The sequence below is a fragment of the Carcharodon carcharias genome, chromosome 9 (genome assembly GCF_017639515.1).
Source record: "Carcharodon carcharias isolate sCarCar2 chromosome 9, sCarCar2.pri, whole genome shotgun sequence".
NCBI classification, from domain to species: Eukaryota; Metazoa; Chordata; class Chondrichthyes; order Lamniformes; family Lamnidae; genus Carcharodon; species Carcharodon carcharias.
In genome coordinates this window covers 156165274-156641751 of record NC_054475.1, presented here as the reverse complement: position 1 = coordinate 156641751, position 476478 = coordinate 156165274, and the positions used below count along the sequence as shown (strand labels likewise).

The following is a 476478-nucleotide window of genomic DNA, read 5'->3' as shown; positions in this document are numbered from 1 at the left end:
TCCCTTTACCCTCAGGATAGAGTGAGAGTGAGAGAGAGAGAGAGCTATAAAGAAATAGCGCCATCCAGTGAGATCAAGAAACTCAAAAGACCACCAAAACTAAAACTCCACGCTCAATATTTTCTCAATCTTCCTCCGGCTTTTTTTTCAAACCCAGTTCACCCCGCCTTTCCCCAGTGGAGTCTTATCTTCGCCTTGTCCGTCCGTGCGATTACATTATGCTTGGCGGATTCTACCAATGGGGAGATGCAGTGTGCCTTAACTAAAGAAAACCATTGTCCAACTCTCAAAACAAAAACAATCGATCACAGCATAGCTCATTTTTTTATTTCTAAACCATTCGTTATGAAACGTGCTGTAAATTCTAACCGTATAATTTAGAATCTCATTTAGAGGATGATGAAGAGACTGGATTTTGTTTGTGTAAAGATGAAGACTTGCATTTATATAGCACCGTATACCACCACCAGACATCTCGAAGCCTTTCCCCGTCAATTATACAGGTTTTTTTTTAAGTGTAGCTATGTAGGAAATGCAGCAGGCAGTTTGGACACAGCAAGCTCCCACAAACAGCAAAGTGATAATGAGCAAATAATCTGCATTTTTCTTTTTGCAATGTTGGTTGAGGACTAAATATCGGCCAGGACGCCCAGGGATGTCTCCTCTGCTCTCTTTTGAAATAGTGCCATAAGCGATCTTTAACATCCAGCCGAGCAGGCAGATGGTGCCTGGGATTAACATCTCATCCAAAAGACGTCACCTTCAACAGTGCAGTGCTCCCTCGGTACTGCATAGGAGCGACAGCCTTGATTGCTGTGCTCAAGCCCTGGAGTGGGACTTGAACCCTTGCCTTGGTTAGGAAATGCGTTTCGACTAAATAGGCAAGGCAGGATCAGGGACAATCACAATCTGAATTTACATAAAGGCAGGTCTAAGTTAGGTGTCAGGCGGTGTTCCTATTTCCAGGGAATAGTGAACCTCAGGGATAGATGACTGGCTCATATGGTCGATGGGGATTCATTGAATCCCTTCAAGTGAGATCTGGAGTTGTTTCTGGCTGGATTAGCTCATAGAAGAGGCATTATGACAGAAACAGAGTGGTCTCCTGCATTCGTTTTCATCTAAAGGGGAGGGGCAGCATGAAACTTCCTAGGTTTCTTTTCCCTAAATATTGTGAGATTTTATCTATTTTATGTTAGAATGAGTGCACACACTGCACCTGTTTCAACTAAACAAAATAAATGACAGCCATTCACTGATTCATTCCTCCGGGCAATGCCTTGACCATTCAGAGTCAAGCTGCCTGGTTTAAAATGTCAAACAATGCTTGGCAGTTAACTATCAGTCACAATTAACTGGTGCATTCTCCATGGCAACACCTCTACCAATCAGAGTCTACTTACCAACCAATCAGCGCTCTGTTCTCATACAGTATAAAGTTGTTGCTTCCCCTGACATGGGTATTCTTGTGATTGTCCTGATGAGTGCAAGATGAAAAGCTTCGACAATGTGTCTTTTTTCAGCAATACTCAAGTTCTGTAACACCAACCTTGTATGCGTAAAAAAGATCAAACTTAGGTGAGTTAAGTGCAGAAGAGAAATCTATTGCCCAAGATAAATGCAAAAGAGACAAACTCTGGAAGAAGGGTCCTGGGGGTCCCAAAGCTCTGAAGAAGTCATACGGACTCAAAACGTTAACTCTGTTTTTCTCTCCACAGATGCTGTCAGACCTGCTGAGATTTTCCAGCATTTTCTGTTTTTGAATCTATTGCCCAAGTTGCTGTCACCATATGGTGATAATTACAATTGATTGCATTTGTTCATTTTGCCATATTGGGACAATATGCTTACATATTGAGACACAAAATAATATTCAGGCAAATGTTTAATAAGTCTACTCTATCAAAACCATTGACAATCTAAAACATATCTACCAAATGTTCTATTAACTTTCTCTGCCCTCAGTTGAACAACTTGAGCTTCTCTAGTCTTTCCACATAATTGAAGGTCCTCGCCCCCTGAGCCATTCCAGTAATTCTTTTGTGTGCCCTCCCTCCAAGGACTTGACATTCTTCCTAAAGTGCAGTGTGTAGATTTGGGCCCAATGCTCCAGGCTGAGACTTAACCTGTGTTTTGCTCTGGCAGTCTTCCATCTGATAAGACAATGGTTTGCCCCGTTTCGGTCAAACCTGTGTTAAGCGTTGCCTGGTGTGGCTCAGGAGCTCCACTCTGACATGACAGCCTCTGCCGCACTTGCTGCAGAGGAAGACAATGAGCTGAGAAAGTGCAGGGTTGGCAGGCCCCTCTTCTCGGCCGCTGAGCTTTCCGTTTCGGCTCGCCTCTTGCAATGCCCTTCCAAACAGTCAGCCTCCAGAGGCCACAGCCGTCAGTGACTGTCTCCCAGTTGTCACTGTCAACATCCGCCATCTTCATATCTCACTTGTAGGCGTCCTTGTAACAGAGGTATAACCACCCGGGAGGTTGTGACCCAGTGGCCAGTTCACCATACAGAAGGTCTTTGGGCATACAGCTGTCATCCGTCCAGTGAACATGGCTGAGCCAGTGCAGATGTCATTGGCTTAGCAATGAGTATATGCTGATGGATTAGCACACTCCAGCACCCTGATGTTGGTAACCTTGTCCGGTGATGAGATGCAGAGGATATGTCTGAGAGACAGCAAAGGTAGAAACTGTTCAGCCTTTTCTCCTGCTTAATGTATGTTGTCCAGTTCTCAGTGCTGTAGAGGAGTGCACTGAGGATGTGAGTTTGGTAGACTCGCAGTTTGGTGTTCTCAGTCAGGTTGCTGTTGTTCCACATTCTCTTACTCAGCTTGGACACAACAGCTGTAGATTTTGTGAATCGTGCGTTGATTTCAGCATCAAGTGACAGATTGCTGGTGATTGTGGAGCCGAGATATGTGAAGCTATCAACGACCTCCAGCATCACATTGTCAATGCTGATAGATGATGTTATGGCAACATCCTGGACCATGACCTTTATCTTCCTGATGCTGAAGGTCAAACCAAACTCTTTTGAGGTGTGAGGAAGTCTGTCCGTTTGCTGCTGAAGGAGTTCCTTGCTATGAAAGCCAGTGCGACATCGTCAGGTAGAACAGCTCTCTGATGAGGATTTGCTGCAGCTTTGTCTTGGATCTCAGGTGAACAAGGCTGAACAGCTTTTCGTCAGTTCTGGTAGTAAGTAGACACCCTCTTTAGATGACCTGAAGGCACATGGCAGCAGCAAAGAGAAGGACATGCCAGAGGGCGTCAGTGCCAGAACACAACCTCACTGCACACCTCATAGGTTCTGATGTTGCCCCATCAATGCTGACCTTATCCATCATGTAGTCAGGGAAAGAGGAGATCACATTGAGCAGCTTTGGTAGGCAGCCAATTTTCCCCAGCAGCTTAAATATGGTCGAATGCCTTGGTGAGATCGACGAAGGGAATATACACTGGTCTCCTTTACTCACGGCATTTCTCCTGCAGCTGCTGGACTGAGGAGATCATGTCAATTACAGATCTTCCGGTTCTGAATCCACACTGGGATTCGGGATAGATGCGTTCAGCCAGGATCTGCAGCCTATGAGGGCAACACAGGAAAATGCCTTTACCACAACACTCAGCAGGGAGATGCCTCGACTGGTGTTGTAATTACTGCGGTCGCCCTCGATCTTGTACTGGGTCACAATCTTTGCATCACCCATATCCCTGGGGCACTCCCTCCTCCCTCCAGGAGAGACAGAGATATTCATGTAGATGCTGCAGGAGTTTTATAAATAAGTCATCATAACTTCCTTTATTTTGTACTCTACACCTCTATTAGTAAACTCAAGGATTCCATGCCTTCTCAAGTTGCTGTGCCACCTTCAGCGACTTCCCTACATACGCCCCAGGACTCTCTGCCCCTTTAAAATTGCACCATTTAGTTTATATTGCCTCTCCTCATTCTTCCTATAAAATGTATCATTTCACACTTCACCCGTCTGTCCATTTCACCAAACTGTCTAATTCCTCCTGAAGTCCGTAACTATCCTCCTCATTGCTTAGTACATTTCCAAGTTATTGTCATTTGCAAGTTTTGAACTGGTGCCATATATACCTGAATCCAGGTCTTTAATATATATCAAATATATATGTTTTGGGGTTGCTGTGTAGTTAATATTTCGGCTTATTAGCACAGCAGTTAAAGCATCGGAAGACAATTTGTTGAAAATAATAATTCTCAAGTCCAATTAGGCAATAAATGCTGGCTTAGCCAACAACACCCATACCTCATGAAAAGAATTTAAACGATAATAGTTGTTTCCTCAGAGGTGAAGCAACCTCTTTTGAATTGTAGTCACTGTCGTAATATCAGAAATGTGAGAGCCAACATAAGCACAGCAGGATCCCATAATCACCAATGAGATAAGTGCCTCTTTATCCATTTTTTGTGAATCAGAGATTAATATCGGCCAGGGCCCCAGGAATAACTCCCCAACCCTTCTTCGAAATAGTGCCAATGGATCTTTTACATCAACCCGAGCAGGCAGATGGGGCCTCGGTTTAATGTCACACCAGAAAGATGGAACATCTGGCAATGTAGCACTCCCTCAGTGCAGCAATGAAATGTCAACCTGGATCAATTCTCACGTCTCTGAAATGGGACTTGAACATTTTAACCCAGAGGCCAGAGTGCTAGCTACTGAGCCAAGGTGTTAAAATACCTTGACATGCTTCACAGGAGTGGAAACTGGTCAGAGACAAGAAATGGAAGATGAAAGATTAGGGGAGGTTTCTTAAAGCAGTATCAAGGAGGAACAGACCTTGGTGCACAATGTATAATAAAATGACAATTGATCTGAATTTCCTCAGGGCTTAGGAACAAGAGTGCACTATTCTGTCCCTCAAATCTGTTCCATTCAATTAGATCATGGCTGATCTGTTCCTCAAGTTGATTTTCCCACCTTACCTAGGAATGAACTATCAGTCCAAACCCTGATGAAGAGTCTGGTGAAGTCATACAGACTCGAAAGGTTAACTGTGTCAGATGCTGTCAGACCTGCTGAGTTTTTCCAGGTATTTTCATTTTTGTTTTGGATTTCCAGCATCCGCAGTTTTTTGCTTTTACCTGAAAACTCCAACAGCCCCCTATCCTCCACAGCCTTTTGGGGGAACAAGTTCCAGATTCCTGGTCCCCTTTGTGTGGAAAAAGTGCTTCCTGATTTTTATCGTGAGTGCCCTTGACTCTAATTCGAAGATTAGACTTCCTCATCTGTATCTCCCTGTTGAATCCTTTTAATGTTTTAAACACCTTCTTAAATCACCCCTCATTCTCTATTGTACAAGGAAATGCAAGCCAAGTTTATGCAACCTGGCCATATAATTTAACCCTTTAAGCCCCAGTACAATTCTGATGAATCTTCACCGCACCTCCTTCAATAGATCAACAGATCCTTCCTGAAGTGCAGTGCTCAAACTGCATGGGGTGCTCCAGATAATGTCTGACCAAGGCTCGTTATCAAGGTTCCCCAATCTCCTGTTATAACCTTGGCAGAAATCCCTAGGGAAAGGTGCAAATGGTCACTTCCGACGTTTGTATGGTGGTCTGCAAAAATCTGAGCAGTAAATTGAGGGAAAGCCCGGTGGAAATTTCAGCTGCGTTTCTTTCAAAATCTTTCACTAAAAGAGTTATCATGGGAATACAGGATTTTGCAAGAAAAAGTATGATTGGGCCAGTGTTATTGAAATCAGAACATGTTAGAAAAAATGCAAGCAAGGAGTGACAATAAAAATAATAATGAAGGCTATTGTTTTCATTTAGCAAACTGAAGCAATTTGTTTTGTTGCAGTACTGCAATCTAACAGCAGATGGCAATGCAGTTTCACCTTTCAATAGCTTTTTTCGAAACATGCAAGCAAGGTTCATTTTTAAAAAAAAATAGTCCAATTGGCTGGGTTAATTCTGATAGGCAATCTGTGCATTTACTGCATTTGAACAAGACACAATACGTGAAACAGACGTCTGAAAATTGGGCCCCCTTTAGGTATCAGGAATGGAATCTCTTGAATTAAGTTGCAATAAATAGTGAAAACCTGTAAGTGGCAGTATTATACAGCATTTGAAGACTTAAGAGGCATCTGATAAAAGTTAAGCTATTCAATGTTAGTTTTTCAAGTGGATGTTAAATTTACGTGTTAGTTTCAGTAAATCCAATATCTAATAGAAGCTACTAAATTTCCATGTTTCTAAGAGGAATAGTTTGATAGAGTAAGGAAAAAAGATTTGCATTTATGTCATGACTTTCACAAGCTCAGAACGTCTCAAAGTGCTTTAACTGGCAGTGAAGTATTTTTGGAGAGTAGTCACTGTTATAATGTAGGCAACGCACCCAACCAGTCTGCATACAGCAAGCTCCCATAAACGTCAATACGGTAATGAACCAGATAATCTGTTTTATAGATGTTTGTTGAGGGATACATATTGACCCGGACTCTGCAGAGAACTCCCCTGCTCTTCATCGAAATAGTGGCTGCGGGATCTTTTATATCCAGCCTGAGTTCAACACTTCAACCAAAAACACACCTCCAACAATGCAGCACCCCCTCAGGACTGCACTGGAGTGACCCAGAGGTGAGAGTGCTACTGATTAAGCCATAAATGACGCAATGGATAATAGAGAAAAAAAAGACTTGCATTTACATAGTGACTTACATGATCATCAGATATCTTAAAGTGCTTTACAGGAAATGAAGTACTTATAAAGAGTAGGGAGGAAGGTGACAGCATGGTGGTATTGTCTCTAGCCCAGAAATGCAGAGTACTCTGGGGTCATGAGTTCAATCCCCATGAGAAGTAGGAATTTGAGTTCAATGTCTGATTGTAACTATGAAATCATTGTCCATTTTTGTAAAAACCCAACTGGTTCGCCGATGTCCTTTAGGAAAGGAAAGCTGCCATCCTTGACTCCAGACCCCGCATTACTGTGGTTGGCACTGAAATGGCCTAGCAAGACACTCAGTTGTGCCAAAACTCAAAAAAGGAATGGGACCAGACAGGACAACCCAGCATTGACCTAGGCACTAGAAACGACAAAGGCAAACTCAGACCCCCTTGCTAACAGCTGGGGGCTAGCGCCAAAATTGGGAGAGCTGTCTCACAGACTAGTCTGACATAGTCATCCACACGGAATCACACCTACAGCTAATGTCCCAGACACCACCATCACCGTCTGTGGGTATGTCCTGTCCCACCGGCAGGACAGGCCCAGCAAAGATGGCGGCACAGCGGTATACGGTCAGGAGGGAGTCTCCCTGCGAGTCCTCAACATCAACTCCAGACCCTATGAAATCTCATAGCATCAGGTCAAACATGGGCAAGGAAACCTCCTGCTGATTACCATATACTGCATCCTCTCAGCCAATGAATCAGTGCTCCTCTATGTTGTACACCACTTGGAGGAAGTACTGAGGGTGCAGAATGTACTGAGTGGGTGACTTCAATGTCCATCACCAAGAGTGGCTTGGTAGCACCACTACAGACTGAGCTGGCCGAGTCCTAAAGGACATAGCTGCTAGACCGGGTCTGCGGCAGGTGGTGAGGGAACCAACAAGAGGGAAAAACACACTTGACCTCATCTTCAGCAACCTGCCTGCCGCAGATGCATCTGTCCATGACAGTATCGGTAGGAGCGACCACCGCACACTCATTGTGGAGACAAAGTCACATTGAGGATATCCTCCATGGTGTTGTGTGGCACTACCACCATGCTAAATGGGATAGATTTTGAACAGATCTAGCAACTGAAAACTGGGAACCATAAGAAGCTGTGGGCCATCAGCAGCAGCAGAATTGTACTCGAACACAGTCTGTAACCTCATGGCCCTGCATATCCCCCACTCTACCATTACCATCAAGCCAGGGGATCAACCCTGGTTCAATGAAGAGTGCAGGAGGGAATGGCAGCCAACACTTCAGCTTCAACTCAACAGAGAAAGCGAGTTCTAGTTGATTTTAAAAAGTGTATTTTGAGTCTCTATTCTAATTTGCTTTCTGATGAAAGGTAAATAGGAGAAATATTTTACAGATTGATAAAATAAGGACCAGTAGGAAATTTACAAACAAATTGAAAAAAAAATTAAATAAAATAGAGATGCAGGGCCAGGCGATGTGTTGTAGCTGCATGATGTGGGAGCTGGTGGACCCCATTGTGGTTCCTAGTGACCACATCTGTAGCAAATGTTGGTCGCTCGAGGAACTCCGGCTCAGAGTTGATGAGCTGGAGTCTGAGCTTCGGACACTGTGACACATCAGGGAGAGGGAGAGTTACCTGGACGCTGTCACACCCCTTAGATTAACCACCTTAAATTCGGCCAGTGGTCAGGGACAAGAGGGTGTGACTATGAGTGAGGCGGGTAGAGGAATCCAGGAAGTAGCACAGCAGGAGCCTCAGCCCTTGCCCTTATCCAACCGGTTTGAGATTCCCTGTGTGGACGAGAGCGAGGACTGTAGGGGGGATGAGCAAACTGACCATAGCACCGTGGTACAGGGAGCCATTCAAGTGGGGGGAGAAAAGAGAAAAGTAGTTGTAATTGGGGATAGTATAGTTAGGGGAATAGAAACTGTTCTCTGTAGTCAGGATCAAGACTCCCAAAGGCTGTGTTGCCTACCTGGTGACAGGGTTAAGGATATCTCACCTGGGCTGAAGAGGAACTTGGAGTGGGAGGGGAAAGATCCAGTTGGCCTGGTCCATGTAGGGACCAACAATATAGGAAATATGAGGAAAAAGTTTCTGCTGAGGGAATACGAGCAGCTAGGGGCTAAATTAAAAAGCAGAACCAAAAAGGTAATAATCTCCAAATTACTACCTGAGTCACAAGCTAATTGGCACAGAGTCAATAAGATTAAAGAGGTAAATGCGTGGCTCAAAGATTAGTGTGGGAGAAATGTATTCGAATTCATGGGACATTGGCACCAGTATTGGGGAAAGAGGGAGCTATTCCATTCAGACTGGCTCCACTTGAATCATGCTGGGACCAGTGTCCTAGCGAATCACATAACTAGCTTTGTAGATAGGGCTTTAAACTAAATAGTGGGGGTTCAGTTGCATGGAAATATAAAAAATCAAAGTTTAAGGAGAGGGTAAGAATGCAGGTTAGTGATGAGGCTGATTGTTACCAAAAAGTGAAAGGAAGGGACAGAGTGTGTGAACGCCATATTGCACCAAAGAATCATATAAGAATAGGGAAAATTGACAATAGGGCAAACTTAAAGGCTTTGTATTTGAATGCATGTAGCATTCCGAATAAAACTAATGAGCTAACAGCACAAATAGAGATAAATAGGTATGATTTGGTGGTGATTACTGAGATTTGGTTACAGAGAGAACAGGTTTGGGAGTTGAATATCCAAGGGTACTCAGTGTTTCAGAAGGATAGGCAGGAAGGAAAAAGAGGTGGTCAGGCTTTGTTAGTAAAGGAAGAGATCAGTGCTATAGTGAGGAATAGTATAGACACGGAGAGCAAGACGTAGAGTCAGTCTGGGTAGAAATAAGAAATAGCAGGGGAAAGAAGTCCCTGGTGGGATTAACCTATAGGTGCCCAAACAGTAGTTCAGCAGTAGGGCACAATATAAACCAGGAAATACTGGGAGCATGTAAGAAAAGCACGGCAATAATCATGGGTGATTTTAATATGCATATAGACTGGACTAATCAAATTGGCAAGTGTAGCCTCAAGGGAGACCATAGAGTGCATAAGAAATTGTTTCTGGGAGCAATTTGTTGTGGAATCAACGAGGGAGCAGGCTATTCTGGATTTGGTTTTGTGTAATGAGATGGGATTAATTAATTATCTCGTAGCAAAGGACTCTCTAGGGAAGAGTGATCATAGCATGCTAGAATTTCAAGTTCAGTTTGAGAGTGAGAAACTTGAGTCCCACACTAGTGTTCTGGAGTTAAACAAAGGTAACTACATAGGCATGAGGGCAGATTTGGCCCTAGTGGACTGGGCAGGAAGACTACAAGGTAGGATAGTTGATGAACAGCGGCAGATATTTAAGGAGATATTCAATTCCTCCCAAGTAAAATATATTCCGAAGAGGAAGAAAGATGGTAAGAGGGGGAAAAGCATCCATGGCTAAGCAAGGAAGTTAAAGGTAACATAAAGGCAAAAACTTAGGCATACCAAATTGCAAAGGTCATTAGCAGGCTGGGAGATTGGGAACTTTTGAAAATCAACAAAGGGTTACTAAAAAAAAATAAAAAGAGCAAAGGTAAATTATGAAAGAAAACTAGCGCAAAATATAAAAACTGATAGCAAAAGCTTCTACAAGTATATAAAAGGAAAGAGAGTAGCTAAAGTGAATGTTGGCTCCTTGAAGGATGAGACTGGGGAGTTAATAGTGGTGAACGCAGAAATGGCAGAGACACGTAATCAATATTTTGCCTCAGTTTTCATGGTGGACGACACTAGTATCACCCCAATAGTAATGGGTAATGCAGAGGATATAGAGAAGGAGGAACTCAGAATAATCACCATCACCAGAGAAAAAGTACTGAACAAACTGTTGGGATTAAAGGGTGACAAGTCCCCAGGACCTGATGTCCTACATCCCAGGGTCTTAAAGGAAGTGGCAGCGGTGATAGTGGATGCATTGGCTATAATATTCCAAAATTCCCTGGATTCTGGGAAGGTTCCAGTGGATTGGAAAAATGCTAATATAATGCCCTTATTCAAAAAGGGGGGAGGCAGGAATTAGGAAACTATAGACCAGTTAGTTTAACGTCTGTCGTTGGGAAATCGTTGGAATCCATTTTTAACGAAGTAGTAATGGTGCATTTGGAAAGTCAAAATACAATCCATCAGAGTCAGCATGGTTTTATGAAGAATAAATCGAGTTTGACTAGTTTGCTAGAGTTCTTCGAAGATGTGACAAGCAAAGTGGATAATGGGGATCCTGTAGATCTAGTATATCTGGACTTCCAGAAGGCCTTTGATAAGGTGCCACACATAAGATTAATACACAAGATAAGATCACACGGAGCTAGGGGTAATATATTAGCCTGGATAGAGGATTGGCTAACCAACAGAAAGCAGAGAGTCAGGATAAATGGGTCTTTTTCTGGATGGCAATCTGTAACCAGTGGGGTGCCACAGGGTTCGGTCCTTGGGCCCCAACTATTTACAATCTATATTAATGACTTGGATTCAGGGATAGAAGGTACTATAGCTAAATTTGCAGATGACACCAAAATAGGTGGGAAGGTAAGTTGCAATGAAGATTTAAGAAATTTACAAATGGATATGGACAGGTTAGGTGAATGGGCCAAAATTTGGCAGATGAAGTTTAACATGGATAAGTGTGAGGTTATCCATTTTGGTTCGAAAAATAAAAAGACGACTTATTATTTAAATGGAGAGAAATTTCAGAATGCTTCAGTGCAGAGGGATCTGGGTGTCCTCGTGCATGAATCGCTGAAAGCTAGTATGCAGGTACAGCAGGTAACAAGGAAGGCAAATGGAATGTTTGTATTTATTGCTAAAGGAATAGAGTATAAAATAGGGAAGTGTTGTTGCAACTGTACAAGGCATTGGAGAGAGCGCACTTGGACTACTGTGCACAGTGTTGGTCTCTTTACTTGAGGAAGGATGCAGTTGCATTGGAGGTGGTTCAGAGGAGGTTCACTAGATTGATTCCAGAGATGCGGGGCTTGTCTTATGAGGAGAGATTGAGCAGTTTAGGCCTATACTCGCTAGAGTTTAGAAGGATGAGAGGAAATCTAATTGAGATATATAAGATGCTAAAGGGGATAGACAAAGTAGACATGGAGCAGATGTCTCCCCTTGTGGGGCATTCTAGAATGAGAGGCCATAGTTTTATGCTATAGGGTGGTAGACTTAAATCAGAGATCAGGAGGAATTATTTTTCTCAGAGGGTCGTGAATCTGTGGAACTCACTACATCAGACTGCAGTGGATGCCGGGACGCTGAATAAATTCAAGGAGGAGATAGACAGATTTTTAATTAGTAATGGGTTGAAAGGTTATGGGGAGAACGCGGGAAATTGGAGTTGAGGTCAGAATGAGATCAGCCATGATCGTACTGAATGGTGGGGCAGGCTCGAGGGGCTGAATTGCCTACTCCTGCTCCTTGTTCTTATGTTCTTATATGCGGAGCAGCACCAGACATACCTACAAATGAAGTGTCAACCTGATGAAGCTACAACACAAGACTACTTGTGTGCCAAACAGCATAAGCAGCGAGTGATAGACAGAGCTAAGCGATCCCACAGCCAATGGATCAGATCTAAGCTCTGCAGTCCTGCCATATCCAGTTGTGAATGGTGGTGGACAATTAAACAACTCACTGGAGGAGGAGGCTCCACAAATATTCCCATCCTCAATGATGGGGAGCCCAGCACATCAATGCAAAATATAAGGCTGAAGCATTTGCTGATACCCTCAGCCAGAAGTGCCGAGTGGATGATCCATCTTGGCCTCCTCCGGAGGGCCCCAGCATCACAGATGCCAGTCTTCAGCCAATTCAATTCACTCCACATGATAGCAAGAAATGGCTGAAGGCACTGGATATTACAAAGACCATGGGCCCTGACAATATTCTGGCAATAGTACTTAAGACTTGTGCTCCAGAACATGCCGCACTCCTAGCCAAGCTGTTCCAGTACAGCTATTACACTGGCATCTACCCTGTAATGTGAAAAATTGCCCAGGTATATCCTGTACACAAAAAGCAGGGAAAACCCAACCCAGCCAATTACCGTCCCATCAGTGTACTCTCCATCATCAGTAAGGTAATGGAAGGGGTCATTAACCATGCCATCAAGTGGCACTTGCTTAGCAATAACCTGCTCACTGACACTCAGTTTGGGTTCCGCCAGGGCCACTCAGCTCCTGACCTCATTACAGCCTTGGTTCAAACATGCACAAAAGAGCTGAACTCTTGAGGTGAGCTGAGAGTGACTGCCCTTGACATCAAGGCAGCATTTGACCAAGTGTGGCATCAAGGAGCCCTAGCAAAACTGGAGTCAATGGGAATCAGGGGGAAATCCCTCCACTGGTTGGAGTCATATCTAGCACAAAGGAATATGGTTGTGGTTGTTGGAGGTCAGTCATCTCAGCTCCAGGACATCACTGCAGGAGTTCCTCAGGGTAGAGTCCTAGGCTCAACCATCTTCAGCTGCTTCATCAATGACCTTCCCTCCATCATAAGGTCAGAAGTGAGGATATTCACTGATGATTGCAGCATGATCAGCACCATTCACAACTCCTCAGATACTGAAGCAGTCCATGTGCAAACACAGCAAGACCTGAACAATATCCAGGCTTGGGCTGACAAGTGGCAAGTAACATTCGCAGCACACAAATGTCAGGCAATGACCATCTCCAACAAGAGAGAATCCAACCATCGCCCCTTGATGTTCAATGGCATCACCATCACTGAATCCCCCACTATCAACATTCTGGGGGTTATTATAGATCAGAAACTGAACTGAATGAGCCATATAAATACTGTGGCTACAAGGGCAGGTCAGAGGCTGGGAATCCTGCGACGAGTAACTCACCTCCTGACTCCCCAAAGCCTGCCCACCATCTACAAGGCAAAAGTCAGGAGTGTGATGGAATACACCCTACTTGCCTGGATGAGTGCAGCTCCCTCAACACTCAAGAAGCTCAACACCATCCAGGATAAAGCAGCCCGCTTGATTGGCACCACATCCACAAACATGCACTCCGTTCACAGTAGCAGCAGTGCGTACCATCTACAAGATGCACTGCAGGAACTCACCAAGGCTCTTTCGACAGCACCTTCCAAACCCTTGACCACTACCATCTAGGAGGACAAGGGCAGCAGGTAGATGGGAACACCGCCACGTGCAAGTTCTCCTCTCAACCACACACTATACTGATTGGGAAATATGTTGCCGTTCATTCACTGTCAAAATCCTGGAACTCCCTCCCTAACAGCACTGTGGGTGTACCTACACCACATGGACTCCAGCAGTTTAAGAAGAGGGCTCACCACCAGCATCACAAGGGTAATTAGGGATAGGCAACGAATGCTAGCCCAGCCAGTGAAGCCCACATCCCAGGAAATAATAAAAAAAATTTTTGCTCAACAAAATGCAAAACTGATATTTGTCCCAAAGGGTCCCAACTTCTCCGGAAGCTGTCCAAGGATTCTGAATGTTGGTGAGTACTGATCCTCAAAGACCACAATCATCTGTGATCCCTGAAAAAATCTACCTCTGGGATGAGCGAGCCCATTTCATTACAACTGTGCATGGTGGTCATTCTTGACTTAGTGTTGAATATCATAGCCTGTTTCATTATTATTCTTGGCCATGTTCCTCTGATATTTGTACATAGTTTATAGATCAAACAATAAAAATGCTTCAAACTCCCTTCGGCTTCTGTAAGACTAGGCAAACTCAACAGTCCAGAGAAAACGCAGAGAAGGATGGAACCTCATCAAGGTGGATAAAATATTATTGGTTTAGCATGAATCTATTTCAGTGAGAGCTAGACTGTTAGGACATTAATATCCGCACCAAGTAAATTCAAAATAAATATTTGGAATAGCTTCTTTCGTCAAAACGCCTGCCAAGTTGCTGTAATAGAAAAATAAACATTAGAGATTTTTTGAAGTGCAGATGGATGCTAAATTGGGAAAGTTAGTGTACTACTGGGAATCAGCATTGCAGGGTCAAATGGTCTATTATACTGAACTTTGTAGAGAAGAAGATTCAGTTTTTAATTATCTCTCAGGAGAACCCAGGTTAACGTCTCCTGCACATTCTAGATTTTTTGGTAGAAGCTCTGAGGTAATAACAGAAGCAATGTTCTTCATAAGATTGTTTACTGTAGTAATCTGATATGTAATATACCTTTAAAACAAGTATTATAGGGTAAGTTCCCATGATCTTAATACGCAATAGCAGAGTAGTGTGGACTACCTCTGAGGGTTTTGAGTTAGTCACTGATGAGTAAAGACAGGGTTTTAAGCTGTGAGCACACAACTCATAGAGGCCTACAGCACAGAAAAAGGCCCCTTGGCCCATCGAGTCTACACCAGTCAAACAAGTACCTAACTATTCTAATCCCATTTTCCAGCACTAGGCCCATAGCCTTGTATGCCATTGCATCACAAGTGCACATCCGAATACTTCTTAAATGTTATGAGGATTTTTGCCTCCACCACCCTTTCAGGCAGTGAGTTCCAGATTCCCACCAACCTCTGGGTGAAAAAATTCTTCCTCACATCCCCTCTAAACCTCCTGCCCCTTACCTTAAATCTATGCCCCCTGGTTATTGATCCCTCCATCAAGGGGAAAAGTTCCTTCCTGTCTACAAGTGTAGCTGCTGAGTTTAGTTTGTAAATTAATAGCATGTGTTTATTCTAGCAACAATCTCCGGGCAATGCCTGCCTCTGTACCAAATCGGTCACCCCAAAACAGGCTTGTTACCCAGGTCCTTTAGCCCCAACAAACCAAAGGCAGTGGACCCAACAAACTAGCGATGAGAGTAATAGCACAAAAAATCACGGGAAAAAAAACAAGGTAGGAAGCGAGGAAGAACAAAGGAAACCGGAAGAACCGAAATTGGGCCACACCTTGCAAGGTAGTTGTAAGTAAAAGAAAATTTCCTTCTGAGCATCCAAGTAATTCCCTAAGAGCATGCCACAATTTGGAAGAGTGGAGCCTTTCGATTTAACCCCGGACATCTGCTCTCACTATGTTAAACACCTCGCGTTCTTCTTCCAGGCGAACAACATTGTGGGGGGAGGAGAAGAGGTGAGCAATCTTTCTGTACTTGGCGCCCACTGCCCCAGATTTGAAAAGTTTGATGATTTAGTGAACCTTGTAAAGAATCATTATCAACCCAAGCCGTCAGTGACGATGCAATGGTTTAAATTTAACTCAAGAAATAGAGCTGTATATTATGTTGCAAGTCTGAAACAATTAACTAAATATTGTGAGTTTGGTACATCAATCAATGATATGCTTAGAGATCGTTTGGTGTGCGGTATAAATGAAAATGCGATTCAGAAGAGATTGCTTGCTGAAACAAATCTAGATTTTTCAGAAAGCGTTGGAAATCGCTCTGGCAATGGTAGGTGCAGCATGAGACTCAGAAGCCATCCAAGGAGTGCAAAATCACACCATCCTCCATGTTGGGTGTGGAGCCTCAACCAAAAAGAGTGTGAAAGGACTGAGTTTTGTTCCAAAGTGGGAAGCAGCCACCACTAGCAGACAAATTAAAAGGAATAACCTAGCAGCAAAAACATGGCATGAGGGTGACAGAGGTGGAAGCAGACAACCCTGGAATGAATTCCAGTTTAAGAAGATCCAGGGCAGAATCTTGCCCTTGGATGGTGGGTGGGCCCCACTGGCTTGGCGGCTGGCGGGCAGCCAACCCCCGCTATTGAAACGGGGCCCGCCGCCACTTTAAGTGGGCAGGCCAATTAAGGCCTACCCAGCGGCATCCCCGACGGGAAGCGCTATGCACTTCCTGTTCCGGGGGTGGGGGGGGAGAGGGAGGGAATCCCCAGCTGTCAAAGTGCGCTCTTTTGCGCATGCGTGTGAAAGGGCGCACTTCTCCCTGAGGCATAGACCTGTCTCAGGGAGAATACTGATAGTGTCAAAAACATTAAAAATAGAAACATTAAAAAATTATTAACATGTCCCCCTCATGTGACAATGTCATACGAGATGGGACGTGTTAATACAGACACATACACTTTATAAATTTTTTACAATACAGACATGAAAATTCATCCCGCCAGAGGATGAAGTTTCATCAATAATCTGGAGCCCGCTGGGGCTCCTGGCCTGCCCGCCAGCCTTAAGGTTGGACGGGCAGGTCTTTAATTACTTTAATTAGCCTGTCAATGGCCTCAATTGGCCATTGATAGTTTGGCGGGCAGACAGCTGATTTCGCTGTCCACCCGCCTTCCTAAAAATTTAAATGGACCGGGATGATGTCAGGGATTTCTCCCAATGTCATCCCATATCATTTTCCCCTCGGTGAGCGGACCCCGCCCCCAAATCGCCAAGGGGAAAATCCTGGCCCAAATGTTACTTCTGCCATCGTAATGGACACCTCATGAGACATTTTAAAGACAGAATTAGGCAAACTTCCAGACAAAAGCAAAAACTCAATGAGATAAACATTGAAAAACGTTGAAAAGCCTGAAGTAATAGATGCTGATATCCATTTGTTATATAATTTAAAGGTAGGAAGAATGAAGCCTATCTATGTAACCATGAGTGTGAATGAAAAGCCTATCAGAATGGAGGTGGATACTGGTGCAGCCCCTACGGTGATCGTTGAACAGACTTTCAAATACCTGAATCATGGAGAACATAAGCTGAATTTAGAAGAAACTGATGAAAAATTAAAAACCTACACAGGAGAAGACATACAAGTCAAGGGTGTATGTGAAGTCACAGTACATTATGGAGGTCAAACAGAGAGATTACCCTTGATGGTGGTAGCAGGTGAGGGACCTAGTCTCCTCAGATGAAACTGGCTGAAAGAAATTAAAATGGGATGGAATACCATCTTCCAAATAAGGACTAATGGGTTATCACAGCTATTACAAAAATATGTCTCAGTTTTCAAGGAAGAACTTAGAAAGATTGAGGGGCAAAAATTCATATAGATCCAGAGGCAACACCAAGATTCATGAAGGCAAGACCAGTACCTTATGCAATGCGGGAAAAGGTAAACGCAGAACTGGACAGATTAGAAAAACTGGGAGTGATACAACCAGTACAATCGGGTAGCTCCAATTGTACCTGTTCTCAAATCTGACCGAAGCATTAGAATATGTGGGGACTATAAATTAACAAAGTGGCAAAATTGGATAGACAACCCATACCTAAAATAGATTTATACACTGTAAACTCTGCTTCCCCCCTCTCCATCTTGTTTTTCCCGTTGTTGCTTTCGGACAGAACTGTTCATTATTCTGCCATTGACATGCACTCTGGGCAAATCTCTTGTTTCTTTAGTAAAACCATTATCACTCCCTTTGCCTATTGTACCATGAAAGCTTTTTCTCATTTAACCTTTCCTGCCCTCCACCATCTCACAGGCTGTCCCCTTTTTGTTTCTCCTCCCCCTCCCCCACCTTTCACTGACATAAAAACAATTATATCTCTATTTCCCTCCAGCTCCGAAGAAAGGTCATCGACTCGAAATGTTAGTTCAGTTTCTTTCTCCACAGATGCTGCCAGACCCACTGAGTATTTCCAGCATTTTCTGTTTTTGTTTTAGAATTAAGAGTTGCTCTTCCAGCAGAGACGTCAGAGGCTGAGATACATGGTGCATCAAGTGTAAGCTTGTCCCAACAAGTAAAGGAAAGCTTGCATTTATATAGCGCCTTCATGAACTCAGGATGTCCTAAAGTGCTTCACAGCCGAGGAAGTACTTCTAAGCCCGAGTAGCTGTCATTATGTCGGCAAGCCTGAGAACTAATTTGTGTGCTGTGTGTTCAGGTAAACAGCAACCTGACATGCAGCGGTTCAAGAGGGCAGCTGACCACCATCTTCTCAAGGGCAACCAGGGATGGGCAATAAATGCTGGCCCAGCCAGCAAAGCCCACATCCCATGAATGAATTTTTAAAAAGTGATCAGTTTATTTGCTTCAGTGGAGTTGGTTGATGGATAATTATTGGCCAGGACAGTGGGATAAACCAATTGCTCTCCTTCATAAGATGTGCCAAAGGATCTTTTACAGGCAGATAATAGCTCATTGGAAAGACAGCACCCCAACAACGCACACTCTCTCATTATCATAATGGAGTGCCAGCCCAGATTAGATGCTCAGATCCTCGAGTGAATCTTGAACTCACACCCTTAAAATTCAAAGGGAAGAGTGCCACCACTTGAACCAAGTGACCCTTAAATGGAGTCCTTCCAGATCTAATATCAGAATCACCTTTAGTACAGCATATGGCAATGGGATTGCAGGGTCTCTAAACTAAATGCTTGTACATCCTTGAAAATGAACATGCTAGCTGGAATATACAGATTTTTCACGCTGGTATTCAATAAGACCATAATATTCAATGCCTCCACTTTCTCAACCTATCCACATATCCCTGTGTTCCCTTAGTCTCCCACCCTCAGTCTTCCAAAATTTATCAATCATTGACTGAGCATCCTCAGCTCTCTGGGGTGGACAATTCCAATGATTCACAATCTCCTGAGTGAAGGAATGTCTCCTCACCTCAGTCCTAAATGGTCAATCCCTTATCCTGAGGCTATGACCCCTGGTTCTGACCTTCCCACCAGGAGAAACAGTGTCCTAGAGTCTACCCTGTGAAGCTGTTGAATAATTTTATGCATTTCAATGAAATTATTTATCATTCATCCAACTCCAGAGAAGATTGGCCCAATCTCTCCTTATAAGACAACCTCTTAGCCCAGGAATCAGTTTAGTGAAACCCCAATGCACTCTCCCTAAGTCAAGCTACCCTGCCTTAAGTATAGGGACCAAACTCTATATGGTACTCTAGCATGCTCTGACCAAAGCCAATATAATTGCAACAAAACTTCCTTGCTCTTGTACTCCAATCCTGTTGCAATAAAAACAAACATACCATTTGCTTTCCTTATTGCTTGCTGTACCGTCATATTAACCACCTGTGATTCGTGGAGGAAGACACCCAAATCCTTCTAAATACCAACATTTTCTGCTATCTCACCATTTAAAAAATATTCCGCTTTTCTCTCCTTCCTAACAAAGCGGATAATCTTATATTTCACCACATTGCACTCCATCTGCCACCTTTTTGCCTAATCACTTAACAATTCCATATTAATTTCAGCCTCTTTGCTCCCTCCTTAATGCTCACTTTATGGGCTGATAATGATGTTGTGATAATGTTACTGAGCTAGTAATCGCCAGGCCCAGGCCAATGTCCTGGGGACAGGGGTTCAAATCCCACCACGGCGGCTGGTGGAATTTAAGATTAATTAGTAAAAAAGCTGGAATTGAAAGCTAGGCCAGAATTTTTCATTCCCATTGGCATTGGGCGTGAATGGACAATATTGCGGGAAGGCCAAAAATCGGTTTCACGAGGTCGTGGAACCAGTTTGCGACTGTGTGCTCCACCTGTCAATGGTGGGCTGCATTTACTGCTGTCAGATGTCAGGAACGTCATTTTAATACATCTGCATATTATTAGAAGCCCAGCTCACGAATATCATCCCCCTCACACTGGATCATCTGAGCACATCAGAGTGTTTCACAACTGAACGTAAGCGACATGCACTTGGCGAGCTGCACTTCGTTCGGGACTTTAAGGCTGGTTTGCTACCTTGCTTCGGCCATCAGTGCCAGGCTTCACAGGCAGCACCACATCTCTTTTAGGGAGGCTCACGGGCAGGTCTCTACCTACCAGACCAGCCGTAAGGCTTTTCAACAGTTGCAGGGCTACTGCTTGTTTGGGGAGGGGGCAGAAGTGGCCTCAGATGAGGGAAGAGGCTGCAGGGCAAGAGCTGCACTGGGGAAGGGGAGTATCCCAGGGTGTATGTGTGGGGATATATGTTGACCTATGCAAGTGACCTCAAGATGATGAGGGCTGAGGAGGCAGTCTGCAGAGGAGGTGAAGCCAGATGGAGATATGAGGTTGTGTGAGAGAGAGTGAGTGGTGATGTCCCTTGAGCTCACAGTGAGTGAGATGCCAGTGAATGTGTGATGGGCTTGTGAGTGTGGGAGTTTAGAGTGATGAGATGGTGGCTTTACCCTGATGACACAGATGTGATCATTCATCCTCTTTCTGTACTGGGTGGGCAATCTCTTCTGTGGAGCATTGGCACTGACCACCACTGCCTCCACCTCGCAAGCCGGAGTGGTGAGATTGCTGGGCTTCCTGTGGCCAGAATGGAGGATGTCTTGGCGGGCCTCCAAAAGGCATTCCTGTAACAGGTCAGTGAACTCTCCCTGGCTCTCAGGGCCATATCTATACTGGAGCAGTCCTGGGCTGCAAGCATTAAGAACTGTGTATGCAGCTGCAGTTTAAACATGGCACTGGAGTGAGGATATGATGTGGTAATGGCGTGGTGAGCGATTCGGAGGCCTCCAGCCAGCGAGATGGTGTGTTTCCTGTGGCTGCATAATTAACAAGGCAGGAAGCAGACGATACAGTGTGAATTGCGGCCAGCGGGTAAAACAACCTTTTTCCTGCCCGTTACCACATTTAGTGCAAATCTGGGATGATTCCGCCTCTAGTTTCAGTAATGGTAACCAGGAAGCTATCATCAATTGGTATAAATAGCCATCCGGTTCACTAATGTCCTTTAGGGAAGGAAATCTGTCGTCCTTACCTGGTCTGGTCTACATGTGACTCCACAGAATCACAGAATCACAGAAATACAGTGCAGAAGAGGCCCGTCGGCCCATCGAGTCTGCACTGACTTGTGAGAAACACCTGACCTACATACCTAATCCCATTTACCAGCACTTGGCCCATAGCCTTGAATGTTATGACGTGCCAAGTGCTCATCCAGGTACTTTTTAAAGGGTGTGAGACAACCCGCCTCCACCACCCTCCCAGGCAGCTCATTCCAGACTGTCACCACCCTCTGGGTAAAAATGTTTTTCCTCACATCCCCCCTAAACCTCCTGCCCCTCACCTTGAACTTATATTCCCTCGTGACTGACACTTCAACTAAGGGGAACAGCTGCTCCTTATCCATCCTGTCCATGCCCCTCATAATCTTGTACATCTCGATCAGGTCGCCCCTCAGTTTTCTCTGCTCCAACAAAAACAACCCAAGTCTATCCAACCTCTCTTCATAACTTAAATGTTTCATCCCAGGCAACATCCTGGTGAATCTCCTCTGCACCCCCTCCAGTGCAATCACTCCCTTCCTATAATGTGGCAACCAGAACTGCACACAGTACTCCAGCTGTGGCCTCACTAAGGTTCTATACAATTCCAACGTGACCTCCCTACTTTTGTAATCAATGCCTCGGCTGATAAAGGCAGGTGTCTCATATGCCTTTTTCACCACCCAACTAACGTGCCCCTCTGCCTTCAGAGATCTATGGACACACACACCAATGTCCCTTTGTTCCTCAGAACTTCCTAGTGCCATGCCATTCATTGAATACTTCCTTGTCAAATTACTCCTTCCAAAGTGTATCACCTCACACTTTTCAGGGTTAAATTCCATCTGCCACTTATCTGCCCACTTGATCATCCAGTCTCTATCTTCCTGGAGCCCAAGACAACAACCTCACTGTTAACCACCCGGCCAATCTTTGTGTCATCCATAAACTTACTAATCCTACCCCCCACATAGTCATCTATGTCATTTATATAAATGACGAATAATAGGGGACCCAGCACAGATCCCTGTGGTATTCCACTGGACACTGGCTTCCAGACACTAAAGCATCCTTCTGTCATCACCCTCTGCCTCCTACAACTAAGCCAATTTTGAATCCACCTTATCAAATTACCCATGTGCATTTGCCTTCTTTATGAGGGACCTTGTCAAAGGCTTTGCTGAAATCCATATAAACTACATCAACTGCACTACCCTCATCTACACATCTGGTCACCCCATCACCCCATCAAAAAATTCAATTAAGTTTGTTAGGCATGACCTCCCTCTGACAAAGCCATGCTGATCATCCCTGATCAAACCTTGCCTTTCCAAGTGGAGATAGATACTCTGCTTCAGAACCTTCTCCAATAGTTTCCCTACCACTGACGTGAGACTCACTGGCCTGTAGTTGTCTGGCTTATCTCTACAACCCTTCTGAAATAGCGGTACCACATTAGCTGTTCTCCAGTCCTCTGGCACCTCCCCCGTGGCCAGAGAGGGATTAAAAATTCGGGTCAGAGCCCCTGCAATCTCTTCCCTTGCCTCCCTCAGCAGTCTGGGACACAAATCATCCATACCTGGAGATTTGTCCACTTTTAAGCCTGCCAACACCTCCAATATCTTGTCACTCCCTATATCAATTTGCTTAAGAACCTCGCAGTCTGTCTCCTTGAGTTCGATACCTTCATCCTCATTCTTTTGGGTGAAGGCCAGGCCCACAGCCATGTGGTTGATACTTAACTACCCTCTGAAATGGCCTACCAAGCCACTCAATGCAAGGGTAATTAGGGGTGGGCAGCAAATGCTGGCCTTGCCTGCAGCACCCACATCTCATGAAAGAATTAAAAACATTTTTGCACAATCCCACGCAAGTTATGAATTGAGGAATCACAAATGGCTTCCATAACTTTCTTTACATTACTATAGTAACTACACTCGTAAAGGAAAGGAGAGCTGGGCGAATGGGATTTAATGTGGGACAGAAAACAAGTGACAGAATTTTGGACAATTTGGAATTTGTGTGGGGTGGAGCTGGGGGAAGCTATTGAAGGTTGCACTGAGGATATACAAAGGTAAGAAGTAGATGTGTCAGGTTTCTGGGAGGGTGGGATTGAGGTAAACTCAAAGACAGGGAATACTGCAGAAATTAAGTAAGTTGTCATGGCGTTGGTTAGGATTTAAGAATTGAAGCTCAGCTCAGGGTCAAGCAGAACACTAACACTTTCAACGCAATCAGTGTGAGCAGCAGAGGAGAGAGTTTGAATTAGGTGATATGGCTGGGTTTTTGACAGGAGCTGCATGAGCTGGGATGGTGTTCCCAAATGTTCAAATGGAGGATGTTCTGGCTCCTCCACAACTTGACATGATGTTGGCAGTCCGACAGTTCTGAGGTGTTTGTGGCCAGCATAGACACGATGGGCTGAACAGCCTCTAACAGTCGTGGAAAGGTATAAGCTGAGTTGTCCACAAACATAGAGGATATCAGGAAATGAAGATGTTAGGGGTGAAGGGAATGGAATGGCGGTTGAAGGCTGAAGATTGGTTGGCTGGAGGATGAGAGAGATGGACAATATAAATGACGGAAGGCCTGAGGGACTTAAGGCATGATTCAGAAATCATAAAGGATTGAAGGTGTGAGGGCATCAGTGGGAGTTAGAGGGCGTGAGGAGGTTAATGAGAGTTAAAGGGTGTGAGGGGGATAGTGAGAGTTAGATGGCGTGAGGGGGGTGGTGAGAGTTAAAAGGCATGAGGAGCAGAGGGAGTGAGGAAGGTGGGTGGGAGGGATGGATGCTAGAGATAGATAAAACTCTATTAAATTGAAAGTACTTCGTGCAATATTAACAAATAAAGTATGTTTGAAACTCCACTGTCCATTATTTTGACTAAGGCAGTAGCTCATTTAAAATAAACACTTGTCACAAACATGTCCTTAAAATCTGTAATATTATTATTACAACTGTTTTAAAAGTACATTTTTGTTTTCAAACTTTTATATTGCATTTAAAAGTATTTTTCAAAACGGAAGCATGGACTGACAATAGGACACCTATGTTTGTTCAAGCCTTGTCAGACTCTTATCTCTAGAGCTGGTTACAAAGTATCATTAAAATACAAAGATTCCTCCAAGGATGCCCATTAGGAGCAATGGATGTAGTAGTACATCGGAGAGTCCAAACTCAGACTGGGTGACCGCTTTGCAAGCACCTTCGGTCTGTCTGCAAGCATGACCCAGACCTCCCTGTCGCTTGCCATTTCACCACACCACCCTGCTCTCATGTCCCTCATGCCCACATGTCCGTCCTTGGCCTGCTGCAATGCTCCAGTGAAGCTCAACGCAAACTGGAGGAACAGCACCTCATCTTCCGATTAGGCACTTTACAGCCTTCCGGGCTTAACATTGAGTTCAACAACTTCAGACCACAAACTCTCTCCTCCATCCTCACCCCTTTATAATTCCTTTCTTTAAATTTATATTTATTTATTTCCATTATTTATTTATTTTTATTTGCATTCATTTATTCATTGTCTTATCCCATTTTTATCCCCATACCCCTTTTTCTCTCCTTTTTCCCCAATCACTGCCCCCTCCTCCCATCCAACCCTATCCCCAAAAGGGCCATCCATTACTTATTCCATGTTGCTCTTTCACAGAGTGCTAACCCTTGTTCTGCTATTAACAGATTCTACTTTCTTACATTTATGCCACTATCAGCAACTTATTTAGCCCTTATCACTACCATTAACACTCCATTTGTCTTTCTGTCCATGACATCTTTGTCAATCTCTCCTTAGCCCCCACCTAGCGCTGACCTTCTATCCAGATTCACTGCTCCACCCCCCTTAAACAGTATAAACTTCATCACATTTTTACTTAATTTTAGCTCTGAAGCAGAGTCATTCAGGCTTGAAATGTTAACTCTGTTTCTCTCTCCAGAGGTGCTGTCAGACCACCTGAGTCTTTCCAGCATTTTCTGTAATTAACTTTTTTGCCTGGTGAAACAATTGAATCCTTGAAAATTAACAACACAGCCATTTTTAAGTTTTGGAACGATATAAAGTCTGGTTGAGATCAGCCATTTTGGTGCAGAACCTCCCAGGAAGAACTCTGAGAAACAACATTAGAGAGGGTCCTTAGCCAAGGGAGGACAAAGCGGAAGGTATTTAGAAATCAACTGCTATTCTGCCAAAAGAGTCCAGGCAATCTGCAAGTGCCGTAACCACAGAATTAGCGAGGGATAGGAAACCTTTCTTCTCTCTCAAAAACCTGCTGACCTGCTAAGTCTACCTGAAAAGACAAATCTCCATATATTCAGCTACAGAAGCCATTGCAGCTGATGCAGCTTCAACCTTTCATTCCCAACAACCAACAATTCACATGCAAGCTATGGGCCCGCATAGGTATCTTAAAGAACTGAACATAAGTATCTTTTATTCTTATCTGCATTCAATCTTTATATGTATTTAGTTAGTAACCTTATTACTTTTACTTAGGTAACTTACAGCAATGTTTTGTATTATACTAACCTTTATCCTGTTTAGGACTAAAGCTTTGCTGCTGGTTATTTTTAAGTTGAATAATTTGCAAATTAAAAGGGGCCTACTCCTACACACACACACACACACATTCTTAATTTCAGGCCCACTTGGAGGAAACACCAATTTGTGACCAATTGGGGCCTCAAATCGTGAATCCTAACCATTGCAAAATGAGCCAAAGCCAAATGTGCACTAAGAGTTGGGATTTAATCCCTTGTGAAAAGAATCAAATTTTGAACTGCAAAGAAATTGGAAATATAAGGGAAATAGCAGAGCCCAAATTGCTTGAAACCAAATCAGAAGCTACAGCAGCAAACTTTGTTTTTATAAAAAGTACAAACAATATATTAAAATGGCAACTTTTGATGCACAAGAGTTTATCAATCAGTAGGGTTTAAATTGGCAGAAGTTAACGTCCTTAGACAGGGAGCAATTAAAAGCCATTGCTAAGCAGGTAGGACTTAAGATCCCCAGTAAGACAAAAAGAGAGGAATTCCTGAAAATGGTGGCTGAGCGTTTTGCATTCAGTGCACGTTCAGAACAGGCAGCAGAAGCTGATTCAGAACCTATCCAAAATAGAGTTGGGAAAAGCTGAAAACTTGTCTGGAGTTTAAAGCCCAGAAAGAAAGAGAGGAGCAACAAACTCACAAAGAAAGGGAAGAATAGAATTTCCAGCTGCGGAAGTTGGAATTGGAGCTGCGAGCGCAGAGAGATAGAGACCAAAGGCAGTTTGAAGATGCTAGGGGAAATCTCACATTGCCTAATAACAGCCAAAATCCTCGTAACCCCAAAAGAGGCCTTGAACCCCTGAAATTCTCCAAATTTGTTCCCAAATTCAAAGAGAGAGGTGTAGAATCCTTCTTTACCAGTATAAAAAAAAGGTAGATCAGCTACATTTATCCCAGGAACTGTGGACCCTGATGATCCAGGGTCAATTAACAGGAAAAGCCCAAGAGACCTTCTCCACCCTGTCCCCTGAAGTGACTCTGATTACAAACAGGCAAAGGTCGTAATCCAGAGCGCCTATGAACTTGTGCCAGAGACGTATCATCAGCAATTCCAAAATTCCCATAAAAAGCCCATGGTTATGAACTTGATTTTCTAGACAGATTTCTCATTAGAAACATCACACTTTATTTACAGGCTGCAGTAGCAGTTACATGCTTCCCTCAAGCTCCACAACTAGAACACCCACTCTAAGGTTCCCCGTGCTTAGAGCTGATTCGTTCACACTGTCACGTGATACTATACAACACCATAGGTTCATATGTATACTGCTTCACCAACAGCAAATTCTCGCTCGACTATGCAAATCATGAGTCGCTTTTTGATTCCCTTGACTTTTCTCCACCTTCCCCTCCAAAATGGCAATTATCAGGCTTAATCTTGTTCGAAGAGCGTCGTTTCATAAATAACTGAAGGTGTTGAACCTGTAGTAGCATGGGGTGGGTTATTCTATAGTGAAACAGGAAATGTGAAAGTTTAGTCTCCAATCATCCTGACAATTTTCTCATCTCAGCTTTAAAAGTCTGTACTGCTCTCTCAGCTAATCCGTTAGACAACGGATGATATGGTGCCGTCTTTATGTGTTTGATACCATTTGGGCTCACAAATCTTTGAAATTCAGCACCAATAAACACAGTGCCATTGTCTAAGACAATTACTAATGGCAATCCATGTATAGACAAGCTTTGGCGTAACTTTTCTACAGTCGCACCTGATGTTGGCAGCATAATCTCGTAAACGTCTAGCCATTTGGAATGTGTGTCAATTACTAGTAGGAACATGGTGCCTAGAAAAGGACCAACGTTATCTCTGTGTAGTCTCACCCAGGGCATACAAGGCCATTCCTATAGGTGTAGTGAGGTCGCAACAGGTAACTTCTGTAATTGTTGGCATTGTATACACCTTCATGATATCACTGTCAATGCCCAGCCACCAAATGTAACTTTGCGCAATCATCTTCATTCCTGAGGTTCCCAGATGTGCACTGTGCAATTCTGCTAAGAGTGGTACACTTCCTTATGAAGGAACAACTACTCACGCATTCCATAACAGGATACCATCTTGACTGCTCAATTCATTCCTTCGAGTGAAGAATGGCTGCAACTCGTCAGGGACTGGTTCCTGGGACCACCTTTTCAACATTTGGTCTGTCAGTCTAGACAGGACTGGATCACGACTCGTTCAGTTTCTTATCCGCCTTGCGCAGACTGGCGAGGAATCCAGGAAATTCATCGCTGATACGATCTCTTGGAGAATTGGGGCATGTTCATTGCTCTCCTACAAAGGAAGGTGACATAAGAGCATCAGCATTGGTTATATGCATCTCTGGTCTGTGCACAAAAGTGCATTCATATGCGGTAAAATTAAAGCCCATCTCTGAATCAGTGCAGAAGCTATGGAAGGGATTGCTTTTTTTTCACTGAACAGACCCAAGAGCAGTTTGTGGTCAGAAACCACCATAAAGTGTCAGCCATGTAAGTATTGATGGAATTTTTTACCCTGAAAATAATTGATAATCCTTCTTTCTCGATTTGCGAATACCCTTTCTCGGCTGTGGAAAGGGTTCTGGACACATAGCCTATTGGACTTTCTGAACCGTCGTGCATCTTGTGCGATAATACCGCTCCCAGACTATAGGGGGACACGTCGCAGATTAGTACCAGTTCCTTTGTCAGGTCATAGTGTACTGACAAGTTTGGAGAGTGCATGAGTTGTTTAACTTTCATGAAGGCTTCATCAAGGGGTGACTTCCAAACCCAACACTGGTTTTCCTTTAATAATGTGTAGGGGGCAAAGACCATTGATAAGTCGGGTAGGAATAGACCATAATAATTAACCATATCTAAGAATGACTCGAGTTCAGGGACATTTTTAGGCGAAGGTGCCATTTAATAACTTTAACTCTTTCTTCTACCAGGTGACCCAAATAAATTACTTTGCTTGCCTGAAAGGTACACTTTTTTTTAAGTGCGCCCCTGCTTCCAAATACTGTTTTAAGACTTCCTCCAAATTAGCTTCTGTGTTCAGCTTCTGTGAACCCTGTTATTAGGATGTCATCCTTGTAGACCACGAGTTGAGGTAGTCCTTGTAGCAAATTCCCCATCCTCCTCTGGAAAATTGCATTGGCGGAAAAAACACCGAAGGGTAGATGCGTGTATTGATATAACCCTTTGTGGGTCTTTATGGTCATAAACTCTATGGGGATATCAACCAGTTCCAGCTGCTGGTACGCGTGACTCATATCTAGTTCAGTATAAGTTGTTCCTCCTGCTAAATTTAGCACAGAGATCCTCAATCTTGAGGATAGGATACCTGTCCAACTTGGCAGTTTTGTTTACTGTTAGCTTATAGTCCCCACATATCCAGGTGGTCTGATCCAGGTTTAAGACAGGGACTATAGATGCTGCCCCACCGTGAGAATTGAACTGGCCGTATGACCCGTACCCTCTCTAAATGGTTCAATTCAGTGTCAATATTCACCCTCAGAGCATGTGGCACTGACCTTGCTTTAAAAAAATGAAGAGTAGCTTCCAAGTCAACATAGATCTTAGCCTGTAGGCCTTTGATTCTCCCCAGTTGATCTCAAAAACCCTTGTCATATTTCTTTAGATGCTCTGGCAGTCCTACATGTAGCTGGAAAATTGGACAAATTTAGTTTAATTTCTTTCAACCAAACACGACCTAGAAAGCTTAGTCCTTCGCCTTCTACTACCATCACTGGGTGTTGTGCTGTTTGGTGCATATAATAAACAGGTACAGTGGTAATACCCTTCACTTGGATAGCTCCGCCAGTATAAGTTTTCAATTTGGCTGAAGTCTGCTCCAAATTCAATTTTGAGTACGCTTGTTTAAATATTTGAAGGTGTACTCTCCCACTACAGTGGATGAAGCACCAATATCCACAACCAGCATTAAAGGTTTTCCATTTACCTGCAGAGTAACAGTGATTGGCTCTGTCCTCCCTACTTTTTGCATCAAATACGGAGTAAATATCAAAATTGATGGGTTTCTTGTTCTTCTACACTATGAACTTTGATTAACTTAGTTTGCTGCCTGGGAGCCTGTCTCAATCTTGCTTTACAATGTTTTAGTATGTGCCCTCTTTTATGCCAAAAATAGCATTCCACCTCTTTAAAACGGTAGGTTTCAGGAGTATGATTGCTTCCACATCGGTAACAATTTGTTTTCAGATTTCCTGTTGAGCATTTTCCTGTATTACCGTCTTTATCTGTAGTACTGTATTTACTGTCTCCCTCTTCACAGCGGAGTCCCGACTTTTCATGCTAAACCCGCTGTCCGCTCCCATCCCAACCAGTAAACGGTGCCGTTTTGCACACCTAGTATAGCCTCGCGCGTCCCGTTTGGCGCTTTCCATCAGAAGCGTCATTTCCAATGCATTTTTTAAATCGAGGTTTACTTCAGCTAACAATCATCGTTGAATGGCATCATCTTGCACACGGCAGACCAAACGATCCCTGAGCTTAGGCTCTCCCCAAAATCACAGTGTTCAGTCAGTTGTTTCAATTTCGCCACGTATGTAGCATTGGGCTCCCCCAGGGTTCTAACCCTTGAATTAAACCTGAACCTTTGCATGGTGACTGAGGGTTTGGGTTGGAAGTGTCCCTTAATGAGGCCTACCAATTCACTGAAGGTCTTCGAATCGGGGGCGTTCAGGCCAGTCAAACTTTGGATTAATTTATAGGTTTTACTCCCACAAACACTTAGCAGAATCGCTCTCCTCTTTTTCTCCTCCGTTATTTTGTTTGCCTGGAAATAGAATCCGAGGTGTTCTACATATTAATACTAATCCTCTGTGGATGGTTCAAAGGGATCAATCCTTTCTAAATTTGGCATATCTGGTGAGTATATCTTCCTTTTCTTCTATTTAAGCAAGATACTCATAGTCACTGGGCAAAGGACAAAGCCAGACCTGATTTATCCTCGTCACCAGTTTGTTTTGGACTTGATTTTCCAGACAGGTTTCCCATTAGAAACATCGAACTTTCTTTACAGGCTACATGCTTCCATCAAGCTCCGCAACTAGAAGAAGAGCTCCCACTCTAAGGTTAGAGCTGATTTGTTCACACTGTCACATGATACTATACAACACAATAACTCTTAAGGCTACATTTACTACATTCCTTAAAGCTACAATTAATACACCCATGCAAATGCAACGAATTTGAAAGAATCAAACTGATTGCATTCGATCGATGACTGCACTCTTTAAAGACACTGCATACTTATGATATAATAAGAAATTGGTGTTGTTAAAGGAGTCTCTCTTACAATATTAAAATGTATCTTGAGGAACAAAAGGTGACCTCAGCAAGGGCAGCTGCTGTGAAAGCCAAGGATTACGAATAGACTCACAGACTTCTGAATCACAGCAGGCCTGGGTCAAATAGTTTGTACCAGCAGGGAAAAGGTAAAAGGGAGACAAGGAAAGGAAATAGATCCAATGGGGAAAAAGAATGGGTCAAAATGGGAAAACCAAATGGGAAAAGAAGGAATGTAGAAGGCAGAGCTGCAGGAACGTGTCCTGTCTGTTTTCATTGTGGCAATCTGGGCCACATTAAAAAAAACTATGGCATGTGAAGAAAGCCACAAGCAGTAGTCCAATGCAGCCCATATCTGTAGTCACTAAAATCATAGCACTTTATGAAAATGCAAAGGCAAACACAGAAACCTATCAGGATTTTGCATGTAAAGAAGAAATGGCCTCCAGTAGATCCAAAAGGACAGGAAAGGAAATTAACATACCCCGGGACACTGGGTGTCTGCAGAAATTGCTGACGGGGTGAATTGAGGATTCCCTATGCAAAGGTAGGACAAATTCCAAAGTGATTGTCAAAGGACTCACTGGAGAAGGTATTAAGGTACCATTAGTGAGAACTCACTTAAAGAATGAGTTTGTCACTGGGTCACTGATGGTGGATGTGATCTCAAGCTTGCCCATGCCAGGGGTCGACATTCTGCAGAAAATGACCTTGCAGGCTGGAAGGTGTTACCCCAGGAAACTCAAAAGCTGTCCAGAGAGGCTGAGCAAGCTGATCAATTTCAGCAGCAGGAATCTGTGAAGTTGCAGACTACTGAACAGGTTTCAGAAGCCCTACAGGAGGCAATACAACTCATGGAGGTTGAAATGACTAAGCCAGAGCCCGTAGGATTAAACAGAGATCTAGGAAATCCACAAACAAGTCAAGAGACGATGAGGGAGATGCCCTGCTTAGTTGAAAAGTTTGTGGAAAGTCACTTAGGAATTAAAAGAGGTGAAGCCAAGCCAAATAAGTTAAAGGAGACAGAAAAAGAATCTGCCGAAAAGGCAAACCACCAAATATTCAACTACAGAAGCCATTGCAGCTGAAGAATGCAAATCTTCAACTTCAACCCTTCATTCCAGAAAACCAATAATTCACCTGCAAGCTATGAGCCCACAACAACATCTTAAAGGACTAAACTGAATTTCATCTTTATAAGTGTCTTTTATTCTTATTTGCATTTAATCTTTGTACATATTTAGTTAGTAACTTTATTACTTGTACTTAAGTAACTTTCAGCAGTAGTGTTTCAATAAATTAACCTGTATCCTTTTTAAAACTAGAGTTTTGTTGCTGGTTATTTTTAAATTGAATCATTTGCAAATTAAGAGGGAGCTACGCAAATTCTTAGTTTGAATTCTTGGTAGAGGAAATGCCTTTTACATGGTTGTGACAACACCTTTTCTAAAATAACAGATGGAGAAATTTCTTATTAACTTTTCTTGTGAATATAACCCTGTGTAAGTTAAACCTATATTGTCTAACTGCACGTTTACAGTGCAACACAAGGATTTGCATTGCAACCACAGTCGTTAAGAGATTAAAAAACAGATAGGACAGAGATATATTGAGCAAAAGGAACAGAAAAGAACATGATGTTCACAGCAGGCATGAGGAAAGAATCCAATAAAAACAGAAGGGGTCATTAAGGGCCTAATTGCTCAGGCAAATTAACTACACAAGGCAGCCTCTTGACCCTTGGCCAAAGTAATCCTGACCTTAGGACAGGGAGTGAGAAGAGAATGTTGTAGCTCTGTAATATCTTTGAACTCAGGTCTGGAGGAACACAGGAGGGCGAGACATGAGATGAGGAAGATGCAGCCAGGAACAACAGCTTGAATTTGTATATCACTTTTAGCACCATAACATGTCCCAAGGCACTTTCCAAAAGTGCTTTCAAACAAAATTTGACACTGAACCACATAAGGAGATATTAGGACAAGTGACCAAAAGTTTGGTCAGAGGTAGGTTTATAGGTGGGTCCTAAAGTAGGAAAACAAGGTAGAGAAGCAGAGGGGTATAGGAATTGTATTCCAGAGCTTAGGGACTAGGCAACTGAAGGCACAGCCACCAATGGTGGAGCAATTAAAATCAGGGAATCTCAAGAGACCAGAATTAGAGGAGTGCAGATACCTCAAAGAGTTGTAGGGTCGAGGGCAGTTACAGAGATAAGGAGGGTTGAGCCATAGAGGGATTTGAAAACAAAGATGAGAATTTTACAATTGAAGTGCTGCTGGGACTGGGGGCGAGAGAGTAAAAGCAAGTGTTCGATAGGTAAGATAATGGAAAATGAAGAATATCTCATCAAAATTATGACAAGGTAAACCTCTGTAAAACACTGGGATTGTTCTGCCTAGAACAGCAAAGGTTACAGGTAGAGGTCATCAAGGTGTTCGAAATCATAAAGTCTTTTGATAGAGTAAATAAGGGGAAACTGTTTCCCAGGTTCAATGACCAGATTTAAGGTAACTGGCAAAATAACTAATTGAATAGCACTTTCCAGGTTCAGTGGACTGAATAGCCTCCTTCTATGCTGTATCACTCTACGGGTGGCATCATCCATGCCCACTGGCATTGGACATGTTCTGTGGCGTGAGCAGACAACAATATGGCGAGAAGGCCAAAAATCAGTTTCACAATGTCGTGAAATCAGTTTGCGATCATCCACTCAGCCCATCGATGGTGGGTCATGTTCCCTGCCATTGGACATCAGGAAACTCATTGTAATACATTATTAGGCCAGCCCGCCAGACTCATCCCTTCACATTGGATCGTCCACCCATGTCGGTGGGAAAACACGCCAGTGTAGAACATGTCTTGACAACTGTGACGTGCAGAAGTCAGGACTTACCGTCAGGGCCTTGCTCACATTGTGAATATCCAAGGACCAGAAGATGCTGGAGCCCGACAGCAACAGGGCCCAGGAGGAACGTCCATGGCACGCTGGGTGGGTTCTCATGGACATGGCTCTGCTGCGAAGCAGCTCACGGAAATTGGAAAGTCACCATCGATGCTCACAACGCATTATGGTCAAGGGAGTGGGAGAGGAAGGTCTAGGATCAACTGGGAGAGGAAGAGGTGTCGGGGCAGGGTGAGGTTGGAAGGGGGAAACAAAGGTGTCTAGGGAATGAGGTTGGGGGGAATGAAGGTGTCGGGTGTGAGGTTGGGAGGGGGGGAAGGGGTACTGGGAGGAGGGGGTAATCGGGAGCAGATGGCAACTGGAGAGGTAGGTATAAGGGGGGTGGAAGGTGTAGGGAAGGAGTTCAGAGGGGGAAAGGAGTGCAGAGGGGAGAGAGGCTTGGGGGAGGAAGGCATGCAGAGAGGGGAGAGAATAAAGGTGAAGGAAGAAGTAAGGGTGAAGAAAGGAGTCAGGAAGTGGGAAGGGGTAAAGCTGGAAGAAGAAATGAGGGTATCTGAGGGAGCCAGGAAGGGGGAAGGAGTAAGGCTGGAGGAAGAAGTAAGGGTGTTTGAAGGAGTCAGGAAGGGGGACGGACTAAGAAGTTGAGGGAAGTCCAGGGTGGTGGGAGGACTAAGTGGGGGGAAGGGGTTCTGAGGGGGAAGGGGGTCCAGGGGGGAAGGGGTCGGGAGGGGTGATGTCGAGGTGAACGTGCAAAGAGAGGGGTCTGATGGGTCCATGACTGCCTCCTGGGGAGCAAACTGAGGGTGGGCATGGAATGAGGAAATGGTATGACCGGGGGCAAAGTGAGGCAGTGGGGGGGGGAGTTGGTGGTGGTGGTTGCGGTGTGAGGGTTCGACGGTAGCAGTATAAGGAATGGTGAGGGTGATTGGTGTGACTTGGAGGCAGGCACAGAACCAGGGAATGGGAAGGAGGAGGTCGGGGAGGTGAGTGTGGAATGGGGGTGGGATTTTCTGGACGGAAGGGAACGTGCACGTTCAACTGGACATCCCCAGAGGAAAAGGGTTGTGGCTGGTAGGTTACGGAGGGGAATGGAAGGTGATGCCAGGAGGGTCAATTGGGTGATTGGGGGAGGGGAAAAGACAGGGTAGCTGATGAAAATGTGAATCTAGACCATGCTGTTCAAATCAAAAGGGAAACGACAGTAGTGGTGGGCGAGATCAGGTGCTGCATGGGAGCGTGATCATTGGTTGGGTGGAGATGCAGGTCAGCTCAAACGGACAACTGAAAGCGAACCCTAGCAGCCAGCATTCAGATCATTGAGGTGAGTATCATACATGAAGGATCCTTGTGCATGGGAGAGTGCTTACACAATGCTCCGAAAGGCCCTGCCACACATACACTTCTCTCTCCAGAATCATTCGGTGACCAGCTTCACCCTCTGTGGTGACAGAGGACGAGGTTGAGGGGCTTACAGGCAAAGGGGACTCAGAGGGAGAGGACAGCCTCTGAGATTCCTGAGTGGATGACCCAGGGGTGTCCAGCTGCCGCCCCTCCTCCCTTCGGGTGCCCGAGGGTCCCGGCCTGACTCCTTGAGGGGAAGGAGCACCTGGTGGGACATCAAGATGCCCTGTTTCGCCATCGTGTTGCCACTGCAGGAACTCACCCATGGCTCCCATGATGGAGTGCAGTTCTGCACACATTTCCGTTTCTGCTGGACCAAGGTCTCCATGGCATCCGCAATCCTCCCCATGGATCCCTCCATACACATACATGTGGGCACCACTTCATCAGAGAGCAGACAGACACACTTGTCTGACTCACCTGCCACTCTGCCAAGGGCTTTCAACAGCCCTGCATGATGTTCCCGTGCCTTCTGCTGACTCTCCGGGATGAGTTGGAAGGCCAAACTAGAGGCTCGTCATCTGACTCCGACCTCACAGATGCCTGATTCCCAGCAGTCCTCCGAGTGCCAGGGAGCTCGCACAAACCTGCCCCCTCCTGCTGCTGCGGACATGTGTCCATGCGGTGACCACCAGATTGTGAACCTGATCCTGCTCTAGATCTATGTCCCACCGAGGTGTGTGTCTCTGCGCTGGTGCTGTGATGGGTCTTCCAGGCTGCTTATTTCCAGCCCTTCAATGGAGGAGGTGTCCTCTTGGCTGGAGGTGAGGACCTGGACAGAGCTGAGGGACTGGCTGGCTGAGGGTGTAGGTTGCTTGGCAGAGCTCCCTGTGAACGAAAGTAGAGATAAGTAGTGCATGGCAGCAGAGTCAAAAGCAGGAGAAAGAGCACTCAGTTGCATTGAGAGGGATGATGTGGTGCAGGGTCCTCATGAGAGTTTTCACCGCCGACCTCACCAACACCGCAGGCATGGTCCATATCCTCACCAGTCAGTGTGATGGCACACGCCGCAAAGTGAGTGAGGGACCTAATGTGAGCCACTCCACCCCCTGGTCTGGGATCTCTCCCTGCTGATGTGAGCAGGCTTCTCCTGCATGGAAACAGATGGAGAGAGTTTGAGCAGGAGACGTGTCACTAAGTGGAAGGTTTGAGTGATGAGTGGAGCCAGGTACAGGAAAAGGACGTGAGCTCGAGATGATATGAATCTGATGGAGATTTGAGGGTGTGTGTGAGAGTTAGTGGTGTTGCCCCTTGAGATGTTAGATCCCTGTGGATGTGTGTTGGGTGTGTGAGCGTGTGAGTTGAGAGTGAAGAAGATTTGAATTACCTTGGCAGAATGGGTGAGAGCATTCATCCTGCCGTGGCACTGGGTGGCTGTCCTCTTTTGCAGGGCACCAGCGCTGATCACCTCTGACCACTGGCTCCCATGCCGGGTTAGTTATGCCGCTGCCCATCCTGTGACCAGATTGGGGGTAGAGGATATCACACTGAGCCTCCACAGCGTCCAAAAGGTGCTGGAGGGACAAGCCACTAAACCTGGGGGCTGCAACCTATTTGCCTTTCGGGGCCATCCTGTTTCTCATGCTGCAGTCCTGGGCTGAGAGGTGTGTGCGAGCGGCTGCACTTTAAATATGGCCCTCGGCGTGATGAAGCGGCGAGGTGATGGCGTGGCAAGCGAATGAGAGCCTGCCCACTTGGAAATAGAGTATTTCCCGGGAATGCGTAATTAATGCGGCAGGTTTGGGACAATACGGCGTGAAAAGCCACCATTGCAGCTGACGGGTAAAACGTCATTTTACCCGCCCGCTCCTGCACTTAGTGCAAATCTGGAACGATTCCGCCCTTTCTCAGTTGAAGATGAAAGCTGCCTTGCAAAAACAAATGAAAACTAAGATTAAACTAACAGCTTGACAATAACTATTTCAATTTTCATTTAACAACTTGAGTTGTGGGTATCACTGGCAAGGAAAGCACTTATTGGCAACCCTATTTGCCCTGAGAAGGTGGTGATACAACTAAGTAGCTCGTTCGTCCGCAGTGGTGTGGGACTGAAGTCACATATAGCTAGGCCAAGCGGGGTGAGAACAGCGGGTTCCCCTCCCTAAAGAACATTAATGAATCAGTGGGGATTATATGGCAATCTATCAACTTGATAGTCACCTTCCCTTCTTGCATTTACCTTAGTAGCATTTCCTTTTTAAAGCTGAATTCAAATTCTCAAACTGAGAATTTTCCCTGGAGTGGGATGGTCCTAGCCTCTGGGTTACTAATCCAGGTAACAGAACAACTAAGCCACCATGTCCTTAAATCCCTTGATGTGTTTTCATTGTAAATAAATGGCTTATATTGTAAAGTTGTATCATGAAGAGGTCTAGAGGCTTGTATGGTTGAACAGTAACTGTTTATTAATAACACAGCTATATACATACATACAGGGGACAGTCCTGACTAGGTTCTATCTTCTTGCCGACTTCTACCAGACGCACTGCTATGCACTACCACTCCCATGCGACTCTCTACATCGTAACGTGAGCGATACTGTTTCCCCAGTCCCACATTAACCTTTACAATTCCAAGCACCCTAATGCTACAATTTATTATTACTAAAGCCTACATGGCAGAGGGAGGCAATTTTAACTTCACTGGAAAGATTTTATATTGAAATCAAGAAATTTGCCATTCTCAGAATTTACTGGCCATGTGGTATTGACAAATAGGGTCCTCTAAGGTATTCCTTTTTTTAAATCACCTCCTTATGCATTGAAAAATCTGTTCCCATTGCACCCTCTGATATAGTCTGACCCTGGCAAATATAGACCAGTCTCCAAGATTCACAGTTGATGTTTGAGCATGAAAAATCCTACCAGATAAATATTTAATAAATTACATTGACTTTGCCGTCTGATCAATTCAGGTACTGGTGCGCCTCATCGGGAGGTGATCTGCTGTTCACAGCTTTCATCAGTAGGAAGGCTCATTAAGCAAGGAAAGAAGTGAATAACATTGGCCTGAGCATATGCTGTGCGCTTTTAAACAAACGCCTCACACAGCAAAGCCGAGAATGTGAAGGATTCATGGTTGACTTGCTTGGCTGAAGAGCTTCCTCACTACAATACACCAAGGAACAATTTGTGGGCAAATGTGGTCAATTGGCACTCGTCCACAATGAAATGCTTTTTTGACTAACCTCTTTACAGTCTTTAGTTACTCGACCATGAAGTATAGCTGCAACTGACATGCTTGCACATTTCGTTCCAGTTCATCGAATCATTCTGAGTGAAACTGACTAACCTAATGTAACACGGATCAATCATGGGGTGCGGGTTATTGACCAATCAGGTGCTACCAAAGTTTACTAAATGCTACCCCACCCCTCGCCTGATGAGCTGCTGAGAGCCTGTTGGTCATTTCTTCACCATCTTTGCTCAAGACTAAAATCAAACTCTACCAGACCATTGTCCTTACCCCGCTGCTGAATAACGCAAAATCCCGAGTCTGCTACAGGCACCACACCAAATCTTAGAACTTTTCACCAAGGTTACCTGAAGTCCATTGTGAGAACTTGATGGCAGCAATGAGGTCCTTCATCGTGCTGGGGTCAACAGCATGGAGATCACCCTCCAGAAAATTCAACTTCAGCAAGCAGGCCATGTCTCCCACATAGATGATTACAGAATCCCCAAGGAGATCTTCTATGTGGGACTGTCTCAGGACAAATGACATCAAGGTGATTACCCTTACTTGCTCTTCAATAGTTGCTTTTGTGCTCTTGCCTACATTTGTGTTTCTACGAAGTGCAACTCCTGTGGCAGCGACATGCGAGGCCAATAGCTACTGAGATTCTGAAGGAGGTGGTTATCCTGCAGCGAGGCTATCAGGGGGCAGTGAGCTGTGCTGGTGCTGCCTCCGGCTGCATCATCTCAGGGTGTGTTTCAGTAGCCTGGGCCCCTTGGCTGACAGGCAAGTGCAAGGGCAATGTTGGAGTGGTGGAGTGCTGGACTGGTGGGGGAGGGGGGGTGCAGGAATACTGTCATCCAGAGGGAAGCCAGTGAGTTCCTGCTCCATGATTCCCACACCGTGACCTCAGGGCCTCTGTGGAGCCAGCCCAGTGATCTGGTGAGGGACAGATCACCTTGCACCAGAGACACTACGAACACACAATATATGAAATAGGAGCAGAAGTGGGCCATTCAGCCCCTCGAGCCTGTTCCGCCATTCAGTAAGATCATGGCTGATCTGTTTGTGTTTCAAATTCTACATTCCCATCTACCCCCGATAACCCTTGATTCCCTTGCCTAACAAGAATCCGTTTACTCCTACCTTAAAAATATTCAGTCACCCCACTTCCACCACCTTCTGAAGCAGAGTTCCAAAGTTGCAAAACCCTCTGAGAGAAAAAAAGTTCTCCTCATTTCTGTCCTATAAGGGCAACACCAGATTTTAAAACAGCTCCCCCACCTAGTTCTGAACTCACCCACAATAGAAAACATCCTTTCCAAGCCCACCTTGTCAATACCATTCAGGATCTTATATACTTCAATCGAGTCACCCTCACTCTTCTAAACTCCAGTGGAAACAAGCCCAGTCTGTCCACCCTATCCTCATAAGGCAACCCACTCATTCCAGGTATCAGTCTGGTAAACCCGCTCTGAACCACCTCCAATGCATTTACATCCTTCTTTAAATATGAAGACCAGAACTGGCACACAGTATTTGGGATGTGGTCTCGCCAATGCCCTGTATAACTGAAGCATAGCATCCTTACTTTTATGTTCAATTCCTCTCATGATAAAGGATAGCAGTCTGCAAACCCCTTCCAACTGAGGAGCATAAAGCCACCAGGGCAGCTATTGAGTTTCCATTGTCGCTCCATAGAAGCCGCAATGACTGCGACCTCAGCCATCAGACTGCAGCACGATGTTAGGTTCCAGAGGTCACTGGCTGGAACTGGCCAGCCTTTCCACATTGAAGGTGATGGATTCCAGGCTCTGCATCAAGCCACAGGTCAAGGTACAAGTGGATTCTTCCATCCGTCTACCCATGAACCGTGATCTTTCACAAAATCTATCCATTCCACCAAATATTTAGTTTTGGCACTACCGGCAATCCTTTTCTGAAGCTTAACTCAGCAAAGCCCTCTTCTGGCTCCATTACAGCTGAACTAGTATGTGAGCTCCTGCTCCAGCAAGGTGGCACGTATGTTGACCCTACCATCCGGCATGGCTACTGCCCACTAGTGCCTGGTGCCTCCCAGAGTGAGGCTCACTTTTTTATTTTCGCCTCTAAGTTACACATGAGGCTGGTCTTTGAGCGGCTGCCTGCATAGTGGTAGTGATTGACTTAGTGTCACCTTCCTCACTCTCCTCTTCCCTTTTATGGTTCAGAGGAGGTGTGCAGAGTTTGAGGTAGCTCTTCCTCCTCTTCCACTTCCTCCAGAGTTCGAGCTGATATTGACAACGCTAGAAAGGTTAGAATGCAATGCATTTGGCCACTATAGGATAGAGTTGTGATATGGCCATATGGGCACTATAGGCTAGAGGTGTGATGAAGCCATATGGTCACTATAGGATAGAGGTGCGAGCAGCAGGGGAGAGAGCTTGAATTAGGTGAAATGGCTGGGGTTTTAACTGGAGCAGCATAAGTTGGGGTTCCCAAAAGTTCAAATGGAGGCAATTCTGAATCCTCCACAACTTGAAATGATGTGACATTGGCAGTCTGGCAAATCTGAGGTGTTTGCAGAGCTGAGAACAGTCATGGAAAAGTATAAGTTGAGCTGTCAGCAAACATGGGGGAAATGAGGATGCTGGGGCAGAGAGCGAGACAGAGAAGGGGGCATATTGCCCAGAGGTGTATGCCCACTCCAGCTCCCTCACAGATCAGCAACCATTCTGGTCCCTAATCCTCCAAATCTATCCTCTCTCCAAAGCTCCATATTTTTTTTTGAAAAATGTACTTTATTCATAAAATATCTGGAAGAACGTTCCAAAACATTTCAAAATCACCATCACCAAAGTACAATCAGATTCAACTTTTACACATGGATCACGAGATGCATCAATACAATCAATGAATATTACAATCATTTCAATATGGTCAATGCAGACAATCAGACAATGGAATTGGAGTTATCAACATACATCATGTTGCACTCTGAGGTGCTTCAATACAATTATAATACAATTAGTGTTCAATGCAGACATTCATTTTGAGCTGTACAGCACAAGGGGCTCTCAACAGTTCCCAGCCTCTCAGTGCACTGTGGCAGAAAGGTCTTAGACAGCGACCTTTCCCCATTGCACCATTGCGGTGGCTGCCCCAAGCTTTAGTGCGTCCCTCAGCACATAGTCCTGGACCTTGGAATGTGCCAGTCTGCAACACACGGTCGGGGACAACTCTGTGCTGGAAGACCAACAAGTTTCGGGCAGACCAAAGAGCGTCTTTCACTGAGTTAATGATCCTCCAGCTGCAGTTGATGTTTGTCTCGGTGTGTTTCCCTGGGAACAGCCCATAGAGCACAGAGTCCTCTGTCACAGAACTGCTCGGGATGAACCTCGACAGAAACCACTGCATCTCTCTCCAGAACATCTTTGCAAAGGCACAATCCACAAGGAGGTGAACAACAGTCTCGTCCCCATCACAGCCACCTCAAAGGCAACGTGCAGAGGGGGTGAGATTCCTGGCGTGTAGGAAGGATCTGACGGGGAGGGCCTTTCTCACCACCAGCCAAGCTACGTCTCGGTGCTTGTTGGAAAGTTCTGGCGATGAGGCATTCTGCCAAATGACTTTGACAATCTGTTCGGGGAACCATCCCACAGGATCCACCCTCTCCTTTTTCCACAGGGCCTCTAAGACGTTACGTGCCGACCATTGCCTGATGGACTTGTGGTCAAAGGTGTTTCTCTGCATAAATTTTTGCATGAGGGACAGGTGGTACGGCACGGTCCAACTACTTGGAGTGTTCCGCGGCAGCGTGGCCAGACCCATCCTTCGTAACACTGGGCACAGGTAGAAACTCAGCATGTAGTGACACTTAGTGTTTGCGTACCGAGGGTCTACGCACAGCTTGATGCAGCCGCACACATCAGTATGAGGACAATGTTGGGCACGTTTTTTCCCCCCTTATCTAGAGGCTTGTACATCGTGTCCCTGTGAACACGATCCATTTTCGACCTCCAGATAAAGTGAAAGGTGGCTCAGGTGATCGCCATCATGCAGGAGTGAGGAATGGGCCAGACCTGCGCCACGTACAGCAACAGCAAGAGTGCCTCATACCTGATGACCAGGTTCTCACCTGCAATGGAGAGAGAGCGTCGCTCCCACATGCCCAGTTTTCTTTCCACCATAGCCACTCACTCCTTCCAGTTTCTAACACATGCCCCGGTCCCTCCGAACCACATCCCCAGCACCTTCAGGCCGTCAACCCTGTCAGTGAAGGGGACAAAGGATCGGTCAGCCCAGTTCCCAAAGAACATGGCCTCACTCTTCCCACGATTTACCTTGGCACCCGAGGCCAGTTCGAACTGGTTGCAAATGTGGATCAGTCTGTGCACCGACAGCGGATCCAAGCAGAAGACGGTGACATCGTCCATGTACAGGGAGGCTTTGACCTGAGTGCCTCCACTGCCTGGGATCGTCACTCCTCTTAAGCCCGGATCCTTCCTGATGGACTCAGCAAAGGGTTCTATGCAACACACAAACAGGACAGGAAAGAAAGGACAGCCCTGCCTGACTCCAGATTTAATAGGAAAGCTTTCTGATTCCCACCCATTGACTGAGACTGCGCTACTGAGGTTAGTGTAGAGCAGTTGGATCCAATTGCGAATTCCCTCCCCAAACCCCATTTTGTAGAGTACATCCATCATGTAGGTGTGCGATATTCTGTCAAAGGCCTTCTCTTGATCAGGCTGATGAGGCAGTTGTCCACACCCCTGTCCTGCACACGGACAATCATATCCCTGAGCAGCACAAGGCTGCCAGAGATCTTCCTGCCCGGCACAGTGCAGGTCTGGTCAGGGTGGATCACCAATTCCAGAGCGGACATGACCCGATTGGCGATGACCTTGGACAGAATCTTATAGTCCACGTTCAACAGTGAAATGTGTCACCAATTTCTAATTTCCTCCCTTTCCCCCTTGTGCTTGTAGATGAGGGTGATGATGCCTTTCCTCATGGATTCTGACATACTGCCGGCCAGAAGCATACTCTCGTACACTTCCAGCAGGTCTGGGCTGATCCAGTCCCACAGAGCCAAATAGAACTCCGCCGGCAAGCTGTCGCTTCCGGGAGTTTTACTCTTCTCGAAGGACTCAAGGGCCTTAGTCAGTTCGTCAGGAGTTAGCGGTTTGTCCAGGCTCTCCCATGTACTGTTGTCTAAGACCTCCGTGATAGTGAACAGGAAGGACTGGGAGGCCGTGCAGTCTGTGGGCTTCACGTCATACAATCCGGCATAAAAGGATTTGCTGATCCTCAAAATGTCGGACTGTGAAGACTTTACTGAGCTTTCTTCTTCCTTCAGGCTGCTGATCACAGAGCTCTCTCTGTGTACCTTTTGGAAAAAGAAACGTGAGCACATCTCATCCTGCTCCACGGAGCAGACTCTGGAATGGAAGATGATCTTGGAGGCCTCCGAGGCAAAGAGCGAGGCTTGCTGGCTCTTCACCTCTTGGAGTTCCTCCTTGACATCGATACCCATCGACTGCAGCCAGAGCAGGTTCTGCATGTTTTTCTGGAGTCGGGACATTTCCCTCTGTTCCTTTCTAGCTTTCTGGGTGCCCTTGAGGATGAAAAACCTCTTGATGTTTCCCTTGATCACTTCCCACCAGTGTGTCAGGGACTCAAAGAGGGGTTTCACGGTTCTCCAACATTTGTAATCCCTCTTGAGCTCCTCAATGTTCTCTAGGGTCAGCAGTTGCACATTTAGCTTCCATGCCCCCCTGCCAACCCTCTGGTCCTTCTTTAAGTGACAGTCAGCCAGTAGGAGGCAGTGGTCAGAGAAGAACACCGGCTTGACGTTGGTGGATCTGACTGTGAACTCACGGGACACAAACAGGAAGTCTATCCTGGAATGCATGGACCCGTCTGGCCACGACCAGGTGTATCTACACTGCGCTCAGTCTGCAGGGTTGCTGAAGACATTGTGCAGCTTGGCATCCTTAACAGTTTCCATCAGGGATCTGGACATAGCTTCCAATCTGCTGTTGGCCCTGCCGGGTCATCCAGCCGCATCGATGATGCAGTTGAAGTCACCGCCCAGGATGACCAGCCTGGAGGTCGCCAGCAGCAGTGGAGCTGCTGAAAAACCACCAGCCACTTGCCCTTTTGAGCTGGGGCATACACATTAATTAACCGGAGTGAGTGGAGCATTCTTGTACATTACGTCTGCTACGAGGAGGCGCCTGCCCACCACCTCCTTAACCTCGGAGACGGTGAAGTTGGCTCCCTGCAGCAGAATACCCAGGCCGGAGGAACGAGAGTCGTTTCCTCCCGACCAGATCGATTGCCCATGGGACCCACCATCGTGACCGTTGCCTGTAGGAGCTGAGGTGCGGAATTGCACACTCCTGCAGAAACAACAGGTCAGCTTTGGCCTTGGCAAGGTAGTCCAAGGTCACAACACATCACGTAGTAGATTTAATGCTACGCACATTTATGGATACAATCTTTACACCCATTTTAAAGCATTTAGTCTCTTACCAAACCTGTTCTTTGAGAGTTCCAGACCTTTGGTATGCTCCTGCATACCCATAGTGTTCACAAATTGCCTCGCTTTGGATGGGCTGAGGAAACTGTCCTGAACCTCCCCATTGGAAATGTTCCGCTCAGGTGGCATCGGGGGGTTCGTGCAAGGAACGAGATTTGAATTGTTCTCTGTTGGAGAAGTCTTTCCGATCCTCTCCCGCTCTGGGGCGTTGCTGCTCCCGGCTTCCCGGAGCTGGGGTGCGCTGAGCACATCCCTGCTGCCAGATTCCTGGGGCTGGGGTGCACTGGCCTCTTCGGGTTGTGGGCAAAGTTGGGGAGCGCTGGTCTCCTCATTGTCTCCAATGTTCTGGAGCTCAGGTGTCTCATCATCCAACTCCCTAGAGCTTTGCTGCTTCTTCCAAAGAGCAGCTGCCCTTGTCATCTGTGTCGGATGGGAGACACCTCTGCCACTTGTCTGGGAAGTGGCTTGGTCCCTTCTTAGCCCGTTCTTCCTTTTGGCTCTCTTCACCAGCTGCCACTCCCCCTGCTGATTTTCCGCTGCTTCCTCCTCCTCTATTGATTCGCTCTCCTGAGGAGTGGGAGGTTCTCTAAAACTCCATATAGCCACATCACACCTCTATCCTATAGTGACCATATGGCCACATCATACTTCTATCTTATAGTGAACATATGCATTATATTCTAACTTTGCCAATGTCACCATTACTGAGACTAGTTTTATCTACCAGATTTTATTAATTGAATTTAAATTCCACCAGCTGCCATCGTGGGATTTGAACCTCTGTCCTTGGGTCCCGGGGTAACTAATCCAGTGACATTATCACTACACCATCATCTGCCCATTGTGTGAATTGTTAGTGTTGGATGATGGGTGAAATTTGTTGAGGTTGTGATGCCTGTGGTGCTGCAGTTATTCAACAGTGTGTTTGTGACAATCCCAGGCAATCTCTATCTACACCTGCCGTGTTAAACTCCCTCTGTGGCCCTCCATGGGTAGCTGACATCCCTCCCCCTCTGGACCCCCTCCGCTAGGATCTCCAGTGCTGTGTCTGAGCACCTGGAGGCTGCCTTCTTGCTCGGTCTAAGCCATGCTGAAACGTTCACTAGTCTACCAATCCATAGTGCACTCTACACATTCAATGGAAGTGGGTGAGTGGAAGCTACATATACAGCTCCAGGAAAATGTTTGAGTGTTAAACCCGCAAGCCTCCTTTTTGATCTTTAATCAATGTGATCATTCGTTAGCCTCAAAACTGTGTGTTAAATCCATATTTTCAAACAGGTGATTTTAGCAACACAACACCCATTTAGCACCTATTTTCACAATTTCATCAAAGTAACTCCCAGGGTTTTAAGCTGCAACATTGGTTTAGCACACATTCTGCCCAGGACAGCATGCTGGTAAGGGGTTGATGCACACTCTAGAAGCAGCCACCTGGAGGATCAATAAAGGGATTATTCCCACTTAAATTGCCTACAAGTGCTCATTAAGGAGCTTGCACAGCACTTGATAGCACTTGAACCAACTCCCTCTTGTCGCAGTGCAGCCAACTGATTGAGGGTCTTGTAGAGGATTTCAAGCATTACTTAAAACTTATATCGACTTTTACTGTTCACTTAATGCTGGAGGTTTGAAGAGGACTTTTCAAAACACATGAGGGGACTTTCTGCTCCAGTTTGTCAAGACTTCACCAACATGTATCAACATTTATTCTGGAAATTCTCTAAGGACGACATGACAAATACTGAGTGCTGCATTACTCTACCTCATTGGACACCTTATAGGGGTCACCATGAGAAAGGGAGTGCCAGAATCTTGCACGGTGTCCTGCTTATCTGCAGAAGGGATGGGAGGAGGACATGAGGTAGCCCCAGCTGGAGAGAGGGACAGGGGAGTGAGATGGATTCCTTCCCTCCTGTGGTTACAGGGCATCCCCCCTCCTCTGGACCTCCTCCATCAGGGCCTCCAGTGCTTCATTCAGGAACCTGTGCGCCCTCTCACCTGGTCCCCGAGCCATCCTCAAACATACTGCTGAGTGTCAGCCCTACAGTGGATGTGGGTGCAAGGAGTGCATATACACTGCTCCATAAAACTTACCTCCAAACAGAACTTGAGTACCAAACCTGTAGATGTCCGTTTAACACCACCAGGGTGTTAAATTATGATAATCAGGGGGAGGCAATGGTGTAGTGATATTGTTGCTGGACTAGTAATCCAGAGACTCAGGTAATTCTCTGGAGACCTGGGTTCAAATCCTGCCATGGCAGATGGTGGAATTTGAATTCAATAAAAATCTTGAATGAAAAGTTTAATGATAACCATAAAACCATTGTTGATTGTTGTAAAAACCCATCTGGTTGATTAATATCCTTTAGGGAAGGAAATTTGATGTCCTTACATGTCCTGGCTGACATGTGACTCCAATGTGGTTGACTCTTAAACACCGTCTGAACAAGGGCAATTAGGGATGGGTAATAAATGCTGGCCGAGCCAGCGATACCCACATCCAATGAGTGTTAAAAAAAAAGACCTGAAATCACATGCTAAAACCAGGTGCTGAGCATCTATTTAGAGCTTGCTTTCATCCTTCCACCAAAATAACCCCTACATTTTTAATCTTTTCTGCCCTTTTCATTGTTCTCCCTTAATCCAATCTTCCTTTCCTTCTCTTTGTGTCACTTTCTGTAGATTTGAATCTCCGTCACCCTCCTTCTCTTTCATTCATCTGTTTCTCAGTCCATAAATCCCTTTGATTGAGGGGATGGATTTTAGTGATGCCATTCACTGAGCCCAGATGCCGCATTGCTCCTGCTGCCCCATTATCAGCTCGCATTTCAAGCAAGTGACAGCACCAAAGAAAACCTCTTGAACTGAAAGGTGCAGGAAAATGCCTAACTTACGGTGTACACCGCTAACTGTCCCACACCAGTAAGATTTATTCCGATGGGCAATTGACAGTTGGTGACGGATGGGGAATGCAGCAGTATATCCTGGGAACCTTGCATTATGGGACAAGGATGGAGGTGCATGTTAAACAGAATAACATTTAAACAATAACTACAAATTAAGGTTAATCTAACCAACCAAAATCTCACAGCAAAGAGTACAGTGCACAGGAATCATTGACCCTGTCCTCTGTGCTTCTAAAGATAAAGGGACTAGGCAACTGTTACTTCACATTAGTTCTGCCTGCTGCTGCTCTGGTTGTTCCTTAGTCTGCCGTCTGTACAAGTTAATATTACACAGTTTGTTCTGATCTCAGCATGTGACACAGGTCCTGGCACTGATACGATGGGCCGAATGGCCTCCTTCTGTGCTGTAAATCTTCCTACACCTTTCCAGGTTCATGCCTCCACATGCAGTATTTGTCAGTCACATGGCGAAGGGAGGAGAGAGGTTAGGAGACAAATACAGCTGCTGACTCAGTCCCACGTTCATCCTTTGGGGGGTATTGGAGTGTAGAAAACTAAAAAGAACAAAGTGGTTCAGCAAAGCTTCATCCCAATACAGCAGGGATGTGATGTGGCATTTTTCAACATGCCCTACAAGATGAGAAGGAGAGCAAGCTCGTGCTTCTGGATAAATTTATGCCGGCATCAAAAACATTTGGAGAATCAACACAGCAGGAAGCAAGAGATGTAGAGATTTTTATCTTCAAGAAGCCACACTGACAAGCTGTCCATCAGGCAAACTCCTTCATAATAAGAATGATGCCCCTGCGGAATGGTTCGCTGCCTGAATTCTTTATGATGAATGATCATCTCAAAGAACAACATATAATCGAAGCAGCAGTATATCGACTTGGTGTGAATGGAATAGCTGCCTCATATTTTTCCTTCACAGTCACAGTGATTTTTATTCTTTTTGCTCTGAGTTTTTGGTCATCCCTGTTTACAGTAACATTTTCTTAAGTAGTAATCCAATTTCACCCTCGCCAACATTAGCTCCGGGACTAGTGCCACGGGTTCCAAACCTTCCATTGCTATGAGCGTATGAGGATATCGCCGTGCTCACAAAGTCGGTCTCTATCTTCAACCCTTGAAGTTCTTCTGGTACATCTTCCACCTATGAATACTAGATTCTCAGAGTTGTAGTATTGAGCACATCTGACATATGACTGATCTTATCATATATGTCTAGAACTAGCCCAAGCTGCCAGGTCTGGACAAAGTGGTCTCTCGTCTCCTTCTCCATCACCAATTCCTCCAAAAGCTTCAGGATTGTCCTGGATGGCAGCAGAACCCAGGATCCTTTCCTCCTTGACTAACTGCATCTTCTAAATCCCTGCTTCCCCAACCTTACTTCCAATACCAAATGCGACAGGATCATTAATTTCTTGGTCAAAAGTTGGGTGGTTTGTACAGCTGCCTCAGCTACTACGGGCGGAATTTTACAGCAGCAGGATTTTATGTTCCCATTGAAGTCACTAGCGTTTAGAATGGCTCATATTTTACAGCCACATCCACGCCGTGATGGGGCCATAAAATTCCAATTTATATTGCCCTTCTCTCTGCACCAGCCTTTGTGACCCCATGTCCACCCCCCTGCACCAAAAGAACTATTGTATAACGCAATAGTTTAACAACTTGATATCAGTATAGGCCATGACGCAGCAAAACGTTTAGAACATCTGGTGCGAAAAGAGGGAAAGTAGCTAACAATACAGAAGTCAGTGTCACTTATCTCACTGGGGCTTCACTGCAGGTTGCTTTGGAATTGTCATGCACTCATTGCTGGAGCTTTGTTAAACAGTCATGCACAATTCCACAGTCACCATCAGACCTTACCAGCACTTAGCACAACCTCTGTGCGTAAAAACATGTCTCTGCTCATATATCCTTTAAATGCTGGCTCCATGAAGTCCAAATCCTAGTGAACTTCAATTTTGTTGTACCAGCATCACACACTGGCATCCGTTGTTCTGTCAATGTTTATGAATGTGGTTAACACCACATGATAATGACGGATAATTGATTTTTTGTGATGTTAATTGAGAGACGGATAACTGCCCAGCTCTTCTTCGAAATAATGCCACGGGATTTTTTTACACACACTTCAGCAGGCAGATGGGACCTCGGTTTAAAAAGATGGTTCATCTGACAGTACAGTATCCCCTCAGCATTCCACTGCAGTGTCAGCCTGGATTTTATGTGCTGAAGCCCAGTAGTGGGACTTGAACCTGGGACCTTGTGATTCGGATGCAAAAGTGCCACCAACTGAACCACAGCTGACATTCTTGGCAAAGTAGCGAGCTAGTCCTCCACTCAGCAGGTTCCAGCTTCTCCATTGCCTCGTACACGTCATCATGTTTGCTCATGTGCTCTATTTACCTCAGGAGAAATGTGTTCCTGTGGAATGACTGGTACAATAACATTGGCTTTAGGGTAACTAATCTCATTGTCAGTAGTGTAATAGATACTTCAATGGAAACCACACAAAAAATTGAATGCAATGCACTGCATTGCTACTCTGCATTCAATTGGCATGATCAGTCTATTCACATGAGTCTGAAAAGGTTTAAAATGTCAAACAATTTGCAATAAACAGCATAATTAACACTGTAAGTTAGGAGGAGCAGAATGCAGTTCAACCTTATCATTATAAAGTGTGTGACAAGTGAGGTAAAATACAGCTGGATAGTTTGAATCAGCTCATTCTCCATCTTGTGCCTTTGGAAATACAACTGAAGTAAGTATGACTGTAACACTCTCATGGACTTAGAGGATACATATACTGCTCCAGGGCTCCTTCATGCTTTCAGTAACACCCACCAGAAGGTCCCAGCTTCAATTCCCTCTTTGCCCTAATTCCTGGTGGGATGTGGTGGCAGCACCAGCACCCTGAGAATCCTGTGCCAAGGATTTTTTTTTTGTTTATTCTTTACCAGGATGTGGGCATTGCTGCCATCCTTAACTGCCCCTGAGCTAAGTGGCTTGCTAGGCCATTTCAAAGGGTAGTTAAGAGTCAACATGTAGGCCAAACCAGGTTAAGGATGGCAAATTTCCTTCCCTAAAGTGCATTAGTGAAGCAGATTGGTTTTTACAACAATCAATGGGATCACCACTACTGGGGCTAGCATTCAATTCCAGGTTTTGTTAATTAAATTTAAATTCCACCAGCTGCCATGTTGGGATTTAAACCCAGATCCACAGAGCATGGGCCTCTAGATTACTAATTTGGGGACACTAGCACGACACTACTATCTTCCCCTGGTATTCACCAGGCTCTGATTGCTACACACAACTCCTGAAGAAAGGTAAAAGCAAAAAACTGCAGATGCTGGAAATCCAATACAAAAACAAAAATAAAGATACCTGGAAAAACTCAGCAGGTCTGACAGCATCTGCGGAGAGGAACACAGTTAACGTTTCGAGTCCATATGGCTCTTCAACAGAACTAAGGAAAAATAGAAGAGAGGTAAAATATAAGCTGGTTGAGGAGGGTGGGACAGGTAGAGCTGGATAGAAGGCCAGTGATAGGTGGAGATTGCCAAAAGATGTTTAGTCTACTGCATTCGCTGCTCCCAATGTGGTTTCCTATACATTGGAGACCAAACGCAAACTAGGTGACCGCTTTGCGGAACACCTTCAGTCTGTTCGCAAGCATGACCCAGACCTCCCTGTCGCTTGCCATTTCAACACTCCACCCTGCTCTCATGCCCACATGTCCGTCTTTGGCCTGCTGCATTGTTCCAGTGAAGCTCAACGCAAACTGGAGGAACAGCACTTCATCTTCCAACTAGGTACTTTACAGCCTTCCGGACTGAATATTGAGTTCAACAACTTTAGATCATGAACTCTCTCCTCCGTCCCCACCCCCTTTCCGATCCCCCTTTTTTCCAATAATTTATATTTATTTTTCTTTTCCTGCTTATTTCCATTACTTTTAAATGTATTTCCATCCATTGTTTTATCTCTACCTTTTAACCTATTTTGATCCCTTCCCCCCCACTTCACCCGCACTAGGGCTATCTGTGCCTTGCTTGTCCTGCTTTCTACCCTTAATGTCACCTATTAGCGTATTTCTTAGCTAATATCACCACCATCAACACCTCTTTGTCCTTTTGTCTATGACATCTTTTGGCAATCTTCACCTATCAATGGTCCTCTATCCAGCTCCACCTGTCCCATTCTCCTCAACCAGTTTATATTTCACCTCTCTTCTATTTTCCCTTAGTTCTGTTGAAGAGTCATACGGACTCAAAACGTTAACTGTGTTCCTCTCCGCAGATGCTGTCAGACCTGCTGAGTTTTTCCAGGTATTTTTATTTTTATTTTTGTCCTGAAGAAAAGTGCTGGTTTTCAGTTGTGGGCAGATTGGGCTCAGTCACGATACTGTCTATTGATTAACAATTCGTTCCTTCAGTGTACTTGGGTCAAAATCCTGGAACTTCCCTATTTAATGGCACAGTGGGAGCACCTTCATCACATGGACTGCAACAGTTCAAGAAGACAGCCCACCACCACCTTCTTAAGGGCAACTAGGGATGGGCAATAAATGCTGGCCCAGCCAATGATGCTCACATCCCGAGAATGAATATGAAAAAAAATTCTATTGGCTAGACTCAGGGATAGCTACTTGCCTCTTAGGCAAGGCACCAATGAGCAATAGTTAACTCTGGAGCTATATCAATGCAGTAGTCAGCACCTTCAGGGAAGGAAATTAGAGAGGTTTTTTAAAAATGTATTACCCACTACTGAGCTATACAGGTTGTGGTGAAGTGTTAGCTGATATTAGCTGGGGGTACTGCAACCGGCTCCTGCATCTCTGACCTTCACCATTACCCTGTAACCCAGCTAGAAACTAGATATGTATTAGCATCAGGCGACAGCAGAATCACACCCTCACAGTTGGACAGAGTCCAGGCCTCCCAGGTTTATACCTGAAATGCAGCCAGCTGAGCAAGTTAACGGAAGGCCACTAGAACCCACTGAGCTGAGCAAGTTAATGGAAGGCCACTAGAACCCACTGAGCTGAGCAAGTTAATGGAAGGCCACTAGAACCCACTGAGCTGAGCAAGTTAACGGAAGGCCACTAGACCCCACTGAGCTGGACCCAGAAGAATCAAAATCTTCAAGGCGGCAACAGGAAAATTAAGTGGAAGAAAGGTAAAGTGACTAGAAAAATTGTAACAAAACAACAGCTTAGAACATCCCAACGCCCTTCAGCAAGAGGGATAAAACATGGAAAATATGCCAAATCAGGGAGGAAACAGTTAGACAGAGAAAAATAAAAAGAATATGCATTCATTTAGCACCTGTCTTGACACAAAGGATTTTACATTCAACTAAGTATTTTTGACACATAGTCATTGTTGCCATGTAGGAAATGCAGCAGTCAATTTGCACACAACAAGCTCCCACAAACATCAATGAGTCAATGACCAGATAATCTGTTTTTTTATTGATGTTAGTTAAGGGAAAAGCATTGGCCAGGCCACCAGACTCCCTAGATCTTATTTACAATAACACATCCATCAAAGAGCACAGACATGGTCCCAGTTTAATGTTTCATCTGAAAGGCTTAATCTCTGACAGTGCGGCACTCCCTCCCAGTACTCACTGTCATAGGACCATGGTGCCACTTACAGCCCAGAAGGAGGCCTTAGGCCTATCAAGTCCATGCCAGTTCTCCAGGGAGCAACCCAGTCAATCTCATTCTCCCACATAAAAAAGTTTGTCCTCACATTCCTGGCATATCTCTTATCCAAAGCTTCAAATCTGTGTCTCCTAGTCCTGGTACCATCAGCTAATGGGAACAATTTTTCCTTATCCAAATTATCCAAACCTGTCATAATCTTATACACCTCTATCAAACCTCCCATCAATCTCCTTTTGCTCCAAGGAGAACACCAGATTCTCCAAACTAACCTTGTAGTTAAAATCCTTCACGCCTGGAACCAGTCTGGTAAATCTCCTCTGCAGCCTCTGAAGGATGTTCACACTCTTCCTAAAGTGTATCAGCCTGGACTTCCTACTCAAGCCTCTGGAGGGAGACTTGAACCCACAACCATCTGACACAAAGGCAAGAGTGTTGCCATTGAGCCATAGTTGAGGGAAGGTTTGGAGAAACTTTTAAAAGAAGCAAAGGAGGTGGAGAGCTTAAGTCCCAGAGTTTTATTTTCATGAGACATGGGTATCACTGGTGAGGTCAGCATTTGATGCCTACCCATTATTGCCCTTGAACTGAGTGGCTTGCAAGGCCATTTAAGAGTCAACCACATTGCTGTGAATCTGGAGTTATATGTAGGCCAGACAACTTCTTTCCCCTAAAGATTTTACAACAATTGTCATGGCCACCATTACTGAGACGTGCTTTACATTCCAGAGTTATTAGCTGAATTTAAACTACTATAGCAAGATTTGAACACACATCCCCAGCACATTAGCCAAAACTTCTGGTTTATGAGTCCAGTGACATTACCATTACACCACCATCAGATTCATACAGCACTGACATTAATGGAGGGATGAAATGAAGGAGGTGCTCAAAAGTCCAGAGACAGCAGAATGGGATGCTCAGGAGGGAAAGGGAATTTAGTTTAGAAGGATTTACCAGTCTGAGACTATGGAGGGACTTAAGGACAATGTGGGAGAAACATGTTTGCATTGCACTGCTTCTCGTAACGCTATCAGATATGCTGATTTTCCGAGGGCAGGAAGTGATGTGGACCACATAGGACACAGCGCTACGCAAATAGGTTTCTCCCCCGAGGATTTGAAATTTAACACCGCGGGAGATAGGACAGGGGCAGGCAATTGGGACTTGTGGGATAAGGAGTGTACCTAAGTTGGAGTCTATAGATGGTGTATGAAAGAAGCTGACAATGACTGTAGGCAGAATCATTCCAGAATTGCACTAAGTGAGGTAGTGGGGGTCAAAAAGGACATTTTATCCGCTGGCTGCAATGGCAGTTTTTCACACCCTATCGTATGCTTCCCGCCTCATTAGTTATGCAGCAACAGGAAACACAGCGTCACGCTGGCAATGGCCTCTGAATCACCCACTACACAGTTACCACACCATTTCCACACCGTTCCCTCACTCCGGGTGCCATATCTAAACTGTAGCTGCACACACAGTCCTCATTGTTTGCAGCCCAAGACCGCTCCAGTGAAGACATGGCCCTGAATGCCAGGAAGAGTTCAGTGAACTGTCACTGGAATGCTTTTTGGAGATCCACCTGAGATTGCAGTGGGTCCAGCAATCCCACCACTCCGGCTTGGTAGGCGATGGCAGTGGTGGTCAGTGCCAATGCTGCACAGAAGAGGTTGGCCATCCAGTGCAGAAAGAGAATGAATGATCTCATCCATGCTGCAAGGATAAGGCAACCATCCCATCACTCTAAACTCCCACAAACACAAGGCCATCACACGTTCACTGACATCTCACTCACTGCCAGCTCAAGGGACGTCACCACTCACTCTCTCGAATACCCTCACATCTTCATCTGGCCTCAGCTCCTCTGGAGAATGCCTCCTCAGTGTTCACCATCTTGGAGCCACTTGCACAGATCAACATGTGTCCCCACAAACACCCTGGGATAACCCGCTCCCCCAATGCAGCCCTCACCCTGCAGCCTCTTCCCTTGCCTGAGGCCACATCCCCCCATTCCACAAGCAGCCCCAGCCCTGCAGATGTTGAAAAGCCAACCCTGCCTTACGGCTGGTCTGGTAGGTAGAGACCTGCCCATGACCCTCCCTAAAAGTGATGAGGTGCTGCCTGCGAAGCTGGGAGCTGATAACCGTGAGTACTGACCGAAGCAAGGTAGGCAAACAAATCTCCAAAGTCCCGAGCGAAGTGCAGCTCGCCAAGTGCACGTCGCTTATGTACAATTGTGAAACATATCGGCCTGCAATCAGCCGATATACTCGGATGATCCAGTATGAGGGGATGATTCCAGTGAGCAGGGCTAATAGTAAGATGCTAAAGTATTGAACTTAGGTTACCAAGGTGCAGCCTGCCGTTAACGGTTGGAGTGGAGGATCGCAAACTGCTTTCACAACGGTGTAAAACCGATTTCTGGCCTTCTTGCCATATTGTCCGTTCACTCCGCCAAATATAGTCGCCACCAATGGGAGCAGAAAAATCCAGCCTGTGTTAGAGTAGCCTAGTCTGGAGGAAATAATGGTGTATAGGATGGTAAAAGTAAAATACTGCTGATGCTGGAAATATGAAATAAAAACAGAAAACGCTGAAAAAATTCAGCAGGTCTGACAGCATCTGTGGAGAGAGAAATGGAGTTAACGTTTCGAGTCTGCACAAGATGGCATGAGATGGTTTCAGTGGTAGCTGAGGGTCAATGCAATAGTTGTAGGGGTAGAGGTGGGCAATATTACAGAGGTGAAATAAACCATCTTTGTGCTGGAGAGGGTATAAATGCAGGGTTAATCAAGATGTTGAGTTGAGCCTGAGATAGTTCCAGCGATTGGGGTGGTGAGGTGGCAGGGGGTATCAGTGGCAGGAATTGCACAAACCTGGATGCTCTTCCCTTGGATTTCAAAGGTTAATGTTGATCTAAGGTTGTAATGGGATTTAATGGGGTAGATGGCGTTTCAGGGGAGGTGGTGGGAAGATGAGGTGAAGATTGAATTTACTGAGGATGAGATATCTCTCAGGACAAAGGGAAGAGGGAAAATCAAATGAAAGACTTGCATTCTATATCATGTTGCACAACCTCAGGACATTCCAAAGCATTTTACAGCCAATGAAGCATGTTTGAAGTATAGTTAGTGTTACAGCTAGGATGGGAGGAGTGCACAAATTATCAAGCCCCACTATTCCGCAGGCTGTACCATTAATTTAAACATTGAATTTTCTCATGAAAACAGCATATTGTTTACTTATACCTCTGGTACACAGGAGTAAAGAGACTCTGACCAGGCTTTTTTCAAAAGACTCAGTATGATTAATTTATTTAAAACAAAACTCCTTTTAAACAAATTTCAAGAACTGGTTGACACACGATTGTAATCTGGAAGTGTAAATAATTAACCCTTTTAAACTTACCCAGCACACACACAGACACAGACACACAAACACACCCAGACACACCCAGACACACAGACACACACAGACATGCACACACACACACACACACACACACACACACACAGACATACACACACACACACATTCAGACACATAGACACAGACAGACGTACACACGCAGACAAACAAAAGACACACAGATAGTCTCTGCAGAGTTGGGTGGATGGAAAAAAACTTTCTTCGAAAGAAAAGAAAAATTAAAGTTCACGGAGGTCGGTCTGAAATTGCCTTGGGTGAAGGCTGAGCTGGGCCATGTAGATATCGGGAAGTTCACCAACGATGCTTCAGCATGGAGAAGAGTATAGCTGATCCAATTCTTCTTGTCTCAGCTAACAGGTCCAAAATTATGCAGACAAATTACACAAAGATGAGGATTATCTGGTTACAGGCCGAGAACCACACATGGTTTCACAAAGCGGAGAGGAAGAGAGAGCGAGCTAGTCAGGGTAACCTTCTGATCTCAGCCTTTTCCCAACAAGACTGAAATCAAAAACCACAGGTTCAAACTAAACGGTTTTTCCCTCTGCCATGTAATTGTCTTTTTGTCTTCCAGCTTTTAATTAATTAAAGTGCTTTGCAGTTCAAAACAAACAACAACTCCTTCTCAAGTACCATATAGCTCTGGTGATTGCTTGGAAGAGGCCTGCTTGTTGACAGTTCCAAGGGGAATTTACGACCCTTTTTTAAAAAAAAACTCTCAGACAGATTCCAAACGTCCAAATACTGCAATGTCCTTCCTTATTTTTTAAAAAGAAATATCCAGATTAAAGAGATATGATTCTAACATTAGTGTTGTAATGTGTGGAGTACATACATCTCAGTGAGCAAGTTAGTCGGGATCCTGGAAGCACAGTAAGTGGCTGGGATTTGAAGTGAAAGATATGAGGGCCTGAAAGAGGTTGAGGTATTTGAAGGAGAAGGCACCAGAGGAGCAGGGTAAGAGGCCAAGGCATGATGTGGAGATGAGTGCTACTCTGCTGCCACAACAATTTGGACAGGGCCATTAGTGGAATGTGTATTCTCGCAAGGAGGTTTCTGCTGCCTACAAGCCATGTTGCTAGGGCCTTGTGGATGCTAAATCCTTGTCTGTGCATGTATTTTTTTGTTATTCATTCTTGGAACGTTAGCATCGCTGGAAGGCTGGCGTTTATTATACAATTCTAAAAGTCTTTGAAGCAGGTGGGCATGGTAGCTTGCTAGGCCATTTGAGAGGATAGTTAGGAGACAACCACATTGCTGTGGGTCTGGAGTCAGGTGTAGGCCAGACTAGGTAAGGAAGGCAAATTTTCTTCTCTAGATGGAGTTCATGACCAAATGGCTGAGAATGGCTTTGATTTATTAATTATTTGAATTTTCAAATTCCTCCAGCTGCCTTGGTGGGATTCAAACTCATGTCCCCAGAGTATTAGCCCCCATTATCTTCTCTTTACTCTAGAGCCCAACAGAGGCGGAACGTGACCGCAGGCAGCAACTGGTTAACTACTCTTCAGTTATAGTACATGTTATTTTCCACACTGTCACATCTATTTGGGAGGAAGAAATAATTCCCAAAGTGTTACCATCAATTTTAAATGATGGAACTATCCTTATTGAGAAAAACTTGGATCCTTTGAAGAAACTGATAGGATAGTCAGCATTATTCATCTTTTAATTGACAAAAGGAGGTGCCTTCGTAAAGTCTCTTCACTCGGATACGAGTCAGGCTGCAACACGGGTTTGAAATTAATGACCAAGTAGTAGGCGTGGCACTCAGCCAATCAGGTTGTAGCCTGCATTCTGGTGCTTATGAAACCACTAGTCGACGAGGAAAGAGCAGCAGTTCAGACAGTTCCAGCTCCAGGTGCAGGCGCAGGAGACGAAATTGTGCGCTATGGGGGAACATGACTTAGAGGCAGAATTGGCAACCTGATTCTCCACGCTGCTCTGTCAAGGCTGGCACAGCCGGTAATAATGGTTCAGGTCAGAAGGGCTGTGGAACCAAACACCTGCGGTCCCTTGGCAAGTTGTCACTGGTCGATATTGCCACAGGAGGGTTTAGAAGCTTGATCCTCAGCTTAGCCACTCCTGGAATAAGTACTGGGTCAGAGAGTAATGCATCAACAACAGTCTCTGGGTCACTTGGTTAAGAGCAGGTATATGATTTGTGCAGAGGTCTAGTCAGAAGGTGACTTATAACACAGCAAGGTAGCCAGGTTAATCTTTTGCAGAGCCTGGATCAATGAAACAAGCTGTCAAACTGCAGTTGGGAGATGACCTTCTTAGGATCGCTGAATGGAAGAACAGTCTCACTCACTTAGTGAAAACATAAGAGTCTGGCTTTGCTTATACATTGATCTTTTGTGATCCTTAGGCATACTTAGCTGTTTGTAAGCTTCCTTTTAATTTATCATTTTCCAGTGTGCAGACAGTTAAGTGTGAAGTCTTCGAACAGCTAGACATGATAGCCCTCAATGAATCAGCCCTCTACTAGGGTGACAGAGACAACATTAAGGTAAAAAAAGAAAGTCAGCTCTGTTAACTTAGTTATGTTTTTCTTTCAGTTAATAAAACAACAGGCGTGAACGCTGCCACAAATAAGGTGTCCACTGTTGGTATCACAATGTTGTGAAAGGCAGAGGGCAGAGCACATTCTGAAAATGTAAAATAATTTAAAATGGAGTGTCTATGACACATTTAGAAACTGGTTTAGGCCTGTTTTCATACCTGAACACGGTGAAGTATGCAGAGCACTCGTCAGAAGCCAGGGTGGCCAGGAACATCTGAAATTAGGCCTCAGATCCCATAAGCGCAAGCTGCAGTCACACATCGGACATCAATTAAGACAGCTCACCAGTTCAGAGAGGACCTAATATGGGCCAGAAATGGCAGCAGTGGCCCATGGGGTGGTCTGGGAGGTACCAGGTTGGGGAGAGGGAGGTGAACGGGGCCTGAGGCAATCGCAGCCCACCTGAGGCCTAGGACTATGGAACTGGGAAAAGCACTCCTGCTCCTCTTGTCTCCACATCAAAGGGAAGTTCATTGACCAGTTCTAGCAGTCCCTTTAAGGAGTACCGGTTGTACCTCTTAGTATGTTGTTACATTATTCGTAAAGAGCTAGGAGCTAATTGTTAAGTGAATATATATCCTGGGGTGCCACATTCATTGTCACACCGCAGACATGTGCTGAGTAACAATGTATTAGTTTATCAGCTGTATGGAGAGCAGCAAGAAATACACTTGGGTCTAAGGTATAAGTACTTCAAATTTTGGGAACCAGTAGATAATTCTGAAGGACCCAGAAATCGAAGCGTATTATGTCTGACTGGCCTCAATGCAGAAAAAGTTCTAGAAATTGTCCAACAGGCAGTGGGCCCTTCACTTAGCAGATGCAACCGACCTGCTGCCTGTTTAAGGCAGCTGTAGAGGATGCCTGAACATTGGCCAAGCCGAATTGATATTCGACATTTTTCAGGTGATTTGAGATAATGGACACAAGCAAAATTGGACATTTTTGACTCCATTTCATGACTACAGAGTGGGCACAATGAGGCCCAATTTCTCTAGCTTTGAGCAACATTTTGTTGATCAGTTCATTCAGTGCAGTTCTCCTGGAGCCGTTGTTACATCCTATGGGGCAGTTGTGTGCACCACTCTCAAGAGCAGATGTCTCAACCTCCTATCTGTGCTTGATTGTCTTGAGTGGGTTTTATCTCTTCCTGTAGCTTCTTCCTGGGATGAGTATCCATGGAGACAGAATGGCAGCGTGGGAGCCCTCATCACTGCTTAGCTATTCCAAGCGATTCTTAACCTTAGCTTTGAGATTCCCTGGGGCAGATGTATTTCCATCTCACCGTCCTCTGTCAACAGTGAACGAGAGTGGAGTATGCGTTTGGTGACAGCTGGCACCATTTAAATGAGGCCCAGAGCCAAATTTGGTTCTAACTTCAATCTGTCACTGACCAGTGGGCCCTTCAATTTAGTGCCCAATTTCTCCCTTATTGTTCATTACTGGAAATACTTATGGCTGACCTTGTTTTGAGTTATTGCCTCTAAAGTCATGGATCTCCATCTCGGAACATTGCTTCCTCAATATCCTCTTCTGGTGACTTCCCTGCCCTAATGGCTTCCTCATCCTTCAACTGCAAGGTAATTCCCCTCAATAGGACAATAATGAACTTTTTTTTTAACATGACGATACAAAAGGGCCTGTTTTACTGATACCAGCATTTCAATCAAATTTTCCAAGTACCCTGGTAGGATTTGAACTCACAATTCTTTAGGATTATTAGTTGAGGCACCTAGAATTGCTAGTCCATAGCAGACCTACTACGCTATCGCATCCAGGGGTAGGATACTAAAATAAGACTCAGGCACCCCTTGGGCTAGGGAGGAGCAAAATCAGCTGGTTCACACTGCTGGTTACTGCCTGTGGACATGATTGGACTTGATTATGAGGCACCCTGTGGTTGAAAACCCCTCTTGGGAATGACAATGGAGGCTAGCATTCAAAGAATGGTGACTTTGGCAAGATTTCAGGAGGCTGCCAGTGCCCGAGCATTAGCGATTGACAACAGGGCTCAGTGGAAAAATTCTTTTTTGGTTTTGCTTCAACAACTTTATAGTCTCTGTGAATTTTTCTCTTTTTGAATAATGATCTCATTGCTTTCAATGATGTGACAAAGGTAATGGTGGGGTAAAAGGAAAGAATTTTACTGGAACATGCCCCACTCTAATGAGGCTACAGTACTCTTGTCTACATCTTTTTGGATTCACCCCAACTTGGAGCATTATAGACAGTACAGATTGACACAGAATTGAAATCTATCACATTAAACGTGATTGCACTATATCAACACAAGATATTCTGGATTGTTAATCAGTAAAGCTGTTAGGCTCACTGCAGGCTAAGTGGGTTAATCAACTGCGCTTTGTAGATGGGACCAAAGAGATCAGATATCATACTCAGAAATGCTGTTTACCTGTGTCCTACTGAATACTTAGAAATTCAATATTGTCAAACTTCAATAGAGAGAATAGAAAAATAAATGCAAGAACTAATCCTTTAAGGCACCTTTCAACAGATTAATGTCTTATAGACTCGATGCCCAAATTTGCCACCGAGTTTTAAGTTTAAAGATAAGTTGATGTTAGCTAATAAGATCATACCCTGCTACACAATGATTTCCTTCCAGTTTGCTCTTCTGAGTCTTGCTCCCAGGCTAGACTATTACAAAAAAAGTCCATAAGTTAATAAGTTAAAAGGGTCTGCTTGCTGAGAACTGTTAAGGTGTTGGGCCTTGTATAGTCAAATCAGTGCCAACCATGCCCTACTGGTAGTGCTCTTGCCTCTTGAAGGTTTAAGCCCTACTCCAGAGACCTGAGTAGATCATTGGCTGATCTGTACCTCAACTCCATTTTCTCACCTTAGCTCAGTATCCTTTAACACCTTCGCTGAACAATCGGCCTCAGTTTTGAAAGCTCCAACCACCAGTGAGTTTTGGATTTCTCCACCCTTTGTGTGAAGAAGTATTTCCTGATTTCCAGCTAGCTGGACATCACAGAAGAGCAGGCATGGTCCATCTTGGTGTAAAGGTTTGTTTAATAACACTCCTGTGAAATGCTTTAGGGTCTTTTGCTATGTTAAAGGTGCTACGTAAATGCAAGTTGTTGTTGTTGATAAGACTCAGACCAACAGGAGAGTCAGTGGCTGAGAGGTACCAGATAATGAATGACCTGTGTGGCCAACCGAACTACACTTTGGCGCCAGACATCACCTGAGCCCATTAAGGTCTTCTGATGCCCATTAAACCACCACTAAGGAACTATGATGAGCTGGGGCTGGGCAGATCAACCAGATTGGAGTATTCAGTGAGAAGCAAGACAGAGATTTTCAACTTACAGATGAGATTCTCTAGTCATGGGAAAATTCAGGAGTAACTGTCAAGGAGAATCCTTCATCCTCAGTGTGCTAAGAATTACACTGACAACCAATTTACGATGGTCAGTCGGACTCACTGTGTGGCACATTTGCTACATATATTAATCGACAGGGCCCTGTTCTTTGCAGACAGAAAGAGCATCCACACACATTGCACCTGTTTCAGCTAAACTAAATAAGTGATAGCCAATCGCTGGTTCATTCTCCAGGGTGATGTATTGACCAATTAGAGCCAAGCTACATGGTTTGATTTTCAAACAATACTTGGCAGTTAACTGTTGGTCACCATCAACTGGTGCATTCACCATAGCAACGCCCCTACCAATCAGAGCCCACTTGCCAACCAATCAGCACTCTCTTCCCACATGGTAGAAATATGTTGTGTCTCTTGTGAATTGTCCTGATGAGTATAAGACAAAAGGTTTTGACATAAGATATCTCTTTGTTCAGCAGGACTCATGTTCTGTATTACCAAATGAATATTAGAACACAACTTTCTTAGAAAAGGTGCCTTCATTTGTCCCAGTTATAACATTAAGGTCTGGTAAATCCTTTGTTATTATGCAAAAATCTACTGCTCTTTTCGTTCCTCATTTGAAAGATTGATAGCAGTTACAGCAGAAAGATGTGACTACCTTGCTATGATGTTTGGTGTGGGGCTTATTTTGTTAGCTCAGCTAGCCTTGGGATGTGGGCAATGCTGGTTAAGCAGTATTTATTACCTATCCTTAATTGCCCTTGAGAAGGTGGTGGTGAGCTGCCTTCTTGACTTCTTGAGGGAGTTCCAGGATTTTGACCCAGCAAACAGTGAAGGAACAGCGATATATTTCCAAGTTAGAATGGTGAGTAACATGGAGGGGAACTTCCAGGTGGTGGTGTCTCAAGTCTCTGCTGCTTTTGCCCTGCTAGATGGTAGCTGTCGTGTGTTTGAAAGGTGCTGTCTAAGGAGCCTTGGTGAGTCCCTGCACTGCATCTTGTAGATGGTACACACTGCTGCCACTGCACATCGGTGGTGGAGGGAATGAATGTTTGTGGATGGGGTGCCAATCAAGCAGGCTGCTTTGTCCTGAATGGTGTAAAGCTTTTCCTTAGTTCTGTTGAAGAGTCATACGGACTGGAAACGTTAACTGTCTTCCTTTCCGCAGATGCTGTCAGACCTGCTGAGTTTTTCCAGGTATTTTTGTTTTTGTTTTTGCTAAGTGAAAGGTAGCCTATTATAAATGCCCTTTTCCCCTGCACAGTTATGACATTATAATGTTTTATAGAAAAACTGTCCTGAAGGTTGCATGTTAATAAAACCTTGGATTGAGTTTAAGGCCTATTCTCAAAATGGCTCCAGGCTATCAGACAGGAGGGTGGATTTCAAACATCTTTCTTTTATCTCTTGAGGAGACCAGGATGCATTCCTCAGACATCTACATTTAAAATTCAATGAGTGTTCCAAAAGAGTAAACAGAAACTCATTGACTTGATGGCCTTCCCTCTAAACACAAAGACATTGATAATCCATGGTAAGGTGTGAACAACTTTAAGCCTTTTGATCACTAAAGGGGGTAACAAGACTTCGGATAACTGTAATGGAACTATCAGTGTGCTTATATGGAAAGTGACTCGGCATTATTGTAGAGGTCACATGATAACAGTGGTCATCTTGCCTTACCTGCGAAAAGCTTTGGAAAGGGCAGGAAAAAGGCAGATCCACCAAGAAAGCATGTTCAGAAAAGCAGAAAAAGCTTCAACCCAGGGAGAGACAGAGAAAGATATCTGAAAACAGTTGCTGATCTGCTATAAAGTAACCAGGCATCTAAAAATGCCATACCTGCAGAAAAGAAGTAAAGAACCTTCTCTCCTTCCTGTAAACCCTGATACCACCTACCAAGCTCACCTGTTAAAACAACCTCTGGCAATTTGCCTGTGGAAGCCATCGCAGCTGAAGAGGCAACTCTACAACCTCAGGATCTTCACTTCAGACAATGCAACACCTTGACTTGAAAACATTGTAGGCCTGCATTGAATCTGATTTACATTTATAAGTATCATCTTGTCTTCATTCGTAACTAATCTTTGTGTGTGTATGTGTCAGTAACTTAATCTTTTCTAAGGTAACTTCCAGAGTAATAGAGTGAAATAAATACCTTTTCTTTTTGAAGTAAAAAGGCTTTGCTGCTGGGTTATTTTTAAATTGAATTACTCACTCCAAGGGTAATATATGCATTCACGCGTACAAATACATCATTCATGGGCGGCTTTGGGGGGGAAACCTTTTCGAGCACCCGTGACAGTGCCCTAGACCATGGGCTGAATTTTGCCGTCAGCGAGCAGGGGGCGGGGCCCGCTCGCCGACGTGTAAAATGACAGATGATGTTGGGCAGAACCCCCAACGTCACCCCACCCCATTTAAGTTTTCAGGAAGGCGGGGGCGCAGCAAAATCAGCTGTGCGCCCGCCGACCTGTCAATGGCCAATTGAGGCCATTGACAGGATCATTGACACAATTAAAGGACCTGCCCATCAAACCTTAAGGCTGGTGGGCAGACCAGGAGACCCAGCGGCAACTAGAAAAAAAATGGAACCTCGTCCACCGGCGGGATGAGGTTTCATGTAAGGATTTAAAAAGTTTAATAAAGTTTTAGTGTAATTTATGAACATGTCACATGAGAGGGATATGTTACGGTTTTTTTCTTATTTTTAACGTTTTCAAAAGTGTCAGCGATCTCCCTGAGTCTGCACTTAGCCTCAGGGAGATGTGCGCATTATCATGCACATGCGCGAAAGAGTGCTCTCTCACTTTTGGGGAACCCCCCCCCCCCCCCACCCCCGCTCGCACAGGAAGCACAGTAAAATGGCGGCGGGGCCCACTTCTCCAGAGGGGATCAGCTCCCTGTCTGCTGGAGATTGGATCGGGCCCACCCGTCCGACAGGCATAAAATTCTGCCCCATGTATTCCCTAGGGGAGTGTTGGAACAACTTTGTCCTCACCCCATATTGCTAAGAAGAATGGGGAGCCCCAAATCCTGTGTGGTACACTTCCCATAGAGAATAAGGACAGAATTTTATCTGTGTCGCACCATTCCCAACAGCAGAACAGGAAGTGGGCACCACTTCCACTCTCCTGCTTTTTGCTCATTCCCACTCACACAATTAAAAGGTAAAATGCCAGTGACGTGCATGGGAGACAGGTGCACACATGCAGCAGGGGAATCTTTTCAGTGGTGAGACCCGCCATCAGCTGACAATGCAGTGGGTACGGGCGGGCTATAAAAGAGCCTCTTGGACAAACAGTAAGGCTCTTCATCACAGCTACAACTTTCCTGCCCAACTCCATCACTGTTAACAAAAGACTTACTGAGAGCAGAAAGGTGGCACGGGTGTTTTTCAAATTTAAATTTCACTTGTAAATATTTCACATTACATTGGTTTTGCTTTATGCGTCATCATTATTTGCTGAGATTAGCTTAGTCAGAGAGATAAATGTACTGGTACACCTCATGGTTGGCACACATTGATGGTTACAGGGAACTTGGGACATTTCTTTATTGTGTAAGAAACAATGTTGTGTTTTTGCGTTCATTCCTTATTGACTAGTAACCCAAAGACCGAGGGTAATGCTCTGGGGACCTGGGTTAGAATCCTGCCATGGCAGATAGTGGAATTTAAATTCAATAAAAATCTGAATTAAAAGTCTAATGATGACCATCAAACCATTGGCAATTGTTGTAAAAACCCATCTGGTTCACTAATGTCCTTTAGGCAAGGAAACCTGCCCTCCTTAGCTGGTCTGGCCTACACATGTCTCCAGACCCACAGCAAAGTGGTTGACTCTTATATGCCCTCTGAAATGGCCTAGCAAGCCACTCAGTTGTAACAAACTGTGACAAGGTTTAAAAAAAGGAATGAAACCAGATGGACCACCCGGCATTGACCTAGGCACCGGAAACAACAACGGCAATTGCAGCCCTGTTGACCCTGCAGAATCCTTCTACTACATCTGGGGGTGAGTGCCAAAATTGGGAGAACTGTCCCACAGACTAGTCATGCAATAGCCTGACATAGTCATCCTCACGGAATCATATCTTACAGATAATGTCCCAGACACCATCATCACCGTCCCTGGGTATGTCCTGTCCCACCAGCAGGACAGACCCAGCAGAGGTGGCAGCACAGTTGTATACAGCCAGTAGGGGGTTGCCCTAGGAGTCCTCAACATTGACTCCGGGCCCCATAAAGTCTCATGCCATCAGGTCAAACATGGGCAAGGAAACCTCCTGATGATTACCATGTACCGCCCTCCCTCAGCTGATGAATCAGTGCTCCTTCATGTTGAACACCACTTGGAGGAAGCACTGAGGGTGGCAAGGGCGCAGAACGTACTCTGGGTGGGGGACTTCAATGTCCATCACCAAGAGTAGCTCAGTAACACCACTACTGACCAAGCTGGCTGAGTCCTAAATGACATAGCTGTTAGACTAGGTCTGCAGCAGGTGGTGAGGGAACCAACAAGAGGGAAAAACATACTTGACTTCATCCTCTCCAACCTGCCTTCCATGCATTAGCCCATGACATTATCGGTAGGAGTGATGACCGCACAGTCAGTGTGGAGACAAAGGCCTGCCTTTACATTGAAGATATGCTCCATCATATTGTGTGGCACTACCCCCATGCTAAATGGGATAGATTTCGAACAGATCTAGCAACTCAAGACTGGGCATCCATGAGACGCTGTGGGCCATCAGCAGCAGCAGAATTGTGCTCGAACATAATCTGTAACCTCATGACCCAGCATATCCCCCACTCTACCATTACCATCAAGGCCAGGGGGTCAACCCTGGTTCAATGAAGAGTGCAGGAGTGCATGCCAGGAGCAGCACCAGGCATACCCAAAAATGAAGTCTCAACCTGGTGAAGCTATAAGAGAAGACTACTTGCATGCTAATAGTAATAGTAAACACTAGTAAACAATAGTAAACAGCACAGGCAGCCAATAATAGACAGAACTAAGTGATCCCACAACCAACGGGTCACATCTAAGATCTGCAGTCCTGCCACATCCATACATGAATGGTAGTGGACAATTAAACAACTCAATGGAGGAGGAGGCTCCACAAATTTCTCCATCCACAATGATGGGGGAGCCCAGCACATCAGTGCAAAAGATTAGGCTGAAGCATTTGCTACAATCTTCAGCCAGAAGTGCTGAGTGGATGATCCATCTCAGCCTCCTCTGGAGGGGCCCACCATCACAGATGCCAGTCTTCAGCCAATTCAGTTCACTCCACGTGCTATCAAGAAATGGCTGAAGGCTATGGACCTGACAATATTCTGGCAATAATACTGAAGACTTTTGCTCCAGAACTTGCCGTGCCCCTAGCCAAGCTGTTCCAGTACAGCTACAACACTGGCATCTCCCCGGCTATGTGGAAAATTGCCCAGGTATGTCCTGTACACAATAAGCAGGACAAATCCAACCTAGCCAATTACTGTCCCATCAGTCTTCTTTCGATCATCAGTAAAGTAATGGAAGGGGTCATCACCACTGCTATCAAGTGGCACTTGCTTAGCAATAACCTGCTCACTGATGCCCAGTTTGGGTTCCACCAGGGCCACTCAACTCCTGACCTCTTTACAGCCTTGATTCAAACATAGACAAAAGAGTTGAACACTCAAGGTGAGGTGAGAGTGACTGCCCTTGACATCAAGGTTGCAATTGACCGAGTGTGGCATCAAGGAGCTCTAGCAAAACTGGAGTCAATGGGAATCAGGGGGAAAACTCTCCGCTGGTTGGAGTCATATCTAGCACAAAGGAAGATGGATGTGTTTGTTGGAGGTCAGTCATCTCAACTCCAGGACATCACTGCAGGAGTTCCTCAGGGTAGTGTCATCGGCCCAACCATCTTCAGCTGCTTCATCAATGACCTTCCTTCCTTCATAAGGTCAGAAGTGGGGATGTTTACTGATAATTGCACAATGTTCAGCACCATTCATGATTCCTCAGATACTGAAGCAGTCCGTGTCCAAATGTAGCAAGTCCTGGACAATATCCAGGCTTTGGCTGACAAGTGGCAAGTAACATTCGTGCCATACAAGTGCCAGGTAATGACCATCTCCAACAAGAGAGAATCTAACCTTCACCCCTTGATGTTCAACCATCACTGAATTCCCCACTATCAGCATCCTGGGGTTACCATTGACCAGAAACTGAACTGGACAAGCCACAAGAGCAGGTCAGAGGCTAGGAAGCTAGGAATCCTGCGGTGAGTAACTCACCTCCTGACTCCCCAAAGCCTATCCACCATCTACAAGGCACAAGTCAGGAGTGTGATGGAATACTCCCCACTTGCCTGGATGAGTGCAGCTCCTACAACACTCAAGAAGCTTGATACCAGCCAGGACAAAGCAGCCCACTTGATTGGCACCACACCCACAAAGATTCACTCCCTCCACCACCAACGCACAGTAGCAGCAGTGTATACCATCTACAAGATGCACTGCAGGAATTCACCAAGGCTCCTTCGGCAGCACCTTCCAAACCCACAACCACTAACATCTAGAAGGATAAGGGCAGCAGATAGATGGGAATACCACCACCTGGAAGTTCCCCTCCAAGTCACTGACTATCTGACTTGGAAATATATCGCCATTTCTTCACTGTTGCTGGGTCAAAATCCAGGAACTCCCTTCCTAACAGCGCTGTGGGTATACCTACACCACATGGACTGTGGTGGTTCAAGAAGGCAGCTCACCACCGCCTTCTCAAGGGCAGCTAGGGATGAACAATAAATGCTGGCCCAGCCAAGTGAAGTCCACATCCCGTAGATGAATAAAAAAAGGAATGTTCACGTTAGTGTTCAGTGTTGTACTCACCACTCTGTGGGACATGGCTGAACTTACAGTCTCATCTGGTCTTCCCTTCCATGCATTGTAAAGGACGTTGTCTGAGATCTCAGTAGGGATATTTGAAATGTTGTTGGTGAACTCAAAGCCCTCTAAGGACTCTGCCAGCTAACACAGTGAGATGGGGCCCACATGTGGATACTATTGATCTTACACCCACTACATATTACTCACCACTAAAGCCAGTGGAGGGTAATATTGGACAGGATATAAAACTGGCATTCCATGTAATCCTGGTAACGTCCCCAGAGAATTAGGTTAAAATGACTTCTGCAGATCGAGGTTGATTAATTTAATTTCCATTTCCCTTCCTTGGAGAAGGAAATCCTCTCTTGCTGAGTGAGAAGCCTATGTGTAGTTTAGCATGAATTTTTGTAATACCCAATTTGTGCTGTGCTACATCAAGGGAAAGAGTTTGCAAACAGGCTTCCAAGACATAACCGAAATATTCTATTTCCCCCGTCTGCTGGCTGTCACTCCATCTAGCGGATGAACTTCTATTGGTGTAGTTTCATTAAACAGACATAACCTCAGCAGCAGAGATAGTTAGAAGCCAAGAGGACATGAAGATGTGAATTTATTTATGAAGCTGTAAGAAAGTTTGTGATCGAATGTATGTTTATCTTTCTGTTGCCGGGGTAGCAGCCAGTGGATGTGATCCGTGTGTCATGCCAAGTTTGAATGCATCACGGGAACAGTTTACGTGTCTAAGATGGGTTTTGCAAGTGTCACTGTGGCAACTTCACTTTTGGTGTTAAACTGGTGCTGTGAATATTCACATAAAACATTTACACGTACAAGTTATCCAACATGCCCAGGCTCTGGCATTATTGCAGCTTGTTGTCTCTTTCTAGGATTTTCTGAAGAATGCTTTCAAATTCTTGAAGTAAACAATGCAGGAATCTATGGCCTGATAATACATGCAGAGCACTGCTTCTTGGCATTGGATATAGAGATATGATATCCCCAGGATCCCTGCCATTGAACTACCAGAGATTTGACTTCAGTTAAATGGGACTGGTCAGTGCCCACACCAGTAAGAATGCCTTCAAATGAGCAAGCAATAACTCATAGGCAACCGGGGTCAGGAGCATACAACTTCCACGATGACCACATTGTGCAGCTTCATTTCAGGCATCAGGCGGTTCCCAAGGGTGGTTACTACTCTGATGTAGCCAGGTTACCGAGGACTGAATTGTGAGACACTGTGCAAACGGCTGATGTATTTACCCACATAATATCAGTAATTGTACTTCGTAAGTAATTTGTTATTAGGAAGTGCTTCAGGAAGCCCTGACACACATGATAAGGTTCTACATAAATAGAAGTCCACTGTCTTTTCTTAAATAATGTTGCATACTTCACAGAGGATGGTGAAAATATTGGAACTCTCTCTCCCAAGAAAAACTGTTGAGGCTTTAAGTCAATTGAAAGTTTCAAAACTCTGATTGACGTTTTTTTTGTCAGACCAGCGTATTAAAGGGATACAGAACCAAGATAGGCAGATGGAGTTAACATATCGTACAGCCTTGATCTAGTTGAATGAAAGAACAGGCTCAAAGAGCTGCTTGGCCTCCTCCTGGGAGAAAGATTTCTTAATGATTCAAAAAGTCAGATAGTTTTCTCTTACATTTGCATATCTGGAGAAACACACTCTACACTCTGCCCCTGTGATGCAAGATAAAGGTGAAGTGCTCTTTGTATTCTCAGTGCGACCTTGTATCTTAACCACTGTAAATGCTCTCAATAAGTCACTAATTGCAGACACTTCTTCCATGTATTTTGAAATAACCTAAAACCCATAATTGTATTCCACAGTCTTATGTGCAGTGCCATGGTCCATTATTTGACTATAAACCTTTCTGATACTGTTCGGTATTGCTGCCTCCTATATGTTGCAATGTTCATTTTGCACCACATTGCTAGTTCATAGATGAGCAATTAACAACATTTCACAATGTCTTCTGACTTTGGAACAAATCCATTCTCACCTTTGTGTTCAAATCCCTCCATGGCCTCGCCACTCCCTATCTCTGTAACCTCCCTCCAGTTCTACAAGCTTCTCCAATTCTAGCCTCTTGACCATCCCCGATTTTAATCGCTCCACCATAGGTGGCTATGCCTTCAGCTGCCTGGGTCCTAAACTCTTGAATGTCTTCCGTAGACCTCTCCTCGTCTCTTCCTCTCTTTCCTCCTTTAAGATATTCATTGAAACCTACTCCTTTGAACAAATGTTCGGCTACCTGTCCTAATACTGTTTGTATAGCTAGTTTCAGTTTGTTTTGTCTTGTGATGCTCTTGTGAAGCATACTGGGACATACTGCTACATTAAAGATGCTATATAATTGCAAGTTGTTGTTATTGTGCAGATGTATAAGCTATAAAGCTGCGGGAATACAGATGTCCACTTGGATCAACGCTACAGATCCTTTATATGAGGAATGAGTCATTTCCTTGTGCTTAAATCTTGTAAACAGACTGCTAGCCCGAACATCTGAGCATTTACAACCTCACATCTCACATTTCACCTTGCCAGAAAGAAAGCTTAACAGGGCTGCAGTGTCTGCTTCCTCGAGCTAATTGGCCTGATACAAAGGCAAGGAAACAAAAGCTATATGAAGCTCGGCTGCCATGAAATAATAAACAGCTCAAAAAAGTCCATTGCCAAATTTGCATACCCAGCTAAATGATGAGTTTCAAAAGGCAGAATCGCCCTTTCAGTGTATGACTGATTGGATTTACTGGTGCCTTACAAGGACATTGTCAGGGCGAACATGGATGAGAAACATGTCCCCAGATCACTGGTCTCCCTCCCCCAAAGAAGACAGCTGTTTTTAATTTTCCATAAGAGCTGCTTCACTGCCCATGTTCATTAGATTGAGTGGGCTAAATGAGCATGGAGGCACCTGCTTTCGGTTTTTATCAAATCATCAACTAATCCTGATTCCAAGTGTGCTTTGAAATTTAGAACTGTGTGAAACTTCTTTTCAACATGTCTTCATTTATATAGCAGACGTCCCAGTCAATGGGACATTCTTATACACCGAGCGCAGGGTCAGTGTGTGAGGACGTGCAAACCAATCAAAGCAAGGGACAAAAACAGCAACACTGACACTTGAATGGCACAAGTCGGTCAGGCTTCAGTTTGCAATCTCTGTGACATACTCAGACCGAGTTAAATAGTATTGTTGTTAGAATGCACTCGGTTTTACCTCAATTCATATTACATGTTAGACCTGAACAACATGGTGGAATGTATGGGGAAAAGATTTGGGTAAAATTAAAATTTTCAAAATATAAATGATAAAAATATGGGATTAGAGACATATAGAAGTACTTAGCATATAGTGCACTGTTCTGGTCTCCATTTACAAAAAAGGACACAGAGGTACTGGGGAAAATGCAAATAAGATTTACAAGGACGATACCAGGGCTGAGTAGTTATAACAATCAAAAAAGGCTAAATTGGTTAGGGCATTTTCCTCTACAAAAAGAGAATATTGAGGAAGAGACCTAACAGACACCTTTAAAATTGCGAAGAATTCAAATTAATAATTACATTAAAATTATAAAATCTAAAAAGTTAAAATTTTTAAAAATCTATAAGTAGTTGTTATCTACTGATTTGATAGGGTAGACAGGGGGACATATTGATGGCATCTTCACTTAAAACTAGGGAACATACATATGAAATAATTACTAATAAATCCAGTGAGGAATTCAGGAGAAACTTCTTTACCTGGAGAATGTTTAGGATGTGGAACACATTATTTTAAGGGCGAGCTGAGAAGAATAGTATGGATGCATTTCAGGGGAAGCTGAATAAATACATAAGGGAGAAGCAAAAAGTAGGATATATAATTGGGATGAGATGAATTAAGGTGGTAGGAGGTTTATATGGAGCATAAACACTCGCATAGACCAGTGCGTCTGAATGGCCTCTCACTGGAACGTAATTCCATGTAAAGGTTAAATGATGTTCCATGTAAAGCTTGGTAGTTTGACCAGTAAATAGTTAAGCTGAATACACCAAGACGGTCTAAGGTTCAAGCCCTAGACCATCCTGAATCAAGCAATGACAGTTGGAGTGACAGTAGGAACAATTGGCCTCAACAGCTCTTGCTTAGGGAAGCAACAGCGGCATTAGGACTATACAAACCAGGGAATGGCTCAAGCCAGCCGAGAGCTTCCAGTACTAAAACAAAAATACCTGGAAAAACTCAGCAGGTCTGACAGCATCGGTGGAAAGGAATACAGTTAACGTTTCAGATTCCCAGCATCCGCAGTATTTTGCTTTTATAAAAGCTTCCAGTAAATGGACAACCAGACAATGTTAATCGCTGATCCCTGGTTATTCGATCAACTATTTTTCGTATTGCTGATTGAAGACCTTTTCATGATTGTGTGTGAGTGTGTATGTGTGTGTGAATTGGGCACTTGGTTAAGTCAGCAATATTTATTATATGAAGGGAGACTCAAAGCCAAGTGGCACTCTGTAGGGTAGAGAAAATTAATCAGGGTTCGTAGTCCTGGGGGTGGGAGGGGGGATTTTACATACCTACTGGGAGGTGGGTACTGAGGGAGATGGGCACAAAATCCATGTCACGAGCTGGCATGCTGGATTCATGGCACCATCCCGCCTCCAAGGAGTGGGATTGGGGGTGGAAGCAGGGCTACCCACCTGCAAGTGGCGGGTAGCCAAATGAGCTTGTTGAAGGCCTTTTAAGGCCAATAGGTTGGCTCCATTGTCCCTGGAGATATCAGTGGACTGTGTAGTTTTCAGGAGACCAGATCCAGTGCTCCAGGCAGGCACTAGGGCCCTCTTCACCTGCACAGCCGCAGGTCACCTTGTTGAAAGGGGTTCATCTTCTACAGTGGTCGGCCAGCTGCTAAAGGCATTTTTTTTATTTTGAAGTTACAAAACGTTGGAGAGAAGGCGCCTCCACCTTCAGGCACCCACTAACTCACTTACCCGAAAAGGTAGCCTGCTGCTTCTTCAGTGCTGGCCTTAATAGAATCATAGTCAAGCAAGTATTCAACCCCTTTCAGGAAAGGAAATGAGAGAAAAGACAAGCTTAAAATTAGCAAGGGGAAAAGGGTATGTGGGTCTCAGGTTCGACCCAAAGCCTGTGAGTTAAATGATTTTACCCAGAGTGGGACTAAGGACAAACAATCGGCCTCAGCACCCTTGTACTGTTGAAGAGAATGAATCAGCTGGTGTTTCCCACGCTTAATGTGCCGGAAAGTATACCAGTGTGGTTGTGATTGGGCACTGCTGTGGTGCCCCAAGTTCAAGTAACCAGCCGAAACTCTCCGTCATGCCTGGCACACATAAAATGACCATAGGGGTGAGAGTGTTGTAAGGGTTGCTTGGAGAGGTCTGGAGACACGTATTGTTGAACATTAAGTGTTTATTAACAACACATAATTGTATACATCTCCAAGGTATAGCCCTGCATGGGTGCTGTCTCCATGCTGGCTTCTTCCAGACTCTTCTACACACAGTCGACCCACATGTGACTCTTCACATCATTGTGTAGACAGTGCTGTTTCCCCGGTCCCACATTGATCCTCGCTCTGCCAAACACCCTTATACTACACTCGCACCCCCCCCCCACCAAAGTCTTTACCCAACATATTAACAATGCAATCCTCTTTACATACTACCCCTTCTCCCCCACCTCAAGTCATTTATAAATTCAGAGTCAGCCATGTCATTCTTCAACAACTCAGTTTGAGGCATCTAGTACTTTTCCTTCCAGTTCCTAGTTCTGTCTTTTCCTTCTGCATCTTCAGCAGAGCTTGTCCTTCATCTGGATTCTTCAAGCTCTCATTCTTTTCACATTCCGAGGAGTGGTAGTCTCAGTTGTTTCAAGTTGACTTTGTTGGTTCAGAATTGAAATCATAGTATTCTGTGTTTCCGGTGCTTGGGTGTCACCATTTGATTCGCTTTTTGCACCTCTTCAAGTTGTGTTTCTCTTTATCGGCAATCCGTCTTCTTTGACCAGACACAATGGGCTTATGCCATTCCTCCTGAAGGGAATGATTGCTCCGTTCATTTATAGAATGGCCTCGCATTTTCTTTTTCCATGGGATCCGCCATGTTCTTCCTGGAAGTTGATTTTTCAAAACTGAGATCATCATTGCCACTTGTTTCACAATTTCAGACAAATATTTCTTTACTCTCTAATTTTCCAATTCATTTGCAAGCTTATTAATCTTTTCATCCAGCTCAGCAACCACTCTCCGTCAGCTGAGTTGTCTTTGTTTCAGATTTATATGTGGATTGCTTATGTAAGTTTAACAACTTCACTTGGGCATTCAATTCCTTTTGTAATGTTTCTTCCATGGTCACTGACTGCTCCTTAGACTCTTTTCATTCACTCGTTAGATCTTCAAACTGTTTCCTAGAATTTTCCTTTTCTGCTTTTAAAGTCTGAATTTGCTCTTCCATGCTGCGCATCTCATCTTCCATGTTCTTCAGATTAGATCTAAGTTCAAGAATTTCATTGACCTTTTCACAATGAAGCTCCAATATGTCATCACTTTTGATTGTTAATTTTGCATTCGATCAACTGTTCAGAGTCACTAGTAACTCTTTTTCCTGTTCCAGCATCAGCTTCATGCTGTTTGTGTTAGCTTGAAGCTCATCATTTCTGAGTTTTCCTTTTGCTATTTCCTCTGTACTATCATTCAAGCTCACATCCTGTAATTTTACTTTTGCTAGTTGTTTCCATGACTCTTCAGGTTCTCCTGTGAGAATTTCTACTTTCCCTTGCAACTATTCAACTTTTCCTTGACATTCTAGGTTCTTGATTTTCACTTCAGCCAAGTCATTCTTCAACAATTCAATGGTTCTCAGTAAATTTGAGGCATCCAGTGCATTTCCTTCTAGTTCCTTGAGCTTCTGATTTTCTGATTTTATTTCTGTCTTTTCTTCCTCCACCTGCAGTCTAGTTTTGTCCTTGTCTTTCATTTTGGTTTCATGTTGGCCAGGTCTGTCTTTGGTAAAATCTTAACTTGCTTCAATTCGGTAACTGTGTTACTCATGGATTCAGTATCTGCTCATAGCATGGAAATCTCTACGACTTTTCTTTTCAATGCCTCTTCTTTTCCATTCAGCTGGTTCTTCAGCTCTTCAGTCCCTTTCTTGTATCTGTTCGCTCCCTCCTGGAACATTGAACATTGCTGAGTCTTCTCTTTCAACCGGTTCTTCAGTTCGTTCAGAGTGACAGTTAATTCATTTTGCTTCACTTTGTGATTTCCTATAGGAACAAACTTTGACCTGAGAGATCTTTGTAACATGTAAAGGTCTTTCACAGGCTTCCCTTTACTTTGTGAAGCACAATTGCTTCATCTAGAGGTTTTCTTGTAATTGAACAGAGTCTCCTCAACTTTGTTGTGCTGTTCTTCCATTCTGCTGGTCAAAACAGTTTTCATGTCTTCATGCTGCTGAAGGGTTATGTACCCCCTTGCATTTGTTTTTGAAGGATGATCAGCAGTTCTTTCAACTGTTTATTTTCTTGTTGACATTTTGGCTACTCACACTGTGCTTCAATGCATTGATTTGTCACTAGTGATAGTTCAAATGCACCTTTCTCTGAATTAGTATTCAATGGGCAAAATTTTCTGCCTGTCGGGTGGGCGGGCCCAGCCCAATCTCCGGTCAGGGAGCTGATCCCCATCAGAGAAAAAGGCCCCACCGCCATTTTACGTGGACAGGCCAATTAAGGCCCAGCCAGCGTGATGTCCAGTGGGAAGTGCTATGCGCTTCCTGTGCGGGTGGGGGGAGGATTCCCCAAAAGCGAGAGTGCGCATGCGCACGAAAGAGCGCCCATCTCCCTGAGGTGAAGTGTTCCCTCAGGGAGATCGCTTACACTTTTAATAATATTAAAAATAGAAAAAAAATTCCTTAACATGTCTCCCTCATGTGACAATGTCACATGAGATGGGACATGTTCATAATTAACATAATAACTTTATTAAAAATTTTAAAACCCTGTATGAAACTTCATCCCGCCAGTAGATTGTCTTTTCTATTGCCGGCCGGGGCTCCTGGCCTGCCCGCCAACCTTAAGGTTAGATGGGCAGGCTCTTTAATTGTTTAAATGGTCCTATCAATGGCCTCAATTGGCCATTGACAGGTCAGCAGGCACACAGCTGATTTTGGTGTGCCCCCACCTTCCTGAAAATTTAAATGGGGCGGGATGATGTCGGGGGTTCCGCCGACTCAATCCCGCGTCATTTTACACATCGGTGAGCAGGCCACGCCCCCTGCTCACCGACAGCAAAATTCTGCCCAACATTTTTTTTTTACAACATGATTTTCCAGGGGCACATGTTGATTCTTCAAAGAGTCTTTCAGGGCAGCAATTTCTTTCAGTATTGTTTCTGCCTGCTGTTGCGCCTAACTATACTTCTCATTGAGTTCTTCCAACTCAGCTTTGATATAAACATTTTCCTGTGGAATAGCTTCATTTGTTTTTTGAAGATTTTTTTCCTTTAGGTTACATCAGATAGCTTTCCTTCATTCAAAGCCATCTGCTTGCTCCACACTGCCACCTGCTGTTGCAGTCAGCATTTTCAAGAAGGCCTATTTTTAAGCCTTTCGACTGCATCTCAATCTCTTCTTTCCTCTGCACTAACCTCTTTGGCTCATGCACTTCATTGCACTGACATGGTCTGCGACCACCTTGTGGTTTGCTTAGGTATTATCTCCCATGACTGTGGTCTCCTGTTGCCCTTTCCCTGAGGTCTCCTTACCTCTTCAGGGTTTCATTGGGGGTGTTCTAGATCTTTCTTTAAGGTCTGCACTCTCCGCAGCTTGGAGTTAAGATATTTGTCAAAGGCTTGAAATATCATATCAAAGCTGTAATCAAATTATTTTCTTCTCCATGACACCCAATTTTGGGTCTGGTTTGGTACTTGCCTTAAACTAAGTACAGCTTTAATTTTTATTTTTTTCAATATGGCTCCACGGTAACCGTTTCTTTTCTCCTTCTCTTTGTTCTTCCTGTGCTTGTCGGGTTTCGGCGGGCTCCCACTGTGCTGACAGGGCTGGGGTTTTTTTTAACTTTTTAAACTCTGCGGAAAATTGTCAAAGCAAGATGCTTTGGCCATCTAGTGAGTTTTTTTAAATCAGAGAAAATGTACTGGAAGGCGATTTTTCAACCCTGCATTCAGTTTGAAAACTTTTTTTTTCATTCAGTTGAGCTTGGCCGCCACGTGTCATGGTGCCAGTTGTGGACCCATGCTGAGGATTTCCTCCAGCTGTGCCCTGGTACCCTCATGCTGATCCTGGTGGCTGCCAATTTTAAAAGGTAGTTTCTGCCTTTTTATTGTATTTTGCTCACCTGTGTTGTGATCTGGCTAGGTCCTATGACCCTGCGTTCACTCTGTTTCTTCCTTTCATCTGCACTTTCTTCTTCTGCCTTTCAGCCTTTTGTTTTTCTTATTCCTTTATGAATTTTGCTCAGCCCTTTGGTGATCTGGTTAGTTTCCCTTGACTCTGCGTTCCATCAGGTCCGGCAATGGAAATTTTTTTGGGCGATCTCCAGCTGTGTCTTCAATTCAGGCACACCTCTCACGGGTTGGACCGCAGTTTCTTTACTTCTTCATGCTTTCGGGGTTTCAGGGTCCATCCTTCACTGCCAACCTGTTGTAAGGGTTGCCCTTGGTGTCTCACTGAGCAATCTGGATGGTTGAACATTAAGTTTTTTATTATCAATTCATAACTATATATCTCCAAGATATAGCCCTGCATGGGTACTGTCTCCATGCTTGCTTCTTCTAGATTCTTCTTTTTTTATTCATTTAGGTATGTGAGCGTCGTTGGCTGGGCCAGCATTTATTGTCCATCCCTAATTGCCCTTGAGAAGATGTTGGGGAGCTGCCTTCTTGAATGCACAGTCTACCATCATGTGACTCTCTACATCATATTGTGAGCAGTACGGTTTCCCCATTTCAACATAGAATCACAGAATCTTTACAGTGCAGAAGGAGGCCATTCAGCCCATCAAGTCTGTACTGGTTAATTGAACAAGCATTCTACTTAATCCCACTCCCCGGCCTTATCACCGTAGCCTTCCATATTCTTTCTTTTCAGAAAGCAATCCAATTCCCTTTTGCATACCTCGATCGAAACTGCGTCCACCACCTTTTCAGGAAGTTTGTTCCAGACTCCAACCACCCTCTGAGAAAAAATTTTTTCCTCGCATCACTTCTGCTCCTTTCGCCCATTATTTTGAATATGTGCCCTTTGGTTCTTGATGTACCCTTGAGTGGGAACGGTTTCTCACTACTTACCCTGTCCATACCACTCAGGATCTTGAATACCTCTATCAAGTCTCCTCTCAGCCTTCTTTTCTCCAAGGAAAACAGACCCAACCTCTCCAATCTATCCTCATAGCTACAGTTGTTTATCCCTGGAATCATTCTTGTGACTCTCCTCTGTACTCTCTCCAATGCCTTCACATCCTTCCTCAAGAATTTGTTTTTAAGTTGTGATGCAATTTTATTTACTTTTTTCATCAGTTTTACAGTAAAGCCAGTATTCAATCCACTAATATGGTTAAACATCAAGTAATATGAACTACCATGTGTTAGTATAAAATTAATCACAAATATAGCTACCGTTAAGGCAGTTGGTTTCATTCAGATATCATCTCCCTTGTACATTATCAAGAGGAAACAAATTAGCTCAATGAGTCAGTGCTTTTTTCTACAATTGTAGACTAAAAATCAGGCCTTCTTCAAAAGGTCAAATTTTAATTCATGCCATATTTATCTTTCAGTTCTTGAAATTTTGAGATGTACACCTTCACAGCCTGGTCTTTACTTGTTCTTTTACATTCGTTCCACGCGTCCCACTGGGCCTTTCCTTTCAAATCAAACATGCCAGGACAATCCGATCTGTATTCACACCTCCGATGGTTGCCTGTTTGTACTGACTGTAGATAGTCAACATTTCATCATCAGATGGTTTCGATTTGAGCTGTTAAACCTCTTCTGCTGCCTTTTCAAAATCACCTTGTGCCTTTGCTGCTGTTGTCACCTCACTTCACCCGCATGGTCCCGATATGGCGCCCAGAACTGGACACAGTTCTCCAGATGAGGCCTAACTAGTGTCTTATACAAGTATAACATGAACTCCTTACTCTTATACTCAATGTTCCTATTAGTAAAACCTAGGATACCATATGCTTTACTATCTGCTCTCTCAACATGCCCTGCCATCTTCAATGGCTAATGTACAAATACACCGGGTCCCCTTGTTCCTGCACCTCATTTAGAGTTTTTACCTATATTTTATACTGTCTCTCCATATTCTTCCTGCCAAAATGAATCGCCTCACATTTCTCTGCATTGAACTTCATCTGCCATTTGTCTGCCCAATCCACCAATATGTCTATGTTCTTTTGAAGTTCAAGACTATCCTCATCACAGTTGACAATGCTTCCAATCTTTGTATCATCAGCAAATTTGAAATCATGCCCTGCACACTACAGTCTAGGTCATTAATATATATCAAGAAGAACAAGGGTCACTATTCTCTTTTTCCTGTCACTCAGCCAATTTCTTAACCAAGTGGCTACTTTCCCTTTTGTTCCATGATTTAGAATTTTGCTCACAAGTCAAGTATGTGGCACTGTATCAAATGCCTTTTGAAAATCCATATACACTACATCAACAGTATTGCCCTTTTCAACATTCTCTGTTACATCATTTCCATTCTCACCTCCCTCAGTATCCTTGCATGCATCTCAGCTGGTCCTGGTATCTTGTCAATTTTAAGCAAAGATAGCCTTTCTAATACCTCCTTCTTCTCAATTGTAAATTCCTCAAGTGTACCAGTTATCTCCCTGAAAAAGGGTCATACAGACTTGAACCGTTAACTCTTTTCTTTCTCCACAAATGCTGTCAAACTTGCAGAGTTTTTCCAGCATTTTCTGTTTTTATTTCAGATTTCCAGCATCAGGAGTATTTTGCTTTTATCTTCTCTCTCATCTCGGCTGGGGTAGCATTCTTTTGCTTCGTAAAGACAGATGCAAAGTGCTAGATTAATACCTCCACTACTTCTCCTGCCTCCACATGCAAATCTCTTTTTTTATCCCTAATTGGTCCTACCATTTCTTTTATCACCCTTTTATTATTTACATGCGTATAGAAGATCTTGGGATTCCCTTTTATGTTCGCTACTAGTCTCTTTTCATGCTCCCTCCTTGCTTTCCTGATTAGCTTTGTTCACTCCCCCTCTGGTCCCTCTATATTCAGCCTGATTCTCCATTGTATTTTCTACCTGGCATCCGTCACACGCATATTTCTTCCTTTTCATCTTAACCTCTATTTCTCTCGTCATCCAGGGCGTTTGTCCTACTTTTCCCCTTCAAGGGAATATACCTTGACATTGCTTGCAAGACTATCTCTTTGAAGGTAGCCCATTGTTCAGCCACTATCTTTTCCGCCAACATTTGATTCCGACTCATTTGACTCAGATGCATTCCCATCCCATCGAAGTTGGCTTTCCCTCAATTAATTATCCCTGCTCTGGATTTCTCCTTGTCCTTCCCCATGGCCAACCTAAACCTTATGATACAATGATCACAGTCCCCTAAATGCTCTCCCACTGATATTTGATCCACTTGGGCCAACTCATTCCCCAGAACCAGATCCAACGGTGCCTGCCCTTTCATTGGACTGGAAACATACTGCTGAAGAAAATTACCTTGAACGCATTCTCACCCTTCATGTCCCTTTGCACTATTCCTGTCCAGTCTATATTTGGATAATTGAAGACCCCCATTATAATTGTTCTATAATTCTTGTACCTCTCTGTAACTTCTTAATAAATTTGTTTTTCCACACCCCTTCCACTAGCTGATGGTCTATATATTACATCAATCAATGTTATTGCATCTTTTCATTCCTTAACTTGAGCCAGAGAGATTCCATCCTTGGCCCCTCTGGAACATCCTCTCTCCCCAGAGCTGTAATGCCAACTTTAATCAATATTGCCACTCCAGCCTCTTTTCTTCCTTTCCCGCCTCTCCTAAATACCTCGTACCCAGGAACGTTTAACACCCAGTCCTGCACTTCTTTGAGCCAGATCTCAGTTATAGCAATAATATCATAGTTCCATTTGTCAACCTGTGCCTGTAGTTCACAATCTTATTAACCACACTCCGTGCATTCACATACATGCATATTAATCTCAATTTAGGCTTTTTAACTTTTCCCCTTGCTCTGACTCCATCTAATGACGTACTAATTCTATCAAACTCTCCAAGTATTCTATCTAGCTTGATACTACTCTCTGATATATCCTCCTTATTAGCTATTACTTCTTTACTTCCCACTGCCAGTTTTCCTCCTCTCCACCCTGAATTTTCCCTCAGGTTCCCATTCCCCTGCCATTCTAGTTTAAACCCTCCCCTACAGCACAAGCAAACCTCCCACAAGGACATTAGTTCCAGTCCTGTTAAGGTGTAACCCATCCTTCTTGTACAGGTCTCACCTGCCCTAGAACCAGTCTCAATGCCTCAGAAACCTAAAGCCCTCCCTCTTACTCCATTTCTCCAGCAAGATATTGATATACCCTATGGATATCTTAGTGCTAGGGGTTTGGATGGTGCAGAATTTGTATGGTGCATCCAGGAGGGCTTCCTGAGACAATATGTAGATAGTCCAACTAGGGAAGGAGCAATACTGGACCTGGTATTAGGGAATGAACCCAGCCAGGTGGTTGAAGTTTCAGTAGGGGAGCATTTCAGGAAAACTCATAAGTCCATAATTCAGTAAGTTTGAAGGTACGCCCTCACCTCAATGAATTTTGGGCTCGGCATGATGCTGAACTCTTCTTCCGCCGTCTTCGTCTCCGGGCTCACTTCTTTGGGCAGGAGTCCTCTCCCCGTTCAACGGATCCTTTCACCCACCTCCAATATTCTCCCTCCACCTGGACCCCTCCGTCTGGATTCTTACCTTCTCTTGATCTTTTCATTGAGAACTGTCGGCGCGATATTGGTCGTTTCAATTTCTCTGCTCCTCTCACCCATTCTAATCTCTCTCTCTCTGAACTTACTGCACTCCATTCTCTCAGGTCCAACCCTGACATTGTCATCAAACCCGCTGACAAGGATGGTGCTGATGTTGTCTGGCGCACTGACCTCTACCTCGCGGAGGCTGAGCGTCAACTCGCAGACACTTCCTCCTAACTCTCCCTGGACCATGACCCCACCACTGAACATCAAGCCATTGTTTCCAGGACTGTCACTGACCTCATCTCCTCTGGGGATCTTCCTCCCACAGCTTCCAACCTGATAGTCGCCCAACCTCGGACGGCCCGCTTCTATCTCCTACCCAAAATCCACAAACAGAACTGTCCCGGTAGACCGATCGTCTCAGCTTGCTCCTGCCCCACAGAACTCATTTCTCATTATCTTGACTCCCTTCTCTCTCCCCTTGTCCAGTCCCTTCCCACCTACATCCGTGATTCCTCTGACACCTTACGTCACATCAACAACTTCCAGTTCCCTAGCCCCAACCACTTCCTCTTCACCATGGACGTCCAATCCCTCTACACCTCCATCCCCCACCAGGATGGTCTGAGGGCCCTTAGCTTCTTCCTCGAACAGAGGCCCGAACAATCCCCATCCACCACTACTCTCCTCCGTCTGGCTGAACTTGTTCTCACACTGAACAATTTCTCCTTCAACTCCTCTCACTTCCTCCAAATAAAAGGTGTGGCTATGGGTACCCGCATGGGCCCCAGCTATGCCTGTCTCTTTATGGGGTATGTGGAAATTCCTTGTTCCAGTCCTACTCCAGCCCCCTTCCACAACTCTTTCTCCGGTACATCGATGATTACTTCGGTGCTGCTTCATGTTCTCGTCGGGACTTGGAAAAATTTATTAATTTTGCTTCCAATATCCACCCCTCCATCATTTTCATGTGGTCCATCTCTGACACTTCCCTTCCCTTCCTTGACCTCTCTGTCTCAATCTCTGGTGAAAGGCTGTCCACCAATATCCATTACAAACCTACCGACTCCCACAGCTACCTCGACTACAGCTCCTCACACCCCGCTTCTTGTAAGGACTCCATCCCATTCTCTCAGTTCCTTCACCTCCGTCGCATCTGCTCCGATGATGCTACCTTCAAAGGCAGTTCCTCTGACATGTCCTCCTTCTTCCTTAACCAAGGTTTTCCACCCACGGTCGTTGACAGGGCCCATCTCCCACGCATCCACCCTCACGCCTTCTCCTCCCTCCCAGAAACATGATAGGGTCCCCCTTGTCCTCACTTATCACCCCACCAGCCTCCGCATTCAAAGGATCATCCTCCGCCATTTCCGCCAACTCCAGCATGATGCCACCACCAAACACATCTTCCCTTCACCCCCCCTATTGGCATTCCGTAGGGATCGTTCCCTCCGGGACACCCTGGTCCACTCCTCCATCACCCCCTACTCCTCAACCCCCTCCTATGGCACCACTCCATGCCCACGTAAAAGATGTAACACCTGCCCCTTCACTTCCTCTCTCCTCACCGTCCAAGGACCCAAACATTCCTTTCAAGTGAAGCAGCATTTCCCCCAACTTAGACTACTGTATTCGTTGCTCCCAATGTGGTCTCCTCTACATTGGAGAGACCAAACTTAAACTGGGCGACCGCTTTGCAGAACACCTGCGGTCTGTCCGCAAGAATGATCCAAACCTCCCTGTCGCTTGCCATTTTAACACTCCACCCTGCTCTCTTGCCCACATGTCTGTCCTTGGCTTGCTGCATTGTTCCAGTGAAGCCCAACGCAAACTGGAGGAACAACACCTCATCTTCCGACTAGGCACTTTACAGCCTTCCGGAATGAATATTGAATTCAACAACTTTAGGTCTTGAGCTCCCTCCTCCATCCCCACCCCCTTTCTGTTTCCCCCTTCCTTTTGTTTTTTCCAATAAATTATATAGATTTTTCTTTACCCACCTATTTCCATTATTTTTAAATATTTTTAAATCTTTTATGCTCTCCCCACCCCCACTAGAGCTATACCTTGAGTGCCCTACCATCCATTCTTAATTAGCACATTTGTTTAGATAATATCACCAACTTTAACACCTATGTGTTCTTTTGTTCTGTTGTTTGTGACATCTTTTGATGATTTGCTTCTATTACTGCTTGTTTGTCCCTACAACCCCACCAACCCCCTCCACTTCTCTCTCTTTCCCCCCACCCAACCCCCCCCCCCCACCCCCCCCCCCCCCCACCACCACCACCACCACCACACACCTTAAACCAGCTTATATTTCACCCCTTTCTTGGACTCATTCAAATTCTGTCGAAGGGTCATGAGGACTCGAAACGTCAACTCTTTTCTTCTCCACCGATGCTGCCAGACCTGCTGAGTTTTTCCAGGTAATTCTGTTTTTGTTTTGGATTTCCAGCATCCGCAGTTTTTTTGTTTTTAAGTTTGAAGGTACAGGTGGATAAGGATAACAGGAGTCCTCGGGTTGAGGTGCTTAATTGGGGGAAGGCTAATTATAACAATATTAGGCAGGAACTGAGGAATCTAGACTGGAGGCAGATGTTTGAGGGCAAATCAACAACTGACATGTTGGGGGCTTTCAAACGTCAGTTGATAAGAATTCAGTACCGGCATGTTCCTGCTAGGATGAAGGATAAGCATGGCAAGTTTCAGGAACCTTGGATAATGAAGGATATTGCGAGATTAATCAAAGAGAAAAGGGAAGCATTCGTAAGGGCTAGAAGGCTGGGAACAGATGAAGCCCCCAGTGGAGAATATAAAGTAGGAAGAAACTTAAGCAAGGAGTCAGGAGGGCTAAAAGAGGTAATGAAAAGTCACTGGCAACCAGGATTAAGGAAAATCTCAAGGCCTTTTATACATATGTAAAAAGCAAGAGGGTAGCCAGGCAAAGGATAGGCCCACTCAGGGACAGAGGTGGGAATCTGTTTGTGGAGCCAGAAGAAATGGGAGAGATACTAAATGAATATTTCTCATCAGTATTCACCAAAGAGAAGGACTTAGCGGTCGATTTGTCTAGGGAAGAGTGTGTAGATAGCCTGGATCATGTTGAGATCAAAAAAGAGGAGGTGCTAGGCGTCTTGAAGAATATTAAGATGGATAAGTCCCCAGGGCCAGATGGGACTACCCCGGAGTACTGAGGGAGGCAAGGGAGGAGATTGCTGGGGCCTTGACAGAAATCTTTAAATCTTTGCATCCTCACTGGCTTTGGGTGAGGTCCCAGAGGACTGGAGAATGGCCAGTGTTGTTCCATTGTTTAAGAAGGGTAGCAGGGATAATCCAGGAAATTACAGGCCGGTGAGCCTTACGTCAGTGATAGGGAAATTATTGGAGAAGATTCTTCGTGACAGGATTTACTCCCATTTGGAAGCAAATGGGCGTATTAGTGAGAGGCAGCATGGTTTTGTGAAGGGGAGGTCGTGTCTCACTAACTTGATCAAGTTTTTCGAGGAAGTGACAAAGATGATCAACGATGGAAGGGCAGTGGATGTTATATACATGGATTTCAGTAAGGCCTTTGACAAGGTCCCTCATGGCAGACTGGTAAAGTCGCACGGAATCAGAGGTAAGCTGGCAAGATGGATACAGAATTAGCTTAGTCATAGAAGACAGAGGGTAGCAGTAGAAGGGTGCTTTTCTGAATGGAGAGCTGTGACTAGTGGAGTTCCGCAGGGATCAGTGCTGGGACCTTTGCTGTTTGTAGTATACATAAAATGATTTGGAGGAAAATGTAACTGGGCTAATTAGTAAGTTTGCAGACGACACTAAGGTTGGAGGAGTTGCAGATAGTGAAGAGGATTGTCAAAGGATACAACAGGATATAGATAAGTTGGAGACTTGGGCAGAGAAATGGCAGATGGAGTTTAATCCAGATAAATGCGAGGTAATGCATTTTGGAAGGTAGGAATTATACAGTAAATGGCAGAACCCTTAAGTGCATCGACGGGCAGAGGGATCTGGGTGTACAGGTCCACAGGTCACTGAAAATGGCAACGCAGGTGGATAAGGTAGTCAGGAAGGCACATGGCATGCTTGCCTTCATTGGCAGGGGTATTGAGTATAAAAGCTGGGAAGTCATGCTGCAGCTGTATAGAACCTTGGTTAGGCCACACTTGGAATATTGTGTGCAATTCTGGTCGCCACATTACCAGAAGGATATGGAGGCATTGGAGAGGGTGCAGAGGAGGTTTACCAGGATGCTGCCTAGTCTGGAGGTTATTAACTATGAGGAGAAGTTAGAGAAACTCGGATTGTTCTCATTAGAGCGACGGAGATTGAGGACCGACTTGATAGAAGTTTACAAAATTATGAGTGGCATGGACAGAGTAGATAGTCAGAAGCTTTTCCCAGTGTGGAAGAGTCAATTACTAGGGGACATAGATTTAAGGTGAGAGGAGAAAACTTTAGAGGAGATGTGCGGGGCAAGTTTTTTACGCAGAGGGTAGTGAGTGTCTGGAATTCGCTGCCAGAGGAGGTGATGGAAGCAGGTACAATAGTGGTGTTTAAGAGGCAGCTTGATAAATACATGAATAGGTTGGGAATAGAGGGATACGGACCCCAGAAGTACAAAATGTTTTTTAGTTTGACAGGCAATATGATCAGCGCAGGCTTGGAGGGCCGAAGGGCCTGTTCCTGTGCTGTACTTTTCTTTGTTCTTTGTTCTTTGAACTGTTTAATATTCCTGTTCTTATGCTCACTAGCACATGACATTAGGAGTAATCCTGAGATTACTGCTCTTGAGGTCCTGCTTTTCGATTTCCTTCGCAACTCCCTAAAATCTGCTTTCAGGATCTCATACCTTTTCCTGCCTATGTCATTGGTCCCAATTTGGACCAGGACCTCTGGCTTCTTGCCCTCCCCCAAAAGAAGACATTCCCAAAATCATGTCCCGCAGCCGCTCTGTGACATCCTTCACCCTAGCACCAGGGAGGCAAGTAGGCATCCTGGAAACACGTCCATGGCCACAGAAACACCTGTCTGCTCCCCTAACTATGGAACCTGCTACTACAGTAGCACTTCCACTCTTCTTCCTCCCCTCCTGTGCAACTGAGCCACCCTTGGTGCCACGAACTTGGATCTTGCTACAGTCCTCTGAGGAATCATCTCGTTCCAAAATGGAAAAGCAGTTAGAGACAGAGAGATAGCCTCGGGGGATTCCTGCAATACCTGCCTGTTTCTCTTAGATACTCTGGCAGTCACCTGTTCCCTCTCTGCCTGTGTACTTAATAGCTGGGATGTGACCACCTCTCTAAATGTGCTATCCATGTAATCTTCAGCCTACCGCAGAACTTTAACCTTTGTTCTGCCGAATACCACAAGGAGGAGTTATCCCTAGCGACCTGACCAATATTTATCCCTCAACCAACTGATCTGATTATCACATTGCCTGTTTGTGGGAGCTTGCTGTGTGCAGAAATTGGTTGCTATGTTACCGACATTATAACAGTGGCTGCTCTTCTCATTGGCTGTGAAGCACTTTGGGACAACCTGAGATTGAGTGTATTTAAGACCGAGATAGATAGGTTCTTGATTGGTAAGGGGATCAGAGGTTACAGGGAGAAGGCAGGAGACTGGGGTTGAGAAACTTACCAGCCATGATTGAATGGCAGAGCAGACTCGATGGGCCGAATAGCCTTATTTCTGCTCCTACGTCTTATGGTCTTATGGTCTAGTGTGACATGCTTTCTTTCTTTTAAAGATGAAACTTTTGTTTGGTGCAGATATGTATACGAAAAATTGGAATGCATGCCCAAAGTCCTGATACACACTTCTGATACACAATGCTACGAGATGAACATGCTGAAAATATTTTTTAAAATTCCAATGAGAAACCATGGCTAAAGTAAGGACTTTTTTTTGAATAATGAGGCACACAAGAAGAGATTATGTGATGGTCCTGGGCACTGCAGTGGATCAGCACACAGCTCTATCACACGAGCTGTGGGATCTGATGTCAAATGAAGTCTAGATAGGTGAAATTGACGCCTCCATCTTCACTGTATGTAATAACTCCTGCATGAAATAAGCTTGAACAGTTTTAACCCAGATCCCAATGGGTAGAGGCTCCCAGCATGCAACTGCCTATAATTGAGCGCAAAAGTGGCACAAAATTGCAAATCTTCCTGAGACCAGGCACAAGAGCAGTGTAGAAATAATAAAAATCACACCATTGCAGAGGGAGTAATCTTCTATTTTCAAACTTAAGATACATTATTGGGGTAAGCTAGAGGAAGTTTTATTCTGTATCTGACCGTTCCATTTCTTACAATAGGATCCCCGACAAAAATAAGGCTCTGCTTCGAACTCCCAGCACTGGCATGTCCTCATTTTGATAAACATAACATGCCATCAACAAAAGTTCTGTTTATGTCCCCCCAAAATCACTGGTCAAGAGTGACATATAACAGGCATGAAGGTATAAAAACCTGCCAAAAAAACTTGTTTTGTATGATTGAGTTATGATAAATGAAGACTGCACGATTCTTGCTTATTCACAACAGAAACTCCATTCCTTTTCGAAAGGAAGTTAAATACATCTAGTAGCATGGTCCGTGGGGCTAAAAGAATGTTATTAGGGTGACAGTAAAAGGCCAATTTTGTCATCCCTTTTAACAGCAATGCCGGATTTTAATGTCTGCCATTGTGATGGGAAGGTGGCAATTTACCCTTGCTAAGGTCCCTTTGATGATTGCACAAAGCCGGCACTACATCACGATACCTGCTGTGTCAAAGAAAATTCCCTGTAAAGAGGAAAGAGAGTCTGAGGGGAAAAAGCACCTCAGCCAATTCGGTTTAATCTCATTAAGCTTTAACACTGACCCAAGTCAAAGTGAACGATCCTAGATTTTTCAGCAGCTCATTTTTGACACTTAACAAGAGATAACACTGCAGATGCTGTCGGACCTGCTGAGTTTTTCCAGGTATTTTTGTTTTTGTTTTGGATTTCCAGCATCCGCAGTTTTTTACACTCAGGCGACATTTTTCCATCATGTTGCCATTCCTGATACAATTTTCTTTTTGTGTCACTAAACAATTAACGCCCGCGTTAACTCTGCTGATAATTAAAGAAAATAAAACTCCCTGGTTTCACATTTTATCCTTGAACATACATTTTTAATTGTGGCAAATGCAGTGCCAAAAGATTTCTCCAGGGGGTGCCTATCCACCGTTGTATCAGTGTCTGCAATCATGAAGTACAAACACTACACAATTTGAGGTTTCTATTTTTAATTATTCTTTTTACACAAATGTGCTCAGCAAAAATCTTCCACATTATTTTAGTTGATGTTTCCTGTGTCCTGCGGGGTGCTGCAGGAGAGGTTCAATTCTGTAAACCTTCCAAGCACAGTTTCCAGTGGCAGGAGGATAGGTAATCAGCCACACCAGATTTAACTTAATTTGCAAAAGAGCCAGAGGGGTAGATGAGGAGAGGGTTTTTTTTTCCCTGCCAGAGAGTTGTTGTGATTTGGAATGCACTGCCTGAGAGGGTGGCAGAAGCAGATTCACTAGCAACTTTCAAAAGAGAATTGAATAAATACAGGTCGAATATCCTTTATCCATAAATCCGAAAACCAAAAACATCCAAAAGCCGCACTTTTTTTGAACCTCATTGACCTTTAGCATGGGAAGTCTAGTTGTTTGTCTGCACTGTTTACCTTGCCATTTTTGTGGTGATCATGTCAAAAAGAAACTTTTTTTCAGGTACGCTGTATTTGTTTTTCAGTGATACATCTTACCTTTCTAGCCATTTTATTTACTTTAGACTGTAGTTAGCCTAGACTTCGGCCATTATTATATAAGTTTATGTGCGGTATCCGAAGGCCAAAATTATCCGAAATCCAAAATCTAATTGGCCCCGAGGGTTTCGGATAAAGGACACTCGGGCTGTATTTAGATAAAAAGGAAGAAAAATTGCAGGATGGTGGGGGCAGACTAAAGAAGTGAGACTAATTGGATAGGTCTCCCAGAGATCTTATTTTGTAAGTAAAAATTGGGTATATTTTCTGAAATCAACATTAACTATCCTAGCTGGAGATAGCCCATCTATAAACTGCATTATTCCAATGGCTCAGTTGGAAGGTGAAAATGGAAAAAAGTACTATGTGTCCAAACATGTATTTAACATGTCAGCGTCATTTCTTATAAAACCCCATCTGAAATTCAGCACTGGCATGATGGGCTGGGGCTTTTATAAATTAATTATGGCAAACATTGAAATAAAGGAAAGAACTGTCAACAGTAACTTGCATTTATAAAATACCTCTAACAAAATAAAAATTCCCAAGACACTTCCCAGGAGCACAAAAGAAAATTGGCACCAAGCCAAAGAAGACAACATTAGTGCAGGTGACCAACAGCTTGGCCAAAGAGATAGGTTTTAAGGTGCATCTTAAAGAAGGTGGAGAGGCAGAGAGGTTTGGGGAGAGAGTGCAAGGACATAGGGACTGGCTGGCTGAAGGCACGGCCAACAATGGTAGGATGAAGGAAGTGGGGGATGCACAAGAGGCCAGATTTGGAGGAAAGTAAAGTTCTCGGAGGACTATCAAGCTGAGAGCCATAAATACTGCACTGCAATAAAAATGTCTTTCAGTGGGGAGGTGGTGGTATAGTGGTATTGTCAAGTAATGCTCTGGTGACCTGGGTTCAAATCCCACCATGGCAGATGGTGAAATTTGAATTCAATTAAAAAAATCTGGAATTAAGGGCAGAATTTTGCCCTTGATGGGCGGGCGGGCAGCTGATCACCGCAACAGGCCCCGCCGCCATTTTAAGTGGGCGGGCCTTAACAGGCTGCCCAACAGGAAGTGCTATGTGCTTCCTGTGCAGGGGGTGGAGGGATTCCCCAACTGTCAAAGTGCATGTGTGAAAGGGCGCACAGCTCCCTGAGACTAAGTGCTGTCTCAGGGAGATCGGTGAAAGTTTCATAAAGCTCAAAAATAGAATAATAAAAAAATTATTAACATGTCCCCCTCATGTGGCAACGTCATACGAGATGGGACATGTTAATAAATATGGCAAAGACTTAATTAAAGATTTTTTAAACAGACATGAAACCTCATCCCGCCAGTGAATGAGGTTTCATGTTTTTTTCAGAAGCCCAATGGGGCTCCTGGCCTGCCCGCCAACCTTAAGGTTGGACTGGCAGGGCCTTTAATTGGGTTAAATGATCCTGTCAACGGCCTCAGTTGGACATTGACAGGTTGGCGGGCCCGCAGCTGATTTCGCTGTCTGCCCGCCTTCCTGAATATTTAAGTGGGGCGGGGTGACGTCGGGGGTTCCTCCCGACATCATCCCGCTTCATTTTTGCGTCAGCGAGCGGGTCCCACCCCCTGCTCGGCAACGGAAATATTCTGGCCTAAAAGTCTGATGATGACCATGAAACCATTACCGCTTGTTGTAAAAACCCATCTGGCTCGCTAACATGCTTTCAGGAAGGAAATCTGCTGTCCTTATCTGGTCTGGCCTACATGTGGCTCCAGATCCACAGCAATGTGGGGTTGACTCTTAAATGGGCAACAAATGCTGGCCTAGCCAGCGATGCCCACATCCCATGAACGAATAAAAAAAAATAAATTTACCTTTCCTAGAAAAATACAATAAAATTTACTGTTTCAATGGTCCTACAGGAATATATCCAAGTATTTTCTGAAATATTCATGTTCTGGGATTGTGAAAGACCTTTGTAGCAAATTTAATTTTTACCATATAAACAGAGAAACAGAGGGTGAAGACAATCAATTAAAAGAAAGAAATGCCGAGTAAGAGGCTGTTTTCCTTGGAGAAGAGAAGGGTGAGAGGAGATTTGGTAGAGGTATTCAAGATCATGAGGGGTTTGTACAGAGTATACAGGGAGAAACTGTTCCCACTCATGAAAGGATCAGGAACAAGAGGGCACAGATTTGAAGTAATTGACAAAAGAAGCAAATTCGACATGAGGAAAAACTTTTTCACTCAGCGAGAGTTTAAGGTCTGGAATACAATCCCTGAGTGTGGTGGAGGCAAGTTCAATCAAAGCATTCAAAAGGGAATTATACTGTTATCTGACAAGGAAAAACATGCAGGTTTACGGGGAGAAGGCAAGGGAATGGCATTAGGTAAATTGCTCGTTCGGAGAGATGGTGCAGACACGATGGGCCGAATGGCTGATTCTTGGACTCTCAGCAATTCTGTGCTTCTTTGATAAGGAGAAAAGCAAAAGAAAGAAATAAACCAGGAGAGAGTGACAGAGGGAAAGCAACACAGACGCAGTGGGAGTAACAAAGAGATATACTTCCGCTAACCTCGTAGGAACCAGGAATGAGGTAGTGTTTCATATACGATTGCCAACTCTGTTTGGATGAATTCCTGGAGGTTTTACCACATGACCTATTGCTTCCACACTCCTGTCATTGATCATCTGACATGTCCATCCTTGTGCCACATTGGCCTTCCCCCCTAGCAGACTCTTCATTATTTGGTTGGATGATTCTTGGACTCTCAGTCAAAGCCTTTTTCCATCTCCAGTATTGTTAAAACCAATCAAAGAAAATGAAAAAGAACGCTTTTATTTCAATGCCTCCATAATTATTGTCTCCTGTTGCCCTGGAGATCAATCTTTAATTCCTGGAGGCTCCAGGACAGTCTGGGGGTGGACAGTTGGAACCGTAGTTTCATAAGAAACACAATAACACTGATGAATGAGGTAGGCTGAGCTTGCCTGAATATAATTTTGAATGGTTTCTGGTATTATTTTGTGCCCAAAACAAAATTAATAGATTTCAATAACTAGAACAGGGAAGTGCACTAGGCAAATTGTAGCATTCTGCATGTAATTTTCTGAACTTTCTAAAAGTATAAATGCCCAACACCCTGGACTAACGGTTAATTCCTTCAAGGCTTAATCCCCACAGTTTCGGATGACAGACAATAGACAAGGGGGTAGCGTGCAAACAAAGCAGCTATTCCAAGGCCCCCGCAAAATCATTCAGTTGGGCCTGAACAGTCCAGAGCTGGTCTAAAGTTCGGAACATTTATAATCAGATCAGATGCACGTGAGAAGTGAGCCTCACTTCCACACTACTCTAGCAAATGAAGGACTGACAAAACTCAACCTTGATCATCACATTAAAACCTGAAAACTTTTACACTGCAGATTGTCCCCACCCCATGTGACAGCTTCGATCTTGGACCCAAATTCAGAGGCTGAAGAGTGAAAGTATCAGACACATTCACTTCCTGTCTGCTTGAGGGAACTTTGTCCAAACCTCCCAGCTCAGTGCTTGTTACTAAACTGACAAATACAATTATGTATACTCTGACCCATGTTCTTTTCACCAACAAGGAGTTTCTCACTGAGCCTGTATTAAGGCTCCAAGCTCAGGAGAAACAAGACATTACTTTTAGTGAGAGACACTGACTGTCACAAAGTGATCAAATCTGTGGGCCTCACTGTAGAAAATTAACCCATTACAAGTCACTTCAATGGTATTTGTAAACTGTTGCAAAAACAGAATTACCTGGAAAAACTCAGCAGGTCTGGCAGCATCGGCGGAGAAGAAAAGAGTTGACGTTTCGAGTCCTCATGACCCTTCGACAGAACTTTCAAAGTTCTGTCGAAGGGTCATGAGGACTCGAAACGTCAACTCTTTTCTTCTCCGCCGATGCTGCCAGACCTGCTGAGTTTTTCCAGGTAATTCTGTTTTTGTTTTGGATTTCCAGCATCCGCAGTTTTTTTGTTTTTATATTTGTAAACTGTTGGTTGGATTCTCTTTGGTTGACACTGAGAGAAAGGAGTATCATAGGAATATTTGAATAGCACCAATCAACAAAAGGTGCCACGTGGGTACCCATGGCAACGCCTTTTACTTGGAGGAAGTGAGTGGAGTCGAAGGAGTTGCTCAGGGTGAGAACAAGCTCAGTCAGGCAGAGGAGGGTAGTGGTGAATGGTGGCTGGTTGGGCTTCCATTCATGGAAGAAGCAGAGACCGTCTTGGTGGGGAATGGAGGTGTAAAAGGATTGGACATCCATCGTGAAGAGAAGGTGTTTAGGGCTAGGAAACTGGAAATTGTTGAAGTGACAGAGAGCATCAGAAGAGTCATGGATGGAGATAGGAAGAGGTTGTATAAGGGGAGAAAAATGGAATTGAGATAGGAAGAGATAAGTTCAGTGGGGTAGGAGCAGGCTGAAACAATGGGTTGGTTGGCGCAGACTTGTTTATGGATTTTGGGAAGGAAATAGAAGTGGGCTGTATAGTGCTGGGAGGTTGGAGGTGTGAGGTTGGAGGCAGCGGAAGGAAGATCCCCAGAGGAGATGAGATCAATGACAGTCCTGGAAACAATGGCTTAATATTTTACAATGGAGAATAGGGAAATGGCGGAGAAACTAAACAAAGACTTTGTGCCTGTCTTCACAGAAGAAGATACAGAAAATCTCCCAGAAATACCAGGGAATCAAGGGGCTTGTGAAAATGAGGAACTGAAAGAAATTGGTATTAATAAAGAGGTACTCAAAAATTAATTGGATTGAAGTTTGATGAATTCCCTGGACCTGTTGAGCTGCATACCAGGAGGTGGCTATAGGGATGGTGGATGCATTGGTGATTATCTTTCAAAATTCTGGAAAGGTCCCTGCAGACTCGAAAGTAGCAAATGTCATCCCACTTTTTAAGAAGGGAGGGTGAGAGAAAGCAGAACTACAGACCTGTTTGTTTGACATCAGTAGTAGGGAAAGTATTAGAATCTATTATAAAGGATGTGATAACTGGACACTTGGAAAATAATGATATGATTGGGCAAAGTCAAAATGGGTTTATGAAAGGGAAAACATGTTTGCCAAACATGTTGAAATTTTTGAGGATGTTACTTGTAACATAGATAAAGGAGAACCAATAATGTGGTGTATTTCAAATTCAGAAGGCTTTTGATAAGGCCCCACAATGAAGGTTTGTAAACAAAATTAAAGCACATGGGATTGGGGGTAATACATTGGTATGGATTAATTGGTTAACAGACAGAAAACAGAGAATAGGAATAAATGGGTCATTCTCAGGATGGCAGGCTGTGACTGGTGGGGTATCACAAGGGTCTATGCTGGGGCCACAGCTGTTCACAATCCATATAAATGATTTGGATGTGGGGACCAAATGTAATATTTCCAAATTTGCTGATGATTCAAAACCGATTTGGAATGTAAGTTGTGCAGAGGATGCAAGGAGGCTTTAATGGGACTTGGATAGGCAAAGTAAATGGTCAAGAAAATGGCAGATAGAATATAACGTGAATAAGTTTGAAGTTATCCACTTTGGTAGAAAAAGCAGTATTTCTTAAATGGTTGGGAAGTGTGATGTCCAAAGGGGCCTGGGTGTCCTTGTTCATGAGTCACCAAAAGTAAATTAGAAATTGTTTCTTCATTTGCAGCAAGCAATTAGGAAGGCAAATGGTATGTTAGCCTTCATCACAAGGGGATTTGAGTACAGGAATAAAGATATCTTCCTGCAATTCTTTAGAACCTTGTTAAGACCACACCTGGAGTATTGTGTACTGTTTTGGTCTCCTTATCGAAGGAAGGATATACTTGCCATACACGGAGTGCATTGGAGGTTCACCAGACTAATGCCTGGCAGGAGAGATTGAGGAAATTGAGCCTATATTCTCCAGATTTTCGAAGAATGAGAGATGATCTCTTTGAAGCTTGCAAAATTCTTACAGATCATGACAAGATGTATGTAGATAGGATGTGTCCCCTGGATGGTGAGTCTAGAACCAGGGGAAACAGTCTCCCAATAAGGGACAGGCCATTTAAGACTGAGATGAGGAATTTCTTCACTCAGTTTGGTGAATCTTTGGAATTCTCTACCCTAGAAGGTTGTGGAATCTCAATTGTTGAGTATGTTCAAGACAGAAATCGATGGATTTCTGGATACTAATGACAGGAAAGTGACGTTAAGTTAGATGATCAGCCATGATGTAATTGAATGGCAGAACAGGCTCGACAGGCCAATAGGCCTCAGAGAATGGAATGCAGCAAGTTCGGAGGGATACAGGTTAGAGTGAGTGAGAGGAGCCGAGAAATTGAGATGGCTAATGTTATACCGGCAGTTCTCAATGAAAAGATCTAGAGAGGGTAAGAGGCTAGAGGGAGGTGTCCAGGAGGAGTATTGGAGATAGATGAAGGGATCCATTAAGCAGGGGAAAACTCCTGGTCAAAGAAGTGGGACTGAAGGTGGAGACAGCAGAACAAGAGCTCAGTGTCATGCCAAACTCAAAATTCATTGATGTGGGGATGTAAGGGGGATGAAGCTGAGGCCTCAGCTAAGGACAGAGCATTCAGAGTCAGAGAGAGGAAGGTCAGATGGTATTGTGAATATACAATAAGGGGTGAAACTTGAGGAAGAGAGGGGTTTGGAGGGAAGGGAAGAGGAGGAAGGATCCAGAGGGGTGTTGGTGCCCATGAGTTGGGGAAGCTTGTGATCCTTCACACCTGAAAGAAAGATAAAAGTTTCTTGTTAAAGCAGTGACTGAGGCAAAGGATGAAATGAAACTGTGGACCAGAACAAATTGGAGGTAGAGTGAGTTAGCATTTCTTAAGGGAGAGATCAAGAATGTGCATGTGACGGCACATGACACTGAGACTGCATCTTAGGATGTGGTGAGAACACAGTTTGAGGAGTTCTGGATGGCTTGGAGATATCTGTGATTATATCAAGAAGGATTGAATTTAAGTTGGAATTCACAAGGAAGCCGGAGATGGTTGTTGATGATGGAAATGTGGCTTCTGTGAGAGGACTAAGACCTCGAATTTTTTTATTTTTAGAATATATATGGATATCCTAATGGCTATTTTTAAAATTTTAAAAACTGGGCAAAGACCTTTTAAAATGGCTGCATTTATGTCTGTCTGTGACCCCTGAACAAAAAGAGCTATCTGGCAGTATCAAAGAAACTTGCACCTCATTATCCCTGAAGAGACACTAACGACCCCTCTGTGGGCCACACAGACCAAATTCAAAGAGAGCTATACAAAGGCCATTTGCATTTCATAACCCAGGTTGGCCAACTGGAGTCTATATGTCTTCTAGGACAAATGGCCCCGGAACCTTCCTTTCAATTCTTAATGGTTCAGACATTTAACTATCTCAGGGACCAAGACAAGGGATACACACCCTTTGCCAAAGACAATGTGGAGAGGTGGGAGTCATGTGACATGGATCTCTAGTTTGTGAAACCAGGACTATTGCCTTGTGGAACTGTTTGCTGTTTACCATCCTCCAAGCAGCCTCACAGAAAGGAATTCTGCCCAGGTTGAATACCTGGTCCCATCTACACTGTTTCTGCTGGAAATGATGTGCCATAGCCTACAAGATTGATTCATCTCTGCGTGCCTATCCCATTGTGTGAAGTCAACACCACTGGAAAAGTGAATTAACCAGCATCGGCTTTCAGCTCACCAACCACCTTGAAGGAATACCCCATTGGACTTTGATTCTGGACTCTGGAACCCACGTAAAACACTATTCCTATCCTCTGAGGTCTCTGCACTGTAAATCTTTCTTTTCTCTATCCCTCTCTTTACTGTATGAATACAAAGGAGGTGACATTGCGACCCTCCTCCCGCATTTTGAGTGCGTGCAAATTAACTAACCCTTTGAGTTCATCCGATCTCAAGTTTGCTATGGGGTTATTAATAGAAAATTGGATCACACCAAAACTGAGGGGTTTGGAAATATGCCACACAAATGAAGAGGGAAACAAATCAAAACACCTTTCTGTTTACGGACAGGTGGTGAGAGGAGAAATTAGTGCTATTTAAATTACCCCCCTCATCTCTGTTACACTTTGGAAGTTGGCATTTTTTTAGGTATCTGATCAAACACAAGAAGAGAAATAGAAAGCAAAGAAGGTGAACAAAGTAAAAGAGCCAAATGGAAATCCCATTAAGAGAAGAGCAAAACTTCTTCAAGGTAGGCATTCCTGGAAGGACTGGAATGTCTAGTTTGGTTATTCATTCAATGTTCTGAGATGCCAAGTGGAGAAATGAGGTGCTTCTTAGAACAGGTCTAAGTGGGCAGGTTGATGCGATGTGTTCTATGATCTGAGACTTGTGACACAATCACACTTTGGGTTGTCCGTCATCGTCCGTGCTTTGTGCAGAGTCATTGAGCAATGTTTATTGTCATCAAGGGAGGACAAAGCCAGGAACATCTGCTGCTGGATCAGTAATGAGGTGTTGGCTCTTTATGCTGCATGTATCCTGTAATTCCATCCCTCTTGATAGTGGGGTTGGTAGCAGCTGCATGAATGGGAAGCTGATGGTCGCCTACATGTGGGCTCCCTGTGTGTGTGAGTTCATCATGAACTTGCCAGCTAATCTCATCATGATGTCCTAATGTCCAAAAGTGGCTGAAAAACCTTGCTTTCCTCCTTTAAGATGCCTCTTAAAACCTAATGCTTCAATCAAGCTTCTGGTCATCTGCCCTAAAGGTTGCTTACATGGTTCAGTCTCATATTTTGTTTTATAATGCCTCTATGAAAAATTTTACAGTATTATATTAAAGGTACTATATAAGTACAAGTAGTTGTTGTTATTCCTTGAAAACTGCTCAGAAAAGCTGAGTAGACTGTAAACAGGGAAACTAATTCTCCTGAGTTTGTGTTCCAAAGGGTATTGGGTTCATGCACTAATTATGAAAACCGGCGTTCATAAGGAATTCTAATCAACCCATGCTCAGCACTTCCGAAGAGTTGTATTGGATTTGAAACATTAACTCTGTTCCTCTTTCCACAGATGCTGCCAGACCTGCTGAGTTTTTCCAGAATTTTTTTTGTTTTTATTCAGGCTCAGCACTTTCTGGGTCTTGGGGATGGTTTGATCTCAGGACATATAAATTTAAGTACAACTCCTTTTCACTGCAGCATACTGAGAAGAATTTGCCCAAGTTCCTCCCTGGACTAAAGAGACTCATACAACTGGAGCCAGTGGGATCAGACCTTCACATCCGGCTTCCTGGACATAGAATTCCTAAAACAAAATCTGAAATGTAATCGCAAAACTCCACAAATTATTAGTCATAGAGTTTTACAGCATGGAAAGAGAACCTTCGGCTCATTGTGTCCACAAGGTCATCAAGCCCCTATCTACTCTAATCCTATTTTCCAGCACTTGGCCTGTAACCTTGTATGTTATGGTGTTTCAAGTGTTCATCTAAATACTTCTTAAATGTTGTGATGGCTCCCGCCTCTACAACCCTTTCAGGCAGTGAGTTCCAGATAACTCCCATCCTCTGGGTGAAAAAATTTCTCCTCAAATCCCCTCCAAACCTCCTGCCCTTACCTTAAATCTATGCCCCTGGTTATGGACCCCTCCAGTAAGGGGAAAAGTTTCTTCCTATCTACCCAATCTATGCCCTTCATAACTCTGTACACTTCAATCAGGTCCCCCCTCAGCCTTCTCTGCACTAAGGAAAACAACCCCAGCCTATTTAGTCTCTTTTCATAGCTGAAATGCTCCAGCCCAGACTCTCCCAGGTTCTTGCTACTTAATGTGCATTCATGTAAAGAAGTGATATTCGAAGCTAAGCCTATAGCTCAGCACAAGGATAGCCTAGCAACAGACTGCTGGCCAACTACTGTCATTGTGAGGTTTGTCTTCAGCCTGTATCTAGTACAGTCCCATGTTTCTGATGATCTTGTGGCTGCTTCTGATTGGCACTGCTACAATGGGCACTTACCCCACCAATGCAAACAATAGACACCAACGCAAGCAAACAGGCCACATGCAGACATTCCAGTCATCAAAAGAGACAGTGGACATCTTAAAAACATGAAATTGTGCTCCACAATAAATAGGGAGCTGCTACAGAACTCATGGGTTACATAATCTACCTTCAGTGTAGTCTGCATTGACTGAGGCCGAACATTCAGATATAAATCAGTTAGAATTAGGAGGTCATGACTGAGAACTACTTGAAGTGGACTAATTAATGTGGTATATGATTAATTAAAAAAGAACACTTTCACCTATTAAAAGTGCTTGCACAATAAACAGTGTTTCATAATTTTTAAGACCCTATTGGTCAAGAATATCCATCTAAAATATATTTAAATATCTTCTCTCTGTGCATATTTCCTCTCTACACATCTTGCCTTTCTGTTGTCACATTTTCATCATGCATTTTGTGTCACTTTTGTCATGTCTCTAAGACTCAAAAGAGATCATAAGCTGTTTAAATCAAACCATACTTATTGGTTTATTTAAAAAGTGGACTATGATGAACCAAAAGATGGCTGTTACAGGGACACATGATTGACAAGTTGGATACAGTTTCTGAAATTTCCAACAGCAGTTACAGGACAAAAACTCAGCCCTATAGAATCTCACACTTCTCATTGTGAGGACATATTACAATCAACGAAACCAGGGACCAGCATACTTGTCTCCTCAGTCTGGTCCCATAACAAAGGGAAAGCCATCGAAACTCATTATACCTGCAAAGGTGCTAACTGCGACCATCTATCTCCTAGGGGATTTTGACCAGAGGTATAGAAACTGCTTGTTAGGCTGCAATTGACTCATTAATGGGCAACATCACATAACCTAAGCTTCTGGCCTTTGGAAAGTTTTAATATTACATTTCTAAAACTCTAATCTGCTGTTTAACCTGCAGCCTGCAAAGACCACAGCAGGACTCCAGGCTGACCAACAGCCTGTATCAAGTCTAAGGCTCCTCAAAGCCTGTTTCTCTGGAACATTCCTGCCACCACCTGATGAACAGACCAAGTTTTTGTATACCAACCTCATCTCACTGTGTCACCATCAACTTTAAAGGAATTCTGTAACTCTTCCTTCAGCTAGCTGAACCCACCTGAATTGTAACTCCTCCACGAAGGAACCCTCATCAGACTCTGACTTCCTGGACCTCTAGCAACCATGTCAACAGATATCCTTATCTGTTATTGGTTTTCTTTTAAATCATTCATAATTGTAAAAACTAATTTTTCCCATCTTCTTATTGTGCACTTGTGTGTGTACATGAAGTTGCAATGATCCTCCAGATTTGAATGTATGCATAAACAATTGTCCTGATTCAACCCTAAAGAGTTTGCAGTGAGTCATTTTAAAAATTGACCTCACAAGCTAAGGGATTGGGGAAATGCGCCACAGCCTATATCAAAAATTAAAACACCTCTGCTTACAGGCTGAAAGCAAGAAAATAGGTTTGCCTCTCTCACCTGTCCATAATACTTTTCCTGCTTTTAAAAACCCCAAAGTCCATGTTTGGAATGATTTACCTGTGTAAACTGGTTAACGTGATTGTACAATCTGACTAACAGATTCCCACCAACTGCTTAAAATGATTTCTGATCTTTTTTAACCATAGTATTTTCTCAGTAACTGAAATTTCTAACATCCAAATTGAAGGCTTCACAAATCATGTAAAAGGTTATATATTACAAAGATAACATTATTAAATTTATCCATAAAGTTGTCTTTTGATCCTCCTCATTTCTTCATTACAGTTTTCACTTAAAAGACTTAGAGTCTTCAAAATTTCTGAGCTTTGGCTTGATACTTCTAGCCAATTTTTTTGCCATTCCAAGTTATGAATTCCAGCAGCAATGGCCAATAAGATAATTTCAGTTCTCTTTTATAGAACTTCTGAACTTTACGATTGCAATTAGGTATAAACCATTTCCATTTGCAGGAAGGCGAAAATACTTCCTATATCGCTTCAAGTACAATCACGTCAATTTATCCAAAAGCTAATTGCTATACAAAAATAAATGTATTTAATTATCACTATTAATTTGATTAATTAATTCATGAAATCAAAGAATGCTACACTACAGAAAGAAGTCATTCGGCCCATCATATATTTTTATGTTCTTATGCCTTTTTGAAGTAGCGATCCAATTAATCCTACTACCCTGTCCTTTCCCCATAGCCTTGCAAACATTTTCCCTTCAGGTATTTAGCCAATTCCCCTTTTGAAATTCCTGTTGAATCTGCTTCCAGCACCCTTTACGACAATGTGTTCCAGATCATAAAAATGTGTTGCTTGAAAAAAAATCCTCGTGTCATCTCTTTATATGTTACCAATTATCTTCCTCACATTACCACCCCTTCTGCCACTGGAAACAATTTCACCTTAATTATCCTATAAAAACCTCTTGATTTGGAACACGTCTATTAAATCTCTCTTCTATCTCCCTGCTCTAAGGAGAACAGCCCAGCTTCTCCAGTAATGGAAGTCCCATATGTCTGGCTCCATTCCAGTAAATCCTCTCTAGCCTCTTCTCCACAGCCTCAACTTTCTTCCTAAAATTGGGTACAATACTTCAATTGGGACCTAACCAGTGAATTGTAAATGTTAAACATAACTTACTTGCTTTTGTACGGTGTGGGTTGGATTTTATCGATGGAGTCAAAGTCTCAAAGCCAGGGTCATTTGCAGGTCCTGGAATCACATGGGCAGATGGTGGTATCTCCACTGCGATCTTCCGCTATGCAGCCAATTAGCATCAAGCTGGTAGGTGAGCCAGCAAATAATGGATATCGGGCAGGAACTAATGCCAGCAGGGAGGCTAACGGCACCTTTTTTGAAGGCCATTGTGCATCCTTCACGCTGGCTGCTCACAGGTGATGCAGAGGAAGGGAACTTGACTACAGTGAGAGGAAGGGTTGCTTCACATTTCAATGATGGAGACGCTGCTCAAGGCAGTGATGGAACAGAAGAAGAGCCTGCTCCCAGTGAAAGGGAAGAGGAGATCAGCATAACCCCCATAAAGGAGGCCTGGCTGGAGGTGGCCCAGGAAGTCAGCAGTTGAAGGGAGGTCGCATAATCATGGGTGTAAAGCCAGAGGTGCTTCAATTACCTTGTGAGGTCTGGCAAGATAAGTGGCATGCATCACGCATTATGCAAAGGGGGCAGCTCTGCAGGTCTTACATGAGATGTGATGTGAGGTGATTGACCTAAGCACAGGGACTCATCAAGGACCTCTGTCCACAATAGTCACTGAGTGGCCTCACACCTGAGGATGTTTGGCACATTGAAGGCACTTGCAACAGTGCCAAGCATCAATGCCCTCTTGCAGAAGGCTTCCTAGTGGCACAATGGTGCCATTTAAAGTGGCGCAGTCTGACAAGCACAGTTGAGCCTGAAGAGTTGTCTTGACTGTTGTTCTTTTGTTCCAGGAGAAGTCAATTCATAATGCCAGAGAACAGAGATGCATGGGAGGTGGTGTACTCTCATTGCTCTAATAACACAGATGAAGGAGAATGTTTTAGAAACTGGATCAGTGGCAGCAGGCCAGCCTGTCACACAGGGTGAAGCGGGTGCGGAGCCCAGGGAGAGTCATGGGCACCAAACCTTCTCACTGGTGCTTGACGACCACAGGAAGCTCCAGAGCATCAACAGGCAGGAGGAAGTGGGTATGAATGGATGTGGCTAACACCACTCTATCGCAGGTCCAGTAATGAGTGAAGCATCCCTGAGGGCATCAGAGCCACCTGAGAACCAGGGGAGGAGTCACCATCTGAGGAGGCACCATCACATCAGTCCAGCATGCCCTCCACCAGCGCATCTAGGCTTACTTCAGAGGCCATTGACGTATGTTTGGAATAGGTGTCACTAGCTGGTGAGCTTGGCACAGATGGGCTAAAGCAGGTAATGCAGACTCATGGGCTCATTGTCAAATGTCAGCCCACCTCTGGTAAGCAGGGGAATGTAGGTGAGTCATGAAAGGGTTGAGGAGCGACTAGTTAAAGGTTATATATAGGATCTCTCCTCAAGACACTCCAGACATTGACAGAAACTCCTTGACCCCTTTGATGAGGACATAATGGCTGCATCCAGCTCCTGATGACAGAGGCTGCCCCTGCACAGATGCAGGTTGTACAGCCTGTGCCAGATCTCACTAGGGCTCCGCAACACGTAGACCATCCCCCACAGGGATATTATGCACTGGAACAGTAAGGCCAGCAGTTTGCCCCGCAACAGCTCCAGCTGCCGAGAGAGCAGAATCTAGGAATTTTCACATAAAGGCACTTGGCAGCACTTAGGGCCTCACTGGGTGATTTTTATTTCCTGTATGCCACTGTGTGCTTGCTTTGTGCACCTTAAAATTTGCTGAAATCCATACTCGGACCACCTGTGTGGGTTCCAGGATCCATGACCAGATGTTGAGGCTTTGAGATGGTGCCCATGAAATGGTGGCTGGTGAATGCAGGATAATGATGAATGGCTCACTTGGGATGGTCTCATCAAGGACTCCTGACATTGTGATGGAATTTCATCAAAGGTCACCATGGCATCCCCAGTCTCAAATCCAGTGGGGTGACCAGCTGAGTCATGTGTGGATGAGGGAGTTTGTTTCCCTCGTCATGTTTCCCTAGCACATATGTCAATGGGTATCTCCACCATCCTCTCAGGTGCATGGCTATTACATATCGGATCCAGATATGCTCCCCCTCAATCCTCAGAAAAGGTAGCATGCTCAATGTATCCGTCCATCTCCAATTCAGCTCCTCCCTGCTGCACCAGGTTGTGCAGACCACAGCATACCAGCATGTTATGGGATACATTTTATGGGGCATATTGAAGGGCTCCCCGAGAATTGTTGAAGCATCTGAACTGCATTTCCAGAAGGCTAATTGCTTGCTCGATGGGCACCCGCTAGTGCCTTAACAACAGCTGTACGCTTTCACTTCCTTGCTGTTGTCCGCACTGGTGTGAGCAGCCATGTTTTTAGTGGATGATCCTTGTCACCCAGGATCCATTCATAAAGGAGATCGAGTGGTTCAGGTACCTGGGGCTGTCTCAGGATCTATGAGTCATAGCTGCTTCCTAAGGACCTTGTGCACACCCGGAGGATCTCTTTTTCAGTAATTGCAGACGAGTTGAATATTGAGGGAGTGGAACCCCTTCCTATTTAAGAACATGTCGGGCTGCTCTGAGGGAGACTTGATGGCCACATGCATACAGTCCATAACCCACAGACCTGAGGGAATGCTGTGAAGGCACAAATTCCAATTGTCATCTCCGCCTGATTAGCTTGATGGGTGTCATACCTGATGTATTCCTTTGCCCTCTTTAATTAGGCTCCCATCACTTGCCTGATGTAGTGATGAGCTGCTGACTGATAGATTCTACAGACGGCTCCAGATGACCCCTAGAATGAACCTGATATGAAAATGTTTGACACCCCAATTACATTCACCACCCCAGGCAATGGATGTCCACCACATCCCAGTGGCCTCAATCCTTCCTCCAGCATTCCGCATAGGTCAGCAACCACCATCCTTTGGAGACACTGGTGCTCCGACATCTCCATGAAGTGAAGCTTTTGTCTGGTTACACTTTGCATTGGGTACCACCATCTTCGACCATCTGACTGCCTTACTGCCCCTATGTACCCTTCACATCCGCATCCTATCACAGCTTTGTCTTTGTTGCCCCTCTCTGTGTGGCTAATGCTACATCTCTCTCAGTCTCCACCTGGCTGAAGGCGTCAAACTCTGAATGCAGAGCACTCATCTCCCTTTGGAGCTTCCACGGTGCAATGGCCATCACCACCTCATCCACGTTTCCCATACTCACTATAGACAACCTGTGAGCCACTTCTCCTGTTACAGCCCTCCATAATGGCCTTCCACTCAGCAATCCCTAAATCCTCTGGTCTGGGCATAGCAGAACTGAATGGCTTCCTTCTAAAATGGCACTTCTCCCGTGTCTTCTTTTTTCCTTAACCAAACAAACTGCTGGCCTTGCTGTTCCAGTGAATAATATCCCTGAAGCAGCACTTCACTTGCACCTCCTTCAATTTGGTCTACTGCATTTGCTGCTCCATATGCAGTCTCCGCTGCATTGGGGAGATCAAACGCAGACTGGGTAACCACTTTGCGGAACACCTTCGGTCTGTTCACAAGCATGACCCAGGCCTTCCTGTCACTTGCCATTTCAACACACCATCTTACTTTCATGCCCACATGTCCATCCCTGGCCTGCTGCAATGTTCCAGTGAAGCCCAACACAAACTGGAGGAACAGCACCTCATCTTCCAATTAGGCACTTTACAGCCTTCTGGACTTAACGTTGAGTTCAACAACTTTAGACTATGAACTATCTCCTCCATTTTTTGTTATTTTTACTTATTTATTTTTTATATATTTTAACTGTATGTTTCTATCCTTTTTCCCAGCTGCATCACCCCTCCAACCCCACACACAGGGCCATCTGTCATTTGTTTTATGTTTTGCTTTCACAGAACACTGACCTTTGTTCGGCTATTAACATATTCTGCTATCTTACCTTTATGCCACTATTAGCACCTCCTTTACTCTTTAACACTACCATTAACACCCCCTTTGTCCTGTGTCCATGACATCTTTGTCAAATTTCTCCTTAGCTCCCACCTATCCCTGACCTTCTATCTTGCTCCACCAGCTCCACCCCCTCTTAAACAGTATAAAATCCATCATATTTCTACTTCTCTTTAGCTCTGAAGAAGAGTCATACAGACTTGAAACACTAACTCTGTTTCTCTCTCCACAGACGCAGTCAGACCTGCTGAGTTTGTTTGTTCTTATTTTATATTAGTACTGAATAGCTGTTAGTTACAGCCAACACTCACCTGCTGCTCAGCTCTGCCTCTTTTGAGTAGATGAGCCACTGAAGCTCCATGGGACGCATGCACCCCATGGAAAACTCTATACACAGTGGGATTTATTTTCAATTGACAACTTAACAGGTGCAACTGAATGGTCACCACCCACCTCCAGACTCTCGATCACGCTGCCCAACCATTTAACCACCTTAACAAAAACAGAATTACCTGGAAAAACTCAGCAGGTCTGGCAGCATCGGCAGAGAAGAAAAGAGTTGACGTTTCGAGTCCTCATGACCCTTCGACAGAACTTGAGTTCGAGTCCAGGATAGAGCTGAAATATAAGCTGGTTTAAGGTGTGTGTGTGGGGGGCGGAGAGATAGAGAGACAGAGAGGTGGAGGGGGTTGGTGTGGTTGTAGGGACAAACAAGCAGTGATAGAAGCAGATCATCAAAAGATGTCAACGACAATAGTACAATAGAACACATAGGTGTTAAAGTTAAAGTTGGTGATATTATCTAAACGAATGTGCTAATTAAGAATGGATGGTAGGGCACTCAAGGTATAGCTCTAGTGGGTTTTTTTTAATTTTTTTTTATATAATGGAAATAGGTGGGAAAAGGAAAATCTTCATAATTTATTGGAAAAAAAAGGGAAGGGGGAAACAGAAAGGGGGTGGGGATGGGGGAGGGAGCTCACGACCTAAAGTTGTTGAATTCAATATTCAGTCCGGAAGGCTGTAAAGTCCCTAGTCGGAAGATGAGGTGTTGTTCCTCCAGTTTGCGTTGGGCTTCACTGGAACAATGCAGCAAGCCAAGGACAGACTTGTGGGCAAGAGAGCAGGGTGGAGTGTTAAAATGGCAAGCGACAGGGAGGTTTGGGTCATTCTTGCGGACAGACCGCAGGTGTTCTGCAAAGCGGTCGCCCAGTTTACGTTTGGTCTCTCCAATGTAGAGGAGACCACATTGGAAGCAACGAATGCAGTAGACTAAGTTGGGGGAAATGCAAGTGAAATGCTGCTTCACTTGAAAGGAGTGTTTGGGTCCTTGGACGGTGAGGAGAGAGGAAGTGAAGGGGCAGGTGTTGCATCTTTTGCGTGGGCATGGGGTTGTGCCATAGGAGGGGGTTGAGGAGTAGGGGGTGATGGAGGAGTGGACCAGGGTGTCCCGGAGGGAGCGATCCCTACGGAATGCCGATAAGGGGGGTGAAGGGAAGATGTGTTTGGTAGTGGCATCATGCTGGAGTTGGCGGAAATGGCGGAGGATGATCCTTTGAATGCGGAGGCTGGTGGGGTGATAAGTGAGGACAAGGGGGACCCTATCATGTTTCTGGGAGGGAGGAGAAGGAGTGAGGGCGAATGCGCGGGAGATGGGCCGGACACGGTTGAGGGCCCTGTCAACGACCGTGGGTGGAAAACCTCGGTTAAGGAAGAAGGAGGACATGTCAGAGGAACTGTTTTTGAATGTAGCATCATCGGAACAGATGCGACGGAGGCGAAGGAACTGAGAGAATGGGATGGAGTCCTTACAGGAAGTGGGATGTGAGGAGCTGTAGTCAAGATAGCTGTGGGAGTCGGTGGGTTTGTAATGGATATTGGTGGACAGTCTATCACCAGAGATTGAGACAGAGAGGTCAAGGAAGGGAAGGGAAGTGTCAGAGATGGACCACGTGAAAATGATGGAGGGGTGGAGATTGGAAGCAAAATTAATAAATTTTTCCAAGTCCTGACGAGAGCTCCTCTCACCCATTCTAACCTGTCTCTCTCTGAACTTACTGCACTCCATTCTCTCAGGTCCAACCCTGACATTGTCATCAAACCCGCTGACAAGGGTGGTGCTGTTGTTGTCTGGCGCACTGACCTCTACCTCGCGGAGGCTGAGCGTCAACTCCCAGACACTTCCTCCTACCTCTCCCTGGACCATGACCCCACCACTGAACATCAAGCCACTGTTTCCAGGACTGTCACTGACCTCATCTCCTCTGGGGATCTCCCTCCCACAGCTTCCAACCTGATAGTCGCCCAACCTCGGACGGCCCGCTTCTATCTCCTACCCAAAATCCACAAACAGAACTGCCCCGGTAGACCGATCGTCTCAGCTTGCTCCTGCCCCACAGAACTCATTTCTCATTATCTTGACTCCCTTCTCTCTCCCCATGTCCAGTCCCTTCCCACCTACATCCGTGATTCCTCTGACACCTTACGTCACATCAACAATTTCCAGTCCCCTGGCCCCAACCGCTTACTCTTCACCATGGACGTCCAATCCCTCTACACCTCCATCCCCCAACAGGATGGTCTGAGGGCCCTTAGCTTCTTCCTCGAACAGAGGCCCGAACAATCCCCATCCACCACTACTCTCCTCCGTCTGGCTGAACTTGTTCTCACGCTGAACAATTTCTCCTTCAACTCCTCTCACTTCCTCCAAATAAAAGGTGTGGCTATGGGTACCCGCATGGGCCCCAGCTATGCCTGTCTCTTTATGGGGTATGTGGAACATTCCTTGTTGCAGTCCTACTCCGGCCCCCTTCCACAACTCTTTCTCCGGTACATCGATGATTATTTCGGTGCCGCTTCATGCTCTCGTCAGGACTTGGAAAAATTTATTAATTTTGCTTCCAATCTCCACCCCTCCATCATTTTCACGTGTTCCATCTCTAACACTTCCCTTCCCTTCCTTGACCTCTCTGTCTCAATCTCTGGTGATAGACTGTCCACCAATATCCATTACAAACCCACCGACTCCCACAGCTATCTTGACTACAGCTCCTCACACCCCACTTCCTGTAAGGACTCCATCCCATTCTCTCAGTTCCTTCGCCTCCGTCGCATCTGTTCCGATGATGCTACATTCAAAAACAGTTCCTCTGACATGTCCTCCTTCTTCCTTAACCGAGGTTTTCCACCCACGGTCGTTGACAGGGCCCTCAACCGTGTCCGGCCCATCTCCCGCGCATTCGCCCTCTCTCCTTCTCCTCCCTCCCAGAAACATGATAGGGTCCCCCTTGTCCTCACTTATCACCCCACCAGCCTCCGCATTCAAAGGATCATCCTCCGCCATTTCCGCCAACTCCAGCATGATGCCACTACCAAACACATCTTCCCTTCACCCCCCTTATCGGCATTCCGTAGGGATCGCTCCCTCCGGGACACCCTGGTCCACTCCTCCATCACCCCCTACTCCTCAACCCCCTCCTATGGCACAACCCCATGCCCACGCAAAAGATGCAACACCTGCCCCTTCACTTCCTCTCTCCTCACCGTCCAAGGACCCAAACACTCCTTTCAAGTGAAGCAGCATTTCACTTGCATTTCCCCCAACTTAGTCTACTGCATTCGTTGCTCCCAATGTGGTCTCCTCTATATTGGAGAGACCAAACGTAAACTGGGCGACCGCTTTGCAGAACACCTGCGGTCTGTCCGCAAGAATGACCCAAACCTCCCTGTCGCTTGCCATTTTAACACTCCACCCTGCTCTCTTGCCCACATGTCTGTCCTTGGCTTGCTGCATTGTTCCAGTGAAGCCCAACGCAAACTGGAGGAACAACACCTCATCTTCCGACTAGGGACTTTACAGCCTTCCGGACTGAATATTGAATTCAACAACTTTAGGTCGTGAGCTCCCTCCCCCATCCCCACCCCCTTTCTGTTTCCCCCTTCCCTTTTCTTTCCAATAAATTATAAAGATTTTCCTTTTCCCACCTATTTCCATGATATAAAAAAAATTAAAAAAAAACCCACTAGAGCTATACCTTGAGTGCCCTACCACCCATTCTTAATTAGCACATTCGTTTAGATAATATCACCAACTTTAACTTTAACACCTATGTGTTCTATTGTCGTTGACATCTTTTGATGATCTGCTTCTATCACTGCTTGTTTGTCCCTACAACCACACCAACCCCCTCCACCTCTCTGTCTCTCTATCTCTCCGCCCCCCACACACACACCTTAAACCAGCTTATATTTCAGCTCTATCCTGGACTCGAACTCAAGTTCTGTCGAAGGGTCATGAGGACTCGAAACGTCAACTCTTTTCTTCTCCGCCGATGCTGCCAGACCTGCTGAGTTTTTCCAGGTAATTCTGTTTTCGTTTTGGATTTCCAGCATCCGCAGTTTTTTTGTTTTTATCATTTAACCACCTTGTTCATATATCCATTGTTCTTCAACCATCTATCCAATCTGCTCTTGAATGTTGATGGTTTCTAGCCCAGAAGTGAATTCCAAAGCCTCCTATCCCTCTATGTGAAGAATATGGTCTTGTTCTCTGTTCTAAGTTTCTTATACTCAATCATGTATCAAAAAACCCCATTCCAAACCCCTCAATTACTGCCATTTTACTCGACATTGTAAACACCTCACTCATATTGCCCCGTAATCTTCATTGGCCTAATGATATTTCAATTTGTTCTTTATATCAGGCATAGTCCTAGTGAATCTAAAGCCTCAAAACCCTTTATATAGTGTTTTTTTATATATATTCATGGGATGTGGAGCATCGCTGGCTAGGCCAGAATTTATTGCCCATCCCTAATTGCCCTTGAGAGGGTGGTAATGAGCTGCCTCTTGGATAGCTACAGTCCACGTATCATAGTAACATCCACAGTGCTGTTAGGGAGGGAGTTCCAGGATTTGATCCAGCGACAGTGAAGGAATGGTGACATATTTCCAAATCAGGATGGTGTGCGACTTGGAGGGGAACTTGCAGGTGGTAGTGTTACCATGCACCTGCTGCCCTTGTCCTTCTAGATGGTAGAGATCATGGGTTTTGAAGGTGCTATCAAAGAAGTGTTGGTGGATTGCTGCAGTGCACCTTGTAGATGGTACACACTTCTGCCACTGTGCATTGGTGGTAGGGGGAATGAATGTTGAAGATGGTGGGCGGGATGCCAATCAAGCGGTCTGCTTTATCCTTGATGGTATCCAGCTTCTTAGGTGTTGTTGGAGCTGCACCCATCAAGGCAAGGGGAGAGTATTCCATCACACTCCTGACTTGAGCTTTCTAGATGTTGGATAGGCTTTCAGGAGTCAGAAGGTGGGTTACTCACTGCAGGACTCCTAGCCTCTGACCTGCTCTTGTAGCCATAGTATTTATATAGCTGGTCCAGTTCAGTATCTGGTCAATGGTAGCTCCCAGGCTGATGATAATGGGGGAATTCATCAATGCTAATGTCAAGGGGAGGTGGTTAGATTCTCTCTTTTTGGAGATGGTCATTGCCTGGCACTTGTGTGTGGGGATGTTACTTACCACTTATCAACCCAAGCCTGAACATTTTCCAGGTCTTGCTGCATAAGGACATGGACTGTTTCAGTATCTGAGGAGTTTCAAATGGTGCTGAACATTGTACAATCATCAGCGAACCAACTGACCTCATGATGTAGGGCACGTCTTTGATGAAGCAGCTGAAGATGGATGGGCTGAGGACACTACCCTGAGGAACTCCTACAGTGATGTCCTGGAACTGAGATGATGGACCTCCAACAACCACAACCAATCTGCCTTTGTACTAGATATAACTCCAGCCAGGGGAGGGTTTCCCCCCTGATTCCCATTGACTTCAGTTTTTCTAGGGCTTCTTAATGCCATAAGTCAAATGCGGCCTTGATGTCTAAGGCAGTCACTCATACCTCATTTCTTGGGTTCAGCATTTTTGTTCATGTTTAGACCAAGGCTGCAATGAGATCAAGAACCTAGTGGCCCTGGTGAGAGCCAAACTGAGTATCAGTGAGCAGGTTATTGCTGTGTAGGTGCTGCTTGATCACACTGTTGATGACACCTTTCATCATTATGCTGATGATCAAGAGTAGACTGATGAGGTAGTAATTGGATGGGTTGGATTTGTCCTCTTTTTGTTGACAGGACATGCCTGGGCAATTTTCCATATTGCCAGTTAAATGCCAGTATTGTAACTGTACTGGAACAGTTTGGCTAGGGGCATGGCTAGTTTTGGAGCACAAGTCTTCAGTACTATTGCTGAAGTGTTGTCAGAGTCCATAGCCTTTGCAGTTTCCAGTGCCTTCAACTGTTTCTTGATATTACATGGAGTGAATCGAACCGGCTAAAGTCTGTCAGCTGAGATGGTGGGCACCTCAGAAGGAGGCCGAGATGAATCATCCCCATGGTACTTCTGGCTTAATATTGCAGTAAATGCTTCAGCCTTGTCTTTTGAACTAATGTGCTGGGCTCCTTCATCATTGAAGTTGGGGTTATTTGTGGACCTTCCTCCTCCTGTTAGTTGTTTAATTGTCCACCACTATTCACGACTGATGTGGCAGGACTGCAGAGCTTAGATCTGATCCATTGGTTTGACCTGATGCCATGTGACTTCATGGGGTCCGGAGTCAATACTGAGGGCTCCTAGGGTTACTGGAGCCCAGTACTGCACACAGTGCTCTAACAGAAATCTTTTGAAAATTTTATACCGGCTAACCATTACTTCTTGGGTTTTTAATACTCTATATCACTCGTGACAAAACCTAGCATTTTATTTGTGTGCTTTTTTTCACAAATTGAACAGCCTGCATACTGTCTTTAATGTCCAGGCATTACATAAGGCTACAGCATTTGTGTTTTAACTGTTTAATTGCCAGATAGCAGAATTGAAATTCTATCTACATCATACCTTCATTGGCTCTTGCTTGTATGTTTCTTGATGTGTCCAATCTTATACTGTGAACTGGTACTCAAAATCCCTCTGCTGTTTCACAGCAACAAGACTACTTCCATTCAGAACAGAATTACTGCTGTAACCTTTTAAACAAGAAGCATCACCTCATACTTACTGACTCCGACCTCCATCTACCATTTTATCACATTACCCCATCTTCTAAATATCCTTTCATAGCTTTCTTTGGCCTTTTGAAGAATTAACTGTGCCTCCTATTTGGGTATATCTTCTCCAAATTTGGACACAGTTCTTAATGTTATTCTTATAATATCATGGGTCCTCATCTTCAACATTAGTTAGTTTCTCACCTTTTTGTTTACCCATGGCTCACTGAAATGCCTAATAGTTTCCTCCTTTTAATGGATTATACTTACTCTCAACGTTCACAATCTTTTTTTTCACTGTCCCTCTACAGTTCTATGTGGCAATTTATCCTTCCACCCCAGCTCTGCCCATTCTTACAAAGTTTGCCCTAATTCAATCTGGTGTATTGGTTGTTATAATGATCTTTTCCCTTTCGAGTTGAATACCCAAACTTATTGTATCATTATCTCTACTCCCAACATGCTTACCCAGATCTAGCTTATTTATCTGAACTCTTTCATTACTCATAACCAGATCTAGCAAATCCTCCGTCCTCATAGTTCTGAATGCCTCAGTTAGCTAGAATCTTCTTTGTTTAACTGTCATAGGACTTATAATGGGATCTCAGAACTTACGCTAGGCTATGAGAGCAACTGGCCCTCAAGCAGGTCACTGCCTTCAACTGGCCTTGATCATAAGTTCGTGAACACCCTTGATTTATAGGAGACCTTGGGTGATATAAAGGTCAGTGTTACCATTTCTCTTTAACATAGAATATTTGTTTAATGCTGCCTATATACTGTACCTTTAACAGCAGTTGTTCAGCAAAGGTTTTCTGGTGCGTTAATGCCAAGACAGCAATAAGGATTCTGGAGCAAGGTTACATCCAAGATATGGTCATGTTTCATTTTCTTGTCATTCCAGCATTTTAACTAGCCTGTTTTAAAAGTTAAAATTAAGCTCTGGCGGTAGCACAAAATATTCTCAATTTGTACTGAATGAAACTCTAAGGCTCCCTTCCAAACCTGTGACCTCTACCACCTAGTGGAACAATGGCAGCAGGCAGGAACACCACTACCTGCAAGTTCCCCTCCAAGTCACACATCATCCTGACTTGAAAATATATCGTTGTTCCTTCACTGTCACTGGGTCAAAATCCTGGAACTCCTTCCCAAACAGCACTGTGGGTGTATCTACACCACATGGAATGTGGTGGTTCAAGAAGGCAGCTCACCACCATCTTTTCAAAGGCAATGAGGGATGGACAGATGACCCCTAGCCAGCGATACCCACTTCCTATGAATGAACAAAAAAAAACTTCAGACTGACCATCCTCTCAATCTTCTCCATAACTAGAACATAACCATAGCTTGAAGGCTGCTCCATCAGTTTCCGAACACATTTGAATGTTCAAGCGATATACTCTGGCTACATGACACAGCATTTTTGTTTGTAAAATCATGTGGGAGAGTTGTAAGATTACCAGAATGATTTCTCAGTAACATTTCAGTAGGGTTGCAGTTGGAAAGTTATAGGAGTCCATAAATACTTGGCAATGTTCCATAATCTTGCATAAAATGTTATTAATTTGTAGTATGTATTGTTATTAAATATTTACTAATAAATCAAATCTACTTGCAGCAATCAAATCATTCCAAGATTGGTATCACTTCACTTTAGGCAGCTTAATAGTTAGAATTGTATAGAATCATGGAATTTTATAGAGCAGAAAGTGGCCTACTGGCTTGTTGTGCCTGCACTAGTTGGCAGAGCTAACCATTTATAAACATTCCTCTGCCCATTCCAAATTCCCTTTTGCAAATTATTATTCCTTTCCCTTTTAGTGCAATTGCAGATTCCGCATGCATCTCTGTTGAGGGCATGTAGGGTGTTTCATGTACAAACAGTTCTCTGCGATAAAAAAAACTCCTAAACTTATCCTTTAATTGTTTACTATAAGCATTAGTTATGTATGTTCAGGAAGATATGTGTGAGTATGTATATTTGAATATGAGGTAATATCAATTTGAAGGTCCAGTTAAGTTAATACAAAACACCTACCAATGTGTCATTATTTAAAATATTGATTTTTCAGATAAATTGGCCAAACGTGATCATTGAGGACAAGGGGCCAATTACACTAAAGGCAATAACATTTAAGAAAACCTTTCAGAACCAGTGGGGTAATATTATTCCCAAAGATTTGAGGTCGGGTGGAACGTTAAAATCTTTTAAATCTGAACCTTGACCCTAAAACCTCTTCCAACCCACCCGCTTCCAGTTTTCCCAGAGGCAGGACAGGGGTTGCAGGCAGCCAACCCGCTCCCAGGAGGCAATTGATCATTTAAATATTATAACGGGGCTGCTTTCCTCAGATCTTAAATATCTTCCAAGTTTAAATCTGGCCGGCTGACTTTCCCGAGCCTCAGGAAACCTGGCAGCTAAAAGGGGTCAAGGGCTGCTTTGTGAAAGAGATGTGACTTTCAAATACTGCTTGTGTACTAAAAGAAGTAGGAGAGTTTCATCCCAGCCTGCCAAGCTAACCTTCTTCCCTGTCCACTATGGGATCCTGTTCCTACCTCCTACCATTATCCCATTCCTGGGATCGTGATTGAGAGTCAGACCTGCACCGCCACCCAGGATCAGCGAGCGCCCCAACTCCACCCCCCACAAACTTCACAAGTCCTGGATCCAAACTCCCATTATCTGGGCTGTCCACTCCCTTCCTGCGACCAACGTTCCCCGACATGGAGCCAAGCCTGTCAACTAGGCTGCCTCCCAGGCACCAAACCCGCTGAGGAAAAAAAGACACATGCTGTGAAGTCAAAACTGCGCAGCAGGCGGGGAAACCACGCACAGGATGACCTTGTCAAGTTCTGGTATTCCACGCCATTGGAGAGACAATGGGAGGGGGGGACAATGCTGCAGATGGGGAATGGAAAGAGCACAGGACCCTGCCAATGCTTTACTAAGGTTAAAACATTAATACAGTATTTGTAAATTTAATGTACTAAAATTGCAAATGATGTGAAAGCTCTCAATCTGTGTTTTAGTTGTAGTGATGTTAAGATGGAGTACGTTGGTTTTACTCAACGTAGAGTGTACAATAGGCGCTTGCATTGACATTGGTGGCACAGTCCATTTGCAGTACTGCACCGTGGACTGTTTACAAAAAGGTCACATAGTGGTTTAAGGCTTTGAAAAAAAAAGCCTTGAAAACTGTGTTTAAAAGCTGGTAGGCTGTTTTGCTTTGGAGGAAAAAAGAAAGATCAACTGCTTAGGCAAAGAAGGCAACAACTCCTGAAGCTCCAGACCCAGTTCAAAGCAGAGTGTGAATAGAAATTGCTCCAAAGTCACTCTATGTTCTGAAATTGATTGACTATAAGTTTTCCTCGAAGTCCACCTGAAAAGTAGTGCAAGAATGATTGATTGTTTTTCAGGCCAGTGCTGACAAACCAACCATATAACCTGGATGCCATTTCAAGGACCCTACCATCTATCCTTTTCCCTTGAACCATTGACTTTTACCCATTTGGCGGAACTCCTCCGCTGTATTTTATATATTTTTTTGGTGTGTGCATGTGTGCGCGTGAGTGAGAGAGAGTTAGGGTATTTAGAAAGAGTAATTATCATCCTTTCATTTTTCATACTGTATGTTGATAAGCTTTGCCTTTCCACTTGACAAATCTGGCTTTATAATAAACTAATAATTTTGTTCCTCAGTGAAGAAACCTGGGCATTGAATGGTCGTTCTGAAATTAATAGGTGCTTAACCTATTCAGCTGTATAGCTAGCTGAAAAAAATCATTTAAATATATGTTGTGACCCGTGGAGTAGTGGAACTAAAGACAGAAAGCTCACTCCTCCCATCTTGTTCATAACAGCACTCACAATTTCTCTTACAATGAACATAGACCATGTAGGGATGCTGCAGAGAGCAGAAAGAGAAGATAAAAGTCAGAAGACAATTCAGCTCCACAGCTTTCACATTACAAAGTGCATTAGTATAGGCCTGAACTTTCACTTGCTCAATGGCTGGATAGGGGGACAGTCAAAAAGGAGGACAAGATTAAATGTGTAGAGATAATTTTTCATAAACAATCACTTAATCTCTATCTTATATTGGTGGATGTTCAGTGCCAATAATATTATTTGCCTATCAAAGTAAAATTGTTTTTAAAGATGCACACTATATGCGTTAGGTGTTACAAAAATGTAAAGGTAACACTAATGTGTTTAAGCTAAAAATTGAACAGTAAATGGAGGAGTGCAACATTACCAGTAAACAGATTTTAAAAAGTCATATGGGCAATGTCAAATAATGAACGTTTCCTCCATGAACAGCCTCATGATTTAAGGAATAACCATTGTAGTGACACAGCCTGTAGATCTCTCGGTATTTCTTTCATCAAAAATACTTTATTTTGCAGTGTTATGTGAACTGTGCTGATTTAACTGCCAAAGTAACATATCCGCTCCAAATTGAGATTACATTTTAACTTTTATTCAGAGGACACTGCAAAGAACTGTTGAAATGTGCTCTTGTAAAGTCTAATACTGGCAATTTGCAGAAAATCATCGTTTGAGGTTGCTCTGAAAAAAAATGATGTAAAGCTGCAAAGAACATCCAGCATTAAGAAAAAACAAAAAAAGAAAAGTACATTGGATGACAAGACCCAGTAAATCTTCTGCACAGTGACAAGAAAGGTAATACAGTGAAAAGGAATCTGTATGCATGAGCTCATTAATACCATAATGTTGTAAAATAGGAATGTGCAGTTACACCTGCTATGCTGCATTGCACATCACTGTGTTATAGAGTGAAATACTGGATAGCCATGTGATTATTATGTGCAAAGCAAAGTTGTGGGCTGGCGACAATTTACATACATCATAAAAATGTCAGGAATTTACTTATATTTGAGATTGTAGGTATGAAGATTTGACTGTAGCCTGGTAGAATACAAATCCTTGCTGAGACCTGTGTGGTGATGCAGATCATTGATGCAACAGAAAGGAAGAGTGGCATTTATATAGCGGCTTTCACGATCTCACATCAAGTCCCAAAGCACTTTACAGCCAATAAGTGCCACTGTAGTAGGGTAAGGGTTCTCATGTGCAATGTTTCTGCCAGGCAAGTTTCAGATCTTCTTTGATCCCAAGCCAGATGACCCCACCCCTTCACACATCCACCACTACAAAAGTGAGACAGAGAAAAGCAAAGGGAAAATCATTTCCACCAACCTCCATCCCTACCACTGTATCACCTTCTCAAAGCATAACAGATGGTCAGCCTAATCTTCACAGTGAGACGATGCAACATGATATTGAGGGGAAATGGGAAAAAAAATCTATTAAATAGGAAATTATATCTGTTCTTGTCTTATCAGTTTGAATCGTTGCATTTAAGACTGGAGTTATACAGCACCCCACAAGCTCAAATTGGCATAAAATGGCCTCCTCGAAGCAGCCTCATAGCTCACTTTTTGAGTTAGTCTGCCACTCTTGCATTGATTAGTGGGGAAATGCTGGCATAATGATAATGTGCCTGGACTTAAGTACTCCAGAAGACCAGGCTAATGTTCTGGGGGCACAGGCTCTACCTCACCGAGGCAGCTGGTGGAATTCAAATTCAATTAATTAAAACAGGAGTAAATAGGTCTTGCTGTAATTATATAGAAGCTTGGTGAGACTGCATCTGGAGTGTTGCGTACAGTTTTTGTCTCCTTACCTAAGGAAGGATATACTTGCCATAGAGAAAATGCAACAAAGGTTCACCAGACTGCTTCCTGGGATGGTGGAATTGTCCTATGAGGAGAGATTGAGGAGACTGGGCCTTTATTCTCCACAGTTCAGAAGAATGGGAGGGATCTCACTGAAGCATACAACATTCTTACAGGATGCAGGAAGGGTGTTTCCCTGGTTGAGGGTTCTAAAACCAGGGGACACAGTCTCAGAATAAGAGGTACACCATTTAGGACCAAGATGAGGAGGGCTTTCTACAACCAGAGGGTGGTGAATCTTTGGAACTTTCTACCCCAGAGGGCTGTGAAGGCTCAGTCATTGAGTATGTTCAAGACAGAGAGCAATAGATTTCTAAGTAGTAAATATATCAGAGTATATGGAGATAATGCAGGGAAATGGCATTGAGGTAGAGAATCAGCTATGATCCAGTTGAATGGCAGAGCAAGCTCGAGGGGCTGAATGGCCTACAACTGCTCATATTTCCTATGTTCCTGTGCACAGCCAAAACCACTTTGCAATGATGAGAAAGTGACATAGCTATGTTCCAAGGTACCTTTCCAAATTCACTGATCTTAATCATCTCACTACAATGTTTCTTCAAAAGTATATTGAGAGCTACAAATGCCAAATGATATTAAACTATGATTAAACTAGTTAACGTTTCGAGTCCCTATGACTCTTCATCAGAACTAAGAAAAATAGAAATGAGGTGGAATATAAGCTGGTTGGGGGTGGGGGGACAGGTAGAGCTGGATAGCGGACCAGTGAAATTCTGTCGGAGAGAAGAGCAGTACTTCTTCAAGGTAGGCATTCCTGGGAGAGAAATGGCAGTCAATTAAACACTAAGATAAAAGCAAAATACTGCGGATGCTGGAAATCTGAAACAAAAACAAAAATAACTGGAAAAACTCAGCAGGTCTGCTGAGTTTTTCCAGCTATTTTTGTTTTTGTTTCAGATTTCCAGCATCCGCAGTATTTTGCTTTTATGATAAAACTATCTTGTTTCATGCATCTTATTCCACTTATTATCAGGCACACACATTTGGCTGTAGAACCTCTAGCCATTCTTTATTTCATCCTAAAGAAAATGTATGTTTTGCTGAGTGTATCAATTCCAAAACGTGTAAATCAATCAAAAGCGATATTTTCATTTCTCATCTCTGAATACGGCTCATTAAACAGCACATGGAAATAGAAAACAAAAGTCTCGCCATGACCTTGTGTAACATTACTGTGGACAACATTCTTCTTCTGCAAAGTAAGTTTGTGTTGTCTGCTTAGCTTGTGTGAAAAATAGGTTTCTCAAATTAACCGTTATGGCAGCTACATTTGCCCCAGTAAAGTATACTGAATTCATTCAATTACAGTGACTCATTTCTAGTGGCAATGCTTTCTCCATTATTTTTAGGTTTAAAGCTTGTCTATTACAGCCAGCCTCTAGAACTGTCATTATTGCATCTGCTGGCCATTGCTAAGATTATGTGCAACTACCTGTAAAAGCAAACTTAATGGTAATGCAAGCATTTATGTGTTGTGTAATTGGTCACCTCGTCGTTTAGCAAAGCTACACCACCTCACAAAATTAAACTTCTATAAGACACCTACTTTTTCTGCATTTTAAGTTCATGTGAAAATGTGGGCAAGCATGGAAAATGCTTAGCCAGCACCAGTAAGAAATATGCAAGTGCAAGTTCCATTGTTAAGGAGTCACAGTTCTTTCAGTCCAGACTGTTGACAATTTTCTAGTCTCCCATATTATTGTGTGCTCTAGATGTGCATTTCCTATCTTTTATTCAAATTGCAAGACATTTAACATTGAGGAGGGGAATGTTCATGGAGCATCCTCCTCCCGTTAGTTCTTTAATTGTCCACCACCACTGGACCTTCGATCTTGTGTTGGTTGTGGGATCGCTTAGCTCTGTCTATCACATGCATCTTCTGCTGTTTAGCATGCATGTAGTCCTATGTTGTAGCTTCACCAGGTTGGGATCTCATTTTTATATACACCTGGTGTTGCTCCTGGCATGCCCTCCTGAACCCCTCAATAGCCCAGGGTTGGTTACCTGGCTTAATGGTAATGATACAGTGAGGGATATCCTGGGCTAAATCTGTAGTGGAATATATTTCTGTTGCTGCTGCTGGCCGACAATATCTCATGAATACCCAGTTTTGAACTACTTGACCTGCCTTAAATCTATCCTACTGAGCACAGTGCCACACAGCATGATAGAGCATATCCTCAGTGAGTTGACGGCACTTTGCCTCCACTAGGACTGTGTGATGGTCACTCTCACCAATGCTTCTATGGACAGATGTATCTGTGACAAGTAGATTGGTGAAGATGAGGCCAAGTAGGTTTTTCTTTCTTGTTGGTTCTCTCACCACTTCAGCCCAGTCTGGCAGTTATGTCCTTAAGGACTCAGCCAGATCAGTCAGTAGTAGTGCTACTTAGCCACTTTTGGGATGAACATTTAATTCCCTCACCCAAAATACATTCCGTGCCCTTGTCACCCTCACAGCTTCTTCCAAGTGGTGTTCAACATGGAGGAATACTGATTCAGCAGCTGAGGGAGGGCAGTCAGTGGTATCAGTTGGAGGTTTCCTTGTCTATGTTTGGCTTGATGCCATGAGGCTTCATGAAGTCCAGCATCAATGTTGAGGACTCCCAGGGCAACTTCCTCCTGACTGTATGCCACTGTACCGCCACCTCCAGTGAGTCCGTTCTGTTGGTGGGACAGGACATAACCAGAAATGGTGATGGAGGAGTCTGGGACATTGACTTTCAGTTATGATTCTGTGAGTATGACTATGTCAGGCAGTTGCTTGACTTGCCTGTGGGACAGCTCTCCCAATTTTGGCACAAGTCTCTAGCAGTTAATGAGGAGGACTCTGCAAGATTCACTGGGCTCCATGTGTCTGTGTTGTGTCCACTGTCTAGGTCCAAGCTGGGTGGTCTGTTTGGTTTTATTCTTATTTTGGTCCAATTGAGTGACTTGCTCAGTCATTTCAGAGACCAATTAAGAGCCAACCACATTGCTATGGATCTGGAATCATCTGTAGGCTAGACTAGTTAAGGCCAGTCTAACCAGTCTGGCTAACCAGCCAGACTGGTTAGACTGGCCTTAACCAGTCTAGCCTACAGATGATTCCAATCTGTATTGTGATTGGATACACAATATCAATTGTGTTGATGGCTTTTTAAGACAATCCAGTAGTTTCATGATCACCATGACTGAGACATGTTGTTATTCCAGATTTATTTAATTAAGTGAATTTAAATTCTCTAGCTGCCATTGTACTACCACCTCCAGATTAGTCCAGGCCTCTGAATTACTAGTCCAGTAGCATAACCATTATGCTACCACGCCCAGACACTTGACTTAGCTCCCTCGCCTGACGGTGACCAGCTGTTTGGGGGTAAACTAGCTGTTGCCAAGTATTTTGACAGTGACTTAAGGTTTCATCAACTTTCACTGTTCACTTGCTGCTGGAGGTTTGAAAAGGACTTTTGAAACACATCAGGAGATTTTCTGGGACACTCAAGAGTTCACCAACACTCGAGTAACATTTATTCTGGAAATTTCATGAAGGATGTCATCTAAAAAAAGAGAGTGCTGTACTACTCTACCAGGAGGAAGGCAGTGTGAGGCCATAGGTGCCATTCTGAGGGTCCCTTAGTCTAGACGAGGTGTATGAGGAGAACATGAGGCCAAACAAAGCAGCACCAACTGCTGGCGGGGAGGGGGACAGGAAGGTGAGGCGGACTCCTTCTCTCCTGCAACTACAGCAAATCCCTCTTCCTCTGGACCTCCTCTATCATGACCTCCAGCGCCAAATCTGAGAATGTGTACTCCCTTGCTCAGTCTCTGAAAGGAGCTGCTGTTTGTCAATCAGCACTCCACACCTTCAGTGGTAGTGGCTGCATTGAGCCCACATCTTCTGTTCAACAAAAATTGCATCTAATCAGCACTTGAGTGCTAAGTCTACAGGTGGCTGCTTTAGCATCTTCAGGCAAAGTTAAAAAATGGCATCAGAAATTAGGGTCAAAATTGAATGCTAAAACTAGATTTTCAAACAGGCATGTTATTACAATAATAAAAGCAAAATATTGCAGCTGCTGGAAATCTGAAACAAAAACAAAAATTGCTGGAAAAACTCAGCAGGTCTGACAGCATCTGTGGAAAGGGAGACAGAGTTAATGTTTTGAGTCCATATGACTCTTCATTAGAATTATTATTAATACAAGTATTATTAGAAGTATTATTAGTACTGTTATTAGTACAGCTCCCCAATTAGTGCCTTTTTTCACCCTTTCACCAGAATAACCACACCTCATGTTTTAACTCCTCCCTGAGGAGAAGAAAGACTTGCATTTATTTGGCACGTTTCTTGACTTAAGGCATCCCAAAATGCTTTACGGCCAATTAAGTACTTTTCAATTTGAATCACTGTTGTTGTGATATAGGATAGGCGGCAGCTAATTTGCACACAATATGCTCCTACAAACAGCAATGACCAGGTAATCTTTTGTTTTTAGTGATGTTGACTGAGGGAGAAATATTGGCCAGGACACCAGAGATAACTCCCCAGCTCTTCTTTGAGATAGTGTCTTGGGATCTTTTACCTCCACATGAGAGAGTAACTGGGGTCTTGCTTTTAACATCTCATCCAAAAGACAGCACCCCCAAAAGTGCAGCACTTTCTTGCTACTGCATGGAATGGCAGTCCAGATTTTGTGCTCAAGTCTCCGGAGTGGAACTCAAACCCACAATTTTCTTACTTAGAGGCAAGAGTGTTACCCACCTAGTCACAGCTAACACCAGCCTCTAAGGTTCAAACTAAGGTCTCAAAGTGAATGATGCCCAAATTTGGATCACTTCATTCTTACATCATGCAGTACAGATTGATTATGGATTCACCTTATTAACTCTCAGTTAGACTACCCACAAGATATTGAGTGAATAAATTGACCCCTTTCTGCCAAATCAAAGATCAGACCATGGAATAATGACTATTAACTACAAGATTCTAATTATTACTATTTAAACAAGCAATTAATAGATATAAATAGGTGTAGACAGGGTCACCTAGCACATGATTAATGGACAGTTACTTAACAAAATGAATAAGTGATTGTAAAGGTAATATTGTTGTGTCACCAAAATTCAGCATTAATTGGATTGCTTATTCTCAGACTACAGTTGAAATTAGTATTTGTGGTAGATATAAATTAATGAAATTAAATTAGAATTTGACTCTATTTACAGTGAACAGTTTAGCATCAAAAGCTAGTTAGCCTATTGGGATTAGATTCTATTGCAGGCAGTAAGCAATGTTGCCAGAGTTTATATGGCTTTTTCTTTCTGTGTCAGTCGTGGCTCAGTTGGTTGTACTCTCACCTGAATCAGAAGGCTGTGGGTTCAAGCCCCATTCCAGGACTTGAGCACAAAAATCTAGGCTAACAGGATTGAGGGAATGCTGCATTATTTGAGGTGTTGTCTTTTGAAATAGGTGTTGAACTGAGCCCTGCCTGCCCACTCAGGTGGATAGAAAAGATCCCATGGCACTAGTCAAAAATGAGCAGGGGAGTTATCCCTCGTGCTCTGGCCAACATTTATCCCTCAATTAACATCACAAACATTAGGTCATTATCGCGTTGTTGTTGGTGGGAGCTTGTGGTGCACAAATGGCACATTTCCTACAGTACAACTGTGGCTACACTTCACATGTATCCCATTGCCTGTAAAACACTTTCGATGTTGTGAAAGGTGTGATATAAATGCAAGTCTTTTTTTTAAACTGGTTGTGTCCATCTTCTTCCTCCCTGAGATAGCAGCATTAGGTTCTGGAATATTGGTGGAATTTTACACCAGTGGAATTTTACTATCCCGCTGAAGTCAATGGACTTTTGAATGGCTCGCCGCATTTTACAGCCTCACCCCCATAGAGGGCTGCAAATTTCCACCCATTGAGTTGATGAGTCCCTTCAATGATGGAATTAACTGTTTCACTTGGATCTTGGGTTTCACCTGAAACCATTTTATGCAGCTAGCTGTCTTAATTCTCACCTTTCTTGGTCTCAGGCAATTTGTACAATAGACACCTTGTACAATTAAGTGATTGATTTATCTCCACCTGTAATTGGTTAATAAAGCCCTACATTGTATGTTATTTAATCTCTTACTCTCTGTCCTGAAAGTCTAGACCAGGCGAGGCATCACATATTTATGCCCCACTGCCACTGAGACAAGGTTCATCCCTAGAGTTCTGTAATAGTTGGAGTTTATGTAAATCCGAGCTTGTGAAGCCAGCTACAATGGAAATGGCAAGATCGGGCTGGGAAGTGAACACTCACAAAAGGATTTCAGTCATGGTGGAGTGAGCTGACTGAATAAGAGCTGGGGGAGGGACTGTAGTGTTTCAGGCAGATTTGGAGATGGACAGACATCCATTTAAACCTCAGATCAGAGTTGAGCAGGATGCAGGTGATGCATATTGGTGTACTTAGTCTGAGAGAAGTTGCGGAGGTATTTGGAAGCAAGAGTGAGAATCTGAAGTTTCAAACAAGAATAGAATGGATTTGCACTTGCCTCTCTTTCAAGGGAGGAAATATTGGCCCTGCTCAGTAACAGTTGAGAGATTGAGGAAATGGCAGAGATGTCAAGTTGGATGTCCTCAGCAAACATATATAACCTGACCACAAACTCACAAATCATTTGGCCAAGAGACAGCATATAGATAGGCATTGTAAAATATCAAGAGTGGAAGTTTGTGCCTTACCAAAGGTGACCAGTGGAGAGAGTGGCAGTATTTGAGGTAACCAAGCCAGATCCATTGGCAAAGTGAGGTTCAGCCTGTAAGTGTTGAAGCTGAGAAGGTAGAGGTGAGTAAGAGGGTTGGCAGAAGTAGGAGGAGGATCTGGCAAACACCAGGGTGTCAAAGGGAACATGTGCAACTGCTAAGCAGGCTGGTAGAAACTACAATAGTGACACTTGGTAGGCTAGAATAGTGGGAGTTTAGGCAGAGTGAGAACTGGCCATAATTTTTTAAAAATATAATGCCAGAAAGAAAACATGGGGCCTTAGAGGCAGTCAGGGAATGTGAGATGGAACATGATGGTCAGCGGATGGTCATGGACGTACGTAGGGTGAGGTCATACCTGTTATTCCGTAACTTATGTGATCCACATTACCTTATAATTTAGTGTAAGACATTATATAGTTACTTAAATTCTGCCTTTTTGAAAAAAACATACATTGTACTCTAGCTGAGAAAACAGCTGTGTGTGGTGCCCGAAGGGTACCGCCAATGATGCTGCTGAGCTGACTGCAAGGAATGTTTTCACAGGGAAATTACAGTCTTCAGTCATCCCTTGCCTTCTGTGGGGTAGCAACTAACCCGCATTTGGAAATTTGGTATGATTACTGCTACATTAAGACATGGACAATAGGTGCTGCAAAATATGACCCCAGATTCACTGTTTAAAAATTAAAGCAATTTCCACATTTCCCAGCCGGGGGATGCCTTGCAGTGATACAGATTTAGACCTTCAGTCAGCCTAAAAGTGCTGTGTTCTAATCCTGTGTTTTCTCCTTGATGCTTGCATATGACAGGCACTCTGTGAAGTGCTTCTTCAGTGGGAAGTGTGAAGTGGCTTATGGCTGGGTGTTAGCACAGGCCTCTTGGGATTCAGGTAGCCTTGTACTTCCTTTTCCTAAATCTTGAACGTGTGGCACCATTTGCAAAGTTATGCCCGCTAACTGTTTGCTACACACTTTGACAATTCTCTCATGTGAAAGGAGTGGGGATGCTGGACAAGCTGAATTTGGCGTATCTACATTTCTGTTGCTCCTTCATCATGCCCGTTGAATGGCAGAGCAGGCTCAAGTGACCATATGGCTTGCTTCAGATCCTACTTCTAACAAGAAATCTCCAAAAATCCTTCCAGAAACCAAAAGGGAGGAAGGTGAAGGGTTACGGGAAGACAGCAAAGGAATGGCACCAGGAGGCAAATTGCTCGTTTGAAGAGCTGACACAGACATGACGGGCCGAATGGTCCCCTTCTTTGCTCTGACAATTCTATGATCATCAGTCCACTGGGCAGCAGTGAGGTTTGCCAAACTCTAAAGTCAGTAGCTCTCTTCATTCACACTTCCAGCAATTCAAAGCTGGAGAAAACCAGCTGTACTTTGATGGCCCACTCCTTCATTACAGAAATGTGAGGATTCACGAATGATATCCCCATTCTGCAAAAGATCTCTCTCACACAGAGCCACTAATTAACGCATGCTCCTTAGTAGACTGCAGCCCCAAGAAGCCATTATATAATGCAGAACCATGTAGCTGTAGGTGGATAAGGGAAGTTTCCATGCAATGTTGCAGGAATTTTTAAAGGGGTTTTGGGCAAAACTGTAGATAATACTCATGCTGTTCAAATGAGTACTCATGCTGAGCTCTGATACTTTTAGTTTGCACAGGGCCAGTGCCATCAGCATTTAGTTTGTGGCCTGCAGTCCATTACACCCAATAAAAGACCTGGACAACATTCAGCTTTGGGCTGACGAGTGGCAAGTTAACATTCATGTCACACAGGTGTCCCTGAGGTTCAATGGCATTATGATTATGGAAATACCACCATCAACATCCTGGGGGGTCGCCATTGACTAGACAAGTAACTGGACCAGCCACATAAATACCGTGGCTGATCAGCATCAAATGCTGGGACTTCTGAGGTGAGTAACTCATTTCCTTTAGGGAAGGAAATTTGTCATCCTTATCCGGTCTGACTCCAGACCCAAAGCAATGTGATTGACTCTTAAATGCCCTCTGAAATGGCCTAGCAAGCCACTATCAAACCTCTACAAAGCCACAGAAGAAGAATGAAACCGAATGGACCACCCAGCATTGAACTAGGCACCAGAAATGACAGCGGCAATCTCAGCCCTGTCAACCCTGCAAAGTTTTCCTTACTAACATCTGGGGGTCCATTGCCAAAATTGGGAGAGCTGTCCCACAGACTAGTCAAGCAACATCCTGACACAGTCATCCTCACGGAATCATACCTTACAGCCAATGTCCCAGATACCACCATCACCATCCCATGCGTATGTACTGTCTTACTGATGGTGGCACAGTGGTATACAGTTGGGAAAGAGTTGCCCTGGGAGTCCTCAACATCAACTCTGGACCCCATGAAGTTTCATGGCATCAGGTCAAACATGGGGAAGGAAACCTCCTGCTGATTACCATGTACCACCCTCCCTCAACTGATGAATCAGTGCTCCTCCATGTTGAACACCACTTGGAGGAGGCACTGAGAGTGGCAAGAGTGCAGAATGTACTCTGGGTAGGGGACTTCAATGTCCATCACCAAGAGTAGCACCACTACTGACCGAGCTGGCCGAGTCCTAAACGGCTTTGCTGCTAGACTGGGTCTGCAGCAGCTGGTCATCCTCACCAACCTGTCTGCCGCAGATGCATCTGTCCATGACAATATCGGTAAGAGTGACCACCGTGCAGTCATTGTGGAGACGAAGTCCCGCCTTCACATTGAGGATACCCTCCATTGTGTTGTGTGCCACTACCATCATGCTAAATGGGATAAATTTTGAACAGCTCTAGCAATACAAGACTGGGCATCCATGAGGTGCTGTGGGCTATCAGCAGCAGCAGAATTGTACTCGAAGACAATCTGTAACCTCATGGCCTGGTATAGCACCCCTCTACCATTACCATCAAGCCAGGGGATCAAGCCTGGTTCAATGAAGAGTGCAGGAGGACATGCCAGAAGTAGCACCAGGCATACCTAAAGATGAGGTATCAGCCTGCTGAAGCTGTAACATAGGACTACTTGTGAGCCAAACAGCATAAGCAGCAAGTGATAGACAGGGCTAAGCAATCCCAAAACCAACGGATCAGATCTAAACTCTGCAGTCCTGCCACATCCAGTCGTGAATGCTGGTGGTCCGAAGTGGGGATGTTCACTGATGATTGCACAATGTTCAGCACCATTCACAACTCCTCAGACACTGAAGCAGTCCATGTCTAAATGCAGTAAGACCTTGACAATTTCCAGGCTTGGGCTGACAAGTGGCAAGTAACATTCATACCGCACAAGTGTCAAGCAATGACCATCTCCAACAAGACAGAATCTAACCATTGCCCCATGACAATCAATTGCATTACCATCACTAAATCCCCCACTATCACATCCTGGAGGTTACGTTTGACCAGAAGCTGAACTAGACTAGCCATATAAATACTGTGGCTACAAGAGCAGATCAGTAGCTAGGAATCCTGTGATGAGTAATTCATCTCCCGACTCCCCAAAGCCTGTCCACCATCCACAAGGCATAAGTCTGGAGTGTGATGGAATACTGCCCACTTGCCTGGATAAGTGCAGCTCCCACAACACTCAAGAAGCTTGATACCGTCCAGGACAAAGCAGCCCACATCAACAAACATTCACTCCCTCCAGCACCGATGCACAGTGGCAGTAGTGTGTTCCATCTACAAGATGCATTGCAGGAATTCACTAAGGTTCCTTCCAAACCCACGACCACTACCATCTAAAAGGACAAGGGCAACAGATGGATGGGAACACCAACTTCTGGAAGTTCCCCTCCAAGTCACTCACCATCCTGACTTGGAAATATATCGCCGTTCCTTCATTGTCGCTGGGTCAAATTACTGGAATTTCCTCCCTAATAGCACTGTGGCTGCACCTGCACGACATGGACTGCAGAGGTTCAAGAAGGCAGCTCACCACTACCTTCTCAAGGGCAACTAGGGATGGGCAATAAATGCTGTTCCAGCCAGTGAAGCCCACATCCCGTGAATGAATAAAAAAAATACTTCCTGACTCCCCAAAGCCTGTCCACTATCTAAAAAGCAAAAGTCAGGAGTGTGAAGGGATAGTCTCTAATTGCCTGGATGAGTGCAGATCCAACAACACTCAAGAAGCTCAACACCATCCAGGACAAAGCAGCCTGCTTGATTGGCACCCCATCATCACCGACACACCATGGCCTCTAACACCTAGAAGAATTTGGGCATAGCACCTGCTGATTCCCCTCCAAGTCACACACCATTCTGATTTGGAAGCATACTGTCGTTTCTTCACCGTTGCTATTTGCTCATTAAACTCAAACACAAACTATTCCTAAAATAAATGTAATTGAATCTAACTGATTACTTTTGTGTTTATGTCGCTCTTTTTATCCTGTTGTCAATCCCTCTCCTACTTTTCATAGCTACGTCACCCCAACGTCTCAAACTCTTAACTTTCATGACTACTTAATTTCTAGGAAACAAAAATGAAAGGAAAAGTACTTTTTCTCCTCCCTCTAACCCTCTCATTGCCCCTTATTAGTCCGATGTCACTAAAGTATACATTTTTTTCTTTAAACAATGCTAATATGCCTTCCCCATTTCAGTTTTCCATCAAAATCAATTATTACCACACAACAGTGGTGTTAACTGAATAATTTAACTAGCCTACAAAGTTTCGACTCATCCTTTCTTTACTTGAACAAGAGACAGGACAGTTAAAAAAAAGCACTCACTTTAAAACAGAAGGAGCAGGTAGAAAGCACCTTTGTTCTTGCTGTGACAACTGATTTATGGCTTATATGCTGTGCATGTGGCCAGGGAAATGGTGGTTCATCATTTCCAGCAAGATCAGTTCCCAGACCCTGATCTTTCCACTGTCATCAGTTATAAGCTCAGCTTCTTAAAGCACCACGAATGAACTTAACCTGACATCCCTGCTTTGTTGGACCTCATTCCCATGAGGCTCAACCTACACTTACGTTCATAACTGCCACAAGTACGGGGCAATAATTCTTGGTCACAAGTGCATTGCACTTCAATGTGCTTCATGCCATGTGTTATTAACTGTTCTTTGCCTGCAGTTTAGCGTCACAGCCCTCAGTTGAAAAGCTACACCACATTTTGTGAACATCAAGCTAACTGGTGTCCTCAGATACGATCCCCATGTTTATAGGGCACTTAAAATATTAAATGCAAAACTTCACTTTCCTCCTGATTCATTTTTCTTTGAACCAATAAAGTTGCACATGCCACAAACTTTAAACCAATTAAGTTGCATATGCCATAAAGTAATGATCAGTTTCTGATAAACACCCCACATTTACAAGGGGGACACCAGTAAAACATCTGGTTCACAACAAGTAAAAGTGTGTGTGACAGTCAATGGAAACCAGTAGCATCTGCTGGTTGTGAAACTCTTGAAATGAATCTGACGCCACATGCCCCTTGCTCATTGTTCATGCTATAGAGCTTCAAAGATATATTTTACCTGGTTCATGTGCCCTGTGGGTATTCAAGGGCTGTTTTTTTTTTCCCACCTGTAAGATATTAAAGCCCTTTGTACAGTTATTTGCTGTTCCACAGCTTTGTGTACCACTCATGTGGTATTTTCCAATAAGTAGCAACATAGTTCACAGATAACAGGAAGTTAAACCACTCAAACCTCAGCCACACTAATCACAACTCTGCATGACACCAGGCTTGCGCAAATCACAAAGGCTGATTAGAAAGCTACAAACTAACCAGAAACTCCATGCCCTTGCCACTGATACTATCCCCCACTGTTTCAGGTTAACACTGTTCGCAGCCTCAGTGTCCTTTACACTCGAGCTGAACTTGACTCTATATCCTCTTTATCACCAAAGACCACCTACGTCCAACTCTGTAACATCACCTGCCTCCTCTCATCTCATACAGAATCTCACATCTCTCTTTACCAGTTCCAGTCTCTACTATTCTAATGCTCCTCTGGCCGGCCTCCCATTCTTCACAGTCAACTGCCCATATCCTAATGCGTGTCCCATGAGCCCTTCACTTCTGTCATTGCAAATTACAGCAATTTCTTCCAGAAAATAGCATGTTTGGATATAGTATATGAGCAATTTGAGATACCAAATGATAAATGCAGCATACTTCAGAAGAAAATGGTGATTTTGGACCTACACTGAAATCTCTCCACCGGTTTTTCCTTGCTCATGTCTGTGGACTAATTGATAGATTGCTTTGATAAGTCAACACCTCCAATATCATTGGATCATGCAAGCAACAGGATGCTGAAAGATAAATGAGATGCACCTTGATCTTTCTGCATCTAGCAATTCCTATGCTGACCTGCATCAGCTCACAACTGAAATGCTTTGAGGGGGTACCATCGAAGATATCTGACCTTCAATAGGGGTTCATATTGTATCATGCCATTGCCTACTCCCACAGTCCAAATTGTCAGGGACTACAAAGGAAATAAATCACTTTAACAGTGTCATAACAAAAACCCCTAGTGACATCAAAAGATAAAAATAGGGGTCATGGGCCTAGGTAATCCACCAGGCAAGGGACACAGCACTTCAGGGTGTTTTTATATCTTAATGCATTCCAAATTTAGGAAAGAAAGACTTTTATTTATATTGTACCTTTCCTGACCTCAGGGCACACAAAAATGCTTTACAGCTAATTAAGTAATTTTGACACGTAGTCTCACTGTTGTAGGTGCAGGAAAGGTGGCAGCCAGTGTGTGCACAGTAAGCTTCCACAAACTGCAATGTGATAATAACTAAATAATGTTTTCTTTGACATTGGCTGAGGGATAAACATTGGTCGAGGCACCAGAGCAAACTCCATGCTGTTCTTCAAAATAGTACCGTAGAATCTTTTGCATCTACCCAAGGGGACAACTAGGACTCAGTGTAACTCACCCAAAAGCTGACACCTCCGTTCTTCCTGCACTCCATCAATACAGCCCTGGTGTGTCAAACTGTTCGTTGCTCTCAAGTCTCTGGAGTGGGACTTGAACACACAACCTTCTGCCTCAGATGTGACAATCCACCAATCAAGCCATATCTGACACACAGGAGAACTTGCATGCCCCTTTCCTGCTAAATTGGCCTGGAATAAACCATTAAAAAACAAACAAAAAAATGATGTGCAGTCCAGGAAAGGACTGACTTGTCCACACAATGCAGATATTTCCCACACAAACTGCCTGTAGAAATAAGCTGCAGTCCTATAAAACCTCCATTTGCGTGAATAGCTTACAGAAAGCAACTTGTACTTTTGTAGTAATTTTAAACTCTGGAATACTTAACTAATGTTACATAAGGCTGAAAACAGACGTCAAACAGTAGAAGTCAACAGTTGACAGATGTGACCAACATAGGATTCATTATGATTCTAAGCATGCATCGCACTGAACTAACTCAATACATTTACTAAGCTAGTCAAAGAGCTGCTAGAAGCAGTCCAGAGGAATTAAAACTGGTTCTTCAGCCATTGTACTTACCACCATTAAATTAACCTTTTGCCTTGTCGACTCCCAACGAGTGGTTGCTACTCAAACATTGATGCTGCTATGCTGCAGAATGCCTTACAAGTGCTCACAGTGGCAGAAAATGATTTGGATTTGGGAGTCTATAGGGAGTGATGAAAGCCAATATGGTGTTAATCACTGCTTGCCTTTGATGCGTTGTCTCCCACACCTTAATTAATATTAAGCTTAGCCTACAACAGTTATTATGAAACATATTGCTCATGACTTATTATGAACTTCAGAAATTGCTATTCTGAAAAGTATCAGTCAAAATGTTAACCTGTTTTTTTCTTTCAAATGCTACCGTGTGAGGATTTTAGATCATTTTGGATTTGCAGCACTGGCTGTTTTTCTTTCTATAATTGTTTTTCACACAAGCCGTACTTTTGATAACAGCATAAAACTTCTGATTTTTTTTTAATCTCAACAGGTGAACTTGCTGGATTTCAAAAGGCTGCTGCGAACTCCCACAACTGGAACAGAATTATTTCTGGAAATCATTTGACCATCAGCACATAAGCATTGACTAAACTAGCTCCTCCTGATTGATGGTGAATTGGTGACATGTTTGAGTGGCCAGACATGTCCAAAACTAAATCAGAACAGGTAGAATCAGGATCAATAGGGCTGACTTAAATGTTGCAAAGGCAGAAAAGACAAGCTCAGTGCAAGTTCACCAGGGCTTCTTCAACAGTACCTCCCAAGCCCCCAATTTCTTAGAAAGACAGGAAATCAGGCACATAAAAACACTACCATCATATGCCATCATAACTTGGATATATCACCATTACCCCACCATCTGTCGGTCAAAATCCTGGATCTCCCTACCTAACAGTAGAAGTGCCTGTATCATACAGACTGCAGCAGTTCAAAGAGGCTGACCAACACCTTCTCAAGGACATTTCAAAGATGGGCATCAAATGCTGGCCTTGCCACCAATACTCACAGAAAGCTCCAAGGATGGAGCAGACAAACAGGGAATTATATCTATGTCAGAGAGCACAAAAATCTAGGCTGACACTGCTGCACTAGAAATACCAACTTTGAGATAAGACATTAAAGAGGCCCTTTTCTGCCCACTTAGGTGGATACAAAAGGTTCCATGTCACTATTTTGAGCAGGAAGTTCTCCCTCGTGCCTTGTTTAATATTTATCCCTCAACTAACAGCTTAAGCAGATTCTCTGATCATTATCACATTGCTGTTATGAGAACTTGCTCTATGTGCATAAATTGACAACCATGTTTCCTACATTACATCCTCTTTGAAGGGTCATCGATGTTGTACTTAATTGGCTAAAGTGCTTTGGAGTGTCCTGAGGTTATGAGAAGCCCTATACAAATGCAATTATTTCTTCTTGTTTACTGGAACACTAAATAGCACCAACGCAGCCTTTCATGGAGAGAACATAGGCTAATATAGTGACTAGTGCAAAACAAAGCTCTGTGACACAGTGGACGAAATATAGGGGTAATCCTTGCATAGTTTTGACCCCTAATTAATCCATTATCCCCAAGTCTGGCGGTCAGGACTGAACAGTCTGGAGCAGAATTTGCAGACAACAAGGATTGTTTTTCTCCCAGCTTATGGATATAGAGAAACCTGTCCCTAGCATCAGACAACTATGGTTGCAAATCTTAATGCCCCACTCAAAGGTACAGAGCTCTCCACAATTACTTTCTGAAGCACTCAACGCTCTAATACTCCATTGTTAGGAAGTTCTGATTATCCTTCTTCTATTTGTTGACATCAAGCTGGAAGGCTCTTGTTGGATAAATCAACTTCCTTGAGCGGAATTACAACCAAAAGGGAAAAAGAGGTCACCTCAACCACTAACCACAGTTGGGAAGAGCATTGGGAAGACTACAAAGCATTAAAAGATTACAAATTGATTTGCCCCTTCCTTAACATTAACTTTTCACTAGCCACGGAGGCAACAGAATGGATGCAGGCAATGGGACACAGCCAATTTGCCCTTTAGCAATTTATTTTACTTCATTTTGCAACTGTTACATATATTGGAAGTGCAGCCTATGTGCAATGAATCATTGCGTGAGACCTGGTATCAAGCAGACCAGTGTATGAAGGCTCTCATCTTGACGTGGGAAAGGATGGTGGGGCCTGGGTGCTTTGAAATCTATTCTTCCACCAAATGGAGGAATGATGCCACAAGTGGAAATATCATGGTACACCCTTGCTAGTTTTACCACCTCATGCAGCAACTATAGCATTCTGAAAGACATCTCAGAGCATTTAATGGAGGGCTGACAAAGATTAAACACTTAGCAGTAGGAAGAACCAGTAAAACAGATGAGATGGGCAAATACACAACTTATTGAAAAAGGTCTAAGGAAGCTGAGACATAGGTGACAAGAGTAAATTATTGAGCGAGTTTGAGAGACAGCAGACACAAAGGAGAGCCTACTAATAATGGAAGAGAAAGTAAGTAAAGGAGTAAACCAGTGCCACAGAAGTCAAGGATGCATGCAGGAATGTATGGCTAGAGGTCACTGGGAAAAGAGTTGCAGCGGCTATAGGAGGGGTTTGATAACAGGGAATTAAATTAATTCCCTATGGCACAGAGAGTCAGTGCACCTTGATGAGAAGGACAATGGGTCTTCAGGCAGATGAGGATTCAGGGCTCAGATTAATGTTTCTGGGAGTCAGAAGTACAGTCTACAGCAAAAGCCTGGAGCAGTAAGGTTGCAGACAAACAGTTACTGGCCTGATCTGAAAGTCATCTTTTTTTTCTAAGGTTTAGTTGAAGGAAGTTAACTCATCCAAGTCATAATTTGGACAGTTAATTTGAAGAGACAATCCAAACATCATGGGGTTTAATGGGAGAAGGTAGAGTGTCACAAGCATAAATCTTTAAGCTTATACCATGCTTGTTTACAATGTCACAGAAGAGTAGCTTTTCTTTAAAATCTATTCATTCATGCAATGTGGGCATCACTGGCTCAGCCAGCATTTATTATCCATCCCTAATTGATCTTGTTCAGGGGGCATTGAAGAGTCAAACACATTGCTGTGGGTCTGGAATCACATGTAGGCCAGACCAGGTAAGGACAGCAGATTTCCTTCCCTAAAGGGCATGGCAATGATTTTATGGTCATCATTACACTTTTAATTCCAGATTTTCATTGAATTCAAATTTGCCATGGTGGGATTTGAACCCAGGTCCCCAGAGCATTATCCTAGGTCACTGGAATACTAGGTCCAGTGAGAACACCACTATGCTATCACCTCCCCACGTACAAAGGAACAGGATTGGATCAAAAAGATGGAGAACTGAGAAACCAGTAACGACTATAAGAGGAAAACCAATGGAAGAGAAGTAATATTTCAAATGCAACAAGTCTAACTTGAATTACAAGTGTGAAGTCCTATGGAATAGAAAGCCATTGGAACATGGTGCAATAGCCAAGTATGAAAACAGTAAAAGGTCAAGGAGAAAAAAAGGATTGCAACTTGTGTTGTCTTAGTCCAGACATTAAAAGAAAATAAAGACTTGCATTTATATAGCACTTTTCGGGACCACCAGACTTCTCAAAGCAATTTTGCGGCCAACTACGTACTTTTGAAGTGTAGTCACTGTATATAGGAAATGTGGCAGCCAAGTTGTGCACAGCAAACTCCCATAAACAGCAATGTGATTATAAGAACAGATTTTCTGGTCATTATATTGATTGAGGGATAAATAGTAGCCATGACACCAGGAATAATTCTCCTGCTCTTCTTCAAAATAGTGCCATGGGATCTTTTACATCCACACAAACAGGTAGATGGGACCTTGGTTTAATGCCTCATCTGAAGAAAAGCACTTATTGAAAGTGCAGCACTCCCTCAGTATCACACTGGAGCATCAACCTTGACTTTTGTGTACAAGCCCTGGGGTGAGAGTTGAACCTGTAACTCACAGCTGACACCAAGAGGAACTTTAATCCCATTGTCAACACACCTTATATCTGCTCATCAAATACAGCATAGCTAAAAGTAATTGGATCAATCAACTGTTGCTGTTTGCCGTTTCGGTCCATCTCTGGAAAACGAATACAATTTCAAACCCTCATCAGAAAATAGGAACCAGTCACCAGTTTCATCCAAATGAGATTTTACACCTAGTTGCCACATGGCAGCAGTCAGCACCAAAATCATAGACAGAAATTTCAAATGCTTTTTTTAACGGCCCTATTTAATTCATTAATCCAACTCCAGCAATTCATGTTAAATATTTGGAGGTGACCTACCTGCAATGGCCAGTAAATTTTATGGCCAATCTTTGTATAGATTAAAATTAAGTGATAGCTGCAGAAAACATAGTGGCATGCTTGATATTTCAATTATGTAGTGTATAAAGTATTGATGTTCTTTGCCTATTTCCTAAACTTCCTGGCAAAGAACTGGCCTCATTTCAAACAATTCCAAGTCATAAAACATCACTGTGATTAAAAAGGAAGTGTATCTTGCAATAATAGTGTTAGCCTTGCCATAATTAAATTCACGCAATTGGAGGTTCTTAGTGCTGTAAAAATTCTCCAGAGACTTCTCCTTTATCCATGTGTTTCATCTCTGGTCACTATTTACTATGTTACATTCAAGCAACATTATCTTTCTTTACGATTTTGTCTCATGCCTTAACAAAGCTGTAAACCCGTTTAAAACCATGTTAAAATAGTACACAAGACTCAAATGTACATTTGTTAACTAGTGCCCTAAAATAGTGCACGGGAGGAATTTTAATTCCCAGGTCTGCTTGGGAAAAAGCACAAATATAGGCAAGAAAAGTGATAGCAACCAAAAATTAAATTGCATGAAAATACACATTGGAACAGAGGAGAAACTCAGCATTGTGATCATTGCTGCATTCACGTGAAAGTAATTTCACCAGTATGAAAGATTCTGTGCTTCAGAGTATCATGCAATGAGTACCCAAACAAGGCTTCACAGTGACATTGCTTGAAATATTTCACCTCCTAGTTCCCCATCAGTTTGTATTTTTGCAATTAAAGGAACAATGAGTTGGGAGTTGCCACATCAAGTTTCAGGCCAGAGCACAAACACCCAAGCTTCTTGTTTGGAGAGCATACAGATACAGATCATAGAGCTTCATGGACTCCATACGAGGGGCAAAGTGAGTATTTCTATTAAAGTGCATATGTGTTTTAAACAACAGATGCCAACAGATCTTATGCTCTAATTTAGGATGTATAAGCAACAGCCTGATATTGTCATACTCATGGAATCATACCTTACAGGTAATGTCCCAGACGCCACCATTACCATCTCTGGGTATATCCTGTTCCACCAGCAGGACAGACAATCAAGAGGAGATAGCCCTGGGAGTCCTCAACATTGACTCTGGACCCCATGAAGTCTCATGACATCAGATCAAACATGGACAAGGAAACCTCCTACTAGTTACCACCTAAGCTGCTGAATCAGTGGCCCTCCATGTTGAACACCACTTGGTAGTTGCACTGAGCGTGGCAAGGGCACAGAATGCACTCTGGGTGGGGGACTTCAAGGTCCATCACCAAGAGTGGTTCGGTAGCACCGGTACTGACCGAGTGCTAAAAGACAGTTACGAGACTGGGTCTGCAGCAGATGGTGAGGGAGCCAACAAGAGGGAAAATCCTAATTGACCTCGTTCTCACCAATCTACCTGTTGCAGATGCATCTGTCCAGGATGGTATTGTTAGGAGTGACCACCGCACAGTTCTTGTGGCGACAAAGTTCTGTCTTCACATTGAGAATACCCTCCATTGTGATGTGTGGCAGTACCACTGTGCTAGATGGGATAGATTTCGACAGATATGGCTACTCAAAACTGGGCACCCATGAAGCGCTGTAGGCGATCAGCAGCGGCAGAAGTATATACAACCACAATCTGTAACCTTGTGGCCTGGCATATTCCCCCACTCCACCATTACCATCAAACCGAGGGATCAACCCCAGTTCAATGAAGAGTGCAGGACTGCATGCCAGCAGTACCAGACATACCTAAAAGTGAAGTGTCAACCCAGTGAAGCTACAACGCAGGGCTGCTTGCATGCCAGAAAGCAAAAGCAGCATGCAATAGACAGAGCTAAGCAACCCCACAACGAACGGATCAGATCTAAGCTATACAGTCCTGCTACATCACGAATGGTGATGGATAACTAAACAACTAACTGGAGGAGGTGGCTCCAGATCCTCAACAATGGGGGAGCACAGCACATCAGTAAAAAAGTTAAGGCTGAAGCACTGGTAACCATTTCAGCCAGAAGTGCTAAGTGGATGATCCATCTCAGCCTTCTGTGGTGGTCCCTGGCATCACAGAAGCCAGTCTTCAGCCAATTCAATTCATTCCACTTGATATCAAGAAACGACTGAACGTACTGGATACTGCAAAGGCTATGGGCCCTGACAACATTCCGGCAACAGTACTGAAGACTTGTGCTCCAGAACTAACAAAGCCCCTAGCCAAGCTGTTCCAGTACAGCTGAAATATTGGCATCTATCCGACAATGCTCAGTATGTCCAGTACACAAAATGCAAGACAATCCAATCCAACCAACTACCGCCCATCATCAGCAGTGTGATGGAAGGGTCGCCAGAAGAGCTATAAAGTGGCAGTTACTCAAAAATATCCTGCTCACTGACCACCAGTCTGGGTCCTCCACTCAGTTCTTGACTTCATTATAGCCTCGATCCAAACATGGACAAAAGAACTGAACTCAGGGGGTGAGTAAGAGTGACTGCCCTTGACATCAAGACAGCATTTGACCAAGTGTGGCATCAAGGAGCCCTAGCACAACAGGAGACAATGGGAATCGGGAGGGAAAACACGCCACTGGTTGGAGTCATGCCAAGCACACAGGAAGATGGTTGTGGTTGTTGGAGGTCAATTATCTCAGCCCCAGGACATCACTGTAAGAGTTCCTCAGGGTAGTGCCTTCTGCACAACCATCTTCAGCTGCTGCATCAATGACCTTCCCTCAATCATAAGGTCAGAAATGGGGATGTTCGCTGATGACTGCACAATGTTCAGCACCAGTGGCAACTCCTCACATCCCGAAACAGTACATGTCCATATGCAGCTAGACCTGGACAACATTCAGGCTTGGGCTGATTAGTGCCAGGCAATGACCATCTCCAACAAGAGAGAATCCAACCACCACCCTTTTTGACATTTAGTGACATTACCACCACTGAATCCTCCACTATCAACATCCTGGGAGTTATCATTGACCAGAAACTTAATGGACTAACCATATAAATACTGTGGCTACAAAATCAGGTCAGAGGCTCGGAATTTTGCAATGAGTACCTCCGCCCAACTCCCCAAAGCCTGTCCACCATCGACTAGGCACAAGTCAGGAATGTGATGGAATACTCTCCACTTACCTGGATGAGTGCAGCTCAAACAACACTCAGGAAGCTCAACATCATCCAGGACAAAGCAGCCTGTTTGATTGGCACTCCCTCCACCAAATGCAGCATTCACTCCCTTCACCACCATAGCAACAGTGTGTACCATCACTCCATTCACAAAGTAGCAGCAATCAACAAGATGCATTGCATTAGCTCACTAAGGCTCCTTCCAAACCCATGACCTCTACCACCTAAAAGGACAAGGGCAGCAGATGCATGGGAAAACCACCACCTGCAAGCTCACCTCCAAGCCACACAACATTCTGACTTGGCAGCACTGAGGATGTACACCACACGTACTTTGATCTTTCATTCTAACCCCCGGTCCCTATCATTAAGATTTGGACTTGACAAAGTTGAATCAATGGTGGAATATAGGAATTTCTATTCCAGGGTGTCCTCTTCGATGCAGTGGTAGCATTCTTGCTGGAGTCAGAAGCCCAATTCAATCTAAGCTGACATTGTGCAGTACTGAGGGTTTGCTGCACTGTCTTGAGGTGCTGCCCGTCTGATGAGGTGTGAAAGATCCCACAGCACTATTAGAGAAGAAGCAGGGGCGTTCTACTAGCCAACATTTATTCCCAACCAGAAGCTAACGTAGATTAAAGCAAAATACTGCGGATGCTGGAAATCTGAAACAAAAACAGAAAATGCTGGAAAAACTCAGAAACATTAACTTTTTTCCTCTCCACAGATGCTGTTAGACCTAAGTTTTTCCAGCATTTTCTGTTTGTTTCAGCTAACATAAATTGTCTGGTCATTTATTACATTGCTATTTGTGAGGCTTTGTTATGCACAAATATGCTCCTGCATTTCCTACTTTACAAACGACTACACTTGATTTGGCTATAAAGTGCCAAATTGAATGTACTGAGGCTGTGGTGAAATAACCTCTAACTTGCAAGTTATTTGATCAACCAGTGTAATTCATACCTTGCAACCTTAAGACATTGTGTATTAGATTCAAATTCCCTTGAAAAGAAAACAAGAGGGACAAAGGCTTAGGAGTCAACATATATAGGCTGCAGATAAGACTTCAGTTGGAAAGAAAGAACAATCATGCAGATTCAAAAGACTAAACTGAACTTTGTTAATTGTTTGGCTGGTTGGAAAAGTCAACACAGGAGACATCTTCCAAAATCAAACAGCATCATTTTAGGCCAGAGTTTAATTATTTTTTAAACAAATTGTTAGTATGTTTATAACTGATTTTTAAAAAGGAAACAAACTAGTTTCAATACTCACCTTAACTGTCTTAAATCAAACCTTCAAAATACTTGGCGCATAAGTTATTTCTTGGGGACAGTAAAGGTCATTTTGGCTAGCTTTCTATATATCACTGGATCATTTCTCTCCTTGTCACAACACCTACAAAGGGCTCCTTCAGACTGGTTCTGGTCTCCAGTCAGTATTTTGGTTTTCACCAAATATAGATGTCATCAAAAGGCAACGACACCACCTTTTGCAGAGTGGTTAACTACCCACCTGAAAAAAGTAACAAAAATCACTAGACAAACGTAGACAGAATCAGAGTGGATAGGTAACTTGTATCTTCTGCCAGTGACAAGACCAAGTTAATAATTAACTCAACCATTATGTTTGTTGCCCATCAGGTTTCTACCAATCCACCCTTAAGAGCAGCATCAGGAAAAAAACTGAAAAGCTTCCACAACCTGCCTGCCCACCCACCAAAACAAAATCCTTGTGAAAGCACTTGTTTTTAAGGTTATAATTTTCAATTAACTTTCATCAGCTGTAAGACAGAATCCAAACTCAAGCCATGATTCCAACAACCAATCTATCCCTATCCTGCCTGCTGCCCAGTTTCTATTTGTCAAATTAACGATTCAAGTGCCCTCCAACAGAGGTTTTTATTTTAAATTCATTTTTTAGGATGACAGCATTGCTGGTAAACCCAGCATTTCTTATCATCTTCTCAAAGGCAAAAAGGATGGACAAGTGTTGCGGATGGCTTGTGGACAATTAAAAATCAACCACATTGATATGTATCTGCAGTCACTGGTTGAGAATAACAGGATTTCTTGCCTGAATAAGATTAATGAACCCATTAGGATTCAATAACTGCTAATCCAACTGCTTCATGCTCAGTTTTACTGACTGAGCTGTGTTTCAGTCAGTCTTTTCAAAACAATTCAAATCTCATGCTGGTCTGAGAATTTGAACTCACTTTCTCTGGGTTTGTCCAGGCATCTCCATTACTAACATAACTATATTAGTCAACCATTTTACAAGTAGGCTATTCAGTTAGATACCCAATACTTTGGGTCAACAACCACTCTGCAACTACACTGGGGCTAAGTGGCAGGGCTGGTTGATATAGATGAGGCACAAGAGTTTAAATTCCAGAAAAAAAATCAGTTTTATAGAACCTACACAGACTATTACAGCTCTATATGGCATTTGAAAAACATTTCCTGTTCCTGGCTTCAAAGACCAAATTGATTAACACTGCAAGTTTTTAAAAACTTGAGCATCATCTTTCTAGCAAGAAAGCACCTCAGTGTTAGACATCTATCCAAGAGGTGTTTAAAAAAAACTGCAAATTTGTTACCATTTCCACCCACATGCAAAAGTTTAAAGGAGTATGGTTAACAAATCACTTGAACCGGAGTGCTGGATAATGAATTAGGTTACCAGGAACCCGCTTTCCAAATGTTACCCACGATTTCTCCAATCTTCCTGCACTTGGAGCAACCATCATGGAGAATCAGGTCTGCCAGGCTTAACCTTTCACATTGATTGATACCCTCATTAGATTGTATAAAAATACCATTCAACAGGTGGTGGGTACAACAACTACTCTCTAGCACACCTAGTGGCCAAAGCACCATTCCAACTCTAGGTGACTCAGGCAGGGGAAAGAGAAAAGTGACAATACAAACTTATGTAGAAATTAACCCAAAATAGAAAATGTTCAGATTTTACTAGATTTCACTAGAAAAGTTTATAGTTTGGACAATGTTCCATTGTCATCTCAATTAGAGGAACACTTAGAAATAACGTATGTCCTCCCAGATGTCAGGCCTATGTAAAATGTTTGCAATGAACTTAATATATCACTTGCCAAATCAGTGGGCAAGTTTTGATTTTGCACTTTTAAGCTGTTGGCACCAAATTAAATTTGGGAAATTGCAAAAAGAAAATCTAGGTTACATTTTGCCCAACTGATGAAAGATTTAAAAAGCAGCACTTTAAAAAAGTTTTTGAATGTATTAAAGTTTAGGGTGCAGCTAAGGAGGATTAAAATACATGCAGAGTTACAGCATATCATATATAAATTGTATGAATAAAGTTCAAGGTCTTTTGCTTTAATGTTATTTAACTTATGACATAGCTCACATCAATATTTGTTTGCACACCTAGTGACCTCTGCTCTTCACCTCTGTACTCAATTAGCATGAACCCAGCATAGAAGATTAGAGACGAAGTGATTAAGTACAAACTATGCTTTACTTATTTCTGCTGAAAAATAGGATATGGCTGCACAAGAAAAAAACACATTGATTCTTTAGCAGCCACTGGAAAACATTAATTATGGAGCACTGCAGCCTTAACAGATTGTTCCCCCAGGATAGAGAACACAATTATGCATAGCTGCAACTAAATTCAAGATACCTCAATACTTTAAGTGCTGGAATGTTTTAAGAACTATTCTTTTAAAAATATCAATTCTGAAATTTGATTAAATTAATATCAATAAGGGCTAACAGCAATATTATGTGCGAACCTACAAAATAGGAGCTGCAGGAGTTGAACAACTGATCACTCAATCAGGTACTGGGCAGCACAAAAAAAAACTTAAAAGCAGCACTCAGATGGTCTTATCCAACATCATTAGAAGCCACTTTTATAGTAGCATACATTGTGTATGGACAGATCCAACTATCACATGGAATTTGCCTCATTTAACAAGCTCTTCAAAACATAAAGAAACATCTCAAATTATTCCAATACAGTTCCCATCTCTTGACAATTGAATTCCCTAAATGGGATAAATGAAAGGTCATTTACTTTTCAGACAACTTGGAGGCACAGTGCTGAAACAGCTGATACAAAAAGGATAGAGGTAAAACAGCACAGTTGACATAACCCATATTCACTATTTGACCTGGGTCTGACCATCTCCCCAAGCTCTGCTGAAGTGCTTAGTTGTACTTTGCTCACATTGCATTAACTTGGCCAGTGCTTTTATTCTACTCCCTTCCCAATTTACTTATTTTTTAAATTTTCTTTTTGTAGAAACACATCAATAGAACCTTTGATACGGCTGCATTCATTTTATCAGTGCATCTTAATACTAAAAGTTTAGCTCTTTTGATCATTAATACCTGTGAACTACTCAATTTCACCAATTAGGTCTATTAAACTGGGTAGTGTAAATTACAAGACTATCCCTAGTCATAATTGTAAAATTCAGTATCTATCAGGAATGTATAGACTTTTGAGGTAAGCATGTGCATATTCATTTCAATGACTCAGTTCAAACTCCCTTGAAACCATTGTATAGTTTTAACTAAACTACTGAAGTACTGTGGTATAGGGATATCCATTGTGAAATGGCTAATAAGACTTTAAGACAAGCAAGACTTTACAAATTTAATCCTGTTTTAATTACTTCAAAACACATTTTAGCATACTAAACATACAAAAAAGAAAATATACCTTAGTTACAAGATCATTTAAAGTACAGAATGCTCAGGGTTGTCACTAGGATTTCAGCAAAGTGCAAAATTGGGAGTCACCACACAGCCTGTGAAGTTTCAGGCGGGGCCACATATTACTGCACAAAGTCACTGTCATTTTTATATAAAAAGGGGGTGTCTTAAAGCATTTTGCTGAATTGTTCCCAAATTGCACCAATTGTGAAGTATGCAATCACTTTAAAGCATGAATACATTACCTAGAACACCACACACAGGCCTATTAATTTCAAAACAAAGCTTTTGTTTTAAAATAGTACAATTCCATTCTCATTTAAGAGTGAGAACAACAGTTCACAAAAATGGCAAGAATCATTTGCCATTTCACAGCCCTTTGGATTTGGCTTCTGCTTACCAATATATCCTTGGAAGTGCAGTAGCATGATGTATATAGGCACAGGAGGTCAGTGTTGAATGATGGTTACCTCCTTTTCAATCCAACAGGTCTAGATTAACTGATCACTACCCAAGAGTGGCTGCCATCTTGCTACTCTGCTTCTATAAACCATACCTTACTCATTTCGAATGAAGTCAAAAGCATATTGCACGACCATTCTGGTACATAGGACATCGTGCGATGCTGCCTACAAGTGTGGCAGGCTTAAAATGCCTACTGACAACTCTGATTTATTTTTTAAACTTTGATTGCTTCATTACCCCTCATACTTACAGCAATCTCAAAAATTGAAGAATCGGCTACAACGGCACTTTAAACTATACTGCACTTAAACACAACACCACATAAATACATTTTAATCCAGTTAAATCCCCCTTCTGTACAAGAGGCTGAGCCAGTTCACAGAAAGAAGAATTAACAGTTGACTCAATGTCCACCGCTGTAGTGTGAATATTACAAAAAGGCCTGTACAGTTTAAAACTCAAGCTACTTTTTGCCTTAGACCATATACACACCAACTTACAAAATTAAAAGGTTGCAACACTTGTAACAGGGTTTAAATGCTTTCAGTTACATAGCAAGTAATTAAGCTGAGGCAAATGTACAATTTAATCATCATCTTCTTCATCCTCCTCCTCCTCTTCCTCCTCATCTTCTTCCTCATCATCATCGTCATCATCGCAATATGCCTCCTTCTTGGCAGGGGGCTTCTTTGCACTATCCACCTTGCCTTTGGCGCGATAATCAGCAACATCCTTAAAAAAAGGAAATTATTTCAACTCCTTGCCACTTGGAAGACCAGCAATTCCCATGAGATTATCAACATGCACAAGACTTAAAACTACCAAGTCTCCCTGGTAATGAATAGTCAATACCTCATGCTATGTAAAGTTTCAGGTGGCATTACAAATGTTTCCAAATATAGCGGGGGAATCTGATCAATAATATGACCGGCTTTCCTTATACACATCCGGTGGTTTGTGCACGTTTTAGGCTATTTACTCCAGTTTAGCCTTGGGGGCAAGATGTGAAAGTACTTAACGTTGCAACTGGACATACCTTATCATATTTCTCCTTCAGTTTATAAGCTTTGCTAATGAACGGCTTTTTCTCCTCTTCACTACAAGCATTCCACAGCTCGCCAAGCTTCTTTGCTACATCACCAATAGATAAGCCAGGACTCACAGCTTTGATTTTTGGTCGGTGTTCCGAGCAAAACAAGAAGAATCCAGAGCTGCAAAGAAATCAGCATTACAACAAGTGCATTTGAAATCATAGCTCCAGTATTATGTATGTAGCTGTCAGTTGGGCATAAAGCAAAGAAAAACAAACAAGTGGCCATACAACTGAACTAGGCACTATCTTGTGGCAGGTGAGTAATTTAAAAATGTATTTCCAAATTAAGCTTTCAACAATGCTGCCATTTCTGCACAGAAGTCAATGCCGCTCAAATCAAAATAGCATCCAAAATAGTAGCCAACACAACTGGCAGTATCTAAGGTACACTTACGGAGGCCTTTTTGGTGCATTGGGGTCCTTCTTCTTCTTCTTGCTACCTTTAGCCGGCACATAATTTTTCATTTCTCTGTCATAACGTGCCTTATCTACTTTAGCCAATTCTTCAAATTTGGCCTTCTCTTTGCTGGACATTGTCTGGTGGAGAATACATGTGTTACACCAACATCTCAGTTAAAATATATCTTTTATCTGTCAAAGCACAAGGAAAACAAAAGTTACCTTCCATCTTTCAGAGCACCTTTTAGAGAATTCTGAGAAGTTAACAGGAATATCAGGGCTTTTCTTCTTGTGTTCTTCACGGCAAGTCTGAACAAAGTAAGCATAAGAGGACATCTTGCCTCTTGGCTTTTTAGGGTCACGTTTTGCCATTTTGGTGTCTTTCTGTAAAGAGAAAAATATTAACACCTCATTTTTAAATTTTCTTAAAAAGCAGAAAATCTGCATATGGCACTGCAAAAACAAAGTGCATTATAATTTGCCTTCTAAATTCTTAATGTCAACTTTGGAAAAGTAAAAAAAAAATTTTGGAATTATAAAACATGTATTTTAAATATCAATCTTGAGAAAAATAATCCAAAATCAAGAAAATTGCTATTTTAAATCATCTGCATTAAGAATTTTTTTAAATCACAAAAGTAGAAAAGTAGGCTCATTTGAATTAAAACCTTAAAAAAAGTATTGATGTGAAAATATATTTTTTTAAAACCCTACGCGGTACAAGTCCTTCTTTCCATTGTTAGCAAAAGATATTTCATTTCAGAGACAGATTCAGATAAGCGCAAATTAAAGGCTAAAAACTGAAAGCACCGATCTGAATACAGCCGGTAGGGCTTTTCAACTGGACAATTCAATAGCATTGAGCTTAATACTACTATCCAAAGAGTCTTTCCTCAGCTATTTATCTATTTCTTTCCCGCCATGTTCTTTCCATCTCCATTTTATGTTCAAGGACAACAAAAAAAAATCCTCTTCTGAAACAAAGAACCTGCAAAAAGGGCGAGAGAGAGAAAATTGGTGTTTAAAAACCTTGCTTTCGTTATTTAAGCACAAGAAGGGGAGGTGGGGACGGCACTGTACATGTATGTGGAGATAGAGAGTAATGATGGCGAATTGCAATCGACAAGGAGAGAGAGGAAAAAAAAAAGAGGGAAAAAAAAACAGGTCAACATCCCAATAATTCTTCTTCCATTTTGTGAAATCCTTCCTCATGAAAGAAAGTCCCCTTGAAATGCCTCCGTCGTCAGGCTGCGGCTGCTTTGGGGGTGGAAAATCGGTGGGGTGGGGGTGTTTGGAGCGGCTGTTTTATAAAGGGATAGAAAAGAAATTGTTCCCCCTCTTTGCTTTGGCAGCACAGTGCTTATATATAGCGAGAGAGAGAGAGAGAGAGAGAGAGCAGGGGCAATGTGTGTGTGTGTGTGTGTCTATAGTTGTTCTCAATAGCGCACACACGCTGGGCTAAAATGGCTCCATCTTTTGCACTAGGAGTGAACGACAGCCTGAGAGCCCAACAATACCTCACACACACACACACACATATATATATATATATATACAAAAACACCCTCACAAAAACATTCAATATTTTTTAACCACCTTTATTTTTTTTTGGGGGGGGGGGTGGTTTTGGTGGGTTGGTTGGGTAGTTGTGGTGGTTTGGAGGAGATGATGGGGGGGGGGGGGGAGAAGAGAGAGAGAGAGAGAGAAGAAAAAAAATCCGGAATTTATATTTTAAAAAAAAAATTAAAATTAAAACCCGGAGGAGGAAATTCCCTTCGGCTGAAAAGTTTTGGCCACAGTTTTTTTTTTAAGAGACACTTGACGCATAGCGGTTGCATTTATATAGACATTACGCCGGGAGTCGAGAGAGAGAGAGAGAGAGAGAGAGAGAAGAAAATACACAAGTTGTGAAAAAACACTTTCCGCCCCGCCAGCCGCATTAAAACCCACCGATTCGGGCGGGGGAAGGAAATCCGAGCGCGAAACGAAGGGTCGGGAGGGGGAATGGACGTGAAACTGGCGGCGGAGGAGGAGAGGACAGAGGGGGGGGGGGGGTAGGCAACAGCCGCTCTCGGCTCTCTCGGGCTCGCTTCGCCTTCGCCATTAAAAGGAGCTGCCATGTTATAAAGACAAGCGCCTCACACACACCACACACACGGCTGGGAGGGAAGAGCTGGGAAACCGTCTTCCCGTCGGGGTAGCGGGAGACGGGAGAGGGGAGAGGGTAGGGAGAGAGGAGGCCGAGGGTTAACGAAAGGATCGGGGTGGTTTAGCGGGAGCGGTTCGGTTGTTTTCTTCAAAAGAAAAGCCCTCCCCACCTTCCTCTCTTCCCCACCACCACCACCACCACCACCCCGGGCCCGGCGGTACCTACCGGCGGCGGCTGCCTCTGCTGCTGCTGGTCGGCGGACGCTCTCGAGCCTCCTTTTGCACCAAGTCCCGCCCCCTCCCCTTCTCCTCCTCTCCTCGCCTCTCGCCGCTGGCTCAGCCGCTGATTGGGCAGACGTGCCGCCGCTTTAAACAGTTGCCGCGCCGCCCCATTGGACGGCGCTGCCGCCCTCCGCCCCGCCCACCCGGGCACCTCCCGCCCCTCATTGGCTGGCCGCCCCGCACGCCGGCAGATTCAAAAAAGGCCCGCCTTTTTCGAAAAAAAAACTTCAAAAAGAAGTGCTCAGGGTGGCATAAAAAAGTCATTCATCTGTCTCTGTTTTTCACTCTGAACTTGTGATTTCTTGTCCTGTTTTAAATCTATCGCTACTCTTTTCTCACACTGCACTTTATAATCCTTTTTTTTTAAACAGAAAAAGTTTCTTGCCTCGGTCTTTTATTCTGGCTATGTTTTTTTTAAAGAGTTTATAAAACAAAGTGGTGATAAGTTGAATAGTTTTTAAAAATATCTTATTGCTACCGTTGTTTAAGAGTTTTAAACCTATTTATCAATCTGAGCTTATGATTTTTAAAAAAATCTTTTGCTTCGGCTCTTTGCGGCTATTATTTTTACAATATTAAGTTTTAAAACGGTTGCTGCTGTTTTTCACTGTGAAATTGTGATTTTTAAAACAAAAACTTTGCTCCTGATCTTCATTCTGAACTTAAGAACTTTTAAAAATAATGTTAAACCTTTTGCTACCGTTCTTCACTCTGGATGTATGATTTTTTTTTGAAAATTGAACTTATCGCTATTCTTTCTCACTCTTAACTTACGATCTTTTTTCCCAAAAATAGTCTTTTGCCTCGATTCTTCATTCTGGATTTTGTTTTGTTTTTTAAAGGGGTTAAAAACGAACAGTAGTATTAAGTTTAAGAGTTTTAAATTTATTGCAACAAGTTTTCATTCTGAAGTTACGATTTTAAAAAATCTTTTGCCACTGTTCTTCATTCTGAATATGTTTTTTTAATAAAAGGAGTTAAAAAATCAAAACTTGAGTGAAAAAAAGTTTATAAGTCTTGCCACTGTTCATCTCGGGCGTATTTTTTTTAAGAATTTTAAATGTTCTTCATTTTGGACTTGAGTTTTTTTTTAAAGTTAAATCTATTGCTACTATTCTTCACTCGAACTTTAAGAGTTTTAAATCTTTTAATTTTGTTGTTCATTCTGAACTTATGATTGTTTTTTTTAAAAAAAGCTCACTGCCGTTCTTCATTCTGGATTATGACTAAATGTTTTAAATCTATTGATGCTGTTCTTCATAGCTGATATCCATTTATAAGAATATCCACCCTTCTCGTAAAATTCAATAACGAGACAAGAGTTTAGTGCAAGTTTTAAAAGCGACAAATTCAAATTTAGTTGTTGGGAATAGTTCAGAATCTCACAATGGAATTTGACTAAAATAAATAACTGATTGCTAACCAATGGAAAACAATCAAAAAATGGAATTAATACCGTTGACATATTAAGTATTTTGCCAAATTAATTATGTAACCAGAGTTTCATTGATAAAATACCGTGGAATAAGCCAGCTGTCCAAATAAAAGTGAAATGTGTACAAGAAAACCAAAATCTATTTACACACACACAGTTATATTTGTATTTTATTTATATTGCGAGACTTCTAAGTTTTTTTAAAAAATAATAGCGTGCGAGTTGCTGTACGTCGGAAACGCAACCGCCAACTTTGAGAATGTTTGCAGGTGAATTTTTTAAGACACTAGCTCATCTTTCTCGTGCTGTTGGCAGGTCTAGCACAGCACTGTTTAACTAACGACTAAAGGTGGGAGCCGTCTTTAACCCAACTTATCATGTTAACGGGCCAGTGCTCAGGTATTCCCTGTGGAGAAGTGATCTAATTAGACACATCCTGAGGGAAGTTTCTGTAGATTGGCATCTGCTTATGAATCCCCAGGTGCTATTCTTGGGAAGGGGCCAGGATATCAAACTCAAAAGTAACAGCAGGAAACCACTGGCGTTCTCTCTCTGTTGCATACTTCGGTCTTTGTGGAATGTAACTTCTGAAGCACGCTACACCATTTAACACACTTATCAGATCACCGACGGTATAGCTCACAGTGATTCAGAAGATACGCTGTTTAATAACGATAGGAATGTCATATCGCCATCCCTTTTAAGACCACCGATGCTAACCGCTGGCCGATGTCAATCAGAATTTAATTTACAGATTGGAACATGATCATTTCAGGCTCCAGGGTCATTAAATGAATACACTTCTCTTTCTCGAATACTTTTCACATTGTTATTCTCCCCCTCCACAATGCCTATTTGTAAGGATGAAAACACAAAGGAAAAGCATCCTCGGGCATCACCTGACCACTCAACTCAACGGCCCACTTGTTAATTTAACGAGATATAACTAATAACTAAGACCTCTGGATGTTAAATACAATTTCTAATTTTTTTGCATGGCTTGATGCAAATGGTGTTTAAACTTGTAACTGTTCATATTGTAACTGCCATAAAATGTAACTAATGAATCCAGTCCCTTGGATTGTCTTTCTTTTTCTGGCTGCGCTACCGCCCTTCAAAACTTCCCCTAAATAATAGTTGGCTTGAATACATTGAAAAGGTCCAAGCTGACAGGGTCGGTCCACTATGAAAGCTGAAAGGGGTCCAGTACTGTATCCTTGTCCACGTTATCTTATGGTCTCACACCAAATTAATGTTCTGTTATTCATTTTTGGGGTGTGGGCATTTCTGGCAAGGCTGGTATTTATTGCCCATCGTTAGATGCCCTGGAAATGTGGTGATGATCCTCCTGCATGAACTGCTGAAATCATATGGTGAAGGTGTTCCCACAGCACTGTTAGGTAGAGAGTTCCAGTCTTGGAGAGATCTTCAGTGGAACTCCTACATGTCATGCTATGAAGATGATTTATGTTCCACTCAAACTACTTCCCATCCTTCCTCATCTAACTATCAGCAGACCCCTATATTCCCTTCTCCTTTATACGCCTATTTAGATTGTGCTCAAATGCATCTTTAATATTTATCTCAACTACTCTCTATGGTAGTGAGTTCCACATTATCATTGGGTGAAGAAGTTTCTTCTGAATTATCTATTTGACTTATTGGTGACTATCTTATATTGATGGCCTCTAGTTATGCTCTTCCTCACAAGTATCCACTCCATCAAACTCTTCATAGTTCTAAAGACCGCTGTAACATCATCCCTCAGTAGTAAAATACGTTAATTGTATATTAATTATGCTTAGTTGTATGCAAGTGGGCATTAACTGGGGATTCACTTGTGTTCCTATAAATAGGAACAGACAAACTGGGATGGGTGGGTTAGGGGATACACGTCTATGCTGTGCTCCTTTGTGAATAAAACCCTATAAAAGTGCGTAAAGATTGACTCCAGCTCTATCCTTCACCACCAGGACTTCTGGACTACAACACAAAAAAAAAACCAATTTCTTCATCTTTTCCTTAAGGGTAGTGCTTTACAGTTTTGGTATCATCCATGTAAATTGTTTTTGCACTCTCTCCAGTGGCTCTATATCTTCTTTTATAATGAGTCCAGAACCGTGTGCAATTAAAGCATGGGTAAACCAAGATTCAATACAAGTTTAGCAAAACTTATCTACTTTTCAGATCTATCCATCTAGAAATAAAAAGGCAAATAAGTACAAAAGTTTATGTTTTTATACACCCTGATCCATTTACCCCTCTGTCCCATTTGTCTGTATTAAACTTTACTTGCCATAGCTCTGCTCATTTTGTCAGACTCATTCTAAAATTTCTGATCTACCTCCTCAGATCGTACTGCCCCTCCTAATTTGGTAGGAACTACAAATTTAACCAATTATCAGTGTATTTCTGAGTCCACATTATTGGTGCAAATTAGAAACTTGCATTCATATAGTACCTATAGTTCATAAAACAAAGCAAAAACATCCCAAAATATGAGCGTCATGCAGAAAAAGTTTGATACCGAGCCACAAAATTATAATAGAACAAATAATCAAAAGCTTGTTCAAAGAGGTAGGATTTAAGGAGCATCTTCAAGAGGAGAGAGGCACAGGGAAGCAGAGAGGTTTAGGGAGGGAATTAGAGACAATATGGCCAAGGCAGCTGAATGCATGACCGCCAACAGTGAAGTGATTAAAAATTGGGTATGTGCAAGAGGCCAGAATTAGAGGAGCACAGAGATATCAAAGGACAGGTAGGCCCATGCCCTGACCAGTAGGGGTGGTGAATATTTACCTCAGGGGATGGGGATGGGGATGGTTCATCTGTGGAAGGCCAGAGATCAAATTCCTGAAGTATCAGAGGCTGGGTGAAGGGTTCAGGTGGGGGGATGTGGGGAGGGGTGCAGTGAGATAGGAGGCCTCATGGGGGAGATCGGAGGTCTGGGGGTAAGGCCAGAGAACTGGTCAGTGGGGGAGATCTCAGGCTGTCAAGGGGAGGTTAGGAGCCTCAGTGCAGGGGTGTGAGAAAAAGATTGGAGGCATGGGGAGGGATCAGAAGTGTTGCAGGGAAGCGGGGAGGGTAAAGGTATCAAAAGAAATGGACAGGCAGACAAGCTGGACCCAGCAGGTAGATGAAAAGGCAATTCCTTCCTCATTTAGCAGTCCCTTGCCTTGGTTTAGCTGAGGCCCAGGAAACCTGGCAGCCAGGGTTAAATTTCAAATGGTGAACAAAAACAAAGCGCTCAGCCTGATTATATTTTAATTGCCAATCTGCTTCCTTCCAGCGGGTTGAGTACCCGCACCTGCCATTTGGCATCTGTTGAAACTGAAAGTGGGTGGGTCGGGGTCAGAACTTAGACTTTTAACACTTTAAACAACACCACCACCTCTCCCTCCCCCAACAGATCCAACCAATACTTGCCATTTTTGAGGTTAAAATTCTCCCCTATGGTTGAGTAATTGCCTGAGAGTTTTTGTTTTAATTTATTCATTCTTGGAATTTGTTTTTTGTTTCTTTGGATGTGAGCTTCACTGCCAAATTTTCCATCCCTAACTACCCTTGAGGAGGTGGTGGTGGTGAGCTGATCCCTTTTGAATATTGGCATCACACTGGCCTGTTTCCAATTTATCGATAGCTACCCCAAGTCAAATGGCTCCCTCAAGATTGTCGTTGACTCACAAAGCACTTCTATTGTGTCCTTCAACAATCTGACATAAATGTTGGCCTATACCTGGAAGTTTAATGTTTTGAGTCCTTTTATCTTATCTCAGACTTCCTTCTCAGTTATAGCAAAGTGATTAATTTAACCTGAAATCATTCTGTTTAGGGGGACCATGCTACTCATGCATCCTCTTTGATTACTTCCTCCACAAGTTATCACTTCAGAATGTTTCCTGTTCTTTACCTGTCCTCTTCTTACGGTTTTCTTTTGATTTCACTATTTTTTTTTAACAGTTTTGAAACAAAGATGATGGGACACTTGATGACACAGGGGCAACTCCTTATGGATTTGTCATAAAAAGATTAGCAATTGTTTGCCGTGTGGCGATCACAACCCAATTCAATCCTATAGTTACCAACAACCGCATGCTAACACTTCCAGCAGGTGTCACTGAATACCAGTGAGGAGCAGGAACCTTGATTGACTTTACTTTTTTCAGTTTGAGAACATAAGGACAGGAATAGGCCATTCAGCCCCTCAAGCCTGTTCCACCATTCAGTTAGATGATGGCTGACCTGTATTTTAACTTCATCTACTTGCTTTGGCTCCATATCCTTTTATAACCCTAGCTAGCAAAAACCAAACAACCTCAGATATCAAATTATTAACTGAGCAAGAATCTACTTACATTTTGTGGGAGGGAGTTGCATACTGCTCTCACTCTTTGCATGAAAAAGTGTTTCCTTACCTCTTTCTGAATTGGCCTAGCTATGATTTTAAAGTTGTATCCCCCGTCCTACACTCTTTCACCAGTGTAAACAGTTTCTCCCTGCTCCCCTTTTCAAAATCCGAAAAACCTCAATCAAATTACCCTTTAATCCATTATATTGCAGGGAATACAAGCCTAGTTTTTGTAATCTGTCTTCATGATCTAAACCTTGGTGCGCTCCTTCCAAGGTCAATATATCTTTTATTCTAAGGTGGAGTGCTCAAAACTGTGCAGTGCTTCAGTTGTAGTCTAATCAGGGCTTGGTAGGGTGTAGAAAATTTCAACCTCTTTAATCCTTATAACTAAAGGGCATGAATATAATGTAATAAAACTAGCCTTTGATTTATTCTTCGTACCTGACTATTGCATTTTAGTAACATATGTAATTGGACAAGTAAATCCCATTGAATCTTCACTGTTCCTTGCGTTTCACCATTTCACAAGTACTTGGATCTATCTTTCTTCATCCAAAATAGATGGCCTCATTCTTACCTGCGTCAAAATCAAAGTTTTGTACACACATTTAATCTTTCAACATATCTTTGTAATTTTGTATTTTCTTCACACTATTTACTATACCATCAATCTGTGTTGTATGCAAACTTGGATATGTGGCTCTTCATTATGTTGTCTAAGTCACAAATAAACATAGTGAATAGTTGAGGCTCCACCACAGATACTAGGGGAATGCCACTGATCGTTTCCTTCCAATTCAAGTGAATATCAATTCTCTTTATTGTTTTTTACTGCCTAATCAATCTCTTGACCAAGTCAATAATTTTCCTTAAATTTCATGGGCTTTAATTTTAGCTAGCAGGCCCTTATGCAGAATCTTACTGAATGCCTTCTAAAAGTCCAGATAAACCACATCCATTGACGTTCCCTATCGAAGTTCAATACTATTGTTACTTCCTCAAAAAATCCAGTTAAGTTTGCTAGATATTTAAAAGTTCCTGGATATGCACCTCAAGTGCCGTAACCTGCAGGGCTACAGCTGGAAAGTGGAATTAGGCTGGGTGGCTCATTTATCAAGTGCAAACACAATGGGCCAAGTGGCCTCTTTGTGTTGTAAACTTTCTATGATACTATGACATAGCCTACCCTTTACAAAGCAATATTGGTTATGTGTAATCAGCTCAAATTTGTCTAAGTGCTCACGTACTTAATTAGAAACTCCAATAACATCCCCACAACAGATGTTAGATTAACAGGTCTATCATTTCTGGGTCTCTCTTCGTTTCAACTTTCTTTTAAAATGGAGTTGCATTTGTAGTTTTCCAAGCTAAAAGGGACAATTCCTGAATCAAGAGAGTTTTGGAAGATTATGGCCGAAGCAACCACAATTTCGTCACCTATTTCCTTCAATATCCTGAGGTGGAAACTAATCAGCTCTTGGGATTTTGTTAGTCTTTACTGCCATTATGTTTTCTCTAAAACTGTTTTCTTTCCTACGTTAACTTTAGTGAGTTCCAATACTTGATCCATCATTACTTTCCCCAGACTGTCAGGTATATGACTCTCTTCCACTATTGTGAAGACTAACACAAAGTACTCATTCAACAAGTCTGCCAAATCCTTATTTTCATTTGCACCCTGACCTCAAGCTGTTTTAAAAGGCCTCACATGACCTTGACTATACTTTTTCTTCCAGTATTGTTTAAAAGTATTAATCTTTATATCTCTTGCAAGTTTCTTTTCACAATCCTTTTCTCAGCTCGTAGTTTTCTTCCTTTGCTGATCTTTATAACTCTATCAGTCTGCTAGACTTACACTATTCTTTGCACTTTTAAAGGCTTTTTCCTTTAGTTTTATGTCATTGATTGTTGGGTCAATTTATTAATTTCTGCAATTAGTGGATGCCACAGAATGATGTTCATTGCTTCTTAGACCCAAATGCTCATTTAAAAGGTTTTGCTGACATCCTCCATCACTTTTTATGAGTACCATTCTTCCAGGATAGCTGCTTAAAGCTTCGTTTGTAATATTTCACCTCATTGGCCTGAATAAAAAAGTGATAAAGTGCTGCAGAGTTCTGTAGGAATTATGGGATATGTCCTCTTCACAAATTGACAGGAAAGGGTGACTACTTCAAGCATCCCGGGAAGAGGGCACACCTAACAAAATAGTTGGATGGCCAGCCCAAACTAAATTCAAATGCCAGTTTGAAATTCTTGTCCATAAAACATTTAACACCTTGGAGTTCCCAATGGTTAGAGAAATCACTGGGCTATACCTCATTTTGCTTAAGCTGATGAGCCATAAAACAAATTCAAAAATAAGGACTTGGTAGCTATTGTTCAGTGCCTATTTACCTGATTGCTCTGTTTCTTGACTCCAGTTCTGCCTTTCACTGCTCCCTGTTTCCTGACAACAGGCCCCAGTCTCTCAATCTGCTCTGGTTCCCAACTTAAGTGCATAATCAATGCTGTTTTGAGAAGCCTTCGTGTGGGTTTCAGAATTACCAGTTGGCACAGTTTCTTCATAAATTTAAAGTTGCTTAATTTACATTCTGATAGAACCAAAAATAGTGAATTATCTTCCAACCTTGTTGTTTCATTTACAGTACATTGAATTGTACAATAATTTGAACTAACCAACATAAAAGAGCAACTTTAAATGGTCTGAAATGGTCTATATTACCAAAGATGCTGGATAGTTGTGATGTTTTATCTTGACTATAAACAAGCATTCATTAAAAACAATGGGCAAAAGCTCATACTCGCACCACCCATTTTCACTGACTTTAATAGAGCCAAATAGGTGCATTTCTACCGCCTATTAAGCAGGGTTGGATATAAATTACTTTTCAGTCATGGCTTCACATGAACTTTTTAGCTTTGTGGCAACAACCAACTTTATCTTTAATTGTTAATGACAACCCACACGTTTCCCCTCCATAACTCTTTAGCACGAGAGAAGTATTGGTTCAGACAGTGTCGTTTGAAACCTGTCAAACATTGCAAGTCTGCCACATATGTATGATGTCAAATATACTTCATCATACAGGCAAGTATTGTTGTTTGAAAGGTCATTTGGTTTATATAATTTATAAAAAGTTACATTGTGGCAAAGGAGTGGTAAGTAATGCTGGTAATTCATTGTACAGTCCCTACTTTTTGGTTCTCAACTTCATCAACCAATCAAGTTTTGACCCAGCAGTTCACATCATTGAAACCACCCAGTGTGATTCCACATGTGACATTCTAGATTTCACACAATCTAAGTTAACATCCAATTGACTTGGACACCAGCATGCAGTGTTCATTAATTTGTTTAAGAGCATGTTTAATTTTCACCAGGAGCTGTGCGCCAGTAAAATAAATAATTCTCACCAACAATTGAGTCTCGGGTGTTTCCTCAGTAATACAAAAGGAGTTTATAAAGCTCACTTGCACTTATCACATGCGCTAATAATTGAGCACGGCCCCTTCACTGCTGAGATCTCTGTTCCTTTTTGATGCAGGCCAATTGGATATTGACTGATGCTTTAAAGTGATGTAATCACAAGTCCAAATGAATTAACTTTAATAAAAAGAACTTACCATAATTATGGAATTCTGCAATTACTTTACCAATAGCTCGTAGAAAATCAATGCTGTTTCAACAATATTAAATTGAGTCTTGGTTTTCAGATTTTGTTTTTTAAAAACTTGCCTAACACCAGAGGTTTGCCAATTATGTATGATGCAAATAGTACATCATAATACAGGCAAATATGATACAATCCTTGACATTTTAAATGATTTTTTTCAGCATTGGATAAATACACTGACACAAATTAGGTTTTCACTGGTTAAGCAGCACCTCTCATGACCTCAGACATCCCAAAGTCAATCACAATCATGAATTACTCTTGAAGCATTCCTGCATTCTTGCTATGGTACCTTGTCTAACATTTTGTTCTACATCTATAAGTTCTGATGGCAGGCTACTCAACAGTGATGAGCATCACACTCAAGATTGATCATCTTGTTACATAGGCAAAACATGATATTCAAATTGCGCACAGCAAGATTCCATAAACGGCAAATTAGATAAATGAGCAATTAGTCTGCTTTGGTGGTGTCGGTTGAAGAATTGTTAGCCAGGACACATTCCAGTTCTTCTTCATACAGTATGAATACAATCTTGCACAGGCAGGTGGGGAATTATTTGAAAGGCAGCAAACAGAGACAGGAATGTGGCCACTGAACCAAACTTTACATCATCATTTATCTTTCATAATGGATAGATTCCACAAGTAATAGATTCATAGAATAGTTACAGAATAAAAAGGAGGCCAATCAGCTGGTTGAGCCTGTGCTGGCTCTCTATTAGAGCAATTTATAGCTAGTCCCACTCCCCCATCCTTCCCCATAACAGTGCATTTTTTTCCCCTTCAGGCATTTATCCCGTTCTCTTTTGAAAGCCACAATTGAATCTGCCTCCATCACACTCTCAAGCAGTTCATTCCAGATCGTAACCATTCCCTACATAAAAAGCTTTCACCCCATGTCGCATTTAGGGTTTTTGTCAACCACCTTAAACCTGTCTGCTCTAGCTCTCAACCTTTCAGCCAATGGGCACAGTTTCTCTCTATCCACTTTTTGTCTCGACCCCTCATCATTTTGACTGCCTCTATTAAATTTCCTCTCAACCTTACCCTTCTCTAAAGGGAGCAACCCTTGTTATCCAATCTATCTGTGTAGCTGAAGTCTCTCATCCCTGGAATCATTCTTGTAAGTCTTGCCTGCATCCTCTGTAAAGCCTTCACAGCCTTCCTAAAGTGGAGGGATTCTTATATGCCCCAATAGGTTAATGGATAAATATACCATCTGGTCTCTTATTGAACCATACAAAGCGAGATGATCAGAAAATAGATACAAATGAGGAAATCATTTTGACCTACCTTAGCTCACTCATCCAGAGCAACCCAATAATCCATCCATCAGGGCATCCAGCTGTTTCTTAATTGATTCCAAGGTTTGACTCTGCCTTTCATTATTATGAACGTGTAGATCCTAAGCCTGTGCTGAGTTATCTGATCGCAGCTGGGAGGCATGGTTATGGCTCTACAATTGGGCTTAAGGGATGGGAAGGGTTAAAGAAGAAAAAAATATCAACCAAAGTTCCCATTGCTGATTGTTACCCAATGAAGCACATTAGGAAGTGCACATGATCAATCTTGAGTGTGATGCTTATCACAGTTGAGTAGCCTGCCATCTGAGCTTACAGATGAAGGACAAAGAATTAGACAAGGTGCCATAGCAAGAATGCAGGGAGAAAGTTAGAAGAAATCTACTTCCTTAAACTGCTTTAGTCTAATATTTACTATTAATAAAAGTAGTTTGATTTTTTTGGAATTAAGTTGCCCACACTATCATTCTAATGCACTAGAGACATGAATTCAAATCTGACTGTGGCAGCTGGAGGAATTTAAATTCAATTCATCAAGTATATCTGGAATAAAAAGCCAGTCTTATTAATAAAGTTCATGAACCTACCGGATAAAAACCCATCTGGTTCACTAATGCCCTACAGGGCAGGAAATCTGCTATCCTAATCTGGCCTGGCCTCCATTTGATTCAAGATCCACAACAATGGGGGTGACTCTTTACTGCCTTCTGAAATGGCCTAGCAAGCCACTCAATTGCAACTAGCTCACTGTAACCTGCTTAAGGGTAATCAGGAATGGGCAACATTGCCAGTGATCTCCACATCCCAAGAATCAACTGAAAGAAAAGCACGTCATTGGCACCTAGCCCCATTGGACTATTACATTCAATCCAATTTTCCCACAGAACTTAGGCTGCCCTGGTCAAAGTCAATGACAGCTTTTCGGCAGTATATAAACACTCATCTCGCTCCACCATTTCTTCTCCATGGCACCCTTCACTCATATCAACTTCTAACAATAGTCATCATACCCACTGTGATGACTTCTGCTCCTGCATCCGTAAAACTCAGTTGATAGCATTCTCATTTCAAGTCAAAAGCTTGCGGGTTCAAATTAAACAGTTGAGGATCTGAACATCAAATCAATGATGACATTCCAAGGGAGTACAGGATAAGTGCTGCACTATTGCAGTTGCTGTCTTTTCCATTAGAGGTTTAGCTGTTGGCTTGTCTATCCATTCAAGTGGAGGTTAACAATTCAATGGCATTACTTCACCAAAGAAACAAGTTAACCTGTTTATAGGATGTCCTGTGCACAAAATACCTGCCATATTCTCCTATATAACAATTAGACTTTAAAACATTTCTGATACACATAGCATAGTACTAAATAAATATATATTCTTTCTTTTTCTTGACACCTGAGGAAAACCCCAATGTTCCACTGAGGGCCCACCTATTCTAATATGCTGACAACATCCCATTTTATCTTCCTATTGCCACCCTTGACTCCACAACAGCACTGTACTCTGTGACAGCTCAACAGAAATCAAGGCCTGAATTTTTGGCTCAGAGAGTGGGGACGGGGCCCTCTCACCGATGTGTAACATGACACCCGGTGACGTTGGGCGGACGACCCGACATCACCGCGCATCATTCAGATCTTCAGTTCGGCAGGTGCATAGCCGAGTTGGCTGTGCGCCTGCCGAACGGTCAAAGGCCTATTAAGGTCATTTAAAAATCAATTAAAGTAATAAACTGAGCTGCCCGTCCAACCTTAAGTTTGGCGGACAGGCGAAGAGCCCAGGCACCCTTCGCATTTTTCATGGAACCTCATCCACAGGCAGGATGAGGTTTCATGAAGGGTTCATAAATTAAATAAAGTTTTTCATTAATGTTCATTGACATGTCCCAGCTCATGTGACTACTGTCACATGAGGGGACATGTCCTAAATTATTTTCCTTTATTTAAATTTTTGAAACTTAAACTTATCTCTCTGAAGCACCTGTGTGCCTCAGGGGGATTTCTGCAGGTTGTGTGCAGGCCCCGACTCAGGGAATCACACCCCCATCACCCCGCCCACTCAGCACTTCCAGGCGCATGTCATGCTGGGCGGGCCTTAATTAGCCTGCCCACGTAAAATGGTGGTGCGGACCCGATCGGGGGTGCCAGTCAGGTTTGCATCCACCCACCCCCACCACCACCCCCCCCCCCTCCCCCCACCCCAACCACCCACCCACCCACCAACAGGGGTGGGAAAATTCTCCCCCATGTCATGAATGAGTCACAAATTCTTCCACTCATTGCAGAACAAATCCCAATCCTCTATCCCTCTTGTCCTTTCAGGAGTTTTTTTAGCTCCTGATCCTCTGTTCCCATTGCATTGAATTTGAATTCCCTGTCTCCATTTACAGATTCTGCTAAGGCCTTACCACATCCCACTTCTGCAACCTCCACTAGCACTTAGCCCTCTGCTTTTGTACCTCAGGACTCCTTCACATCCTTTCCTCCCTCCACTCCATCAACATCAGAGACACAACCTTCAACCATCCAGGCCCTGTAAATCTCTCCCTATAACAGTGATTTCAAAAATCCTTAGCTGCCTATGAAGTGTGCCCTACGGGTATAAAAGGTGTTATATTAACTTATGACTGCAGTGTGTATTATCCACAGGGTACACTGCAGCAGTTCAGCAAGATTTCTTCAGCAGCACCAACCAAGTCCAAGATTTCTACCACCCTGTAGGTCAAGGGCTTCAGGTGTATGGGGGACATCACCTCCTTCAAGTTTTCCTCCAAGTCACAAACCATCCCAATTTGGGCAGATACTACTGTTTCTTCATCATCACTGGTCAAGTCCCTGGAACTCCTAACCTGACAGTGGTGTGGGGGCATCTTCACCAATAGGACTACAGTGGTTCAAGAAGACGAACCACCACCACATTCTCAGGGACCAAAAGTGAGGCAAAATAAATGTTGGCCTTACCAACTACACTCATTCACCAAGAATGAATTAAAAATACCTTTTCTTCCTTTCTTTCATTCTGTTTCACTTTGCTACCTTGGTCATCTTCAAAAGCCTCTTCAAATCTTTCTTTTTAATCATGTCATCACTTTCTCTAACTCTTCTATTGCCAACTAGTATCTACTTCTGCTCTGTGGTTGGGAGACTTCGACCATGTTAAAATAGCAATTTAAGTGAAAATAATGTAATATGCTACAACAGTACTACAGAACATTTTTGATAAAATAATTCTGTTTATATGCATCAACAAGCATGAACATTTGTTAAGTGCTATCTTCACCATTTGCCATTATGTAATTAGATGTAACATTAATTGTCAAGATTTTCAGATTCAACACAACAGATCTTCTTGTTACTGGGAATTAATCTATTCAGCCTTCTTGTTCTGCATGAACAAGGATCCCTCTTCAAGATATGGTATTTTGAACACAATTGCCATGCCACCCCAAGAATGACTTGCTCACAAAACTCGTTCTATAACCAGCCATTAGGATATATGCAAGATACTCTTAAGATGCCCTCAGTGTGGTTTTATTTCATTGTACAACTAGAAGCGGTTTGAATCTCGCATTCAGGTTTAACTCCAAAGGAGTGGAAAATCCAAATTTGTTGCAAAGACATATCCCTTCCTAAAGACAGGTCATTTAGGGAATGCAGGTTCAGTCATTGCCTGCTAACAGCTTTTGCTGAGAGACCTCTTTCCAGTGTGTCAGGCATCAATGTTGATTTTTGTGATTGTTAACATATGATAAGATTGCTTGCTTTCAAGCAGGTGCTTTGAGGTTTGAATGAAAATGTACAGTTCACAAGACAACGGTTTGCATTTGTATAGTGCCTGTTGTAAAGGCACTTCACAACAGTGTTTTCAAACAAAATTTAACACCAAGCCACATGAAGATATTAGGATAGGTGAGCAAAAGCTTGCTCAAAGTAGTAGGTTTTAACGACCGACTTAAAAGAAGAGATGAAGCTGGCGAGGTTTAGGGATGGAATTCCATGCAATATTTTGTGGGGTGATATGCGTGTGTGGACATTGGTAGACAGAAGAAGAGTCTGAATTTCAATAGTTTAAAACTTCCCTCTTTTTCATGATAATCAGTGGATGATAGATTGTCTAGAGAGAGAGAGAGAGAGAGAGAGAGGGATTGCATTGTCTCCTGTGTTTCTTTAATTTTATTAAAATTAATCATTTATTTTGATTTGCAGAAATGTGGAAACAAAGCATTCTTTCCTGGTTGTAGTCATTATGGAATCCACGTTAGGAGGCCCAAAAAGTTAAATCCTGTCCTCGAGTTGCAAAGCCATAGCATATCTGCCCGCATCTCTCTATACCATGGCACAAAGCACTGAACAGCCAAGCACTTTTCTTTCACTTCACTTATGTGGTGCCCTCAGATTATGCCTGTTGACAGAGAAATGCAATTTGTCCAAATAGCAAAATAAATATTACGGTGCCTGATTGGATATTTGCTGAGCAGAAATCTCCTCATATTTTTGTGCAAATCTCATGACTTTTGAGCACAAGATGAATTTGCCAATTATGTCATTGGAAAGCTGAAAGTTAAATTCCTTCATGGACCAATTTCATAAGGACCATAAGTGTGGTGCTGATGCATTCTTTCAGTCAAGAGCTCAAAATGAAGCTTGAACCGGAAGTCTCTGTGCAATATAACTCTAAAAGTCCTTTAGCATTGAAAAATGTTTATTGCACAGCAGAAATAAAAATGACTAAAAACAAGACATAGATCTAAAATGTACTGCTTTCTGAAATGCTCATTACCTGATACATTTCTGCAACTTGTGTTTTTGGTGCATGGTTAATTATTAAAATATGTTATATCTTCAGGAAAACAAAACAATAAAATGAATTTTAAATGTTTATTTTATGCCAGTGTTTTTGCTGGTGGGAATGACACTTCAAAATAAAAGGATCATACTTGGTACAAAGCTTGTCCACCATCTAAAAGGCATAAGTCAGGAGTAATACTCTCCACTTGCCTGGATGAGTGCAGCTCCAGCAACACTCAAGAAGCTCGACACCATCCAGGGCAAAGCAGCCCGCTTGAATGTCACCCCCACCCACCACCTTAAACATTCACTCCCTCCACCATTGGTGCACAATGACAGCAGTGTGTGCCACGTACAAGATTCACTGCAGCAACTCACCAAGACTCTTTCAACAGCACCTTCCAAACATGCGACTTCTACCACCTAGAAGGGCAAAGGCAACAGACACATGGGAATACCATCACCTTCAAGTTCCCCTCCAAGCCACACACCATCCAGACTTGGAACCATATCACCATTCTTTCACTGTCCCCAGGTCAAAATCCCAGAGCTCCCTTCTTAACAGCACTGTGGGTGTACCTACACCACATAGATTGCAGCGGTACAAGGAGATAACTCACCGCCACCTTCTCAAGGGCAATTAGGAATGGGCAATAAATGCTGACCTAGTCAGCGATGCCTACATTCTGTGAAAAGAAAAATAAATTTAAAAAGCAGAAAATGGCAGTGGAAAACATACCTGAGCTGCTGCATTCTCAACTGCCATGAATTCTTGGCGGTAACTGTTGCAACGGTTAATGTGGTCTCTTTAGAGGCATGTTGCAGATCGCTGAAATGCAATTGAATGATTAGAGTCCAGCTAAGCTCTTGGTTATCATTGAATCATAGAATTTTTCTAAGATGGTTAGTGCAAAATTCACTCATTACACTTAACAGGAATTGAGAATACGACAGAATACTGGCAATGGAGTCTAATTTAATTGGCTAGTGTTATTTTTTAGGTGGTGGTGCACTGGGTGAGACATTAATCTCACCTCTGGCATCTCAACTGCAGACCAGAACGACATAGGATTCTTGTCTCATCTTCTGCTGGCTATAACGATCATACGGGAAATAAGTTGGGAGGTGGGGGGGCACTGGGGGAGGTGGCAGGGTGGGGGAAGGTGATAGTTTCAATACACTCTTTCTTGCGGGAATGGGCCCACAAAATAGAATTGCTCCCAACTAAAATGGAGGCTTGAGTATGTTTGGGATGTGAAATGGGAAAAATGTGGTGCAGGAAGGAGTGCTGTTCTGGTGTGGGGCTGAGATATGTTGGGGCAGAATTCCGGCAGTTTTACACTGCTTGACCTTGGATTGTTCAATATTTCGTCATCCCGGCAACATGAGCTCACATTAATAAACGTGAAAAATCAGAAAAATTGCCCCTTCTAGAAAGCAAAGGATATTATTTGATTAAAGGAAACTGTTACACATTAACATATTGATATATTATAAACCCTCTTTTCAAATCTTTTAATTTTTGGAAGTATGTTACCTGGCTCCTTAAGCTATGAAATGGGGCAGTTGGAAGCTAGCCACTCATTTTAATCCCACTTTCCAGCACCTGATCCATAGCCTTGCAGGCTACAGCACTTCAGATGCAGATCTGGGTACTTTTTAAATGAGTTGAGCATTTCAGCCTCAACCACCAACTTAGGCAGTGAATTCCAGATGCCCACCACCTTCTGGGTGAAAATGTTTTTCCTTATGTCCCCTCTAATCATTTTACCAATCACCTTAAATTTATGCCCCCTGGTAATTGCTAGGGGAAACAAGTCTTTCCTGGCTACCCTATCAAGGCCCCTCAATTTTGTGCACCTCAATAAAGTCACCTCTTAGCCTCCTCTATTCTAAGGAAAACAACCCTAGCCTATCCAATTGCTCCTCATAGCTGCAATTTTCCAGCCCTGGCAACATTCTTGTAAATCTCCTCTGCACTCTCTCCAGAGCAATTATGTCCTTCCTGTAATGTAGTGACCAGAACTGTACACAAAACTCCAGCTGTGGCCTAACCAGCATTTTATACAGTTCCATCATTACATCTCTGCTTTTGTATTCAATACCTCACCCAATAAAGGAAAGCATTCCATTTGCTTTCTTGACCACCTTGTCTACCTGCCCTACCACCTTCAAGGACCAGTTCAAGTTTTCATATTTCCTGATTCAAAAGTCAATTGTGCTGAACCCTGCCATGTCTCTCTAGCAGGAGGAAGTTCATGTGATGGTTAGACATGTTGGACCAAATGGCATTTTCCAATGCAGTAAAATTCTACGTGATTCTATTCCGTGTTATACCTAGCACAAACTGGCTAATAATCCCCTATGGGTATATAATAATAGGGAATAGGATCAAACAAATTCAAAATCACATTCGCATAAGAGGGTCATTGATAATTTTCAGCACATTAACAAGTATAATGCGCAATTTGCTTTGAGGTGTGACAATGTCTTTTGCACATTAAACCCATCCAAGAGAATGGAGAGAAAATGCGTGATTTAATCTCCACAATTGCATATGCACCAGATGGCGCTGCATTAGACGTCACAAAATAATAAGACAGTATAAACAGACAAACAGCTATAAGTCTTAATAGATGAACAGAACATTCAGATGAGCTGATGAGTGAAGCTGCTGGAACAGATTGAATGACAGCTGCATTAAAAAAATGGTACAAATCAGAAAGACTCGCATTTTCATTCCGCCTTTTACAACCTCAGGATATCCAGAAGTGTTTTCAACCAATGGAGTATTTTACTGAAGTACAGTCAACTTCTGTAATGTAGGAAACGCAACAGCAGATTTTTGGACAACAAGCTCCCACAACTGGCCATGAAATAATGACCACCTTGAAGGGGCAAATAAGGCCTCAATTTATCATATCTCATTCTGACAGTGCAGCATGCCCTCAGTACTGCAATGAGGTGTCGCTTTGGATTGTGATCTGGACAGGGACAACCTTGGCAGCTGATCCCATAAACCACAATTTTGAGCATTGAAGGGAGGTTTCCTCGGTCCACCATGTGCAAGGAAATTGCAAACCCTCCTTTATTAATGGGGTTTCCGATTTTTGTTATTGAGATTTAACAGCAAGCCAAAGTGTTCAGTTTAAGTGTTCTAACCACTCACAAGCTAAATAAAAGGACATTATGTAAGTCTATGAGTTTCTGATTTAAGAGCACTGGAGACCATTGATCTTCTAATGAACTCTCTGTTATCATCTTAACCCCAAGGTGAAATTATATTAAATGTAATTATTTTTATATACCCATTGTTCATATTTGACAATATTATTTTTGGCAGTAATATTTTCAACAGCATATATAAGAATTAAGTCTAGCCAGTTGGTGCCACTTGAAGAACATTTGTTTTCTTTTTTCTGGATGTGTTTGATGACATGGCTGATTTCTAGGGTCAGGACACTTCACTCAGTTCATGCAGCATGATAACTTTACAGAAAGATTAAGTTTGAAATGTAAGCACAAGATTAACCAGAATTTAATCTGCAGCGGATTACTAAACATGAGCACTGCTCTACATATTATATTTAGATACTAATAGCTGTCCTGTGGCATTGCCCGTGGTGAGTCAGAGCATATGGTACAGGCTTGAGAAAATTGTCACATTATGTAGTGTAGCAAGTGGCTAATGGTAAAATGCTTTTTGACTATTCCTTGGGAATTCTGGGGTAATCAGAAAGCGTCAGATTTCTTTAGACAACAGATGAATTTAAGATGTCATGTGTGCTGTAGAGAATATAATACTCATCCTATTTTATTTGTTTTCAATTTGTTGTTAATGAAACTTTTTAACTGGAAGGTGCAAGTCTAGGTGGGGTAGAGGAACTAAGGGACCACGGAGTACAAATACATCAATCAATAAAAGTTGCGCCACAGGTTAGCACGGCCATAAATTAAAAACAAACAAAGCCCTAGATTTTATTTCTAGAGGAATAGAAATGAAAAATAGGGAAGTTGTGCTAAATCTATAATTGATCCTTGGTTAGACCACGCTTAACAGTACTTCATGCAGTTCTGATCCCCATATTATAAAAAGGATAGAGGCACTAGAGAGGATGCAGTGATTTACAAGTATAATACCAGAAATGCATGGGTCAACATACCAGGAAAGGATTGACAGGCTGGGTCTCTTTTCTCTTGAAAAAAGGCGGCTGAGGGGAGACCTATGAAAGGGATTTAACATTATGAAAGGTTTTGATTGAGTAGATACAGAGAAAATGTTTTCTCTTGTGGGGAAGAGCATAACCAGAGACCATCAATACAAGATAGCTACCAAGAAATCCAAGAGGGAATTCATAAGAAACTTAACACAGAGCGGTGAGAATGTGGAACTCGCCACCCCAGGGAACATTTGAAGTAAATAGTAGATACTAGAATGATCTAGATGAAGGAACTGAGGGCATCCTGACTAAGTTTGCAGATGATACAAAGATAGGTGGGACAGGTAGTATTGAGGAGATGGGGAGGCTGCAGAAGGATTTGGACAGGTTAGGAGAATGGGCAAAGAAGTGGCAGATGGAATACAACGTGGGGAAGTGTGAGGTCATGCACTTTGGTAGGAAGAATAGAGGCATAAACTATTTTCTAAATGGGGAGAGAATTCAGAAATCTGGAGTGCAAAGGGACTAGGACTTGGGAGTCTTGGTCCAGGATTCTTTTAAGGTTAACTTGCAGGTTGAGTCGGTAGTTAGGAAGGCAAATGCAATGTTGGCATTTATTTCGAGAGGAATAGAATATAAAAGCAGGGATGTGCTGCTGAGGCTTTATAAGGCTCTGGTCAGACCACATTTAGAATATTGTGAGCAATTTTGGGCCCCGTATCTCAGGAAGGATGCGCTGGCCCTGGAGATGGTCCAGAGGAGGTTCACGAGAATGATCCCAGGAATGAAAGGCTTAACATATGAGGAACGTTTGAGGACTCTGGGTCTATACTCGATGGAGTTTAGAAGGATGAGGGGGGACCTGATTGAAACTTACAGAATACTGAAAGGCCTGGAGAGGGTGAACGTGGGGAAGATGTTTCCATTAGTAGGAGAGACTAGGACCCGAGGGCACAGCCTCAGAGTAAAGGGAAGACCTTTTAGAACAGAGATGAGGAGAAACTTCTTTAGCCAGAGAGTGGTGAATCTATGGAATTCATTGTCATAGAAGGCTGTGGAGGCCAGGTCATTGAGTGTATTTAAGACCGAGATAGATAGGTTCTTGATGGTAAGGAGATCAAAGGGGAGAAGGCGGGAGAATGGGGCTGAGAAACTTATCAGCCATGATTGAATGGTGGAGCAGACTCGATGGGCCGAATGGCCTAACTTCTGCTTCTATGTCTTATGGTCTTATACCTTTAAGGGGAAAATTCTGGCTATTCTCAGTAGTTCTGTTAGCATCTGTAGAAAGAGAAACAGGTCGATGACCTTTCATCAGGAATGGTAAAAGTTAGAGATGTAAACAAGTGCAGGGAAGTGGATGAAAGGACAAAAGGAAAAGCCTATGATAGATAAAAGCAAAATACTGCAGATGCTGGAAATCCAGAACAAAAACAAAAATACCTGGAAAAACTCAGCAGGACTGACGGCATCTGAGGAGAGGAACACAGCCAACATTTCAAGTCCGAATTACTCTTCCATGATAGGGCGGAAGACAGGAACAATTAAATGGCCCAAGGGGTGTAAGGAGAAAGGAAGTGATAATGGGACAGGTAAAGAAACAAAAGATGTGTCCAGGTGAGCTGTGAATTGGAAAGCAGAATCACCACCAACGAACACATCCAAAAACAAAACAAAACTGTGGCAGAGGTTATGACATGAAATTGTTGAACTCACTGTTGAGTCCAGAAGGCTGTAAAGTGCCTAATCGAAAGATGAGGTGCTGTTCCTCGAGCTTATATTGAGTTTCATTTGGACACTGTTGGAGGCCGAGAACAGAGAGATCAGAGTGGGAGTAAAGTGAAGAATTAAAATAACAGGCCAATGGAAGCTCGGAGTCATGCTTCTGAAATGAATGGAGCAGTTCCACAAAGCGATCGCCCAAGGACACGGAGACAAGCTACATTGTGTCCAGATGCATTGCTTGAGATTAGCTAACTCAGCACAGCCTAGGAATTAGATCTATGTTCTCAGTTTTTATGAGCATTGCGAATACCACTAAATTATCTGTTACTTATGGCCGTGAAAGTGGGCAGCATTTTGGTCAGATATGCTGAATATGCTGGCCAAGGAAGCATTCACAAAGGAAAGCAATGGAGGGTGATCTCAAGTTTGCCATCAAATATGCTGGGAAGTCAATAGATGCAGAGTTCCGGGGGAAGCAAGGTTTCAATCAGACGCATGTAAAAACCGGAGCCAAATTCCAAGGTCATATCCCCAATGCACCCCCAAGGCCAATGCTCTTCTCTATCAGGTTCAGACAGCCCACCTTATTTGTCAACTTAGCATCTTAAATTTATATGAGCTGAAGACTGTCTGATGACGGAAGGGACAACATTTCTAACAGAACCCCTTTCAAACTGATGCAGCTGCCATGCAAGGATTGAGAGAATTACAAGAAACTGGAGGAAATTTTTTTTAAAAGTTTTGAAAAATTCTTATTTTTAAAAGCTGCAATACGTGCTGTTCCCTAGTGTTTTATAACGAGGGTCCAACATATCCTGCTTTGTGTGCTATGAATATTGATGAACCACTTTGCACTTTGTGATATGCTAATGAAATAAAACATATAGGAAAAACACAACATTGCAAGTATTTTACCATACGGGAATATTTAAAACTTTACCATAAATGTGGGAGACGTTCTCACAAAGTCTTTCTTTACTTGCCACTCAATCCCAGAAGGACCTGACTATAACACATGAAAGCTACCTTATTACCATGAAGATAAAAGGCTGTTCTTTTCTATAAGGATTGGGCTGAGTGTAAGGCAGCATGTATTAGTAGAGGAAAAAGCTTGTTTATAGGACTCCTTTAACAAAGCAAAATTCACCAATGTTGTTATTTGGCTTGTAAAATAAAATTATTTTACTAATTGAAGGAGCTGGCCACATCGAGCAAGTTAACTACAGGTTTCACTGAACTTGTGAAAAACTCTGAAAACCTGGTTGAATAAAATGAAGGTGAGAAAGAGACCAGACTAGAACAAATCACTAAGAATTAGTTATTGCACCTGTACCCATTAATATAATGAATTATACAAGACGATGACTGCTAGACTGCACAATGAGAACCTTTAGGAGACGAGATCTACCTTGTCAAGATAGAATGGCCTAGAAACCCTCTGGCACTGTGCCTACTTTTCAGGCACAAAATGGGCACCTTAGAATCCAATAAAACACATGCTCATCACCAAGGCGTCAGTGCCTTATTGGAGCATAGGAAGAGAAGTCAACCATTCAGCCCCTTGAGCTTGTTCCATCATTCAATTAGATCAGCTTTAAAATTTTCAATTGACCTAGTATCAACAGCTTTTTGGTGGAGTGTTCCAGATTTCAGCCCTAAATGGCCTCATTCAAATTATAATGTTAGGTTCCCCCTTGTTCTTGACTCCCTAAATAGAGAGAATAGTTATTTACTAATCATCTGAAACACCTCAAATAGATCAACCCTTGATCTTCCAATATCGAGGACTGATCTGTAAGCACCCAGGACACACACCTGAATTATTTAAAATGGTGGAAGATTAAAATTACACTTGTTACAGGGCCCTTTTTTGCTATTGGACTCCCCCAGTACTAGATTCATTGCTCAATGAACTCACTCAGCAACTTGTGGATCAAACAGATGAGGGACCTTCCAGTATTATTAGTTAAAGGATATATTGGTTAATTACCAGTTTGTCATATCAGGCTGGTTAACTTCTGGTTGTTTTTTGACCTGTCTTCTGACTGAAAACTTCATCGACTGTTGAGAAGAAGATTTTGCTGGTGTTACCTTCTGAACAGTTTGCAATGTGACAGTTAAGCACGTGATGCAAGAAGGTTAAAAAAAAATGTTTATTCCACCAATATCAAAACTGTGAACCGTCAAGGGAAAGTATAACTCCAAGGAACAACTATTTACAGAGAGCATTCACCGCTGATACTCCAGATCTCTGTCCTAGTTGGGTCCTTAGCACAGCACTCACCAGGCATGTTCATGTTTGCCCTGCTCCCCTATCTCTCTCCATGAGGCTTCTCAGGTTCAGGGGTGCAGCCAGTCAGTCTGACTAAGTCCACATTCCCCTTCCTGGCTCTTCAGCCACCCTCAGGTGCTTCAAGCTACTTAAATTCCTATGACTCACCTGTCCCAGCTGCTTTCGCTCTCCCCTCACAACCTCTGGCCCCATCCTTCAACTTGTCAAAGACACTGCTCCCTGCAGGGAGGGGCCCACAGGAGCTGACCAGATACCATGCACGTTCCTCTCCTCCACCATCGCCACCTGGAGGGCCTGCTGCAAGTTGTACTGCAATCATGACTGGTCTGGCAGGACGAACTAAGTAGCTCAAGGTGGAACAGGAGGCAACAGCAAGGAAGACAGGGGAGCAGGAACGATTCACAGTAGGAGAAGATGCATTGTACAGGAGGCCAGACCCAAATGGCATACATCTCCTCAAGAACGTCTCTGAGCAGAAATTTCTGAGATGCCACCACCACACAAAGGAGGCTGTTACTGAGCTAAGTCACCTGCTGCAGCCACAGCTGGAGCCTCATACAAGGGCATGGGCATGGGCACGGGTACAGACAGCATTGTGGCACATAACCTGTATACTGCAAACTCCTTCCAGGCTGTAGCAGGTGATGTCAGTGAAAGCTCCCTGTTTGGAATCCACCACTATGTGAGGGAGGTCACAACAGGATGGATATCAACATCTCTTTCCCCATGGACAGAGTGAAGTAGGATGGGAGAGCCTTAGCCTTTGCACACAAGCCAGGCTTCTTCAGGGTCCATGGTGTTATATACTGCACATTGCCTTGTGAGCTCCCCATCACCAACCAGGCATCTTTGGCAACAGGGTTTTCCCCCCCTCAATGTCCAGCTGCTTTCTCTCCCACAGGCAGCCCACTCTGTAGTACCCTGCCTGGTCTCCTGGCCGCAGTCATGAATGATTTATCCCTTGCCAGCCCTCTGTGCCACCATTGTTCAAACTAGGCTGCCAGCTCACAGGATGGCCTGCTGGGTGTCAAAGGATATCCACCTCAGGCATGGCTCATGAGCCCCGTCAAGGACGTGAGCACAGCTGGCCTACAGCTAGGGCCAATGGCCAGACATAGTCAAACAACACTTCTCGGCATGGCCCTGAGCAGGTATTTAGATTGCTGGTCATCTGCTGCAGGCCTCCTAACTTTACCATTATTCTGCAGCAGCCCTTACCGTCATCTGGACATGAAGAAAAGCAACGGGAGCAGGAGCAGCAGGAGGAGCATCGACCACCAGTGTCCCAGATTCCAGGACTCTCAGACAGCAGCTCGTCACGGAGCACTTCATGTGAACCAACACCCACACCCAAACCCTCCCCAACATACCAACAGTTCCACAAGCTTCCTGACCACTGTGCTTAATACCACAGTCCAGTTGCCTCCCTTCAGTCCAGCCCCTATGGATTTTATCCTCACTCCACCACAAATATAAACGCCAAATCCCGAGCAAAAAACAAATTTATCAATTATTTCATTTTCATCTGTGTTTAACAGTTATCAGAAATAATTAGGAATCAGCTTTCTGTAAGCCCTTGTTGGCCATCCTAGTGTGCTCTTATACCATATTAATCTGATAAAATCTTTCCCCAGTGGCTACAGCTTGGAAGCTGGAGGGTAGTTGAGCTTGCATTGAGGACACCTTAGATGGTTGGGGTGGGTGACCTTGAGCAGCTCTGGGCCTTGAAGGCCTGGCTGCAGACAAGAGTACCTCAGGATAGAACTGGAATCATCTGGTCTACCTGGTGTGTGGCAATAACAAGGGCATTGTTGGTGTGGTTTGTAGAAGAACATGTGTGTTATCACCCTGGGAGGGGACAGCAGGTTCCTCTCCCATGGAGATAAGACCACTGTTCTGGGACTGTACATCAGCACTGCCATGGCTCTATGGAAGAACAGAGGACAGAAATGATAGAATGCTTTGGAAACTCCCATAAACACCGGCTCCCAAAAGCCAAGATGACAGTCATCCAAGTTTCCATGACAGCAGCGTTAGCTTTCATGGCAGCTGTCAGAACCTTCCGCAGGGATCCACCATGGTCCACGGAGCTGACTGCTCCTTCCACGATGGACAGAATGGTCAATATGCCCTGCCCAAAGCCTGGGCACAAGATGGAGCTGGATCTTTCCATATCCTGCAGCATTGTGTGCAAGCTCACTGGCGGGTTGTCCAGTGCACATAACATTTTATGGTGAATACACATCAGCTTTCTTCAGTTCTTGGGCCCTTAAATGTAACCCCTCTATAACAGAGGTGCCGCCCTCTGATAGACTGTGTTACGATCTCAGTAGAGGTCAGTAGCTTTTTTTGCAAGTAGGCAAAATTAAAAACCCATTATTTATTCTGAGAATGAAGCCAAGATTCCATGGTTTAAACCAAATGTTTTTACTATTCAAAAGTCAACAAAGCAAATACTAAATACTATTTATCGGATACTCTAACATCTAGAATTAACGAGTTAAACATGAATTCGCAGGCAAATTGTAGTCGAATATAAACCATAAATTGCACAATAAAAGACAGATACAACTAAGACAGATATTATGAATTAGCTCAACTGTCCACTCTGATTGTAGTGATCACAGTTAGTCACAAAGTCCTTTGAACTCTGTCTTCCTCATGAGGAATATTCACTCCGATCCTTCTAGGAGCTAGTCTGATATCCAGCTGAGAGTTGTGCTCAACCAGTCGGAGTTCCACAGGCTCGGTCTTCACCACAAACTGCATGCCTGCAAAACTGGCTCAACTTGGTTTGGACGGTGTAGGTCCCCCAATTTTATTTTATTTTAAATAATAGAAACAGCTGCAGCAACTTATTCTCTTTGCTTATTTACAGCTTCTGGTTCTAGCCTCTTTTTCTTGAGTTTTCTTCAGCTTGCCTGTTCTGCTCTAGTTGACTGAACAACTACTACTGCACAGCTTGGACTGATCTGTGTCCTTTTATATCTTTCAACAAGGGCTGGAATTTTCCATTGTAGAGTCTAAGACCAGTGGTAGGAGGGACAGTCAGCGTGATTCCTGTGGGTGAACACGAGCCACCTTCTGCTTATGAGTTCATTAATTATGCATCTGCAAGGAGCACAGCGAATTTTGTCGTGGGGCAAGCAGGAAGTCGCCAACCTCACTGTTACCTCATGGGGTCAAAGGTCATTGCGTCATATTTAAATGGCACCTGGACAGGCATTCACTCATTGCAGGCTCTGCATTACTCCTCCTGTGTCCTAGGAACATAGGAACAGGAGTATGCCATTTGGCCCATTGAGTCTGCGCCACCATTCAATTTGATCATGGCTGATTATCTACCTCAATGCCACTTTCCCACACTATCTCCATACCCCTTGATATCATTTTTCTCCAGAAATGTATCAATTTCTGTCTTGAACATGCTCAATGATTGAGCTTCCACACCCTTCTGGGCCTAGCTTGACCCTGCCCCCTCCCATTATGTAAGCCACCTGTCTTGTCTCCCTTTGTAATTCACACGATGAGACATTCGCCTACCAGACTTTCACCCTGGACATACCACCCAACTCTGTGACTGTTTCCTCCTATCACCTATCTCCCCTCAGGACCCCACCATTGACGCCACTGGCCCCACCCTCTAAGACATTCCCCCAGCCTCTTCCCTGGACACTCTACCCCACACCCCACTTCCTCAGACATTCCCTCTGCCCTATGCCCCAGACATTCCTCTTTCCCTGACATCCCCTCCCATTCTCCCATACCTTCCCCTGACATTCTCCCTCCTTTTCCCGAAATTCTCTCCACCTTCCCCTGACATTCCTCCCCGTGCCCCCTTCCCCTTCCCCGGCCATTCCCTCCACTTCCCCGGACACTCACCCCACTCCTCCCCCATAAGCCTGCCTCCTTTGTCCAGCCTTCACTCCACCCTTCCATCCTACCCTGCCCCGGCCAAGTTCCAGCCTTCACCTGCCTCCCTTGCCCACCCTTGGCACAGCGTTTGCTAACAGCACTCAGTGAAGTTGTGCGAGATCTGCAAGAAGGAGAACCTACTGACCTCAAAGCCGCGGAAGAGATGAAGCTCACGAGCTGCACATCACTTTTTTACTGTTGCAAAATTGAACGTTCTAAATTCTCACTGGAAGGGAAATTAATTTGGGGGGGGAGGTTAATTCCGGCAAGGTGAACTTTTAATGAGCATACATAAGACGCTAATGGGATTCCCGACATTGGTCATCAGGAAACTCAACCCACCTTTTACCTGCCTTGAAAGGCCCGAGACCAAAATTCTGACGATTTATCCTGCTTTTCTTGGAAAATCTAGAAAAACAGATTTTTTTTTTTTGTCTCCTGCTGAATTAAGTGCCCCCACCTACCACAGTTCCTGCCACTGGCGGGAGCAGAAAATTCCTCCCAAGGTTCCAGTTTCAACTTCCCAACCTCAGCTTCCTCCTTCCTGATTGCCTTAGGGACCAGGGGGTTCAGTTTAGTTTCTGTTTACCTTTTCTGCTCCCCTTTCAGTTTCATTTTCAGTTTTGAGTGAGGGTCCTGCCTACCTCAAAAAAACATACAAATTAAATTTGAAAGCTGTCTCAGTTAGCAAAAGCTTGGCAACGCAAAGACGCCAATTGTGAAAACAAACGGCTACATTTAAGTTGTTGGAAATCAAAGGGGGCAATAAAAAGGATTTATTTTGCACAGCGAGTTATAATGACGTGGAATGCAATGCTTGATCGTGAGTGGAAACACCTTCAATCATAACTTTTAAAAGAAAATTGAATATAAGCTTGTAATGGAGAAATCGGAAAGGCTCTAGGGAAACAGCATGGGAGCAGTTTTAGTTAGATAGATCTTTCAAAGAGCTGGCATAGGCACAATGGGTCAAATAGCCTCCTTCTGTACTCTAAGATTCTATCATAATAGGTTTTCTCTGTCTAACCTTTATAAAGGGCCTGTGCATTCTGTAAAGATAAATTCAATTAAATAAAATAAATCCTTTATTCGTCCTACCTGTGTTCGCAAGGGGGTTGTAATTGGCTCCTGAAGGGCTTCATGTTGAAGGATGTGGTTATACTTGTTTAAGATAAACCTGTCTTTATGCTGCTTGGTTGGCAGATGGGTGACAGGGGTTGGGGGGTTGTTGTGGTGAGGTTTTGGGGGATGCAGTTCTAGCGAAGAGAGCCCTTGCTTTTCATTTTAGGTAGATGGAAACAAGAGCCTCCTGCTTTGGATCTGGCTTTTCAAGAAAGCAGTCATCAGCTCGGAATAATGTAGACTGCAAAGCCTATCACGAACCAGAAGAAGAACCAGAAAATAAACCAGGAATGATTATAGAGTACAATGAAGGGAACAACAACACAGCAGGTATATTCCATGACAAATCAGCCTTCATGAGGTCACTGCAGCCAAAATTCTGCCATATGGCTTCAAAGTCTAAAGGGTCATGAACATGAGGGAATCATCCAGCTTTGTGTTTTATGGTGTGTCACTAAGACTGTCAAGTGGTTCTGTTGATCCACCATACATTATACTATCCAGACTCCCATTGTGCTGCTACTTCTGACTCCATCAGTCATTTGTGATTTCCTATCTGACAAGTCAACATTGTACAAGATATAGAGCTGAAAGCAACACTGGACTTCAAAAGCACTTCATTTTTGTCAATCCTCATCTGCCTAGCATCTCTATTTCTTTCCTCCTGAAGTAGTCAGATTTAATCCATTCTGCATGCAGCTCAAACTTGCACCAATATTTCCCAGTCAGCTCGACTGATGATGCCCCAGTGAATAATCTCTTCTGCTTGATGGATTTCCAAACCAAGCATCTCTCAGGTCCTTCCCCAGTGACAGTTTTCCTGATGAATCATTTATTTTTCCACCATATACCTTCCCAGGTGGCTTGAAAATGGTGAGAACTGGACACTTAATATACAAGGATATAAAGTGTTCAGAAAAGATAGAGAAGGAGAAAAGGGAGCTGGGCTGGCGGTAATGATTAGGGAAAACATTGTAGCATTGGAAAGAGAGGATGTCCTTGAGGGGGCAGGGAGAGAGGCTTTTTGGTTAGAGCTAAGAAGCAAAAAAGATAAGATCACACTACTTGGGGTATCCTATAGGCCCCCAAATAGTGAGAGAGAGAGAGAAGAACAAATCTGCAAGGAAATCACATAGAGGTGCAAAAACTATAGATTGGAGACACTGGGGGGTGGGGGGGGGGTGGGGTTTAATTACCCAAATATAAATTGAGATAACATTGGAGCAAAAGTTAAGGAGGAGGAGGAATTTCTGAACAATGGTCAGGACAACTTCCTTGATCAATATGTACTCAGCCCAGCTAGAAAGGAGGCACCAAAATAAAAGCAAAGCACTGTGGGTGCTGGAGATCTGAAATAAAAACAGAAATTGTTGGAAAAACTCAGCAGGTCTGGCAGATTCTGCGGAGCGAGAAACAGAGGTACCATTTCAAGTCCAATATGACACTTCTTTGAAGCCCCTGGAGACATCACTGGTCTGGTCCTAGGAAATGAGATGGGCCAAATGGACTAAGTGCCTGTCGTGGAACATTTTAGTAAGAGTGCTTATTGTATCATAACATTTAGTTTAGCAATGGAGAAGAGCAAGAAACCACCAACTTCTAAATTGGAAGAGGACTTATTCCAATGGGATGGGAAGGGATCTAACCAAGTTAAAATGGAACCAGAGGCTGATAGGAAAAACTATAATGGAACAATGGATGATCTTAAAGGAAGTGATGCTTCAGGTACAGGCTAGGTATATTCTAACAAGGGCAAAAGGTGAGGGAGCCTAAAACAGGTTTCCTTGGATGATGAGGGAGACAGAGATTATGATGAAACAAAAAAGGAGGGTACATGATGCATGTCACGTGAGTTCTTCAAGTGAAAAATCAGGTCAAATACAATAGATCGAAAGGGGAGGTGAAGAGGACTGACAAAGAGAGAGTGTGAAAATGGAATGGCAGTCAACATAAAATGGATCCCTAAAACCTTCTACTGATATGTAAATAATAAGTGGGTAGTAAGAGGCGGAGTGAATCCTATTAGGAACAAACATGGTGATATTTGCTTAGTGGTGCAGGATAAAGCTAGAATACTTAATAAGTTCTTTGTATTGATGTTAACTAAAGAAGAGGGATCTGACAAAATATCGATAGAAGCGATGATAGTGGAGGCAATGAATAGTGTGAAAGTTGGTTTTTATGCTGGATGACAGTAGACAGTGGTGTTCTGAAGGATCAGTGCCAGGACCACACCTCTTTTTGTTATAAATATTGACTTGGATCTTGGAATACAGAGTAAAATTTCAAAATTTGCAGATGATAACAAACTTGAAGGAGTGGCAAACAGTGAGGATGATAAGAATTGCCTGCAACTGGACATGGAAAGGATTGCTGAATGGGCAGACAAGTGGCAGATGAAATTTAATACAGGGAAGTGTGAGGTGATGCATTTTTGAAAGAAGGGATAGGGATAGGCAATATAGACTTAATGGCACAATTCTAAACAATGTACAGGAACAGTGGGCCTAGGGCTGCATGGGCATTGATCTTTCAAGGTGAAAGAACATAGTGAGAGAGTGGTTAGCAAAGTATATGAGATTGTGGACTTCATAAATAGGGGCATTGAGTACAAAGGCAGGGAAGTTATGCTGAACCTTTGTAAAGCTCTTATTAGAAACAGGGAAGCATAGAAAAAAGGAGCAGGAGTAGGCCATTCGGACCTTCGATCCTGCTCCACCATTCATTATGATCATGGCTGATCACCCAACTCAATAGCCTGCTCCCACTTTCACCCCATACCCTCTGATCCCTTTCGCCCCAAGATCTCTATCTAACTACTTCTTGAAAACATATAATGTTTTGGCCTCAACTACTTTCTGTGGTAGCGAATTCCACAGGCTCACCACTCTCTGGGTGAAGAAATTTCTCCTCATCTCAATCCTAAATGGTCTACCCCATATCCTCAGACTGTGACCCCTGGTTCTGGACTCCCCCACCATCGAGAATATCCTTCCTGCATCTACCCTATCTAGTCCTGTTAGAATTTTATAGGTTTCTATGAGATCCCCTTCATTCTTCTGAACTCCAGTGAATACAATCCTAACAGACTCAATCTCTCCTCATATGTCAGTCCCGCCATCCCAGGATTCAGTCTGGGAAACCTTCGCTGCACTCCCTCTATAGCCAGAACATCCTTCCTCAGATAAGGAGACCAAAACTGCACACAACATTCCAGGTGTAGTCTCACCAAGGCCCTGTGTAATTGCAGCAAGACATCCCTGCTCCTGTACTTGAATCCTGTCACTATGAAGGCCAACATACCATTTGCCTTCTTTACCACCTGCTGCACCTGCATGCTTACCTTCAGCGACTGGCGGACAAGGACACCCAGGTCTCATTGCACATTCCCCTTTCTCAATTTATAGTCATTCAGGTAATAATCTGCTTTCCTGTTTTTGCTACCAAAGTGGATAAGCTCACATTTATCCACATTATACTGCATCTGCCATGCATTTGCCCACTCACTCAGCTTGTCCAAATCACACTGAAAGGCCCCAACTTGAGTATTATGTCCAGTTCTGGTCACCACACTTTAAGAAAGATGTGAAGGTCCTTGAGAGGGTGCAGAGGAGGTTTACCAGAATTATTCCAGGAATGGAGGGTTTTAATAACAAGGCTGGTTTAAGTTAGTAAGGCTGCTGTTGTTCTCCTTGGAGCAAAGGAGATTGAAGGGAGATTTGATAGAGATGTACAAATATACCACAGGCTTAGATAATATATAGAAGGAAAAATCCTTACCATTAGCTGATTATACAAGGTCCAGGGGCCAAAGATTTAAGATTTTGGGCAAGAGATGCACGGAGGGAATGTGAGGAAGAAGTTTTTAAGCAGTGAGCGGTAATGACCTGTAACTCGCTGCCCAAGAAGGTGATGGATGTGGAAACGATCAATGATTCCTAAAGGAAAGTGGATGAGCACTTGAAGGAAATAAACTTGCAGGGATACAGGGACCAAGCAGGTGAGTGGGACTGACTGGATTGCTCAGCAGGGAGCCGGTATGAACTCGATGGAATGAATTACCTCCTTCTGTGTCGTAATGGCTCTATGATTCCATGACCCTACATAACCCTCCGCACAATATTTTTCTCAACCAAGCTTCATTTAACAGCATTTTCAAATGTTCACCTACTAATTTCACTACTGATCGCTTCTCAAAGCACACAATGATCAAAGCAGCTTCTCAAGCCAAACATTATAGATGATTTCAACCAAGCACAAATCCAATAGTAGCTCCCCAGCCCAAATTAACAGATGTTGGAAGGAATCTGTGTTACTTTTTGTATTTTTGAAGTATATATAATTAAGTTTAACTCTAAAGAGATAAGACGAATTTTTTTGAAAGTTCACTGTTTTCCCATAAATATTAATGTACTTTGAAGGGTTTCATTGTTTAGTTTTTTAGTTAAACCATGTTGGGAGTTTGGGGGGGTGCTGAGCATGGATAATTGGGTTGCTATGAGATCTTTCCATGTTCTGAGTTAGTGCAGGGAGTGGACAGGGTAGCTACTCTGCTCCAGCTGTGTTGCTGCAAGTGGGCACAGGCTGTTCTTGCTCTTGGTTTTGGTTTGCTGCAGGACTTGTTCCATTCAGCTGGAATCTTAATGCTTCCATTCTTTTTCTTTTCTTTATTTGCCATAAATAAATGATTTATTTTAGATGTAGCACCTGTGTTAATCTCTTTAAGCAAAAGCTCTATTTATACTCAGCCCTTAAGACATTTTGCAAATGTAAGCAGGCAGACGAGCATTTCTATATTGCCTTTTTCAACCTCAGGATGTCTCAAAGCACTTACAGCCAATGAGGTGCTTTTGAAGTGCAGTCACTGTCATAATGTAGGGAACACACCAGCCAATTTGCACACAGCAACCTCCCACAAACAGCAATATGATCATGAACAGGTAAACTGCTTTAGCGATGTTGATTAAAGGATAGCTATTGACCAGGACACCGGGAATAACTGCCATAGGATCTTTTATGTTTATCTGAGGGAGTAGACAAAGTCTTGATTTAATGTTGTGTCAACCAAGATTTTTGTGCTCATGTTCTGCAGTGGAGATTCAACCCACAATCTTTTGACTCAGATGCAAGAGTGTTACCAACTGAGCCACAACTGATATTTCATGTATAAAAAACCATCATTTCCTATAACATTGACCAGAAACTGAACTGGACCAACCATATAAATACTGTGGCTACAAGAGCAAGCCAGAGGCTGGAAATTCTGCAGAGAGTAACTCACCTCCTGACTCCCCAAAGCCTGTCCACCATCTACAAAGCACAAGTCAGGAGTGTGATGGAATGCTCCCCACTTGCCTGGATGAGTGCAGCTCCCACAATTCTCAAGACGTTTGACGCCAGCCAGAACAAAACAGCCCGCTTGCTTGGTACCATGTCCACAAACATTCACTCTCTCCACCACTGACACACAGTGGCAGCAGTGTATACCATCTACAAGGTGCACTGCAGGAACTCACCAAGGCTCTTTAGACAGCTCCTTCCAAAAATGCTTCTATCTAGAAGGACAAGGGCGGCAGACACGTGGGATCACCACTACCTGGAAGTTCCCCTCCAAGCCATTCACCATACTGACTTGGAAATATATCGCCGTTCCTTCGCTGTCCCTGGGTCAAAATTCTGGAACTCCCTTCCTAACAGCACTGTGGGTGTACCTACACCACATGGGCTGGTTGTTCAAGAAGGCAGCTCACCAACCATCTTCTCAAGGACAAATAGGGGTGGACAACAAATGCTGGCCCAGCCAGTGATGCCCACATCCCATGAATGAATACAAAAAAATTTCATCTGGCAAGTGCACATTCCATTTCTTCCGCCTGATTTATTCTCAACTAATTTATTAATTTAAATAATTCAGTGTAGCATTATTTATTTATATCTATCACATTTAATCCTAAATCACTGAGTAACCTAGTTGTTCTTGTCCTCAACTTACTTGTTGCAGATACATCTGTCCATGATAACAGTGGCATAGTGGTCTTTGTGAAGGCAGCCACTGCCATCCTGATAGAAACATAGAAAATAGGAGCAGGAGTAGGTCATTCAGCCCTTCAATCCTACTCCACCATTCAATATGATCATGGCTGATCCTCTATCTCAACACCGTACTCCCGTTCTCTCCCTATACCCCTTGACGCCTTCAGGGTCCAGAAATCTATTTATTTCCTTCTTAAACACATTCAGCGACCTGGCCCCCACAGCCTTCTGCAGTAGAGAATTCCACAGGTTCACCACCCTCTGAGTGAAGAAGTTTCTCCTCATCTCAGTCCTAACTGGTTTACCCCATATCTTGAGGCTGTGACCCCTTGTTCTAGATCCCCCCCAGCCAGACGAAATATCATCCCTGCATCCAGTCTGTCCATCCCTGTCAGAATTTTATATGTTTCAATGAGATCTCCTCTCATTCTTCTAACCTCCAGCGAATACAGGCCTAGTTGGTCCAATCTCTCCTCATATGACAATCCTGCCATCCCAGGAATCAGGCTGGTGGACATTTGCTGCACTCTCTTTATGGCAAGAATATCCTTCCTTAGGTAAGGAGACCAAAACTGCACATAATACTCCAGGTGTGGTCTCATCAAGGCTCTATACAGCTGCAGTAAGACATCCTTGCTCCTGTACTCCCTCTCAGAATGAAGGCCAACATACCATTTGCCTCCTTAACTGCTTGTTGCACCTGAATGCTTGCTTTCAGTGCCTGGTGTACAAGGAATACCAGGTTCCTTTGTAGATCAACATTTCCCAATCTATCTCCATTTAAATGATATTCTGCCATTTTGTTTTTCTTACCAAAGTGGATAACTTCACACTTATCCATGTTATACTGCATCTGCCATGTATTTGCCCACTCACTCAACCTGTCTAAATCATCTTGAAGCCTCTTAACACCCTCCTCATTGCTCACACTTCCACCAAGTTTTATGTCGTCAGCAAACTTGAAAATATTACATTTGGTTCCCTCATCCAAATCATTGATATATATGATAAGTAGGATAAGCTAGGGATAAATCTACCAGCCCAAGTTTGGGTATCCATGAGATGCTGTAGGTCACCAACAGAATTGAATGCTACCACAATATATATCCTCTTTGCTTGGCACCAACTCTGCACCAGCCAGGACACCAACACTGGTTTAATGAGTGTCACAGAAGAACACATCATGAGTGGCATGAAGCATATCTTAGAATGAAGTACCAATCTACTGAAACTACAAGCACAGGGCCACCTGCATGCTAGGCACTAAATATTGCAGATTATAAAGGAAATAAACTGTTCCACAAACAGATGAGAACATAGTTCTGTAGCCCTGCCACACTGAATCAAAAACAGCTACCCAGGAGGTGAGGACAAGGGACAAAATGTTTGCAAGCATCTTCAGACAAAAGTGTCGAGTGGATGATCCTACATGTCCTCCTCTCCCTTAAGGTACCAACCATCATACACACTGATGCCCATCCAATTCAGTTCATTCATATGACAAAGAGTAGCTGAGTCCATTCAACACAGTAAAGGCAATTGACCGAAACTACAAGCACAGGGCCACCTGCATGCTAAGCACTAAATATTGCAGATTATAAAGGAAATAAACTGTTCCTCAGATAGTATCCCACTGAAGACCTGCACACCAGAACTAGCCACCCCCTTCTTACCAGACAAGCTTTTCTAATACAGTAATAATATTGGCATCTATCCAACAATGTGAAAAATTGTTCAGATATTCCTAATCACAGGAAAAGGGGCTTAATGTAACCCAGCAATTTACTGCCCTATCAACCTCCTCTTAATAATCAGTAAAGTAATCGAAACAGTAATTAGTAATGCCATGAAATAGGACCAACCAATTTACTGCCTCGCCGACATTCAGGGTGGGATTTTTCATTTTGCAGACTAAGTGGTGGTGGGTGGGATGGTCAGCGAGTTTCACGCTGATCGGCGAAGCAAGTTCTCACACTTGATCTTCCATTTGAAAGCTAATTAATTATGCATTGGCAAGCTTATGCATATTATATGATAATTATGCATCGGCAAGCTGAATCACATAGTGGGGCAGGCATTGGTACATCCACCCGCTGTTACCTCATGAAGCCAAAGTTCCTGGCGCCATATTTAAGCAGCGCCTAAACACACATTCACTCTCTGCAGGCAAATGGTACAGTGTAGCCGTACATCATGTCCTCCAGGAGAAGCAAGGGAATCACACCTCGATTCAGCCACAACTCCCTGGTGACTCTCCTCCAGGCCGTCCGTGAACAGCAAGATGCCCTGTTCCTGAGGGATGGAAGCAGGAGGGTAACCAGCCTAACCTCGCCGGCCTGGGAGGAGGTTGCCAGGGAAATCCATGCCCGTGGCACACAGGAAAGGAACGCGCTGCAGTGCAGGAATACAATAAATGATCTCATCTGCTCCGCCAGGGTAAGTCAACCTTCTGCTCACTCTGGGCTCACACTCTCATAAGGGCATCAGGAACTCTAAGGTCACAGGGATGTCAAACACTATTAGCAGAAGGGACATCTGCAATGAATGTCTCACATATACTTTAACACGACCACCATCTCATGTCTCATCCTGCACACTCAACATCTTTTGCCCTTCCTGGAGAGGGCACAACACACATATCAGCCATACATGCTTCCCAAATTCTCTTCCATCCGTTCTCCTCACCATTCTATTCCATCTGTCTTCATGCAGGCAAAGAGAGAAAGCTAGCCCACAATGGCTGGGAGAGATCCCAGACCAGAGATACAGGAGCTGACTGCATTTGATGGGGAGGCAGCCGAGTTGGCAGGGGTGGTCAGGGAACGCTGCTGTGGTGACGGCTAGATTGGCCTCCGCCAGCAAAGCAGTGCAGATAAACCCTCAATTAGTCAAACACACCATGACGTTCACAATGAGTTAACTGACATAAAAGCAAAATACTGCGCATGTTGGAAATCTGAAACAAAAACAAAAATAGCAGGTCTGACAGTGGAGCGGAATACAGTTAATGTTTCGATTCTGTATGAATCTTCATCAGAAGATTCTTTTTTTCCTCCGTTCTGATGAAGAGTTAACTGACATGTTGGATTCTGCCAACCCAGGAACTGTTTCTATCTTCTTTCTCTTCCAGGCACCAGCAGGAGCAGGCTGACGCAAACCTCCAGCCAGCCCCCTCAGCCCCAGCCTACCTTGGACGATGATGCTGAAGACCCACCAGAGGTGGGGCTGTCACTGCGCCCTCCACCAGCACAGAGACACACACAGCTCAGCGTGTCCTGGATCCAGACTAGGCTCGGGTTCACTATCTGGAGAACACCTCACGAGCACATCTCCCCAGCAGTCGGAGGCAGTGACAGCCAAGGTCTCTGGCACCCGAAGGACTGCTGGAGAACAGGCCACTGCTGAGCCTGAGTCAGATGATGAGCCTCTAGTCAGCCATCGCAAACATGCTGGAGATGCAAAGACAGGCAGGTGAACATCAGGCAGAGTTGTCCAAGGCATACACCAGACTGGAATGAAGGGTGGAGGAATCTGTCCGTGCTCTCCCTGATGCCATAGCTCCAACGTGCCAGTGCATTGAGGCCTCCACAGGAAGGGTGGCTGCCTTAGTGACCTTGGTCCAGCAGCTCCTGCTAGATTTACGGGCGGACCTGCACTCCATCAGTCTAGGCGTAGGTGGAATCCACCAGCGACTAGGCAAGGGGGTGGGGGGAGGGGGGGGGTGGTGGTGGTGGCGGGGGGGTGGTGGTAGGGTGGGGCACCTCACCATCCCTCCAGGTGCCCCTTCTCCTCAGGGAGCAACGGAGGGGCCCTCGGACATTCAAAAGGTGGAGGAGTGTCTACCGGACACCAAGGTCCATTCTCCCAGGATACTCCGAGGGTATCCCGCCATTTCCAATCCCCTCTGGCTGTAACCCCATCAAATCCAGCTGCTCAGGCCTTGGAGGGTGCACCTGCCCACAGCAGGGGACCCAGAGCAGGCTGGGGCCCTCCAGGCAGCAGGCCTGCAGAGGACGCCTGCCGAAGTCACCTCAGATGACAGGGCAAAGCAGTCAGCAGGCTGCCTCCACCTTTGCTGTGATGTCCGGGATGCACCCAGACATAGCAGTAAAGCACATAAAGTTAAGAAATTATGATTAGATGCTGGTGGCACGGGTGCTCGTTCACTGCGTACATAATGCACCTTCGTAAATACAATTTTACTTTATGGCCCATGTCTCAGGCTGGTAAGTGGCCCTGAGGAAATCCAAACTAAAGGACGGAATTTTCTGCTCCCACCAGCAGCAGGAATCGTGGCAAGTGGGAACGCAAAATTGGGCGGCCGGCCAAAAGTCGAATATCCACCAGCGGAAAAATAAGTCGGACGTTTCCTCTCAGCCCTTTCATGGTGACCTAATGGTGGGTCGACTTTCCCACTGATCCAAGTTGGGAACCCCATGCATTAAAATCACAACTCGCCAGAATCACATTCTCCCTCCTAATTTAGGGCCACGTCAGTCGCTTGCCAGAGCTCCCTGTGAACCAAATAGAGATGATTAGTGCATGGCAGCAGAGTCAAAAGCAGGAGAGAGAGCACTCACAGCTGCGTTGAGGAAGGGATGATGTGGTGCAGGATCCTCACGTGGGTGTTCACCACCGACCTCACTGTCGCAGGCACGGTCCATATCTTCACCAGTCAGCGTGATGCTCCCCTAAGAGATTGAGGAGTCTAATGTGGGCCACGCCACCCCTGGTTTAGGAACTCTCCCTGTTGTGAACAGGTTTCTCCTGCATGAAAACAGATGGAGAGAGTGTGAGCAGGACACTTATCACTGCATGGAATGCTTGTGTGGTGAGTGGAGCCATGACTGGGATGAGGACGCGAGTTCCAGAGGATATGAGCCTGATAGAAATGTGAGGGGGTGTGTGAGATTTGGTGGTGTTGTCCCTTGAGGTGTGAGATCCCTGTGGGTTTGTGAGTGTGTGAGCTGAGAGTGATGAAGTGGTTGACTTACCCTGGCGGAACGGATGAGAGCATTCATCCTCTTCCTCTGTGCTCCGGTAGCACTGACCATCACTGCCACCACCTCCCAGGCCAGATTGGTGACTCTGGTGGACCTCCTGGGACCAGAGCTGGGGTAGAAGACATCGCGGCAGCCTTCCACTGCACCCAGCAGGCACCCCAGAGAGGCGTCACTAAATTTGGGGGCTGCCATCTTCTTTGCTTTAGGGGCCACCTGTCGCCTGGAGCAGCCCTGACCTGTAGACATGAAGTAGGCTGTGCTCTGGTGTGCATTAAAAATGGCACCAGGAGCGAGGAAGAACTAAGGCCAAATCTGAGCCCACCCACCAGCGATCGGGAGCATTTCCCGTGAATGCATTATCAATGAGGCCAGGGAGGGGACGATACGGTGCAAAAACCCAGCCGGCAAGTAACACGATTTTTTTCCCACCTGCTACCGCCCTTTGTGCAAATCTGGGACGATTCTACTCTAAGGCACAGGAAGGGAGAAATTGACGATTATCATGCCTGTTTACAAATGGAAAGGAAGAGATAAAAATTACCAATTTCACAGGACCTGCGCCCTAAGGACACCTGAAAAACATCTGATGCCATGTTGGCTGCAGACGACTCCCGGTCATACAGTGCAACCATTAAAACAGTGGTCAGGCCTCTGGCATATGCTAATGAAGGTGCCTAATGCTTATTTTAGGACCCCTGTGATAAATTCAGCTGCCCAGATCCAAGCCTGCAGCAGTCAGGTTTTTATGCCACGACTGCAGCCTAGGAACTGCCAAGGTTTCCCATCGGGCATCACGGCATGTCTGACAGCCGCTATCAGCCCCTATCCTGCTGCCTGCAAACTCCCTCCCCTATCCAATTGTCCAATCACCCACTGACATCATAGTAGTGTGATTACTATTTCCTGAACGATGAGAGCATTAACCTTTTTTTTTGCTTCTTCTTGGCTGTAGGCCATTTTCAGAGCTTTGAGTTTTTCACTGAATACTTATTGCAACGCTTATTTCTGAGCACACAAAAATGTGACTGTTTTGTGGGTTAATATCATAAATTTATGCTGCCAGATGGTCTAGTACAATCGTGCAATGTTCAGGCATTTTAGGGGTTAAGGATAGAAATGTCAATGCTGCATTACGAGTTGAGTATGTAAAAACTTACTTAATGGATTAATCAGTAGATGGTGCTATAGATTCTTATTCACTTACGAGCAGATAGCTGATTAATTATAAGACAAAGCCGCTTCCACCTGCATCACTCCATCATGACAGTGAACGCTCTCTTTGAATTATTACGTAGCTGGTGCATTGATTTAGGTTCTCTCCAGAATGGTTTTTCTATTTATTACACAAAGCCTACCGTTTATTGTGCCATCTTGTTTTAGGTATTTAGAATGATTGAGCTAAGGCCGGTTTCTTTGTTCAACCCACATGCAGAAGAAAACAGGGCGGGAAGAGTCAGTGGCAGCCGGTTTGGAATTTTCTAGAATCCCGCTGCTTCTAGATTTCATATCTGCTCATGACTTTCTTTCTGTGCCTTACAATTTTCAGGCCTTTGCTGTTGCAAAATATGAAGAGAACACCACGAGAGCCATCAGCACCTTTGAGTGCTGCAGCGAAAGAATTGGGAACATGTCTTCTTAGCTCATGAGTATAATTGTTATTGCCCTGAGGGCAGTGACTCAGGTGTTTAATTATAGTCAATATACACCACTTCCCTCCTGAAAGTTTCATTATTCAAAAGGATTAAATAAGTAATTAAGTAATGGCTATGAGTCTTCTGTCTAAATATGGCTGAGAGTATAATTATTCGGAATGGTGGGGGGAGGGTAAGGAAATCTCATACATGGTACAGCAAATGGAAAATGTTGGAAACACTGTGCAGATCGGGAGGCACCCATTGATCGTTAACCTTAAAACATTGGGGGAGGAGGTGAATTTTACCCTCCCCACCCCCACCCCATCCCCACCCAACCACAACAGGAGAGAGTGTCTGGGGGGTGGGGGGGGTCAAGGGGGTTGGTTAAAATAGTTACAAATGTGAAACTCAATCCCAACTCATCATGAAAGCATCTACTTCTGCTTTAACCATGTGTTTGGGGTTAGCTGGAGGGGTGGATCAGTAATTATAATGTGTAAGTGAAGCTAAGATTTTGTCAGCAATTTGGAATGAAGACCTTCAGCATGAGTTTCCCAGAGCTCAGGAAACCCAGCAGCTTAAGGGAGATGGGTAATGCTGCACACAGCAGGCAAATGCATTTCCAGGAATGCTTGTGACCCAGGCAGAGCAGAAATGTTATCCTTCCTCTCCCCACACCCCCAAGCAGCTCCTTCCCCAGCGATGTCTCCACCTGCTGCTGCCCCACCCAACATACTGAACCCCACCCCCCCACCCCCACCCCCAATCTTCTCAATTGCTGGAGGCCATGCCCAGCAGTCTCCAGCTGCTACCATTTACTACAACTTTTACAGCCCTGCAGCTGACCAACGCCTCAATCTGGCCAGTTGAGAAATGGAGTTTAAAAACTTCTAAAGAGGCCCTGGTGTAAAATTTGGGAGGAATTCTGCCTTCCCAGTACTTCCTGAGCCTCCCAGCCATTGACAGGTGCTCCCACTCTTTCCCTGCCTTCCTGTAAATATCTGGGCCACTAACTGTGTTTCTCTCTCCACAGGTGCTGAGTACATCCAGCATTTTCTGTTTTCATTTCAGATTCCCAGTAGCTGCAGTATATACATGTCTGGTCACATAATCAAGAAACCCTGAGGCTCCAGATGTTGACCATCACATTCTTCTTTCATGTAATTTGTGCAAAACAAGTAAAATCAAAATACCAATATTTTAGGAAAAAATTGTATTATTTGCATAGTAATAATTTTGAACATCAGCAAGCACCAAATCTAAGTTCGCTTTTCCTTATATCTACACAGATAGCATAGAGGTCTGGAGTTGGCAATGAGGCGACTGGTGAGCCTATCAGTACTGACCATTATAAAGGAGGAAATCTGATAACAACTATTGGGCTATGCACAAGCATAAACTGGAAAGTCCAGAAGTTGTTGTCAGTGATACCCTGCGCCTCCACAGGGGAGACTTATCACTGAAATGAATGCAATAGCATGAATTTGCTGTACTTACCCACTAGTTCTGTACTAAAAAGGACCAAAAAAGTTATGTCTAGTGCATTCAGGAGTAAGTGAGCTCTGGAGAATTTAATAAATGTTTATTATGCTGAACGACCTTTCTGGTTCTGACAAATTAATTTTACAATTGTGAAATCGCATCCTTTTAGCAGGAAATGTTGACAATTTTTTAAAACCTTTTCTGTCTATTTCTCATCCCTCTCCCTCAATCACCCTTATACTTCCTAATCTTTATGTCGCTCTCTGAAAATTATTTAAAACTAATTTGTATGTCTCGCTTTATACTTCCTGCCTTAGACTCTGAATGTCTCAGTGTGGAAACTTAAATCTGATTCATTGAAGAGACAGTTGCTTGCATTGTTCACAGTTGCCTCGTAAAGGGCACCACACGTGGAAAATATGCCAGTTTAGAGGAAATGGCCACTGAAAAGCCCACAAAATGTCCATAGCAGCTGTCAAAGGGGTGAACAGCAAGTAGTATTCCTTCACCACTGAATGCATAAAACCTGACCAGTATTCTTGAGTAACATACTGTCCTGATGTTATACTAGAAGTCTCCAAAATGTAGTATCAGGTGTCCGAAAGCCACCAAATCCATAAGATCAGATTGCATTGCTCTGTGATCAGCTCTCTGCATCTTTTTGACTCATTAGCATGTTATTTCTGTTGCTATATAATAATATCACAAATCAATAATTAAGCAGCAGACACTATGATTTGGCAGTCTGGGCTTGGGGTCCATGGGAGTCTGATCATACTAGCAGGGGATTTCCTGAAGTGTGTTAATTTTCACAGGGAGTTGCTAAACATCTGTCAAAGTTTGGAGATTCCGCTATAAATAAGTCAGAGAGACAAACACCAAATTACAAAAATAAAGGTTTATTAATTAAAAAGCCTAATATCAAATATTTTTCCACCTGTCCCTGTTTTGTATATGTTATATTTTCCCCTTCTGGTCTCTGTACCTTTCTTGTATATCTTGCTTGCTTTGTACCAGCCCAGATGATTTTCTTTCTCTTCGCTGTGCCATAAATCTGTAATATACAGCACTAACTAGTGGTCCTTTTGCAGCTGCTCATATCTGAAAGTCAATGGCTTCACTGTTTGCCTCTGGATATAAAATTTAATAAGCCATCATAAGATCAGAATGTGTGGGAGGAGTGGGAGGAGGGATTTTCAGACTGGTCCCAGTTTTTTTTGCCATTTTTGTTATTTGCGAGCTTTTGTATGCATCTATATTTTTGAAGCAAGTGACGTAGGCAGCAGGGTTAGAATGTGGAATTTGCAAGCACAGGGAACTGTTGAGGTGAGTAAATAAATGAGGTGAATAAAATAGATACATTTAAGGGGAAGCTTTATAAGTACGATAGAGAAAGGAACAGGAGGATAAGGTTAGATGATGAAAGGTGAGACACAGTTTACATGGGGCATAAATATCAGCACGGACCAGTCAACCTTTTTCTGTGTGGTAAATGGAGTGTAGTTATAAGTAAAAAAGGCAGATATTGTTCTCAAGGTCCGGAATCAGTGTCACCAGAAGTCGCAAGTCTTAAAAAAGAAAATTGTTTGGACAGTTACCAACTTTTTTTGTTCAAGGAAGAACCCATTTATTATTGTATTACTTTTAGTTATCTTCTCTTCCTGTGTCTGACCTGGTTGCCCACTTGAGATCAAAAAAATCATTGGACTGAATTCTGTGTCTGGCAACAGTGGTATAGTATATTGGCACTGCAATGCGTTACCACAGCAGGCTATCCATCTCAACTTGAAGTCCCACTTTCATTCATAGGGTAGAATGTTATGTCAGCGATGGGGGTCTCAACCATTGGCTTGGGAGCTGACAAGAAAGGGAGAAAGGGCTAACTAATAATCTCATTGTAAAGGCGCCTTTAGGGAAGAGTGACCATAATATGTTGGAATTTTACATGAAGTTGCAAATTGACGTAGTTCAATCCGAAAAAGGGGTCTTTGAAGCTATGAAAGTATGAGGCGACAGTTGAATGAGGTAGATTGGAGAACTACATTAAAAGATATGTTATTGGACAGGCAATAGATAGCATTTAAAGAATGAATACATGGCTTGCAACAAATTTACAATCCTTTAAGGTACAAAAAGCCAGTAGGAAAAGTGATTCAACCATGGCTAACAAGAGAAGTTAAGGATTCTATCAGATCAAAGGAAGAGGCATATAAAGTTGCCAAAAATAAAAGTAAGCCTGAGGATTGGAAGCATTTTAATATTCAACAAAAGACACCAATAAATCGATAAAGAAACAGAAAACAGAATATAAAGTTAAACTCATGAGGGACATAAAAGTAGAATGTAAAAGCTTCCATAGGTATGATAATAGGAAAAGGTTAGTAAAGACCAATGTGACCACATTACAGGCAGAGAATGGAGAATTTATAATGGGTAATAAGGAAGTGGCAGAGAAACTAAACAAATACTTCATTGTTGTCTTCATGGAGGGAGATACAAGAAAGGTCCCTGAAGCATTAGGGAGCCAAGGTACTAGTTGAGATTGAGGATCAGAAAGAAATTAGTATTTGTAAAAAATTGAGGAGAATTTTTTTTCTCTCAGAGGGTCGTGAGTCTTTGGAACTCTCTTCCTCAAAAGGCGGTGGAAGCAGAGTCTTTGAATATTTTTAAGGCAGGGCTAGATAGATTCTTGATTAACAGGGGGATGAAAGGTTATCGGGGATAGGCAGGAATGTGGTTACAATCAGATCAGCCATGATCTTATTGAATGATGGAACAGGCTCGAAGGGCCGAGTGGCCTACTCCTGCCCCTAATTCATATGTTAATATGTTTGTATGCAGTTGTACTGGAGAAATTAATGAGGCTTAAAGTTGATAAATCCCCTGGACCTGATGATCTACATCCCAGGGTGTTGAAAGAGGTAGCTGTAGAGATAATGGACGCATTGGTGATCATCTTTCAAAATTCTATAGATTCTGGAATGGTGCCTGCAGATCGGAAGGTGGCAAACGTAACCCCATTATTTAAGAAAGGAGGGAGAGAGAAGCAAGGAACTACAGATCTGTTAGCCTGACATCAGTGGTAGGGAAAATGCTAGAATCTATTCCAAAGGATGTAATAACTAGGCATTTAGAAAATAATGGTGAGATTGGGCAGAGTAAACATGGATTCATGAAAGGGAAATCATGTTTGACAAACTTTTTGGAGTTTTTTGAGGGTGTTGCTCGTCGAATAGGTAAGGGAGAGCCAATGGATGTGATGTATTTGGATTTTCAGAAGGTTTTTGATAAAGAGGTTAATAAACAAAATTAGAGCTCATGAGATTGGGGGAAATATACTGGCATGGATTGAGAATTGGTTAACGGACAGAAAAGAGAGAGTAGGGATAAATGGATCATTCTCAGGATGGCAGGCTGTGACTAGTGGGGTGCCTCAAAGATCAGTGCTTGGACCCCAGCTATTCACAATCTTTATCAATGATTTGAATGTGGGGACCAAATGTAATATTTCCAAGTTTGCTGATGACACAAAACTTGGTGGGAATATGAATTGTGAGGAGAATGCAAAGAGGCCTTAGGGGATTTTGACAGACTAAGAGAGTTGGCAAAAGCATGGCAGATGGAAAATAATGTGGAAAATGTGAAGTTATCCACTTTGATTAAAAAAAAAACAGAAATGCAGAGTACTTCTTAAATGGGGAGGGTTTGGGAAGTGTTGATGTCCAAAGGGACCTGGCTGTCCTTGTTCATAAGTCACAGAAAGCTAACATGCAGGCGCAACAAGCAATTAGGAAGGCAAATAGAGTGTTAGCCTTTATTGCATGGGAATTTGAGTACAGGAATAAGGAAGTCTTACTGCAGTTGTATAAAGCTTTGGTGAGACTACACCTGGAGTATTGTATGTAGTTTTGGTTTCCTTACCTAAGGAAGGATATACTGGCCATGGAGGGAGTACAACGAAGGTTCACCAGACTAATCCTGGGGAAGGCAGGATTATCCTATGAGGAAAGATTGAGGAGACTGGGCCTGCATTCTCTAGAGTTTAGAAGAAAGAGAGGTAATCTCATTGAAATGTACAAAATTTTTACAGGGCTTGAAAGGGTAAATGCAGGAGTTATTTTTCCTCTGGTTGGGGAACCAGGGAACACAGTCTCAGAATAAGAGGTAGGCCACTTAGGACAGAGTTGAGCAAGAATTCCTTCAGTCAGGGGGTGGTGAATCTTTGGAATTCTCTGCCCTGGAGGGCTGTAGAGGCTCAGTCATTAAGTAGGTCGAAAGTCGATAGATTTCTACATACCAATGACATTAAGGGATACAGGGATGGTGCAGAAAGATGATGTTCAGGTAGAAGATCAGCCATGATCTAGTGAAATGCCGGAGGAGGCTTGAGGGGCCAAATGGCCTGCTCCTGCTCTTATATTCCTATGTTCCTAAGACCCCTTTCCAGGAAGATATGCTGGTAATATGTGCCAATCAGGCAGTTGATAGGCCAGCTGGGGCCTTTCCCCAAGTTTAGGACCTGTGGAACCAAGAGTTTCTGGCCAATCAGAGGCTTGCAGGTCTTTTGGATGGCAGCACCACTGGGGAGGCATTGTCTGCTACCAGAACGACACCCACCCGAGGGCCATGACCCAGGCCACAGGTGAGTGATGGCAGGAGGGGATTCGTGAGGTGAGGAAACTGGGGGAAGTGGGTATAGGGGTGTTGGCAGCAAAGAGAGAGGTGGCTCTCTGCAGGTCCCCCTTTCCCAATGCCGGTCCCTCGATCAGGCACTGAGTGCCTTTGAATAAGATAGCCTCCCCTCCGAGAGCCACAAGCAAACACACCATGCCGCATGGCAAGGCCCATGTCCACCGCAGGGTTAATATCAGTAGTGACGGGACGAGGACTTGAGTGGGCATTAATTTCCCACTTCAGGGTCTCCATTGGGGGCAGGCCTGGAAGCCTGTCCATGGACCTTCCCACCAAGGACCTAATTGGTATGGAAGTGGGAAGGTGGTCATGGGGCTGAATTATAGGAGGTGCCGGATTCCCAGCCGCACCCACCACACCAGCTTAAAAAGTCGATGGGAGCCACCAAAGGGAACACCGGCTGCCCCGCAGCCATTAATAACCTTGAAGTGGGAGGCCTGCCCTTCTGGATCAGGAAGTTCCGTCCAAGCAAGCTGCTGGCCAATCAGCAGTTTGGTATAGAAGTGTGCGGTGTTGGAGGAGGGTTGGGGGCTAGGTACCAAGCTGGCTGGCCCCAGTGAGGACGGCAAGGAAGCGAGGAGCTGGAGTTTGAGAGGCCAATGGTGGGTGGAGGGCTATCACCTTGGGGTTGCCCTCCAATGGGCTCAAGGGGCTCGTCAAGAAGGAGCCTCAAACCCCACCCTGCCCACCACCAGCCTGAGCAGGGAACCAGCCGGGCTGGGCACTTGGTGTGGGCCTCTTCCACTGCCGGTTAAATCCTGGCAGTGGTGGGATTGCCCACACAAGGGCCTCAGCTGGCCCTGGGGCAAGGGGGATGTCCCACGCCATCCCCACAGCTGGTATAGCTATGGTTGGGCAGGCAGCTGGCAAGCTGCCTGCTAGATGTAACAAGCCCCACACCTTCAAACCCAGAGCACCGGAGGAGGCTATTTGACCCATTGAGTCTATGCTGGTATAAAAACAAAAAACTGCGGATGCTGGAAATCCAAAACAAAAACAGAATTACCTGGAAAAACTCAGCAGGTCTGGCAGCATCGGTGGAGAAGAAAAGAGTTGACGTTTCGAGTCCTCATGACCCTTCAACAGAACTAGGTGAATCCAAGGAAGGGGTGAAATATAAGCTGGTTTAGGGTGTGTGTGTGTGTGCGGGGGGGGATTGTTGGGTGGGGGGAGAGAAGTGGAGGGGGGCGGTGTGGTTGTAGGGACAAGCAAGCAGTGATAGAAGCAGATCATCAAAAGATGCCACAGACAACAGAACAAAAGAACACATAGGTGTTGAAGTTGGTGATATTATTTAAATGAATGTGCTAATTAAGAATGGATGGTAGGGCACTCAATGTATAGCTCTAGTGGGGATGGGGGGAGCATAAAAGATTTAAAAATATTTAAAAATAATGGAAATAGGTGGGAAAAGAAAAATCTATATAATTTATTGGAAAAACAAAAGGAAGGGGGAAGAAACAGAAAGGGGGTGGGGATGGAGGAGGGAGTTCAGGACCTAAAGTTGTTGAATTCAATATTCAGTCCGGAAGGCTGTAAAGTGCCTAGTCGGAAGATGAGGTGTTGTTCCTCCAGTTTGCGTTGGGCTTCACTGGAACAATGCAGCAAGCCAAGGACAGACATGTGGGCAAGAGAGCAGGGTGGAGTGTTGAAATGGCAAGCGACAGGGAGGTTTGGGTCATTCTTGCGGACAGACCGCAGGTGTTCTGCAAAGTGGTCGCCCAGTTTACGTTTGGTCTCTCCAATGTAGAGGAGACCACATTGGGAGCAACGAATACAGTAGACTAAGTTGGGGGAAATGCAAGTGAAATGCTGCTTCACTTGAAAGGAGTGTTTGGGCCCTTGGACGGTGAGGAGAGAGGAAGTGAAGGGGCAGGTGTTACATCTTTTGCGTGGGCATGGGGTGTTGCCATAGGTGGGGGTTGAGGAGTAGCAGGTGATGGAGGAGTGGACCAGGGTGTTCCGGAGGGAACGATCCCTATGGAATGCCAACAGGGGAGGTGAAGGGAAGATGTGTTTGGTGGTGGCATCATGCTGGAGTTGGCAGAAATGGCGGAGGATGATCCTTTGAATGCAGTGGCTGGTGGGGTGATAAGTAAGGACAAGGGGGACCCTATCATGTTTCTGGGAGGGAGGAGAAGGCGTGAGGGTGGATGCGCGGGAGATGGGCCTGACACGGTTGAGGGCCCTGTCAACGACCGTGGGTGGAAAACCTCAGTTAAGGAAGAAGGAGGACATGTCAGAGGAACTGTTTTTGAAGGTAGCATCATCGGAACAGATGCGACGGAGGCGAAGGAACTGAGAGAATGGGATGGAGTCCTTACAAGAAGCGGGGTGTGAGGAGCTGTAGTCGAGGTAGCTGTGGGAGTCGGTAGGTTTGTAATGGATATTGGTGGACAGTCTATCACCAGAGATTGAGACAGAGAGGTCAAGGAAGGGAAGGGAAGTGTCAGAGATGAACCACGTGAAAATGATGGAGAGGTGGAGACTGGAAGCAAAATTAATAAATTTTTCCAAGTCCCGACGAGAGCATGAAGCAGCACCAAAGTAATCATCGATGTACCGGAGAAAGAGTTGTGGAAGGGGGCCGGAGTAGGACTGGAACAAGAAATGTTCCACATACCCCATAAAGAAACAGGCATAGCTGGGGTCCATGCGAGTACACATAGCCACACCTTTTATTTGGAGGAAGTGAGAGGAGTTGAAGGAGAAATTGTTCAGTGTGAGAACAGGTTCAGCCAGACGGAGGAGAGTAGTGGTGGATGGGGATTGTTCGGGCCTCTGTTCGAGGAAGAAGCTAAGGGCCCTCAGACCATCCTGGTGGGAGATGGAGGTGTAGAGGGATTGGATGTCCATGGTGAAGAGGAAGCGGTTGGGGCTAGGGAACTGGAAATTGTTGATGTGACGTAAGGTGTCAAAGGAATCACGGATGTAGGTGGGAAGGGACTGGACAAGGGGAGAGAGAAGGGAGTCAAGATAACGAGAAATGAGTTCTGTGGGGCAGGAGCAAGCTGACACGATCGGTCTACCGATACAGTTCTGTTTGTGGGTTTTGGGTAGGAGGTAGGAGCGGGCCATCCGAGGTTGGGTGACTATCAGGTTGGAAGCTGTGGGAGGAAGATCCCCAGAGGAGATGAGGTCAGTGGCAGTCCTGGAAACAATGGCTTGATGTTCAGTGGTGGGGTCATGGTCCAGGGAGAGTTAGGAGGAAGTGTCTGCGAGTTGACGCTCAGCCTCCGCGAGGTAGAGGTCAATGCGCCAGACAACAACAGCACCACCCTTGTCAGCAGGTTTGATGACAATGTCAGGGTTGGACTTGAGAGAATGGAGTGCAGTAAGTTCAGAGAGAGAGAGATTTGAATGGGTGAGAGGAGCAGAGAAATTGAGACGACTAATGTCGCGCCGACAGTTCTCAATGAAAAGATCAAGAGAAGGTAAGAATCCAGAGGGAGGGGTCCAGGTGGAGGGAGAATATTGGAGGTCGGTAAAAGGATCCATTGAACGGGGAGAGGACTCCTGCCCAAAGAAGTGAGCCCGGAGACGAAGACGGCTGAAGAAGAGTTCAGCATCGTGCCGAGCCCAAAATTCATTGAGATGCGGGTGTAAGGGTATGAAACTAAGTCCTTTGCTAGCACTGAATGTTCAGCATCGGAGAGGGGAAGGTCAGGGGGTATAGTGAATACATGGCTGGGGCTGGGATTGGAAGATGGGGTGGGGACGGAGGGACAGGCAGGGGTGGAGGGTCCTAGATGGGTGTTGGTGTCGATGAGTTGTTGGAGCTTGCGTTCCTTAGCACTTGAGAGAAAGAGAAAAAGTTTCTTGTTGAGGCGTCAGATGAGACAAAGAATAAAATGAAACTGGGGGCACACGCAGCTTTGAAAAAGGGTACGGCGGTGCTGCTGGAGGGAGAGGTCGAGTGTGTTCATATGGCGGCGCATGGCACTGAGTGTGGATTTCAGAATGTGACGGGAACAGCAGTCCGAGAAACGTTTTATGTCCCGGAGATACCTGTAATCCTGGGTGGATTTGAAACATGAGGGGTGGAATTTCAGTTTTTTACAGCCTTCCGGACTGAATATTGAATTCAACAACTTTAGGTCTTGAACTCCCTCCTCCATCCCCACCCCCTTTCTGTTTCTTCCCCCTTCCTTTTGTTTTTTCCAATAAATTATATAGATTTTTCTTTTCCCACCTATTTCCATTATTTTTAAATATTTTTAAAACTTTTATACTCCCCCCACCCCCACTAGAACTATACCTTGAGTGCCCTACCATCCATTCTTAATTAGCACATTCGTTTAGATAATATCACCACCTTCAACACCTATGTGTTCTTTTGTTCTGTTGTCTGTGGCATCTTTTGATGATCTGCTTCTATCACTGCTTGCTTGTCCCTACAACCACACCACCCCCCTCCAATTCTCTCACCGCCCCCCCCCCCCCACACACACACACACACCTTAAACCAGCTTATATTTCACCCCTTCCTTGGATTCACCTAGTTCTGTTGAAGGGTCATGAGGACTCGAAACGTCAACTCTTTTCTTCTCTGCCGATGCTGCCAGACCTGCTGAGTTTTTCCAGGTAATTCTGTTTGAGTCTATGCTGGTTCTCCTTTGAACATTCAGTCAGCCCCAATCCCCACTGTAGATTACCTTGGGAAAAGCAATTGCTATATTGTTTTTATAAAAACTATCAAGGACGCTTTAAAAGGTGTTTCCCCAAAGTTATCCAAGAACAATATAGTTGTGTGCATGAATGTGTATATTTCACCCTTGGAATGAGTAATCCAATTTAAAAAAAACCCAGCTGCAAAGTCCTTTTTACTTAAAAAGGAAAAGTTAGTTTAAATCACTCTATTGCTCTGGAAGTTACTTAAGGAAAGATAAAGTTACTAACACATACACACACACAAAGAGTAGTTACATAGCAGGTAAAGCGATACTTTTAAAGGTAACTTAGGTTCAGTCTATTTCGGTGCAAGACTGATATGTTTTGAAGTTGAGATGTTGGGTGTCTGAAGTGAAGGTCCTGAGGTTGTAGAGTTGTCTCTGCAGCTACGATGGCTCCCACTGTCAAATTGCTGGAGGTTGCTTTAACAGGTGGGCTTAGTAGGTGAAATCAGTGGGGGGAGAGAAGGTTCCTTGCTTCTAATTCTGCAGGCATGGCACTTTTAGCTGCCTAGTTAATTACAGCAGACCATTAGTTATTTTGGAACATCCCTCTCTCTCCCTCCCTGGGTTGAAGCTTCTTACGATAGATCTCCAAGATGGTTTTGTGCATCTGCCTTTTGTAGGCCACTGTTTCAACAATGCCGAATTATGTTCCATGTAAGGCAAGTCCATTGTAATTCCATTACAGTTATCCAAAGTCTCCTTACCCTCTGTATTGATCAAAAGGGTCAAGGTTGTTTACACCTTACAGTTAGCATCTCTGCATTTGGAGGAAAAGCCATCAAGTCACTGAGTTTCTGTTTACTGTTTTTGAACACTCATTGAATTTTAAATGCTTATGTCTGAGGAATGCATCCTGGTCTCCTCAGGAGGTAAGAGAAAGATGACTGAAATCCACATTACTGTCTGGTAGCCTGGAGCCATTTTGAGAACAGGCTTTAAACTCAGTCCCCAAGCATTATTTTTAAAATGTGACCTTCCTAACAGATTTTCTAAAATTTATAATATCATAACTACATACCAGAACAAAACACTAACATGATGATGAAGTTTTAGTCAAGGTTGCTATGTTATCTTCCATGTATTTCAAAAAAGTAGTTGAATTCTGATAACTCATTCAAGGACCTCCACTATTGCAGAACAGGCTGCTGTTTTACAATAATATCATCCATTTAGGCAGCTCTGATCTTTTCGTATCACTAATAGTTTGACGTTTGAATATTACTGAAAAGAGAGAGACATGTTGCCAAAGCTTTTCATCTAGCATTCATCAGAAAAAACACAAGAATGCTAAATTTCAGATGATCACTACAAGATATGCTACAGGAGAAAAGAAGTGCTGATGGGTTGATAAGTTGACTCTGGATGAGGTGTTGCCATGGAGAATGCAACAGGGAACAAAAGGCTGCCCATGCTTCTGGGTAATTCAAAAAAGGTGCAAGGCTTGAACATATTCCTTTTGTTTGCAGAGAACAGGTTCCTGTGTTTGAATATGTGCTACTTCTAGCAAGCATAAATGAACCAGGTTACGACCTCAATTGATTATCTGATTAGATATACTAACAACCAATGGCTTCATCCTGGTGTCGTAACAGAATTGGCTGCAGAGAGAGTAGATGCATTGCTTGTAATCTTCCAAAATTTCCTACATTCTGGAAAAGTCCAGCAGATTGGAGAATCACTAATATAGCACCTCTATTCAAGAAAGGAGGCAGATAGAAAGTAGGAAACCATAGGCTCGTTAGGCTAACATCTGTCATTGGGAAAATGCTAGAATCCATTAATAAGGAGATAATAGGGCATTTAGAAAATCATAATACAATCAGGCAGAATTAACATGGTTTTGTGAAAGGGAATTCAAGTTGACTAACTTATTAGAGTTTCTTGAGGATGCAACAAACAAGCTGGATAAAGGGGAACCTATAGATGTGGTGTACCTGGATTTCTAAAAGGCATTCAATAAAGGATCACATCGGAAGTTACTACACAAAATAAGAGCCCATGGTGTAAGGGGTAACCTTTAGCCTGGATAAAGGATTGGTTAGCTAACAGGAAGCAGAGAGTAGAGATAAATGCGTCATTTTCGGGTTGGCAAGCTATTACTAGTAGAGTGCCACAGGGATAAGTGCTGGGGCCTCAATTATTTACAATTTATGTCAATGATGAAGGGACCGAATATATGGTAGCTAAATCTGCTGATGAGACAAAGATAGATAGGAAAATAAGTTGTCAAGAGGATATAACGAGTCTCCAAAGGCATTTAGATAGGTTCAGTGAATGGGAAAAAATTTGGCAGATGTAGTATAATGTGGAAAAATGTGAACTTGTTCACTTTGGCGGGAAGAATAAAGAAGCAGAATATTAGTTGAATGGAAAGAGACTACACAACTTTACGTTACAGGGAGATCTGGGTGTCTTGGTACATGAATCACAACAAGTTAGGATGCAGGTTCACCAAGTGATTAGAAAGGCAAATAGAAGTTGGCGATTATTGCAAGAGGAATCGAGTATAAAAGTAGAGAAGTGTTGCTGCAGCTGTACAAGGTTTTAAATATTCCGCTTCTGGAGTATTATGTGCAGTTTTGGTCTCCTTACTTAAGAAAGGATATAATTCTATTAGAAGCAATTCAGAAAAAGTTCACTTGACTGATTCCTGGGGTGAAGGGGTCATATTATGAGCAAAGGTTGAGCAGGTTGGGCCTATACTCATTGAAGTTTAGAAGAATGAGGGACATATAAGATCCAAAAGGGACTTGACAGGGTGGATGCTGAGAGGATGTTTCCCTTTGTGATGGAGTCTAGAACTAGGGGACACAGTTTAAAAATTAGGGGTCACCCATTTAAGACTGAGAAGAGGAGAATATTTTTCCCGCAGAGGGTAATTAGCCTGTGGAAGTCTCTCCCCTAGAGAGTAGTGCAGGGTAGGTCAATGAATATATTCAAGACCGAGTTAGACAGATTTTTGATCGACAAAAGTGTCAAGGGTTATGTGGGGCAGGCAGGAAAGTGGAGTTAAGGCTACAATAAGATCAGCCATGATATTATCGAATGGTGCAGCAGACTCCAGGGCTGCTTGGACCGCTTCTGCTCCTAATTCTTGTGCTCTTGTGTTCTTGGATGGCCTATTGTAGAACGGATTTGAAAATCCATACCTGAGGCTATTAGGAACTCTTACCCTGCCCACTACTCAAGGTATTTATATTTTTTAAAGAAGAGGGATAAGGAGAATTTAAATACTTGACTGAAATGTTATCTAAAATGAAATATTTACATATTAATTGCACCTCAGGTCCCACATTAATGAGCTCTGCTCCACTGACATAACACAGTGCAAACTATTTTTTTTATTCGTTTATAGGACGTGAGCATTGTTGGCATGGTGAACATTTGTTGCGCATGGGTAATTGCCCTTGAGAAGGTAGTGGTGAGCTGCCTCCCTGAACTGCTGCAGTCCTTGTGGTGTTGGTTCGCCCACTCTGCAATTAGGAAGGGCATTCCAGAATTTTGACTGTGACAGCGAAGGAACGATTATATATTTCTAAGACAGGATGGTACGTGGCTTGGATTGGAACTTGCAGCCGGTGGGGTTCCATGCGTCTTCTGCCTTTGTCCTTCTGAGTGGCAGAGATTGCAGGTTTGAAAAGTGCTGTCCAAGGAGGCTTGGCAAATTGCTACTGTGCAACTTGAAGGTAGTACACTTTGCTGCCATGTGCACCAGTGGTTAAGGGAGTGAATGTTTAATCTGGTGGATGGGGTGCCGCTCAAGCGGGCTGCTTTATCCTGGGCTGTGTTAAGTTTCTTGAATTTTGTTGGAGCTGTAAAGAAGTGGAGGATAATCCATCACATTCCTAACTTGTGCCTTTAGATGGTGGTCTGGCTTTGGGGAGTCAAAACTTGCCACAGAATTCCCAGCCTCTGACCCGCTCTTATAGCCACAGTAATTATACGGTTGACCCAGTTCAGTTCCTTTTTTTTATTCATTCATGGGATGTGGGCTTTGCTGCCTAGGCCAGCATTTATTACCCATCCCTAATTGCCCTTGAGAGGGTGGTAGTGTGCTGCCTTCTTGAACTGCTGCAGTCCATGTGGTATAGGTACACCCTCAGTGTTGTTAGGAAGGGAGTTCCAGGATTTTGACCCAGGGACAGTGAAGGAATGGCAATGCATTTCTAACTCAAAATGGTGAGTGGCTTGGAGGCGTGGTGGTGTTGCCATGTGTCTGCTGCCCTTGCCCTTTTTAGATGGTAGTGGTTGTGGGTTTGAAATATGCTGTCTGAGGAGCCTTGGTGAGTTCCTGCAGTGCATCTCATAGATGGTATACACTGCTGCCACTGTGCATTGGTGGTGGAGGGAGTGAATGTTTGTGCATTTGTTGCTAATCAAGCAGGCTGCTCTGTCCTGGATGGTGTCAAATTTCTTGAGTGTTGTGGGACCTGTACTCATCAGGCAAATGGGGAGTATTCCATCACACTCCTAACTTGTGCCTTGTAGACGGTGGACAGGCTTTAGGGAGTCAGAAGGTGAGTTACTCACCACAGGATCCCTAGCCTCTGGCCTGCTCTTGTAAGCCACACAATTTCGATGGCTAGTCCAGTTCAGTTTTGGTTCAATGGTAACCCCCAGGATGTTGATAGCAGGTGATTCAGAAATGGTAATGCTATTGAATATCAAGGAGTAATGGTTAGATTCTCTCTTGTTGGAGATGGTCATTGCCCGGGCACTTGTATGGCACAAATGTTATTTGCCACTTGTCAGCCCAAACCTGGATATTGTCCAGGTCTTGTTGCATTTGGACACGGGTTGCTTCAGTATCTAAGCAGTCACGAATGGTGCTGAACATTATGCAATCATCAGCAAACATTCTCACTTCTCACCTTTTATGATGGAAGGAAGGTCATTGATAAAGCAACTGAAGATGATTGGGCCTAGGAAATTATCCTGAGGAACTTCTGGTCAAGAATAAACAACAGGATGTTGATAATGGGGATTCAACGATAGTAATGCTATTGAATGTCAAGGACAGGTAGTTAGATTCTCTTGTTGGAGATGGTCATTGCTTGGCACTGACATGACGTGAGTATTACTTGTCACTTATCAGTCAAAAGTGAACGGTGCCCAGGCCTGCTGCATGTGGGTATGGAATGGTTCATATGCGAGAAGTGCCAAATGGTAGTGAACACGATGCAGTCATAAGTGATCAGCCTGCCCATATGGTGGAGGGAAGGTCATTGATGAATCAGCTGAAGATGGTTAGACTGAGAACACTGCACTTAGGAACTCTGGCAGTAGTGTCTTGCGGCTGAGATGCTTGGTCCCCAACAACCACAATCGTCTCTTTGTGCTAGGTATGAGATTCCCATTCACTTTAATTTTGCTAGGGCTCCTTGATATCAAATTCGGTCAAATGCTGCCTTGATGTCAAGGGCATCATTCTCACCTCACAACTCTTTTTTTTCCATACCTGCACCAAGACTGTAATGAGGTCCATGGCAGAATGGCCCTGGCAGCATCCAAACTGAGCCTTGGTGAGCAGGTTATTGTGGATTAAATGCTGCTTGAAAGCACCATCAATGATACCTTTCATCACTTTGCAGATAATCGAGAGTAGACTGATGGGGCAGTAATTGGCCAGATTGGATTTGTCCCAGTTTTTGTGGACATACCTGAGCAATTTTCCAGTGTTGGGTACATGTCAGTTTTGTAGCTGTACTAGAACAGCTTGGCTAATGGAGCATCTAGTTTTGGTGCACAGATTTTCAGTATCAGTGGTGCAATATTGTCAGGGCCCACAGCCTATGCAAGTTAATGTGGTTTAGGGTGGTCTGCATGTTGCTTGCAGTGAGTGTCACAATTGCACAATACTTGGCATATTGCAAGTTGCGCCATCTATAAGATGTATTACTGAAATTCACCATGGCTTCACCAACAGTATCCTTCAAACTCACGACTTCTACCCTGATGAAGAACAAGGGCAGCAATGCATGGGAACAACAGCACCAGCAAGTTCCTCTCCAAGTAACTCACCATCCTGACTTGGGAATATATTGGTGTTCCTATACCATTGTTAGGTCACCCTACTCTACTGAACTGCACTGTACCGACACCTGATGCACTACAGTGGCTCAAGGAGTCAGCTCATTACCATCTTTTCAAGGACAATTAGGGATGGGCAATAAATGTGACCTCACCAGAAACATCCACGTTCCATTAATGAATTTTAAAAAGAGAGGTAGTAAGCCAGAGAGGTTTAGAGGAAGAATTCCAGAAATTAAGACCTGGGAATGGCTGGAGGCATGGCCACCAATGGTGTAGCAAACAAAATTAGAGATGCATAAAAGGGGGAGGTGATGGCATAGTGGTATTGTCGATGAACTAGAAATCCAGAGACCCAGGGAAATGCTCTGGGCAATCTGGGCAATCAGGGTAATCCCAGGGTAATCTCCCCACTGCAGATGGTGGAATTTGAATTTCATAAAAATCTAGCATCAAAAGTCTAATGATGCCATGGAACCATTGTTGATGGAACCCATCTGGTTCACGCGGGGAGGAAATCTGCTGTCCTTACCTGGTCTACGTGTGACTCTAGATCCATGGGTAAGTGGCTGACTCTTAAAATGTCCTCTGAAATGGCCTAGCAAGCCATTCAGTTGTATAGAACCGCTACAAAGTCACAAAAAAGGAATGAAACCAGATGGACCACCCAGCATCAACCTAGGCACCAGAAACAGCAATGGCAAACTCAGCCCTGTCGACCCTTCAAAGTCCTCCTTACTAACATCTGGGGGCTTGTCCCAAAATTGGGAGAGCTGTCTCATAGACTAGTCAAACAACAGCCTGACATCGTCATCCTCATGGAATCATTTCTTTCAGATAATGCCCCAGATATCACCATCCCAGGGTATGCCCTGTCCCACTGCCAGGGCAGACCCAACAGAGGTGGCGGCACAGTGGTATACAGCCAGGAGGGAGTTGCCCTGAGAGTCTGGACCCCATGAAGTCTCAAACATGGTCAAGGAAACCTCCTGCTGATTACAACTTATTACCCTCCCTCAGCTGATGAATAATTGTTCCTCCTTGTTGAATACCACCTGCTGGAAGCACTGACAGTGGCAGCGATGCAGAATGTACTCTGGGTGGGGGACTTCAGTGTCCATCATCAAGAGTGGCAAAGTAGCACCACTACTGACCAAGCTGGCCGAGCCCTAAAGGACGTAGCTGCTAGAATGGGCTTGCGGCAGGTGGCGAGGGAACCAACAAGAAGGAAAAACATGCTTGACTTCATCCTCACCAAACTGCCTGCCTCAGGTGTAGCTGTCCATGACAGTATCGGTAGCAGTGACCACCGTACGGTTGTTGTGGAGAGGAAGTCCCATCTTCACTTTGAGGATACCCTCCATGATATTGTGTGGCACTACCACCGTGCGAAATGGGATAGATTTTGAACAGATCAAGCAACTCAAGACTGGGCATCCATGAGGCGCTGTGGGCCGTCAGCAGCAGCAGAATTGTACTCAAACACAATCTGTAACCTCATATCCTGGCATATCCCCCACTCTACCATTACCATCAAGCTAGGGGATCAACCCTGGTTCAATGAAGAGGGCAGGAAGGCATGCCTAGGAGCAGCACCAGGCATACCTAAAAATGAGGTAAAGGCAAAATACTGCGGATGCTGGAAATCTGAAACAAAAATAAAAAATGCTGGGAAAGCTCAGCAGGTCTGACAGCATCTGCAGAGACAAAGACAGAGTTAACGTTTTGAGTCTGGATGACTCGTCTTCAATGAGGTGTCAACTTGGTGTAGCTATAACAAAGGATTACTTGCATGCCAAACAGTATGAGCAGCAAATGATAGACAGAGCCAAGCGATCCCACAACCAACAGATCACATCTAAGCTCTGCAGTCCTACCACATCCAGTCGTGAATGGTGGTGGACAATTAAAGTCTCCACTGGTTGCAGTCATACCTAGCACAAAACAAGATGATTGTAGTTGTTGGATGTCAGTCATCTCAGCTCCAGACATCGCTGCAGGAGTTCCTCAGGGTAGTGTCCTCGGCTCAAACATCTTCAGCTGCTTCATCAATGACCTTCCTTCCATCATAAGGTCAGAAATGTGGATATTCACTGATTGCACAATGTTCAGCACCGTTCGCAACTCCTCAAATACTGAAACAGTCCATGTCCAAATGCAGCAAGACTTGGACATTATCCAGGCTTTGGTTGAAAAGTGGCAAGTAACATTCGTGCCACACAGGTGCCAGGCAATGACCATCTCCAACAAGAGAGAATCTAACCATTGCCCTTTGACGTTCAATGGCATTACCATCACTAAATCACCCTCTGTCAACGTCCTGGAGGGTTACCATTGACCAGAAACAGAACTGGACTAGTCATATAAATATTTTGGCTACAAGAGCAAGTCAGAGACCAGGAATCCTGCAATGGGTAACTCACCTCCTGACTCCCCAAAGCCTGTCCACCATCCACAAGGCACAAGTCAGGAGTGTGATGGAATACTCCCCACTTGCCTGGATGGGTACAGCTCCCACAACGCACAAGAAGCTTAACACTGTCCAGGACAATGCAGTCCACTTGATTGGCGCCACATCCACAAACATTCACTCCCTCCATCACTGATGCAGAGTAGCAGCAGTGTGTGCCATCTACAAGATGCACTGCAGGAATTCACCAAGGCTCCTTAGACAGCACCGTCCAAATCCACAACCACTACCATCTAGAAGGACAAGGGCAGCATATAGATGGGAACACCACCAATTGGAAGTTTCCCTCCAAGTCACTCACCACACTGACATGAAAATATATCTCCGTTCCTTCACTGTCGCTGGGTCAAAATCCTGGAACTCCCTTCCTAACAGCGCTGCGGGTGTACCTACACCACTTGGACTGCACGGTTCAAGAAGGCAGCTCACCACCATGTTTTCAAGGACAAGTAGGGATGGGTAATAAATGCTGGCCCTGTCAGTGATGCCCACATCCCGTAAATTAATTTAAAAGAAGGCAGAATTAGAGGAGTGCACAGATCCTGAGAGGATGGAGCAGAAGGAGTTTACAGAGATAGGGAGGAGTGAGACTTTTGACAACCAGGAAAAAATTTAAAATATCAATGTATTTCAGAGCATATATATTACAACATAAAACACCAGTGCAACACTCAAATGTACGTTATGAAGGTGGTCCTACTACCTGACACGAGAGAAAAAAAATTCAGGGCCTAATTCAAAATTAGGAGAGTATCACATGTATCCAATTTGTGTTTTCAAAATTACTTGGATGTTGTACAGACATCCATTTTCCTGTATTCAGCAAGCACAAAGTCTACCATCACTATAGTTCCAATAATCAGGCTATCTTACACTTTCTCCACCACTCATAATGATTTGTCCACTCTACAAGTTGGACAGTTTTCAGGGAAGTGCTATGTTTACCAGGTAATAAATAATAAAAACAGAAAACGCTGGAAAAAACTCAGCAAGTCTGACAGCATCTGTGGAGAGAGAAACAGAGTTAACATTTCGAACCTGTATGGCTCTTCTTCTAAGTAATACCTGATTTGGAGTTTGGGGATATCCCGATGTTCTCAACCAAGATCCTTACACCAGTACATTGCAGTGGGAGCGCTGCACAGGCCCAGCAATGACCTTATGGTGTCTTGCAGCTGATGTCTTATCCACCAGGTGTTTGAGAGGAACACAGCCATGTGTTCATATTGGTTCATCCACATTGGTAGAGTTGATGTGGGGATTGAAATAAATGTACACCTGGAGATGAGGAGCCACCACAGAGAGAAGGATGCAGCTACAGCTGTACTGGGAGAGCAGGGGTGAATGAACCAATTGACAAAGATTCAGAGCCAGCTCTCAAACAATAACAAGATATATTCACCAAACAATATTAATTAATCATAATCAATACTTCACATCAATTTGTAGCATTTATTCAAGAAGCTGATTTACTGAAGCTGTCAACTTTTGAGTTAACACCTGTTGCTGCCTGAAATACATAGAGTACTTAACTTGTTGTAGGTAAGCAGCTTCGTAACTGACTGTAATGGAAATGGAAAATGTTTAACACTTTTTGGCCAATTTGAATGATTACCCAATTTAAATATGGGCATCTTAACTGGTGGGGACTTGCTCCTCCAAGTGAGTTCTTTTCCTTCAATGTTCTTTCCTTGTCTCTCCTCTCCAAAAGCAGTGATTCAACAGGCACATGCAGTCCCTAGCACTTTATCCAAGTTGTTTTCTTATATTCCTTGATGGGATGTGAGTGTCGCTCATTCCTGATTGCCCTTGAAAAACATCCATCAATTCATGTCCGAGCAGAGCCAATTAGTATCAATGGCAGTCACCATGACCCAAACCCATACACCTTATACACTAGGAGATATTGGATGACGATCAGAAGTTGAAACCCTGGTTATTTTCTTTAAAATGTTTCTCTACCCTAGCAGCACTGTGAGCTATTATATTACCGTTCCATTTTTCCCAACTGATGTTGAATAATGCAGCCAAGACTGGGGGTTAAGTTTAGGAAACTTCCTGATCTGTAAGAATCAATGCCATAAAACACAGTACGTTTACCCCCTGAACCATAGGGAAAACCTAGATAAGAAATAGCTACAAACATGATAAAAGTATAAATTGCACATCATTTAACAATTCTGATTAATTTTCTGGTACAACGCAATTACCTTTAAATAAACTTAAATTAAACTAAAGAAATAAGGACCTGGACTTGAAATCTGTGATCTATTTGTCCAGAAAAATAGCACAACAAACAAGAGGAAGAAAACTTTGCACTATCATCTAAATCGCAATTCAGGACTCTGCCTTTCATTTTTCACATTTCCCACTCTACCTATGTTGTTCCCTTCTTTGATGAGCAAGAAACTGTTCCAATTCTTTGTGAGGGAATGCTCTTACTATGACATTATTTCCTCTCACAAAGGGACAACTCTAAGCTTGAGACAAAATTATTTAAGCAAAAGTTAGCTGACAGCTTTTTGAGTTTACAACAATGTTCTTTGGTTCTCCGACTACAATTTTGTTTGTTCACATCATGAATATCAATTGATGTATTTTCAAAGGAACTTGAATTGTGCCCTGGTCCCACTTGACCTTTATTCCCCAATGAGATAGGTTTAGTTCCTGAGCTCTTCTTTGTAGCTGAATGATCTGAAACCTGGGATTATCTTTGTTGTCTTTTTCTAAATCCGATCCATAGCCTCTATCTTTTTGTAAGTACAGTGCTACAGATAGACACAGCTCTTTTGTGCACTTTCTAATGCCTTATAGATTCTCAATATAACTTCCTTGCATTTCACTTTCTAAGATTTATTTACATTCCCCAAGATCATATTTGAAACTCCAGCAACACTGCATAGTGAGGACATATTTCATCACCCATTAAACCTTGATCTTTCTCTGATTTGTCTGATTGGATGATTTAGCCTACATTTTGTAAAGATATTTACCATGTGGGTCCCAGTGGATGCACAGCTCAGAGGAGGGACAGGGAAGGACTAAAACCTAGGTGTTTTCCCATTCTTTGGCTTCAAGTGTTAGTAACTAATGCTCAATATCACCATTGTGTTAGGTGACTACTAATGGGCCGTACAATGCCTCAGGATGTCTTCTTTAAACTTAGATGCTGTAGTATGTTGCATGATGGCTTGACCATCTTTACTTAATAAACCACTGAGCCATACAGACTAGAAAGGTCTCAATTTCTCAGTTAACTTATCTCAGCCAGGGTGATGATATGACTGCTTCAGCTGGCCTCTTTGGGTCTTGGGCTCTATTCATAGACCTATGCACCAAGTTTGTTTGTGCGGACATCAGGTGAAGACCAGATGCATTCCAGCAGTCGAAAAACCTCATAATGCTCACTAAAAAGGTTCACGTATGAACCACTTAGGTAAGGTACCATACGGTGCTTGGTACCCATGACACTGTATTCCAGCAAGAAGTCAACCCCTTCAGGAGAGGAGGGAAGGGAGTATATTTACAAAGAGAGCATAACATGCCAAAGTGAATGACTGCTTACAAAAAAAAAACTACTGTCGTAGCCAGAGAATCACCAGCAATGGTTTTCTTCCAGTTTCTGCACTGTTAGCTCTGGAGTCCCCAAGGCTCTATACTTAGCCCCCTCCTATTTCTCATCTACATTCTACCTCTTGGAGGTATCATCTGAAAACAACATCAGGTGACAACATCCAACGCTACCTCACCACCAACTCTCTCGATCCCTCCATTATCTGGTTTGTTATCCTGCTTGTCTGACACCTCATGCTGGATGAGCAAAAATTTCCTCCAACCAGATAATAGGATGGCTGAACCATTGTCTTTGGTCCTGATGTGACACAGCAGTTGGTAAAAACTGTTATTTAAAATCCCAGAGGGAAACTTTAAACAACTGTCATAACCTACATTTTCAAGAGGTATGTTTTGAGTTGCAGCTCTAAATTCAGGAATAAAACCACCAGTTCTCAAGAGGTTTTTATATCAAACTATAAGATAGTTATTAATTAACACAAGTTATACATATACACATGGCTACAAATTACTACAATCAAAACTTTTTAATAAATTCCCAAATTAATCTCCACTAAGGCAACAACAATCCATAGACTTTAAGCAGACACCAGGGAAAGCATTTTCACCTTACAAATTCAAAATGGGGTTCCTTTCAATTTGGTTCCTTTGCGCACAGTTGTAGGCTTACAGCTGCTTTGAGGTTACATGCCTCTGCCCTGCACACATAAAACTACCCTTCTGTTATACATAGCATTTCTTTTTGAATGTAAATTTGCATTGTATCACCAGGCTCTTTGAACTTCTTTCATAGTACCAATTTTATTATTAATATAAACATATTGCTTGGTGTCTCCTAGCTAGGTGCAAGATTTCCCTCCCGCTCTTGAACGCTGTAGTCAACAAAATGCAAATGTACCTCTATCTCTGTTTCCTTCCCAAAACTACTGTATATCAAAGCACCCAGACTAGCTGGCTTTAATCCAATTAAAACACACACAGGCACACCCACAGACTAAACCTCTATTCTTTTGAAAAATCATTTCCAATAACATTATAAACATTAATAGCTTCATGATAGGTCCCTACCACAAACTCTGTTCCCTAGTCACTTACTCCAACCCTCTCCCTGGTAACCGTCTAAAGCTGAGCCACGCTGTTCGCAATCTCTGGTATTTGACCCCAGATGAGCTTCTGATCCCACATCCCTTCTATTATCTAAGCCACCTGCTTCATCCTCTTTGACATCTCCACTCCTGCCTCAGCTCACCTGCTGCTGAAACTCATATCCATACCTTTCTTACCTTTAGAATTTGCTTATGCTAATACTATCCTGGCTGGCCTTCTATCTTCCACACCACATAAACTTGAGCCCATCCAATACGCTGTTGCCCGTATTCTAACTTGCACAAAGTCCCGTTCATCCATCATTCATGTGCTCACTAACCTAATTTCCATTCCTGTTTTAAAATTCTCATTCTTATTTTCAAATCCATACATGGCCTTGCCCTCCCTATCTCTGTAACCTCCTCCAGTTTGCAACCCCAAAGATCTCTGCACCCATCCAATTCTGGTCTCTTGCGTATTCATGATTTTAATCACTTCACCATTGGCAACTGTGCCTTCAACTGTCTAGCCCCTATACTCTGGAATTCCTCTTAACCTCTCTGACTCTGTCTCCTCTTTTAAGACACTCTTTGACCAAACCTTTGACCATTGTCCTATGTCTCTGTATATCTCTTTATATGGCTCAGTATCAATTTTTTTTTGGTAGCACTCCTGTGAAGCACCTTGGGAATTTTACTAATTCAAGGTGAGACATAAATTAAAATTGTTGCTATATAACATTAGACAACACTATACATGTTTTATATTGTGTCTTTTACCATCTCTATCATATGGCACAAATTATGAACGTGATTAATACTTCATTTGCATTATTCACCATTTAACACATGTTGCTAAAGACATTCTTACCAGAATCTGCTCCCTATCTCCCTCAGGAGGTTGAAAGTATGACGATTTTCTATGTGTCAGTGAAAATTAAGTTAGTTCTGGCGACACACAGTTCCACCTTTGCTTTGCAAAACTTTTACCCACGCCATTGTTCTCTGAGTACAAGGCCAGCTGTTTAAGTCTTTGCATCCTATCTAACTTGAATGCTATGGATAACTGGAATGCCTTTTCACACTGTCACACCCAAAATAGCTATTCATTTTATTTTAAGTGGCTTTGCAGGCAATCAGGCTGGCAAGCAAATCTTGTCAGGTCACTTCCAAAACCCTTATGCCAAGCATATTTCCCCTTCTCTCCATATCACAAAAATCTCAATTTTCTCTATTTCCAATACTCATCCAGGTTCTTCTTAATGATCCTGACAACATTATGCCTGAGACGTTTCTAACATCTCCAACATTCTTCAGGTAGAGTCTTTTCTGTCACAATTCTCCTCTCAGCTTTAAATGTCTCTGTTCTGCTCCCTTTTAACCTTTCATAAAAAGCTTAAAAAGTGCTTTTGTGAAATTCTCATGGCCACTTAAAGTGATTTATTCTCTTTATTGGCATTCTCGATGCAAGGCTAATCCCAAACTTTACCATGACAAAAGAGACTGGCAGGGAGCGGCAACACAACAGTAGTCAGACCAGAGGTAAAGTGAGGGAATGTTTAGGAGAGTTAAATACAGTTGGGAGCAGGGTTTGAGATGCAAATTGGAAAGGGAATGGAATCTGATTGAGTTGAAAGAGAAGATATGTGTGAGAAGCTACTTTCTGCTAAATATATGGCTTAATATCTTTATAAAGTTTCGGGGGTGAAGGCTGAAGAGCTAGAACCTCAAGGCTGTTATAGGCCTTCCTTCAAGAAGAGGACATATGTTTCCTTTAAATAGACATGAGGAAGGCAAGAGGAAACCATCTCATGTATCCTCTTCCTTAGTCATTTGGCTGGTTGAAATTGAAAATAAAAGGCTCTCACAAGCGATTGAAGAGGGAAGCGTAATACCGGGAGGCATGGAAAAATGAGCAGAGGGACTGACTTTAGGTAGATCACTACTACAAACACTGAGAAAGAGAAAACAATTCTAATGGAAATACTCAGCAGGTCAGGCAGCATCTGTGGAGAGAGAAACATTTTAAGATGTACAGAGATCCTCAGAACCTTAACAGGCCCACAGGGACAGCTCATCTATTTAGCAGAAGCAACTCTGCTCGTCTCTGTGCTTTGAACTGGGGAGGGAGTGAGTAAATGAAAACAAAGTCAGACAGCTTGGTAGTTATAGAAAGTTTGGAATAGAAATAGTGCTGGTGAATTGGACCCAAAGTGGGAAAGTACAAGCGATAAGAAAGAGGAATGGAATCTTTAGGAGGTCACTCCAATAATATACAAAACAGCGTGTGTTCCCGGTGTGAAAGCTCTCCCACTCCCGCTGTGCGCGCTTTGGTTGAGAGATAAGCCGAGGCACTTTTATTTGCAATAGTCAGGACCAACTGGAAATAAGATGTTGGGAGTGTTAATTGCAATGAAACCTCCGGGGGAAAGAGAGAAAATCTGACAGTTTTTATAATGAGCTTTTGGGGATTTGTTGACACCCTCATCCTTGGAGAATTACAGTGTTTTACCTTGAGGGTCATACCTCTCGTCTGTAAGGAATTAAAATATTAGCTAGAATATTGGAGCAACGCATCAGATCAGAGAGGATTTATTGAGAGCCACTACTGGATCGACACAGTGAGAATTATTTGTCGACGTAAAGAAACTGTCTCCCAGAACCAGCTGTGCTATTTGATTCAGAAAATGTTACCAACCGGGTCTAATTGCAGCACTGAGGGAAAATCTGGCTTTCGCCTGGGATCAGCACTTGGTTGAATACCAGCACAGGTTCAAACATCACAAATGGGTTACTTTTGCCTCACCTCCCATCTCTCTCTCTCTCGCCTAGTCTAGGTACCCCAGGTCAGACCAGGAGGCAAAGGAAAGAGCGGAACCTGACTCCCCACAGCTAATCCAATGGTGTTTGGATGGTCATAACTAGCAACTGACTTTTAAGCAGATATCAACGACAACCCACTACCACTGGTCATAACTAGTTAAGTCCTGGAGTGTGAAATAACGCAGCCAGCATCTACATACTGGAAGAGTAAAATTGCCCCCTTCTTTCCAGCTACAAGCGAGCAGGTTCAAAAATCTGCGCCAAATGCTCGCTTGTCGATTTGCCCTTTGGCCGGTTGTTATGCTAATCATTTTTGAGCTTAAGTATTGAAAATCCTGTTTAGAAAGAAAGACGTGCATTTCTATAGCGCCTTTTATGTCTTCAGTGAAGCCCCCAAACTGAGGGGAATGACAAAACTAATCCAGCTATGTTTGCAGTATTTATCGCGGCATTGTAAGGCAAGGATTTTTTGTTTCGCAAGAGTGTAATTTTTAAATCCAGCTACTGTGGAATTGTACAGGAAGGGTAATTCACCGCACTCATATAAAATAACTGAAAATGCTGGAAAAACTCAGCAGGTCTGACGGCATCTGCGGAGAGACAAAAATAAGAGTTAACGTTTCGAGTCCCTATGACCCTTTCATGCAGACTCGAAACATTGCATCTGTGAGAGAAAAACAGAGTTAGTCAGACCTGCTGAGTTTTTCCCAGCATTTTCTCTTTTTATTTCAGATTTCCAGCATCCGCATTGTTTTGCTTTTAATTCACCGCACTATACGTTTGCAGAGTCGGATATATATATATATTTTAAAAAGGCTTGTAGGAGAAACTTTCAAAATGCAACACGGTTATATTTTTTTAAAAAAAATAGTTGTTCAATGTCCGAGTCTGGAAGAAGTGGTCCGGGTAGGGTGTGATGATCAGTGTGGAGGTGCTTGAGCCAGCTAGCCTGTCTGTCTGTCTATGTGTGTGTGTGTATGTGTGTGTCTGTCTGTCTGTCTGTGATCGCTTCTCTCTCCAGCGTGCAGACGCTGAGCGTCACTCAGTGTCAGATGGGCCGGGGACGTGCTGGAGGCTGGTGTGTGCCCGGCTGCTTCTTCAATCTGACACTTCCAGCTCAACAAACCGCCCCCTTTTTTTTTCCCATCTAGCTCCAGCGACAGCAACTTGATCTTCAACCTCAAAACATTTTGCTCCACCGTCACCCCAACCCCCACCCCCTCTTTCTCTCCTAACCCAATCTCAGCACCACTTTCCATAAACCTGCACCAGAAAAAAAAACAAATACATTCTTTCCTTTAAAAAAAACCTCAACCGCCCCGACCATGGCGAACGCCCTGAGAGTTGTCTTCCTTTGCGCCACTTTTACCCTGTTGACAGGACGAGGTAAGAGGATTTTTTTTCTCTCTCTCTCTCTCTCTCTATTTCTCTCTCTCTTGCTCCCCGAGTTTGGGTGGATCCCGCTTCGAGTGTTACATTATAACGGGTTGGTTGCTGATTGACGCAGTAACGAGGATGTTTCTCTCTTCAACCTTCACAGCGAGTTGGAAATTTTGGTAATTTTCCCATTAGTAGTCACCTAACATAATAATAATAAAGAAAAGAGCTTTCGATGTTTGAGTAAAATCCCGAAGTGTGGTGGTTATTTATTTTTATTTGTTTATTTTTTGGGGGGGGGGACTGGATGGTGTATGGTTAGGGATTGACAATAGGATTGGTTTCAGTTACCCCCCTTTCCCTACCCACCTCCCTCTGCATTGCGCAGCTCACCGATAGCCCCCACACCCCAGGGTAAATGGTTACCCCCCCCCCCCCCCGCGGAAAAAAAAATCCTTAAAAACCTCGGTTCTTCCCTCCCGCCATTGGTTTAATGCAGATTTATGGGGGTGGGGGCGGAATGACAGCTTTAGGAATCGAAGCGCTTCTTCCATTCATCGTTCGGCCGCTGCGTCCGGCGTCTTTTCGCTTTCCAGTTGCGGGGGGGATGGGGAGGGAGGGGGGTGGAGGTTTATGTGCAGAAAATGAGGCCGCTTCTCACACCCAAAGATCACATCTGCAGCAGTGGGGGGGGGGGGGCGGGGGGCGGTGGGGAAGCAGAGACAGAGAGAATCCTGATGATTCGGTATAGTCCCTGTTTAATGCTCACTGAACATTTTAACCGGATCCTCCGGTCGTGGACTGAGGGTTTCCTATAGGAACCCACTGGACTCGATCCACGAACAAAATTGCTGTGCACATTCTTTATATATATATATTTATATATATATATTTATATATATAAATAGGCGCAAGATCTTTTGGTAGATCATAACGCGGCGAATAAAGCTGCAGAGGGTGTGTTGGGCCCTGCCGTTTGTCATCATAGAGAGAAAAAAAAATCGAATCTCGTTCGATCAGCCACTGCAGACTGCAGGTTTACAGCGACCTTCAAATGCAGTTTCTTGTATCACAGAGTCTTAACGGCGCAGGAGGAGACCATTCGGCCCATTGTGTCTTGCACCGGCTCTCCCACTGAGCATTATGGCCCAGTGCCATTGCCCTGCCTTTTCCCCCTACCCCTGCACCTTGCTTCTATTCAAATGTAAAACACGAGTCAGCCGGTCGTTTGCGCACAGACTTGTAATGATCACTTTGTGTTTGCCTTGCAATGAGGGGGATCTGGAATATTCATGGTGCATTGATTTTTTTTCTAGAATACATTAAAAGACTCCGTTTGTAATACAGACCAGCCTGAATGCATGTCCCCTAAAGGACACTTAATAACTCATTGGAATAATTAAATTCAGTATCTGGGCACAAAATCCAAGGTTGACACTCCAGTGCAGTACTGAGGGAGTGCTACATTGTCAGAAGTACTGTTTTTTGGGTGAGGTGCCAAACAGGCGTCATCTGGCCCTTCAGGTGAACTTAAAAGTTCCCATGGCAACATTTCAAAGATGGGCAGGAGAGTTACCCCCAATCCCCTGGCTAACATTTCTTCCTCAATCGACATCACTAAAACAGATTGTGTGGTTATTATCACATGGCTGTTTGTGAGAGCTTGCTGTACATAAAGTGGTTGTCGTGCTTTTTACATTACAACAATGACTACACTTCAGAAGTACTTAACTGGCTGCAAAGCGCTTTGGGACATCCTGTGGTCATGAAAGGTGCTGTAGAAATGTAAGTCTTTAATATAGTAGCATATTTACCAATATGGTAGAGCTATACACACAGGTCAGATATGCAGATCTTCAGATGAATATTTGAACTTTTTGAAATGGGCAGTGAGGTGCCCCATAAAATCAAACCTTTATGCATCATTCTTTTTGTATTTTTACTTGCCAAATAGACTGTTTTGACAGTGAAAATAAGGAACATATTGACCATGAAAAAACTCAGCAGTTCTGGCTGCCAGACCTGCTGAGTTTTTCCAGGTAATTCTGTTTTTGTTTTGGATTTCCAGCATCTGCAGTTTTTTGTTTTTAACATATTGACCATGATGTTTATTCTATAGGCAGAGGCACTATAAATAGAATGAAGTACCTCAGGTATAGAGTAAGGATGGCAAGTATTCTGAAAAGATTTTAGACAAGTAAAACAAGTGGTGGATTTAAATGGAGGAATCACTGGTCATGGAGATTTCACTAAATCAGACACAGGGTATGGTTATACTGTTGAGTAATTTATTATTTTACACAATGCTGTCTTCCAAGTTGATGCATGTGTTTAGGACATAAGATGAATGAATAAGATGTTTGAAATTTGTTCATGTTGAATTAAAAGTGCTATTGGCAAACAAAGGATACACAACTGAACAGTGGTATTATGAAGATTATTCCATGTGGCAGGGAATCCTAAATTCATAAAGCAATAAGCCTAATATTCTCTTTCACTAGCACAAATTCCCTTAAAGGGATCCCCAGGCTGTACATTCAAGGTATGACTAAAGCTTGCCAGATTAATTTCAAATTATTGGTAAGAACCCTTTTTACACAAAAGAATAATTTACATTTAACAGACACAGACTGTGCTTTTGAGGGCTTCCCACCACGATGATGGCTATCCCATGAGTTATTATGCACAACATGTTTTGGCCAATGTGCCACCATTTTGCAGTTCCGTTTCACACCCCTTTGTATCAGCTGAACAATGGTACATTATCTGGCCCTTAATCTCAAGCAGAAATATCCAGGCTATGCAGACAGTGGCAGTAAGCACACATGTACCCCTTTTAAAAAAATATTGTTTAAACACAAGAAAGGAAGGTAAAGCTAAGGGAGGTTTAGCTTTCGGAGTTAAATTCTCTTTTTATTTCAGGACATAACCTTCAAAAAGATATTTCTAAAGACAATCATTGGACAATATTGAAGAAGCTTTTGTCTGCTGTCAATTGTATATTAAACAATCCTGATTCTGACTCTTCATAATAGATAAATGTCTCTCAATGCTAGTGTAAAGTTCAAAAATAAATGACATGATCTGAGGATTATGCTGAAGCCACATTTAATTTTCATGTTCAAATCCCAGCAGCAATACAATCTAATATTAAAATTGTTCCAAGGATTAAGTGGTCCTCACTCTATTTATGGAATTTGCACATTCACCTGGACATGACAGCAATTAGTATTTAGTTATGCCATCCAATGGAGCTTTTAAACAAGGGGTGTGTTCATCACTGAGATGGACAAAAGTGGTGTCTTCTATGTTCTTTGTAACTATTGGTCACAGTACTTCATTCATTAAGCAAGTATTAAAATGTTGTGAAAAGTTATTGTAATTTAAATACTGGTCCAAAGAATACTTTGAATTCTAGAGCTAAATATGAGAACAGCATTCTAAAATCACAACCAACTCATAACATCACAAAAGTGTTGAAATTATATTATCTGTAATCTGTAATAGAATTGCATTTACCCGTGTAGAGTGGTACAACTTCAGCATTCTTATTTTGGTCACCTTCCCTTTATAGTGTTTTCTATATGCACAAAAGTGGAAATACTTCAGGAAATCATGAAAACTATAATACCTGTTACACATGTGTATATATGGATTAGGTTGGAGAAGCTGAGGGTGTTCTCCTCGGAGCAAAGGAAATTTGATAGCATTGTTTAAGATTATGACAGGTTTAGATAAGGTAGATAAAGAAATACTGTTCCCATTGGCTGATAGCATAAAGACTGGGGGGAAGGGGGTGGATACAGTTTTAATGTTTTGGACAAGTGATATAGGGGGATGTTCGGAAAAGTTTTTTTTAATGCAGCCTGTGGTAATGACACGGAACCTGCTGCCCACACGGATGGTGAAAGCCGAGACAATGAGTGATTTCAAAAGGAAATTGGATGAGCACAAGGGAAATCAGAGCTACAGCGATAGGGCAGGGAAATGGGATTGACTAAATTTCTCTACAGAGAGCACCAGTATGGGCTCGATGGGCCAAATGGCCTCCTGTGCTGTTATGACTCTGACTCCATATACCAGTATGTGTTTATAATAATTGAGAAAATTTGATAAACATGCTGAAAAGATTTCAAGGGTACAGGAAGAACAGGGAATGAGATTGATATAGGTAACTCCAATGTGGTGTCACTCCTGGCTCAGGATTGATGGGCTATGATTTCTTCAGAGTTTACAAGGCTGAATTAGCAATTGAAATCTAATGGAGGCAGAAAAACACGGAAACATGAGTGGATCTTATGGGGTTTAAATTGATTGTAATTAATTTATGTTGACTCTGTGGATTATGGAGAATAATGTTAAAGCAGTTTATTTTCCACAGTCGAGAGAGTCAACACAAATTAGTTCCAATCAATTTAAATCTCAAAAGATTCACATGTGCATTGCATTTTTCTGAGTTTGCCAGAGATTTCGAACGTACGTTCTAACGCAGCCTCTCAAACTGGAAAGAATTTTGGCTGATCAATCCTGAGCCAGGAGTGGCACCATGCTGACGTTACCTACTTCAATTTCTCTTCAATTGCTCTTCACATTTTTAATTTTTTTCTTCATGTTGAACCAGGCATCAGAAGACCTTCTGTGAATCACAACTGTTTTATTGTTAAACCGTAGTTCAGTAAAAATACCAGTTTCCATCCTTTCCTTCTAAATCCCTTCCTTGTCCAGAAGCAAAAACCCACTTGCTAGGGAAAAACCTAACTCTTAACTACCGGCTTCAATGAGCATCATGTGCTCTCAATTCTGCTTCAAAAGCTATTTGTGGCAGTGTCAGCTATATTCAACTGGTGCATCATTTGGGGTGATGCAATAGGCATGGCTTTGAATGAACAGAATATCCAGTACCAGCACTTTCTAGTACTTTGATTACTTGTCCAGTGAAATTGTTTTTTTAATTTACTCTAGGCGTTGCATTGTTCAGCTAAAGTGGTTTAAAGGCTCTGCTATACAGGAAGTTTGTTCGGTGTTGTATTGTATTTAGCTAAATGCATTGCAATGAATGAGTTGCACATAAGATGTGCTGGTTAATTTGTTGAAACTAACTTGGATTTGCTCTATTGTTAAATTACCCATACAATTACTGCAGTCTAGAATGGGCTATGCATAAAACCATAGAATGATAAAGTACAGAAGGAGGCCACTTGGTCCATCTTACCTGTGCCACTCTAGAGGAGATTACAGAGATAAGGAGAGGCAAGCTCATGTAGGCATTTGAATACAAGGATGAGAATTTTAAAATCATGATGTTGCTTAGCCAGCCAAAGATAAAGTAAAATAAAGGCAAAGATCCCAGACATTTTTTTAACAGCCTCCTGAACTTGAAAGATTTATGTATACACACCCCTATAAATCTTTAAAATTGCCTCTTACATTTTGGTAGGAAGAATGATTACTTCACATTTCTCTGCATTAAATTTGATCTGTTGTGTGTCTTCCCATTTCACCAGTCTATGTCTCCCTGAAGTCTATTATTTTCCTCCTCACTTGACCACATTTCCAAGTTTTCTTTCATCTGCAAACTTTAAAATTATGCCCTGTATACCCAAGTACAGGTTATTAATATAAATCAAAAAGAGCAGTGGTCCAAATACTGATCCCTGAGGAGCAACATCATATATTTTCCTCCAATCTGAGAGACAATCATTCAACACTCCCCTCTTTCTGTTTCTTAGCCAATTTTGTGCAGTGGACAACAAAGTAAAATATTGTGACGAAAATAGATAAAGCTAAAATCAAGCAGACAACTGACTGAAGAGTTATGGGGCTGATGTTGAATTTTTACAGTGAGACAGCATTCTGTCCCCACCTCCTTTCTGCCTCACCTTGGTATCTATGATAACTTGTATATAGAGCAAGAAAAGGCTCATTGCTGTGTTAGCCCTTGGAAAGTGAATCATAAGCAATGTTGGTGATGGTTGGATTTGTTTGACAATACGATTGGCAATATTAACCTTAAAAAAAACAAGCAGCATGACCTGAGAACATCAAGTAACAGAAAAAGATTGTAAGTATTGTGTGAGCATAGGGCACCCATTTATTTATGTCCACTAGCCCCTTTCTGTTGTGGAATTGATTAAAACAAAAAATTGGGAAGCAATGGATGTGCATTGTGTACTCCTGTTTACTGTATCATTTGGAGAAAGAGATAGGATTGTATTACATTTTTGTTTGGTCTGTGGATGTTCTATGTTAGGCTAGACAGCAATGTATGTCAGTCTTGTCATGAAGAGATTAATGTTTATAATGTTATTGGAAATTATTTTTTAAAATAAAGTTCTAGTGGGGTCTCTATCTATGTGTGTGCCTGTGTGTGTCTCAATTGGATTAAAGTCAGATAAACTGGGTGCTTTAATGTCAAGTTATTGTTTCCAGGACTGTCACTGACCTCATCTCTGGGGATCTTCCTCCCACAGCTTCCAACCTGATAGTCGCCCAACCTCGGATGGCCCGCTTCTACCTCCTACCCAAAATCCACAAACAGAACTGTATCGGTAGACCGATCGTGTCAGTTTGCTCCTGCCCCACAGAACTCATTTCTCCTTATCTTGACTCCCTTCTCTCTCCCCTTGTCCAGTCCCTTCCCACCTACATCCGTGATTCCTCTGACACCTTACGTCACATCAACAATTTCAAGTTCCCTGGCCCCAACCGCTTCCTCTTCACCATGGATGTCCAATCCCTCTACACCTCCATCCCCCAACAGGATGGTCTGAGGGCCCTTAGCTTCTTCCTCGAACAGAGGCCCGAACAATCCCCATCCACCACTACTCTCCTCCGTCTGGCTGAACTTGTTCTCACACTGAACAATTTCTCCTTCAACTCCTCTCACTTCCTCCAAATAAAAGATGTGGCTATGGGTACCCGCATGGGCCCCAGCTATGCCTGTCTCTTTATGGGGTATGTGGAACATTCCTTGTTGCAGTCCTACTCCGGCCCCCTTCCACAACTCTTTCTCCGGTACATCGATGATTACTTCGGTGCTGCTTCATGCTCTCGTCGGGACTTGGAAAAATTTATTAATTTTGCTTCCAATCTCCACCCCTCCATCATTTTCACGTGGTCCATCTCTGACACTTCCCTTCCCTTCCTTGACCTCTCTGTCTCAATCTCTGGTGATAGACTGTCCACCAATATCCATTACAAACCTACCGACTCCCACAGCTACCTCGACTACAGCTCCTCACACCCCGCTTCCTGTAAGGACTCCATCCCATTCTCTCAGTTCCTTCGCCTCCGTCGCATCTGTTCCGATGATGCTACCTTCAAAAACAGTTCCTCTGACATGTCCTCCTTCTTCCTTAACCAAGGTTTTCCACTCACGGTCTTTGACAGGGCCCTCAACCTTGTCTGGCCCATCTCCCGCGCATCTGCCCTTATGCCTTCTCCTCCCTCCCAGAAACATGATAGGGTCCCCCTTGTCCTCACTTAACACCCCACCAGCCTCCGCATTCAAAGGTTCATCCTCCGCCATTTCTGCCAACTCCAGCATGATGCCACCACAAAACACATCTTCCCTTCACCCCCCCCCCCCCCCCCCCCCCCCGTCGGCATTCTGTAGGGATCGTTCCCTCCGGGACACCCTGGTCCACTCCTCCATCACCCCCTACTCCTCAACCCCCACCTATGGCACCACCCCATGCCCACGCAAAAGATGTAACACCTGCCCCTTCACTTCCTCTCTCCTCACCGTCCAAGGGTCCAAACACTCCTTTCAAGTGAAGCAGCATTTCACTTGCATTTCCCCCAACTTAGTCTACTGCATTTGTTGCTCCCAATATGGTCTCCTCTACATTGGAGAGACCAAACGTAAACTGGGCAACCGCTTTGCAGAACACCTGCGGTCTGTCCGCAAGAATGACCCAAACCTCCCTGTCGCTTGCCATTTTAACATTCCACCCTGCTCTCTTGCCCACATGTCTGTCCTTGGCTTGCTGCATTGTTCCAGTGAAGCCCAACGCAAACTGGAGGAACAGCACCTCATCTTCCGATTAGGCACTTTACAGCCTTCCGGACTGAATATTGAATTCAACAACTTTAGGTCTTGACCTCCCTCCTCCATCCCCACCCCCTTTCTGTTTCTTCCCCCTTCCTTTTGTTTTTTCCAATAAATTATATAGATTTTTCTTTTCCCACCTATTTCCATTATTTTAAAATATTTTTAAATCTTTTATGCTCCCCCCACCCCCACTAGAGGTATACCTTGAGTGCCCTACCATCCATTCTTAATTAGCACATTCGTTTAGATAATATCACCAACTTCAACACCTATGTGTTCTTTTGTTCTGTTGTCTGTAACACCTTTTGATGATCTGCTTCTATCACTGCTTGTTTGTCCCTACAACCACACCACCCCCCTCCACTTCTCTCCCCCCCCAACAACCCCCCCCGCCCCCCCCACTCCCCCCACCCCCACACACACCTTAAACCAGCTTATATTTCACCCCTTCAATGGATTCATCTAGTTCTGTTGAAGGGTCATGAGGACTCGAAACGTCAACTCTTTTCTTCTCCGCCGATGCTGCCAGACCTGCTGAGTTTTTCCAGGTAATTCTGTTTTTGTTTTGGATTTCCAGCATCCGCAGTTTTTTTTGTTTTTATTTTTGCTTTGATGTATAGTAGTTTTGAGATGTTAATTGGGGAAATAGTAAGGAAGTTAAAAGTTAAAGTGTGCATTTGCATTTGTTGAATAAACCATTCAAAAGAGTGGGTGAAATCTTGCATGTATCTAGAAGATGCCAAGCAATGTGTTTATTTTTTCAGCTTACTAATGAAATTGGTATGGAAGGATATTATTGTTAGAAGATGTAACGTTTAATGCCTGGTGATACAATGGAAAATTTACATTCAAAGGAAAAGCTTGGTATAACCAGAAAGGAGTGTGTAAGGCAGAGGCGTTTAAGATCTAACCAGCCTGTATGTCTCTAACAATGTCTGCAAGGAACCTCATTTTGAATTTGTAAGGTCAAATGTGCTTTGCCTGGGGTCTTTTAAAATCTATGGGCAGAATTTTGCCGTGGGTGACATCCCGCCCCATTTAAATTTTTAGGAAGGCGGTCCCGCAGTGAAATCAGCCACGGGCCCGCTGACCTGTCAATGGCCAATTGAGGCCATTGACAGGATCATTTATACAATTAAAGGACCTGCCCGTCCAATCTTAAGGTTGGTGGGCAGGCCAGGAGACCCGGTGGTGGGATGAGGTTTCATGCAGGGTTTCAAAAATTTTAATAAAGTTATTTTGTAAATTATGAACAAGTCCCATCTCATGTGACATTGTCACATGAGGGGTGCATGTTAGGGAATTTTTTTTTCTATTTTTAATATTTTTCAACGTGGAAGTGATCTCCCTGAGTCAGTACTTATCCTCAGGGAGATGTGTGCTCTTTTGTGCACATGCATGAAAGCGCGCACTCTCGCTTTTGGGGAATCCCCCCACCCGCACAGGAAGCGCATAGCATTTCCCGCCGGACGTCATGCTGAGCGGGCCTTAATTGGCCTGCCCACGTAAAATGGCGGCGGGGCTCACTTCTCTGGCGGGGATCGCCTCCCCGCCCACTGGAGATTGGGTCAGGCCCGACAGGCAGAAAACTCTGCCCTATGAGTTACTGTTGCCTTGGTGGAGATTTAATTGGAATGGTTAATTTGGGGATTTATTTAAAAGTTATTACAGTACAAATTGTCGTTGTGTGTATATGTTTGATTTGTTGTTAAATTAATAAATGCTTGATTTAGTTTTGTATAAAAAAAAACCTCTTGAGACTCAGTAGTCTTATTACTATTGAAATCAAAGCCTGCATCTCGAAATGTACAAATTGCAAAAATGGTTAATGATAGTTGTTTCAAGTTTCTCTCTGGGATTTGAACAACTCAGCCTATACCATCGGCAGTGTCATAATAATAATTTTACACCCTGCTAGAAGACACCAAGCAATGTGTTTATTTTTTTCAGCTTACTTATGAAATTGGTGGAATGAAAGGATATTATTGTTAGAAGATATAGCATTTAAAGCCCAGTGATACAATGGAAAATTTACATTGAAAGGAAAAGCTAGGTATAAACAGAAAGGAGTTTGGGTGTATAAGGCAGAGGCATGTTAAGATACATCAAGTGTGGGAAGCCTCCGGCCTGTAAACCTCAAGTCTGTCTGCAAGGACCCAGGACTGAAAGAAACTCATTTTGACTGTCCAGGGTGTTCTCTGCCAGGTGTCTCTTTAAATCTTTAAGTTTTACTGTTGCCTTAACGGGGTTCTAACTGAGAGTCAGATTAATTAGGGGACTTTTGTAGTTATTATAGTAGTAATTTTGTAGACATATGTATGTGCTTACAATTTTTCTTGTATTAATAAATATTTAATTTAGTTTTATAAAAAAACTCTTAAGACTTGGTGGTCTTATTATTACCAAATTCAAAGCCTGCATCTCGAAACATGTTATGACAGTTGTTTCAAGCTTCTGTTTGGGATTTGAGCAATTCAGCCTTTGGTGTCATAATAGTCTGTTGTAGACTGACTGCCATAATTAGTTGACAGTTCCATTATTTTCATATTGTGTGACTATGAGGATGATAGAAGACAAATTAGATAGACCTTGGTCTTTATTCATATAGCAATTTATGTTCCTATCTGTTACACATTTAATATTTCTTTTTGTGATTCAACCTGGATATAAAATAGTCCATTAAAAAAAAAATGGTGATGAGTTAGCCAAGACGGTGGATTATAAAAGTGTTTACTGTGCAGAAACAGGTCAATCAGCCCAACAGGTCTATGCCTCTGCTTATGCTTCACACGATTGCTACACTGTTCCTGTGTTCAGTTTAGACTATTGCACCCGATCACTTGTCAGATTTTGTTTCCGTTGGCTGAAATAAGCAGTACCTAATTGATGGCTGAAGCATTTGTAACCACCCTCGGCCAGAAGTGATGAGAAGATGATCCATCTCGACCTCCTCCTGAGGTTGCCAACGTCTCAGATGCTAGTCTTTAGCCAACTGGATTCACTCCGCGTGATAGCAAGAAATGGCTGAAGGCACTGGATGCTGCAAAGGCTATGGGCCCTGACAACATTCTGGTGATAGTACTGAAGACTAGTGCTCCAGAACCAGCAGTGCCACTAGCCAATCTGCTCCAGTATAGCTACAACACTGGCATTTACCCTGCAATGTGGAAAATTGCCCAGTTATGTGCTGTCTACAGAAAGTAGAACAAATCCAATCTGGCCAATTATCGCCCCATCAGCCTTCTCTCAATCATCTGCAGACTTGTGCAAGGTGTTGTCGACAATGCCATCAAGAGCCATTTACACAGCTATACCTTCCTCACTGATGCTCAGTTTGGGTTCTGCCAGAGCCACTCAGCTCCTAACCTCATTACAGCCTTGGTCCAAACAGAGACAAAAGAGATGAACTCCAGAACTCAGGTGACTGCCCTTGACAACAAAGCAGCATTTGACCAATTATGGCATCAAGGAGCCCTAGCAAAACTGAAGTCAGTGGGAATCAAGGGAAAGAGGCTCCACTGGTTGGAGTCATGCCTGGCAAGAGGAAGATGGAGTTGGTTTTTGGAGGTCAATTGTCTCAGTTCCAAGAGATCACTGCAGGAGTTCCTCAGGGTAGTGTCCTAGGTCCAACGAGTTCAGCTGGTTCATCATTGACCTTTTGTCTATCATAAAGTCAGAAGTTGGGATGTTTGCTGATGATTGCGAATGATACTGAACATTGCACAACTCCTCAGATACTGAAGTAGTCCCTGTCCATATTCAGCAAGACTTGGACAACATACAGACTTAAGCTGAAAGATGGCAAGTGACATTCTTGCCACACATGAGCCAGGCAGTGACCACCACCATCAAGAGAGAATCTAACCATTTCCCCATGACATTTAATGGCTTTACCATCGCTGAATACCCCACTATCAATATCATGGTTGATTACCGTTGATCAAAAACTGAGTGACGTTAGCTAAATAAATCCAGTGGCTACAAGAGCAGGTCAGAGGCTGGGAATTCTGCAGTGAGTAACTCCCCTCCTGGCTCCCCAGAGCCTCCACCATTTACAAGGAACAATTCAGGAGTGCAATGGAATACTGTCCACTTGTCTGGATGAGTGCAGCTCCAACAACACTCAAGAACGTCTATACCATCCAGAACAAAGCAGACTGCTTGATCTGCAGCCAATCCACCACTCTAAACATTTACTTCCTTCACCAACAGTGCACAGTGGCAGTAGTGTGTACTCTATACAAGATGCATTGCAGCAATCACCAAGGCTCCTATGACAGCACCTTCCAAAACCATGATGTCTACTACCTACTATCTAGAAGAACAAGAGCAGTAGGTGCGTGGGAACACCACCACATGCAAGTTCCCCTTCAAGCCACACACCATACTGTCTTGAAACTATGCTGCCATTCCTTCACCGTCGTTGTATCAAAATCCGGGAATTAACCTTCCTAACAGCACCCTGAGTGTACCTACGTTAGTTGGACTGCAGCAGTTCAAGAAGGTGGCTCACTACAAGTGATGGCAATTAGTGATGGGCAGCAAATACTGGCCTAGCCAGTGACTCCCACATCCCATGAAAGAACTAATTAAAAAAAAAATTAAGCAAGCTAATTTGCTTAAACATCAAATTATCATTATGGGAGAGCCCACCCATAAAATTGATTGAATTACTTTATTTCCCACTGAAGTTGTTTTGGCAGCCACATTACTGTCTGGCCCAATACACCATGGATCCATAATTACATTTATAATGGATAATATATTACAATATGTCATCAATCCGAAAAGATGAATATCTAACCTAACCATTTGTATGCAAAACCTCCCTACATAACATTCCCCAGCATTGTCTTACCCTGTCTTTAGGACCAGGGACTCGAGTTCTCATCTAATTGCAGAGCCAGCTTTATTTTTGTCTTGCTTACCTGCAAAAGTTGGACCTTAGTAGTCCTCAATGTTTCTTTTGGGACCTCTGCACATATTAAAGACAATAAGGTTCTCACTGCCACTCGGAGCTTCAGTTATCTGGATAGAATTACCATGGCTGTAGGTGCAAACACAATAGGAGAAAAGCAACTGAAATAAAAGTAACAGCTCCATAAGGTGACAACAGGCCACAAATGAGGAGGTGTATAAAATGATTGATATATGAAATGGTTACTTCATGTTAATGAGTGAAGGCATTATCAACATGCCTTCCATAATTAGTGAAACTAGAAATTATGATGTAATATAAATGAGATGTGAGATATGGGCAAAGTAGTGTGTTGTTCAGGTTACTGGACTAGTAATCCAGAGAATGTGAGTTGGAATTCTACCAATACACTTTGAGAGTTTGAATTCAGTTTTGAAAATCTGGAAATAAAAAGCATTGTCAGATTGTCGTAAAAGCACAACTTTATAGAAGAAAAACTGCCTCCTTGCCTGATCTGGCCTACACATGACTACTGCCTTACACCAGTGTGGTTGACAGTTAACTGACTGCTGAAACACCTAGTAAGCCACTCAGTCAGGCAACTAGAGGTGAGCAGTGAATATTGGCCTTGCCATTGCTGCCCATATCCTGAAAGTGATTTTATTTTTAAATAAAGATTGACGTTTGGAAGGCATTAATGGCCATTATGTTGGATCATGCACATTGGAAAGGTTTTAGTAGTTTGGAACCAGGCTAACATCCTGTGCCTATTCAAAATGGGTGACAGATTATGACAACTATAGATCTATTAATTTTACATCAGTGGGAGATAAAATAATTGAATTGATTATCAGGAATAAACATGAGAGATTAATGCCTAAATAGAAGGGGAAGGTTATGCCCAGTCAAGCTCATTGACTTTTTGGGGACAATGACTTCTAAATTAGTGCATCCTGATTTCCAAAATGCATTTGACAAAATCTGCATAAAAGTCCACTGGCTAAGTGTAAAGATAAAATTTTGGTGGCAGGAAGTTTTTTTTAAAAAATATCATAGGATATGAATGATATTGGTAATGCTGGGATTGTAGTCCATCTCTAGTTGCCCTGAGAAAGGTGGTGATGGTTGTTGCATTGAAACATTGTGGTCTTCTAGGGATGGTACTCTGATGATGTCGTGTGTTGGGTGTCATTGAGTTGGGTGCCCTGGGATTTGAGGTTGGGATCTGTTGGAACACTGGAATTGATATTTCCTCAAATATTTATCAGTGGACCAGATGAATCTTCAATATTTACTCCATTTACTGCCCAGCCAATCTCTAGGAATGCATGATGCCCAGGTTTGGCTTTCTCAACTGTCTTGCATGAGCTGGTTCAGATTGTACTAATAATTACCTCACCAACCTCCAATTAGGATTCGCAGAGCTGCTGAATGAATTAATGCTTCCCTGTCAAAACATCAATGATGCAGACATGCATACAAGTGATGTGCTAACATTTATTAATTTCAGAGTCATAATTAGCAATGCCTAAACATTGAGTATGCAAATAATTAGGAGGTAAGATTAACTAACATTGAATAACAGATTATAAAGGAAGAAGTGAAAATACTGTGGATGCTGGAAACCTGAAGGGAAAAACTGGGTGGCAGGGGGAGGTGGGTGTAAAGGGAGTCATGCCTGCTGACCCCAGAAAGAGTCCGGAAGCAGCGCAGAGACTGCTCAGTGTGGAGGTGGGCTAGTCGAAAGGCCAGCCTCGGTGATCTGGTTGTATGTCCCAGCTGCAAAAAAGACAATAAAACAAAAAACAGTCCTGGCTGCCCCTCACACACACACACACCCCCCCCCCCACATGCTTCCCAGGCCCTATCCATGCCATTTCATGCCACCTCATGCCTCCCCACCTAACCCCATGCCAAACCAAGGCCCCCACACACTGCTCCCCAAGGCCCTTTACTTAGTGCCAACTCATGCCATGCCATGCCACCCACCACCCTTTGCCCTTATCCTATCAATGCCAACTCACCTAGCATCCACTATGGACAAACCTTAGGAGACTTGCTGGCGCAAAATAAAGTTGTGTGTCTATTGATGACATCACTATTTTAAACAAAAAATCTCATTGATAAAAATCATTTAATACATGGAAATCCCTTCACCCAATTTCTTATGAAAACAAAATTTCTATTTTGTAACCAATTGGAGCTGTGAATCAAACTGCTTGCAACAAGCACCCCACCAAGTTAATGTTAGTTTGTAAAATCAGTATATTGCAGCACAAACCCTATAATGATTGACCTCAGGCTTATGTCAACAGGCAGAATGAAGTACGAAGCACCGATTTTTATTTTGAACACCACACTTTAAAGCCCAGCAGAGTTAAATCCCTGGACAGCTTTGACAGTTTCACTGGGTTTTGACAATTCCATTGAGTATTGACAGCTTTGACAGTTCTTTGACGGCTTCAATGAGTTGATGCATTATTTACTTACAGTCATGTTTACTTATAACAATCCAAAAGGGTGCCTTACCTCTCCCAAGGATATCCAGGACCATATCCAAAGGGGGCACCTTACCTCTCAAAAGGGGCATTCACAATGAACCCACCAAGCTCAGACTAGCACTTACCTAGTCTAATCTGCACACATGGCATTTCACGTCCCTGGTCTACCAAAATCCCACTTCAGTGGAGGCAGTTCTTGATTTCAATAGCCAGTTGCCTCCTCCGTAAACCACGCATGCGTGAACCCTGGCCCAACTCTAGTTCCGCCTCTGTGAAAATAGGAAATGTTCGAGGGCAGGACTTAGGATCTTGGGCCATTTCCAATATCTTTGCCTGGATGGAGAGCCTCCCTGTCGTGCTGAAATTCATTCTGGGCCTTAATTTTATGAGAAATGCCTTCTGTTCGGTTGACCAGTTTGCGTGACACATATCAGAAGAGCTGACCTCTTTTTGATTTCAATCACCAGCTGTATAAATACTGTAGCTACAAGAGCAGGTCGGAGGCTAGGAATCCTGCGGCGAGTACCTCACCTCCCGACTCTCTAAAGCCTGTCCACCTTCTACACGGCACAAGTCAGGAGTGTGATGGAATACTCTTTGCTTGCTTGGATGAGTGCAGCCCCCATAACACTGAAAAAGCTGGACACCATCCAGGACAAAGCAGCCCGCTTGACTGTACCCCATCCACAAACATTCACTCCCTCCAGCACCGATGCACAGTGGCAGCAGTGTGTACCATCTACAAGATGCAGTCAAGCATTATACAGCTAGTGATTGAAATCAAAAAGAGGTCAGCTCTTCTGATATGTGTCACATAAACTGGTCAACCGAACAGAAGGTATTTCTCACAAAATTAAAGCCCAGAATGAATTTCAGCACGACAGGGAGGCTCTTCATCCAGGCAAAAATATTGGAAATGGCCCAAGATCCTAAGAAACTCACCAAGGCTCTTTAGACAGTACCTTCCAAACCCAAAACTTCCACTATCTAGAAGGACAAGGGCAGCAGACACATGCAAACACCACCACCTGCAAGCTCCCCTCCAAGCCACTCACCGTCCTGACTTGGAAATATATCACTGCTCCTTCACTGTCGCTGGGTCAAAATCTTGGAACTCCCTCCCAAACAGCACTATGGGTGTACCTATACCACATGGGCTGCAACGGTTCAAGAAGGCAGCTCACCACCACCTTCTCATGGGCAATTAGGGATGGGCAACAAATGCTGGCCTAGCCAGTGACATCCATACCCCATGAATGAATAAAAAATGACTTAAGGCCAACTTGGTGTCACTGGTGACCTCTGGATATCAGGTGGTGATTCATTCACCTAATTCCTCAACTTTTGGTATAAAAGAATGCTTGTTTTATTTTCAGTTATGTTTCAGTCACAAGCTTATCTCCTACTGAGTTATCTTTAAGCATGTGGCCTTGATGGGATGTTTTTCTAAATTCTGTCAAGCTGCTTTAAATTCATATTTCAGGCTAGTGACTTCATTTTGAGGACACCCATGAGACAACTTTCAGAGCATTCTACTGACAGACCCTGTCTTTCCTAATTTATGACCTGGATTTAGAAACTGATAGCAGAGTGGCCCAAAACTCAGACAACATCAAACTCAGGGATTGATTTTAAGAAATCAGCTTGGAAATAACAAAATGAGTTAAACAGAATATGTAAGTTGGAGGAATAATTGGAAATTCACTACTGACAAGTGTAAATTGTGGCACATGGGAAGAAGAAAAACTGTCAATGCGAGTACTCCATGTTAAAATAGCCAGGGATGAAGTTAAGAGACAACAGTTTTAGTCTGCTCAGAACCTCAACATGCGATTACTGAGCAGCAACCAATGAAATAAATAGAAGGTGGACTATATACTCAAAACAGAATCCGAGTTAGGAACAGGGATAGGCCATTTGGGCCTTCGAGTCTGTTCCGAAATTCAATAAGCGCATGGCTGATCTGGTTGTGATCTCAACTCCACTTTCCTGTCTGCCCCGATAAGGATTGACTCCCCTTGTCTGTCAAAAATCTGTCTAACTCTGCCTTGAGTAAATTTCAATGGCCCGGCCTCCACAGCACCCTGGGAAAGAGAATTCCACATACTAACTGACCCTCAGAGAAAAAATTCTCCTCACCTCAGTCTTAAAAGGGAGACCGCTTATTCTTAAACCCTGTCCCCCATTTCTAGGCACCCCCACAAGTGGAAACACCCTCCCGGTATCCTCCCTTTCACATCCCCTCAGGATCTTATGTTTCCATAAGATCACCTCTCATTCTTCTAAATGAGGGGACTTCAACGGGTATAGGCACAACCTGTTCAACCTTTCTTCATAAGATAAGCCATCCATCGCAGGAATGAGTCGAGTGAACCTTTTCTGAAACGCTTCAAATGCAATTATATATTTTTTCGATGAGACCAAAACTGTACACAGTATTCCAGATGTGGTCTCACCAATGTCCCATGCAGCTGCCGTAAAACTTCCCTACTTTTACATTCCATTCCTCTTGGAATAAAGACCAACATTCCATTTGTCTTCCTAATCACTTGCTGTACCTGCATTATACTAACATTTTGTGATTCATGTACCAGGACACCCAGATCCCTCTGTACCATTAAATTCTGCAATCTGTCTCCATTTAAATAGTATGCTGCTTTTCTATTCTTCCTACCAAAATGGACAATTTCACATGTTCCCACATTATACTCCATCTGCCAAATTTTGGCCCACTCACTTAACCTATCTATATCCCTTTGCAGACTCTCTACCTTGTCTTGACACTTACTTTACTACCTATTTTTGGTGTCACTGGCAAATTTAGCTACCATACATTCGGTCCATTCATCCAAATCATTGATGTCGATTGTACATATTTGAGGTCCCAGCACTGACCTCTATGGCACCCCGCTAGTTACAGCATGCCAACCTGAAAAATGCCCATTTGTCCCTACTCTCTGCTTCCTGTTAGTTAACAAATCCCTTATCCATGCTAATATGTTACCTGTACACCATGTCCTCTTATCCTGTGTGGTTATCTTAGGTATGGCACTTTATTGAATGTTCTTTGAAAATCCAAGTCGACCACATCTACAGGTTCCCATTTATCCACCCTGCTTGTTACGTCTTCAAGAAAACTCTAATAAATTTGTTGGACACAATTTTCCTTTCACAAAGCCATATTGACTCTTCATGATCACATTATGATTTTTCTAAGCTTCCTTCTATAACCTCTTTAACAATGGATTCTAGGAATTTCCCTATGACAGATAATGGGCTAACTGGTCTGCATTTCCTGCTCTCTCTCTGGCTCCTTTCTTAGATGGTGTCATACTCATATTGTAAAATGAGTTGGCCAGACTACATCTTGAGTAATCTGCTTCCTGTGTCCTAACTTGCACCAACTCATATGGAGCCGTCACCCATGTCCTGGCTGACCTACAATGGATTTCAGTAAAGTAATGACTTGATTTTAAAATTCTTATTTTTGTTTTCAAATCCCTCCCTATGTCTGTAATCTCCTCCTGCCCTATAACCTTGTGATATCTGCACTCCTCTAATTCTGGCCCCAAAAAAGAAAGTAAGTATTGTATTTATATAGCACTATAAACATAGTATGCCTCCAAGCACTTCAGAGGCAATGAAGTATATTTTGAAGTGTAGGAAACTGGGCAGCTAACCTGTGCACAGCAAACTCACACAAACAGCAATATGGTAATGACCATATTTCTTTGTGATGTTGATTGAGGGATAAATGTTGGCAGGGCACCAGAGATAACTCCCTGCTCTTCTTTGAAATAGTACCATGGGATCTTTTACAACTACCCAAACTGGCAGGTGGGACCTTGGTTTAAACTTTCATTGATAAAACAGCACCTCTGACAGTACAGAACCCCTTCAATACTACACTGGAATGTCAGCCTTGATTTTTGTGCCCAACCCTGGAGTGGAACTTGAACCTGGAACCTTGTGACTCGGACAAGAGTGCTACCAACTGAACCACAACTTACACACCAGTATCCCTTCTTGAGTATCCGTGATTTCAAACTCTGGCACCATCAGCAGCCACACCTTCAGCTGCCAAGGGCTCATGCTCTGGAATTTCCTCCCTTAAACCTCTCTTTCCTCCTTTAAGACACTCCTCCAAAGTCTGCCTCTTTGACCAAGCCTTTGATCATTTGTACTAATATCTCCTTACATGGGCTGGTGCCAGATTTTACTTTGGAATGATACTGAGAAGCATCTTGGGATATTTTATGATGTTAAGGTTGCTACAGTATATAAATACAAGTTGATTTTGCTGCCTTTCATTTTGGTCAGCCACATACAAGGGAGATAAGCAAACCCCTAGACTGATCCATAACTTCATAGGACTGAGTTCAGAGAAAAATTGAAAGTAATTGGGTTATATTAACTCCAAAGGGTAGTGACTGAGAGGCTGCCTTCTCTAGGTACACAAAATAGTAAATTGTACAGAGAAGGTAGGTCTGGAATGCAACACCAGGCTAGGACAAGGTGTCGGGTTCAGTTTTAATACTCTTGCCTGAGTCAGAAATTGGTGGTTTCAAGCTTGTTATGATACGGCAGGTGGTATTTGCCAGGCTGACCAAAGCCACAAGGGAAACTTGGCCAAGCTATCACAACGATTTTGCGATTTGTATTTATTACGAGAAGGCTTGTTCATGAAGTCAGAAGTAATGAGTCCACTACCACCCTTAGAGATTTTAAGGATTAAATTAAAACATTTATAATCAAAAGAAGAAAAACAACTTAAACACAGACATAAGATTACAGTTACACAGCTATAACACTTCCTAAAATGTCTACTTAACCAGATTCCCAACTACACACCCCCTTTAAGGCAACAGCTCAAATAGATCCCAAATTTATAAAGTCATCCAGCAATTTTACCACAAGCACCTACTGGACAATGGATTTCCAAAGATTTTTAACACAACTTTGGTTACTGGAACAGCAAACTTCTGCAGGGTGGCTAGAGGCTTTTTCCCAAGTTTGTTTCACACAGTCACCTTTCAAGAACTCACATGGCCACCCCTACACAGCCTTCCATCCTTCTTTAAATATATTTCTCCCTTTTTGATCTGTAAATCCGAATATTTCCACTTGTCTTTGGAAGTTATTTTTCCCAAAATACAACAATCTTGCATGTTATTATTATGGCCAGTACTTCTGATAAAAATCAACATAATAACTTTGCTTTATTTATCTTGCCAGTTGTAAACATGTCCCTTTGAAATTGCAGATATCTAAAAATGCAAATTTCATCCAGACTGTTTCTGTTGAGACTTCACCCTAGCTTTTCTCATCTTCATTTTAAACGCCTGTTTTATACCTCAATTTTTGATAATTTAAACCTTGCAGTCTAATCATCTCTGGTTTAATTAAATTAACCACACACACAAGCATACACACACAAACTTAAATCTGCTTTAAAATATCTCACAATAATATTAGGAAAAATATGATAATTTCTTGACACCTCTATCCTTATGGAAAAATGAACTGTCATAATTTTAAAAGACGGTTTCATTTTCTCAACCTACCTTACGTTGCTTACTATACTTATCTATATACACAAAACTATTACACTACCAGGTACCTGCATTAACATAACAATAAATACAAATCCGCTGTATCAACAGAGGTCATTTCAGTCCAGTGTCTACGTTTCAAATGTCCAATCTCCTTTGAATTTTGAACTCTTGACGATGCATCTTCAATTAAGTGTTCTCATCCAGCACATGTATAGTCAGTAAATTAAACTGTTGCAGTGATAATCTCCATCTGAACAGTCCTGTACTTTGGCCTGAATTGCTTCCATCACTTCCATCAATTGCCAACTTAAACTGCTTGGTATAACTAGGTGCTGCCAAAACTGGTGTAGTGGTCAACACAGTTTTTAAACTGTCAAATGCATTCTGACACTCCTGTGTCCATTGAAATTTCTTCTTTTTTAGTAGTTTAGTTAATGGAGCAACCACACTGCTAAAATCTGGTACACACTTCGGGTAAAATCCACTCATGCCCAAAAGTTTCCCTTTTGTTGTAGGCACTGGGAAATTCATGATGGTTTTTACTTTCACATTTCTTGGGGCCACCTGACCGTGTCCCACAGTATGGCCTAGATATGTAACTTGCACTTTTGCAAATTCACTCTTAGCCAAGTTCACCACTAAATTAGCTTCTTTCAGATGTTATAAATACCCCTCCCACGTTTGACCAAACTACCAAGTCATCAATATAAACAGCACAATTGTTCTGTCCTGCGATTACTTTGTTTGTCAGTCTTTGAAATATTGCTGCTGCACTCTTCATACCAAATGGCATAACTTTAAACCAATATAGTCCATCTGGCGTTACAAAAACCAATAGCTCCTTCGCTCTTTCCGATAACAGTACTTGCCAATGTCCTCGGAGCAAATCAATCTTTGTAATAAACTCTGATTGTCCCACTTCCTCAATACAATCTTCCAACCGTGGAATAGGATATGAATTTGCTTCTGTCACTGCGTTTACTTTTTGATAATCCACACACAGTCTATGTTCCATCCAGTTTCGGTACCATCACAATAGATGAACTCCAGTTCCTACAACTAGACTCAATGATGTCATTCTGAAGCATGAATTCAATTTCTTTTTGTACTTCAGCTAATTTTACTGGATTTAATCAGTTAAGAATGTTGCCTTATTGAAACTGAATCTCTAACATCTACGTCATATGTAGCTAAGTTTGTTTTCTCCAGCTTATTTCCACCAACAGCTTTGTGTGACTGCAATAGCTTTTTCAAATCACATTGACACTTCTCTGGAAGGTAACTCAATATTACATTTAATTTTTTAAGTACCCCTCATTATCCAGTTTGATTAGAGGAAAATCAATTCAGAATGCTTCATTTCTACCTCTTTTGCTTTATCTACTACTACTAAAACCTCTTTTTGTTCCTCTTCCCTGTCAAAGTACTTTTTAAGCATATTTACATGACATACCATCTGCTTCTTACTTCTATCTGGAGTATTTATTAAATAATTTACTTCACTCAGTTTTTTTTCAATCCTGTAAGACCCATTAAACCTTGCCTTTAATGGTTCACCTGACATTGGTAACAAAACAAACACTTTTTCTCCAGCAACGAAACTACGAGCTTTTTCCTTCTTATCTGCATTTGTCATCTTCATAGAACCATAGAAAAGTTACAGCGCAGAAGGAGGCCATTCAGCCCATCTTGTCCATGCCAGCTTGAGGACACCCAGGTGCCCTTTCTAATCCCACTTTCCTGCACCCGATCCATAGCCCTGCAGCTTACAACTCTTTAGAGTTTAAAGTTTCTGCCTCTACCACCAACTTGGACAGCGAATTCCAGACGCCCACTACCCTCTGCGTAAAAAAGTTCTTAATCTTTGGCGATATCTTTAAATGTTTCTTAGCTAACCCACATGCTCTTTATAATCTTTCTATGAATTTTATCACATAATCCGGAAGAGTAGTTTCTGAACTCCGACCCATTAGTTTCCCCTGAATCAACTTAAGTGGTTCCTTTACTTTATGACCATAGACTAATTCAAAAGAGCTAAATCCTGTTGATTCATTAGGGACACCCCTAATAGCAAATAACAAGAATGGAATCCCCGGATCACAGTCCTTTCATAGTCTTGATTATAAGCTCTCATCATGGTTTTTAAAGTTTGATGCCATCTCGCTAAAGCACCTTGTGATTCAAGGTGATAAACTGATGACTTAAACTGTTTTATCCCCAGGCTGTTCATTACTTCCTTAAACAGCTGTGACATGAAATCCGAACCCTGATCTGACTGTATTTCTTTTGGAAACCCATATCTTGTTTAAAAAAAAAATTTGGCCCAACTCCTCTACAATTCTCATTGCTATAATATTTCGTTAAAGGTATCACTTTTGAAAACCCAGTAGACACGTCCATTATTGTCAGCAAGTGCTGATTTCCACTCTTGGCCTGAGGGAGGGTCCCTACACAATCAATCAGGGCCCTGGTAAAAGGCTCCTCAAACTCTTGAATCAGATTTAAAGGTGCTGGTTTAATCACTGCTTGAGGTTTCCCTGACACCTGACGTGTGACACGATCTACAGAAGTTGACGACATCTTTATGCAGCCCAGGACAATAGAAATGTTTTTGTATTTTTGCCTGAGTTTTCCTAATTCTTAAATGTTCAGTTATTGGTATTTCATGAGCTACTCTCAGTATTTAATTTCTGTACGGAGATGGCATAATTATTTGATGTACTACTGCTCACTTTGCATCTGCTGGAGTATGAGACAGCCTCCACTTGCTCATTGACACATTACCTTTAAGGTAATAACATTCTGGAATACATTCTGCCTCTGTTTCTGAATAAGCTGTCTGGTGTAACTTCTTTTTTCATGGATCCTTCTGCTGTAACTCTACCAATTTCATTGAGCTAAAACTTCCGCCCCATTCTCTTCATCCTTCTCTTCCTGCGTAACCTTTTCAAAGACAGATCCAGCTAATTGGATGTCAGCATCCTTCCCCTGCCATTTAGATTCCTCCGCTTTCTGTTTCAACCTGTGAGTTTATGGCCTTGTTACTACACAATCTGGAAAGAATTCAGGATGTTCTTTCTGCAACATCTCTGTTGAATGCATCTCCATAGGCTGCTCAACCACAGTAGGCATCACCAACATCTCTGACCCAGCTACACTATTACCTAAGATAAATTGAATCCCTGCTATGGGCAATTTTTCCACTACTCCAATAATCACCTCGCCTGTTTTCAACTTACTCTTTAAATTTACTCTCCACAGTTGAATAGGTTTAGCACCTCCATGAATTCCAATTGTTAACACTCGTTCTTGCAATACTCCCCCTGGACAACAAATAGCATTATCCCATAACTTTAAGGATTGACTGGCCCCAGTGTCCCTTCAAATTTTAACATCTTTGCCTACTCCACCATTTACACATGGGCCAACATGTTACCCCCCATCGGTTGGGGGTGGGAGGGGGGGAGAGAGAGAGAGAGAGGAAGCGGATGCGAGCAGGCAGGCCTCCGACCAGGCCGCTATTTTATGTGGGTGGGCCAATTATGTGATGTGAAAGAGCGCACAGATCTCCCCAAGGCAAAGTGCTGCCTCAGGAAGATCGTCTCCAATTTAAAACTTCAAATAAAGCGCTTAAAAAAATTTCTCTGCCATGTCCCCTCACGTGACACTGTCACATCAGTTGGGACATGTCCATAACTTCTATTGAAACCTCTTGTAAAAATTTAAAAACCCTCATGGAACCTCATCCCGCCCATGGATGAGGTTTCATGCTTTTTCTGAGGCCCGCCTGGGCTCCCGGCCTGCCTGTCCACCTTAAGGTTGGACGGGCAGGTCCATCAGTGAAGCTAATTAGTTTTTTAATGGCCTTAATAGGCCGTTGACATTTTGGTGGGTGCTCAGCCGAACTGAAAATCTAAATGACACGGGGTGATATCGGGACGCACGTCTGATGTATATCCGGCGTGCCCCACCCCCGCTCGCTCATTAATGTCTGTACCCACCGGTCAAAATTACTTTGCTTTACTCTCTCAAGCTCAATTTAAGTTTGACCGGACTGTTCCCTTACATTCCTAAATTTCTGCCTGTGTGCCTCAGGAACCAATTTATATGCACCTAAAATAGCCTTTTTTATTGCCGCATTATCCACCAATACTCCTTCTGAGGACGATGCATATACCTCATGAGCTTTACCTACCAACCTAGACTGCAAAAGCAATGTCCAGATTTCTTGTGGCCATTTCATTTGCTTAGTTATCTTCTCAAATGAAATAAAGAATGCCTCTACATCCTTTTCCTCAAACTTCGGAAGAGCCTGTACAAATTTAAACATCTCCCCATTGTGTTTTGGGTTGAAAGTGGTTGTTTCCACATCAGAACCTTCCTCAACATCTGAAATCCCTTTTTAACTTCCAGCCTTTTAAGCTGATATTCTCTTTTTTTTTCCTTTTCTCTTTCCTCCATAGCTAACGTCTTCCTCTGAAGGTCAAGTTTTCTCATCTCCATTTCTCCTTGAAATGCTCTCTCTTTTTCATTTTCCCTCTCTTCTGCCTCCAATTCAAGTTTTTTCATTAGCAACTGCAGTCTCACTACCTCCAGCTGTGACTCACTAGTTTCAGGTATCCCTTCCACTTTCAAATGCTGCACTTTAACTTCAATTATATCCACTTCCTTTGCCCCTGCAGCCAGCCGTAACAGCAACTTCTCCATCAATTCTGTTAACTGTGCCTTAGTTACTTTTTGAAACCAATCAGAGTTACACCTTCTACTCCCAAAAAAATCATGGCAATTTTCAAAACCAACTTTGCAGTTTAACCACTATAAAATCCGTCAAGCAACTCCTGAGTTTAATGTTCTTTTATTACTCATAGCTTTAAAATTCACCAACTACAAGCCAATCAAGGAATTTAAAAAATCCCACAAAGATATGGTGGATGGTATTTGCCAGGCTGATCAAATCCACAAGGGAAACTTGGCCACATTATCACAACAATTTTGCAATTTGTATTTAATGTGACAAGGCTTGTGCACTGAAGTCAGAAGTAATGAGTCCACTGCTACCTTTAGAGCTTTTAAAGATTAAATTAAAACACTTATTAACAAAAGTTAAACACAAACACAAGATTACAGTTACACAGTTATAACAGTTCCCAAAATTTCTACTTAACCAGACTCCTAACTATACAGCCCCTTTAAGGCAACAGTCCAAATAAATTCCAAATGTATAAAGTTATCTAGCAATTTTACCGCAAGCACCCACTGAACAATGGACTTCCAAAGGTTTTTAACTCATCTGGAACAGCAAACTTCTGCAGGGTGGCTAGAGGCTTTTTCCCAAGTCTGTTTCACATAGTGCACCTTCCAAGATCTCATACGACCACACCTCACACAGCCTTCCATCCTTCTTTAAATATATTTCTCCCTTTTTGATCTGCAACTCCCATTATTTCCACTTGTCTTTAGAAGTTACTTTTCCCAGAATATAACAATCTTGCATGTTATCATTATGGCCAGCACTTTTGGGAAAAATCAGGTAATAACCTTTCCTTATTTATCTTGCCAGTTGTAAACATTTTCCATGTCCCTTTGAAAATCAAACACCTCCCCCACTTATCTAAAAATGCAAATTTCATTCACACCGTCTCTGCTGACTTCACCCTAGCTTTACTCATCTTCATTCCAAATGCCTGTTTTATACCTCACTTCTTTGATAATTTAAACCATGCTGTCTAATTGTCTCTAGTTTAATTAAATTAATCACACATACAAGACCATACACCCACATAAACAAAAGTCTGCTTTAGAATACCTCACGATAATATTAGGAAAAATATAGTAATTTCTTGACAAGTTTCACTCTGGAATCCTGAGCACACAATTTTAAGTTGACTCTTTACTGGAGTGCTGCACTGTCAGGAATGCTGTCTTACAAATGGGATGCTGCATAGCGAGGCCCTCCTGACTTGCTCAGGTGGACATAAAAGATCCTATGGCATCCCATCCCATTCGAAGAAGAGTAGTCTCCTGGCCAAAATTTATCCCTCAACTACCATCACTGAAAAAAACCCTACATCCATTTGTTTGTTGGACCTGTCTGTGTGCAACTTGGCTGCTGTTTCTGCACATTACAACAATGAATAGACTTTTTGGCAGTGAATTGCTTTGGGATGCTCTAAGGTTGTTGCAGGAATTATATAGTTATACGATCTTTCTCCTTATGTTCTTTGGACAAATGATGGCAAAGTTCTTGACAGAATGATTAAGTAAACATCTCTGGCACTTTCCAAATGTGCAACTCTACTATGGGATGTGGGATCATGGCAAGGCCAGCATTTATTGCACTTGAGAAGGGGGTGAGCTGCCACCTTGAATTGCTGCAGTTAGTGTAGTGAAGAGACACCCACAGTGCTGCTCGGAAGGGAGTTTAAGGATTTTGACCCAACATGTTGAAAGATGAAGGAACACCAATGTATTTCCAAGTCAGGATGGTGTGTGGCTTGGAGGGGAGCTTGTAGGTGGTGGTGTTCGTATGCATCTGCTGCCCTTGTCCTTCCAGCTGATAAAGGTCTTGCATTTGGAAGCTGCTGTCAAAGGTGCTTTGGTGAGTTGTGGATCATGTAGATGGCACATGCTATTGCCACTGTGCACCAGTGGTGGAGGAATTGAATGTTTGAGATGATGGATGGGGTGCCAGTTAAGTGAGCTGCTTTGACCTGGATGAGAGTTGTCGCGGCTACATTCATCCAGGCAAGTGGAGGGCACTCTATCACACTCCTGACTTGTGCCCTGTAGATGAGGGACAAACTTCGGGAAATCAGGAGGTTAGTTACTCACTGCAGAAATCCCAGATTCTGACCTACAGTATTCATATTGTTGTGAAATTGTCTAATTTCATGAGTCATATGTAAGTCAGAGGATATTTTCCCTCTCATAGTTAGAGATGTAAATTATTCATGTAATTCCCCAGATCAAAGAAATGTTGAAAAACAAATGGTAAACTAGGGAGGATCTTAAAGTATCCATATACTTTTCAGGTCAAAGGATATGTTTGGGAATTGAAATTAATTAGTTGAAATCTTTATCTGGGACATCCCAGGTTTGCTCATTGCTGGGAGAAAGATTGCAAAGAGGCAGCCTTTTGACTTGAGTTTATCTCACAGAATTTTTCTCACCGAAACATTTAGTTAGTTTGGGAGTAGCTTTGAAATAGGCAATGAGAGAGAAAGCTGCCAGGAGCTGTAGACCAATAAGCAATAACGCAGTGAAGCACATGCTTGAGCAGGGGTGTCTACAATCGTGAGATGGTTAAAGAGAATTGGAGGGTTGCCTGGCTAAATGCTACTGGAATGGCCCCAAGAAAGTTCATACTTCGGAGAATAACAGGAACAGAGGAAAATTTAAAGTGAATTTCTAAAAGCTGTGGCACATCTTGGTTTGGTCCCTAGAGAAGTGAAAGAACTCATAAAACCCTGTAACGTAGTGGGAAATTCTTGGGTGGAATTAAATCAGCATGGAAAATAGTCTTAAGATGTTTGGGTTCAAAATCTAAATGTTTACAAAATACATACAGTGTTAAATTAATACTACTTGCTTTGTTTCATTCTTGTACAGTAACACTCTGGGTCAAAATCATGGAACTCCCTTCCTAACAGAAATGTGGGTGTACCTACACCACATGGACTGCAGCGGTTCAAGAAGGCAGCTCACCACCACCTTCTCAAGGGCAGCTAGGGATGGGCAATAAATGCTGGCCCAGGCAGCAAAGCCCACATCCTGTGAATAAATAAAACAAACGGTTTTTGTTTAAAATGTGAAATCTTGTGGCATAATTCTTTTGGATAAGAACTGAGAGTTCTAATTTCTTTTTAAATGTTAATGGTCTTCCTTGAGATCATTACAATGTCGCTCGTCCAGTTAAGTTTTTGGTCAATAGTGACCTCAAGATGTTGAGAGGAGATTTAACAGATGTGTCCAAAATCATGAGGGATGAAGAGAAATTGTTCTCATTAGTGGAAGGATCAATAACCAGAAGCATAATATCTTTGAATGTCACAGGAACATGGTTAGACTTTCTCTTGTTAGAGATGGTAATTACCTTGCACCTAAATGACAAGCGACATCCATTCCACATATCAAAACTGATTGCTGTGCAGAGAGTGCTTCAGCATCGAATGAGTTGTGGAGAGTGTTAACACTGTACAATCATCAGCGAACATCTCCACTTCTGAGCTTATGATGTTCATTGATTGAGGATGGGGATGTTCATGCTCTTGCCAATAGTTGTTTAATTGTCTACCACCATTCATGACTGAATGTAGCAGGACTGCAGAGTTTGCATTTGAGGATATGGATATAGTCTTACAGTTCCATAATATGTCTCAGCTTCATCAACTTATTTCCCTACAGTGTTTTATTGGTTCTCATATGTTACTGGTTCTCATGCATTTTGTTCAAATTTAGTTTGTTTGAATTCATTTCAACTCCAAATCAACTTAAAATGGGAATGGTTTCAGAACCGAGTCTGAATATTGAGAGGAAAGGTGTAGATACACATCAGGATTGAGAAATAAAGGACATGCTTGAATTTAACATTTCTCAGCTGCAGTTAGTATGTAGAATAGACTGCCAGGTGAAACACTTAACCAAATACTGGATAAACATCTGTGTAGTTACAGCATTGGGAGAAACCAGATTTAGTATGGATAGAGATGATTGAATGCCATGAGGCATTTGGTAGTTTCTGAACTGTTGGGAACATGGAGTGCCAAAGTCAGTAAGGGAGCTGATGGAGGGTGGATATTTTGGAGTTCTACCCACTTGATTTTGGGGATACAGAGAGAACCTTTGCAGGACAAATCCAACCTTCAGTACTGGCAATAGTACTGAAGACATGTGCTGCAGAACTGGTCGCACCCCTAGCCAAGCTGTTCCAGTACAGCTACAATACTGGCATATACCTGGCTATGTGGAAAATTACAGCCTTGGTTCAAACATGGACAAAAGAGCTGCCCTTGACATCAATGTCACATTTGACCGAGTATGGCATCAAGGAGGCCTAACAAAACTGGAGTCAGTGGGAATCAGGGGGAAAACTCTCCACTGGTTGGAGTCATACCTAGCACAAAAGGAAGATGGTTGTGGTTGGTGGAGGTCAGTCATCTCGACTCCAGGACATCACTGCAGGAGTTCCTCAGGGTAGTGTCCTCAGCCCAGCCATCTTCAGCTGCTTCATCAATGACCTTCCTTCTACCATAAGGTCAGAAGTAGGGATGTTTGCTGATGATTGCACAATGCTCAACACCATTTGCGACTCTTCAGATACTGAAGGAGTCCGTGTCCAAAGGCAGCAAGACCTGGACAATATCCAGGCTTGGGATGACAAGTGGCAAGTAACATTCACGCCACGCAAGTGCCAGGCAATGACTATTTCCAACAAGAGATAATCTAACCATCGCCCCTTCACGTTTAATGGTGTTAACATCACTGAATCCCCCACTTTCAACATCCTGGTGGTTACCATTGATCAGAAACTGAATTGGACTAGCTACAAGAGCAGGTCAGAGGCTAGGAATCTTGCGATGAGTAACTCACCTTCTGACTCCCCAAAGCCTGTCCGCCATCTACAAAGCTCAAGTCAGGAGCGTGATGGAATACTCCCCACTTGCCTGGATGAATACAGTTCCCACAACACTCAAGAAGCTTGACACCATCCAGGACAAAGCAGCCGGCTTGTTTGGCACCACATCCACAAACATTCACTCCCTCCACCACTGATGCACAGTAGCAGCAGTGTATACCATCTACAAGATGCACTGCAGGAATTCACCAAGGCTCCTTCGACAGCACCTTCCAAACCCGTGGCCACTACCATATAGAAGGACAATGGCAGCAGATAGGTGGGAACACCACCACCTGGATTTTCCCCTCCAAGTCACTCACCATCCTGACTTGGAATTATATTGCCGTTCCTTCACTGTCTCTGGGTCAAAATCCTGGAACTCCCTTCCTAACAGCACTGTGGGTGTACCTACACCACATGGACTGCAATGGTTCAAGAAGGCAGCTCACTACCATCTTCTCAAGGGCAATTAGGGATGGGCAATAAAAGCTGGCCTAGCCAGTGAAGTCCACATCCTGTGAATGAATTTTAACAAATAAATATCTAATTGAATTGATTTGGTAGAGTGCCTCATCTTTAAAAGTGCCTTGGGACATAAAAGTTTAAGAAATGAAAAAGGAAAGAAAATAAATGCTTGCATTTTTCACTAGCACTGACTACTTAAAGCACTTTACAAACAATGAAGTACTTTTGAAGTGTAGTCACTGTGGTAATGTAGGAAACACAGCAACCAATTTGTACGTGGTAAGCTCCCACAAACAGCAATGTGATAACCAGATTTTTTTTGTGATATTGATAGAGGAATAAATATTGTCTGGAACACCAGGTATTACTTCGCTGCTCTTCTTTGAAATAGTGGCATGAAATCTTCTAGCACTTACCTGAGAATGAGAGGGTGGACGTTGGTTAACATCTCATTAGAAAGATGGCACCTCCATCAATGCAGCACTCCCTCAGTACTGTGCTGAGAGTGTCAGCCTTTTAGTTTTTGTGCTCAAGACCTGGAGTGGTACTTGAACCTGGTGACTCAGAGGTGTGTTATGATTCAGCAGATGGTGTTTGTCAGGCGGATCAAATCCGCGAGGGAAACTTGATCATGCTAGCACAACGACTTTGCAATTTGTATTTATTTTGAGATGCGTACCCTGAATTCAGAGGTAATAAGCCCACCAAGACTTCAGAGATTTTTTTTTAAAAAACTAGACTAAATCATTAACAAAAGACAAGATTTCAAGCACATATATAGGTCTACAAATTCCTACTATATTATCTCCTAAAACCCTTAATCAATCTGGCTTCCAGTTACAAACCCATTAAGGCAACAGTAAAAAAAAGATTTTAAACAGATCCAGCAAGTTAAAACGCAGTACCCTGGACAGTGGAATTCAAAGTGGCTTTTCCCAGCTTTGGTTTCTGTAGACAACAGCCTTAATGCACAATACTGAAAACTTCTCACACTTCTGGTAGATCTTATAACGCCTTTCCTGACACACAGCCTCAGTCCCCTTTATACATGTTTCTCCCTTATAATGTCCATATGTCTTTGGAACTTTACCTTTCCTATAATATAAATCTTTTCATGTTACCACTGTATTGTCAATAACAATTGAGAAAAATAAACATATTCCTTAGCTTGCTTGTCTGGCTGTTTGTAAACAGACTGGAATCCCTTTGCAAACCAAATCCTCCTTTCTATCTAAAAATACAAATTCCATTTACACCTTACATCCTAAGACCCTGCAGTCTGCTTGACTACACAATGTAATTAAATCTCACACACAGACAGAACAACACCACCCCCCACAAACCTACTTTACACGAAACCAGAAAAACATTTTGAAAATTATTATACTTTCGTAACAGGTGAGAATGTTACCAACTGAGCCAATGCTGAAATAGGAGGACTAGGCCATATGGCCCTTCGAGTCTGCTCCATCATTCTGCAGGGGAGAAGAGATCTTGTTAAAGCCAGGAGGAGTTTAAGCACAAAGCTCTGTTTCTGCTGAGAATGTGGTGTGCGGCATAAACGTGGCAATGGGTTTTTGGTTGTGTTAAAAAGTTAGTTAGGAATGCCTTTTCTGTATTTTAGTGTATTAGTTGTCTACTAAATAATGTTTGGTCGATGCTGAATTTAGTTTGTTTGATACAGTAAAAGATCTAAACCGTGACATCATGTTGTGCAGTTCTTTGCATTGGTTACTGGATGATTCATACCTTTATAAAGATATCAATATCAATCTCTACAGGAATCGTACCACAATGTTGCAGTGTAAGAAAATGCAGCATCTAAATTGCACATGGGATGGTCCCACAAAAATCAATGACCAAATAATCTGTGTTTAACAGGTGTTGGTCAGGACCCTAGAAGAAATTGCCTGCTCTTCTTCAACTACTGCTGTAGAGGACAGATCAAGGCCCTCAGTTTAATATTTTACCTGAAAGGTGACATCAGTGACAGCACAGTACTGAAGTTTTAGCTTAGGTTATATTTTCAAGGGCAGAATATTGCCGTCGGCGGGGGTGGGCCTGACATGCTGATGTGTAAAATGACGCGAGATGACGTCAAGCGTGTGTCCCTATTAAGGCCATTAAGAAAGCAATTTACCATATTAACAACACAGCCTGTCCAACCTTAAATTGGCGGGCAGGCGAAGAGCCCAAGCAACCTTTGCGTTTTCCAGAAAACCTCATCCACTGGCGGGATGAGGTTTCCTGAAGTTTTATAAAATTACAAATAAATTTTGTCAACTTCACAACCATGTCCCAGCTCACGTGACACTGTCACATGAGGGGACACATTTAAATAATTTTTTACTTTATATCTTTTAAAAACTTTTATTATCCACTTAATCTCCCTGAGGCAGCTCCGTGCCTCAAGGGAGTTTGCTGCGCTCTTTCGCAGGTGATCAGCTCCGCTCCTGCCCCCACCCGCTCCCACCCAGCCCCACCCGCCATGGATAAGATTCTACCCCAAGTAGATGCCACTACTTGGAGTAGTTGTGGAGCTCAAACCCACAACCTTTTGACAAAAGAATGAGAGTGCTATGGGAGAGCTGACATCATCGTGAAATGATTCTATTATGTTTGTGAAGCCAGGGTGCAGTCTCAAGACAGTTATATAAGAATCATAGAAGCAGATAAATGGAATTTATTTCTGCCATTGATTGTTGCATCATTTCTCAGCACATTGTTGAGATAGCATGACCGATGAACAACTCAACAGACAACCCACTCATGCTCACTGGCAGACTTGAGAAGCCTGCTGAAAGATGAGGTGTTTGTTACTAACGATTGGAACGTTCTGAGACTAGATGCACCAGAATGAATTGCAGACAAATACTCATGAGGTGTTTTGTGGCCATTTAACCTGAAGATTGAATGGCAGGCTGTAATTCAGTTCAATTTGCTTCAAGTGTTACCTGTAATTCTGTGACAAGTGCAGCATTGAGGCAGGGTAGAATCTAGCCTAATCGTGTTAAATGATATCGGACTAATAGAGCTCCATCAGAAGCTTGTATCATTCCTGTACAGAGATATCTGTCAATATGTTTTCCAATAAAGTTAGTGTTTAAATAAATGAAAAAATGTAAGAGTAGGAAATAGTTTTTTTTTCAAATAAATTATCCAGATTTTTCCTGGAGGTACCAGGTGAAAATTTATTCAAATCTCTTAATTATGACCAGGCAATTTAAGTCTGCCATTTGTATCTAAGCAGTTAGATTTCATTGATTTCATTTGAGGAAAAAAGTCTTTCACAAAAGGAAGAGGGAAGTGCTCATTTAAGTACCCATGTTAGAAATGTTACTCAAAATACTATTAGATTATAAACAGTAACAAAAATACTCTTGTAAAGCATATGAAGTTTTAATGGCTTACGAAAAAAGCTCATTATTGGAATAATTAATGATCCTTCATTTTGCTGGGATTTAGGTAGGGTGTTCACACCTGCAAGAACAGGAGAATGCTCCTCAGTCCCTCAAGCCTGTCCTGCCAGTCACATAGATCATGGCCGATCTGTGTCTTAATCCCATTTACACACCTTGCCTCCATGACCTTTAATACCCTTGGTTAATAAAAACCTATCAAATTCAGTTTAGAAATTTTTGGTTGATTTCCCTCTCGCTTCAACAGCTTTTTGAGAGATAGATTTCCGCAATTACACGGGCCTTCACTGCCCATTGGTGATGATGCGTTGGTCACTTGGAAAGGGCCCACACAACAAAGGGACATTACAGACATCATTAAAACACTTCATTCAACTCACATGCCCAGCAACCTTTCTCCCTAGCAGAGTCAGCTTGCTGCAATTGTGGCTGCTTCTGCAGTAATGACGGTGGTATTGATTTATATGGTAGATGTGAGATGAAGGCATGCATGCATTTTTAATGTTATGTGTGTGAAACCAGCTCTGCTGCCAAAATTTCAGTAAGGAAATAGGAATGTCACAGTAGGAGGTGTGTGGCATGAATCATTTAAATAAAAAATGTTGCCAATCCTATTAATCTTTATTTTGCTTAGAAACTTGACCTTTCTTTGGGCTAGTAGAGTTTATCAGGGCGTTGGCCAGTTTTCTGTTGGCTACTGTTACAGGGAGACGCAATGGAGAGGAAAGCGGTTTCTGAAAGTGATGTATTGCAGCATGCACCACTTGCTTTAACTTTGAGGATATATTTTATACTGCGTTTCTCCAGACTTCAAACCAGCTGTGGCTATGAGGATCAGCAGCTGGCCTGTCCTCAAACCTCTAATATCACCCTAAGACCAATACAGAGGTACAGAAGCACAAACTTACTTCTGGCTTTTGATTATGTGGGGGAGGCCTCCCTATAGCACAAGTTTTTGCACATAGGGAAAAATACACAGTTACTTCTTTATGCTCCAATTCAGTGTTTCCTGTTCTGCTAATGACATACAGACCTAGACTGATTGGGTCAAATTGCCTTTTCCATCCTCTCATTTCCATGCACTTCAGATTCCTAGATGTAGTGGGCTTAGCACCTGAATTCAAAAAGACAGATTGAGTGGAAATACTTTGGATTAGCGTCAGGAAATATTTTAAATTGGCTTTCTCATTTAGAGGGTTCAAGTTGCCTTCAGCACACATTCTATTGTAGATGCAGGACACCATTTTGCTATTGTGTGGTCATCCTTAATGTTTTTTTTAATTCATTCATGGGATGTGGGCTTCGCTGGCTGGGCCAACATTTATTGCCTATCCATAGTTGCCCTTGAGAAGGTGGTGGTGAGTTGCCCTCTTGAACTTCTGCAGTACACGTGGTGTAGGTACACCCATAGTTCTGTTAGGAAGGGAGTTCCAGGATTTTGGCCCAGTGACAGTGAAGGAACAGAGATATATTTCCAAGTCAGGATGGTGAGTGACTTGGAGGGGAACTTCCAGGTGGTGGTGTTCGCATCTTTCTGCTGCCCTTGTCCTTCTAGATGGTAGTTTTTTAAAAATTCATTCATGGGATGTGGGCTTCCCTATCTGAGCCAGTATTTATTGCCCATCCCAAATTGCCCTTGAGAAGATGGTGGTGAGCTGCCTTTTTGAGCTTGTGGGTTGTGGATTTGGAAGTGTTGTCTAATGATCCTTGGTTAATTCCTGCAGTGCATCTTGTAGATGGTACACACTGCTGCTAATGTGAGTCAGAGGTGGAGGGAGTGAATGTTTGCAGATGTGGTGTCAATCAAGCGGGCTGCTTTGTCCTGGATGGTGTCAAGCTTCTTGAGCATTGTGGGAGCTGCACTCATCCAGGCAAGTGGGGAGTATTCCATCACACTCCTGATTTGTGCCTTGTAGATGGTGGACAGGTTTGGGGAATCAGGAGGTGAGTTACTCATCGCAAGATTCCTAGCCTCTGACCTGTTCCTGTAGCCGCAGTATTTATGTGGCCAGTCCAGTTCGGTTTCTAGTCAATGGTAACCCTTAGGATGTTAATAGTGGGGGATTCAGTGATGCTAATGCCATTGAACATCAAGGGGTGATGGTTAGATTCTCTCTTGCTGGAGATGGTCATTGCCTGACACTTGTGTGGCGTGAATGTTACTTGCCACTTGTTAGCTCAAGCCTGGATATTGTCCAGGTCTTGCTGCATTTGGACATGGACTGCATTGGATACGGACATGTCATTCGTATTGAAGGAATTTCATCCGAAATCACCCAAGGCTACTGCTCCCCTTCTATTATTTTTCCTTTTTTCCTGTGGAGCTTCTAACCTGGCATATTTAGTCCCAGCTGTACTATATGCAAGACAATCGGGAAGTGTCAGCATGGTTTTATGAAAGGAAAATCAATTTATTAGAGTTCTTTGAAGGAGTTTGTAGATATACTGTAATTGGATTTCAGAAGGCATTTGATAAGGTGCCACAATAAAGGTTATTGTGGAAAATAAAAGCTCATGGTGTAGGGGGTAACATATTTGTGTAGATAGAGGATTGGATGGCTGGCAGAAAACAAAGAATATTCATAAATGGGCCTTTGCCTGATTGGCAGGATGCAACTAGTAGAGTTCCAAAGGGATCTGTGCTAGGGCCTTAACATTTTACAATTTACCTCAGTGACTTAGATAAGGGAAGTAAAGGCATGGTAGCTAAATTTGCAGATGCAGATAGGTAGGAAAGTAATTTGTAAAGAAGGCATAAGGAGTTTGCAGACAGATATAGATAAGTTGAGTGAGTGGGCAAAAATCTGGCAGATGGAGTATAGTGTGGGAAAATGTGAAGTTGTTCACTTGGACAGGAAGAATAAAAAATCAGAATGTTACTTAAATGGAGAATAACTACAGAATTCTGAGGTGCAGAGGGTTCTAGGTGTTTTCGTGCTTGAGTCACCAAAAGTATGCAAGTACAGCATGTAAACAAGAAAGCTAATGGAATGTGTTATGAAAGTATAATAGTTTTCATAATATTTTATTGTGAAGTAGCTTTCTGGAGGTAAGTAAGTATAGTTGGGTATGTCTGTGTGATTGAATTACACTTGGAGTCAAGTAGACTAAGCTTTAACTAATCAAAAGAAGCTAGGTGTTTGACATGCTATTCAGTAAACTTGGACGCTGGCTTAGGAAATTTGCATTTTTAGAAAGTTGAAGTGAGATTTGGATTTCGAAGGGATTTTAGTCTGTTTACAACTAGTCAGATAAACAAGGCTAAGGAATGTGTTTGTTTTTCTCAAACGTTACTCACAAAAAATAGTAGCAACGTAAAGGTTTTTATATTGTGAGGAAGATACAGTTGAAAGTAGAATTTACGTATTAAAAGAGAGAAACATATATAAAGCAGAATGCAGCTATGTGTAAGGAGAAGGCCCTGTGAGATCTAACAGAAGTTTGTGAAATAGCCTTAATGATGCCTCCAGCATTTATGCATAAGCCTGTTGTCTACCAAAACTGAAGCTGGAGAAAAGTCATTTGGAATACCACTACCCAGGGTATTGTGTTAATTTGCTGAATCAGTTTAAAATCGAAAATCTGTTTTTTGACTGATGCCTTAAAGAGGGTGTAACTGGGAGTCAGGTTAATTTGGAATTTTAGGAATTATTGTAGTAGTAATTATTATCTTATGTATGCGCTTGACATCTTTTAATTTAATTAATAAATATTTTAATTTACTCTTTTTAAATCTCTAAATGTCTCAGTGGACTTATTACTTCTGAATTCAGTGCACGTATCTCAAAATAAATACAAATTGCAAAACCATTGTGATTGCGCGACTAAGTTTCCTCGTGTGTTTGGTCTGCTTGTCACACATCATCTGCCACGTCATAACAAATGCTATCCTTTATTATGAGAGGAAATGAACGTAAAAGCAAGGATGTTATGCTTCAGTTATACAGGCCATTGGTGAGACTGCATTGTGAATACCATGTGCAGTCTTGGTCTCCTTTTCGGAAGGATGTAAATGCATTGGAGGCGGTTCAGAGGAGGTTTACTAGATTGATAACTGGAATGAGCAGGTTGTCTAATGAGGATAGGTTGGACAGGCTGGGCATGTTTCCACTGGAATAAAGAAGAATGAGGGTTGACTTGATTGAAGTATATAAGATCCTGAATGGTCTTGACAAGGTGGACGTGGAAAGGATGTTTCCTCTTGTGGTTGAGTCCTTATGACCAGCCTATTTGTCTTTTCTGCTAGGATTCTTGTCCCAGTACTGTTCAGGTGAAGCCAGCCCTCAGAAATACAGCTCCTTACTATCCCAACACCGGTGCCAGTACTCCATGAAATGGAACTCCTCTTGCCCACACCATTCCATAGCCATGTGTTCACCTCGCTTAATCTGCATTTCCCAACACGGATTTGCATGTAGCTGTGGTAATAACCCGGACTTGGCCTGAGATTTCATCGAGCCCACTAGAGAACAGGCAATTCTAGATTTAGTGATGTGTAATGAGGCAAATTTGATAAGGGAGTTTAAGGTGAAGGAACCCTTAGGAGAACGTGACCATAATATGATAGAATTTACCCTGCAATTTGAGAGGAAAAAGCTGGAATCAGATGTAACAGTATTACAGCTGAATAAAAGCAACTACAGAGGTATGAGGGAGGAGCTGGCCAGAATTGACTGGGAGATGAGCCTAGCAGGAAAGACAGTGGAACAGCAATGGCAGGAGTTTCTGGGAGTAATTTGGGAGGCACAGCAAAAATTCATCCCTAGGAAGAAGAAGCATACTAAAGGGAGGATAAGGCAACCATGGCTGACAAGGGAAGTCAGGGACAGCATAAAAGCTAAAGAGAAAGCATACAATGCGGCCAAGAGCAGTGGGAAACCAGGGGATTGGGAAGCCTACAAAGACCAACAGAGGACAACTAAAAAAGAAATAAGGAGGGAGAAGATTAAATATGAGGGTAAACTAGCCAGTAATATAAAAGAAGATTGCAAGAGTTTTTTAGATATATAAAGGGTAAGAGAGAGAGGCAAAAGTGGACATTGGGCCACTGGAAAATAATAGTAGTGGGGAACAAGGAAATGACGGAGGAACTGAATAGGTACTTTGCGTCAGTCTTCACGGTGGTAGTCACGAGTAACATCCCCAAAGTTCAAGAGAGTCGGGGGGCAGAGGTGAGTATAGTGGCCATTATCAAGGAGAAGGTGCTAGGAAAACTGAAAGGTCTGAAGGTGGATAAATCACCTGGACCAGAAGGATTACACTCCAGAGTTCTGAAGGAGATAGCTGAAGAGATAGTGGAGGCATTAGTGGTGATCTTTCAGGAATCACTGGAGTAGGGAGGGTCCCAGAGGACTGGAAAATCGCTAATGTAACCCCCCTGTTTAAGAAGGGAGTGAGGTAAAAGACGGGAAATTACAGGCCGATTAGCCTGACCTCGGTCATTGGTAAGATTTTAGAGTCCATTTTTAAGGATGAGATTTCAGAATACTTGGAAGTGCATGGTAAAATAGGGCAAAGTCAGCATGGTTTCATCAAGGGGAGGTCATGCCTGACAAATCTGTTAGAATTCTTTGAGGAGGTAACGAGTAGGTTAGACAAAGGAGAGCCAATGGATGTTATCTAATTGGACTTCCAGAAGGCCTTTGACATGGTGCCGCACAGGAGGCTGCTCAGTAAGATAAGAGCCCATGGTGTTAGAGGCAAGTTACTAGCATGGATAGAAGATTGGCTGTCTGGCAGAAGGCAGAGAGTGGGGATAAGGGGCTCCTTCTCAGGATGGCGGCCGGTGACTAGTAGAGTTCCGCAGGGGTCAGTATTGGGACCACAAATTTTCACTTTATACATTAATGATCTAGATGAAGGAACTGAGGGTATTCTGGCTAAGTTTGCAGATGATACAAAGATAGGTGGAGGGACAGGTAGTATTGAGAAGGCAGGGAGGCTGCAGAAGGATTTGGACAGGTTAGGAGAATGGGCAAAGAAGTGGCAGATGGAATACAACGTGGGGAAGTGTGAGGTCATGCACTTTGATAGGAAGAATAGAGGCATAGACTATTTTCTAAATGGGGAGAGAATTCAGAAATCTGGAGTGCAAAGGGACTTGGGAGTCCTAGTCCAGGATTCTCTTAAGGTTAACTTGCAGGTTGAGTCGATAGTTAGGAAGGCAAATGCAATGTTGGCATTTATTTTGGGAGGACTAGAATATAAAAGCAGGGATGTGCTGCTGAGGCTTTATAAGGCCACATTTAGAATAGAAATTTAGCAATTTTGGGCCCCGTATCTCAGGAAGGATGTGCTGGCCCTGGAGAGGGTCCAGAGGAAGTTCACGAGAACGATCCCAGGAATGAAAGGATTAACACATGAGGAACGTTTGAGGGCTCTGGTTCTATACTCGATGGAGTTTAGAAAGGTGAGGGGGGATCCGATTGAAACTTACAGAATACTGAAAGGCCTGGATAGAGTGGATGTGGGGAAGATGTTTCCACTAGTAGGAGAGACTAGGACCTGAGGGCACAGCCTCAGAGTAAAGGGAAGACCTTTTAGAACAGAGATGAGGAGAAACTTCTTTAGCCAGAGAGTAGTGAATCTATGGAATTCATTGCCACAGAAGGTTATGGAGGCCAGGTCATTGAGTGTATTTAAGACCGAGATAGATAGGTTCTTGATTGGTAAGGGGATCAAAGGTTAAGGGGAGAAGGCGGGAGAATGGGGTTGAGAAACCTATCAGCCATGATTGAATGGTGGAGTAGACACGATGGGCTGAATGGCCTAATTTCTGCTCCTATGTCTTATGGTCTTATGGTCAGTCCTTTAATTAAGCTCTGAGTTCCTGGTACTCTCCAAACTGGACCTCTTGCCTATGGTTCCCTATGCTATTGGTTCCAGCGTGGATCACATGATTGAATCCACATCCTCCCTCTCCTAAAATTCCTATATGCTAGTTTGAGACGTCCCTCACACTGGCATCAAGTAGGCAACATACCACGTGGACTCTCGATCCTGCTTACAAAGGATGCTATCAGCGACGTTCCCCCCTCCCCAATTATTACATTTTCTACAACGACAACATGTTTCCCCACCTCTCCCTCCCTGCTTTGAACAGCTTCCTACTCTAATGTACCAAAGTCCAAATTGCGGCAGTCCTTCCGACAGTTTTTATCCTTATCCTCTTGAGTAGCAAGTACATTGTACCCATTAGATACATCAGTTTCTGTTGATTCTTATTCTCCATCTTACTCTGTGCACATTCAATCACACTAACCCCATTCTGTATTTGCACAGCTTGACGAAGTGTGACCGAAGTCTGGAGCAAACTGTCCAGTTTCTCCTCCCCCTTCCTTATGTGTTGGAGTATCTCCAATTCACGCTCCAGCTCACTAACTCTGAGGCAGAGAAATTTGAGATGGAGTCATCGATTGCAGATGTGTTGGCTGTGTGGGTATTACTACCCACAAACTCGCACATAATTCAGTCCAGACACAAACTCCTCTACAATATCTTAGTCTGGATTATTTTTGTTTTTTTTAGTTTGTAAGGTTTTTTTTGTTTATACACTAATTTGCACTAGGCACAAACATTGCAGAAAAATTTTAGAATACTTATTACCTCGAGCCTACACAGAACAGTAACAAATATTGGAGGCAAAAAGCAGCACCGAGTTCTGACTTTCACCACATTTTGCACTGTCTTTTTGCACTGTAGCCCATTCTCTACATCAGGAGACACTGTTAACTTGTATAGACCTTTTTCTGAGACACATACAAGTGCTGATTCAGAATTCTGCTCACAATAATGACCACTTATCTGGCCAAACACATATAGTCGATTGACAGTCTCTGTGCCTGGAGTTTCTTTACCAATTTTTAAAAATTCTGAGTTGGATGAAAAACATTAAATTAACTTTCAGTTTGAGATATACTCACTAATATTTACCAGAGAATTCCCACTCTCTCCAAATTCCCATTCTGAAGTGGGGACAGACACCACAGGCAATATGCAAACCCATAGCAATGGGAGAAAATGTTTCCATTTCTGTTTTGTTACATGAGGTACAACTATTTAAAATAAATCAATTTTTTTGCAATGAGAAATGGCTCTGTGGCCCTTCCCCTCGATGTTATTAGATTCCAATTTGCATATTATGCTGAATATCTAATTCATGGCTCATGTTAATATTTTAAAGGTAATGTTTATTTCTGGGAAGACTGTTGTTGTGAACATAAGGTAACTAAAATGCTGAGCTTTAGAGATTACCAGAACATCTAAAAGAAAATGGCAGTTCAGAAGGTTAATAGAATCAGAATAGAAGAGAGGGAACCATAAAACAGAAGATGGGCTTACTTGGCTGGAGAACTGGAGTCATGATGTCTACACTGCTTGCAAAGAAGTACAGTCCAGAGAGAAGTTTTGGGAGTTAGAGCTAAATTAATTTAGTTCAGTGCACTTTGAAAGGCTACATAATGGAGATGGGTAGAGCTTATGAATGTGCTCTGGTATGAATTTATCTGAGTGTTCTGCAGCAGAGGAAGAGGCTATACTAAAAGAGTTATTGTGAGCAGACTCCAGGCAGTTAGGGTTCGGAAAAGCCCTGGGAGTCATTCTGTGTAGCTGAGAATTGCAGTTTGGACCCCGTGTGGTTTGCAGCTCATAAAGAAGCCTGGGAAACATTAGCAATGCTAGAACTGCAGTCGGTGTGTATGAGTTCAGATTAAATAAATATGACAAAAATAATGCATTTATTCAAAATAGCAAACCAATGTATAAGTTTTCAACTCTGAATATGTGTTTCCAAAAATTAGTATTTTGAGGGTTTTTTTTACAGACCTCCATCATTGTATATGAAAGTCGGAAGCACACAAAATAAAACAGGTGGCTAGCCCGCTGCCTTCCTGCCCATTCTCAAGCTGTCTCCCATGTTACAGTGGGTGTGTAAGGCATCAGCCAGCCTTCCACCCTTAGGCCTATTGAGGCCCTTAAGTGGTGTGTTAAAGGACACAAGGGCTTATTTCCATCTCTGCTGCCATCGTACAGTGGGCAGGGGAAAGTGGAAGGAAAGTGGCCAGCTCACTACTTTCCAAACTTGGGGTAAAAATTGGGAAGAAAGGGGAGGGGGGTACCTCTTTTCGGCGGTCCCCTGTACCCATTGGGGACACCCCCACCCCCCCTTCAGCCTAACCCCCCAGGCCTCTCGGGCCAATCACCCCCTCCCCTGCTTGCTCTCCACACCCCCTCTCGCTAGGGTCCCCAGTCCCTCCCGGACCAAAATCCCTGGATTTACCTCTCAGTCTGCACCCATGATCTTTTTGAGCTTGCAATCCCAGCAGCGGCCACTACTTGTTTCTGGCGCTGCTGGGACTACTCAGCTGCCGGCCAATCAAATTCGCCCACTGCTCTGGCGGGCATGATTTCCTGTCCGTGAGGGGAGGAAGTCCCACTCTCACCTTGTTTAGGCCCTCCCCCAGCATATTATCACTGCAGGGCACCTTTCAAAGTTGGTGAGCTGCTGATCGACTTTTCTACCTGGCGGGGTGGGGGGGCAAACAATATGCCCCACCCCCTCCCCCTAAAATTCACCTCTTTGGTTCTGTGTTTATTTTCTATTTTGCATAGCATTTGAAAGAGACCATTAGCAAGCAAGGGTAAAGCGCTGTATCCAAACCCTTTGTGATAGTAGAAATCAACTAAGTACAGAATAATCCTTGTTTGAAGAGCTCCTCCACTGAACCCAGCAGAGAGATTTTCCATCTTGGTTTTAACAGATACACACTCCAGATAGCATTAACCTACATTTCAGATTAAATAAGCACTGAGTTTAGCAGCTCAGGTTGGATTAAGCCCGAGTTCAGTTTACAAAGAATTTTTTAAAAATTCATTCACGGGATGTGGGCTTTGCTGGCTGGGCCGACATTTATTGCCCATCCCTAGTTGCCCTTGAGAAGGTGGTGGTGAGCTGCCTTCTTGTGCTGCTGCAGTCCATGTGGTGTAGGTACACCCACAGTGCTGTTAGGGAGTGAGTTCCAGGATTTTGACCCAGCGACAGTGAAGGAACGGTGATATATTTCCAAGTCAGGATGGTGAGTGACTTGGAGGGGAACTTCCAGAAGTTGGTGTTCCCATGTGTCTGCTGCCCTTGTCCTTCTAGATGGTCGTGGTCATGGGTTTGGAAGGTGCTGTCTAAGGAGTCTTGGTGAATTCCTGCAGTGCACCTATTAGATGGTACACACTGCTATTACTCTGCATTGGTGATGGAGGGATTGAATGTTTGTGAATGTGGTGCCAAGTGGGCTGCTTTGTCCTGGATGGTGTCAAGCTTTTTGAGTGTTGTGGGAGCTGCACTCATCCAGGCAAGTGGGGAGTATTCCATCACACTCCTGACTTGTGCCTTATAGATGGTGGAGAGATTTGGGGAATCAGGAGGTGAGTTACTCATCACAGGATTCCTAGCTTCTGACCTCTCTTGTAGCCACAGTATTTATATGGCTAGTCCAGTTCAGTTTCTGGTCAATGATAGGATGTTGATAGTGGGGGATTCAGTGATGGTAATGCCATTGAGCATCAAGGGGCAATGGTAGGATTCTCTCCTCTTGGAGATGGTCATTGCCTGACACTTGTGTGGTGCGAATGTTACTTGCCACTTGTTAGCCCAAGTCCAGGTCTTGCTGCATTTGGACATGGACTGCTTCAGTATCTGAAGAATTGTGAATTGTGCTGAAAGTTGTGCAATCATCAGCGAACACCCCTTTCTGACATTATGATGGAAGGAAGCCACTGATGGGGCAGCTGAAGATGGTTGGTCCTAGGACTCTACCCAGAGGAACTCCTGCAGTGATGTCCTGGAGCTGAGATGACTGACCTCCAACAACCACAACCATCTTCCTTTGTGCTAGGTATGACTCCAACCAGTGGAGAGTTTCCCCCATGATTCCCATTGACTCCAGTTTTGCTGGGGCTCCTTGATGCTACACTTGGTCAAATGCAGCCTTGATGTCAAGGGTGGGTAATCTTAATTATAGGGCTACATTTGCATAAACCCTTCTAAGAGTCCTGCCAAATCCTGAACAGATCCACTACCTGGGCAGGAGTTCAGCAGTGGGAGGCCACAACCATCCAGAGGAATTGGTCCTAGCACTGAGCTGGGAGGTGGGCTGGGGGTGGTGGTGTAGTGTGGGAGGAGAGGGCAGGTGAGTTATGGACTGTGGAGATGATTGAGTGGTATTGGGCAAGGGATGGGGCAAGGATAGTGGTTCCAGTCATGATCACAATGGGGGGAGCTGGGGGAAGTGTTTATGGCCATGATTGGGGAGGATGATAAACTGGGATAAGGCAGGGGGTGGGGGGTGCGAGGGGGAGGCAAGACTTCCTCGTGATGCCAAGAGAGGCATTCCTGCTCCACCTGGCCCATAAAACAGTCTACAGTTAAAACATTTTAAATGTAAGCTGTCAGGGCTGCCTCTGACCCATGATCCACCTCCTAGCAGGTCTGGTCTGACCAAGAAACTATCATTGTCGCTCCATTTGGACCTCTGAGTGATATTACAGTGGGCCCTGATGACGTCAAATTGGAAGAAGGGCCCCAGTTCCTTTTTTTGGGGGAGTGGTGTTCTGCTGCCCTACTCAAAGTTCAGGACAGGGAGACAGTGGAATCTGATTACCTAAGTGCCCTTATTGTAACTGGCCCCATTCCCTCCAGGCTCTGTCTCTTCTAGGCAGAGGGAATTACTCAGATCCTCCGCTTGAAAACTAGCATCTAGGTTATATTCAGACTTAAAACATGATTGAATACGAAGAACTAACAGATATTTCTTGAACTTTCTAAATAAATATTGCCTTTTGACCATTAGTAATTTATTGTCAAATGATTATAATGAACCTTGAGATTTACTGATAGAACAGGGCTCTTCCTTTAGCACTAGGTGTTCACTTGCATCTTCTTCAACCCGATAATTATCTTCAAATTTAATTGAACCAGCTAATACTAGTTTTCTGTTACAGCATGATGGAAAGCCAATGTTAAAATGTCCTCTTCCCCATGTGGCTAATTTTACTTTAGTTAGCAATCTGCTAATTTAACAGGCTGGCATTGCTGAGCAACCACTTACTACTCCAAGTTTCCTATTTGTTATGTAGTTAAACAGCTTGGAGAACAGTGGAATTGGTTTTCAATAAAATCAATGCTTCTGCTTTGGGTGTACAATACTCTACACAGACAGATTGAGATTTGATGCACTTCCACAACCATCTTAAATAGCACAAGAAAACTTAATTTGGGGAATCTGATAGTTCAGTATGTATATTTGGCGAGTAGCTGAGGAACAAAAGATCTGGAAAATTCCAGATCTGATCTCTGCTTCCCTCTGAATTTACTCTTTTGGGCTGAGTAGGTTACAGTCAGTCTCCAGAGTAGGAGAAAGATCAGTCAGTTTCTGATAGCAATCCAGCTACTCCAATCACAGGTCCGTACCTGTAAAGGCCCCGTTCTTTCTCTTCCCTCAAATAGTTGCCATTAACTGACAAGACTACTGTGTAAGTAATCATCACATGGATCAGCTATTGGAGGATTGCAGCTCGAGAAAGGGGGTCACATTTCCAAAAGAAAAGGCAACAAATTATGATGTAGCAATGTTTAATATCTTTTAGGTAGGTACAGTGAATAGTGCGCAACTTGTAGCAGTGCAGCAAACCAGCAAAGTCTGAACAAGTTTTTTCATTAAGTAAAAAGTATAAACAGCAACCTACATTTATATAGTGCCTTTAACTCAGTTAAAGCTTCACAGAAGTGTCCTCAGACAAAAATTGACACCAAGACAAAGGAGAGGAGTTAAAAGCAGGTGACCAAAATTTGGTGCAAGAGTTAGGAGCATCTTAAAAGTAGGATAGAGAGATTTGGGGTTGGGAGGTGGGGTTGGGGGGTGGGGGGGCAGAATTCTAATGGTTGGAGCCTATGCAGCTAAAATCATGACCACCGGTGCTGGAATGTTAAACAACTTGGGTTGCGCAAGAGGCCAGAATTAGAGGAGTGTAGTGATCTCAGAGTGTTTTAGGGCTGAAGGGGTTTATAGAAGTAAAAGCAAAACACTGCGGATGCTGGAAATCTGAAATAAAAACAGAAAATGCTGGAAAATCTCAGCAGGTCCGACAGCATCTGTGGAGAGAGAAACAGAGTTAATGTTTCGAGTCTGTATGACCCTTCTTCAGAGGTAAAGAGAAGTGGAATTTTCTGAGTTTATAGAGGTAAATGGCATCATTGGTTCTCCTTAAATAGTCTTCCATTTAATGCATAAGACGGCTTTCAATTCATTCAAAACTCTGATGCCCAGATTCTTTGAATCATAGAATAGACTTACAGAATGGTGTAGTTTGTTCACCCTGGTCATTCTCAGACCATTGGTTTCTCATTTTCTAATGAATTGAATTTAAAATTCTCATCCCTGCTGTTGCCCAACAATCTGATGCACTCTCCCTGAAGCCCTGCTATCTTCAAACATCTTTGCAAAACCACCTTTGACAGTGCCTGTGGTCCCCTTCACTAAACACTGCTTGTTACCCTTGCTTGTCTCTGCGAAGTGTTGTGGAAGATTTTTACCATGTTAATTGTGAGGTACAAATGCGAGTTATTGGCTCACTGTTACAATCAGTTGCCTGATAAGTGTTTGGAGATAGCATCATTGTGACTCAGAGGAGGCCATTCAGCTCATTGAGTCCATGCTGGCTCTCCGTAGAGCAGTCTTGTTGTCCCACTCCTCCACTCTATCCCCGTAGCCCTGAACGTTTATTTCCCTCAAGTGCCTCTTCCAGTTTCCTTTTGAAATGATTGATTGTCTCCCCTTCCACCACCTCTTGTAGACAGCAAGTCACTATCACTCGCTGCATTAAAAAAAGCTCTTCCTTACAGTCCCTGTGCATCTCTTGCCCAAAACCTTAAATCTGTGTCTCCTAATCCTTGTATGATCAGCTAATGAGAATAGCTTTTCTCTGTTCACCTTACCTAAAACTTTCATTATCTTGTACCCCTTTACCAAAACTCCCTTCATTCTCCTTTGCTCCCAGTTTCTCCAACCTAGCCTTATAGCCAAGATTCCTCATCCCTGGAACCATTCTGGTAAATCTCCTTTGCACCCTCTCAAGGGCACTCACATCCTTCCTAAAGTTTTTCCAGAACTAGATGCAATATTCCAGTTGTGGCCTATAATCAGAGCTTTATAAAGATTCAGCATCTTCCCTGCTTTTATACTCAATACATTTATTTATGAAGATTCCAGTTGCTTTGCTGATTACTCTCTTTATGTCCTGCACGTGAATCCCCAGATCCATTTGTTCCCCCAGACCCCTTTGTTCCTCCAGAACTGGGCAACAAATGCTAGCCTAGCCAGTGATGGCCGTTCTCTGTGAAAGAAAATATTTATTTAAAAATTCACCTCATCCTTCTCCGTATTAAATTTCATCTGCCACTTGTCTGCCCGTTCTGCCAATCTATATCCTGTTGTAGTCAATTAACATCATGATGGTTGTATAAAATAAGTTTGTCTACTCCTGTGTTCATTATATCTGAGCTAACTTTCTGGCTGCAATTAGTGACTCTAATTAAATAATAAAGCAAAAAGTGTGCATGGCTGTGCATATACATATGCACACACATACACACACACCCCATCTAAAATAATGGGCGGGATTTTCCGGCCCTGCCACTGGTGGGCATTGTTGTGGGCGGGACGGGAAAATTTGGAGAGACGTTAAAAGTCAATGGCTCTCTGAATTTTCCCGTCCCACCTGGAACGACGCCAGTCAGTTGCGGGGTCGGAAAATCCCAGCCAGAGCAATTTTTGTGAACATTTCTCTTTTTGTGTTTTGTTCAATTCATCAGGATTCAGTCCCGGAAAGAGGTTGTATTTATTTCACGTCAGCAAGCATCCAAAAGCCCTTCTCAGCCAAAGGATCACAGTTTGAAACGTACTTTACTGTTGTATAGACAAACGTGGCAGCTAATTTGTGAACAGCAAGGTTCCACAAAGCAGCTGGTTAAGGATAAATATTGGTCAGGAAACAGGGCAAATCCCTCTGCTGTTCTTTGAATTGGACCATGGGATTTTCTTTTTTTTTTGTTCATCAGGAAGACAGGGCCTTGTTTTATCTCTTGTTTGAAAGCCAGCACTTCCAACACTGTAGCTTACCTTCAGCACTGCATTGAAGTGTCATGTATTTACGCCCTGAAGTAGGGTGTTGAGCAAACATTTGGAGCCAAGCTTTCGGACTCATGCGGCACCTTCTGAACAGTGAACCATGGATAAGCAAAATTTATTGCAAAACATTTTGATCCATAATTGTTGTATTTACAGTAGGGAGGCTAAGCCTCCCAGATAGCTCATAATTGGGTGTGGAAATCCTAGGAGATCTTTGTGCTCTAAAATTTATTTGCACAGCAGTGCCCACCTTAACTCCCAACTCCTGCAACCTACCCCCACCCCCCCACCCCCACAACCAACCAACCCCCTGTGACATCACCAGCTACCAGAGTATGAAGACCATCTCCTGTGACAGGAACATTCTGGAGTCAGGTGAGATTTGGATCGGGGTGGACTGATCAAGCTGGAGACTGATTAAAGGTGGTGGGAAGGATTGGGAATGGCGGGGGAACAGCATTTTCAGGAGTTGCAGTTGCAGCACGGTGAGTGGGAGTAGTGCTGGAAGAGCAGCAGCCAGCAAAGAGGCGAGTGAAACCGGAGGACTTTACCATGAGCAAATAGGACAAGATTGTTTCTACTGGTGGACAAAGGGGAACAAGTGACAGAGACCAAGGATTCTCATTGGAGAACCAAGAAAAGAAGGAATGTTCTTGACTTAGGGATGCTTCACCACAAGGGGGAGGTGGTGGCAGTAGCGTAGTGGTATTGTCACTGGACTAGTAATCCAGAGGCCTAAGGTAATGCCCTGGGGGACGGGGTTTGAATCCTACCACGGAAGAAGGTGGAATTTGAATTCAATTAAAATCTGGAATTAAAAGCCAAATGAAACCATGGTCAATTGTCATAAAAACCCATTTGGTTCACTAATGCCCTTTGGGAAAGGAAATATGTTGTCCTTGCCTGGTCTGGCCTACATGTGACTCCAGACCCACAGCAATGTGGTTGACTCCTAACTGCCCTCTGAAATGGCCTAGCAAGCCACTCGGTTGTGTCCAATCGTTAGAAAGTCAGTAAAAAGGAATGAAACTGGACAGACCACCTGGCATCAACCTAGGCACCGGAAATGGCAACAGCATACCCAGCCCTGTCGACCCTGCAAAGTCCTCCTTACTAACATCTGGGGCTTGTGCCAAAATGGGGAGAGTTGTCTCACAGACTAGTCAAGCGACAGCCTGACAGTCATCCTCACGGATTCATACCTGAGAGATAATGTCCCAGACACCACCATCATCATCATCCCTGGGTACGTCCTATCTCATCGGTAGGGCAGACCCAGCAGAGGTGGTGGTACAGTGGTAAACAGTCGGGAGGGAGTTGCCCTGGGAGTCCTCAACATGGACCCCAGACCCCATGAAGTCTCATGGCATCAGGTCAAACATGGGCAAGGAAACCTCCTGTTGATTACCATGTACCACCCACACCACCACTGCGCCCCCCCCAACTTCAGCTGATGAATCAGCTGGAGTGTTGCACATGATTTGGAGGAAGCACTGAGAGTGGCAAGGGCCCAAAATGTACTCTGGGTGGGGGATTTCAATGTCCATCACCAACAGTGGCTCGGTAGCGCCACCACAGGCTGAGCCTTAAAGGACAAAGCTGCTAGACTGGGTCTGCAGCAGTTGGCCAGGGAACCAACAGGAAAAAGGGAAAAACATACGTGACCTCATTCTCACCAATCTGCCTGCCGCTGATAGTATTGGTAGGAGTGATCACCACACAATCCTTGTGGAGACGAAGTCCCGTCTTCACATTGAGGATACCCTCCACCGTGTTGTGTAGCACTACCCCGGAACAGGTCTAGCAACTCAAAATTGGGCAACCATGAGGTGCTGTGGGCCATCAGCAGGAGCAGACTTGTGCTTAACCACAAACTGTCACCTCATGGCCTGGCATATCCTCCACTCTACCATTACCACCAACTCGGGGATCAACCTTGGTTCAATGAGGAGCGCAGGAAGGCATGCCAGGAGCAGCACCAGGCATACCTAAAAACGAAGTGTCGACCTGAGGAAGCTACAACATAGGACTACATGTGTGCCAAACAGCATATGCAGAAAGTGATAGACAGAGCAAAGCGAATCCGCCCCTTGCCAAGCTATTTCAGTACATCTACAACACTGGCATCTACCCGGCAATGTGGAAAATTTCCCAGGTATGTCCTGTACACAAAGAGCAGGACAAATCCAACCCGACCAATTACCACCCCATCATTCTATTCTTGATCATCAGTAAAGTCTAGGGGTCATCAACACTGCTATCAAGCGGCACTTACTTAGCAATAACCTGCTCACTGACGTTCATTTCGGGTTCCACCAGGGTCATTCAGCTCCTGACCTCATTACAGTCTTGATCCAAACATGAACAAAGGAGCTGAACGCCAGAGGTGAGGTGACAGTGACCGTCCTTGACACCAAGGTAGCATTTAGCTGAATGTGGCATCAAGGAGCCCTAGAAAAATTGGAGTCAATGGGAATCAGGAGGAAAACTCTCCGCTGGTTGTGTCATATCTAGTAGAAAGAAAGATGGTTGTGGAGGTTGGAGGTCCGTCATCTCAATTCCAGGAGATCATTGCAGGAGTTCCTCAGAGTAGTGTCCTTGGCCCAAGCTTCATCAATGACTTTTCTTTCATCATAAGGTCAGAAGTGGGGATGTTTGCTGATGATTGCACAATGTTCAGACCCATTCGCAACTCCTCAGACACTGGAGCAGTCCATGTCAAAATGCAGCAAGACCAAGGCTTGGGCTGACAAGCAACAAGTAACATTTGTGCCTCACAAGTGCCAGGCTGTGACCACCTCCAACAAGAGAGAATCTACTCATTACCCCTTGACATTCAATAGAATTACTATTGCTGAATCCCCCACTATCAACATCCTGGGGGTTACCGTTGACCAGAAACTGGACTAGCTATATAAATACTGTGGCTACAAGAGCAGGTCAGAGGCTAGGATTTCTATGGCGAGTAATTCACCTCCTGATTTCCCATAGCCTGTCCACCATATACAAGGCACAAGTCAGGTGTGTGATGGAATACTCTTCACTTGCCAGGATGATTGCAGCTCCAACAACACTCAAGAAGCTACACCACCCGCGCACAGTAGCAGCAGTGTGTACTATCTACAAGATGCACTGCAGGAATGTACCAAGGCTCCATAGGCAGCGTCTTCCAAACCCATGACCACTACCATTTAGAAGGACAAGGGCAGCTGACACATGGGAACAGCACCACCTGGAAGTTCCCCTCCAAGTCACTCACCATCCTGACTTGGAAATATATCACTGTCGCTGGGTCAAAATCCTGGACAGCACTGTGGGTGCACCTACACCACATGAACTGCAGCGATTCAAGAAGGCAGCTCACCGGTACCTTCTTTGGGGTAATTAGGGACAGGCAATAAACACTAGCTTAGCCAGTGATGCCCACATCCAGTAAATGAATAAAAAGAAAATTATTGAGGTAGAGACTAGAAATAATTTACAAGAGAATGGGATAATTATATTAAAAAAAATAAAAGGAATGAGGGTGTGAATGACGTTACAGGATTAGAGTGCCTTCTCTTCTATTGCATTTCTGTAATTATAAGGAAATCTCTGCTAATTCTGAGCCCAAGGAATGGTTTAGAGCTGGTTTTGAGCTGAGCGTAGGACAAGTGGCCTCTGAGATGCACCCTAAACACCGAGCCCTCTGCCCTTTGTGCTGTCTTTTGGTTGGTTTGTTTTAGGTCAGTCTTTGACTGTTCGGCTTTGAAGTATGAATCGACTGAAACTCTCAGTTTAAAGTTGGCACCTTCACACACGCAAGCCAAGTTCAATCCAGATTCCAAGGAAATGGAGAGAGAGAGAGAGAGAGAAAGAGGGATGGGATCTGCTAAAAGTTCCATCAGCTTACGCCTTTGTAGGCAGATTCTGGCTGTAGTTTCAGGTGAATATAGGATGACTACTAGTTTCAGGTAGGATGTTAGGTTCAATACCTATTGCGGCCAGTATGTTATTGTATTACTGTTCATTGTGACTTTTATCAGTATGCTATTAATTATTGGTACAATTTCAGTGAATTAGTGTTGGTTACTGATGGAAGTAAAGTCACTCCCACCTCTGTTTTCTGCCCAGCGAATCCTTCTCACATCTTCAGTCTCCCTTTGCCCCTGCGACTCTCCCTTCTCTTATCCCCCCCCCACCCCCCTCTACCGAACCAACTCCTTTTCCAACCACACCTCCGACCCCTTTCTCATCTTCATTTGCTTGTATATGGACGCTTGATTCTCAGAACCTCTGTGCAAAACCACAAGCAAATACACTCAGCAGCAGGGGAACTGGACTCTTTACAATGCTAGAACATAGTACAGACTGGGAAGAATCACTCCCTTTGCCTGCCACTGCCTACTAAGACTTGCTGAACTCACATTGCACCTCTCAGAATAGCCATGAGCAACAACATTCTTTCTGACTGCATCAGTGAGCCTTCACTGGAATGATCTCTTAAACATTCGCAGATGTCACGTGATCAAACCCTAGGAATGTCTTCAACCTTAAGCAAAAACCTGATGTTTTATTTGTTTTAAGAGGCGCTGCATTTAAATATCCGGGTTTTTATCATGAAATACGCAGTCTTATGATAAATTATGGCAGTGGTAATGTTTTCAAATTATTAGCAATAGTGCCACGTTCAGGCAAAGACATGAATAGCTGAACTGAATGTTTCAGTGTGAAGATGTTGCACAGCATGAGAACAAGTAGTAATGGAGCTGCAAAAGATCTATCCCTAATTGATGTTCCATTAACACAGAAAGACATTCCCTTGAGGATAGTAAAATGACTTTTGTTTTGTCGAGTGCAAAAGTGGTTTGGGACCTAGCGATGGCCTTATTCCTTTCAGGAAGTGACATGAGAGCCAGCTGACAGCTGGTTTAAGATAATGTAGTGGCTGAAAACCCTTTTTAAAAATTGGTTTCATTCAGACAATTATAGTATCCTTTGTAGGCAGTGTGCAAAACTGCATAATTAGTAAATTAATATAGCTAATGTAACTTTTTATTACGTTAATGCCTACAGTTTGCAACCTATTTTTTCAATGTTGCTTCTTGCCTTTGAATTGTTCAATAATTTGGAAAGAGGAATGGAGAATCCAAGTTTAAGACCATTCCAGCGAAGGCTCACTGGTGCTGTCAGAAAGCATGTTGCTCGTGATTATCCCGAGAGGTATAGCGTGCACTCAGCCTTTCAAGTCTAGTGGGCACTGGCAGACAAAAAGAGTGATTCTTCCCAATTCGTACTGTGTTCTCAGCAGGAAAAATGGTTGCAGCAGAATGTTGTTTTGTGCAGGCCTCAATTTTAGAAGTCTCATCCTAGTTTTCAAATCCCTCCATGACCTTGCCCCTGCATAACTCTGTAATCTCCTCCAGCCGCCAGAACTAACCTTCTGGGATCTCTGTGCTCCTTTAATTCTGGCCTCTTGAGCATTCCCAATTCTAATGACTCGATTGCTGGCCATGCCTTTAGCTACCAAGGCCTCAAGCTCTGGACTGCCCTTCCTAAATCTGTCTACCTCTCTTTCCTCCTTTTCACATTCCTACATCATTGACCAAGCTTTTCCCGGTGTACCTTGCTGTCAAATTTTGTTTGATAATGCTCCTGCGAAGTGCGTTAGGATGGTTTACAACATTGAAAGGTGCTATATCAATATGAGCAGTAGTAGCTCCAAATTCCCAACTGAAGTATAAACAAGAGTAAATTACGGGCAAGATTGCAGCCTCCTGCGGCCAAGCAGCCGCGAGAAGGTGTGACGAGTAATTTATCCTAGTCAGTCAGGTTATTCTGCTTAGGTGTGTCTGATTTGGTTAGAGGTAGGCCCCAGATGGCTGATGCTCTGATTAGACCGAAATTAATCTTAAATCAATTTATTTTAGAGGGTGGCTTTTCAGGTATTTTTAAGTTTAAGTGTTGTGGAACCATGGCATTTAATGAGTGTCTGACTTTAGTTGCAGTCCCCATATATATGTATAAGAATTTTCATAAGATTTCTCATCCCAGAATGCAAAATGTCGATGGAAAATTCTGCTGTTGGAGGTTTCCATTTTATGGCAAAAGAGAGACAATAATGGAAGAATAGGGGCTAATTGGATAGCTGTTTCAGAGGGCCAGCACAGGCACAATGGGCTGAATGGTCTCCATCTGTGTTTAAGATTCCACGATTCTAACAGCATCCTAATTAAGGAATGTGGAGGCAGGAAGTAACATTGAAACAAAATAGATTTTCAACAAAAAAAAACCTTCAAGCAATGAGGTCCCTGCTAATAAACAAGTTACATTAGCTGTATTGATTTAATTATACTTTTACTAGTTCCGCATTCTTGAACACTGCACACGCGCAAGATACCACCATTGTGTGCCTGGCTGGAAACATTTTAGTGTAGATTATGTAAATACACATCACTGCTAAATTCAGCTTTTATAGTCCGTTCCCCAGAGATCAGCGGCACAGGAATGAATCAGTTCATGTTTCTTTTGTCTGCTTTCCTAGAAGCACAAGTTAGTTGGAATGGAGTACATGTACCGTGACATGGTTTCCGTCCTGCCCACTTTTGTGATGTGGTGTTGCCCAGTTACATCCCTAACAATGTGCATTGTGTTTGGCAATTTTGAATGTCGTTTCTCATCTGAAATTTCTGCTTTCTGGAAATGCCCAGGGAGACTCTGTTTTCATTAACAAAATTGGATCCTTGCATTCCCTCCTCTCTCTCCATTAGGTAGCAGTCAGTGAAGCATTTTGATGATGGTTTTTAGAATTGGCTTACAGCCACTGCAATCTCTATATACGCACCATGCTCAGAAAGGCATTTTGCAGTGCATTATATTGAAGGGGGCAACTGGGCATTGAGTAGGAGGTAACAAACAGGCTTGGTGGGTAGCAATGGCACAGTCAAAGAAGGGTTTCGAGGATGTTTTTCAGTGCTGGGACGGAGAAGGCAACAACAGCAACATCCATTTATACGGGACTTTTAATGTGAAGAAAAATGACCCAAGACCCTTCATAATTAGTGGAAAAACGTTGGGTCCAACAAATGGTCCTTAAGAAGGGTCAAATGAGGAAAATGGGCCTCTAGAGGGGTTTTGGAAGGAAATTCCAAACATGGGGCCTAGATAGCTAATGGCTTGGCTGCCAAAGATGGGTGAGGCAGGTGCAATGCACAAGAGGCTGGAGTCAGGAGAGGGGATAGTGGGTAAGTATTGTAAGGTTGAAGATTGTAGATATAGGAAGGAACATGGTTATGGAGAAATAAAAACAAGAATGAGGATTTGAAATGTTGTTGGATGAGGAAGGAGGATAGAGATGATGGGTGTATGGGACTTGATGCAGTATTGAATTTAAGCAGCAGAGTTTTTAAATGAGCTAAACTTGAAAGATTATGGAGGTTGAGTGATCAGCCAGGAGAATATTTGAACAGTCAAGCTTGGAAATGATAATTACATGATTTCAGCAGGAGATGGGCTGCGGTGGGGGTGTAGGTGAAAATAGGTTGTAACTCTTTCGAGTACAAACACGTTTCCATCTGTTTCAGATGAAGTTACATTGTTTCATAGTTTGCCATTGTGAGATTTGAACTTGAAAATAGGTTGTATTTATGATGAAGAGGGCATGGGGTCAAATAGGACAACAAGATTAAGTATCTGGTTTTGCCTGAGAGTGGTAGGAGAGGAGGATGGAAGGATGCAGAGTTTGTAGTGGGGGCCAAAAATTATGGCTTTCTTGATGATTGAATGGAGGAAGTGGTAGCTCATCCATAAGTAATTTATCAATACCATGATATTGGAGAGTTTGATTATTGCTCCTGCGAAATGACTTGGAATATCTTACTATGGAAAAGGCAACATATAAATGCAGGCTGTTTTTAGAGGCAGGACGAGTTTCATCTGCGTGCATCTGGAAGCTGATCCTATGTTGTGGATGAGGGGTGCCACGAAGAAGATGGGACTAAGCATAGATTCTTGGGAGACTCTGAATGAAAAGGAGAAGGGTAGGGAGTTCCTAAGGAAATCGATTTAATAGCTTAATCATTAGCCATCATTGGGATATTCTTAGTATCCCAATCCCCAATGTCGGAGGGGCAAAGTGTGTGCACAGGCTAAGGCTGGCAGAGACCACCATCAGGCAAGTTGGGAGCAGAAATCAGCACTGGGGTTTCCTTTGTGCGTTGAAGCTCCCAAGAGACCTTGCTGCAATGCATGAAATAATGGACGAATTGGACACCATGGAAGGAGACATGAAGAATTAGGGCACAGCAGTTCAAATAAAGGCCCCCTGGAAAACATCAGGAAACCTGTTGGTTCCCTAGGTGCCTGTTCTTTTAAAATCAGATCCTCTACCATTAAACTGCTGACAGGTGTATTGTTGAGCAAATCATATAGGACTAGATTTTCACTGATTCAGGATGACTTGGGAGCCTTTAGAAATGGCAATTGAGTCCAGATTCCTGGGTTCCTGAACCCCATTCCCAGAGTTTCCAATTTTAGGAGTCCCTTTTAAGCATGTGGGCTGTTTCGGGTTGCGAGCCCTGCACTCCCGACCTGCCTGGTTCCATTTTGGAGAAAGACATGTCTTAGTCCTCCGCAATTTTCATGGAATCGGGCCAGCTTTTCAGAGAGTCACCGTGTTGTGAACCATAATCTGCATGAGGGAACCTTTTGAAGGGTAAGTTCAAAAAGTCCTCCTTATGCCCCCATACATCAAGGTATGCCTGCCACCCACTCCCTGATGGCCCCTCATGGTCCCCCCTCCCAAGGTTTGCCCTCCATTCCCCCCCACCCATGGTCCCCATTGCACCCAGACCAAGATAATGCCACCCACTCATGGCCCATAATGCCCCCAAACAACCCCTGTGGACCCTCATGCTCCCCTATGCCAAGCTTTGGCATTTTCATGCCCATTCACCCACTATACACCATATAGAACTAATGAACCCTTTAGTGACAATAGGATGTATAAAAAAGCTTTAAAAAAGCTTAACTTCCCAGACCCTTTAAAGTATCAATAGCTGGAACTGTAAGCACTTGAAACCTCTTAACCTTGTGTAATTGACAGCATAGATCAGAGATCCAGAGCTACCAATCAAGCAATGTCCTCTCTAGGGCTCAGGTGTTTTAGTACTCAAATGGGTGTCTGGGCTCTTAGCTAAAGCACCTATGTATTATAAATTTTTCTGAATTCTGTTGCCTGCCTCGAGGATGAAAATCCAGCCCATAATGTTAAAGGAAGAAAAACATTTTAGTTTCAATTAAATTGAAGATCAATGCTGTTTTTCTTTTTATTCATTTTCTTCCCCCCTCCTTTAATATATTGACCTGCACTGGAACAAAGTTGCATGTTTACCAGACTCTCTGACATGCTTTCCTCTGTGTCAGCCTGGCCATCAGTTTGGCAGACTAGACAGTCCCTGGGAATTCAGAGCGGCTGGATTCTGTCCTTGCCTGACATCCACACATGTACTTCCGGCAGGGCAAGGGTGGCCTCTGAGTAATGAACAGGACTAAGAATCCATGAAGATACTTCACTCCTTGACTCATGGGTACTGAGGCCAATTGTCATGCCTCTTCTGTCATCCTAGTTGAGGTCAGCTAACTCTCACATGAATAGGATTGGATCTGGGACCTTCTTGGTCAACTCAGTTCTGGTAATGAAGTAAACCCTTCCTTTTTAATTACAAAAATAAAAGCAAAGCTATTTACCAGCTTGCATGCCCATAACACTAAAACTAAATGGGTTTTGCGCTGTGACTCCTTTTTAATTAGATTTTCCCTAATGAATGACCAAATATAAAACCATTTTGATCCATCTTCAATGATGCTGCCTCGGGCGATTCCTTCATGAATATCACTCAATAGCTTGACACACCATTGGATTCTTACCAGTTTCCAGAAACAGCCTTCTCTTATTATTGTCTGAGCTTCAGTTAAAACATTTTTCATTGCAGTATAAGCTAGGGGTGTGCAAGCGTTTTGACTGTGTGGGCCACAGAATTCTGCATCATGGAGCCATGAGGTAAAAGTTAATCTGTTGATTACCATATGTTTCAAACTATTATTTGATACTACATGATACAAGATATATGCAAAAGATGGGGTGAATCTCGCAACAATCTCCCGGATATGAACTGGGATTAAGGAACAGGACTAAAGATGAATAATAGTGCATTGCACTGTGACAGCAGCTCTGACAAGGAATCTTTTTAGTAGCAGCAACAAATCACCACACAGCATCCAACTGTGGTGTAGCAACTAAAATATTTCAACACGCTTTCACTTCCTTCAGTGGGGATCTTTTTACCACAAACCTTAATGGAGCAAAGCTACAAAGTGTTAAGTATTATTTATTCTGCAGGATTTTCTACTTACCATTGACGTGACCATGGACTGTGTCGGAGTCAAACTGCATCCTCAATAGAATGGGCTGCCATAGGGTCCAAATGTCCATCTTTTTAAAATCTCTCACATGAAGAGTATCAATTCACCACGTGTGGCGAGCATATTGGACAACTGTGACCTCCGAGGTTCCATTCTCAAAGCGGTACCTGAAATACCTCATCAAGAAGTACCAAAAGAAAAACAGCCTGCGTCACTGGCTTTGCGTAGTTACAAACAGCAAAGAGAGCTATGAGCTCCGGTACTTCCAGATCAATCAGGATGAAGAGGAGGAGGAGGATGAAGACTGGGCTGGTCTGAACTTTTGTACAAATTATCTTCAATAAAGTTGACAAAAAGGGAAAAAAAAAACACTGGCCTGGGCTGACGCTCAGGTGCTGTGCTATCTGAAGTGATGCCTGTCAGGTGAGACATTAAACTCGGACCCGACCTGTCCCTTCAGGTAGTTTTACCCCGTTTATCCTATCTAAGCCTGTGATAGTTTTGTACAACTCTGCCAAATCCCCCCTCATCTCTTTTGCTCCAAGGATAACAACTCCAGTCTTTCCAACCTAACCTTGTAACTAAAACCCTAAACCCTCCATCGCTGGGACCATTCTGGCACATCTCCTCCACGCCCTTTTAAGAATTTTCACATCTTTTCTAAAGTGTGGTGATCTGAACTGGATGCATTACACTACTGGGGGCCTATAAAACTCAAACTTTATATAGGTTCAGCATAACTGCTCTGCTTTTGTACTCGATGCCTCTACATTTGAAGCTGATGATCCCATTTGCTTTGCTAACCACTCTCTCAATCTGCTCTGCCATCTTCAAAGGTTGATGCACATGCACCTCCAGGTCCCTCTGTTCCTGCACACTTTTTAACAATAGTGCACTGCAGCTCTGTCAAACAGCATGTTTCATAGCAGCAGCTAATTGGTGTGTGCCATTAAGCCTATATTGCTTCTCCCTATCCCTTCTATCAAAATGCTTCATCCTACATCTCTCTGTATTGAATTCAATCTGGCACTTGTCTGACTATTCTGCTAGCCTATGACCTGTTGCAGGTAATTCATATCACCCTCACTGTTTGCCACTCCAAGTTAGGTATCATCAGCAAATTTTGAAATTTTACTCCATATTCCAGGATCCAAGTCATTTATATATAGCAAAAAAAAAGCACTGGTCCTAGCACTGATCCTTGGGGAACCCCACTGTCTACTGCCTCCAGTCTGAAAAACAATCATCTACCACGACTCGCTGCTTTCTGTCCTTAAACCAATTTTTTATCCAATTGGATACTGACCCTCCTACTCCATAACTCTCAATTTTGTTAATCAGCCTTTTATGTGGTACTTTGTCAGACACTTCCTTAAAATTCATACGGACAGCATCCAGCACATTCCCATCAACCACCTCTGTTACTTAAAGCAAAAGTTAATTAGGTTAGTCAAACACAATCTTCCTTTTACAAATCCGTAGTGGCTCTCCTTAATTAACTCAAACCTCTAAGTGCCTAGTGATTGTTTTTTTTCCCCGATTAAGGATTCCAAACCTTACTGATCACTGAGGTAAACAGGCCTGTTGTCATCAGGGTGTAAGTACAGTCCTTTCCTCAATAAGGGTGTCACATCTGCCATACTCCATCCTCTGGCATCTCCGCATATCTAGGGAAGCTTGAAAAATTAAGCTTCCTCTATCTCCAGCTCCTCTTCCTTTAGCAACCAGGATGCAAGCCATTAGGACCAGATGACTTATCTACCCTAAGCATAGCCAGCCATTCCAGGGCCACCCATTCACACTATCCATTGCCTCCACTATCTCCGCTGCTGCTGATATTTTGTCAGATTCCTTTTCTTCAGTAAACACCGATTCAAAGAACTTATTTAGCATTCTAGCCTTGCCCTACACCTCTAAGCATATGTCCCCAGTAGGCCCCAGTCCACCTCTTACTATTTACCTGGCAGCAAAAGATTTTTTGGTTCCCTTTTATGTTGACTGCACTTCTATTCTCATATTTTCTCTTTGTCAGTTTTATTTCCTCTTCACTTCCCCTCTCATGGAAGTTCTTTCTTTAGACCTGGGTTGCAGTTTGCATGCTTCTGCATCAGTCCTTTAGTAAATGGCTCCACTTGCCCTTGGTGTTAATGTCCATTGATGTTAACACCAGAACAAACATTTTGTATTTGTACATGGCCCATCTGTAGCAGGCTAGTAATTTTTAAAAGAATCCAATTTTTGTGCTCACATTGAGTAGATCAGGTCTTCAGCTTTAGTTGTGTCAGCATCACAGACTAATGCCTGTATTCCGTCAGCATTTATATGGGTAGTGCTAGCTAAATCAGGTATCACAGGCTGCGATGGAAGTCTTGATAATGAAAACTTATAAATGGAAATAATCAGAAGATGGACCTTGAAGATTTCAAGTGATGGGGCTGTGACTATTTCCTCTGGTACCTTGTTCCATTGTGAGAATGTCCTTGGGAAGAAAGATTGATGATACACTGCTTTGGAAACAAATGATCTTTGTAGTTTGTGTGGATGGCTACCTTGTGACTTGTAATTGCTGGAGGGCTCCACATGCTTGTTTCTGTCAAGTCCCACCAGTTCGTTCCATATTTTATAGAACACAGTCAGTCTGTTTTTCTCCCTCCTTTGCTGTAGTGATTCCCATTCCAAATCTCTGCCCAGGTACGTGACACTGGTGTATTTCCCATACTGATTGATGAAGAATCATGCAGCACATCTTTGGATCGCTTTAATCTTTTTTATATCTCTTGCCATATAAGGATCCCACACAAAACTTGCATTCTCCAGGAATCGACAAATAAATGTTTGGTAAGCTATAACTCTGATATTTTATGTTGCGATGCCAAAAATTCCTCCTCAGTAATCCAAGAACCCTGTTTGTTTTGGATGTTAGTTACGGAACATGGAATCCCATTGAAGATTGTTTTTAAAGATGGACCCCCAGATAGGGTTGTGTATCTACCTGTTGGAGAATTTGTTTACAGAACTTAAAGCTGGATCCTTTTTGTTGGTGATTTTTAATTTATTCATTCATGGGATGTGAGCGTCACTGGCTAGGCCAGCATTTATTGCCCATCCCTAATTGCCCTGAGAAGGTGGTGGTGAGCTGCCTTCTTGAACTGCAGCAGTCTATGTGGTGTAGGTACACCCACAATGCTATTAGGGAGGGAGTTCCAGCGACAGTGAAGGAACAGCGATATAGTTCCAAGACAGGATGGTGAGTAGCTTGGAGGGGAACTTCCAGGTGGTGGTGTTCCCATGTATCAGCTGCCCTTGTCCTTCTAGATGGCAGCAATCGTGGGTTTGGAACGTGCAGTCTAAGGAGCCGTAGTGAGTTTCTGCAGTGCACCTTATAGATGGTACACACTGCTGTCACTGTTCATTGGTGGTGGAGGGAGTGAATGTTTGTGGATGGGGTGCCAATCAAGTGGTTGCTTTGTCCTGGATGGTGTCAAGCTTCTTGAGTATCATTGGAGCTGCCATGTGAATAGTTTAATCTCTTTCAAGACTTAAAGCTAAGTCGTTAACAGTCTGTAGAAAAAACTGAATTCTCAAGCAATGGAGTTGAGCACACAGCATACTTCTACGTCAATACCCTTGTGGAATATTTGACTCTGCTTTTCAGTCACCCAAGTTAAGTTTTGTCTTCAACAATAGATGTGTGTTTGGATGTTTGCCCATTAAGTAACACATTCACATTAAGCTAAACATGAGTATTTATTTGTGTTGGCAATGAATCAGTAGGTAGGCAAGTCTTTTTGGATGAACTCCAAAATTGAGAGACGCTTTGATATACAGTCTCTGCAGTAACATATTCGGGTCAGTACCAGTCATCTCTTCTTCACAAGATTTCCAGCCATTTAAGCAGTCACCACAGTACAATGAGTGAACAAAGTTAGTTGATGATGAGCACACTGTGTTTGTACATCTTTATTACAAGCCCTACGTCTGTCTGTGTGGAAGTTTGTATGTTTGGCTGAAAGGGGCGACAGCACTTCAGATTGCAGAATCAGAGATTGATGACCTCTTGGCTAATCTCAAGCTTCAGGAACCACTTGGTCAACAGAAGTATGTATGTAAGCAGAGATCAACCAGATCTTGGAACCATGCCGACACTGTCATTTCTGACAGACTGAGATCACTCAGCCATATTTTTTTTAACTTAGTCACGGGATGTGAGCTTCGCCGGCTGGGCCAGCATTTATTGCCCATCTCTAGTTGTCTTTGAGAAGGTGAGCTGCCTTCTTGAACCGCTGCATATCCTATGAAGGTTATTTTCTTAGCAATTGCTGTCCATTAATGGTTCACTCTTCCTACTTTTATAGTCATAGCATTTAGAAGAGAATTAATGCATTTAATTTTTACATCCCAGCATGATTGATCCAATTACTCCAAAATGCGCTTCAGTTCCTAATCAGGGTGCCAGGTTTTGAGCGCTGTGACTGTAGATAGACCCCCCTCCTCCCCACACCCACCTCCCCGATCCTACCACTTGATCAGTGTTATCCAATGTGCTCACCCATGTGGTAAGTCAGCCACAGACATGTGGCGAATTGATGCTCATCAGGTGAATTGATGAAGCCCACTTGACTGAGGAAGCGGTTCCTGTTTGACATGATCCATAGCCACTTCGAAAGCAAGTAGAAAATCCCGCCAGAAGAACAATACTTACCTTAAAGTAGCTAAGCTACAATTTTTTTAATGTTAGTAAAGAGACATGCATTGAAGGAAATTAGCCCAAAACTCCCGATCAGAGTCAGAACCCGTGTCTGACTTTGATGATACAGAAAACTACCCACTTATCTGCATATGTTGAAAAGGTTCCGACTTCTGATAGAAGATCCTGCAGATCTCCCTCAGCTCAAGCCTCATTGCAGAGAGCAGCAAAGAGAATCAGTGCAGAGGCCCCACGCGCCAGCTGCCATATTCTGGTAAGTGTTTAAAGGCTCCCCAAGCTTCTCGGTTTCTGCGCGAATGGGTGAGTTAAGCATGTAAGCGGGTAGGGTTGCAGCTGAGTGAGGTGGGTAGTCAGTTCAGGTTGGGAGGTGCTGTCAGGTCAGGAGCTAGTCAGGTTGGGATGGCAGGAAGTCGGGAGCATCAGTTGTATAGTTATCCAGGAGTTACAATAGGATTTTCCTGTCTAACATTTTCTGGGTAACAGTTCGGGTAACTATATCCGGACTGTCTGAAGTTGACTCTAACTCAGTTGGAGATTTTTTTCAGAGGATCCTGAGGAGAAGGGGAATTGCCCATCAGAAGTTTCAATTTCCCAGGCAATTCCCATGGAGTTATTGTGTTGGGATTTCTGCAAGGTCCCGAAGTGCACCTTGCAGGGTACAGCCAGTCTCTGACTATCCAGAGACCAGAAGATCTGGGCCTTTCTTCACAGTGCAATGCATATTGCTTACCTTTGGTCCTGTCTCTCAATCCGGTTCATCTCGAGAAGATTGTTACAAGATTCTCCCCATCCTTTGCGTATATCTCGTACATGGTGAATATGATTGCTACAAGTTTGGCGAACATTGAAATCCTGTTGGATAACACTGTTACTCAATTTGCCCATACATCTGTACTTCATGCTAACCTAGCATAGGCACCATAAAAGCAGCACATTGGCAATAGGCTAAAGCAGTGTTTACCAATGTCATGCAAGTGGATGGAATTTATCTTTCTTCCTACCTGGCTCTGTCTCAGAGCGGCACCAGATCCATGTCTCAGCATTCAAACATATTCTGCATGATTGTGTTCAACATGACAGTTTTTCTAAAATCCCAGAAGTTCAGCAATAACTGTGTTCTACAAGGCTTTCAGCCGTTGGTTTTCACTGAGCTTTGCAATTGACCACTCGAGCAAAAGAGGTGGCACAGACAATAATGGGCCAAATGGCCATGTTGGAAGTCTATATCTACACACTCCACCCTGAAAATAACTTGCGTTTATGTAGTCATTTTCATGGCTGCAGGACATTCCCGTTTTAGCCAAGCGTGCAACAAGGTCCCACAACGATATTGAGATAAATGGCTAGGTAATCTGTTAGTTGTGGGACTCTTTCTAGTTCTAAATCATTTCATTACTTTAAACAGAGTAAGCATGCATCAGTTTAACAATGCAGATTCAGGTCTTTAATGGGACATCACTCTTCATGATTCCAGTAAGTGCGCCTTGGCCTTTACTGAGTTCTCAGGTCTCACGGCACGGTTCCAGCGTGAGTACCCATATTCCACATGACACAACACGGCATGTGTATAACATAGTGGTTGACTCAGAACTCATGGGCCAGAATTTTGACGTTGGCGTGCGAGGTGGGGTGTGGGCCTGACAGGCCGATGCGTAAAATGACATCGGGCGTGCATCCTGATGTCATCACGTGCCATCGCGGTGTTTTGGAGGCCGGGCACGCAATGACTTCGGAGGCACAGCCGCCACTAATGAACGGGCCAGTTAAGGGCTTTGAGGCAGTAATTGACTGCGATTTCTAGCAGCCCCGTGCGATTTTCAGAGTGTCGCACGGGTGCCACAGGCAGGCTGGATGGGCCACATTTTTAAAAACTTCATCCACGGATGAGGTACGAGGGGTGAGTGGGCTCACAAATGCGTGTTGTTATTGATTTACTTTTTAAACTTATTGCTACTTGCTTGTGTGAACAGGACAACTTCAATTCTCTTCAGAGCTGCTTTGACAGAAAGAACAGACTTCAGTTCAGGACCCTGGAGGAATTGTAACACTTGAGGCTTTGCAGCTGTCAGGCAGCCTTCCCTTACTCTGGGAGTGGGAGTTGTGGTCTCCGCTGGAGGCACCTCCTCTGAGGAAGAAGAGAGGGCCAGAAGGGGGAGGAGGCCAGGAGTCCACATTCAGCCTCCAGGGGAGCCAACTTTGGAAGGAGAGGCGCAGGCACAAGGGGCGCAGAGCCAACAGGAGGTGCGAGGCAGAATGGGACGCAGAAGGGGCCACTATCCTGCTGCCAGGGTTTACAGGCAGCAATGCAGCTACCTCAATATGGCTGAGGTGAAATGTGAAGGAGGCTCCATCTCACAAGGGAGACAGTGACCTCCATCTGTCAGATTGACCTCCATCTGTCAGAAATTGGGCCCTGAGATCAGCACCAACTGTGTGGGTGGACACTTCATACCAGTGGCACTGAAGGTTATGGTTGCCCTCAACTTCTATGCCTCCGGCTCTTTCCAGGGCTCAGTGGGTGATCTTTGTGGAGTCTCCCAATCAGCTGTCCACAGTTGTGTCAATCTGGTGACAGACATTGTTCAGGCGTGCATTGACTTGGACCTACCGCTTGGACGAGGCCAGCCATGCAGAGCGAGCCAGAGGCTTTGCAGTGATTGCTGGGTTCCCCTCTGTCCAGGATGCTATAGACTGCACACATGTGGCCATCAAGGCACCAGCGGGTGAGCCCGATGCCTTCGTCAACAGGAAAGGCTTCCACTCCATGAACGTGCAGATAGTGTGTGATCACAGGATGCAGATTCTGCAAGCCTGTGCAAGGTACCCAGGGAGCTCCCACGACGCCTACATCCTGAAACACTCCCAGGTGCCGGGGCTCTTCAGTGCTCCAACCCGACTGGATGGATGGCTGCTGGGTGACTGTCCCCTCAGAAGGTGGCTCATGATTCCTCTCCACCATCCAAGAACAGAGGCCGAGCAGCGGTACAATAGGAGCCGTGCCTCCTCAAGGACCGTGGTAGAGAGAACCATCGATCTTCTCGAGATGCGCTTCCGATGCCTGGACCATTCAGGGGGTGCACTGCAATACCCTCCAGATTGTGTGTCGCTGATAGTGGCTGCATGCTGTGCTCTCCACAATTTAGCACAGGAAAGGGGGGGGGCATAGTGGAGAAAGAAGATGTCGACGCAGATGCTCTGGCTACAGACGATTAGTCTAGCAGTGAGTCCGAAGACGAACACACTCAGGAGAACGTTGAAGGGATAGACACTGACCTGGGCAACCTCCAGGGAGGCAAGGACACCCGGGAGGCTTTGATCCAATGCTCCTTCAGCTAGCCTACCACAGATGAACCTCCAATACAGGCAGGCTCCATACACGATACCTGAGAGCAACATTTGCCTGGTTAGGAACATTAACTATGTGCCTTGTCAGTAAACGGTGAATTGGTCATGGTATTCATGGCATTCAAGGCACCATGCTTTCAGTCAAGGGCATAAGTGCAAGGACTTAGTTATCCATAGTTATTGTAAAGGCCACTGGAGGACAATCAACACAAAGCTGACTGTGGTTCCAAGGACTTGGGTCTTTGGTCCCTAATGAAGATCCTCGTTGCGAAGGTGCAGCCAAGTCTGAGGGGAAAGATCAGTCACCTGTCATATTCCAGGATGCTATCATCCTGCAAGAGGAGGCCTTAGTATGCAATATACAGACGGAGAGCAAGCCTGTAGTTAGAGACGGCATTCATGCCTTGTACATGGAGGGAGACCGTTCAAGCGGCATGGCTGTTGATTGCTCGATTGTTTGCATTCACAGATGGAAGCTGGGGTGGGGAATGCAGGCAATGCTCTTTTGTGGTAGTTTTGATGTCAGTGAGGAGAAGGGCCCACTGCCGTTTGGCACAGCTCAGGGAACAGTCCAAATGAAGAACAAGAGCCAGCAGGGCCCCAGGAAGACCCAGGTGCCACTAGGAGGGGCCAAATCCATGGAGACGTTTGGCTCAACCAAAGGTCTGCACGAGATGCAGCTCATTCCTCGAGATGAGTGAAAGGCAGTGCTGCAGATGCCTTCGCGTGTCTAGGGATGTGGCGTCTCGTATTTGCCGCTTTCTGTATGAGGATCGCATGCTGCGCAGACTCGTAGGCCATCCAGTGCCAGTTCCTGTCAAGATTACCGCTGCACCCAGTGTTTTTGCCAGCAGATCCTTCTAGGGCTCTGCTGGGGACCTTTGCAGAATCTCACAATCAGCCACACATAAATTCATAAGGGAGGTGACCGACACTCTTTTCAATAAAGAACACCATTATGTGCAGTTCCATATGAATGAAACAAGCCAGGCTGGCTGTGATCTCAGGCTTCCCACAAGGGCAGGGCACCGTCGACTACACACATTTGGCCTTGAGAGCTCCTTGGCAGCAGCCAGTGCGATACATTAACAGAAAAAGATTTCACTCTCTTGACGTCCTACTGATCCGTGATCACACCGAGCAAATCATGCATGTTTGTGCTAGGTACTCTGGCAACAATCACCACTCTGAAAACTTGAGTCACTTGCAGGTGCCACTTGAGGGCTGTTGGTGCTTAGAGGGTTGGCTTCTCAATGACAAAGGTTACCCCCGAAAGAATGGCTAATGGCAGCTGTTCATCGTCCATAGAGTGCATCCGAGGAGAGATATAATGCTGCACATTCAGCCACAAGGTCCTTAATAGAGTAGACTATTGGACTCTTAAATATGCATTTCAAATGTTTGGGCAATCAGGCAGGGCTCTCCAGTACTCACCACAGAGGGTGTCCTGCACCATGGTTGTTTGCTGCACCATGTACAACCTAGTGCTGCAAAGGGAGGATGTGTTACCATATGGAGACATGAAGGAGCTACACATCCTCAGAAGAGGACATTGAAAGGGATGGTTTTGTGGAGGGTGATGATTCAGATGAGCCAAATGAGGATGTCATTGCATGGGCACAAAGCAGAAGTTGTGTCCATGACACCCTCATGGGGACAAGATTACAGGAGGAATAAGGTGAAGACAAGCTGCCATGAGTGCAGTTCCCTTGACGTCTCAATGCCGGGTAGATGTTAAGACCTTCGTTGTTATCCTCAACATCTCAGAAAAGGTAATCAATCTCAAAATGAGAATGGAGGAAGCGTAAATCACCTTCAACCCCAACTACAGATTCATCCTTGGGAGGCGCAGTGCCCTAGTGAGCCTGTGGTGCTGTGTAATGGGATAAGCACTCCACCAGCGCTCACTCATAAACTACTATACATAGTGCAGTCCTTTCATCCATGGCACAAAAAAGCCATTAGCCTTAGCAGCCTTCAGGAGGCATCAACACTCCTCCACACATCAAAGCACTCATGCCAGTGTGAATGGAGTTTAGCTAGGTGGCTCTAATACAGACAACATCTGTCATTTATTATTGCTTGTCCATTTGAAGATGGAGCTACATCTGGACAGCACCATATCTTCAAATGGTAGCTCTCATGCATGATTAATGCAGGGGCCAGAACGTGATACTGAGCCCCAGGGATGCCATCGGACATCAGGAGGCAGTGATCTGTTGCACTACAGCATGGACACAAATCTGCAGGTGACGTTAGCATCTTACTGACAGAGAGTGATTCAGCAGTACCATCATGTGATTATTCACAAAAACTCTTTGGGCTGAATTTTGCCGTCGGTGAGCTGGGGGCGGGGCCTGCTCGCCAACGTGCAAAATGACGCGGGATGATGTTGGGCGGAACCCCCGACATCACCGCACCCCAGTTAAATTTTCAGGAAAGCGAGGGCGCAGCAAAATCAGCTGTGCACCCGCCAACCTGTCAATGGCCAATTGAGGCCCTTGACCGGATAATTGAAACAATTAAACCTTAAGGCTGGCGGGCAGGCCAGGAGCCCCAGCGGGCAATAGAAAAAACATAAAACCTCATCCACTGGCTGGATGAGGTTTCATGTAGGGTTTAAAAAACTTTAATAAAGTTTTAGTGAAATTTATTAACATGTCCCATCTCATTGTCACATGGGGGGGACATGTTAAGGATTTTTTTATTTTTCTATTTTTAATGTTTGAACAACTGTCAGCGATCTCCCTGAGGCTGTACTTAGCCTCAGGAAGATATGTGTTCTTTCGTGCGCATGCACAAAAGAGCGCATTCTCGCATTTTGGGAATCCCCCCCCCCCCCCAACCCACACAGGAAGCGCATAGCACTTCCCGCCGGCATCACGCTGGGCAGGCCAATTAAGGCCCGCCCACTTAAAATGGCGGCGGGACCCGCTTCTTCGCCAGGGATTGGCTCCCCGCCCACTGGAGATTGGGTCAGGCCCGCCCGCCCGGTAGGCAGGAAATTCTGCCCATTAACCTGCCTTTGTCGGACGCCTCCCAAGTTTACATCCTCCACTGCCTTGACATCTGGGAGAGACATGGCCCAGTCAGTTTTGATGCAGCATTCAATGATAACTTACTCCCCTCATAGATACTGACGAACGCTCAGTCAGTGTGCCAGAGCATCGCTTTCATACCACGACAGTGCTCCACATTGTCCTTATCACAAATGTCAATATTTGCTATAAGTCCTAAGACACTGATTGCACCGTCATGTCATGAAATTGTTATCGATTGGCGTTCTGTAACCTAACATAAGGATTATGTCAAGTAGCATTATTCAGCCATTCAGGGCAAAGTAACATCCTCAGAGATCATTGGCTGACATCCTCAGGATGAGCACACACACACTGACATCGCGCACTGATTCCCATCTAGCAGACACTTCAATTGTCAATGGCTAAAAACAACTTCCATCGCTCACCGTCATGCATGGGGAGTGTGGGAACTAATAAAGAAGTACTGTTCAGCCTTAAAAGCATCAACGAAATAACACTGCAAGGAGGCATGAAAGGCTATGATGCTCGACACAATGATTAATACTTTAACCAAAACCTCACAGTTATAAAATGAAGGCCATTGGAAAGTGCACCCAGGTGAAAAGACTGTGGCGTGACTCATGATAAGGACTTACAACATGCACAAAGAGCAGACCGGTGCTACAGCACCAGGATAATCAGTAACCTAGCGAGAACAATTCTCATGTGGTCACATAATGTGATCTTCGGATGCAAGGGTTACCTGTGTATTGGCCACCCATCATTCTCATGTTGAAAGTGCCTTGGATTATGCCACAGATCTGGAACTAAAGGCTGAGATGAGATTGAGTGAGACTACATGGAACTGAGGGACAAGATGGGAGATCGTTGGGTTGGTGGGGTGTGCATCTGAAACCCTTGAATTAATGTGGGACATTGCATCACAATGCTATTCAGCACCTGAGACTTTGATAGAAAGAAGTGAAATATATTTACAAAGGTGAAATTTGTACACAGTGATTGAACACCCGTGCCACTATTGCGCTTTCAGAGCTTCTTAATTTTTCTAATTCTACTGATACGTCTGGGTGCAGCCCTGACATCTGCAGCAGAGGTGGAAGCAGCCTGCTGACTGCTGTGCCCTGTTGTCTGAGATGACTTTGGCGGCCATCTCTGGGAGCCCAAGGTCTGGAGGGCTCCGGCCAGCCAAGGGTCTCCTCCTCTGAGGAAGTGCACCCTCCTCGGCCTGACCTGTTAGGGTTGATGGGGTGACAGAGGGGATTTGGAGCAGCAGGACAACCTTGGAGATTCCTGGGTGGATGGCCCTGGATGTCCGGCTGATGCTCCTTCTCCACTTGGTTGCCCGAGGCTCTCTCCTAATTCCTGGAGAAGAAGGGGCACCTAGAGGGAGGCCGAGGTACCCCGTCCCCTCTCACCTAGCCACTAATGGAACGCACCCATTTCTAGAGATGATGTGCGGGTCAAAATGCAAACTTGGCAGAAACTGCTGGACCTGGGTCTCCAAGGTGGCCACCACCCTTCCATGCTGTGAGACAGGACGTGGACACATTCCTCCATCCTTCATTCCAGCCTCTGACTGATGGTCTCGTGACTGTTTTTTTTGCGTCTCCAACGTTTGTCTCGAGGCCAGTTGCAAAGACCTCGGCTGTCACTGCCTCTGCCAACTGTGGACACGCGTCGGTGGTCCTCAGATTTTGAGTCCGAGCCTACTGTAGGAGTTGGACCCAGCAAGGTACCTGTGCTGGTGGAGGGTGCAGCTGAAGGTAGTGACAGCTTTCTAGAAATGGATCCTCGGCACCCTCATCCGAGGCGGACTGGGGGTAGGAGCTGAGGCGCTGGCTTGACCTCTTCCTCTGCCTTTCCTTGTCGGTGCCTGGAACAGGGAGGAGAGGATTAGTGATTGACCAGGCAGGCTCCAACATCATAGGTCACTCACATTCAGGGTTCGCATGTGGCTGATGAATACTGGCTGCTTCCTCACCAGCTTTTTTGGGGGAGGCCGATCTTGCTTGCTGCGCAGTGGCGATTTCTGTCTGTGCCAGCCAGCTCCCAGGCCTCCTCCTCGAGCGTGGAGAGGTGCTACAACACCAGGGTCCCACCTCTGGTCTTGTCTCTCTTCTTTTTGTTGTGGGAAACTTTGTCCTGCATAAAGACAGATGGATTGACTGTGAGCACTATGGATGAAAGAGCAATTCAGAAGCACGCATGCCTGCTGTGTGCACTGAGCTCTCCCCAGTTAGTGTTGAAGACACCATTTGTGCTGGATTTTATATGAGATGGTGATGTCAAAGTGGCCAGCAGACATGCAGTGCTGCTGCCCCATCTGCTAGTAGTGTGGCATCCCTGTGGACACAAATCCTTATACTGCATGATTGTCATGAAGAGATTAATGTCTATAATGTTACTGGAAAGTATTTTTTAAAGTAGAGTTTGGTGTTGTCTGCGTCTATGTGTGTGTCAGTGTGTGTGTGTCTTAACTAGATTAAAGCCAGCTAGTCTGGGTGCTTTGATGTATTGTAGCTTGAGATGTTAATCGGGTAAACAGTAAATAAAGATAGAAGGTAAAGAGTACATTTGCATTTGTTGAATAAAGCATTCGAAAGAATGGGTGAAATCTTGCACCTAGCTTGGAGACGCCAAGCAATGTGTTTATATTACTAATAAAATTAATGGGATAAAAATGTTATTGTTAGAAGATGTGACATTAAAAATCTAGTAATATACATTTATAAGAAAAGCTAGGTATAAACAGAAAAGAATTTGTGCGTGTAAGGGAGAGGCATTTAAGAAATAAACCAGCCTGTACACCTGCAACTGTGTCTGCAAGGAACCTCATTTTGAATTCATGAGGTCAAATGTGCTTTGCCTGGAGTCGTTTTAAATCTATGAGTTTTACTGTTGCCTTAACAGGGGTGTAGCTGAGAGTCAGATTAATTAGGGGATTTTTGTAGTTATTATAATAGTAATTTTGTAGACATATGTATGTGTTTACAAACTCTCTTGTATTAGTAAATGTTGAATCTAGTTTTATAAAAAAAAACCATGAGACTCGGTGGTCTTATTACCACTGAATTCAAAGCCTGCATCTCAAAACATACAAATTGCAAAAATGGGACAGTTGTTTCAAGTTTCCCTCTGGGATTTGAGCAGCTCAGCCTTTGCCATCGGCTGTATCATAATAATGATGCCCTATGAGATTGTGAACTTGGATTGAGTAGAACAGACAATTCATTCTCTTCCTGCACTGCAGGGTGGTCCTTTTTTGTTTTGAACGGGCACTAATCTCCCTGGTGACCCCCTGCCAGGCCTCTGAGATCAGCGGGGGGAGGACCTTCCTGTACAGCCTGGAGGAGAATTCCCAGGGAGGGCTCGCTGAATCATGGTGCAGAAGATTTGTTTTTTTTTTGGGAGGGCCATTGCTTTACTTGCCACAACCACAACTAGGATGCAGTGAGTGAATGTGTGTGCAGGTGCCATTTAAATATGTCGCCAGGACCTTCAACCCCATGTGGTAATGGCAGGGTGGACGAATCACTCCCTGCCCCGCATCAAGATTCGACGAGCTCCTCATTGAGGCATAATTAATGAGTTGAAAGGCAGAAGATCGGGCGGGGAATCCTACCCAGTGAGATTGACGCCGATTTTTCCCGCCCACACTTCATCTCCAGAATGGAATTCCTAAATGTTGGAAAGGTGGCTCAACTCATGGGAGATATCATGATTGAGCCTAATGTCCAGACAGCTGAACTTTTCATTGTGGAGACACTGAGTAGTGATGAGAGAGTCTTGGCTAATTGCTGCCCTGGTTGAGACTGTTTAATTCAGCAAGAATGGGGACGAGATACTTTCTTTTGATTCAGTTGCATCAAACAAAATTTGCTAACATGGGAGTTTGTGTTTTATTTTTAAGATTCCATTGTGGTTTGAGGAGTGTCAACAGCTACCAATCCAGACACCAACTTTCTTTAGCATAAAGTTAGCCTCTAAATGTTCAGGGTGGGTTTACTCACAATTATAGTTTGTGGTATTAGAGAGGGTCAAAGCATACAAATAATGCAGCATGGGAGGTGGCCACTTGGAAAATAATGTGTCTATTGGAGGAAGGCTAGACCCTCATGCTCCTGGAGCAGAGGAAACCTTTGCGGGGTGAGAGAGGTGGCGAGTGCGATTGTTAAACCTTACAGCACAGAAGGAGGCCATTTGTCCCATGATGTCTGTGTAGGAGCTATCCAGTTCTCCATCCATCTCTAGTCCTGCAATTTTTTTCAATTTTCCCCTTTTCAGTTATATACCTAATTCCTTTTGAAAGTTACTGTTGTATCCCTTCAGGCAGTGTATTCAAGTAACTGTTCACAGTCTGTGATGAGACTACAGTTTCACATGTTTAGCTTAAACTGTTTTTTAGCTCTACAAAGTATGCTCTATTAAGTAGGCTTTATGTGCAATTAAGATGGCAATGGAGAAAGTAAGTTTCTTGAGAAATTTGATTTTGTACTTATTGAATCCTGTTACTGGTAGCTCTGATTAAAAGTGATCTTTGATTACTTTAGAATTAGCCCATATGATATTTGGGCCAGTTTTCATTTCACTTTTAGTGGTTTGTGACCTCTTATCAACATGAGTTAGGTGTGTCACCATGTCCTGCAGGAACCAGATAAGTATCTTAATTATATACCACTACACCAGTAACTGATAGAATGAGTACTGGGCGAAATATGCAATCGACATGAGGCTCTTATCCGGTTACATATCTTTTTTGTAAGCAAGTGATGCAATACAGAGGATAGATTCCGTCCTGTAATTTGAACCTGAGCATGGGTTCCCTCCAATCATTAATGTAACAAACCTGCTGAAAGTGAAAAAGGTTAAACATTGTGACAAGATGCTTCCACAGTGCCAGTGTTTAATACATTTTTCACCTCTTTCATTCAGCAGAACACATGCCGGGAACTTAGGTGACAAGTCACAGGATGTCATATCTGAAAAGGAAGAATGTTCTAAATCTGGGGCTTGTGATGATGCTGAGAGGAAAAAAAGACCAGAAACAAGTAGGGCCAGGGAGCATCTGCGGAGGCAGAAACTAAAGTGAACTTTACTGGTATAGAATCTCCCTCAGAACAGAAGGGTATTACAGATAAACTAAATTTGAAAGGAAAAGAGGCAGGGGGGAGGAGAGAATGTGGAAATAAGCACAACAACCACACAAAAAAATGACCTGTGAAGTGTCAGGTGCAGAATGGGAGATGGCTAAATTGCAGAAGTAATATTTGTAAGAGACAAAAAGGGGGCATAATAAAGAAATCAATGAAATATAATAAAATGGACATTGGTTGTGTGAATAGACAAAAGGGGCTTCTAAGATGGGTGCTGGTGCATTGAAAAACTTGGCCAAGTAGATTAGGAATCTGGTAGCAGAAAGATATTCCATTTATATAGCATCTTTCAGATGTCCTAAAGGACGCAGCTAATTAATTACTTTTGAAATACAGTCACTGATATTTAGGGAAACTCAGCAACCCATTTGGACAAAGCAAGATCCCACAAATATAGCCAGATAGTTTTGTGATGCTGGTGGAGGAACGAACCTTGATAATGAGGGACCTTCATCCTCTTGTTCTTTTAAAATGGAGTCATGCAATATTTAATGGTCTGCCTCAGTCAGCGAAAATGGATCTTGGTTAAAATGTCTCGCCCAAAGACTACAGTCACGCCAGCAGCGAGAATCGAGGCAGGTGGGGGCGCTTAATTTGACGTGAGTCAAAAAAATCGGCTTCCCGGCAGCTGGAAAAATGTTGGAATTTTGTTCTCCCGACTTCCAAGGCAGGTTAAAGGCGGGCCGAACTTCCCAACGAGCAATGTCAGGGACCCCATCTGCATGCACTAGCGTGCAGGTCAGTGGGTGTTGTTTTCATCTTTCTTTTAATCCTTCACTCTTTCATACCAAGGCTGGGCGTTGGAGGCTGGACCAGTGGGGAGGGGTGGGAGGGAAAGAGGACTGGGGAAGGGTGAAAGACTGTCAGGGGGACATGTTTAAGAGACTGTTTGGGGAATGAGGCCAGACTGTCGGGGGCATGAAAGAGGGCTCGGCACGTCTTGGTCCTGGTTTTGGGCGGGGAAAGGCCTCTCTGGGCAGTGACGGTCTTGCAGCAAATTGTTTAAAGGGCGTGGTCTGTCGTTTATTACATTTGGCCCTGGGGGTTTCAGTCATGGTACTGGGATGCAGAAAGCACAGTTACATTCAGGGGAGGCAGTTGGATCCGGTACGGTGCAAGTTCCAGTGTCAAGGGGAGGGTAGTCTCATGGGAGGCGTCTCTGAAGGTGAGGCTGTAGCTGGCCTCGAGAATGGGAGGGGGTCAGATTAATGAGGGGCTTGTGGACGTCAGCATTGAAAGGAACAGGGGAGATAATAGGAATGTCAACAAATAATAATGATGTCAAGGATAACGAGGGAGGCTGGATGGTTATAAGAGGAGAGGAATTAGGAGGTGGTGACTGAAGAGGAGGATGGGAAGAACTTGGTGGGTGGCAGGAGAAGTATGGAATGTGCTAGAAGCACCTACAAATACAATTGTGTGCAGTTGGGGGAAAAAACGATATGGGATGGTTTCAAAACAGGTGGCAATGGTTAATGACTCCTCTTTTGGGCCAAGTGAAGGGGCACCCGATTAATTATTTGCTCAAGCCATGAAAACCAGGCTGAGCTGAGTACTGTTTCTGAGGTTCAAATGCCCGTTGGAGGAGCAATGCTCCACAACTAATGGGGCGCATTCCTGCGAGAATCCATTGAGGTTTGGAGCTGGAGTTGGCTAGGTGTGACTGGCCGTCTGTTCCTGACAGAGGCAGGACAAAAAGGAATATAGTTGAATTCATTTGAGGTGGTAGGGCTGCTGGGCAGCAGCTAGATGCACACTCCAAGGCTCCGTACTCCCAGTTAAATAGTCATGGCTGACAAGGCATAATGCAGAAACCCTCTCTATTATGCCAAGGCTGAGTTCTGTATATAGAGTGGCCTAGGCTCATGGAGGCAAGCTGACAGTTGCCTGATTCTTGCACGTGGCTGTAATCACCCTGGTTGAGAACATCCATCCGTGGTTCTCCAAGATACCCTTCACCTGGAAGGGGTGGACTGGGGAAGACATGTCTAGACAGAGGACAGGCCAAGGGCTTAGCACTGGCCTTCTGGCCTGGAGATGGAGGCAAACCTGATAAGGGAAATCTGAATAAAGTTATCAAATCTATTCATTCAAAGATACAAAGAGACGTTGAGAATACAGGCTGCAGGCAACCCTGTCTTGGTTATTGCTCTCATATGGATGAGGAGAAGGAGGGCTCGTTGTTGACTGGCACAGGTCCAAGAGGAGTAGCAGCCTGAGCAACAAGAGGGAGCGAGGGCCCCAAGGAGTCCAACCTACCCCCAAAGAGGGGCAAATGCAACAAAGACCAGTGGCCTGACTCAGGTATATCACAGGTGCTGTTCATATATGGGAATGAGCAAGAGGCAATGCCACAGGCACCTTCACTTGCCAAGGATGTGGTAGCTCACATTTGCCAGCTTCTCCTTGAAGAACTGAGGCCACAAAGACCTGGAGGACATCCCATGCTGGTGACATTGAAGGTCACTGCTGCGCTGAACTTTTTTGTCAGTGGTTCCCTCCAGGGCATCACTGGGGATCTTTGTGGCAACTCCCAATCAGCGACACACAAATAAACACGGGAGGTCACAGGAGTCCTGTTTACTAGACCTCACCAGTATGTCCATTCTGCATGGATGCCAAAAGCCAGGCTGGGATTCGCTGTGATATCTGGTTTCCACAGGTGCAGGGCATCATTGACTGCACATGTATGGCCTTGAGAGTTTCCTGGCAGGAGCCTGTAAGATTCATCAATCAAAAAGGATTTCACTGTTTGAATGGGCAGCCAATTTGTGATCACAGAAGGCAAGTTCTGCATGTTTGTAGTAGGCTCCCTCGACTCTTACATTTTGACCTATGCGCAAGTGCCACAGACCTTTGAGGAACCTAGGCACTTAAAGGGCGGGCTCCTTAGGGACAAGGGATACCCCAGAAGACATGGCTGATGTCGCCAGTTCACCATCCACATAATGCTGCCGAACAGAGATACAATACTGCATATGCTGCCACCAGGTCTTTGATAGAGCAAACACTAGGCCCCCTGAAGACGTGTTTTCAATATTTGGACCGCTCTGGTGGGGCTGTCCAATACTCACCACAGAGTGTGTCCAGAATCATTGTTGTCTGCTGCACCCTGCACAACCTGGCATTGCAAAGTGGGGGACTTCTTTCCTGAAGGAGACATGGAGGAGCGAGATCTCTCCTCCAGCGAGGAGGACGTTGAAGGGGATGGGCCTGACAAGGGCCAGGACTTTGACGAGCCACATGAGGCCATAGCAGGGGTACGACGTAGTAGACGTCAACAGACATGCCTGTGAGAACCTGATTCCAGGAGGAGTAACCGTGCCAACACAGTCTCGCAAGTGTTTGTTTTTCTCCTCTTTGCTGCCTGGAAGGCCCAAGCATCTTTTTGCTCACACAGAATTTCTTTCAAAAGTTCTGTTTTTTCTTAGAGATTAAGGAAATATCCAATACTCACCGTTTGCCCGGATGTTGAGTTAGCCCTGGCGATACATGGCTGCTGTAGAACCTGAACAGTCCTCCCTTCTCCCTCGACCTTAGGCAAGTTTAAATGGAATAGTAATCTCACCCATGCCCTCACCAAGTCTGTGTGCATGGCAGCTTATAAGCAGCTTGAACTCATATTTAGCCAGGAATGCACTCATGTAACCCTGACATCTGCTCCCAAAGTGGGGCCGACTAGGCGTATCACTGTCAGGCATAACTAGATGGATGGCTCCACAGGGAGTAGCAGCATGAGAGCACCATATGTCCCCTCGCCACCTCTCCTCCATGCAGATTGATGAGGCATCATCTTGTTACTACCCCTGATCGCCATTCGCACATCATAAAACTGGAAGCCTTGACATCTTGATAATGCAGTTAAGTTTCAAAGTTATTTGCAGTGAACTCACTGAGAGTGCCCCACGTGGACTATGATTTGCTGAGGTGTAGTCACTCAGGGCCCTGCAATTGTTGGAAGCCTTAAGGGTCTGTATCCTAGATGGACTTTGCATTTGGGCGATACCTTAAGCGCTCATTTTGGACACAACAGCCAAGGTTGAATTTTTCCTGCATTGACCCTGCAGAGGTCTTAGAAGCCTGTGCATCACATTGAGAGTATCACAGTCATTGAGAGAGTGCAGCAAACAAGGCTATTCCTGACTCTCTCTCTCTCCTAAGTCACTAAAATTCCTGTCATGCAATGATTTTGAGCTTGATTTGAGTGTTATCTCTTTACCCAAGGGCGACTATCACTCTTGATAAGGAGGCGAGCAGGTCCAACGAAACTCCATGTGAACTCTGGAAGTGGCTGCAGCCAGATGAACACAAATATCTTAAATCCTACACTCAAACCCCTTTTGCAGTCAAGGCTAAGGTGCCTGTTGTATCCTTACTTGTCTTGCTGCATGGTCTCTAAAAGTGACAATTCTCTAAGGAAGGACATTCAGCATTGAACATGCCCATCACACCTTCCTCCAGACAGTTATGGTAACTTATGAGTTTTAATTGCTACAATTGCAGTGCCCAAATACAACTTCTCAACCCTGAAAATGCATTCATAATGAACCCTGGGACACAAGTAGTTAATATAAGTTGCCACAAGTAATCGTGCATTCCACACACACTGATACCAGTGCAAAAGCAGCAGTAAATGCAATAACCTCGATAAGCACATCTCCCGACTGTAGGATTTAAGATATTTGTGTTCTTTTGGCTGCAGCCGTTTCCAGAGCTCAGATGGAGTTTCATTGGACCTGCTCGCTTCCTTATCAAGGGTGTTAGTTGTCCTTGGGTAAAGATATAACAGCGTGGTTAGCAGTGAAAATTGGCTCTCAGGAGTATTGACCAGGCAGCAGACTGATAGCCATTGCATGATGTTGCCTATGTGTCATATAGACTATTTATTCTGGTGACAATGTGGGAGAACTGAAGCAATAGAAGCTCCTGATCAGATTCAATGGGGAGCCAACATTCTGGAGCCTTAATTGACCACAAAACTTTGAATAAACCAATCGAAAAATGGAATCCCTGACACTTGGAAATGGTTAAACTAAATATATATTTACAATTGTGACGACTATATACAATGAGTGTACACCCATGCCACCTGCGTGCATTCAATACTTTTTAATTTTTCTAACTCTGCTGCTGCATCTAGGTACATCCGGCATCCACAGCTGAGGTGGAGGCAGCCTGCTGACTGCTATGCCCTGTTGACTGAGATGACTTTGGTGGGCATTCTCTGGTGGCCCGAGGGCTAGAGGACACCATCCTGCTGAGGGCTCCTGCTCAGGTGTAGGTGCACCCTCCTCGACCTGACCTGATGGAGTTCATGGGGTCACTGGTAGAGAGGAGATGCAGCGGCAGGGCACCCTTGGAGTGTCCTGGGTGGATGTCCCCAGGGCACCTGCCTGACGATCTTCCTCCCTTTGGGTGCCCGATGACCCCTCCCTGACTTTTTGAGGAGAAGGGGCAGCTGGAGGGAGGTTGAGGTGCCCTGTCCCCCTCTCGTCCTAGCTACTACTGCAACGCACCATGGCTACAGCGGTGGAGTGCAAGTCCGAGCGCATATCCGGCAGAAACTGGGTCTTCTGCTAGACTAGAGTCTCCAAGGCAGCCGCTACCCTTCCCCTGGAGACATCCATGTGCTCGCATGTCAGAGGCACGACAGCAGACAGAAAGCGGACAGACTCCTGCAGCCTTCTGTCCAGTCTGCAGGTGGCCCCTGGCAACTCTGCCTGCCATTCCCCTGCCTGTCTCTGCATCTAAAACAGGTATCTTAGGGCCAAATTCAGAGGCTCATCATTTGATTTGGATTCAGCAGGGGCCTGGTCTCCAGCCGTCCTCCGAGTGTCAGAGATCCCGGCTGTCACTGCCTCCACCTGCTATGGACCCATGCCTGTGAGGGTTGTGAACCTGATAGGGCAAATTCTAAAAAGTTAAGGAGGAGGCGGTGATGTCGTGGTATTGTCATTAGATTAGTAATCCAGAGACCCAAGGTAATGGTCTGGGGCCCCAGGTTCGAATCCCACCATGGCAGATGGTGGAATTTGAAGTTAATAAAAATATTTGGAATTAAAAGTCTAATAACGATGACCTTGAAACCACGTTGATTGTCGTTAAAAACCCATCTGGTTCACTAATGTCCTTTAGGGAAGGAAATCTGCTGTCCTTACCTGATCTGACCTACATGTGTTTCACAGCAATGTGGTTGACTCTTAAATGCCCTCTGAAAACAAGTCAATAAGGAATGAAACTGGACAGACCACCAGAAACGACAAAGGTAAACTCAGCCATGTCAACCCTGAAAGTCCTTCTTGCTAACGTTTGGAGGATTGTGTCCTAAAGGACATAGCTGCTAGACTGGGTCTGCAGCACTTGGTCAGGGAACCAACAAGAGGGAAATACATACATGACCTCATCCTCAGCAACCTGCCTGCTGCAGATGCATCTGTCCATGACAGTGTCGGTAGGAGTGACCACCACACAGCCCTTGTAGAGACAAAGTCCCATCTTTACACTGGGGATACCCTCCATCGTGTTGTGTGGCATGATCATAGTGCTAAATGGGACAGATTTCAAACAGATCTAGCAACTCAAGGCTGGGCAGCCATGAGGCGCTGTGGAACATCAGCAGCAGCAGAATTGTACTCGATCACAATCTGTAACCTCATAGCCCAATATATCCCCCACTCTACTATTACCACCAAACCAGGGGATAAACCCTGGTTCAATGAAGAGTGCAGGAGGGCATGCCAGGAGCAGCATAAGGCGTACCTAAAAATGGAGTGTCAAGCTGGTGAAGCGACAAAACAGGACTACTTGCGTGCCAAACAGCGTAAGCAGCAAGTGATAGACAGAGCTAAGCAATTCCACAACCAGCGGATCCGATCTAAGCTCTGCAGTCCTGCCACATCCAGTCGTGAATGGTGGCGGACAATTAAACAACTCACTGGAAGAGGAGGCTCCACAAATATCCCTATCCCCAATGATGGGGGAGCCCAGCACATTAGTGCAAAAGATAAGTCTGAAGCATTTGCGACAATCTTCAGTCAGAAGTGCCGAGTGGATGATCTACCTCCGGAGGTGCCCACCATTACAGATACCAGTCTTTAGCCACTTCGGTTCACTCCACGTGATATCAAGAAATGGCTGAAGGCATTGGATACTGCAAAGGCTATGAGCCCTGACAATATTCTGGCAATAGTACTGAAGACTTGTGCCATAACTAGCCACGCCCCTAGCCAAGCTGTTCCAGTACAGCTACAACACTACCTGGCAGTGTGGAGAATTGCCCAGATATGTCATGTACACAGAAAACAGGACAAATCTAACCAGGTCAGTTAATGCCCCTTCAGTCTACTCGCAATCATCAGTAAAGAGATGGAAGAGGTCATCAACAGTGCTATCAAGCGGCATTTGCTTAGCAATAGCCTGCTCACTGACGTCCAGTTTGGGTTCCGGCAGCGTCGCTGAGCTTCTGACCTCATTACAGCCTTGGTTCAGGCCATGGACAAAAGGAGTTCCTCAGGGTAGTGTCCTAGGCCCAATCACCCTCAGCTGCCTCATCAATAATCTTCCTTCCATCGGAAGGTCAGAAATGGGGATGTTCACTGATGATTGCACAATGATCAGCACCATTTGCGACTCCTCAGATACTGAAGCAATCCAAGTTCAAATGCAGCAAGGCCTGGACAATATTCAGGCTTGGGCTGACAAGCAGCAAGTAACATTTGCACCACACAAGTGACCATTCCAACAAGAGAGAATCTAACCATCGCCCCTTGACATCCAATGGCATTACAATTGCTAAATCCCCCACTATCAACATCCTGGGTGTTACCATTGACCAGAAACTGAATTGGACTAGCCATATAAATACTGTGGCTTCAAGAGCAGATCAGAAGCTAGGAATTCTGTGGTGAGTAACTCACCTCCCAATTCCCCAAAGCCTGTCCACTATCTACACGTCACAGGTCAAGAGTGTGATGGAATATTCTCCATTTGCCTGGATGTGTGCAGCTCCAACAACAATCAAGAAGCTTGACGCCATCCCGACAAAGCAACCCATTTGATTGGCACCCCATCCACAAACATTCAGTCCCTCCACCACCGGTGCACCATGGCAGCACTGTGTACCAATCTACAAGATGCACTGCAGGACTCAGAAAGGTTCCTTAGACACCATTCTCCAAGCTCATGACCTCTACCATCTAGAAGGACAAGGGCAGCAGACAGATGGGAACATCACCACCTGGAAGTTTGCCTCCAAGCCACTTACCATCCTGACTTGGAACTATATTGCCATTCCGGCACTGTCGCTGGGTCAAAATCCTGGAACTCCCTTCCTAACAGCACCATGGATGTGTGTGCACCACATGGACTGCAGTGGTTCAAGAAGGCAGCTCACCACCACCTTCTCAAGGGCAATCAGGGATGGGCAATAAAAGCCAGCGTAGCCAGTGAGGCCCACACCCCATAAGTGAGTAAAAAAAACACCCCATAAGTGAGTAAATGAGCCTTAACTTTGTACAGATTAGGGAATAGAGTTGTACTTGATTGTGACCCCAGAGCAAACACTCATCTATGTGACAAGAATGTTTAAGGAGCAGCCCAAATATTCATTATCCCAATAGTTTGTAAATGGTAATTGAAACAAAAGTCATTTCCTAATTCCATCAACTCTCTTGCATGTTGAGCAGATGCCTTGCCATTTAAGTAGAAATAGATTTGCTGGAATAATTGAGGGACCTAAAACAAGATAAGGTGGGCAGAGAGCCAAAGATTTCAATTCAGCAGTAAAAAAGGACATCTGATAAATGAAGCAATTTAAGCCAGTCAGTTAAGGAAGTCTCTGGTAAAGTGTTTAGCGGAACTACCATTAACACAGGTGAGATTGAAATAAGAGGTAACACATCTGTCATAGTTGCTGCAGAATAGTTCTAGCAAAATACAAGTGTGTTGCTCAATCATTGCCCGTTGACACAAGCTGCAGTGTGAAAGTAACCTCTGACGTGACTAAGGGAGCTCCCCTTCTGACAACACACAAGTTGTACCATAGCAAAGCTTGTTAGAGATGCCAAGTTGCTGCATTTGACCGGAAAACTCGGAATTTTTAAGTAAAATTTGACCATCCAAACTTTTGTTTCTCATCTCAACACCTCATCTTCTGACTAGGCACTTTACAGCCTTCCGGACTGAATATTGAATTCAACAACTTTAGATCTTGAACTCCCTCCTCCATCCCCACCCCCTTTCTGTTTCTTCCCCCTTCCTTTTGTTTTTTTCCAATAATTTGTTTAGATTTCTCTTTTCCCACCTATTTCCATTATTTTTAAATCTTGTATGCCCTGCTAGTCTTTCCACCCCACCCCCACTAGAGCTGTACCTTGAGTGCCCTACCATCCATTCTTAATTAGCACATTCGTTTAGATAATATCACCACCTTCAACACCTTTGAGGTCTTTTGTTCTTTTGTCTGTGACATATTTTGATTATCTGCTCCTATCACTGCTTGCTTGTCCCTACAACCACACCACCCCCCCCAACTTCTCTTCCGTCACCCCCCCCCCCCCCCACCCCCCCACCCCCACTCCCACCCAACCCTAAACCAGCTTATATTTCACCCCTCTCCTTATATTCGCTCAGTTCTGTGGAAGGGTCATGAAGACTTGAAACGTCAACTCTTTTCTTCTCCGCTGATGCTGCCAGACCTGCTGAGTTTTTCCAGGTAATTCTGTTCTTGTTTTGTTTCTCCAAGTTTCCTAAACCGAGAAGCAACTACAAAATTCAAATGACAGGATTTAACTGAAAAAACTCAATATTAAAACGGTGCACTCTCTAGGTGGTGCAGGCAATTTTTTTAAAAAGCGCTTAAGACAAGGCCATATGGTTTGCTGTCCAGAGCAAAAGATTTAACTACAGCAATTCAATCGCAATAACACCGAGGCACCTACATTCAGTTAAATGTCACCAACTGACGACTGAGACCAAAGTTAAGCTGGGTGGATGAACCAGGTCCTCACAGGTCACCCAAGGAAAAGAAAGGGAACAGCTTACTAACTAGGTAAAGTAGTGATGGATTGTGTGGAATCGGAGGTGCCATTGATGGACGATGCCATTATACACTAACCTGTTATAGCTGTCAAGAAAACAAGAAATTGCAATATTTTCCTTCTGGTAATAACCCTGGCATATTTTCTTATGTACTGGAAGTCAGGCTGAAATTGGATTAAGAACTAGAGTGACGGCAAGGGTCTAAAGTCAACAGTAAGATGTTGGTTTGATATGTTAATGAACCAAGAGGAACTTCAGTCAGTGTTTTACATAAAGCATTGAGTTGTAGTTCAAAATACAATATGCAGATTGTAAAAAGGTGTAGAGAAGTGAGATAAAGATAGGGTAAGTTTGTTTTTACAAGTCTAAGAGCTAAAGAACAATTTAATAAATCCTGGGAAAAAAGCATTGCTGGAGAGACTGGTTGAAACAGTAGAGAGATTAAAGGGAAGGAATGCATTTAAGGAAATACTGAAGCCCATGTGGGGGGGGTTAGCTGTTTAGATCTCCCAGAAGACAGCAGGGTAGCTGGTCAGAACACCCAGAAGACAGTGTGAACAAGGCCAGACTGGAAGAACCAGTTGCTGCCAGCCTCAGAGGACACCCCAAGGAAAAAGCACTGTGTGGTAAAAATTACTGGCAGAATTTTCCGTCCCATGTGCGGGCGTGTGCCTAACCCGATTGGGCGTAAAATAGCACGCGATGACATTAGGAAGCATCCCGATGTCATTGTGCACTTGCATAATTGGATGGATGGTTGCTGGGTGACAAATGCTATCTGTTGAAAAGGGAGCTCATGACACCTCTCCGCCACCCAAGAACAGAGGCAGAGAATTGTTACAATTTGAGTTATGCCTCCAAAAGGGCGGTGGTAGAGAGGACCATTGGTCTTCTGAGGATGTGCTTCAGATGCCTGGACCATTCAGGGGATGCACTACAATACTCCCCAGAGCAGGTGTCATGAATAGTGGTTGCATGCTGCGCTCTCCACAATCTGGCACTGGCGAGGAGAACCCACTGGAGGAAGAGGATGTTGATGCAGCAGGCCTGGCCACAGATGATGAGTCCAGTGGTGAGTCCGAAGAGGAGCACGGTGAGGAGAACACTAAGAGCATGGAGCCAGACCTCAGTAACCTGCAGGGAGTAGGGTGACCAGGGACGCCTTGATCCAATGCTTCTCCTCCTTCAGTTAGGCTACCAAAGGTCAGCTTCAATGGCATGCCAGGGAAGCCACCTCTATCCTGGGTGTCTGAAAGGACCATTTCATTTGTATGCAAAGAACGCTCAGTGCCTGTTCAATAATGTCCAGAGGCACTTACATCCAGCATTACATACTGGTCTTCCCCGCAACAATGAAATAAAAAGGTAAAGTATAGTCAGACCATGATGACAAAAACACTTTATTTCATTCTGACAGTTCAATACTATTTACATAAACGTCTCTGGTCTTTAACCCCAGACCAGTTTAGATAAAGTAAACATGAATGAACATAAAATCACCTGTGACCTGTCCCTCTTGTGCTCCTGGTATCTTTAGCTTACGTTTGCGAGTGCTATGTCTTGGTGCCCCACCCCCTTGCTGGCACCGGCATTCTTGTTGTCTTGTTAGCCTTGATGACCTAGGCAGCCGTCCTCTGGCCAGTGGAGCCTGTGCTGGCCCCGCCTGGGAGAGAGCAGCCAGTGCCAGGGCTGGCATCTTCCCAGTCACCGCAGCCTCATCAGATGCCACGGTCACTGGCAGAGAGGCGGCGGAACTGCTACCGTCACCCAGAGCGCCCTGAGAGGAGCCCGCAGAGACGACAGGCAGCTGGTGTGCCAACGTGAAGTCACTCTGGACCTCCCTGCTCACCACTGATGGATGGGCACCTAGCTCGGATACAAGGTGCCTCATCCATCTCCCACAAGGACACTGATCACCTGAGGTCATCGCTTATGTGAAAGCTTGCAGGTCCAAGTGCAACCCCAGGAACCCGATTCTGCTCCTGGAGCAGCCTCTCCATGAGAGTCTCCACTCTCTCAGTGGAGGAGGCAGTGTGCTCGGCCATGAGGGTCAACACAGTGCTCCGCATGGACTCCTCCATCACAGAGACCGTGGCATGCACCCGTCATAGATCTCCACCAGATCCTCCCGCACATCTCGCTGAACATCCAAAATCTGCTGCCTAATGGATGACCCCAAAGGCTCATCATCAGCCTTCGACTGAGCATTGGCCTGGTCCCCAGCAATCTTCTGATTGCCAGCACCCTGGGCACCCTCTGCCTCCACCTGCACTTCAAGCGAATGTGAAGTTTCCTCACTAATGTGCACCGAGATACTATTCGCCGATCTAACGCCCACCGAGGTGCTGGTATCTGCCCTGGTGCCTGCTTCAGAAAGCGGATATGACACAAGTACAATAGAAGCTCGGTGGTCCTCCGGTTGTCAGGGATGGCCCTTCGGCGTCCGCAGAGCGCACACCTGCTAGCGAACCTGAAAGAAAGAACACGGACATAATCTTTAGTTAGTCATCACACTGTCACTGTGCTTGCCAGGTACCGTGGTGAGACCATGGAGATCCGTATCCTGGTGCCATCGTCTATCAATGATCAATGGGGAATCCAGGTTCGAGGCTCCTATCAATGAAGAGACTACACAAGAATGGTTGCATAATCCGAAAGTCTCACCTCTGTGCACTGCACTATTACCTCCGTCTGGCATCCCCGCCTCTCCATGCCCGGTTGCATGGGGACCATGTCAGCTCTCAAGCTCCAGGGTATCTTGCTTGTACCTGGTAAGGATTAGGAGGCGAGCGGGGCCTTCACTGGTCCTTGACTTTTCAATGCAAGCTGTCTCCTCCTGAAATAACAGAGGAGCATTGATTAGTCCACTCTGTACCTGCAGTGCCATTGCAGCCTGGCCAACCCCAGCTGTGGAGTACCTGGCAGGACATATCTGAGTTGTGGGCCTCGAGCCACAAGGCACTCAGTCCAAGCAGCCAGGGCTCACCTCCTTGGCCAGCTCCAGTGTCATTGACAGTTGGCACTTAGATTCTAGAACCCCTGAGATACACAGAGGGACGGCCACACCTCAGTACTTCTGCACACTGACCCATGCCAACATGGTATTCACCCTTCCTGAGCACAACAGGTCATTGAAGTGCTTCTGGCACTGGACCCAGGTGCGCCGCACCACGTCATGGCTGCTCACCATTGCTGCCACCTCCTCCCATGCCCTTTGGTGAGGTGTGGTGGCCTCTTCCTCCCCATCCCAGGGGACAAGGGTGTCCCTCCTGGCAGCCAGCTCCTCCGGGAGGATGGCGAGGCACTCATCAGAAAAACGGGGGGGGGCCAAGTGCCCACTCGACCTACCCTCCCACCTACCGTGTCCAGCCACATTCGACTCCATTGCGAAAGTATGGGAGACGTCCTTCCGCAGCAGCTTTCCAGGGGCTTCTGGGCCGCTTTTAAACTGACCGCTGGGTCGCCATTGGACTTGGCAGCCGACAGGCCCCCGTCCCCACTCGGCCCTTTCCCGGCCAATGACGAGCCGCGTTTCATGCTGGGTGGGCCTTAATTGGCCCGCCGGTGTGAAATTGCTGTCGGGCCCAATCAGGGGCAGCGGACAGTTCGGCAGCTGCTCCTAGGGCCGGCCGCTGCGCCCGCCTATAGGCCTCAAAATCCTGCCCACTGGATTTCCAAAGCTTTTAAAATCTATGAGAATAGTTGCTGAACAGAAAAAGGAAAGATTAGCACTGAGGGTAGTTAAGATTTGTGGAACTATTTTAAAGTACTGTTTACTGTGTGAAGCCATTCGTGTGTTTAAGTGTAATTGCGTTTTATTTGTTTTTCTTTACTCCATTAATAAATGTTTACTATAAAATCATCACAAGTAGTCATGGACATCATTTTCTGCTTTCAGAACCGCTCCTCATATAAACAAATTGCAAGAACCGTTTTGGCAGCTGCGTCAAGTTTCCCTCTGGGATTTGAGCAGCTCCTCATTTACCATCCACTGTCCCATAACATAGGACCAGTAACTTACTACTGCTAAATTATCACCAGCTGAATTTAGTTACAGGATGTTTTGTTCTTGGAAATTCTTCCCTCCAATTATACACATTTTTACTATGATCCCTCAAACACATTCACCCAACATTCATTTTCATTTGCTTGTTTCTTTTAACAGTGCCATATCCTGTTGCCCATATTATTTCCATTAAAATAATTCCTGGAGGTCATTCAGTTAGTCCTTTATCTCCAGGAGGTTGAGTCACTGCAGGTTTCTATGGTGAAAACACCTGTTCTTTTTCCACTGAACTTGTCCTTACTCCCCTAATAAAGGACTTGCACATTGAGGGTGGAACAAGCAGCCTGCCTGGGATGAGATTCTCGGGAGGTGTAAGCACAGTGGGGAATAGGTAGGTATATCATGACTGTTCAGCAATATGAAAATCTGGAATTTTATTATAAAAGAGTCCTGAATAACCAGCTTCCCACAGTCTCCTCTATTAGGCACTAGCCTGTAATAGGGCCTTCATTGTGAGAGGACTTGAGTGCAGGAGCAAGGATGTCTTACTGCAGTTGTACAGGGCCTTGGTGAGACCACACCTGGAGTATTGTTTGGAGTTTTGGTCTCCTTACCTAAGAAAGGAGATACTTACCATAGAGGGAGTGCCGCAGAGGTTTACCAGACTGATTCCTGGGATGGCAGACTTGTTGTATTAGGAGGGATTGGGCCGACTAGGCCTGTATTCACTGGAGTTTGGAAGAATGAGAGGAGATCTCATTGAAACATGTAGAATTCTGGCAGGGATGGACAGACTGGATTCGGGGATGATGTTTCATCTGGCTGGGGGGGGTCTAGAACAAGGGGTCACAGTCTCAGGATATGGGGTAGATTATTTAGGACTGAGATGAGGAGACACTTCTTCACTCAGAGGGTGGCGAACCTGTGGAATTCTCTACCACAGAAGGCTGTGGAGGCCAAGCCACTGAATATGTTTAAGGAATTAGATAGATTTCTGGACACTAAAGGTGTCAAGGGGTATGGGGAGAGCACAGAAGTATGGCATTGAGATAAAGGATCAGCCATGATCATACTGAATGGCAGAGCAGGCTTGCAGGGCCGAATGACCTACTCCTCCTATTTTCTATGTTTCGATGTGTCTATTTTGAGCAGATTAACGCTGTGGTTTGCACATTTACAGTGGGATCCTAGTTGCTGAACAAGGCTGTTGGCGGCCCAGTGTGTAAATTCTTCATATTGCAGAAGGTATTCACTCTCTGAAAATTGAGATTAATGTCCCAGGCAATCTTGCTATCAGGATATTGGGTAAAACTTAGGCAATGAACACTGCTGCTGTTTTACTTGGAATATAAACAAACTGCACAGAGGTTGATGGAACAATGGCAAACTGAGCTCCTCAATTCTGGCCACAGCCGGGTCCCATGGTTACGTGTGGTATACCATTGATTTATAATCTGCGGTTGTGTACAAGTAGCTTGTTACCCTGGAAATAGTTTTCCAGCATCTTTAGAGACTGGAGTTCACATAGATTTAAATTACAGTGCTGATGTGATCCACAATCCTGGACAAATTCTTGTGGGTTTAACATGCTTGATGAATTACTAATCAGACAAATGAAGAATGTTTTGTTGCTCAAGGGAAAGATGAGCATTTCAGGGCAGTTACCATGGTTTCTACACTTGCTACCAACTACCGTTTAGGTGGGTCATGCTACTATTACCTTGCATTCTACAGTAAGGGGAACCTCCAAATCTCTAATTGGATTTTTCATTGGCTTTGACTTTAATTGTGTATGCACGTAGATTCACTAGGATAATAACAGAGGTGAGAGGATTTACTTATGACTTTTTTAAAGAGAAAAGACAGCCAAAGCTATATTTTGGAGCAGAGAATGTTAAGGCAGGGTTGGGGAGGTGGCGGTTGGGAATCTAAATTGAATTCTCCAAAATCTGGAAGCACTTTGAAGCAGTGAAGAGGGAAAGATTATTCTCTGCTCGGTGAATCTGCAAAAGGGGCATAAACATACAGTTAACACTAGAAGTTTAAAAGGAGGATTCCCATCCTCAAACAGAATTATTAGGATGTGGAAGGTTTTGCTCGAGCCTATTGAAGCCTAAGCGTTGTAACATTTGAACATATTAAGGGTACAGCTGAAGAGCAAGGAAATGAGATTAGAGTAGAGAACGTTAGCACGGGCACAAATTTGTTGAATGGCTCCCTCTTTACTGAAACTTCAAGAGTTCTGGTGCATCCAGGACAGACAAATAGAAGCGAACATGCTACAGGGTCAAGTTAAATCTATACCAGATTGCACTTTTTTTTCACACTGTTCCTTAGGCTGCAGAAAGACAGCTCAAAGCTCTTTTCACATTTAATTGAAAAATCTTTTGTAACTTGATCTTGTTGATCTGGGTGTGCAGCAGCTGTGCTTTAAATCATTGGCTGAGTGAGTTAGAGAGAGAGAGAGAAAGAGAGAAACAAAATAACCAATTGCATTCCTAAGCAAAGGAATAACTGACAACAAGAATAGCTATGGCGTTATCCAGGCCACCAAGTCCACTACATCCCTCACAGGCAATGTCATTAAGATGCTGGTCATCTGAAGTGTTCTGGAGGCTGCTACAGTCCAGATATATTTTAGATCATTTTCTTTGTGGTAGCCATGGCTCAGTTGGCAGCATCCTTGCCTTTTAGTCAGTAGGTTACAGGTTCAAATCCCAATCCAGAGCCTTGAGCACAAAATGTGAGCTGGCATGTTTCCTTATACCACAACAGTGGCTATATTTCAAAGAAGTGCTGAATTGGTACTCGAGGTTCTTTGGGGCATTCTGTAAGATGTGAAAGGTGCTGTATAAATGCAAGTTCTCTTCTCACCACCACCACTTGTTCCGCCCAAACTGTGCCATCTGTGGTAAAGTGGTGATTAAGCATTTCTGTCTAGAACAGTCCCCCTGCCCCCCCATATTTCAGGCTGGATGCTGCCATCTCAGGTTGATCTGTCCTTATGCCTATATAAATATCAGATTCTGCAGTTTGTATTGTTGTATATTTTTAATAATGCTGGACTGAAAAAAACATTTTTTTTAAAAAAAGGAATATCACAAAACTTTGAAACTTTTAAAAAAATATTCATTCATGGGATGTGGGTATCACTAGCTAGGTCAGCATTTATTACCCATCCCTAATTGCCGTTGAGAAAGTGGTGGTGAGCTGTCTTCTGAACCTGGGATGTTCCATTAATCCAGCAAATGTGGTTTGTGGGCTGCAGGAAGAGAGGGTTAAGGTTCAAGGCTGGGCACATTAAAGTGACAGACAAGAGTTTAGCCTTGATGGTGATCTGCACAGTGGGTCTTGCCCTATCACAGTGTGGTGAACAACTTTGTCTAATCTACTGCAGTTGTCCTTTTGCGATGTTGTTAAAACAAGCCAACACTTTCAATACCCCTAAACAAAATTATATCACTCACAATAAAGAAATTGCATTATGAAATAGTATTTCTATTTTTGTTCTCATTATGTTGACCAAATCTGCAGTCATTGTCCTTCCCTAATTGCCAAGAATGCAATCTCGGATGATTTTATTTGAACTGCTGCAGTGTAACAGTGAAATTGTTCTCACAAGGATATTGAGTCAATATCATGGAATTCTCTACCTAGTGACTATAAAGGAATGGCAATAAATGTCCAAGCCATGATGGTGTGAGGAGAACTTGGAATTGATAGTATTCCCAGAACATTTTCACTCTTGTCCATTTTAGTGACAGAGATAATAGGTGAGGGAGGTGCTCCTGACATGAGTGCACTGGGAATAAAGAGGGTGGATAATTGAGTTCTGTGGTTGTAGCGTTGATTAATTGAATTGCTCTCTGCTTTTGCAGCTACACTTTTGCCAGCAAAATGAGTACAGTGTTGATGTGGCTGGTAAATTAAGTTTCTGGTTATTGGTTGGTGTCTTTGTTGATGACAATGGTGCTGTTGCAGGTCAGAAGAGATGCCTAGGTTCTCTCTTGCTTGAGATGGTCAATACCTGGCAGTTAGTATGACAGGAAATGTTATTTGCCACATGACAGCCCAAGCCAGGATGTCATGCAGGTCTGTTGGCCTTGCCTTTCTGGAGTGAGTTAATGGGAACTGCCAATGAATAGTCCCACTCTGGCCTTATGATGGAGGACCGTAAAGCAATTGCAGATGGTTTGACTGAGGGACTCCTGAAGTGATTCCTTAGAGTTCCTCGAACATTTTCACTTCACCTTCATTGACACCATCCTCATTTTTATAAATGACACTGTTTACAGTTGAAAGCTGCCAAGGTGTCAAGAGCAGTGACACTCAACTCACCTCTTGCCATACACCTCTTGCATCCATCAATCAAGGTTGTGATAAGATTTGGAGTTTAGTGGTTCTAGTTGCTGACAAGGTGTTACTTAGTAACACTATTAATGACTCCCTAATATCTTTAGTAATGATTGGAAGGAAGCTGATAGGTTGGTAGTTAGTTGCGTTTTGTGGGGTAGAACATAACTGGGAAATTTTCCAGTGTTGTGTACCTGCCAGCATAATAGCTGCACTGAAATTGGTGTCCAATTAATTATGGAACTGAGATTTTCAATCAATAATGTACTTGCACTCAGTGAAAAACAAGCATATTATTCCCCTCTTGAGAGCTTAGAACTGGAGACTTTTCGAGGATATATTCCATGTCCAGTACTTTAAATCCACGGTTACATAAACTGATTCATTTAATGTTGGCAGTAAAACTTAAAGCTGTCTGCATAGTAAGGATGATTTGCCACTGATAGTAAGATCACAAAATAAAACGGCTCTGAATGTGTAAGTTGCCTGCTTCAAATGAGTCAGTAATTAATCAGTAAAAATTATTATTGTCTGTAGAATGCCCTTGATAGTCAAACTTCCCAAAAAAGTGCTTCTCAAAATTAAAAACTGATGTCAACAAAGAGTTGGACAAGGTGATTGACTATGTGGTGAAAGGGCTACTTTTTAAGAAGGCTTCTGAAGGAGATAAGAAAGGTTTTTGAAGGAGAGGAGAGAGGTAATAAAACAGTGGGGGTTTGAGACGGGGCAAGCCTGTGGCATCAGACGATGTGAATCAAGGGAGGAGGTGGAAAAAGGAGACTGGATTTGGAATAGAGTATGAATTAAGAACTGGAGGGGTTTGCAAGTTTGCCAGGTAACTAAACCAAGAAGGGGCTTGTAAATGAAGACAAGACCTTTAATTAGGTAGGGATTGAGAAGACTTTGGAGGTTGGCAAGGATGGGGGAGAGTGCAACTTACAAACAGGAGTTTACCATTCAATTCCAAGCCTGCTCCACCATTCATTTAGATTATGACTGATCTGTAACTCAGTCCCATTTACCTGCCTTAGCTCCAGATTCCTTTTTACTCTTACCTAAGAAAAATCCATTAATATTTGTCATGAAAGCCCAGTTGTTCTCCAGCATATTCAACTTTTTAAAGCCGCGAATTCCAGATTTCTACCTCTTTTTGCGTGGAAAGAGTAGTTCCTGGTTCCCCTTCTAAATGGCCTCGCTCCAACTTTAAAATTACGACCCAAACCTTCTGGTCTCCAGATCATCGGAGACCAAACGTGTGACCCAAGATGTGCATCGGGACTCTGTGGAAGCCCTGACACGCTTACCCCTGAGGGAATTACTGGGAAGTTTGAAATTCCTACGGGCAATTTCCCTGCTCCCCAGGACCCTCCACAAAAGTCTCTGACTGAGAGGTAGGGTGAGACACTTCTGATTGTCCCAACATACCTACCCGAATAGTTATCTAGGAAATGTTAGACAGGTTAAAATCTAGTCTAACTCCTGGGTAACTACAGAGCTGAAGCCCCAATCATTCACACTGACCACCGCCCCCCACCAACCTGATTACCGCCTGCCCATTCACTCATCCATCCATCCATTCACTAACTTTCATCCATTCACTAACATTCAGGCTGGACATTTAAACTTACCAAATGGAAGCTAGTGCCATAAAAGACAGGATACACCTCATCCCCCCCACTACCCCCCACCACCCAATGCCACAGTGCTGCAGTGGAGCTCTCCAAATGGACACTCTGCTCCACATTTCTGGAGAAGTCAGGTTCAGAAGACTCAGCAAGAAGTGCGGAGCAGCTTTGGGACATGGGAATGTCCAAGCAAAACGACAATCCGATGGCGATTGCTGCTTCACAGAAGATCCAAGCCTATGCCCCTTAGTTCTCAATTTCCAACCCCCTCCTTCCCAATGGAAACAGTTCCTCCGTACCTGCCCTATTTGTGCTTTTAACATTTTGAACACCTCAATTAAATCCACCACCCCCCCACACATTCGTCTATACCCATATCTGCCCTGTGTGAAGTAAAGGATTCTTTGACAAACCGTAGTGCAAAACTCCAGAGGGCTGTGAGAAGATTCTCAGGGTTTCTGCAGCAGTAGGGGTGAGATTAAGGTGGAAGCAGGTGATGCGGCAAAAGGTTAAAACTGGTTTTCTTGATGGATGTGTGGTTTAAAGCTAAACTCAGGGTGAAACAGGACACCAAAACTGAGCACTACTGGGTTCAGCCTGAACAAGCAGCCAGAGGAGGAGGTTGGAACTGGGGGGGAGGGCTAAGGTGTTGAGTTTTTGATAATAGCTGAATAAGATCGCTTCAATTCACTACCACAGGAACAGTACAAATTCTGTCCATATGCTGTCAACCATGGTATGATGGGGGTGAGGGGAACACTTTACATTTAAAACTGTTCTGTTAGAAATAGATTTATTTATGAAAATATATAAATTAAATGAATTTTGATTATAGGAATTCCAAGCTTTATATCCAAGTGTACTAGCATTAGTGCTTAATATGGAATTTAAAATAACTTTTTTGATGCCTGCCCTCCTCAATAAGGATTGTTTTAGTGGGGGTTGGAAGGACAGATATGGCTGCAGAAGATCCGAATAAAAATTTTACTGCAGGTCACATTGAAGTAAGTGTAGATCAAGCAGCCATAATATTTCCACATCTTTAGCTCAGAGAAAATGTCAGTTTAATAACCATTAGAAAAATACAAACCACAGAATAAATTTGCAGGATCTGATAATGCGGTGAATGATGGGATATATAAATTATAAATATGTCAGACTTGCAATTATGGTTACTTGATAAGTTACAAGGCAGCCAACAAAAGAATGAGCTGGCAGCCTTCCAGCTATGAGATCATTGCTCACTAACTTGGCTGGCTGCCTTGCTTTAGCACTGTGGCTTACTATGCTGAGACAGTCTGTGTGATAACAGTGGGGGCTGCACAAATTCCTTCTGTCAAAGGTTAGTGGTTGAAATGCTTATGCATCTTACTTTACAAGAAGAGGTTATTTAACTTAGCAACATTTAGAAAGATTCTATAAAAATTTTCCCGGTCTAGGCCTTGCTAGCTCATCTGTGCTAGGTAATAGTGCAGGAAGTTACATTAAGCTTTAACTGTGCTAGGGAAGAAGGAAAACCCAGCAGGTTACCTGCTCCCGAATCCTGTCCTTAGCTAGAAAGTGCAAGTGCAGACATCTGTAGGGAACAGACTGGGCTGGGCTGTGAGAAGCCTTCTGAGAATTCACTGTTTAGGCTCGCACACACACAACAGTCACTTGAGTGAGGGACTGGAGCACTACTGGTGGGACGGTGCACTAACATGAGTCAGACCCTCCATGAGAGGAGGAGGGGAGAACATAAATAAAGGTAAGATCATAGTGATCCTAGATGTTCTTAAAGTATGCTCTTTAAAATATGTGCTTTTATCAAGTCAGACAAATATCTAATCTAATCTCTCTCTCTGGCCATTGGTCATAGGGTCATCACTGGTTTATGCTGCATGTAACATAACAGTGAATTGAAAATATGCTACACATACACACACACATTTATGATCTCACTACACCTCAATATTATAAGTTTTAGAGATGAAAAATTACCAGTTCACTCACTCACTTTTCCAGAATCGCTTCATCCAATTCAGGGTCACGGGGACTCAAAGCCTCTCCTGACAGGCAATGGACGTTAGGCAGGGTACACCCAGGGTGAGACGCCAGTCCATTACAGGGTGCACGCTCACACACACAGACACAGACACACACACATTAACCGTAGCCAGTTCACTTAACCAGTATGTCTTTGGACAGTGGGAGGAAACCGGAGCACCCGTGGAAACCGATGCAGACACGGGGAGAACGTGCAAACTCCATGCAGACAGACACCTGAGATCAGAGACCCTGGAGGTGTGAGGCAGCAGCGCTAATCACTGTACCACAGTGCCACCCAAAATTACCAATCGTTTCTTGATTTTCTCATTTATTACAGATGTATTTCGAGTGTGGTAGTTTCATCAATAGAAACAAAGCCCTGTTGCTGAATTAATAAAATTGTTAACAACGTTGAGTTACAGTACCATCTTCACCGTCATGTTTTGATAAAAGGTTTGTCTGACACTCCAGATGCTATTCATTTAATTTCTATCCCCATTGATAGTAATGACTAGGATTCTCAGCCTTTCTTTCTGCAAACATAGCTCCTGCTGGTGGATCAGGAGATGGCACTAGTAGTCTGCAGGAGACGCTGTCTTTATAGTTTGAAGAGGTCACACAGGAGGCAAGGGTACTTTTTACATTTGCAAGGGGGCAGGAGGGAGGCGGGGCACACTACAAACTAGTGGATGGAAGTATTGGTGAGAAATTTGAATGTGACTTTGCCATTAACCCAACCCTGGAACATTATCCACCTAGCCACAGCATGCAATGTGGTTAGTCTCACTTACACAGTATATTTCATTATTATGTGATTATATTTCAACTTAAGGTGCAGGTTTGCTACAGGCCATTTAGAAGAGATTTTGAGTATTGATTTTATACCATAGGTCATAGACTAATCAATGCATGTGCAGCATACACACTCTGCACTATCACCAGATGATTGCAATGAATAAGACCATGGCTTGGAAAAAAATGGTTTACTATGATCTCAACAAAATTAACAACTGTGCTGACCTCTAAAAGTTACACGTGTAAGAGAATTTCCACCAGAAACCCAATGCTCACTGCAAGCACCTTTGAACACTGTTGAAAATTCCAGTGACATTTTGGTTTAAATGATGCTGTGATTTACTTTTGACTTGGATTGGGGAAGTTATCCATTACCAGTTAGTTTGGGAAAGTAGAGATGAAATGTACATCTATCTGAATGGGAATATCTGCAAACTTTCAAAACTGCTTTAAATTATTCTGCCTAGTGCAAACTAAAGGGCATTGCCGTGAAGCATTGGCAATTCATGGGTTTGATACCAATTTGAGGAAGAAGCCTTCTAAAGTGAACCCTTTTTTGCCTGAGGCTGTGGTTGAACAAATCGTCAGTCATCATGTTGAGCATAACGGAAAGCTTCCATTGGCAAAATGTTCTCACACATTGACTTGAAACAGCGCTTTGTCAAAAATAGACTTAATATAATACTGTAATATACAACATGTCATAACATACATCTGATATTTTACATTTTATTTTAGTTTTAGGCGATGATTACTTTGACTTGCTTGATGCCCTTTCTGATGATGTCACCACAAAGCCACGTAAGTTTCCTAAATTATGAGAATCTTTATCGGCACTGCTTTTGTCTCATTGTTACAGGGCTTTTCTACATAGAAATTCTGACCAAAATTTGTTCTTTAAAACAATACAAGTTCCTGAAGTGGAATCCTGTACATTTTATTGGTATTATTTATTGATAGGACGTATTACTAGATAGGTGGGGAAGTAAGTTGTCAAGAGGAGGTAGAGAGTCTGCAAAGGGATAGGGGTGGGTTACGTGAGTGGGCAAAAATTTGGCAGATGGAGTATAATGTGGGAAAATGCGAACTTCTCCACTTTGGCAGGAAGCATGGAAAAGCTGTACACTATTTAGATAGAGAGAGATTGCAGAACTTGGTGGTACAGAGAAATCTGGGTGTCCTCCACGAATCATAGAAAGTCAGTATGCAGGTAGAGCAAGTGACTAAGAAGGCAAATGGAATGTTGGCATTTATTGCAAGGGGAATGGAATAAAAAAGCAGGGGAGTTTATTTTAGCTGTACAGGGCCTTGGTGAAACCACATCTGGAATATTGTGTACAGTTTTGTCTCCTTATTTGAAAAAAAGATGGCATTAGCAGCACTTCAGAGAAGGTTCATTCAAATCATTCCTGGAATGAAGGGCTTATCTTATGGAGAAAGGTTGAATAGATTGGGCCTATACCATAGGAGTTTAGAAGAATGAGAGATGATCTTATTGAATCATTGAAGATCTAGAGGGGATTTGATAGAGTCGATACCAGGAGGATAGTTCCACTGGTGGGATAGACTAGAACTAGGGGACACAGCTTCAAAACAAGAGTCCATTGTTTAAGTGCGAGATGAGGAGAATTGTTTTTCTCAGAGGGTTGATGGTATGTGGAATTCTCTTCCCTAGAAGACAGTGGAGGCTGGGTCATTGAATTTATTCAAGGCAGAGTTAGACAGATTTTTGTTGACGTGAGAGTCAAGAGTTATGGGAGGCAGATAGCAAAGTAGAGTTGAAACCACAACCAGCGCAGCTATTATCTTATTGCGTGGCAGAGCAGGCTCAAAGGGTTGAATGGCCTACTGCTCCTAAGTCCTATGTTCTACTTTTTATTTTAAAAGCATTAGTTCTTTAGCACTAAACTTTGTAGCAGGCTAAGTGTTAACATACTTACCCCGAATGGCATATTGGACTTGATATCAGACTCCAGTAGGAACTGCACAAAGATTCTGCACATATCTCATTCAAAATGATTGGTAACCTCAACAAGTTAAATGATGATCAGAGGTAGCACAGCAAACTGGAACACTAATGTACTTGCACCAGGGTGATGGATGCAGATTTGATCCCTTAGTTCTAGGTGCTGATTGGAGGCAAAGCAATCCCCAGAAGAATTGGAGATTGGTTGTGTGGTGGGTGGGAGACAGGGAAGAGTCAAAGCTCTTTTAGAATAATTGGATCGCTGTTGTACAGTATAACAAAATGGAAGAAACAATTTCAGTAAACATGATAAGGGGTGGGCTCTTAGAGAAACTGTTCTGAAAACTGGCCAGTGAATAACCACAGTTTAACATTACCTCAAAACAATATCATTTAGACCACCTTTGAGAAAGGACTTTCCATAACCAACCCTTGAAAGCATTGTTTTAGGTTACCTAATCACACCATGACCACCAGCCCCCCTAATCAACCCCAACAGCTATGTAGTCACCTGGGAGGGGCAAAATAAGAGGGAAATAAAAGGAGGGCTGGGTGAGGTAGTCTGGAAAATTCCCCTGACAACATTCCCCCCCCCCCCCCCACCCCCCCCACTCCCAACCCAAGGCAATCAGGCATGTTCTGGTAGATTCAAATCAATACCCCACCTATGTTTTGTACACTGTGATGTCAATCCAGCCAGGAACTCAGCTAGCTTCCTTTGAATGCTTGTAATGAATCCACAATCACAGCACTGGCTGACAAGTTATTCCAGGAGTTCGATGACCCTGGGCAAAGAAAAATCTCCTGACATCTAACCTGACATGTGGTATACACGTCCCTTGATCCTCCCTAACCTTTCACATTCAAATAGACCATTGACATGGACCATATCTAAACCTTTTGTTGTCATAAAGAAGTCAATCAAATCTCTTTGAAGCCTACATTTTTCAAGCGTGTAAAGACTTAGCCCTCCAACTCTCTTGCTTCAAAACGTACAAAAAGGATTGGGTTTTAATGGTAGTACAGTTAATCAAAAACTAGCTGAATAATTTGCAAGATCAATCTAGTGACTCTCTGCACCTCTTCCAGGCGTTCAACACTCACCATGTGAGGTGATCAAAACTGGCTGCAGTATTTTAGATGAGACCCATCCAAAGTTTTGTGCAAGGACTGTTTATAATGTTTTTGTTTGTTCTGTGTTCTGTTGTCTTAGCAATGCATTGGGATACTCTGTTATTTTTGCAATACTTGCCATGAATCTTAAGAGGTCCATGCACTAAATCCATCTCCTTCTGAAGAGCCTTAATGCTTAAAACCTGCAGGTATGCACAGGCTTGGTTTTATCTCACCACCCCACCAACACCCCCCCCCCCCCCACCCCCCGCCCAAATCACCGCCCCATGTACAGAACATTTATTGATATTAAAATGACACTTACCAAATATCAGCTCAGTTCCTCCCCCTTGCCATGATCTGTCTCGAGACTATTTTTCTCAGCTAAAGAGATGGCACTAGTCATCTACAGTGATTGGAGGGATGTTTAATTTTTTTAAAAACCAAAAAGTGCCAGCTTCTAAATGGACCAGCCAGTTCATTTTTGCACTTTGATATGAATTTTAAACAAATGCAAGATGCATTGATAGTTTAACAGTACAGTAAGGAGCTCTTACCTTGTATATTCCAAGATGATCCATCCCTTATTGGAACAACTCCCCCTCAATCAAACCAAATGAGTTGTTTTTTTGATGATGTGGACCGTTAACATGTTTTGAACATGTGCACGCACACATGTACTGTAGTATATTAGTGGGCAAGTGAACAAGAATATATTGTGGAGGTTGTGAAACAGTTGATTTATTTATAATGGATCTGGGTTTATTGAAATGCAGGGTTGTGTGGTTGTTTGGGAGGGGGGTGGTGGGTGGGATGTATAAATTATAAATATAAAAATGTCATGCTGACTAAACTTCATCCTGCCCCTTCCACATATATAGCTGCATTGAAGTTAATGGAAGTGCAGTCTTATGGGACTAACACAAATGTTTCTGCTTAGGTGCTTTTCTAAAACCTAGTGCATACAAGTTTAATGCTAATACTCTCAAAATGCTGCTGTAGCCTGGGCAAAACCACACAGCTCAACGGTACAAAAATAGTCATAAGAAAGGAATTCTTCATTACTGATTAACCTTGTGGCATTCCCTTTGGCCAAGGCAGCAGTAGCAAAATATTGTTGAGAACAGAGCCCACAAGTGCTCTCTGGAGAAGATTCGGTACAAGTCAAAGGCAGCTGTCAGCATCAAATCTGCACATTGCAGCCAAGGCCACTCAAGGGAGTCAGCAGCCCAAAAAACAATTTAACAAGAGCAGGGAAACAAATCCAGTGTGTGCACCGTCTAGAACACACATGCTTCCAGTTCAGCTACACAAGGCAGAAGCGAATCTGCCCCTTTTCCGGAGGTGCAGTTCTCTCGAGCAGCAAAGCTCTGGTTTCATTTGAACAGTGTCCAGGATCAGTCGCTTTACGTCTCTAAAGCACTTCCCTTTCTGTAGTTATTTTTGTGCTATCCTCTAGCCCCTTCGTGCTCCATTAGCCATCACAGCATAAAGGAGAGTAGTAGCTCAGTTGATCAGACAAAATATCCCCATTAGACAAAACATTCCCTTCCCACTGACTGCAGTCTGTTTCTTATTAATACAGCAATGTGACTCAGGTGAACGTTAAAGTTCAAGTGCTGAAGATGTTTAGATCAGCGGAATCTGGCCAAAAAACTATCATCCCCCTGCGTACATTCCATTCGTTATCAGCCATACGAAAAGGATCACTTAGGATCATCCAGCACAAACACAACCATCATTTGTTTTCCTGGATAGTGAGATTAAAAAAAAGAAGATTGCAATGGAGTTAGAACTATCCCAGCATTCCATGGCAGTCAGAATATCCTCTATTCGAAGTATAATGCTATAGTTTTGGATCAGGTTTTCACAACTGCTGGATAATCTGCCTTATTATCTTTTACTTCCTGCCCCACGAGAGCAAGACACAATACTTCAAATCCCACAGCCAGGAACAAAATAGAACGCGATGGGAAGGATATTAATGGCAGTTGGCTTTCCCCTGTGGTACATGCGACAGACACAGCTTGGTGATTTTAGCCACGCTTATGTTTTTGGTCTCCAGGCACCACTCACGTTTATTACTCACAGATAGCTTTTGTCAAGCATCGATGGTTTTGGCCAAACACTAAGCAGTGTCTCTTTTTTTAAAACTAGGCAGTGATCACAACACAATGTGTCATTATCCAAATTGCACTTGAGTTCCGGTGGACGGAACCTTCCGGTCCCGCCGGCGGTGGGGAGTTTGGCAGGCAGGGGAAATCGCAATTTGGCAAGGGGCCAAAAATCAGTTTCCTGACGGCTTGATGAACTTTAGGAATTCTGTTAAAGGCAGGTCAAGCTTCCCAGCGAGCAACATGGACAGCTCTTTTGCATGCATTAGCATGTCACGCATGCTCATTAAAAGGCCAGCTCACCGGAATTAAGTTCACCGCCAGCAAGGAATTAGAGCGTTCACTTTTACGACTGTATATAAGTGGCGGCACCTGGCGAGCTTCACTTCTTCCACGACTCTGAGGTGAGTATATGCTGCTGTCACCTTCTTGGGGGCTGCTCACAACTTGACCAATGTCGGGTGCCAGTAGAACCAGGCTGTGCGAAGGCTGGACACAGGAGGCTGCCGAAGGACGGTAGAGGGGCGGTGAAGGAAGGGTGGAGCAGAAGCTGGCCACAAGAGCCAGGCTAAGGTTGAAAGCGGGTTGGGGAAAAGAGTGTGTCTGGGGAAGGAAGACATTTTCTGAGGAAGTGGGGAGGCAGCGAGGGAATGTGAGGGTGCAGCAATGTGGGATGGAGGGAAGGCCCTTTTGTGTTGAGTCTTTGGAGGGGGGGGTGGTCCTGTGGCTGGGTGGAGGTGGAGGTGGGGGTGGGGGAGGGGTACCGGATGGGCAAGGATGGTTGGAGAGAATTGGCCCTAGAGGCCGGGGTCAGTGTTATCGATGGTGGAGTCTGAGGGGTTGAAATAAGGGCACTGGGCAGCAAAGGGAACAGTCGTATGAAGTCATACAGTCATATGGTCGAACAATCATATGAAGAAGAGTCATACGGACTCGAAACGTTAACTCTGTTTTTCTCTCCACAGATGCTGTTAGACCTGCTGAGTTTTTGCAGCATTTCCTGTTTTTGAGTCAGGTTGGGGGGCAGTGAGTGAGGGATTGGTTTGCATTAGAGTGGCAGGTCCAGTGTGATAGTCCGGTGGGTGAAAGAGCTGTATCATGGAAGCAGACTACACAACTGGCTTGGATAACTGGAAGGGTCAGGGTGGGCATGGGGATGGTAACAAGTGTCAGCTCTGAGGGGAGGGAAGGCATGTGGAGCTGGATAGAAATAGGGTCCAAGGTAGCAGCAGTTGGGGGCATTCATGGGTGACATAGGGGAGAGGAATGGTTATATTGGATGGGTAAAGGGTGAAGGGGGAAATTGGGGAGTGACAGAGGGAGGGTAGAGCGAGCCTCAAAACTAATGTGCACCATTTTCCCAGTAACGATACAATGCAATAGATGTAAAATTGCAATACTGAGAAATGGGAGGAGGCTCTTTTTGGGTGGGTGGTGCTTAAGGTCAGCACAATTGGCTGACTAAAAGGACACCCTAATAATCATAACTCAACTGGATGATGATAATGCTCACCTGTGTTCTCCTCTCTGTGGTGAGGTCTGCACTGCAGCAGGTTGGTTCCCAACTCATGGGTCTCAAAACATCAAGATCCCAGCAATGTCTGGAGCTGCCGTTCACTCTGTGCCATTTGCCATCTGCTGCTGTTAGAGGCAGAGATGAAGGGAGGGAGGGAGGTAGATGCCTCCAAGGGGCCCGAATGGTGAATGGCAGCAAACTCGCACCTCCATCCTCCCAACTGAATGGTCATGCCTGACGAGGGCTCACTTGGTTAGTCTTTATATGCTGCCAAGGCAATGGTCTCTCTATAGAGTCTCAATGGTAATGGAGACAAGCTGAATAGTGTCGGAGGGAGAGTTCCCTCACATGGCTGCCATCACTCCAGACAAAGAGCAATGTCTCATGCACAATCATGTGAGAATGGGAAGAACACCCACCTCTTGTCCTCCAGGATGTCCTTTACCTGGAAGGGTGGGTTGGGGATGCCGTGTCTAGATGGTGGCCAGGCACAGGGCTCAGTGGCTTCGAGATGGAAACAAACCTGTAAAGGATATTGTCACTAGGTTTATTACTTCAATCCATTCACAGATCTGCTGAGACCTGGATGATACAGAGTCCAAGCAACCCTGCCATTCTACTGGCTCTCATCCAGGTGAAAAGAAGGAGGGCCTGTTGCAGGTTGGCAGTGTCAGGAGGGGCAAGGGCCTGCACAGCAAGAGGCAGCGGGGTCTCAAGAGGGTCAGGATGCTGACGAACAGGGTCCACTGCAACGGCTATCAGTGGTCCAACCATGGGTGTATTGCAGGCGGTGCAACTATCTATAAATATGTGGAAGGCAATGCTGGAGGCACCTTAGAATACTCCAGAATGGGGTGGCACACATCTGCCTGTTTCTTCATGATGACCTGTGGCTGCAAGGACTTGGACAGTATCCCATGCCAGTAGCATTGAAGGTCGCTGCCTCCTTAAACTTCTTTGCCAGTGGCTCTTTCCAGGGCTCCACTGGGGCCCTGTGCATCATGTCCCAGTCAGAGATGCATGTGCATAAGGGAGATGACAGAAACTCTGTTCAGGAGAGCGTACCAATTTTTTCAATTCCACCTGTACTCCAAAAGTCACGCTACAAGAGCGTTGGGTTTTGCAACAGTCTCAGGCTTCTGCAAGTGCAGGGCACTATTGACTGGCTGTTGCCAGGGAGCTCTCAAGGCCACACATGTGCAGTCACATTCATCAATAGTAAAGGATTCTACTCTGAACGAACAGCTCAAATATGATCGCTGAAGGCAAATCCTGCATGTTTGTGCTCAGTTCCCAGGGAACTCTCACAATGCCTTCATTCTGACCCATTCCCATGTGCCACAGGCTTTTGAAGGACCTCGGCGATTGCAGTGCAATTGCTTGGGGACAAGGGATATCCCCAGAAGACCTGGATGATGATGCTAGTTCACCATCCGCTGAGTGCTGCTAAGGAGAGCTACAGTGATGCACAAGCCTCCACCAGGCCTGTGATTGAGCAGACGATAAGCCTCCAAAAGGTGAGGGTCAGATGTTTGGACCGCTCAGGCAGGGTCCTCCAATACTCACCACAGATCACCGTTACCTGCTGCGCCCTGCACAACCTCATGCTACAAAGGAGGGATTGTCTTGGCTGAGAGAGATATGGAGGACTGAGATGGCACCTCCAACGAGGAGGCCGATGGTGAAGGGGATGGAGCTAATGAGGGCCTGGATGCTACCGAGTCACGTGCATGGGTATAACGTAACAGATAGGCCCGTAACAGATAGCTACCAGATTCCAGGCAGAGTAAGCTGCCGACACATTTCTTTAACTTTTTGATTTTCTATCTTCTGCTGGCTGGAAGGTCTCAGCACATTTCTGGTTACAGACATTATTCTTCTCTAGTGTACCTTGATTTACGATAGCTGAATTAAATTGCACTAATTACTGTCAGCCCTGCTGGTGGATTGATCCTTTGCATCCGCCAAATTACAATAATAGGCAGAGCCCTGCTGCTAAATGTGTGCATTAGAACCTAGAACCTGCGCAGCACTCCGTTCTCCCACCACTTCGGGCACCTGCAACTAGGATTGTGATTTTACCCTCACAAAGCCCATGTGCATGGCAACTTGGAAGCAATATCAAATCTAAGCTCGGAAGCAACGCACTCATGTCACCCGCACACCTGATCCCAAAAGGAGGGCCGTTCGGGCAGAGAGCTCTTTCAGGCAGAACCAGATAGATGGGTCCACAGGGAGGGGCAGCATGAAAACACCATTTGGCCCCTCAAGATCGCTCCTTCCTGCAGGTTGATGAGGGAAGGTAGTGCTCCTGCCCCCGATCGCTCAGAGTAAACTTGTATCCCTTGACATCTTTATCCTGCTGAGTGCTTCACCTGCACCATGGATTGCTGAGGTAAAACCACTCTGGACCCTCCAAATCATAGAGTCATAGAGGTCCACAGCACAGAAAAAGGCCCTTCGGCCTATCGAGTCTGCGCCGGTCAAACAAGTACCTAACTATTCTAATCCCATTTTCCTTGTATGGGATTAGCCTTGTATGCGATGGCATCGCAAGTGCACATCCAAACACTTCTTAAAAGTTATGAGGGTTTCTGCCCCTACCACCCTTTCAGGCAGTGAGTTCCAGATTCCCACCACCCTCTGGGTGAAAAAATTCTTCCTCACATCCCCTCTAAACCTCCTGCCCCTTACCTTAAATCTATGCCCCCTGGTTAATGATCCCTCCACCAAGGGGAAAAGTTCCTTCCTGTTAGCCTATCTACGCCCCTTATAATTTTATGCACCTCAATCATGTCCGCCTTCAATTTCCTCTGCTCCAGAGAAAATAACCCCAGTCTATCCAATCTCTCTTCATAACTAAAACTCTCCAGTCCAGGCAACATCCTGGTAAATCTCCTCTGCACTCTCTCTAGTGCAATCACATCCTTCCTGTAATGCATATTCCAGAACTGCACGCAATACGCTAGCTGTGGCCTAACCAGTTTTTTATACAGTTCCAGCATAACCTCCCTGTTCTTATATTCTATCCCTTGGCTAATAAAGGCAAGTACCCCATATGCCTTCTTAACCACCTTATCTACCTGTCCTGCTACCTTAAAGGACTGGTGGATATGCGCACCAAGGTCCCTCTGATCCTCAGTACTTCCCAGGGTCCTCCATTCATCGTGTATTCCCGTGCTTTGTTTGTCCTGCCCAAGTGCATCACCTCATACTTATCCGGATTAAATTTCATTTGCCACTGATCAGCCCATCTGACCAGCCCGTCTATATCCTCCTGTAATCTAAGGCTATCCTCCTCACTATTTACCACCCCACCGATTTTCGTGTCATCCGCGAACTCACTGATCAACCCTCCTACATTCAAATGCAGAGACCCCTACAAATCTCAGTCCTCGATGGCCTTCACATTAGTGTGAGACTGTGATCCGTCATTGTGGGTGCCCCAGCGGAGGTAAACTTCTTTCCTGAATGGACCCTGCAGTGGCCTGTTAGAGCTGCTGATGCTTCACATGGATAGCTTCACAGTCTTCAGCACACCCAGCACGCAGGCCCATTCTACTCTCTCTCACCTCATGCACTAAAACCCCCTGTCCTGCAATGATGTGGGATGCACTTTGTTTGCAAACCATTTAGTGGGATCTACTGCCACCCTTGATAAGGAGACAAGCAGAACAAACAAATCTCCATGTGAGGTCTGACAAAAGCTTCAGTCAATTCCACACACCCCTTTTAAATCCTACACTCAAAAGCACCCTTGCATCAAGTCTAGTATGCCCGACGCCTCCTTACTTACAATCTTCACCTGCATGTTAGCTCAAAATGACAAATCACCAAGGAAGATCATTAACGTTTGAATGTGCCCATCACAGCTTTCCCTAGAAATGTAGGGCAGCCTCTGGTTTTCTATTGTTAATAAGACAGTGTAGAGCTTCACTCTCCTGGCCCTGAAATGGCATCTGCACTGTCCCTTGCCACTCACATGGCAGATTTGACACCCCTCGAGTACTCGTGGCATCCATCCACATCTGACATCAGGGCAACAGCAGCAGGAGATGTAGCGCCCCACCGAACACATTTTCAGAGGTCTGAACATGTTGAGCTGCAAGCAGCGGCTTGTCTGATGCATGGCCAGGCAGCACGCTGGCTAGTGCTTAATAATCTTTCACATTGGCTAGTGCTTAATCATGCACATGTGGGATTATTGAGTAATCACTATGTTGATAATGTGAGAGAACAGATCCTATAGGAGTTCAGTATCGGACTCTGATGAGGGCCCACGCTCCAGACCCTTAAATGCCTGCGACTGTTGAAGCAACTAGCAGCAAAATGGCATCCAGGAAATTTCCAAACAGTGCACCTGAACATATATTTACAAGTGCCAAATCTATATACAATGATTGTACACTCGTGCCACCTGTGTGTCTTCAATACTTCTTAATCCTTCATTGCCTACCGCTAAATCTTGGTGCAGCCAATCTGACATCTGGAGCTGAGATGGAGGCAGCCTGCTGACTGCTATGACCTGTTGACTGTGGTGACTTTGGCAGGCATCCTTGGTGCTCAAGTGCAGGTGCACCCTCCTCAACCTGACCCAATGGAGGAGATGGGGTCACTAACAGAGGGGAGGCTAAGTGGCAGGACACCCTTGAAGAATCCTGGGATTCAGCCTCGGTGGGTGCCTGACTGGTGCTTCTCCTTGTGGGTGCCCGATGACACTTCCCTGACTCCTTGAGGACAAGGGGCACCTGGAGGGAGGTCTAGGTGCTCCTTGCCCCTCTCGCCTAGCCAGTGCTGCACTGCACCCATGGCTGTTGTGATGGATTGCAGGTTTGAGCGCATTTCCAGCAGCCACTGTGCATTCTGCTGCACCTGGTTCTCAAAGACTGTCGCCACCCTTTCCATGGAGGCAGCCTAGCATGCTAGAGCTACGACATCAGACAGAACATGGACTGACTCCTCCACCTTTGGTCCAGTCTGTGCATGGCCTCTGGTAACTCTGCATCTCTAACATGTCTCTTAGGGCCAACTCCAGAGGCTCATCATCTGCATGGGGCTGAGCAGGGGGCTGGTCTCCAGCAGTGTAAGAGACCTCGGCTGTCACTTCCTCCATCAGCTGTGGACCCGTATCAGTGACGTGCTCACCAGAGCGTGATCTCAAGATTCTATAGAACGTGCACTTACTGAGGCGATTGTATCTGCGTGGATGGAGGTGCAGGTAAACACTCTGATGGTGCATCCTCTGAGACATCCTCCTCAGGGATGGAGTTGGGGCTGGCATTGGTCTGTGTTAATGGCCTCCCCCGTTTTCTTGTTTGTGCCTGGAAGTTGGCTTCTTAATTAAATGTCTCAATCTGTGCGCAGCTGACAACTGCAGACTGGAGGCATTTTCACTGGCTACCTGGATCAGTTCTATTTTGCCTTCAGCACTGCATGGTCCTGCTCCTTCCCGGCTATCTCTCAGCCAGCTCCTCATACGGGGAGAGAACTCAAATGTCCAAATTCCTCCTTTGGTCCGGGAGCACTCCCGTTTGTGGATGTTATTCGCCTGTAGAAAGACAGAAGGATTGATTGTCACTCCAGTGGCTGCATGAGCTGTTCAGGAGCATGTATGTTTGTGGCAGCTGCTGAGCCCTCCCCAGTATGTGATTAAGAAGCAGATTGTTTGTGCAACTGATTGAGAGCATGAAGCGGCTGGCACACTTTCCGTGCAGTTGTCTGATCTGTTGGTGAGTGCTGCAGCCCAAACTCCTATCTGACATCCCTGCCCACTCTTACACTTAGGCTGCCTAATACCCTTATGAGTGTCAGTTTGCAGTGAAAGTAAGCGGTGCAGTTAACCAGGTGGAGCTCAGCAGATCATTCATCCTTTTCCAGCGCTACTGGGTGATTCTCTGCTGGGCTGTGTGGGTGCTAACCTCCCACTGCAACGTACGTCCAGGCCACCGTGGTCAGACAGGAGGGCCTCCTGCTGCCATCCCAGGGAAACAGCACCTCCTGCCTTTCCTGGGCGGCTTGGAGGAGAGTCTCCAGAGACATGGGGCCACGCGTTGTTTTCTCCTCTGTGACATTCTCCTTCAGCGTTGAAGGACCAGACTGAAGCTCCCGGTCTGCAGTGAGTGAATGGCTGTCCGCATGCCCCTAAAATACGGCACCTTCAAGCCCAGTGACTTCCTGCCCGCCCCCATCACGAGATTTGCTATGCTCTGCATGGATGCATATTAATGAGCTGACCAACGTAAGGTCGCTCTCCCCAGTGGAAATCACTCCCACTTCTGCGCCCGCCATTGAACTTAGACTTAAGAACAGAAGAGTCTGTCTTACATGTCTCTAAAGATCATTGGAACGCTGCACTGTTGTTAACAAGAAATATTGGCAATAAAACAAGATGTGAATTCCTGGCAACCAGTTCCATAGGATGGAGGCCATGGTCTTAGACAGTGACCCTTCCCCATTGCGCCTCTGCGGCGGCTGCCTCAAGCTTTAGTGCGTCCCTCAGCACGTAGTCCTGGACCTTGGACTGTGCCAGTCTGCAACACTCGGTCGGGAACAACTCTTTGCGCTGGAAGGCCAACAAGTTTCGGGCAGACCAAAGAGCGTCTTTCACCGAGTCGATGATCTTCCAGCTGCAGTTGATGTTTGTCTCGGTGTGTGTCCCTGGGAACAGCCCGTAGAGCACAGAGTCCTGTGTCACAGAACTGCTCGGGATATATACTTCATAAAAAAATCACAAAGCTGTGCACCCTGTCTGCCATAGTGCAATGAGGAGTTGGGAATTGTTGAGAGCCCCTCAGGCTGTACAGCTCAAATGAATGTATGAATTGAATACTAATTGTATTATAATTGTATTAAAGCACCTCAGAGTGCAACATGATGTATGTTGATAACTCCAATTCCATTGCCTCATTGTCTGTAATGACCATATTGAAATGACTGTAATATTCATTGATTGTATTGATGCACCTCGTGATCCATGTGTAAAAGTTGAATCTGATTGTACTTTTTGTGATGGTGATCTAGAAATGCTTTGTAATGTTCTTCCAGTTATTTTATGAATAAAGTATATTTTTCAAAAAAAAATATATAGATAAAGTCTTGCTATAGGCTGTGTAGCCTGTGACTTCCTATGTAGTACCTCCTGTTGGGTGCATGGAAAGGCAGTGCAGACTCTTATTCATATCATGAAATCTATTACAAAATCCGTTCTTTCACACTTGACGCCATACAGACACGTTCAAAAAGTCCTCCCAGATTAGTTCCAGGGAAGGGTGGGAGATTTAAAAAATGAAGCCATACTTTATATATATACCAGAGGCTAAGAACAACAAAATACATAACATTTGGTCTGTCATCCACATGCATCTGAACAGCACAGTCGGTGAAGTGAGCTCACCTGTTTTTTTTTGTGTGTAAGGAACCTGGGTTTCCCCCTTAGAGAATGAAATTAATCAGTGACCCATGGTAAAATTGCTGGAGTGATTCTTAAAACCCCAACCTACGCGATTGTTTTTATTGTCCTCTGTTTCTTGTTAAACCTCTAATTGGAATCACATTTCCACTTGGCCTGGTTCAGCTAACTGAAAAATATTGTCGCTAAATCCTGTTAAAAGCGTCCAACTAGGTTGCCAGCTCCACCTGCAGTCATTAAGGGAGCGTTTGTTTTTCAATATGCAAAGTTGGATCTACCAGTAAACATACTTGCCATTCCAATTGTGGCATTGTTTGAAATTCTCTCTGTAACCCCTTCACTCTGTGTATTGGTGGGGGGGGAAAGGTTGACAGTAGGAGATGTGAGGATTTTTATTTAATTTTCTCATGATTTGCCAAGAAATTCACAGAACTGAGAGCTTGCGGTTATGGGGAAAGTGTGAACAGGTTACGGCTCATTTTCTTTAGAGGTGACCTGTGAGAGGTCTTTAAAATTCATGGATTGGCAGTGTAAATTTGGAGAGAATGTTTCCACTTGTGGGAAAATCCAAAACCAGAGGCTGATAAAGACGAGCTGGTTACTAATAAATCCAATAGGAGAGTAAGGAAAAATGTACTTAGAGTGCTTAGAACATGGAGCTCGCTACCACAGGAAATGGCTGAGGCAGAAAGCTTAGATGCTTTCTTAAGGAAATTAGATGAGTGCATGAGAGAAAAGGTAAGAGAAAGGTATCAGAAAGACTGAGATGAGATAGATGGGAAGAAACCTATGCACAGTATAAACATTAACACAGACAAGCTGGGTCAGATGTCCTGTTCGTGCCCTATATATTCAATGTATTTTTATGTAATTAATCCTATCCTAATTTCTTCTAAAAAAAAGGTGATAACAGACGAAAAAACTTTTTTCAGTACATTATACATTGAAAGAAATGAGAGAGCAAAGAGTATTGGAAAATATTATTGTGTCAATTCTTCAGTTAGGTTCCACCTTCCTTACCTGTTTTGCCCTTTGTGGGACATGAACAAAAGGGAACAACAGAAGGTGGTTAGAAGTGAATCAAAATGACCTGTGTTGACTGGCTTAGCGCTATGGAGAGCAGAACCCCACGACACAGGAAGGGTGTGGTTATTGTTAACTTTAAATAGTTAGTTTAAAAATAACTTAATTAAATCAAAATATAATACAATTTAAATTTATCTCTATCCTTGTGGCTGTAACTCCAATTATCAAACTGCCACTGCTGGTATAATATATTTCCAAGATACTTTCTGAATTAACTTTACTGTCAACTCTTTTTTTATCATTCGTTCATGGGATGTGGGTGTCGCTGGCTAGGCCAGCATTTATTACCCACCCCTAATTACCCTTGAGAACGTGATGGTGAGCTGTTTCCTTGAACTGCTGCAGTCCATGGGGAGGATGTACACCCACAGTGCTGTTAGGAAGGGACTTCCAGGATTTTGACCCAGCGACAGTGAAGGAAAAACAACATAGTTGCAAGGCTAGGTGGTGTGCGACTTGGAGGGGAACTTTCAGGTGGTGGTGTCTCGTGCACCTGCAACCCTTGTCCTTCTAGGAGTTAGAGGTTGTGGGTTTGGAAGGTGCTGTCAAAGGAGACTTGATGTGTTGCTGAATTGCATCTTGTAGATGGTACAGACTACTGTCAATGTGCATCAGTAGTGGAGGGAGTGAATGTTGAAGGTGGTGATAAGGTAGGCAATCAAATGGGCTACTTTGTCCTGGATGGTGTCAAGCTTCTTGAATGTTGTTGGAGCTGCACTCATCCAGGCAAATGGAACGTATCCCATCACACCCCTGACTTGTGCTTTGTAGATGGTGCATAGGCTTTGGGGAGTGAGGAAGTGAATTCCTTGCCACAGAACCTGACCAGCTCTTGTAGCAACAGTGTTTACATGGCTAGTCCAGTTCAGTTTTCTGGTCAATGGTAACCCTCAGGATGTTGGTTGTAGGGGAGTCAGCAATGGTAATGCCATTGAATATCAAGGGGAGATGGTTAGATTCTCTCTTGTTCGAGATGGTCACTGTTTGGCACTTGTGTGACACAAATCTTACTTGCCATTTATGAGTCCAAGCCTGAATGCTGTCCAGATCTTGCTGAATATGGACATGGACTGTTTCAGTATCTGAGGAGTCGTAAATGGTGCTGACCATTGTGCAGTCATCAGCAAACATCCCAAATTCTGAACTTATGAAAGGAAGGTCATTGGTGAAGCAGCTGAAGATGGTTGGGCCAAGGACATTACCCTGTGGAACTCCTGCACTGATGCCCTGGGACTGAGATGATTGACCTCCAACAATCACAACCTCCAACAGCCACCTTCCTTTGTGCTAGGCATGACTCCAACCAGTGAAGGGTTTTCTCTCTGATACTCATTGATTCCAGTTTTGTAAGGGCACCTTGATGCCACCATATTTGGTCAAATGCTGCCTTGATGTCAAGGACAGTCTCGCCTCACCTTGAACTCAGCTCTTTTGTCCATGTTTGTACCATGGCTGCAATGAGGTCAGGAGCTGAGTGGTCCTGCCGGAACCCAAGCTGAGCGTCAGTGAGCAGATTATTGCTGAGTAAGCGCTGCTTGATAACCCTGTCGATGACACCTTCCATCACTTTGCTGATGGTCAAGAGTAGACTGATGTAGCAGAAGTTGACTGTGTTGGATTTCTCCTGCTTTTTGTAGACAGGTTATATCTGGGCAATCTTACACATTGTTGGGTAGATGCTAGTGTTGTATCTGTACTGAAACAGTTTAGCTAGGGGTGCAGTAGTTCGGGAGCACAAGTTTTCAGGACTATTGCTGGAATGTTGTCAGGGCCCATAGCCTTTGCAGTATCAAGTGCCTTCAGCTATTTCTTGATATCACATGGAATTAATCGAATTGGCTAAAGACTAGCATCTGTGATGTTGGGGACCTTGGGAGGAGGCCGAGATGGATCATCTGCTTGGCAGTTCTGGCTGTAGATGGTTGCGTATGCTTCAGCTTTAGCTTTGTCTTTTGCACTGTGTGCTGGACTTTGCCAGCATTGAGGATGGGGATTTTTGTGCAGCCTCCCCCTCCAGTTAGTTGGTATAGCTAATACTATAAATAGAGTCATGTTTGTGCCTTAGCTTAGTCAAGAAATGAACTTCTATTTTTAGTTATAAGGCCAGTCTAAATAGTCAGCACACATCATTTGAGAGCTTGATTTTGTATTCCAACATACTAAAATGACTATATTTCCAAACCACATGAAATACAACAGTTGTACCTCCAGTAAAACATCATGGGTTCCTGAAGGGTAGTACTGATGCAGTTTTGTAGTAAATTGTGCCATGCATTCTAACACTGGTCCTTTTTGATCAGTAGCACACTGCTTTAGTTTTGCTGTACGTTATTTTCTTAGTTTTAAAATAACTAATCAAGATCCAGAGCAGCAGCAACATTTTAGCATTAAATTCTGTGCTTAAATAAAAGAGAGTTGATTTAAAGCAAAAGTTTGGATTAAAGTACTTCCTATTCTAGAATAGAACCTACACCTCTTATTTCAGTTATCATCCAGGGCTCAGTTGGTGGCACTCTTACCTCTGGGTCAGAGAGTTGTGGGTCCAAATCCCACTCCAGAATTTGAGCACAAAATTCAAGGCTGACATCCCAGTGCAGTACTGTGGGAGTGCTGCACTCTTAGAAGTGCCATCTTTCGGATAAGACATTAAACTGAGACCCCATGTGTCCGCTCAGGCAAAGATTCTGTGGCACTATTTTGAAGAAGAGCAGGGGTGAAACTCTGGTGTCCTTTCTAATATTTATCTCTCAATCAACATCACAAAAACAGGTTATCTAGTCATTATCACTTTGCTGTTTATGGGAGCTTGCTGTTTGCAAATTGGCTGCTGCATTTCCTATCTTACCCCAGTGACTGCATTTCAAAAAGTACTTCATTGGCTGTAGAAGTGCTTTGAGATGTCCACTAGTTCTAAAAGATTATATATAATTGCAAATGCAAGTCTTTCTTTACACAGAGCTTTAAGCATCTAAAGGAGAAACTGGACTTTTTTGACAAGACCCATTTGACTTCATTAAATTTTAAAACACAGTATTTTTAATTTCCTTTTTTTTTGCTACATCTGTATTCTTCATTGTTGCTTCTCAATAACCGAAGGTAGGGGATGGGCAGGAACAGCCCGAGGTGACATGCTTTAGATTTTAGCTTTCTGTCCCATCCCTCATTTTGTCGCCTGGCAGCCTGACTGAGATAGGAAACTTGCTTTGTGGACATCCAGCCATTCTATTGGTGCAGCACATTCGTTGATAAACCAACCCAATATTCTGGACTGGTGCTTGGTTTTTCTAAATGATCTTGGGACTTCACTCTGCATTAGCTAAATGGAAATGACACTGAACATAATGCCTTAGTATAATCTGCTTTACAGTGTTTCTCAGTAATGCAATGCATACCAGTAACAGAACGTTTATTTTCTCAACAGCTCCTGCAAAACCTCGCAATCCCTCAGGTGGGATAGACACAGGTGAGTGCCTTGCTTCAATGTTAATGTGATGCACAGTTTAATATTCGCTTATAATTGCATGATATGGTAAACACCATTGACACCATGGGCCACATCAGTAACACTTAGTGATGGCACAACAACAATAAAATCTCCATCTGTGCACAGTGTAGAACGTGAGACTTAAACTGGAAAAGCTGTGTTTTGGTCCGTGTCAGCTGGCATTATTGCAAGGTTGCTGCAGTGACAGTTCCACATCAGAAGGTGATGAGTTGGGGCTAGAACATGTCGCTAATAAGGGAGCCTCCTAAAATGCTTTACCACCCTGTTGGGTGATGTGGATTGAAGATCTGGCTGATTAATAGGGCAAACAATTTTCTGAGACTTCCTGTCATGCCCTTCATGTAGTTTGATTTGCCGCCAGCAATTTTGCATCAAGCTCCTGGAGGGATTAGAAGTGCCTGTGTGGCAGGTCAGGGGATGGGGTGGGGTAGTGCAGGGCAGCACAGTGTCTTAATTACTTGTCCTTTGTACTGGTCCTACCCAAAGAGAACATAGTTAGGATACTTTAGTGTGATGTAACATTTTTATGTCAAACCTCACTGCATCCGAACTCTGTACGTGATGCACTACAGATCTACATGAACAGAGTTTATCATTCATTCTCAAACCGGCTGGATACGTTTTTATCAGCCTGTACTTAACACCAGCTGTTACCATTTATAATCCCAACATACTCCTTTTCATTCTCAGTTTTCTGACGGATCCTTCCACGTTCATGTTCCTTCTGCGTCATACACCATTCCCTGGCTGAAAAGATGGGGATGATTGATCTGCTCCCTGATCTCTGGCAGTAATTGGGGGAGGTGTTCAAACATGGCCCAAGGTGACTGATACCCACATTCCCTCACCACCCTTCTCTCAATGAGGGGAAGTGGTAAGGATTTGTTTATTGTTCTCCATAATATGTTTAAATTCACTCATGGGATGTGGGTGTCACTGGCTGAGCCAGCGTTTATTGCCCATCCCTAGTTGCCCTTGAGGAGGCGGTGGTGAGCTGCCTTCTTGAACCGCTGCAGTCCATGTGGTGTAGGTACACCCACAGTGCTGTTAGGGAGAGAGTTCCAGGATTTTGACCCAGCGATAGTGAAGGAACGGCGATGTATTTCCAAGTCAGGATGGCTTGGAGGCGAGCTTCCAGATGGTGGTGTTCCCATGGGGAGAATTTCTAGCTCGTTGGGTGGGCGCAGGCCTGACCACACCGAGCGTCAAATGACAGGTGATGACATCAGGTGAGCGTCCCGACATCATCGTGCACTCGCGCAACATTTCGACCGGCAGGCGCGCACCGGAGTCAGCAGTGTGCCCGCCAACAATTAAAAGACCTTTTAAGGCCATTAAAAAGGTAATTGAAAGAAATATTTCGTTGCCCGTCCAACCTTACGGTGGGTGGACAGGCGAAAAAGCCAAGTGGCCTTTGCATTTTTTAGGAAACCTCATCCATGGGCGGGATGAGGTTTTCAGCAGCAAATAAAAATAAAAATAAATATCTTTAAATTTAATTTATAACAAGTCCCTGCTCGTGTGACGGAGTCATATGAGTGGACAGGTTTTATAACATTTTAGAAAACTTAATTTCTTTTATTTTGAAAAATGTTCATCTCCCTGAGGCACAGGGCTGCCTCAGGGAGCATTTTCAGGGCGCACTCGCGTGCAGGCGCGAATTTGCCCACCCCCCACACACAGGCAGCACTGCTGCTCGCATTTCACACTGGGCGGGCCTTAATTGGCGCGCCCGCATGAAATCACGGTCCACCCCCCGATTGTGGGTGGCAGTTGGCTTACTGACCGCCCCCGTCAAGCCCACCTGACGAGGGAAAAATCCCCCCCCCCCCCTCCCCGCACATGTCTGCTGTACTTCTCCTTCCAGATGGTAGTGGCCATGGATTTGTAAGGTGCCATCTAAGAAGGACACAAAGAAGAAATATAAAACCAGACGGTCAGAGCTCCTACAAGCATATAAAAAGGAAGAGAGTAGCTAAAGTAAATGTTAGCCCATTAGGGGACAGACTGGAGAATTACTAATGGGGAAAAAAAGGAAATGGCAGAGATGTTGAACAAGTATTTTGTATCTGTGTTCATGGTAGAAGCCACTAAAAGCATCTCACGAATAGTAGAAAACCAAGAGACAAAGTGGAGGGAGGAACTTCAAAACAATCACTATCACTGAAGAAAAAGTACCAGGAAAACAATGGAATGAAAGGCTGTCAAGTCCTCTGAGCCTGATAGCCTGCATCCTAGGGTCTCAAAGGAAGTGGCTGCAGAGATAGTGGATGCATTGGTTGTAATCATCCAAAATTCCCTAGATTCTGGAACATTCTCAGTGATTTGGAAAGCCACAAAATTAACGGCTCTGTTCAAGAAAGGAGGGAAACAGAAAGCAAGAAATTATAGGTCAGTTAGCCTAACATCTGTCATTGGCAAGATGCTAGAATCCATTATTGAGGGAATAGTAACAGGACATTTAGAAAATCGTCACACAATCAACATGGCTTTATTAAAAAGGAATTTGCTTTTGACAGATTTTTTAGAAACCTTTGAGGATGTAACAAAAAGGTTGATAAAGGGGAGCCAGTAGATTTAGTGTATTTGGATTTCTAAAAGGCGTTCAGTAAGGTGCCACATAAAAGTTTACTATCCAAGACAAGCTGATGGTGTTGGATTTGACATATTAGCATAGATAGAGGATTGGTGAACAAACAGGAAACCGAGCCGGGATAACTGGTTCATTTCCAGATTGGCACACTATAACTAGCAGAGTGCTACAGTGATCAGTACTGGGGCCTCAACTATTTACAATCTGTATTAATGACTTGGATGAAGGAACCAAGTGTATTTTAGCCAAATTTTCTGACAATAAAAAAATTAGGTGCAAAAGTAAGTTGCGAGGAGGACACAAAAGTCTACAAAGGGATATAGAAAGGTCAAGTGAGTGGGCAAAAATTTGGAAGATGGATTATAATGCGGGAAAATATGAGGTTATCCAGTTTGGTAGGAAGATTAGAAAAGCAGAATATTATTTAAATTGAGAGAGACTGCACACTGCTACATTACAGGGGCATCTGGGTACCCTTGTACATGAATCACGAAAAGTTAGCATGCAGATACAACAAATAATTAGGAAGGCAAATGGAAAGGTGGCCTTTATTGCAAGGGGGTGGGGTGGAGTATAAAAGTAGGGAATTCTTGGCACAGCTGTACAGGGCATTGGCTAGACCACACCTAGAGTACTGGCCACAGTTTTGATCTCCGTATTTAAGCAGGGATACATTTGCATTGGAGGCAGTCCAGAGAAGGTTCATTAGGTTGATTCCTGGGATGAAGAAACTATACTCATTGGAGTTTAGAAGAATGAGAAGTGATCTTATTGAAACATATAAGATTCTGATGGGTCTTGATATGTTAAATGCCGAGAGCGTGTTTCCCTCACTGGGGAATGTAGAACTTGCAGGGAGGCACAGTTCAGAATAAGGAATTTAAACTAGAAATGTGGTGGAATTTCTTCTCTCAGAAGGACATTAACATTTGGAATTCTCTAGCCGGTGAGTGAAACCCCTGTCACCTCAATTAAATAACCACCCCATAAGTTCATTTCCCAATATGGCAAGTTGAAAAACTACATTCAATTAATCTTAACATTGGGAAGCTGCTGCCCACCAAAGATGAGGAAGCTAATCTTCACCATCCAGTTGATTCTTAATGCCTGTCAAGTACAAGTCAGTTATACAAAGGCCTCTACTGCCACTGTAGAATATCTGGAATTGTGAAATAAATGCTGTCTTGCCAGTGTCACCTGATCTATTCCAGGGAGTCAGATGGTGAAGGATAGAACTGGAGCTGGTCTTTACATCATTTTGTATCAAAATTTATTTACAGAGATACACATTGCAATGTAAAACCCAATGTACACGTACCTCCTAACTCAACATCCACAGTTTCAGTCTGTTCCTATTTATAGGAGCACAAGTGAATCTCCAGTTAATGCATTCACCACCTGCAGACAATTAAATATATCTAAAATACACATATATCCCCAAGAACAAGTTAAAACTAAAGCGTAGTTCCACATGCAAATTCACTTTGCTTGTAATATTTACACACAACAGACCTTACTTGAACCCACTCCAACTGATAAGTTTGCACTGATTGAGCATAGTTCCTACCAGATGTGGCCCCAGGACATAAAACCACCCCAAATTTGCAAATGTTAGTAAATTGATTAATTTAATATAATCTGGCTCGTAGACGCTGTAGATCCAAATGTTTCCCGTTGAAGGAGAACAGCGATATCACACTTTTCCAAGCTTGGCCAATTTTATGGAAAGACAAGCATATTCCAAGGGTATATTTTTACCTATCGTGTAGACATCACATTGTTTGGAGCAAGATTCTTGCAGTGTTTGATCATTGATGATCTCAGGTGGAAAGATGCTGGTAGTTGAATAAATCCTTTGTTAGAGATTTAAGAAGCGCCCTGTCTTAAGAGTATCCTGTCCTCGGGAGGGAGAAGTAAAATATAATAAGGCACTTTCCAAGCTGAATGTGGGTGCCTAGGTGCTTTACCTCATAGTCCTGGTTTACTTGTTGTCTGGGTTGAATAAACAATAATCCACCCAATTGCAGCCATATCTGATGTGTTTCTGTTTTGTGGACAAAACGCATGTGTAGTGACTGGAGGAGAAACGAAAAGTACAAGAAAATAAATAAGTCACTTAGGAAAAACGCAGATAACAATTGAAAGAAAAATGCACCCAAGATTCTTTCTTGGAATCCTGACTCTATTGTGGCAAATATGCACAAAATGTTTGTTTAAAAATAAATTGAAGGAATATAAACTCAATGTTGCAACCTAGAACCCAACACAAATCACTAAGGGTTATTTGCTGAGCTCCCTTGTATTTAAATCCACGGAAAGATTCTAATAATCTCTCTGGCATAAAGTAGCTGCTATTAACATAAGTCTCCGAAGTGGATTATTGTCACCTTTCAATAAGTAAATGAAATGAATAACGTTAATATGTACTGCTGGGTTTTACATTGAATTTACAGCCCAGAAATTGCCCATTCAACTCACTGGTCTATGCTGGTGTTTATGCTTCATGTGAGCCTGCACCCACCTTACTTCATCCGACCCTATCAGCATAACCTTCTATTCCTTTCTGCCTTGTGTACTCATCTTTTCCTTAAATGCATCGACATGATACAGGAGACATGTTACATGTATTCATTGTTGTATCCTGGATGTCCCTCTTAAACCTCTTAAAGCATTTTGACTGCACAACAATATGCTGAGGACCTTGAATCACTCAGTCACTTTTTTTTTCAAATTTGCTCTTCTATTCTCTCCCCTCCACCCTCAGTGTGTTTTTATACTATAGTTTAGAAATCTGTATAAATGTTTTGAGATGTCTGTCAGACATTTAATTCATTTTTTTTAAATGACAAACAAAGCCAGTCAATTCCTGTTGGTTTCTTCTAACTGTTTTAGGATCTGTGTGGATGGGCACATCCCCCATTCCCCTCACTACCCCCCCCCCCCCCCCCCGCCCATTCCCCCACCCTAATCTTCACCAAGCATTACTGAAAAATACTCTTGCTTTTCCTTTGTACAGTGCATTCCAGGAATAATTATATCATGGATGCTCTGTAGCATTAAAACTATTCACATAACAATGGAAATAAACAAGAGAATCTTGAAAGTTATATTACTGCTTTAAACAATGCCATGATTCTGAAAACGCATCCCTGGTTGGCGAATGAGTAGGGTTGTCCCAGTAGCTAAAAAAAAATGCAAGGGTTCCTATTTGGAATTCTTCACACTTGCAGTAGCACTGGTTGACAATATCTATTCAAGGATATTATTTGAATCCAATGGGTCCTGCTCAGGACCAATATTTTACATTTCTACTTTAATGCAGAAAATGTCCAGAGGTATTTCATGTTGGCTTAAGTAAAATGGATGCTGAACTATAGGGAGTAGAGATTGCTACGGATGATCAAAAGCTTGGTCAAAAAGGCAAGTTTTTAGGGGAATCTTAAAGGAGGACAGGGAGGTAGAGTGGTTAATGGGGTTTAAGGAAGGAAATGTTGGGAAGTGACCTCTGTTGGTACATGCACAAAAGGCTGGAGGAATGGGAAAGCTGTGGTTGGGGGCGGCAGTGGTAGATCTGGAGGAAGTAATGATTGTCAGATAAATGTTTTGAGCTCATGCCTAGTTCAGAGTCCCAGTTAATAACCTCCAACCTTGGGGCTTTCAATCACACTGCTATTTTTACCTGTCATTACAAATCATAGTAATGTATCTGAATGAAGGGGATAATTGAACATTGTGAAGAACTCTCATTTGACATAATATGGGGGACGTGCATTGAAAAAACTATTGAACATGCAACATATAAAAGAAGTGATAGAATCCATAATTCACAAGTGGCAAAGTAATGAGTAGATTGGATCAGTCAGGTTGAAGTTTGTGATAATTGCATGAATCTCAATGGTATGGTATGTGTGCTCTGCCCTAAGGCAGGTCCTTGGCTCTTTGTCTGCTGATGCTTCATCCTGAGCCATTTTCTTGGCAGTTTTATTTTGTCAGCAGTGGTTTTTCACTGCCTTCCACTCTCAGGGGCACAGCAAGGAGGCAGGTCCCAAGTCTACCTCAGCCAGAACAGGAATTGAACCCACACTGAACCACATGCTAGCCATCCAGTCGAATCAGCTAACTGGTCCCCAGATGAGTTGCGATAGCACCTGTGAATTTCGGCCCTTTTTTGAAAAGTAGGAAAGAACTATTAAGCTTATAGTGTTGAGGTTAGTAATCAGATTCTTGGCAACAGTTAACCCTAATTCAGTGGATGTTGTTCACTGGTTACATTCACAGTGTAAAGTGTTCACTGCATCTTATACAAAAGCTGATCACCAACAAGTGACCTTTGGCGGAAAAGTTCATCTGCTTTGTGCAGTATGGTTAAAAATTATCATTTTGGATTATTTGTCATAAGTGCACTTTTAGTTTTAAAAGTAAAACTTTAAAATATTAAAATAAACTTTCAGGATTCCCTTTGGAATCACCCTCCCCTCACCACGTCTATGCTTCCTGGGTCATCTGCAAGCAAGGAAAGCTTCATTATGACTTGGTGTTCTGTGACTGGAAAATATTCCTATAAGGTGGGATGAGTTCTGCTGTTATTGCTTCCTCCCTCGAGCATTCATTCATAGAGGAGATATCGGGATGGGTGCAGAGTGTTCCATCTATTGCCATCTAGCAAAACAGAGCATTACTGCATTGCTTGACTTGTTGCAACAGTCTTGCATGTGAAGATATTACTCACAAACATTTGCCATTCTGGTAATTTTTTGGTTGACAACTCTTTGAAAGGATTTCTTTTACTGCGTGCACAGTATTGTGGCTCCAGTTTAATTCTACAATTACATTTCTTCTGTTCTAGGGGACTTTGATTATTCAGATTTACTTGACTTTGACACTCCCTCAGATAAACAAACTACCACCAAAGCCCCCCGAAGAACAACAACCACTAAAGCACCAAAGAAAGCAATAGGTGATGGTAAGTCAGATACGCTGGGTCAACTCTAGAAGGGTTGATTTTTCCAAATCTGCCTGGGAAAAGGAGAAAACATGGACCAACTTTCCCCCATTCCTGATTCCAAAATATTCAAACACACCTTGCATGCACATAGAAGCCCAGCATGGTAAAAATTCTCGAGGTGCTTCACAAAATCGTTTAAGCAAAATTTGACACCGAACTACGTAAGGAACATAGGACTTAGTAACATAGGACTTGGGAGCAGAGTAGGCCATTCAGCCCTTCGAGCCTACTCCACCATTCAATAAGATCATGACTGATCTGGTTGTGGTCTCAACTCCACTTTGCCGCCTGCTCTCATAACCTTTGACTCCCTTGTCTATTGGAAATCTAACCCTGCCTTGAATAAATTCAATGACCCAGCCTCCACTGTTTTCTCGGAAAGAAAATCATACACACTAATGACCCTTAGAGAGAAAATATTTCTCCCGGTCTCCATCCTGGAGATCTCTTATTCTTAAACTGCGTTTTCTGGTTCTAGCCTCTTCCACAAGTGGGGACATCCTCCCAGTATCTACCCTAGCAAATCCCACCCCCACCCCCCAGGATCTTTTATGTTTTAATAAGGTCACCTCTCATTCTTCTAAACTCTAATCGGTCACATGAGTTGGGACACGTCCATAACTTTTATTTTAAAATACTCTGAAATTTTTAAATCCCTCGTGAAACCTCATTCTGGCCGTGGATGAAGCTTCATGTCTTTTCAGAAGCCCGCATGGGCTCCCAGCCTGCCCACCAACCTTAAGGTTGGACAGGCAGGTCTGTTGAACAGTTCAATTACTTGTTAATGGCTGTAAGTGGCTGTTGACATGTCGGTGGGTGCGCAGCCGACTCGGGTCTGCGCCCGCCAACCTGAGAACGTAAATGATGCAGGGTGATGTCACCCTGCGTCATTTTGCCGACTGGAAGATGCAGCCCCATGTGACAGCGTCACAAGAGGGTACACGTGTAAGTGATTTTTAAACTTTTTTTTATTTTGAACTTTCAAATTCAACTTAATCTCCCTGAGGCGCTCATGCATCATGAAAGAGTGCAGGCTCCGACTCTCCCTCCTCCCCCCCCCCCCCCCCCCCCCCCCCCCCCCAACCCGCACAGGTAGCGCTGAGTGCTACCTGGCGTGCATCACGCTGGGTGAATGGAGGGGCGCAGCCGCTTCCGGGTGTCAGTCAACCCTGTGTCCGCACCCGCTCCCGAAAATTATCCCCATAGTGAATGTAGGGTCAAAGGCAAGATATTTGGGTATTTGAAATTGCAATTGGATGTGAAATAGGCATCTGACCCTGAACTTGCCCCATATCCATGGGGTGGAGTAGGCTTAAAATTAGTCCCATTTTATCAAAGTTCACTTCTACAGATGTCACTGCTCATGCTGTATAATCCCACCATTGAATAAACCAGTGTGAAATTCTGAATAAAACAAACGTGCATCAATATATAAGGCCAAACTCTGACGAGGCCTGGCTGTAAGAGGCAAGGGTGTAGCAGTTCTTACCTGTACGGATGATACCTAAAGAATTCTGAGTTTGTCCTGAAACAGAGAACTTACTTGCTCTAAACTTACACAACATACTTAGTGCATTTACTGTACTTTCTACAGACTACAACCTTTAAGAAGGGGGTTTAAAGGTTTTAAAGGAGGATTCAGGGGAAGGAATGAATTACAAGACAGGTGCAGGGGACAGGGCACATCAGTTCATCATATCTCAATATCAGGAAGTGATCCCTGCCTCAAAATATTTCAGATGCAGCGCTTATCCTACCAGGTTGTTAATGTGCATTCAAGTTAATTTGTTGTTCATCTGATCTATATAGTGGAAGCTGTGTTCAGTATTCAAAGGCTTGTATGATGTAGGAAGAAAGAGCATAATACATGGTATGCTACATAGCATAACACCAGTATGGCACAGGAAATGTAATTTGGTATATATAAAATGATATAAAATAAGAGCAGAAGGAGTATTATATCTTGTAAATTATCAGGGTTATTTTATGAATATGACTGAATAATTAAGTCTGGTTCTGGTTTTATTGTGTGGAATTGTGGTATTTCTCCCAGTCCTATGGGGTTCAAATTCTATAACAATGCACATTAATATATCTATTTTTGCATTATTTATTGTCTCTTCACTGTTCAAGTGTAAGATGCAAAACAAGATGGTAGACAACACATATAAAAATTGAATGCAAGTTATGGCAGGCAATGGGATCAGGAGTTACAGAGTTTAGTGGCAGTCAAGGGAAATATTTGGCTTCAGTAACATTGAAGTGCTATGGTTCCGTGGAATAGTTCTATTGTAGGGGGAAATCTTGGGGCTTTGTAGCATGGGTGGGTTGGAACGCATGGTCTGGTTATATTGGGGTGAGTGGCAGCAGGCATTCCCACTGATCTATTGCAACACTGTGGGTTGGGAGAGCAAATGAGTTGGGCACAGAATCTGGGAAGAAGTTCCAACATTTATTGCTTTGTGGGTGGCTGGTTCCAGGAGGCAGGGATTAATGTGCCTAAGTCTGGAGTACTGTGTGGAAAGAGACTGACATATCAGAGCTGCTGGAATGCATGATCCCTTGGGATCATGGGACAGTGAGGAATGGGATCTCTGAGGGTATGGGAGCAAGACCATTATCAAGTGGAGGATGTTCCAATGATTTGGGATCATTGAGGGTCCCTGAAACTGGCAGCAATAGTGATGGAGCTGGTGTGTATGAGATGGATCAGTGTCAGGAGCATTTGATAGGGGGGCAGGGAGGCAACAGGTGAAGCATTAGAGGCTATTACTCCTGGTGGTTGCACTGGCTTGGACAATGGGATTTGGTACACAGGGAAGTACCTGAACTGTGTGGTGGGTGTTGCTAGGTATATCTACAAGGGGTGGAGGGAAGGAGGGTTGGGGGGGTGGGGGGGGGGGGGTGGGGGGGGGGGGGGTGTATGGAGAGCGTGCTGGGAACAGTGGTTTGTGCACAGGAGAAGATGGGAAGTGGAGTCCTAGCAACTAACGGCACAACTAGGAGAGTACAGGAACATAGGGGAGGTGCATCCACATATCAGAGGGTCCCAGAGCTGTGATGAATGAAGAAGGGGTTAATAGGATCTGGAGGGAATGGTTATTCCTGGTGGTGTGTTGGAAATTTCCAAGTTCTTGGAGCAATGACAGGGGATCCTGAGATCTGGAAGCACTAGGTGTTCTCAGTGGGTCTAGGAACACTGACAGAGGCATTCAAGTTGCTCGAAATACTGGCTGAAAATGTTTTTGTCCATCAGTTTTCCTGTCCTGAGAAACTTCTTTAGCCAGATAGTGGTGGATCTATGGAATTCATTGCCACAGAAGGCTGTGGAGGCCAGGTCATTGAGTGTATTTAAGACGAGATAGATAGGTTCTTGATTGGTAAGGGGATCAAAGGTTACGGGGAGAAGCTGGGAGACTGGGGTTGAGAAACTTATCAGCCATGATTGAATGGCGGAGCAGACTCGATGGGCCGAATGGCCTAATTTCTGCTCCTATGTCTTATGGTCCCAACACCATGGAACAAACTTAATAAAAATATAATTCATATCATAAAAGCTGACTGGTGTGGCCGGAATGTGCCCCTGAGAAGTGTAGCAATAATTGGTACCATTTCAAACCACAGTAACAAACCCCACACCTAATTTTTACAAGATCTGCACAGATTCTTCTGAGATCTGGGTTCAGTTGGGTATCCTTGTAAACTGAAAGAGCTGTCAGCAAATGACAAACTGCTATTGCTGGTTGTCTTGACAGCAGTGCATACTCGAGAAGTTAAACAATTAAACAATAACTTCATCTAGTGTTAAGCGGATCAGGCAATGAAAGACTTGTGTGTCAGATAGTGATTCATTCAGTGTTCTGCAGTGACATCTGTTGGCAGAATCGACATGTTACGACACCTGAAGAAAAATTCTACTTCCTTCTCCTTTGTCCATTCATTTACGTTAGCCTGGGAGTGAAACTGGTGGGGGAAAGGAAACTGGCTTGTCAGTGGGTGCTAGCTTGTCACCTCATTCATTAATCCAAGTCAATCGCAAAGACCGGGTTTCAGCAGAACATCTAGAAATTTCTAAAGTGAACCCTCCTGTGCTTTTGCTGCTATTTAAAATCTTAGCCTCTGTGGTATTTGTCAACTCTGGTGAGAGCTGTGAAATGTTTAATCTATTTATTCTTTTCATTTATTTAAAAAAAAACTAACTTTTATTTTGTTTTCTAAATAATTCTGTGACCGAGGAAAGAAAGAACCTGCATTTATTTAGCACCTTTTACAGCCTCAGGACATCTCAAAGCGATTCAGAGCCAATGTGGTACTTTCATTTATTTTTAAATGGTAATCGATGTTGTAATGAGTGGACACGAGGCAATTTGCGTAGCTATGTGTGAATTGAGGGACAAACTCCTCCCCTCTTCATATTTTACATCAGAATTTATTGTTGATTTGGTAAATGAGGCCTCGATTTAACATCACACCCGAAAGGCAGCATGTCTGACAGTACTGGGATCTGTGGGCTGAAGGTTGTGACCTCCCCTGTGACAGGTTTGGTGGTAGGGAGACATTTAATCAGGTTTGAGAGTGATAGGTGTGCACCCCACCAACTTCCCGCCTCCACCCCCAATTAAGTCCGTGGTGGGAAGGCCTGTGGAGGCCCTTCCTCCCCTGCCAATTGATGACTTTATGTGAGCAATTAATGCCCTCTTATGGGCCTCATTCTGTCGATGCTGGTATTAACCCAGCAACGAGAGGGGGTGGGGCTCACCATTTAGGGAGCAAATCCTGGTGCGTTTGCTTGAGGACTCGCAGGGGTTCCCCTATTCAAAAAGGATTCAGTGGCTGATCAAGGTACCCACCCGGCATCAGGAAGGGGAGGGAACCCTTGAGAGCCACGCTCCTCTTCTTAGTGCAAACCCCCCCTCCCCTGTGACCCACCCCCACTGCGCAATCACACCACCCCTCTCCCACCCCCACTATCACTCAACTCTGGCCTAGGATTCAGCGATGACCTTAGGCCTCGGGTCGGTGTAGTACTGGTGGAAGCCTCCACCTCTCCAGTGCTGGCAGCTCTTGGAGGGCAAGGTTTACACCCCCAGGGTCCTTGGTCCCAGGGGAAAGGAAGGCCCACCGCTGGCCTATCAAGTGCCTGATTGGCACATGACACAGTGGGCCTTCCCAAATAGAGGCCACACATGGCAATCGTCAGCTCTCCATCTGTCAGCCGAGACCCCCATCGCCTCCACAAAATTCCACCCCATCAGTTTCAGGAGAGATTTATGTTCTCAAATCTTAACAGTAAGGCTTGACCCATGACCTTCTGCCTGGCAACCAGTGTTATAAAGCTGTTTTTGATGCCTTACTTGAGGGAACTTTACACCGCAGAAGGTTAAATGTAAACGGAGAGTCGCAACAAGTGTGTGTTTCAGGTCAGCCAGTCGCTGCACATCAAAACAAAATCAGGTTCAAATCATAGGTACAAGCTGGAAGAGGGTTTTCTTTTAACTTGAACTCAGATTGACTGCAATTCATCTCTAAATCTCTAAAATCAGCTGTACAAAGGGGACTGTGGTTAACCTCCACAATTATTCATTCACTGTTGATTATAAAGCTCAAGTAAACACCATTCTACAGGGAGCCAAACACAAAATAAACAGACTGACCCAGTTCACCATTTCCACTGGATCCAATTCACCTTTACTCATTAATCTCGCGTTTTTATTTCTCCTTGAATACTTCTGTTTATTTTAGCAAAGCTGCATTTTGGCTTCAGAAGCTGTTATTTCCTTGTAGTCTCAGTGACAGTGATTGTCATACTATACAAATACTCTTCTCTTTGATCCTACAGATGATTTTAGCTTATGGGATTTGATTCAAACTACTTCGTCTCCTCGTAAAACCACAAAGTCACCCAAAACCACCAAAAAACCACAAAAGAAGGGAAACTCGGGTAAGTGTCTTCCCTAATTTCTGAATCTTTAGATTGTAAAGCAGTGAGAGATGGCAGCCTTGGTACACGTTAGTGGATCTTAATATCAGAGGACCGTAAGTCATAGACGGGTGTTTGTGCAATTAGTTCCTGTTACATATATGCAGCTCCTCTCTAGCACGTCTCGACCCTTCATTGACACTGTGTAAAACTTGACCAATATCCAGTCTTGGATTAGCTGCACTTTCTTCCAGATAAATACTGGGACGGTCAACGCCCTACTCTTGGGTCCCACCACAAACATTGACCATTGCCACTAATTTCCCTCTGGCCACTTTCTTGGGCTGAGCCCAATTATTTGCAGTCTTTGCTCTTAATTTGACCTCAAGCTGAGCTTCCATACACTCTCCATTCCCAAGGCGGCCGACTTCCACCTCTTGCAGCTTCTTCCTCTGTCCATCCTCATTAATTCTGCACTGAAACCTGAGCCTAGAACCTGTGCTCAGGTCTTGGAGTGAAAATTGAACCCAGCACCTTCTAGAAGTTATCCCCAGCTTGTCATTCCTACCTTAAAGTTGTTGCTAATAATGGAAGCTTGATTACATTTATTCTTTATGCAGAAGTTAATTCATTATTCCACTAAAAATAGAGACTGCATCTCTTCTAATATCTAACCACCAGAACAATGACTTATGTATGCTATTGGTCTTTGCTAGTGTCAAGGAGCTAAAATGTATTATTTAAACTGTTCAGCTGCCATTCAGTGAGATTGTGACTGATCTATGACCTAACTCCATTTACTCACATTTGCTCCAATAACTATTGGTGAACAAAAATCGATCGGTCACAGATTTAAATTTAACAATTGACCTAGGGGGCAGAATTTTACGCCTCACCGGCAGGTGTGTGCCTGACCCGATTGGGCGTAAAATAGTGTAAGACGTCATCGGGTGAGCGTCCTGAGATCATCCTGAATGCGCGCAATCTTCAGCTCGGCAGGAGTGCGCTGGTGTCGGAGCCCTGCCCGCCAATTATAAGACCATTAAAAACCCACTTGAACTCGATTCCATGTCACCCGTGCGATGTCACACTCGTCACACGGGCAGCCCAAATTTTGCAAAACCTTATCCAAAGGGCAGGATAAAAAGGGAGAGGGGCAGAAAGGAGAAGAGGCCGGGTGTCCCAATGCAATTTCCAAGGGAGGGACCTGTGGGAGGAGGGGCTCAGGCACAAGGGGTGCAGGGCCAGCAGGGAGTCCAAGGCAAAAGGGGCCGCAGAAGACACCACTTCTCTGCTGCTAGGGTTTACAGGCAGCGATGTAGCTACCTCAATAAGTCCGAGGTGCAATGCCGAAGGAGAATCCGCCTCTCCAGGAAGATTATGACCTCCATTTGTCATATGATTGGCCCTGAGATCACCTCCAACTGTGTGAGTGGACACCCCATGCCAGTGACTCTGAAGGTCACAGTGACCCTCAACTTCTATGCCTCTGGCTCTTTCTAGGGGTCAATGGGGGATCTTTGTGGAATCTCCCAATCAGTTGTCCACAGTTGTATCAAGCTGGAGACAGAAGCTCTGTTCAGGCGGGTAATGACATTTATTCATTTCCGTACAGACAAGGCCAGCCAGGCTGAGCGAGCCAAAGGGTTTGCAGTGATGGCTGGGTTCCTGCACATCCAGGGTGCAATCGTCTGCACACATATGGCCATCAACAGTCAGCGGGTCAGCCCGGTGCCTTCGTCAACAGGAAGGGATTCCACTCCATGAACATCCAGATAGTGTGTGATCACAGGATGCAGATTCTGCAAGTCTGTGCAAGGTACCCTGGCAGCTCCCATGGCACTTACATCCTGAGACACTCCCAGGTGCCAAGACTATTCAGTGCTCCAGCGGGGCTGGATGGATGGCTGCTGGGTGACAAGGGCTATCTGTTGAAAAGAGGGCTGGACGTCTCTCCTCCACCTAAGAGCAGAGGCAAAGCAACTTTATAATAGGAGCCTTGCCTCCACAAGGGCAGTGATAGAGAGGGGCATAGGTCTTCTGAAGATCCGATACCTGGACCGTTCAGGGGGAGCACCACAATACTCCCCGGGTGTCACTGATAGTGGTTGCATGCTGCACTTTCCACAATCTGGCACTGGCAAGGGGGGAGACACTGGAGGAGGAGGATCTTCAGGCAGCTCCACAGGCCACAGAGGATGAATCCAATAGTGAGTCAGAAGAGGAGCTTGGTGAGGAGAACGCTGAGGACATGGAGACAGACCTCTGTATCCTTCAGGGAGGCAGGGGCACTAGGGACCCATTGATCCAACGCTCCTTCAACAGGGCTGCCAAAGATCTGCTTCCACCTCATGTCAGGGCTGCCGCCTTCATCCCGGATGCCTGAAACGACCCTTTCATTTGGACTCAGTGCCTGTACAATAAAGTTTAGAGACAGTCACGTCCAGCATTACACACTGGAGTACCCGGCACCAAAAAAATAAAAAGGTGAAGCATACTCAGGCCATTACGACAAAAACAAAATTTATGTCATTTTCACAATCCAAACAAATTAACATCACCTTCCCTGGTCTTCATTCCCAAGCCAGTAAACATAAACAAAACATAACAGAACTGGAGATCACCCGCGACAGTCCCTCTTGTGCTCATGGTGCCTTAAACTTATGTTTGCAAGGGCTATGTCTTGGTGCCCCCACCCTCACTGGCAGCAACTTTGGAGACAGCCTGCTGACTCTGGTGCCTTGTTGGCCTCGATGACCTTAGCAGTCATCTTCTGGCCAGTAGAGCCTGTGCTGGCCCCGCCTGGGAGGGAGCAGCCAGTGCCACGGTTGGAATCTCCCCAGTCATCGCAGCCGCATCAGATGCCAAGGTCACTGGCAGAGAGGCAGCGGAGCTGCTGCTGTCATCCAGAGCGCCTTGAGAGGAGCCCACAGAGATGACAAGCAGCTTGTGCACCAACGTGAGGTCGCTCTGGACCCCGCTGCTCGCCATTGATGGACGAGCACCTAGCTGGGATACTGGGTGCCTCACCCATCTCCCACACTGGCACTGACCACCTGAGGTCATTGCCTGTGTGTGGGTTTGCAGGTCTGAGCACAACTCCAGAAACCCCTGATTCTGTCCCTGGAGCAGCCTCTCCATGAGAGTCGCCACTCCCTCAATGGAGGAGGCAGCCGCTCAGCCAAGAGTCAACACAGTGCTTATGCTGTGCATGGACTCCTGCACAACAGAGACCAGAGCACGTATACCCTCATGCATCTCGGCCAGATCCTCCCACACATCCTGCAGGACATCCAGCATCTGCCGCCTAATGGCAAGTCATGGCCCTCGAGCCGCAAGGCACTCAGTCCAAGCAGCCAGGGCTCACCCCCTTGGCCAGCTCCGGCATTATTGACAGTTGGCACTCAGACTCTTAACACTCCTGAGCTCCATGGGGGCTCAGCACACTGATCCACGCCAGCACAGTACCCACACTTGCTGAGTGAAGCAGGCCATTGAACATTTTGCAGCACTGCATCCATGTGTGCCGCACGACATCGTGGCTGCTGACCTGGGTTGCCACCTCCTCCCAAGCTCTTTTTGGGGACGAGAGTGTCCCTTCTGGCAGCCATCTCCTCCAGGTGGACCGTGAGGCACTCGTCCAAAAACCGGGGGGGACCGAGTGCCCACCCGAGTGCCTTGTCCTCTTGCCTGGTGTCTCCAGCCGCAGTTGAGGCCATAGCTTCGGCCCTCAGCACGCAGAAGATACATTCTTCCCTGGCAGCCTTCAAGGAGCTGCCTGTGCCATTTTTAAACTGCCCGTCGGGTCGCCATTGGACCCAGCGCCTGACAGGCCCCCACCCCCGCCTGGCCCTTCCCCACCTTTGGGGGGATGCGTTTCATGCTGCGCGGGCCTTAATTAGCCAGCCAGTGTGAAATTGCGGTCATGAGCCAATTGTGGGTGGGGTTTGTTTCCTCACCAGTCCTGGTGATCGTGTGTGCCCGCCAAGGGTAAAATTCAGGCCCTTGTTTCAATTGTCATTTGTGGAGGACCATTTCAAAATTCTACCACCCTCTTGTGGGTGTTGGAGTGTTTCATAACTCCACTCCTGAAAGGCTTGGCTCTAGTCTATCGCCTCTAATCCAAAACTCCCTAACCAACAGAAAAGGTTTTTCTCCACTCAGCCCATCGGTTTCCCTTAATATATTTAAAACTTCAATGAAGTCGCCCCTTAATCTTCTAATATGCCAGAGAATACAACCCAAGTTGACTCTCTTTGTAGTTCAACCCTTGGTGTCCAGGTATAATCTTGCTAAACCTATGCCGCACTCCCTCCAACATCAATATATACCTGAGGTGTGGTGCCAGAACTGAACGCAGTACTCCAGGCATGGTCTAATCAGAGCTTTGTATAAATGTGGCATAACTTCTACCCTAATCTTATCTTTTGGATGCCTTCCTCTTCTTGCGTTCTCTGCTCGAAGGCAGGTCCGGCCCACAGCTCTGCGATCTCCACCAAAGACAGGGCAAGGAGGCTCCAAGGAAGTTCCAATTTCCTTCTATCACCTGGTTGACCAGGAATCTCTGTTCTTACCCCTTACCATTGGCAAATGTTGGAAGAATTTACAAATTGACACTCAACTTGTTTAGCCGCATTACGAACACAACTTCTTTGGCCACCAAGTCCTAGAGTGGGACTTGAACCCAGAGCTTCTAGCTCAGAGGTGGGGTACCACTTACTGCACCACAAGACCTCCTTCTTCTGGATATAAAGCCAACCTAATTAGCCTTTTTGATTATTTTTTGTGCCTGCCTGTGCTATTTTAACCTCTGTACAATGGACCGCTAAGTTTATTTGGACCTCTGTTATTTCTAGCTTTTCACCATTTAGAATATATTCTGATCTATCCTTTTCAGATTCAACTGGATGACCTTACAGTTTCCTACATTGCTGTCCATTAGCCACAGTTTTACCCATTCTCTTAAACTATTAATAACTATTTGTGACTTAATGCATCTAGCTGCACTGCTTACAATACCTCCTTTCTTGGATATATGGCTGTCTACCCCATCATCTAAGTCATTAATTAAGGCAGTGAATAGTTGAGGCCCCAATATAGGTCCTTGTGTGACCGGATTATTCACATACTGTCAAATACCTATGTACCTGCCTATTATCCCTAATCTTTGCTCCTCCGCTCGATCAGCTTCCTAATCAGATCAATAGTCTACTTTCAGTTCCATTAACTTTGACATTAATTAACATTCTCTTATGAGGGACTTTATCAGATGCCTTCCTGAAGTTGGTATAAATAACACCCTTAAACATTTCTCTGTCTGCTACGTTAGTCACCTCTTCAAAAAGTTCAGGAAGGTTCACCAGGCATGATCTACCCTTTATAAATCCATGCTGGCTCTCTCTATGAAAATTTTCAAGGTGTTCCTCTTTATCTTTAATTTCGTCCCTAGTAGTTTCCCGATGATGGATGTTGGGCTGAATGGTTAATAATAATAGTCTCCCTTCTTCAACCACAGAGTCACGTGTGCAATTTTTTTGATTCCTGAATGGAGAGAACTTTGGAAAGTTATAGCTAGGGCATCTGCAATGTTTTCCATTTCAAAACCCTGGTTTGGAAATCTTCTGATTCTGGAATTTGTCACTTTTTAATGCCATTGGTTTGCTTACGCTAATTTTGGTGAACCTGTGATTCAGTATCAGTTTCCTATGTCCAGCATGCTATCCTCTTTCTCTAATGTATATTCACTTCCCAGTCCTTACCATTTTGCAGCCATTTTTCAGTAATGGCAACTATCTTCTACCCTCTCAGTTGAATTTGCACCTACAATTAATTCAGTTTGTTCCCTGGTAGATGAGCTACTCCAGCATCCACAGAATTTTGCATTTGTTTTTATTTTAGGAAACTTTGGATGGTTGTTTGGATCACATGTCCTCCTAACCTGTCCTTCTGCTGTCATGTTTTTTTCAAGTATTCTCATGTTTCAGCCATGACACAGTTGGTAGCCCACCCCCACCCCGACTCTAAATCACAGGGTTCCGTGTTCAAGTCCCACACCAGAGCTTGAGCACAAAAATCCAGGCTAAAGCTTTAGTGCGGTGCTCCCTTGGTACTGCACTGTCAGAGGTGAGGCCTTTCGGATGTTAAACTGAGGCCATTATCTTCCTGCTTGGCAGGATGTAAAAAATCCCATGACACTATTTTAATGAAAAGCAGGGGAATTATCCAATATTTGGCCATTATTTATCCCTCAATCAACATCACAAAAAATAAGTTGTAATTTGGTCATTATCACATTGCTCTTTGTGGAAGTTTTCTGAGCACTTATTGGCTACCACAGATCCTATATCCCGATATGACTACACCTCTGAAGTACTTCATTGATTGTAAAACGCTTTGAAATGTCCAATGATCACGAAATCTCTACATAAATGCAAGTCTTTCTTTCTTTCATGATTTAATTACATTATCTTTTTTTTAGTTTTCCTCTATACCTGTGGTGCCTAATTTACAATTTCTGACTATTACTCTGCTCTCTTCCCTTTTGTCCCAGTGGTACAGTTCTTTTCCAATATTGGTGGCTGGACTCCATGAAACGGAACCTCCCTTTCCCACACCACAGTTTCGGTCACATGCTCACCTCTGGCTGCTGGAAATCTCTAGACTTGTTTGAATTATCCAGCTTTGCAAACTCACTTATTCCCCCAACTCACCCCGAACCTCTTTTGAAAGGATTTTCTTTGTATCTCTAGACCCAAATGACTTTGACTTGTTGGATGCTGTTGATGACAGTAATGACAACCGTGGCAAGGGAGGTAAAGGTGACTCAGGTAAGGAATGAAGGCAAAAAGGACCTGCCACCATTTGGTTATTTGAGCTCAAAGTCTATTTGGTACTTCATTTATCACTTAATAGAAAGTTACCTGTGGGAGTTTAAATTTTTTTAAAAATTCAAATCAGGAATGAAATAAAAAATTCAAGTTTTGCATCAGATCTCTGCATGGAAACCGCCTTCCAACTTAAATATGAAAGTACGGTGTTATTATGCCTCCTGCGATGGTTATCCTGGCATCGAAATCAGATATCTCATGGGAGGAGAAACTGTCCAATCTGAGACGACCCCAGGCAAAAGACTGAGGTCTTCAAAGACAAGCCTTATGATGTACTGTTTGCTGATGACTGTGTACTAGATGCTGGTTCAGAGCTGAATATGTAATGTAGTATGGACTTGTTCTCCAATGCATGCAACAACCTCGGCCTGATGATCAGTGTCAAGAAAACTGACGGAATGTACCAGCTTGCTCCAGGAAAGCCCTATCTTGAGCCCAGGGTTTCAGTCCATGACCAGAACCTGCCAGCAGTAGATAAGCTCTTTAATCTTGGCAGCACACTCGCTTGAGCTGTCTATATGGACAACGAGACAGATGAAAGAATTACCAAAGCAGCAGACTTCGAAAATCAGACTGGGAACAAAGCGGAGTAAATCTGTCTACCAAACTGAAAGTCCATAGAGCAATATTCCTACCCACTCCACTCTACACATGCAGGACTTGGACTGGGTATCAGCATCATGCCAAGAAGCTCAACTAGTTTCACCTGAGCTGCCTTCAGAAGCTTCTGGAGGTCAAATGACAGGATAAATACCAGACACTGAGGTGCTCACCTGAGCTGGCATGCCAAGCATCATATTGAGACAGTCACAACTGTGTTGGGCTAATCATGTAGCCAGAATGTCTGACACTTGCTCACCAAAGCAAATCTTCTATGGAGAGCTTGAGTCTGTGATTCGCTCTTATTAGGGGTCAAAGAGAGTGCTACAGGGACACCCTGAAGGCTTTGCTTAAGAGTTTTGATGTCAACTCCGAAGTCCCGGGAGAAGCTCGCCCAGGATCACTGCACCTAGTACAACCAAATATAAAATGGTGCAGCCTTCTTCAAAAGCAAATGCATATCAGAGGCGGAGAGAAAATGCAAGGAGAGGAAACCCTGAGCCAGCAACTCACCCAAAACTCAGCCACCTCTGGTATACTGTCCAATTTGCAGCAGAACCTTCCGGACCCTAGCAGTCACCCACTGGAATCCTACCAAACACTCTGAATGTTGAACATGGTCATCTTCGTCACAAAGGATGAACAAGACAATGTTAGCTTTTCACATTTGCAGTCATTCAGTTTAAAATTCAAATGGATGTACAGAAATAGGATGAGGAATAACTTAACTAAATTTTAATGACAGCCCCACTAAAAATCCAAAAGCACAGTGTGGTTTAGATTTTTAAAAGCAAGAACAACTGCTCTCACTCAGGTCCTGCATAAACAATGTACAATATTCTGACGACCATTAATCGATGATTGAAGTCTGATATGAGCAGAATGTCCTCTTTCAACCCCTGCCCATGTGCCAATATAATGTGGAAAAATGAGAACATTCAGTCAGAGGAATGGGCAGTGCTTACCGCTACAAAGAGGAGACAAGCTTACATATGAAAGAGTTATCGGAGAGTCTGAGATGAGAATATTCCTTTTTATATGTTGTTGCTCTTAGCTAAAGAGTTTCTATCTGTCCCACAGATCACCCTTCTGTTCCAGGCTCCAAAGGGAATGACAAACCAAAAGGAGGTAAACAAATGGGTAAGGAGGCTGTCACTAGAGCTGGGTGATCCATCCAGAGCTGGGTCAAACCAAATATAAACCTAAAGATTTGATTTAATACTCTGAGCCAGAGTTTTGAGACAGCTAGCAGAGTTTTCTCAAGAGACTGAGCCCTTTCTAGTAACAAAAATGTCTTTACACAGGCAACAACTAGCCAATAATCAGCCACACCACAGCAGACAATCAAAGCGGTCACTGCATATGCAAACCATCTCAATTGGCAGCAGTTATTCCAATCCAATCATCTACCATCCAATCAAGGAAGGAATTTTTCCACTCAGATTAAGGTGTTCCACTGAACATTTGCAGTCAGTTGAGTTTTGGGAATTATCATACACATCTGGAGAGGATGTTTACTCTTGTGGGAGAATCCAGAACTAGGGGTCACTGTTTAAAAAAAGGGGTGGCTCATTTAAGACAGAGATGAGGAGAATTTTTTTCTCTCGGTGGGCTGTGAGTCTTTGGAACTCTCTTCCTTAAAAGGTGCTGGAAGCAGAGGTTTTGAATATTTTTAAGGCAGAGCTAGATAGATTCTTGATTAACAAGGGGGTGAAAGATTATTGGAGGTAGGCTGGAATCTAGGGTTGAGATTACATTCAGGTCAGCCATGATCTTATTGAATGGTAGAGCAGGCTCAAGGGGCCAAGTGGCCTACTCCTGCACCTTGTTTGTATGTTCGCATACAAAAGTGGCATGCAATTTCAGAAAATCTGAATGCATTCATTATTGAAGATTGCTATCTAGCAGCCTTAATATCATGACATGTTCTCATTCACACTCACAAAATGAAAGTCTCATTAGCAAGCCCACACAGGACAACACAAATGAACAGACATAAGGCAGCAGCATTAGCTGCTACAAAGATTTGGCCATTGAATTAATTTGTTGGAAGGGGGAAGAGCAGATTTACAACCCACATTATAAACTGAAATTTGTAAAGGTTACTCGAGATTCAAAACATCATTTAAATATCAGCAAAACAATTAGTCTCATTGCCTATTCTTTCAAGATCTACTGAAGAGAAATTTGTTGGACAGGATACCATTTGAAAGCCAGATAACACAGAAATTATTCAATTTGTATTCTCTGCTGGTCTTAACTGCTGTGTTTTGATCTGTGACCTGACTATTTAGGGTGTGCGTATGTGACTCAGATACAGTCCGGCTGGTTGCCACAGAATCGGACCAGTGCATTGTTTCAGTGCCAGAACAGTGATGCTTTAGTTCCTAGAAGGATTAAAAGATACAAATGAAAGGCAGTGCCACTGTATGCCAGCAGAATGCTTCACCAACAGAATACTTTAGTATTGTCTCAAAGCAGAATTTGAGTATCACATCTGCTAGCTGTACGCTCAACTTAACTCAGGCTCAAATATGTTTTTTTCTTTCTGAGGCTGTCCAGAGACTATGTCCTTGGGCTTGTCTGGATTCATCCAGCTTTACTCGCAGCCAGTTGCAGTCTCCCTTCCTGTCGCTTACTGAATTCCGACTTAGCATCATGTCCCCTGATCTCCATAGATCCTCCTTATCTTCTACAAGCAGTGTGTGGCTATTAACAGCACACTCCTTTCTGGTCTACAAATAATCTGCTTATTAAAGCAAATTTAAACATTGCTCACCCTTTGTACCATTAATAATAAGTTATTTAGAAGCAGCCTTGCATGACTGCACGGTTCCACCAGAATCTACCTTTGACAGTGTTTCCTCCGTGTGGATGAATTTTGCACATGTTAATGGGGGCTGGTGCATGGCTTTATGATGTCTTTGTCTGTCGTCTTCCTCCTTTTTCTCTAATTCGCACTTTTTGACAATTGTGAAAATGTTTCAATTATAACAGTTTTTTTCAGGATGGTCACAGAAAGACGATGTCAACAGACACTCAGATATGCCACTAAGTCATTTTGAAACCATTTCAATGACACAGGCTTACCTCAAAAAAAAACCTTGTACATGAAGATCAACCCCTTCAAAATGATCCAAACCGCAAATATGTTGTAAAAGCCTAAAATGCTGGAAATACTCAGCAGGTCAGGATACTTTTGCGGAGAGAGAGAGAAACAGAGTTAATAGGTGGGATTTAACCACACCACCCCCCCCCCCAACCCCACCCAGGCCACACTACCACCGCAAACAAAACCGGTGGGTTGAGGTCAGGTAATACATGAACATTTAAAAAATCCCAGACCCAATTCCATCTGACTATTTCCAAGCTTAACGGACCTGGGATGGGTGGGAAAGCAACCAACATCCTCCCAGGAAGCTGGTTGGTCATTTTGAAATTGTAACAAGGCTGCGTGCCATTCATTTCACCTAGCTGCCAGGTTTAACTCTGGCTGGGTGGGTTCCTGGGGTGAGGATTGCTTCGTGGAAGAGGCAAGTGCCTTAACAGCGCTGCTGGCAAGCCAAGAGGAACAGGAATGCTTTCCCTAGCCCCCCCAAGCCCAGTAGAATTGAAGATCGGACCACACCCCCTGCCCTGATCTCCGAGACTAAAGAAGGGACTCTCCCCACCCTCTTTCTCAAATTTGCTGTGACATACTTCCTGAAAAGTTTGATTTCCAGAATGCTCAACTCGATTTGCAAATGAGAGTTTCAAGGTAAAGTCCATAAGCTAATCATAATCCTGAATTAATTACTCGAGTACATTTATGTGCACATCAAAGTATTATCAGTGTTGGATTTATGATGTTTTTGTTCTCTCTGCGAAATACTCATTTGCTGTAAGACTGAAGCAAATAATCATTTAGTTTCTTTCAACGAACCTGGATCCTGGTACATCTGTTAACTTTTGATCCTGTGTGCTAATATTCACAGATTCCTGTGCTGATTTTATTCTGCATCAATAGTGAGGAGCTTGCTCTGCCTCCTTAGCTCTCTGGGTGTACTATCACCATCAGCCAGACCCTAGATCAGAGAGTGTCTGAGGTATCTCTATTTCCTGAAACTGTGGTCTAGCCTAAAATAAGATGTAAAATTCAAAAATAAAGAGAGTAAACTGAAAGAAAAATAATAAGCTGGGAGATGCATGGAAACTCAACTTGAATCCAGACTGGGACACGCTTTGTGTCATGGCTGTGAGGAATCTCAAATGATATTCATTCAAGCTTTTCCTGAAAAGGAACCTCACCACAACAGAAGATGATCATAGTGAAACAATCCTGCTTATTTGGTTTCCTGCTGTATGTTGGATTTTTTTTTCAGACTAGATTAACAGATTACATCAACTTAAAGTGGACATGTTTAAGATAAACCCCACCTCCCTTGCCATGTGAATACTGTGAAATTGCAGAGTTATTCCAGCCAAGCATTGATTTGGAATCATTAGTTTGTTGTACAGCAAAGAACACATCACTTACTTTTTTTCAAAGGTTGTTTCGACGTTGACATGTTTTGACAGTTTAGTTATAAGCAAGGTTGGCCTAAATTGCATCATGTCACATTTTGGATAAGAATCCATTCAATCATTTGTGAATTTCCAACTATTGCTATCAGATGCAAAACATTAACCAGTCAATCAACTTGATATGAAAGATACGTTGACAGCTAGTTGACACTAGTGTTCTTAGAGGGGGAGATTGTAGTGTATAAATAAGGCCTATTTGTGAGAGCTGTCCCTCTTTCCAATAACATTATCCCTTAATGAGCTGCAGTCTGCTCCTGATTGGCTTTCACATGTCAACATTTTCTCTTGGGTTGGAAGGTCTGTACTAAATAGAGTACACTGTGGACATTTTTAGAATATACAATATATATTAAGTCCCATTTGCCTTGATGTGGTGATGTACTATCAACAACAACGACATACAAATATCAACCCACCTGATCAATTACAATGGGCAAATTCCACTTGTCATTGGCAGATGAGCACAAATTCCTGAATTGTCATTCGACATTTGAGGTGTTCAAACCCTAGAATATAACTTGCACTTAAATACCTGATTCCAGGGTGCACAATCACATCCCATTGTATTTAACAGTGATATCATCTTCTCTCTATCTGTAGGTGCCTCTGACATTTCAGATAAAGACCTTGAAGATCTGTTGGATGATGGGAGCTATAAACCAGATAAGAAAAAGTCAGGTAAACATCACACTGTTGGGTTCATACATTTGTTGGTTTTCACACGTGATTGGATCAATATGTCGCATAACTTGTGGAATAATTGTTGGATATCAAAAATAAATGGAAATAAAAGTTACAATACAGAAACTGGCCATTTAGTCCATTCAGTTCAGGTTGCTGTTTAACCTCTACTTGAGCAGTTTTAATCACATGGACGCCCTTTGTTCCCATTTCCCTTCAATTCCTTTTCTTTCATCTACATTCCAATTTTGACATAGGCTGGGATTTTCCGGTTCTGCCTGTGGCGGGAACCGCCGGTTGACTTTGGGCGGAAATTCCCGGTGGGATCAGAAAATCCCGGCCATAGTTTCTGCCTCATGCACTAAACTTGGAAGTGAATTCCACACCCTCACCACTCGCTATGCAAATATGCTATTCCTGCTCTGTTATAAATCTATTTCATTTCATTGTGTATCCCTTTTCCTTGACCCCTTAAATACTGCAACGTCATCTTTTATTTACCTCATCCTATCCTTTTAAAATTTTTTAACACTTCTATCATATCGCACTTTCATCTGAATTTTCAACTCCCCTGAGATTAAGTCAGTCTATTCTCAACCTCTGTGTCCCATTTGCCCCAGGGAGGAGCTTCCAATCTCCTTTGTGCCACCTCTAAGACTGCCTATTGCCACCTCCGTAACATGGCCGGAATTTGCTCTTGTCTCAGCTCATCTGCTGTTGAAACAGTCATTCATGCCTTTGTTACTTCTAGACTTGACTATTCCAATTCACTCCTTGCTGATCAGCCACATTCTTCTTTTTCAGGTTCCATCCTCTTGCTGAGAGTTAGATGGAATGTTGGGCCAGTTGCTTTTTGTTTTGTAAGCAACAGCATTATTCCTACATTCAACCCTCCATAAACTTGTCATCTAAAACTCAGCTGCCTGTCTCTTAACGCACACCAAGTCCTATTCCCCTCTCACCCCAGCCAGGTCATTGACCTACTAGCAATGTCTTGATTTTAAGAATCTCATTCTTTCTTTCTTTCAAATCCCTACATGACCTCACCCCTGCCACCTGACCCACCCCCCAACTCCCCACTGTCTCTGTAATCACCTCCATCCCCACCACCCTCCAAGGTATCTGCATGCCTCCAATCCTGGTTTCCTGTAAATCCCAGATTTTAATTGCTCCACCACGGTGGCACCTTCAGCTACCTAGGCCCCAAGCTCTATAACACCCTCACTACACCTCTCCACCCTCCTTTAAATCACTCCTTAAACCCCACCTCTTTGACCAGGCTTTTGATCATTCTGACCTAGTACCTCCTTATATGGCTCAGAACTTTACCTCTGAGGCAAGATTGGGTAGCCTGGGGTTCTTTTCTTTGGAAGATAAGAGGCTGAACGGAGATTTAACTGAGTTGTACAAAATTGTGAGGGGAGGCATATTAGAGTCGATAGGAAGGATCTATTTCCGTTAACTGAGAGGCCAGTAATCAGGGGGCATAGATTTAATCTAATTGATGAAAATATTAGAGGAAAGCTGGAGGGTCATTTTTACACCAGAGGGTGGTGGAACTCACTGCCTGAAAAAATGGTAGAAAGAAAGAAGCAGAAACCCTAATCTCATTTAAAAAGTACTTGGATAGGTACTTGCAGTGCTGTAAGTTACAAGCTTAAGGATCAAGAGCTCGAAAGTGTTTTTTTTTATTATTTATTCTTGCATAGGATGTGGGCGTCACTAGTAAGGCCAGCATTTGTTGCCCATCCCTTATTACCCTTGAACTGAGTGACTGGCATGACCAATTCAGAGGGCTGTTAAGAATCAATCACATTACTGTGGATCTGGAATCACATGTCAGCCAGACCAGGTATGGATGGCAGATGGGTTTTTATGACAATCAGTGATAGTTTCATGGTCACCATTACAGAGATTACCTTTCAATTCCAGATTTTGTTAATTGAATTTTAAATTCCACTAGCCGCTGCGGTGGGATTTGAACCCATGCCCCCATAGCATTAGCCTGGGCCTCTGGATAGCTAGTCCAGTGACATTACCATTACACCGCTTTCTCCCTATTAGATTGGATAGCTCTTGCCCGACTGGCATGGACACAATGAGCCGAATGGCCTCCTTCTGTGCTGTAAATCTGTGTATTTCTATTACAACTGTGACTACACATCAAAAGTACTTTGGTGGCTGTAAAGCACTTTGACACGTTCTGAGGTTGTGGTAGGTGCTATATAAATTAAAATCTTCCTTTCCTTCCCTTCTCCTCTGCAATAGAACATTCTTAAACAGGATCAATCACGGCCTTTAGTATTCTACAAAATGATCCAATATGGACAGCCATATTTGGACTCCTGTTCACAGTTTCCTGCCACTCTCTCTGTCCCCTTTTTACGGTCTTTGTGGTGAGGTACCAAATGACCTCTTACCTTGTTTTCTAGGTGACAACGTACCCTCTGATGACCAGGATCAAGGTAAGTGTTCCTAAATCAAATTGCATTAAGAGGTAACTTGATTTCTGGCAGTTGTGAGCTCTGTCCCATGGAACACACTGAGGAGCCTATAGCGTTGACAACTTAGGCCAGTCAGATCTATTATCAAAAGGGATTAATTGCACGACTGTGGTGGAAGTTTCAGATGGTCACATCTATATTTCTGACAAATGTAAAAGTGTGCTTGCCATGTTCTGGTGGATTTAGGAACTTAAGAACAGAAGGTGGCCATTTAACCTTTCAAGATTGTGGCTAATTTGTATCTTAATTCCATCTACCCACCAGGGCTCCTTAACCCTCAGTGTACTTGCCTAACAAAAATCTATTAATCTCAGTTTTGAAATTTTCAATTTCCCTAGGCTATTGACATAATGCTGCACACTTTGGTATCTGTGTTTAAATCGTGGTCTGTGTTGGTATTGGTACCACACAGTCATTGTATTCATCCACACAGTCATTGCCGGCTGCAGTGCCAAACAGCGGCTAGACTCTGGGCCTAAGGTATGGAGGTGAGGTGCAGAGGTTCAATGTGCATTGTCAGAACAGCACTTAAACCGCGAGTGATGCTGCCCCTGGAAGGCAACAAGTTGATTACAGTTGCCTCAATGGGAAAATAAATTGGAAAAATTGTAGGTAAAATAAATTCTCCTGAAAGAACTCATGTTAAGATATCAGTATTATAACTTTCCCAAAATAATAATTTTTTTTATTCATTTACGGGATGTGGGCGTCACTGGCTAGGCCAGCATTTATTGCCCATCCCTAATCGCCTTTTAGAAGGTGGTGGTGAGCTGCATTCTTGAGCCCCTGCAGTCCATGTAGTGTAGGTACACCCACAGTGCTGTTGGAAAGGGAATTCCTGGATCTTGACCCAACAGTGAAGGAACGATGATATATTTGGTGAGTGGCTTGGAGGGGATTTTCCAGGTGGTGGTGTGTCTGCTGCCCTTGTCCTTCTGGATGGCAGCGGTCATGGATTTGGAAGGTGCTGTCTAAGGAGCCTTGTTGAGTTCCTGCAGTGCATCTTGTAGAAGGTACACACTGCTGCTACTGTTCACCGGTGGTAGGGGGAGTGAATGTTTGTGGATGGGGTGTCAACCAAGTGGGCTGCTTTGTCCTGGATGGTGTCAAGTTTCTTGAGTTGGAGCTGCACTCATCCAGGCAAGTGGAGAATATTCCATCACCCTCCTGCTTTGCGCCTTGTAGATGGTGGGCAGCCTTTGGAGAGTCAGGAGGTGAGCTACTCGCTGCAGGATTCCCAGCCTCTGACCTGCTCTTGTAGCCACAGTATTTATATGGCTAGTCCAGTTCAATTTCTGGTCAATGGTAACCCCCCAGGATTTTGATGTTATGAAAAGATTTTTATAGTTTATGTAATAGAACATCCCAAAGTGCTTCAAAGAGGCACCAAGTGAATATTGATGGTGGGGGAGGGAGCATTAGGAAGGTGCCTGAAAGAGTGGCCAAGGTTTTTGGGGAGTGTTTGAAGAGGGGAAGGGAAGTAATAGGGTGGAAGGGTTTGGAATGCGTTTGGGTGTGGTACTGAGGCAGTTTACAATTCTGTGACTAAAGAGATTGGAGGAGCATATCAAGTCAGGAGGGCATGCCCAAAATGTTGTGTTGGAGGACTTTATAGAGGTAGGGAATGATGCAACATAGATTTTCAATTCAAAGCAATGGGGTATTGGAGGGGGGAGATATAGAAGTTGGCAAACAGGTGGATAGGAGAGTAGGGCTTGGCACATATTGCACCAAGACTTTGGCAGCAGTTGTGTGGCAGTTTTTGAAGGTTAGAATTGGCCAGTTGGCTCAGAATGAGATCAGAGTAATGGAGCCATGGTGTGGATAAGTGTTTTAGTGCTCGTTGGAGTGAGATCATGGCAGGTGAATGATGTTTCTGAAAGGAGAATTGTCACAGTTGCTGGTAGTTAAGATTTGAGGCTAAAACATTAGCTCCAGACACCAAGGTTCTGCATGTTCATGCAGGGAGATGTGTGGGATTGGGTGCTGGAGTTCACATTTCAGACCACTGACCTTTCATAAGAACTGGAAAAAGTTAGTGATTTAATGGATTTTAAGCAAATACAGAGGCAAGGAAGGGAGGGTAGGAAGTTAAAAAACTTAAGGGAAGGTCTGTGATAGGGTGGAAGGCAGGAGAGATTAAATCACAAAAAGGATGATGGTGCGAAGCAGAAGTGGGTGGCAATGGGACCAGTAAACAAGTGATGAGTCTAAAGGGAAAAGCAGAATCATCAACAGCTGCTGATATAGAAAGTGGGGGCAGAGGTCATGATCTGAAATTATTGAGGTCAGTGTTGAGTCCAAAAGACGGTAAAGTGCCTAATCAGAAGGTGATGAGGTGCTGTTACTCAAACTTATGTTGAACTTCATTGGAACATTATAGGATACCAAGAATAGAGAGGTCAGAGTGAAAGTGGAAGGAGAATTAAAATGCTACTGGAAACTCAGGGCTTCTTCTTGAAACACTACAGTTCATGTCGTGAAGGTATTCCCACAGTGCTGCTTTTCAGGGAGTTCCAGGACTCTGACCCAGCAGCAATGAATGAAAGAACTTTTTATTTTATTTGTTCATGGAATGTGGGCATCGTTGGCTAGGCCAGCATTTATTACCCATCCCTTGAACTGGGTGGCTTGCTAGATAAGCTATTTCAGAGGGTCTGGAGTGACATGTAGGCTAGACCAGGTAAGGACAGCATGTTTTCTTCCCTAAAGGACATTAGAGTTTTTACAACAAATGACAATGGTTTCATGGTCATCATTAGACTTTTAATTCCAGAGTTTTATTGCATTCAAACCCAGGTCCCCAAAGCATTATCCTGGGTCTCTGGATTACCAGTCCAGTGACAATACCACTAAATCACCCTTTAGGATACTTGTGAAACCTCACAACACATAGCAACTGGTTTTAATGTAGAAACTGTATTGAAATAAGATCAAGTAATAAATGGCAGCTAACATTATGTTATTCGTGTTGAGAGATTGTCATTGTGCCTCATTCAATATTTCCCTTTCTCTACCAGTGGCTATACCTGAAACAACAATAGCTGGAATCGCCAGTGCTGTGGCTGCTGCTTTGCTGGGTGCAGTGTCCAGTTACATTGCCTACCAGAAGAAGCAATTATGTTTTAAAATGCAAGGTACAGTACATTTGAAGTGTTACATTAAATTCCGTAGAATTTACAGCACAGAAACAAGCTACATAGTTCAGCTGCTCTATACCGGTGTTTCTGCTCCACATGAACCTCCTCCCACCCTACCTCACCTAAACCTATTATTTTCTCCCTTGTGTTCATCTCCAGCTTTCTCTTACTATGCTATTCAACACAGCCACTCCTTGTGGTAGCGGTTTCACAGACTCACTGCTCAGTGTAAATAAGCTTCTCCTGAATTCCTGATTGAATTTATATGACCATTTATATTTATGACTCTAGTTTGTCTCATACTGCTACCTACTGGCTACAGCCAGCATTCCAAAGACAAGTAGAAATCGCCCCATTGACACATCAGCCATTTAAAAAGGAAATGTGATCGGGGTTCCTGAGTTCAATCCCCTGGACCCTGCTGTGTCAAGTGGGTCTCTGCTGCTGCACGGAGGAGATTTTGTTTGGGAGGAGGGGTGGGGGCAGGGGAGGGCAATATTTGTAGCGCTCTGTTCTGATTGGTTGCTGCCAGAAAGTGCACACACACATGTGCAACATATATGAGAACTTGGGTTATGCTCAGTTCGATACTTTCTGCTGTTAAATCTGATGGAGAAAGTTATTAGGAGCACACATCAGTGAGGGGTCCCACCTGAAACATGAAGCTGCTTATTCTCGTTTCAATGCAGAATGGCTTTTAGGCACATTCTGCATTTTCTATTTACATTTGCTATTCTATTTACGTTACATTAGCATTCCTTTCATGATTTTTTTTTAATGCTCCCACTGTTGTTCCTGAAATAAAAGCAAAAAGCTGGAAATCTGAAACAAAAACAGAAAATGCTGGAAAAAACTCAGCAGGTCTGGCATCATCTGTGGAGAGAGAAACGGAGTTAACGTTTTGAGTCCATTGTCCATGGCCTTTGTCCTGATTCTGGCTTGTAATTCTTTCTGTAATAGTTTTTCTCCCTGTTTACTTTGGATATCACTGAAGATGATAACGCAGTAAATTATTTTACAACATGTTTGTTAAAGATAAGGAGGATGCAGAACTGCTCTGCTGTCTAATCTTTCTTAGCTTTGTCTCTTCAGTTGAGATCACAAAACAGTGTAAGGTGGTCTGGTTCTAACCTGTGCCACACCTGACGAATTCCAGTAGTTACCAAGTTGTAAAGCTCCTTGATTTTACCTCTGTGACACAGGGAATCGCAAACTCTCCCAAGGATTTATTCTGACTGTGCTCAATTGTATACATAATATACATGTAGTTCTGGGGATGTGGCCAAATCCACCAAGATTAGCTATTTATTGCCTGTCCTTGGTTACCCTATGGGCCTTGAGTCAACCACTTAGGGTGGGGCTCCAGTCTCCTATAGGTCAGACAGGGTATGTGTGACAACGTACTCTTGAAGTGCACTAGTTTTTTTTAAAAAGAACAATTTGGCAGCTCCCTCCCCCCTCCCTCCTCCCCGGGCTAGTCCAGAGTATTTCTTTAATTGAAGTCTCACAACCTGGCCATGGTGCGATTTGAACTAACAATTCTCTGGTTTGCTAGTCACGTGTTATAACCATTATCTTCCTATATCCTTCAAACTAGAGACATACCTGGCTCTCCAGCCAGGCAAATCTAGCCCATTTTGAGGTATTTATGTTCCTAATAATTCAGCCGAGTAACAAGAGCAGTGAAACTGAGGTGTGTCCATCATCTTAGGTAGCTGGAAGGATGCCGACGACTGTATCCTTCAGTGCGCCAGCATTTGAACCTCACTATTGTATTTCACTTCATTGATGCTGCACATACAGCAAGACCGGACTCTCAGCAGCAGCGTGGATGGGGACGGTGACTTCTCCCGGAATCTTCAAGTTTTAATCTCCTGTACGCGATTGTGATCAAAACCTGGAGAATGTGGGGGAGGTGGGTGGGTGGGCGGTTGTTTTGTTTATTCGCTATTAGGGGAAAGGTTATTTGGGGAATAGCTAGCAGTTGCAGGTGGGATATCCTGTCGTGAAATCCTCAAAAATATGTCCAAACGCTTCCACCCCGAAGCATGTCGAGGTCAGAGCTGCCACTACCAGTTGAGCTGAATAGTCCCCAGGGGCTGTTTTTCTGCCAGCTGCTTGGACACCGTCATTTATTTCTGACTGCAGGTACGTCAAGCGCTCCACCTGCCGTTTTTGTATGGGTGACCTGCATGGCTAAGGGGAGGACTCGGAGACAGCAGACAGAAGCTGCGGTTACGATTTGAACACCGACACAATGCACAGCCTCGTTTGTCGCCACTGGAATTCTCAACATAATGTAAAGCGATGAAAGCAAAAAAACTGCGGAAATCCAAAACAAAACCAAAAATAAAAAATACCTGGAAAAACTTAGCAGGTCTGACAGTCATGACTCTAAGAGTCATACGGACTTGAAACGTTAACTGTGTTCCTCTCCGCAGATGCTGTCAGCCATGCTGAGCTTTTGCAGGTATTTTTATTTTTGTTTACAATGTAAAGTGAGATCCGCTCCACCACTTAAAGGCTGGAGTAAACAGATCTGCTTCCGTCTGTGCAAGACCGAGATGGATAGGTTCTTGATTGGTAAGGGGATCAAAGGTTACGGGGAGAAGGCGGGAGAATGGTGTTGAGAAACTTATCAGCCATGATTGAATGGCGGAGCAAACTCGATGGGCTGAATGGCCTAATTTCTGCTCCTATGTCTTATGGTCTTATGGTGCAACACAACGGGGCTGTTAATCGTTAACTTCATTCCACATAAACTAGTTACAGCAACTCGGGTTCTGTTACAGACTGACACGCGCGCAAACTGGCTTTGCAACTGCAAAGCTTTCAGGCTCCACTACTATCAGCCACCATTTAATAGATTTTTTTTTTGGTCACTGGGGTAGAAGTATTAGAATTCGCTTAGTGCTGACTTCATTATGTCTGCAGCTGCTCAAAGTGCATTGAAATTACTGAATTCAGAACCTGTCATATTTGCCTTCTTCTGCACCTTTAACTCCGCAGGGAGCCTTAATCAACAATACGTCAAAGGAGAAAATGCTGAGGCAGGAGCAATGACTGAGCCTCAAGGTGAGTGTCTATCTCTTTCCATTCCTGTAAATATAATGTGTTTACTCCTGAATGTCTTTACCTCATAAAGTGATCACATTATTTATCTTTTTAAAAGCCAATTTTGAATCAATATCATTTTCTCATGTTTACTCACAGATAATGGGTATCTTTTAAAAAAAAGCTGATTTTTTTTGGTTCTAGTTTCATTTCCGTTTTCTCTTGGTTCTCTGCATCATGCACCGTCTCCTACCCCACACAGATCTTCTCAAAGGCCTTTGCCATTTTACTCTGTTTAGGAACAGTCCTGAACAATTGATTTATTGGAATGTTTCCTCCCTCTCCCCATATTGGTGGAAGTGCCTGATCGTCACTCTGCACCTCCCCTACCCCTTCACCACCACCGCTGTGATCGGAATCTCACTAGGTTTGGTAACCAGGCATCTTTCCACACTATGACACAACATCTCATGCATCCAATGCCACCTTCAATGCTGGGAAAATATCAGCTAGAAATTGCTGTTGGCCGATATTGGCAAATGAACAGTTAGTGGTCTCCTTTCATTTATGTTGAAATGGTTAACACCAACATTAAAGTCACAGATACTCAGCAAATATCCTGACTTGGACTGGTAGGTGGCAAGTAACACTTGCACCACACAAGTGCCAAACAATGACTGTCTCCAACAAGAGAGAATCTAAATATCTCCCCTTGATATTCAACAGCACTACCATCACTGAATCCCCCACTATCAACATCCTTGGGTTTACCATTGACCAGAAACTGAACTGGACCAGCCATATAAATATTGTAGCTACAAGAGCAGAGGCTGGGAATTCTGCAGTGAGTAACTCACCTCCTGACTCCCCAAACCTGTCCACCATATGCAAGGCACAAGTCAGGAGTGTGACGGAATACTCTCCACTTGTCTGGATGGGTGCAGTTCCAACAACACTCAAGAGGCTCACCACTGTCTAAGACAAAGCAGCCCATTTGATTGGCACCCCAACCATCACCTTCATTCCCTCCACCACCAACGCACAGTGGCAGCAATGTGTACCATCTACTAGATGCACTGCAGCAACTCACCAAGGCTCCTTAAACAGCTCCTTCCAAACTCGCAACCTCTACCACCAGGAAGGACAAGGGCATCAGATGCATAGGAACACCCCCAGCTGCAAGTTCCCCTCCAAACGTCTCACCATCCTGACTTAGAAATATATCACTGTCCCTTCACTGTCTCTGGGTCAAAATCCTGGAACTCCCTTCCTAACAGCACTGTGGGTGTACCTACACCACGTGGGCTGCAGCGGTTCAAGAAAGTAGCTCACCACCACCTTCAAAAAGGGCAATCAGGGATTAGCAATAAATGCTGGCTTAGCCAGCAATGTCCACATCCCATGAGTAAATAAATAAGAACAAAAATGCCGCACAAAAACATTTGCTATCATAACCAAGAGCCAAATCTAAGCTTGCATGAGAATGGAAGCACATTGACCATACTTCTCCTTCCTTTCATTGACCACTCGTGAACTCACTAGCAGTGCTTCTTCCCCATTTCTAGAGGTTCTGGTAAAAAGTTGCCTGGTGATACATTGATGCTGGCATTTCTAATGAATTTGCTAAGAATTTTAGAAGGGCACCAGGTTTGAAATTTATCATTTGTCAGTTTAAAATCAAACCAATTGAAAATAGTACACCCAAGAAAAACATGTTATTTTTCATACCCAAACTCCAGTAATTCCGTGATTTTTGAATATGCTAACAGTAAACTCCACTCCAGTGAAACTGTATTCATGCTATCAAATTTCCAATGTCCCACTTAATTTAGCATGTAATTAGATGGATAATACCACTATTATAATGAAATTACTACTGCTTACAGGGTTCGTCTGAACACTGCTCATTCAACCTATGAAGAATCTCTCCATGTTTGTTGGAAGTTTCTCTCACCCTCTGGTCACCTTCAGGTCCTGGAATCTCCTTTGCACGTTCATGCTCCTTTTTATTTTCAAGCTCATGATCATCAATATTTTCTGCTTTCTTCCTTTTCCATTAGATTTTGGTTGGTTTGACTTTCTTGTTACATGTGTTTGTTATGTGCATCTCGAGGCTGCCTCGAGTAACACCCCCTCCCTTTACTCTATAAGTGTTGATTTGGTGCAGTTTTTCCTATTGACTCCCCTTACTCGCTCCTGTCACGTTTGGCCAGCTCTGTCAAAGAGTGAAAACCTTGCTCCGGCTGGTATTCGTTGTGGCACAGTTTCATTATAAACAGGTCCAGTCTTGCTTGTATCCTGGACAGTAATTCCTCATTTCCCCACATCTATTCCTTGGAGTTGATTACTCCTTTCCTATCACCATAGCCATTTGTTCAGTCAAGAGAACTGATGATCAGAACTTCTCTACAACTGGAATCCTAATTCTGCTCCAGTTGGCTTAAAGAATTTGGAGTGTGCTAGTGTCTTCAAAGATTACTTTGAACTTAGAAGGGTGCATCACCACAGAAAATAGGAGGAGGAAGGTTCTGGTATAAAATGCACAGGATTTACTCAAGACAGTGGAGCTGGGAGTTCTTGAGTTAAGGTCTCCCATAACTAGCAATTATAACTGAGCCCTGGATGAATGTTGGCATGCCAATACAGTGTATAGCCCAGCAATCTACACTGCTATTTTATCTAGACTCTTCTCGGTAAAATCGAGGTTGAGTAGGTGGATACAGTGTGCATAAGCGAGGACAGATACTTGTGCACTGTAGCAGCAGTTTGGCAAAACAAATGTACTAATTACTTGGGTGGCACTGAAGAAGGAGAATCAATGTCAAAATCGGGGAGAGGGGGAGCAAGGAATTTACACAGGACTGGCACATGGAAAATATGTTTGCAGAACAAAACTGGGTGTGCATGTGGTTCCAGTGTCATCACAGATTGCGTCAGGGGGAAAGGATCCTAAAAGGTTTTGAAGTGATTTAGACCTAAATCAGCAAACACATCTGAATTGAGAAGCAGTCACAGTAGGCTGACTAGTTAGCAGAGGAACTTAAATGGCACATGTCAAAGTTCCAGACAACATTCTCTGACCTTACTGAACCTTTATAGTGTTACTTGGTGAGATTGCTATGACTGGCACAATCAAAGTGTGATCCAGTATAAACAGAATGTCAGCAGCACTCCCTACGTTGGGCTCAAGGAATGAACAAAGTGGCAAAAGCTTTGCTGCTGATCCAGACTATGTCTGTCACAGCTATTGCTTGACTATACCGTGGGCTCTGTGGAGGGGAGTCTGCTGACTTTGTTTATATTTCTGGATTCTCAACGGCCTTGGTAATATGCACTGCCTGCTTGTCCTGTTTAAAATGATCTATGTCTATGTTTTCTTCCTGACATCTATCACGGCGGTTTGGCTGAATCTTCATGCAGTTGAACGGAGCCTCCTGCAAACACAATCAGAGAAGCCCTCTGCAGACAACGCCAATCAGATCTAGATGGGAACACTGCCAAACACAGCCTTTGCCTTGACACCAACTTCTGCTTAAAATGGCTTCTTTAAATTTTATTTAAAACAAAATGGTTGCGTAACAGAAAGTGATTCCTTAGAACGTTAGATTGGCTCTTTAAGTATGTATTCAACTAGGTATGGTGCAGTGGTTAGAGTAGGTACAGTACACTGGTTCAATGTTGGCTTAGGTCCTGCATAAAAGTAAAGGACAAAATGAAAGTATTTGGCTTGGATATAAGCAATTTATCAGAAGTCGTTGCTTGGACTAAGCATGTAGTTTAGAGATTTCTTTATGGTGCTTTTAGAAAAAATGAAGTTTAATGGTTAATGGTGTGGGGGGGTGGTGGTGGGGAGTGTGGGTACATTGGGTACTGTTCTGGCGAACAGCCATGGATTGGTTCCGTTCATATCAAAGATGGGGTTGCAGAATTAAGAACGTGATGCATTTGTTTCAGACAGCATTGTCCTTCCTCTGCAATCCATTCTCTACCCTTTGGAAATGCAAACTAGGATGTTTTTTTACAAAAATATCTGCAATTGAATAAAAAAAACACCCTGCTATTTAGCTCATGCAGTGGGTGCTAAAAATTCTGGAGAAAGGTAAAGCATATCCAGGGATTTGAAATTCCTCAACATAGTCATTGTGGCCCTGGAAGAGTTGAATACAGTATTCCTATTTTTAAGATTCAAATTCTTGCCATCATCTCAGATATTCAGATTAAGCCACCCTGTCCACTGGACTCGGAACTTTGTTAAAAGGGAGGTAGGGGAGGGGAAATGAAAATCGTTCCCTAAATTGTTAGCATTAGGCAGCAGAAACTTTACACCTGCCTGTTCATTTGCACAACATTATTTCAGATTTAACACACCTGGGGTTGTGCACATCTAGAAGCGGTTAGTGCATGAATGCAGTTAACTTGTGTACATAATTTTTTTTAAAAAAAAATTGCAATCAGCATTTAACCAGAACCCTCCTATACTGGTTGAACACCTTGCCTTGATCTGTGCCTGTCTCCTGAGCTCTGAAATATCAATAGACTTTCATAAGCGAAGGACATGAACCACTATAAACGGTACGAACGCAGTCAAAGTATTTATCACGTACACAGTCTTGTGGCTCCTAGTCTGTGCCCCTTGCGTTTGGTTAGAGACAGAGCAATCTGAATTAGAAATCGGTTCTGGTGCATTTTCCTTTAAGTGCTGCGCTTGCTTCTTGTTACACCGCAGTCGTGACACTTCAGCACGTCTCTGATTCCTTTTTAACATTGCCATGGGCTAACTTTATACATATAAAAAGAAACAGCTAGTCACCGATCCCTTGTTTGAAATATAGAGTAGTTCCAACTGCACTTTGACCCCAGCAATATCTAAGCGGTCACAATTACCTGAGATCCCAATTTAAGAGCAGTAGCCTCACGGGGATAGACCAGGTTGGCAACTGGAACTATACAGCTGTGCTCCAAAACTAGGACTTCCCCCATCAGCAACACGAGGAAGAGCCCCAGTTAAGTTTGATGCCTTGGCTCCGTAAAATGGTGATTTTAGCGTTTAAAAGGTGACCTTTGTTTCCACGACATATCCTTAGATAAACTTTAGCGTTTAAAATGGCCCTTCTGTAAAATTAGATAATGTAAGCTAGCATGTTCTCCGTAAAACCGTAACTCGCCACTAATTAAAGCAGAGAATTAAAATAAATTTCCAGCTGTCGCATGGACAGCATCTGTTTCAGATTTTCCAGTCGAAATACTGGAATACGTAAGTACTTACTGATTGCATCGACTGCGTTATGCTTGTTGCTGGCTCCGTGATTATAGCAACAAGCAGTTACAGGAACGATGTTCGTGTATCAGCTGCTTCACCAGCTCATTTTCAGCCTTGTACGGCTACAGACTGTCGCTAGCATAGAGCTCCGCTCACTGCAGGGAGATAGTGCCTTGGAGTGGACTGAATACCAAGTGTGCAAACTCCTCAAGGGTGAAACTTGGCTGCAAATAGGGTAACACTTCAACAATTATTTATCAACTGTTTGCTATGCTTAAACAGTGCCTAAAAAAATGTGTGCCATATCGGCTTTTAACTTGTTTGGATGACGCTTGCCAATTTTAAACAAGGTACTAGGTGCTTTATTTCAAAAGGGGGCAGCACTTCGTTGAAAATAGTAATAAGTAAAATGACATTTATTTAACTCTTGAAAATGGCCTGTAATGTCCCACACATCTCCAGTTAGTCCCGAGCCTTAGCCGCTGAGATTAACTCCAGGATTGCTCCCAAACTGGTGGTTGATTGTGGACTGGCAAATGTAAATTGGCGAATAGAGCCTTGAGGGGTCATGTAATAACTACCAATCGCTCAGTGCTGGAATGTAACTCTTTTGAGTCAAACCAAATAAACTAAATTAACAAATCAGGGAACAAATGAAAAGGCAGCCCCTTAAAGGGAAACTGCAAAAACAAAAAGACAAAATTTAAAGGAAACTTAAACGTTAAAGCAAAATGTGATCAAAGGGGTCAATAAAACACCTCAGTCCCTGCAGGGCCCTTGAACTTCATATGAGATTAATGACAGTCACCATTGCAATGGGAAAAACTTTGTATTTATATAGCATCTTTCACATCCTCAGTGTGTGCCCAAGCACTTCAATGTAAACATTTGCAGAATCTTGAAAGATGGTTTCCCTTTCCAACCTGCTTCCCATTCCTTCCTGCAATTTAATTTTGTGTATAATTATCAGTCCCCCGTATCTCACCCCAGTAAAAATTACTAGTATTATTGATTTAAGTGAGTGGAGGGAGATTAGTCCGTCGGAGGCTAAATTGCAGCTAAACCCAAATACGAGGCTCACACAATATTTGCATACACATACATCACTGGGTAATCGTCAGGAGTGCGAACCCTTGGATTCTGCCCTCTTCCCCAGTAGCACTGAGACCGATTGCAGTGTTCCTACTGTCACACACGTATGTGCGGAAATGACTATGGGTCTCTTGCTATAACTTAAGCAGAAGGTTAGCCAAAGCCACTGAGAATATTTTTTTAAAGGCCATTTACTTCAGGATTTCTGCCAAAGTGATCAGGAAAATCCTGCGGATGCAAATTACTTTATTCAAGACCTGAGCCGTTACCTAACCAGCACAATTTCAAGTGCATTTTGGATGCACCAGTCCGATTCTGACCAAAGCGGCAACTTCAAAGCCCTCGTGATTCGCAACTCGGACCCTCCCGCTCTCCGCTCAATTGCAATCCAATTCCACAATTGCCACTAATTGACCCATTAAGTGTCCAAATTGGCTGCCCCATGGCCGGGCGATTGACATTCATCCTCCGGGAAAAGGACAGAGGCAGGACAATGTCGTGGAGCCAGCCTAACTGTAGTCCTTGTTTTCTGCCACCTACTCCCCCCACCCCCCAAGTCACCTCTGTAATTGAACCCAGTGAGCGTGCATGTGACTAATGAAGTGTTTCTGAATGTGTGTGTGTATAGGTACAGGTCGTTCTGTATGTGAAAATTTTACTATAATTAATCTTAAAATGTAATAGGTAATTGAGGGAAAACTCGCATAATTTGTATATATTCATTATATGTTTATTATGCACGTTAAAGACATGTTCTTAGTTTTAGTTTGCTGATAAGCGAGTCAGACATTCAGCTAGCTGGTGGTTGAGACAGATCTCCCAGGAAAGGTACTTGCAGCCATTCGCATGATTTACAATTCACATGCAGAGGTCACACTTTCAAGTGTATTATTTACTCAGCACCCCACCCACCACCCTCAAAAATAGGTTTTGGAATTTTCAAAACAATATCCATTGGATTCTGTACTGCCGTATTCAAAATGTACTCACGTGTACATGTGTTTCCACGTCTTCGGGCCTGATCGTTTGCAATGATTTATGTCCGTTTTGAATGAGTATGACCTAATGAGATTGGGAGGTGTACAGTCCTGGGCACCACATATTGGAAGGATGTGAACGCATTAGAGAGAGTGCAGAAGAGGTTTACAAGAATGGTTCCAGGGATGAGAAACTTCAGCTATGAGGATAGGTTGGAGAGGTTGGGACTGTTCTCCTGGGAGAGAAGGCAGCTAAGAGGAGATTTCAAACTCATGAGGGGGCTGCACAGGGTAGATAGAGAGAAACTGTTCCTGCTCATAAAAGGATCAAGAACGAGAGGGCAGAAATTTAAAGTGGTTTGCAAAAGAAGCGAGTGGTTCGGGTCTGGAATGCATCGCCTGGAAATGTGTTGGAGGCTGGTTCAATCGAGGCATTCAAGATGGCAGATTTTTTTGAATAGAAATAACGTGCAAAGGTTACGGGGAAAAGGCAGGAGAATGGCACTGAGTCACAATGCTCATTCGAGAGCCAGTGCAGACATGATGGGCTGAATGGCTTCCTTCCACACCGTAACAATTCTTTGATTGTGTGGATATTTAAGTGCAATTTGACATCAGGAAAATAGGCCCAATTTGGGGTGCAACTTTTAGGTTGTGCCCAAGGTAGAGATTCCAGTCCAGGCCCATCACCACAATGATGTGTGATGGTGTAACTAGGAATCCTTCAACACGCCTCACTCTCCTCAATCCGTGCACTCCCCCAATTTTAGCCTCTCGCAGATCACTGATTTTCATAACTCCACCATCGGCAGCTATGCCTTCAGCTGTCTAGAACCTAATCTCTGGAATTTGCTCCCTAAACCTCACTGCTTCACTCTCTCTCTCCTTTAGGACGCTCCTTAAAACTTAACTTTTGACAAAGCTTTGGTCATCTGTCTTAATAACTTATGGTTTGGTGCAAATTTTGTTTTGATAACACTTTTGTGAAGTGTCATGAGGCATTTTATTACATTAAAGGAACCATGTTGATATTGTGTACAGAATACTAGGCTTGAACATGCACAAATTCCTAATAACCAAATTTCATGGACAGTACTAAACATTGGGGTCTTTTCAGAATCATCATCAGTGGAGTATGGAAAAGCAAACACACACATGAGCAAAAGCCTAAAATGGGATGCAAGTCAAATACAATGAAAAGAAAAATCTGTGATGCAGCTGGTACCTGGCTCAAGTTTAATTTGAAACTTTTCCGCACTGTTTATTCTTTCTTGATGTGGATTTTAACTATGAAAACAGCATCTTACAATGAAATGTGCACGCTATGTGCCAAGGTGTTTTTATGTTGACATATTTAGACTGCAGTTTCAACTAGCTCCGCTGCTGTGTCAAATCAGTTATGATTATTTGTCACCCTTATAGTTAACTGAATCTGAATTACATCAGCAGCAATGCAAAGCTAAATCCATCAGGATAGCCAGGCTTGAATGTTGGAGGTTTTATGCAGTGTCAGCTCATGGGTGAAACTATGATTCATCTCTTATAAATTTATTATTGCTGTCTACTGTGTAAGTTGCAGTGGAATGGGTCAAGAGCAATGCCTGACTATATAAAAGAGACACACATATCATGTGGTCTGATGTACAAAGGTGCAATTTTCAGAACATACAGTAAGAAACAATGTGTGTCTGGTGAATGCAGCAAGATTTTTGAATAAATGGCTATTCAACTATTTAATGAATATGGGAGAGAGAAAAATAAACACTGCATAAATATTTCCAAGGGTTTAATGATTTTTTCCCGCAGGCTAATGCAATAAATGCAGTATAGACAAGATGCTAACAAACCAGTTCCAGATTTGTCCTTTCTAATGGATGATGGCATCTTTAAATTTTGGTTAGAACACAGCTGTCTTAAGCAATTTCAGCTGAAATGTGACTTCATAAATCATGTTGAACAACAAAATCTACCACAGTCGATGTAACTTTGTACCTCAGTGACTCAATAATTGAATTGTAACCAAATTGAAAGCACTGAATAAACTTGTACATTAAGCGAGCTTCTACTTAATCATTATTGCAAACTAGCAGAGACCCGCAAAACATTTGCGGCCAAATTAGAATCTTTATTGCAACAGTGCTTCTTTAAATATGGGATTTCTAGTTACTCCTCCCAAAGACTTTAACAGAAATCAAAAATCCTCACTCTGGAAAAAGCTACATAAAGATGCCCATGTGTAAAAACAGGCCTAGGAACATAAATACAAATTTTATCAGGAGTATGGCCCTGTGACTTGTTTATAGTTATAGAATATGACAGTCTAATTGGGAACTATTTTTACTTGAGTTGAAAAGGCAGGTTTACAAAGTCCTTGTTTAGGATTCAAGCTTAATTGCAGCATTATAACTGCTGATTCCTTGAGTCTAAGTTTGTGCGGCAGCATGCCCATTGGAATTGGAGTGTGCGAAACACTGGAGAATGTAGACTGTTATCATCACCTTAATCTACAGAATCAATGCCTGACAGCTTTTCCACATTTTCATTCAAATCTAGTGAATTTACATTCTTAGCACAAAGAATAGTTTTTTTAATAATAAGCTGTATTACATAATTGTCCTGCCAATTTGTTAACTTAACCAATTCCATCACCTCACCCACCCCATGCCATACCATCCATCCACCATCCAATCCCCTTCCTATTATTTTTCCATCCCTCCAATACCATCCCCATCTGTTCCATCCCACACACAACCAGCCAGGGTCATTCTGTGTTGGGCTGCTCTTCCATTGTTCTTGTTCCGCACCAAACCCCGATGCCGCTGCCATTACCACCAAACATTGGCAGCTGCACATGCCAGTCCTCTGTGTGCTCTAAGTGCCTCTGCATGCGCCAGGCACTGCCTGCCAAATAAAACTGCCTGCCAAATAAAACCACCAACAGACGTGTGCTTTAAACTGACTAATCAAAACAGTCTGGACAGACAAAAACAAATAGATGGTTTTCAGTAATGTGATTGATTTTTGCTCCTGTTTTAGGTGTGATATCATTGCTGAAGATGTTAAGTTAAACAGTTCATAGCTCTTTAAAATATGAGTACCAGTAAATCACTCTGTTTGGAAAATGATTTATAAAACTTGTATTTATAGAGCTCCTTTCGCGCCCTCAGGACATCTCAAAGCACTTTCCAGCCAATGAAATACTTTTAAAGATTAGTCACTGTTGCAATACAGGGAAATGGAGCAACCAATTTACGTGCAGCAAACTGCAATGAATCAAATGTCCAGATAACCTGTTTTAGTGATGCTGGTTGAGGAATAAAGGTTGACCTGGATACTTTGAGGTGGAGCAGGGAAGTCTTCCCAAAGTGCCATGGAATAGTTCGCAACTGCCTAAGAGAGCTTTGGAGCCTTGTAGCATATATGAATAAAATGCAATGTAGTCAAAGGCAAACACTTTCTACATTTACACCTATCAAACATTCACTACCATAAGATCACACCATCACCAAAAGTTAATGCATTTGCACTTCCCAACAATAAAACTGGTTTTAAAATGCATTATGCTTCTGTTTGTAAATTAACACAGGATCTGCAGTTTATTAAAGCATTATTTATCCATCTCAGGAATATGTACATTGGCAGTGCGATTGCTAGTTTTCTTTGACACAAGACAAAGGCAGCAAAAGTTGAAAAGCTGTACCACTACAGAAAAGTAAAAGTTAACTCTTGGTTGTCTAGGAATTGTTTTAAAACAGATGAGGCTTTGCTAGTCCAGACTGGCAGCATTTGCCAATCTGAGGACAACTCAGATATGGGCCAGTACCAAGTTGTGTTCATCATTAGGTGTTTGGGTCCAATTGCAATTAAAATATTTTAGATACTTAAAACTTTAGTTCAGCTCTTCCATCAAGAATCCAAAGTACAGAGTCATATTCAGCTTTAGTCTGTCCAAAGCCAAACCTCAGATGTCCACCTCAAATACAAAGTGCATCAAGTCCACAAAGCCATGTCAAAAATTGAACTGTCTGGCTCATTTAGCTAATAATACCATTTGATCAGAAAGTGACAGACAGCTTTAGGTCTGTAGTTAAAACATGCAATGCCTCCATTGAAAAATCTACTCTTTAAGTACTGAAAAACAAACACAAATCTTGTTAGAACGGTCATGAAAAGAATCCATGTAATTTTTGAATCCTGCATCACTGTAAGGTAGAATGGGACACATCAACAGAACGTCGCTTCATTTGATGAATAATTGAAATGAAAAAGTCATACTTTTAATCTGGTGCTCGAATTCTGCATTGATGGTACATAGGACACTTACCTCTTTTGCACAAATGAGAGGCCTTTTCTGGTTTCAAGAAGTGTGCATCTGCTCTTCCTAGGATGTGCAATTTTTTTTTGTGTGTAAAGTTTCTGTAATCTTCACTATTACAAATAAATTGAGTTGTCTGGTTATGCTGCCGCATTCTTGGCAAAAAACAGATTGGTATCTTGATGTTTGAATCCTCCTTCAGTACCCAAACAAAGCTACACACAAAGGCCATGCATTCATCTCTTCTCCTGACAAGAAAAATAATAAATCCACACTTGGAAGGAAGACGAAGTTTGAAAAAAAAAAGCTGATGTTAATCCATGTTCCCACCTTAATGACATTTCAGCTGTGTGTGTGTGTGTGTGTGTGTGTGTGTGTACTTCATGGTTGAGAATATTACTGCCAAGTTTTTTGAAGACTAAATGTTACATACACGAATGCATTGTTTTCAAAGCTTTCAGAAGATCCTTCTTGGAAGCTTCTAGAAAGTGTTTAAAATTTAGTTGTTTAATGGGGAATAATAGTCTTTTATGGGCTCTATGTAAAAATATATAGATTTTATTCAGGACGAGAAGTTAAAAGAGTAATAATTAAGTTCCCTACAAAAAAAAAACACAAAAATGTAACTTATTTTGGATTGAGGCAGGATACCTGTCTCCCAATCCTAAGTCACAAGTTCCAAATCGATGATGGCCGATACTGGGCATGTTTTGGGGGAAGAGGGGGAAATGTCTAGCCATCTCCTCATCAGTTGACTGCAAAGGAAACTTGGCACTGTGGTCCCTTGATCAGGCTGACCCATCATATATATATGCCTCCGCGCACCACCCCCCTCTATCCCTACCCCTCCCATAATCCCCCTTTCTAGCTAACTCATGGATTGGCACCACCATTGTGTAGGCCAGATACAGTGGCACTCAAATTTACCCTTCCACTGAAAAGCTCAGCATCAGAATGAAGTGGTTATACAACAGGGGCATCCACAAATAGGTTTACAAAACCTAAAATTTGCTGTGAAGTATTGCATGCACACAAAAAAAAATAATCTGTATTTACAGCTTTCAAGTACATGGTGCAGCCTTGCTAACTGTAACTTCAATGACTGAGTACCAGCTAACCATGGGGAGGTGGGGGGGTTGGTGTGGTTCACACAGTTGTCTGTACAGGTGACACTGAATGCGTGGGCGAAGCTCTTTCTGAGGATGACGACACCGCCATATTGCTGACCTCACGCTGAAGCTCCTCGACTTTCTTCTGAAGTTCAGCTCGGATGCTGAGTAGCTCTTTACAATTCTGGTGTATTGGCACCTGTCACAGAAAAAGTACAATGAGACTGTCACTCAAACCAATTCCAATATATCCAGTCACTGCTTGGTAAGGCGCAACAGTTTGCTGGTTCATAAGTTTTCTTAAATGCTTGCGCTTTAGTGGAGCACATGTTGCAAGGCACTTTTCACACTGGCAAATAATAGGAGGACAAGAAAGCAAAACACTTGGCCCATCAATGGGCGGGGACAGTTGTTGTATTGAATTGTGGAATTAAGAGGAAAAAAATTCCTAAGTATTGAGTGGAGATGTCTACACCTCTTTGAACAATTAATCTGCAAAGCATTGTAAAGCTTGACCACATTATTTTAATTTTGCAATTGTTCTAGATCCAAACTAAGTTGAGAAAAATAGGACTCAACATGGAGATGATTGAAAAAGAGATTCACCAAGTGATCACATTGAGACACAGACAATTTCAGTTAAATTGCACTGAGGGAGCACTGGTGCAATATTTACTATTTGTAGCTTGGAGCAGTGCTGACCCAAGAAGCACATACTAAATCATTTCAGAAAAGGCAATGGCATGAAATCTACAGGTGATAAATCCATCCCGGCAACCCCAGTATCAAAACCATCACTATTCTGGTTGTCATAAGATCTTACAGTATGAAAGGAGACCAGTCAGCCCATTATGCTTGTACCAGGACTTTAAAAGAGCTATCTGATTAGTCCCACTCGCCTACTTTGTCCCCATAGTCCTGCACTTTTCTCCCCTTCAAGTGTATATCCACTTCCTTTTTGAATGTTACTACTGAATCTGCTTCCTCACACTTTCAGGCAATGAATTCAAATCATAACTCACTGTGTAGAAGAAATTCACCTTTACTCAGCCAGACAGAAAACTGTTTCTCCCTCTGAGTCCACTGCTCAAGTGTTATGTTTTGTGATGCTGTTACAGTCAAAATAAAAATACAGGATTGTTAAATTCAGAACATTTGGATCTTTTGTGTGCATTGATCTAATTAATGTCTGTCTAATCTTTGGATATGAACATTGAGGAAGCATATATGGCCTTCATTCTCCAAAAGCTAGACAATCCCCGTACAATTAGTTGATTCTGGGAAAACCACATGCAATGGCATCATGTATCCTGCGCTGTAAGGAAGATGCCATCCTTTCTGTAACCGCTTGCTGAGCATCTCTTAATCAGTGCAGGACACACTCAAACATTTGTTTGGCTATATTCATAGCTTTTTGCTTTTGGCCCTTGTCTGACTTCCACAGAAGCCATCAAGTTCAGCAATACTTTGATGCCATGCACTTGGATCAGTTGCTAAACCACCATCACTGATTGGAAATGAACTGAATTTAGTAAATAACGTCAGGGCTTGTGCCCCAAAATTATAACCCAGGTGGAACGGATGGGTGAAATTGTTCATTGGGAAGGTGACCTGGAAGTTGGATGGTGGGTGGGGGCAAAAGTATAACAGGCAAGGCAGATGAGCTTAGAGCTTGGACTAGTTCTTGGGACTATGATGTTATTGCTATTACAGAGACTTGGTTGAAGGATGGACAGGATTGGCAGATAAACGTTCCAGGATTTAGATGTTTCAGGCAGGATAGAGGGGGATGTAGAAGAGGTGGCGGAGTTGCACTGCTGGTTAAGGGGAATATCACAGCTGTACGACAGGAAGACACCTCATTGGGCTCATGCAGCAAGGCAATATGGATAGAGCTCCGGAATAGGAAGGGTGCAGTCACAGTGTTGGGGGTTTACTATAGGCCTCCCAACTGCCGGCGGGAGATTGAGGAACAGTTATGTAGGCAGATTTTGGAAAGATGTAAAAGCAATAGGGTTGTTGTGGTGGGTGATTTTGACTTTCCCTATATTGACTGGGAATCACTTAAGTGCTAGGGGTTTGGATGGTGCAGAATTTGTAATGCGCATTCAGGAGGGCTTCCTGAGACAATATGTAGATAGTCCAACTAGGGAAGGGGCAATACTGGACCTGGTATTAGGGAATGAACCCGGCCAGGTGGTCAAAGTTTCAGTAGGGGAGCATTGCGGGAAAAGTGACCATAGTTCAGTAAGTTTCAAGGTACTGGTGGATAAGGATAACAGGAGTCTTCAGGTTAAGGTGCTTAACTGGGGGAAGGTTAATTAAAACAATATTAGGCAGGAACTGAGGAACCTAGACTGGAGGCCGATGTTTGAAGACAAATGAACAACTGACATGTGGCGGGGCTTTCAAACGTCAGTTGATAAGAAATCAGGACCGGCATGTTCCTGCTGGGATGAAGGATAAGCATGACAAATTTCAGGAACCTTGGATAACGAAGGATATTGTGAGATTAGTCAAAGAGAAAAGGGAAGTATTCATAAAGGTTAGAAGGCTGGGAACATGTGAAGCCCATGGAGAATATAAAGAAAGTAGGAAGAAACTTAAGCAAGTAGTAAGGAGGGTTAAAAGGGGTCATGAAAAGTCATTGGCAACCAGGATTAAGGAAAATCCCAAAGCCTTTTATACATATGTAAAAAGCAAGAGTTTAGCCAGGGAAAGGGTGGGCCCACTCAGGGACAGAGATCTGTGTGTGAAGCCAGAAGAAATGGGAGAGATACTAAATGAATATTTCTCATCAGTATTCACCAAAGAGAAGGACTTAGCGGTTGATTTGTCTAGGGAAGAGTGTGTAGATAGCCTGGATCATGTTGAGATCAAAAAAGAGGAGGTGTTAGGCATCTTGAAGAATATTAAGGTGGATAAGTCCCCAGGGCCAGATGGGATCTACCCCAGAGTACTGAGGGACGCAAGGAAGGAGATTGCTGGGGCCTTGACAGAAATCTTTGTATCTTCATTGGCTACGGGTGAGGTCCCAGAGCACTGGAGAATGGCCAATGTTGTTCCATTGTTTAAGGAGGGTTGCAGGGATAATCCAGGAAATTACAGGCCGGTGAGCCTTACGTCAGTGGTAGGAATATTATTGGAGAAGATTCTTCGTGACAGGATTTACTACCATTTGGAAGCAAATGGGCGGATTAGTAAGCTGTGAAGGGGAGGTCATGTCTCACTAACTTGATCGAGTTTTTCGAAGAAGTGACAAAGATGATCGACGATGGAAGGGCAGTGGATGTTATATACATGGATTTCACTAAGGCCTTTGACAAGGTCCCTCATGGCAGACTGGTACAGAAGGTAAAGTCACACGGGATCAGAGGTGAGCTGGCAGGATGGATACAGAATTGGCTTGGTCATAGAAGAGAGGGTAGCAGTAGGAGGGTGCTTTTCTGAATGGAGAACTGTGACTAGTGGAGTTCTGCAGGGATCAGTGCTGGGACCTTTGCTGTTTGTAGTATACATAAATGATTTGGAGGAAAATGTAACTGGGCTAATTAGTAAGTTTGCAGACGACACTAAGGTTGGAGGAGTTGCAGATAGTGAAGAGGATTGTCAAAGGATACAATGGGATATAGATCGGTTGGAGACTTGGGCAGAGAAATAGCAGATGGAATTTAATCCGGACAAATGCGAGGTATTGCATTTTGGAAGGTCTAATGCAGGCAGGAATTATACAGTAAATGGCAGAACCCTTATGTGCATTGACGGGCAGAGGGATCTGGGTGTACAGGTCACTGAAAGTGGCAATGCAGGTGGATAAGGTAGTCAGGAAGATATATGGCATGCTTGCCTTCATTGGCAGGGGCATTGAGTATAAAAGCTGGGAAGTCATGCTGCAGCTGTATAGAACCTTGGTTAGGCCACACTTGGAATATTGCATGCAATTCTGCTCGCCACATTACCAGAAGGATATGGAGGCGTTGGAGAGGGTGCAGAGGAGGTTTACCAGGATGCTGCCCAGTCTGGAGGTTATTAGCTATGAGGAGAGGTTGGAGAAACTCAGATTGTTCTCACTGGAGTGATGGAGATTGAGGGGCGACTTGCTAGAAGTTTACAAAATTATGAGTGGCATGGACAGAGTAGATATTCAGAAGCTTTTTCCCAGGGTGGAAGAGTCAATTACTAGGGGACATAGATTTAAGGTGAGAGGAGAAAACTGTAGAGGAGATGAGCAGGGCAAGTTTTTTTACGCAGAGGGTAGTGAGCGTCTGGAATTTGCTGCCAGAGGAGGTGGTGGAAGCAAGTACGATAGTGGTTTCTAAGAGGCAGCTTGACAAATACATGAACAGGTTGAGAATAGAGGGATACGGACCCCGGAAGTGCAAAATGTTTTAGTTGACGGGCAATACGATTGGCGCAGGCTTGGAGGGCCGAGGGGCCTGTTCCTGTGCTGTACTTTTCTTGGTTCTTTGTTTTTGTTCATCTCCACCAAATTTTTGCTCCAACTGGTACAATCACTACAGAATCTCAAGGATTTGAGTGGGGGCAGGAGGGCACACTCTGACCCCTCCACTCTGTCCCTTTCCCCATTCCAACTTGGAGGCATGACTTCCAACAACCACAAATATCTTCCTTTGACCCCAGCCAGCGGAGAGTTTTCCTCCTGATTCCCATTGACTCCAGTTTTGCTAGGGCTCCCTGATGCCACACTCGGTCAAATGCTGCCTTGATGTCAAGGACAGTCACTCTCACCTCACCTCTGGAGTTCAGCTCTTTTGTCCATGTTTGAACCAAAGCTGTATTGAGGTCAGAGACTGTTTTGGTGCTGCTCCGTCGGATAGTTCATCAATGAATCTTTGAGCAGACTCCAGTTTGCTGCCCTACACAACCCTAATCCACAGAATGACACGTCGACCATCCTGAAATCCTCCTGCTCACACAGATAGATGGCCCCTGCAGCAGAGGCATCTACCCTCCCCATTGTGGTAATCACTCCATCTCCTGGGCTTGGTACAAGATCAGGGCATTACCGAAGTGATGGGCCCAAATCAACAACATCGTAGGAACTTCTAGCCTCTGTAATCTGTGTGTCTTTATCCTGTACACCACAGGATGCTATGAAAATAGTAGAGATTTGAACAGGGGCAGAGTCGGCATAGAAGTCACAACGCCAGCTGTCAGCATCGATAAGGATTTATTGTATGCTGTATCTAAACTTAGACTGTAATGGTCCGTAAATGTGTGAGGATCTCTCTGCATGTATGCTATGTGCTGGAATCTAATTAAGCATGCCCAGGAAGGAGCTGTGGGACAAGGGATACCCTTAATTTGCTGCTGCATTGATTTGACTCTAATGCTTCAGCCTGCACCACAGGGAATGCTAAATTGCTCTGCAAGCACCTTCATAGCGAAATAAATGACCACATGCAGCTCAACCTGCTATATCATGACAATGTTTTCACATGATCAGTACTTGTTTTCCCCAGAACCCAGAAAGCCTCTACTCCTGGAGAGTGTGCAGAATAATGGAATCAGAGAATGTTACAGCACAGGAAAACAGGTCATTCTGTCCATTCTTCAAATCAGCCACCAAGTCTAATTCATGCTCCTCACTCTCCAAACCCTTTGAAATTCCTTCGTCTAACATCTATCTCATTGCCTCTTGACGGACTTTGCTCAACAACATAATTTGGAAGGAATCCTTTATTCTAACTAATCCATGTAAAGGCAATTTTTGTCTAATCTCTATTTCTTTGTACAAATCTTACTTTTGTGTCCTCATAATGCCAATCAGCAAAATAATCTATTCACTTTCTAATCTTGCATAATTCTGAGGAACTCCATTAGGTCACCTCTTAATCTCACTTCTATCATGAAAACTGTTGTAACATTTTTAAAAAAAAATAGTATATGTCCCAGAGGAACTACCTCTAACATCTCAGAAATTTTACAAAAGAAATCAAGAGTTGCTTCATTCTTCGAGCAGTATTTAAAATGATCATGAAATTCTTCACATCCAGTTTCACAGGGAATGATGAAGACTAAGGGGGCCCTTGGGTTCCTCCAGGCAGGAGTTTGCAAAAGCAGCAATGCCAACTCCCGATTTCCCTTCTCCCAAGGATGCTCTTCACTCTTGGTAGGTTCTCAGGTAATTCAGATTGAGTCTGTACCCAGTGAGCTCCAATCAACTGGTCCGACACCATAGGTTAACTCGCTAAAGGTAAACACAGTCTTTCTCAATTTGTTGTACAGTCGATAACTTGCAATGACTAAAATATCTACAATGAAGAGTCCCAGATTGTACAGCTTCCATCGCCCAGTCTGAAGGTGTTTGATGAGTCTGGTTTCATGCATATAGATGAAGCACCAATTGACTCATCAACCAAGATGTACGCATTCAATAGCTGAATACATATAGAGTGCACCTCCATGCACTTAAAAGGATTAAGAACTCTTTGATAATGTAATCGATGGCTATAAAAGACACGGTACTTGTGGCAATAATTAACAACTGTGATCAAATAAGAACCAACAAATAAATATAAAAGGCAAAGTAATTTTAGTCTCTATTTTCATTACTGAAATACAGATTATCTGGAGACTATTCGGGGAATAAAAGTGGTGCAAATGGATATTTCGCACAATAAATTGTAAGGAGCAGTTTGTTACACTTAGATGAAATAGGTACAGCATAAGGATGAATCGCTTACTTTAAAAAATTTCTAAAATCAAACAACTCAATAAAAACAAGAAAAGCTGACCATCTGGGATCAGTCTGGTCTGGTCATTGTTTTTATTTTTTTTAAATGAGGGTGATTATCAGCACCCAGTAACCTTCCAGGTGTGTCTCTGAACAGAGTATCTGAATACGTTATTGTCTCAAAACAAATAGCAACTCAGAGCGCTGTAAAAGGATCTGTCTGGCCGTGGTACAAACTACTGCATACTGAAACAGCAATTACATCAACCCCTTGACTTCCATGCTCTTGTCATGATGTCTAAAGCAGCCTCTGTACAAATGAGAAAGGCTGACAGACAATAATGACATTAAATCCCAAACAATTAATGATTGCTTTACATCATTGCATAGAAATACATGGAGATCACAACCCAGAACATGGCAATTCTACCTAACCCATGTTTATTCTCGTGGCACAGTCTCTACTTCATCACAAACTCCATTAGTGCATTCCACAGCCTCACAAACCTGTCGGGAAAAAAAATGTTTCTCCTACTCTATGCCTTAATCTCTTCCATTTAATCTTATGTCTGTGCTCCCTCATTCCAGACCCCCTCAATCACTGCAAACTTTCTGTCTCTATTTGTCCTGTCCCAACTCTCAAACTACCCGTAACTTCTGCTGTAAAATGAAAGCAGGCACAGTGTTTCCAATCTTTCTTCATATTTGTATTTCCTCATTCCAGGCAGCATCCTAGTGAATCTGTACTGTTTCCTCTCTATTGCTTTGATATCGTTCCTATAGCATTAAATCCAAAACTGTATATAGGACTCCAATTGTGGTCCTGTATTACATGGATTTACCTTGACATCTCAACTTATATTCTATACATCATTCCATAAAACCCAGTATTTCCTTAGCTTTTCACAGAATCTTAGAATGGCTACAGCACAGAAGGTGGCCATTCAGCCCTTCATGTCCATGCCAGCTCCCTGCAACACAAACTCTGCTAGTCCCACTCCACCACTCTTTCGCTGGATCCCAGCAATTCTTCTCTGTAAGGTGTTTCATTTTCCTTTTGGAAGCGTCAATTGAGGCTACCTCCACCACACTTCCAGGCAGTGCATTCTAGATCCTAACCACTCACTGCATAAAAAGATCTTCCTCTTGTCTCCAGCACTTCTTTTGTCAATCACCTTTGATATGTATTCTCTGGTTCTCGATCTTTCTACCAACAGGAACAGTTTTTCCATATGTACTTTGTCTGAAACCCTCATGGTTTTGATGGTGATGGAGTGATAATGTCACTGGATTAGTAATCCAGAGGCCCAGGCTAATACTCTGGGGACAAGGGTTCAAATCCCACCACAGCAGCTGGTGGAATTTGAATTCAATTAATATAAAGCTAGTCTCAGTAATAGTGACCATGAAACTATCATTGACTGTTGTAAAAACCCATCTGATTCATGAATACCCATTTAGGGAAGGAAATCTGTCATCCTTACCCAGTCTGGCCTACAAGTGACTGCAGACCCACAGCAATGTGGTTGACTCTTAACTACCCTCTGAAAGGGCCTAGCAAGGCACTCGGTCAAGGAAAATTAGGGATGAGCAATAAGTGCTGGCCTTGCCAGTGATGCCCACATCCCATGAAAAGATTTTTAAAATCTCTGAATTTCTCGAAGGAGAACAGCCCCAGGTTCTCCAACCTAATCACGCAACTGATGTCTCTCGTCCCTGGAAACATTCTCATAAATATTTTTTGCACCCTCTCTAAAGCCATTACATCCTTCCAAAAGTGTGGTGCCCAGAATTGGACACAATATTCCAGTTGAGGCCGAACCAACGTTCATCATAATTTCCTTGCTTTTGTATTCTATCCCTCTGTTTATAGAGTCCAGGATCCCATAGGCCTTTTTAACTACTTTCTCAACCTGCCCTATTTGTGCACATAAATCCCCAGGTCTCTCTGTTCCCGCACCCCATTTAAAGGCGTATCCTTTATATTGCCTCTCCTTATTCTTCCTGCCAAACTGTATCACTTCACACTTGTCTGCATTAAATTTCACTTGCCACATGTCTGGTCATTCCACCAGCCTATGTCCTCTTGAAAAATTTGTATCCATGCCACCACTGTCCCTTTTATTCCATGGGCTTTAACTTTGCTGGACAAGCCTATAATGTGGTACTTTAACAAACCCCTTTTGGAAGTTCTTGTACATCACATCACATCAACGGCATTACTCTCAGCAAAACACCAACCATATTAGTTAAACAAGATTTGCCTTTACTGATTTTCCTTAATTAATCCACACCTTGTCAAAGTGACTGTTAATGTTGTCCCAGATTATCATCTCTAAAAGCTTTGCATGGCATTATCGACTTATAGTGCTGCTTTTAATGTCTAGTGCTCCTGAACCCCCAAATCTCTCAGCTCTTCCACATCACAAAGCTTTTCCCCATTCAAAGTATAATATTTCTTAATCAAAATGTACCACAGCACACTTACTAGCATTAAATTAGTCAGCTACTTCTTTGTCCATTTCATCATCTTATCAATATTCCCTTGCAGCATTATTTGGTCCTCAGGAATACACACTATGGTTCTAATTTTAATACCAGCAACAACTATAATGGGCCTATACCGATTGGAGTTTAGAAGAATGAAAGGTGATCTTATTGAAACATATTAGACACAGAGGGAATTTGCTAGGGTAGATACCGGGAGTACAATTCCACCTGTGGGAAAGACTAGAACTAGGGGATACAGTTTAGAAAAAAGAGGTCTAATATATAAGATGGAGATAAGAAGAATATTCTTCTCTCAAAGGATCGTTAATGTGTGGAATTCTCTTCCCAAGAAAGCAGTGGAGGCTGGGTCATTGAATTTATTCAAAGTGAAGTTGAAACCACAACTAGATCAGCCGTGACCTTATTGAATGGCAGAGCAGGCTTGAAGGATTGAATGGCCTACTCCTGTTCCAAAGTACTACGTAACTCTGACACCAGTCCACCAGCTGTGTCCAAATCATTGATGGATGTAGTGATCTGAAGCATTCCCAGAATGGGACACCATGGCCAACACACCACACTTTCAAATTACTCTGAGAAATTGCCCTCAGCTCCTACTCTCTGATTTGTCCCTTCTAACCAGCTTTTTTAAAAACTACGTTTCCCTAATTCTATTTCCTTAATCTTCTCAAACTATTGAGAAGTATGTGGTACCTGTGGTACCTTGCTACTTTTGTCAACAGCTCAAAGATATATATTATATGAATCCCAATGTAAAGGAAATTATCTATATATAAACACTGAATCACTGTACATGAATTTTTTTTATATACACAAGCACTGTGGATGGAATAAGTGCAAGGTTTATATCACAAATTAGAGCAAACAAAATGTGGGTCTCTTTCTTCCATCCCACCTCTCCACATCTTCCAAGACATCACTTCATGCTTTCATCAACCAGAAGTTTCACATGCTAATGCTCAGCAACTTGACCCATCCTCCAAAAGCTTCAACCCATTCAAAACCCTGCTGCCCACAACTTCACCACACCAAGTCCCACATCTCAGTTCTCTTCAAGCACTATCAACCATCAATACCCCAGTAAGTCAAAATTCTTGTCCTTATTTTCAGATCCCTTCACAGGCTTGCTCATTCTGCATTAATAATATCCTCCTGTCTCAAATCTCCACACATACCCTCTCCTCCTCCAACAACATCCCTTACACTACAATGAAAGCAGCTCATTCAGCCACTATTCTTCCACCCTCTGGAACTTGTTGTCATGAAAATATAATAATTCCCATAATATTATTGTGATTTATTGTAAAAGTAGTTAATAGTGGGGTTTGGATAGTGTGTGTGTGTGAGAGTGAGAGAGCAAGAGAGAGCGAGAGAGAGTGAGTGAGTGTGCGTGAGAGTGAGTGTGTGTGTGTGTGAGATTTAACTGAAGTGGAGACTACTGGTTTGGGGGCTTTGATTCATCAAAATAAGCTGGGTTTGAAATGCTAAGTATGTAAATATGGCTGAAGTCTTAGAAAGTAAGGTGAGGAGAATTTGCGTTTTTAGATAAATCAGGGTAGTTTGAATTTCAAAGAGATGGGAGGATATTACACCTAGCCAGAGAAGCTAGGCCAAGCAGTGTGTTTATATTTCCAAAAGGTTACTGACAATATTAGCATCATGAAAAAATTTATATTATGAAAAAGGTAAAGTTCCAAAGACATATGGGAACAACGGAATTTACATTAAAAGGGAGAAACATGTATAAAGGAGAATGAGGTTGTATGTCGGGGAATGCATTGTAAGATCTAACAGAAGTGTGAGAGTCTCCAGTATTTGTACATTAAGCCTGCTGTCCACAGAAACCGAAGCTGGGAAAAGCCACCTTGAATTCTACTGTCCAGGGTATTGTGATAACTTGCCTGGTTCTGTTTAAAATCTTTTTTTCTAAACTGTTGCCTTAACGGGGGTGTAACTGGGAGCCAGATTAATTAGGGGTTTTAGGAGTTATTATAGTAGTACTTTGTTGACCTATGTATGTGCTTGAAATCTTTTGTCAATAAATGTTTAAGTTAGTTTTCTAAAAAGTCTCAAGTCTTGATGGACTTATTACTTCTGAATTCAGGGCACGCATCTAGAAATAAATACAAATTGCAAAACCATTGTGATAGCCTGATCAAGCTTCCCTCGTGGATTTGATCTGGCTGGCACACATCATCTGCCACATCATAACACTGTTCAGTCCCTTTCACTTTCATCGCTGTTTTCAAAAATCACAAACCCCTTCTCTTTGACCGTGCCATTAGCATCCCCATTCCATCCCCGCCCTCACCATGTTCCTTTTGTACTCGATATCTATAGTTTTGTCCTCCTAATGTAAAAGGTTTCAAGCTGTCCTCTACACGAGAAGTGCTATAGAAATGCTACGCTCAGCTGTTTTCCTTTATTTTCAGGGTCCCTCAATCCACATTGTAAAGTGGTTCGATAAATTGCCTGAAAACTGGCTACAAATGCTGCTTCCTTGACATCTGAGGATTAGTACTCTGAAGATTAACATAGATTTGGCCCGCTCACTTTTTGGTGACGTGTCAAAATATTTGCTAAGTATAATTCGAAGCTTTTTTAAAAATGTATTATTTCATGGGATGTGGGCATCACTGGCAAGGCCAAAATTTGTTGATCACCCCTAATTGCCCTTGAACTGAGTGGCATGCTAGGTGATTTCAGAGGGCAGTTAAAAGTGAACCACATTGCTGTGGGTCTGGAGTCACATGTAGGCCAGACCAGATAAGGACAGCAGATGTCCTTCCCTAAAGGGCATTACTGAACCAAATCGATTGTTATAAAAACCTAGAATGGTTTCATGGTCACTGTTACTGAGACTTTCAGATTTTATTTATTGAATGTCAATTCCACCAGCTGCCCCAGTTTGAACCCATATCCCCAGAGCACTAGCCTGGGCCTCTGGATTATTAGTCCAGTGACATTATGACCGCACCACCATTTCCCCCACACAAGTTTTCAAACAAGTGAAATACTGTTACTTTGTTGCAGAAGACGTACAGTGACTGAGGGATCCTTTTAAATTCTTCAAGTTATTAGATCATGTTATTTTACATCACAATTAAAGGAACTGACACACATGAGAATCTAGCAGCAAAAGTGCACTTATGGATTATTCATCTTTTCTCTCATTTAGCTTTGTGTTTCTGATCAGGATGTGCAAACCTTATTTGAAATTCTCTATAAATTGTAAAATAGTCCTTGATGTGGAGAACGTGCCACTGTGCATTTTCAATAAGAAACTGCAGCTAAAGTGCTCAAATCCGTCCAGCTAATGTGAAACTATTTAGTAATAGCTTCAGCCATTAACAATTTTTTGCCGATAATTAGTCAGGTGATTTTGTGTGTTAAACCAATGCATACGATAGCAGATCACAAGATTAACTACACAAAGCAGAAGCCAGAACGCATTTTAAAGTTGGAGAACATGACAGCTAAAGAGGAACCAGCTTCAGTAGTGCCTGGGAAAGATAAATGAATAAAATCCTGAGAACTGAAATCAAAACAGAAAATGTTCAGCAGGTCTTGTTGCCATCTGCAGAGGGACCAGACAGGTTAGTAACCCAAGGGTCAACCTGAACTGTTCCTCAGTTTCTCTCTCCACCTGAATTTGAGTGTTTCCTGCATTTTTATATTTTTATTTCAGGCTTCCGGTATGAGCAGTATTTTGTTTTGGTCTTGGAAAAACTCAGCAGGTCTAACAGCATATACAGAGAGGGATACAGTTGATGTCTCGAGTCGAGACTCAAAACATCAACTGTATCCCTCTCCGCAGATGCTGTCAGACCTGCTGAGCTTTTCCAGGTATTTTTGTTTTTGTTCTAGATTTCCAGCATCCACAGTATTTTGCTTTTATCTTTTTGCTTTAGTCTTAATGGTTTGGCTGTCAAACTTCTAGCCACAAGTACTGAGATAAAGCAAATAACTATATATTGAAAGTCAACGTAAAACGACCCAATGAGGAGTATATGCCTGAAATGTTAACTTGTCGCGTCCATATACCAGGGCACTGGTATTCCCAGTGGACTGTGTTTCTAACAGTCGCCAGGCAATTTCCTTTCTTTTGCAGACAGGAACTGGTTAATGATGGCCGCCTAGTCTAGTAAATTGATTCCAGCAGCTTACTTCAGTCACGAGCACATTCCATTCTGGCCAGCCTGATTCTTTCACTCCCCCTTGCTGCCTCTGTCAGCCGTATCTCTCTGCCAACTACACTTTAGCCCCTCATCCCACCCAGTCTGTCTGCACATTCCTTAGCCAGCAATCATCATTAGAGAGAACTGAGCTCACTTTTGCTCAGTTACCGAGAGAACGTGATCAGCAGTGAGGATTCCTTTCAGCCAGTGCTAATACACGACGACATAAAGCTATTGCATGGAAATCGGAAACAGAATTAAATGGAGAGACAGATTGAAGGAGGGAGAGGAAAACAAAAAAGGAGAGCGAAATGAAAAGAAATTAAATAAAGGTAAATAATATTTTCATAAAAAGTGAAAAAGATAAGCAGCAATTAAATGGAAAGTTAAGTGAGAAGGATTCAAACACAAGCAATAATAAGTCTCAAAGTATGAAGCTCTCTCTCTTATTCTCTTCAACACACAAAGATGGGCCAAAGTAAATCTGAGTTCTGATGAAAGATCATCGACCTGAAATGTTAACTCTGTTTATCTGTCTACAGATGCTGCCTGACCTGCTGAGTATTTCCAGCATTTTCTATTTTTAAATCCAAGACTGAATTCATATTAGCGATTAAAAAGTTTCTATCAAGGGCTCAAAACATTAGGTCAAATATATCAATTGCAGGATAAGGTCAAGGCTACTAAATGAACTTGGCCTTGTGATCGTGGAAATCATAGATAACATCACATTCTTTGCTCTGGCATGATGGGCTGAATGGTCTCCTGTGCTGTAATTTCCAAGATTCTCACTTCAACAGTTAAATAGTTTGAGTTATTTTTGTGACAAATTACAGCAAAGCATGTTAAAATAGGTTTGAGCTTATAGTTACAAACCTTTGGAATTAAATGCCGCAAAGCGTAGCAGGCAAATAATTCAGAGAATATATTTGTAGAAACGATTCTGAACTATTATACTGGAGAGAGGACAGCAGTAAACTTACACTTTGGAATGTCTGCGCGCCCAGTGAGGCTCATTATACAGTTATTAAACATCATTCAGTGTTTTGATGGTAAGCCATGAGGGTGGAACATATATCTGTAAACAGTTATGTGTTGGAACACCCAGTGCCGATAGCAGAGGACATTTGTACGTGATCAAATCCTCTTGTACAACTGAAGGCATAATAAAGTCAGCAATTATAGCCCATAAATCTTACATTACCACCTTGCAAGCATAAAAGGGAAATGATTTCACCAACTTTGGGCAGGCTGCATCCCAACGGTTTGTCAAGCCAATAGCTGGTACTCAAAGTGACAGTGAACACCAGTGTCTGACGATATCAATTCACAGGCGTCAGCCATGGTTTTCTTTATATAAGCAGGCAACAGTTCAACCCCCACTCTTAATTCAAAGGGTTGAAGTACACACTAATTTCCTGTCCAAAAGCACGTCATAAATACTCGATGTTTTTCGGTTGTGGTAAGGGTAACTGCTGTAAGAACCCTGGAAAATCCCTACATCACATTTTCTTGCTGATTAATGGGAACTAGCTCAAATGGTATACTTCTTTAACTTCATTGTTAGAATAAACTATATTTTTAATCCTGTTCATAATACACTCTGGGGAAAAGCAGTTGAGAGGTGACTTGTTGTTTGGACCTTCATTGACCAAATGTTTAATTTGCTTAAAAGGTGTAAAAGAGGTCCATTGGTTAAAAAAAGCAAACTTCAGCAGTAGTCAAGTAAGTGAGAGAAAGGACAAGTTGCTTTGTGGGAATAGAGAGATAAACACCTCCCAGAGGGTGGAGAAAATAGTGTCTTAAATCCTAGACAAGGCACCACATTTTCACTGCTTGGCCTGGGAATGATGAATCCCTGTACTAGGGGCAGACCATGGGAATGATGAATCCCTGTACTAGGGGCAGACCATGGGAATGATGAATCCCTGTACGAGGGGCAGACCATGGGAATGATGAATCCCTGTACTAGGGGCAGACCATGGGAATGATGAATCCCTGTACTAAGGGCAGACCATGGGAATGATGAATCCCTGTACTAGGGGCAGACCATGGGAATGATGAATCCCTGTACTAGGGGCAGACCATGGGAATGATGAATCCCTGTACTAGGGGCAGACCATGGGAATGATGAATCCCTGTACTAAGGGCAGACCATGGGAATGATGAATCCCTGTACTAAGGGCAGACCATGGGAATGATGAATCCCTGTACTAGGGGCAGACCATGGGAATGATGAATCCCTGTACTAGGGGCAGACCATGGGAATGATGAATCCCTGTACTAGGGGCAGACCATGGGAATGATGAATCCCTGTACTAGGGGCAGACCATGGGAATGATGAATCCCTGTACTAGGGGCAGACCATGGGAATGATGAATCCCTGTACTAGGGGCAGACCATGGGAGACTAAGTGTTTGAGAGTTTGATGCCACTTGAGCGGGCACAGATGGCTCGATGACAGCTTTTGTAATCGGTCCATTCAAACGATAGCTAGGCAATGATTGGGTTAAATTAATATCGCCACAGACATTCCCGTGTAAAGTATAAGAAGGGTTTCCCTTGAGCACAGAGATTTGTACAGGATTTATGTATTGCATTGACCTATGTGTCGGTACCTGGGGAAGACCAGGGAGCATTTACATGGAGATGGCCCTTCCACTCAGCATGTAATGGTAAAGCTGTTGCACTTTGATACTACTGTTCAGACATCAGCCTTTGTCGAGTCTTGTATTGAATAAAATATAACCACTGTCACCAATAAGTTAAGGTCACCACAAGTTAAAGGGTTAACTAACTACCAGTACTCCAAATCATCCGTTGTCTTTGCTTGACTAATATTCAGTACACATCCAACTGTATTTTTGACACCAAAGTAGCACCCCAGACCGTCAACAGTATGTAAACAGTTTAATGAATGTAAACATTAGGAATCACTGTTTTTTTAAAATTACAGATAGGAATGAAGGGTGTGTATCAATGGGATTTAATTATTCAATAACACCGCAATTAGCAAGCTCCTAATTGCACATCGATTCCAGTAACTGGACCAAGTGAAGTTCTGAGCAAATCAATCATTTCTGTTGATCTGAATATTTACTAAGGATAGAAATGCAGTTCCTACTGATGTTTTCTCCTTAAAAGTTTTGTGCATTGATTTTTAACAATTATTATTAGGGAGAAACATTTGCTGAAGAACTTAAGAAACCAATAGTTGGAAACAGAACAGGAAGGATTAGACGCAGAAGGTGATGTCAGGAAGATCAATAGGAAGCCACTGGAGTCAAAATGAAAGAATGGTTGAGGGGTAGAGGAGGCAGTAAAGAAACAGGATGGGAAAGTTGGGAGGGGTTTAAGCAGGAATAGACAAAAAATAGCAGATTTAAGGACCGACATGTGGGAAAAAGAGAAAAATATGAATAACTTTTGAAGATGCAAAGCAGGGGGACCAAACAAACAAACTGAAAGAAAGAACTCGGGTTCATACAGCACCTTTCACAACCTCAGCCAATGACTAATTTTTGAAGTGTCGTCACTGTGCGGAAACAGAGAGATAAACACCTCCCAGAGGGCGGAGAAAATAACAGTGCCTTAAATCCTAGACAAGACACCTGTGCACGAAGGTCACTGTGTACAACAAGCTCCCACAAAGAGCAATGAGACAAGGGCCAAATTCATCTGTTTTAGCTATGTTGGTTGAAGGGTGTTGACCAGGACACGGAGGATAGCTCTCTGCTCTTACTTGAAATAGTGGAAGGGGATCTCACACTACCACCCGAGAGGGCAGATGGGGCCTCAGTTTAATGTTACACCCAGAAGATGAGACTTCCGACAGTGCAGCACTCCCTCAGTTCTGCACTGAGAGTATCAGCCTTGGTTATGTGCTCAAGTGTCTGGAGTGGGACTTGAAACCACAGAGGAGCAGGTGCCAGCGACTGAATCAAGTTTGACAGGTTCCCTTATCCTTCCTGAACTGAGTGGTAGAAGATGGTAAGAAATGCAAGTGAGAGAGAAAAAAGGATCCATGGTGTAAAGGGAGCAGAAATAAACCAACTCGGAAACACCAAAGGCAGTGGAGTTGATAGGTTTTACTGGGCATCTCCACAAATGGACAGAAAGGAGCTCTCATGTTTTTGTCCCCAGAATGTTCTTTTGTTTTATAACCACCTTACCTGAGGTCTCATCCTTGGGTTCCACCTCACATAATAGTTAACCCACAGTTCCAAGTGCCGTAAGCTGGCAACCGGGTAAAGCACATGATTTTCATAATTCACATAAAATGGGTTGGTAAACTCCTCCAATTGGCTGTTTACATAGGACCAGAGGGAGACTGTCTTTGCCTGCACTTCCTGTAACAACAGGAAACAGTATGCAGGGTTAGATTTTAACCTTGTATTGTTCAGCGGACGCTATTAGCGCTTACACCATGTACAAATCAACACTTCAAATTTCAAGATCACAAGCGATAATTCTCATTACAGATGGAAAGGCACAGAGCTGTGAAATTCTTTCCTATTTGCACCTTAAATTCTATAGCAAGTCGCACAACAATAAATCAGAATTCATTTTAGTTCATTATCTCAGCAACTTACTCAATGACACTGCTGGCGACAGAAATATAGTTATTAATTGTTGAGATTAAGACATTCATCTTTCTTCAAATAACCCTCCTGCTGTGTATGCTATCAGTAATAATGCAAATAGCACAGAGACAGTGAAAACTGAGTTCCAACGGAGTCTGTCAGTGAACATCTTCCAAATGTTAACATGTCTGAGTGATTTCAGACTCTTCACATACCTCCTTCGCTCGTTGTTGCTCACAGTTATAAAGGAATGTCCCAAACAGACAGCTGTACAGATGGTCCAGGATAGTCAACAGGAAGAGCTCATTAAACTCAAAGGCTGCAGGAAACTAGGGAGAGAAGGGATACAGACATACAAGATGTAAAAAAAAAAAAGGATCAGAAAACAACTCCTAAACTTTGCAAATTGCTCAGGCAGGGGCACGATGTGAGGTGGAAGAACTCAGACACTCTGAGCCATGGAATGGTAAAACTCCAATTTCTGCCCACCGTTTTCCTTTACAATGTGTTCCCACCCTTGACTTTACCTAGGTAATGGGTGAGGTGGGGAGGGAGAGAGGGCAGGGGAGGGAGTGAGAGAGAGAGTGGAGGAAGGAGAGAGAGAGAGAGAAAGTGGAGGAAGGAGAGAGAGAGAGAGAGAGAGAGAAAGTGGAGGAAGGAGAGAGAGAGAGAGAGAGAGTGGGGGAAGAGGAAGGGGGAGAAAGAGAGGAGGAGGGAGAGCAAAGTGGGTGGTGAGAGAGAGAGAGGGGGGTTAAGGGACAGAGAGGGAGAGCGTGAGTAAATGCAAAGGAGTGAGAGAGAGAAAGAAAAAAAGAACAAAAGGAAAGAAAGAAAGAGACAGACATACAGGAAGAAAGACAAACAGAGACAGAGGGTGGAATCTTATGTTTTTGGAGGAGTTTCACTTGCTGCCTGAAAATATCATGAGGCACCCGTGCTGACTCTGAGGCCCACCATATCTGCTGCCCAGCAGGTAGTTAAATGGACAGTGGTGCCTCTTCCTCCAGACTAAAAACCCTGGAAGACGACCTCCCATTCGCCATGAATTGAATTCAATAAAAACCCAGAATTTAAAAAAGCCTAATGCTGACCATATAATCATTGTCAATTGGGAAAGAAATCTGCCGGCCTACATGTGACTCCAGTCCCACAGCAAAGTGGTTGACTCTTCAATGCCCTCTGAACAAGGGCAATTCGGGATGGGCAACAAATGCTGATCTAGCCAGTGATGCCCACATCCCATGAATGACTTAAAAAAAAAAATGGAGCTGGTGCAGGGACATGGGGTGGAATCTTATGGAAGCAATGGGGGGGGGTCTCGGCTGCCAGCTGGAGAGCTGACGAGACCCCCCGCATCGCCTTTTTTCGAGAAGGGCCGCCACTTCTTGCACCACTTAAAGCTGGAAGGCCTTGCAGCAGGATCAAGGACCCCGAAGTGGCTGCTACTGGTGCTACACCCACCTGAGGCCTTGGATTAATGAGGGACCCAGGCACAGGCAAATGATTACAGGGGGCGGGGGGGAGGGGGACGACAGGGGAGGTGGGGGTGAGGTGTGGTTAGCAGCAAGGGCAAGAGCGGTGGAATTCAGCAGGCCCGTTCCCCCCTTTCGTATGCCAGGTTCCTCGATCAATAAACAAGGGACCACCTCCCCCCCACCAACCCCCCCGAAACTTCTGGGAGCCCGAAGCAAACATGCCAGGGTTTGTTTGTTGTGCTACCCACATGGCGAGCCCCTCACCCACCGCTGGTTTAATACCAACAGCAGCAGGATGAGGCCCTTGAGTGGGCAGGCCTCCCACCCACCACCTTCCCACCCAATTAAATGCCCTCTGCCACCAAATTCGTCACGGGGAAGGGCACAAGATTCCACCCATGGTTTCATGAAAAAAGGTCATATCATTATAACATGACTGATGAAGAGAGACCTTCTTTCTATTCAGTCGTTTGCAGGTCACATGAACAGATAGACCAGCGCAGCTTTACACATTATAGCTTCACATTTCGCATTCCTGATCGCATCAGATTCTACAGCTTGCATTATGTAACAATTCAAGAAGAAATCAGAGAATGTACACATGCAGGAAGCTGAAAGGATACGCAAAAAAAAAACATACATACAAGGAAACCTGCAAAGCACAGAATGTAGGCATTTACCCTACTTCTGAGGGAAGTTAATCAGCATTTAAAAAAAAGGGCACTCCAAATACTTCAGCCACCCACAGATCACAGCAATACGGACTCAAAGGAACAATGCCACTGAAAATAATGAGTGTTTGAGAGGCAAGGAAAAGGCCCACAGTCTCTGATCCTCACAATGCATCAATAATAGCTCAGTTTGTTAGAAAGATTTGCATTTATATATCACCTTTCACCACTTCAGAACGCCCCAAAACACTTTACAGTACTTCAGAAGTGTAATTACTGTTGTAACGTAGGCAATGGACAGCTAAGCATGGAAAGCTCCCACAAACAGGAATGAGATAAATGATCAGATAATCTGTGCTGGTGATGTTGCTTGAAGGATTGCTAGTGAAAGCAGAATATGTGAAACTACACATACTGTTATCATTAAACACTAGTAAATCAACTGCTGCAGTCAGCCAAAGAAAAATCCTACCTGCTTTGTCATTTGCCACACACAGTCAATGAACTGAAGGAAGATGGGTGATCGGTCAGCATCAGCATGGTTCTCATCACCATGCCCTATTCTCTGGACAAGAAAAGGTTTGCATTTATATAGCACTTTACACAGCCTCGGAACATCACAAAGCGCTTTTATAGCCAATTAAATACTATTCAAGTGTAGTCACTGTGGGGATGTAGGAAATGCAACAGCCAAGTTGCACACAGCAAGCTCCCACAAACAGCAGAAAATGGTTTTTTTTTTGGTGATGTTGATTGAGGGGTAGATTTTGGCCAGGGCACCAGCAATAACTTCCTCTGCTCCTCTTTGAAACACATCCACCTGAGGAGGCAGACGAGTTCCGATTTAACTTCTCACCTGAAAAACACTATATCTGACACCGTAACAGCCACTCAGTACTCCCACTTGAGTGTCAGCCTACATTATGCGCTCAAGTCTCTGGAGTGGGACTGAAGCCCAATTCTAGGTTTATAAAAGTTACACACTTTAAATGCAGTAATGAGCAAAATGATTCAGATTTGCTCGCTCCTAACTGCATTATGCTCTCTAGCTACTTACGACTGCAAATCTGTGTCCAAAACTTAGCCACTCCTTTTCAATCAGCACTTCAAATCCCTTGATGGTTCGGTAGTAGCTGTCGAGGATCAGCATGGTCAGCGCTGTCAGCTGTGAAGTCCGATCCCAGCCATCACTACAGTGGACCACAACTGAAGTTTTTGCAGATTCAACCTTGTCTGCTATGCGCACTGCTCCAGCTAAAAGGATCTGGGAGAGAACAGAGGACAGCCCATTAACGAAAGATGTGCCAAGGCTGAGACTGCACCAGCAGGGGAGAATTTAGCATGAATTGAATAAAGCCGTTGTATTTCTTTGCCCCCTAGTTATATCCTCAAGTGGCCCCAACGTGATTTACTTTTGAAGGGAGTCGCTTCGGTTATGCAGGCAAACACGGCAGCCCGTTTATATACAGCAAAATCCCAAAGATGTCAAATTAGTGAACAATCAGGTTATTTGTCTTTGGTGGTATTGGTTTTGGCGCTGGTGTGAGGCACCCAGAGAACTCCAGGTCCTTTTTTAAAGAGTGCTATGGGGATGTTTTATACCTACCCAAGCAGGCAAATGGATCTCGGTTTAATTTCTCATCCAACAGACAATGCAGCACCCCCACAGCACTGTAAGCCTGTAATGTGCTTTTAAATCCAGCGGGGGCTTGAACCCAAAATCTCTCGACTCCTGGGTGAAAGAGCAATCAACTGAGCCAAACTGACATGAAGAAGCAGTACTTAGTTCTTGTCTTTGCCATAGCTCTGGTTAAGTTACAGCGGATAGGAATATAGATGACTTATGTTACTGTAATTCACACAACCAAGAGCATCAGGAAAGCACGGTCAATTCCAACAACTCGACTATAGGTTATCAAAAGGAAGCAAAGTGCAGTCCAACAGCTAATGACACCAAATTTTAAACTTCATTTCATTTTATCTTGAAATAAAATGATTTACAAAATCAAAGCAAGAACTAAACTGATCAGATGTGCAAATCTGTTTGGAAATTGAATATTTTTTTAAAAAAAAGACTAAAACAGATAATCTGATCATTCACTAATTTGCTTTCTTTGGGATCTTGCTGTGTATAAAATGGCTGCCGTGCTTGCCTGCATAACCAAAGTGATTGGACTTCAAAAGTAATTCACTTGTAAATCACACTGGGGCCTCTTCAGGAAATGATTAGAAGGTAAAGAAATACAACTTCTTAGAAATTAAAAAATATTAATTTATTTGATGTTTCAGGATATTCATATCTCTTTTACGGAGCATGAGTTTACACTGCTCTCACACAGGGGCATTGCTGGAAGGATGGGCTGAATGACCTTCTTTCAATGCTGTTAATGTCTATGGTTGTAGGGTATCACTGTTGCTGGTGAATATTCTAAGAGGAATTATCAGTATATGGTTAAACTTTGTGGCTAGGGTTGTTAGTACTTACTCTCAATGTTAAGGTTGGGGTGTTACATTGGGGGGGGGGGGAAGCAAAGAAAGAAAGGTGATTTTAACCCAAGCTGACGTTTATATCCCTAACAGAATCGATTCAATGACTCCCTATGTTGGGTATATCGAAGCCACTGAGAGGAACACTGTGCGGTCACAGAACTGACTGGGGCCAATTACAACTATGATCCTGAGGGCTCTTGACAGGACGGATGTCGAGAGGATGTTTCCTCTTGTGGGAAACTCTAGAACTAGAGGTCACTGTTTAGAAATAAGGGGTCACCCATTTAAAACTGAGATGAGGCACAAATCTTTCAGAGGGTGGCGAGTCTTTGGAACTCCCTCCCTGAAAAGGCGGTGGAAGCAGAGTCTTTGAATATTTTTAAGGTAGAGGCGGATAGATTCTTGGTAAGCAAGGGGGTGATAGGTTATCAAGCGGTAGGTGGGATGCAGATTTGAGGTTATCAGATCAGCCATGATCTTATTAAATGGCAGGGCAGGCTCGAGGGGCTCCTTGTTCATATGTATCTCTCCATTTTGAAAGAAGTTAATTCCAGTGAGTGATGGCCAGGAGACTCCAGAGATAAAATAGCGACATCACCCCCCATGACCTCCTTCTGGAATTTATTCACTGCGCTTAGCCAAATCATCTTTGAAAGAATGGGGCACAGAGAAAGCGGGAAGTCCCCATTCCCGGATTACACATTCTGAAGGTGTCTACCAAAGGGCAGTGTTTGGGAATCCAGAGAGGTGCGTGCAGGCTAGACATCACACTCCCTCAAGAAAAGAAAAAAATACAAGGTAAGGGAAATGACTGGAATTACAGAAAGTGAAAGGGTTTAATCTTTAACGTCAAAGATCCAACTGTGAAAATATAGAGCATGGGCAAGATTAGTCTCAACTGTAAGACTTTCAGATTACAAAATAATGATATACATCAGGATTTAGGCCCAAGATCTTCTCTCCTCAGACTTACAACTTCCAGTTCAGGACGCCAACAATTGCAGTAAATTGCTGTCAGTAAACTCTCTCAGACGGATAAATACCTGGGAGTCAAAGACTACAATTCAATCTCAGGATCCAATTATCTCAAGAAACTAGGTTTCTCCTGGACAGGCTGACCCTGTTTGAAGCGCAGTCAATTGAAGTGTGGGGTTTTAACCTCCCCCCCCCACCCCACCTCACCCCTGCCCCAGAGATGTCTTTTATTCTATGTTCATTATCGCAGATGCCACGTAAAGCTCCTATCCCTCCACCAGCTGGGCAAATAACAGTCTTTCTGGCAATCTTTAGGGGCGGAATTTTGCCCTGGCGTGCGGGTTCGGCTGGGGCAGTTGGACAGTCGACCACCGCCCGCAATCGGCACCGCACCGTGATTTCGGGCTGGCGTGCCAATTGCCGCCCACCCAGCATGGAACGCAAGCGGCAGTGCTGAGCACTGCCTGTGCCGGGGGGGGGGAAGGGAGAAGAGGGTGAGTGGGCTGAGCGCGAATTTCATGCATGCACACGAGTGAGCGCTTCATAATCTCCCTGAGGCACAGCGCTGCCTCAGGGAGATAAAACGCTACTTACTAAAAATAAAAATGTCATAAAACATATCCCCTCATGTGACTCTGTCACATGAGCAGGAACATGTTTTTAATTCAAGTGTAAAATTTTTATTTGATTTTTATTTGCTTTAGGAAACCTCATCCTGCCCGGGGCTGAGGTTTCCTAAAAAGATCAAAGGCTGCTTGGCCTATTCGCCGGCCACGAACCATTAGGTTGGATGGGCAGCGTAAATTTGAATTTAATTACCTTTTTAACGGCCTTAAGAGGCATTTTAGTTGTCGGCGAACACGCTGCCGACTCCAGCGCCCACCCGCCGAACTAAATAACGCAGGACTGTGCGATGACATCGGGATGCTGGCCTGACATCACCATGTGTCATTTTACACTCAGCGCCCGCCCGCTGAGCTTAATATTCTGCCCGAGGTGTTTAACATGGAAAGGGTAGAACTATCGGACGGGCAAGGGGATTAAAATCCCCTTCAAATTGTCTGCCCATTATAAACCCCATCCAACTTTCTGTTGCAGTCACAGTGACTGATACGCTAATGCCTTGGAGTTTACACCCTTGTCTAAGTTGAAACCTCTGCCCAGGCACAGCTCATTACCCAGAGAGAAGAGCACAAATGTCTTCCCTTTAGTGCAGCGAGGGGCTGGGAATTGTATAGACCCCTCGGGCTGTACGACTCACATTGAATGTATGCAGTGAATATTATATGCATCACAATTGTATTGAAGCACCTCCGAGTGCAACGTGATGTAGATAACTTAAATACCATTGCACTGTCTGACAGTCTGTAATGACCATTTTGAAAGGTCTGTAATGTTCTTTGATTGTATTAAAGCACCTCAAGGTGCAACATGATCTATGTGAATAACTCAAATATGATACCACTTTTTGTGTTGGCCATTTTGAAACGCTTTGTAATGTTCTTTCAGATATTTTATAAAGTATAATTTTGCAAAAAAAAAATCTTCCTTGTAGATTAAGTGTTCCTGAGACTCATATTTCCATTTTCCTATGTCAGTTATAGAATTGATAAAACCAGAGGCACCTGTGGATCCAGTCAGTACCTGAACCACACAAATCAGTTAACTTTAGGCTGCAGCACTGAGGTTGAACGCAGTGTTTCAGGATAGGAAAGATAGGGTGGGCTGGCAGGAATTGCCTGCTCCTGATCACTTGTCCAGCTGGGTTTGTGGGGGTATCTGGGAGTCATGCTCCAAAGTGATGCTGCTGTGGCAAACCTGCCCAGTGATGTTCACCATCAAGGCGGTGACATGAATGACCGCTACATGAGCAAAGTACCAGAAGACGGGTGAAAGCTGCAAGGAGGTAAAGAGGTTACAAATTGAACATGCAGTTTCCCCACTCTAACCACAGTCGTTATTTCATCCCACTTCCAGTTTAAAACAATGCCCCTGTAATTGTACACCATTAACACCTTCCAAGGATTGTAAAGATTGAGTCTCTCAAAATTGAATCAAAGAGACCAGTTACATCCAGTGGTAGTAAATAAATTCCAAACTGCAGGTGTCTCACCCTTATGTACTCTAACCAATGAGTTGAATCGATATTTGACAGCCACTTGGACTCGTCTATCACAGGGTAAACTATATCCTTCAGTTTCCTCAGAGACTCTCTCATGACGTGGATATTATGGATTTCCAAGAAAACGAGCTCAGCGTTGGAATAGGCAGTTTCACTCTCATAGCCTCCACCTTTTGCCTGAAAGAAAATGGCAATTATGCAAATATCAATGGATTAAGAAAAGCACAAAGACAAGACTGAGCTCACTTGACTCAAGATATTTCTCTCACTCCTCCTCAACACTTTCAATGTCATGGCCACTTACATTAACTCCAATGCAGGGCTGCAGCAATCGAGTATGAATATTACAAAGAGCTGAAATTCTCTCAGCTAATTGACCTACATAAACATTACTCAAACACAATGGAATCTGAATTCACTGCAGTCGATTTTCAAGTTTCCAACCACAGTCTATGTACAGCCACGTTTGTTACTCCCACCACAATTTCCATAATGTGCACCTTATTGGCATCTGCAACACTGCTTTGCCGAGCGTCAAAAATGATTAGCTTGTGAGATTGAGCATTGGCGTCCATTATGGTTTGTAAGTACTTCTCGTCTTCCTTGCACCGCTTGTCATTTGGCCCCACCATTGGCTGGCTGCACCTGGTAATTGTTGCTTGGCTTTCCGGATGGATCCATGACAAAACCTGAGGAACAAGGAAAAGGAGTTTTCAGGTACATTCATACTCAAGTGTTTTAAGGGCACTTTTTTTAATATAAGTTATTCACAGTATATGGGATTCATAGGAACAGGAGTGGGTCATTTAACCCCTCAGGCTTATTCTGCCATTTAATGAGGTTCTGATTAATCTGTGAAGGCAGGGTATTAGTCAATTTAGAGTTAATCCAAGGTGGAGGGTGAGAGTTGAGCAAGCAAAGTGTTAAGAGTAGTTGACTATAGTGTGGCAAAGACAAATATAAAGTGTCAGAGGAGCTTGGGGCTGGTGTTGGTGCAATGTCGATGCTGTGGAAGTACATAAATTTTGTGAGGATATTGATTCTGAGGGTAGATATTTCTCTCTCTAGGAATGAAGGGGAGAAGACTTGTTCAAAGAATTGGGTAAGAAAGACGAAACTATTTGAACACACAGAAAGAGTTAATACTTCCAGGATCAATGCACTAAATTATCACAGAATTTCTACCGCACAGAGAGGCCATTTGGCCCATTATGTCTGCACCAGCTCATCGATATTTCCTGGGCAGTGTCTCCTTCAGTCCCAGACCCTTACTACTTTACTCAGTTGCCAGCAAAACTTTGGCATGGCTTAACTCACGTAAACATAACTCTGAATGCCACTGTAGTTTTCTTTAAATTGTTGAAACAATAATGTAAGCCAACAAACAGCAGCCTATTTTCAAACAGTTCATTCTGTTTGTTTCTCCCAACTGGTTTAATTATTTATGTGTGTGTGTGTGTGTGTGTGTGTGTGTGTGTGTGTGTGTCGCGTGTGATGGGGTGTGCGTGTGTGTCATGTGCCTGTGTGTGTCATGTGTGCCATGTGTGTGCACGCGCATGTGCACTAAGCTCCACTTCATACACGCAGTGCTTTCTCTGCAATGTCCAGCAGTCATTAATGCAAGGATTCAGCAGCTGGAGCTCCCTTTAACAGTGTCGACAGTCTGGGGTCACTATGGAAGAGAGAAGCCACTGGATTTCATGTTCAAACTCACACAAACATGGTGGCAGTACAGGAAGGGGAGCGGGAGGGCCAGGAGAAGTAGAAAGCACACACAAAGATGGCAAAATAAATGACAATGATTAAAAAAAAAATCTGTAACTAAAAACAAAAACCATCAAAAAAAAGAGAGCTTCTGATGTCACAAGAGACCAGTTTTTGACTATTCTTCGTGACACTATTATAAGAACAAACAAATTAGGATCTGGAGTAGGCTGCACAGCCCCTCAAACCTGCTCCACCATTCACCAAGATCATGGTTGATCCTCCAACATAACTCAATTTTCCCACCTGATTCCCACCTTGATTCTCTAAGGGTGCATAAGTCTATCTATCTCAGCCTCGAATGTAGTCATTGACTGAGCATCGGAGGTAGATAATTCCAAATATTTACCACACTCTCGAGAGAAGAAATTTCTCATCTCAGTGCCAAATGACTGACCCGAGAGTACATCCCTCAGTATGAGAATCTCCAGGGGTAACAGCCTCCCGGTGTCTAGCCTGTCCAGCTCCCTGAGAATCTTGAATGTTTCAATGAGATTTTTTCTCATTTTCCTAAATTCCAGAGAGCTTAGACCCAACTTACTCAGCCTCTCATCGTAGGACAACCCTCTCATTCCTGTAATCGATCTAGTGAGTTGTCGCTGTACCGCCTTCAATGCAAATATATCCTTCCTTAAGAATGGAGACCAAAACTGCACACAGTATTCCAGGTGTAGTCTCACCAAAACCCTATGCAATTGTATCTTTATTCTTGTACTCCAATCGCCTTGCAATAAATGCCAACATACCATTTGCCTTCCTAAATGCAGCCATAACTGCATGCAAACTGTATGTGGCTTGTACAAGGACACCAACATTTAAAAGTTTCGCACCATTTTAAAAAAAAATTCTGGTTTTCTTTCTTTCTACCAAAGTGAATAACCTCACAATTCCCTACATCTGCTGCCTTTATGCCCACTCACTTAGCCTGTCTATAACTTTCTGCAACCTTAGTATCCTACTCACAGCTTACATTCCTACCTTGCAATGTACCATCAGCAAACTTGGATATATTACTCTCGATGCTTTCATCTAAGTCATTAATATAGAATGTAAATAGCTGAGACCCCGGGATCACCCTGCAAGTTACCACCTGCCAACTTGCTCCCTTTATCCCTACTCGCTGCTTCCTGTCTGTTCACCAATCCTCCACCCCAGCTAATATATTACCCCAACTCTATGAACCCTTATCTTGTCTAGCAATCTTGTACGTGGCACCTTGTTGGATGCATTTTAGAAATCCAAATATACTAGTCCCTCTTTATCTATCCTACTAGTTATATCTTCAATAAACTCTTAATAAATTTATCAGACATAATTTCTCTTTCATAATATCATGTGGAACATTCCCTGATCATATTATGATTTTGCCAGTGAATTTGTAACACCCCCATTTCAGCATTTTCCCAACAACTGATGTCAGGCCAAATCTCTCTCCTTTCTTGAATAGCGCTGTTATGTTTACTTAATATCCCTTCAACATTTTTTTTTAAAAGGGTGGAAGCTATGCATTTATTAAAAACAAACAGTTTAAGCATCAGTTATTGGTTAAGATTAAATGGAGGAGAAAACTACTGTTTAATTCACAAAATGAATACAAATGTTAACCAGAATATTTCTCCCCCCTCTAAAACCGCAGTGGTGTTGTGGTTCTCAAAGGGAAAACGATTACAGAAACTGCTCTGTGTCAGGCTCATTAAAGCTCAAAATTAAGTGATTGTCCCGGAGTGCTTGATGCAGCAATGCAAGTGAGACTCAAACAACGAAAGCGAGACTTTTGGGAACTCACTGGGATGCGCCCACGGGTGCGGAATGCTGCCACTCTGCACAGGTCGTCATCTTTGACACTGGTTGGCACCACCACAACAGAAGGGTAGGTATCACAGAGCTCATAGTTGCTGTTGATTTTACTTATTGCCCAACTTTCGTTCGGCAGTCCCTGCAACAAAACGTAAAGAGAGAGTTAGAGGGAAAAAAAAAGACAAACTCGGTTTCTCTCGTCCACAGCTGCTGCCTGACTTGCTGAGTCCTTCCAGCACTCTCTCCTTTTCTTTCACTCCACTCTAGGACTTGAGCACAAATAAATCAAGGCCACTCTCCCTATGCAGTACTGAGGGAGTGCTGCGTTGGTAAAACTGCTGCTTTCAGGTAAGATATTAAACTGAGGCCCTGTTTGCTATCTTCAGGTGAACACAAAAGATTCCATGGCACTATCTCAACGGGGAGCAAAGGAGTTATCGCTGGTGTCCTGGCCAATATTTATCCCTAAATGAACATCACAAAAAGGTTATCTGGTCATTATCACATTGCTGTTTGTGGGAGCTTGCTATGCACAAATTGGCTGCCACATTTCCTACATTACAACAATGACTAAATTTCAAAAGCAAAAGTACTTCTTTGTAAAGCACCTTGAGATGTCCAATGGTCGTGAAAAGCACTATATAAATGCACTTAACTGGAGAAGTGTCTAGATTTTGTTATGTTTACAGTTCAGCTATCCCACTGTCATGCACACAGCTAATCAAACCTGAGTGCTGCTTACAGACACCGTACATACAGTCAGCCCACTGGGCCTATATTTACACAGCACTGCCTCCCAAAATGGGCCCACTGCAGCTGCAAAAAAAAACTGGATCAACAGGCCAGCTCTTTCAAAGAGCTAGGACAAGCAGGATGGACTGAATGGCCTCCTAATGTGCTATATAATTCTATGACTGTGGAATCAAGAATTACAAAAATTTTAAAAAGATACATGCACAATAATATATTTACACTATTGCCACTTAGAGGAGTCAGTGTATTTCTCAGATCAATATACCTGAACTTTAAAAGGGGTTTTAATGACAAACTTCTCCCTTCAATATTCACATAAGAATTCAATTAAATCTGGTAAACTGTAGCTTTGCACAAGAGAAAATGACCAGGAGAATTCCCATTTCATTGTGAAAAAAACAACTGACTGATTCGCTAATGCACCTCAGGGAAGGGGTCCTACCACCCATAGCCAGTCTGACTTACACGTGACTCCAGTCCCACTTAATGTTGCTGACTCTTGTAGCCCTTTGAAGAGGCCAAGTGAGCTCATCAAGTACTGGCTTTTGTATAGCACCTTTAATTTAGTATGATGTCCCAGGGTAGCCAGGGAGCAGCCATAAGTGCATCCTTGCCAATGCTGCCCACATTCAGAGAGCTGAAGAACGGAAATGACAGACCCTCGACTCACTCGTTTCCATCTATAGCTCAAAAGGTGGAAGATGACAAAACTTTGCAAACTTGGGATTAAAAAGTAGAGCAGGTTTAAATAACGTGCTTCACACAGAAACAGTGACATCCCACAAAGTAAGTTTTGCGCTGGAGTGACATAAGTGACACACCTGTCTTTTATATTCTGCAACTGGGTCATACACCTTCCAGCCCTGAACAGGGTAGTTCTCCTTATACTTCACCGCAAACAGTGGCTAAAGAGGAACAAAGAAAACATTGTGAGAAAATCATAATGAAACAGCACATTATGATCAAATGCACCATACCTAATTTAAAGCAGTGTTTACCATGTGGCTAATTTGGAATCCTGACGTTCCTCATTGTATCAGTAAATAGTGAGCAACTGACACTGTCACTGGCCTTGGGATCTCCACACTCCTATTTGCATCATGTCAGCATTTGAACTTTGACCCGTTTGCTAGTTGACATAATGTAAAAAGTGTGCAAGTGTTTTTTGGGTCATCATGCGGACTTTACTTTTAGTTACTGCTTGTGGGCCATCTGCTAAAATAGTGGATGACACAGGGGAAAATAGCGCATGAGCGCGCCGGAGCCACCAGCAACATGGTATGGAGAGGGGGAGCTATCACTGTGGTCAGCTCGACCAACAGGAATACCTAACTGATTGGTGCCAGCAGAAGGAATTAGCCCAAACCAATAGCCGGCAGATAGCAAGCATGGGGGAGGAGAGGTGTGTGTGTGTGTGTGTGTGTGTGTGTGTGTGTGTGTGTGTGTGTGTGTGTGTGTGTGTGTGTGGGGGGGTGCTTGGCAGCGGGTCAAAGGGTAGGGGGGCTTGGGTAGGCAGCAGGAGCTAGGGGTGGGGAGGGGGGAGGCGGGGTTGATGTTCTGGGTGGAGAGCAGGCAGGTGACAAGTCTGAAAACATTTGTTGGACTGCTAAACAAAAATGCTACAAACTACATGCACCGAGCTGTATCGTACAGGGGTGATCAGTTCCAATTTCAGTGAAAGGAAAAGACTGCAAAGTTTCACAATGAATGCTTGGTAGAGACGTGTTATTTAAACACACATGTGAGGTACATTTACCTGTAATGTGTAGAAGATGATTTCTATAAAAATTAGTTTGAGGGGCTAAAACTGTGTCACTGTAGCTACACGTAGGGCTAGTCAGCACTTTCTATTGGGTAAATAACAGCCACCTGGGCTGTCAATGGCCATGGTTTTCTGAGAGAGGCCTGTGCAGGGGGCCACTTTTGAATTAAAGCATTTCCAATGGCAAGCTTATTTCACAGTTATTCTCGGAAAGAATAAAATGCCAAGGATTACTTGGATCACGTTTCAAGAAAACTGTCCTAGGTTATATTATTTAATCAGAGCTAATAAGCTCCTGCAAATTTAAATATCTACATTAGTAAACTGGCCCTCAGGCATATCAGAGGTGTCATTTTAGCGCTCGTCATACGACACCTCGAGTAAAGTTTCAGAGGGTCTTTCCAACACTTCGCACAAACTACGCAAAACTGCATTCATTTTTGCTTTAACTGACCAGCATTAACTTTACTTTCACACGGCTGCTCCAACACAGTAAATTGAGTTCTGGTTGTGAGATTTTCAAAGAATTTTAACTCGCATACATACAAAATCTGCTTTAACCTAGAACTAATTTAGGCCTTTGAAGAGAAAAGTGCAGCTGCTTCCCCTAATCCAAAAGGTATTTTACAGGTCTCAGGGTTTCTATAAATCCACTTCACAGGAACCTTCACTCTTTCTGAAGCTAAATGATGGGTTTCAGCAGCACTCCCACTAACCACCTTCTGGACTCCTGCTGCAATCAGCAGTACCTAACCCTGGGAGCACTGGCATGACACTGGGCCTCTGTGGGGCTGACAGTGACCATTTGACTCGAGAATGAAAACTAAACATTTTGTTTGTGTATGCAGTGATTGATAGTGACGGGCAGTTCTGCAGAACAACTGTGTCCTGTCACCAACAGGCACTGAACGGCTATTGAGTGCAGCACTGATCTCAAATTACACTGCAGTTCAGTAAAGTGCAGCAGATTAGTGAGCGCTCCTCACTGCCCTGTCACACCAAACCCCCCACCACAACTCCCCAAATGGTACCCTTTTAAATTGCCAGAGAGCTGGATGCCCAAAGAAGTTGTCAGATTCAGACCTGGGACCTCACTGTCCTCTGTCTGATGTTAACCCAATCTTAATAATACAGTAGGCATTCTTTGAAATGCTTCATAATTACTGGCATTTTTAAAATCTCATTTGCCAGGTTGTTTCCTCCCATGAAGCTTGCAAACACTGAATTCCATGTTTATTTTACTTGGAAAGCATTCTTACTGCCTACGTAAAATGCAATTTTAAGTAAGATGGACACTTTACAGGAGGAGAGAGTGTAGGCCGTGACAGTGGTACAATGGGCAGCCTAGTGCCACACCATCCACATGTTGTGTAGTCAATGGATACTTATAAAAAAAGGAGTTTCTTTCAGCAGATTCATGTCCAATCAGACATACAGCAACTCATGCTCTTCTGAGTTAAAGAAATGTTAAGGGCACACCCCATCAATTGCTGTATTGAAGTTTTCAGGGTCAATGGAAAACTTAACAACGTGGGCACTGAATCTGACCTCACCCCAGTGCTTCGGTGATGGGTGGAAGGGCTGTGCAGGTGATTAGGGAAGGTTCACACACTGGATCAGTGTCCATCGGCTTCTGGCAGAACGTGCACTTCGGGCGAGATCTGTGAAGCCCCACATGGTCAAATAACCTGTAGGTGGTCAGTGTTCAGTGAATGATGGGCACCTGGTGGAAGATTGCTAGTGCCATGGGGAGGGTAGCAATGAGAGAAATTAATGCAAGAAATGGACAAACAACTGAAGACAACAATCTACTGAGGTGATTGGTCTACAGAGAGCCAGCATGGGCTGAATGGCCTCCATCTGTACCATAATGACAAACAACTTTAGCTTCTATAACAATGGTGTGGATAACAGTTGAGAACCCCTGCCCACAGCAGCTTACACACAAACATAAAACAGAACTGTGCTTTGTAACTTGCTTGCCAGTATATTATCAACTATAGTATAAAAGGAACTTGCGTATTCAAATATTTAGCAGCAATTTTTTTTTCATAAGTCACACCTGAGTAGCTCATCAAGCAGCTTCAAAGTTACACCAACTGCAAAATTTAAACTCATCACAGCACAAAACAGACTTACCAAGTTCCTAGAGACAGGAAAGGCAAACTGTGTTAGGTTCTCAAAGATCTCGAGTTTCCCATGCTCTTCCTGTTTGTATGCAAACCGCAGATTTCTCATATCCTGTTAAGACAATTAGACAGGATCAAGTCTAACAATGTCCGGAAGTAAAGTATAAATAGAAAGCTAAAGTACGCCTGGTTTGATACGCTGTAGTCGAGGTAGCTGTGGGAGTCAGTGGGCTTGTAATGGATATTGGTGGACAGTCTATCACCAGAAATTGAGACAGAGAGGTCAAGGAAGGGAAGGGAAGTGTCGGAGATGGACCACGGGAAGGTGATAGAGGGGTGGAAATTGGAAGCAAAATTGATAAATTTTTCCTGGTCCAGACAAAAACATGAAGCAGCACCGACGTACTGAAAAAGAGAGTTATGGAAGGGGGCCTGAGTAGGACTGGAACAAGAAATGTTCCACATACTCCGCAAAGAGACAGGCACAACTAGGGCCCAGGCAGGTACCCATAGCCACACCTTTTATTTGGAGGAAGTGAGACACATTAAAGGAGAAATTGTTCAGCGTGAGAACAAGTTCAGCCAGACGGAGGAGAGTAGTGGTGGATGGGGATTGTTCAGGCCTCTGTTCGAGGAAGAAGCGGAGAGCCCTCAGACCATCCCGGTGGAGGATGGAGGTGTAGAGGGATTGGACGCCCATGGTGAAGAGGAGATGGTTAGGGCCAGGCATCAGAGGAGTTGAAACATCAGAGGAAACTATCCATTGTTCTATATGATGAAGGCAACTGTAAACCAGAGATCATTTCAGAACTGTTGAAAAGTGCAAAACAAAGGCAATAATTCTGGAGAACAAAAAATTGAAGGCAGCTGAAAAACTCGAAAGGACACTTCATCTTCCGAGAGAATGCAACAAATTTATTCAATAATTTGCTCCATTGTCAACATTGCTAACCAAACAGTTCCCAGGTGCTGGTTCACACCTGGTGCGAACACACAGGAACAGGAGACGACCATTCAGCCCCTCAAATCTGATTCTGCCCCACCCCCTTTAACACCTTTGGCTGACAAAAAATCTATCCATCCCAGTTCTAAAATTAACAATCAATCTAGCATCACTTGGTAACTGTGGAAGAAAGTTCCAAACCTCGGCGGCCCTTTGTCTGAAGGAGTGTTTCCTAATTTCATTCCTGAAATGTCTGTTGTCTAATCTTTAGACTATGTCCCTAGTTCCAGACTGCTTATTCAGCAGAAATAATTTCTCCCAGCCACCCCATCTATTCCCCTTAATATTTTGAAAACTCTGATTAAATCACTTTCCAAATTCCAGGGAGTACAACCTTAGTTTGTGTAATTTCTCCTTGTAATTTAACCCTGGGAGTCCAGGTCTCGCTTTGGCAAATCCACCAATATATCCTTCCCAAGGCGTTTTGCCCAGGACTGCCCACAGTACACCAGGTGTAGTCTAACCAGTGCTTTATATAGCTGCACGACTGCTACTACTTCCTTGTCAACTTTTCCTCTAGTAAATACAATGCAAATGGAAACCATTACCTTGCACACAATCTCCAGGCCACAGGAATTCTCTTGAATGCCAGCAATCTTTTCAATACGATTCACAACCCCAAGTGGAACATCAAGGGTGAAAGGGGGGTCCTAGTTTAGAAATACAAATCTGTAAGTGACGGATGGTTTGCCCCAAACAGTAGATCAGGGAGACTGGATGGAATTTTGTTATTGTTGTATTTAGTCACTCTGCTCAGCCTTGCCCACCCCGCACCCCACTTCCTTGCTTGTTCAGGTCTCTTCATCCCATAAGCAGTATTCACTAAAACAAATTACTGACTCATTATCGCCTTGTTTGTGGGGGTCTACTGCGCCCAAATGGGCTGCTGCGTTTCCATTATTGCAACAACAACAACTTGCATTTATATACCACCTTTTACCTAGTAAACTATCCCAAGGTGCTTCATAAAAGCATTAAGACAAAATTTGACACCGAGCCATATGAAATATTAGGTGAGCTAACCAAGAGAGGTAGGTTTTAAAGAACATCTTAAAGGCCCTCAAATTTCAGGGCTTGGGGCCCAGGCAGTTGAAGGCCGCCAACGGTTGGTTGAGGGCTAGAGCATGTTGCCGAAATAGGGAGTACAGGGACCACACTTCAACAAGTGTTTCATCCACTGTAAAATGCTCTGGGATGTCCTGAGGTCATGAAAGGCGTTACATTAAATTCAAGTCTCTCTTTTAAGTCACCCATCACATTCCAGCCTATGCAGCAGATCGATGACTATTCCTGGGTTTTTGTATCCAGCAGGAGGGGCAGCCATCTTCCACTTGTTCCACATGGAGAGCAGGAAAGTCACACGGCTTTCCAAGTCGATCCCTGAAAAAACTGATCTTGTCAGGAGGTGCGGACAATCATTATGCGTCAAGCACTGGAGCACCAATGCACTGGGTCTCCCTCCAGGGCACCCTCAGCAGGTCAGCAAGGTGAGACACTCCCAAGTGGGACACCAGGAAAGATCCCCTGGTAAGAAGAGTACAGCCTTACAATCAGGCTGAGAACTAATATACAGCCAGAGAAAAGGAAATAAATAAAAACAGTAAATAATAAAATAGGTCAATAACCTGTTGGAAAAGGCACAAGGCATTGCTGCCTCATGCTTCTAGACATCTCTTGGAAAAACACACAAGAACTGAAGAAATAGCAGCAGGAAGAGACCATAAGGCCTTTCGAGCCTGTTCCACCATTCAACACGATCATGGTTGATCTTGGGCTTCAACTCCATTTTCCCACCCGCTCCCCACATCCGTCGATTCTCTGAGACCCCAAAAATCTGTCTATCTTAGCCTTAAATGCATTCAACGATGGAGCATTCACAACCCTCTGGGCTAGGGGATTCCAAAGATTCACGACCCTTAGAGTGAAGAAATTTCTCTTCAACTTAGCCCTAAATGATCCGCCTCTTATCCCCTTGCTGTGCCCCCATGTTTTAGATTCCCTGACCAGTGGAAACAATCTCTCAGCATCTACCCTATCAAGCCCCTTCAGAATCTTGTGTGGTTCAATGAGATTCCCTTCTCATTCTACTAAACTCCAGAGGACATAGGTCCAATTTACTCAGCCTTATACAAATTTTCTCCGCTGAATTGAATTCAGAAAAGTTTAGCACAGTTCATTAACTGAATCAGTCCTGAGCACAAAACTGCTGCAAATTTGGGCTTGTAGTTGACATACAGATAAATGCAAAATCCCAGAACATTCACATGTGCTATATAACCCAAGACATAGAGGAGATGTAAAGACCCTGCCCTGGTGCCTGCTTTCAGGATTTCATTAAACAATGAAGCTCACACCATCAGTCTTGTTTAACTTACCCGCTCCACACTTTTGAAGTACAATTTGTATTCAGTCACAGTAAGTGTTCCACTAATGGCCCCAATGAAAGGACAGATGTACGTGACATCTTTAGCTGTGGAGTAAATGTACAGATTTCTTAACATTATCGGTCCATTTTATTCTGCCTGAACCAGTTTGCATAGGCGGCAAACCAGAATTACTGCATTCCTCTCTCTCTCTCTCCTACCTGTATAGAGGTCGTACTATCTAACAATATACATTTATTAAGTGCTCCTTGTATTAAAAACACACACACAGCCCAGGAGTGCTTCACAAGGGGACACCACAACGTGAAGGGATTTTGTGGAGGAGTAAAACTGAAGAGACAGTCTAAGAAAATAAGGTCTCACAAGGCTTCTGAAGATGGGAGAGGGGAGCGAGGAAGCAAAGTTTCATGAGCATGGAGAAACTGGGAGTAAGCATTGGTTAACAAGGAGAAATCAGGAGTTGGGAATGGGGAACGGACAACAATTCCAATGGAGTTGGAAGTGAGTGCGATCATCCAAAGTCAAAAACAGAAGCCTCAACGTATCACTGGAGTAGTTTCTCCCAAATGGGTTAATGTAGGATCAGCAGTAGGCAATGCAGACTCTTGAGCCTGTTTTGTCTTTTAATTAAATCACGACTGATCCATTTTTCAAATTCATTTAACTGCCCCTGCTTCAAATCCCTTGACAGCTGATTGTGGAGTAGGACTCTGGAGGGTTGAAAATGTGGATAGAGATCTTGAAGCTGATTGTTGGGCCTCAGGAGCCAGTGGGTAAAATGAGGATAGGGTAATGGGGCAACGAGGGTGAGAGAGGACTAGGTGACAAAAGTTCTCAATTTTGTAAAATCTAAATATTTAACTGGTGTACACACCCCTGTAGCAGCATTCGCGACTCCTCAGATACTTCAGATAATGAAGCAGTCCATGTCCAAATGCAGCAAGACCTGGACAACATTCAGGCTTGAGCTGACAAGCAGCAAGTAACATTCGTGGCACACAAGTGCCAGGCAATGACCATCTCCAACAAGAGAGAATCTAACCATTGTCCCTTGACGTTCAATGGCATTACCACCACTGAGTCCCCCACTATCAACATTCTGGGGGGGTTACCATTGACCAGAAACTGAACTGGAGCAATCATATAAATACTGTGGCTATAAGAGCAGGTCAGAGGGTAGGAATCCTGCAGCGAATAACTCATCTCCTGACTCCCCAAAGCCTGTCCACAATCTACAAGGCACAAGTCAGGAGTGTGATGGAATACTCTCTCCTTGCCTGGATGAGTGCAGCTCCAACTACACTCAAGAAGTTGGACACCATCCAGGACAAAGCAGCCCACTTGATTGGCACCACATCCACAAACATTCACACCCTCCACCACCAATGCACAGTAGTAGTAGTGTATACCATCTACAAGATGCACTGCAGAAACTCACCAAGGCTCCTTAGACCACGACCACTACCATCTTGAAGGACAAGGGTGGCAGATATATGGGAACACTACCACTTGGGAGTTCTCCACCAAGCCACTCAGCATCCTGTCTTGCAAATATATTGTTGTTCCTTCAATGTCGCTGGGTCAAAATCCTGGAACTCCCTCCCTAACAGTACTGTGGGTGCACCTGCACTACATGGACTGCAGTGGTTCAAGAAGGCAGCTCACTGCCACCTTCTCAAGCAATTAGGGATGGGCAATAAATGCTGGCCCAGCCAGCAAAGCCTATATCCCTTGAATGAGTAAAAAAGAACGCCACTTCTACACGCACTTCCCAGTGTGTAGACGAGCTGCACAGGCCAAGCAACCTTAGCTTTGTTCTCTGGTCTGTACTGACATCAGCCTGGATAGCAATAAGCTTCTTCCCTCTCCCCAGTTTGCAAGGGGAGGCTGGTGGGGGTGGGGGTGGGGGGGGGGTGTGGGGGAGGAGTGAGGGGAAGAGGAACAAGGTTAGGAATGGAGCCAGGAGTTCCCTGGTCTTATTATCCACCAATTGCTGCTGGGAAGTACAAACAGGAATGATTGGGTTCAATACATCACAGTTGAATAGCCTGTTGATTCGCACTTCCCCAGCTTTCAGAAGGCGAGTAGAGATTTCAGTAAGTACTAGGGAACCATATCTGAATCATTCTCTGTTGGCAGGAAAGTAGGAGCGAAAACCAAGGGGTGGCAGTGAGGAGGGAGGGGGGACACAAATAAAAACTAATATCGACATATAAATTATTAATGAGTAACATTTGATTACACAATACATTTAAACATCAATGGTAAAATATTCCAGATACAGCAGGGCTATGACAATCCAAAAAAGTGCCATTTTATTAAACTACAGCAAAAAATCTGATTAGTTATTACAGGAACTTGGTATCATTTTGGTATCTTCAGGCAATTTTCTCAAAGCAAGACAGAGGCAAACAACCTTAACACACTTTTAAAATAATAGCCTCTGGGCTCAGCTCTCAGCCATCTTCTTCGCTTGAGTTTAGGACCCCTTAATATGGTAGCCAATAATATATGGCATGTCAATTCATTCTGAAGAGTGCTATTATTAATTTTGGTAATATTAAGCATTTTAAAAACAGGTTGAAACATGATTTAGGAGCATAGGTAAAATGAGTCATCACTTACCGATTGCTTTAATAGCTTCCCCCGGAAAGAGTGGTGCTTCCTCCATTTGAGCCAGTTTATTTCCATCCCTTAGCACCTGACAATTAACCATATCCAGTTAAAGTCACAGCCCTCCCACTAATCTCATCTTCTCCGTATATTTTCTATCACATCTCTCCAACCCCATCTCCTCTCTCTCTCTCTCCCTCTCTTTCAAACTAACAGGAGAGCCAGGCAATTAAACCTGTCAGAGCTCCCTCCCAATTTCAATTAAAGTTATTTCACAAATTCCAAATTAAAATCTTTTCATATTTCAGACTAATCTGAAACAGTAGGTGCATTATAAAATAATCTGGGCATTGAAACAAGTGGTTCCTGACAGATTACAAACTAAGTAAACGGCTGATTGTGCATTTTACTTTGTCACAGCTTTCTATGACAAAGCCATCAAAAGTGGCACGACAACTTTAAAGGCCATATACCTTGATTTCACTCTGGGGCTCCCCCTACTGGCAGCCCACCCCCCCAATCCCCGCCCCCACCCCCCCAACCCCGGCCCTAGGTTCACAAACATGCTTCGAAACTAAAGTCCACATTCACCTCGATTAATTATTTCCCTTTCACAGTTCTAGTGTGTAAATCTTTGTTTGCCAGTTTACTGACAGAATATACTAGCATTTCTGATTTTTCTATGATGATGGATGACTGCAGCCCATTCTGTGGATAAGACACAGAATACTAACACATCTGAATTTACATAGTGCCTGCAGTCATTTAGCATAACTGAATTAACATTAAACATGCTCTTGCATGGTGTGAATGCAGATGAACAGGCAAAACCTCACAATAATGCAAGCCAGTTTCTTTTTGCCTTAGCTGTGTCGAATTTTATTACGAAGCAGCCCAATTGCTCCATTAGATCAAGCTAATGAGTTACCTTACTGAAGCATTTTATAATAAATGAACATTCCATTTCACAAACATACACATTTATATAATGCCGTGTTAGAAAGCACTGCAAGGTTAATGAATTGTCTTAGTAACACTGTCGAACATTGCTAATCTGAACCTTAATTGGAAGGCAAGCTGCTTTGTAAAGAGCAGCTCACATTAGTCTGGGGCACGGGTTCCAGAATTAAAAAATATATATATATAATTTTTTGTGATGTTATAATTGGAAAGCGACTACCAATCCGATGAGCGTGGTTGCATTTAACTGTAACTAGAGTACGGTAGGTAGCAAAAGTAAACAATTTGAGCCGTGTTTGAACCCGACCAGTTCAGAGTAGCACTGCCCTACTGGAAGGAGTGAGAACACAGAATCATGCGACACAAAACCAGTACTTGTGATCTGAAATGAGAGAGCAGTTTGCCTACATGGCTTTTTGTTTTGTTTAGAAAACTAAAATACCTGCATGCAATTCATTCATTGGTAGGTGCTGGTTAGCTGAAGTCTGTACTCTCAGCTATAGGTCAAAAGGGAAGGGGGGGGTGGGGGGGGGTGGAAAAAAAAATCACACGTTTTCAATGAAGAAAATTATCACTTGCCAAGGAATGTACACCCAGTTCAGGGTCAGCATCAGAATGACAGGACCCACTGCGTCCATCCTGATTCTCCTGCAGATCAACGTCAGCAGTGGGAGAAGCACAGGTTTGGGGGGAAGCATGCACAAGGTGAGAGGCAACATATGTTACAGATTACTGACATGCAACACTACAGCAAAGGGAAGAGCAAGCGCGCATCATAGGGAGCAGTTCTATAGATTTCCTTTCTTTTTAAAAAAAACATAATACACAGAAAGTAATCCTTTTTTTTAAGTAAAGCATTTCATTGAGCAGTTTACATCTATGACTAAAATCAAAAATGTGGTGGGAAATAGCGTGAATTGTACATATGGAATGAATTGGGAGACTGCTGTCTTTTGACCTGGAACTGTTACCGGTGTATGTGCCTATGTGCTCTGGTCGTAATGCTGCTGCGTTTCAAAAGTCTCAGTGTCTTGTTTTTTTTTAATTTGACATTTTATAATCGCCTTGCTGTTAGGTGTGTGAGGGTTCTAAGCCATCGGTTTGTGAGGACTGCGTCATCAACAAGATCATGTGATGGATTTTGTTGCTGGCCAGCTTCAGAATCAATGGGCAAGAATTGGAAACATAAATCCAGATTCCAGAGCATGCTGAGCAGTTCTAAAACCTGAACAGAAAAGCAACAACCGGGTCTTTATCGCATCTTATAAATAACATCGGGAAGGCACACTAGACAGCTTTGTGTAAATAGAAGCAACTCCTTTGCTATGAATATCAGGCTAAAGGCTACAATCGTATTTACAAGCTACTATTAGTCAAAGTTCTACTCCCAGGTTGTATTCATTCTAAGGAACAATCAGATTGTAACAGTAGAGAACCGTCCACAATGCTGTAAACAATTTGATTTTAAACTAAATCTCACAATGGCATTTCCATATTCTGCTAGGTTCTCTTTCAATGATGAAATTAAATCAGGAATTTCAGCATTCGCAGCAATGTTCGAATTTCACAATCATTTAGTGCATGAACATGCTTAGATTGCCATGATGTCTTCTGACTGAACAATAGGACCACAGTTAACTGATAATGAGGAGAATAAGAACAAAAGAATATAAGAAAAAGGAACAGGAGTAGACCATTCGGCCCCTTGAGCCTGCTTTGCCATTCAATAAGATTATGGCTGATCTTCTTGTGTTTCCATTTCCACATTCCCACATTCCCATCTAACCCCGATAACCTTAGATTCTTGTTAGGCAAGGAAATCATCTAACTCTGCCCTAAAAATATTCAATGACCCCCGCCTCTACCACCTTCTGAGGCAGAGAATTCCAAAGTCACACAACCCTCAGAGAAAAAATTTCTCCTCATCTCTGTCCTAAAAGGGCGACTCCTAATTTTAAAACAGTGCCCCCCTAGTTCTGGACTCACCCACAAGAGGAAACATCCTTTCGATGTCTACCTTGTCAAGACCGTTCAGGATCTTATATACTTCAATCAAATCACTCTTCACTCTTCTAAACTCCAGTGGAAACAAGCCCAGTCTGTCCAACCTTTCCTCATAAGACAACCCATTCATTCCAGGTATCAATCTAGTAAACCTCCTTTGAACCACCTCCAATGCACTTACATCCTTCCTTAAATAAGGAGATCAAAACTACACATAGTATTTGAGATGCAGTCTCACCAATGCCCTGTATAACTGAAGCATAACATCCTTACTTTTATGTTCAATCCCTCTCATAACAAAGGATAGCATTCCATTAACCTTCTTAATTACTTGTTGTACCTGCATACTAACTTTTTGTGACTCATGTACTAGAATACCTAGGTCACTCTGCACTTCAAAATTATGCAGCCGTTCCCCGCTTATGCAATACTCTGCTTTTTGTTCTTTCTGCCAAAGTGAACAACTTCACATTTTCCCACATTAAACTCCATTTGCCAGATCTTTGCCCACTCACTCAACCTATCTATATCCATCTGCAACCTCATGTCCTCTTCACAACATACTTTCCTACCTATCTTTGTGTCACCTGCAAATTTAGCTACCATGTCTTCACTCCCCTCGTCTAAGTCATTGATGTAAATTGTAAAATGTTGAGGCCCCAGTACAGACCCCTGTGGGACTCCACAGTAGCCATTCTACTACATTTGTCAGGACAAGTAAATAGAATGCCCAGGGCATCAAGATAGTATATCCTCCCTGCCCACTATTCAATCTGAAATATGTTGGGCGAATTGGAACATTGCTTATCCTAGGGCTTATTGTAAGTTGGCAGTTACAATTCAGTTGGTCTGAAGAAGTCTTCGTAATCATACGTGTTAAGTCTTTATTGACTTTTAAAACTATTTATAGATAAACAGTAAAGGGTACAAGCTGGGAGCTGTCTCCATGCTGGCTGGTACACATGGCTCTGTCCAACACTCAACTGACCCTGGCTTCAGGTCATGTGCTCTCTTACATTACTGTGTGGGCAGAACTGTACTCAGTCCCACATTAACCCTATACGTATCCTACATCTTCCCCACCCCCACCGCCCAAGTCTTTATCCAATGTATTTAAATGATTATAGTTTACCTTATTTCTTACATTGTTACTAATACATTATCACTACCCCATCGCCCCCCTTCAGGTCCTTGAATTCTAAGGTTCAGAGTGGTCGGGCGGCCTGATAACCCTTCCATATGTAGTTCGCACACTTTCGGAGGATGGGTAGGCTCTGTCGCTTCTGGTTCTGTCTGTTGGTTTGGAGGGTGAGCTGGCATCCAGTTACCTTTTCATCCATTTCTTCGTGTTGAACCGCACTTGGTTGGTCCGGCTGTTGCGTTGGTTGCCATTCTAATTCATTTCTTGCGGGACGGACAAACATAGTGCTCGTCTCCTTGTTGCTCTTTTCATTTACTCTGTCGTCATGTGGGTCATGGCCATGTCCTCTGTCTCTTCTGTGGCCAGACAAGAGTCAGGTTTATTGGTATGCTAACCTCTGCATTTCATTGTTGGCAATGGATGGCTGCTACCAGGTTCCAGCATCTGGGAGTTGCGGTGTATGTTCGCTGGTTGCAGTGTTGACCTGCTGTACCGTCAGCGGAGCCAGAGGTTAAGGCTCATCAGACGGCTGATTGCTCTCTTTTACATCCTCCGCTGGAGGTGTCGTGGTTACCCCCTGGGTGGTCGGCTGGTCTGACCATTGTAGGTTTTCTGACACCTGTAACAAGAATGGACAAATGTGCTTCACAAAGAGAGAAGACGGTTCAGAGCTGAAGATCTGGTCAGGACACTCTTTTTGTTTGAGTGCTCAGGAGCTTGCAGTTTTGTATAATTAATCACAGTGGCTGTCTTGATATCTTCTGCCATTTTGAGGTGGTCCAGGGCTACACAGACACCTCTGCTCAAGAGAAAGGCTGGTTATGGATGACATCCATCTGTTCAACGATTTGTTTGCCGCCATATCTTAGTGGGTTCAGAATCACGCCTATGACCGGAAGTCAGATTCCTCCACGCCCATAGAGCGGTGCATCCATTGTTCGAAGCCAGAAGTCTTTTAGCCATGGTTCCTTGTCCAATAGGGCTGTTACGCTGACTCCTGTGTCTAACATAAAAATTTATTAAATGGCCACTGACGGAAACATCTGCATTCCAAAATAAGAAACCAAGATCTTTGACCTCACCCAAGAAGCATGGCTATGTGTCTCTCCCAGGCTTGCAGTCTCATATCATGCACAATCTTTGAGCCTTCTGTGCATTTCAGAGTTTTGGCCCTGCAGAGTTTGCTGTGGTGTCTGATCCTGTTGCATGGAAAGCACTGGGCTGAAGTTGCAGGACAATTGCTTTCGCCTGTGGGTCCGCTTTGCTCCACAGTGTTGACATGGTCGCTCTGCTGGATGGTTTGGGTATCACTTTCATTGGCCTGGAGTGTCCCTGTGTCTTTGTTGCTTAAACAGCTGAACTGCGGGTTTGCCTCTGCACCACAGTTTATTTTCTCCTCTTAAAATGGTTCTGTGCTGCTCACGGAGTTCTGACTGCCTAACTATCTGGAATGCCTTTTCCAGGATTCGATCTTCCTCGCTTGCATGAGGTCAGAGAGTACATGGTCTGCTGCCTCCTACCACTATTCTGTCTCTGATGAGTTCTGATTTTAAGTCTCCATATTCGCAACCTTCCGCCATCTTGTACAGATCATTGATGAATGAATCAACAGGCTCTCCTGGTTGCTGGACTTGCTGGTTAAATTTAGCTCGAGTATTTTATTGCTTCTTAGATTGAAATAAACGTCAAAAAATGTTAATACTTCTTCAAAAGTAGCAGATGAATCAATGACTCCCTGTCTTGCAATGATGTTGTCTACAATCGGGCCTACCGAGTAAAGCAGCGTGTTAACTTACTTAGCTTCTAACTTTTCGTTTAAACCTGAAGTGATGCTGTATTTTAGGAATCTTTTCCTCCAATATCCCCAATTATGTGATTGATCTGCGACTTGGATTAGTCCGAATTGATTTGGAAGTGCGGAATTCCGATCCAAGGTTAAATTTTTTGAAGTGCAGGTTCTGCTCTAAGATCTTTCTGAGCAAGATGGCGCCGCCTTTCACTTGGTGAAAGAGGGATTTCCCGCGGTTGCCAGGCTCCACTAGAATGGTGATCGCACTCAGCTTGGAAAAAAAAGAAATTCAACAATGGCTGCCTGGAAGGGCTGCCTGCAGAGTTCTCTTGCTCAGCATTTATGTTTAAAGTCACAAATTTGTCTGATCCAGACTTTTGCTTGCCTTTAGTCACGACTCTCCCAGAGTATTCAATTGATTATTCATAAAAAATTTTTTGGAGCGCACAAACTCGAGGATCGGGTTTTTGCAACAGGTTTTTTCAAACTGCATTTCTGACTCTGAATTATTTCAATATTTTTCAGGATTTGGTGCAGCCTGGAGCTCGCTCTGCTCTCTGAGATTTGAAATTGGACTTCCAAAGGGGATGTAATGGAGTCTGCTGCTGCAATAAGGAATTTTAAATCTCTGCCTTCAGCTTCCAAGCCTTTCTTTGGAGCTTTCTCTTGGAAATTTTTCCTCTACACCACTGCTTATGGAGCTTCTTTTCAGATCAGGCTGCTTTGTTACATTTTTTTCTCAGTCTTCTAGTATTTGAGCTTTATTCTGCATTTTCTGTGAGGTTTTGGGTTTTTCCACAAGCTGCCCCCATGTTGTAGGGCGTTGGTTACAGTCTGGTAGGTCTGAAGAAGTCCTCATAGTCATACATATGTTAACTGTAAGTCTTTATTGACTCGTAGAACTATTTACAAATATACAGTAAAGGGTAAAAGCTAGGATCAATCTCCATGCTTGCTGATACACATGGCTCTGTCCAACACTCAAATGGCTCTGGGTCACGTGCTATCTTACACCACTGTGTGGGCGGTATTGCACTCAGTCCCACAATAACCCTATATGTGCCAGACCCTTATACCACAGGGCTGAGCAACACTACTTTCACAGGGCAGTCACTAGCAATGCCTAATATCCCAGTTTGGCACTGTAGAAACAGCAAATATAATTATAATCCATTAGGAAGCAACCAACTTGAAAGTACCAAAATGGTTTCTAAAGCACAGCCCTCACCATCGGCTAATGCCCTTCCTATTGTTAACCAGCCAAATTCAATGTTTCAGCCGAGAGCTGTATTACCTCCGTAAAGGTCTGTAATTTGAACTCTTATCCCTCACAGATATCTTTATATCTACTATTTGACATATGAAAAGGGTCACCATGGCAGAGCCCTTTAAAATGGAGAGAAGAATTTAAAATTAATACCTTCACCTTTATCCCAAAGACTGTTTCATCTTGAAATGTGCTCCATGGTAAAACTCGACACATCTTATTGCAATAAACACAAAGCCAGCATCTTAATCAATATTACAATGGACCGTTTTATTAAAAATCTGTAACTGGCTTTCGATGATGCCACAATGCACCTTCATAGGCTGAGAGCTGTATTTCACCGCACAATGTTTCTTAGTGAATGTTACCTGCTTTGAAAAAAACAGTTGAAGTTACAACACTGCTCATAATTACCTCTGGCCTAATTTCCGCTAAACAGGGAAACCTATAGAACCTTTGACCTGAACAGCTCCCAATTTTCACTGCTTCGAGCCAACTCCACCTTTCAGTAACTCTGCACTGCACCAATGTTGGGTGCAGAAGGGAAATTCCACATTTTATACACAGAGCATGGATGGAGACTGGATGATGAGATTTATGCACGCCAATCATTTATAAGAAATATCTTTTTATTCTGGGAATAAAGGATCATTTAAGAATGAATAAAAAGGAAGAAGATTGTCACAATAACTAGTGTTAGTATGTGGAAATGCTAAAACACCGAGAACAAAGGTAGGGGCTGAATTAAAAGAGAATTTCCTGTATTAGTAGACTTAGAAACATATCACCATCCTGACTTGGAAATATATCGCTGTTCCGTCCCTGTCGCTGGGTCAAAATCCTGGAGCTCCCTCCCTGACATCACATGGTCTGCAGCGGTTCAAGAAGGCTGCTCACCACCACCTCAAAGGCAACTAGGGATGGGCAATAAATGCTGGCCCAGCCAGCGAAGCCCACATCCCATGAATGAATAAAAAAGAGGCTAGAGAAATGAAAAGGGAAGAGTGCTTTCCTCCCTAATTACACACTTAAACATCTCCCTTCAGAGTAGATTTCAGTGTGCCTTCTCTGTTTGTGGCGTGCTGGTGCTGGGAATAAATTGGCATTACCTGTGTACAACATGTGATAACCCTACGGTATAACATGCAATTAGTGCATAATATTTACTGACTATATTCATTTTAAGGAAGTTGGCTCAAAAGTTTTTATCTCTGCTCCAAAGGTACAAGGTTTTGAGTTACTCAATTACTTTGCGTTTGCTAGAAAAACTGGCTAACTCTCCCACTTAAATCCTGGGTTTTAAAACTGGGGTCTGTGGGTTCTGGGATACACTGGAGGATCCCAGGGCTCCAAGGGACATTATCCATTTCGAACTAACCCATCAGCACAGTCTCGATAATTTAGACAATCATTGAATGTTTCTAACACAGGAGGTAGTCATTCGGCCAATCGAGCCCACGCCAGCTCTCAGCAAGAGCAATCCAGCTAATCCCACTTTCCTGCCCTTTACCCGTAGCCATGATTTTTTTTTTTCCTTTTCCAGTACTTATCCAAATCTCTTAAAAGTCTCGACTGAATCTCCCTCCACCACCTTTTCAAGTAGCGCATTCCAGATCTGAACTTGATGTGTCATTCGTTCTTTAGCCTGGTGAGTACTGGATATCAGTGCCTTCTGGATCTTGACCCTTCTGTCAGCGGGAACAAATTCTCTCTCTACCTACTCTGTCTAGACCCCTCAATTTTGAAAGCCTCTATCAAATCTCTTCCGCAACATTCTCTTCTCCAAGGAGAACAATTCCAGCTTCTCCAATCTATCCACATAACTGAAGCCTCTCATCTTTGGAATCATTCTAATAAATTTATTTGGTACCAATCCCCAAGGTATTAACACCCTTCCTAAAGGACTGTGCCTTGAACTGTACACAGTACTCCAGTTGAGGCTGAACCAGTGTTTTGTAAAGGTTCGCTGTAACTTCTTTGCTTTTGTGCTATATGTGTCTATTTATAGGGCCCAGAATTCCAGCTAGCCACTATCTCAACATACCCAACAATTTGTGCATGTATTCTCTAAATCTCTTTGTTCTTACACCCCAATTCTTAAGCATTTACCTGTATCTATCTAATTGCTGTATACAGAAATTGTTCTGTGGAGATAATTCTTTGGATAACTGACAGCGAAGGCAGAATTTTACACCAGTGGATTTTATGGTCCAGTCGAAGTCAATAGAATTTTGAACGGTTCGTCACACACCCAGAGTTTCCAGAAGTTGAAATATGGGCAGCATGTCGATACCGAGAGAGAGGAGTCCTGGCAGGGTGATTTCATTGCTTTGTGTCAATAGTCGTTTGGTAGAACAGAACTTGAGTATTGCTGAAAAAGGAGATATTTCTGAGCTTTTCATCTTGCACCTCTCAGTACCTTTATGAGTGCAGGATGAAAAGCCTAGATGTCTCTTTTTTCAGCAATTGTGCCAATACTTGGAGAGGAGGTCTCAGGCAGCGTGCCAATGATCTTGCAAGATTTATATGACTGTCAGTATCTGGAGAGACTATCACCAGGAGGATGTCAATATTTTCAATAAGGGTCACAGGGCAGTGCCAATATTTGAAAAGAATATAAAACATACAGCACAAAACAAGCTACTTGTCCCAAACTGTCCATGCTGATGGTGTCTATGCTTGCTTTCCCTTAGAAGAATCTATGCTTTTCGCCTCAACTACTGTGGTAGCGAGTTACACATTCTCACGACTCTCTGAGTAAAGAGGCTTCTCCTGAATTCCCAATTTGATTTGTCAATTTCTATCTTATATGTATGGCCCCTAGTTCTGGTCATCCCACAATCATCTTCCATATGTCCACCTTATCAATCTCTTTCATAATCTTAAAGGCCCCTCAAGGTGACTCCTCAACCGGTCTTTCCAATTTTTCCTCTCTGGTATCATCCTAGTAAATCTTTTTTGCACCTTCTCCAAATGTCTCTATATCCTTTCTATTATGTGCAATCCAGAACAGTCTCCCAACTGTGGTCTAACAAAAGCTCCATTCAAGTTTATCATAGTTTCTGTGTTTTTGAATTCAATCCTTCTAGAAATAAGCCCCCATGCTTTGCTATGTTCACAACCTTATTGAACTGTGCCTAGGTTTAGTTATCAGTGTACCTATACCCCTCAATACCATTTCTACTCCATTTACACTCTTATTTTCTGAGGAGTACATTACCTCCTTATTCTCCCTAAGGAAATGCAGCACCTCACCTGATCTATTGAAATTCATTTGGCAATTACACACCCAGTCTGCAGATTAATGAACATTTTCTTGTATTTTGTCACCATCTTCCTCAGTGTTAACCCTATGCCCTTAATCAGCAGGAGTGTGTCAATATTTGCAGTGTGACTCATTGGGCTGTGTTTGCATTTAAACAGGGGTTCCCCGGACATAACCATTTGAAACTGCCCAGTTTAAATGGCTCCACGCTTGTTTAACAGCAGTCGACACGATCAGCGTTTCAAAATTAAAATTCATAAGAGATTTGGAAGACAAGCAAACAATATTTGAGAGCCAGATTCTCATCGGAGCCACGGGCTTCAACTTCAGGGACGAGGGGATTGTTGAGATCAGCTAAAAAATTATGATCTTGGAGCAGGGGTGACACTGCATGAGAGCAAACTCCTTACCCTGCCAATTGCCACGGAGCTACACACATGGTAAACGGCATTTTTAATAAGCATTGCAAAAGTCGAAAAACCCACTCCACTAAAAGGAGGTGAAAGATGTAAAGGTTGTACTGACATTAAAAAAAAAAACAAGAAAAATGAGGCCAAACACACGCTGGAAGCTTTGCATCAGAGTACGAGAGACAAACAGGAAGAAAAAAGCCTGCTGTGTTCCTGATTCATTTCATCCTTACCCTTAGATCAGGCCTTCTGAAAACCTGTTAGTTAAAATACATTAACAAAAAATCAATAAAAGAAGCTTGGTACGGTCAAAGTCTCCCACCATTGAATCCTGCTCATCACAATCAACCAATATCAGAAATAAAACAACATTATTAAGATCTATGCAGTGAAATCCACAATATAAGTCTGCAGCTTCCTGTGGTTTGTAGCTTTTGTACCATAGTCATCGATTTAGCACAAATAATTAAGAAGGGGCTCGCAGAATTAAATAAATGTAGCAGTGAGGGCAAGAGCAGGCAGCTTGGCTGTGCTCCTTTTGATCTGTGTGGTAGTCCTGCTGCGCACTGTGATCATACAGCTTTCCCAGCGGCATACAAACTGGGTTAACACAGTGCTTAAATATGCCAGTACTCTAAGGCACTGGAAGACAGAGAGAGTCAGGGTGTGGCCTGTTGTTCGCAATTCCCTGCACAGAGAGTTCCTGACGATGAACACTAAGCACAAGACAGAAACCGCTTCAGACTGCTTGTTCTCCTTCCAGCAGCAGCACTGCCAGAAGCTTGGGAGCAGCTTTCCTATCCAGCAGGATAAAGGGCTTGAGCAAAGAAAATGAAACATTAAAGAAAGGGAACTAGAGTAACACTGGCAGCAAATCCTCTGATGTCACGTCTCATGGGCCTCAATCATCACCCCCCCCCACCCCCCCCAAACGACCCCACCGCCGAACAGCTTCCAGGTTAAGACCACAGGCAGGCATGAAGGTGGTGTGGCCACTTTTATTCATTACTCCTCAGCTCTGTAGTTGGGATTCTTGCGACCTGTGCAAATGAGCAGTCAGGGCGCCCCACAGACAAGCTGCCAAGTGGAGTGTTGTGAGGAGAGAGGAAAGCAGCTGCAAAAGATAGCTGGTCTCAGCCTGCTTTCCGGTCTAGGCCTGGACCTGCAGAGGCGGCCCTAAGATCGAGGGAAATTGGGCCTTAGGTCTCATTTGAATAATTGAGGTGAGCAGTTGGTTTAATCATCAGAAGCACATCACCCAATGGGACACTTCAGGAAGTCTGCCTCGACGAGAGCGGCCCTCATGAAAGGGGTGGTGGGAGGTAATAAGAGGGGTGGGCTACGGTTAGGTGAGGGCTGAAATAGAGGGTAAACGATTGCAATGCCTGTCGACTCAGTGCACCATTTCTGCTCCCCCTGGCTCTACAGGAAGGTGCGTCATTCAAAAAAAAAAACAATTAGCTCTGCTTTGGGACCACTAATAATTCCTGAGCGGAGTAGGCCCCAAGCCTGCGCCACTCATCAATACCTAATTTGTTAAGGGGGTTCTTTAACAGGGGGTTAGCACCCTAATTTTCATATTCACAGGACCTAACTCCTGTTTTGAAGGACGCCTTAAAAATGGACCCCTTCAATTTGACAGCGGAGATGGGCATTCATTGGCCATCCCACTGTGAAACTACCATTGCTGTGGGGAAGAGCGTGTCCCAAGTTCTGCTCCGTCTGCTGCAACAGTCTGTAAGAGGAACCTCTCCAAGTATACAGGTGCTGTACAGGCGCTAGAGTCTGTCACTGAGGGTGCAGCTGACTCACTGACAGGAGACAAGAGTAAATAACAAAAGTAAATGCTGGAAATTAGAAATTAAAACCACAAATGCTGTGAATACAGAGTATGTTTATCAGCATCTGTAAAGAGAAAAGACAAGTTACTCTCCCGGATGCATCCTCTTGATCAGATCTGAAAAATTAAAAATAAGCTGTTTAGGTGGAAAAGAAACAGAAGAAAGGGCAGAAAGGTAGAAGCAATAAATATTCAAATCGTGACAAAGGACTAGAACAAGTACCGAGGAGACTGCACCATGAGCAGTGGCTATCGAACACTAGATTGGAAGAATAATGTAAAGGTTCGTAAAGATTGCTGTCTAACATAGAAAGCTTGGGGCCTTGGACAATGGAGGAGATAAATGGATAGCTGTTGCATCTGTAGTTACACAGGATGATGCCAGTGGAGAAGAATAAGGTATCCTGGAGGTAACGCTCTCACTACAAAGTGGACAGGGGAAGGGTTGGGAGGGAGGGGATGATACAGCCTGGTAGCAGGACCTTGCTGAAAGTGGTGGAATTGTGGACGATGATCTGGTGAATGTGGCGGCTGGTGGAGTTAATGATCAGCCTCAAGGGCTTCCCCTGGTGCTGCTGCTTGTTTGGAGAGATGGGGGTGGGGGAAGAAGTGAGCGCAGAGGCTCAGGAAATGGAATGGGTGCTCCTGATCATCATGGGATGGCTACTGAAAAAACTCAGAAACTTCAGAAGCTCCAGGGTAGAAAGTGGAGGCATCAGAGCAAGTGTGATGGAGAAACCGGGATAAGGAAATGTTGTCTTTGCAAGAAGCTGAATGGGTACAATCCAGGTTTATTACGGAAACCTGTAGTTGATAGTAATGTCACTATTAGAGAAATATGAGGACAGAGAAATATTCAGGAAAGACTCAGAGACAAACCACATAAAGGTGAGTGATAGGTCAGATGACATGAAAGATGATGTGAAACTACAATCAAGCCAGGCAGTACAGAATGAGACCCGCTGTCGGAGATGGAGTATTGGGCGGTACACAATAGGTATGAATTGCACAAAACACCAAGAGCATCAGAGGATAACGTGTGACTATCTATTCCAAAGAGAATGAGCGGAGGGAACATACATTGATAAATCATCAGAATGCAACAACAGACATAAATATAAAGATACAGCAATTCAGGGATAAATATTAAAGGCTTTAGAAAATTTAGATCTGAACTGAAGGGACGAGCTAGTCATAAAGTTTAATTTGTTTTTTTCACATGTATCTCAACCAGGTATCACAGTAAAAATGCTTGTTGAGCAACAGATTCTGTTGCAAGATTTCTGTACGCTTACTTCTGTAATGCCAAAACACAAATAATCCGAGCTCTCATCTGTATAGTTATATAATAAATGACAGTCTTGAATCCTGATCCAAACCTATCAGTTTCCTTTCAGTCAATGGAGATGATAGCTTTCAGCCCATTATTATATATCAGCTGATCACGTCAATGCTGTGTTTGAGACTCTATAATAGATCTCCTGCTGGTTGAGAATTACACTGGTAACAAATTACACATAAAAGATTTTTCGTAACCTATACACCCTAGGTAAAAGGGAAAGTGTGCACAGGTTGGATCCTTCAATCTTATTATTCTATGGCCTCTTGTGTTAGGGATTAGATTAGATTAGAAGGCCCTTCATGATTACACTATTTGACAGAGTCTAGGAAGTTACAGCATAGAAAGAGACCATTCAGCGGGTTGTGCCTCTTTGAAAATCGTGCTTTGTCCCACATTTTGTCTATAACCCTGCAAATTCCTCTTCCTCAAAGATCTGCCACTACACTATATACACCAATGAGCTGAACTTCTGCACATCAATCTAAAATATGCAGCGTAATCTGCATAACCCGTCAGTTAGTTACTTTACCATCTTTAGCATTTGTGCAGTAAAGACACTAATTATTTTCAACGTTTTTTTAAAAATTGTATATAAAACAGACTATTGTCACAACACATTGGATGTACTAACGCCAGAGTGAAACAATGTTAATCACTCTCCACACAGCAAATTCCCTGTTGTCTAAATCATCGGGCAGAGTGGGGCATTGTGTTAGGGAGATGGTTAGACAGATGGAGGGATAATTCAGAAGCTATCCTCACACAACTCCGAGTTGTCACTTAGATAGACACATAAAACCTCATATGCTGAACAGGGCAAGGTGGGGGGGGGGGTGGCGGGTACAATGAAGAGGAGGTAAGTGGAGGAGAGTGAGTTATTGAGAGAAACAGATTCCAAGGCTGCAGGTGTCACAAGTTTAAACTAACATCACTTACCCTATAATCTTTCGAGATGGAGATGTTGTCTGGCACTGCTGCAGTTGAAAGCTGGGTTGAGATAGTAGCAGCTATAAGCTGTTTGCACCATTCAACATGAGACCCTGCAGGGCTGGATAAACAGGAGAAGGCATCAGGCTCCATCGACAACAGGCGCTAATTAAAACCCAGTCCCCACTGTTTATACAACACATGTTAGCGTTTACGCCACTTTACAAGGTGGTCAGTAAGAACCAAGATCTAACTAAACTAAAAACACTAAATTGCCCCTAATTAGACTCATCCAGAATCTGATCACTAAGCACTTTAACAAGGTAACAACAACTGATTGATCAGTAAATACAGGGTAAGTATTTATTGTACTGCCCAAAATACCCAACATACTTGACACATTATAAACAGCACCTATAAAACTGACTGCTTTGATAACAGCAAATTTATCTCATTTTAGGCAGCGAACCATAATAAATGTGGACAGTCTAAGTGTCAGGGAGATACTCTGCATTACAGTTTGGCCAAGGAATGTCTCTATATGTTTTTGTTTCATATATGTGAGCAATGCCATAACAGATTATCTAAGGAGAGGCTTAGCGGTGACACAGTGGTATTGACACTGGAGTAGTGATCCAGAAACCCAGGGTAATGCTCGGGGGAATTAAAAACAAAAATTCCTGGACAAACTCAGCAGGTCTGCCAGCATCTGCGGAGAAGGATACAGTTGGCGTTTCGAATCCGTATGACCCTTCATCAGAACTAAGATATATAGAAATGAGATGAAATATAAGCTGGTAGAAGGGGGTGGGACAGGAGAACTGGATAGGGGGCCACTGACAGGTGGAGGCCAAGAAGAGACTGCCAAAGATGTCATAGACAAAAGGACAAAGGGGTGTTGATGGTGGTGATACTATCTAAAGAATGTGCTAATGGGGGACATTGAGGGAAGCAAGCTAGTGGCAGATGACCCTAGTGGGGGTGGGATGGAGGGAAGGGATCGGAATGGGCTAAAACGTGAAGATGAAACAATAGATCAAAATAAATTTTAAAATAGGAGGGAAAAGAAAAAAATATAGTGTAAAAAATTATAAATTATTGGAAAAAGGAGGATCGGAAAGAGGGTGGGGATGGAGGAGAGAGTTCATGATCTGAAATTGTTGACTGGGGACCAGGGTTTGAATCCCACCACAGCAGATTCAGTAAAAATCTGGAATTAAAAATCTAATGATGACCATGAAACCATTGTTGTAAAAACCGATCTGGTTCACTAATGCCCCTTTGGGAAGGAAATCTTCTGCCTTTACCTGGTCTGGCCTACATGTGACTCCAGACCCACAGCAATGTGGTTGACACATTGAAATGGCCCTCAAATGGCAGAGCAAGACATTCAGTTGTATTAAACTGCTACGAAGTCTATAAGGAATGAAACCGGATGGACCATTCAGCATCAACTTAGGCACCTTAAACAACAATGGCAAACTCAGCCCTGTCAACCTTGCCAAGTCTTGCAAAGTCCTTCTTACTAACATCTGGGAGCTAGTGCCAAAATTGGGAGAGCTGTCTCACAGGCTAGTCAAGCAACAACCTAGTTTATTCATACTCAGGGAATCATACCTTCCTGACAATGTCCCAGACACCACCATCACCATTCCTGGGTTTGTCCTGTCCCACCGGCAGAAGAGGTGGTGGCACAGTGGTATATAGTTGGGAGGGAGTTGCCCTGGGAGTCTTCAACATCAACTCCAGAGTCCATGAAGTCTCATGGCATCAGGTAACACATGGGCAAGGAAACCTCCTGCTGATTACCACATACTGCCCTCCCTCAGCTGATGAATCAATGCTCCGCCATGTTGAACGTGACTTAGAGGAAGCAATGAGGGTGGCAAGGACGCAGAATGTATTCTGGGTGGGGACTTGAATGTTCTTCACCAAAAGTGGCTCAGTAGCACTGGTTCATTGGTATTGACTGAGCGGAACAAGTCCTAAAAGCCGCAAATGCTATACTGAGTCTGCAGTAGTTGGTGAGGGAACTAACAAGAGGGAAAAACATTCTTGACCTCATCCTCACCAACCTACTTGACACAGATACATCTGGATACATCTGTCCATCAGTACTGGGAGAGCCACAGATACATTAGCATCAGTAGGAGTGACCCACCACACAGTCCTTGTGGAGTCCCGTTTTCACATTGAAGATACCCTCCATTGTGTTGTATGGCACTAACACCATGCTAAATGGGATAGATTTCGAACAGATCGAGCAACTCGAGACTGGGCATCCATGAGGTGCTGTGGGCCATCAGCAGCAGCAGAATTGTACTCAACCACAATCTGTAACCTCATGGCCCAGAATATCCCCAACTCTACCATTACCACCAAGCCAGGGGATCAACCCTGGTTCAAAGAAGAGTGTAGGAGGGCATGCCAGAAGCAGCACCAGGCATACCTAAAAACGAGATGTCAAACTGGTGAAGCCACAACACAGGACTACCTGCATGTCAAACGACATAAGCAGCAAGTGATAGACAAAACTAAGCGATCCCACAACCAACGGATCAGATCTTCGCTCTGCAGTCCTGCCATATCCAGTCGTGAATGGTGGTGGACAAACAACTCACTGGAGGAGGAGGCTCCACAAATATCCCCATCCTCATTGATGGGGGTGCCCAGCACATCAGTGCAATAGATAAGGCTGAAGCATTTGTTACAATTTTCAGCCAGAAATGCTGCGTGGAAGACCCATCTCAGCCACCTCCAGAGGTCCCCACCTCCCCACCTTCACAGATGCCAGTCTTCAGCCAATTCAATTCACTTCATGTGATATCAAGAAACAGCTGATGGCACTGGATACTGCAAAGGCTATGGGCCCTGACAATGTTCCCGCAATAGCACTGAAGACTTGTGCTCCAGAACTTGGTGTGCCCCTAGCCAAGTTATTCCAATACAGGTACAACATTAGCAACTACACAGCAATGTGGAAAATTGCCCAGGTATGTACAGTCCACGAAGAGCAGGACAAATCCAACACGGCCAATTACCGCTCCATCAGTCTACTCTCAATGATCAGTAAAGTGATGGAAGATATCACCAACAGTGCTATCAAGTGGCACTTGCTTAGCAATAACCTGCTCACTGATGCTTGGTTTGGGGTCTGCCAAGATCACTCAGCTCCTGACCTCAATACAGCCTTGGTTCATGCATGAACAAAAGAGCTGAACTCCCAAGGTGAGGTGAGAGTGACTGCCCTTGACAACAAGGCAGCATTTGACAGTGTGTGGCATCAAGGAGCCCTAGCAAAACAGGAGTCATACCCAGCACAAAGGAAGATGGTTGTGTTTGTTAGGGATCAGTCATCTCAGCTCCAGGACATCACTGCAGGAGTTCCTCAGGGTAGTGCCTTGGCCCAAACATCTTCAGCAGCTTCATCAATGACCTTCCTTCCAGTACAAGGTCAAAAGTAGGGATATTTGCTGATGATTGCACAATGTTCAGCATCATTCGCAACTCCTCAGGAGACTGAAGCAGTCCATGTCCAAATGCAGCAAGACCTGGGCAATATCCAGGCTTGGGCTGACAAGTGGCAAGTAACATTCACACCACACAAGTGCCAGGCAATGACCATCTCCAACAAGAGAGAATCTAATCATCGCCCCTTGACATTCAATGACATTACCATTACTGAATCCTCCACTATCAATATCCTGGGAGTTAAACTGAACTGGACAAGCCATATAAATACAGTGGCAACAAGAGCAGGTCAGAGGTTAAGCAGCAAGTAACTTACCTCCTGACTCCCTAAGTCTGTCCACCATCTGCAAGGCACAAATCAGGAGTGTGAGGGAATAATCTCCATTTGCCTGGATGCGTGCAGCTCTTACAACACTCAAGGAGCTTTACACCATCCAGGACAAAGCAGCCCACTTGATTTGCACCCCATCCACAAACATTCACTCCCTCCACCACCGATGCACAGTGGCAGCAATGTATAGCATCTACAAGATGCACTTCAGGAACTCACCAAGGCTCCTTAGACAGCACCTTCCAAACTCAAGGCCACTGCCATTTCAAAGGACGAGGGCAGCAGATACATGGGAACAGCACCAGCTGGAAGTTCCCCTCCAAGTCACTCACCATCCTGACTTGGAAATATGTCACCATTCCTTCATTGTCGCTCAGTCAAATTCCTGGAACTCCCTCCCTAACAGCACCATGGATGTACCTACACCACATGGACTGCAGCGGCTCAAGGCAGCTCACCACCACCTTCTCAAGGGCAATTAGGGATGGGCAATAAATGCTGGCCTAGCCAATGATGCTCAAATCACACGAATGATTAAAAAAAAATATAAAATATTATCTGTCATAGCACTGCTGATAGTAATTCAAAGAATGAGCAGTTTTATTAGGGTGGCAACAATATTGCAAGTAAGGCACAGTGTATTGCTCTTGTGCTACAGCATTACTGTATATCCTTCTAAGGCTACAAAACTACAATCTTATTGGTGTTAAGTAAATACTGGGTAAGTTCAATTAAGGGCCTGGAGATACTGTGTGTCCGGGACGTTTTGCAGCTGGACAGTTTGTCTCCATCTTTCAAATGATTTGTATACTTTTAAATTGCAACGCTGTATAAAGTTATACATGCAACAATAATTAAGCTTGCAAAAAATAAAGATTTGATAAAATACTAGCCGATTTCCCACAACGTTTCAGTAAAGACCAGAGGTAATCCACAGATAAAGGGAGGTTAACAAGTAGGAGATAATTGGACCAGGGCATACAGAGGTATTTCAGTCCTATTTTAAATAGCAAACATCCTGTCCCTATATTACTATTTTCATTACAAATATGAATACAAAGATTATTTAAATTGGTTACACTGTAAGTACACCTTTCTGCCTGTGGTGACACTGCAGCATATCCACAGCATGACAAACCTACATTGGAAATTCATAGAATCATAGTATGGTGCAAGAGGAGGCCATTCGGCCCATCATGCTCTTTGGAAAAGTTATCCCCTACTCTTTCCCCTGCAAATTTTTTTCATCCAAGCATTTGTCAAATTCCTTCTCAAAAGTTACTACTGAATCTGCTTCGATCACTCTTTCAGGCAGCGCATTCCAGATCATGATAACTTGCCGTGTCAAAAATAAAATTCTAATTTCCTCTGAATCTTTTGCCACTTACCTTAAATCTGTGCCCTCTGGACCCTTCTGCCACTGGCAATAGTTTCCCCTTACTTGCTCTATCAATACTTTGATTTAGAACACTTTGCTATTAAATCTACAATTAACCTTCTCTGCTCTGAGGAGAACAGACCCAGTTTCTCTCATCTCCCCATTTAACTGAAGACCCCATTTTCCCTGCTACCTTCATAGGCTACAGGAGTTTATAATGTAAAAAAACTGGCAGGAAGTACACCCAGATGCAGGATTGTTTAAACAGATGATAGGTATATGACCATTTTACTGGGCAAAGACACTCTTCAGAGGGCAGGATTTTCAGCTCGAGCATGAAACAGCACATAACGACATCAGGTGAGCGTCCCAAGGTCATCGCGCATGTGCAAGAGTCCAGAGGGTGCCCGGTGATAATTAAGAGGCCTATTAAGGTCATTAATCAATTAATCAACCTGTAATTCTCACTGCCCGTTCAATGTTACAGTTGGCGGGCGGGCAAATTTTTTTTTTAGGAAACCTCATCCCCTGGCGAGATGAGGTTTCCATAACGAAACTAAAAAAAAATTAAAATTTTGGACAGAATTTTTGAAAGGTACATGTTAAGTTGACTAAGTTGCTGCGGGAACATATTTTCCAGATTTTTAAAAACTTTATTCATTAGTTTAAAATACTTCAGCTTCCCGAGGCAGCTCTCTATCTTCAGGGGGCTTTCATTGCGTACTACCCCACGCCTGTGCTGACTTCAGCGCTCGCCCTCCTCCCGCCCCCAATCCCAGCAGCTTCTCAGCACGACTTTCATGCTGGCTGGCCGTTAATTGGCAGCCGGGGGGCCGATCGCGGGTGACTGGCCGTTTCCCGGCTGCTCCTGGGCCCGCCTGCCCACCCGATGACCCAAAAATCCTGCCCAGTGTGTTACGATGCCAGTGCAGACCTGGAAGTCCCAGATTCAAGTCCTGCTCTCTGCTATTGGCTGATCTAAACCAGGACAGCAGCTCGTGCTGTACTGCCTTCCTCAGCAACACTGGAGGGAGGGGCAAGAAAGGAATGGTGGTTACACCTGCTTGAAGGTGGGCACCAGTTTTGGGCAGAACAGTGGCTAGCCAGAGTGCCAAACAGCCTGACAACGTTCACTGTACAGGCCTGTGCACGTAGGGCAAAATTTAGTGCCCTCCCCGTGGCGTATGGTGGTGGTGGGGGGTTGGGCATTTAATCGAGTGGAAAGGTGATGGGTGAGGACTCCATTACCTTCCTGCGTCCACCCCGATTAAGTTGATGTTGGGAAGGCCAGTGGACAGCCTACCCCTCCCAACCCCCACCACCAACTGAGGCCCTTAGGAGGCCATGCGGGGATGTTTGCTGGCTCCCAAAGGGGTCCCCTGTTGTCAAGCACTTCATGCTTGATTTAGGGACATGACATCAGGGAGGGGAGAAGCCACTGAGAACTATCTGCCCCTCCCCATCCCGCCCTTGCTGACAAATCCCCTCCCCCATGAACCCAAACATCGTAAAACCTCTCCTGCCATCACTCACCTGTAGCTCAGGTCCATCCATGACCCTAGGCCTCCCCAGTGGTGCTGCCCACCAACAAAGCTGTGGCTGCTGACTGGCCAGCAGCTCTTGACACCCTGGGACTCTTGATCCCATTCCCCTTCCATAGCCACCAACAATCAGAATCACATAGCAATCAAAGAGACAGCTACCAGCAAGAAACAAAATGACATAAAATGCTGGAGACATACAGAGAGTCAGTCAACATCTGTAGAGGAAGCACAGGTTAACATTTTGGACGGAATAATTCATCGAAACATCAGGGTTTTTTTTTTAAATTCACTCCTGGGATGTCAGCATCGCTGGCTAGGCAAGAATTTATTGCCCCTCCCTAATTGCCTTTGAGAAGGTAGTGGTGAGCTGCCTTCTTGAATCACTGCAGTCCATGTGATGTAGGTACTGTTCAGGAGGGAGTTTCAGGATTTTGACCCAGAGACAGTGAAGGAATGGCAATATATTTCCTAGTCAGGGTGGTGTGTGGCTTGGAGGGGAACTTCCAAGTTGTGCTGTTCCCGTACATCTGCTGCCCTTGTCCTTCTAGATGGTAGCAGTCGTGAGGTTGGAAGGTGCTGTTTAAGGAGGCTTGGTGAATTCCTGCAGTGCATCTTGCAGATGGTACACACTGCTGTCACTGCACGTTGGTGGTGGAGGGAGTGAATGTTTGTGGATGGGGTGCCAATCAAGCGAGCTGCTTTGTCCTGGATGGTGTCAAGCTTCGAGTGTTGTTGGAGCCGCACTCATCCAGGCAAGTGGAGATTATTTCATCACTCTTCTGACTTGTGCCTTGTAGATGGTGGACAGGCTTTGGGGAGTCAGGAGATGAGTAACTCATCACACAATTCCTAGCCTCTGACCTGCTCTTGTGGCCACAGTATTTCTATGGCTAGTCCAGTTCAGTTTCTGGTCAATGGTAACCCCCAGGATGTTGATAGGGTTTTGATCATCTGAAATGTTAACTCTTTTTGTCTGTACAGATGCTGACTGGCCTGTTGTGCCTTTTCTACTTTGGTTTCAGATTTTCAGCAATTGCATTTTGTTGCTTTTTTTTAAAAAAAAACTTCTCTCATCAAAAAATGCGCTCATTCAATGGGACTGACCCAGGTATTTATCAAGAAAAAAAGAACTGGCCTATTTGTGTTAAGGGTTTAGATCCACAAACGTGATGAAAAATGCCAATAGCTTGTCCAAACATTCTGGCAGGTTTGTACCCACACAGTTAGAACTCCTTCAAGACATCATAATAATTATAACAATCTCTCTAAATGCAATGATTTTGCTGAAAAAGGCCTCTCTCTCTTTCCTTAGTTGTAATTTTATATTTGGTGAAACAAATGCAGGTTAAAGCCTCAATCTACTTAAAAAAAGCAATGAAGTGAATTATCCCATAATTTGCTTTAAGTAGCTCTGAAATAACAGTAAACTCTATTGAAAATCACCGATGGAGTATAGATACGTTTCAATTATGCTAATGTTTTACTGAATATTTCCTAAATGCATGGGAGTTTTGTAGTCTCCTGAAATTTAATCAATCTTCACCTAATAAATTCCAGTACACCAAAATGAAAACAGGAAATGCTGGGAAAACTCAGCAGGTCTGACAGCATCTGTGGAGAACGAAAAACAAAGTTAACATTTCGAGTCCCTATGACTCTCCTTCCATCTCATTTCTACTTCTCTTTAGCTCTGAAGGCGAGTCATACAGACTCGAAACGTTAACCCTGCTTCTCTCTCCACAGATGCTGTCAGACCTGCTGAGCTTTTCCAGCATTTTCTGTTTTTATTTCAGATTTCGAGCATGCTCAGTATTTTGTTTTTTCCCCCACACCAAACCTTTTCCCCACACTTCAGTAAGTTTGCAACTTCCCAATAATATTTTGTTGTTTGTTAACAGAGGAAACAACTGTGCCAAGGTTTTAGTATAATTCGCAGACAACACAGCCAGTAAACGTTCACAAAGAAATATCTGAATTATGTCACTGGTGTGTTCCTCAGTGAGGCACAATTGTTAAAAATCTCAGCATTTCCATGTTTACCCTCAGTGTATGTCAACAAAGGAGAAAATTAGGTTAAATTGCCAAGAGCCATTAAGGACACATTGTAAAGGCCTGGTGATACAATGGGAACCAAACTGAAAGAGTAAATTTAAATTCTTTAATGCAAAAGCCCTTCCCAGTTAAGTCAACTCTTGGACTTTCTTTCACTTGTATTAAATAATTTATTTGCAAAGCACTTAAATGTTACGATTGCACTCCAGTAAAAACTAACAGCAAGCAGATGGCTAGGTTTTTACATACAGAGATATATTATTGAAACAATGTGAGCATTCTCTTGCCACTGAGCAGAAAATGCATGCACACAGCTTCAATTTCCCTGGCCAAGAAATAGTGCAAGTGCTGGAAGTGTCACTCCCTCCTGTTGGACCCTCGCCCACATTACCCTCTAAGAGAAAAAAACAAAAAAACTGCGGATGCTGGAAATCCAAAACAAAAACAGAATTACCTGGAAAAACTCAGCAGGTCTGGCAGCATCGGCGGAGAAGAAAAGAGTTGACGTTTCGAGTCCTCATGACCCTTCGACAGAACTTGAGTTCGAGTCCAGGAAAGAGCTGAAATATAAGCTGGTTTAAGGTGTGTGTGTGGGGGGCGGAGAGATAGAGAGACAGAGAGGTGGAGGGCGTTGGTGTGGTTGTAGCGACAAACAAGCAGTGATAGAAGCAGATCATCAAAAGATGTCAACAACAATAGTACAATAGAACACATAGGTGTTAAAGTTAAAGTTGGTGATATTATCTAAACGAATGTGCTAATTAAGAATGGATGGTAGGGCACTCAAGGTATAGCTCTAGTGGGTTTTTTTTTTATATAATGGAAATAGGTGGGAAAAGGAAAATCTTTATAATTTATTGGGAAAAAAAAAAGAAGGGGGAAACAGAAAGGGGGTGGGGATGGGGGAGGGGACTCACGACCTAAAGTTGTTGAATTCAATATTCAGTCCGGAAGGCTGTAAAGTCAACTCCTCTCACTTCCTCCAAATAAAAGGTGTGGCTATGGGTACCCGCATGGGCCCCAGCTATGCCTGTCTCTTTATGGGGTATGTGGAACATTCCTTGTTGCAGTCCTACTCCGGCCCCCTTCCACAACTCTTTCTCCGGTACATCGATGATTATTTCGGTGCTGCTTCATGCTCTCGTCAGGACTTGGAAAAATTTATTAATTTTGCTTCCAATCTCCACCCCTCCATCATTTTCACGTGGTCCATCTCTGACACTTCCCTTCCCTTCCTTGACCTCTCTGTCTCAATCTCTGGTGATAGACTGTCCACCAATATCCATTACAAACCCACCGACACCCACAGCTATCTCGACTACAGCTCCTCACACCCCACTTCCTGTAAGGACTCCATCCCATTCTCTCAGTTCCTTCGCCTCCGTCGCATCTGTTCCGATGATGCTACATTCAAAAACAGTTCCTCTGACATGTCCTCCTTCTTCCTTAACCGAGGTTTTCCACCCACGGTCGTTGACAGGGCCCTCAACCGTGTCCGGCCCATCTCCCGCGCATCCGCCCTCACTCCTTCTCCTCCCTCCCAGAAACATGATAGGGTCCCCCTTGTCCTCACTGATCACCCCACCAGCCTCCGCATTCAAAGGATCATCCTCCGCCATTTCCGCCAACTCCAGCATGATGCCACTACCAAACACATCTTCCCTTCACCCCCCTTATCGGCATTCCGTAGGGATCGCTCCCTCCGGGACACCCTGGTCCACTCCTCCATCACCCCCTACTCCTCAACCCCCTCCTATGGCACAACCCCTTGCCCACGCAAAAGATGCAACACCTGCCCCTTCACTTCCTCTCTCCTCACCATCCAAGGACCCAAACACTCCTTTCAAGTGAAGCAGCATTTCACTTGCATTTCCCCCAACTTAGTCTACTGCATTCGTTGCTCCCAATGTGGTCTCCTCTACATTGGAGAGACCAAACGTAAACTGGGCGACCGCTTTGCAGAACACCTGCGGTCTGTCCGCAAGAATGACCCAAACCTCCCTGTCGCTTGCCATTTTAACACTCCACCCTGCTCTCTTGCCCACATGTCTGTCCTTGGCTTGCTGCATTGTTCCAGTGAAGCCCAACGCAAACTGGAGGAACAACACCTCATCTTCCGACTAGGGACTTTACAGCCTTCCGGACTGAATATTGAATTCAACAACTTTAGGTCGTGAGTCCCCTCCCCCATCCCCACCCCCTTTCTGTTTCCCCCTTCTTTTTTTTTCCCAATAAATTATAAAGATTTTCCTTTTCCCACCTATTTCCATTATACAAAAAAAAACCCACTAGAGCTATACCTTGAGTGCCCTACCATCCATTCTTAATTAGCACATTCGTTTAGATAATATCACCAACTTTAACTTTAACACCTATGTGTTCTATTGTACTATTGTTGTTGACATCTTTTGATGATCTGCTTCTATCACTGCTTGTTTGTCGCTACAACCACACCAACCCCCTCCACCTCTCTGTCTCTCTATCTCTCCGCCCCCCACACACACACCTTAAACCAGCTTATATTTCAGCTCTTTCCTGGACTCGAACTCAAGTTCTGTCGAAGGGTCATGAGGACTCGAAACGTCAACTCTTTTCTTCTCCGCCGATGCTGCCAGACCTGCTGAGTTTTTCCAGGTAATTCTGTTTTTGTTTTACCCTCTAAGATGCTGATCTCAAGCCAGTACCTGTAGCATTCTGAAGTGCTCTGACATGTGCAAGTTTTAAAGAGAGGGCTGGAATAACCCTCCTGTCGAGGTTCAGGTAGCCACTTGTAACAAGCTGGTGTAATATACCCTTTCAATTTGCAACAGCATTCCCCTGGCACTTACAGAATTATACAGTACAGTAGGAGGCCGCACGGCCCATCGAGATTGTGCCAGCTCAGTGGTAGAGTTATCCAATTAATCCCAAACCCATGCTCTTTCCCCATATTCCTGCAAATTTATACCTTTCAAACATCTATTCCGTGGGCCAAGTATCAAAGGCAGAGTTAAGCCCCTCTGTATAGAAACAGTTTCCATTTGAATTCTACCAAATCCGCCTCCTTTAGCCCATCACCCCAAAGAGGTTGTGTGGTTCTGCAAATCTGGCGCTGGGATAAGGGAACCGAATTTAGAAGCATAAATGCTGAAAACCGGCACTCTGTGGTTTCCAAATTTACAGATGAGAACACCACCAATAGAAAAGCAGCTTCACACACTCTCGATTTTTATACTTTAACATAGCTCCACTTTTATCTTCAACAGCTTTACGAACTTGATTTCTACTGGGTCACTAACCAGTAAGAAACTAACTAAAATCAGGAAGCATTTGAAAAAGACCCTGGATTCTCTACTAAAATCCAACCACATGCGGGTTTCTGGTTAATTGTGGGGATATTCAGAAATATCCATTTATAAATGAACACATTCCAAAGCCAGGAGTTGTTAAAAGGACAGTTACTGTCCAGTGTGTGTATGTGTTCAATTAGCGCTGTACACCTTATCCGGTATTCATGTCCGGTCGCAGCTCTGACTCCCCTGCACTGCAGCCGGGGTCTCAATGCACCGATCCCGGGGGTCTCAATGCAACTGGAGCCGGGGCTCGGTGCACCGATCCCGGGGGTCTCAATGCAACTGGAGCCGGGGCTCGGTGCACCGATCCCGGGGGTCTCAATACAACTGGAGCCGGGGCTCGGTGCACCGATCCCGGGGGTCTCAATGCAACCGGAGCCGGGGCTCGGTGCACCGATCCCGGGGGTCTCAATGCAACCGGAGCCGGGGCTCGGTGCACCGATCCCGGGGGTCTCAATGCAACCGGAGCCGGGGCTCGGTGCACCGATCCCGGGGGTCTCAATGCAACCGGAGCCGGGGCTCGGTGCACCGATCCCGGGGGTCTCAATGCAACCGGAGCCGGGGCTCGGTGCACCGATCCCGGGGGTCTCAATGCAACCGGAGCCGGGGCTCGGTGCACCGATCCCGGGGGTCTCAATGCAACCGGAGCCGGGGCTCGGTGCACCGATCCCGGGGGTCTCAATGCAACTGGAGCCGGGGCTCGGTGCACCGATCCCGGGGGTCTCAATGCAACCGGAGCCGGGGCTCGGTGCACCGATCCCGGGGTTACCGGTGCTGCACCGCCGCCTGGGCGGCTCCCTCCTCCTCCCCCAGCCCCCGGCCCCCGGCCTCTCTACCTCTCCGGTGAATCCGCGCTCGCTTGCCCGGAGCCAGTCGCCAATCGCGCCGGCTTCTTGGTGGCCAGGCTGTCGGAAGTGACCAGTCTGTCCATGGGCGCCGGCCTTTTGTTGCCTCGGATGTCCTCTCCTGGGCCCCGGGAGCTGCAGCCGCTCAACTTGTGTCAGGCGCTTCCTCTTCCTGTAGCAACAGCGAGTCAGAGTTCAGCTGGAGACTGGGTGACAGGTGTCAACCGGGCAGAGTGACAACCATCCATCATCTTGGAGTGACAGCTGTCAATCAGTGACAATTGTACCCCAAACCTTGGGACAGGATAACGTGCCTTGCTGCAAAGATTAAACCAAGTGACTAACCAAGCTCTCGCAATCCTGTATATATTTCAATGAATTTGCATTCTACAGTGCTCTACCCTGCTTAATTAACATTCCCAGCTCATTTCCTTGGCAGCATACCCATCACCATAAGGTCAATCCCATTGTTACGAATCAAGTTTCTCTTCCTGGGTCCCTCGGGATCGAGGATGACTTGTTTCCACTCCAATTCCATGGGTTCTGAGATAGCTGGTAAGTCCAATGTGCCATGTGCAGACTTTGCCAGGTGCAGGGCAGGTGGTGCGTCAAAGTAGATAAGTTATTTGGAGGTTTGCGCGCTCCCTCTGATGCCTCGACTTCGCCTCTGCACGTTCCTGAATGAGCCTTCTCCGTTTTGGTTGGTCGCAGGCCGATGTTTGACCTCTTGAGGGACGAACTGAGGACCTCCCTAAAGCGTTTCTGCTGTCCTCCTCAGAGTCTCCTGCCAGGACAGAGTTCCAAGCAGAGCAGTTGCTTTGGGAGTCATCAGGCATACGAATGACATGCCCAATCCAGCAGACCTGTTTTTGAGTGATTAGCACCCCAATCCTGAGCAATTTACTCTTGGGAGAGGACATCGGATTTGAAGGATCTTGCAAAGGCACTGCTAGTGGTACTTTTCCATGGCTTGGAGGTGACTGCTGTAGGTTGCCCAAGCACTGTTCGATGCAAAAACAAAAAAAAGTCAAAAAAGATTTGAACAAGAAGCAGACAAAAAGGACCTCATCCCATTTTTTTTCTTCAAAAAGATGTAAAGAAAGCCTCAAGAATGCTTTTTGTGCTCGCATTCCTGAATTTTAAAAAAATGTAGAAGCAATTTTTCTACATTCACAAAAATCTTGCATATCTTATTTTTTTCCCACATTATGGAGAGAACAGCCCAAAAGACTGGAATTAAATTAGACAATCAGCAACATTTTGTCTGCAAAATTCGAGTTACCAAATAAGGTAGAGCTATTGGATCAGGTCTCACACATCAAAGGGTAATAAAGGCATGCGCATTGACAAAATCAATGTCCCCATAATATTTTTACACAAAAACATCAAGTATGCTATAATTCGGCTGTCTAGACAAACACATCCTGTAATTTTCTTGTTCTCCAGAGCAAACATTTCCTGCAATTTTATATTTAATATATGTCTGATGACTGTTGTGTTGCAGCTTGGTTAACTGTCAGTACAATACAGAGCCCTGTATTGCAGCATGATCTTTTTAATTTTACAAATCCACCAGATTTTTTCATTACACTGAAATGTCTGACAAACACTGATAACTTATTACAGAACAATATGTTTCTTTTTCATGTATTTACTGTGTTGTGTTTTAAAAAATAGACTTCTGTTCAATTATTTATAAGTATGCTGTTGCATCAGTGACATCAGAGGTTCATTGTTTTGTTGCACATTGCAAACAGTAAAAGACCAGGCTGTTTACTCTGAATCACTAAAAAGAGATGGAGCGAGACATAGTAAGGAGGGAGATATCTTACATATTACACAAAATAACAGATGTTAACATGAATGAAGTTTTTTTTAATTCTTTCATGGGATGTGGGCGTCACTTGCAAGGCCAGCATTTATTGCCCATCTTTAATTGCCCTGGCAAAGGCGATGGTGAGCTGCCTTCTTGAACTGCTGCAGTCCATCTGGTGCAGGTACACCCACAGTGCTGTTAGGAATGGAATTCCAGGATTTTGATCCAAGGGCACCGAAGGAATGGAAATATAGTTCCAAGTCAAAATGGTCTGGGGCTTGGAGGGGGGAAACTTGCAGGTGCTGGTGTTCCCATTTATCTGCTGCCCTTGTCCTTATAGGTGGTAAAGGTCACAAGTTTGGAAGTTGCTGTTGAAGGAACCTTGGTGAGTTGCTGCAGTGCATCTTGTAGATGGTACATGCTGCTGCTACTGTGCATCGGTGGTGGATGGGATGCCGATCAAAGAACAAAGAACAAAGAAAAGTACAGCACAGGAATAGGCCCTTCGGCCCTCCAAACCTGCGCCGATCATATTGCCCGTCAACTAAAACATTTTGCACTTCCGGGGTCCGTATCCCTCTATTCCCATCCTATTCATGTATTTGTCAAGCTGCCTCTTAAATACCACTATCATACCTGCTTCCATCACCTCCTCTGGCAGCGAATTCCAGACACTCACTACCCTCTGCGTAAAAAACTTGCCCCTCACATCTCCTCTATAGTTTTCTCCTCTCACCTTAAATCTATGTCCCCCAGTAATTGACTCTTCCACCCTGGGAAAAAGCTTCTGTCCACTCTGTCCATGCCACTCATAATTTTGTAAACCTCTATCAAGTCACCCCTCAATCTCCATCGCTCTAGTGAGAACAATCCGAGTTTCTCCAACCTCTCCTCATAGCTAATAACCTCCAGACCAGGCAGCATCCTGATAAACCTCCTCTGCACCCTCTCCAATGCCTCCATATCCTTCTGGTAATGTGGCGACCAGAATTGCATGCAATATTCCAAGTGTGGCCTAACCAAAGTTCTATACAGCTGCAGCAAGACTTCCCAGTTTTTATTCTCAATACCCCTGCCAATGAAGGCAAGCATGCCATATACCTTCCTACCTTATCCACCTGCGTTGCCACTTTCAGTAACCTGTACACCCAGATCCCTCTGCCCGTCGATGCACATAAGGGTTCTGCCATTTACTGTATAATTCCTGCCAGTATAAGACCTTCCAAAATGCAATACCTCACATTTGTCCGGATTAAACTCCATCTGCCATTTCTCTGCCCAACCGATCTATATCCCATTGTATCCTTTGACAATCCTCTTCACTATCTGCAACTCCTCCATCCTTAGTGTCGTCTGCAAACTTACTAATTAGCCCAGTTACATTTTCCTCCAAATCATTTATGTATACTACAAACAGCAAAGGTCCCAGCACTGATCCCTGCGGAACTCCATTAGTCACAGCTCTCCATTCAGAAAAGCACCCTTCCACTGCTACCCTCTGTCTTCTATGACCAAGCCAATTCTGTATACATCTTGCCAGCTCACCTCTGATCCCGTGTGACTTTACCTTCTGTATCAGTCTGCCATGAGGGACCTTGTCAAAGGCCTTAGTGAAATCCATGTATATAACATCCACTGCCCTTCCATCGTCAATCATTTTTGTCACTTCCTCAAAAAACTCGATCAAGTTAGTGAGACACGACCTCTCCTTCAGAAAACCATGTTGCCTCTCACTAATATGCCCCTTTGCTTCCAAATGGTAGTAAATCCTGTCACTAAGAATCTTCTCCAATAATTTCCCTACCACTGATGTAAGACTCACCGGCCTGTAATTTCCTGGATTATCTCTGCTACCCCTCTTAAACAATGGAACAACATTGGCCATTCTCCAGTCCTTTGGGACCTCACCCATAGCCAGTGAGGATACAAAGATTTCTGTCAAGGCCCCAGCAATTTCCTCCCTTGCCTCCCACAGTACTCTGGGGTAGATCCCATCTGGCCCAGGGGACTTATCCACCTTAATATTCTTCAAGATGCCTAACATCTCTTTTTTGATCTCAACATGATCCAGGCTATCTACACACTCTTCCCTAGACAAACTTCTCTTTGGTGAATACTGATGAGAAATATTCATTTAGTATGTCTCCCATTTCTTCTGGCTCCACATACAGATTCCCACCTCTGTCTCTGAGTGAGCCCACCCTTTCCCTGGCTACCCTGTTGCTTTTTACATATGTATAAAAGGCCTTGGGATTTTCCTTAATCCGGGTTGCCAGTGACTTTTCATACCAGTGACTTTTCAAGTAGACTGCTTTGTCCTGGATGGTGTTGAGTGTTGTTGGAGTATTCCATCACGCTCCTGACTTGTACCTTGTAGGTGGTAGACAAGCTTTTGGGAGTTACATGGTGATACTCAGTGCGGAACATATGAGGTTTTTAAGCTGAAAACTGAATAATTTACGTTTACATTGTAGAGCTCAAAGTGAATTGTTACAACTGATATACAAAATACACCATTGTAATATCAGCATTATATATCAAACAGCAGAGTTTGGCTAATCTGATTAAATACTGCACACTTCAGTATTGATGAAAGAGACATGCTGTCAAAGCTTTTCATCCTGCACTCATCAGGACAGATTCACAAGAATATAAATTGTAAAGGGAACAACAATACTTAAATTCTGTATTACCAAATAACTTTGTATAACTGCATACTTTGAGACAGCTATATATAATCCATGCAGTTCACTTTTTGACAGCTTCCCCTTTCACCTTCACATAAATACTGAATGGCTAATCATTTCATCTATTAATAATATGGACTCAGGCAAATAGCGGAACTATTTTGTATGAAATAATGGAAAAATCATTCTTGCTGACAGGCAGCCCTGTATTTTTATATGCTATATCATTAAGAACCCATCTACCTTTTGGGGTCGGTTGGATCTTCCAAATCTTTTAGGAACTCCCTGATAGGCTCATTGGTTCCCCAGAGACTTAATACTTCAAATTTAACATTTGCATTCTTTTATACTTAAATCCCTCCATTGCCTCACTCCTCCCTAGTTCTGTGACTTCATCATGCCTCTTCACCACCCACCCCTAAATCTGGCCTTGTACGTCTCCATTCTTTACCCACCATTAGCTACCAGCCCTTTAATAATCTGCAGTCACGGCCCGAAATTCATTGCCTAAAGCCTGCTGCTTCCTCCCTTGATCAAACTTCTGGCCACCTTTCTTAATTAATCTCTCCTTCCTTGAACGAGAGACAATTTTCCTTCCATCTCGGTAGTTGATTTTGTCAATGGTAGTTTGCCTTCCACTCTCAGGGACAGTGCAAGGAAGCAGGCTCCAAGTCTACCTCAGTCAGAACTGGAATTGAACCCACATTGTTGGTTCTACCCTGAACCACATGCTAGCCAGCTAAGCTTACCGGCTCCCCCACCCACTACATAACCCCTCACAAAGCCAGGTAAGCCGCTTATATATTTCTTGAAACTGCTGGCAATCTTCTGTAGCATGCTCATGGTAAAGTGTATGATTGTTCGTTTTATAAGGATGAAGTATTATACCATGTAATACAGAATGCATTATTCCACTGCCAAACCTGGGTTATGTTGCGTTAAGATGACAAAGTCCAACTTAAGCAAACAACTTAAATGGATCACTATTACTTAGTTGGAATCTTTGCAGATTTTAAATTTCAAGCTCTTTACCAATGATTGAGTTAATTTTCAGAAAAAAAAATGTTTAGGCAGCACATTCTAGTTTAAACTTGCGGCCCTCCTCTCAGGCATGCATCCACACAACAGGATGCTTGGTATCCACTGCACTCTGTATTCCTGTAAATGATCTGACAGCACAAAGTTTGCATACTGCCTGAATGGGAAGCAATGAACACAGGTTAGGCGCACATTGCAAGCCTTATTAAATATCACAGCCAAGATATGGCTACAGCATTATATTACCATTAAGTAAAGTTGAAGTGAATTCAATCAAACATTGAAGATTATATCCATGCCTTCATTTGTGGGTAGGTCAATTAACAGCTCTGGTATATTCTGTGTCTGAAGAGTTAGCTAGTGTATTGGAAATGTCTGTTTTTGTTTATAATAGAGTACAACAGGAACTTGCATTAGGTACAGTGCTTTGTGATCTCTGAAGTGTGATGAGTAGGAATTGTGCACAGAGCCTTTTTAAAATATTGGGTGAGTCAAAGATTAATATGTTGACAGAAATATTAGAACATCTGAAGAGAGATATTACATTATGTAATGATTTTTATTTCACAATAACTAGACAGTAGCATATTTGACTGTACAGGGGAAACATACAACATAGATCAATTTTATATACTGTTTAATTATAATCAATTTGTTAAAGCAAGGCATGTCAAGTTGAGTGTCTTCTATTAATTTAGTCCATGTTCCATTATTTATCTTTGCTTACTGTATTATCAACATGTGTCCTTATAATCAGCAATTTGCCCCCTAAAAATCTGTGCAGCTTCCAGAAACTGCAGATGTGGAGCAGAAAACTGCAGACATGGGGGGGGGGGGGGGAGAGAAAGAACAGAATTTTAAAGGCAAATATCCTGAGCATAATTAAATATAAACAAAAAAAAACCATATGAACAAGATACAAATGCTACACACCAGAGAGGATGAAATTCTTACATGGAAATATTTACAAAAACATTAATGAAAGTAACACCGCATTCCAACTTAAAACACAGAAGTCATCATGTTGACCAGAGTTAATGAATGCATGAATTTCACCCCCTTGCAGGTTGTTTCTGGTACAGTGTGTAGTGACAAAGCATTATTGTCAAGTACATCTATGTAATACACAAAATGGACACCAACTCAGAGAAACAAAATGAAAACTGCATTAAGACCAAACTATGTTTAAACTACAAATTTGATGTCTATTTTTTTTAAATGTAATAATAAATATATGCAAATGCTGTATTTTACTTATTCTGTCATATTGATGATCAGATCAATTAGCAGTCATGAAAAATGGTTTTAATGACCATTAAAAATGATTGTTAAATTCCAAAACTTTCCATGAGATTAAGTGTACAGTTGTGGTAAAAGAACATTCAATAGAGGTTAACAATGGGTTACATCATATTCAGAAGGGCCTCTAATTTTAATGAATCTTCCTCCCCTGTAAAACATACTCTCTCATCAATCCCCAAGTGCCCTTTAGAAGCATAATGTATTTCCATTTACCTATTTATTTTTGCAGTTACAACAGCCCATTTTTCATCAGACACCCGTTTCAAGGGGAAGTGTTTTCTTTGAGCACAACATTAAACAAAATGAATACATACAAGTCAGTAGTTGCAATGCAATGTGTGCAGCATATCAGAATATTTTCAGTCCAAAATTTCCATTTTTTTGTCAGAAATATACAACAGGCTAGTGAGTCAGACCATCAGCAAGCTGGAGAAGTATCTGAATACTAAATGGTAAGAAATCTGACAGCAACGCTGTTTGGCCACAAAATATAATTTGTAAACATATGCAGATTCTGCGAGCATCAGCCTTAATGTAACAGTTTAATCTGTCAACATGTAAATTCATTCCATCTTTCTTTAATTACGAACGCTTCATAGCCCACAAAAGAAAGGCCTTTGGCTATTACAGTTTGCTACTGAAAAGAAGGGAATATGTTCCAAAATACAGATCAGCCAACAAAAGTAAAATTGTTTAACCAGTCTGGAATTCCCTGTTATTTTGTAATATTCTTGTGAAGAATATTGAAAAAATGGAATGCTCAACATGATTAATTGTTAAGACAAAGAGTAGGCATTGAGACACTCATTACTGAATTTCTAAAACCAATTACAGTTTCTGAGCCTTGAAACATTTTTTTTTAACATTAATACATTTTTAACTGAGGTAACGATTGGCAGCAGGCCTAAATAAACCAAAAATGGAAGAAAATGTGCCATCCCCACAAATAATGACATGTAACAGAAAATTCAGAGAAGAACCAACTGTATAACCAGATATAGGACAATGGCAAGGATTTCAACCGATCAAGCTCTTCCCTAATGCTTGTCATCTGCATCATACTCTAAACATACACAGCTCCAACACATACAAACGTTTGATCTACTGTTTAAATCAGACCAACGACGGTGATGTATGCAAAGTTTTCAGCACTGAAATCTCTCATTTGATTTCAGGTTCCGATTACGACATGGGTCATATTTACATTCAAGACATAATAGATGAAACAATTGTAAAGATGCATTTATGACCCACAGCTATCAGTCAAACCCAATTAAAGTTCAACTGAAATGCAGTAGGCTTAAGTTTAACTAAGTTTAAAATGTAGAGTAGAAACTCAACAAATTCAAACGTATGTAAAATTTCCCCAAGGCCAAATACAATTTCTCTATGATCTGGTTTCCTCGGTGCGTGGAATAAGGTGTAAATAGCAGAAACCAGGAAGCATCTAAATTGAATTAAGACTTCTGGAATTTGATTAGGATAATGTACCAATTTTGAAGAATTAGTCCAAGTGTGCTCAATTTGTCATAATTTGAAAGAACAAATTTGCATTTATATAATGTGTTATGTCCTCAGGATGCCTAAAGCATTTCAGAGCCAATTAATTACTTTTTGAAGTGCAACTACTGTTACACATGTAAGATTTTGCATTTAGCAAAGTGCCACAAACAGCAAAGGAATGGATGACCAGCTACTGTTGGGTTTTATTGGCAGTAATTAACGAGGAATATTGATCAAAATACCAGAAGAATTCCCCTGCTGCTCTTAAGATAGTGCCATGGGATGTTTTATGTCCACATGAGCTGATGGATGTGCCCCTAGTTTAATATCTCTCCTGAACACCTTCAACAATGCTGCACCCCCTCAGAACTGAACTGTCAGCCTACAGCCATGTTGTCAGGTTTTCACGCTCTTCTTATTCAGATGACTACTGCCAATTTAGCTATATTCTCAGTATCACCTTTGCTTCCCCTAAAAAAAATGAATCAGTGTGAATATTTTAGTGTCAAAGATACATTCAAAGAAAAATAACTCCAATGCAAATAGCCCTTACATAATAAGCATGAAATTCCTAAAATAATATTCATGAATATTATTTGGCTGATATAAAGTGAATTGAAAAAAATTGACGGACAAAATTGTAAACAAGCCTACGTATGTTATTGAAAGAAACATTATGTTAAACAATTGTGCTTTACTAGAAAACACATCTGTAACTAAAAGTCTACAAATTAGTTAGTATTATTAATGGCATTCTCTTGTCCATTATTTCAATTCAGCTATTTACATGGTGATTTTAGATGAATTAATACCTCTGGCAAAATATCAGACAGCTGTTTGGTTAACATACTAACAGGGCCAACAGTAGCTCTCAGGTTTATGAAGGCCAGTGTTTAAGCCCCACTGTTATTTTCAGATCCATGACTGCAAGGAAGCAAATTAATTTAAGTCAAGGATAAGTAGCTGCTAAAATGCTTCAGGTGGTTATACATTTCCAAAATCAGTCAGTATTATTTACTGGCCCATAAAAACAAATATTTGTACGAGAACCTAAATGTAACTTCACTTAATATCAGTATAATTGCTGTAAAGGGATGGATAATAAAATAATCAGCATTTTCAAGGTATAATTGACTATAATTTAATACATTTAATTCAAATTTGTTTAAATTATGCATAGTATTTTTAGCTCCTGGAAAATAATTAAAAAATGAGTGGGGAAATACTTCAGCCAATTATATAAACTCAAAAATTGCACCTGGAAATTCCCACCAGCAATGTATCGGGTTATTAAGAATATCGGGTTTATTGCAAAGGCAGCACGTGAAGGGAGAGATTCTACTTATAAAAAAAGAGAACTCAGGCTATAAAATATTAATAGAAACAAACTGGTTACATTTTACTCAGGTCCTGATTTTAAGACAGAAAAAGACGACAGCACAAAGTAGTGGCGGATAGTGGGGTGGGTGCGTGACAGGTATGCACGAAAATTACCAGCTACAGTCATAAAAAAATACACCAGGGGCTAAAATTCAGCTTAGGCAGCAGTGCGTAATGGACAATTGCAAATCAGCATTCATTACTCTGGTGTGGTGTAAAATGGGCTGCTGACTGCCCGCTATTGCCTGTTTGAAATGCCACCCAAGATCAATTACTCCCCCGTTTTGTTTTCACAATCTTTTCTAGTCTGTTGTCTTTGTTTGGCACTGACCCTTAAGTCTCCATTAATACTACAGTACCATCTCCATTAATACTACAGTACTATCTCCATTAAGAAGGAAAAAACAAAAATGCTGGAAAAACTCAGCAGTTCTGACAGCATCTGTGGAGAGAAAAACAGAGTTGACGTTTCGAGTTTGTACAACCCTTCTTCGGAGCTCAGAAGGGTTGTACAGACTTGAAACGTCAACTCTTGTTTTTCTCTCCACAGATGCTGTCAGAACTGAGTTTTTCCAGCATTTTCCGGTTTTCTTTCAGATTTCCAGCATCTGCAGTATTTTGCTTTTAACTATCTCCATTAATACCAGAGTACTATCTCCATTAATACCAGAGTACTATCTCCATTACCTAGGGAACACCATTAAAGTAGGAAACAGTAATGTGATCAGTAATTTGCAGTGCTAGCCATATAAGCTACATAACAGAATCAGGATTTCCTGGTTAGTTATTGCAGTAATCCATAGAGCCATGATAGCTGTCCTCTCAAGACTCTCATTACTCATGGATTTGAGATGAGTAATTCCACAGTTTTCTTTACTCAGTGATTGAGAAAGTCAGCACTACTACTGAAAAACAGAAATAGCAGGACAGTAACTCTACATAAATGGCAGCCTGCTACCATTTAAACGAAGGCACATCATTTAGAACGATGCTATTTATCAAAATATTTTTAATTCACTTTTTGTATAAAGAGAAATTATAGTATTAACATGCGAATAAATCAACATTCCAGCATTCTTTTAACAGTGTAGCTTAAATGAATTCTTTACAGTCTCTAAAGTAAAGTACTGTAAGTATTTGGAATTCTATGCACACATTTCAAAGCATTGTCTGCGAGCGTGGAGATACTGGCACTGGAGAAGATGAGGTGGACGAATTGGAAACATGGGGAAGCATTCCTGTCGGAGAGTCTGAAATCTGCAGTTCCTCTAGTTTCTTCAGTAACTGCTCTCGTACAACCAACAGCTCTTTGTATCGCTGTTGCACTGGATCCTGCTGCTCAAAGAAGGGGCAGGAGAAACTGTTACATAAATATTAACATTTTACGGTAATATGAAAAAGCTGTTCAATATACTGTTCAATTTCACCAGATATTCATTTGCCCAGGCAATGAACATTTCTAGTGAATGCTGAAACAGTTTTATTGCATCAGAATTCAGTTCCACAACAGTTTGCCCTATCTTTTTCTCAGGAAAACTGATGCAACACATTTTAAATAGGATACAAGTTGCACACCAAAGTTCAAATCATTATTGGCATCCCTTTAGGCGAACCTTTATGAATTTCTGTTCTGTTCCTGGGTACAGTCACATTGGTGAAAATACAATGCAGGGTAAGCATGCGACACAAAAAATATTTTAATTCGGAAGTAAAATACGGCAAATCGGAAATGAAAACAGAAAATACTGGAAATGCTCAGCAGATCTAGCAGCATCTAAAGAGAAGGAAACAAAGCTAAACATGGCGATATTGGATAGGATATAAAGAAAGGGCACATACTTAAAAGTTTGGCAGTACTCAAAATAGAAAAGACACTCAATCTGGATGGGATGCAGTCCATTTCTAAGGAAAGTATAGATAGAAACTGTGGAAACTCTGGCCACAATCTTTCACAATCCCCTTCAGTATGGGAGTCGTGCCATAGGATTGGAGGGCAGAAAATGTTACACCCACTCAAAACAGGGGTGGGGGATAAACTCAGCAATTATAAGCCATTTATCCAAACATCATGGTGGGGCCAATAACCCATGACAAAATTAATTGGCACTTGGAAAAGCATGAGCTAATTAAAGAAAGTCAGCACAGATGCATTGTATTTTCTGTTTTTATTTCAGGTTTCCAACAACCGCAGTATTCTGCTTTTGATCTAAAATATGTTTTGGTTTTGCACTCTAAACCTGTATTGTATTTTTGCTTACAGTAATTAGTGTACCCAGGAACAACAGAAATTCACAAAATTTCTTCTAAAGAGGTGCATATTCATAAATCTTTGGAGGTGGCAGGACAAATGAAAAAACAGATTTTAAAAAATCATGAGATCCTTGGCTTTATAAATAAAGGCACAGAGTACAATAACAAGGATGCTAAGTCAAACCCTTATACTGTTTAGGCCACAGCTGGAGTCTTGCATTCGATTATAGACACCACATTTTAGGGAGGATGTGAAGGCCAGAAAAGATTTAAGAGTGGCCCCAGGAATGAGCAACTTCAATTTTGTGGCGAGACTAGAATTGTTCTCCATAGTACAAAAAAGGCAAAGAGGAGATTTGACAGGTGTGTTCAAAATTATGAACGGTTTTGTTAGAGTAAATAAGGAGAAATTGTTTCCGGTGGCAGAAGGATTAGTAATCAGACGACACAGATTTAGGCTGATGTGCAAAAGAACTAGAGGTGACAGGGACTTTCTTTTTACACACAACGAGCTACGATGATCTGGAACGCACTGCCTGTGGAAGTAGATTGAATAATAACTTTCACAAGGGAATTGGATAATTATGGGGAGGCAGGGGGGTGGTGGGGGTGAGGGAGAAAACATTACAGGACTATAGGAACAGGGACAAGGAGTAAGACTAATTGGATAGATCTTTCAAGAAGTTTGCTAGGTACAATGAGCCAAATGTCTCCCTTTTGAGTTATATCATTCTTTACATGAGCATTAATGGGATGTTGCAGGGATAAGCCTATTGCTCTAGACTTCAAAAGGCCAGATTATTCAAAAGGCCAGATTATTGAAGATAAACAAGGGTCATACTGGTAGAATTTTGATGGACAAAAACCAAGTTTTAGTACAATTAAATCACCACATAAATAAGTTACATGTTTTAGATGAAATCTTGGGGTCAGTGAAAATCTACAATGCAATGCATTGCATATGGAAACACGTACTAAGCCACAGAATGTCTTCAACTCACCTTAATGGAACTGACAGTGTAGGAAAACCTAACAGAAGAAACCTTATCTTTTAATAAGGAAAGGAAAGGCTGGCGCATCCTATGTTTCTAAAGGGACTGGGGGTGGACATAGCAGAAGAGCTCGTCATAATCTTCCCTAGATACAGGGGGAGGAAAGTGCTGGAGGTTTGGAGAGTGGCAAATATGACACTCTTATTCAAGAAAGGATGTAAGAACAGTCCTAAAAGCTATAGGCTATTAGTTTGACATTAGTGATGGCTAAGGTTTTAGAAACAACAATCAGGGAAAAAAAATCATCAACAGGCACATGGAGAGGTTTGAGTTAGTTAAGGAAGGCCAGCAGAGATTTGTAAAGAGAGATTGTGCTTGACTAATCTAACTACATTTTCTTATGAAGTAACAGGGAAGGTTGATTAAGGGAATGTGTTGGATGTTATCTCTTTGAATTTTAAGAAAGTGTTTGACAAAGTACCACATAAAAGTCTTGTTAACAAAATTGAGGCTCATGAAATAGGAGCATCAGCATCAAACTGGATAAACAACTACCTTAAAGACACAAAACAGTGAGTGATGGCAAGTGGTTATTTTTCAAACTGGATGGTGGTAGACATGGTGTTCCCAAAGGATTATTGCTAGGACCACCGGGTTTTTTTTTGCTATACGTAAGTGACTGGGATATTGGAATACGGAGTAAAATTTCAAAATTTGCCAACAATATCAAACAGTGAGGATGATATTAATTGTCTGCAACAGGACATAGATAGGCTAGCAGAATGGGCAGACAAGTGGCAAATGGAATTTAATACAGAGAAATATGAGGTAATGCATTTTGGCAGAAAATATAGGGAGACAAAATACAGACTTAATGGCACAGTGTGCAGGAACAGAGGGATCCTGGAGTGGAAGTGCATTGATCTTTGAAGGTGGCAGAACATATTGAGAGAGTGGTTAGCAAGGGATAGGGGATCTTGGTCTTTATAAATAGATGCATTGAGTACAAAAGCAGAGAAGTTATGCTAAATTTTTATAGCGCTCTGCTTAGGCTGCAGCTAGAGTATTGCATCCAGTTCTGGTCACCACATTTTATGAAGGATTGAGAGGATAACAGAGGAAATTTACCAGAATGGTTCCAGGAATGGGGGATTTTAGCTACAAGGTTAGGTTGGAGAAGCTAGGGTTGTTCTCCTTGGAGCAAAAGAAGTTGAGGGGAGATTTAATAGAGATGTACAAAATCACTACAGGTTTGAATAAGATAGTCAAGGAAAAACTGTTCCCATTAGCCCAGGGTACAAAACTAGAGGGATGCAAATTTAAGGTTTTGGGCAAGAAAGACAAAGGGAATGTGAAGAACTTTCTTACACAGCGATTGGTAATAACTTGGAACTCGATGGTGTGAAGTCAATGATTTCAAAAGGAAAATGGATGGTCACTTAAAGGAAATAAACTTGCAAGGGTACAGGGATAGAGTGAGGGAATGAGACTAACTGGATTGCTCCACAGAGAGCCAGCATGGACTCGATAGTTTGAATGGCTTCCTTTGTGCCTTAAATGACTCTATGAATGACGTGTTCTGTACTAACATGCTTCATCACAAAGGGTAGAACAAATCTGCAACATCCCATTAGTGAATTCATAATCTCACTTGGGCTGGTGCCTGACAAAGCAAGGTATTTCCCCAGAGAAGATGACCAATTTAATGCCTCACACCCTCAAAACTATCATACTCTTACAGCAATATAGTATGCATGATGATTTGCATCTGTAGTCACGTACCTGCTGCCTGAACCAAGGGTTCCACCGGATGTAATAGTTGACCCAGAGATCCAGGTGCCGCATGCTGGCTACTGGGTAGAGCACACGGTGTTGGTCTTTTGTGTAAAACGGATTGATGTACTTGTCAATTTCACTGTTTATATAAGACCATAAGGACACAGTCCTTTTTCGCAACTCCTTGAAATCAACAAAAAAGAGTTTAAACACAACGTTGCACAAACACAGGAAAAATACAAGTACAAATATCAGCAGGAAACTTCCTGACAGTTACCACCTACTGTCCTCCCTCAGCTGATGAATCAGTATTCCTCCATGTTGAATGCTGCTTGGAAGAAGCACTGAGGGTAGCAAGTGCAATGTACACTGGGTAGGCCACTTCAATGTCCATTACCAAATGTGGCTCAAAGGCACCAACACTGATTGAGTTGGCCTAGTCTGGGTCTGCAACTGGTGGCAAAGGAAACGACACAAGAGAAAAATCTACTTGACCTTGTCCTCACCAATCTACCTGTCACAGATGCATCTGTCCATGACAGTATTGGTCGGAGTGACCACCACACAGTCCTTATGGAGAGAAAGTCCCACTTACCTTCCCGGGGGTAGAGCGGTCGGACCTGCGTGGGAGCACCCTTCCTGAGCTGTTTGTTAATTTGAAAAAAGTAGTGAGAATGTGACATCACAGGAAAGTCATGATTTGATTGGTTCTTGAGCAGTTGCTATTAGGGACTGTGTTTCAATCCCAGTAATTTTGAAAAGCGTAAATCTCTAAACAAGCACAGGGAAAGTAAGAATTTATAGGCACAGGAGAGGGAGCTCGTTTGTGAGTAAGGGCTCACTTTCTACTAATCTCCAGTTTATAGTTAACAGTACAAGAGTAAGGTAAAAGTAACTAAAGTTAAAGTAAATAAAGTGATTTAAGAGTTTAATGTTAAGGCATGGCATGGCAGGAAAGCTCAGCCAAGTGGAAAGCCCGTCCTGTGACATGTGGGGAGTCATGGACACTTCCCGTGACCCAGATGAGCCCGTGTGCAGGAAGTATCACCAGCTGTACAAACTTGAGCCTCGCGTTTCAGAGCTTGAGCATCAGCTGGAGTCACTGAGACGCATCTGTGAGAAAGAGAACTACATGGATAGCATGTTCAGAGGTGGTCACACTGCAAGTTGGGGCAAGCAGGCAGATAGGGAATGGGTGACTGCCAGGCAGTCCAAGAGAAACAGGCAGGTAGTGCAGGAGTCCCCAGAGGTCCCACTCACTAACAGATTTTCCATTCTGGATATCGGTGAGAGTGATGGATCTTTGGAGGAGTGCAGCAACAGCCAAACCTGTGGCACCATGGGTGGCCCAGCTGTACAGGAGGGGAGGAAGAAGAGCGGAAGGGCAATACTGATAGTGGATTCTCCAGTTAGGGGAACCGACAGGCGTTTCTGCGGCTGTCAACATGATTACAGGGTGGTCTGTTGCCTCCCTGGTGCTAGGATCAAGGATGTCACAAACAGTTGCAGGACATTCTTGCAAGGGAGGGCAAACAGCCAGAGGTCGTGGTCCACATTGGTACTAACGACATAGGTAGGAAGATGTAGTCCAGCAATCGGAATTTAGGGAGCTGGGTAGAAAATTAGGAAGCAGGACCTCTAAAGTAATCATCTCCAGATTAATTCCAGTCCCACATGCAAGTCAGCACAGAAATAGGAAGATAAGACTGATGAATGCATGGCTGGAAAGATGGTGTAGCAGGGAGGGCTTTAGATTCTTGGGTCACTGAGATTGGATCTGGGGGAGATGGCACCTGTACAAACCGGACGGGTTGCACCTGAGCAGAGCCAGGACTGAATTCCTTGCAGGGCGTTTTGCTAGTGCTGTTGGGGAGGGTTTAAAATAAGGAAACCAGGAGAGGATATCAGAAAGTAATACCAGGGTGCACGAAATGCTGGGAGAGGCAGGTAGCACTAAAATAGAGAATCGTAAGTTAATAGACGAAGTCGGAGTAAGGGAGCAAGTAATGAAATCTAAATCAGGGTTACACTGCGTGTATGTGAATGCACAGAATATACTTAATAAAATTGTTAAGAAAAGTTACTGGCACAGATTGCCTTGTGGGATTATAATATGGCAATAATGGAGACCTGGTTTAAGGAAGGGCAGATCTAGATCTTAAATATTCCTGGTTACAGGGTGTTCAGAAAAGATAGGAAAGGGATAAAAGGAGGGTGGCGTTTTTGGTTGAGAGTATTGCAGTGCTGGAGAAAGAGAATGTATCAGAGGATTCAAGGACATAATCGATTTGGCTAGAGCTAAGGAATAAGAAGGGTGCAATTACATTGCTCAGTGTAATATATAGACCATCAGCTAGCAGGAAGGATATAGAGTAACAAATCTGCAAGAAAATTACAGAGAGGTGTAAACATCATAGAGTGGTTATAATAGGGGACTTTAAGTACCCATATACAGACTGGGATAGTGGTAGTGTAAGGGGCAGTGAGGGACAAGCGTCCCTAGATTGTGTTCAGAATTTCCTGCAGCAGTACAACAAGAAAGGATGCACTGCTAGACCTGGTTCTTGGGAATGAGGTGGGCCAAGTAGATCAAGTGACAGTGGGGGAACATTTAGGGGTCAGTGATCATTGTATCACAAGGTTTAGAATGATGGTGGAAAATGATATTGGTCAATCCAGAGTAAGAATAATCAAATGACAGAGAGTGGACTTCAATGGGGCCAGAACGGAGCTGGGCAGGACAGACTGGAACCAAAGGTTGGTGGGTAAAACAGTAGCTGAACAATGGGCTACCTTCAAAGAGGTGGTGGTTTGGGCACAGTCAAGGTATGTACCCTCAAAAGAGAAGGGTAGGACAAACAAATCCAGAGCTCCCTGGATGGCAAAGCAGATGGAATCTAAGTTAGAGAAGAAAACGAGTGCTTATGTAAGGTGTCCGGTAGCAAATACAATTGAGAACCAAGTTGAATACAGTGAATACAGAAGGTTCAGAAGGGATGTGAAAAAGTAAATACGAGAAGCAAAGAGAGATGATGCAATAAGACTGGCAGCTAACATAAAAGGAAATCCCAAAGTCCCATGAGTACATCAATAGTAAAAGAGTGGTACAAGGAGGAGGACCACCGATTAGGGACCAAAAAAGGGATTTACACATAGAGACAAGAGACATAGCTGAGAAGTTAAATGAATACTTTGCATTTGTCTTTACATACAAGGCAGATGCTGCCCAGGCCATGGTGACAGAGGAGAAACTTAGTCACAAGGAGGGTTTAAAATTGATAAGGTGGTGATATTGGATAAGCTATCGGTACTTAAAGTTGATAAGGCACCAGGACTGGATGAGATGCATCCAAGAATATTGAAGGAAGTGAGAGTGGAAATCGCAGAGACACTGACAATAATCTTTCAATGTTCCCTGGATTTGGGGGAAGTGCCGGAGGAGCAGAGAATTGCAAACATTATGCCCTTGTTCAAAAAAGGTTGTAAAGATCTGTCCTGCCATTACAGACCAGTCAGTTTTACTTTAGTGGTGGCGAAACTTCTAGAAACAATTTTTCAGGATAGAATTAATAGTCACATGGAAAAATGTGGATTGATTCGGAAGAGTTAGCATGGATGTGTTAAAGCAAAATCATGTCTAACTAACTTGGAGTCTTTTGAAGAGGTAACAGATGGTTGATGAGGGCAAGGCCATTGATCTGGTGTGTATGGACTTCCAAAAGGCATTCGATACAATGTCACACAACGGGCTTATGAGGAAAGTTATAGGTCATGGAATAAAAGGGACAGTAGCAACATGGATACAAAATTGGCTGAGGGATAGGAAACAGGGACTAATGATTAATGGGTATTCTTTGGGCTGGAAGGTTTGTAGTGGAGTTCTCCAGGAGTTGGTATCGGGTTCCTTGCTTTTCCTGACATATATAAATGATCTAGATCTTGGTGTGGAGGGGACAATTTCAAAGTTTGCAGATGACACAAAACTCGGGAGAATTGTAAACTGAGGGGGACAATGTAGGCCTTCAAAAGGACATCGATACATTGGTGGAGTGGGCAGATAGGTGGCAGATGAAATTCAATGCTGAGAAGTGTGAGGTGATGCACTTTGATAAAAAGAACATGGAGAGACAGTATAAAATAAAGGCTACTATTTGAAAGGGTGTGCAGGAGCAGAGAGATTTGGGTGTATATGTACATGTGTCATTAAAGGTGGCAGGACAGGTACAGAGAGCTGTTTCTAAAGCATATGGTATTCTAGGCTTCATTAATAAGGGCGTAGAATACAAGAGCAGGGAGGTTATGATGAACTTATGTAAGACACTGGTTAGACCTCAGCTGGAGCATTGTGTACAGTTCTGGCACCACACTATAGGAAGAATGTCAATGCATTGGAGAGAGTGCAGAAGAGGTTTACGAGAATGGTTCCAGGCATGAGACGTACTTCAGTTATGAGGAAAGACTGGAGAAGTGGGGACTGTTTTCCTTGGAGAGGAGGAGAAGGTTAAGAGGAGACTTGATAGAAGTTTTCAAAATCACGAGGGGTCTGGACAGAGTAGATAGGGAGAACCTGTTCCTGCACATAAATGGATTGAAAACCAGAGGGCACAGTTTTAAAGTGTTTTGCAAACTAAACAAATGCGAGGTGAGAAAAATCTTTTTCACACAGCGAATAGTTAGGGTTTGGAATGCACTGCCTGGAAGTGTGGTGGAAGCAGGTTCAATTGAGGCATTCAAGAGGGCATTGGATGATTATTTAAACAGAAACAATGTGCAGGGTTATGGGGAAAAGGCAGGAAGTTGGCACGAAGTTAAAATGCTCAAAGAGTCGGTGCAGACACGATGGGCCGAATGGCCCCCTTCTATACCGTTATTCTGTGATCTTCACACCGAAGACACTCTCCAGCACGTAGTGAGACACTGACATTGATTCTGAACAGAGCTTGCTGGAAATCAGCCAGGCACTGTGGGTCATCAGCAGCAGGAGAATTGTATTCCACAGTGATCTGTAACATCATGGCCTGATATATCTCTCACTTTACCATTACCATCAAGCCCAAGAGTCAACCCAGCTTCTATGAAGGGTGTAAAAAATATGCCAGGAGCAGCACCAAGCATCATCATCGTAGTAATAATAATGTGCCAAGCTGATAAAGCTACAACACAGGACTACATGCCTGCTAAAGAGTAGTATGCTGTAGACAGAGTTAACCAATCAGATCAAAACTCTATAGTCCTGTGACATCCAGTCATGAATGATGGTGGACAATTAATCAATGAACCAAGGGAGACAGTTCCAAAAACATCCCCATCTTCCAAGGTGAGGGAGCATAGCACGTTAATGCAGTACTGAACGAGAATGTCTAACCACCTCCCCTTGACTTTCAACAGGGTCATAAGAACATACAAAATAGGAGAAGTAGGCCATTCAGCCCCTCGAGCCTGCTCCACCATTCAATAAGATCATGGCTGATCTGTTTGTGCATTGAATTCCACATTCCCATCTACCTCTGATAACCTTAGATTGTTGTTAGGCAAGGGAATCAATTTACCTCCACCACCTTCTGAGGCAGAGTTCCAAAGTACAAGTACATATAAACTGAAATTTTTATAAGTTTTCAAAGGATGTTACAAAGTTATGCTGATGTCAATGAGGAAAGCTGTGGTTCGGTATCCAAGGATAGAACATATAAAGATGCGGGCCTTGAAACATACGTAATTTTAAATGTACATGGAGAGATGGAGGGAGGGAAAGAAAAATTCTGTGTAAGACATGCAAAAGAAAGAGAATGCAAAGAGAAGTTGGAGGTGGAGAATTGCAATGACGACAAGAAGCAGGCAAGGAAGTCATACAGAAACAAACTCTGGGTTGCATTTTATGCTCCCCTGCCAGCGGCTTTGTAGGTAGGGGTTCTCATTAAATCCAACTGGCCGTCTGCCCACCACCTACCCAGCCACCTTTGCCCCCACCACAGTTGCACCAGTGGAATCTGGCAGCCCATTTGCCAGTGGGCCAACTGAGGCTCTTAAGTAGCTCACTTAAGGGCATCAGAAGCAGCCAGCCTGACAGGTTTCCCTGTGCAGGCTGATGGTGGTCCCTCCCATTGGAGGGCGCCAAGGTTTGACACTCCCCTCATCCCACCCCCAGGTTGCCCTACTCCATGAGCCGCTGAAACCCCACCTTACCCTTACCAGGACATGCCAGCTTATTTCCTGCAAGACACCCAAACATTTACCTAAATCCTGATCTGACGCAGTACACCCTGTCCCAAAATACTGGAGAGCTGCCAACCTCAAATTGGCTGACAGCTCTGAGTGGGACTTCCTGTTGCTGAGGGGCAGAAATCCCACCTCCAATCTATTAACAGCCAATTGGCCATTAAATGACTGCAGGGTGGCCAGTCAAGGTGCGGGAGAGGGGGCTGCAGATGGTGGGGGGACCGGGGCTCCGTGTTTTAAACGGAGTTTCTCATCGTCCAGACTGAGCAGTTAGAGCCGCAGACTGGCTTGAAAAAGATCGGAACCGAAGAATTCCAATCTTTTTTAAAGCCAGTCTGTCAGTGTCAATTTCACTTGAGTTTTTTTTTTACAAAAGCCTACCAGAAAACCAAACAGCCCAGCATGCAAACAGCTATGCTAAACAAAGGCACCAAGTGGAGCTACCCAGCCATGCTCCATTCGAATGGAAGGTCAACATAGCGCAGCAGCTG

General features: G+C 43.5%; 4 protein-coding genes, 2 long non-coding RNA genes and 1 pseudogene across 15 annotated transcripts in view; 2 read left to right on the top strand and 5 right to left on the bottom strand.

The window, feature by feature from the left end:
* Window positions 1-80795: 80795 nt before the first annotated feature.
* LOC121282491 lies at window positions 80796-108717 on the bottom strand (annotated as a pseudogene).
* A 38798-nt stretch (window positions 108718-147515) lies between these two features.
* On the bottom strand, window positions 147516-152035 carry LOC121282210 (high mobility group protein B3-like). 2 transcript variants are annotated; one of them, XM_041195801.1, is made up of 5 exons: window positions 151911-152035; window positions 149759-149920; window positions 149532-149674; window positions 149081-149255; window positions 147516-148776 (listed from the first exon to the last, which is right to left on the bottom strand). In XM_041195801.1, exons 2-5 carry the CDS (start codon window positions 149906-149908, stop codon window positions 148630-148632), a joined length of 615 nt encoding a protein of 204 aa, XP_041051735.1. In that variant the 5' UTR covers window positions 149909-149920; window positions 151911-152035; the 3' UTR covers window positions 147516-148629. The 2 variants fall into 2 exon arrangements, with proteins under 2 accessions (XP_041051735.1, XP_041051736.1); XM_041195802.1 differs by lacking the exon at window positions 151911-152035 and adding an exon at window positions 150429-150495.
* Window positions 152036-221329: 69294 nt separating this feature from the next.
* Window positions 221330-383852, top strand: LOC121282161 (CD99 antigen-like protein 2). Of its 4 annotated transcripts, none has more exons than XM_041195694.1 (12): window positions 221330-221627; window positions 321553-321615; window positions 339439-339480; window positions 346962-347078; window positions 352960-353061; window positions 359790-359867; window positions 361608-361667; window positions 365691-365768; window positions 368204-368236; window positions 371296-371412; window positions 374425-374490; window positions 376356-383852. In XM_041195694.1, the coding sequence occupies exons 1-12, from the start codon at window positions 221567-221569 to the stop codon at window positions 376364-376366; spliced, it is 828 nt and encodes a 275-aa protein (XP_041051628.1). In that variant the 5' UTR covers window positions 221330-221566; the 3' UTR covers window positions 376367-383852. The 4 variants fall into 4 exon arrangements, with proteins under 4 accessions (XP_041051628.1, XP_041051627.1, XP_041051626.1 ...); XM_041195693.1 differs by having other exon boundaries at window positions 221331-221627; window positions 361608-361655; window positions 377890-383852; XM_041195692.1 differs by having other exon boundaries at window positions 221333-221627; window positions 377890-383852.
* On the bottom strand, window positions 343371-379840 carry LOC121282162. 3 transcript variants are annotated; one of them, XR_005944006.1, is made up of 5 exons: window positions 379736-379840; window positions 365507-365742; window positions 363618-363723; window positions 361041-361151; window positions 343371-344190 (listed from the first exon to the last, which is right to left on the bottom strand). It is a non-coding gene; the product is annotated as an uncharacterized LOC121282162 (long non-coding RNA). The 3 variants fall into 3 exon arrangements; XR_005944005.1 differs by lacking the exon at window positions 361041-361151; XR_005944004.1 differs by lacking the exons at window positions 361041-361151; window positions 363618-363723.
* mtmr1b (myotubularin related protein 1b) lies at window positions 383572-455201 on the bottom strand. 3 transcript variants are annotated; one of them, XM_041195690.1, is made up of 16 exons: window positions 455019-455201; window positions 442084-442195; window positions 438199-438222; window positions 427142-427217; window positions 424508-424602; window positions 422681-422782; window positions 421140-421241; window positions 418060-418143; window positions 416475-416624; window positions 413425-413613; window positions 412916-413101; window positions 408395-408601; window positions 407810-407902; window positions 405407-405520; window positions 404781-404957; window positions 383572-387421 (listed from the first exon to the last, which is right to left on the bottom strand). In XM_041195690.1, the coding sequence occupies exons 1-16, from the start codon at window positions 455111-455113 to the stop codon at window positions 387260-387262; spliced, it is 1968 nt and encodes a 655-aa protein (XP_041051624.1). In that variant the 5' UTR covers window positions 455114-455201; the 3' UTR covers window positions 383572-387259. The 3 variants fall into 3 exon arrangements, with proteins under 3 accessions (XP_041051624.1, XP_041051623.1, XP_041051625.1); XM_041195689.1 differs by lacking the exon at window positions 438199-438222 and adding an exon at window positions 428669-428737; XM_041195691.1 differs by lacking the exon at window positions 438199-438222.
* Window positions 400780-434539, top strand: LOC121282163. The gene is made up of 2 exons (XR_005944007.1): window positions 400780-400940; window positions 433549-434539. It is a non-coding gene; the product is annotated as an uncharacterized LOC121282163 (long non-coding RNA).
* Window positions 455202-465745: 10544 nt separating the features above from the next.
* Window positions 465746-476478, bottom strand: part of mtm1 (myotubularin 1) — a 142826-nt gene continuing 132093 nt past the window's right edge. For both annotated transcript variants that reach the window (XM_041196002.1, XM_041196003.1), the window contains 2 exons: window positions 469778-469954; window positions 465746-466088 (listed from right to left, as the gene is read on the bottom strand). In XM_041196002.1, the coding sequence (XP_041051936.1) occupies window positions 465912-466088; window positions 469778-469954 (354 nt within the window). In that variant the 3' untranslated portion in view covers window positions 465746-465911. The remainder of the gene's footprint in view (window positions 466089-469777; window positions 469955-476478) is intronic.

Bases quoted from the DNA above. Each gene is read 5' to 3' on its own strand.
- LOC121282210 (XM_041195801.1), bottom strand. From the start codon at position 149,908: ATGGCAAAACGTGACCCTAAAAAGCCAAGAGGCAAGATGTCCTCTTAT. The intron at 149,256-149,531 runs GTAAGTGTACCT...ATTTCTTTGCAG, and splicing joins AATGCACCAAAAAGGCCTCC to CTCTGGATTCTTCTTGTTTT. The intron at 148,777-149,080 runs GTATGTCCAGTT...CCTTTTTTTAAG, and splicing joins TGAAGGAGAAATATGATAAG to GATGTTGCTGATTATCGCGC.
- LOC121282161 (XM_041195692.1), top strand. From the start codon at position 221,567: ATGGCGAACGCCCTGAGAGTTGTCTTCCTTTGCGCCACTTTTACCCTG. The intron at 353,062-359,789 runs GTAAGTGTCTTC...TTGTATCTCTAG, and splicing joins ACAAAAGAAGGGAAACTCGG to ACCCAAATGACTTTGACTTG. The intron at 365,769-368,203 runs GTAAACATCACA...CTTGTTTTCTAG, and splicing joins ACCAGATAAGAAAAAGTCAG to GTGACAACGTACCCTCTGAT.
- mtmr1b (XM_041195689.1), bottom strand. From the start codon at position 455,113: ATGGACAGACTGGTCACTTCCGACAGCCTGGCCACCAAGAAGCCGGCG. The intron at 404,958-405,406 runs GTATGTGAAGAG...CTGTTGTTACAG, and splicing joins AGCAACAACGAGCGAAGGAG to GAAGTGCAGGCAAAGACAGT. The intron at 387,422-404,780 runs GTAAGGTGGTTA...TTTCTGTGACAG, and splicing joins ACCCAAGGATGAGACCTCAG to GTGCCAATACACCAGAATTG.